This window comes from Cheilinus undulatus, linkage group 9 (assembly GCF_018320785.1).
Source record: "Cheilinus undulatus linkage group 9, ASM1832078v1, whole genome shotgun sequence".
In the NCBI taxonomy this organism is placed as follows: domain Eukaryota; kingdom Metazoa; phylum Chordata; class Actinopteri; order Labriformes; family Labridae; genus Cheilinus; species Cheilinus undulatus.
Genome location: NC_054873.1, coordinates 28,919,199 through 29,488,694, shown reverse-complemented (window position 1 = coordinate 29,488,694; position 569,496 = coordinate 28,919,199). Strand labels below are relative to the sequence as shown.

Below are 569,496 nucleotides of genomic sequence, written 5' to 3'. Positions count from 1 at the left end.
CGAGCCCTGAAACAACTCCGCTATTGAACTGAACGACAGTCTAAATATCATGTATTATTTGTTGTTGTTTTGTTGTTGTTTTATCTATCATTTTTTGGTTAGTCAACCCCAAAAGAATGAGAATGGGACCCCTTTTTGTTTGCTAACAGCAACTTAAAAGTTTGTAGAAAGTGCTAATCAATATGAAACTTTGTAAACATTTGTTTTTAAAGGTGCTATATAAATAAAGTTATTATAACTAATACGGTGATTAGCCGCAGTTTTTCAAACCTTGCTATCAATACATTTATATAACTAACTATAAAGTGTTAAGAAATAATGTAAAAATTGTAGATTAGAATGTAGTGATTATAAAACCTTTGTTAAAGGTGGCTACTTGAACCAACATTATTCACCGACAAAAAATGATAGACCTGTGATGTGAGGCCCTTGCTTGTATAACATTAAAAATGTTAAATTATTAAAAAGATTATCTTTAACATAACTTTTGCATGTCTACCATATTGATTATTAGTGCCTGTATAACAAAGGCAAAGCTAGAAATCATAAACATCTGGGCATATGGGGCTTAACCCCAATCGTTTTCTCCAAAGCCCATATCTTTCAAGTTGGTTAAAAGTAAACTTAAAACAAAAAGAAAGGCAATTTGTGTTTGGTACATTATTTCTTTGTTGTAACAATGCTTCTTGGTTATAAATCTTATACCATTGGAAAGCCTGTTAATTACCCTTTTAAATGATGCCATATCTGCAAGTATCATGCATTTGTGGGATGAGCAGCAGAGCTGAGTGCTGCTCATCCCACAAATGCATGATCTTTACAAATGTAGTGTATAAGATTTATAACCAAGAAGCATTGTTACAGCAAAGAAATAAAGTACCAAACACAAATTGCTTTACTTTTTGTTTTAAGTTTATGTTGCCTACGAGTGCTATGATAGACAAATACAGAAAGAAATGAGGGGTAAACAATTGGGCCTTATTTATCATAACATGAAAATATATTTGTCAAGCCAAATCTAGTTAAAGAAAAAAAGATGCCTTCTTACCAATAACAATTAATGAACTTATTGGAGTATAAAAGCACTTTTAACATTGTTCAAAAGTTACAATTTTCAGCATTTTTAATATAAGTCAGTATCTGTAACCCCACATAATGCCTTTTATGTTCTTCTTTAAAAAGGCATGGTTGTAATTCTAAAGTTTTATGCAAAATTCCTATCCTACATGCAATGCAACTTTAAAAAAGACAAACATCCGACATTTTTGAGGGCAGAAATGAAAATTATGAAACTTCAACATGGTGTATTATGATTTTAGAAGGACTTTGTTTTTTAGGTCAAACTGCATGATTTTTCCCTCAAATGATGTATACATTTTTTGGTGCTTTAAAGCTAAATTTGTTGTTTTACATTGCCTAAAATTGTGCATTTCATTGACCGATTAGCAAAATATTTCTGGGGAAGTGGGCCACTGGACCCTCCTTCCATTGGGCTTAGTCCTAGATAATGTACATGTCTATCACTGCCCCCGCATCCTGGGCTACCCAACGTTTAAGAAGGTTCATGGGTTATTAAATGTAAATTCTATCCCCACAAGGCAGATTAGTTCACTATTTTCAAGTCATTTTATAAAAAATGATAGCTCCACTTTATGATCATATTAGCAATCTCTACTCTCTATTTGTACTTGCACTGTTTTTCTTTATCAGTCTAAAAACACAACGTTTTTGATAAAACTATGATTTCCACACTTGTCTCTCAAAAATAGGCAAAACTGCTTATTTCTTTTCTTTCTTCTTGTAAATTTCGACCATAAAACAGGTAGAATTGGTATTTGGTATAACAGTTGTAATTGACACTCATCTTTCTTTTTAAGGACTTGAAAAGCATAATGTTTGGTTACAGTTGCAGTGTATTTTTGAGCTGCAGACAATGTTTGTATTTACGACCATATGAATTATATACTGAAGTGCTTGGGGAAATATGTGTTTGTCAATTTTGCAAAAAAACAAACAACCAAAAAAAAAAAAAAAAACAATTTCAATGTTATGCAATGCATCAGCAAAGCCCATTCAACTGTCATCATCTAATTTTGTAGTTTTATTTTACAGAGGAGATTCTGGGCTTTTGAGAAAACATTTGGGGCTTTAGCTGTGTAAGCCACCCCCTTGCTCAACCCATGCTGAACAATTAACCTAACCCTGTTTGCATAATAATTTGCCTCAATGCAAATGAGTTACCCTATTAATAGAAAAGTAGTGAACAATCAAAACATGCCCAGTGGATGAGTCAGCTAACGGTCTTGCGTATACTTCCATAATTACTCGTCTGAAGGAAGTGGTGTGGTGTGTTATTAGACTTCAAAATAGTTCCCACGATTCCATTCATGCCTACCCTGCATACCAGTCATTCAAGAGTTTCTCACCAAACCCAGACACGCTGAGCTCACATACACAACAGGTGACTTCCTCACCCATCTGCCTGGTCTCAGGAATCAACTGAGGCCCTAACAACAAAAACAAAAGTTAATCTACTGTCTGTGAGAGGCGCAGACATCTGCTTTGTCAGATTCCTCCAAGGACTCTTCAATGACCTTTGATAGTCTTGTCTGTTCTGCTCACATGCCTTTAAATGACATACTTACAAATTACCTTGTATCCTGACGTTTGGCTTGCCATTAACAATGTGGACAAACTGCAATCACAACATTTTTCTGAGGAACACGCCCACATGACTTCAGAGGTCCAACAAAAAGTAGATCTGGGTTAGTTTGAAGCGTCACTATGATTTGCCTTGGGAACTTGCACTGACAAAAAGCTGGGATTTGAAGAGCTGGTAAGGACAGAGTTTTGATTTATTTCAGTCAAGGTGATGCTATATATGTCTTTTAAGGCGATATTAAAATACAAACATATTCAGACTTTAAGAATCTTTGTATAGATGTAGTTTTTGTTTTCATAAGTGGCATGTGAAAGTTCTTAGGAAGTTCTTAGGAAATGAGAGATTACTAAGTGACAGCGTGACAAAAATGATTCTTGTGTTCTCAGGTAACAGCAAGAAAAGCATACAAATGATGGCAGGTAAGGGGGAAAAATATCAAATAAATCTTTTAATAGTTGTAACAAATTTCGGCGCTGTAATTCCTACATTTTTTTCATGCATTTACAGAGCATGGAGCTCCTTGTGATGCACAGGAAGCCACATATTGCATGAATGGAGGGACATGCTACAGAATACATGCAATGAATACACTCTCCTGTGTGTAAGTTGAATAAAAAACTCAACTTTTAATTGTCATCTCAAACCATTTAAGTTTTATATGGGAATATTTTAGGTGACACAATGTTTAAAATGATTCATAAGGTTTCTTGCTGCTTAACGACAAAGTTTCTTCTTTCTTGTTATTGGGTATCTTTAGGTGCAATGAAAATTACAAAGGCAGCAGATGTGAGCAGTTCCAGCTCTTCAGCATTTCCTCCAATGCAGGGGAGGCCGGGTTAATTGCAGCCGTGGTCATTGTTGCCCTCCTCATCTTAATAGTGCTGGCATTTGTTATCTATTACATACGGAAGTGAGTACATTATGGCTTTGGATTATAAAGATTCTCACAGTGTCTAAAAAAAGTATAAGGATGTGGCTGTTTCATGTGTTTAGAATGTTAGTAATTTTGTCGTTCAGGTAGTAGTTTTTATGTTTAAAGCTAATAAGAGTGATGTGTTTTCACTTACAGGGCATTGAGAGCCAAACAGCAGAGTCAACAGAACAACCAGCAACAGTATTGGAGAGTGAAACCAAGAGTATGACCTCTCCTCCTTTATGTATGTTGGATGACGACAGAGTTGAGTATCTCTAGTACTATTCTGGATTTAAATATCTCTTCAGAAAACTGCTGCACTGACTTTAAAGTAAAAGCAGTTATGAAGAGATTATGGCTCATTAATAGGCGCATGAGATTTCTGGATTCCTTGTGATCGCTACGACAGAGTGTAACTCATTAACACGCACACACCAGGTGTGAAGCAAGTACGAGTGGGTGGAATTGAATCACACCTTTCATAGTACCTTTTTTAACACAGCTTTGGAGTTGTTACTCTTGTTAAGTCACATTTCAATCTACCTGAAATGTATTTATAAAGCCTATTCAAACTGTGTAAAAATATCATAAATACATAATATATATCAATATTATAAAGCAGATTATTACTTTAATTATTGAACCAGGGTCATGGATTTATTAGATTAAATCTTGTGAAATTAATGAATATGTTCAAGTAAATATGTGTATTTGTGTAAATATATGGAATGTTCCCTACTTAATTATTCAACCATGTGTTTATTGACCACACACACCAGCACATTAACACTTGTGCACTTTTTAGGATCATTCTGTTAGTTAGTACGCTATCATTTATACTTGACTATCTGCACTTAATTTCTAACCCCAATCTTTTGTGTTTTTCTAACCTAATCCTACATGTAATCTCACCATAACTGCCTCTTAAAGCAGTCAGAACTGGCCAGGGTGACCTCACTGCAGTTTTAAAGCTGAAATTGGCTCACACAAAGCTGGACATGCAGGAACACACACTCTCTGTGTGCAGGAGGCTGTATAATTAGCACATCCCAAGCCATTCATCAGTCTCCTTAAATCTAAAAACAGGGGCACAGGAGATCCCAGGAGTGTAATGATGAAAATGATGCCATCAGATACAAGTCAATCCTGAAACTTCTTGTTGTTGCCCTGATACTGAATTAAGTTTCCTCTTGTTCTCTTGATAAACCTTGAGTTTTCTACTAAAGTAGCTTTAAACCAGCTTTTTATGTGGGGATATTATGTTTAAGGGCTTTTGTTAATTTTCAGTGTGATAAAAAAACTAGATATGCTTTATACATCAGATCGAAAAGAAAATCAGACTATTGCAACAGCGTTCTGTTCTTTGTGGTTGAAAACTGGCTCGGAACTTTATGAAAATGTCAACGTAACGATTATTGGCAAGTTGACAGTATTGGGTCACCAAGCAACAAAGCTTTTTTCTGAAACTTGTCGTGTAGCAATGAGGAAATATCTATGCAGGGTGGGCCCTTAAACTCTCTTCATGTGGAATTGAAACTTTTTATGTGCTGAGCTGAGCTTTAAATAGCAATGACTTTTTCCCTTGGGTTTATTTGACTTCTCTAAAATGCTGATTTTTTCCATTAGGCTTTAAATGCTGGGAGTAGGCTTTATATTCTGAAATGCTAGAATATTTGTATCCGGCCTATAAACTGCTGTCATAAGTCAGTGGCTGTGTTTGTTAGAAATGCGGATAACACCTCCACCTAGTGGCTGTACGACTGCACTGCCAAGTGTTGTAGTAAACAATAAGTGGGGTTGTGTTAAGCACTTTTAAATGCATAAAAAATAAAAAGAACAAACTTTAGTTAAAAATCTTTTTATCAATTTCTTCAAAGCTTTTACAAAACTATAAAATCCTCTGAAATCAGTCAAATATAAACTTGAGTGCTTATGTAAACATTGTACTCTTACTCGCTTCTGGTTTTGTCAAACTCATGCGCAATTTTCAGTGCTGTGTTATTGAGTCCCACAGACTGCATGTTAGTGATGATAGTGACCACCACCCCCTGTGGGAGGAGAGGTGACTGTCCTTCACCCACTTCTATCTCCACATTGGGAAGTACCAAGAGGACACTACTGGCCCCTACAGCGCCTCCTGTGTGCGATACGTAGTGTCTGCGCTTCCTGCACTGACCATATTTCTGTTCCTTCTCCACTACCAGCCAGCCTTGGGCATACAGTCCATCTTTATCCCAGCTGGCCTCTGTCCTGTCAACTGGTGCCCACAGCTCGATGGCTGTTTGGGGTTTGAGAAAACCAGGGAGAAAACCCTGAGTGTCCTTCAGGTGGGCCACCTGGTAGCTGTAGAGCAGAGCATTACCGAACAGCAGCAGGTCACCAACAGTTGAGAGGAAGCCACCTCCTGCCCATTTGTAGGAGTTGTCTACATATGGGCAGTTCACAACACGCCCCCTCTTGTTGAAATGATAGTATCTGTGGAGGAGCATCAATAAAATAAAGACAGATGAAATTTCTGGCCTCAAAGACAAGGGTGAATAAACAAAACAACCTTTAAGAAAAAAAAATACCAGATCACTACAAAGCTACACCCTTCTTCACCCTCTACTAAGCAGTGATAGGTCAAAGTAATGTGGACTGAAGTTAAAACTGGTGATGACAGATTACCTGGAACGGTGGTAAATAATTGGATCATTCTCATCAGGCACAGTATTTAGCATTCCCAGCTCACGGAACATGTTCGCCATCAGATCTGGGAAACGCTGACCCGCAGCTCGTTCCACAACAGCACTGAGCAGGGTAAAGGCGTGGGTGGAGTACAGAAAAGTAGTGCCTGTACACAATGAAAAAAACAGTGTAATTCAACAGGACACTAACAGAGAACTTGTATAGTACTTCATATTTCATTGGTGAACATGCTTTACCTGGTTTGAAAATGAGCGGATCATCTTTAAAGAGGTCCAGGGCCTGGGTGACACTTTCAAAATTGTCTTTTAGGTAATACTCCTCATGTTCGAACTCTTTTTTCTTCTGAGCCTGAGCAGCCTCTTTACCTTTAGTTTTCTGTTCGACTTCAGTAGGTTTATCTTTTTCAGATGAGCTCTTTTCATCCTCTTTCTCTTTTACCGGCGGCTTTAGCAGTCGCTTTGCTTTTTCTTTGTCTTCCCTTACTTTCTTTGCATCCTTCTCATAGTGCCGTATGCCACTTAGGTGGGACAGCAGCATACGAGGGGTTATTGTGACCTGAAAGAACAGAAGAATTTACAATTATATAAGCCAAACACAAAAAAAGGAGAATAAGATATTATTGCTGTTAAGAAAATCTCTGACATCTGGTTCAAGAAGCTTACATCCTGTCTATCAAATTGTTTCTGGGGAAATTCCGGGACATATTGTTGGACAGGGACATCAAGATCCAATTTCCCCTCCTCACGCAGTCGTGCAGCTGCTGCAGATGTGAGGGGCTTACTGATGCTGGCGATTCGCATCACTGTCTCTGGGCTGCATGGCACACGGTTCTCCAAATCAGCATAACCCAGCCCTAAATTACACGTACAACTTAAATGCACATTATAGTTTCTTTTAGGTGAAAAATACAGAAGATTTTCTTTATTGCGAGTGGAAGTATACCTCTAATAAAATGCTTAAGCTTCATAAACGGAAAGGAAAAAGGTATTTAATCCTGTTTGGACAGACTGCTCTGTACTGGCTAACTTTGTGGCACTAACAAAGACCCACTTAAGCTGACAACTGAAATGGGAAACACATGTTCCAAGGCAAGCACAGCTGACACTGAAAGGCTATTTGTTTGTAAACCAGTTATAAGTCTCTCTTATAAGTGGCCACTGTTATGCAAAAGCTGATGATGATGGACCATGCCAACACTGATCTAAAACAGTATCCCATTCTCTTTTAAGCCATATGATACCAGCTTGTTGGGTTATTTTTTGTTCCAATTGGAAATGTTAGGGTTCCAAAACAAGCTACAGAAGAAGTATGCTTGGCTATGGAAAACTGCCAATTGTGAAAGCACTAAAATATTTTTTGTGCTCTAACTGTACCATTTTTGGATGAAATTTGAAAGAGGCTAATCTAAGCCCACACTATTAACAAAAAGGTTTGCTTTTGATTGCTGTTAAAACAGTTGCCAGATTTTTGTTAACATAGGTTCACTCAATATAATTCTTGTTACTTTAACAAATTATGCAATCCAAAAGTTCAAAAACGTATCAAAAATGTAATCTATTTTGTTAGACAGATAGGTGAGGAATTGATCCATCTAATGTCCAAGCAAACACTATCTCAATAGCACAAATTTGCTGACAATTTTTCAAAAACCAAAACATTGCAAACATATTTTAAAATGTACAAAATTTGTAGGAGTTTGCTTGCACTTATTCATAATGTAAAAAAAAAAAAAAACTGAATATTGCAAATACTGGGTGCCTAGCACTCCTTGTTTCACTGCTATGACATTGACACTGATATTGATATTAGTTGATTTTTCTTAGTACCATATACAAATTAAAAAATCGGGTACATTGATAGTATTTTTTTTACTATCAGTCACAATGTGTGCTGTGGATCGATAATAGCAGTCAAATTGTTCATGTATTAGCACCGTAGCTTTACAAAACTGTATAGAGCAAAAACTAGCCACATTTTTGTAGTATTTTCTTTAATGATGCACGTAAAAATTGGACTGTAGCCACCGACCTTCACACCAAACCTGAGCACCGTCCACGGAGACTCCAACCACCAACCCTGGAGCCCCGACCTCAGCCTGAAATAGAAATTTAACTCACTCAAGTGCCATTTAAGAGAAAGTGACGAGGGGTAAAATAACAGAGCAAAGACAAGGAGTCCAGTTCAAAACAAAGCCTTAAAGGCATACCTCAGTGCCTACCTTTATCCGCTCCAGCAGGTCTCTGCTAACTTTTATAGCATGGCTGTATCGATCACTCCTCTGTTGTCTTATAACTTTATCATCACAGGAACTGTTAGATTTGTCCGCGTGACACTTCAGTCCGACAGCTAGAGTAATCCCGACACCGACACCACATATCCAAATCCTTGACTTTTGCCCGTTTTTAAAAAAGTCTGAGCTTGACCCACTAACATATCGTCTTTGTTGTTGAAAAAAAACATTGCTCTTATCTGAACGGGGCTGCTTTACTCGCGCTGTCAAGAAAGACTCTCGCGTTGTTAGAAGCTTACATTTGGCACAAAAATGATTTGGCAGAAATAAACGAGACATTTTTATTTTTAATAAGTAGCTGGACTAGCCTTTTTACAACCACCCCCGCTGCGAAACGAACTCTAGTGGTGGTACTACTGAATAGCAACCCGCTTCCTGTTTGCATTCAGACCAAAACAATCAAATCACGATTCACACGAACTCGATCGCTGGTAGAGTACTAACTGTGTGAAGCTGATGTATCCCATTCTGGTAGTCTATTTTTAATGTCTGAATGGAAAATAGCTTGTTGCAGTCTTATTCTGTTGTTAGAAATACCCATGTGTAGGCACAAGAGCAAGAATCAGCTCAAACAGAGGATATAACAGCGTACACCCAGTATTAAATAATTAATTCACTGCACTACTCTAAACACTAAACAAAGGCTAAATCATGGGTGATGGAGTGATTAATTTTACCTGTGCTGTTTAAAAACCAGTGCCGGGGTGACTTCGGTTGTCCATTTTTAAGGAAGGCTTTATTATTCTTGTGGGTCATGGGCAAATTTTTTTTTATTTATCTCCTACTTCTTGTCTTTTTTGTTCATTCTGTCACTTCCTCGTGGAAGAAAAACACATCACATTGCACAAAAGCGATGACAAATTCACCTTTACAAGAGACCAACTATTACTCTTGTGCTACTTCTGCACTTTATAGCAGCTTGTTTCCAAATCAATGTTGAAATGATCAATGATAGGAAAAAAGAAAGCTTTAATGGCCCTTTACAGCACTTGGCAAAATCTGACACAATGAACCCATTTGATATTAAAAAAATATCTGATTGGCTTGCAGGATAGATGTATCCTGAAGACACATTCAAGCTTTTCTCAAGACTCCGTCACACACAAACACACACCATCATTATCTCCTCATAAGTGCAACACAGGACTTTCATTGAGGTCATACTCACTCACTGCTGTCATCATCAAATGCCAGAACCACTGAACGAACTTTGACTTCAACAGAGAGTACATTACATAGGCTACACATTAATCATTATCATTAAACTCAAGTCATAACTATTGTAGACCTCTGCCGTTTAAGATTTAGCAACTCCAACTCTTTTTATCCACTGAGGCAGCTATAACTGCACATGTATTTTTACATTGTATTATTCAACCATGATAGGCCTCTATGATATCAGCAATCTAATTTACAAGAGTGCTATGGTCAAGACAGAAAGCAGGGCATTTAGCTAGGTTATAGACATTTATACAAAGAAAAAAAATCGTTTACTAACACAAATCAACTAAATCCTGGGTCACACAGTTTGAAGTAATCAGACAAAAGATTTACAACCGGTCTCCTTAAATCTACCTCTATAAAGACTGAGTGGCCAGTTCCACAAGACTCAAATTTTTCTGCAAGTTTTCCAGATTCCAAGCCTCAGGAGTAGTGACTCTGAAACTCCTTTTACTCATCTTAAGATGCACTTTGGGGAAAGATAGCAAAAGTAAGTCTTGTGACTGGGTCACAGAGTGAAGACTGTAGCTTTCCACAATTTGCCACATAAAAAAAGTACACAAGTTCGAGAGAAGTAAGTTTAGCATTGCCTTATAAATAAGGATATGCCAATGATTTTGTCTAGGACAATAAAGGGCAGGCAACTTGTTCCAAAGAGTACAATAAGTTGGGCATTTGAGATTGTTATGAACCTTGATGGAATACATCATCCAAAGACCCCCAACTTATTTCTGAAATAAAAACCCAGGTGCCTTTTTTTTTTTTTTTTACAAGCTACTCACTATGAAACCTGAATGACAGCCAATCATCAGTTAAGATTCAAGTTATTTATAAGAAGATACACATTCAATAACATCACCCTGAAATTTGTTCATTAAAGGCAGGATCAGTAGCCTTTTCTCTGAGATTGTACATAATTTGTTCAGTCTTAAACAGGATTCAAATCAGTCTAAGCTCACAAAAAGCATTATTTACAGTATCAAAGGCCACTTAGAGACAGTAAACAGACAGTAAACCCAAATCTGGAGATTTGCAGAGTAATAAATAACAGCATCATCTGCATATAAACCCTTTTTGTCCCTGATGATTTAATAGTTTTCCACAACAGCTTTGGGTTGTTAGGTATGAGTTATTTAACTTAATACTAGAACCAAGTTCACCTTTTATGGACCTAAGGGTGCTGCCACATTAACTGTCTAAAGACTTAATGAAAGGTTTCATGGTTTGATGCTTCTCAGCAGGACTGATGTGGTGCAGCTGTGCTAAGTGAGCTCCAGAAAACCAAAGAAACACATGACTTTGTTTCTCCCCTTTGTAGAAGTTATACACAGGGAAAACATAATTAAGACAGTAGTGTGCAGCAAAGCTGACATATAAAAAAAATCTTCATCAGTTTGGAAAACTTTTTAAGGCAATAATCAATCTGAATAAATAAGTTCTGTAATCCTTTGCATTAACAAGCAATTGATAAATACCTTTAGTTTGAGTCACATCTGTGATAAGAGGAAAGCTTTGAATGAACCACAAACAATGTTAGAAAACTTTCAAAACGTGCTTTTATTTATATTCATAAATTTGTACATTTCAGAAATGATAAACACTTGAAAACATCTACATTAATACAATGCTAAAACAATGCACAACCAGATGACCGAAATCATACGATACAGACAAGATGAAAAAATTTTGAACTGTGGTTTCAAAGAAAACTAAGAATATACTGCAATGCATTTACACTCATTGCCTTACAAAACTGTAGCACCAGTATACATTAAGACTGGCATAGTCATTGTATACTTAGATTTATCTTTTGAAACATAGTTTGTCTTAATGAATGCAAAATGCGCACAAGGTTGAGGTTTAACTTAGTGCAAAATTTCCTCACTTTGTCCTTTGGTTTGTGCATAATAAATGTGGAATGGACCGTACCAGATCAGCGTCAATGCAGAAGAAAATATCTTTGTAACCAACAACATGAAATGTTATTCACCAGCAGACTCATCAATAAAGAAAAAAACAACAAGGATTGCAAAAGGCAAACATTTCAAGATAAAAACTGACAAAAACAATCTTGTTTCTCAGTTTCAGCTTCATTAAAAGGAATGGTTTCGCTTTACTTCCTCTTAACTTTGCTCCTTGGTCGAGTCTCTCTGAAGGCAGGACGGTGCAATAGGAATAGCATGTGGCTGTTTCATCTCCACCATGGGGCAACGAACAAGAAGAGGGGTTTATCTTAAGCAAGGTGCACATACAAAAAGCCAAAACCACAGTGCGTGGGGGATCGGACTGTGCCTTCACAAGTTATTCAGTTCAATTAGAGTCTGGTCCAGCATCTGGTGCAAATCGAGGTTCTCTTCTTTAGCATGTGACAGTTTCTCTGTTAGAACATTAAAATGGACAAGTTTTAATATCACACAGGCAAACAGGTAAGTCAGTAGGTTAGCTTGCATTAACAGTCAAGCTGGCTTTATAAAGGTCAGCTATTAAATATGAGTGCCTTTAAAACATTAAAACATTTCACAGACAAAAACAAGAAAAACACACTGACTTAACGTAACACTGACTAATGCAAGCAACCATGCAAACAGGTTACCACAAACATCTCATAAACACGTAAACACAACTACCCAAAAAGTGATTATTGCATGATGTTATGATCTAGTTTATAAAACTAGAAAATCATATCACTGAAGTAATCCCTGATTTTCACTACAGTATATGTACACCTCCACACAAGTTTCAAGCAGTGCAGGCATTGAATGTGGACAGTACAAATCCAGGAGCTTTGGACCGTATGTTGTATCTGATTGTCGTACACACATTGAAAACAAAACCTTCACAAACAAAACATTCAATTTAGTCATCATTCAAAGCCACACGTAGTTCATTAGAGAGGAGACGGTGTTTCTCAAGTTGATGGAAGAGGCGATCTTTGCAGTCAGAAAGCAAGTTGGAAAACAGAAAGAGGACACCAAATCAGAGGAAAAGAGAAAGTGCAATGCCTTGTAGCACCTACCTTCTCTACTAAAACCTCTGGGAGACTTTTTAAAAATCTTTCTATGCCTGAATAACCGTTAAATAACATGAGCAAGCAGTCATAGATGATCATGTGTTTAGAGAGAAGGTTTAAGCAATCTTCTGGTTAAGCGATTTGACTAAAATCATGACAGAGAAGTGTTTAGAGTTAAAGCAGAGGATGAGATGATGAATTAAGGTTGAAAGAAGAATGGCAGCGAGTTGAACCCTTCACAAAAAAGATTTAAATTTGGATAGTGTAGCAACAAAAAAAAGTTCCTGCTGCTCTGATTAAAGCATTCTTTATAAGGTGCATCTTATATGCTTAGATACAACATGTTTGAGGAGAAAACTCTAAGAAATGAAAATTCTGTGGCTTCAGTTGTCTCCAATTTTTTAAAACTTTAAAACGAGGCTCCACATTTGTACTAATGTACGCACTACAAAAGAAACTTACTCACTCCCTCTCATCTTCTATATCTGAAATGATTGAAATGACTTTAATAAAAACACTCAGAATGTGTGATTGTACATTTATTTAAATATATGACAGGATACTACGTATCATACAAAGCCCATGTGTCATAATCACTGATAGCAAGTTCATCCAATTTTCCAGCAATGAGATGAGACTCAACAAATCTGACATCCTGTTCTTTATTCCACTGTTGAACTCATTACTTTACTTGTCTCCATCTTCCTCATAACAATCCAACTCTAATTCCTTCAATTCTCAACTCCTTCACTTCAGCTCATCCTGCCTCTAGTCCTAAATGTTGAAAAGTGCATGCATGCATCAATCTCAAACACTCAGAGGTAAGACAACTCAGCTCGGCTTTCAATCACTTTCATTTTTCTAAGTTTCTGTGCTTAAAGCACTACTGTGATATTCCTAATATCTCAGCTTCAAAAACAATATGAAAAAAAAATGAAACAGGGTTAAGCTCAACTTAAGGATAGTGAAGCTGGAGAAACAAAACTAAAGAACATAACTTAAAGTTAAAGGCTTCCTGGTTTTATTAGAGCCACTTCAAAATAAAAAGAAATTAAAAAGAGCACAAAAAAGACAGAGTAAAGAGATACAGCTTACATAGAAGGAAGGGTGTTTTATTTTTTACACAATGCAGAAAGATTCTAGGATTCTGTACAAGAGATGGGATGCATTTAATGATGACGTGAGGATGAAAACATGAGGGGGGAGGAAAGCGATGACAAAGAGAAGGGAAGGGAAAATGGAGAGCAGGCTGAAGAGAGCAGACAGATGCCGCTCAGCCGGCAGGAGACGTCTTTGATGAGGTGTAAAAAATTTATCTGTGTGGGAGAGAAGAAGTAGAATGAACCAGGGGGGCAGTGCGTAGGACTGCGTAGAATTACTGAGATGTGCACCGCAAAACTAAAGAACCACAAGACTCATAGCAACTACCACAAAACTACAAGGCACAATGGAAATGCACTGTGAGGTAGAACACGCAAACAAACTGGGGAGTGGACAAACTCCTCCCTATGGATCAGTTTAGATATTCCTGCTTAAAATGTGAGGAGCAGCGCTGGACAGTTACTTAGAGCAAGGGGCTGACACACAACCTTTACCTGCTATAATGACTGAATAAGAGGGGAATCTCACAAACACACAGAGGGCCTTTCTTCTGTACAGAAGTAGACCATGTTAGAAGAAAACACAAATCACCTCACGTTACAGTGCATGAATCACATTCATTGAAATGCATTCCTAAACAGTCTGTAACATTTCAATGGACAAAATGCATGCTTTGCCAGGGATATAAAAAAAATCACATGTACCATTACTTTATATTAGACAACTACAAAAATAGCAAGATCAGCCTAACAAAACCATTATACAATTTGCAATCAAACCAGCTTAAACAGAGACTTATGCTGAGTTTTGTTCATGCATAACACAACTTAAGTCCTATAAAAAGCTCTCTAAAACTGCAACGATATCATCAACGATCATTTCTACATAGGTATAATGGTGGGCTTCCATTGTACAAACATAGGATACCATAGAATCTGTTTTAAGACATTCAACTTTAAGACTGAAAAGTAAAGCTAAATAATGATTAAAGGTGAAGGAACAGATGCAAAAGTGGGGTATTCCATTTTTGTGAATTATGAAGAAATAAAAGGCAAACAGACAACTGAGGATATGTAGTTGGTGCACAGGCATGAGAAGTGCAGAGGGGAGAGAGGGTGAAGGTGGAACGAGCAGGCACAGTGAAGAAGACAATTACATGGAAGTCATGTCGTTGAGGGCGTGGTCCAGCTCCTCGCTGATGGCCTTGTACTTCAGTTTCTGAGCGTACAACTCATCTATTGGTGGGTCAGGGGTGTGTGTGTGTGTGTGTGTGTGTGTGTGTGAGTGTGTGTGGGTAGGTTGCAGCAAAGGGAGCAAAGGTAAAAGGAGCGTATAGTAAAGTGGTGAAGGGTGAAGCATCCAGACCAAAGATAAGACAGGAAGAGGTGAAAGGAAAAAAATGACAGAGGAGGGAAAAAAAGGAAAACAGAGTTACAACAGGAAAAGATGGGATGGAAGTTCAACAAAAATGGGGGAGAATTCCTTAAAGTCTTAAAAATATAAATTGAAACAGCAACACTCTTTGCAATAATGAGCCAAAATGTGGGCCTGGTATCTCTGACAACCATCAAAGCATTTCTTGTTAGGTCAAAACCAACCACCTACACTGAAAAGACCAAGGTTCATTTCTAAAAAAGTGTCTAAAAAAGAATTATAACAGGATTTAGAAAAAAAACAGAAAAAGTTTCAGAGCAAAGGTAAGAATAAAGAGCTGAGTGCAAAGAGAACCTGCCGATAAACCATCAATGGCACATAAAGGTAGTATAGAATAACCAGAGAAGCTTTCTGAAGTAAGGGACAAAAAAATCATACCTTCCAAGTCATCAATGGTCTTCTCAAGTTTGGCTACTGATCTCTCAGCGAACTCAGCACGAGTCTCAGCCTGTGTCACAGAAACAGATTTATGAGTTAGTACAACACAGGACCTGTGACCTCTTTAAATTATCCTGGAAGTCCGGATAAGGCATCGTGAAACTTTACCTCCTTCAGCTTGTCGGTGAGGACCTTGATCTCCTCCTCGTATTTGTCCTCCTTCTGTGAGTACTGTGGGACGAAAACAACAGGCGTCAAACAAACAGATACAGAGGCAAACTCAGGACGACCTAGCATCAAACATTTAGATTTTCAAAATAATAATTAATTTGGTTCCCCAGGCTCCTTTGCTCCTTTCCATCTAGTCTAATGGAGATCTGAGGGGTTTGACAGCATGCACTCTGCCAAAGAGTCACTCTTACCTTCTCTGCCTGGGCCTCCAGTGACTTCAGGTTGTTGGTCACAGTTTTCAACTCTTCCTCAAGTTCAGAGCATTTGCTGGTGTTTTAGACAAGGGGTAATGTAGCAAAGGAGAGGAAGGGAAAAGAGGGAAAGAAGGATGGACAGAACCAGAAGTGGACACAAAAAGGTAGAAGGAAGGAAAGATACAGAGGAGGGGAGAGAGGAAACAATACAAATAAGAACTACAGGGATTCAACAAGGAGGGAGCCCCAAGTACCTAAAAATTGCCTTAACAGAGCAGGAATGTGACAATAGCAGTGTGAGAGTTGTAATCACAAAGTGGTGGGTTACAGTGAAGTCAATAATTTGGTGATTAGTATTTCTACATGTTAATAACATGCTTCCCTTTTGTGCTACTTTTGCACAGTTTCTGCCATGTTAGAGACATGAAAGACACTAAAAAACACCAAGAATCCAGAGAGTAGAAGAAGAAAAAGAACAAGAACAGCAAGCAAAGCCAAAGCTTGACTCAGCAGCATGAATCAAAGTGGGGAGATACGCTCATTTAAGATGTTAGGTTTTAGTTTGCAGTACCTGTATGACTGAGGAGTTTAGTGATTTCATGCCTTGCTCCAAAACTCTTAGCTCATCCTCAATTCTCCGAGCTCGCCTGTTAGTGGGAGTGGCGCACACGTGTAAGACCATTCAAACCATGGAGAGCATGCAAATAACCAGCACATACAGTCAGAACACAGGGCACAATGTTCAAATGGAAACAAGTCCGATATTTGAAGTGTTAGTGCTACAAGCTCGGACAGAGGAAATGTACATGCAGGTGCAAGTTTATTGTAAAGGTGAAATTTCTCACCCTTCTGAAAGCTCAGCACGCTCCTCTGTACGCTCAAGATCACCCTCAATGATGACCAGCTTACGGGCGACCTTTAGGTGCAGCACAACAAAGTGTTACACCACAACAGGTACTCAATGACTGTGACAGGTGTTTGAAATATCTACCTCACTAACATCACTTAACTATAATTATCAACATATATGTTTAACAGCTCCTTCCAAAATATTTGTAAGAATGATGTTTAGATTTAAGTAAAAAAATACAAATGAATCTCTGTAAATTATCCTAAACATGCTCAGCTTTTTTCTGCTTGAATTAAACTAACTATTGAGTACTTCAATCTACAACAAAGTATCATATCTATCAGGCTGTTCAAATATCTTAAATGGAAAATTCTAATACACTTGGGGCAGTTTCCTCATAAATTTAGTGACATACAGTGCTTAACAAATTTATTAGACCACCACCCATAGTAAGGTTTATGCCACAGCTGCCCTAAATTAACGGCATTGGTTATTATCAAAATCATTTTTATGTTTCTGCAATGGTTAATACACCAATATGTAAAAGCTCATTAACCCAAATAATATTCTTAATGCTAAAATATAATTATTATTGTTAGCCATGAATTTTCAAATTTACTGATTTACAAAAAAACTGAAAAAAATAGTAAAGCACATTATTATTTCTTGATTAATATGTCAAATTATAGTTATTTACTTGCATTCCTGAACAGAAAAATTAGTTTTAGTGGTTGAATGTTATGCTTGATTAATTTCTGACTTCTCAGAGAAGCCCAGTGAGTCGGCTCAAATTTGGGTATAAAAAGGTGAATTCAGTTTGAAATTCCTCATTCCTGTTCAAAATGGTAAAACGTGGAGAGCTGACTGAAAATGAAAGAGTCCACATTAAAGCACTTCATGATGCTGGATGGTCTCTGAGACAACTATGACAGCTGGTCTGATAAATTTGTTGAGCACTGTACATAGCAAGGTTAACACTAAGCACAACTGTCTGCAGTCCTTATCATTATATTTTTTTCACAGCTGACAGGAAATTTTGAAGGGATTATAAATACTTCCATAAATGCTTTACTTTAAGCAGCATTTGCCTGTTATGGTAAGTTAAAAAGTTATAAATTTCTGTGGAAGAACTACTGATTTCACTAGAGACTGTATCATCCTTGTTGCATTAAAGTTTTAAGGGGGGCTGAAAACTCGCCTCCTCATATTTGCGATCAGCCTCCTCAGCGATGTGCTTGGCCTCTTTGAGCTGGATCTCCTGCAGCTCCATCTTCTCCTCATCCTTCATGGCCCTGTTCTCAATGACCTTCATGCCTCTGGGAGAGGGAAAAAACAAGTCACAGGATGTTAGGAAACAAAATCTGAGACCTTACAGACAAACTACAGTCTCCTAGGGACATAAATCTCTCATTGTGTTGGCTACTATGTCTTAAACAACGCAATAAATAATGTTTTCTTGTTACATTGAATATATGGAATACTCAGGATTTAGGATGTGAGGACACGTCTGCAGTATCTGACATCCAGCTCTGCAGCACAGAGGCTCTGCTTGTACCCCATACAAAGGGATGTAAACACAGCCCGGCCACCTGCTCTGTTCAGCAACAGAGCGAGATGTCAGAGATCAGAGAGTCTGAGTCTGTGCTGCTCATAAGGGCCCACCTCTCGCTCTCATCAGCAGCCTTCTCAGCCTCCTCCAGCTTGGTCAGGGCAGTAGCCAGACGCTCCTGAGCACGATCCAACTCCTCCTCAACCAGCTGGATACGTCTGTTAAGGGAAGCGACATCTCCCTCAGCCTAGGGAGAGAAGAGGAACAAGTCAGAGGATGCAAAGATCTTTATATTTGACATAACATCTAAAAATGAACAAGTGTACATATACATGTCAGCCCAAAGAATGTAGAGGAGGAAGGGAATTGTACTTTTTTAGAGGGGGGTTTGAGTGATGGGTGTAATCAAAGTGTTTTTCTGGAGACTTTTCTGTTCCCCTCATTGACTATGTATGATTAGAACAATGCCCCTGGCTGACAGCAGGTAGAATACCCTGCCTCATTACCAGGCCCCTGAGAGAACATAACAAGCCTTGAGTCAAATGCCCTGAGACTATTTACTGTAAGTGAAGGCTCACAAGGTAAATACACAACCACAGAGGGGACTCCTTGGATAATACAGGATACACTTAAGTGCACATTAACCCGTCACATCGCAACAAAGTAGTCTTCATGGCCTATCTTTGGAGACAATTAGCAATGTATTATTTTGACTAGACAAAAGACCACAGCATTTCTAAGATTATTCAAATCTGTGGCTACTTCAGCTTCCTGATGTGATTTGCATTGTCCTGAAAACAAGCTACAACTAAAGCCAGCTGTCTGACTGACTCCCCTGCAAGTCATGTGAAAGAAAGTGCACTGCTGGACCAAAGTGCAACTGAGGTAGTGAAGCATGACAAGGAAGTAACTAACCTACAAACTGAAGCAATGCTTTCAGCTCCGTTCAATTCTCCTCCTGGTTGATTAATTTAAATTACAGACTGTCAGACTGAGCCTGGCGTGGATTCTGACAGCTTTAAGATACTGCAGAAAGATTTATTTCCCGTCTAGATAGCTACCGCTATGTTCACACTGTGTAAACCTGTTGTCCATATATGGGCAAGTCAAAGAGCAAACGCTCACAGAAAGGACTGGCACCTTGAATGTTGCCACAGTTTGTAACTTCCTGATGGCTGAAAATTGGCTACTTTAATACAGTTCTTCACTCTGTATAGGCCTACCTGCTAAGAAAAAAAAGCGGAACTTCAGGAGGGCAGGTTGAATATTTCCGTTACAGCAAAGATCATCAAATGAGGAGCAAGTGTCACAAAGTACGAAGACGAGGCAACACAAAAACCCACGGCTACTCTACTCTCTTGATTTGTGCATCCGCGGCCTGACATTACCAATTATAATAAGCTCTTAGCTAGCAGCAGGCTATCAAAACACCTCAGTAAGAGTGTGAGGCACAGCAAGGAGCCTTGTACAGCTCAGCTTGCAGAGCACGGCGGTGAATCAAAAGAAATCCCGCTATTTCACTGTCTATCACCTCAAGCTCTCTCCGTCCACGAATGCAGCACAAGAGGGGGGAAGAGGGGGATATTAAGCCTTATTTATATTCATTCAGTAGCTCCTGTGTGACTGTACGCACGGTAAACATGCTTACTTGTTCCCTTGATTTCCTTTCCGCCAGCAACTCCTTCTGTAATCTCTCGGCTCTCTCTTCAGCACCGTCTGCCTGCTCTTGTAAGGATTTTATCTTTCGTTTAACTGCCTCTAACGATGTAGCACCAGCCATTTTTGGTTCAGAAAAAAAAAACTATCTAGTAAAAAAGAACTACGTATAGCTGCCGCTCAATTTCCGAGAAATTTTCAAGCAACAAGATGACGTCCTTGGTACTGCAAGAGGCTGCGCGAGACAGGCTGAACGGTGCGCGAGCTCTCTACACCCGCACTCTGCAATGCCATGTCGTTTGTCCAGGAAGTACCACTGATTACAAAATAGAGCTTAAAATTAACTATTTTTTGTGGCTGTAAAAACTGAAGTATGTACATCTACCACTGTGTTAGATATGTAATAGTTGGTGAAATGTTATTGACATAAAATAACAAATTAGTTTGAAATGAGAGGAACGCATCCAGTTCAAACATTGGTAACTGTAATGATAATTGTTGGAGACAACTAGCAGGGCGGCTGCGCCATCTGCGGGCCAATTACAAGCAGTACATGTGGAAGTCAAATACGAGTCAAAGACATGCGGTTCAATAAGTCCTCACTGGAGACAATAAATTCAGGTTTCACTTGGAATTCGACTTTTTCAGAGGATACGAAAGCAAAAAACAAGCTCTTAAAACAATAGCCTAGTATTTGAATTCATTTCCGCACTACACTCATAGGCTACCTAGACGTCTGTAAAGGGAATACAAATCAAGAGTAAAATGTTAACCCTCTGTAGTCTCTAAAGAGACCCAATATGGCCAACCCCCAGGAGAAATCCAATTAAAGGATTATTACAACTGGTTTTCCTACGAGCATCTTATAGGCGGCAGTTAAATTGGATTCCTCTGATTGACTCGTGAGAACAAAGTGTCCCCACTTTAACTTGAACCTGACTCGGCCATGAACTGGACTGTTTGTCATGAAAAGAAAAATGTTTATGCAGAACAAAAGAGATTTTTTATATGCTCAAGGAGGTCACGACCTTTAAATGCCTAAAATCTAAATTCTTCGCATAACTTTCCTAGTCGGTATTTATCTTTTCAAAATATGGCCACAGTAAAATATTACTTTGAAATTCTGATTAATTTGTCTATAGATGGGCTTGTATGTGCTTATTTTTTAAAGGGTGCTGTGCCTGGGACTGTTTGATGGGAAACAGTGTTTTTTCCCTGTGGTAAGCAGAGAGCATAGCCCGCAGATGTGAGCTCTATCTTGACCATATAAAGCAGTGGGCTATATTTATCCAAGCGCTGCGCTCTGCGCTCCTAACTCTGCACATCAGTCTACTTCACTTTTCTCTCTGAAAGAGACTTTTTCAGACTGAGACCTTTAAGGCCGGGCAGAACCAAAACCTTATAACATAATTCTATTCGCTTTAATGTGTAGTGTTTTTATATAGATGCATTTCACTTAAAGTGAGTTGTTTCCAGTGCATTCTTTGGGCAGACTTGTAGGTGATTGTGCATGTGGACTTCCACAAAATAAATCGACAGTTAAACAACCTTTAGGTTTTTTCATAATTTTCTAATTTTCCAATGAGCTGTGCAGAAATCTACATCTAAATAGTCAATTAAAGTTCCAAATGATGGAAATTTGTGCTCCCACAACAATGTAACTTTATTTCTCTGTGTTGAACTGTCATTCCCCACACTCACAGTGCTGACAGAAAGAAACATGTGAGGCAGCGTGCTGCTACAGTGGTGCAGTGGTGGATCCCTCCCTTACTTACATCTGTGGCTTTCTTCTCAGCCAGCTCAAGCTTCTCCTGGGCATCTTTAAGAGCCTCGGAGTACTTGTCCAGCTCATCCTCAGTTCCCTTGAGCTTCTTCTGCAGAGCTACCAAATCGTCCTCAAGCTGAGGTGAGTTTCAGTGAGCGGAAGATTTCAGAGGTGAACAGCGTGGTGAGGAGATGGAGGTGCGTGAGCGCGCAGAGGCGCAAGAGCGCGTACAGAGAGACACACACACACGGGACAGGACAGGAGAGGACAGGACAGGACAGGGGGAAGAGGAAGAGAGAGAAACAAGTTAGAAGAGCTCATGCACGTCAGGATGAGGTACCTTGGTGGCGGACTCCTCCGCTGTCAGCAGCTTCTCCTCAGCAGTTTGTAACTCCTCAAACACTTTATCTCTTTCGTCTTCAGAAACTCGCATTTTCTTTTCCAACTCTCTTATCTCCTCCTCTAACTACACATGCATGTAAAAGACATTTCAAGTTACACACAATATGAAACAAACATGCAACTTCTGTTTATTATCAAGCAGTATTCCACTCTAATGTATGGATCTAGTTCAATATCTACAATTTCTTAGTTATATAAAGATAGCCAGACGAGATGATTAATAACATCCAAAAATCAATGATCCTGATTGGAGATTTTCCATGAGAGTAATTAATCCGCATTTAGGAGTCGGTCCATTAAAACGCAGTATTAATCTGCTTCTTGGATCCTGTTTTTTCTATCTCTGGCTTTTCCACAAAAGACAAAAAAGTAAGCCGACCTGTTTGCTTCTGTCCTCTGCTGCTTTCTTGTCTGACTCGGCCTGCTCAGCTCTGTCCAAGGCATTCTCCTTGTCGAGCTTGAGCATCTGCATCTTCTTCTTGATGGCATCCATGGCTGCTGTTTGCTGATCGGCTCCACCGACAAAACGTCCAAATGAAAAGCAAGGAGAGGAGAGTGGCTGAGGGCGTCTGTGCCTAACTGAACGCTAAGCTGGAGTGCAGGCTCTGCCTTCCTGTGCCCTGTCAAATATGTACTTTCAACAGGGGGGAGACCGGATTCCTTTGGACATCCAATACTTTTTTGGAGGGAGGCGTGTGCGGCTGCCCGGGCGTTTTTTAAGGATCTGCTCGGTGATTCGTTGCTCCCCAACATTTGACTTTTGATACGCCTGTATATGGGCTGTGATGGACAAGCAGGCAGGGAGACTTCTTAATGCTAATGTAACAGAAGCCATTTAATGCACTGGGAATGCTCAGATCACCAATTCATCACTAAAGAGTCTCCTGAGTTCAACATGCTTGTGCCTTATGACTGATCTCATTCTGATTTCAACCTAAGTGTTCTCCTGTGTCTCTTTACCACAGTGACAGGCTGGGAGTGGGACCACAGACAGCTGCATTTACACTTTCAGCCAGCTTTTGTCTGTTTCCACCGCCCGGTGTCTGTGTGGGTGGGTTTTTGTGTGTGTTCTGGTGGAAAGGTGAGTGCCAAAGCCTCTGGGAGAAGTTGTAGAAGCTGATACCAAGTGTGCCGAGATGCTTTCGTTAAGCCAAGCAAGCCCTAGAGGCATTGTTCACAGTCTGGGGGTTCAGACAGGGAAGTGTTTACCTGATAATGTTTCAGATATCCTCTCTATAAACTGTTGATGTGTGAAGCCATAGAGAGTCCAGCACAGCCGGTGCAGGATGATATTATACCTTCATTACTGCAGCTGAGCTGCTGATTGACTTGGAATTTGAGAAATGTTAACTGCTAAACAAACTGCTCTGAAAGACTGTAACATTTTATACGCTCAAAATTTATGAGTGTCTTTAAATATGAGGGGAGAGCCCTCTATTCTGAACAGCTACTTTCTGTTATTCTGTGTAAATACATGCACTGCGCTAATGGACAGCTCAAGAGCACAAACTGCAGTGACTGAGGACACATCAAGTGTCTTCCCAAAGATTCTCAAGGATATTTTTAGGATCTCCTTCTCTTTCACACACCTGCCTTGGTCTGTAATATGGATCCTCGGCTCTGTGCCAACAGTCCAAGGTCCAATGCTATTAGATATGTCCCCAAAAATAATCCTCGTCTTGCCATGGCTTTGGTCTGTTGTATAGATTATTGCTGGCAGATTTGTTCAAACACTCTTCAAACAGTAGTCAAATCTGTTGTTTATGGGTTTAACATGACGTTGCTCAGCTATAAGACATTAGGTACTTTCCTAGTAATTCTGGCTCCAGTGTGGTCTGATTGGCAGGCGCAGTAATAGAAACATGTTTTGTTGATCTCAGTGTAGCCCATGTTCTAATAGACTGGCATTTGTATAATTGTGATTGGCAGGTAAAATACTGGGAACAGACTAGGCCTTATTTCTGCCAGCTTTACTCTAGTTCTAGATCAGAAACAGCCCTAAGCAACACTTTAATATTAGGATCACATGTCTAGAAAAAGTGTTTTTTCTTCTTTTCACATATGCACAAGTAAATCCAAGACAGATTTCCATGTATAAATAAGGTGCATTGTGTCATAACTTCCATTATTACGAGAAGCTGTAGTTTATTCTGCAGACATACCATATCAAGGTAATTGATTACTTTTTACATTGAAGTCAGCTGTTTTAATTAATATTCAAGTGTGCAAATTAAAGTTAATAATGTGCTCCAAATATATCGATCTTACAAATATGATCAAAAAGAAAATAAAGCTGTAAATGTCTGCAGATTGAGAGCTTTTCTGTTTCTTTCTGCCACATTCACATTAACTTCATAACCACTAACAGTAGAGCCCTGGTTTTAATCTTCATTTGCAATTTGATCTTAATTATCTCAAACTGCATAATGGACTCTGGGGAGGTTTATGATGGCACCCTGGATTTGCTGTGGCATGCTGGGAATGAAAATACAGGAAGCTCCATTATGATGTTTTCCTTCAACATATTGGCACAGTAAAAATAGCCCCAGGCCAAACAGAGTCACTTTGATTAAAGTCGTCACAAATCTCTCTTTCTAGCCAGACATTTTCTAAAGCACTCTTATGAACTTCCTATTGAAAGGCACTCACAAATGAAGTCTTAACTAAGAGACACAAAGCATTTACATTATTCACTCTGCTATTCGTGCTCTAAGATAAGCAGGAACTAACCCTTTCAGTATTTAAGGCCCTTTTTAGGACGTGGTGGTGCAGTGAAGTCACCACAGCTTTAGAGAGAGTTCTTTTTATTCAAGGCCACTCAAAACGTATAATTTGTGCTCTTGGGGAAAAAATACTTTTCAAGGCCTCTTAAGAATCTGACCAAAGCAGCAGAAGAGAGTAACTGAAACATGTAAGCCCAAGACAGAGTATTTGGAGCAATTGCATTGAAACTTAACCCTTGTGTTACCTCTCATAAGTGTTTTCTTTACCAAATCAGATGTTTATCATTATTTTCTTTATCGCTTAAATCATTGTACTGCCTGGAAAATAGCAGAAATGTGCAGAAATAAGCTTTAAATGATTTTTTTTAAAGGGAAAACGCTGAGTTTTTTCTGTGTGAAAATAGTGATACTGCATATTTTTATTTATTCCCAATGAGAATTTCTACTACACCATTAGACCCAACAGTAAAAGATGGTTAAACATTGCTTTGTGTTTACTTAAAAAAGAAAAACAACTGTTTCAACTTTACTTTCTAGGTTGCCATAACTCTTTTTTAATTTCAAGTTTACAGTTCTTAAAAAATTTAAGTGTTTTTTGGCATTGCACTCAATTCATTTGACTGTTATCCCTTAATCTGCAAAGTTTTCCCAGAATGCCTTTGGGTATTAAACCCTTTTTGCACCATAAATGAAGTTACTGACTTAGAGAAGTCCCACCCATGATGAGCAACAGATGGTACATGAATTTGATGGCAGGGGACTCCCTGGTTGGCTTACCTTGAGTGACATAAGTGTTCAAGATTAGAGTGTATGATAGAGTTATGTTCAAAATTAGCATAATTAAAAACTATTATTGCATACTTAAAATAGTCAATTTTGCACCTGTATTTAATAAAATAAATAAATTTTAAGTCAGTGTGTTTGAAATAAAAAGTTATTTGAGCTCACAAAAGTCAAGTTATGTTTACTTGTTATTATCTAGGTGACAAATTTACATATTTTTATGAGTAAGTTCAACTAATTTTATCTCCCATTATACAAACATTGGTTTTCTCTCATTTTTAGCCACTGCTCAGACCAACAGTATATACTATTGAGTATGAACAAAATAAGAACAGATAATAAAAATGTAAAGATCATTAAGATTGGACAGAACAATTTTTGACTCTTAGACCACACAAGGATTAATTTTAAAAGCTTTTATAATGTAAATTTTTTTTACAAATACTGCAAAATGTAAATTTGTAAAAAAAAAAAATCTTTGCAATTTTTCTTCTTTGCCAAAAACTTTGCCAACAGTCTCCTCTTATCCTCAGAAAAAGCCAAAAATCCTGTCAGTATTCATCTACAAAGAGCTGAGGGGAAGTACAGCAATAGAACACGAATTCCTTCAGTGTATTCCACTGCAAAGACAAGACAACTGCTCTTTTTCAGACCAGATTTGAGATTCCCTGACATGTTGGAAAGATTCACTTATCTGCATGAGGGAACAGCTGAGTGAGACAGGTGCAGCCGAAATCATACTCACACTCACTACGCTATCATTATCTTTGCCGTGGTTTTATATGGCAGCTTTGGTTATAAACAAGGTTGTAAAAACTACGTTATACAGAACTATATTAAAACATGAGACGGCTCTGCAGCCACATCTCTGTTTGTAGAGATAAAATGAGTAAATAGTGATTCAAAAAGTGAGCAAATAACCACATTTCATAGGTATTTTTTTGCTCTTCTTAGGTCTAAAACTTTCAGCTTGAAGTTTCTAATCTTAAGGTGGTCATGCGGTTTTCTCTTTCCAGAAGGTGACAGAGTCGCCTTAGCAGGAGCTTTAACACTAATACTTCAATGATGTATTAGTTAATCTGTTAGGCCTACAGTGACAACCCAATATGAATGAGGACTGCCCACGTCTCCTGAGGCGCTCAGGGTGGAGCTGATCTTTACATCATGTTGGCATTAGAAGACCCCTGCAAAGGACATGCAAGGTGTCTTATGGCTAAAACAACTATCACAATGCCAGGCAGACATAATAACAACATAAAACTGTGTACTTCTCACCACAACAAAGTCATTTAGGGTTTAACCATGCTGACATTTTGTGGTTAATTTGTTAAGACTCTGAATGTATAATGGTAGGTCCCCCCTTCATGCTGAGTGCACGGCCACTGAGTGAAACTCTAAGAAGGACAGCGCTGGCATGCACCATGTCAAATACCATCTGAAGATTTCTGCAGACATCAACCAGATATATATAGAGAGAACTCCTTGGCTCCCCCTGGGATTAGACAGCTCCATGCAGGGGCATAATCATTTAGCATAGCAAAACTGGAGAGGGGGTGCAGCTAAAGGGAGGGGGTTCAGTGGAACCCAAGCTGTAACCCAAGCTTGGGCGATGGCCCATTGCAGCTGAGTTTATTCACCGTAATGTTCCAATGACATATACTGGTAGTCTGAGACTCAAACTGGTATATTAGTGAGCACAGGTGGACATTAAGCACATCCACTGCACACAGACAGCCACACTATTTTAAATGATGAATAGTCGCAATAAGACTGTGACACTTTGACTCACACAGTCCAGAGTGAAGATAAATCTGTCGTTACATGTGTAAATCACACAAAAGCGTCTTCCAGACAGTTGTAAATTCAGTAAACTTTCTGAGTTACTGGAAAGCAAACCGCTCTGTTAGCTGTTTAAAAATCACAGTTCATCACAGCCAAATTCCTGGGGTTTGAAGGTCACATATTTCAGCTGCAGGTGCTCCATTGAAGATGGGAAGCCTTCCTCAGGTGCCAAGTTTTTACTACGGTACAAGTAACCTGTGTTAAATGACTGGATCTGTCATCTCTCAGGCTATTATGACCTGTAATAATCTCTTACAGGCCAGGAATGGGGCACAAACATTATCATTGTACAGTGCCTATAATAAATATTTAGCTCCTTGGATATTTTACCCTTTTATTGATATATAAATCAATCATGGTCAATATAACAGGCTTCGACAAAGAAACACCAATCAAACAAAATATTAGGGTAAAATAAGTGATCTTAGTAAGTGGTCTCATACAGATGCATTAATCACAGATGATATAGAAATATATTTGTTCCAAATTAAAGAGAAAAAAGTTTGTAAAGAAGTCCAAGCAGTTGAAACTTGCAGAGAGAAAACAAGCCAAATCCCAAAAGTGAAGGCTTCTAGTACTGGAAACACAAATGCGGGATAATGGAAGAATATTTGTGGCCTCGGCAGGACTCCTCCCAGAATGTTTGTTTGTGTTCCCCTCTACAGATGGGGACGGAGAGAGGCAAAGAATGTCAGCCATATCTGATGCCGCTCAATCAGCTCCGACTAAAAAGAGGGGAGGAGAGAAAAGCATTAGGGGGGAACTGTCACGATTCATTTGAAATTCATGCAGGATGCCCCGCCAGAATCCTAGAGTAAAATTAAATTCTCAAACATGTCATAGCACGATTACTAAGACAGAAAAGTCAATCTGTGGGACATTCTGCAAAACAAATCTGTCTTCAGTTTAGGGAAACAACACTTTTTGGTCATGTTTATTTGTACACAGAGAAGGACATGCTGAGAGGAAGGCAGGGAGTAAACGATTGTTTACATACAGCTTGAACTTCTTCCAGCTCCAGATAAGGGATTCCATCCAAACCATGAGTTTGTCCTGCTCAGAAATCTCCCCTCAGGGATCAGAGGCTGCTGGAAGATCTCTCTAAATCTTTAACTTAAATGCTCTCTGTTTGTTAAAATTGTCCTCCTGGTTTTGAATGTCCACAGCTGCCCAGCATCTAGTCAATAGCCCCTCTTTAAATATTTGCCATCAATCTTTAGCCTCTTATGTCACAGGGCTGGAAGTTTCCGTGTTTGCACGTGGAGGGAGAATCTTTCATACATGTGTCCATATAAGGGCTTTCTGGTGTAAGCGAGGTAGAGGAGACAGAGGAGAGGAGAGGGTGAAGTAGTGGGGGCTTTTGTGAGGTCCAAAGACGTACTTGATATTTCTTTCCATTCCACAGGGCTATAAAACTTCTTGGTATGCACTTCCAGTTCGGCCACTGTTCTCCCTGTTACTGTCAGAGAAACAACAGGGAGGACAAGGATGCTCCACTTCTTTGGTTGTGTGGTAGTTTTATTTTTGTCACTACAACACACTTCTCTACACACGTCCTGAAGACTATCTTAGCTTTCTCTGAGGGAGGATAGTCATCATCAAAACCTCTATAGCCTCCGTTTCTGGTAAACAAAAATCCGCTCTTCTTAATTTAAAGGAGAAAGTGGAGCATTACACCACGTTTATAAGTGGACTTAAAACCACAAAATGACCATAGCTAGGCTGTCAAAAAGCCATAATGTGGAGCGTGAGTGAGAATCTACAGTGATGAGACATTCCAGTGTGGTTGTGAGTGGCTGTTTGAAAGCTGTGTTCGCTGTGACTGGGTCACAGTGGTCACCCTGCAGTGAGGAATGCCTCGGGAGCCCACAGCTCTGCACCAGCTGCATTCTTACTGCAGAGCCTACATGTCTGCAGCCCCATGTTTGATCAGACGCTGTGACTGTCTTCCAGTCATCTCACATTTGGAAATGAGTCTGAGTCTGACTGAGAGTTTGATTAAACAGCTGTCTGAGTGAAAAAATGTGAGTATAAGTCGACACTCAGCTGGTGTGGTCTGCTTTATTCCTGCCCTGGGGCCTTAGATGTCTCAACATACCATCCACAGTGCAATAAGAGGGGTATTATGCTGTGAGGCCACATAAACATACCCTTACCTACTATTAAAAAACTGTACATGTATTTTCATGAGGAAGTCTCAAAATTTGAGAACGGCTTGTTTCAGCACACATTTCTGAAAGGTGGAGAAAGAAAGGGGGGGTTCCTATTCTTAGGGGGATTGTGGACAGGCCAGGGGCACATATTTTTGTTAGAAAAGCCTAAAAAAGTATATTTTGCATAATGTGTAACCTTTAACAAAGATAAATATGGCACTTACCTTTTTCCTCTCCCTTTATTTCCCTTTCAATCCATAACAAGTCCCATTGTCCTTGGTTAAGTTAATGTCATAATGGTTGATGTATCTTGAGTTCCTTGTTTTCCTTTAAAATAAAAGCAGGTCTGTATTCACACAGGATGTCGATTACACTTAGTTTCAGACATAAAATAAAAAAAATATCCAAAATAAATGAAACACAAAATAATGGATTGTTATTGCTTGTACAAGAATCACTATATCATGTATCCTTATTGTGGGCCATGTAATGCGTACAGCTTCATGAACTAACACAATATATTGCAATGTACAGCGCTCCTCTATCTCCTTCCATTGTACAAAATTAAGTTATAATACTGGAGTGACCAGTTCTGACATACTGCACTGATGACATCATTGGGAAAAGGAGAAATACTTGAAGTGTAATAATTAATTCACTACAGTGGCTCCATAGGTCATTTTTTAAGGCTTGCTTCTAATTCTACAAAAACAACCAAATGTGATCTAATGAAAAGAGACCTGCTGACCTATGTTATGCTTACCCTTGGATTTTATTGCTGGTCTTACAAGTGAAAAGGAAGAAAACATTTATCTATAAGCATACAGTAGTCTCAATGCTTTAATAAAAAAAACTGTGAGGTGTTAAAGTGACTAGAAACAAGTCAGGATTTGGAGACAAAATGACCACAGGAGAAAAGGCAGGTGTCATAGTTATTTCCTGGCATTAGTCAGTGAAATTTAATTACTTACTTTACCCAATCTCTGTTTTGTAAAGTGTCATTTCTTCGCTGATCTCTGCTAAATAGTGTGCAGACATTTTGCCTTATTTTTTAACTTTATGGTTTGACCCATGACCTATACTATCATTAAGGAGGAAGGGTTTATGATCTACACTGCAGGCACCCAGTAAATAATCTGGCGTCACTCCCAGGAGTCAATTGCTCTGTCTATGCAGCCTAAGGCTGTATTCACACTAGAGGCCAAGGCGACATGAACCTGACTGTTTTAAGTTTTTCATGTCCATTTGAACAGTTGCTGTACAACTGAACTCCATCCATAGACTCACTTGGATAAGGTGAGTAGACTTCACTGAATAAAAACGGTAGACCCAGGAGGGACTGCGATGTCACCAGACAGTTGACCTTAAACACACATTTATTTAATTAGCCTAATTTTAATGAACAATTTTTAAGCTAACATAGCCTAATGTAGGCGTAATGCAATGGTTCCACAATTACACATTTATTGAACCCAAAAGTTAGTGTTCCTCTGAGTGTGACCATCACAATGGTAAAATTTGATTCATGTTTTAGCCCAAAATACACACCTTATGATGGTCTGTGGTCCACTTATTAGAAACTTTCTTTTTTAAGACTGACAAAAAGCTTCAAAGTTCACTAGTGGGGAAGATGTATATCCAGATGTATTTTATCTGATTGAAAAATATATTTAAATCTCTAAACTTGTACCTTCCCCCGATGTAATTCTGGGCATCTAACTGAAAACGTATTCAGAAGTTCCACTGACTTTTGAGATGATGGAACCACAAGTGCTAAAATGCTCAGATTTCTGGGTTTAAGGATTCATAACTTCACCTGTACTATTTCTCATTTAAATCTGATAAGGGCCTTTGAAAGCCTGTTTTATAAAGTTTGAGTGGTTCAATGATTCATTGCATGAAATAAGCTTTTAACTTTCTAAATTTTGATTGTAACTGAAAGTAGCTGGTGTTGTATCAAGAACAATAGGCTTATTCAAACACTTATGGAAGCAGATCTCAAATTGTCCTCAAGTACAGCACTTGATTTAATGTACTTTTCCTCCCTCAGGAGTACTGTGAAAAATGATTTTTTTTTCCCACTGTCTTGATCCATCAGTAACTCAGATGCGTGAATACATTAGAAGAAGGGCAGGAAGACAACCTGTCTGTGTGACATACAATAGTATAAATTAAGTTTCAATTGTTTATCCTTATGGGAATCCCCGTTAGAAATTCTCTCATGAAAATTGGCATCAGCATTGAGAAAAATATGCTGAGCTCTGAGAGGAGTGTTTATTCAGCTTTAACACAGGGCGGGGAGGCTTCAGGATCCAGAGAAGAAAAGCACCCAAGGACTTTCTTTTTCTACAGAAATGTTCCCTGTCATCTGACAAGTGTTGAGCAAAGTTTCCTTATTAAGACAGAGTCTCTGGATGGACCGGTGTTACATTACACTCTAGACAGCTTAAATCCCAGGAGACCCTGCAGATCAGTTCCAGTCGGCAGCGCACTCTGGGACAGATGGCTCCCTATGTCCTACAGCTCACTCTCCACTAGGTCTGAGGCAGGAGCAAAAGTGAGAAAAATCACTCTCAATCACTGGGAAATTTTTAAGACTTTGGGAGTGCGTGTGTTGGAGTCAGAGGATGTGATTTAATAGATATTCCCGATGTTACTTGTAGAGCTGTCCAAAATTAGCCCCCAAGGTTTAAGTCTCAACTGAGACCCAATATAGCTGCTGTCAGTGCTGACTGAGAAATACTGTGCCTTCCTTGCATGATGGATACAGGACTCGCTGTGCTGTCATGAGAGGAATAGATAGCAAATACTGTCACTCAGCATAGGATGACACTCTAAAGGTGACTGTACCTATCTCATATTTTTACATCAAGGCCCACCCAGCTGTTAACTAATAGAAAAAAGCTAATTATGTTAGATGTTTGTTCTGTACAGTTACATAAAGGCCTGAATGTGGGACACTTTCTGTAATTTGACTCTTAACATGTCACTTTTAGGACATTTGACCTCAAGGTTAAAGCCAAGAATATGTGAGTCAAAATTTGTTTGTTGTTCTACCAAAGCGTGTAAAAAAACTAATTGTCGTTGTGACAGTAACGGTCTAACCGTGGTTTGTCATTTTAAAGTCCTAAATATTGTCAGTGATAAAAAAATAAAACAATCGTAGCCATCTTTAGTTTTTGGAGCCAGAAGTGACCCACCTGGCCAGGAATGTGGAGCTGGTAACTGGAGAGTGTTGAATTCGCTAATGCTAATGCTAGCTTGGTTTTCAGGATGCATCTATATTAGAAAGGAACTGTGCTTTTGATTGGGAGAGTATTTTTTGCTAGTAAAAGCTTCCATGACCAAAAAATATTAACCTTTCATGAGTGCTACAGTCTTGAAACCTGGAAATGTGTTAGCATCTTATCACTGTTGGTTCTTTTGTCTCAAAGTCTAGGGAAGTTTTGAATGAGTTTCTGGTTAGATGTTCAAAATGAGGTCTGTGCTAGGGGTCGACTGATTATCGAGGCCAAAATTTGGCCAATACTTGGTATCGACATTTTATTTTACTGATAATCAATAAAGTTACTTTGTGGTTCCATGGCAAAGTGTGACTTCCCCTCTAGCTTTATTTTCTTTCTCCACAGTCTCACCAAATGCCCATTATAAAAGACAATCTGATTGGCTAGATGTCACAGAATTAGCCAACTGATACTTATGCCTTAGTACCACTGACACAGTGAGTGTAAGGCATCACTTCTTGTTTTCCTGCTCTTGTGTTGCCTTGTGCCGTTTCTCTTGCTGTTAGAGCTAGGGCTAAAATATTTATTTTCTTTTGTTTTTCGATCATGCAGTTTCATTTTTGCCACATTAAATACAGTTTGTATGCCATAATCAATGCATATCAGTTTCAAATATCAGTTATCAGTCTCATGAACCGCAAATATTCGGTATTGGCCCTGAAAGGTCAGTATTAGTCGACCAACGTCATCACATGCAAACACACGTCAGGTCATGTGAACTCGTCTACCAATCGGCCTTTAGCCTGGTGAGTGTTTTTTGTGCTACAACTTCTCTGACTCAGACGTTTTGATTTGTTGGAACACAGAAGAGCGCAAAGTTGAAGTTCACTGAGAAAGGAAACACATGCAAAAGTAAATGAAATGTAATTTAATTTGTGAAATCAACAATAAAAATAAAAGTTTCTAGCTTTACATGAAAACAACTCATTTTTAAATATCTTTTTGTTAAAACACAAGACTTTGTATTTTTTTTCCTGAAAAATTATTTACCTTATAGAAGCCAATATTCCTAAATTCACCCACATATAAAACCTGATCATGTAATCATTACTCAGTTCCATTCTGTATTTAAAAACACAAAATACATTACCAATGAGTTTCAGGGTCCCCTGTGCTGCATTGTGGGTATTTCCAAATCAGTAATAAGAAGATTTTTTTAATTGAATTCATTAAGACATTTTTAAACAATCAGGAATAGCTGAACTGTTGACTGAGGACATGGCAGTGATGGTGAATAAGAATGGTGGATTTCCCATGATGCCCTTGGGCAGAGTGTTTAAATATGTTCAGGTGAGTTTAGCTGTTGCCTGTTGTACAGAGATCACTGCTGGGATTCCCTTGTTTATGTTTCTGATGAATTATTGTTGTTTTTGATATTTAACATTTTAGCCATGAATGAAATGAGCACTTCCTGTGACTGGATGTCTCGTTCATGCAGTTGGAAACTAAAGCTTTCTTTGATAACCTCAGCTATGTGGTGTGAACAAGGAAATATAAAAAGTGCATTTAGATGCATCTTTCACTAGTATGTCAAAATATACCTCTGATGAATTCATCCGGTGTGAAGGATATAGGAGGTTTTTTGAAAAAAGTGTAGTTTTGTTTAATCAACACAATAAAACTTTGTCGTGCTTTTTTAGTGGCATTAACTTCAAAGAAAAAAGTTATTAAATAAGACTAGTTTTATTCACTAGTTAATGTCACTTGGATTTTGTGGTCATGCAACTGTGCTTCACATCGAACAGCAGGGCACTCAGGCAGCAACCTGTCAATCACAAGTTAGTCTTACGGCAAAAAAACCCTTCAAGCTTTATTAAAAACTAACATTTTAGAGTATAAAATGTTTGCATTATACTCGTATGAAATAACTTGAAAAGCAACAGGACTTCTTTTTCTGGCAATAAGAAAGAATGCAGGTTTAAAAGCACTTCCACAATGATCTCACTCCTCAGCCCTGCAGGCTAAGTCCACTACCTCTATAAACTGCGTGTGTTTTACATAGAAAGCAGGGTTTTTCATTTCAGCCTTATCCACAACAGTTTGTTCTTGGTTGACCTCCAAGAACTTGAAATATCTCTCAGACATGAATTTGAAATCAACTACAATTATGTAAGAATCAGTGCCACATTTTGAGTTTGACTGTAAAAGCTCTAACATAGAGATAATAAGCAGTTGAGAGTAACAAAAGTACAGTAGTCCACTGTACAGGCACTGTTTACTATTTTCATTGAGTCAGACACTGAAGTGGAGTTGTTATGAAGCAAGCTTGTTGGGAGATCTCCACTGATGACCTAAAATAGTCATGTGCCCAGGACTTGAGTTAAAGGTGCTCTTGGATCCATCAGCTGCTGTCTCCCAGGTTTATGTTGGAGAGAAATGGCTGAGAGCAGGGATGTCTGAGTGTAAGAGAAAAACAGTGACATTTAAAACACCATGGTAATGTGTTTCTTCTGTTTAGCTTTTTCTGGGGTTTCAGGCATACATAAATCTAAACCTTAGCTTTAAATAGAATTATTTATGTTAATCAATGAATTTCACAAAGATTGATTGATAATAGGTGTTGAGAACAACCTGCAAATTGCCAAATAGTTTCAAACTGGAACCTTTTGTTCAAAGTTTTGTTCTGAGGGGGAAATATGATGTTAGAGATGCTGATTTCAATAGCATACAGTGGACAAAGCCTCAAGCCTTTCCTGATATTACTTTTCCCCCCAAACCTCACTTCCTTTGCATACTTTTTTCTAACAAGGTGGAAAATTGTCTCTGAGCTGTACATGACCTGGGTTCCAAGAAAAGAAAAACATTGGTCCAACAAAGAAAGCAAACATAAGATTTCTTGTATTGTTGGATTCACTTATTTCACTCAAGAATTAAGCATTGTTTACCCTGGTAGAGTAACCGCATGAAAGTTCTTCCAGCTGAGCATCCGATAAACACTGATATTTCAAGAACTATTAACATGCTAAAACAGGCTGCATAGCTTCCAAGTGTGACAACTCTTAATTTCACTGAGGCTGTTCTTAGCACAAGACATGACTCCATTACTGCACTGGATTACCCCAGAGCATACAGTGACAGTCCTGTTGACCACAAATGAGAAAAACATCAGAAATGTTGGGACAAACCTGGGCAAAATGGAAAAGTTTATTATTAGACTACTATTGCTAAGTGAACTCACTATCCATTAGTGCTATAACAGGTTACCACGGCTTCATTTATGGGAACCTGAGCCTGGAACTAAGCCTGAACTAAAAGCTGCCAGGTTGTTTGGATTAGGCGTGGCACAAGTAACACAGACTACAAAATGAGTCTTTCAACCACCCAAAATAAGACATATAGTTTGCATGAAATGCACACTGTATAGGCTTTAGATTGCTCTTTGTTTCATTAGATTTAAAGGAAAAAAGTCCTGTATTGAACCTGAGGCAAGAAAATGGCATGTGACAGGAAGTCGTTTATAGGAAAAGAAAAGATTAACATGAGCAGAAGGGGTTACTATTTTCATTTTTATTTCATTTATCAGGTAAAACACAAGACCTCTCCTGTAGGGCGTACTGTGTCATTAAAAAGTAGTCATCACCTTGGATGGTTTACCTTTTGAATGATTTTATAAATTATTGTCAATATATAGAATTTTTACCCAAAAAAACATCTTTAATGTCAAAGTGAAATGGATTTCAACAAAGTAATTTTGATCAAATAAAAATTTGTGATGTAAATAAGTGACTTGGCCACTTCAGAACATTCACTTTGTGTGTTAAAACCATTTTTGTGTAGCTTTCATTGTAGGGTTCGAGTCATTGTCTTTCTGGAAAATAAATTTTCCTATATTTTGTTGCATTCATTTTACCCTCCACCTTAAAAAGCCTTCCAGGGCCGGCTGCTGAGAGGCATTCCCACAGCATGACGCTGCCACCACTGTGCTTCACAAAGGGGATGGTGCAGTGTTTATGTCCACCAAACATAGTGACCTGTCTGATTGCCAAAAAGCACCTTTTTGGTCTCATTGGACCAAAGAATTTCCTTCCACCATGGAGCACCATTTGGCTGGACCTTTAAAGGTCAGTCACTTTAAAGGGGGAGAACATGCAATTACATATTTTTATTCGATTCACACTACTTTGTAGAAATATGATTTCACTTTGACATTAAGGAGTTTTTTCTTTTTTGTCCAAAAGCCAAATCATTTTGACCATGATTGAGTTATAAAAACAATAAACAGGTTAAAAATCTAAGGGTTTGAATACTTTTTATAGACGCTATGAAAACTTCAGGAAAAAGGGTTTGCCACCCTAGAGAATCCCTCAGAATAAACTCAACTCAGCCTTGTTGCTGCTTTGCAGCATTTGTAGTGAGGCTTTAATAGCTCCTACAAGAGCCAAAGTTAACCAGACTAACTTCCTCCTGGTCTGAATGAAGAAAAAAGCAGAGAAATAGATGGACACTCCCAGTGTAACACATGGCTTCAGTTTCTCCCTCTCCTTTGTGTGGCCTGGCCTTGCATGAGACCAAAACATTTAAACAACCAAATATGGAGTTAATTAGGAAGACTCAGTGTATTGTGCTAGCCACCATTAACTATTCTTTACTCATTCTGCCTGTGTATGCTGCTGACACAGAGTCAGGATCAGCTTCAGAGCAAAGAAAGCTCAAGTTCAAACCAGATTCATCACCAGTAGCAGAGCAACTAAAAGTCAACATGAGGGATGGGAATCTTTGCATATTTCAAGGTCTGGTCCGTAAACCAGCAGGAGGAAAAAGGCACATCCACTATGTCCATATTTGGTCTGTCCACCTTTGCCAATCCCTCACTGGAGAACATTTTCTCCAAACATCCTCTGACCCCTCTGACTGGACTATGAAGGACAACACTGACATCTGCTGGCAAGAATGCAGATAGCTTCTCTATCATACATCACTGTTATCAACATGCACTTAAATGAAAAGGAACAAAATATTTTTAAAGATCCAGATTGTTTGAAACTCTTTATTTTTGGTGAATACAAAAAATACTTTTGTGACCAGATAAATATAATACATACAGCATTAAAATCATAAAACTGACGCAGTCTGTTAAAGAAAGCACGACACCTATTCAGAACAGAGCTAGTAACTTTTTTCTGTTTCCGTTAGTACTCGCACAACTCAGTTAGACAATATATTTCAGGATAAGTCTTACACCTACTGATAAAAATTAATATAGTGGTTAGACAACTAAACAAGGAAGTTATTTAGTCCAGCTTTTAAGAGAGACTTGGCTTATTGGTTTCTCAACTTCACACACAAATTGCCACATGCTCATGGAATGCAGTCTAGTGTTAGTCTTCCTACATGGTCTTTAAATCCTAAGGTGTCCACACATGCCCTTTTATATCAGCATTATATCATTGGAGGCAAGTAAGCCACCAGCCAAGGCATTGGATTGTATGGCAAAGGACTCGGTGACGGTTTATTAAGACCCCAACGGGGATTAGACTGGCATAATGTTCTGATCCAGAGAGGACAAGGCTCAGGCTCCCACCCGGCCTGATCTCCAGCTGCTCGCAGGGCAGACTCAAGTAAGGCACTAGTACATGATGCAGTCCAGACACAGGCATGGACAGACTGAGGAGATGACTGTAAAATGTCTCATATATTACACATTAATACAACAAAGAATAAATCCTTCAATTAGGGCGCACTCACATTCCGCCATCCGTACTGTGCCTGGGCCCGTTTCAGCCTAAAGTCCGTCACGTTTGGCCAGTGTGAGTGCAATCGTTCTGTGCTTTGGCACAGCACATGTCGCGGCCCTGGCACAAAAGGATGAGGTGAGGCCTAGGCACGGCATGGATGCAAATGAAGGAGCACAAGCGCGGGAATGTGATGTAACACGAAGTTACAACAAAAGGACCCGATTGAGAGTGCAGAGAGCACACCAGGCAGCAGCTGCATACTAGAGATAGCAGGATTTTTTTCTAGAGAGATAGAGAGAGATCTATATATTTTGTCTCGTATTTCAACAAGTTACAAAGATTTTATCAGAGCTGAAGAATTTAACTTCATACAGCTCCACTAAGACCTCGTTCTAATGGATCCCAGTCCAGTTCACATTTCTGACCAGCTTCCTGCAAAGTCAGGCTTTAACAACCATGAGAGTCTTTTTAGTTTGTGAAATAAAGCTTCCTCCCTTGTTTTAGTCACAAACAGAAGCTCACAGGATAACAAACACCTTTCATCCTCCGTGTGTAAAGGAGAGTCCGCCAAATACAAGGAAAGTGTGTGCCAGGGTTAATCTCATGACTGATTTAACCTCTCTTATTATAAAATTATAATGCCATACTATCATTTACTGAATTAAATTACCTTTAATTCTATTTCATGTCATCTAGAAGTGAAATTGTGATCTGGCTGACGTTTGAACAGAACATCGTTCATTAATCCTGTGGCATTTTCCCTTCCAGCTCTCATCAGATAGTTAAAATTGCTCTTGTCGCGGAAAAAAAATATCTCTTAACTGAACATTTAATCCTGCTCTGGACACAGGCTGTCCTATGACATGAGAGCTTGTTTGGTGCAGCACTGAAAGGCATCCAAAATTACGTGGAGAGATGGCACAGTTCATGGCGCATAAAGGAATGCCAGGGGGATTCAGATAGTACACCAACATGGAGAGGAATGACTGTAGGGGCTCATACGAGTTAAAAAGTCCAGGTTTCATTCAGCAGAAGTGCTTGGAACTCTAATCAGGCTCCAGAATATATGCTGTGAGCGATAACGCTCTGCTAAGAACCGCTTTCTCTCTCCCTCCTCACTGTGTTCCGTATAGTTAAAGTAGCTACTGATCCCAGGTCAGGTGAAATAACGCTGTTGTCAGATCAGATATCGTATGAATCTGTTGCTATTTTACAGTCAAAAAAACCCCCAAAACACTCATGTATACTGAGTCACAAACATGTATAAGTTCATCAACGGTGGATACTTCGTGTGATGACGTCAGTGCGTTACAGTTTGAGTGCGGGCCAAAGGGGGGACAGGGGAGGGGGTCAAATGGGCTTCAGCAGGGTTAGAATACAGGATGGTACGGATGGCCTAGTGTGAGCACGCCCTTAGTTGAGAGCTTTTTCCTTTCGAGTTTTTAAGGAGAAAATCCCACAATTAATAATAATAATGGAAGCTTAATATTGCCTTCTTTAGTGCTAGACTTCAGTGCATGCTCATTTCATTAAGAGCCCAAATAATATTCACAAAATCAATCTTACAACAGCACAGAGCCTCATTATTATCCTGTTAGAATATTCAGTGCCTTGTATTGCTATAGACAGCCAGTCTAAAGTGAAAATGCCTTTTCAATGACAGGGCAGTGTCTGGAGTAGAATCTGTCTCTATGTGTGTGACTGTGTGTGTACACTACAGAGGGTAGCCCAACTATATCTGGCCAGTGTTGATAGGAGTGAAATTAAAACACCAAAGACAACAAGAGATAACAAATATGACAAATGATGTAAACATAGAGTCCTACACAGCTCTGAGAACAGAAAGGAAGTGACATAATGTACAAGCAGCATTACATATTTGGTCACATACAGTCCAGATTCTTTGAGATTATGAACGTCTGCTTTTTGAGAACTACTGGTAAAAAACGTCAGTCAAGAATAAATATCTTTAGAGTTAGTATTGGCTAGTGGTATCTTTTTTATATTAGTCCAATCAGAGCCACTTGTTTGGCATCAAGTGGATGTAAAAAAATTAATCAGATGGATCTGCTAACAGCAAACCTCATGTTCACATTTTATTAGTAAAATACAAGTGCCTTTCCTCTCTACACTACTCTATTGGTTAGTAGCTTCATTGATATGTATAGACATTATGGTGCATGCAAGCCAGTGGTGAAATGAAGCACCCCTCACCCCCTCCTGCTTTATCAATAATGAGGTTTTTAGTTAAGAGCACAAGACATGGACCCTTACTTTGCTCTTTCAGATCTATCATCAGTTCCTTTCTGTTTGCTTTAAACCTTCAACATTAAAAAAAAACATTCAATGATAATGGAGGGTTCCTGCAATCTCAACATCTTTGATTCATGATTGTAACAGTCAGAAATGCTCATGATGCAGAAACACTCAGAAAATAAAGGTACATTTATCATACAACTTCATCCTCCTTGTCTGACTGTCACCACCACTCACTGACAAATACACACACACCTCACACAGACACGCACATGTATACACTACAGGGCACAGGCACTTGTTTTTCTCACCAAACAGGCCTGTTTTCAAGTGCTGTATATTCTTCGGTTATATGAGAGCAAAGCAGCCAGTCATACATCGGCAATTTCTCCCTATGACAAGAGGGTCTCATAGGCTCGGTGAATCAGCCCTCGTCTTCCCTCAGCTCGCTGGGCAGGAACTTGTACTGCTGCTGTCGGATCTGAGCCAGTTTCTTGCGCGCTTCCTCCAGCTCTCGCTCCTTCCTCAGCATCTCCTCCTGAGCTGCGATGATCTGAGAGGAGAGGGAACAGCTGACAGAAAATGTGCATTCGACTCATCCTAATCCCAGAGGAAGCACAGTATGAAAAACCAATAGCAGCACGGTGCTAGGAGCACATTTTAAACCTTTGCTACAAAAACTGGAGAAAAATACAGGAAACACAATCTAATGGTGATAAAAAAATTACATAAAAGATTTACATGTTATGAGATAGTATTTATAGTTAATATTCTGACAATTTTTGGGTGCTTCATTGCTACATTAGATATTGATCACTAGCAGTTCATCAGTAAGACTTGTCCACTATTTTCACTGCTTAAACCCATTTCAGAGTGGGTGTGAGAAACATGCATCTCTGCAGAACCACAGCTTGATTTTCATTTTGTCTTGCATGTTAGTCGGTCACTCAGAGCTCTAAGACTGCATGTAAGAATGCCATGTCTCGCAAACCTGATCTGTGTCTGTAAGCCAGTATCACTAGAATGTTTTTTCAATTTGGGGAGTGCACAATTAGATTTTTGTTCCATATCTGATAGGCCTTTATTTCTAAACTCAATTTGTCCTATATCAATACTGATAAAACACACCTTTTTATTGTAAAGAACACCAATTGTTTCCAATGTGAAGGAGAGGCTGTGTAAGGGTTCCGAGAGAAGAGCTGGGAAGTAGACAGTCTGGTTTTTACCAATGAGGATAATTGTTCTTAATTTATGTGTCATGCACAAAAAGTGCAAACCCTCATGGGTTTATATGACACCAGTAATACCATTGCAGTGTTCTAAAATCAATTCATTAAAGGAATTAAAAAGCTGCATGATCTTTTCCCTGCTCAATCATAAACAATACATTCTTCCTTTTCTCCTAGGCCTTACAGATATAATCTGCTACAGAAAAGGTTTCTTTTATGAAGAAAAACTCCAGTTTTTCATAATCATCAAAAAAAAAAAAAAAAAAAAAAAATCAGCATTAATCAAAGTTATTTTCTTAAAAAGTAAACCCTAAAATCATTGTAAATTGGAAACAGGAGACAAATACCAATCTCAGTTTCCCTAAACTTTTACTTTTGGGGCTTCCTTTAAAATCACAGAGGGCCCCCTTGAGTGTGAGCTGCCCTTGGCAACCACCTGCAGTATATCTGATGGTAAATATTATAATAATATTATAATATTATAAAGAAATGAAATAAAAACTATGTCCATCATTGAGGAGAAAGCTTAAAGATAATGTTAATATTGCCTAAAATTTTTCTCAAAGAGTTGATCCCACTGAGACTCCAGACATTACATCAGTATTTTTAAGTAAATGATTGAATCACTACTGAGGCCATCGCTAAAACCATTTGAGACTTTTCTGTCATGTCCAATGAGATGTAAATAACAAAGAGGCCCCTGTAGGCATTTAAAAGTGGACAGAAGTGGATTTTTTCATCTTTAATATAAGAGGGACTAATTAACCTTTAAAAAAATAAGAAATGGTCAATCCCAACTTAACTGTCTAGAGAAAGAATGCTGCCCATCGCTCCTCTTAGTGTGACAATGATTAGACATCAATGAAACTGTGGGCTTCACTGGTCAGATGAAAAAGCTGACAGGCTGATGCCCAGCTGGTCTTCACTACTGACTGAGGCAGGAACTCAATCAATCAAGATGAAAAGCATAGCTTCCTGCAGCACTTCTGAAAAAGAGACGCTCTCTCTTCCATTACTGTCAAATCTTTGCAAAGATGAAAAGGAAGACGATTCTCAAGACTTCATTGGATGTGATGTTTTGCAGCTGTGGGTGTCTGGCTAAACTGCTCCACAGCTTTGAAATGGAGCTGATGGGCTGTTTATCTGCAGCACCTCATCATCACTTCAGATAAACGGCCGTGGCATTTTGGCATATCAGCGAGAGGTGCAAACATGCAGTGAAAAGGGCAAACAACACAACAGGATGGATTTCTTTTCTGGGTCTCACAAAAACATCTCCGAGGATTTTATCTCACCTGAGCAATGCCTCCAACAAATTTAGTCTTCACCACCACACTGTCATCTTCAGTCTTGTCAAACGCTGCTTTCTGAGCTGCCTTCACCAGGTTGTCTGAGGCTCGCTTCACTGCATTTCCAGCAGCCTGCAAACAGATAATCCCAGAGTAAGCACCAACACAAATCATTCATAGAAAACAGTAAACATCAAAGGAAAAAACCACACAGGGACAGAAAAATGTGTTTTCTGATCACCTGTAGTCTTCTCATGGCTTCAGAGTCCTGGTCAGCCTTCACTTTGCAGGCCACTAACAGCTGAGCTGTGGACGCAGCGACCTGTTTTGCTGAGCAGATGAGCTTCTCCTCGCTGGCGTGGCCCTGCACGGAGGCATTTGCTGCCTCACACAGGTTACTGGTGGCTCCTGCGACCATACGAGCCTATAGAAAACACATTCTTATGTAAGAGTCCGCATTATGGTTGGATATACATCATGACTGAAATGTTTAGAAGGCAACTTACAGCTGATATGAGACCCTGGGACCACTGGCCATCATCCACTGCATTGGCTTGATTGGATCCCACCTGAGGTATGCCATGAATAAGACACAAAATGTGTTTGTTTTTTCCTACAGGTAGTAATTTCTAATATTTTCACAGTGTTTTTTGCATAGATGTGTTGACTGACCTTGCCTTGAGCCACCAGTTCCCTCTGAGCTGCTGATGCAGACTTAACAAGAGCGCTAGTTGCTGCAGCTATTGACTTGGCTGCTTCTAAGATCTGCTCTTCAAAATCCAAGGTCTCATCTGCTTGCTGAAAGTAAAAACATATTAATTTAGACTTAATACAATTGTTTATGCAATAAAAAATTGAACTTTCACACAGAGATGATTAGAAACAGTCCAGAAAATACAAATCTACCTAACAGCTATTGTCTAAAATCTGCTGATGAAGTTTCCAAAAATGCATATCTGAAAAAGACTTTTCCCCAGTGACAGCAGAGTGGTAGCTACATACAGTATCCTGATTCCAAAATCTAAACTGAACACCATTTTAGCAATCACGCTGCATCGATTGAGAGACAGTTTACAAACGGCCACCTCTGCCGATTGACCACAGAGCTCCATAAACAACAAAAGGCACACGTGGCTGGAGACAGGGCGGGACACTGTAGGAATATGTTTGATATATAGTTGGACTGAATAACAACCTAATATATCAAACATATCAGACAGAGCCCTGCAGAGAAGGCTTCCAGGTCTACAACGGCTCAGAGAGGAAGGGAGGGAGGGAGGACAAGGAGGCATGCTGGGAGCAGGAGAGCCCTCCTTCCTTACAGGGTGGGAGGGACGAAGGACCAGAGAGGAGAGGGAGAAACAAGGAGGAAAATGACGATCCAACCTGTTTTAGACAAATTACACATTTAAATGGCTTAAAGGCTTGGATTTATTGTTTTGTTTGCTCTGTCTCTGAAAAATATAATCAAACAGTGTAATATTAAAAATAAAGACTAGTTGGTGGCTTGAAATGTTGACTTTGTCCTTTTATCAGGACATGAACAAAAATTATGGATGCACAAACATTCAGGCCTGTTAGTGAATGATGATAAATACGAACTGAACTGTCACAGAGGAAAACTTTGTTGTTTTCCCTTTTTTAAATGGCTAAATATCTGTATGATCACCAGAGGGAGACACTGATCTCTAAAAGAGGCTGAGTCTCCCTACCTAATCCCTACAAGGGACCTCATAAATGCAGGCTGTAGTTGTCGAATTAAAGTATGAGACAGAGCTTATATTGTTTTTATTAGAATTTAAACATGCTTCTCTTCATTTCACATAGGACAAGGGTGGACTAACAATCACTTTGTGCAGGAAAAGGTAAAGAAGAGGAGGGAAAGCACTACAGGCACAGAGGGAAGAGCACCAGGATCCAACTATCCAGTCTCCAGAGACACAGAAAGACACAGTCATGCAGTTTACACCACAAACACAGATCGGTATTGCATACAGAACAACATAAAACTTATTTCTCTAACACTGCTGTTTCCTTTCTTCGGCCTATTTTCTCTGCACATGATGTGGTAAAGTTGTTTTGTTTTTTGAGGCAACACTGCAGCGTAGGGGGGGATGACTAAGAGGCTGAAACAAGCCTCCCCCTCAGTGTAGTTTAGCAAAGAGGAACACTGCAATAAAACAAAGGATAGAAGTTCAATAAGGCAGAGGCGCTGTCTTTCCGAAAGGGTCACTACAGTTCCTCATTCATTTGAACTGGTTCCAACATAAGCTTGAGGACCCAGCGGTGTAATTGCGTCTCCTGGCAACACAACTCAAAATAATGTTCAAAAGTGCCTTTGAAGAAAGTTTTCCAGAGCATCATATGTTTGCTCACTGGACCAGTTGTCTGAGTCAACATGGTACGTGCAACACATCAGCTTTTTTCTCCTTTAATGATACCGTGATCGCCGCTCAGTCACCGAAAAAAAAGATGACTCCACTTCAAAGTCAGTGTCACCTTTTCCTACCTCTGGCCCACTTGGTGTCCCTGCTGATTAATGGCAAAAAGCTGTGCGTGGGTTTGTGTGGGTGGAAAGGGGTGAGAGGGGCACTTATACCTTGGGTTTGGCTCGGGGTTTCAGCTGTTCTAGTTTCTTGGCTGCAGCTTCAATGGATGCTGCTGCTCCGAGGAGCTCGGTCTCAGCGATGACAGTGGGGTCCTCAGGGTCCACAAACTCTGATCCTGAAAGTGAAAAACACAAACTCAGACTTTGGTCATTCTGTGCTTTAACTGCGCAAACATAAAACATGCATGAAAGGATTTTTTAAAACAAAAAGAGGTTAATACTCTTTTTAAACTATTTTAATGCACTATCATGACAATCTAGCCTTCACATTGATGCAAAATCTCTCTCTGCCTCAAATACAATATTCCAGCACTATGAGTGTGATTCCTCAAAGTTAAATAAGATAAACTCAGAGTTAGAAGAAATGCACACTCAATGGATCGTTGTCTTTTTTATAGGTTTTTAAGTGCCCATAAACTGGAGCTGTTTGGGAACAGCTTGGTAAAGCAGATGGAACGATGTTTTCATAGATTATGTTGAGCTCTGGGGAAATCTGTTCTCTGCCCCCCCTCCCTCATACACTCTGTCCACTTCTTTACCCCCCTCTGACTCTTATGAAAGGTGATCCGGAGGAACAAAACACACCACATCCCACTTACCTCCGTCTGAGGCAGCAAGGAAAAAGAGAGGGAAAGAGAGAGAGAGCACATGGGACATTAGAGAGGTGAAGTGGATAGCCCCGCTGGGTCTCGGGCTCTTCGCTGGAATCTAATTCTCATCCAAACACAATCTATTACTCCTGTCAGATGCGGCAGAGCTTCTTCTAGAAGAAACTCTGTGGTATGTTTGTGTCATATCCATTCTACAGCGCTTCATTTCGAACAATTTGCGCAGCAATCGCCCCGTAGTGGAGTTTCAATATTCCAAAGTGATTTTCCTGACCTATCTTTATTACTGACGCGACAGGTTTGGTAGCTCAACTCAATAACACCATCATATTATTCATTCTGGGGGATTAGGGCTCCTTTGACTAATCTCCACTATCTCTAAAATCCTGTCATTTTTATGTTTTATCAAATTGAGTTGGCTCCCGATGGGAATCGCTGTGCTTTAAATCCATTCTGTAAATTCAGCTTACCCAGTTTTACCCAGCAGTGGCTGTAATGTCTTGCTACTGATTATTTAAAATAGTCTGCTGCAGACATTTTTTGGATCACACATGAGCTACTGTTAAGATCTTTTCTCCTAAAAAAGTTACTTTATACTGTTTCATGAGGTACCAGGGGTGCTTCAAATACTAGATATACACAGCTTTCATGGTCGTAAAATGATCCATAAAATCCAACCCTCAGTCAGATTGGGTTATTCAGGAAATTTAGGTTGTTATACTTAGCTTAGGTTTGCTATGCATAAGAATGTGTGACGGTGTGTATCGGCAATGTGTGTGGCCTCACCCTTCATGGACTCAGCTGTCTGGACGAGCTCTGTAACACACGCGGCCACATGCTTGGAGTGAGTGGCCAGCTGCTGCTTCTGCTCAGGCACGGGCCTCTGCAGCACCTGAAACACAGAAGCCCCAGATATGATCAACTCACAGGTACACACCAAAGAAGAGGAAAGGACAAGTGAATGTAAAATAAGGGATAAATAGGGGCACATACAATACAGGAATGCATATCCAGCTGCCAAAGAAGCATTGGTTCTTCTTATGTTGCATTTAAAGTTGATTCAGACCACAGATGATAAGAGAAAATGACTTAACAATCATTAAAGTTGACTTTGTGAAACTAACAATAATTGATGTAATAGAGGAGAGTGCGCTTTCTTTCAGTAACTCAGCTTGCATAGTTGAATTATCTTGTTTGGTTTTGCTACCATTTAGATTAACTGTTAAGTAATAATCTTCATACACGACACATATTATAAAACACTGCATTATTAGCAGCCAAATCTCCTGCCAAACTCAGTGTGAGGCAGCATAACTTAAAATGCCTGTAAAAAAATTAATTAAGCCACTTAATACATAAATTAGGAACTGTCACATAACGACTGAGTTGCCTTGGCAAAATGGAAGGGGAATTTTAATATCAACTGTGAAATTAATAAAAAAGGATTTTGTTGATTAATATGCAGATTTATGCAACAAGGGGCTTGGAAATTAATCAGGTTTTCTGTGGTGAAACACAGTGGTGTAAAATACTGTATAAAACCCTGATATTGTTGGGAGTCAGCCATGTGGTGGATTTCATGAAACAAAGACTCAGCCTATTCTGCAGAGTAGAGGCCTGTTTTTGTAGTTTGTAGGTGAAATCTCACAAAAATAACAAGGGAGCCTGAGAGACTCATCTTCCCAGTATGCTTTGCAGAATGCAACTCTCTCCTCTGATAAGAGCAGACCTGAGGAGAATCCGCAGGAGGTCCACAGGTAATAAAAGCCAGTGTGGCTTTCCCTCCCTTTGGGCAAGTCCACCACCATTCAAGCAGCAGAAGATGCCTTCCGCTGTCGTTCTGTTTTCCCAGGTTTAATGCAGTCAGCATTAACTGGTCAAGTACAAGAGTTCATTCGTTTCCTTTCTGGACAGCAATGCTGCAGAAAAGCCACCAGTACACGAAGAAGGATGTCCAACTCTTCTCCAGCCGACAGAAGGATGATTTGAGCCCTAATCTTACTGTAAAGCTGAATATTGGTGCCACAAGACTTTTAACTTGCTGGAACTGTGGAAGAAACATTAATTGACTAACATCTGCTCACTTCTGGATCTGTCAAATCACTGTGATCGGAAGTAAGTAGCTCAGTCTGGAAGGACTTGGGCTGGGAATCAGAAGGTCGCTGGTTGAAGTCCCGGTCAGACCATATCTGGACTTTGGTCTGGTAGCTGAAGAGGTGCCAGGCCACTTCCTGAGCACTGTCGAAGTGCCCTTGAGCAAAGCACTGAACCCCTAACAGCTCATTGCCGCTGCTTCAACAAGAGCAGCAAGGCAATGAGCTGTTACATCTCTCCATTAGTGCATGTCCATGGGGATCCTGTATTTGCATGTAATTCAGCCTATGTGTGTGTAGCATGTATTACAATAGAGTGCAAACTGTGAATTTCCCCTTGTGGGACTAATAAAGGAATATCTTCTTCTTAAGAGTCTTTGATCGGGGCAGATCTAGCTGTTGGAAGCGTTCCATATGCATTCACTAAATGCTGTATTTGCTGTCTTGTTGTCTCTGCTTACTAGTTGTCGATTTACTTTTCTGTGTCCACATTTAAGTGCAGTACAATGTCTTCACCTACATTAACATCAGTGTAACTGCCGTTTAACCAAAGTCAGGCCACTAGGTTTCTGTGTGGTGGAGTTGCTATATTTAGTTGTGGCAGAGAGCAAAAGTTTCTTTCTCTATCTTTTGTTGCATGTCCACCATCTTCAAAGCTAAATCTGAAACCACATGTGCGTTAGCCATCTTCTTTCTTTCCACTTTTTTCTCTCCTCCTCTTTCACACACACACAGATACACCTATGTTTGCTTTCATTTGTAAATAGTTTGTTCACTTAGTTAAGTTATAATAGTTATTTTCTGAATTGTCATTGATAACAATTGATGCTGCTTTGTTTAATAAATCCAGTTACAGATTCTTGTTCCTTCAATTTATTTGAATACAGATAATTATTAAATAATAATATTGTTATTTAATTCTAATTTCTAAGACTGATTTTAGCTCTTGTTGGTGGTTGTTTCCTTTTTCTGGCTGGTACCACATTAGTTATTAATCTTGGCTAATAATTGTATTTATTTATAGAAAAAACAATTATTACTAATAGTTTACTAATAACCAAAATCTAGCATTAAAACCCCACACTGATGTTATGATAGACAATTAAAAATCTAGCTAAGTGTTGAAACTTTATCCAAACATCTGTTAATTTATGGATTTCTAATCAAAAATGAACTGCACTTACAGTTTTATTTAAAATCTGAAACCAAAAAGTCACCCAGAGTATCTCATTTTTGGGATCTTAAATATATTCTGGATAAGTAAGAGTGGCACAGAGACATAAACCAAAGTAGATTTTTATTCGTATCTGGTGTTTATGTGGGATTTGTTATAAAGAGGTAAGATGTGGAATATCACCAGCATATTTTTTTTACAACATGATTGACAGGAGTCTGAGAAAGCTTTTTCAGCATCAGAAGATTTTATCCAGCAGATAACACCTCTAAACCTTACTTTGTGGGCAAATATGAAAATTCTGTTATAGTGTTGCACACACACAGGCACACACACTGCAGCTACTTCCATCCTTTATTTATGAGACATGTGACTGTCTCAGTCTAACCTGCAGCACTTGCTCCAGAAGGTTGATGTATCCGGTGGTGCACTCAGTGCCATACTGCAGGGCCTTACTCCTCAGCTCATCGCTCACCTCTGGGTGATGAGCTGCTTGCTGAAATGGAGAGAAAAAAACACAAAGCTGTATGATACATTTTAAAGAGGACACATTTTTTTCTCTAAAGAATATCAAGTCTTAAAATGAATTTTACAACAGACAGCAGTGAAAGTGAAGCCCATGAATCTGTGTTTTTATGTATGTTAACATGGGCATGTCATTTCATTGCCAATTAAACCTTATATCTCTAATCATTCTTGTGTGTTAAGCTTGCAGAAGTTTGTGTTCCCTCCGTTTCTGCTTTGAAACAAGTGGACTAGAGTCGCTGAAGGACATCCTGATTGATGCTCTGCTGCACGACTTTGAAAAGTGACTGAGTCACTCTCGGCCGGCGGGGCAGCCATATAGTAGACGAGACTCTGATGTCCTCTCTGCTCTCAGCAGTGCTGGCCTCACATGTTTCCTGGCAGCCTGTGATGTCTGTGTGAGGCCCCGATCTGGCAGGGCGATGTGGATTAGCACCTTGCAGGTAGTCAGCATATCGGTGATGGCTTTGCGGCTCAGGTTGGCAGTGGCGATCACGTCCTCCTGCTGAGCAGAGTTGCCTGCAGCCACTGCTTTGGCCGTTGCTATGGTGATGCCCTTTGTCATACGGATGAACTCCTCAGGTGTGGTGGACTTGTCTGGGACCTCCTTGGACTGGAACACCTGACAGGATGAGGTCCCACAGACATAGGCAGTTAGAAACAGGTATGACAGGGACTGGGACATGTTTACATACACATGTGGGAAAACGCCGTGAAAACAAAGCCAGAAATACTCTTGACTTGAGGTCTTTCATCAAGGATTAACAGTAAACTCCCCCAAAATAAAGCTCTGAAAATCCCCCTCCTTTTTCAATCTAGGTGTTCCTGCTACTTAGACCCTGATAAGAGCTGTTATAACCTGCAGGGCTGAGAGTGAAGGAAGAAAGAAGCTGAGAAAAAGCTCAATGATTCTGTTCAGAATAATGGACACAGATATCATGGCCCCTCTTGCAGCTGCTTTGCAATACTCTGTTTCATCAGCTGGCTCTCAGAAGACCATAAAGAAGAAATTAGGCCTTACTGTCAGCTCCTGCTTGATGCACTCAATGGTTGCCTCCAGTGCCCTGGTCCCACGAGTCGCTTCATCCTCCACTGCCTTCACTGTTTTTAGTAGAGACGTCACATTGGTCACCATGACCTGTCAGATGAAAAGAGTATAATGAGGCTCACAGCTGAACCAGGAGGTGGAGCTCTTCCTCCTCAGCTAAAAAGATACTATTAAACTCTAATTCCTGCCTCCTCTCTTACAGATTCCATTACAGAGAATAATAGTTACATGTATAAAGAGTTCTTATTTAATGGGAATTGAAGACATTAAGCCACAGTAGAAAGAAAATACTAAAGGATGAATATCAGACTTAAAGAGGGTTATTTGCTACTTGCAATACAGTTTATACACTTCTGAAGATGATGGAAAAAAACATCCATGTCCTAGTCATGGTGACACACTCTTTTCTTTCTGTTCCACATTTAGCAAAGTCTTCATTATTAGGTTAGTAATCTGAGCAACATGATTGCCAGGAGTTTGAGAGGGTCTCATTTAGAGGTCACCATATGTTGGAGGAACAGAAACAATCTGTCGACATAACCAGATCCATGGGTGGCCCTAATTTCATTTAGATGAGACATTAGAAACTGCCATTGTCTATTTTTTAAAGAAATACAAAATTGAGAAAATATAAATGGACTGCTGCATTCAAAAGTAGGCATACAACGGTAAAGATTCGAGATCATTTCAGTGCCCTACCACACTTGTAAAGACTCTTACACTGAGTACACTGAAGAGAAGGGGAAGATGGATATTAATACTGAAATCACTACAGGAGAGTGGTTAAATGTGTGACACACAACACACATCTACAAACTTGAAAGTTTTAAGGTTAAGATAAAGAATGAAGAAAGCAGAGGTTAATGGATTCAAGATCAACTCAAGTTTGATAAACTTGTGAGGAAAATCACAAAAACAGTAAAGAACTTGAACTGGGTTAACCGGCTTTAAGATGGTAGTTGTAAGAACATTTTAACCAATGATAAAAGGATGTTTGCAGCAGACATATATCAGGCTCTCTGTCACTCAAATAACACTTTGAACCTTGCTCCATTTTTGCAGTAACCACATCTGCTCCAGGGTTAGAAGCAGAAGGTCAGATCCTGGGTGTTTACTCTTCAGAAGTTTGCAGATGTGACAGCGGTTATAACAATCACGAGATAAACAACACATCCTACTCTTTAAACAATTCTCAAAACCTTGGTATTGGACCGGCAGGCTGGTCAACATTGTTTCCATATTTCAGACTCCTATTACATTACTCTTGTTACACTTTAATTTTTACTTTATGTAAATTTATCTTTATTACATTTGTTGTGCTCCATTTCCATTAGAACTAATGCTTTTATACCAGATTTATGTTTGCATATCACACCTTTATTAAACCATCAAACCATATCAGGGCTGAATGATATTTTGTTTACAACTGCGACTTCAGTGTAGAAACACAACAGTCACATCGCAGGGCATGGGATGTTAATCACATGCTGCTACTCCTGTTGTTTTTGATGAGAACCTAAACCATGTCTTTGTGTGTGGGCTTATGCTGTCAGAGGGCTGGACCCAGTTTGTGATATTTGAAATCAGAAATTACTCACAAAGCTAAAAAAAGAAGGAAAAAAACATTAATTGTTGATTAAAAATGTAATTAAAATACATAAAATTACACTGTGTTTATCATACGGCAAAATATCCTTATTAATCAAAAGAATGCAAAATGTATCAAAAAGAAAAACGTAGCAATTTTTTCTATGTACAGTGCCTCAGAAAAATAATTCCTTGGACGTTCTACTCTTTTATTGATTTTTATAAATCATGGTCAAATATAATATATATATAATTCTTTTTTTTACAAAAAAATGTCAAAGGGAAAAACAACGTCTTCCAAGTAATGTCAATTAAACAGTACTATGTAAGGTAAAATAAGTTACTACATGAATATTCCACCCCTTTACACTGACTGACCTTATTTGACACAGGTCGAGCCAATTGGGGCTAGTAGTCTCACAATTACGGAAATGGGGATCACCTGAGTGCAGTGAATGTGTCCCAAGTGATTTTAGTATAAAGACACCTGTAACTGGAGGGTCCAGTTTCTGGTCAATCAGTATTCCTAGCTACCATTACACCATGAAGACAAAAGAACACTCCAAGCACCTCAGATGGAAAAGTATGGCAGGGGATGGATGCAAAAAAATTCCAATGCACTGAATATCACTTGGAGTTCAGTTAAACCCATCATTGAAAAATGGAAGGGATAAGGCACATGTTTAAACCTTAGATCAGGCCATCTTCACAAGAGTGACCGTGCAAGAATGTGACTACTGAGAAAGACCACAAAGACAGAAATAAAGAAATAAAGAAAGCTTTTGGTTCATTTTCAAACTTGTGTTGTTCAGCTGTATAAATAAAACTGACTGGATGTGATATGACGTATCGTTAAGCTGAGCGTTACATGAAGCTTCATATGATTCAGCCAAAAAAGCTGCACTGCTGTTGTGCCTCAATGGCCACACTACAAAGAGTCCTGTCGTTAAAGATAGTTCTCAGAAAAGAATACCAGCCGTCACACACAAGCACACATGCAAGTGAATTCACACAATGTACATCACTGTGATGGGTCTAGTTCCACATACAGATATGACAGCCAGGAAAAGCGAGTACCTCACAAACGCTGATAAGAGCTGTCATATCATTCTTTTGAAAAGCCCTACAATACACGCCTAACTGAACATATCAGGGATAAAAAGAGAGCATTTGTAGAAAACATTGCCACATGTTTAAATCAGAGACTAGAAAAATACAGCTTAGACCAGATTTTTCGAGCAATTTGTTTCTTTACCTTGGCAGCGCCCTTCAGCTGATACATGGATGGGTCGTCAGCTGCCTTTCCTGCAGCACATTTGGTGGCACCGATGAGTTCGGCCAGAGCCTTGGCCACATCACGTACTGCGTTAATCAGAACCACCTGAGGAGATACATGCTTGTATCAATACAGCACACTGAGGAGAGTTTAGGTTTATCAGCAGCACCCTGGGGAGGGGATTTAACACTACAACCCTTATCACGCCCACCTCGTCATGATACTACAGACTCAGTGGAGGGCTGAGATAGAGGCATAGGGGAGAGAGGAGGAGAGGTGTGTATCAGATGAAAGTGCAATTGCTGAGAGAATCAAACAGTGGGTGTTTATAAAGATAGCAGACTATTATTGGAGATAATGAGGCTATAAAGAGTATAAAAAATGGGTTTGAATAGCCATTTAAAGTTATACATAGCTGCATATACAATATAGTCATAAATATGAGTAATAATTTATTTCATTTCTAAGACAACTTTCATTGAAGGAATTGAGCTCTATGCTTTACAAAAATTACAGAAAGAAAACTGTGGCTTCTCCAGTGATTCTCAGTGTTATTGTGCCTATGTTTCTTCTTACCTGCGTCTCTGGGTCCTCAGAGCCCATGCTGGTTGCTCCCAGTTTGACCACCTCGGTGAGCTGGGTGATGGTCTTGGCTGAAGACTGGGCAGCCTGGGCCAGTTTCTCCTGGGTAGACGCAGCTCCAGCAACCAGCAGCTTGGTGTCCTCCACCAGCGCCTTGGCTGTCTTCAAGATGCTCTCCCTGAGGAACGAGACACATTGAGTCACAATCTGCTGCACAGTCACACTCAAGTACCAGCAATATGACAGGAAGCTGTTGTTTTTCTAACAGTTTGTTTGTTCAGCATGACAAATTTTCAGTTACATTTAGTATGTGAAATGCATCTGATTGTGTAGTTTCACTGGGAAACCCGGAGTGAGTCATCAAAGAAAAAGGGAGCTAGTGTTGGAGTGTACAAATTTAGCATCTAAATGTGACTAATTGATCTATTTCCCATTCATATGGAAAAATGCTTCTGGAATTAAAAACTTTCATTTCAGATAACATCTTGGTCTAGTTTTTTCAGCTTAATTTTACAGCACCTGTGGTCTGCAAAAGATTCATCATTCTCAGGGTTCAGTGTTCCAGCAGAGGCGAACATGATGGTGGTGTCCAGGTCAGCGATGATACCAGAAACAGCGCTGGCTGCTGTGATACAGGCCTGGGTGCCTTTGTTCCCTGCCTGCAGTGCTGATAGTACCAAGGACACCTGGAACATGTGAAGCATAGCATTAAAAATGCACAGCAACGCCTCAAACATGCCATTTTCACAGCTGAAAATATCCCCAGTTACTTCATGCATCCCACATGTTTAATGATTAAACAGCAGGGTTTCGTTTTCTTGGGGTCTTAGCAACCAGAGCTTTTTCAAACCATGACTACTGTTCTCTCTTTCTCTTTCAGAAGAAAATGGAAAGCTCTGACAAGTGTGAACTTCTCATATCAGCAAGCACAAGACCTTCAAGTTTAATATGAGACCTGAATCAAATTGTAATCTGAGAGTGGAGAAATTCTAAAGTGTAAGCTGCTGACAGTGTCACAGCAGGACGACATTAGTATTAATATTAACTGCACAGTGTGAGGGTGGTCAGAGGAGCATGACCTATATGACTGCTGCAGTATTACAGTAAGGTATCAGATATTCCAATCTTAGATACCATACGTTAAAACCATTATGGATTCTATCCAAAATAGCAAAATAAACCCAAACAATGATCTAAGTGCACCACTGCCCTAGCAGCTACAGAATTAACGATTTTTCACACTTGAACTATGCATCATTTTGAATCTCACAGCTACAAACAACAAGATCTCCCCTCAGTGTCACCTTTCCTGTCGCCTGTCTGCCCCTAACAAGATACACAAGTACACAACCACACAGAAAGGTCTTCAAACTATGTCTACAACGTACATCTATTATCATGCAGTCTTTTCTGTTGAATATAAATCTATATGGCTGTTTCAAAACTTTGTAAAAAACTTCTGTTATCGATAAACAAGGTATGGCCTTATAAATACAAAACTAATGCTGCCGAAAATTGTATTGAACATCAACATTTTTCACTGTCTTTCTCCTTCAATATATTCCCCTCTGCATCAACACAGCGGTGCATTGAGGTCAGGTATTCACCTCTGTCTTTCTTTTCTTTACTTCTGACACAGACTCAAAACATGTTCCTTTGAGCACAGATTTGATTTAAGAAAAAGGAAAAAGTCCTACAGTGCTAGATCAGGTGAATGGGGGGATGAGGCATTTTGATTTGTTTTTGGGCCAGAAACCACCTTACTGCTAGTGCTTTGTCAGCTGGCTAATGTCTCGATGAAGCAAGAAACCATTCTTCATCAGTTATGTTTTCTTTCTTCAGACTTTTCCTCAAAGTTTTTCTACAACGTGTTCGTAATGAAGCCCAGTGTAAGTTCAAGCAGGAAGACTGTTTCATTTCCATTCCCTTCCATTCACCCTTTCATTCATTAGTAACCACTCACACTCACCTGTCCCCCTTTTTCCCACACCTGTTCCTGCTCTGGTAATCATCAATGGGCATCGACTCACTTGAGCTTTGAGCCAATCCCTCCCAGCCACGACCTCCCTCAAACCAATCATCCTGCAGCTACCATATTTTAAAATCTGTTCTCTTTCCTTCACAGCCAGCCTGTCGTTTCCATGCAATCGCTGCAACCCTCCTCCTCCCCAGCCACCTCCATTACATCTCATCGGTGTCCAGGTCAAGCTCCTTCATGCATCTTGCATCCCTTCCAAGCATCTCATCAGTGTCAAGCTCTTCCAAAATCTGCTCCTCTTACTCATCTTATCCTGCTCCTTCATTCACCACCACCAGTGCCTAGACTCCATAGGGAGGCATCCTATCCTGCTGTCCGCCTCACTACCCCTTCAAATTCATAGACATCAAGATGGAGTTTATACGCCAAAGAAATTTCACAATTTCAAATATTGCCAAACATTTCCAAACTTGTAAAATAAATCATTGTTAAACTTGTATTAAGTCTCTCCTGATTGAAATAGTGTTAATTCACTTTTGATCCCTCTGGAACCCACTCCACCAATTATACCCTTAGTGGCAATCAATGTGGCCTTGAGTTTGGACTTGCTTTGTCGTGCTTTCCTCATCCTTGATCCCAATGGTGTTTTCAAATGCACTGACTGCCATTTTGTCTCAGGATTGTATTGGAAGATTCAAGTTTTCAAAGAAACTTCGGTCATTTAGTTTGTTCCAAAATGTCTCCACAAAAATGCTTGTGTTCTTCCTTTTGATCAGGAGTCAGATGTTTTGGGACAACTTTGGCACATACTTTTGCCATGTTCAAATTTTCATGCGAAATTTGCAGACCAGGTTTTTTTTTTTTTTTTTTTTAGAAGTTTTGATATGCGTGGGAGCCAAGAACATTCATCGTATTGGACACCCTCTCTTGTGCCATTTTGTGCCATTTAAACACATGTGCATGTGACATGCCATGTTCCCCTTACATCCCAGTTAATTTATCGTGCTGTAATGTAATGTTTTGTTCAATTTCACCAAAAAAATCAAATCAATGTGTCACTCAACTTTAAGCTTATTATTTTCTAATGCCTTGGCAAAAACACGTGAACTTTAACAGTAGCTAGAAGTGAACTAAAGACATTATTTAATAGCCATGCCTTGTATGTGATTACTTGTGGTTAATTAATTTCAGAGCCTGATGTTAATCAGATGAAACATTAAATATACTTTCATATATATGCTATAAAAACTACGAACCACAAAGCTCATTCTGCAAGAGTTACAGCTGCTGGATTAGTTACTGTCTGTGTAGCTTACCTTTTCTGTGACGGCGCGGGCACACTCGATGAGCTCCCGTTTGGAGAAGCTGTCAGTGGGACTGAGCTGCAGTGCTCCAGCCTTCTGGACCAGGTAGATACAGCCATGGCCCAGCTCTTGCACCCGTGTCTTTATTTGGAAACCGACCTGAAAGCACAACCAGGCATCGATTCACACCGCATCCATCGTCTCAATTGTGTCACTGTGTGACACAACACTTACCCCAAACTAGCATGCAGCGGGGGAATGAAAACGATTTGAAGCACCCTCAGAGAGGGAACACTGGCACTACCTCTTTAATTTCCAGACTGAGATTCATAGGTGGGTGGTACTTCATTATAAGCATCACTATAGGCTTTTAGACTGTAGAGGCACAATGTCGCTATGGTAACCAGCAGGGTTTCCAGCGCCCTCTCATATACAAGATATTGATAAGAGCTATGTGCTTATTAGTTCAATGTTTCCACACATTGCTGTACTCTAAATTACTGAAAAAATCTATAAAGAAGTACTATGTGGGCCCTAAGAGCAGTGTTTGCTAGAGGGGCACATTTCTGTTTGATCTGCAGCACCCTTTGGTTCAGGGTGTTGTATCAAAGAAAAGCAAACATCTGCTTTGATTAGAGTGTGAGTAAATACAACTAGAAGTGCCTCTGGTTAAAAATAGAGACCAAAAGCTAATATTTCACTCTAACATTTCAGGGGCATACTTGCAAAGGCATACACAGACATGTGTAAATCTCCCAAATACTCCACAGGACAAAGAGTACGACTTCTCACCTCCTCTGGCTCTGCAGTGGCTGCAGCGAGACGTCCTTGGTGTGCAAGCTGTCCATAGTCCACTGTCACCTGAGAGGCAAGGCCACCGAGCTCTTCAGGGCAGGTAACTGACTTAGTCATCTGGCAGCAGAGAGAACATACATCATGTGTAGAGGCTGATTAATGTTTCTGGAGCTCCACTGGCAAATATTGTCACTGTAGATTGGAAATGTAAGGGAGGAACCAGAGAGACAGACACAGACACTAGAGCACTCACCATCTCCTGTGCAGTGATAGAGATGGCTTTGGAGAACTTGACCATGGTTGTCTGGTAGTCAACAAAGGAGCCCTCGGGTTCAGGAGGTGTTCCTTCATCCACCTGTGAAAAGCAACCAGAGTTCTTATATACTAGTGCATCTCAGAAATTAAGAATATCATGCAAAGTTCATTTTTTCCACATGATTTAATTCAAAAGGTCAAAGTTCCATATTTTCTAGATTCATTTCATACAAAAGGTACTTCAAGACTTTTTTTGTTTTTATTGTGATGATAACAGCTTACAACTCACAAAAACCAAACATCCACAATCTCAAAATATTAGATTATCACAAAACACCAATCAAAAAAGGATTTACAATACAGAAATGTCGACCTGCAAAATTATGTTAATTTATCCACTCAATACTTAGTCCGGCTCCTTTTGCATGAAATACTCTGTCAATGCAACGTGTCATGGAGAAAATCAGTCTCTGGCACTCATTGCTGTTGTTAGATCCCAGGCTGCTCTGAGCAGTCTTTAGCTCGTCCGTATTGTTGAGTCTTCCTCTTGAAATTTTCCCACAGATTATCAATGGGGTTCAGTTTAGGCCAGTTGGCTGGCCAATCAAACACAGTTATACAATGTCAGCAAACCAATGTCTGGCAGTTTTGGCTTCACTGTGGACTGGTGCCAAGTCCTGCTGGAAAAGGTAAATCGGTATCTCCATAAAGCTTCTCAGAGGAAGGAAGCATGAAGTGCTCTAAAATCTCCTGGTAGATGGCTGACATGGTTGACTCTGATATGATAAATCACATCGGACCAACACCAGCATGGCACCCCAAACTGTCACTGACTGTGGAAACTGAAAACAGTGGACTTTAAGCACCTGGGCTTCTGTGCCTCTCTGATCCCCCTCCAGACTCTGGGACCTTGATTTTCAAATGAAATGCCAAACTGACTTTTCTTACCACACTTTTCCCCTCCAGGCAACTTTCAATGAAAATACATTGATACAGCCTCTGAGAACAGCCTGCCCTTTCAACAATGACCTTCTGTGGCTTACCTTCCTTATGGGGGGTGTCAGTGGTTGACTTTTGGACATTAATCAAGTCAGCAGTGTTCTCTGTGATTGTGGTTGTGTGAAATGAACCAGAGTGACAGAATAAGAAAACGTTTGCCAACCTGACTTTTCCACAATATTCTAAAATTTTGAGATAGTACATTTTGATTTTCATGAGCTACAAGCTGTTAATATTAAATCTCCGCAAAATTAAACTTTTTCATGATATTCCAATTTTCTATGACTCACTGGTATGTAGGGGATTAAATAGCTGTAACTTGTGTTTTTATAAAAGTTATTCACATTCATGTGAGCTCTGCTAGGATGCTGCTGTGCTTACTACACAGTTTAGCTGATCATGTTGTCAGTGCTTATAATGAAGTGAAATATTAAGTTGAAAGATCCCCTGCTAATTCATCTTGCTTTGTTCTTTTAATGCAAGGGGCCATAACAGACTCTTCACAGACACTTTCTGAGCGCTTTAGTATTTGGAAAATGAATCTGGACCAAAGTAAATCCAGACATTTTTTTTTTTAAAGAAAGAAAGCACATAAATACCAGGATATAATATGCAAATGGTGTAAAATGTGTTTCCAGACTTATTTTCTCAACTTAAATACATCCAACTCAACAAACAGATGGTTAGCAATTCTGAAACCAAATTTAAGTAATCCCTGCCAAAAAGTGTGGATGTTAATTTACACTTAAAACACTGTCAGCATTCTGAACTCTTAAATGCAGGTATTGATACTAAAACTAGTCATAAAGGCCATTGTCCGGCAAATGTAAATATTTACATCACAAATGATTTATGTGCCGACACCACATGGTCTGTCTCTAGCAAGTATTTTCTTAAGGACTGAAAAGCCTAAATCTAGAATGATTAATAGAGCATACCCCTGCAAAGATAAATGGAGCATTGCTGGCAACCTCAACACTGGATACACATCTATTGGCAACAGACGTTCTTTTTATAGGACAGCCTGCTAACTGCTATTTAAATTCATATCAATTAAAAAGCTATTAGTGAGACATATAAACCTGGTTTATGTGTGCGATCTTCTAAAGCTTTCCTCTTTATATATGCTAATAGACTTTTAATTGTTTTGACTGTGACATTTAAATTGAGAATAAATTTTTAAAAGATAAGCAAGAATGTGAGGTGAAGTGAGGGTAAAGATTTGAGCTAAGAGTAGATGTCTAAGTACGAGCAGATCATCAGCAATTATTAACCATGCTGTCAGCACAGTGACATGTCCCCGGGCAGGATGAGTGACAGCTTACATCACCAGTGAGCTGTGGATTTAAAACTTGTCATCTTCTGGACTAATGAGAGCCACCGACAAGGACGCATTCTAAGCACACCCACTGAGGAATCAGTCTATGAGGAAAAAGCTCATTTTGCCTCCAGACAATTAGGGAAGGGAATAAGTGTCAACCCCAAACCTACAAAAACACCAGCAGCTGGACTCATGGGAGGGTATTACACAGTAAAGGATCCTCTATCAAATATTCATACAATCTTCACTCACCCTTCCCATGGCCTCAGCGATAGACTCCACCATACCCCCGACCATGCCCACTTCACTGGCTGCTTCATTTAGAGTCACCATGATGTCGTCCACGGCCTCCTTCATCAGCTGGGCCGCCTCAGAGATGGCATCGTGGGTGTGGGATGCCTAAGGACACAGTCAGTTGATTAACGCCTCTGTGACACTGTTTTGGTTTAGCCAGAGGTAAATGTGTCAGCATGGCAGCCTCTTTAGAGGGTTCCTACTGCTTTTAAGTACTCTGTGCCTCACAAGGGGGCAAACAATAGGATTCCTGCAGCTTTAAAGAGTAGTACTCGGCTATTTTCTATAAAATCACACTCCAAGTTTGCTGTACAAATGCATTGTTTCAACAGAATGGTTGTGTACCTGCGGACAAGGTTGTAATCTGCTCATCTTGCGTCACTTCAGCTCTATTATCCACACACAAACACAACTACCAACACCTCTCCTCTTTTAGCACACACAGTAGCTTGAACCACCCAGCTTTGTTTTCTTTTTCTCTGCCTCTATGTGTCTATCCTCTCAAGTTCCCTCATCAACAAAACCAAATTACACAACGTGCATTCTGTTGTGTGGCTTGTCGCTAATCAAGTCGTGTATCCAAACAATCCATAACTGGGATGGTTAAGACTAAGGCAGAGCAATTTTGAAAAACATTCAAATTGAGATTATTTTGACATTTTTGCAAATTTGGTATAAACGTTGTACAAGAAGAAATGATTATTCTTATGTTGAACCAAATCTTATGAGAAAAACATATACAAAAATAAGGAAATTATGATTTTTTTAAGCTATTTAGACAAAATTGACACTTGAATGTTTGTATTATTTATAGTGCATACAATCTTTGCTTCAAAACAAGAGTTAAACTGGTATTTTGAACATATTATACATACACTAGGCCATATTGTGATTTTATCAAAATTTTAATAAGTTGCTCGTTCTTTGTTTAGACTAACATTGGGAACCCCCTAGAAACGTCATTCTTTTTAAAGTATTGCCCAAGTGCTGTTAAACAGAGAAATGTGTTTTTAACACAGCTTTTCCAGATATCCTAGTTTTATTTTTGATGTTTGAATTATTTCACTTTGCAGAAAAAAACTAAAAACTGCCCCCTGAAGCAATTATGTCTCATTTTTGCTGGATAAAAGCCTGCAACTATTTGTTGTTGACACATCTCCTGAGAAAACCCAGCCCATTCTTCTTTGGTGAATCTCTCAGCTCCTCCAGATTTGATGGCCTTCTGGCATGGACCTTGGTCTTCAGTTCAGCCCACAGATTTTCAATGGGATTAAAGTCAAGGGCTTCATACCAGCCAGTCAACAACATTCACTTTGGTCTTCTGGAGGTAGTTCTTCATCAGGAGACATATCTGTTTTGGGTTGTTGTTGTGTTGGGGGAGAAAGGGACAACCCAGACCCAGTTTTGTTGCTGAGTTCTTCAGGTTTTTGTTCAGAATATTCACATACTTCCACCTTTAGAAGATTCCCAGTTCCAGAAGCAACCCCACAAAATAATAAGGGTTATACGCCTCTCCATTCTTCTCCAAAAATAAACAATGTCTCTGTGGCCAAAGAGCTCTAGTTTGGTCTCATCTGACCAACGGACATGCTTTCAGTTTGCAGTCTTTCTACAGGTTATCTTTATCATACTTCAGTTTGCAGAAGTTTTTCTTGGTCTACAACCTCTCAGTCTATTCCTGTGCGGGGTTCTAGTGGTCTTCTTTGAGACTACTACTCTTAACTTGTGAAGTCATTCACTAGTGTCTCAGCAGTTGTTCTAGGGTCTTTAGACACATCTCTCAGTAGTTTTCTTTTCACCTCAACACTTCTGACAGACCCTTGTAAACTTTATAGGGGAAGTCAGGGTGAGCTGATGTGACAACGCAGCAAGAAATATTCAAGAAAATTCCCCACAAGCGAGTGGGAGGCATTGATGACATTTATGTACTGTTGCAGGCACGACCTTAGCAATCTTTATCCACATAATCAAACTGCTTTACAATACTTGTTATTGCTCTTTTCTGCTCTTTTTGATACAACATGCAAATCAAATTGCACAAGGAAAAACCTGAGGTATTACACATAACATCAAAACTTAGACAGGGGTAGACAAAAAAGTATAAAAGTTAATTTTAGACAAGATTGATTATTTAGTGGTTTTCCTTGTAACTGTATTCAGGGGAGCAGCAGAATCACCCAAAAATGGGATTGAAAGTTCACTGTATGATTGGTAAGGTATTTAAAAAAATAAAAGGAGTCATAAATCTATTAAAAACCACTGTGGATGTTTTTTTGATGCATGCAGATTATTTGCAGCTGAAAGGAGAACATATATAAAAGAATTATACAAGTTGAAGCAGAGGACATTCTTCCATCTGTTAGGAGTCGCTTGATTCACTGTTTCCCTCCCCAATAACATTAAATCACAATTGCAAGAGGGGATTAATACCTTTGGGTTACCGCCACCTTCCTTAGCAGCATAAAGCATCTGCAGGGCAGACTCAGACAGGGTCTTGGTCTGATCCAGGATGGTCATCTGCTGCTGATGGTCATGAAGCTTAGAGGCCAGGCCCACTGAGGCCACAATGAGCGGGTCAAAGTAACTGGCAAGCTGGGTCACCTGGAAGAATAAGTGTAAGAGAGCTGGCTTAGGAAGGACTACAAGATCAAAAACAGACAGAATGTGTTTTTCTTTCTAAATCCAGAGGGGACAGGCAGATAGATGATTAGACCAGCACCTTGTGTCCCAGTTGGGCAGCTTCACCTCGGGCTGCCGTAGAGACAGGATCAATCAGGTGCCCAATCTCCTGCACAGAGGATGTGAGCTGCTCCTGGAGCGCCTGGTAAGTTACAACAGAAGAGAATTATGCTATAAGTCTCAGCAGAAAGACTACAGATCCCATTTAGTTCTTTCTCTCAGACGAGATAGAGCTGCTGGGGTACATGAACTCACTTCCATGGAGATATCATCTCTGCAGGGCAAGGTCTGTCCAACTGCAGCGAGGGATGCTTGCTCAATGTCCCGGATGCACTTATTGATGTTATCAATGGAGTAATCACACTCTCTCTGTCCTGGTGCCTTGTCCCTATTATCAGAAATGATGAAAAAAATACTCATAAATGCATCACTGCGTTATAGTGGAAATATATAAAATGAGTTTTTAAGAGTAAATAATGCAAAGCAGGCAATTATTTTGAATGCCTGCATGCCACAATGTTTGACAATGTGGTATTTCTGCTCTCTTTGCAGGAGTAAATGAGAAATTAGAATCAGCTTAACATCTGTACACTAAACTGAAGCCAGACTAAGCAACTGATAAGCCTAGCATACACAGTAAATGCATGGGAATAATGTTAGGTTGCTTTCATTAAGGTAAAATCTACCATGTGCATCATCCACCACCTGAAAAGCTCACTGTGAACATTTTACATCTTAGTTTTTCTACACAATGTTGTGGTGTTAGAAGAGGTTTTGCTAAGCTTAGAGTATCGGCTTCTGACTTATCCTCACATTTAGCCTAAAGACATGACGATTGTAATCAATCCTTGTTCTTTTAAAGTTTTCTGTCAGCCAAGTTCTAATCAAATGCAGGAGTTCTGTTCTGCTGCTTGGGGAGTAGAGAATGAAGGTGATTGGAGGATGATGATGAAGACAGAAGAGGGTGGGGCCCTGCCTTTGATAAAATGTGTTTCAGATTCACCGTGGCTTATCATCTCATCTCTGCTCTATAACATTCACTAATCTATTACGAAGCAGTGGGAATCTCAGCAGATACAAACTAATGCGCCAATTTATTGCTCAGCTGAACAGATATCACAGAATAAGCCCTTTCCTTTCAGAAACAATTACTTCTCCCAGCTGTGAGCAAACTGTTATAAACTTTGATTTGGGATAATCCTGCAGGGACAGATGTGGCACAGGTGAAAATAATACCAACCTGATGGAGGTGATGAGGCTCTTGATGGAGTCAGAGACGGTTCTGGAGTGGCCAGCTAGTATGGACCATGTGGGAGGATCTTTGGGGTTGAGGACCAGCGACCGGGCAGTTTCTAAAAGGTAAGTGGAGCTGTCCAGCATGGAGCGGGCTGACCGAACGATAGGTTCCTGTGCTGCTGAGCCCTGAGGAAATGAAAATATGAGCGCAGGTGAAACAACAGCCCAGGCAACAGCTCAATGGCGGAGGTAAAGGTAGCCAAATTGCTATGACAGAGTTGTTAATATTACTTGACTACCTTGGAGAGATCAAAGGTGCAATCAAAGGGAGGGATGAGATTAGAAAGACAGCTTTACACACATGCAGGAAGAAACACCTTCAGTCTTTATGATCCGAGCCAAAGCCTCCCTCGACAATTAGATTAACAAGCCGAAGATTAGAGCAGCTGCACTGAGAGAGAGTGCAGTTAAACACTGCCCTCAGAAAGATTACAGCCATAAAGCTTTTAGAGGACTGTGCGAGAATTGTTCCGCTCAGATTGAAAAATAAAAATCCATCTTTCCCCTCAATTCTATTCATGGCATTAAAAGAAAAACAGAAATTGGACCTAAATCCAATTCCCACAGTGTTCGTAGTACAAACCTCATTTTTTGTTGGCTCATATAAAACTGAGATTGAGTGCAGATGTCACAAACATATTCATTAAATCTCTCTGCAGAGAGGCCCCAAGATCCTCTGTAAGATGAGTGGAAATAATTACTGAGAAGATTTTTTCTCAGAGCAGAGGACCTGATAAAAGATTGCTATACATCTTTATTTAGATAAATCACTGGATCTTTGGGGCAAAAACAGGCAGAGCATTGTAAATAAAAAAGATTGATACCTCATTGCTGATCTGTGCTGGGATGCTTGCAAACTCAGGGTTGTTGGCAAAGGTTGACAGGTTTTCTACAGCTTCAAGGAGCGGGGTGGTAGCAACACGGCACCTATTTCTGTTCTCTTCTGAAAAATCTCCATCTAAGGCCTGAAACGAGACACCACATTAAAAATAATATTTTTGCAGTACGTGACTGAATTACACACATACTCAGCTTCTCACATGATGAAAAATGCTATAACAAATTTACACTCAACGTTTTGATCAGTTGGGGAGTTGACCTTGATGGTTTTGACAAGGTTGGCTGTAGTGTTGGCCACCTCTTTGGCTGACTGGACAAACTGTCTCCTTGCCACGGGATTGGAGGTTTTAGATGAAGCCAAGCGGCAGGCATTGCAGAGAGCTGAGGTGTGCTTGGCTACAATTGTTGCTGCAGACAAGACCTGACAACAAGAGTCAAAACAGAGAAGGGAGTCATACAAAATGAGGTATTCTCAAAGTCTGGAGTAAACTATTTAGGATATGCTGGTGGATTTTAAACTCAACGAGCTGGTTAATTCCACTCACAAGAGATCTACGTACACTGCTGTCCCAAGCACAGTGCCCATATGGCAGGGAATGGTTCTGTAATGTTTTCAAGCTCCACATGGGCTTTCTTACCTGTGAGGGACTACTGGCTGGGTCCACTAAGTTCTGACAGGCCATCTGTATGGCCTGATGAGCCCTTGCAAACTGGATGGGATCCACCAGCCCCTCATGGCCAGACTGACTATTGGGATCAGAGACACCTACAAGATAAGAGGCCTGTGGGGCAGGAAACAAAAACATTTTAATTTATATATAAGTCAATCATTAAATGGGTTTATTCAATGTTTGTGACAAGGATTTGTTTTCACAGATATGCTAACAACCTCTACATGCAGTCTAACATCCCTGATGGAAATACATCAAAACATAAAGGCTACATCCTTTTTTATTATTAAACCGTGCATGTCAGACAGCAGAGGGAAAAAAGTGGCCTTTTACAGACAAAGAAATTGAATGTTGCATTGAGGTAAGGATGTTGCAGCTGTAGGGGCCAGGTGCTTGTAAAACCTCCAATGAATCCTGACTCATCCTGCGTCACTGTCATAGTTTTTAACATTAACCATCCCTCTAAGGCTACAGTGATATTCAGGAATGTAACCTGCATCATTCTTTAATATTTAAAGACCTCCATCAATCCAAAAACAAAGATCTTTTTCTCCTAAATGTAATGTTTGTGATCAGATAAAACAGAGATCATAAGACCTTGTTGCTGACGTGAGAGCACAAACATGCTAGCTCAGAGTGATTTAGTACCGTGCTGTGATCTCACCTGTCCTGCAGCCTCTGTCAGTCCACACAGAGCTTTGGACGCTACACCCACGCTTTCTCCGAAGGCTAACACATCTCCTGTTTTACAGTGCTGAGAAATGCCCGCCATAGACTCTCCTAGGACCTGCAAAAAAGAGAGAGAAAATGAGCACAAACAAGTTCCTGAGCTGCCAACAATTGAAAATATTTACAAAATTTTTTTAAGCCTGTACCTTTGAATTCTCCATGACACTCTCAATGCAGTCAAAGTAGGAGAGATCATTGACGGGCTCATTTGTATTATCTAGAAGTCCTCTGACAGCCTGGACATAGACACAATGATCATTCACTACAACGGAAATAGTTTTAAGACATTTTTAACAGCCACTTACTTCAGACTTAAAAAAAAACAAAAAAAAAACAAAACAAAAACAAGGAATATACAGTACATATGAAAAATATTCACCCCCTTTTTGGTAAGTAAATCCTGGTCAATACAATTTGGCTTTCTGACAATGCTTTTTACAAAAAAAGGGCAAAAACTCTTTAATGTCAAAGTGAAAACCGATTTCTACAAAGGAATATCTCAATAAAAATATTTAAGGTAAAATGAGTTACTGTATTTATACTCAACCCCTTTTAATTGACTGACCTAATTCAGAAGAGGTCCAGCCAATTGGTGCTAGTAGTCTCACAATCAGTGTCATGGGGATCACCTGAGTGCAGTGAATGTGTCTCAAGTGATTATAGTATAAAGACACCTGTGTCTGGAAGGTCCAGTCACTGCATAATCAATATTCCTGACTACCATTACACCATAAAGCCAAAAGAACACTCCAAGCAACACAGATTGAAAAGTATGTCAGGTGATGTATGCCAAAACACTTCCAATGCACTGAACATCCCCTTGTGTTCAGTTAAATCCATTATTGAAAAATGGAAGGGATATGGCACATGTGTAAATCTGCCTTGATCAGAGTGTCCACACAAAATGAGTGACTGTACCAGAATAAGACTAGTGAGAGAAGCCACCAATAAACCTATGGCTACTCTGAAGGAGTTACAAGCTTCAGCAGCTGAAATTTGATCCAACAAGTGTTGCCTTGGTTCTTCTCCAGTTAAAGCTTTTTGGGAGAGTGACATGCTGAAAAAACTCTGACAAGAATCTCACAAAAATCCTGATTAGAGTTCGCCAAAAGGCATATGAGAGCCTCCATGGTGAAGTGGAAGAAGGTTATTTGGTCTGATGAGATCAAAATGGTGCTTTTTGGCCATCAGACAAGATGCTGTTTGGTTGACACCACACTGCACATCACCACAAACACACCATCCCCACTGTGAAGCACAGTGGTGGCAGCATCATGCTGTGGGGATGCTTCTAGGCAGCAGGCCTTGGGAGGCTTGTGAAGGTAGAGGGTGAAATGAATGCACCAATATATAAAAAAATCCGGGAGGACAATCTTATTCAGTCTGAGAGAACTACGGCTAGGGAGAAGATTTGTTTTCCAGCAAGACAATGACCCGAAGCACACAGTGAAAGCTACACAGGAATGGTTTAAAGGTAACAAGGTGAATGTCCTGGAGTGGCCGAGTTAAAGCCCAGACCTCACTCTAATAGAACTTGTGGCTGGACTTGAAAAGGGCTGTTCACATTCGATCCCTGTGTAACCTGGCAGAGCTTGAGCGGTTTTGCAAAGGAGAATAAAGTAAAATTGTAATGTCCAGATTTGCAAGCCTGATTGAGACCTATCCACACAGACTCACTGCTGTGATTGCAGCCAGAGGTGCATCTATTAAATACTGACTTGAAGGCAGTGAGTATTTATGCAGCCACTTATTTTTCATGCCATATCTTTATTTAATTGACATAACTTTGTAGAAATCTGTTTTCACTTTGACATTTAAGAGCTTTTCTTGTAACAAAAAAGTCAAAAAAGCCAAATTATATTGAGCATGACTGATTTATGAAATCAAAATAGGGTAAAATATCCAAGGGGGTAAATACTTTTTATAGGCACTGTAAATGTAAATTGTGAGGGATAAGCTTTAAATGTGCAAAGATTTACTGTCACTTTTAGTTTCTAACCATGCATGCATACATGCTCCAGAATGCAAATGCTTTTGTTCAGCGATGGTCTCTCATATTGTTACTGTAGTTCTAAATTTATTGTGCATCCACAATGAGTGGCTCTGTGGAAATGTGTGCAGTGCAGTGTATGTGGCAACAGCTACCTCCAACTCCCTCAAGGCGTTGTCACACTCCTTTTGTCCTGCTGCTTGCTGCGTACAGATCGTGATCAGCTGGTTAATACTCTCTGTCACCGCCCTGAAACACACAGAAAGCCACACAGGCTCTTTAACTCTCATGTGTCTTCTACATGCACACTCACACTAACACACTGGGCTCTCTCTCTCTCTCTCTCTCACATGTTCTACTATTCAAGCATGGCACTGCTGGCCTCTCACTGTGGTGGGCTAACACACGCACACAGGAGAACTGAGATTGTCTTGAGTTTGTGTTCAGCCTTGCTGAGCACAGACAGGCTCAAGCCAAGGCTTCCATCTTCCTAATTAGACAGAGAGAAGTCAGTCAGGCCCAAAGCCCTGCGGGACCAGCTGCTTGGCTTCTCACTAGGAAGAGGATTCATATTCCCTCTAGCAATGCCAAACAGACGCAGCTTAGAAGAGGCATATAGATGCAACATAGAGAAGTTTTATGACATTTTGAGTTAAGATTGGATGCTTCGTAACTTTCTGGAGACATATTTTTGTCAAAATTGGTTCAGATAACCAGCAAGCACACACATTTTTTATCAGAAAGTGGGGGAAATATCAGATACATATCAGGAGAAAAAAACATTTTATTTCACCTTGCTGCCACAGCTAGAAGATTCTTAGCGTTGGCTGCACCTGGATCCACAGACAGAGACTTGGCAGCTAGCAGCAGCTTACTGGACGCCATGGAGATGTTTTTCAGATTACTGATGACTTGGATCTGGTCATCCTTGCTCTGTAAAGACAAGAAAAAAGTACACAGACTTATAAAGATTTAGAGCTGTTACAATTCAGCCAACATTTGTTTGAGTATGCAACAAGGTATTTAATGTGTCTCTACTACCTACATCTCTATCTTCGCCCTGCAGTCCTTTCAGGGCCTGATTAAAGCTCAGGTGCCACGCTACATTAACTCCTATCCCAGACAATCTTTCCAAATTAATGAGCAAAATAACCAGAACAAGAACATCACATGATCTCATTATACCTGACTGTGTTAGTGCTCTTGGGACAATCATTTGCCTAAGTGAATAGGATGAAAAAGTCTAATTAACAAATGACTTAAATAGCTTCAGTAATAAATTGACATAAAATATGAGCTTGTCCACTCAGCATTTAAGCTTTTTATGTTTGCCCATAAAAGGACTGAACAGCCCTCTCCATGATGTAAAACCTGGTCTCAGTGGTTTACCATTGAACTGATTCAATGGAGTGTTGAGGGGTTTGTATGATCATGAAACCTACTTGGGTGTGTCCTGCCATTTCAATGCCAGCATCCAGGAACTCATCAAAGTCTTGGCTGAACTTCCCTGAGGCCGCAGCCAGCTGGCTGCTCGTACCGCGGGAGGAGTGGACGACCTCGCCTGCAGAGTGGTTGAGTTCAGCTGCAGTGTGGTTCAGATCAGTCTGGGCCTCCTGGAATGTCTTACAGCAGGGAGGGAGCTTCAAAGACAAGAGACACATCATTTAGGGTAGACTGTGGTGCACATCAAAAATCAAGTTGCATGAAAATAACCTGTTGAGTTATGGGGTGACATTTCAATGCATGTCTATAGTACATATGTATCACTGTCAATAAAAATGAATAGAAACTCATCAAAGAAAAACCTGATCAGGACTCACAATGTCCACCAGCAGCTTCTTGCTGGCCTCTCCAATGCTCCTGAGGGCCATGTCAACATCCTTCTGGCCTGGCAGGCAATTCACACAATTATTCAGGGAGTGTGACACAGCTTTGGCCACCTGAAACACAACACAATGCTCTGTCAACAGACTGCCATTAGTCATTCTAACAATGTCCTACACAATACGAAGTCCCAGAGCAAAGCTATAAGAGAAAAAAAAAAATCTCAGATGCAAATTGGGCTCATAGTGGTGCACAGTAATCCATGTCACTAATTTATGCTGCTGTCACAGATATATGCCAAACAATATGTTTTTCCCCTAAAGGGCTGCAGGAGAATGAGCAGTTTTACTCTGGCACTCCTGAGAGAGAGAGAGAGGAATAAGAGGTAAAAGGCAGAGTGGGGAGAAAATATCAATGCTTAAGAGATGACTGTTAAAGAAAGGAGAAACAGTAGAGGAGGGGGTAAGGGGAGGGGCTATCCCTGCCTCAGGGGTATTAAATACTCAGAGCTTTGCTACCTGTGCCAGTCGTTGCTGGCTCTCAGCATCACCTGGATGAACCAGGGCCTGATGGGCTTCATGGATCAGCATGGCTGAACCCTCCATGACATACTGAGCTGAGTCCAGCATCGCAGCTGCCGCCTGAGGCTCCCTGGTACTGGCTGCAACTCCTCTTGCTGCTTGAGCCAACGTGCGTAGAGCCTGTGCTGTTTCTCTGGCAGCTACACCTGCAAACAACCAGCAAGAGAGAAAATCATTACAAAAACCAAACAATATCAATATAATTACAGAAACACTTCCAACAGAGATGTGAAGATTTCCGCTCCTGTTCCATGAAGACAACAACTGCAGTAAATATGGAAACTTACATGCAAGATTTCCCACACCTAAAGAAGAGCTATCAAGTTTGAAACCTCATGTGTTAAATGTGGAGTGTGAGCTACCATGATTGCAAAAAAAAAAAAAAATGTAAACATACTTTTTACTAATGACATTAATTTCAGTCTTATTAGTGGAGCAGCACCACATTTAGAGAAGCACTCACACACCCACAGGTGTGTGTTTTTCTTGTCTTTAGTATAATTGTGATAGCATTGTTTAAATCAGCTGTCAGGAGCTTGCTGTTCCTTGCCGTGAACAAACTGTGATTGCAAAATGCCCTCGTTGTTTCAATAAATGAGTTAATATAATAAATATATTGCTCCACACGGGAGGTGCCCTTAACATATTATACATGAAGCTGAGAAGAAAGGCAGCAAATTGCATCAAATTGCATTAAGCAGCCAAGTGGAGCCATTTGCTGATGGAATGTTAAATCTAGTGAAAATAAGATTAATGAGTAGCTAGCAGCACCCTGGGCCACAGCATGAAGTCCTGTCTCGGAGCATTCATTGTTGGAAATGCTTTGCCTTATCTGTCTTCATCTCACCTCCCCTGAGATCATAAATTGAGCCAAATTTGGTGCAAAAGCAGCCAAACCAAGCCGAATTTAGGGGGCTAAGTAGGAAGCAAAAGTGAAAGCATCATAAGCATAAGGTTTTCTTATCCTCATAGTCATCACTTTTTCTGCCTGCTTTTTCCTCATTCTGCTACTCTGCAATGTGGAGCAGAGGAGGACTGGAATTAGTCAGTCAGCAATCCTTTTATATTCAGTAAATGTATAAAATCAAGCACTGTAGTGAATAACCATTAAATTTAAAAAATACAAGTTTAGTTTGATAAACAGCTACGATTCTGACTAGAAAGGACAGCTTCCAAACTTTTCAGCCCATTAAAACCCCCAAAATAACACTGAAGGAGACTGGGGACCTCAACTGTATCTGAAGGAGATTAAAGCATGTAATATTGCTCATGGTTGCACACATTCACCGATAGGTTTTTTCAAACACTGGCCCAATAACAACACAAAAGAACACAACAGGCTCAAACCCACAATATTATTTTATATACTGCTAATCCACCACACAAGCTGCCCTGGTCTATAAGGTGCAGTCTGTTTTTGAAATTTCCCAAAGGGGGGAAAATAGTTAAAACATCCTTCCTTGTGACGATTTAAATCACACAACCATGCCAAGTCCACAATGTGCAGTTTCTGTGCAGCTGTGTTTCTCTTTTAGTATAATTTTTTTTCATTGGGTCTGCGCATTTTCTTGCTATAACACGGTAGTTGAACTCTCAGCCTGCAGTGATGAGACAAACCCACAGGCTGCAAGTTGCTCTGCCCTCCTCCGTCTGTCACCTGTTGTCTTGACTGAGGAGGGATCTTAGCCAAACCAGCGCTCCATGCGGTTTATTTACTTTACAGCATACTTCCCCGTTTTCTTTAAATGAACGGTTATGACCTCGCAATGAGGGAAAGTGGTTCAAAGGTGGCATCAACCACTGTTGGGGTCGTCTGTGTCGTTATGTATCCCAGCATGTTCTGAGCAGTAACGCGTAAGCAGCCCCTTGCAATAACAGGGAATGAGGATGAATTTTTAATCACGTTATGTTGCAGTGTGTGACGGGGGCAGCTGCATGAGCTTGTGGAAATGATGTGTGTTTTTACATTATATGTTGGTGTACAAGTAGTAGTGTAGTTAGTCAAGGCCGCCAAGGGGGGATAAAGGGGGAGCTTTCAGGGGTCCAGCCATATTTGGGGCCCATGGAGATCTGCAAAGTTACGGTCAATTGTAAAGCTAAGCTGTGATAACCATATGTTATTTCTTTTAACATAATAAGAACCACTCTTATCAAAGTAACAAATATTTTTTAAATCTATTTATGTAGTAGTGTATAGCCCTTTTAAAAGACATAAAACAGAATTAAAATGGGTTTAGAGTGGTAAAAAAGGGGCGTAACAAGTAGAGAAATGTGGTTGAAATTGGAAAAAATTGGTGTAAAAAGTGGGGAAAAAGGGGTTAATAGTGGAAAAAACTCAGTCAAAGGGGCAAAAATGGGCAGAAAAGGTGGTAAAATTGGACAAAAATTCTGCAAAAATTGGTTAAAGAGGCAAAAATTAGTCTTAGTTGGCACAATGGTTAGAAAAAACAGATGAAATGTTGCAAAAATTTGTCAGTGGCAAAAATGGGTAAAAAGAGACAAATAATGGTCAAAAATGCACAAAATTCATGAAAAGTGGCTCATGATGGTGGCAAACATGGCAAGGAAGGTGGGGAAAGGGGTTCAAAAGTTGTACAAATAAACAATTTCAACATCAGAACCCAATAATGGATTGATATGCATTTCAGCTCCTAAATGAGGTAACTGATAGCCAGGACACATGCTAGCACCAATGTTACTGATCTAACACACATGCATAGAAACTATCAGTAATTCATAACTGGGGAGGGCCTATCCTCTGGGTTTGTCCAGCCAATGCTGAGGACAGGCCTCAGTGTAGTGCAGGGTATACCTGGGTATTGTCTCTATAGAGTATACCCACTAGTAAATTAAGAGTATACCCACTCCTGCATGCATCACTACACCCCTGTATACCAGTCGACCTGGTGTAAAAGACACAGGCAATAATTACAAAAAAGGCTAGAAGCAGAACACAAGTAATCTTCATGCATAAACTGAAGCAGACATTTCAGCATACACCTAATGGCTGTGGTTGTATTTTAAGTTGAACACATTTTACCTGTATATCTTTATAATAACAGGTAAAATTCTGTTATCAATATACCACAATGGTGTCTTATGATCCCACTCTGGGGATCACTGGATAAGAATATATCTGTCTTACCTGTATAATGTTCATTTCCTTGTGCAGCACATGTAAGCAACTGGGCCATGGAGGAGCCCACAGCCTTGGATGTACTCCCCAGATCTTGAGCACACTTCTCCAGCTGTGTGAGCAACACAACACACAAATTGACCTTTAGAGTCAAAGGAAAGAAATCCTCCTCATGATTTCAGGATAGTGTTTCAACAGGATGATGTTTCAGCATTAGAATTTGCTGTGTACTGACTGTTTCCCCAGGAAGAGGTTTCAGTTGGCCGTCAATGACTGACATCTTGGCATCCTGAAGCTCACTCTTGAGAGTCTGTACAGTTTTGAGGGCTGAATCGATTTCCAGAGGACCACAGGCTTCATGGGCCTTCAAATAACATAACACACACAAATAACTGTTACGCAACGAGGGCAGGATGCCAGCCTATACACTGTGTCTGGTATCTCTGAATCAGATCAAAGCACTCGGCTTATCCAACTCCTCACAAGCGATAAGACTGCATCTTCTGCTGTTATTGGATGGATATTGCTATTGCTGATGATATTTTGTATAAATACCTTCTGGGTGGCAGTTCTGAGCTCAGCCAAGCAGGTAGCCAAATTCTTGGCACACTGGCCCAGTTGCATGGCAGCAGCCTGGTCGGCCACTGTTGGGACAGCTGACTTAGCAGATGTAACCATCTTACTTCCAGGCTAAAAATTATAGGGAAAGTATCTCAGTTTTTTAATGCTCTGCTTAAATTTGTGAGTTATTTTCCGTCATAGAGAAAGGTCTCACCTGTAGGAAGCTCTGGCTGGCCATGATTAGGGCAAGCTGGGCACCGAGCTCCTCGGGCTGGGCCTGGCTGCTCCTCATCCCCTGTACCAACTGGGGAATGCTGTCTGCTACTGCCTGCATTTCAACATGTCTATGATGTTTAGATCTGCTTCATATCAGCATCATCTATACTACAGAGAAAAGTACTACAAAGACATTTTAACATTTTTAAAATACTTAAGTAAAAAAAGTACATGAGAAAGGGACTGACTGTACCTTGCAGCTGTGTACTAGCTGTTGATGTGAGACAGTATTTTTGTTAGAAGCTGCAGCATTTTGAGCAGCTGCGATGGTTTGAGTAGCAGCAGCCGCTGCCTGCTTGGCAGCTATCTGTTCAGGAGACAAAAGATAAAATCATTTAGGTTAAAAGAAGAGAGCAGCACCAGGCTTTCAGTATCTTCAGTTTGCTCTGTGTGGTATTATGTTGTCTTATTTAGCTCTTGGAATCGTTCTAATCAATGTAAGATGGCTAAAGTTTTTGTAAGAAGAGAATGCTCTTTGGGTTCATGGGAGCACCAGCAATGCTTTCTTTCTGCTATGTTTCCAAAACTACATGACTAAATATATACTGCTCAGCTCGCATTAATTCGCAGACACAAGGCTAGCTTTGAAGCCATGACAGGATTGAAAACAGAGCGAGGGAAGAGACATTCTTTGTTGAGTGAATGAGGAGGGAAGGATCAAACAAGACAGTCAGAACACATGATATCAGTAAATTGACAGGAAGGTAAGACTAAACTGCACGTGGAATTAACATAAAACATTGGACAAAACTTTTTCTCGAAATAGAATAATTTACTAGTTTAAAAAAACATGCTCACATCCGCATATCTGCATAGCAACAGCAGAGTATTCAGAGACCACAGGTAACCAACTTTAAGGGCATGTTAATGGGCCTAGAGCCTTCCAGATTCATGACACTTTGATCTTCATTTCCTCAGTGGCCATTAGCACCCTTACTATGAACTTCTGAAGGAAGAAAGCATGCTGAAATGTAAATCTGAAAACAGGCTGATCCCAGCCCTAAGTGGAGCATCCTTTATGGGCCTGAGAAATTCAGCGTTGGGTACTCTGGAGCACCCAGGGGCAAACTGACACAAAGGCTAAACACAGATCTTTACACTTTGATAGTTCACTCACAGCACTAATGGGGTCACCCACTCCTACAGGAGAGGAAAACAACTCTAAATGGGTTGCATTTGTACAAATGAATGATAAGTCGTTTTATTTTATCTGCATTCTGGCAGCCTTATGTCTACAAGTTTTCAATAACATTTAAAGAAAAACTTGAGATTGAAATTAAATATTAAAATAATGAAATGGAAAGGAAATGTCTGTGTGACACTTCAAAACATGTAGACTTCTCTGACTCACCTCCAGCCGGTTGACTAGTTTTTTCTTTATTGCGTTCTGAGCTGCAGCATTAGTGGCTACACGTAGCCCCTCAGCTGCCTCTCTGAGCCTTTGCTGCTGGTCCTCATTCTCTGGGTAGGCTGCCGCCCCCTACACATTCAAAATAAGACACACACACAAATATGGCCATGACACACAGACAGAATTTAACAATGGTGACCAGACAGTAGCAATGAACAATGAACAACTGGGGTTTTATATGCAGTACAATAGATGAAAATATGTATTTAGCTCTGCCTGCTCTCTGACAGTTTCCAGGGAAACCATCGGAGCCAGATTCCCACTTCCCTTTGATAATGGCAGTGATGTGGTGATTAATGCATCCAAGATCAAAAACATCTAACATGCCATAAGCAGCGTTTCACTTGCATGAGTTTTTCACACTGATAATATGCTGCTCAGCAGCGCCAAAGGCTTATTAAGAGGCACTGACGCTGCACCCTTTTATTTAGGATTTGATCATGCTGGTTACTAGTGCATGCAGCAATACAAAAATGTGTTGTCTTCTAAAGAAATCATTCAACTCAGTCCATAAAGAGTGTAGAAAAAAGAAAATGGAACAAAGACTGTCAAACTGATTCTTTGCAATTGAAGAGAATGGAAAATCTGTCGTCTGTATTAATCTAAATAAAAGTCTCAAGACTCTTAAGTTGAGTTGTAGTTTTCTGACAAATTACATTAAAATGAGTCAAATTGTTGCATTAAATTGTTAGGCCAACCTGTTACACTCACCTTTGCAGCTTCTACCATCCGAGCTGTGGCGTCAGCCAGGAGTTTGGCTGCAGCAAGCAGTTTCTTGGAGTTGTCAACATCAACTTCAGCCTCTGCGTCAGATCTCATGGCGTTGACCAAGTCAGAGGTGGCCTGAGCTAACACCCTGGCCTGGCGCACCATCTCACCTATTCAACAATCAGAATAAGCATTATGTAAGTATAAAAGGTGTTTGTTCTACAAAATCAAAAATGAGCCATTTGTGCTAGAAAACTGCTTAGACATCTTTGCCAATTTATTTTCAACTGTTAATTTTTCAGTGAGTTTTGTCCTTTTGTTGTCAAGATTTTGGTAGACCGTCAGCAGCTAGAACTTTATAAAAGACTGGATCAACATGGATGACACTGTAATACCAAAATGAACTGAGAGAAATAATCTTTTCTATCAATCTATCTGTCTATCTCTGTCCATCTCTTCTATCTATTTCTATTCTTAGTCTTTCCTTCCTTGTTGAAAATAGTAGTCACTGAACATTATTAGTCATAGTTATAGTTGACAAATTTAACACTGCTGGAGACACCCTACAGGGCCTATAAAAAGTATTTACCTCCTAGATGTTTTACCCTTTCATTGATTTCATAAATCAATCGTGGTTGACATAATTTTGATCTTTTGACAAAAAAGCCAAAGTACTCATGCAGATTGGATAAGATTGTCCTCCGGGATTATACGATAGCTTGCTGCATTGATTTTACCCTCTAACATTACAAGCCCTCAGGGCTGGCTGCTGAGAAGCATCCCCACAGCGTGATGCTACTACCACCGTGCTTCACAGTGGGGATGGTGTGTTTGTGGTGATGTACAGTGTTTGGTGTCTGCCTTGTCTGACAGCCAAAAAGCACCATTTTAGTCATACCAGACCATCATCAGCTTGACCATGGTTTTTTTTTCTTTGGTCAAAAAGCCAAATTATAATGACAATGACTGATTTTTAAAAATACATTAAACAGTAAAACGTCCAAGGGCTGGATACATTTTATAGGCACTAAATGTGGCTTTTAGAGAGAATGCAAATTTAAGGCTCAACTTTTCAAATCCAGTTGCTACACTTTTTTAAAACAAGTCCAGCAAATATCATAAATGTTCTTCAGTTAAGTTTAAACTGCAAAATCAATATGATTATGTTTAGAAAAAATGTGTCCTTCTTGAGACAGTAGAGGCCAAATATCAGATGGGAATGTCTTTTTTGGCTACAACAGCAATTTTGGATTAACAAAACTGAAGATAAAATGGGCAGTTAATGAAAAATCCTCTGCTTCCAGCATAAGTCCTTAAAATACTCTTATCATCATATCACTCCACCTTTGCACATCACTGAAAAATTCCTGAACTTGTCCCGGTCCTGCGGCATCTCATCACTTTCACCCTTATGACTTTCATAGCTGAAGGTTTCCGGTGAGTCATCCTCTCTCACACAAATAAAAGTCTTTGGAATATATGTAACATTTCCCCACACACCTGCTATAAAAAGCTGTGTTTCCCAAACACCCACCTGCAGCTTGAAATAACTCACCCAGAGGAGACTAAGAGAGACAAGACATCCAGGTGCTTTACAACCTACATCCAATGGCCTTGGGAAGTAACCAATACAATATTCAGTAGAAGAACACTGAATACTGAGCTATTGCAACAGTTTTTCTTTTTTTCTCGGTGATTTACAGGGGGTAAAAAAAATTGCCCTCACAGAAATGCCCAGGTCATGTGTTTCCTTTTAAGTTTCAAAGGCTCGCTGATGTTGATTGAGACCAGATTCAGAGCTCTGTAGTGGTTTTGGATGACATGTTTCCTACAACCCCTTGAGGACTGGTTGGGTTTGGAAATTCTTCAGCCTCATGTCTCGAACCATAACAAACAGCACGAGCTTTGAAAACGTCTCTGAAGATTTTTTTTAGATCACTAAACATGAACAAAAATATCTTCAGGCACTTTTGTGCTGTCAAAACACATAAAAATACCTCAATGAATGAATACCTGCTTTCAGTGAAAGCAGATTCATTAGAGCTCACCTGATTGTTCATTGTATTTCATGTTTTGAGAAAAGAATTTGTGATTAATTCAACAGAAACCAACTTTATTTTTTAGCTGAAGTATTAACAAGCTTTCTTTCTATACTCACCTGCATCCCCCATGGAGGTGAAAATGTTTTCTGTCACGTTCATGATGGTGTCTGTGGCCTGGTCATATCGTCCGATGGGCTCGCCACAGCTGGCGTAGTGGCGGACATGCTGCAGCAGGTCGCTGAGGGCCTGGCTCACCACACCTGCTGCTGCCCCAACTTGCTTCAGCAGCTCGCCATCGTCGCTAGCCGAGCGGCAAGCCTTGACACAGGTTTCCACAGAGCGGTCCACCAGCTTCCCAGCCTCGACAAGCTGCTCCTGACACACTGGGGAGCTGATTGTCGGGCTCACCACCTGTGTTACACAAAATCATTGGCAGAAAGTTGGATGGATTACAAGAGTTAAGGCAACCAGAAAGAAGAAGAAATATAGGCCTTCAAAATAAACCTACCTTAATCTAGTCTACCCAAATATTAACCTAAATAAAACAATATTTTCAGAGCCGTTGATTGTGCCTGCATGTTGCCATGTCCTTTACCAACTTGACCACTGAGATGAATAAGTCTGAAAGGAGTACCTTGGTGCAGGCCACCAGCTGTGAGGTGGACAGGGCACACTGAGTGGCAGCTGCAATCACCCTGTTCTGCAGTACGGTGTCCTCAGCCACCTGGGCCACGTTCTTGGCCTTCAGGACCAACATAGCAGCTGCATTGGCCACTGCTTTGGCAAGATTCATCAGCGTGTCCTGCAACATATTAATCAATGTCCTTCACTAAAACACAGCACAGCTGCGCACATGTGACTGAAGGGAGCAGACGAGTAAATGCTTTCAGCTCATTATGTTCAGGTGATGTAGCTTGAGAACTGGCTCTTAAAATGCACAAAGAATAACAGCAGCAAACAAGAAAAATGATGTGAGCAAGAGCAAATAGTGATGAATTTGTAGGAATTTTAGATAGGAAATGTGTGAGATTCTCATTCTGGCACGTTGTTATTTGATACACATGAAGTCTGAGTCTAATATTAGAGCTTGAGATGATTACTTCAGCATGTATTGACATTTTAAAGGCCTGAGAGTATTTGTGTCTTCCTGTTTGGCCAGCAGTGTCATAGAAACAGTAGTGGGTGGTGTCCAACCTGGAACTTCTCATCGGTCTCACCCTCCCCCATGTGACGGAGCAGATCCCCGCTGGCTTGTCCGATGCTTCCTGCTGCAGTCAGCACAGTCTGTCTGGGCTGTACGAGGATGACATCATCACATTCATTACACTGAGCTGCTCTCACACAGACAACTCCATGAATTATCCACAACAGACTTCTGGATCAAAACTTATCTTCATTGGGACATTGGTAGAAAAAAAGCAGGAGTTTCAGTACTGAATGTGGATTTGTGGCTACTGTGGATTACAAAGGGGGATGGAGTCCAAGTCAGTAAAATAATCTGCGGGGGTCTCACCTCAGCAGCTGCAGGCTCAACAGATCTGAGCAGATCTGACACAGCTCCTGCCAGCATCCTGGCAGCACCCATGAGCTTGTGTCCGCTGCCCACCTCATCGTCCATTAGTGCCGCAAGCAGCTTGACACCCTTAGACATTTCCGTGAGGTTGGAGGAGATGGTGGTGATTGCGCAGCCCACTGCTGTGTAGTCTGTTTCTGTAGGCTCACCTGCAGGCAAGTGATCATTGTTGTTACAAACTTTCTCTCTGCTGTGCATCTTAATTTTCCCTAAAGAATGTATGTCACATAAAGTTACATGCACATTGGTGCCATTATTAGATTCTACTGCTGATAGTTTCACAGTGAAAAAGGCTCATTTTGTATCAGATACCATAAGAAACGCTAGAACTAAAAGTTCACTGTTTGTCTCTAAGTAGAAAAATTACAGGAACTCATTATCAGAATTACTCGCTAAATATTTTCAGTAGGCCAGTCAGCATAAATGCATCAATTGTGATAATTAAGGATCATCATTAGTGCATACATTTTACCACTGCATGCTTCATTGACCCAACCAGGACAATTTGGTTGAGCCACTACATTGTTTGATGTAAAATAAGTCCACCACTGCTCTTTTAAGGTGCAGCGTATGAAACTGGGGATAATAATGATATCCAACAGTCAGGTTCTAGACAGTGAATCTCACATTTTGTGGTAACTGTGGCAACAAAGGGAATTTTCAGACAAGTGTATCTGTTATTTGCTCCCCTCTGTGGTACTGTAGAAACATGCAAGATGCAAAAATCCAAGATGGCAGAGCCCATGGAGAGGACCCTCCTTAAATATGAATAAAAGGCTTATTTCAAGTTAATAAAAATAGAACAATTTTTTACATTCAGGATTGTTAGTACTACTTTAGACACGCCTACTGATGTATTATGTTTTTGCTCTACCAAGTTTGTTCTGCTAAATTTTACAAGGCTAAATACTGAACAACGCACATTAATGTCTCATTTCACTAAGTGGACAAGTCAAAGTAGCCAGCATATTGTGTTTACTGTTTCTGTTCCTCTTCAATTCATAACAAGTTGTTTTTCTTTTCTGAAGTTCAAGTCATTATCCTTATTAGGGCTGAATGGTTTAGGAGAAGGGCTGCACGGCGGCGCAGTGGTTAGTGCTGTTACCTCACAGCAAGAGGGTCCCTTATTTTTTTTCCCCGGTAAGGGCCTTCTGTGCAGACTTTGCATGTTCTCCCCGTGCATGCGTGGCTTCTCTCCAGGCACTCCGGCTTCCTCCCGCCACCAAAAACATGCTGGTTAAGTTGACTGATCGCTCTAAATTGGCCGTAGGTGTGAAAGTGAATGTGCCTGGTTGTCTGTCTCTATGTCACCCCTGTGATTGACTGGTGACCAGTCCAGGTTGTACCCCACCTCTCGCCCAATGACAGCCAGGATAGGCCCCAGGCCCCTGTGACCCCCAACAGGACAAGTGGTACAGAAAATGGATGGATCGATGGTTTAAGAGAATATTGTAATTGCATTTTTTTCTTTTCTCCACTATTGCGATTTTAAATGCAATAATTTTAACAAAATGGTATTCTGAAACACATTTCAAGTCAAAAAAACACTGCAGCTTCTTCCATTTAAAGATTGCAGTAGGACATATTGTGATTTTGTCTCAATTTTAATTAAGTGCCCAGTCCTATCATCAGTCTACTGATAGTTCCTTATTCTTAAAAAAAAAAAAAAAAAAAAAAAAAATCAGGTCTGTATCTGTGCTGAGAAACAGTGCAGATAAAAAACCACAGAGACAAAAACCTTTTAAATGCAAAAGAATGGTATTTCAAAAAGTGACATAAGAGAAAGATAAAGGGGAGATTAATTCTAATTTACTACATACATTCTGAGAGTAATCACAGTTGAAAATTTTAATGGTTTGATATCACTAATTTTCAGTAATTCCTACTTCAGGGTTACAATAAGGCAAAAACAAGTTCTAATCACAATTAAGATGTCAGGTTGTGCAATAACACAGCTGCATAAAGACTGCAAGTATTTCTTTTTAAAGGTGCAGTGGTTAATATTTAACCTAGTAACATTTAGTGGAATAGATTTGGTAAAATGAAACACAATATATATGAATAGACCTATCTAAACTAATGACCTGAATATACAAAATTGTTTGATTTTTTGATAACTAAGAATAAGCCCTTTTATTCCCTATGTATATAGGGCGGGTCCCCTCCATAGAGTTCACAATCTTGGATCTTTACATCTTGCATGTTTTTACTGTACCATGGAAGAGAGCAAACAGTAACCTTTTATTTATTTATTTATTTTAATTACACTTGTTTCCACGATTACCACCAGAAGTCTGCATCACAGTCTAGGATCTTACCGTTTCATGTTGCTAATATTTCCCAGTTTCACACACTGCACTTAGTACTTGAAAGATTTGCAAAAATGCCTGTAGAAAGGCCTTTAAGTTTACAACTGTGCCATCTGGAAAAAAAAAACAAGTTATTTTGAGAGCAGTACTGATTAAACTTCAGGTTTCTGTCCTACTTAATATTTGAATGTTTTGAGATGAGAGAAGCTTTCTTCAAAATTCCATTAATCTCTAAATTTTCTTTGATAACCAAGCAAATAGTCTCATGATATCATTTATGTATTATGTTATCACAATTGTAAATCACAGTATTATAAAGCATTATCAAAATCACACTTTTTTTTTTAAACCAAACTTGCAATACTCATAGCAAATTTGTTAAGAGCAGTGGATAGTGACTGCTCCAGTGTCAGGACCCAACATCACCTCCTTAATGACAAACTGGGGACCAGATTTATTAAATGTGTCAATCATCACCAAATGTTTTTAATGAAACGTTTAGTTTGAACTTTAGATGGAAGAAAAGATGTGATGGAATAAAGAGATGGAGAAAATAAAAGTACATCATAGATATTTTTGCCACATATATTTTTCTAGGCACACATCCATGATCCAATGAAATTACTTTACAGCCCACTTTTGGGTCCGGACCCACCAGTTGAGAATCAAGGCTTTAGTGGGTTCTCCAGATGAAGTTTCCTAAACTAGACTTCGAGTGCAAAATAAATGGAGCAAATGAAAACTGAAAAGTGATAGTGTTTCATCCCTCAGCTGTGTGTTTATTCTCCTGGGCACTCACCTGCAGTGAGATTGACCACAGATGCTGTTCCAGCGGTGATGGCATCAACCTGAGAGTGGATTTCATGTTTGGATTCGTCCACTTTGTTCTGAACCCAAACTCTGGATGCCTTTTGGATGGGAGGAAAGGAGAGCTGTTGGCTTTCATCACAGTGGGAGACTTTCAGCTCCTATAAACTTTCTCATGCAGGATTAAAGGACTAGGGCTGAACAACACCTACAGCTTTGGAAACATTCAAGCATAAAATACAGCTTTTGTATTTATAGTCAGTCCTACATCCTAATTATATCTATGAAATATGATGGACTTTGATGTGCTGTAAATGCTTATTTCTACGCAATCTGTCTTTGCTGTGCTAGAGGCTGTAATATCAGAGTGAAAAAGGAACTAAACAATGAGCTGTGGAAGAGGTCTATGTTTAGCTATCTGTCCTTAAATATTTTTAAAAACTGTCGAGTAGTGAAGACGTACCAAATCATGGCCCAGTGGAGGCAGATTATCTACATGTCCCAGGTCAGCTTGTGCCTGTTGCACAGCCTGCATGCTGCTGTTGATGGTCCCCATCAGAGCCTGCTGGGCGTGACTCTAATAACGACAGAGGCACAGCATGCATTTAATTCAACAAAAGCAATATCAATATTCAGAACTTATTTGAAGAGGGAGACAAACTGTGATGCATTCATTCCTGCAATCTAATTTCTATAAACAGCAGGAGGCAGATGGACTTCTAGTGCGTCTGCAAGAAACTTTTATTTCTTATTTACTCTCAGCCTTCTTTATAAGACTTATTGATGACAGCAGCAGCTGTAAGCAATATTTCCATTCCTGCAGATCGTTTTATTAAAAAAATGCATGAATGAAAGTTCACTGCCTTGTTGGGCACATCAGTGCTTATTTATTTGGCATTTTGATATCTGTTGGTAAAAAAAAAAAAAACATGACTAGGTGATGGCTGCATCCTGATCCCCAAAATAGATGAGGATACAGCTGATTAACATCTCATTTTGTTTACAAAGGAACAGATTTACTCTCTCATGTTCAAGATGGGATTCATTGTGTGTCAGTCACAGCTTCATTTCTATCAGCACCAGTGTAAGCATTAATGTATGCATTCCATGCATTAAACATCATTCTTGTTGTGTATTTTATTTATTTATACTCCTTAATCCTCAGCTTTGAAACACAGAAAACATACTGAACCATCTACATTTATGCCAGCACAAATAGTGTTTCTTTAAATCCCTCTTTAGAGACTACATAGTTATTGAGAAAAAGATGAATATTGTTCTAGAAAAAGAAGAAAAAACAAGGGTATTGGAAAAAGGAGTCTGACGAAAATTTTCATTTGATCCAAACATCAATCAATGCAGACTGTATGTGCTATCCACAAATATTGGTAAATATTCTCAATCATCCTTTGAATAAAGTATGAAAAAGTTAGAAGATGAAAACAGATTTAGGATAATGACTCCAGTAATATGAACTGGACAGATATACCCAGGGCGATGAGATTATAATGATAATTAAAATCTGCTGACAGGGGAGGAATATGACATTTGTTAAGCACACCATGTGTGCTTGCAAGTGAAAACGCTCTAACTCACCAGTGGGGGCATGTGTCCTCTGTGCATCTGCCCTGTGGTGATCTGCTGCTGTGCAGACGGCATGGTGCCAACATTGAAGGTATCGGGGCCGCCAAGAGACCCAGAACGAATTATACCTGGAAGTGCAACCGAGCCGTGCTCCACTCGGCCCACCCGATTGAACTGCTGCTGCAAAATTGTGGATCTTTACAAAGAAAAGGGACAGAAAGTGGAGACTGAACTTTAGAATGACTCAGTTTCACCATCACACACAAAATGAACCTTTTTTAACTCTTTATCTTGACAGCAGCTTTGTGATTTGCACACTCTCTGTCTTAGATTTCCTCTTAGCTACTTAGGAGTGCTTCTTTAAATTCAGGTAGTTGCTCCAGCTAATAAGGCAACAGTCACAGAATTATAATTAAAGCAATTATCACGCAAACAAATGTTCCTGCAGTGAGTTAGCATTGTCAGAAAAAATATTGTACGGAAAGATGTCTGTTTTTATGCCCAGCTCAACAGATGCTCCTGACTCTAATGGTTAATTATGGCTTGTTTTGAGAGGCAGCAATTATGTTTTTGTGCTGAGAACCACAACATGAGTCAATTGGCCCATACGCAGCAGGAATATGATGCCCCATTTTGCTAGAGAGTCGTTTCACTATGAGCCATGTGGATTTCCAGTGACAACAAATTTCTGAGCTCTGTGTGACAGAGCCCTGATAACGTCAGCATTACATTTATGTGTTAGTCACAGAGTTAGAGTGAAGCTGTATGCTCAAAAGAGACAGCTACCTACTGAGAGATACAAACTAAGCAGTAAGACATCTTTAAATTATTTAATATCTTTACCTGTTTATTTACAAATGTGGAAAAGTAGATGATTATTTAGTGGCTTTACCCTAAGGCAGTTTTTATGCTTAGCTTCACCGAACCCAAAAAATCATACAAGGTAGTTCCCAGAGTATCAAAAACATCAGTACTAATGCTATCTTAAAATTTAGTGCTATTTTTGTTTGATTTCAACATTACTTCTGTTTAAGGTATGAATGGGCAGACAAAATGTAATTACATGCACGATTTAACAGTAAATTTAAGAAAAATAAGATGAATTTGCTTCCTGACTAAAAATGGTCAGACATCTACATCAATAACTACAGCAACAGAAAAGAAAATACAATAAAACAAAACACTAGTGCAGCTCACTTCTTTGGGGACACAGATTCCTCCAGCATGGTGGATTCCTCTTCTCCCTCAAGGCCAAACCGGTCCTTACTCTGTTTCTGTAGAATACAAGACACCAAAGTCAGTAATGTGGGAGTAAGTACAGAGAATGAGATGTAAAGGATACTATTTTATTGTAAGTTTGACATCAATATTTGATTACTTGCCTTCTTAAGAATGATATCAATATACCCAGCGATAAGTTGGGATATCTGCTCTCCCTCTGTGGTCTGGACCGAGTAGTAACTCTCTTGGTACTCGCCAAAATCCTTTTGATGAATTGAAGACAGCAGAGATTTAGGGTAAGCTTTTTAGACATACATTTAAAAATGATAAAACACCCTATACCTAATTAAAGTCTTATATTTTTCTTGCAGATAAAAAAGGCTTACTGAGTTGAAGGTTGGAATAAACTTGGTGAACCCTTTTTTAATTTCTACTCTTAATAAAAAGAAAAGTTGGCTGTCTTCTACAGCGCATCCCATTCCTCTAAAGAGCTGATTAAAAATAAGATGCAGTGCATCTCATAACTCTCTTCAAAGCTCTATGCAAAAATGTAAGGGTGAATATTTTTAGTTTAAATCAATGTTGGCAAATATACCGTGGAGTATTTTCTAAAATCTGCATAATCTATTAATCTTTAAATGTAGAGCCCCTCTCCAAATTTGGGGGGGGGGGGGGCAGACAGCACTGTATCCAACATCTGGTAAAGAAAATTGAAAATGCTTTCAGATGAATAATGCATCTAAATACAGCACATTCTTCCCTAGGCATCTATTGTTAACTCAGATGAAATAGCCAGCTAGCATTCTGAAAACATTCAATATTGCAGTCTGAGGTCTTGACATTTTAAGGGCTCTGTTTGTGTTGGAAAATGAAAACTGGGGGAAGATTGAAATGTGATGCAGAGCTGTGAAGAATAATTGAATGTGTGCACATGATTAGCTGTGTATAACATTGGAGTGATTCAAAGCATCACACAGTACCAGGGTGAAGCTCTTGGGGGAGGCAGCCCATCTCTTTACTGTCGTCAGTGGCCACTCCTGCACCACATCCTTCGTCTTCTCATCCACTCGCATCACTGACTCTTTGGTTATCCCCAGCAGCCGCGGGACCAGCTTATTTTTACCCTTCATCTTTTCCTGTCAGATAGGAAAACATCAGTTGGTGTTAAACACCTACACAGATGATTCATTGAAGGTGCAAATGCGAATTGGATGTGCAGTTCAGTCAGTTTGGTTGTAATATGCATGCTGTGTCCATGGCTTTAAGCCCTAAATGGAGGCGGAGAAGGGCAGCTGTGAAGTGACCCAGCAGAGTTCAGCCTTGTTTAACGGCTGCTTTATTGAACAGGGTCTCCACAGGCTTTAGTCACTGTCAGCACACCAGCATGGGGCTTCCACAAGCACTCTGCCTGATCGGCTCCAGTGCTCTCAGCACTCTGCCCACTGGAAAACTATTACAGTTCACTTCAGAGACTGAGCCCACACTTGGCTCCCCTCCATGGGTGCAGAGGATGACACAAAAATTAGCGGTTTGTAGAGACGGGGGAGTCCACGTACATTTTCCGTCTCCGGGCTATTGTGCTTTTTTTTTAATCACTCGGTCTACATTGAGAGCTCAGAGCATGGCACAAAGGCCAATAAGTGGAATAGCTTCAAGGCTCCGTGCTCTTAAAAACAAGGACAGATAAGCCTTAAACAAAGGTTTATTAAAAACCCTCATTGTTTTAAGTTGTGTCGCTTGAACGTCATAGTTATCAAGGCTGTAAAAAGGAAGTTTGACTTTCTAATCTGAAGTGTGCAACTGAGGTATTATATTATTTCAAATAGTTTAACCTTGATCATTCATGGGAAAATCTTGTATAAAATGTCCCAGTAAAAGCAGAGCTTTATACACAGCACACCTGCATGGATGGCTGCAGCAAACCCACACATAAATGCTTATTGTCATCGAATGCTGTGTATTTACATATCTGTGAAGTTCACTGCAATAGAAAGCTTTCATACTTTGATGTTCAGTAATTAAAGACTAGCAGATAACTGGAAGGTAACAATAAACCCAGAGTTTGCTTCAACAAAGCCAGGCCTGCACTTTTTGCTTTGCTAGCATCAAGAGTTGAGTGCAGCTGGAGTGAATTATTTAACAGAGCCTGGAAATCTCCATCACTGCATCTCCTCATCAAACACATTTCCTGGACATGTAGAAGCACATACACACTCTTCCATTCACACGCTTGCACACAAAGAAAATCCTAACCCCACACTCTGCTTTAACTTCAGGGCCAAACTCCCATTTAGCGTCCATTAAGACCTTAGCAGACAACTGCACTCTTCCTCTTTTTCCCCTCTCTTCTGCATGTTGCTAACTAAATCGGCTGCTGTCAGAGAGCTTTTATAATACCTGCTGGTGTGACTTCATCCTGCTCGTACTCTGCACTTCCACTCCACTTTTGTGTTCACCAAACCAGAACAGGACAGAATTGCTATTGTCACAAGTATTTCACAGCTCAGAGTGTGCAGCTGAGCTGCAAACGTGTAAGCCTGCACCCTCAAGCTTCTGATTTGATGAGAGAGTGGGGTTTTTAGTGTTTTCAAAATGCTTTTGCAAAGTTTGGATGCACAGGGCAATTCAGAGCAGCATGCTTATCACAGCCTCACTAAATATATAAATATATAAATATATGATATAGAAGAATCATGACCAGGTGTGTGCCTGTTTTATGAAGAAGTCTACATTGGAGTCATATGGCTGGACGTGTGAGGATTCATACCCTGTAATCTTACATCACTAACTGTAACAACATATTGTAAATACAATAGTTAATCTATAGTGGACATCACTAAAACAACATTTATCTGGGTAAAAAGGAGAGGTTAGATGTTGAACAAGGTACAGCCAGATAATCTAACACTTCATGTAGATGTTGAAGAATAAGTAAATAAAAATAAAATATGCAAACAAGCAGACCAATATGAACATCATAGGTCAAATTTTTACCAGAGTTCAATAAATCTTCCTTATGTTTGGGTTGGCCCTCACAGGTGGGACTTGTCTAACTGAGTCAGTAACTTCACTCATAGTGTAAAAGTGTCTAATGCTCAAAGGCATTTTGGGAGAACTATGCAGAATAAAGGTTGACTGTGAAATAATTTGGGTGCAATAACAAAACCTACTAAAAGCGATTGAGCTCTTTTTACTTAAAAAACCAATCATGTGTTTTATCAGCTCAGGAAAAAAAGAGCTAGAATAGCTAGCTTTGATTTTTAGGTTAACACAACTATTTTTTAACGACCCTTCACTCTTTGGTCTTCCAGTGCAGGGAAAGCCTTTTTATTTACTTTCAGTCCCACGGTGCACTAGAGATGGAGCCAAGAGGTCGACGGCTTTGGGACCTAAAAGAGTCACTCGTTCATGGCACAGGCCCTTTGATACTTTTTATCTGTTTAAAATTTGTAAAACCTGCTTAAAATGTAAGGAGTCTAATTGTACAAATTTGTGAAAAAAGAAAAATAATGAAAAAAAGAGATAAGCTTACAGCTAAATGCCAACACTTTGGAAGAAGAGGAAAGGAAAACTTCCTTTTGATAGTAAGCAGATCCACACTCATTTCTCCAGAAATGGCTAACAAGAGGTTTGTTTATATCCTCCTTATCATCTGGCTGTGTTTCTTCCATTCTTTCACATCTTTAAGCACTGAAACTGCATTTTAACACCTCCTCCATTTGCCTGAAGAAAAATTGGTTTTAATTATCTTTATAGGCAGAAATTTTGTTTCTATTTTGAGCACATTATTTGCATTACTAAACATTTACATGGAATAAACATTTAAGAAAAGAATAATTGAATTTACTTTAAATCTGTCTGGTTTCAGATCTTACCTTGACCAGGAAGAATGACACTCCGTACGTCTGCAGTGACCTAGCGAGCTTCACATACTTCACTTTTGCTTCGATTTCAGTCATCTCTCCACAGTTTTTATGATCCTGGACAAACAATATCAGTTATATCTCCAACACATTTGGCTGATCAGTGCATATGTTACATGTTACTAAAGGTTATGAGATCTACATGCGTTTTAGGGAGAACAAATTACTATAATTCCCATAGGCACTGTTCACAGTTTCAAACAGATTATTTTCTTTAAATGCAACATTTCAGCAATGCTGTGTACATACTTGGAATATTTTCTTCTCGGACCCTCTCTGCTTGATGTACTCTTTAGGTAGGAACTCCTTCAGGCTATAGAGAAAATGACAATTTAACACGTTTACCCTTTGAGCTACAGGCATTTCCTTTTCTGTTAACATACTTCAACATATGAGGTCATTTTTGCCCTACTGCCTACATATCAGAAAACAGTTGTAACAGCTGACATCACCCCTGAGCTTTCCACTGGAGGAAATCCCTGAAGCAACAGCTTGCAGATAACTACTATACATGCACAGCTGTGAACCTCACAAAAGAAACCACAACATGAAGTATAGTTTTACAAGAAATGTTTGTGTTAGGAAAAGCTTACTCTAGAAATCCAGGTTTGTGTTTGTGCTCCACGTGGGGTCCGAACTGGATCTGAGCCTGGATCCCTGCAAACTCACAGGCCTTATCAAAGGAGACAGGGTGGGATCCGTTCAATATATCATCCCTAGCCTAGAGGAGACATGAAGAGAGGGAGGGGGGAGCAGAAGGGGTGGGGTAGCTTAAGTTTGAACCATGAGACTACAAAGGCATGAAAGACATCCAAAATTCAGCCGACATAGCTCCATAATGAGCACTTCACTTATGTGCTTTGAATGCAGCATGGCTTCACAGTGAGGATATCGCCCAACTGAATGAGTAAGTATATTTCTAGAGCCGGGACATCACTACTGAGACTCCTCCACACAGGGGAGACAAATAAGATTTGTTAGTGACAATAAAAGCCATTCTGCTGGCTTTCAAATGTAGCAGCTCAGACTATTTGTCATCACAGCCACATTATGTGTTATTAAAAGGAGAAAAACATTAGAGAAATGCACCAGTGGTCACAGAATCCCATCTGCATTACAGAATGGACCCCCAATATGTCGCCAAGAAATGCATTGAATTTGTTTTTATGTTTGGTGCTGCTGAGACATCACCGATGTTTCCATGCATTTTCAGTCAGACTGTCTACATCATCTTCAGCATTTAAGAGGATGGAAAGGGAGAAGCCATTGTTGACATCTTTCAAATGGATGTCAGTGTGTGCAGTTTTCTCCAGGGGGCAGTCAGCTCTGCCTCTCTCTCTCTCTCTCTCTCTCTCTCTGCCCTCTCTCACTTCCTCTTTCTAGTTCACTGCTGCAAAATTAATGGCCCCAAAAGCTGAGAGGCCTTGCTATCAGTGAGAATAGCACCATCAGTGCTTTAGCATTAGCATATCAGTGCACGGCGTGGACCCGGCTCATTCTTATGTCCCATTACATCAATGAAAAACTAAGCAGCAGCTTACTGCTGTAATGAGGACAACAATCTCCTCCACTCACAATCAAGTCCTTTCCCCAGCGCTATTCACAGTGGAGTGCATAAGCTCTCACTGAATACAAGAAGGCACTCTAAAATTAGCCCTCACACATGCCATTCACTCTGGTACACTCTGTTCACAAGATGGTTTTATTGTGCTGTAAGATACTGGGAATAATGGGAGAACAAGATGTTGATTTGAAAATTTTAAAGTCAGTACTTATCTGGTGACTGCAGTTATTGTAGATTGATTTTTATTTCATCAAAGGGTCTTAGATTTTACAAAAGATGACTGAAAAAGCCTTTAGATCAAGTGAAGCTTATATTCTGTTCTACATATTCTGTAGATCAAGGTGTGACTGTGGTAGATACCACAGTCTGACATATTCAAATATGACAGTAACAATGCATGTTGTTATGAAGGTTTAAGAAGAATCTTGGCTGTATGAACACATAAATATGGATGTGGAAACCTGGACAGACATGCCCGTATTTTCAATCTTAAAGAAAAGAGGAGATTACTGGATGTTAACCTTAAGATTCTAGATGCAAATTCACCTGTGGTCTCACTGTCAGTCATCAGAGGATGATAACTACTGTAGTCACAATTTACATGCAAAATTATGAACATGTTAGTTATTATTTTCATCTTTCATTTCTTGTGATAAGAACAACAATAATCAGCACCCAATCATAAGCAGATTTTTGTTCATCTTTAAGCACATATGTAACTGCCAAATCAATCCAGAAATGACAGTTTTACAAAATATGCTGTACAAGTAGGGTGTAAGCAGCAAACAAGCAGGTCAATTCGAAGTCAGAACATCTGCAGAGTGAACCTGCATTTATCTGATGTTTAGCTGATAGCCACACAGCTGTAAAAATGAAACAGCTGAGCCAGAAAACATGACTCATTTACTGGATAAGATCAAACTCAAAAAAAAAAATTAGATTAAATGGAGTACTTGGCAGGTAAAGGACTCTGGCTTTGCTGTAGTCTTTCAAAATCCCACACTGTCTCAGGTAAAGCAGCTGGGATGCAGGTACATGTCATTTTACGATGGTGAGGACAGACCCTGGATTTTTCATGGATGGCATTCTGATGTGGTGGATGATATAGGAGCTGGTACTAGGACATTTTAACAGTGTTGCATCAGTGGAAGCGAAGCACAAGACATCAGAAGCTGTGACACATTCAGCCAGAGGCTGAAAACACTGAGGTCAACCAGTCCACCACAGCCCTGCAGAGCACACACACACAGAATATAACACAGCCTTAAAATAAATGCTGATATAGGAATTCACTAAAGCAACTAAATACACAGTGAATGATCAGGAGGGTTGTCAATAAATCAATGAGTATGTAAATGTCTAACAGCATCAAATCCATGATAATATCATTGTTATTAAATACATTCTAAATGCTTTAGTTACAAAAATGAATTGAACAAGATTGTCTCTTTCAGCTATTCTATCAAACCTTACCTGGCCTTAGTTCAAATGCCCTTTCTCCGTCTTGTGTTTGGAGTCATTACTGTTGCAAAACTCAAGAGCACACTGTAATATTTTGAGAGCATGACTTACTGATTTTGTGCTCAACACTGTCACCTTTTCACTCAGCTTGCTTCTGGTTGTTTGTGGAACAGCCAATCTCTGATTTTTCCTGTGTGCTTGCTTATGAAACTTCCTCTGCTCATTCAAAACTTCTCCTCACACATACGAAACCTTCTCTACATGTTAGGACTGAACAATTTGGGTAAATGATGTAATCTCGATTTTTTTGCCACACATTGTGATTTAATATGCAATTATTTTTTTTTTAAAAGGGAAAAAATAACACTTAAATGTTTGCATGATGTGTAGAGCCTAACTGCAAAAAGTAATAAACTGGTATTTAGACAAACATTTCAGGTTAAAAAACAACACCTTCTTTAATTAGAAACTGCAGCAGGACATGTGATTTGATCAAAATTTTGATTAATTATCAAGCCCTTCTGCATGCTCAAATTGTGTTTCTGCTCTTGGACTTTTGGATGAACCAACACTTAACGGGTATAGAATGGACCAATTATGTTCGCTATTAAAAAACTGTAAAAGATAGCCAAAAAACAAACAAACAAACAAACAAACAAACAAACCAGGCATAAATAGCTAAATAATTAGTCTCCATTTTAAAGCAAAAATTAAGGCCATAAAAAGAAACTGAGCTGGAGTTACAGGGCTTGGAAGTCAACTGAGATGATGTGTGCATATGTGATAGAATGTCGAGACTCACTAAAGCTGAACGTAAAAAGTTTTGAGTTACAAAACTCACTTGGAAGGTATTTAGACAAACATTTCAGTTGCACTGAATTTCAGTTGGATCAGAGGGACTTGATGGCTGTCCATGACCCGACTATGGCCTGACCAGCTGCTCCTGACTGGTCAAGTAGATTTCTGTCATAATTGATATTTTGGCTGTGTGACTGCATACGCTCCCACAGCAGAGCCCTGAACAGAATCCTCAACTTAGAGGCATTTTTTTCTTTGTAAACTGTCTGACTTGATCTTTATTCACCAATTAAAACAGCAGGAAAAACTTTCTAATGCCCCCAACCCATCCATTATAAAGGAAATTGATGAGCCGAAAATGTGACACAGATGGTGATGTTTGTGTGAGAAAGACAGAGATAGCTAGGTAGGATATGATTATAAAATGTTATGTGATTTAATCGCACAGTGACGAATGAGCTAAATTTCTACAGTTGGAAATCACACAGTGTATGCCTGTTTGATAATTTGAGAAAGAGTGCATTACTGGTAGCATAATAGTAACAAAACAATCCTAAAAGACATGTTTCTGACTGGCACCAAAACATTCTACTAGCTTTTGAAACAGGAGAAGTGGAGAACAAGGAAAAAGTTGTCCACTTACTAGTCAATCTAGGATTGTGCTAATACGTGGAATGTGGATTTTATCCATTAAAAAGAAAAGTTAAGCGCACAGAGAATTTTTATATGTGTGTGATTAATCAGCATACAGTGCCCTGAAAAAGTATTTGCCCCCTTTCTAATTCCAGAGTTTTTTGCATATTTATCACACTTAAATGTTTCGGATCATCAAATCAATTTTTATACCTCACAAAGACAACCCAAGCAAATAGAAAATACAGTTTTTTAATTTATTTATTAGGGTAAAAAAAAATCCAAACCTATCTGGCCTTCTGTGAAAAAGTAATTGCCCCCTGAACCTATTAACTGATAGTGCCACCCTTGGCAGCAATAACTGAAAACAAGCATAACGGGCCACACACCTGCAAAAAAGTTCAACTTTGTCTCGTCAGTCCACAGAATATTTCTCCGAAGGTCTTGGGGATCATCAAGATGTTTCTTGGCAAACGTGAGACAGGCCTTTGTGTTCTTTTTTGTCAGCAGTGATTTTGGCCATGGAACTCTCCCATGGGTGCCATTTTTGCCCAGTGTCTTTCTTATGGTTGAGTCATGAACTCTGACCTTAACTCAGGCTAGTGAGGCCTGCAGTTCTTTGGATGTGGTTCTGGGTTCTTTTGTGACCTCCTGGATGAGTTGTCGTTGCTCTCTTGGAGTCATTTTGGTTGGCCGACCACTCCTGGGAAGGTTCACCACTGTTCCCAGTTTTCTCCACTTATGGATAATGTCTCTGACTGCGGTTTGCTGGAGTCACAAAACCTTGGAAATGGCTTTGTAACCTTTTCCAGACTGATAGATTTCAATCACTTTGTTTCTCATTTGTTCTTGAATGTCTTTGGATCATGGCATGATGCATTTTTTTATGAGATCTTGTAGCCTACTTCAGTTTGTCTGACAGCTTCTTTTTAAGTGATTTCTTGAATCAACATATCTGGCGGTAATCAGGCCTGGGTGTGGCCAGTGAAACTAATCTCAGCTTTCCAAAAACTGTAGTTAATCACAGTTAACTCATGATTTAACAAGGGGGGCAATTACTTTTTCACACAGGGCCAGAGGTTTGGATCCAACCCCCCCCCCCCTTAAAAAATTAGATAATCATTCAGACACTGGATTTTCTATTCTATTCTATTCTATTCTATTCTAAACTCCAGAATCAGAAAGGGGGTAAAAACTTTTTCATGGCACTGTACATTTTTTATTGCATTTTTCCCCCTTGTGATTAATTAACAAAAAACATTGACAGCTCTAGTGAAAATGCAGTCTAGCATTTTGCTGCAATAATGCCTCCATACTAGTTTCTATTACTTTGCGTTGTTCATTTTTCAGTTAAACACAAAGATGTAAAGCCTCCTTAAGGCCACCAGATACCTTTAAATCGTTAAGAAAATTTTAAAATATGATTAAATGATGTTGCCGTCTGCAGGACAGCAGGTCATTCCTTAAGTTATGGGAAAATAGATGCTATTTTTAGATTTAACTAAATTGAATAATGTAAAAGCAAAAGAGCATGAAATATTGGGAGATGCTACTTGCTGTATTGGTTTATCCTGGTCTTAGCATAAATACATGACAGGGAGGGAGTGGCCAGGCAGTAAAGGAGATTATCTAGTTCCTGGCAGAGGTTTTATCATATGTGTGTGTGTCGGTGAAAGAATGGAGGAGTCTGAAATCATTAATAAACATTTGAGATCATTGCTGATTTTCAGGGATGCTCTGTCAACTAAATGCCAGCAATAATGTCATCATCTGTGCAAGCTGAATCCAATTACTCAATACTGCTGAATTTCTGAGAATTACCGGAGTTGTGAATGATGACGGATGCTACAGAGGAAAATAAGGGTGTAACAATTTGTGTAGAAACATTTAAAAAAGACAAGAAGAGGGCAAAAGAAAGAGGGACCTAGGGTTTGCTCCACCCTGTTTAAAACCCCTCCACTAGCTCTCTTTGGCCTTTTTTAACACAGTGACAAATTAGCGCCACGTCCATGTGAGGAGTCTGTGATCTGCCTGAGTAACAATCCCAGTGTTTGTCAGAGGGACAAGGAGGGAGAGATGGATGGGGAAGGGTAGGGAAAAAAAGTGCAAAAGGAGGAGGTGGCAGGGGGCGGGGTTGTTATTGTGAAAGGAAATATGAGTGTGTGTTGAAAGCAGAGCTGTGGATGTGCTATGATGTGTGCCAGGGTAACTGGGAGGGGATGTGTGCGATTATGTCAGAATGTGTAGGAGATGGAGCAGTGGAGACAGGCATACTGGAAGGGAAGGAAACAGAAAGTGAGAAAAACAGAGGCAAAAAAGAGGACTAGACAGACAGGAGGGAGGAGAGCAGCTGGGAGGATGGATGGCTGGGTGTCTTTCATGAACATATTCAGGAACTCCCATCACAGCAGCAGAGGAGACAGCGTTATACATATTTCAACCATGGTATACTTACATATATATCTCTATTCTGCAGAGCCTTTGTGTGGGAACGCATGTAATATTCTAGTTACTTATGTATAAATACATTAAATATTTGTCTTCTAGTTCCTGAAGTACATATTTGCCAGTTCCACACTCTCACAGTCTGAGTCCAGGTTTTGGTGGGGAGCTCTCCTCCCCAGGCTAGAGGGGCTTGTTTGAATGCAATGATGTGTGCACAGAGCAAACCCTCAGTAGTGCTGTATCGGACTCAGCTGACACCCCTCAGGGAACCCTCTGATGCCAGCAGGACCGCCTCAGTTTACAAAACTGGTACAACTAGCGCCGCTGAATATAACCACATTCATACTCTGAGAATACCAGAGGAAGACAACGACTCATTAAACACACATGATAACTCAGATCCAGATGTAGCCCAGCAATGTTTCATTCTAAGGCTCTGGAACAAGAAATGCCTAATGCAGGGTAAATCTGCATGAGCTTAGATGTTGACTACCCTTAGTGCCTGTGAGAAACGTTGATATAAGGTATGTGTAGCCACACTAAAACATCTGTTCATTTCAGAATGTGAAATTACCTTTATGTAGAGCAGTAACATTGACATGCACATGAATGGTTTTAAAAGAAATGTACTTGCGATGAACAGGTGAGTATCAGGAAGACAATGGGATTGTTGAAAACTCACATTATTAAATATTGTTACATTGTTACAGAACAGCTTTCCATTATTTATGTTATTAGGGATTATCTGATGTACCTGTGATCATCTGTTGTGACAGAAAAGCAATGAAGTACCATTACATCTTGGATACAAGTCACAGTGGTGCTTTAATATGTCTCCAAGAGGGAACAAAGGTTCGAACTGTCCTCCTGCATGACTGGTTCTTTGCATTTTCAGTACCATCTGTTTTCATCATGTAGAGCAGACTTGCCCATGGATATAACTGGGCCCCTGAAAGGTTAAGTAAATCAGCTCTCCCCAGATGTCATTCACAGTATCACAGCTGATAATATCAACGTGTGTATGTTTGTTCAATAAAAACAGTGCTGGCCTCCTGGCTAACATGTGCCTCCAGGGCCTGATCAGCTTTATAGCAAAAATAAATTTGGAATATTTTGAAATGACCAACAATAGAAAAAAATCTGTATTCTGTGTAGATTTGAAATAAAAGGCTATCCTTGCTTAAATTTAGGATGAATCATATCTTTGCTAATCTCCATGGACCCCAGATAGCCGACCCCTCAATGTGCAGCCATGATATGGAGTTTGCACTCCTGCTAGCTATTGTTAAAGCATGAAACCATATTAGTCCCAAACCCCAGCAGTTCAAACATCACTGCTCAATGAGACTGAACGATTATTTTTTTAAACTTTTTTTGCCTTTAATTCCTAACCTTCACTTGAAACCTTCAAAAATCTGGAAGACAATATATTCTCTAAATTATAAGTCCTCCCACTCAACACCCTCCCCTTTTACTAAGGCTGATAAAATCTTAACAACAGACCACAAAAAGATATGAAGCCCGAAATGATCATTTCCATGCTGGTGATGAAGTATTCAATGCCTTTAAATACAAAATATTCTGTTAGTAAGGACAAACTCAACCTTCTTTAAAGCAAAACCAAGGAACAAACCGAACTGTGAACTGAATTGTTACACCTATTCTACAGGTACTGTGCTTAACAAATTTATTAGACCACCGGTCATATTTGTCTCAGAGACCATCCAGCATCATGAAGTGCTTTATTGCGGACTCTTTCATTTTCAGTGAGCTCTCGGCGTTTTACCATTTTGAAGAGGAATGAGGGATTTCAAACTAAATTCACCCAAATATGAGGTGGCTCACTGGGCTTCTCTGAGAAGTCAGAAATTAATCAAGCATGACATTCAACCACTAAAACTAATTTTTCTGTTCAGGAATGCAAGTAAATAACTATAATTTGGCATATTAATCAAGAAATAATAATGTGCTTTACTATTTTTTCCATTTTTTTTGTAAATCAGTAAATTTGAAAACTCATGGATAACAATAATAATTATATTTTAGCATTAAAAATATCATTTGGGTTAAAGAGCTTCTACATATTGGTGTATCAACCATTGCAGAAACATTAAAAAATGATTTTGGTAATTACCAGTGCTGTTAATTTAGGGCAGCTGTGGCATAAACCTTACTTTGGTTAGGGTGGTCTAATAAATTTGTTAAGCACTGTATAATAGCTGAGCTCTCAGCCTATTGCCTATGTAGTTTATACCCACAGCTCATGAGTCATGATGCTTCCCACTTCTGAATAAATAACCGCCTGGTCTGTGTTATTATTGTAACCCAGCATATTTTCAGCTGTGAAACAGCTGCTTGCAACGCACCATAAATGAAGGTGAAGTTTCAGCAGCACCAGGTTGTGTGCAAGGTATCACGGTGTTTGTTGCACTTGTGGTAATGATTGTACATGTCATAGCGTTTCACACTTTCATATTAGAGACAACTTATAAAATGGAAAAAACAATATCAAAAGTGCATCTTAAACACCAGATTTTACAGTATCAACAAACTATATTGTTTCATTCAGCACTACAATGCATTTCAGCATCTATCACTTTACTGTTTTGGATTTTATGGCCTGAATGTTCCTGATTATTGTAATGCCATTACCATCATCTCCCTGTGTTTGCTTTCTGCCAAACACCTTATGTCAGACAGTCTAAGTAAGTAATAACCATTGAGCAGCGTGGGCAATTAATCGCTAAAAGCTCTGACACACATGTCAGCTCAGGAGCTGCTAATATTTCATTCTGTCCAGATCAGGCCAAAAGAAAAGTAGATGCAATTGAACATTTTTTTTTAAATCTCTAAATTTAAAAATAAATTGCACACAAAAAACAGCAGTTTGTCTTTAAGCTAGTTCACCGCGACTGTTCTCTGCAGGGCTATACCATCAAAAGTGCTTGTCTTTTCTTTTTTTAGTGTTTTGCTGCAGCAGCATAAAGTTGTGTGCAACTGGTTTACCTGAACATAGAGCAGGTTTAGCTGGACAGGGTCCCTGGAGTCCACGTTTTGATCTGAGTAGAAGAATTTTCTCCTAAGTAGCAGAGTCCCACTTTCTTCCACTCCTTGCTCTCTGAACGTCCTGCTGTGGTCGAGCCAGTTCACTGTCCAATCAATACATTCAGCTTGTTATCACATCCATTGAAATGAATAGAATTTCACTTTATAAAGATGTAAGTAGAAGAGGGTGTTAATGGTGGAATTAACAAACAGTTTGAAACAATCTACCAAATTATTCATAGAGAAGGCAAAGTCTGACATAGTGTAAATATGTTGTTTGCAATATCAAAGCTCAGATTAAAGAAAACTTGTTTTCAGCTAAAAATGAAAAGTGATTTATATATTCATGTTTTGAAATTAAATTCCTCTGGAGAAAAGATAACAGTGGTTACTCTATCAAACTTTGACATGTTTTGCAATAAATCTGCCGTGGCTGATAATGAACTGAGAGTAAAGTTCATCAATGTGAAAATAGAAAAAGCACAGAGTCATCAAGATACAAACAACACTTCTGAAGGTTTTATCAGGCTCAAACTCACAGTCATCATCTGTGTGTAGTTTGGCTTTGAGCTTTTCCATCTTCCTCTCGTCTCGCAGCAACAGTGTTCTGTCTTTCTTCAGCGTCCCCATTCCATCCTCCTTTTTCTCCTCCATCGTCTCTTGAATGAGTGAATACTCTTCGTAGTTTGTGATTCCTGGAAAGGCCAAATAAATAAATAAATAAATAAAGAAGTTAGCCAGGAGACTCTCAGAGGAAGGGAGACCTCACACAGACACAATGACTTAGAGCTGCAATAGAGAAATTCTTTCTACAATCCTCATGCGCTCTCTTTTTATCTCTTTCACTCTGCTTTGAAACAGGAGTCGAGAAAAGCTGGCACAGAGCCAGCAAACAAAAATGGAAGATGAGGAGGAAAGAAGCCAAGCAGAAAAGAGCCACTCCAAACAAACATTTTTCCAATAAATTTATCTGCCAGGCCCACATCCCTCTCTTCCTCACCCAATTGAGCTTGATAGCAGCACATAATAATTGAAATGTACCGCTTAGGGAACACGTCTGTGACAGGCAAGGAAAGCACTGTGGGCGCTTTAGGAAGAACACAACAATATTTATCCCAAACATGCTTGTTTGAGCTTGATAAATCATGCCCAGAATGCTTTTATACTAAAAGTGATTAGTGCTTTATCAAGCATACATGAATGTTTTAATGTGCTGTTCAAATGCTGGATTTGATAGCAAAGAAAGGAAAGGTTACTCAGTAGAAGGAACAATGGCTTTGACAGAGTTCATAAAAGGACTATCACAGACCTATTCTACTGCATATAGTGACGAGCAGCTCCCCAACTGTTTTGGAGTCATCCACCATGATGGTTTTTATTGCACCGTCCAGCATTTTAATCCTCTGTGGCCTCTGTTTCTTCTTATACTCCAAGACATCCTGAGAAAACAGAAGAAGAGGAGCAATGACATCTTCAACTAAGTAAACATTCAATGTAAGTAGACTACATTTGCTCCCAGAGAGCAGGGAGGCAAACTCGTAAATATAAATCATTTCATAGATGATAAGCTACACTGACAGCTCTCCACCCCACACCACCACATGACTTAATCTTACTCCATTTCGCAGCATGTAGTAATCCAGGGTTCTCCCAGACTCTAACCAGATTCCTTTCCGTGGGTCGTCATCAGACAGGAAGAGGCCGTAATCTGACGCTGAAACATAAACAGGGCATGCAAATGTTGGTGCCTATAGATTTTAGTGATGTCATTTACATGTTCGGGGTCTTCCACTGACCTTGTCCGGTCTGGGCTTCTGGGACTCTCTCTCTGATGATTCTGCATGCATCGTATACAGGTGTGGATGGCTCAAACTGCATCGTCTTCACCACATTGCACTGGCGCACGCAGATCTTCAGTGACAAAGCAACCATCTTGGTGGGTAGTATAATGGCCTCACCGACCTACACACCTGGAACATATAAGAGGATAACTTGTTAGAGTTATCTGAGTATCTTAAATAGGTGTCCAAAAGGTCATTACAATGCTGCCTTTAAGTGTGAAGAGACAAAAATAGACTCCAAACAACATCTCGCTCTTATCTCCTCTGGGACATTTCTACCTGCGACACTGGATGCCCCCCTCAGCAGCATCTACTCCTTCCCACCATCCTGATATTCAAGGGTTAAACACAGGGGCAGCTCCTGCCTGATTGCAGTGTGTGTGTAGAATCCGCCGAAGCAGGGAAAGCAACATAACCTTTGAGCTGCAAAAAAGGAAATAAGTGCAAATCCCTCTAATCATCAGGAATAACAGGAGCTGAGTCAAAACACAGAAAATGACATTCTAGCTCCGTATCATTATCCGCTCATCCCCTGACTTGCTCTATCTCCCAAAGAAGCTCTCAGGCTGCACTGTGAGACGAATCAGTGGGTGTTTTTTTTCTTTGTCACATGCCGCAATTAGGGAGAATCAATTCAGGTATTCTGAGACTCATGAGTGCATAAAAGGAGAGAAGGGGGGACTGCTTCTACTCTTCTTTGACCTTGGCTCTAACAGGATGGATAAATGTGATTAAAAAGACCATCTTTATCCTGGTGGCTGATGTCTTTTACTTAAGATCATATTCAACAAATACAGTATCTTATTTCTATTCTTAAATACAAAGCAACAATATCTCTTCACCTACCATTATTTTCATTATAAATACATGTTTATCACCATAATGATCATCAAACAATTCGTTCAATTAAAAAAAAATACAACCTTGCAAAGCAGGCGGATTGGCCATCAGGCAGATTCATTGTGCAAAGCTCCAATTTGACTCAGTTGTGCCTGGTCTGAGAACAGTCAGACCAATCAGCACCATGGAGGAGTGCAAGGCGGTAGCTACGGCAGGGTTTAGTTGTACTGTAAGCCAGTAAACAATGGAGACCAGTGTAGTGGTTAGGTCGGATCTTGCTGTAGCAACGTCGCAGTTTTAAATCAGAACTGGACATTTCTTTCTTACAAGAACAGCAACAGAACACACTGAAGGCTTTTTTTTGTAGACACAATGTTTTTGCTGTTCTCCGACCAGCCTTGTCATGAGTTTGTGGTACTTGAACTTTAGTTGTACGATAAGCCACTATACAATGACTGCCAGTGGAGTGATTAGCTTGGATGTAGCTACAGCTGCAGTTTTCTCTAAACTGGACGACATTTCTGTATGAAAAGAAGAGCAAAGAACTGTGCTGAAAGATTTTCTTGGTGGAAAAAATGTTTTAGATCTTCCAACCAGCTTCAGCATGAGTTTCATTCACCAACTGGCTGTACTTAACATTAGCACTGATATCAGCTTCTGTGTCAAATTCACTCTGGAGGTGAGCATTCCAACTACATCATATGTTTCAGCAATTTGATTGGCTGTAATGACAGACAGGAGGTTTCACCCTTCCTCAATACAGACTGTGGGGTGTTACACAGATGGACATATTTAATGCAATGGATATGTAAAACAGACTATTAAAAAAATGGGACAGAGCAAACTTTCACCATGATACTTTTACATTAAAGGTGTGACATTAAAAATGTTAGTTTTTTTTAGCTGGTTATGAAAATAAGTTCAACTAATATTGATGTTCATCTACTAGGGCTCAACAATTTGGGAAAATAATCAAGTTGCAATTTTCTTTTCCCAAAATGTTGATGAAAATTGAGATTATTTTGAAGTTCCTCATTTTATAAAAGGGCCACATGAACTGTCATGTTGAGGAGAATGATTTTTTTAATCATTCTTTAATATGACAAACATACAGATATCAGGAAAGGATTTTGCGAGCTATTCTAGAGAAAAATGACACTTGAATTCTTTTCATTATGTGTAAAGCACCACATCTCTGTTTCAAAAAAATCAAATTTTTGGACACACAAATTAGAGACATAATGCACCTTCTGTGACTTTAAAATTGCAGTACAACTTATTGGGATTAAATCTAAATTTTGATTAATTACCCAGCCCTAGTCTCTATGACTTTCAGAAGGAGATAAAACCACCAGTGACAAGGTTGATTTTTTTCAATTTATTTTTTTAATGCCTTAAAGAGCTATGGTGAGATAGGTGTGAGATGAGGTGATCAACACAAACTGAAAGTTCCACTCTGGAGCTTTAATAAATCAAGCGATTTATCTAATATCAAGAATTGCAGTCTATTGTCTTAACTGTTTTACAGGCCAAATTTATCGTTAACCCTGCAAGAATCCTCGTGTTTCCTTACATGGCTGCACAAGGCCAAAGTTCAAACTGTCACACTTGCACAATTCAGATCTGAGCCACACTTGGAGACAATGATTTTTTTGTGCTCAGGATTCACAGATCTTCCACAGGCCTCTTTTTGAACCAGAGCAGAAAAAAGTCTGCATTCTCAATAATGATGGAGTTGTGAATGAGTCCTCCTGTGACTCTGTCTCTGTCATAGCCACGGGTTCCCTCAACCACCCCCCTTATCCTCAGTTTTTCCTCATGAAATATGGGAAAGACAGCCACAAAGAAGACGAGGTAATGGCGCCGCATGAGCTCTCCTCTATACGAGCTGGTGGAGGAGCCCCATCGAGTTTTTGTCATCCAGTTCTAGCACAGATACTCTCTTGTAGAGAAGCAGCTTGAGACAGCAGATTGACAACACGGCAGGCAAAACAGGGGCACACAGGCAGGATCACAGCGACCACACACACTCACAGAAATATATAGATTGGATAAAGTGAAGGATTTTCAACAGGCCTGTCTTTGTAAAAGAATAACCTCTGACAACAGATAGGAGCTGAAGGTTAGCATGGGTCTATCAGCAAAGTGACTGTCACTTCAGTTACTGTTGAGAGTAACTTTAGAGTGTAAGTACAGCAGAAACCGCATAATGAAACCCAGGAGGATAATGATAATCCCTGAGCTAACAGTTGTGTGAGAGCACATTTTTCACCATCATCCTCATGCAAACACTCCAATGCAGCAAACTCCTCAGCAGCTCCACTCTCAAACATGGACAAATCTACTTCTAAGAGAGAGGAGTGATGGGAAAAAATAACTCAAGTGACTATCTGCTAAATCTTGTGTGTTTTATTACCCTTTTAGGCCACTAGGTAGACTCAGAATTTAATTTCAAAATGCTATCTCCCATGACGATCTTCAGTGCAGCAGAATGAGTCCTGCTTCGAATTTAATTTGCCACTACTTTAAAAATTAAGCCAAAAAATGGCCAAAGAGCATCTTGCTGTGGAGTCTAAACATGGACAATTCAATAGAGACCAGGAGAGGCAGAAGCCATCTGGAGAGGATGCAGCTCTAATGATTGACTATGATACCAGCCGAGCCTGAGAGCAACAACTGCTGTGATTACTGCACCAGTCTGTCACACCACAACCAGGAGGCATCTCGACAGGAAACTAACATTGTGTTTATCCGCGCCTGAACAGTTTGCTTGGACCACTCATTCAAATGCTTCTAATAAAACAACAAGTGTAAAGCAGAATAATCCTTGTAAACAAAATAGGGTGTTTATGAGGATGAGTAACATTTCTCTCAAGGACACCATGCAACAATGTTGTACGAAAGTGCTTCAGTTTTTCAGTTGTTTTTTATTTCATCAATAGCTGTAAAATTCCTGGGAAGGCAGAGTAAAGACCAGCTGTTATTCTGAAAGACATCTGTCAAGACTATCTAAACATACAACTGAGGATGAAAATACAATGCAGGCTCTTTAAAGGCCAAATGGCAAACTATGTGCTGTCTGTGACACCCAGACTGCACAAGACTTTCCTTTCATCAACTCTCAAATTATTAAAGTCCCAGTAAAGTTATTTTAAAAAACAGTATTTTAGGTTTGTTGTTATGTGGCACTTTGGCACTGTAACACTAACAGACCGGAGGGATTGACCGTAACTGCTTGTAGAGAGACAAAGCCACAGTCTTCTTCTTTCAATCATCAAGGACTAAAGGCAAATACAAGATAGATTTAAACACAACTTCAGCAGGTTAGATGTTTGTTCCTGCTGCATCTGGATCAAGTGAAAAACAGACAAGCACTCCAACAACTAGTCTTCACTAGGGATGTCACAATTACAGATTTTTTAGGTGTGATTATTGTCAGAGAAATTATTGCAATTTTATGATTATCACAATTATTTTTGCATTAATTGATTTCACACTACCATGAATAAGTAAAATCCCATGGACACACCTTATAGGTCTTGTATTTTAATTTATTTCCATCCTAGGATGCTCTCATAACAAAATAATTTACCAACAATGTAAAGTAACCAATAATTACAAGAAAATGATAATAATCTCATTTGGATGGACCACTTGAGTGATCTTAGCTGAGTAGTGTTTGAGTTAAAAAGCTATAATTCATAATTTTTGTTTTTTTATCCCAAAAATCCCTCACGGCTGACTTCAACCGTTTATTCGGAGGGAACAGCTCTTCCTCTTCCATGCTGTAGCATGTTTGGGACTGTGACACACCTCCGCGCGCAACTGCAGGAAGCAAGGCGGTGACACGCGGTTGTTATGTAACTTTGTTTGTGCTCCGGGCGAGTTGCACTGTCGTACCAATATGGTTCCCGGCATAATCTTTTCTGGAAATTGACGGTATTTAGGAAACGTTATGATTAACTAATCGTAAAGTTTAATACCTCAATTAATCATGAAAATGGGTAATCGTGCCATACCTAGTCTTCACCCTGACCTTATGGTGAACTCTGGCCAGAGCACAGCTGCCTGGCTCTGAGCCAGAGCAGGGACATAAATTGGGGATTAGATTTACTGTTTTCTGGCACAAATCTCTCTGTTATAATACTTTTATTGACCCATAGGCCACTGTGGCTGATAGATTTGGGAAAATTATCCCACACCAAACAAAAATACAGACAAGAATATCAATGGATCTCACAGGTGAATCCCAGGAAGAAACTGGAGCACACGAATCACTTAATGCAGTTTAATCAGGTGAACTGCGCCTTCATCAGCATGTAACTTTTTAACTTTCAATGAAGGCAGTGATATCAGCTAACAACAGACTGTACTGAGATGAACTGCTTGGTGGTTTTATATCATTGTAGTGTTAGAGGGGCAGGGTAGTTCCCCATAGGGACAGGAGACGTGGTGGATCCCTATATTTGTCCTGCCCAAACTAAACCAAGCCAGGAAAAGAGGTGAAAAACTTTCTGATGGTCTAAATCAAAAATTTGGTCACACACAGATCTCAGTGTTTTCACATGTTTACAGCAACTTTATTCCAACATATCTAGTGTGTTAAGACAAATTTGAGATTTTTATAAAAAAAAATGGTGTTTAAACCCTGTAACTGGATGACTCTAGTCATGACAAAAACTTGCCCACATGTGGAACAAACAAAGGGAAAACAAAAAAGGAAAGTAACCAAGTTAAAAAGTACATGCATAAGGTGTAGACTTACTTATTCCTGAACTACATCCAAACCATCTCTCCAACTTTACTGTAAGATTCACAAGGTCAGCCCATTAAATTAAGATCAGGGGAGAAACAGTAATGATTTTCTGGTAAACAAGACACTTTCTGCTTAAGCTGCATTTGCAAGTGGAAACAGAAACAGAATATTGATGCAAAAGCAAAAGGCCTTATCACACTGTCGGTGGTGTTATTGTCTAGCTGGGATAAAAGCTAGCTTATTATTGCTGCTCCAAAGTAAGCACACCTATTGTAAAGGATGACATTTAGATTTGAACAAGCTGTGATGCAACTGAAAATGACCCCGAAGCTGAAAGTAATAGCCCATAAAGCAGCAGGAAAATAGTGTGGCTGCAGCCTTCACTAACCTCGCAAATACACTGAAATTGGCATTTAATATACCGTATTATCTCCAGCCTGGTGGACTATTATTATTGTTTAATTTGAGTGTGTAGTATGTCAGTGGCATTGAATGGAGAGGCAGAGAGTAATTCCACAGTCAGCACTTCTCAGGACTGTCGAGAACAGCAGGATTAAAGCATGTGCGCACTGAGGAAATGCTAATTGGCTAAACTGCTCCACGCCACACCTCTTTTTCCTCTACTCTGTGCATCCCGCACTGACACCCTGGGCATGGCATCAGCCTTTTATCCCCATCTGAATTAAAGCAAGGTCAGTCTCCTGCAGGACCAAAGCGTGTCTCTGGAGACCTTTGTGTTTTCCTGGAACACACACAGGCCAATGGCGGTTTCACATTACAGCAAACAAGGGACGATGTTTTGATCATTTGTGTATTCAAATCCAATATTCCTGCACAACAGGAACTATATTTAGGTCCAGCTCTGTGGGGGAGGGAAGGGAGACATGGCAAGGTCAGGTATGTTATTTCTACCAGATGTGAAAGCTGCTTCTAAATGTAAGAACTGCTTAATTTTTAGTGGTTTAAATCTGAAAAACAAGTTAACAAATAGTACCCAAATCACTGTGCAAGAGTTATTTAAAGAACAACATAAATGCATCTTGTCAAAGTCTATGAGGAAAATTGGATTTCCTATGACAGTAAAATATTACACATTTTATAGTAGCCTGAAGGTGTAATTTAAAGAGCTCATGGAGCTGCAGATACATCATGCTGTCAGATTGTCTTTACCATAATAATAACATGAGGAGAGTATGATTGTGGCACACTGACGTTATCTTAGTGCACCATACTATAAGCATGGTATCAGTATTGGCAGACATTAGCTTAAAAATCTAATTATCAGTATTGGCATATAACAAAATGTTGATATATTGGCAGTAACCATCAACCCTATGTATGAATAATTTTGAGGTTGTTTTTAAGCTAGAACTAGCAGACCTAGGTCAGCCGTCTTTTACTTTCCTCATTTTTTTACATTTTAAGTGCCTTTTTGGTACCTAAGTTTTAGGTCTCAACTACATTTACATAGAGTGCTGTACAGCCTCAATTTTTTTAGCCTCAATTTTTAGCCTGAGGGCACTATTGAGTGGGAGGGAGGCTTGTTACAACCCACGTCATGCTCCGGATGTCCTTGCATATTACCAGCACTGGAAAAAATTTGTTGGAAAAACATGACAAAGTCCACATCTTTAGGGTGGAATAAGTGTTGGTGAGTAGGCACAGCCAAGGGTACTGTCCAGGCGGGTATTGGGGTGATGAGCCCCTGGTTGTGCTGTCGATGTCCCAAGGGCCTGAAAACTGCCAGAAGTCTCAGAGCAATTTACCAGGGGTGAAAAGACCCAGGCAAAAGAAATACTGTCGAGCTTGACCTTGGTTGCCGAGTGTCACACATACATGAAAACATATATCATGTCTCACTCTGGCTGATAAATATCTGACACAACAAATACACAGTGGCTCCTAAGAATGGGTGGTGATGCTGTATCCTGGGGTACATAAAAAAAAAAAAACTTCTTGATTACAGTCAAGAAGATGGTATGGTGTAATGAGCGCATGTTTATAATAAATGCCTTAAAATAGGGGTTGGCGATATACCGAGTATACTTGATGTATAAAATGTCTATATCGCAAACATCCGAGTATAAATTATGTGGAAGTTTCAAGCCATCAGCACGCATTTCTCGCTGGAATTTGGTTTCTACCATTGTCCCTGAACGCATCTCTCACAGCAGAGAGCTCACTCTCCCGCCCATCCAGAAAACCCTCCTCCGCACATGCATGTTTTTGTATCAGTGGAGGAGAGAGGAGGTAAACACAATGGGTAAACAGAACAGCATGGCGAGTTAGCGGCTAGTTATCTGCGGTCAGAGATGGACAGCAAGAAACAGCGCTGGGTCTGTCATCTGCCAAGGGGTTCAGCTTTGAAAGAAAGATGTTGAAGTCACACACTCAAACATTACACAGCCACTTAGAGAACATTTCAAAGTATCGCAATATATATTGTGTATCGGGATATAGCAAAAATATATCGGGATATCAATTTTAGGCCATATCTCCCAGCTCTACCTTGAAAATATGTGCCAGTCTCTACAAGCAGCACCACGGCCACTGTGTGAAGATGCTTTGAATATGATAAATGTAAACGTGTAACTGACTGGCAAATTTAGTAAATGACGAATGCATATAAACCAGTGCATATACCCCTGTAGTTGACTTTTTGTTTTTTTGACTCCTTGTTAAAGGATTGAATAAAGCGCCTACAGAGGCATGCTCTCTGCTCTCTGTGCTTGCTTGTGCATATTGGCAAGTGCATGTAAATGTGTGTTTTAAACACCTGGCAGTAATACCGTATTAGTATGCAAGGTGTTTAAAATGTCAGGGGAAGCCATGACAGTATCAAAAAAACAGATACCACTAAATCCTACTGGCTACTGTCATTGTTGCATGCAACATTATTTGTCATTGGGCCAATGCTTGTCAACAGAGTTGATATCAACTGATACATTTTAACATCACAGTAAAGCTTTAACTTGTCAAAGCTTTACAAATGGCATGAATTAAAAAAACAAAACAAAACAAAACAGAATTATACACTCTCTTCACAGAAATATTCCATTTATTTTCCTTAACCAAGAGTCCTTGTGCTCATTTCCTAGCAAAGAACACCCTCGTGAATCTGGAGTCAACCTGAGCACAATCCTGATAATTAATAAGTCAAAGGCTTTCACCTCCACCCTTATCTCTTCCTCCATTCCTCTCATAAATTAATTAGTCCTTGCTCCAGCAGAACACAGCCATCACTGGACATTACAGAGAGCAGAACTGACCTTAGCTATTTTAAGTTCAGCAGGGTAACTATGAACAAGCTGTCGTATTACATGTGTATTACTCTTAGTTAACAGAGCGATGTTCAAGCAGTGGTTGTTGATGCAGGTACAACAAAGGGCAGAGATAACCCATTAAAACACATAACCCTATAAATTCCCAGCTACTGAGTTATTCTGACTTATTTTTTTGCCCACATTTTAATACAAGCATCATTGACTTTGACCTAGTCTTTGGGCTACAGGGTGCGCTCCTGGGCTACACACTCTGCTGGAAAGCGAGTCCAAGGGTATGGATACTGACAGAAATTATGAATCTCTGCCCTTGTCACAGGAAGAGAGAGAGCAGTTCTTCTTACACTAAAAATATCCAGGGAGGAAGAATGTCCTCCAGCAGCAGTATTTCCAAAGGATCACTGCAGAAGCAGAGCATAAAATGTTTTTACTTAATCACAGAAGACAACAGAATTCACAAATGGCTACCTCTTTATTGCAGTAGTTCAAGAAAATTGTATCAATAATTATGCGATATCAGAGTGTGAATCCTTTAGGAAATTATAACACTGGCTACAGTAGCACTGCTATTAAGACATCATTGGTTTACATTGTCAGACAGTCATTAAGTCAATAGGGCGTCCTGCTACACACAGTTGGTTATCCAATATGTGGCCTTCCTCATCCTTCATTTAAAAATGTGACGAATAGACCTCCTAATATATGGAGACAGAAACAGCTTAGAGGAGGAGCGCTCCACCCAGCAGCCACAGTCAGTCAACCAATGAGCTCGTCTTTCACTCAGCCAGTCAGCCGGCACAGAGACTGTGGGCTGACCTGGCTTCTGAGGCAGACCCTCAGTGGGAGTGGTTAGTGTTCACCCTGACAGATGTTGCCCAAACATTTTTACTCTATTACATACTGTGATGGATGCAGATCAGCCTGAAACAACAAAGACTGCAGCCCATGATGATTTCATTATCATTATTAACCACATTTTTAAACATAAATCTCTTTTGGAGCGTTTACAGTAATGCCGTCTCTTTGGTCCGCCAGCCTACATCTGGTTTTAGACGGATAACTATGCCAGACTACAGTGATGTAATGTTACAGAATGGGGACCATGTTTGGTGTCAAAAGTTCAGTGTTTTGGAAAAGACAATAATTTTAAGCCAAAGATTTGCTGGCTTAAAATTGACATACATTAGATGTGAAATGAGTAAATTAGATGAAGTGATCTCAGCTTTTCTATGCAAAGAGGTGAAGCACACAAACCATAGTGATCCTCAGTAGTAAAGGAAATGTCTCCCTCTTTACACATTTTATGTAACAAGCCAAATAAATTAATTGGATCCATTTATGCAGTATGTATGCCTATATTCAACCAATTTACTAACAACTGAACAGGTGCTAAAATGGCTTCAACCACTTAATCCTCACAGGTTTGGTTGTTATCTACAGCTCACTGGAGACCATATGGGTGGTTTGATCTCAACATACAACCATATGTTCAAGCTGAAAAGCATTTATTCTACACTATTACATCCGGGACATAATTTTAGACCTGCATAAATGCTCCAGATTGTACTTTATTGTTGCATTATCAACACCTTAAAGGCATCTTCACCTATTTCAAATAAAGAAGAATATCACAACTTACAGTTAACCTTAAAAGCTATGAAAGCATTGAAGGATGCCTTTGCTCTTAGAAACTGAGGCTTTCAGTTTTCACAATACCTTCAACTTAGAAGGCATGCAGTCAAACACTCAGTAGGTCATGAAGATCTGCCTGAGAAAAATGTGGCAAAAAGGCTGTGATATACAGAAGGCCTAAGATGACATACATCTATATATTAACTGATATTGTAATGAGTAACTTCTTTTTCTTTGACCTATCTATATTGGGGTATTGGGATAACAAAGCTTAAGAGTGGCCACTTTATTAGGTACAGCTTGCTAGCCCTGGCCTTGCACACCTTTTGCTATCAGAACTGCCTTAATAATTCTTGGCATAGTTTCACTAAGGTGTTGGAAACATTCCTCAGAGATTCCGGTCCACATTGCACAGCTGCTGCAGATTTGTTGGCTGCACATCCACAATGTGGATCTCCCATTTTACGAATTCCCAAAGGTGCACTATTGTATTGAGATCTGGTGACTGTGGAGACCACTGGAGTACAGTGAACTCATTGCCATGTTCAAGAAACCAGTTTGAGGGATGGACATGGTCAGCAACAAAACTCCGGCTAGCTGTGGCATTTAAACTATGCTAAATTGGTACTAAGGGGCCCAAAGTGCGCCAAGAAAATGTCCCCCACCATCACACCACCACCAGCCTGAACCATTGATACAAGGCAGGATGGATCCATGCTTTCATATTTAGATCTTTGAGTCAGCAAAAAACACAACTATTTACATAGGCTTTTTTGTTTACCTATTTTAAACTGTCCCACTGTTAAGTATTTTATGACCACAAATACACAGAAAATTAAATTACATGGACTCCATTTTTACAGAATCAACAAAAAGCTGGTAGTCAAACAATATGGAGATTTTTTTTCTTTAAAAAAAAACATGTGAATTGCCAAAGTTATGAAAAAAACTAGCACCAGCCCTGTGCAGTATATAGCACTGTACCCCATGTGCAAAATTATTTTTTATATTAAATTCAAATGATCATATTCTCTATTTTAATGGACCTATTAATATTAAACAAAAATAAAGAGATTTAAAATCACACTTTCACACAATGTAATTGCAATTCAAAATGCAGCTTTTTTTCATGCTATAACGTGACAAAAATAGTGCATGATGACATGGTTGTGGACTTATTAAGTTTTTCAATTGTGTTGTCTTCCATCTCAGGTCCAAACTGAAAAACTTTTCATATAATACCTTTGAGTGGTTGGAAATTTTCAGAAATTGGGTTGTGATTTCTCATAAGGCAGTGGCGGTAGGTCCTAATGCTAGACCAACTGAGAGCCACCGGTTTAGATGTTGAACTTTTTGGGTTGGTCTCCCATGACTTAAGTGTCATAGATCAGAATTCTCAGTGATATATGAAGAATGACAGCTGGCTGGAGTTGTTGATTATGACTGCTCAACAAAAAGACAGGTTTCTAGGAACCCAGGGCCAGTCTGAGGGGAATGAGAGTTTGAGGCCCAACGTGCTGGCTTCTTCCCTCTCATGCATTTTGTATTAACAGACCTGTATGTTTGATATCAGATGAAAAACACAATGTGGAAGCTGATTTTGGCTGCCATCTGAAATGCATTACAATTACCCTAGTGTACTCATTTCTCTTATTTATGTGCCCGGATTTCACAAATCACAGGAGGATGTGAGAAGTGCACTGAATGCATATTTTCCTGTATTTTTGTGTTTTTGCACTCTATTTTTAGTTTGTATTCATACTTTAAAAATTCTACACAGCAACTTCCTTATGAGAGCCATTACACGAATAAATACAATCACTAATAAACACACAAATAAAATTGTCCCTGTTACAGTTAAACAGCATCTAACTTCCATTTAATGTCTTTCAAGTGTATCACCAACATATCCTTAAAATCCCTGATGGTGAAAGGTCGGGTAATCTCTGACAGAAAGTCCCTGTGGCCTCTCTTGCCTTTAAATCTGGATAACAGGCAGCAGATTTGAAACATTTCCCCCCTAGAAAATCAGACACTAGGAACTCCAGACAGAAGGTTCAAATTTAATCAAATGTAGAGAGCTAATATATGTTAATATAAGAGACAGGTGATAGATTGTTGGGTACCTAGAACCAGACCATTTCAGCCTGTTAGGCCCTCACTAGGTTTGCCCTGATCAGTAACCTGCAGGTCCTCTCAAAAATAATAACCAATTTTGTGCTGATCTCAGATGCATGCACACGAGCTGTTTCAGGTCTGGCTAACAGAGTGAAACAAAAACTAACGCAACAGCCACACACACTCAAAAAATTACCATTTCAACATTACAAGCATGAGATGTCCATGAGTAGAATACAAAGCTTTGAACATTTAAGGATATATATAGACCCATTTCCCTAGACTTTCTTCTCTTGTTGCACCTCTGCTCATGGCGTCCATCTTGCCTGCATATACTCGTGCATTCCTACTCTCACTCATGAGAGCATGATATATTGAAATGTGATCTAATTAAAATTCCTGTTATGTTTATTTGGTTACTGTGGGTGACTTATAAGAAAAATCTCAGCGTGTGAGCGGATGATTAAAAAGATTAAACTGCAGTCAGACACATAACCTTGCAGGAAAATAATAATGATTAGTATTGGCAAATAGTGGATATAAAAAATGTTATAAACCCTTTGGAAGCACAAGTATTGTACAACAAGGCAGTGAGAGGCAGAGAGGCAGATTACATTTAAATCAACAGCTAAAGTAAACAGTCACTGATTGGAGTTATTTGTTGGATAATTCATAATTCCTATGACTACAGATAAAGAGAGTAAAGCAGTAAACTTCTCTGACAATGATTTGATTAAATAATGACTTACAATGAGGGATAAAACACATGATTATGGTACAATACAGAGCTGAAGTTTTTGAGTTTTTCCTGGCTAAACATTATCAGCTGTCAAGGTGCATTGAGGACAAAACACAAAGCACAATATTATCATCACATCTGTAACGGCTGATATTAGTCTTTGCTTAAAAAATTGATATAGAAATATATCATCATGTGCACCTTGCTTATAAGTGCATCAATACAGGTTTTGCAGAACTGCTACAACCTTAAATGTTGGGACAGCAGTTTCTACATACACAACCAGAACAAGTAAGAGGTGGCATGGATTATAGTTTTTATCTAACGAAAAAAAAAAATGGATTGTTTTCTCCTTTTCAAAGACCTGAAAGTCAGGAGCTGAATTTGAGTCTTGCAAGCTGTGCAATAAACAAGGTAAAACACTGCAGCACACACCAATCTTCACTGACACATGACAGTTAGCAACAACAGCTAGGCTCACTGAGCTTTCCCATGTCATCCCAACCAGCACTGAATGACACTGTTGAGTCAAAATTTCTCTCTTCTAAACAGGATCAGGAACTGAACATTGGCGCTGATAACAAGGCTTCAAGCAGCTGCTTCAGGCTGAATTAGTAATGCTGTTAAATCTCACTTGTTGGTACTGTACAGAAAAAGCAGTGCTGCTTTATGCAGATGTAAAGCAAAACTCAGTCATACAAGTGCAAGAGGGCTTGTAATAAATGGAATATTATTATATGACAAGTATAAAGAACAGCAGATAGAGAGACAACAGAGAGGGTCATTCTAAGTCTAAAAAGTTGAATATTTCTGTATTTGTTTTTAGTAATAGACAAATGATTATAAATTCATTCTTTTAGTTTACTTGAATCTCCAATGATCTGAATTTAATTGAGCTGAACTGTTTCCCAACCATTTTTCCCTGGAGCCACATGTACCTAAGAAAAGCCCTCCCAGGACCCAAGAGAGAAGAAAAAGTGACACACTGCCGTCAAAAATCAACAACTGTTTCACTGATAAAACCCTAAAGAAGGCCTATGCATGTTTTTCTTATCAAAAGACTTTTGTATAAATGACTTAACTGCTTTATCACAGTTTTAGTCAATATTTGCAAATCTAATTTTGGCAGCCTCAGAGCAGACCCCCCCCCCCCAAGATCTTTGGTGCCCCAAGTTGGGAACCAATGTTCTACCATACAGAACAGCAGATGTGATACATTTAGTGTGGGACATGTTTATTATGTCATGTTTATTATCCTGAATCAACTTGTTGCAATATGTATCGTATCACGAGGCTGTGGAAAATACCCAACCCTAACAGATATTAGATTTAAAAAGTTTATTATCTGTATTGACAGATATGAAAATATTTACAACCAATAACTTGGCTGTAATTATTCCATTTGTGCAAATTATCCAAACATACCTGAGTCAAGATAAAAAAACACAAAGACAGCATGACACACAAGAGTCTTGATGAAATCAGAAAGCTTCAGCAACACATGTATTTTGGAGAACATCACCAGACTGACACATTTATTCTGTGGCCTTCATGACCCATAGTATGAAACACAGAGTGACAGCAGGACTTAGTGAACGCAGTCACACATGTCTGAAAGACATCAAATGAGGACAAAGAGTGAGATTAAGGAGTATCAAGAACAGACTCTGCAGATGTAACAGTAATTAGTGTAAGAATATGCTAGAACAAGGCAGAGCCTGCTCATGAAATCATTGCATCACAATTACTAAAGGTCACAATTAAGATGCTAACCTCACTCTCACTATCTCAAAGTCAATCTGTCTCTCAACACCTAACAACAAAAATCAAACTGATAAAGCCTTTTCAGCAGAATCTAAAACAATCTTTATTATCTACTGGTAAAAAAAAAATCACTTCTCATTGGGATTGAAGCACAAGCAGAGTCCAATCTGTAGTGAGGTTTGTGGGTTTTGGATGTGTGTTTCTGTTCTGCACACAAACAGACTTCATTAACTTAAATATTTAAAATGGCTCGTCCTATTGTTGGCTGTGAGAAGAGGAATAAAATGACATTCTCACACCTCTGGCTCCCACCATCAGTATATATTGTGCCTGATGTGTCATAGCCTGTAAATCAGGCGACTGCAATCTCCGGTCTGTGCTGCCTCACCAGCACTGAGCCTCTCTCTTTCTCTCATACTTCAGTAGCAGACTGCCGACTACCACTTGCATGCTGATTACAGTATCAGGAGCAGTCAAACGGAACATACACTGGCTTCTCTCCAAAGTGTGATACAACGAGGGGTAGTCTATCAGCATTTTATAGCCTCCAGCATGCTGTAAAGGAAGAAACCCTGACACACAAAGGCTTTTCTGGCTCTTTAGGCAAAACTAAGCTTTTAGCTATGAGCACCATCAACGGGCATATCAGTTCAATCTTAAAGTTCCTGTGTGTTTTTCTGCACTGGTGAACTGGAGCATCAGAAAAGGTAGTGCTTACTAACATGTATTAAAGTATCACTGTATCAAAGTAGTCTCCTTCAAAATAAAATCCCCTGTTGATGCAGAGTCAACCCGTGCTGCTGCATGAGAGGAGGTTCAGGGAGAGGCCATGTTGTTGGCCCATTGTTTCCAGATCAGCGACTCGCCCACAGTTGCCATGGCTGCTGCTGCTGTGCCCACCTTTTCCTGGACTTATAAGGCTGGACAGCGGCAGCAGCAGCCACATCCATTCTGCCCTCGGGTCCGACCGCTTCTAGGGTCATCTGCATGAAGGGTTCACTCTGCTGTGATTTCAGCTAAAGTCAACTTTAAAATGTCATGAAGACAAGGTCAAAGACAGATAGAGAGTAAGAGAGTGCTCTGACAATGTTAAGAGCTGCTTTATCTGTGTACATGACTATACAAAAAAAGCTTTTGAGCCATCCAGTCAAAAGTGCACGGAAATGTTCAGTAGAAAAATGGAGGTTGAGGGAATTGACTTTGATAGCGTGTCTGGAAAATAAAAAAATAACCCCTCTGTGAAAGTGTCACTTCAGTTTCTCAACTTTGCTGAAGCCTCTGCAGAGAAACATTATGTACCACTTTGAGTGGAGAGCTGCACGCTGAGAATGAGAAAATGTCTGAGGTGTATTGGTGCACTGATCCCCACAGCATTGTGAAGAAGATGTACCTGCACAGAGGCAGGCACAGTTTGTACAGAAAAGCCCTTAAGAAATAACCTTTAGAGTTTACTCAATTACCCAAACGATGAACGATTTGGTCAACATCTAGAGCGCACATTAAAAGTTGAAAACAAACTGTGCAAGGCCAAAGCAAACAAAAAACTACATTATTCAGTTAATGTGGGAATACATTCCAAGCACAGTATCAGTGCACACCTCTTTGTTTTTTCTCTCAGCGCAGACTAAAAGCACAGGAGAATCAAATGTTTAAATTGGCTGGAGAGTGGACGTACAAGAACTTTCCTCAGACTTCACAAAGTTTTTTAAGTGGAGGGTGAGCGCAGGAGGGCATGCCGACAAATTGAAAGTCTTTCCTGAAGAGGGCTTCAAAGACATATATGTGGTTTTAACAAGACAGGTTTCTGGTAAATTCTGCTGCTACTGTCACAAAGGTGAAGAGATGTGAGTATACAAAAAAATACCTGTTTGGAGATTTCCAATCTCAGTTGGTATAACCTTTAGGAAAAGAGCAGTACAGTCATTGCATGAACAAAATCTTGAATGTGTTGCTCTCCATCTGACCTGTAAGAAAGCAAATATTTAAATGTATAAAGCAAATACAACTATATTTAGATTTTGTTAGTCAGGAACATTTAAAAAAGTGGCATGTTCACACATTTACCACAACAGCAGGACTGGCCAAACAGAATTGAATCAAACTGGTATTTTGAAGCACATTTCAGGTTAATGAAATAATGCACTTTCTGTGATTTGAAAATTGCAGTTGGCCATGTAGCAAGCAGTATTGTTAGTAGAACTACAATGACCAATCAGGAATCAGGATTGTTGGATGTGGGGCCTTTGGTACTGTCTGGACAAGTAGTAAGGTTTCCAAGAGCCCCTGGTCGTGCTGTGGATGTTCCTGAAAACGGCCATCGGTCTCTTGGCCTATCACCAGAGGTGAAAAGACCAAGACAGAAGACATGCCATTAAGCTTGACCAAGGCTGCCGAGCAACACAGGTATGTCAACGTGTGTTGACACTGACTCTGCCAACATTTTGGCTTGCAAACTGAAACTGGAACATAGCCACTTGCAGCTAGCTGTGGCTGTCACCATTGTTTGGCTGTAGATCCAATTATTAGTCTGCTCTCTCAGCTCTATCTGGATTTAAACAGAACAGGTCGCATCTTGTAGGAACAGTGTGGTTTGATAGTCTTTTGAACCAGAAAATGGAGATAAAACTAGGCATGTAGACTGTGTACAGTTATACAGGCTTACCAACCACAGTGGTATAAAACCACACTTAAGACAGACATACAGACGTTAATCTGCAGGGAGGACAGAAGGCAGGTGATGTTAGTGCTGCTGATGTTAGCCACACTCAAGAGAAAACATTACATTTTTAACTGCTGAAATTTTGACTGAATTTGCTCAATCTGAACTGTTTTCTGAGTGTTTTCTTACCTCAGACTAGTCAGCTTAATTTTAATTTTAATTAATTAATAAATTAATTAATTAATTTTAATTTAATTTTAATTTTGGTTTGTCTGAAAAATTAGTCAGCTGAAATATCCATATAGAATTTTTCCATCTGATTTCTTGCACTAGTTTCTCTCTTACTGGATTTACCGCCTTAAACTCTGCATAAGTGTTCCTGATTACACGAAACTAAACATCTCAGGCTTAAATCCGCCTCATAAACATCTGGTCTACTAACCTCCCACCCACACTCAGCATGCATAACCTTAGCATATTGTGCAACAGGGTCAAGTGGAGACAAACATGCAGACTGCTTTAAATTCTTCTTGCAATGTGTCCAACTCAGAGTAGATGGGATGGAAGGGACAGGGAGTGATAAACCTTGGGTCATTTATTAATGCACAGCTGGACCTATACTGAGATAGAGGAGCTACATGATACACAGTGGTGTATATGGGATGCCGTCATGCTTAGTTAAGGACTCACAGGCTCAGTACTTCATGCTCCACATCTGCTGGTTACCATAGCAACTTGGTTTTGGGGCAATTCCCCGGTCAGGTGGCTTCTGTCAGCTCCAAAGGAAAAAAGAAAGCCTTTTCTAAGCAGCGTAGTTTGCAAAAAAAAAAAAAAAAGGAGCCAATGAATGATAAAAGGCTGTGACTTTCATTAGAGCTTCTTCAGATGGTCACTGAAAGCTGCTTCAGTGGCTGCACAGTCTGTGTTTAACAGAGACAAGCTGTCACTACTACAGCACAGATCACCTGAAGTGTCACTTAATATCTTTCACTGAGTTGCTGGAAAGTTTCTACAGAAAAAGTTCAGCTGTTTCTTCTAAGAGATCAGTAGATATTTAAGAGTGTCAAAAAGAAAATAAAACTAAGGCACAAACAGAAGAGTCTTGTGCAAGATCAACACTATCATTACTGCTGAATCACAGCTTTTGTGACTCAGCAAAATAAAAGCTACAACACCAAAACCAATGGAAACAAAGACCTCTTCCATCATGCAGCATTTGGAAACACTGTCACATTTCCATGCAATTTGTGCTGTGCTACTCCTGCATTTTGTGAAGACAAAAGAATCATTCATCTTCACCTTTTTGTTTATACCTCTTCAGAGCAAAAGCACAGTAAATGGCAGAAGATGGGGTTTGAATCATAATAAATTAATCTGGAAAATCAAGAACAATTGCAGTGTATTAGAAGGACTTTACAAATACAAACTGGTCATTTTGACAGCATGGGTGCATTTGAAAACCCCGCTGTGGGTTTCATACAAATTGGAGCAGTGGGAGGCGATCATTATGGGCAGGCGTCTGCAGGGCCAGGTCTCACTAGCTCATCCGGAGCCTGTGGGAGAGGTTCTCCATCTCATTTGGGGAAGTCCAGAGGAAACATGCCGCGGGCCAAGTGCTCCCAAGCTTCCCTCTTTTTAACCTGATTACTGTAATGAGCTTAGAGACTGCTGGATGCACAACATCTAATGTTGATGCAGATAAACACACTGCACTTACCCTCTTCACTTTCACTAACAGCTGAATGCACAGCGCATCATCAGGCTGAAACCCAGCATAGCTAGATGGCTCATTTACCATGGAAATCATTAGAGTAAAAGATGGGGATGAGACATGGCAATTCTGTTGAAGGTGAAGCAGATTTAAAAAGTAGCTTTAAGGAATATTTTAAAGTGCAAGGAAAAGATGCTAGCCAAATATTACAGAGTAATTTATGAGCTTGAATCTGTGTATTAAAAAGATGTAAGTTGTAACCTCTCTTTTAAGTAGAAACATTTTAATCTTGGTAAGCTGTTCACATTATTATTCACACATTCAATATTCACATATTCAACAGCCAAGTCTATGCATAATGTGACTCTTTCACAAAGGTGGGCAAGTGTTAATCAAGATCTGTCCACCTTTTTACAGCTGTGTGATCAGTTTCTTGTTGTGTGTTTACACACTTGTGAATGTTAGAAATATTATTGGAGCATCTGAGCTATTTAAAATGGAAAGTGCTTATTTCAGTTGTGCAGTGCTGACTCTTTATCTGTAAGCATGCATTTAAAGCAGAGGTTCCCAACCTATCTTCTTATGGCCCCCCCTTACTCGCATTTAAGAAAAAACAGGACCCCTATGACCCACTTGGGAAAAAAATTAAACATCAATTTTAATTGTTTTTATTGAAAAAATCCTAACGTAATAGGCCCACTTACTTTATACGTTCTTGCCAAAAGATCTATGTATAAACTTTCCATTATAAAGATAGTGTATTAGAGCCACTATAAATAATTTGGAAAAATAAAGAGGATCAAATAATTTTCAAAATAAAACAATATATATATACTTCCCAGTTTAAAGAGCTGTATATTATGAGAAAACACTTGAAAAGCTTACTTTCTTTAATAGTCAGAAACTCACGTGAATCAAATCTTAGAATGTTTGAGATTGTACAGTCCAAAATGACTGGTTATGAGGAAGGAAAATATACCAGATTATGCTGTTTTCTTAGCACAAGTCGTCAGCTGAGAGACATTAAAATTATACTCTAAACTGGGACTAGCTGATAAGAAAGTACCTAATATTTTAGCCTAGAATTGTCACTTTCTCATTAACATCTGGACTCAGAAGAGACATTTCTATAAACTTGGGTAATCCAACCTTGGTTTTAGTCTGGTTTCTCTCAGATTTTTGAGTTTACAATTTCATAAATTTCTAACTTAATAAACTTGAAGTTTCAAGAGCTTCTGGTTATTTTACAACTTTTCAAACTCAAAAATCTGGGTTTGGTTTCTTGTAAAAATACAAAAACTTTAGATTTTTTCTCAAAAAAAAAAAAAAAAAAAAAACAGATCCTCTTTATTTCCTTATTTTTTATGGTGGCCCCAAGGTTTGGAACCAATGATTTAAAGCAATCTGAGAAACCTTAAGAACAGATAGCAAGACAGAGGCAACTATGCACATTTTTAGAAGTAACATAAACATCTACAGGGGAAAGCTATTATATTGTACAGTGAGGACACTAATGATTACATTACAAATACAGAAGTTAAGATAAGTGCAGCATCTCCCTGAAGGATGACACTTCATTTTGTTTAAAGCTGAATAGCCTCACTAGCTCAGGCTATGAAACACAAATGTTTGATAAATGTATATATTAATGAATATAATGCCAGGCAAACATTAGAAAAACTGCCCAACATGAAGTGCTAAGTTGTTGTAAAACATATTACACCTCTCCTCAGCTCTAAGTTCTGATTGATTCCAGAACATTCAAAACAGTATATTTAATGTCTGTCAGCCTGTGAACAACTAATAACAGACTATCTCAAGCTGCAGCCATACAAAGCAATTATAGCCAAGTTCTCCAGGTGCACTGAGCAACTCCAGAGGAATATGAATGAGAAAATATTTCACAGTATGCATTTTTAGTAAAGTAAGCAAAGTGAACATGTTTTAAGCAATATCAATTTCAAAAACAGCTTGCTCATGAGTGGCTGAGAATAGCCCAGATTGAACTTTATCTTTTCCCTTTACACTAGATTTGATATTGTATAAATAACAGAAAGCTTCTCACAGCCTAAATTGTTTAAAGTCTTAACTTTATAATAGCATTTGTATAACTTATTTCTCAGAGGCTTGTAGCCAGTTTAGAATCGCTGTTGTCCTTCTTAGAAAACTTAACTAACAGTCTACATCTAAATGCACTGACTACCCTAGAAAAGGACAAAGGATGTGAGACGCCCCTGGTAATGTTTCAGAGCCACCTTGCTTATCAGCTTTCCAAAATAGATGGTAGATTGAATCAACATGTTTGTGAGAACATTTATTTATTATTTTAGTAGTTAGATGTTTGGTTTGGAGACCAAACTATAATTTACAGGGGCTGTTATTTTCCTCCCCACAATGCCAAGTGTAATTAAGTTTGTTACTGTGGCTGTGAAAGACAGAGCATTTGTTGAAGGACAAGGCAAATGTAGAGCAGCTCTGTTTCTAATCCACAGAAACTGTGAGAATACCCTGTCCTTGAAAGAAATACATTTGTATAGCTTATACTGTGTTGATTAAAAATCCATGAAATATGTAGCCATTCAGTCCTGGTGTGAGCGATATAAACACACACATGACAGTAGCTATACTGTCGGGATGGGCTAACAGATTTGGAGAAGATTTGATTGATTTTTCCATGCAAAAACAGAATTTGTTACTGCTGTTTGAACAACGATTCATTAGTGTCTGGGCAGCTTCATTCAATGCTGCTCATTATCCCTACAGGTCTACAGGTTAATTCTCTTTATCCTTCACACAGGAACATGTGAAAGAGAAACCGAATCTTATCCATTACAGTTTTTTGTGTTAGGGTGTTTAATGTAAACAGTAGCTATAAAAATATTCATCCCCTTCTATGTTTTACCCTTTTATAACTTTTATATTCAACCATGGTGAATATAATTTGGCTTTTTGACATAAATTTTTTTCACAATAATACTCTTAATGTCAAAGTGAATAAAGATTTCTACAAAGAAATGTCAGTTTAATAGAAAAACATGATGTAAAAAAAGTGACTGCATAAATATTCACCCTCTTTAAGTCAGTATTTCGTAGATACACCTTTGGCTGCAATCACAGCACTAAGTCTGTGTGGATAGGTATCAATTAGCCTCAAACATTTGAAAACTGCAATTTTACTCCATTCCTTTTTGCAAAACTGCTTAAGCTCTGCCAGGTTCCACAGGGATCAGATGTGAACAGCTCTTTTCAAGTCCAGCCACAAATTCTCTATTATATTGAGATCTGGGCTCTGACTCAGCCACTCCAGAACATTTTTCATTTCTGTGTCGCTTTCGCTGTATGCTTCTGGTCATTATCTTGCTGTAAAAATATATTTTCACAAGAGAATTTCAAATTAAAGCACTCTGTTTATATTTAGATTGACACAGCGCCCAAATTACTGGGAATTAGAGTTGTACTTATTCTCTCCCATTTGGTGTTAGTTTAATCTGATTAGATACCTCATCTTCTTACCTACTTCTCTGGATCATTATCTTATATACATGTTAACCTTTTCATGCCATAAATTCAACTATCAGGAGTCATAAAGTGGTGGTACATTTGGTCAAACTGGCAGGAAAATTTCTTTAAAGTTCTTTAAAAAAAAAAAAAAAAAAAAAAAAAGATAATATTTAGCACAGGTGATTGGATAGCTGTATCACAAAGAGTCAGACAATCATACATTACCATATCATATTTTCTGTCATTCATAGGCTGTGTATTAAAGTAGACAGGACAATAGCTGCCAGGGAATGAAGTCAAAATATTTAGAGCTCTCCCTGCTGACTGGCTGCAGTGAACTGTCGACCATAAACCCTGCTTGCATCAGGTTGACAGATTGGACATGGGTCAAACTTTTAGATTAAAATACATGTCCGATAAATTTTTGTCAACCCGAATTCTGTCATGACTGCGGGTTATTATCATGCTGAATTATTTCCAAGGCTCGGACACATTTCTAACCGTAACCCTTAATTCTGAATGGCCCTTCAAGTTCCTGCTCTCTTGAACAAGATTGTCATCCAGGATTTTCCTATATTTTTCCACATTCATTTCACCCTCAACCTTTACAAGCCTTCTAGGGTCAGCTGCCCAGAAGCATCCCCACAGCATGCTGCTGCCACTACCATGCTTCACAGTGGGGATGGTGTGTTTTTGGTAATGTGTAGTGTTTGGTGTCTGCCAATCATAGCGTCTAGTCTGTTGGCCAAAAAGCACCATTTTGGTCTCATCAGACCAAAGAACTTTCTTCCACTTAACCATGGAGTCTCCAGCATGCCTTTTGGTAAACTGTTGTCGAGAATTAATAAGAGTTTTCTTTAATAGCGGCTTTATCTCTGCCACTCTTGCATAAAGCTTTGATTGGTAAAGAACATCAGGCAACAGTTATTGTATGCAGTAATCTTGGTGGTCTCTCTCACTAGGCTCCTTCTTGCATGGTCACTCAGTTTGTGAGGATGGATCTAGGCAGATTTACACATGTGCCATATTCCTTCCATTTCTTGATGATGGATTAAACAGAACTCTGGGGCATGTTCAGTGCCTTGGAAATTTTCTTGTTTCCATCCTCTGACTTATATATTTTCTTCACCTTTTCTCTGAGTTACTTGGAGTGTTTTTTAACTTCATGGTGTAATGGTAGCCAGGAATACTGACTAGTTACTGGACCTTTCAGACACAGGTGTCTTCATACTACAACCACTTGAGATGCATTCACTGCACTCTGCTGATACCCATTTCACTAATTGTGAGAAATCTTATTTCACATGTACATGAAGGAGGTTCCTTTGTCATTTTTATTGTTAAAAAGCCATATTATATTGAATGTGATTAATCAATAAAAGGGAAAAAAATCCAAGGGGGTGAAAACTTTTTACAGGCACTCTACTGTAAAAGAAAATGTCTGTTGCCAGTGAACAAATGCATCCTTGGGTTAGTGAAACTTTAACTCACTGGACATAAAGAATGCTTTTCACTGTGTTGACTTACCTTAAATCCACTAAGTGATCAGTAATGTGCACAGATCCTGAGGGAATGTAAAGGATCCCAGTTACAAAGTGCAGACTACAAACAGCAGTGAAGTTTGCAAAAACAGGTCATTCTACCTCTGCAATCTAGACTCTTCAGCAAGTCAAAAGAACCTTTGTCAGCCTGCATGCAGCCAAATCACACTTTGCGCTGTAATATGCACTTGTATATTACAGCGCAAATATCAAGCATGCATCCAGATTGAATGCATAATTTCTATACTGTGTATTCCACTGAGACAAATCTAATGATTGCCATGCTAACCCGAGTTTCCTCATCTAGTCCTACCTTATGGAAAACAGGCGCATTTGTAAGGCAGAGCAGCTTCATGCCAGTCTGTACACACCAGTTGGCTTTCTCTGACTAATGCTATTCAGCAAGAGAAATTGAATTGCAAGAGAGACAGCCTTATCACTTCTGTCTGCGACCCAATTTTGAACCTATTTGACTCTTGAGACTCTGTGCATGCTTCAGAGAAAATAATGTTCACAAAGAAAATACAGTATAATATTTGACTGATGACATATATACAGTACAAAGGCTTTACTGTGAGAGAATATATTCTTATTTATAGACATGCTAGCCACATGGCTCCAGGGATTGTTGGAGAGTTTGTCCACCACTTTGTTCCAGAAATAAATAACTTTGCTTTGCATTTTCAACAGATAAAAACTGGATTTCTCAAAGGCTTTCAGGTATTTTGTCATAAGCTTTACTTTTTGTGAAGAATAGCTGCGGATTCCTAGTCCTTTTACTATTTTTGGGAATAAAGCACAAGACTCTTATTCGACTCACTGCACTGTTCACTGTTAAATATTGCCTCACAGGAAACATCTGTCCCAGTGTAGTTGAACTTTTAATATCATGTTCAGAGCAGCTCGTGCAAAGGTCCAAATACTTCAGATAACAGTCCGTGACTTTAATGTTAAGCCCCACAAAAGTCTCTTTCATAGCAAATTTTCATCATCTGCTCCTGATTTCTGGCAATGGCAACTTAATTGCTCACTCAGCTGAACAGATTGCCTCGCCGCACATGCAGGACACAGACTTTACACTTCATGATATCATTTCATACGACATGATGACACTGTGTGTCAGCATGATGGATAGTTAAACATCCTCATGTGGTTGATTGTCACAGTCTGTACACCAGAGGTCGTTCTCAGGGCACTGTATTGCTGATCGCTGTCACTTTTGAGTGACCTGGCTACTGTTTAGCTCAGCAATCTGCCGCGGAGTATCGTGCTTTCAGAGACTCGCTAATTGCCTCGATGAAATTCACCATCATAGTACACAACTCATTAACGCTGACACAGACTTGTAATTAGATAAGTAGGGGCATTTAGGAAGCTGATAGACTTGAATACTTATTATTTCTGCTTTTTGAGTAACAAAAATAACATTTCATTATCCACTCTAAGCAAAATAAATAAACAAATAAATACTACTAATTGTATGTTATCAAATGCTTATTTAGACCACAGTTCAGACCAGCATTTCCATTGACAGCTATCAGCCTTTTATCCTAAACGGGGGAATGAACATAGCAGAACATAGTGATCATCTGCTACGTAGAGAGAGAGAGCATATGGGTTTGATTTCCAAGTAACAATTACATCAGGTAAAATCCACAAATAAGAACATCAGAAAGGAAAAATACACCTCCACATACCAAGGACATCAAAGAGCTGAAGTTGAAGATCAGCTTTATATCTTATGTGTACCATTCATCCTTGTAAGAAAAAATGTCCTCATTAAAAAGCTTTACAACTGCTTATTACTTGATCTTTTCAAAGGAAAGACTGGGCATTATCTACTTATCATTTCGCATGCATAACTTCACTCTACATGGGATCGATACCAATTAACATAATGAACAGGGCTCTGGATTGTTTTTAATTGGCTTCAGAATGTTATTTTCTATAACTTATCATGTTTTTGCTAAAAAACAAAAAAATATGCCGAGGATTAACAGGAACAAACAGGGGAACACTGGGCAATAAGGCAAACAAATTCCTTCTGAAATTTAAAATAATCAAATTCATTATCATTTCAACTCTCATTTAGTAGAGTGCAGTAGAGTTGTTTAGATCGAATGCATTTAGTAATGATGTTATTGTTTCCATCACTGACTGAAAGTGTAGGATAGCCTGTCAAATGACAAGTAATAAATATCAGATGCAGTGCTATAAATATGGCAGCGTATTCAAGAAAAAGTATAATTTTAATATTGGAAATTCCATATCCTACAATAACAAATCTTGTGAGGCAGAACTGAATCAGATCTTCAGTCATGTAATTTGCCATTTCTCAGAGGGAAACTGGATGAACGTTTTGTGCGTCATGTTCATAATGGGCCAAGGTAGTGGTGCTTCTAGTGGGCACAAGGTAGTGCTGCTTGTCAGGCCCATGAGCTCGATGGGCAGCAACAAATTCAGTGATTGCATAGGGCTAATTTATAATCAAAGTTATCTCAAGACACTTTACCAAAAGGGCAGGTCTACACTGAAGCCTCTGTTGTTGCCTATTATAATAAAGACCAGCATTAATCATTAATATTAAAATAAAGACTATAACCTATTATAATAAAGACCAGTGTTAATCACCATTAGCACAGCAGTATTTAGCAAAAAAAGACCCAAAAGAGGTAACCAAAAAAAAAAAAAAAAAAAAGAAATGTGGACCACTGTGATAAAAACTTATACTGTATCTGAGCTAATCCCCACTCGGGCCGCGACTGTTTACAGACTTGCAGTGCAACCAAATCCCGCCTGTAACTACTGCCTCCTTTTCCTCAAAGAATGCTGATTGTCTGTACATTGTCAAACTGGGCACAAACGAACTAAAACTTTGCAAGATGGATCTGCTGGAAAACAGACTTGGAATCTCACTAATCCATCAACTTTGCAAGGTTATTTTAAGATTAGCTATACAAATGACATCAAACTAACCAACTATGAAGTTTGATTTATTCTCACTATTGATCCACATGATGACAGCCCTAGTAGGCAGCATGAGATACCGCATTTTCAAACTGTAATAGCGAGCGCTGAAGACTTCAGATGGTTACAGTTTAGAATGCTCAAGTTTGGAAAGTACAATTCAATACTCATGCTGTATATCATTTCAAGACGGAGACACACGTGTTTTAACACATCCCTCAGTATAGAAACTCCAATAACCATTACATTCATAACCACACTAATAATGGACAAAAATAACTGACAATAAACAAAAGGTTTTTCTTTGCATATCACAGTTTTTAGCATTGTTTTGAATAGGGATGCATGTGGTTAATCGCTAAAATGGTTAAATTAATCTATCAAAGTAGCCATTGCAGAATTTACAAGTTTGTTAAAATAATTACCTATCATTTTTTCATAAACAAAGGCTTAAAATCTCGGTCTATAATGCTCTTTAAACTTTATGAACCTCCCGCTGTTAGAGGCCGCTGTAGCTGCAGTTAATGGCCGCTGCCTTCCTATCTGGCACTTCACAGATGTAAACATGAGATGCAGAGTGGTGACTTAGCAGTTAGTGTGTAGTAGGAACAGTGCGGTATGACCCTTTCTTAAAGTAATAAATGGAAATTAAGTGGTATTTAGGCTGTCGAGGGTTGAAGTCAGGTATAACTTCCACCCAAAGTGAAAATAGGCCACATATCAAGGCACCATATTAATCTGCAAAGAGGAACAAAGGCTGGCGGCGCTAGTTTGTAATGTTAGCCACACTGGAAAGTAAATCAGGCTAACGTCCCACCAGCTAATGCAATGACACTGTGAAGAACCTGACTGTTTTCTAGGGATTTTTGTCCAGACATTAGCACATTTACCTGTGCCAAATATGTACCCCTTTAATCTTACTTTTTCCTTTCCAAATGGTGACAACTCTGGTAAAAATCACTGGGATATTGCTGTTTTAAACTCCATCAGCAAACATTCAAGACTTGAATGACATTCAAGACTAGTGGGTTAAAATTACAATAGACATGTTAGTAGTAATGTACAATTAATAACTCATGCTAAAAGGCATAAACTCATGTGATTACTCAAAAAACTTTCAAACATTTGCATTGGTTAAATCCAGTTACCATTGCATGAGAGTGTGCAGTTTTCAAATGCCCCAATTGTTTTCAATGCCTTAACACAGAAAACAGGGCATTTCAGTTTGCTTCAAATTGGATAAACAAATCACAAGTATGGCAATGATGCTTCTAATGTCCCTCTTGCAGTTTGAAACAGGAATATGGAGTGGGCAATGATGCCCTCTAAAAATGATCTGGTCTTTTACACTTCACAGTACTTTGAGGGGAAATGAGATATGAAGAAGTTATTCTAATTTAGAACCTCACACAAACTGGTGATACCATAACCTTGCAAAGCAGATGGATACGCCCGTTTCCTTGTTTTTCACTGGCGAATCCATTTTGCAAAGCTCCCTTCTGAACCGTTGGGGCCCGGTTAGAAAGTGACAGGACCAATCAGCAATGAGCGGCAGTACTTTCAGGCGCAGCAGTGTCGTGACGCAAACAAGCAGCAGCAAGAGCTGGTGCAGTTATGGAGGTAGAGATTAGCGTGGATGCTGCTAGGGCGCCAGTTTTATCAGAACTTGATGACATTTCTTTGTTAAAAGAAGAACAAAGAACAGCAGTGAGTTGTTTTCTTTTCAAAAATGACAAAAGTCTTGTACTTACATGTCTATAGTCGCCATGTTTCGCCTTATTCCTCAGTAGCGGCTACATCACTTGTTTTGTTGCTCTGATTGGCCCATAGAGATGTGACAGACAGAACGTTCACCCAATCACCCTCCAAGTTTTTTCAAAGCCTCTGCCTTTTCTCAAATGTTTCTTATTGAAGCTTTCCCAGATGGATGTGTGAAACATACCCATCTGGCGTGTCAGGTTAGTGATTCTGGGCTTGGCAACATCTTGTGCACTATTCCAATGACTGACTCAAACAGTCAGGCTGTTTCAGTGTTGACGGTTATTCTAAAGTGCTAGTCCTGTTATGATGAAAAAAGTACTCTAAAACCTTATTATTCTAGCATTCTTTATAAATTATTGGTTTAACCTTTATTTGGAAAATAGTGCTAACATTTTCAAACCCCAATTGTTATTTCAGCCATAACAAATACGGGCATCATATTTAGATGAATATAAAACTCAGAAAGATGGAAATTCTGTCACAACGTCTAGAATTTGTTGGTTTTCAATAACAAAATAATGCAATGATAAATAAAGACTAATAAATTGTTTAAACGCTGCTCTTGTTGATTAATGTACTGAACACAATACTTATCACATGTAGATATTGGTATTTACTCATGAACAGCTGTATCTCTCCATTCTCGCTTGTCTTGTTTTTGTCATTCTGCCACAGTGATGGGAAGAGACAAACAGATGGACTGCGGGCACTGGGTGAGCACACGAACATAAAAGCAGACAAGCATGCAGGCAGGCAATGAAATGTACCCTCCTCTGTTCTATAATAACTGGACAACCCATCCATTTCATTGTTGCCTCTCCGCAGATCCCTGACAAGGGAGGTATCATCCGTATCACTGGCAGAGATGTGAGGGAAGGAAAAGAACCTGCCAACCTCCGCAACCAGCTCGGGTTAACAAGACAAAAAGTTACGCTCCAAAAATCTCGGGTAAAAGAGGGAAGCTGGCAACTTGGCACCATCGCCGCTTCTGTCTCTTAAACTTCTATAGCTAATTATAAGGCTGAGCACACAGCTGTGACTCCAGAGTCTGATACCGATTCTTTAATCTCTCCTTTTATATGACATCGACATGTAATCTCCATCTAGCTACCGAGGGAGCAGCCAGAGAGACAGGAAATGAAATCAATGCTGTGTCTCTGCACTGGCTGCTACTTCATTAGCATGGGCGGTACAGATGTAGTGGTAAATCTGATTTATGAGAGGGCCACATCGAAATCACCACAGACAGACTGAAGGATTCATAACAGAAGAAGAGAGGGACACCCAGTGCCCTTTGTTTTGCCAAAGCTTTACCGACCTGTGGCAGAGAGCAGAGAAAGGAGTATTTCATATGTCACTTTTACTGTTCAGTGTTATATGAAAAACTGTAGGGCCCAAATTTTAATCTAATCTTTTCATCAGCATCATATCACAATATAAAGTAAAGCAGTTAGAAAATCAATGAGCTGTTTACAGCAAGAGTAAGTTAAATATGACCTCTAATGGTAATTATGAGGAAAATATGCAAAAATCAATGATCATTTTAGTGCTTTTATTTCCCCTGCATTCAGTGTGTCAATTCTGTGCATAGTCTAACTGCTGGAAAGATTGGCTCAGTGGGCAAGACGGTGTGGCGTTAACAGTATCTGATCACTTGGATGAAAGTCAGTATTTCGGTCCTTAAGGTCTTGCTATACTTTTGTGGACATTGACTTATGGCCAGAGGCACAGACTGGACTCCCTTCAGCACACCTTTGGGTATCATTGCCAAGACCGTGTGTTTAATACTGATGCGCTCAGGAGAGCAGGGATGGGAAGGGTCGGTTGCTTGATATGGGAACAGCAGCTGTGCTTTTATAGGCACCTGGCACACTTTTTTGGGCCTCATTCAGCTCACCTCATAGTGGGTGCCCGGGATCCGGTGAGTTGGTCCAGACACTGGGGGTGACTGCATGTGTCCAGCTGGGAGGATACTTGGGGGTATGGGGCAAAGGCCTGGAGGATCAGGTGGCCTGAGCATTACAGGACCAAAGCTGATGTGATGATGTGCCAAACAGGTGTATTCTACCATACCTGTCCTGACCTGCTCTTACACAGTAATGCTGTGAGTTTTGGATTAATGGCAAGTTTGGTGTTTAATCAATCAATCAGTCTTTGTTCGTATAGCGCCAAGAGCCAAAGTTATCTCAAGACACTTTACAAAAGGGGGCAGTTCTATACCTTACTCTCTGTTGTGGCCTATTGTAATAGCCCACCAACCCACTACTTTATCAGTAAAGTAACTAGGTAAAGCATGCAGAGAGGTCACATGTATTGTACTACCTTATCAAATGTTGTCAAATATTGTGGTCTGAAGAAAAGTAAAAAACAATGGGATTTTACTTATCACTTTGTTACTCAGTACAGGATATGTAGCCAAAGAAAGCGATGATGGAAAATAATTGTGAAAACTGATATTGCAAGAAAATTATTCAAAGATACTTCATTATATCTGGTTAAATAAAAAATATAACGCATTTAAAAATGTAAGAGCAGGATTAATTTGTTCAGTTAAACATTTGTCAGCTGCATCTCTCATCATGCTTTCTTCTTTCCTTTTTTATTGTCTGACATTATCATGCTGTCTACTAGTTCTCCCTCTTTGGCCAGTTAACCTTATCTTCAAAGCCTCAACCTCAATGCACGGTATGAAAATTCCACCTAGGGGCTCTCAGTCAAAACAATAACAAAAGATGACATCAAGGGTACCAGGTTATCATGGGGGTGATTTATCACTATATTACCGACTACCACTTGATGAAAATAAACTCAGAATTTACCACAGTCAAGATGAATAGTCCCAAAGTCTTCTTGGGTTGTTGGGTTCACCTGTACATTAATGCATTACAGAGGGAGCTCATGGTGTATTGCAAGTAAGCAGCTCAGCATCTGCTTTCTTATGTAGCAGCCATGAGTAACGTCCAGGGTTTGCATGGCAGCAAAAACTATTTATTGTCTGTTATGGTGGATAGCCAAGACAGATCTCACTACAATTATGAAAATACTAGACAACTTTACCTTGAAAACTGTTGGAAATATCTGAGATAATGTAAGGGCTTTCAAAGGCACCACAGAAAGGAGTTATTAAGTAGTGACCCTGTGAGCCAAATCTGCAGAAGGAGACTGTTTTAGAGCACTTTATGATTTGAATTACTGCACTTGCAGTTCAACAATAGTATCACACAAGTCAGGATGATGATATATCACCACATAATATTGTGTTCTGCAGAAAAGTCATTAGCTAACTTCCTAAATTGAATCCTTCTTTCATTAACAAGCATCTTGTCCCTTTGGATCTCTGCACCAGCTGCAGAAGCACCACAGCGTTTATGAGTCAAAAGGTTAAAGACGTTGTGTAGTGATGACATCGACTCTTCTTTCAGTGGAGACGTTCGGAAAAACTACAACATGAAGCTATCATGGCTCTAATAAGACAGTCATTGATATACACTGCCCTTCACAATTTCTGAAAAACTGAGATTCCAAGTGATTAGTTGTGCACTCCCATGGGACTGAGAGGCTAAGGAGGGGGGGATGTGTAATTCAATTAGTCCCACGGCTCTGCACTGGAGAGAGGCAGGCAGATCCATCTCATTGAGACATCCAGGATGTGCAGGCCTGCTATATCTACGCACGCACACAAGATATTGGCAGCGCATCATTAGTGCTGTTGGTTTGAATTAAAGATAGTCTCACACAGTAAAAGTCTGCTGGGGAAAAATGGTATCTTGGTGCATTTCCTCCTAAAACACTCCCTTCACATACTGCAAGAAGAAGGCTGAATCTAAGAGGGAGCAAAGTGAGCCTCCTATGACAGGCCGGCCACGTTCTCAGCAATGCCTCTGAGCCTGTGCCATGTGTCGAGGATGCCGTCTCCCACTGAAGTTGCATACAGATCACCCTTTCAGAGCGCAGCCTCCTCTGCTGTCTTTTTGACCCTCCTCCCAGTAGGAAATTTATAAAGCTTCACAAAATCTGACTCTATGAGATTCCTGTAATTTATCACAGCGCTTTTCCAGGGTCAGAGAAATCAAATCAAACTATAAATACAGAGCATGCTTCCTAGTATGGGCACTAGACACACATAGACCGTAGATCACAGATAAACGGCAGAGATCCTGACAGTCATTAAATAACAGCATCAAAAATACCACATGTGGCAGCACTACATTTGATTTTGGATTATGAAAGGGCACAAAGTATGGATAATAAATGGGACACAGCAGAAACACATCAGAGGAAAAAAGAAATTGCAGGAGACATCGGGCAGAACATACGACACTTTATACTGTGTCTGAGGGAGGATCGCCAGTCGAGGTCATTCATTTTTGAATGACTCTTGACCTCAGCCTGGCGCTCACACCTGGCTGTGTTATATGACTCTGTACCCACCAGACTTGAGTAAGGGGCTGTGATCTCAAGGGTATAGCTCCACAGGGGTATCATGTCCACCACAGCAGGCAGCTACCCTCACTGGCTGCAGGTTCAACAATCTTCCATCAGAGGAAACTGAAAACTCTACAGAGAGGCGAGAACAGCCGCCATAGAGGACTGAACAGATGGTCATGGTGGCAAAAAATGAAGGCCAGATCATTTTAATCTTATACGCAGCATCTCCATTAAGACAAAAGGATACATGTCAGCAACTTCAGCACTTATCCGTGTGGAAAATGCACTTCTCAGATGGTGCTGATTTTTGGTCCACTGGTTATATTTTTGCCTTATTCCTGTTACTCCTTAATATTTGGAGCTGAAGATTGCTTATTGTATATCAGTATTTAAAAATGTTTGATGTTTACATGATAAAATGGGGTCAATACTGCCTATTTTCCAAGACCCTTCTAGTAGTGACACTTGTAAGTGTGATTACATCCAGATACAATCATCATAATTTGCTAAATTGTCTCTAAATGGGCAGAATGTAGCAGCATTTTTTGTATTCCTAATAATGTTGGAACAGAAAAAAATGGAAGGCAGAATTGGAAACTGCATTTGCACTAATAAACAGAAGAGAAGTGGTAAGCCCTCATCCTGGACTGTAACATAAATTGCGATAAATTGCAACCCCAATATGAGCTTTTGCAATAAATGTGTTTCAATACTTTTAATTAGTTGAAACAAATCTAAAATTATTAGATGTGTTACAGTACATTACAGTGGCAAAAATTTGTGTAAAAGAGGTAAAAAGTAGGGATGCATGGTATTATCTGCCAGATATCATTAATGGCAGATACTGGCTTTAAAAGGCAACTATTGGAATTGGCAGATATCAGCGTTTCTGATGGTATATTTGTCTGTGAATATCAGCATACATGGACTATAGATGTTTGCTATTTCTAATGATATGTTTGTAAAGTTTTAGGCTGGACCAACTGACCTACGCTTGTAGTTGAGGTCTTTTTCTTTGTTCATTCTAGGATTGTTCCGTTTCCATACCAGAGTGGGAAATATGTCCAATACTGCTTAAAATGCAGGTATTGGTATCGGCAAGTACACAAGTTTATGCACCGATCCGATACTGTTTGGCTTAGCTTTATATTTTGCTTTGTTTAGCCATGCTAAATGTTAGCCTATAAACCGGAAATCAATTCTTCGGGAAGCACTGCGTGCACAGGCTACCATTTTTAGAGCAACAAAGAAGAATCAAGGGACCCACTGCAGCAGCAGGGAATGGTGGCTGTGTGAGATTTTCCCTGAATGTGATCGTTAAAACGCCTTCCAGACTGGTGCTGTCATACACGACAAAAAGTGCCACAGTTTATTAAAAGTGAAATAACTTTTAGACCATAAATCATTGCCTCTTACTTGTTTTTCCCCTTGAAGCTAACTGTTGTTCCTTCCCATTGATGTTATTGATGCCTTTGAATCCTATGGTCAGCATTTTCAGCTAGCCTGGAACGTGTATGACTTTTGGGGACTTCAATGATTAAATCCACACCAGAAACCCGATATTGAGTGTCGTTTTTATCCATTTAAATCAAATTACGGTCATTTATTACCGCTAGCTTGAACGCTAACTCGAATGCTAACCTCTATAATGTTTCACTTTTTGAGGGTCTGTCAGCTTGCTGCAAGCTGTTCTATAATCACGTGATGCTGCCTGAATATAGCATCATACAGAGAGAGCCTGTGATTCAGCCCCAGTATTATTGTTACTTTAATATTTAGCAGTAAAACTCACTAATCAGCAGAGCAACAACTTTAGGCTCACAGAGATGCTGTACATTATGATTCTATATGTTGAGCCATGTTCTGAGTCAAATATAGGTCTAAAATAATTTGCTAGTCAATACAGTCAGTCCAGAAGGTTCACACTGCTATCAGATCAGTACTCGGTATCGGCCGATACCCAACACCTTGGTATTGGATTTGTATTAGAAAAGAAAAAATGATATCGGAACATCCCTAGTTCATCCTCTTTAAAGTTCAAAGTGTGTTTTAAGTACTCAAGTTTGTTTCTTTTTTCCTCCTTATATATTAAAATGTGTACAAAGGACTGAAGTTTTAGGTCTAATATAAAATGGGATTAAAAGCCACATCATGGGTGAAAAGTGGCAAACATGGGTTAAAAGTGGGAAAAAGTGTCAGAAATGAGCAGAAATAGTCATGAAAAGGGGTTAAAAAAAGTGGCATGAATAAATAATTTCAACACCAGAACCCAATGATAGTTTAACACACCTTTCAGCTCCAATATGACCAATGATCCAACTCACATTAATTGATATCATCCATTAATCACAAGTGGGGATGGCCCATTCTCTGGGTTTTTCATGCGCCAAGCTAAATCATTTGGCAGGCTTGGTATAGTGCAAAATAGTATATTACATTCTGTTGTCATATTAAATTGGTCAAAAACAAAATAGGCTGTCAAAAATAGTCAAATTATGATTGCATGATTCAAATGCTCATTGCTGATATCAAAGCCTTTTTAAACTCACTGCAGTTGTATGAAATAATTTCAGATCAAAACATCCATCAAAGAAACGGGAAGATTTCACAGTGCTACTCTATATGCCAACAGCTGGGGCTGGTGGATTCACTTGTCTGTCAGTCTTGTGAACATGACATCTCAAGAATGCTTTTAAGGAGTTTCTTCAAACTCTGCATACTCACTCTACCTCAGTGATGAACTTTCTTAATTTTTGAGGTCATAGGTCAAAGTCAAGGTCATTGGGTCTCATGTTCATCTCTTAATTGTGATATCTCAAGAATGCATGGGGAGATTTTCTTCTAATTCATCATAAATGTCGACTCTGCCTCAAGGATGAACCAATTACATTTTACAGGTACACAGTCAAGGTAAATGTTACCTCTTTGAGCGCATTATTTCAAGCCTGCTTTGAGGGATTTTGGACTCTAAACTGTCTGTAGGTGTGAGTAAGAGCATGCTTGGTTGTTGATCAGGGCATTTTCTGTCCAGGCTCTGAAGAGCTGGAATGACCTGCCTGAGGAAATCTGGTCAACTGGCTGTGTGCTTTCTTCTAAGTCACTTTTAAAAACATATTTTTACTAGATGGCTTTTCCTGACTTCATGTAGGGCTTGAATACAACGAGTCTTTAAAGTATCCACTTTTACTCACTTTTTGTATCTTATTAGGTTTTATGAACCAAGCTAGTGCATTAAAAAAGGGTCCCATGGAATTCGCTGAATTTCAATCTGATCTACTGTTCATCCTTTATATTCTGTAAAGCTCTTTGTAACATCTGTTTTGAAAATTGCTTTATAAACAAACATTTATTAATATTATTATTATTATTATTATACTTATTATCATTATTGTTTCTGTGTGTCAGCCCTTCAGTGGACTGGCAGGTTGTATCCTTCCTCTCACTCAATGAAAGCTGGAATAGGCTCCAGCCCCCGTGACCCTGAATGGATGTAGAAAGTGGATGGATTGAGGGATTTTGTCCACATCTGGCTATAAACCTACATTTGGACTTGAGGGTGAATTCAAGTAGTCAAAGGTTCCTGCAAACATACACACACTATGGCTTCTCAGGAGCTAGATCATTTCTAGCAGGTGAACAAATACAAGCAATTTAATTCTGTATTTATGCTTTAGGCTGACAAAAACACAATGAGACAAACAGCAGATCACTAACAGATGCTGTGGAGGCATATAACTACCAAGCAGTAGCTGTAGTTTCCAGTATACTGGACAAGAGTCCTTTATCCATGTATACTGGGCCTGCAAGCCATTTTTAAAGGAATGAACCACATGTGACTTGTACTTATATATATATATATATATGTGTGTGTGTGTGCTGACAAATTTAACACTCCGGACTTCATCATTGTCCTTTAAAATATTAAAAAATATGAATTCCAATGGGTCCACAATATTTCTTTTAACATCAACTATATTGGTAGCACAGACCTTTTTTTTAATGACAGAGCTGCCGTCTGCCCATAGAGAAGCCTCATTAAAGCTCTGAAAAATCAAAGCTACTCAGCTATTACTTTGTCCAAATAGCCACTGTTTCATCCAATTAATATTGCACACAGCTATTAGCAGTCCTGATATTATGCTTTCACAAAAAGAAAAGGAGCAACTCTAACAGCTTGAGTGCAGAGAAAATGCTCAGTGACAGAGTGCAAGCACTCACATAAAAATAATGGTTGCCCTATTTAGGGCTTTTTCAAGATAAAGTCGTGTTTATATAAAACACACAATCCATTCATGTATTCTTTTATTGAACATCATCAAAACAGTGCCCACTGATGGCTGACTGGCTTTGACAACATGATTCAGAGCAGTGGATTAAATTTAGCACTACTTTTATAAATAACATGATTATTCTGCTGAATGATGAGCTTACTGCATTGCACATGTTTACAAGCAGGTTAAACCGGAGTCACAGCAAAACAGCCGCTGGGCACAAATTACATAGCATAGAGGAAGAAAAAACAATCAAACATGATATTTTGGTGGTTGTGTCAACAGCTTGTATAGCCTGCAGTCGGTCTGATACCTGATTGTACAGGTCAGATGACTTCATAACTCTAATGCTATACTTTATAGGAGATGAATATATCCAGCCTTTCCATTCTGTAAAATGTTTAATTGTATTATTTTCAGAGAAATTACAACAAAACTCAGACAAAATCCAGGAAGCCATCCTGAGAAAAACAAAAAAGCTTCATTCCATCTTCTAAATAGGCCCAAATAATTGTGCATGAGATGTCATGAGACGCCACTAACAGGCCAGGATGTACTGATAAAATGAAAGGTAAAAAAATGCGCTCAGAGAAAGGAGATTACACAGGAATCTGCTTCAGGAGAATGTTGATTTCTTCCTCACTTTAGTGGCTGCTGACACAGTTAAACAAAATTGAACACAAACTCGAGTCAGCTCTCCGAATCTGATTTTCCAGACAATGCATGTTCAGAAGAAAGTCAACATTTATATTCAGCTCGTGTTCAGCTCTGAGAAAAAAAAAAAAGCCTACCAACAAACAAGGTTACAGCATGAAACATCAGGATTTTGTATAATTAATGCCTGACTTGAATTAAAATGTCCTCCGTTAAATGATTTTGTGTCATCAGACCAGGTGATCTTATTCCCACTGCAAGCATTTAGAATTTATGTTAGACTTGACCCAGAGAATCAGCATAACAATTAAGGTTGAGTCAACACATTTAAGAGGGCAGATGACTGTTAACAGTTATAAAATTAACAGATGTAAGAAACAGTGCTTATGACCAACATACTGTAGTCCACTATGGAAAAATTGCTGATATCCTGTTCTGCATGATGCATCTTAGTTGCACGTTAAAATAGTCAAGCTCTTGATCACAGCAGCTGGGAATGTGCATCCCATTATACCAAAATATTTTAGTATTTTAAACTGTACTTTTTTTCCCAATAAATAGCTTTTCTAATATATATTCACTCAACACTCTCAGATTTTAAGCGGCTTTGAGCAGCTTTTGCATGAAAAATGAAACATCTGACCCCACATTCAGTGCCAGCTTCCAAATTTGTTTGATTTTTAATACAGATACATTTTTATGAAGCTGCAGCCTGAGACACTGAAAAACTAAGCCAACAAGCCCAAAGGACTGCAGTTCACTGGCTGACCGCTGGAGGCTCGCCCCAAACGAGCCCATGACAACATGCATCTGGGACCAACTTGCCTAAACAAATATGGCACCTTTGCTTTCAGCTTTAGTGATGAATCAGAGGCTTCAAAATATTAGCTGACAACCCAGCCCAGGTGCTGACAGCGTGAAACAATGACTACATCCAGTCGTTGTATGACTTTAGACACTACCTTTTGATTTATTTGGCATTAATTTGACTTGTTGACTAGAAATGTGTCCTTAATTGTGTTAACAAGTCATTTAAAAGTCTTTCAGGCATCAACATCCAGAATACTACAAATTGTCATCTCACTGTAGTTCATTCATGTACCCCTCTTTTTTTCATGATTGATTTTATGCTTTAAAACCAATTTCAGTGTGTTTGTCAGTATACTAATTCATGAACTAGGTGAATTTTGTTGACAAAGTTACACCTAAAAGTAGATGACGCCAACTAGTTAGCAAAAAATTACATACTGACAGGGGTGGAAATTAACTAATTACATTTACTCAAACACTGTAATTAAGTAGAGTTTTTGAGTACTTGCACCTTTTTGAGTACATTTTGAAATCAGTACTTTTACTTCTACTTAATTAAGTGTTAACCAGAGTAACTGTACTTGTACTTGTGTACAATACTGTAGTATTTTTTCCACTTCTGTTGACTACATAGTTGCACAGTGAGAGAGTGATTCCACATCACATCCCAAAACAGCTGTTGTTCTCTGTTAGGCCCTTGGGCAAAGTGTTCATGTATGTTTAGTTGTTTTTGGATGTTGCCTGCTGTACAGTGATCCCTGCTGGGGTTCATTTACTTATGTGTGGTTGCTTGTTGTTGATTCTGATGTGAGACACATTTGCACCATGAGTGAGGCTATTAATTGAGTTAGTGTTCCCCCCTGAGCCCTAAGGATATATAGTGCATACTCTTCATCAGTATGCATTGCCTTGCTATTAGTTTGACTCTTTGCTTTGTTTTTGCCAGGAAGACCCACGTTACCACAGATTCTCAAGAGTTTTTGCAGCTCTGTCATAGTGTTGATATGTAAGCGTAGTTTAACTATCTGTAGTGTGGACCATTAAAGACATGTTTAAAGTTTTAAATTTAACTATACAAGTTCAATGAACAATGTCAATTTTGCTCCATATATTACTTTATTAAAGAGGTGTGACTGGTGGAGATCTACTCTCTTGTCATTTCCAATAAGTTAAGATCATAATTCACTGTGCAACTCCTCAGGTAGTAGTGTGCTTTTTCCACCTTTGCTGCTGACACATTACAGTGGAAATATAGCACTGCATTAGTATTTCTTTCAAATTTGGGGCCACCTGGAGATAACACGTTCATCATTTTCCTCTTTTCAGCTTCATAGGTCTCTACAACTCTTGGTGCTATATGGGTCTGCAAAGGCTAAGGGTTAGGAGTGATCACCAGCTTGTCAATAATGCTGTTATACATTTAGGTTTACTTCAGAAATGGTCCCAATAGATTAATGTATTTTATTGTTTTGAATAGCTTTTAAGACAGTAAGCTTGTGATTTCAAAATAGTCTAATAAAAGAAAGTGTATCATTAAGACAACCAATTTATGCCAAAGGCACCAGAGTCAACATTCTCCTTCCATCTCCAAAACAAAGCTATAAATGTAATACTAGATAGTACCTTCCAATGACGGTAACCAGAGAATGCCTCTGCCCTTACCACAAGGTCAGTGTACTGCTGATGAGCTGAATATACAAAGCTAAAGAAACATAATCACTCCTACAATGCAGCTTCCAGCTGCTAAATGCTCTCCTGCCTGAGGAACAAGAAATCCTTAGGACAAAAGTGTGTAAGAGCAGTCCAGATGTCATCTTTTGAGACCCAAGGTGCTGACATTACAGAGCCCTGAGCGTAGAGAGGGAGACGGAGAGAGAGACAGGGGAAGGAGAGAGTTCTCACTTGGTCAGCAACCCTCACCGCCTGCAGAGGATCAGAGCAGAGGATAGCAGTAATTTCAGTGCCGCTGTTCAGACAGGAGAGTCCTTTCCCCTCACAAAAATACACACCGACAGCTGCTGTATACACACAGCAACCTGCAATTAACCTTGATGTGATGCTGCAGCTTTGTCAGTTCTATCTATGACAAAATCAGAGGCAGCATTGAAGAGTGATATTGTTTTATTGGCTTTATCGGTCTGTTATTCCATCTCCTCTTTGCTCCTTTGCCCCAAAACTGTGCAAGCCTCCGGACATCTCCCATCTCACTCCAAATGATGCTTTTGGATTTGTCTTTAAAGCTTGCATGAAAAGGGTGAAAAATCAACATTTTTGAAACACCATTGTTTTCCAATTATTTAGTATCTTTATTGTTTACTGTGATGCAGAACCATGACCATTCAGCTGTATTTAGCTGTGAAGTATCACTGATGTAGATCGATGGTAGATGGCTGAACCACTAGAACCTCTGCCCCTACTGTCATTGACCTCTGGCTCCTTGTGGTGCTCCTGGGAGACCCTCGTGCCAGGAGAAAACACTGCATGCTCATGTGTTGAGATTGCACCTCTAATGTGCTTTATTTGTGATACGAGCCACAAAACACTCACAAAGATGTACTGTATAGAAAACAGACCATGTTTTTTTACTGTGTAAGGATACAGCTATTCAAATGATGTATCAATGCACTCACTTAGTCTTCTTTCAGTGTGACTTGAAATACTCTCCTCAACAAAGAAATACTCTCCAACCGTAGGAAGCACAACCAAAAGTGCCTACAGTGTTATAAAAAGAAGCTTGGCATGTTACAACGAGGCGACTGTTTACTTGGCAAGAGCAGCTGTTACAGGTGAACAAAGACTACCAGGTGAGAAACAGTGTCCTATGGATTCTGAGACCATTTAACCTAAAAGAAGCAAGCAAGAACAGAGGAAGGGTATTGACTTTTTGAGAATAATGCTTACGAGCTCTTTGTGTAGTCTTCGCCAAATGAAATCTTCCCTGTGTTCACGTGGACTTGTAAAACAGAGAAAGACATGTCAGAGACCAGGGTATATTAATTCAGCCTCTCTCCCTTTCCAAAGGAGGCTATAAATCACATGATCTTTAGCACAAGTATCACATGATCTTTACCATTGATAATCAGTTTGCTTGAGGCGGAAGGGGTCATGTTACGGATCATTGCAGTGCTCCTCTGTAAAGCTAAAACAGATTTATTTCAACTGCAGAGGCTCTTTGTTTTCATGCTAAAAATAGCTGCACCTTTCATAAAATTAGCAAAAGAGCTAACTATTGCAGCACAAATATGCCCACTGCTTAATGAAATCTTTGATGACTCACCTCCTAATACATAGACATAGAGATTAGGTAAAGAATAGTAATTGAATTAGCCAAAATTGACAAAATGTGCCCAGATTTCTGAACACTCAGGCATAAAAGCAACCCAGCAGCCAAAGGTAAGTAGACAGAAATTTACTTAAGCTGACAGCTGGTGCTCAGGGAACCCTCAGATCACACATCTTTGCTTTTATACCACTAACCCAGTTTTGGGACCCAGTGCAGTCAGACCTACCGTGAAGTCAGACCTGTCACCTGCTTTCCTAAACTGGCATCTCATTTGATCTGCTGATGAGAAACCCCACAGGCTGAGCCTCTGCCTCTGACCTAAAGCGCTACACGCCGGCATCTACTGACCTACTTCCCGAGTCTGCGTACACATCCCGAGCACAGCAGCGTGGTTGAGACCACATGTACAGTAAATACTTTTAAGTGTATCAGCCACTAATAAAAGCAATGTCAAATAATGTTTTTTGTTAAATGCTTAAATGTGTAAAGTGATGCATTATCTCTGTACTGTAAATGATTTATTTGCTTTTTGATTAGAGGATGAAATAACTACGTTTTTTTGCACCATAATGCAAAAGGTGTCTTTTTTTAGGCTCAAAATATCAATAAGAGTTGAACAGAAATACATTGAGCTGCTTTACATTTGTAGGGGAATAATTTCATGGCCTGTGCGTACACTGATACTGAAGAGTTTGATGTAATAGCCGACCATTAGCAATGGATTATACAGCCAGTTTCATCTCCCACCACAACAACCCTTTAATTACAAGTAAGATCAACCTTACTTAGAATCTGAAAGCACACTGGGAATGTGGTCAAGTGTTTCCTGACAAAACAACGTCCCATACGTATTATAGCTCTCACATATTGACTTCCTGCCACATTCTTCATCTGCTGGGAAAAATAGTAGAAATTATGCATTCAGATTGGTGTACTGGTGGAGGAGTGTGAATGGCAGCCAGCTTATACATCTACCTCTTGTTCCATAGAAACGGATCTGGAGGCGAGCCAGGCCCCTAAAAAGGTTGAGATCACAAAGACAGTGGAGCAAAAACACATAAGAGAGCTCTAATTCTCTTGTAAACACAAAACACAAAGGCTGGGTCACAGCCCACAGCATGGGGTGTGTTTTATTTTCCACCTCCTACACACTCATGCATTAAATATGGTTCAACAATCACACTCTCCGATGACTTTTAAACCCCTTACTTCCCAACCTCCAGCTGAACATTTCCTGGGGAATTCCAACCAGGAATGTATTCTTGATGACGGAGCAGCTACACCCGCTGAGATAAAAATCACTTTCTAATGAAGTGCACGGAAATACTCCACTTTGCGGACCAAAGTTCTTACTTTGGACAAGATCTTGTTGTTTTTTATTTATGAAGTCATTAGAGGATTAGATATTGCTTCCCAAACTTGTGGAATTTAAACAACACCAACTACAAGGACCCCTGGTTCATTTTTCAAAGCCATGTTTGGAGCTTGTGATTACCGGTAAATTAGGTGCTCAGTTGAAGGTGGGAACTAAAGTTGTTGCTGCAGAGATAGACTTAATAGCTTCCCATAATACAGAATCACTTTAGTAATGGCCTCTTCAATAGCTTGCAATGAATGGGGAAAGGCACCATTTAAAAAGAGCATGGTCTTAATTACCACTGCAAAGCAAAAATGCAGATTTTAGTGTCTAGAAAGCTTGGGTGGGAGGAAAGGTTGACAATATAGAGATTTTTGCTGCATTTTGGTTGAAAACTTTCTGATCTATATAAGCTGTCAAACTTGTGAGCATTGCCTTTCTAACCTTGACGGCTCTGAACAGTATGTAGGGGTTTGTTTGATGAAGCAGTTAGCCTTTATCAGTCGCTGCTGGCAGCTGTATGCTGCATATGAGCTTGTGACATTGTGTTGCTGCAATCTAATAATACTGTACCTGTGTACTCTTCTGGAGGAAAATGCAAAGTGCTTGTTGAAGATGCCAAGACTGGAAAGGTTGCCACATCTCTATCGTACATCACTAGCAATAAATCATGCTGTAAACCAACAGCTGGGATTAAATCCTTTGAGTATTTCCACAAAATGAGATACCTGAATTCATATCTGCTCTTATTACTGCACATTTTGTGTCCTTGCAGCTACACACACACAAAGAGAAAGAAACATTTGCACACACATAAGCAAATCTGTTATGGCTAGTCTAAACATAAACACATTAATCCTACAGAGATCCTGCTCAATTCTATAACAAGGAAAGGATATTCATCATTCATTAAGCTGTTCCAGCACTGTGTAATCTGGAGATTATTCTCTATTGGCACATTTTGCAATATGACATTTAACAAATCTTTTTTTTTCTACATACTACAAAGCAATGGTTCCCAACCTGGCGTCCAGGTACCCCTATGGGGGGGGGGGGGGGGGGGCAAGAGATGTCAGAGGGATGCAGATGCCCCATCTGCTCTGATGTTACCAAAATAAGATAAGAATCATGATGTAGGGCCATCCAAAAAGATATAAAATAAAGAGGATCAATTCATTTTTGAAGGAAAAAAGGCAACATTTTTGAGATTATAAAGTCAGAGTTTATAAGTTGTGTTTTTGCAAGGACACTCTTGAAAAAGACATTTTTAATCTCAATGAGATTTTCTCCTGGTTAAATTAAGATTAAATGAATAAATTAGTAACTCCAAATTTGTAAAGTCATAAATTGGTAACAATTTTTATCTCATACATTCAATTGTTTAATTAGGCTCTTTTGTAAGGAAAATGACTTAATCTGGCAGAATTTTCTTCCACGCAATCTTTAGAATTTAAAAAAAGTTTACATTTTGGGTTGTGCAATTGTGCAGCTTTTAAAGATAGAAATTAAATTTTCTTCTCTAATAATCAAAATATAAATTTTAAATTTTTCCCCCTCAAAAAATAACTGATCCTCTTTATCTTTAAATATATATTTTTAAGTGGTCTCAGTAGGCCTGTTATGTTGATTCACAGATACAGATAAAATAATACTATTACATAACAATCCAAACCAAGACTGCTAAAAATAATCTTCCTTTCAAATAGCTTGTTGATTGTGGATGGAAGTTATAAATCAGAACATGTAAGCAGTAAGGTTAACTGTTTATCTGCAACAACATAAATACTCTGTTGACACTTAAATCTGTCACACATGCAGCAGACCAAAGCACAACTGCAAAAATAAGTGATGCTCAACATCTCCAACCTATTTATTCTGGAGACACTACATACACTATTGACTTTACCCTTTTCAGAAAGGCATAAAATACATAATCATCATGCAGGATCAAACATTAAGTAACCACTTTACACGCATGAAGGTAAGGCTAAAAGATATTGTGCAGAAATCATAAAAAAAAATCATTCAACAACACGCAACAATGCAGCTGCTACTGAGCCAATAAGCGTTTCCGACAGTGTGATTGATAGATGCTTTTATCCTACACTAACTGGTGCCTTACAGTACCACCAGGGAGTACATTTTTAGTACGAATACTCCCAGTTGGAATCAAGCCCATAGCGTCCTCCCTTCACATGTGTCTCACTGTATAAAGCAATCCAGAATCACAGCTGTCTGCATCCTGCTGATACAGCTAGACTTTTTTTTAGTTACATCACTCAGGGAGAACATGTCATCAGACTGAAAACCCTCTTCACGCCACGAGTATCCTTGAATTGACCCTTAATATCCAAGATGCCACTCAGAAAACACTCAGCTGCTCTATACTGTAAGAGGGTGGGGTAGTTTTTTTCACACAGTTGCAGCTGAAAGCTTCTTAAGTAAATGAGAACGTCACAAGAGGCTGATGTGTAGTTAGCCTGGTTTGGCATAGCGATGCTGCCCAACATTAATACATTTGTTCCAAAAAACTGATGTACTCTATGGAAAAGCTACCATGAAAATAAACACAGGAGCTTATAGTGTGGTGCCTTCACCCTTATACCTGTGTGTTAGAGTCACATTTAAAGTCTGGTGCTTGTGTGGAACAACCACATATCAAAGCTCATAAATCCTCTCTTCGTAAAAACAGCACACACATCTGTATGAGAGGTCAAGGAGATGTCGATCAGGATATAGACCCCCCCCCCCCCCCCCTTGCTGGTGTTTGGGGGTAAATACACGCTATATTCTGGTTAAGCACGCACTTTGACCTCTGCAAGCTGGCAGGTGTCAGGTTAAAAAAAATCTCAAATTCCAGATGTTTCTGCATGACTACAAAGCTTCAGCAGCTTCAACAAACTTAAGCAAACTGACCATTACACCCTATCCCTTTAGCACTCTGCCAAATGCATATCATCAGTGGTTACATCCGTGCACGCGCACTTCAACCTCATGCCGCCCATGTAGCTTTGATGTTAAGCCCATCCAGATAACATTCAGGTCAAGCCCAAGTTACTGTACAGCACATTTCTTTGCAGTGCAAAGATGCTAAAGCTGGACTGCGATAGTTTCCAATTTGGCCCACTTCTACAAACGAAATTCGGCAAACCTTCATATTTAACATGCAGCAACCTCGCCAAACAAGTAGGTCAATGAAATATTCTCTCATCTCTCAATGTCAAAAGCAGTCAGTGACATTTGAGGCGAAGACACGGATCTGACACAGGCTCCTAATAACGCCCCGGATGAAGCAAAGCGATATATGTCACATCAACAGAAAAAGCAGGGAGACGGTGAAGTGGGATCACAGCATACACATCCTGTGAAAAGGTCGTCTGCAGGCTGTTAATATCAAATGTTTTCAGCGCTTCTGCTGAGCCAACACCGAGCGATCCGCCTCCCGTAGTGAGCCCGTTAGGGAGGAACAAGCACCTTTAAAACAAGCGCCAGGGTTTAAAAAACACACAGCGAATAAAGAGGCGAAATCCTACCTGATGACTGTCACTCGTTAATGCATGCGACCAGGCTTAGATGTAGGCTAGGCGACACACACCACAAGCAGGTCAGCTCAGCCTGCTTGCCTGCCTCCTCCACGGCATCAAGCCCCTCCTCGTTTATCGTACAGTGGAGAGAGATGGAGAGGGAAAAAAGAAAAACGTCCGCATATCTATGCGCCGAAAAAGGAAGCGGCGTCACACTCTCCCATGGTTTGTGGTAATCATACGTGTAGCCGGATCAAGAGTCACTGCGGACTAGTACTTGATAAACCCATCGGTCCTAAAAGATAAAATAGACCCCACATGGACTGAGCTCTCATTTAAAGATGAACGCACCAAATATTTGAATGACAGGAGGTCTCTTATTTTGAAAAGGCTTTGAATTTGTGCAGTGAAGTCCACCTGCCGAAAGCGTGTCAGCAGAGTAACCATCAGTGGAGGACAGTCCGTATTCTAGTGGTTTATTCAACTTTGACAGAAAATCGATGGAAACATGGGAGATTATGTTACAACTGGCATCCTGTCTATAACTAAAATATTACACTGAATCATGCACTATGTCAAAGTGTTGTCAGATACATAAGAGCATGTAGCTACCCTATAAGGATTTTTAAAGGTGCTTCAAAGGGCTTTTCAGCTCAGTTATACAATTCAATACATATTCTTCTCTTTATCTTTACGAGGAGATCGTTTAAATAGGAGTTAGTGCTGTACAGAACATATTTTGTCTAATCAGACTTGCATTTCTCCCGCTTTATCATCTCTATGGGTGTGCTGCTGTTAGTTGGGATGAGCATACACTGCCCCCTTATGGAGAAACTCAAACATTCATGCAAAGATCAGCCCAGACAGCTGAAAAAAGAGGACAAGTGTTTTACTTGACAAGTGTTCTGAGCTTGCAACATATGGAGTTTTAAACTGGTTATAAAACTGACTGAAATTAATAAGGGGGCCTCTTTATGACCAGGAGCAGACAGGGATGATACTGGTAATTCAGGCCATGAGTTTGACTCCATCCACATCAGTCACTTATTGTGTAGTCTCACCATATCTCATTATACTTTCAGTTAAAACAGTTGCTCCAACAGTGCAACACAAATGTTTATTAACCCTGCTCTATAAATCACTCTCTATTATACCACAGTTGAACAGAAAGCACGTTGTTTGCAACAAGAAAATGTTCTGCTCGTGCTAGTTCTGAGTCACTCTACAGCTGTTTCACAGTAATAAATAAATAAACTAAAATCTCAATTCCTGGTCAGAAATAGCTAGCAATGTACTGACTGGAGTTCCATTGGCTGATACTGATTTTTTTCACACACACACACCCACTCGGTTTAACCAGGAATACTGATTTTCTTTCCCTTAAAAAACTATTATTAACACAAAAAAAAGTTGAAAACAGTCTGGCTGCAGTCCATTAATTTCAGACTGTCACTCTCACAGACTATCTCAGAATGGAGATACACACGAAAACTTTTGGAACAAAATTGAAATAAACTTCTTTCAATGGTTGGATTAAGGTTAGGTGAAGGGTTAGGATACCAAGGGTTAAAAGTAAAAATACCTGCCCTGTAAAACCTAATAACAAAAACTTGTCCTCCATGAAAACAGTCTAACACAGCCAGTGTAGCTATGTAGTTTATTTAGCTAAAGCTAAGCTAACAAAACAGCTAAATGTCTATGTTGTAGTCAAGTTAGCTTTAGCTCAATCGCTAACGCTAACTTAGCTATAGAAAACATTGCTATGTAGCTAAAGCTAAGCTCACAAAGCATCCATGTAAGCTTGGCAGGTAGGTTATCCATAGCTATGTCTGCTTTGGCTACATTGGCTTATGCAGTAATGTTATCTATGTAGCTAGTGTAGCTTCACTTGCCAAAGCTAATGAAGATACAGTGAGTCACCGTTCATGTAACTTCTTCTAAAATGGGTCTATTCATAATTTAATGCTGGATTAGACCTCTGAACTTTTTGTATTTTATTTATGAAATGTTTCTAAGTCTGTAATGTTTGCGGTGTGGTTATCTCATGAATGTAACTGCCAGACTTTGTTTATGAATAAAGTTGAATTAAAAAAAAATTTAAACTGTAATACCTTGTCCTGGCAAATCCCGGCACTTTCATTCTGAGCTATGACAGTCAGAACTGTATAATCTGCAGCCAGACAACTCATGAAATGTTCTGTGTCTAGAACTGATATTTGGTTTGATCATCATAATGCAACATTGACTGTTATTTGACTTTAATTTTGAAAAATCTTCAAAACTGCACCAGATTATGTGACTGTCTCTTATTTTTGAAGTCAAACAAGTCTCCCTCAGAAAATGTTTTCCTGTATTACTTTTTTATTTTTATGCTATCATTCATGGTTGTTAACTGAAAACAAATGTTTCAAATCATTTGTTGAAATATTATATAGCTTAAATTTATGTATGAAGTTCACATCCGAGAAAGGTTAATACGTCGATTCCCAATCTGGGGTCCTGGAGGTGGCCCAAATTAGATTTATTTGTACTAACTAAAATCATGATAACACACTTATGAATAGTTGATGTAAAGGTCTCTTGATAATGAAACCTTTTTGTGGGACTATTTTATGTAGATTTAAATGATGAAAACTTCTAAATTTGATGTTAATTTTTGCCATCCATCTATCACGTTTTGTTTGTTTGTTTGTATTTTCTCTGACTCTTTTAGAAATTATCCAGCAGTTAATTGCCATCAGTTACAATTTCATCTACATTCTGATTGTCTCCCTCCTTCTCTTACCCACTAATTAGTGCTATTAATCAAAATCAGGGCAGTTTTATTTATTTAGGGGCCCAAGGTAAAGACCAGTTTGAGGCCCTTTCCCATTTCGTTTAAAGCAATCATAGAAAGTAAACAAAATACCTAAATTATACAGAATAATCTTCAAGCTTTCCAACAGCAGTCTTTGGCTGCAAGACGAACTGGTGACGCACAAATAGAATTCAGAGCCCAATCTATAAGCTCATTACTCGGGGTAAACTCAGTTCCTCTGCCACAAATCATTCCCAAACAACAATCCATCAATATAGGCATGTACCAAACTGAAACTTGCTTGATATGACAAAAAGAATAAAAAGGAGGCTTGAGCCTCACTGTTGGGTCTAGGAGTCCTCCCCAGGGACATTTTTCAACAATCAGAATCTGCTATTTTATTCACATGTTGCCAATTATTTACATTAAATTTTGCATGTCATTATCATTAAGTAATTTAGATGTATACCTCAAACTTTTATATCTTGGAGCATGAGGCCGTAGGCAACTCTCTACTTTTCACTAATGTTGAAACTGCCTGTGTCTGTAATATTTCCTGTAAAGTGGTATGTCTTCCTGCAGCTCAATCCTTAAAGTCATAAACTCACACAATGATGTTTTATCATTTAAGTATTTCACTGTGATTAAATTAGAGGAATATGAAGAGAAAAAGCCCAAGTTTATTCTCAGATGTCTCATATGTTTTTCTCCTCTCCACTACATGGTAGGTGTCAGGTGAGTGGTTTGAAAGAAGAATAAATTTTCTTATTCACATTTTACTAAAGAAATATTGACAATGGTTTATACATTCGACCCCAAGAGACAGCCTGATGAGATTTAAGGTTGAAAAAAAGCCCAATCATATAACAGATCAGAAATGAAAGAAGATGTACCCCTTTGTCCACAGGGGCTCCAAATTTGATGTAAACCAAAACTACTTAAAGGAGCCTTAATATGCATGATTCACTATTTCTTTATTTTATCTACCTGACTTTATAATCTTTATCTTACTTGGTAAAAAGACAGATTATCTTTCTACATATTGGACAATGATTTTTTTTTTTTTTTTTTGCCAGATTTTTACTTTCTTTCTTCTGAACTTCAGTTAATGCTCAGCAGTTTCAATATTTTATTGTTGATGGCAACAACACAACAATAAAAGTCTGTCATGTAGAACACATGCCAGATTTGGTTAAAGTAGAATCATACACAGAGCTTAAACATGTTTAAGGTCTCTCTCTCTCTTTTTTTTTTTTTTTTTTTTTTTAGAAAAACAGATTTAATATCTTTTTATAGCATCCCTACACTCTGTGATTACATACTAACAAGTGGTTTGTTAGGTACACTGTGTCTAAAAAGAACACCTGGATAACTGATCTGACTTGAACATTTCTGACAACATTTCTGAGAAGTTCCTCCTGTAAGGACACTTTGCTGGTCTAATGTTAGTGATGACATCATTATGTCCTTAAGTGCATGGTGACACATGGTAACCAATTTACTGCACTTGAACTTTGGCCGGGGGGGGGGGGGGGGGTTGGACAGAATCACTCAACTCCCTGACCATGATTTAAAGGAAAGCAGAGAATCAAACTTAAAGTAGTTTCTGAGATATCTTAAAATATAACTAAACATTTGGAAAATAATCGGGACTGAAATCAAGCATTTTTATTCTTTTACTTGTTTCATTTTCACAAGGCTGAAATTATTTATACTCGATACTCAAGAGTAATTAGTTAAGATTATTATAGAATTTTTAATACAGATTCATCACAGTTGCATTTATCTGTCATGAATTTTAAAGTTAACTTCTGACACAGCTATTGTAGGTCCCGCCACAAGAGGGTAGCACTGACATTGAAATGTTCAAACTGAGGTTGAGGACCTTGAGGCTCAAAGTTCAGCATGACTTTTCATAAATCTGTACACTTATTGTCCTGTTTAACACAGATGTTGACTTTTGAAAAGTTAGCACAGATAAAGAGGCAACATAGTCCCACTTGACAACAATGCAGTTCTTCAGTGTAGCTGAAGTATGGGCTGGTAAATTAATAATCTACTCATAGCAAATATGGGCAGTACAAAAATGTAATCATGTACTTTTGTACATAATGCTAATATTTTTCATTTCAAATCCAACATGTATAAGGCTGCATGGTCAGGATAACATGTATATGTAGTTAGAAAAATGTTGGTGATTCCAAGTATCCCAATCACACTTAAGTTATATTCGAAAACAGGCTTATAGCAAACATTTAAAGCTGTGTAAAAAAGGAGACTTTTGTGTGCAGCTCTCATTAACTCAAACTTTGCCAGTCTTTAATAAGATACATTTAAATGCTTGCATTTTCCTTGTTATATAACCAGACTACATTGTTTAAGTCTATAGAACAAGGTTAGTGAAACCATCTGCATTAGATTAACTGCATAAAATGAAATGAACAGCTTGCAATTAGTCTGAAATGGTTGTGCATTATAGTATCTTATCCTAAAAAGATTAGTGGCTATTACTGGGGCTTTGGACCTCTGTTGTGGTGTGGATATTTCCATGGGAACCAGTGTCTTAGGAAAGAGGGAGGATCCTGTTGGAGCAGCAGAGGGGGCGGGTTTTAGATTCACTGGTTTTCTGCTTGATTTAAACTGTCTACATCTCTCAAACAGGCACAGATGTGCTTGTCTTGACAAGAGGGAACCTCCATTTGCTCTAAATAGAACAGCAAAGTTTTTCTTTCATTGCATCCTGCACAGAACAACTTTTTGGATTTTCCATATCATCAGAGTAAAAGGTAAGTAAGCACAAAGTTAATTATTTTAGAAGTAATGGGCATTTTTTTTAAGTGTGTCTTTGATTTTAGAGCACAATATGGAAACTTAAAATTGTGGGTTTTTTGTTTTTACAGTGTCTCCTAATTTCTACAAGAGGACCCATGTGGGTGGTGGAGAAGATCCGTGTGTCCGTGGAGAGATCTAACCTGCCCATCCCATCTGCAGAGCTCAGTTTCAAAATCAGCGACATCATGTTTGGAGAAAAATCTGACAAAGTCAAAAGGATTTCCCTCTGTCCTAACGTCATCACCCCTGACAACATCCCTGAGTTCTGCATCCCCCCAACTATCCCGTCCCTGCATGACGTGAAGAACACAGAGCCGAGTCGGGCTGCTCGAGCTATCAAGGTGTCCCCCTCTGAGAGGTCAAGCCCCGAAATAGAGGTGACGCACCATGAGGCCATCAACCCACACATTATCCAGGTGGAGAGTGTGGATGAGAGCCCTTATGATGGCTGCAGTGATGAGGAAACCACCAACGCAGACCCCCAGAGCCAGGCTGCGCTATCCCTTCCGCACTTAGCCAAAGCTCAGACCTGCTATGGCTTCTGCACCTTACTGGAGAGCCCACACACACGGAGGAAGGAGTCACTCTTCCACTCTGATCCTGGCTCCTCTCCCTTGTTGTTACCAAGGAGTCGCTCCAGCATGTGCACCAAAGTGTCCTCCTCCACTTCGCCCTCCTCCTCTCCTTCCTCATTCAGCCTTAACAGCCTGACCTCCAGGCTTTCCCCGAGAGGATACACTCTGAACTGGCAGGCCACTCTGGACAGTGATACCACTTCCTCTACTGAATCCTCACCTTTCAGCTCGCCCCTGCTGACCAGGTGCCCTCCCAGGTCTTCCCTTTTCAAAGCACTAAGCCATGAACTGCTGTTGTCAAGGAACATAAGGAAGGCAATGGTGTCCAGGAACAATTCCCTGTCCACAGATGAAGGCAGCTCCACAGATAACAGCCCCAATGTCATGAGGAGGGCATCTGAGGGCTTAGTTGAAGGCCTGCCTAACAGCTACAGTCTAGCGCCGCCCAACATCTTCCCCATGGACCTGACTCTGCACAGAGAAAGGGTAATGAAGGAGAGAATGGTACCCATAGGGAAAGAAGGCAGCCTGAGACTCTCCGCAGAATACTGCCCAGAGAACCAAAGACTCAGGGTTCGACTGATCAGCGCTGAGGGCCTCTATCCTCACTCCATAGACCCCAAGATCATCAACTGCAGTGTTAGCCTCTCTCTGGTTCCGGGAAAAATCCAGAAGCAACGCAGCACAGTTATCAGAAAGAGCCGCAACCCCATCTTCAATGAAGACTTCTTCTTTGACGCAATCTCAGAGGAAGACCTCAGCCAGCGCTCCCTCCGCTTTAAAGTGGTGAACAAAATGTCCACCCTGAAGAGAGACTATCTCCTTGGTGACTGTGATTTGCCTCTTTCTAGCATCATCACATTATAAAGTACTTCCCTAACTTAATATTTATGTTATTTATTATCATTTTTGTATTGTAAATTTAGATTTTATAATAATTAAATCATGTAAAACGCTAAAGTTGTCTGTCTTTAATATACTTGAAACGATGCTAACAGCTTTTGTTGTAGGCTCATAAATTGTGTCTGAGCAGACTTATGGGAGCAGTTCTCACTATTTCTCTATGTGTAATTTCTGCATTCAAGGCTCAAGAGGAAACAACTTCAGAAAAACACATGTACCAAAAAGAAAAGTCAACAGTATTATAATGCTTTAAAGCAAATGTCAATTTTAATTATGGATTTTTTGGTTTCCTTGGTGTGTCAATGTTACTGCAGCATCAGCGAGCCATCTCATGTTTCTCCTAAGCCTGTTGTTTTCTTCCTGACCTTTCTGATGATTAAAAATATCACTAGAAACAGGTAACCTTAGAGGAGAGCTGAGTATGCATAGTTTTAATCAGTGCTCAAAGAGCTTCTATCTGCTTCCCCCCCACACTTTGAATAAGACAAACATTTGTCGCATGAAGACTGAAAAACAACTCAAGATCTGATAGAATATGAAGAAAATTGTCCTAGTCCTATTTTTTGGTGTAAAATAAGACACATTTTGATTTTTTTTATAATAGAATATATCTATAAAAGCTTACTCTACTCTGCTTAAGATAATCTTTGATATAGAGCACTTCCCTTTGAAGTAGCCGCGAACTTGAACATCTTTTTAATCCTTTTTTTTCTCTTACAGCACTACATTTGGCACATGTTTAGTCTATCTTTGAGTCTGGATGAACATGTGTAAAAGACCAAGCTAGAAAGTCAGAAGTGTAGAATTTAACTGTACTATTTTAACCTGATGGAAACAATCTTAAAAAAATAATAATTTCCAACAAATTAAAAGTGATTCTTATGTCATGGTCAAAAAACAGCATATCTATGTAATATGCACACATGTTTACTTAACTACACAGAGCAGCAGCTCTTAACGTGAACTGCAGTCATGAATATCCTGCTGCTTTCAGCAATAAACACCGGGCTTAAAAGCACTGACTGCCACTATAGCTCTTAGTTAAAGATTAATAGGTTTTTCAGGGCTATGAGAAGCTCTGACGGGGACTGACGACTGCTGGTTATACAGCATATGACAAAACAACATATGGCAATGTGAAAGATGGGCTGCATTAACAAACATATAAATAGATATTGCAGCCAAAGCTGTAATAATGCCCTCCTGGGAGTTTGGTTTTATAGCTCACAGACTATAATTGGGCATGTATAATAAAGCTAATATTTTACTGGGTTTTACAGTTTGAATTGCGCTGCTGAGATAAGCCTTTAGACAAATATAGCTCATGATCCACTTTGGTTCAAATATACAGATTTAGTGTAGCCATGAAGACCTGCAATTTGTTATGATGGAAATAACGGTTTTGTGTTTCTCAAACATGCACCCTAATACAGTGCACTGGCTTTTGTGTTTAAAGAGCATGTCCTTTTTTCTGTAACAGAAACCTAATAACATCCTACACAGACAACTGAAACGTTTCAGTAAACCTTTGTGGACAGAAAATGTTTTCAGGCTGCGTAGGGTCTGATACTGTTGGACACTTTTGTATTGAGTGTTGACTCAGCTGTGAAATACCCTGTAATAAATTAGAATTACCTGTGATTTCCAGTGCTGGTCAACCACTGATAGGATTCATGGGGGATCTCCACAGGTCTGCCTTCATTCAGTGCTTTTATATTGCTGTTGGTGGAAGCAGTATTAGTGCCTTGATCCAAGCTGGTCTAGGCTGTAAAAGATGATATCTACCTACCAGAGCAAAATAAAAAACAGCAAAGGCTTATTAGAAATTCATATTATCTTTTGGATCAAATTAAACAGGTGCTTGTGCTACAGGATGATGGCTATTTCCTGGAATATTGCATGTTCAGTATTGACCCTCATACTGCAAGTCCAAGCAATAAAATAATCGCATATCTTTTTTTAACCTATCACCTTTATCAATGAAACCAAGGTCTCTGACTAACATCTTGTTAGTATACACATTATACTAATCCCTGCTTGACCTATTTAACCAATAAACATGCCATGATGAGAATGTGCATTAACAGTTACAGATTATTTATAGAAATCCATTAAATATGTTTTTATTATTTGTCGTTTAAACTAAATTCTGTCTACCTAGAATAGAAAATGCAGCACTGAGAGATTGCGAGCCAAGTTTTGTCTCATTGTAATGATTTTTTGAGTGTTTTTCCTTGATTACAGATCACTTGAAGTGATTTCATATTATCTGTAGGAAACATCTGCCTCTCTAAAAGCTTTGCATCATGAATGTAAATGTAGAACAGGGGAAGTGCACTGGCTTCATCTCAAGTGTCTGAAAACAGTTGCCTAGTGACCGTCGTTCACCAGGATGCCTTCGCCTAGCTGATGCACATTTACAATTTCAAAGTAATGAACTGGAATTGACAACATCTGCATTTTTTAATGTTATCAGGTATACCAAATAATTTGAAAATCCTTCCATTCAGCTTTTGTTCATCTTAAGGCCTTTCGGAGGTTCTCTGGTTGCTTGTAATGGAAAGAAAATGTTTTCAAACCTTGAAATGTAAACGTTCCAACGCTCCTACTCTATCTTACTCGTCTGACTAAGAGCTTCTTACGTTCATAAGTCTGTCAAGACCAGTTTCCTTATCACACTTTTTGTTTTGCCAGGCCCACTTATCAGTCCAAAACATAATGAACACCTTCAAATGTCCCTGTTTGACCAGTGTAGCCACCAGTAAGGCCTTTATCCGTCCTTCTTATATTCTTTGGACAAGAACAACTTTGGAACAGGAGTGACGGAGGCAAGTGGACCTCATTTGTATTTTTTATTGAGCTTCCACTGCAATCTATCAAACGCCCTTTAAAGGCTTTTTGATGTTGTATGCAGGATGTTGTCAGAAAAAAAAAACATTTTGATTTCTAACAATGACTTTTAGGTTTCATACTGTGCCAAATGTAAGTTAAAGCTGCAACTTTTTTTTAAATTTCAGGACCAGGTCTCATTTTTCTTTTACTGCTGAGAAAAGTATTTTTTTCTGCCACATTTATGCCTCGGATTGATTATGCTGATGTTTTATGCATGCATGCATCCTCTCAATGCCTTAAATCTGTAGACACTGTCTTCCATGGGGCACTGAAAGTAAGTAATTACATTTAGGCAAATTACTGTAATTGAGTAGTTTTTCCTGTACGTTTACTGATTTAGAAAGCGTACTTCTACTTCTACTTGACTAAGTTTTAATCAGAGTGCTTTTACTTAGTGCTATACTGTTGTACTTTTTCCACTTCTGTTGACTACGCTGGTACTTCAAATCTGGGGGATATGTGGGCAGAATTTCCCATCATGCCCTTAGGCAGAGTGTTTAGATGACATGCATTTTGTTGTGTTTGGATGTTACCTATACAGTGATCACTGTTTGGGTTCTTTTGCTCATGTTTCAACTGTTTGCTATTATTTTTGATGTGAGACACATTTGCACCATGAGTTTAGTTTTCTACTGAGTCACGGTTCCTGCTTGTGACTTTAAATGCTCCTCAAGGATACAGCGTATATTATTCTTCATTCCGCTTCCATCATGCTTGTGTGATTTTATTCATGTGAGAAGTGCTGGAAGCTATGGTCTCAGTCAGACTTATCTTTGCTGTCAGACTCTGTCTTGAAATGTGTAAAAGGATATTCAGGTACACTGTCCTGGCAGACTGGAACCTGCTACAGGAGACTCTATGTCTTTGGGAACTGGTCTCATTAAATCTTTTTTTAAAGCAGGTTGAAGGCATTGGAGGAGGATGCTTTGGGTTGTTTTGACCAATGACTTTGAGCTCTATGACTCAGGATTGGCTGATCTGTGCTTGTAACTATTATATTTCATGTCTGTAGCTCTGTTAAATGTGCTGCTGACTGTCTTGGCCAAGACACTCTTGTAAATGGGATTTTTGATCTCAATCTTGTCCTGGTTAAATACATTTAAATAAAATAATCATTACAGGGGACTCACTTAATTGTTATAAAAGCTGGCTGTATGGATGTATTTGTGATGATTTTAATTAATGCAAAAAATCAAAGCGCAACTATAATTAAATCTCTGATTTTAAAGCATCTAAATACTCCATGATGTCAGCAGTGATGCTCAGAGGATTTTCTTTTTCAAAGCCGTGATATCACTATTTACAGCCCACCCTCCAAATCAGTAAACACCCTTCTCTGCTCATCTTTGCGCTGGATTAATGGAAGCTATGAACAGGCTGTATGCTGTGTTTAAGCTGCGTCATTAGTTGGTGTGATGACACATCACTTAAGAGGAAACCAGATCTGGGAGGAACAGACACACTGCCAGTCTCATACGCAGGCAATGTCTGATGATGCACGAGACCGTCTGCAATCCACAGGATTTAATCCTGATAGAATAAATAAAAATCCATGTGACAATACTGCCATTTCCTTGTAATAATGGCAGGTCACATGGTGTGATGTGCCTAAACTATGAATGACGTTATTTTGTTGTTACAGGACTGAAGACATCTAGTTCATGGTTGAATTAACACAAATAACTGATCACATTAAATAAATTCTTCTGTTTACATTTCAGCTGTCTCCCTATACAAACCCTCTGCCTTGGTACTGACAACATCTATTTGTCAATGACACAAAATAAATTTGTTGGAACAGTCTTACGTGCTGTTTTCTGTAAAGACATTCACAGTTCATGATAAGGCAGAGAGAGCAAACCATGCTGCATCTGCACGTAGCAGAGTCATCACTGAGCCCATGCACCTGCCCCATGTTACACCACCCACTCAGTCTTCTCAGGAACTGCATGGAGCTGATTCCAAGCGTGACCTGTTCAGTACATAACAAACAAAAAACATACTGTAGGTTGATCTTCCTCACATCGGATTGGACTTATATAAACAGAACCAAGGTGTTTGGTCTGCCTTAAGGTCAGCAGTTACTCATAAACATGGCTGTTTGGTTACTGGGTATCTCCCCTGCACACCAATAAAAAATGAGGCCTAATAATAACTCATCATGAGGCCTGTGTGACACGTCCCTTGTTTGGGTTAATTTCTGAGGTGCCCCCCCGGGTCCAATCACACTTCTGGACAGGCACATGCTGTTTGGATGGTTAAATGCATTAGGACAATCAGGACAGGGCCTGCACAATATTATTTGAATAGCCATTAAACTGTTAGGCAAACAGTCTGCCACAGTACACGTCATGTGACAGGTGGAGGGGATACACAAATAGCTTGATCTTTTTGAATAACTAACTCTAGAACATTTTAACAAACACAGTTATGTTTATTATATAAATAGCATATTTAATAATTAACTACGGCTAATTTTAGTACTTCTTATGAAGAGAGAACCTAATAACTCTCACCTTTAAACCAAAGGCAAAATACTCTGCGCATGATTAGGTTCTGTACATGGAAAGATGATACTGTCTCGCAGTGTTTTTCCTCTTTCAATAGCGCCTTCCACTCCCATGGCAACAAGGGCCCAGCTCAGAGGGAAACCATGGAGATCCTGCCTTTCATGTCGAAGATGCTTTTATTTTGACACATAGGTTGATAGAGGCTGTCTCTGCCTGTTTGATTCAGATGCATCTCGGCTTCACTTGGGTTGCTGCTTTCTGTCAATAGATCCTTCCTATAAAGGTGAAATGATTAAAGTTATAGAATGTTCCAGCTCTTCTGCATGCACATACTGTATAACTAGATCTCATCTTTAATCCATACACCCCAAAACGATTATCAGAGGACAAATCCACCCATCACAGCATGGAGATTTAGTCCAGTGTGTTTTTATCAATTTCACCAGGAGAGTAATTTATCTGTTGTCCTTTAAATAGAATTACTGTACAGTCTTTATGTTGTTTTATTCCAGATGGTGTTACATTATTTCAAATGAATTGCACCTTTTTTATACCCTTTGATATGGTTATTGTCCTTAGCCTGTCTCTTTGTCTGCTCACACAGCCAGGTACTTGACCAGGTTCCCTGAGAGGGAGAGGTAATGAGACACATCTAGGCCTGTCCATGTCATTTTAGCTGTCCTACTTACAATGGTCCACTTACACAACCAACACCCAAACCACAGAGGGGTTTCACAGGCCTGATTTCCTCGACTTTGTTTGTCCTTGACTTGGAGATATGGAAGTTATGGACTGTTGAACTAATTGTTTATTTGGGGATTGCCACTTGTTCCAGCATCATTTGTCAACTTAATTAACATATTTTAAAGGAGAAAAACGATGATATTGAAGTTCCAGATAAATAAAGTCAGTGTCACAATAAAGAAAATTACATTTACAATAACCAACAAATCCAGTCAAGCTTTATAATGTCGAAAAACACCGTCATAATTGTGGATTCACTGATTTGAAAGGGCAATGAGCAGTTTCTTCAACTCATCCTCAGTCACAGAGGTTAGTTTAAATGTGTTTACTAGGTTAAAGTCACTATAAGGGGTGAGCATGATATTTTATTTTATTTTGAAATCGTTTTATTGAACTTTTCAACTTTTATAACAACATGCAACACAACAGAAATCAGTCACATCAAGCACGAGCACAAATACATATAAAAAAGAGACATGAATCCAAATCCACCTTCAAGGACATGATAGCGTACATTTAATCAAAGTGCCTGAACTACAGGCTTTGTGTTATGAACACATCTCTAGTATTGTACAAGCTGAAGCACAGTGAATTTGAAAATCAATTCCCCCTGGATTATGGGCTGTACTGTCATATGATTCATAACAGGGCTGTAAATATAAAAATACATCAGGGACTATAGATAACAAATCATCCACAGCCTGTAGTCATATTATCTAACTGAGGGTAAACATGGAAGCTGGGTAATGGGTCTCTGTTTGTCAATTTGCTTTACTGGGAATCCAACTGATACAGACCAGAGTAAATTACAGTGTCATTTCTGTACGAGGACAGACTTTGCCCTGGGAAAGATGGTTAAGTTAAAACATTCACACTTCAAGCTCTGAGACTGCACTTTCCAGTTAGCATAAGCCACATTATCCATGGTAGTCACAGTTACAGACAACAGCCTAAATAAATGTGATGCCTGAAGAACTGGCTGCATTTAAGGCTGCAATACTGAATTAATTAAGGTGTTGACTTAGGCTGTTAGCAGGATGTTGCTTCAGTCGTTGATGTTAAGACTGCACAGACTGAGGTGTCTTGGGGCAGGTTATATAAATCAAAGCTGAGAGCTTGTGGGTGCATTTTTTTTTAAACTACAATCCAAATTCTGTTTCAATTAGAGATCTTTTGGCTTTCAAACTTGTCACAAAGTGCCAGAATTATGCCATGCCCCAAAGGACTAATAACACTAAGTTCTCTTTGCAGTGTAACACCTCTGAAATAATAGGTTATTCATCAAAGTAGCTAACCATCTTTAAAAATAAGTTTCTGCTTTTGCCTAGGTGGTATCATAAAATGCTGTGCTTCAATTATAATTTATCATGTCTTTACACAATAGATAAAGCTACCTCACATCATTAAGTGTGCAAGTGTGACAGCCTATGAGTAGAGTTTAGCTTTTCAAATCTTGCAAAAAATTGCTCTATCAAAATATCTTGTGTTGACAAATGCCGTCAAAATTGCTCGGCTTCTTTTTATCTTTGCTCTATTAATAAAATCTTCGATAACAGGGAAGAACATAACTTCCCTGTGCAAATCACAAGAGTGAGTAGTCTGAACAAATAAAAGTCAAAAATGCTTTCTAACAAAGAAAGACATCAGCACTGAGTCAAAGCTTAACCTGACACACATTCATCTGGAAAACCTCTGATTTACAGTGTTTGGAAAAGGCAGAGCCTTTGAAAAAAAAAAAATCGGAGGATGATTGGATGAAATTCTGTCTGTCACATCTTTAAGGGTCAATCAGAGCAACAAAACACGTGACATAGCCACTACCGAGGTGCACGTGTGCAGCTACCAATGAATAAACTCCATATAGAACTGCGTAACGCAAACCATGGTGACTGTAGACAAGTCAGTACATGACTTTTGTGGTTTTTGAAAAGAAAACAACTCACTGCTGTTCTTTGTTCTTCTCTTAACGAAGAAATGTCGTCAAGTTCTGATAAAAGTGGCGCTTTTGCAGCATCCACGCTAATGTCTTCCACCATAACGGCACCGGCCTCTTGTTGCTGCTCGCTTACCTCACGACTCCGCCACGCCCTAAAGTACTGCCCTTCGACGCTGATTGGTCCTGTCACTTTCTAACTGAGCCCAAACGGTTCAGCCAGGAGCTTTGCAAGATGGATTTGCCAGTGAGAAGAACAGAACCAGGCAGATCTATCTACTTTGCAAAATTAGTCAAAGCTTGCTTTCTCTATCTATGAAAGATATTGTATTACCAGCATGATTAACATCACCAATTTGGAATGCAACTACAGGTTTAATGCAGAATCAAAAAGCACAGAAAATAAACATGTGCCAACAGTTTTAATGTCATACTTTTACATGGCAGACTTCAGTTGATGCATTTATTCTATCCCACTTATTTCTAGCCCCCTTAATTTTCATTAACTGAGGGAGTGACTTCCAGTGCCCCTTTCAAACAGGGATTGTGCATAATAACGAGATGCTGATGCTGATTATGACAGTGATTTGGAGATTGAAATGTAACAAGAGTGACATATATATGAGAGAAAGTACAACACAAGCAAAGATCTAGACAGGAGGAAGAAACATCAATAAGTGCCACAAAGTGCTTCAAATACATAAATGTCATCTGTTGTACACCTCAGACAGGATAATATATATATTCCTCCTTCTATAGGAGAGGACAAAATGAAGAATCTGCATCTGATAAGGTACAACAGTATATTCTTAAACTGAATTTGCTCAATATCAGTATTTGCATAGTAATAAGGAAGATCACGTTTTATTAAAAGGGTTGGAATACAGCTATATATTAGGGATGGAGGATATTATCTGTATTATAATGGCATCAGCAGATATTAGCTAAAAAAGTGAATTATTGTATCAACAGAATTTCTATTGATATTTTAGCTGTAAAAATCTGCCTATCAGCTGTAGACGTTGACCGTAGGAACGATAAGTAAGTGGAGTTTAAGCTGGACATAAAGACCTACGTCAGCTGAAGTCGTTTTCTTTATTCATCATCAATCCTTAAAACTGAGTGTGTCTAGGAAAGAAATTTGTGAACATGCTCATCCTCAAACTTTAAATTGTGTTTAAAGGACTTAAGTTTTAGGTCTGAACAAGGGCTGGGCAGTAAAAATTCAGATTAAACTGCAATATATCCCTCTGCAATTTTCAAGTCACTAAAAGTGCAATACTTGTTTTATGTGAAATGTGTGGCCTGAATCTGATTTGAAAAGATGAGATTCAATGTGACTTGTGCTGTTTACAATGTGAGAGTGAACACGAAAGTGTCCTGAATCTGATTCAGTGTAATGCCTGCTGTTTTCACCGGCAGAAAAAAAAAACCCTGATGTAAGTTACATGGGGTTAAAGCAAAAAAAAAAAAAAAAACAAGGCTGTAAACAGCACTTAAAAGGCCCTCACACCTTCATGGAAGGGTTGTGGTGTACGTCTGGCTTGTGGCACAGTCACTAAACTGTGCTGCTGCAGAGACATCTATCAAATACAGAAAATGCAGAATTCTCTGACCCTTTTGTCTGAGTACACTGTGTAACCGACTAAAGCATATCATAAATACATTGCTTAGTGCTTATTTAATATCACCTGCCTAATCCAGAACCACACTCCAGTTCAGCAGGTGGGGGTAATGTACCTTTCAGCTGGTCTGCCAACCGTGTGGAGATGAAGGCCCCTGCAGCAGCTTTCTATGGTGGAAAAGTGACCCTTCTTTGGTGAGTTTCATTTGTTTGTCATTTTTTGCTTTTTAAGCTCTTTAAAGGTGGCAAAAGTAGCTCCAACCAACACTGTTATTCATGAGTGCAGACTGAAGAAGCTACCATCATTGTGTAGGACTAACCAGATGTTGAGCCATCTTCATTCCAAAACTGTTAGCTTGTTCATTTATGCGAAAACTTTGCTTTTTTTTCAACTTGATACCAAAATCTTAGTAGCATATTCTATGTTTAAAAAAATCTGTTACAATTGGCCTTACACATCTGTAACAACTGGGATGTTATGTGGTTGGGTTTTAAATATCTGCTTATTTTTAAATGTGTTAATAGTTTGAAAGGGTTAAAAGTATGCATATTGCACTGCATGCATAGACATGTTATGTCAATGTTCATGTGAAAAAATAATGTTTTTTTTTATCATAAACTGAGCTACAGTATACATCACTTCATTGATAATAGGTCTCTGAAATTCAAATTACTGTGTTCTCATTGAAAAGAGAACATCTAAATCACAATACACTTATTGTCATTTTGCTGGTGACGATCAGTGAAAACATTCTTTTAAACATATTATTCTGCTAGTTTATGGTCCACTGTCATTGCATTGAACGTTTGCCACCTTATGATAAAAACCCACGATTGAAGATAACACATTAGTGTGAATTCCTTAAGAACTTTAATGTGTAATGCTAATGTCAATGACCAGAAAAAAAGGTTAAATATTCTTTAATGAAAATCAGACCATAAAAAATTGACAGAAAATGATGGAGAAAATGATGAAAGAATACAGAGAAAAAAAAACAAAAACAAAAATGGACAAAAATGTTTGATAAAAAAAATGACATAGAATAATATTAGAAATGACAAAAAAATTATGAAAAATAACACACAAAACAAACAAACAAACAAAAAAAGGACTGCACTGAACACACCCCCTCACTTCTGCAAACATTGGCTCTCAGTGCATTTTGGGTTGTGGCCTCATAGGAAACAATCACCAGTTGCAGTGATGAGTGTCTGAAACTGAACTGTGAAACATCCATCCATTCTTCTCTTTTAGAGAAAGCATTAAGTGAAAGCACAGAGTTAAATTTTGATGTTGAGTGAATGAGGAAAATCATGCATGGAGTATTGTTTACTACCAATTCCTAGCACCACAACAGATATGGCATAAAGATATGGTCAAAGAGGGACTCTGATCAAATTTGTGAGTGTAGGTTATATTAGCCTGATGCACATGGGTCCAAGAAGTGTATAACTGATTGGTGTCTTTTACAATCATATTTCAACCCTTAAACACTTAGACCTGGGGCCTCAAACTGACGGCCTGCCCTATGAGTTTGGATGGTTTGGTTTCCTGGTTCAGCAGCCAGGAGGCAGAGTCAGGAGGACCATCAGTGGATTAAGCAGTTAACTATGCACACCTGTGTTAATCAGGCCTCAGCTTATTTAAGTAGCTCCCACTCTAATCTCTCTCTCCTCTCTTCCTCCCAGGCCTCCATCAGCTGGTTGGGTTTTGTTTGCACTTAACAACACTCCACACACATCCATACATCAATTCACAACTGATCTTACAGACTTACATGATTATGATTATCTTAACTTTAATTTGTAATAAATTAACTTCTTTTAAATCTTATTTCATGTATGACTCCCCTTCTTTGTCACCTACTCTGAGCCAATTCGCGACACTAAACTCATCTGCATTTTTTTTTTTGTTTGCAGTCACCATCAAGTGACATCGTTGATTTAATCAGAAAACCTGAGCGTTTCAGCCAAACTGTTCCCAGGCTCTTGGCGTCAGAAGATCAATTTGTCAGAAAAAAAGACTCAAATAAAATGAACAATAGAAATTGTGTATTTATGGACTGGACTGGGATCTAACACAAGAATTTTTTTTTTCATTTCTTATTTTGTATGTTATTGTTTAATTTGTGAAAAATCACTGGCATCAGCCAAAAACAACCCAGCCAACGAAATTCATCCCAAAACATACAACTACCAAGCCACTTAAAAGTAGAAGAAAGAAAATACAGGCTGAAGCAGCAAGCCAGTCCCTATCTGATAGGACTCTCTTTTCTGGTACTCTTTTATGCATTTCATTTGCAGGCCAGGCGTACCTCATTAAGCAATTACAGGTAGCACACAAGCAGACATAAAAAATACAAAGTAGAGGAAAAGTAAAAACATCAAAAGGAACATGTACAGCTTAGTTAAAGTTGTGTTGTAATTTCAAACTGCCTGGAGAATACACATGCATTCTAAGAATCAGTTTAATGACTGAAACATAACTTTTTCCCAAAATCGTTCTTTTATGTTTTTTACGTTTCTTGTACTTTTACTCCATCGTTGTATTTGCTGAGAACTTTGTGATTTTTGTTGCATGTATTCACATGTTGTATTCATATCCAAGGTTTAAAACAGTGGGCTGGTCGTCAAAGTATAAACCTGAAGACATCCGAGGCTGCTGTGCCTGCAGGCTGATTTATACAACAAAGCTTCTGTACCACATTCTCCCCCACACCACTGTATCTGTGACGTGTTCAATAATTATTTGCTGCATTTGCTCTTCTGCCTCACAGTCAAAAATCACAGTGGAAATAAGGTGTTTTGATGAGTAACAGGGATGTGCTAATATGTGAGAAGCTTCGAGATTCATTTCTTTGCCCCTCTGATCAAGACTTTAATTGATTCCACTGGTGAATTACTGCCCCTGCTTTCTCTCTCAGTGCTACAATGCTGCACGCTTTCCACAGCAGGGCATCTCTAGCTTTCTGCAGAGAGTTGAAAGCTAGACTTTCAAAGGCCATAAAGCTCAGATCTCAGCAGGGCACATGTTTTTCACCATGTGAGGCTGCATGTGTTGGTACACATGTCAGAGCCTTCTGTAGTAAGAGCAACATGGTTTGTGTGTACGGTCTATGTGTATTCATGCTGGACTCTTTCTGTACCGTCTAAACACACAGGTTTTTAGTCAAAGGAACTAGGGCTGTTAATTTTTAGTTTGAGGTGCCGTGTGCTTATAAAGGCACATTTGATGGATTGTTCCTTGCTAAATTAGCTGATCTGTCAGTGGTGGAGAGGTGAAATGCATTGATTCATGAAACTTTGCCCCCCCCCCATGATTGGCAAGAGCCCCCTTTACTTTGGGTACAAGGCATGGGATTTGGGCTCTTATCCCACCGCTTTATACAAGGTAAGATTACTTAATGGGAGGGTGCTTTGGTGTTAAACTAGCAGTGTAGTTACAATCGAATGTCTTTGTGGAAACCAAGGAAAGGTGTCTGCCACTGTAAAGAAGAAGTAAATGATTGAGTTGATTAAGTATTAGTTTCTACATAACTCACAATCAGCTTTTAGGTGTTGTCCATGAGATTGTTCCTGCTTATTTACAGGGAATAAAGCAAGTCAGCCCAGACACTTAAGAGAAGCTGAGCCTGAAAAGTTTGAATTCAAATTAACATTGTATTTCTGTAAAGACAAAAATCACTGGTGGTCAGAATTACACTTTATAGACTTAAGTATTCTGTTCCGAGCCTGTTCGAGGCAAGGTATTAATATTTTTGGATTTTTATTAGTTTTTATTATTATTTTTTTTTCACTTTCTATGTTTAATTTCAGTATAGTTTTAATTAGTTTTTACTGCTTGTTTGTTAGTTTAGTTTAATTTTGATAGTACAAAAATGTTAAGTTTAGTTCAGTTCTAATAGACTTAGTGTTAGTTTAAGGTTTTTTTCAGATACATGTCAGGGCTGAGTCAACATCATAAATTTTTAAAACCATTTTTGAACAGGCTACTTTTTACTTATCACTTTAATTATTTAAAGATGATTGAATACAACTCCAGACATTAAACTACCACTGTGTCTTAACCCATCAAATCGGCCATTTTACACTCCCCAGTCTTGGGTGTAGGTGCCAGTCAGAATGGTTCTGTCAAAGACTGAAACTAAGGATATTTTGTCTCTATTTTTTATTTTATTTTAGTTTTCAAGCGCACTATAAAGTTTTAGTTAGTTTTTTTTTTTTTTTTTTGGGTAAAGCTTAGTTTTATTTTAGCTTCAGTGAACTGAAATGATTTTTACATTTTAGTTTTAGTCATTTAGTTAGTTTTAGTTAACTATGGGCTAATAACCTTGGTTCCAGGTGATGATACTGTTCGGGCAGTAGTAGAGAAGGTTAGATAAAGAACATCTGCATGTTGGCATGGTGGGCACTGGGCTAGCATGAAGGGGGTTGACTCTGAGATGCTAGAGCTCACTGTTCAGCCAAACTGAGAAACTGTTGGACTAACTGAATGAAACACCAGCAAATGGGGGTTCCCACTCGACAGTCCTGGTGAAGTGCAGGGTTTTTGTTGCCCTTTGATCTGGACTTAAGGAGGCCAATATTAAGGGCATAATTGGTTTAGGGGATTTTTTCATTGAATGCTACAGGACATCTTGTGTTTGCCTGAAATATAACCACAGGAGTTTCTTCCAGCTGTGGTTTATCAATGAGTCAACAGTATTAAAAACAGGGATGCAGCTTACATTAGGGGACTGAACTCCCTAGAACAGGAAGGGCATATTGGAGTGACACACAACACAACCAGTGGCTAAACACTAGATAGGCCATTGTTTCATTCTTTCTTTTCTTTTCTTTTTTTTTTATAGTATGTTTGCTTGTTTATTAATTTACTTGTTTTTCTATTTATTTATTTATTTATTTTCCTGTTTTCATTCCTTGATTTCCTTGGTGGTACTTACAGAATTCAAGTTCTAGACTACTTAATAAAGGGAAATGTTTCTACAGCTATTACCTGCTCCAGTAGATTATTCAAAGAGAGGCTGAGTCAAGCAGAGCTGAGAGAGGAGTGAGGAAGCAGACAGTCTGGTACCTTTGGAGTTTCATTCCAAATGTTCGGGGCTTAAAGTGGTCCCGCATGACTGTGTGCTTCCCTCGACAACCACCTCTTCCTGACGATACATTTAACAATTAACTCAGCCAATATATGCGGCTGATATATTGGCAGAAAATTTCATATAGATACCATTATCATGCTGATAATATTGTGTATCCATAAGCACAATCTACTTAAAGTTGTTTATACATTTGATGAGAATTGAAGTTCAACTTCAAAAACACAAAATAACAAATACAAGGGGCACAATTTAACTGGCAAATTGGATGTTAATGTTAGGTAGGGTCAGGTCTAAATCTCTTTAAATGCAAATGTGATGCAGAATGCATGTGTGTGAGATAATGATGCCGCATCAACAAAGAGATACGACACAAATGAGAATCAGATACCAAGAAATTAAACACAGTAACCCCAAGTCCTGTGGTCTGATTGGTGGAAAAAATCAGGTTTGTTCTATTATTTGTCATCATCAGGGCCAACAGGACTTTAAAAGAAGGGGATATAAAATTCAGTGTAAAGAATTAGTAAATTTGATATTAGCCTACCACTAAAAATATATGTTGTTTCCAGTTTAGAACTAGGAAGAGTAAAAACCTGAAAATATCTGGTCTTTACCTCTGATCTGACTGGTCTTTATCAGCTATTAGAGTTCTTCTTATTCTTCACCTCCTTTGTCTCCCAGGCTCACAAACTGGCTGTCACATTTTCCATGTTGGGTTTCAGTGAAGTCAGAGTGTTGCCTCAGGCACCACTGCCCTTTTATTTCTTCAGGAAGGAAATGACCTGCATGTTTGCCACATTAGTGCATGCCTGCATACACGCTTAACACACTCCTCCCTGGTACAAAGAAATCTGTATGTAAAGTATTAGGCTTAAAATAGCACATTACAAACAAACGGACCAGTAAAACTCCTTTACTCACTGCTACCAGCCACTAGCTTTTGATATTAGATACATTTGAGCTCATTTCACCTGATTAAAGTAAAAAATGCATTTATTTGTTAATAATATCAAAGTTTTCCCCAAAACTGTTTTATAATCTATTTGGTGTGATTTTAATTTGAATTAATCTTGTGTTTGACTTGTGATATAAGGAATTAAACCTAAACTTTCTGCTTCATTAATGACTTTTTATTAAATTTGCAGTGTCGCCCACATCTACCAGAATGTACAGCAATCAGCTTTCAAATTTGGTGAGCAGGTGGTTTGATCACCAACATCAACTTGATGTTTGCTGCCATCTGCTGGTGAAATGACCTAAACTCAGCCTGAACCTTAACCAATTTGTCTTGGTAGAGACCCAGCACACAAAGCACATGTGATGGGACTTTAAATGCACTCCCTCTGCCTGCTGAACATATTTAAAGACTTGAAAGTTTAAGATTTCCCTCAGCTAAAATTCCTCATTCCACTCCTGTAACAGTCAGACCATAAGCCACACTGCTGTAATGGATTTTGCAAATATAACAGAAAGGTTTAAACACATGCTCTCCTGCATACAGACAGAAACCAGGCAGGACAACTCTTTAACACAAAAGCCCCAATCACTCAAATATCTTTATTTGGAGACACAAATAAAAGAAGCGCCAGAGACATCTGACTCAGTTGATTTGTCCCTGTCGCCTTTAATATCTCTTTATTCTGGCCTGACAGCAGTATTTACACTTGTTTACTCAACAACATGAAGAACAGTCCCAGCACAGAGACGCATGTTTACAGCCAATCACAGGGCCCGGGCTCATGAATGTTAGGATACTCTGTGTGAGACCCTTTCTCTCACCATGCTATTTTTAGTAGACACCAATGCCTTCCGGCAAAAATCACATGAATATGGATAGTGTGCTCTGCTGTACAGAGTGGTTTGCAGCAAGAGAGCAATGATTCAGACAGACAGGCTGCACGTCCTCTGTGTGTGTTCAATAAATACTGGACCAGTACTGGAGTATCATTAGGCTTTCAAGGAATAAGAATCAGAAAAACCACTGTGAACATGTCTCTTCTTTTTAAGAAGAATCACAGGACAGGCAACATAGAAATCCTGACTTATCTCCTAATTTACCTACTCATATTTTTAAAAATGTAGTTTTGCTTCATTATTTTGTGGCTGATTGAGAAAATGTCTTTTGCTTTGTTGTTGGTTTCAGATTTTACAAACTCACTTAATACCAAAAAAAAAAAAAAAAAAAAAAAAAAGATTAAAATGGAATTCAAGTCTAGTATAATGCACAAAAGGACTCAAAACCATAGATTCTTCCGTTGGCAGCATATCAGATGTTTGTAGTATGCTGAAATATTTTTATCCTCCTTTAAAGAAAACGATTCTTGTGATCACTGGAGCAGCATCCTACAGCAAAAAACAAAGGGTTATGCAGAAATGGACTGTAAAAATGAAGACTGGAGCTCCAGTTTGCTTAAAGCATAAAATATAATTTATCCTTAATCATGCAAAGTACGTGTTCAAGTATTTTTTAATATTGCTAAAAAGCACTGACCATATGCATGATATATATAGCACTGAGTAAAATTCTCTGGCCACCACAAGTTTGATCATTTTATTAGAGTTGAACCCTTTATAGGGCACTCATTTAAATACTCAAATGTAAGTCCTAGAATTTTTTCTTTTTTCTTTTACTTTTGTCACTTATATGTATTTTTTTTCCTTATTATGGTAAAAATCAAAGTCAACAAAGTGACCACATATGGTTTTGTACTTGTTTATGGTAACTAAAAAAAATCTTTAGAGTGTATAGTGGTCCCTCTGTTTTATCCTCTCATTTTTCAATAATTGCTAAATATCAAACAAAACCTATCAGGACATTTCACACTACTGCTCACCTTTACAATGAGAGCAATGTGAGTTTCATCAGCTTACCATAGTCAGGTATGATTTTAGGTACATTTGTTTGGGACCAAAAGAGATGTAAAATGGCATATTTTTTTAATTCTGGAGGAAACAGGAAGTTTGATACGATCTGGGCCACTGCTGATTGGTCATATGCTGTGATGTCACTTTCCATGATGCTGACTGATCTCCACTGATTGGCTGTGGAAAATTGTTCTTGTTGCACTGTATCAAAGAGAAATGGGGGAGGCCACGAAGTAAGTTGACCGAGGCAACCATCCAGGTTACTTGCTAACCTTGCAAAGCAGATCGATTCGCCCGTTTCCGTGTTTCAAATCCGGTTAGAAAGTGACAGGACCAATCAGTGTCCAGGGGCAGTAATTTCAAACGCGGCAGAGTCATGACGTATGTAAGCAGCAACAAGAGGCTGGTTCAAGTATGGCGGAGGACATTAGCGTGGATGCTGCTAAAGCGCCAGTTTTATCAGAACTTGACAACATTTCTTTGTTAAATGAAGAACAAAGAACAGCATTGAGTTGTTTTCCTTTCAAAAACGACAAAAGTCATGTACCGACATGTCTACAATTGCTATGGTTTGCATTATACAGCTATCTATGGAGTTTATTTGTTGGTAGCATAGACTTTAGAAAGAATTGGACAAACCCCGTGTGACATCAGTCGTCTGCTTACAATAGGCGGACTCAAATGGCTTTTGAAGCCAATTTGTGGATGCTTCCATATTGAAATCGCGGTCTCAACCGAACTTTGAATCAACCTAACGACCCGCCCACTAAGCGTGACTTCCTGTCAGCCTGCTAGCTAGCATTTCAGTTGACAGAAATGGAGCCTCTGCCTGCCGAGCTATCTGTCAATCAAATGAGATGCGCCAATCAGCTTTCATCCTAAATATAATCCAAACGATTGTGGTACAGAAAAAATCACCCCCCCCCCCCCCGTATAGTGGGAGCACAATAAGACACTAGCTAATGAGACACGTTTGGTGTTTTGAACCAGGCTGTAAACCAGTTTATTTTGTGTGTCAAACACTCGTGGAATTGCAATTTTTGGCACTTCCGCATTGGCTTCATTTTTTAAGGACCGGAGGTTGCCGCTTGGTTGGTAGCGATGCACCTTGGTTTGGGGCTATGACGTCACGTGTTTTGTTGCCCTGATTGGCCCGTAAAGATGTAATGGACAGAATGTTCATCCAATCACCTTTTGAGTTTTTTTCAAAGGCTCTGCCCTTTCCCAAACACCGTCTATGGAATGTTTTCCAGATGGATGTGTGAAACAAATCCATCTGGCGTGTCAGGTTAGTTCCTTGCCTCATAAAAGATTAATCGACTAACCACATTCATTGCTAATTTGTTTTATAAATATACAGTGAGAAAACATACGGAAAACACTCATAAACAAAAGAAAAACACAATCAAATAGCTTCCCCAGGCCAAAGTCAGTGCAGTATGATCTCCCTTTTATTTAGTTTGGAATGACTGCCCTAAAGTTTTCTTAAGTAATCTTCTGATTTATTAGACCAGGCTTCTGCCAGCACAGCTCACAGTTCTTGTCCAGCTAATCACATACAGCCTCTGTTAAATTCAGGTCAAAAACTCACATCTTACTAGGTGTGTTTGTTCAATGTCTAGTAAAAAAAAGTCATTAAACTTATATAAAACCAATTTACCTTCACTTAATTTCAAGAAAAAAACTAGAAACATAAGGTCTGACTTACTTGCAAAGAGTGCAAAAATCTTCCAATGCAACAAACAAAATCATGTTAAGATCATTGAATTCAGATAAACTTTTCATTTTATGAAAGTTTTGCTTTCTGTAGGTCAATGATGTGTATTATTAACTTTTTTTCTCCAAATAAGATTTCACTGCTGCAGCATTGTTCTTTGGATTGCTGTTGTCCTGAAAAATAAACCATTCCTGTGGGGTTTTCCACAAGGAATGACATGATGAGCTACAATAACATTGCTAAAACAACATATTGAATGTTGACCTTCCACTTTTCTTAACTTTTGTTTTTCAAATCTTGAGTCCAAGTCCAGTCATTTATAATTTGTAAATAATAGCACAGCACAGGTACCTTTACATAGCACCAGTACCAAATTTATCCTGTTTACTTGCCATCACTCTTGTACCAAATAACATGTTCTAGCACCCTGTCCTTGACCTTAGCATAGTTAGCAAGTCAATATTATTCAAAGCCTGTCTATGGTTATGCCTTTAAATAGGCCAATTTAGGCTTGGAGCACATGCATCTTGGAAGACAGGTTTATTTCGGTGTAACTCAATTTTTCTCAAGTCTCCTTGGCCGTCGGGAGATATCCTTGAGAAAGAGGCCACGGGCTTGTGTACTTTTCTAAACATCTAAAATCAAGCAGGGGATGCATAAAGTCCTCAGTGTGTATCTATCTCCTTTAGTGTCCTGCAAGTTTCGTATTGTCCAGCAGAGAGTGCACTGACTCTGCTTAGCACCAAGCTTTCAAGCTAGCAAGGATGTTACATTCAGATCTGTACAGGAAGGTTCTCAGTTTAATTTGTATTATAAGCATGTACTGTATGTTTGCCATAAAAGCAGATAAATTAAACATGAGAGGCAATTTATTGATGCACTGCAAGTACTTGTTGTGTGTCTAATTATTTTTTTCACACCTAGAGTACATGTATGCTCAGGGGAATACAGTATTCACTTAGCAAATCTAAATGATTCATTTGTCATGCAGTTAAGAGCCTAAGGCTATGGTAAATCATTTGGCCAAATCACTCTACAGAAATCAGTATTATGGTGCTGCTAGTTTATAATGTTTAATTTCCTCTGATTTGCATTGACTTCACATAAAGCTTCAACACTCTCTTCTCTTCTCTTCTCTTCTCTTCTCTTCTCTTCTCTTCTCCATTCATTCATATCCGCCTTGTTCTCTTCTACTGTCCTCTCCCCACGGAGCAGTCTTGCTCTCCTCACTTGCAGATGATGTGGTTTGGAGGGCTGGAGCTGATGCAAAGTGACGTGTCTCCCCATCACAGGAGTGGAGCTGAGGCTGGGCCTCACTTCCCCCGCACTGGGCTGTTTTTGTTCGCCGCAGCTCATGCGGATAATTTGCCGGGATGCAGTGGAGGGCTGTCACAAGGACTTGGCTCAAGGGGTGTGGGAAAATAGCAGAAGCGTCTTCCATGCTCAAACCCTGCCTTAATGATGAGCATTAAATATGAACATCTTCTTTGTGTAAGCGATGCATTAGGCGTCCTACACATCTCTCTCCTTGCTTTTGCTTTTTCTCTCTTTTAGCCCCTTCTTTCCTTCCCTGATCCTTTTGCAGACTTGTCGAGAGCGTTGTTTGAGGATCAGTTGAATAATCCGACTGACAAGAAGCCTTTAGGTCATGGCGTCTCTGTTCAGAAAATATTCCCAATTCTTTGTGAAAGCACAGCACAAACACAGCTTTGTGCGACTGAGCTAATGCTCCTTCATGAATGCCACTAAAATGACTTCAGAGACAGCGGTGGCTTTATCTTGGCATCCTTTAAGATTTTCTTTGCATTGATTTTGGAATGTAATTACCTGATGTACTGCATTATATTCTACCTATGCCGTGCCTTGAATGTTACATAGCACAGGCCTTTCTTAGTAAGATCACACCAAATGATACATTAAAGGCAGAAAGCTCCTTCATACCTTACTGATCAGACCCAGCAGTCCCAGTTCAGGTCTACAGGTCTATACAGAGTTGTTACAGTGACAGTCACAGATAAAGTGATCTCAGGAAACTAAGGAAGAAAACACACCACCCTCCCTTAAAATAGACCTCCCTGGGTACTGAAGCAAAGGACACGGTGACATTGTGAATGCTAACATCTGTGCAGAACCTTGCAGTACCAAATGCCCCAACCCCAAGTTTGAGCAGACTCTACCGTCATCCTCTAAGGAGCAGCCATTTTGGAAGGCTCTCCCGGCACAGATGTTGCATATTAAAATGTAGGGCTGTTTGAGCAGAGGGAAAGCTGCAGAGAGAGGAGGGCTACTCCTCTGTGGGCCTCACCTGTGCCTTCATCCGAGAAGCCAATCCAAGAGAGGCTACTGTCTAACCAAGCAAAAACAAAGTGACATTCAAGATAAAGTCACCCTGCCGCCTCTTTGGCCCTGGGAGGCGGTGGACAAATTGTTATCACACGTGAACATACTTTGTTTACAAGGAGGACACTTTGCTTTTTTGCTAATTTCCAAAAAACTATTGATACACCTCGGCTTTGTGTAAACTATATCAAGTGATTAAGCTGTACTGGTGCAGGACATATAGAAAATCAGTGTTCTGACCTGCATGATCAGAGTTATACTAGATAGTGAACATCTTTCTCATCAAACCTTTTGTAGTGAAACAAACACTGTCCACAAGATGGAGATATTCACCAGTTTAAAGCTTAGCTCCCACCTGGCTGCACATGAAACAGACAGACTGAAGGAGGAGAGGGAGACGCAGAGACAGAGGGAGAGATGCACTACATGGCTGCGTGTGACAGATTGTGTTTGCACGAGGCGGTATGTGATGCCTGTATACTGTTTGAGCTTGTCTCTTTGTTTATGTGTACAGTGAACGTGCCCCAGCGTGTTGTTAAAGAGCGCAGCTCCGTCTCTCCGGCTGAGGTGGGCAGAGTGTGCTAACAGAGAGGTTGCGAGCAGTCCCTGAGCTTATTGGCCGGGGTCCCAGAGGGCCCCTGAGCAGAGGAGAGGTCAAAGCAGGTCGGCTGTCCTGTGTGTTGGCGGGGGCCCCTTGGCCCCGCTGTGTGCTGGGAAGGGTTCAGGTGTGCGTCGACCTCTTGCTCCAGCGGACTGTAAGTAAAGAGACCAGGGTCTGCTGCTCTTATCCAGGAGGCAAGCTGCTGCTGCAGGAGGCCTGACCCTCACCTATAGAGAGGCCTTCATCCTCTTCATCCCAGCTTCACCTTCACCTTCATAGTCTGTCCGTGGAGGAGGCAACAAACCCACAGTCACCACGAAATTCTTCACCAAAATCAAACCAACAGATGGAGAGACTTTTACTTCTCAGCCAACAAGATTAGAAATAGCAATAAAAGGTTTGCATCAACAGTGTTTCAAATCGGCATTTTTCATGCTAAATATGTGAAGAAATGACGTGATAACCAGGGCTGTCAAGATTAATCACATTTATGTCAATTCTATTTCATTTTTATTTGTATTTAAATTTATTCAACCAGAAAACCTCATTGAGATTAAGAATCTCATTTACTGGACTTTCCCGGCCAAGACAGGTAGCAGCACATTGAACAGAGTTACACAAGAAACCCAGATCAACCAACTTCTGAGTCACAGAGCAGAACATCATCAGTTGATTGATTATGGTCCACACTTAGTGCACAAAAATCTCAATTTGTGGTTAGGTCATGGGGCGCTCCATGTACGTAGGCGGCCCGCATCAAGTCTGGCCTGTAGCTCCTTTCACGCATGTCTCTCCTTCATTCTCTCAACCCTATTTCTGACTCTAACCACTGTTCTCCTTCCTAAATAAAGGCCCGAAAGCCCCAAAAATATAAACCTTAATTAAAGAAAGAAAATTCCAGTTTATCTCATGCTTTATTGTGCCTTTCAGTTTAATCACTGCAGCCACATTGACGTGAAATCAGTCCATTACTTTCATTCAGTTAATCATGATTAACTACAGATATTCAGAGGTTAATTGCAATTAAAAAAATTTAATCTTCTGAAAGCCCTATGTACACTTTTATTGTGTAAGTGTTAATTTTGTCAACTAACACTATGAACAAGGCCGCTTATGATGGGGAAAGGGGAGAGCTGTCTGGGACCCAGCCAAAATGGGGGCACATGGAGGACAGCAAAACCGTAGTCCACTGTGAAGTTAATCTGTGATAACAATATTTTATTTTTAACCTGAATAATAACCACACTTAACAAAGTAACAAAATTAAATTTTATTCATTGATGCTGTAGTACAATATGGCCTTTTAAAAATATAACCCCCTTTTCTGAAAACAGAATTACCTTTTTATTGGTGGTGTTGGCAATGTGGATGGGCACACTGAACTAAACAATTAAAAAGTAATGTCAGACTTCATAGCAAGGTAATAAGGTGCACAAACATCAGGACACCAGATAAAAAAGCAGAGCAACCTTTAAATTGGACAACAGTCAAATAATTGTCAATAGCTTGATAGGTTAAATGTGGCAAAAAGTAGTGGCATGGGCACAAAATGGTAAAATGGCCAGAGAGCAGCAAAAATGGGACAAAAGTGCCAAAAAAGTGGCAAAATTGTTAAAAATAAAGTGGTAGAAATGGACAAAAAGCAAGCAAAATTGGATAGAAGTGCCAAAAAGAAAGTGGCAAAAATTGATGAAAAAGTGTCAAAATGGGGGCAAAAATGGGATTAAAGTGCCTAAAACAAGTAGTATAATGAGGGAAAAGTGCCAAAAATTGGGGCAACAAACAGCAAATATGGGCATCTAGTGGCAAAATAAGTACCAAAAATGGCAAAAGGAGTAGTTAAGTGGTTGAAAAGTTGTATGACCAATGATCCAAGGCACATGCATTGACATCATCAATAAATCACTACTGGGGAGGGCCCATTCTCATTTTTCAGGGACCCAACCAATTCTGTGTCCCTGACTATGACTTAAGATATTAATCAACTACTTTTTTCCACAAGGAAGACTATGACTTTAAATAGATCTTTGGTGATTGAACTCTAACTCAAGTAACATTAGTTTTCATTACAGAGACTAAAACAAAACTCAAATGTCAGTGCTTGACTGTTGGATGGTTAAAATTTCCAAAATGTCTGCACTGTGCCTATAAATGGTAAAAAATACCAGCAGAGACTGGGTAGAGAGCATTTAAGGCATGTCAGTTTTGTTTCCAGTGTATTTAAAGTAGTTTTGATTGTGCATTCATATGACTGCTTTACACTAAAAGTAAAGACTAACATGTAAGAACTTTTTATTGAGTAAAACTGGAGTAAATTATTGAGAGTGAAAATGACTAAAACGTGTCTACAGCTTAAAGGCATTTAAATCTCAAGACTAAGACTTAATTCAGAATAGCGGCCAAGATTAACACTGGACTGGTGAAATATATGAATGTTCTATTAATTATAGATTACAGTCTAGTCTCATGTTTTTCTTCTTGGACTAAATCTTCTCTCTTTTATGAGTCCTTTGCATTTTAAACAATAAATCAATAAATGTAAGAATAATAAACACATCAGCAATAAGATAATAATTATGGTTGCAGCCTTTAAACATGCAGTAGAACTATTCTATCGGTACAAACAAACCAGTGGGCATGCTTCATTAGTCTGTAGTGTTATTAGATTGAAATCACTGGATCCTCATTAAAACTGGATATAAACGGGAGCAACAATTGCTCTGTTACAGCATTAAGTGCACTACATTCTGATGCTTAATGTCAAAACATGTTGAAAATAAAACCCCCACTTAAAAATGAAAGAGAACCCAAATGTCAAAAATACCAATCAAATTCATTCTTTTCAGTGAGCACTAAGCTCCAAAACATCATTAAAGAGGCCGGCTTGATCGCCAAGAATATCTTTGCAAAAAAACAGGCCCTTTTTCCCCATGCAGTATAATGATGAAAAGCCCTTGTAATGATGCTACAACTATGTTTCTGTATGTTTTTATGTGGGTTTGCAGTCATATTTTTCTCCTCTCTGTTATTGCAGCTTTGTATGAATCATTCAAGGATGCCAACTAGATAATCCTGAGAACTGTCATAAATGGTTTCTATGGACTGTTGAGTGCACACCTTGTCCAATGGTAGACAAATTAAGATGGTCGCTTGAAACCACAAGCAATTAATGCGCCGTATTAACAAGCACCATGCACCACAATAGTGAATGGTAGCCAAATGGTATTTTTGCAATGGCACCTGGTACTCAATAGGCATTGTCTGGCTACCTTTTGTGCCCATGTAGTGTGACATATTGCCCTCAAGCATTGACCATCTGACCACGGAGAGGGCTTCAACACCGGGCTAATAATAGGAGAGCATAGCCAGGCAAAGGATTCTAGTAATTATGCCCCACTGTGGGACATGATGGGTGAAAGAAAGAGGAAAGAGGCTGAAAGAGAGACGACAATAATGAGGTAAAAAACCCCCAGCACAGGTAAGAGCATCAGTCAAGTTGGTACCACACATAGTAACTCAAGAAACTACCACTTTTTTCTGATGCAAGAGGATGATAGCCAGATCAATTAGTGGTGGGTTAGACGTAGAGGTTAAGATGGCAAGGACAGTCCAAGTACCTGAACTGGATCAGGGGTCCTCAGCCTGGTGTTTGGAGAGCCGGAGCTCTCCTGGTCATCATGGCGAACATGTTCAAATCAGGCATAAAAACGTGTTAGGCCATTTCCAGGATCTGAAGCCAAGGTCTTGGCAAGAGTCTGTCTCTCCGGTAACATAGACCTGCCCTTGAACTCCGTTTCTAGGGAATAGACTCATTCTCTGCTGAAAAGTGGAGAAAGGAAGCTATTATCTGACAGAGCCTGTGGAGGAGACGCCGGGGCGATGATAGAAAACTCAGCCAGGAAAATGAGGCCGAGGCAGACCACCAGACCAAAGTTTGTTTGCACAGTGACTTTCATATTGTTTGTGTATTTTGTGCGCATGCGCGTGTGCTCCAGCGTGCATGTGAACACATCTGTGTGCGTGCTTCATTTGCTGTATCACTGTGTATGTGAGCCCCTCACTGTGAGCAAAGGAAGGATGCAATTTACATTTTTGTGCACATGTACAGGAGCAGCAACAAATAAAAAACCCGAGCCTAAAAATAAAATGACTTGAGAATTAATTAAAGTCAGAGAGTGTGCAGCAACAAACAGATGTGTCCTATTTAGGGCTAATATCAACTTTAGCTAACTAGTGTGGGGAACTTGTGATTGATGGCGTCTGTCACTGTTACAGCTCCAACATGCCTTAATCCTATCCAGCGGTTGCACAGCACCCAAATACACAAAGCCTGATCTTTTATTCCTTTATTCAAATCCCATCGATTGAATGGAGTGATCAGAGGCGTTGCCCTCTCTGGAAGAGCTTAATCTCTCCCTGACACATGGAAGACTTGCTGGACTTTGATGATGCAGCTGCATATCCTTTTGGGCTTTCAAACAACTCTGCGTGCGCCGCTACCTCCGTCAGCTGTCTGGAGAACAATCATTCAGTACAAAGCACTGTCAAGGCTTCAGCAAGCAGAAGCTTCACCCTGCCAGCCTCTAATTCACCCCCCTGCTCCTCCTCCGGCTGCAATGCACTGTGGGATTGGATAACCAAATCCCAGATGCAATTAGTGGTGCTTTCAGAGGCCGTGGTTTAAGCAATATGCTGGAATACTCCATTGTGCCCCTGTGCACTGGTTACTGGCAAATTGGAGTTTCATCAGATCTACTGTGCTAAAGACGTTTACAAAAAGCGAAAATCATGGCAGACAATTCACTTTGTTACACTCATGGTCTAAACAAGAGCAGTCCTGAGGATTTTTAATTGATGGGTCTATTGTTTCTTTGTACTCACTAAGGATAACATAATTACCCTGTTCATTATCCCTCTGTGGCTATGTTAAAGAGTTTATCAGAGCCTATGCAAATTGTTCTGCAGCCTGCTTCTATTCTTCATTGGATGTTTTATGGCGTGGGGCCTATTGCCTCTACAGTATGTATGTTTTATGATATCTGAAGGTATTCGTCTTGAAAGAGTTAGTCAGGGCACAATGACATTCGGTCGATAGCGAACGCTCACACGATGATATATTTATCCCTCAAATAATCCTCAGGTCTGACTACTTCTCCATTAAAATGATAGATTTGACTTGAATAACACCCACACAGCAACGGATGTCAGAGCAGAAAAATGAGCCCGTGTTGTCACAGCAGGGATAGAATGTCATCTGTGTATCAAATGTGATCATCTTCATGGGCTTGTGCTGTGTGTGGAGCTGTGTGCGCAGTCTGGTAATGTCTTGTGACAGACACACAGAACTCATCCCTCACGGTGCGCCCACATCTACCTGGGAAATGACCATCCCCATCAGACCGGGCCTGTCATCTACTGCATGTCAATGAAAGGCAGCCTCATATGGTCGGATAGGCTGTGTGTGCAAACACAGACGCAAACATTCCCAGGCTTGCTTGCTGGCTTGTACATGAAAAGCGTGCACTTACAAAAGCATGCACAAGCAAGTGGAGGCATATATGCACACCTGTAAGAGGCAAACATGTGCACAAACACAGAGAAACAAGTTTGAAGAATTCCAGCAGAGTCCGCAGAGTTTCATCCCTCTCCCATTTAACAACTGACTGAAAGTTATAATGTTGTAAACTGAGCCTGTGCAGAAGTGAATGAGTTTACTTCCTGTTCAACAGATTTTCCTTGTAGCTGTTTAAAATGATTTTGGAATTATTAGCACCCATTTTTCATCAAAGCTAAGGTCTGGTTTTAATTTTTCTTTTGTTGTGACTATCAATTATATCAAAATACATTTTGAGTAGGGCTGTTCTTAGTGACTGATTTTAAATTAAATGAAAATTTGAATCTATGAACTTTGACATGTGCACTGTTGCACCTCCTCTGGTGTTTCATTAAATCTTTCATCAAAATGCTACAGGTCCACAAATTAGCAAGGTTTACAGGAGTGCTTGGATTTATAGTTGTAGAATTGTTCTTATACTTAATTTCCTCTCTCTTTCCTCTCCCACCCACCTGATTTAATATGAGTAATGATAATCACCTATTATCATATAGGTTCTGGGAATGTGAAGTAATGTTCCCTGTGCTTTTTAATGGATGATGATGGTCTTTATTGTTATTATTTATTTCTGTGTCCTGCTGCAAGTTTACTACGGGGAGCTTATAAAAAGTTATACGACTAAAATAACCAACAAGCACTGATTAACTTCATCCACATTTCACATCAAAATAGGTAAAATAAGTTTTAAATGCTTTAAAACAACCTTCTATGGTTTTAATTTTGCCTGGCGTGGCTGCTGCAGGATGCAGCACTTGTGGATACCTGTGTATGTGTGTGTTCCTCTTTTGACGAATTGGCCGGACACCATTAACAGGAGCTCTTGAATCACTTTAAAAGCATCTTCCCACAAAGACAGTGGAGCTGCTGGTGGAAAAAGACACATATTCATGGATTTATTATAAATGCGCATTACACAGAACTACTGTGGCTATTATTTAATACCTGGGGATATGGTGTTACAGTATTACTGCCCATTCCTAATCTCTGCTAACCTGGCACACGAGGTGGGTTTGTTTCAAACATCCATCTGGTAAACCACTCATAGACAGCGTTTGGGAAGGGGCAGAGCCTTTGAAAAAAAAACTCGGAGGGTGATTGGATAAACGTTCTGTCACATCTTTATGGGCCAATCAGGGCAACAAAACACGTGACATAGCCACTACCGAGCTGTGCCCCTACCGAGGAGTAAACTCCATAAAAAAACTGCACAACACGAACCATGGTGACTGTAGACATGTCAGTACACGACTTTTTATCGTTTTTGAAAAGAAAACAACTCAATGCTGTTCTTTGTTCTTTATTTAACGAATAAATGATGTCAAGTTCTGATTTAAACCGGCGCTTTAGCGACATCCACACTTATGTCTTCCGCCATACTTGCACTGGCCTCTTGTTGCTGCTTGCTCAAGTCACGACTCTGCCACGCCCAAAAGTATTGCCCCTCAACGCTGATGGTCCTGTCACTTTCTAGGAAGACTTATTGTTGATGAGGTACTGCAACTATCATCCTAGAGTTCTGCAGTTTAATGATGATATGGACAGCTTTAGAAATTTTACTCTAGAAAACTCTGGAGCTTAGTTACCAAGGAGGCTATGTGATTGGGTGGGTTTGTTTATTTGTCAGTTTGTTTGTTAGCAACGTAACTCAAAAAGTTGAGGATGGATTTTGATGAAATTTTCAGGAAATGACAGAAATGGCATAAGGAAAAACTGATAAGATTTTGGGAGTGATCCGGATCACTGTCTGGATCCAAGAATTTTTTAAAGGATTCTGTACTATTGGGAGATAGGGCTTATGGCGGAGGCACTCCAAGTGCTTTTCTAGTTTTAAATATGAGACTTCACTCTACAAACTATACACTGGGTGGAACTTAGTCATGGGTGCTTCTCTTCTCTTTTGTGGATGGATGTTGAGTACATACATGTTTTTTCTTAAATGGTTGGCAAATATACCTGGGTGGCCATCTAATGATCGTCTGTGCGTACCCCTTCAAGCTGTATAAGAGTGTGTGATACATTGCAAGTCTGTGACTCCTCTTAAGTGTTTGATTGTGTTGTGAATAGGATGCCAGCCTCATATTAAAGGGCATCACATTGTCATGGTCGTATCTTTACGAAAAAAAAACCCACTGGTCCCACCTAACATGGAAATGAAAATAAGATTACTAGTGGAGAACTCTGAAGATATCATAATAGTTTGTAAATGAAAAGAAGAAAACACTTTTGTAGATGTTAGCTTGAGCTCAAAAAGTTGTTTATCTTTGATCATTTATTCTTGCAAAGTTGATTTCTAATAACACATTCATGAAGCGTATTCCTTTTCTCCACCACAGAAGATGTTTTTCAGCTATTAAAAGAGCAACAAAGACCACCTTGCTATTCTTCACCCCGCCAATGACATCAAACTTGCAGGTGCAGAAATTCATATTTATCTTGCTGTTTGCATTTTGCCATGCTGATCATATTTAAACAGCCCTCTGAACAATCTGCTCTCTCTTTTTGTCAAATAACTTTGGAGCATTGTGTCGAATCATGCAAAACTAAACTCCCCTCCTATGATTGCTTGAGTTCAGGGGCTTTACAAAATAAACTAGCTCCTTTTGGCTGCATTAGGAGACACAAACTGTGCTGACTCGCACACCTTTGAAGAGAATTCTACATTTGTATGGCTGAATCGATACAATTAAAATTGCCTTTTTTGCGTTAAGCACTTCGCACCTCCAGCTCAAAGTGGGGACCTCAGCAAAGTTGTTGTTTTCTCAGTCTACACCATTTACCTCAATTCTATCATCACTGACAACCTGCCGGCAAACTTCAAGGGCCAAGTGTGCATAAAACAAATCATTTCTGGGTGTCAGCAGATAATGTGGGGTAGTGATGCAAATCTGTTTACCACTTTTCTTCCAATACATTAAAGGTGCTTTTGTGTTTGTGCTTTGACGGCATGTCATAGAGCAAAGAATATGTGTGTGTGATGTGAGCGTGTTTGTAAGAGAGAGACAGAAAGGCAGAGAGTGATTAAGTCAGAGCTTGTTTATGTGCGTTTGCTGTAAGTGTGAGCAGGTGGATTCTGAGGAGGCATCTGCTTTCTTTAAGTGGTTTTGATGTTTATTTGCTTCATTTTTCAGACTGAAGTGAAAAAGGGGAGTAATTATAAAGATAATAATGTGTTTATAGTGCAACAAAACAATTGTCAATACCCTTTGATTGCTTGTTTTCACCATTCTCTGTGCATAAATATGGACCTACACTCTCCACCTCCTTCAGTTGTACAAAAGTGAAGTCAAAATACCCCCTGTGATGGATGCTGACATGCTGCACTGGTGACGACTCAGCTGTGGTTTTCAATGTTCAGGCCCTTACAAACAGCCCCCCCGCCCCCCGAATTTTTTGGACTCTACATTTTCTTACATGTCTTCCCTATTTTGCCATTTTGCTAGCTAATGTCTCTGTTTCTGTCAGCTTTACTAGCTTATATAAAATCTGTGTTTTTCAGAACTGATTAGGGCAGTCAAATGTCTAATTTTCATCCCTAATCACTGATTTTTTTTGGTCTACACTGTAAATGTTTAGCAGTTTTTACCAGGGTGTCTTCATTTGGTGAATCAAATGTATGCAAAGAGATGTTCTTCATGATGCTGACTTTTATATTTATTATTATAAAAAAATCTGCAAGGGTACATTAATGTGGTTTAATGCAGTGGTTCTCAACTGGTGGGACGGGACCCAACAGTGGGTCGCAGAGCAGTTATCAAAGGGTCGCGACTAAGTGGCCGGGAAAAAAAGTTGTGAAAAGTCCAGACATGCATCGATACCTTTTATTTTACCCTGTTTTACTGTCACATTGGGTACATTTAAATGTTTGATCAATATTTCAGCTACTTTATCTCCTGTTCTTGCACTAAATGTCTACTTTTCCCATGACAATGAAGTAACTTCACTACTTCTCTGGAAAATTGGCAAAAATTGACACATAATAAGGGGAAAAGAGGGTAAAAACCTGTCAGTTTTGTCCCTTTTCTTTTATATATCAGGTATTTTGGTCCAATCATGTTCCAAACTTCAACATATTCTAAACATTCATTGTTAAAAATTTTTTGGAAACTTGGGTCATGATCTATTGTAAGACAGACTGGAGGGTCCTGAGGCTGGACCAGTTGAGAACCACGGGTCTAATGTATGGCTTAGAGGCAGGAGACAACTTCACAGTGTATATTCCGCCAGTTACGATATTTAACATTGGTATACATTAAGAAATATGGAGAATTGCATGTAATAACAGCATTGACACCTTTTCAGGAGTTCCAGTTTAGCTGCTTCCTTTGTGAAAATTACAGGGGAGAATTCAACAATTCTTGAGTTTGTATTTGTCAAACAGCGCCACAGGAGCCACTTTTTTAAGCAAAAGTTGTCGGTCATTAACCTGACACGCCAGATGGATTTATTTCACACATCCATCTGGAAAACCTCTCATACACAGCGTTTGGAAAAGGGCAGAGCCTTTGAAAAAAACTTGGAGGGTGTTTGGATGAACGTTCTGTCACATCTTTATGGGCCAATCAGAGCAACAAAACACGGGACGCTGTAGTCCCAAACCGAGGTGCGTTGCTACCAGAGGTGTCAACAGTATTCACATTCATTACTCAGGTAGAAGTATAGATACTAGGGTTTAAAAAGACTTCGATAGAAGTTGAAATATCAACTCAAGCTTTTTACTTAAGTAAAAGTGTAAAAGTACTGGTTTCAAAACTACTTAAAGTATCAAAGTAAAAGTAATGTAAGGGGGAAAAAATTCCATTAAGGACAAAAGCTTAGGTTGCCCAACAGGGGCCATTTCCATTCTACCATTCTATTCTACCATTCCACCATTCCATTCAATTATACTTTCCATTCTATTCTACCGTTCCATTCTACCATTCAATTCCATTCCACCATTCCATTCCATTATACATTCCGTTCCATTATACATTCTATTCTATTCTACCATTCCATTCCATTGCATTCCATTCTACCATAGTGCACTACCCCACCTCCCCCAAAAAGACATTTTTCTAAAGGCCATAGTGACTATAATATTATTTTAAAATGTTAATGTTGAAAAATTTGGGATGCACCTGTTTCAGCCATATTTATGCCCATTGAAAATGAATGCATTTTTGTACAATGCAAATACATTCAAGAACCATACAGTATGTGTACTACCAACCTCCTCGCTGGTGCTTGGTTGGGACATTTTGCTTCTGTTCTCTTGAGTCTCTGCCACGGACATCTTCGTACAAGGCTACATACGTCTGCTATTTCCTAGCTGGAGTGTGACGTGATTTGTGTCATGGCCGAAGGTGTAATGGATCGTACAAACCAATAGGGTGTCAGAATGGTATTATGTTTATACTTCTCATCCAACCACAGTCAAATTTACTCTATCTGGATGGCATGATTTATCTGGATAGTTTTTTGGGTTTTTTATTTGTGTTTTTTTGAATGATGACAAGCCAGAATAAAAACAAGCTGAAATGAAATAGCAGTAATGAAGCTATTTTTTAAAATGTAAGGAGTAGAAAGTACAGATAGTTGCATGAAAATGTAAGGAGTACAAGTAAAAAGTCAGCTGAAAAATAATTTCTCTAGTATAGTATAGATACCCAAAATTTCTACTTAAGTAAGGTAACGAAGTATTTGTACTTAGTTACTTGGCACCTCTGGCTGCTACCGAGAGAATAACGCGAACCATGGGGACTGTAGACATGTCAGCACACGACTTTTGTCATTTTTGAAAAGAAAACAACTCATTGCTGTTCTTTGTTTTTTTAACGAAGAAATGTCATCCAGTTCTGATAAAAACTGGCGCTTTAGCAGCATCCACGCTCATGTCTTCCGCCATACTTGCACCGGCCTCTTGTCGCTGCTTTCTTAAGTCACAACTCTGCTGCACCCGAAAGTACAGCCCCTGACGCTGATTGGTCCTGTCACTTTCTAACCAGGTCCAAACAGTCCAGATGGGAGCTTTGCGAGATGGATTTGCAAGTGAGAAACTCAGAAACGGGCGAATCGATCTGCTTTGCAAGGTTAGTCTATCATGACATTATACCCCTTTTTAAAGCATCAAATAACTCATTAAAGCTAAACCTTGCAGTGAAACCAACTGTTGGACAAAAATTAATGTGAGAAGAACTCGCTTTCAAGACATAAACCTCGTTTGATTTTTAATTTGGTGCGTCCTATCTGTTACTCATACTGCAGACAGTATGTAGAGGGACCTTTAAGTATTTAGATGTCGCTTTTAGAGAGATTTATAGAGTCCATAGTTTTATCCTTTACTTCATTAGTTTGCTACTGACTTGACTTTGAAGATTTCAGTTAATTTCTTCTTCTAAAGTTTCCTCAGATCCACTGTGGTCGATTATTACTCTTTTATTTTTGACTGAGTCTCTGGTTTCCATTCACACCACACAGGAAAGTCGTCGCACAGCTTGCCTCGTGCTCCATCGTCACTTGCCGACACTGTTTATCTTTCCGAGCCTCAGTTGGCCGTCATGTTGAGCAGGCCACTCTTTAATTATGATTAGGCTGTTCACACTTCTCACCCTCCTCATCGCTCAATTACAGCACCATATTGATTTGTTCCTGGAGAAACCATCAAGGATGCGCAGCCAGGAAATCACTGATATGCTCTCTTAATATGATAAATGTCTTTTAATCCCACGTTACATTAAAATGCCATCTTACACTGCTATTAGTCACTGAATTAATGATCAGAATGAACAAGTTTGGCAGCTGGAAGGAACAAGACTGGCCCTTGATCCTGTGTCGTTGGTCATTTTGCTCTGAAAGTTTGTCCTCATATCCAAAGAACTTCTGTTTAAACAACAATTCATCATCACCTGTTTTGGGATCTTTTTTTCCTTGATGCTAAAAAATCCTCCTTAGGGTGCGGATATAAATAAATAAATAGAGTGAACTACATTTACTAGTTGGTTATAGATAGTATCTGCAGTGACACCTTAGCTTGAGACAGACAGAGCATGTAGACTTACACCCGGCCACAGAAAAAGAGCATGTGGCAGTGTCAGCAGCCTAGTGCGGCGTGGCCAGGTTTCCCGGGGCGAGGGCTGTGCTGCGCTCCATACGGAGGGCCTGTGCTGGGAGCCCGGGGGCCACGCAGTCCCAGGTCAGCAGATGGGCCTGTGATTATTATTTCCAGGCCTGTCTTACCTGACCACTTTCCTCTCTCCGTGAACAGCTGTTTCACTCGCTTCACTGAGACGCTCCGCGAGCAGCCATTTTTCTTCTGTTCTTTACTTTGCACATAATATAAATCTTTACTGTGACCCTGCTCCGGGCTCCATCCACCTGTGTCTTACCTCGGGCAAAAGCTTCCCCTGGAGGATGGCTTTTTTTCCCCTTTTTTGTCTAATCCGGGAAAACAGACGATTAGGATTGTTTTTCACACAATGGAACACAGGGTTAAACTAATTTCACCACTAAAGCCATTTGAGGGACAACATAACGTTTTCTACTAAACGTTTACAGGGATGATTATTGAGAAAAATATGAAGTTGTTAGCTTTCCACAACTCAAGCATCAACCTGAATAAGGTTGATGTACTGTGAGTTCTACAGAGCTGCCATTTCCCTTCCACTTTGTCAGGTTTAACAATCACATATTGCAGACTCTGGTGCTTTTGGATGAATACCCTCTTTAGTCAACCAATTCATCACACTGCAGGGAATATTGTTGTACAGCACCTGGTGTTCGGACTATTTCTGTGTTCTAAACACTGTTGGTACAAACCATTTGTTCTCCATCCAACAATGCTCGCAAAGCCTCATTACTGCTCTATTATTCTTGGAGGATTTTGCACCCATCTTAAAATTCATCATTATAAAACAAACTATTGGTTGTTTTCCATGTGTATGCTGTTTGTAAGAATAAAAAGGTTATTTACATTCACCATTATTTAACAATATTTCTGATTGGTTGCTGGATGAAAAAGTAATAATCCATGAACAAAGGCTGTGGGACAGATAAAGGCTGCTAAACTTGAAATGGCCCGTTTATAAAATATTTCTCAACTTCACGAGCTGAATATTGGACATCTTAGGCTTTGGTTCAATAAACTAACAAGCAGCCTTTGGTCTGAGAGAACAACATCAAAAGTAATATCTTTATAGAGCTGCGATCCAAGAGAGAATTATTTTTCTGGAGAACAAATGGTTTTTGTAAGTAGTTTAACGACTACAAAAAAAAAAAGAAAGAAAAAAAAAAAAAGAAAATGGAGGGAAACATTTAACCAGGAACACAAAGAGAAGCAGAAGCAGTTTTAAGCCCCACAAATCATTCAACATAGATTCAAGTGCTGAATAAAAGAGCAAAATCTGGCTTATTTATTGATGAAAATGAAACGTCTGAGAAAGAGGATTGCTTTGAAATGCTGCACATAAAATAATAGATTTTCTCAACTGTATAAAGTCTAAATCCAAAGAGGCTGAAGGAGGAGGCAGAGCACATTTTTACTATAGCAACTCCAGAGAAAAAAATAGCCTTCTTTTTGAAAGATGGGGAATACACCTGTAAGGTCAGGTGGTGGCTGCTAACATAAGGCCCCAGCCACTGAGCTGTTGATCAGACACCTCTTTTCACACAGCTGGTACATTTAGATTCCCAGCCCCTCCCTCAAATCCCACAGTGTGCTCTCAAGGAAAAAGTGTGGAAATGAATTATGGAAATTTCTGATGGGAAACTTGGTGCATTAGTGTTTCATTTAGCTCGCTCGTGTCCTGAAGCGCTGCTCCAACCTGCGAGGGACGGAGCTGGAAATATAACTCTCAGCGGCAGAGGGAAGCCCACAGGGGTGCGTCTCCCAGTCAGGGCACGGGCCAGTCGATTTATCTGCCAGTGGCCTGGGCCTGTCTGATACAAGCTCTCTCACAGGTGGATTTATCACCGCTGCCTGGAGCTGCAGGCCTACAAACTCAATACGCTCCTCCATTTTTTATACCCGCTAAGCACAGCAACCTCTGCTAACTCTCCTCAACCTCTGAAACTCAGAGAGCACTCCTCCAGACATATTTTATTTGTGCCGGTGCTCCAATTCCAAGCTAGTTTTGGGGAAACTTGTCAGGGGAAAAACACATGTTGTGTGGCATTATAAATATGTTAGATTAGAATTGAAATATGAGAGAATACATTTTTTACTTTTTCAAAGGAATCATAAATGCTCCAACAGACTTAACTCTTTATTAGTACACACCAGAGATTCCTTCTTAAGTCCTTATATATTTAATTTGTTTAAATATACAGTGCCTATAAAGAGTATTCACCCCATTGGATGTTTTCCCTTTTTATTGAATTTAGAAATCATTCATGCTCAATATAATTTAGCTTTATTTTGACAAAAGAATTACAAAAAAAAATCTTTAATGTCGATGTGAAAAAAAAAGATTCAAAGTAATGTCAGTTGAATGAAAATATGTTTTTTTTTTTTTTTAGAATAAACGATTGCATAAATATTCACCCCCTTTAAAGTGACTGACCTAATTCAACCCTAATTCAACCCTAACCAACTGGTGCTAGTAGTCTCACAATTAGTGAAATGGAGATCACTGAATGTGTGATTGAAAATAAAGACACCTTTATCTGGAAGGTCCAGTCACTGGTTAACCAGTATTCCTGGCTCCAATTACACCATGAAGACAAAAGAACACTCCAAGCAACTCAGAGAAAAGGTTAGTTCAGTTAAATCCATCATCAAGAAAAGGGAAGAATATGGCAATTGCTTAAACTTACATTCACCAAGACTCTAGAGCCTCCAAGGTCAAGTAGAAGTTCTTTGGTCTGATGAGACTAAAAGATGCTATTTGGCCATCAGAAAAGACTCTATGTTTGGTGGACAGCTAACATTGCACATCACAAACAGAACATCTCCACTCACTGTGAAGCACAGTGGTGGCAGCATCATGCTGGGGAGATGCTTCTCAGCAGATGGCCCTATAAGGCTTGTAAAAGTAGAGGTTAAAATAAATGAAAGAAACTTTGGGCAACTCAAAGATTATGACATGAGCTTGACCACAGAAAAAAAGTAATTTATAGATTAGTGGAGAAAAAGAGAGCTATAAAAGGTAAATGTTTGGTAGCACAAGATTCAGATGACATTTGACTTGCCCACTAATTGGTTTGTCGATTATTTTTAAGTGAAATGGGACATTAAGAAGCAATGCTGCACTTATTTTTCCTCACTGTGGCAGAGGCTTAATCAGAGTGTGTTGAAAGGGACAATAAAGCATGCAATTAGTTTAAAAAAAAAAGTGTTTCTTATGCTGACAGCCCTATTAAAAACTCGTCGCATAACCAAAAAATAAAAGGAAATAAAGATGGTAATGATCACAGTATAAACCTTGGCTGTCAGCCCCTTTGTGGTAGTTTTTAAAATCATATCCATCCTTAAATTCACTTGTTATTTTCTTTGTTTTTAAATCACAAGTCTAAGTTTGTATCTCACAAGTCAAACCATTTCATTTGTCATACTGACTACTGGTCAGACAGGAAAGTTGTAACACACAGATGGATGGATGTCTATAAATAATTGACACAAAATTGTATTGATATGTTGATTTATTTTAATGGGTGTTCCTCCATCCATTACTGTTACCTGTTTCCCACTAGGGGTTGTGGAGGGCCGGAGCCAGTCCCAGTTGGCACTGGGCCAGAGGCAGTGAACACCCTGGACCGGTCATCATCAGTTAACCACAGACAGACAAGTAGTCACATATTCACATATTCCATGACAAATACATTTTACACAGAGACATATGGGTCATTGAAGACATTATCCCTTATTGTCTCATGATTTTCATCTCTTATTTACAGCTTCTGTTAGAGACTTGCAGGTTTTAAATGTTTTTTTAGAGTATACAATTGCATCAGTACCACTTGTGTGTATTTTTGATATATATTTATTACTTTTTCTAGTAAATAAACTACTGTGAACCTAACAACCCCTGTGTATTTCCTGTCATGAGAGTTTCATAAATTAGAAATAAATGGGGACGATTAAAGCACTCCTTATAGAAATGAATATGCAAAAAAGGTGGACTAAAAAAAGCACTTTTTCACCACAAAACTGCACAGTATCTGTGGGGGTGTCATGAGACATGTTCTAAATTTACTGTTTTTCACTACCTAAATAAATAGCAGCTGCAACAACGAATGGTTTCATTTTTCCTGAAATACTATTAAGTCAATGATCATTTCTATGTAGTAAGAGGCTAGATGTTAATATCCTTCCTTCATGAACAAAGCTGTTGCAACATCAGTTGTCTTTTGCACCTGTCAAAATGTTGTGAAACAAGAGTAAGTGAACCACTAGAAAGGCACTTGCAGGGAAAAGATTCCCTTAAAGTTGGTGGTGTACTGGTTAAATTCGATTGGCTGATTCCAACATCCATTTTTTTCCTGATCTGAAAAAAAAAGTTTTTAGATGATATAGATTTTTGTTTTCCTTAAAAATGTCATTGACATCGAATAGATTGTTTTTTTTTACCTTGTCTCTTATGGATTTTTATTTTTATGTTCATAAGAAAACACTGACTACCAACGTTTTATTCATAAAAAAAAAAATATCTTTAGAACTGCAGCAGGTCACATGACCATATCTGATGTTACATGATAAAACTAGTCTCCACCTGAAAATTGTGTCACAGCCCTTTAACTTGTATTGTGCATTTTTTTTGTTTACTTCTATGGTGCTAAAGATTAGGCTATGGTGGACTGCCATGGTCAAAGCAAGTGATGGGAAACCCTGATGTATTTGACCAGTTGTACAAGTGCTCAGATTTTTCACTTCAAGAAAAATAGTAATATCAAAGAGAAAAAATACTCTCATACAATGTTTATGTATTGTACTGCTTGGTTATAACAAATGTTTTAATATGGGGTGTCCAAACTTTTTCCACTGAGGGCCACATACAGAAAATTTTAAGGATGGTTGGGTCACTTTTATATACCTCCCCTTCATGATATCAAAGTTAGTAAATCCAGTCCAGTTTAGGATAAGACACACTAAGTGATTAACCTTGCAAAGCAGATAGATATACCCGTTTCCTTGTTTCTCACTGGCGAATCCATCTTGCAAAGCTCCCATCCAAACCATTTGGGCCTGGTTAGAAAGTGACAGGGCCAATCAGCTACAAGGGTCAGTACTCTCAGGCGCAGCAGAGCTGTGACATAAACAAGCAGCAGCAAGAGCTGGTGCAGTTATGGAGGAAGAACTTAGCGTGGATGCTGCTAAAGCGCCAGTTTTAACAGAACTTGACGACATTTCTTTGTTAAAAGAAGTACAAAGAACAGCAGTGAGTTGTTTTCCTTTCAAAAATGACAAAAATCGAGTACTTACATGTCTACAGTCACCATGTTTCGTGCTATTCCTCAGTAGCTGTGCACGCGCAGCTTGCTAGCCACTACGTGATGTGCTTTGTTGCTCTGATTGGCCCGTAGAGATGTGACAAACAGAACTTTCACCCAATCATACTCCGAGGATTTTTCAAAGCCTCTGCCTTTTCTTAGACGTTTACTATTGAAGCTTTCCCAGATGGATGTGTGAAACAGTTACTAAGTGATTTGATATGCATATTTGATATGAAGTTTATATCACTGAAAAGCACATTAACGAATCGTCCTGTCAAAATGTTTGTTTACAGAATTAGCAGGGTAGCACTGCCTAGTGCTGAAACTAAAACCTGTGCTAATCCAAATAAATTCATGCCATCCTCACACGCTTTAATTGTTGTCTGGTTTTTCTTATTGATAGACAGGAATAGTTTTGTGTTACCTTCCCGGATGAGCCCCCAAAGGAACATAAAACTGTACTTGTCTGTCAATAAGAAAACAAAGATAAGATATGCACTACGGTCAAGCATGAGCTTCATGTTCTATTGTATTTTAGAATTTGCTGCAGGCCAATTAAAAATGAGCCAAGGGCCGCATTTGGCCTCTGGGCCATAGTTTGGACACCCCCATTTTAATATGTTCATCATTAAAATGTTTCAGATGGGAAAGTAGAGCTTATATAGACTGTTTTTACAATGCCGACTGGCTGTAGATCGTCATCCAGTCACTACTGCCGGGGTGAGAAGCTCTGCCCCCAGCTAGAGAGGGCTGGATAACTGCAAACGATGGCTTCTAATCAGTGGTGCGGTGAGGTGGTGTGTCTCTTTAGAAACTGTTACCTCCAAAGCTAGAAATGAACTACATTTGTATGTGTGCCATTGTAGGTAAAGAACCAAAGTGGAACACTCTTTAGTTAATTAATTCAATCAGTAAAGCGGATATCCGTTTGAACTATAATTTGTTCTTTTGCTTATTTTACCTAAAGAAAATTAAATGCAGTTCCATACTGACCTGGCTCAGACCTGTAAAACATGACTGCTAAGTCTCTCTTTCTGTTACTGAGGAAATCCTGCAAGTGAAAATGGCTCACTGCTTTTTCAACAAGCATTAGCATATATCACTGAGGGCCCTGTTGTGTAAGTGTAATAGAGGAGAAAAGGGAATGTATTTGCCTCAGGTACAAGTTTTTCCAGAGAGGCTCTGAAATGTGAAACTACATAAACAGTGTGTGCTAGACAGGCCGGCATGTAGTGAGTGAGACAAGACAACAAGAACTGAGTGATGGGTTCTTTTTACATGGATTCAAGATCTTTGCCGTCAATTATAAGTAAATACAGTGACAAACCACTGTTGATAATCCACCTTAAACAAGGGCAATAGATATTTTACATAGGTTTTTGTGAGGTTTATAAATATTCTGACTTTATATTCTGAAGGATTTTATTTCACACTGGAGAGTCACCTCTTCTGTGCATGTAAAGTCTGTCCTGCAGCTCTGTGCATTTAAATTATTTTATGAACCTACGTTGTATTTTCAGCCAGTGAGGTTAGGACCTCTGTCTGCAGCAAAACTTGAGGGTTAGAATCGATTGCAGTGATGTTAAAAAAAACTCTATAACCATATTAAAGCTTTATGGCTATGTCAGTTATTCATTTTTGCACATCTAGGGTCATCCATAAAAAAGAAACTTGGTCACAACCTTGACCTTAGCCCTGCTAGAGCTGCATAAGTAAAAATGTATGAAATAGATTTTTACTTTCCTTTTTGTGTCCTGAAACCTTTACAGACACACGTTACCCTAAACAGCCCATAGAAATGCACCGTCAGCTGCACTCTGATATAACAAATATCTGTTTTCAGAAACACATTGTAGCAGCCAACTGGTCCCCATGTAGGAGGCAAACCCTTCGGCCAGCGGCAAGCTGGTCCCAGCCTGCTGGCAGCAGCAACAGCGGGCCGGCTTCATGCTCGAGCCACACCTCTACTCACGGTCCGTCACGCCGGCCTGCAGAGCATACCTGGCAAACGCCGCAGCAACTTGCCAAGGAAGATTTATACCTGGTGTTTGACCTACTTGAGTTTGCATCTATATTAGTGAAGGAAAGGGCTTGGATGTGGGGGAGAGAAAGGTCACAGAGATCCCAGGTCTTCCTCTGATGCATCAGGATGATGGAGCTAGCTAATTTAATGAGCAACAGTTGTCCCCTATGCCGTTACAGATGGTGCACTGCAGCTCAGCTCAAAGCCGTCTGGAAACAGCATCTCCACAGAACTCATACATATCCTAACACAGGCAGGCTCTCATTCTGAACAGAACCAATATGAATTGGTTTCATGTAGTCTCATGTTGTAATTTTTAACAATGTTTCTCTTTTAAATTAAAACTAGGACAAAAGAATTTTCTCTGCAAGCAGATGTTTGTGCATCTATGTGTCAGTCAAGCACACTCTTTGATGTACAGTAAATACTATTTATAAAAGTCTGTCTGCATGCCAGCACCATGACAAGATATGTGTGTCCCATTACAGCTATAAAAATAAAGAATTTCTCTGGCTTTGAAAACATTATACATATTTGAGATAAGTTTTCAACTAAATATATATAAAACATAGGTTCCTCAGAAAAAAACTCTGAATCCTTCTTTAAAAAATGACTTTCCATATGCTCCTCTTAGATGTTTGTGTATGGTTTTCACATGGGATGTGTTCTCATCATACCAGGATACATGTGATCTAAGATAAAAGCTGCATGCTGTGCATCTGCTGAATCCATGAACTTTGGGGGCTCTGATGAGGCCCCATGCAGTACTCTTTGTAGTTAAACACAATATGTTGCTGTTTAACAAAGGTCTTGCTAGGATGAATATGGGGGGTTCAAACTTGAGTCTCAGCCATGCTCTGAAATGTGTTGTTTTCTTTCTGGTATATTTTCTGCCCTTTTTAAGCTAAATGTTGGATTTCATAGAGTAGGATAAAATATAGAATGTGTGAGAAAAAGCACAGGCTATTAACTTTGATATATCTCGTGAAGCATAGAAAGTTGGGGGGCTGATAGAAAATGTGTTAGCTTGAATTACACCTTCTCTATCTGTTATTGTCACATTTTTTTACAGGACTTCTTGGGATAGTGGCAGACTCAGGATGGTTGAGGGACAGGGGCAAAAATAATTAAAGAGCACCATTTAATATGCAGTCAGGCATCAGCTCATGAAAAAATTTTATTAATTTATCATGGAATAGAAAGAAATCGTGGCTGGGATTAAACATTTTTTTATAATTTAATTAGACCTCCTAAATCTCTGCAAGAAAACAGATGAGGAATTATTAACTCTTTGGCCTTGTATTTCACAAAAATACACATGCAAGGTTGTCAGCGTCAGTTTGACGAATGACCGCTCAACTAAAGAACTTGTCGCTGATGATGTGGCAGATACAGAATTGAGGAGCCAATCAGAGAGCACCCCAGAGGGCATTTTATCATTAAACCACTGAAAGGCTACCCATAGAGGGCTTTTTATTAGGTTTCTTCAGCCCTCATGGGCCCTTTATCACAATTTGTCCACTGGTAGGGCTCCCTAGAGCCAGGTTGTCCATTGGAAAGCACTCTAGAGGGTAGAGCTGTGCATTTTGACTTGTCTCCCACTTCGATTCGATAACGATTATCAAGCCAATGATTCAATTTGACTCAACTTGATGATGCCCACAGTTCATCAAGATGGATTGTATTCTCAATTTTCTCTGTTACAACTCATGACTACTGTTTATTGATAGAGGCAAACTGTTAGATAAACAAAAACTCCTGGTGTCTATGTAAATTTCTTTTGCTTGTAAATCAAAATTGTTTTATGTTGTTTTATTAAATGCCAGTGAACAATATTAACAATAAAAATCATTAAGATATTTCTCTCTTAATTCAGCTAAAAGGTTTGCGCTAAAAATATTATATCAAAAATATTTGTGAAAGTATTTTAAAAAAGGGTTTTCTCTTTGTTTTGTTTTTATTTTTATTGGTGATGAAGTGAACATACACAGAACAGTAACAAGAAAAGACAACAAAAACAAGCAGACAACCAAAAAATCAAACAAACAAATATACAAACAAACAAACAAACAAAAAGGAAATATTATTTCAAAACTAAAACAGACATTATTATTAAGGCACTGGTGTTGGATTATCTGTGGTGTGATAAGGTTTATACAGTACATATTATTCCAGTGTTGTAGGTCAAGGGGAATTAGGATGACTATAAGTAAAGTACAGTTGTTTTGTTTTAGTTTAAATTGTTTTGTTTCTAAATTTATAATTTCAAAATGGCTTGGCTGCCTCCCTTTGTTTTTAATTTTTAGCTTAACTTTCAAAAACATTTATAAACAGCAGTACATATTAAATCAGTTTTATCAGATGTTCCTCTCTTTCTTTCTCCCTCAGTCTCACACAAATTATCTTCATATTGCTGTTAGGATTTTAAATCTGCGCTAAATACGTTAGCGGCAGTAGCTGGTTCTATGTTTGCAAAAGCTAATTCGTTTAAGCGGTTACGTAACCTACATAGCTATGTTAGCATTAGCTATTTTGCAGAAGCTAATGTTGCTAAAGCTAAAGCTGACGAAGCTACATTGGCTATCATGGTAACGTTAACTACTTAGCTAGTGTAACTAAATTAGCCTTAGCTAATGCAAACAACGCTGAAGCAAGCCGCTTTTTCAGTAACTACTTCTAAAATGGCTCTGTACATAATTTTAGGGATCACGCTATTGATTTTTTGCTGATGTCCAATATGCTGAAATTTTTAAATCAACTCTCCCTGATACCCATTTGATACCAATATTTAAATGTATTAAAACAAACTTGAGCGTGTAAGAAATAATGATGAATAAAGGAAAATACTTCAGCCTAAAACTCATTTAACTTGTTTATTTGAATGGCCGATATTTACATGCGATGTAGGCAGATTTTGATAGCCTAAATATTGCCTAAATCCTAATATCTGCTGGTACTGGTGATGAACTTTTAAAGCTAATACCTGCAGATTCCACTATCATGACCATAAAATTATGCATCCCTGCGTACTTTAATCCCAGATTAGACTTTTGATCTTTTTGGTCTTATTTTAGGAAATGTTACTTAGTCTGTAATGTTTGCAGTGTGGTTAGGTCATGATTGTAACTGCCAGTCTTATATGAATAAAGTTGAAAAATAAAAACTTATTAAAAGACAAATACTTTGTGCCAGCAAATTACGTCACTTCCATCCCAACATAGGCGGCATCTCACAGTTTTGGTCTACGAGACCATGGGGGCATCTGAGACCTGCGGTCTGCAGTCAGATCCCACTCATTAAAGTTCGGGATTTTTTATAAATAAAAAACACCAGTCAACATTCATCACATATAAAGTTGAAATGTTACTGTAAACCAGTTAAAAGAAATTATATTGGTTGAAGTGAATTTATTTTTAACTCCAGATAGACAGTTGTAACATCTGGAATCTGGCATTGTGTATCATTTTAAAGCCTTTACCATCTCTTCTGTCTTTAACATTAATCCTAACTGAAAAGTTCATGGCACACAGCATTTTTCAAATAGTTTGAGCTGCAACAACAACAACAGTAATACTGTGTTTTTTATTTCAGTGGCAACATTAAACAACACAGGTAAGTCACCTGGCACTAAACCTAAAATAATTTGATGTCTGCGGGATGAGACGCAGGAGAAATGTGTTGGCGCACTGGGTAATTTGCATGATAGAATAACCTTCCTTGTGTTTGGTGGGGAAAAAAGAGCTAATGTATTCAGTGTATTTGTGGTCATGCTCTTCAGTTTTTTATCACCAAGAGACTAGCATTAAATCACCTCACTGGGGGAATGAGTCGCAGGAAAGGAGAAAAAACGAAGCAGCTTCTGCATCTAATGAATTCCTGGGAGAATAAACACGCCTTTGAATAAAGCCCTAATCACGAATTAAGTGGTTGTTGCCATCGTACCTCTGTAGAACATACCCACAGACACGGACCTGTGAATGTGTGTGTTCAAATTATTTTCTCAGCTCCGGCAACAATGGGGGTGGGGGGAGAGATAAGAGGTAAGCTATACAGTCCTCAGCCAGTCCGTGTTTAAAGATAGGGAAGGGCTCATTTCCAAACTAATCCCTTGTTTCAATCCCTGCTTCATTTGCTCTGTGCAGACCGCTGCTTCAAGGGTCAGAATGAAAGAACACAGAGGCCCTGCAAGCTGCACCAAGGTCACCTTTGGCTGTCTCTCTTTGCAGTTTAAGTCCTCCAAATTAGCTTTATGTTGTTGAGTAACGATAAATAACCTGATAACAGAATGAAAATTAGTGAAATGAATCACAGATAACCATTCTTGATCACATTCATCCCCTTTGTTCAGGCCACATGTGATCCACTGATTGATGCGCTGCCACTAAATCCCTGAGCAGAGTGTGAGTGACAAGAGGGCAGTGTTTGGTGTGTGTAGGTGCCATGGACATCTGTGTGCAAATAGAATGACAGTTCAGTCCCTTAAAATGTATTTTTATTAGGGTTTTCATAATTTTTAGACAAGAAATGTGTGGTTAAGTGCAAGGTTATAATAGTTTGGGATTTTTCATTAGTTTTTGTTTTTATTTGGTTTTCACTTTTCACTTTCTGTGTTACATTTCAGTTAAGTTTCTAGTAGTTTTGACTGCTGGTTTTTCAGTTTAGTTTTTATTTTGCAAAAATGCTTTGTTTTAGTTTAGTTTTTATAAGTTTTAGTGTTAGTTTTAGTTTTTTACGGATAGATGTCTGGGCTGAGTGAGTGTCATATTCAAACAGGCTACGCTTCACTTATTTATTTAATGATGATGTTTGAATAAAACTCCAGACATAAAACTACTACTATGTGAAGTCTTAACCAATCAGATCAGGCAATTTTACACTCCCCAGACTTGGGTGTCAGTGCCAGTCAGTATGCTTGTGTCAAAGACTAAAACGAAAGATATTTTATTTCAGTTAGGCCGGCCACACACTACAGGATTTTAAGCCTAGTTTGGGGCAAGATTTGCCTCCCCCAGCGATTGTGGGGGCGTATACCAACTGGAGCCTTGTCGCAAAAGATTATTTGTCAGAGTAGTCTGCATGTTTGTGGTGTCAACACGATTCATTTACTGCTCCAAATCGCGTTGTAGCCTCCCAAACTCTGAATCGTAAATATCAAACATGTCTGATATTTACAATTCTAGGTCGTGGTGCGGCTGACGGAGTACCCACAACAACTTATGAGAGCGAGCACACCGGGTAGCGTCACTTGACGAATCATACGTACTTTCACCGCTCACAACCATAAACACAACAGTACCTTAATTCCAGCCAGGATTTCATCCTGAGTCTTTTCCTTGTTTTATGATTGCTGCTGCACCTGTAACGCATGCCACACTCTGTTGTGGAGAGACAGCATGACGGTATCAACAGACATCCGTGTTTTTTTTTTCCGAAGTCCTGTGATCACGTGAGGTCGTACACTCAAAAAAATGAACTAGAGGAATTGTTCACCTTAATAATATTTTTTATTTTCAGGTAACTTAAAATATATGCTTTGTTAGGTTTAAATTTTTTTTTTATTAAAGTCAATGTAAATTTGTCACTTGTTCCCTTTAAACTAAATTTATGTGTTTGGTTGACATTAAGCAGCCCTCAAAGAGGGCTGTAATACTTCTGAAAACCAATTGGTCGCAGTAGTGCGGAACAGAAACCCATCACTGTCAAAGAAGAAGACGTTTGACTTGATGACAACTGCACAGGCGCACAGCTGCTCCATTGTAGTTCACCTTCATATCTTCAAATTTTGGCGGACTGTCTGACTATCCCTGAGCTGAAAGAGGTAAGAGACAGCTCTAAATATGAATATTTTTTCCTGAGCGCATTTGTTTCTGTTTTTTGTACATTTCTTTGAGACACAATGAAACTATGATTTTGGAATGTTTTAAGCTATCAACTTACATGAAACCACTTGAACTCTGCATGTCTTTAAAAACTGTTTCCACTGTGAAAACACTCTGTGGAGCCTGTTATTTTAGACATAAAAGTCCGTTCAAATGAACCTGGTAATCTGAAAACAGTTGAGTTTGACTTTAAAAGCTGCTAACTATCGCCTGACTCCAGTGATATATTTGACCCAGTTATTAACACTTTTCAATTCAGCTGGTGTTAAATTCCTCAGCATGAACATGTAATGTCACTGATAAATCATCTCAGTTGGCAAAAACTTGTTAGTTTGATAGCAAATGAGCTCTGTTGTAAGTGAAGGGGTCCTGTCTATGAAATGACTAACTAGTGATAGATGTTTGATATTATTTACACGTCAAGTGACTGAAAACGTAGAAATAAAAGTCCTAAACTGTTTTCTGTCTATATTTGTGTCATTAAGCTACAGGTGCCCAGTCGGACATAAGCAGTAAGAGCCTCAGCTGATGGAACAGGGCTCAAATAAACCTGATTTTAAGGTAATACATTCAAAAGTCATTTAATGTTTTGTGTCTGTACTTAGCTATGTTTTAATTTTCTTGTCGGATCACATTTTTTACCATGACCTCAATGATTGTTTAACTGTTTAGTTAGTGAAATTAAGCTCAGTTTGTTTGCCCTGCTACACCCTGCTGAATGAGCTGGTTTGTGAAAAATATATATTCAATTCTGTTGTTGTAACTCTTGATAGTACAGCCACAGAAGAAGGGTTATAGCTGATAGATGGAGTAAAATCTGTACAACTTTACAATAATATTTTATCACTCCCTCAGGTACATGTTATCATGAAGAGCTAGCTGTGCTAGCAGGCTTGCCTGTCCTACCAGAGTTTAAACAGTCCCACCAAAATCAACCAGCAAGAACCACAGTGGAAACCAAATCTGGCCTGTAGTTCATCAGAGAGGAGGATCTCCCCGCCATCATCTCACCTCTGTCTGAGGCTCCTCAGAGCACAGCGGACTGAAGATATGTTTTAGATGGTTTTTATTATCCTCTAAAATAGAGAAGCTAATTCAATACAATTAAAAGCTATCTACTGTCATTCACGTTACACATTTCATTTAAATTCTTCAGATTAAGTTTGAATTACAGTATGTTGTAGTCTTAGATTTTTTTTTAATTATTCTTTCACCGCCAGCAGTAAAGCTCAGAACAGTGACTTGTAAATTTTCATTGCTGTTTTTCTCCATCTTTGTCATAGTCATTGTCATCAGTTGCTGACACCCAGGCCTCCTGACTGTCCAAGACAAAAGGTCTGAGGTAAGCATACTTTGATTTTAATATGTTGAAAGCATTGCAATAATTGAAACTTTTTGTAAGCCATGTATCAATAATCTGTATATTTGTCCGTGTGTAAAGTAAAGAATATGATTATTTTTTCAGGTGATTTGCTCCCAGCAGCTCTTGGGATGCTGAGCATCAAGGGTTAGGCGCTTGTGCCTCCACATCCAAACGTTGCAGCATGGCTTGAAGCCTTCACCTGAAGCTTCTACAACTTAACTCTGCTGTATCAAGAGCAAGCTTCTATCACACTGTAATCAAACAAGGTAACTTTCTTCTGGAGGCAGAATTTGGGGGGTTTATCTTTCAGTAAAATTTGCTTCCACGAGTGATGAATAACAACATATTTTGAAATGATATATCATTTATTTCTTTTCATGTGATTTCAGGTTTTTAGTGTGAATTAGCCCCACCTGTGACAGGCACCAAGAAAACAAACTTCATCAGCCGAAAAAGGTGGAACGTCCATGACAGGAAGAACAGCCTAGCAAGTTCTCACATATCCCCCCTCTTAAGACTATCAATTGACTCTAAGGACTATGCGTGAGTTGTATCCAAATATTTGGACTTTTGTGTACATCGTTGGTTATTGTGCTTTTACAACATTTGCTTATATCTTTAGTAGTAGTTCCTTTATTTTTTAACATGTCAATTCAGATTTGTGGTTGATATTACTCATAACTGCTGACAGTTATCAAAGTCAGCCAGCTGCCACTCAGCCTCCAATTGTTTTTCTGTACCAAATATTTGGAAAAGGCAACAGCTGATGCATTGTAGGTGAGAATTTTCCCCACTAAAATTAAAAATTGTACATTAAAATATAATGCTACAGTTGAATATGTGGATGGTTGAACTTAAATTAAGTTACAGTAATAATTCAGATTTCCTTTTTTTTTTTTTTTTACCTCACTCATGGTGTTTTTTAAATTCATCTATAATTCTCCTGACAATAAATAAGTGACTGTAGTTCCTTGCACCAATAGAGTAACTTTGTTTAAACAGCAATACATTGTTAGATGTAGATTTCAGATTTGGCTTTAAAGCCTACTCTAATGTCACTTTTGAGAATACTTGGCTTTCTTTTAATTTAGTCTAATGAGATTAATTTTAAATATGTAGGTTGATGCTATCTTCAATATCAAAACAAGTTTGTTATTAATAGAAAGTATTTTATAGCAGTTACAAATCATTTTTTAAAAGCTTTAACATGTAATGTAAAACTATGAAGTTTTAATAAATATCTTGTATTCATTGCAGCTCTGACTCTGTTTCTATTTTACAGGTGAAGTGACTTTAGAATGTATTTTGATGCATTTGGGAATTACAGTTTGGTCTTTGAACTATGTTCTGGGTTTAATTAAAATTTTTGCTTTTAACATAATGAAACATTTTACGTGGAAAAAGTTTCTATAAAATATTTAATTAAGGTCAACATGCTATATGTTGATGCTACACATCTTTTTTGAATTGGTCTAACATACAGAAATTAATTTAGGCCAACTTAAATATCTCTAGTTAATGTTAAGTATATCTTTTAAGTTGGCTTAACTTAAAATCATTACATTACTGTAGCACAAGTTTATTGACTAACATTAAATCAAAATTTTTGCTTTTAATAAAATTAAACATTTTATGTGGAAAAAGTTTCCATAAAATATTTAATTAAGGTCAACATGTTATTTTTTTTGAGTGTAGGCAGGTCGGCAGGTGTGTGGTCTCCAGTGATCTGACAGTCTGGCCAAGTCGTCTAGTTTTGTAAGTGCACTATACAGTTTTAGTTAGTTTTCATTTTTTTGGTAAAGCTTAGTTTTTATTTAGTTTCAGTTAACTAAAATGATTCTTGAATTTTAGCTTTATTTATTTTGTTAGTTTTAGTTAACTATAACAACCTTGGTTAAGTGTTAATATTTCATTGTTTGAAGTTATTTTGTTTCACACATTTCTTTTAACTTCTTTCTGTTTTGTTTCATGGCATCAGTGTTCATGATTCCTATGCCATTATTTTCTATCATTTGCCACAATTTGCACTTGTTTACTCCTCTGTCAAAACTGCCTATTAGGGATGCACAAGAATAGATTTTTGCTGATATCCTGATATCCTGATCCTGATACTGATATTTACAAATTAATTTTAGCCAATACAGATATCTGTGGCAACATTTGAATGTAATTCACACTTTAAACTTTTGACACACTTTAGTATATAAGGAATTATTATGAATAAAGAAAAAGACTCTGGCTGATTGATTTATTTGTATAGCCAATATTTACAGCTGATATAGGCTGATTATTATAGCCAAAATATTGGTTAAATATCAATTGAAATTCTTCTATCTGCCAATTCCAATTTCATGCCAGTAATATCATGTGTCCTTACCTATAATGTGTTCTTTTAAGTTTCCTCTGGGACTAGTACTCTGTGAACCTGGAGAACCTTCTGTCCTAACTTGAGCTGTGCAGCCTGTGTATCAATGGCAGCCTGCACCAGGCAGTCCCCGTAGTAAGCTGATTTGTAATAAGCTCTGCTTAAACTATTTTCAAAAATAAGTTTGTTTTTCTTGGTGAAAAAATTGATATATCTGTGACAATCTCCAAAATCATTATCAAACATTTCTTTGACTATATTGAGTTATGATTTAGTAATAACGTAATTAATGCTCACCATGTTGTTATGCTTTATTACTGAAAATTGTACCATCACTATTAATCTCAGTTATGAAAGGTTACCTAGTCGACCTGTTTCTATGTATGAGCGTTTTTCCCTCTTTTCTTTTAACTTAAAGAGATCTAATATGGTTCCTTTGATATCAGGATAAACTAGATGCTTGTAGCAAAAGAGGAAGTTTATGGACACATCAGTGAATTGTGATATTACAGTCAGTACTGCTCAGAAGTTCAGAAGTTTTTTTTTAATTAAAAAGTTCAAATCCAGACTTCAGGTCACACTGGTATATATACCACAGTCTGTTTTGAGCCTCTGACTCTGCTCAACATTCACGGGCAATATGTGACTTACAGACATGATGCCACATGTTTCAGCATCTTATTTCAGTACATTGCATACAGCCAACTGTATACATGAAAAAGTAGGTATAAAAGTGTGCCTTTATCACTTATTATTGGATTGTTTTCAGTGTGTTTTTACCTCTGCCAAGAAGGTTATGTGATCAGGTGGGTTTGTTCATTTGTTTGTTCATTTGTTTGTTTGTTTGTTTGGAACATAACTCAAAAAGTTATGGACAGATTTTCAGGAAATGTCAGAAATTGCACAAGGAAGAACTGATTAGATTTTGGGACTGATCGGGATCATCGTCTGGATCCAGGAATTTTTTTAAGGATTCTGTACTATTGGGAGATAGGGTTAATGGCAGAGGTCTGCGCTGTTACCACTTTACACCAGGAGATGGTGGACATGAGTAACTCATTCAAAGTTTTGGAGTTTATAGAGTTTGAAAGACACACGCCCAGTCGAGGAGACGAGTCGGAGCGTAACAGAGAGAAAGACAGCGAATTGTAGCGAGAAAACTCACAATGCTGGGAGGAATAGAGGAATATTCACTCTCTGCCATGACTCCCACACGTAGAGAAGCCAGTGCTTTGCCTCACCATGTCTCCACCCCACCGGGGAGGGAGTAATCGGTGAATTAGATTTTGGGAGTGATCCGGCTCACCATCTGGATCCAGGAATGTTTTTAAAGGATTCTTTACTATTGGGAGATAGGGCTGATGGCGGAGGTCTATGCTCTCTGAGTGCTTTTCTAGTTTTAAGAATGTGATAATGAAGTCCTCTAAAATGCATTTGGATTTGTAGTACTGTTATATACACAACTGAAGTCTTAGCTTACTGAGGAGAAAAGTTCTTAATACCTTTATTTTGCTGTAAACAACCCAATCCATGACACAATCTAAACTGTGAGATTTTTGGTCCATTACACCACCAATTAAAATAACCACTTACATAAAGATCCTCCTGAAAACAATGTTTTTCTGCACCATTATTGGCCCAAAGACTTGAACAAGGTAAAGCAACCAGTAGAACAAAGACTGGGGTAAGTTTTTCTCTGTGAATAATCCCACTGAGCCTTCTTTGAAGGAGTTCTTACACCAGGAAGGTGGATAGGGCAGATTTTAATCAATACAGGAAAACAAGGAGCTCAGGGGACGTGAGGAGCCTACCAGTCAGGATGAAGATTAAACACCTCTGTCTAAAACACACTCTGCTCGTGTCAGAAAGCCCGAGCAACTTCAAATCCATCTATCAAAGCGGTATCAAACTGTGTTTTTCTAACAAAGCAATGTTATATGACATGTATTCTCCCCTACAGCTGTAGGTGAGCAAGTGGATCATAAATCATAGCAGACAAAGCTCAGCTTGACCTCTAAACGGTTGTATATCAGGCTATTCTGATTCACTGTGGATGTCTTTTTGGCCTCAATAGGTACACTTTATTTGAGCTTTGAACAATGCAGACGTAATCCCATAGGGCTGATTCTGCATAACAAACCGTCATCGGATTTGTCCGATGGCTCTTGCTTTACTTCTTACAGACAGCCCTGAAAAGTAAGAGTGTGCTGTGCCATTTTTCAACCCCTACTCTGTACATAATGGTTCTTTTCTTGCATTTAAATGAGCACATGGCTAATTTTCAACAAACTATGCCTCCTATGCGATGTTTGAAAGCTCTGAGTTATGCCCAACATGCCAGAACAGCCACAGTGGAAACATTCATCAGACTGTGAATAAAGTGGCGTTCTCGGGGAATGTAAGGCGATCTCAGATGCAGTCATGGAGGTTGCTGTTATGAGGGGACTCTGCCCGAGCTCTGTGTTTTTCTTTTGTGTTAATTAGACACTCCCAGTCATGTTGGCTGCGAGGCTGGTTTTTGCTGTGAAATAATGTCTTTGATTAAAAGACCCAGCACTCATGAGAAGGGCCTCTGTGATAAAGAAGCCACGCTCAGTCGGGGGACCCCCCAGCTCTCCTAAAGCACCAACCCCCTCCACCCTCCTCCTCCTCTTTTCACCTCTTTCCCCAGACTAGAGGAGAACAAGGAAAGAACAGAGTTGCCTGAAGTAGCCATGCTGCTCATTTCATAAGCAGCCTCACCACTTTGACTCACTTAGGAAGATAAAAGACAGCTACTGTAATTTTTGAAGCGGCCACCACCGCAGCTGAACGACATGAGAGCATTTCACAGACAACTTTTGAGTGTGTTTCATGAGATACTCTTCGCTGGCTGGAGCCTGAAATGCAGCACAATGAGAGAGGCAAACGCTGTCACAAACCCGTCTGTTTTTATGGGCTGGGAGGATTCGGGGGCCTCTTCTCAGAACTGTGGGTCACAGTCAGAGGGCCCGGCTGAATAATTGATCAATGAATGTGCAGTGAAAACAGAAACACAGCTTAGCACTATATTTCCCCTCTCTGCCTGTAATGTGCATTGAATCCCACAGATCCATCAGCTACATGCAAAAGCGCCGCTGAGCTGAAAGGCCTCCAAGTTCACTTCAATTATTCAGCATCCCTCCAAGATTATGAATTATTGAGCTAAAAGTATGTTCCATATACGGACATGTGCTGTAGCTTGCTGTAGACAGCGCTAGCTCTGTGGATGTGTGGGAGATCTGTGTTTGTAGAAAGCAGCAGGCAGACAGGAATCATTAAAAACATGGACAGTCACATCTATGATTGCTGAAACACGTAATTAAATATCTAAATTAGGAATGCACAATATTTCATTTATGCCAATATCTGATATGCCAATATGTCTCATTCAAACTGATACTGATACCCATGCTGGTCCTTTTTTAATGTAGAAAAGATCAAGTGTCACCACTGCAAAGAGAGGCCAAGTCAAGCAGAGATGAGAAGAGTGGAGAAGAAGACAGACTGGTAGTTGTTTTCATTTGGGGCCTTTTCATAATGTATATGGCTCATAATACATTTTGCGGATACTTTAGGCTAATTCAAGATTTGTTCTGCCAATATTAACAGCTGATATAAGCTGTAAATATCTGCAAGAATTTTTCTACCTATGGATCAGGCTGTACAATTGTTGTCATAATAATAATTACAAATATTTTGATCAATATTGAGATCAGATTACTAATAATGTTTTTTTTTTATATTATTTGAGGGATCTTTATGTCCTGCAACTAACCTACTACCAGGGCATGACTGGGATAAAATTCTGCTATGGCAGTTTGTTCCCTGACATCCATCCAAACATTTGGTCAAATATGACACAGCAACAGACCTTAAATGCACCAGTAGTAGATGGGCTACATAATATATGAACTGAAAAGCAGACTTAGCAAGAGATGAATGTTGAAGAACAAGGCCTACTATTCAGTATAAATCCTCATCTAAGAATATATTTGATTAAATAGTACTTGATATTTTAGCTTACGGCAGCTTTTGGAAGTTATTTACTTAATGTTGATGATTTAACTGGAATCTGTTCTTTGCAGTTCTTTATTTATTTTACATTGTGCATGTCTTTTGGACTGTCTTATACCTAATGTACTTTACATCCACTTTGAAAAACGCTCTTGTTTTGAAAGAGAAACCAACTTCCAGTTCATTGGTAGTTGTGATGATAGCTAAACTACAGCTAAAGAAACAAAAAAATTAAATATTACTAGAATCATATGTTACTGGGGAATCACAGCTGAAGCTGCTCACATTTCTGTTATTTGAATGTCTATATGGAAGAATTAAAAAAAAATCCCACATGTTGAGAAAAAGGAGGCAAAGAGAGAGAATCTGATGTATGTGTTTTTGTGCTTGCTGAGAAAAGATGAGAGAGGAATTTTGAGCAGATTAAAGTCATGAAGTCATCGTTATCTTACACCAACATTGTTGTATACAAGAAGTGACAAAGGTTGAATAAAAAAGTTGAATAACTTTTGACCCCTACATCATACTCACCTAATTTTTTCCCTCCTTCAGCCTGTTGTTTTGCCATTCCAATGATGCTATCCATGCCTTTGTAGTCCTTACAGAGGCTTTTCTAATGAGCCTGGAACTTTCCAGCTCATTTAAAGATTAAATCTAACACTAAACACCTTGTTATCCCTTTTTTAATTCACCTTTTTCTTTTTTTTTCATTAGTGGCTAATGCTACTTGCCGTGTTGTATCCCACAACGGGCCTGGGCAACCAATGGCAGGCTGCTCTGTTGTCATGCTATGTCAAACTGCACGTCTAAACACTTAGATCATGATATTGGCAGCCTAAATAGCTCTTAATCTGGAGAAAAAGAGAGAGAGAGCCTGTGATGTGGCCCTCTGTGTCACTGCAGACAGGAACTGCTTTGATGAATGGCAAAAATAAAGCCAACATAAAGTAATAATAATGTACATATTTGGTAGAGTTTTTTTTTTATCACGGAATGATTTTTTTTTTCACTTTATGGTCCCCTAGAGATGGGAATAAGTTTGTGCAAAAGATGTCTTAGTCATTATTGTTTACTGTGCGTCATACGTAAAAATGTCTATTTTTAGAAAAAGTTTCAATAAATCACCACTCCACATAGAGTTTATGCAGGTGAAGCACGTATTTAAATGTAAAACATCAACAACAGTTGTGTGTCTTTGATTGCGGGAAGGCCTATATTAGGAATGTGATTTAAATTGATTTAATTGTGCAGGCTTATCTGTCGATACAGATATAAAACTTTTTAATCTCTGCAGATATCGTGCATCCTGATGGTGTATTAAGTAATGAAAAAATCAAGAAACTCGTCTGAGAGTCACAATTTAGGGGATGAGGCATGAAGAAGCAACCCTTCTTCCATTAATTTAACTGGCGAAGTAGTATCCAGGGTGGTGGATTCATAAGTTGGCCATTAATTGTTTCCCTCCACACCTTGGCAAACTTCAGTTCCCATGAGTCTATGCTCTCTTGCGGGCCTAAGAGTGAAGTTGTTTAGTTTTTCGCTGCCATCTGCTGACAGCTCGCACAGCCAGCTTCAGTCCAATCGCCCTCTCTGATGGCATGAATTGTGCCCGGGCCTCTGATGAAGAGTTGGGGGGTTCGCTTTTTCTTGGCTTGAGCAGAGGAGGAAACAGATGATACAATTAATTATCAATAGGTCCCTCAGTAAATCAAAGCCATTTTGGCAGCCCATGACAAAAAAAAAAAAAAAAAAAGAAAAACCTCCACTGAAGCGCCTGCGAGTCTTCGCCATCTCTTCATTGCCCATTCTCAACAACTGCTCTCTGGCCGCCTGCCTCCAGTACAATCCACAAGGTGTTTGAATAGATTGTTCAAATATTTTTACTGTTGATTCTTTCTCTCTCTCTTTCTCTCTTACTCCTTTTTGAATATGAAGGCAGTTTTCTCTCTGTGGAGGAGCAGAGACGAGCTCGACTGAGTGCATTCAACTCTCCTGCCCATCATCGGTCCTCTAATGAGCTTTGGCTGTGGCCGAGGCAGGGAGGCTGATAGTAGCTCATTATCTCTGTGCCCATGCTGGCCTCTGTATTCCTGTTTGTGGTGAGCCCCCTTCTTTTTCTCATCCGAGGGTAAACATTTACCCAGCGGAGACAGGCCTTGACCATTAGGTGCTGGGGGAGCTGCAGTAATGGAAAGAGGGCCCACTGGAGTTCTGCCCACCACCCTCCTTAACAGAATAACTCACTCACGCTCACTTTGGCATGAACCTTTTATTGGAATTTACAACTGTCTGGGGACTATTCCTCTGCAGAGGTTGAACTATGGCTTTGGCCTCACAAAGCAAAGGCCATTAAAGAGGGTTGTTTTTTACAGGCTCAGAAAGGCTAGACGGACCTTGTGGAGAAGCTGTGAATTTTAAAACTGCCTTGGAAAATGTGTTCACGGCGTTGTTAAACACATCCACCTTTGCCACAGTGGTGTTGGTGGTCATTAGTAATGACATTATGGGTCTTTTATTGTGAAAGAGATCCCTGCCCTGTGAATACAGTCCTATTGAAAGCCATGTGGAGAACAAAAATGGCTTATCTGTGTAAGCATTTGTCCTGATAGGTGTCTGTATTTCTCTCATGATTTAACTCAGTAGAAATGTAGCACTTACTGTAGTGCTTACTGGCTAGCAAGTATTTTTTCTTCTTTTTTTTTTTTTTTTAAAGGATTGTGTTTTCATCAGCTTCCCCGCTGTGTGTTGGAAAAGCAACATATGTGATTGTGATGGAGTGTGTGCAGTCCTTCATCCTTATATTAGGGACTCTAGGGGGAGGAGAGGGGTGAGCTCTCTGGGGTAAGAGAGGCTCATTAGGCAGCCACTGCCTCCCCCATAACCCAGCTGGGTCTGAGTGCCAGCAGACTGGGCAGCTATCTCGCTCTTCATCTCTCCCTCTTTATCCATCCACATTACACACACTGACTGCTTTTCATAACTGATTGTACAATCAGTATAATTACACTACATTGACTTGATTAATTATGTGTAAATATATGTGTATGATGTCATCTTTAAATGATCTGTTGGTGAGGGGGAAACATGGATACAGCTCTCTTGGTAATCATGCAGCCCTTTCTCCAACTAAATCTGTTCTCTCCTTTGATAAAAACCAAAATAAAAATGTCATGACTGTGCGTTAATTGTAATGTTTTTGCTCCTCTTAACACTCCATTAGTGGTGAGACATTGCCAGAGCAAGTGCAAGAAGTGATTTAAAGAAGAAGCCACTGGTCACATGCTTGTTAGCGCCCTGATGAGCCACTTTGCCTCGCTTCATGTTCTGGTGATTATACACTCAATTAGCAGACTCTTTGAGCCTGTTGCCTTAAAGCTAATATTTTAATATCGATGCTTCTGCTATTAAGTGCACAATCTTTTTGGACCTCTACATTACAACTGTGTTCAAAATAATAGCAGTCCAACATCACATCCATCACTGCTTTTGGTAAAAAATTATATTTCTTCATCTTACTACTATAACTGCATGTCTGTCTCAATTTGCACACCACATTGTTGCTCCAATTGTCCTTGATACCTCTCAGAATGCCTCCTGGGCATACTGGTTCAAAACTGGAGCCATAACAAAATCATAAATATGTACAGATTTTCTATAAAATCCAAAATTGTTGTGTCTTTTGCATCAGTTTCTCCCCTTACACCTTCCCATCTCCACTTCCCCTGTATAACACGCATTAACTAAATAACACAGGAGCAGAGGTGTCAAGTAACTAAGTAAAAATACTTCGTTACCTTACTTAAGTAGAAATTTTGGGTATCTATACTTTACTGGAGTAATTATTTTTCAGTCAACTTTTTACTTCTACTCCTTACATTTTCACACAATTATCTGTACTTTCTACTCCTTACATTTTAAAAAAGCCTCGTTATATTTCATTTCAGCTTGTTTTCATTGTGGCTTGTCATCGTTCAAAAAAACACAAATAAAAAACCCCAAAAACTATCCAGATAAATCGCACCATCTGGATAGAAAAATAATCGGAAATAGCAGATGTATGTAACCTAATACGAAGATGTCCATGACAGAGACTCAAGAGAACTGGAGCGAAATGTCCCAACCAAGCACCAGCGAGGAGGTTGGTAGTACACATACTGTATGGTTCTTGAATGTATTTGCATTGTACAAAAATGCATTCATTTTCAATGGGCATAAATGTAGCTGAAACAGGTGCATCCCAAATTTTTCAACATTAACATTTTAACATTACAGTCATTATAGCCTTTAGAAAAAAGTTTTTTTGGGGAGGTGGGGTAGTGCACTATGGTAAAATGGAATGGAATGGAATGTATAATGGAATGAAATGGAATGGATTGTATAATGGAATGAAATGGTAGAATAGAATGGAATGGAAAGTATAATTGAAAGGAATGGTGGAATGGTAGAATGGAATGGAATGGAATGGTAGAATGGAATGGTAGAATAGAATGGAATGGAAGGTATAATTGAATGGAATGGTGGAATGGTAGAATGGAATGGAATGGAATGGAATGGTAGAATGGAAAGATAGAGTAGAATGGAATGGAAAGTATAATTGAATGGAATGGTGGAATGGTAGAATGGAATGGAATGGAATGGTAGAGTAGAATGGAATGGAAAGTATAATGGAATGGAATGGAATGGAATGGTAGAATGGAATGGTAGAATAGAATGGAATGTAAAGTATAATTGAATGGAATGGTGGAATGGTAGAATGGAATGGAATGGTAGAATGGAATTGGTTCCTGTGGCACGGCCTAAGCTTTGGTCCTTAATGGAATTTTTTCCCCTTTACATTACTTTAACTTTTATACTTTAAGTAGTTTTGAAACCAGTACTTTTATACTTTTACTTGAGTAAAAATCTTGAGTTGATACTTCAACTTCTACAGAAGTCTTTTTAAATCCTAGTATCTATACTTCTACCTGAGTAATGAATGTGAATACTTCTGACACCTCTGCACAGGAGATGGGTCATGTTGCTGTTGGTAATCAGTTTATTTGCTGTTATTTGTCAGTTATAGCTGACGATGCTACATTAAACATGTTGAAATATGTGTCCGTCTCCATGCACCCAAAAGGTGTGATGCTTTGCTCCACAGCTTCAAACAGGTGTCCCTTATTTCAAGATGAAGGCAGCAAATGTTGTAGATGCTGGAAAGAATCTTCCACAAAAGTCTCATCATTGAAAAACCAACATGTGCTAAAGAGGTTACATTTTTCACGTTCACTAGCCTAGAGAGAAATGGTGCAACATTTTATGGACTGATCAAAGCAAGATTGTTGTTTTTGGGTCGAGGGGCAGTTAGTCAGAAAATCCCAAAATACTGAATTCAAGCCACAGCACACAGTGAAGACAGTGAAGCATGGTGGTGCAAGCATCATGATATGGGGATGTTTCTCATGCTATGGTGTCGGGCCTATTTATTGCAAACCTGGGATCATGGATCAGTTTGAATGAATTAAAATACTCAAAGCGGTCATGTTGCCTTATGCTGAAGAGGATATCCCTTTGAAATGGGTTTTTCAACAAAACAAGACCCCAAACTCACCAGTAAGTGAGCAGCATCTAGACAAGATTAATGTTATGGAGTGGCCAGTCCAATCCCTGGACTGTAATCCAATAGAAAACTTTTGGGGTGACATCAGAAATGTTGTTTCTGAGGCAGACATGGCTTTCCTTTTTCTTCCTTTTCTGTGAAGTAATAACAAATTTGATACATTTTTCATGATACATGTTTTGATTTGGAAAGGAATGTGCAGTTTTCCCAATGCTTTTACATGTATGAAAATAAAAGCTATTTTGAGCTTTACTCACTTTTTAATCACACTGCTGTTATGCTGAACACACCTGTGAGTGAATAACAGCCCTCTTAAGTTAGATGTTCATTTGCTGGACTGTCCTTCATCCAGAAGGTCTGAGTTCAGGCCCCCATGACAGACCACATCCATCCTTTTTGAAATGTCCTTGAGCAAACATGTAAATCTCCACCAGGTCCAGCCCTGCTGTTATGTTGCTGACCCTGTACCAGTCTGCAGGGGGGAGAGACAAGCCAATAGATGAGCTCCCCAATTCACTTCTTAATCTATCTCAACAGTCAAAACACTTATTTCAGACAAGAAGCCACAAATTCTGCTTTAGTTAGAATGCTTGGGGAGTCCGCTCAAATTAGCACCCTCCTCTTTTCCAAAGCTGTGGACGGCCTTTCTTCAAATTTAGGCTGCTAAGCGGGAGAGTCAAATTGGAATTCCGATTCTATTAAGAAGTCATGCCCGGCAGCAAATAATGCCAAAATGGGCCCAGTGCAAAGGAGGAAGAAGACCATTATAGAGCAAAAATATTAAAGCACTGCTGATGTATTTGCTGAAGATAAACTTAGCACATTTCTGCCAGTGCTGTCTGGCCAGGGCCTGCAACAATCACGACGGCTCTTTATGGAAGTTGATTAAAAAGACACGTTAAGATCAAAGTCAAACAGTTCCCGAGCACTGCAGATGTGATGAAATCTTTTGTACTGCGAGAAAGAATAATACGTTTCTTTGATAATAGCTGTGCAACATGAAACAATGCATGGTCTGTTTCAGCAGTTTTATGATTAACCAGACACTGTAGTGAAAAATATGGCTGGCTGTTGTATCCAAGACGAGAAATACAAGGCAGTATTTAAGAATGTGAATGTGGAGCTGTGTGAAGCTGTATGGCAGACAAAGAGAAGCTATCATATTTCCACCTAGGTCCAAGAGTCCAAGCATCCTTACGCGTCTATCACATCCTTTGTTTGCAGCTTTTGTCTGTCGATCTCTCATTTAAGGCTGTTTGGCTGCTGACAGTTCATCAGGTCGTCATCTCCGGGCATAAGATGAGCCATCATCAGACCACATCAGGCATGGAGAGGCAATCACAGCTAGGCCTTCTTTTAGTCATGGTGTGTTCTTCCAATGATAAGCCCACTGGCTGTGTGTTGGTTCTGGGTGAGTGTGTCTGCCTGCCCCTCTGCAGTGAAACTTCATCCAGGTACACAGATACAGACAGGGGGTGGAGATAGACAGCGAGTTGCATGCATCAGGGTCACTCATCTGTAACAGTAACCAAGCAGTGTATCACACCACTGCCGTATACTATCATCCCGCGCCATGCTGAGAGATATACCTGAGGACTGTCATGCTGTCCCTGAGGCAGCACGGCGGCGGACCCACAGATGGCTCATTCTGAGGAGACACAGGCTGGTCTATCATTGCCTTGTCAGGGAGATATGCTGCAGCTATTGTGCCTCAGATCTGCTCAATCATGTAGAGAGTGAGAAAGATTCACAGGAAGTCTAAACATATCACCTGTGAATGTGTGCAGAAAATGATCTATACAGAGACGAACAGCTTTACTTTTGGTGTCTCTTCACCAGTACATTTACTATTTCCTGATAGCTTTGACCACCAATAAAGTCTCACAATCATGTTTATAACCTGGAACAAGAGCTGGAACAAACACAGCTTTAGAACACTTTGGAAGGACTTGAGGTTTTATTTATGATAACCCTAATTTTATTAACTTATTTAACCTTTATTTAGCAAGGTTTGTTTCTTGGATTGTTCCAAGGAAACGTGCAGAAAACCTAAAAATGATGAGAAATTTGCCACATTACCCTTAGTGCAGCAGTCACTATCACACATTGTACACAACCTGATATAATCAAAAATTAGCATCACTACTTGAAGTCTACTGGGATCCATTGCAATGCAGTCTAGGTTGGAAATGCCACTTTTTTTTATCATGCTTTCTCCCTCATTAGGTCATAGTCTTAAATAGGTCCGACTGTAGAGTGTACATTTCTGATGGCCACTCTCACGGACTGTTCATCTGAGACACCGTACTGTATATCTCAGAAAGGAGGTGCCAGTACAATGTGAGTCCAGTTTTAGATTTTTTTTTTATTTAACTTTTTCATACACAAAGTCTGGAAAATACATGTATTAAATAACCACATTGCAAACATTACATACCAAGAAACATTTCATAAATTAAACAGAAAAACAGTTCAGAGATCTAATCTAGGATTTAGTCACTTGAAGGCCTGTTTTAGAAGTAGTTAGAAGTAGTAGTGGCTTGCTTTAGCTTTGTTGGCTTAAGCTAAAGCTAACATAGCTACGTTAGCTAGCTATGTTGGCTAAAGCTTAACATGCCTACATTTAGAGTAGCCATGTGCCCGGCTTTAGGTCGGACAGTTCGGAATTCAAATGCCTTGTCCGTTGTCCAGCTCAGCCTCAACCCGGATGCTTATATGTCCTCCTTTTTGGAGTTGCACCTGAATGTAACGCAGCATATTGTCCAACACTTATGGTCTAACAAAAGATTGGCCAACAAATATGATTGGCTGAAATCGGTGTCAAATAATTATCTGATAGGTATATCATTGGTTGAAAACGTACCGATGTACTAGCTTTGTGAGCTTCGCTTTAGCTATGTTAGCTAAGTATCTATGTTGTCTACAGTTAAAGAAGTTAGCCTTAACAATATGATCTTTAGCAAACCTAGTTAAAGCTAACTTAGCTGGACAGATAACATAGTTGCATTGCTTACGTAGCTGCTTTGTGAGCTTAGTTTTAGCTCTGTTAGCTATCTATCTTACTCTCTGATAGGACTGACTTCTGGATCAAATGCAATGATTTATCTCAGTGTTAAAAAGAGTGCTTGAATGATCTTTGTCAAGTCTAATTTGTAAAACTCTCTCAAGTAATGGTTAACTATTTGTCATAGCTAATAATGCAATTAAAACAGTTAAATGTGTTACATTCATACGTGTTAATACTGATGACAAGCCTAAATGGAGAAAGAAAATCATGTGTCCAGTAAAATAGAAATAGATATTGAGATTTTAGGCTGTATAAAACACATGGCACGCAGTTCTACAGAACCAGCATGGGACGGTTTTCAATCAGTTACAGAGGCCCAGTCATCTGGAACCGTTTTCCTGCTTCTACCTAAGCCTTAAGGGGTTTCTTATGTCCCAACTGTGCATTTTGTATATACATGTACTTCTGTCTTATTTGAATCTGCTGTCTTTTGCACAAATAAATAAATGAACTGTGAGAACTTTTTTGCTGTCAGTGTAGGCTGTGAGCTCAACTACATTAAAAGCAGCTAGCAGCAGTGCACAGTCCACATGGAAAAAACAGATGTTACTAAAAAGTGCTGCACAGCTGCACAACAGTATGTTTTGGACTTTGCTGTGAGCATTGCAAATAGTCATACATGTCTGTTTTCCCCCCAAAACAGACAGTGACTTTCTTGCTGGTGCAACTAATAATCTGGAATTTTCATTATATTGTAACCTGTGGATATAGAAGTGATAATTTTTTTAAGTGAGGGTTTGTTGCTGTTAAAGTCCCCTTAAAGTTGGTCATATAAAATAACACTTGCAAATGTAGTTGCTTTTTTAAAATAATCTCATCTCATTTATTCAGAGAAAATTAGTTTGGGATGCCACACACAAATATTTTCACCAAAACCTTTCATTTTAAATTGATATTTCTTTTTTTAACCTACTGAAACTGAAATGCAGGGTTATATCAAAACCAGTAGTTTTTTTTTTAAACATTTCTATTACCACAAGGTTTATCATTTCTTTTCCCTGAAATAGAAGAATTCTACTCAAGCTGAGTCAAAGAGGGAGGCTGTAGCTGGCGGCAAAGTCTTTCTGCTGGCAGACCATCCTATCTGGGGCAGCACAGGTGTGAAGGAATATTCTTTCAGCTGGCTTATTCATGGCAACACCAGGGATATATATTTGCAAGGTATCAAAGGTTTGTGTAAACAGCTAAAGCCAAGTTAGATTCTTAGCAGAGCGTGGCTGATAGCCAGGTTACCCTGTGCATGTAAACAGTTTTTTTAATGTACTTGGTTTGCTGACTGAGCTGTGGAGGTGTGTTTCTGTAAGAGGATGATGGTTTACTCTGGTCAGACAGGGAAAGGGAGTAAAAATGAGACATGGACACAAATGTTGGTTTTTTCAGGTTCAATTTCCTCTCAATAATAAAGTGTGTTGTATTTGTATTTATCATTTCAAATTAGCCCTGATTATAATTCGGGCAAATTTGATTTAGATTCCCAGTACTTTATTGTAATACTGTTGGGAAATCAGCTCCAACTACCTATTGCTTTAGCTGAAAAAAAAAAAAAAAACCCTACAGATGCTAATACATGTTTAAAAGTTACTTCTAGCCAGGTAACCTTGCGGTTACATTCAGCTGATCTCATTATGTCTCCATCTCAAGAATCCAGAAAAGGTAAGTTGAGTAAACTTGGAGAGTAGACATCACCTTTCTGAAGCAAAGAGACACTTCCAAACAGAGTTCCACTTTCAGAAGCCACCCATTACTTGTAGAGTGACTTCTTTGTGTAGCTACCTGGGCTCCGGGTTTATTTTTACACTCCCTACGTCCCTCCTCATTCTTTAGCAGCTTCAGGAGATGGCGTTAGTTTGGCTTCATCTCTGACAAAAGATAAATGAGCTCTGGGTCTGTGGTGATCCACTATGGCTGCCAGGGGGTTCCAAAATAGCAAACTATTTTTCATATGGAGCAAAGTGATATGGAGTGCAATGCAGCGGGCGCTAACATTTACCATATCATAGTACGCGGGAATACATTTCATTCTGTCTTTTTTCTTTACTTTTGCTTTCAACTTTCTGTTTCTCATTGGAGGGGTGAGAACTGTGGCAATTAAATTTGATGAAGTGCGTGCTGAGAGCGAGCTTACATCGTTTAAGCGGAGACGGGGTTGAAAAAAGGAAAGTCATCTCTTGAGGAAAAAATTAAGTGATTATCTAGGTAGAAATGATTCAGCATTGCTTAAAGTCATTTAAAAACATACATCTTAAATAGAAAAAGTCACTCGTTCCTCTTTCACAGCATCCGTGTGATATTCAGTTTCTCCTACGCTTGTAACAATGTGTAGTAATTAGAGGTGGATTTGCAGAGCAGCGCAGTTGCTTTGATAGAATCTCAAAATTGGTCATTAATCACCTTCTCACCAGCAGGCAGAAAAACAACAGGGATGTGTTTTCAGCGGGTAAAAAATGTCCTGTGTCAACAGGAGATCCACCAGCGTTTGCTATCAGCTGAAAGAAAACTTTCCCATTTAAATGAGGAGCTACAGAGCTGCAGAGGCTCTTTGAAGAGATATGCTTGGCACAAACAAGAGCGGCAGCCTCTCCTGTGTTTTTACCAGCCGAAACATCGCTGACACCTGATGGGTGATCAAACACGAGCCATCTCTCCCTGAATCCTCACGGGGCCTCATCTTTGTACTCCTCTCTCTGCAGATAAAACCTGCAGACCACACTGCTGGGACACCCCTCCGCTCAATATTTACTAAAGGCTCCATCACCTGACTGGATGCTCTGTGTTTGTAAAGGCAAATACATTTGTTGGTTTTGCTGCATTTGCACTCTGACTACAAGCCTGTCATCGCTTTGGATATAAAGCCACCCACATTGTTTCAAGTCCCGCTACAGATCCCCCTCAATATTCTGAAGGGATGAGTTGCTGGCTAAATCACCTCTGGGTGGAAATGAACCCCGATGCCTCATGGGAACAGAGGGGGTTTGTGGGATGAACTCTTATTGGAGCCCATAGAGAGGTCAAAGTTATTTCTGCTCGTCTTTCTTCCTCAACCATGTCTCAGTGTTTCTCGTTAATGATCCATCCCCGGTGCGGTGCATGCATACTTGTTAGAGCCGTATTAGCATGAGTATTACAGGAGCAGGCGATCACACAGAGTCAGACCAGCCACACAGGAGATGTGTTCTGTGAGGAACCTCTCCTTGTCAGTGGGGTGAGATGATTTATGATTTATTTTCCAATAACTCCCAGCCTGCTCTGTGCACTGGGCCCTCCTGTCAACAAATGCCAGGCACGACTATCCCCCTCACACCTTCCCTCCCACGTCCATGCTGGAAGCCCCTCCGCTGCTTCCTACTTTCCTTCTGTTGAGCCAAATTGGGAAGGGCTTCCACAGTTATTAATACAGCTTATTTGTACACGTGCATGTCTGGTAATTGGAACAAGGGAAGGGATGGTGGCGAGATTAAAAAGCCATGAATGACAGAGTTCCAGTGGTTGTTGGATGCAGTCAGGGGCTGGCAGCCTCGGCACACCTGGGCCTGCAGGCAGATGGTGAGGGGTTGAGGGTTACGTAACACCAGCCTAAGCCATATGTCTCCACACCACACGGAACCTTTAGGACGTTCATAGTTCACCTCTGAATCTGAGTCCATGTGAGACCAGAGAGCAATAGTGTTCTGCTCTCTGATCCCAGACCAGGTGTTGAGCGAGGTGCTTCTGTTGTGAAAACTGGCACCAAAACAGCTTATAATTGGATGGTGGTGTATGATAAAGGTAATGAACATGAATAGAAGACACTGCCAGACCTTATGTCCAGAGGAGTGTTTGTACCGGTGTGAGCAGAGGTCTTATATACTGCATTGTTTCAGGCCAAGCACTAAATATGGTGATCAAAGTGAGATATGTGGGGAAAGTCATCAGAACTGCACAAGCCAGCATGATGGGAAGCAAATCTCTACATCAGATATCACATAAAGTCTATTTTAAAAAAAGTTATTTGGCTGTCCTGGACTCTACACATGCTGTGGTGATAGCAGATAGTATTGAATTATGCTTTTAGGATCTAGTTCAAAGTGCAAAAATGGATGAGTATAAAATGCCTATAGCCCCTTTAAGATCGTGACCCCACAACAGGAGTTTATAACAGCTCTGTCAACACTAAGCCTTTATACTTTTACTGTGAATCTGTGTAATGGTGGTGTAATATGTGTGATTGTGTTGCAGTGTTATGGAAGCATGAGGGCCTCAACAAGTAAACAAACAGAGGGAGCTTCATATTCATACACACTAAGGGGAATGCTCCGACAGCCCTGTTTGGCCCTGTCTGTTCTGATGTTTTACAGCCCTCATTAAGCCTTTGTTACTCCCTCTGATGCCAGGTTTGCAGTGTAACAACTTAAACTCTGTGATATTTACATTTCTAGTGAGATGTCATGTGGGTATAAATATTCCATCTTGAACATGCGATGTAAAAGGGGCTCATATAGTTGTGGCTAGTGCTGGGTAACATTAGTTTTTAAAGTAATTTACTAGTGTCTTACATTGTGAAATAAGCAATGTAACAAACAACTTTGGCCTTTCCAAAAATGAAAGCACTTAAATGTAGTGGTACTTAACCTTGTTCTACTCAGGAGCTGCAGTGATAAAAAATAAGCCCCAAATGTTATATAATTCATATATATATAAATTATTTTTAACACATTAAAAGGCTTCATTGATTAATTGATTATTAGTTTTGGGGCATTTATCAGGACCTTTATCTAGCTCACTGTCTTTTTTTTCCCTGCTTTTTTGGAAGACCCTCTACCTGTCCTTTACTGAGCCTTCAGGAGGTCTTCCTTTTAAAATAACAGTCTAAGGGAGTTAATGAGTAGGTATCTAAAAGTCTACATATTGGAGTGAGTTCATGGGAAAGATCTTGGAAAATAAATCCATTAATGCATTTAATACCATATAAATGTGGTATATAATACCTAAAATTTAAATAGGCTGGTCATGCTTTCCAAATACTCAACCTTATTCTAGCCAAGGGCCAAACTGGCTTAAAAAAACTTTCAAGAGCCACAATCCAAAACCAGTGATGTAAGGTAGATCCATAGATTCATAGCTGAAATTAAATGAAACAATGAACTGGTGGATTATTGTGTGGTTAAACTCGATGCAACAGGCTACATTAAATGTCTGTATAGCGTCAAAAGAAAGGATATGTCACTGATAATGAGCATATACAGTGCTTAACAAATTTATTAGACTACCCTAACCCTAACCAAAGGAAGGTTTATGCCACAGCTGCCCTAAATTCACAGCGTTGGTAATTACCAAAATCATTTTTTATGTTTCTGCAATGGTTAATACATCAATATGCAGAAGCTCTTTGACCGAAATTATAATTTTAATGCTAAAATATAATTATCATTGTTATCCATGAATATTCAAATGTACTGATTTACAAAAAGAAATGAAAAAATAGTAAAGAACATTAATATTTCCTGATTAATATGTCGAATTATAGTTATTACTTGCATTCCTGAACAGAAAAACTAGTTTTAGTGGTTGAATGTTATGCTTGATTCATTTCTGACTTCTCAGAGAAGCCCAGTGAGCAAAAGTTTGGGTGAATTCAGTTTGAAATCCCTCATTCCTGTTCAAAATGGTAAAACATGGAGAGCTCACTGAAAATGAAAGAGTCCGCATTAAAGCACTTCATGATGCTGGATGGTCTTTGAGACAAATATGACAGATGGTCTAATAAATTTGTTAAGCACTGTATTTTTTATCTGTGCAAGTTCTACCTGGACTTAGACTGGTTAAGTTAAAAGAATATGTTATCTTAAAGATACTTCCTATTTTTTCACTCATTAGTAATGCTTGTAGCTAAAGGGAGTAGGGGCCTCATATTGGTCTATGCTGTGGGCCTCAAAATTACTAAGACCAGCCCTGCCTCACAACTCCAGCTACCAGACACACCCTTCCACCCTGCCTCATTTTGTAGCTGCATTAAGGCAAGTTTATATAACTTTTTTTGTCCTTTGATTTGTTTTTCGTTCTTGTGTGTGACACCCTTTTTTCAAATGTTTTAATGCTGATGAGAAACTATGTTTAAAATAAAGCCAAATATACAGCACACAGCAGCTTCAGTTCAATACTGTAATTGTTTAGATTAATCGCAGTTGATCAGCTGCATTTCTGGTCCAAGCTAATTTCACTTAATTTCACTTCTGGCTGCTCAGTGCATTTACCAAAGCTTAAATAAATGCTTAAGTGGTCTGTTTGGAAAAACTCTAAGCAATGTCCTGGCTTCTCTGCACCTTATTCTTAACTAATTATCCATGGTAGATTTCCTCATTGTGATTAAATTGCTCCACAAAGCAAGGCTTAAACGTACAAACACACTATCTTTTTGCAAACAAACACTCTCCGTGTATACATTTGATACATTTTTGGGATAGTTATAATGCTGAGACGAAGCATCCAGAGGAGATTAGTGAGCTAAATGGGAAACAATAGACGCTGCAGCGGGACAGGAGGAGGATATGATTCTTCATTGTGTTAATCACAGCGGAACAGCCCTGTCGTCTTCACCAAACAATGCCATGCTGATGCTAATGGCACTGCCAGCCATGACTAAGAGTGCACTCCAAATGATTGATCGCCAGAATTATATCAAGGTGACTTTCAGTCAGCTCCATCAGTTTGTTTAGTTTGATCAATAATTACCAGAGCATCTTTGCATGCACATGCCTGTCAAACAAACTCATACATTAGCCTGTAGTCACTGTCTTACTCTTTTATTCTAATTTTTCAGTGATGCTGAAAAATACAATGAACCCAGTCTAAAAGACAAAAATAACAGAATAAATACCAGTTAGACTTTCACTGTTATGAAGGAATACTGTTACATTGTCTTTGAATTAACAGAAGTTCATGTATTATGCAGAACACATTTTAAAGCCCCTTGCTTGTTTGAACACTTAAGGTCACATGGTATATCTGCCAATGGGTTATGTATTTGGTAGTGTTGTAGTACTAAAGAATAGTCTTGGTCTTGAGACCAGTATCAAAACCACATTTTGAATGTCTTGGTCTTGTCTCAAACTCAAGAGCATTTTTCTCTGTTTTGTCTCGATCTCAGACTGGCCAGACTCAGGAATTTCCATCAAGACTGGTCGAAACCAGCACTGATCTGCTATTCTTCATTGTCATTAATGTGATAATAAGGAGCAGCCCCTACCTAAACAACAAACAGCTACACCTGCAAAACTCGGACATCAGCCCATCTTATTTCTAGTCAGAATACCTTTAGGCCTCATTCACCTGACAGATCTAGATAAACATCTCATTTTCAAATATTCAAAATAATTCTGAACTTGTCGATTTTATATACATATAAGGATTTATTTTTTATGAGAAGTTAGTTGAACAAATTTGGTAAGATTTGAGATTTTTGCATGTTGTGCTCTGAAAGAGTTGCAGACACTTTGTTTTTATCTGTCAGATTTATAAAAAAGAAAACTAAAATTAAAGAGAGAATGCTCTTTAACTGTTCAACCTTGTCATGTTATTTTTAAATTGACTTTTATGGTCTTCGTCTCCTCGGTCTCGGCTTGTCTTTGTCTTGGTCTTGACTTGGTCTCGACCCCCAAAAGTCTTGGTCTTGTCTTGGTCTCAGGGCACTCTGGTCTCAGGCAAGTCTTGGTTTCCGATAGTGTGGTCTTGAGTACAACACTAGTATTTCGACTTGAGCTTTAAGGCCGCTTTTCTAGATGTCTGACTTCTCAAAGTGCCTTTTGCCCTGCAGGTCATTCACGCTGATGATAAAGGCTGCTCTGTAAAGTGACCATCAGTATCTGTAAATCCAATTCATTCACCTTCTTACACGTTCACATGCCACTGACACAGCAGTAAGAGCTAGTTGAGGCTACCTGTTGATAGCTTTTCTTTGGTTTTCCAGTGTCTTGCAGCTTTAATTTCCACTTTTACAAGATCAGAACTTTCTGTAATCTAAATGATGGTGTTTTATAAGTCTGTTTTAGGCTCAGCATAGTTAATGCATGACACAATAATGAACTAAGATCACTTCATCAATCATCAGTTTTCTACTTATGCTACAATGTGTCTGGAGTATTCCCTGTCCAGTGTGTAAAGACCAACATCAGAGCAGCTTATACAGCTTATATTGGCTCTTACTGTGTATGTTTACATGGGTCAGGCCAGCTGCAGCGACCAGAGCAAAGTCTCAGTCCACTTGGCCCACTGCCCCTACCCACGCTCACAGCTCACTGTGCCCACAGGCTACTACAACACACAAAGAGTGCCCCATGTGCAACATCACAAATAAAAGATCAAACATCAGTGTTCACCACGGGCTCTCAGAATTTAATGTGTTCCAGTCCAGAGATCACCCAGAGAGTACTCCCGTTTAAGTGTGTGTTTTCAGTCAAGAGTGTTGTTGTTGGTTTAATATTGTGTAAGCTTTACTGCTCTGCTACAGGAGAACTAGATGAAATATCATATTCAGTAATGGCTTTCTTTCAGAGCTTTGTGACTCTCTGCTGAACAATGTTAAAGTTTGACTGTGTCAAACAATCCCAATGCTCTAACTTTCAAAAAAATCAAACAATAAAGGAATATCACATAACATTTTTTAGCAAAGAATAGCTTTTAATACAAATACCTGATCCTTCTCATCACCCCAGGTCGAACCCGAGATTTTGGTGACAACGCCCACAAGGGAGGGCTCAGATATCAAATTTGAAAAGACAGGGCAAATCCCACAACGTGGCAACAAACAGCCCTATGGCAGTGAGTCACCTCTTTGAGAGGCTTATGCAAACCCAGGGGGAAGGTGATGGATTTTTCTCCTTACCTACAGTGAATGGAGCAGATGCTGGAGGAAGATTCTGGACGTCACGAGAAGTAAAATATGAGTACAGGATATGCGTGTGTGGTTCACAGAGTTCTGCAGTTTCAATAACTTCTGAAATACTTGGAGGGTAAATAAGGATGAGGTGGAGCCATTACACCCCATCATGATACAGGGAACTTCCCTTTCCCTCTAAGATAGCCCAGGTCATTTGTGTTACACTGGATGTGTTTAGTGACATAAGCAGGAAGGCTTTCATGTGACATCACACACTGACTGACTAACCCCCTGGTGAGCAAGAAAGTCTTCCAACAATAGAAAAGTCCCCTACTTATCATAGCCAGTTTTAGCTAAATGTATTTTTAAATGTACTTTTTTAATGAAAGAAAGCTGTTGTTCAACTGAATGCACTAACTGATGAGGAGAGAGGCCTGGGTTATACGTCTGCAGAGCCCCATCAGAGGAAACCCCAGAGAAGAGTAAACAGCAGAGCCATACTAATAGAATTTCAGCTGCCCAACCTCTCTTTATCCCGACATCAAATAATGTGTTAACTTGGTCAGATATGACTGCCTTTAACTACATTAACTAACTAACTAAAGAACTAACTAACTGACCGACTGACTGACTGACTGACCAAACAACCGACCAACAGACAAACCAACTAACTAACTAAAAGACCAACCAACCAACTACCTACGAGACCAACCGACTGACCGGCTAACTAACTAATGAACTAAGAGATCGACTAACCGACTGACTGACTAACTGACTAACTAAGAGACCGACCGACCGACCGACTAAGAGACCAACCGACTGACTAAGAGACTGACTGACTAACTAACTAACTAACTAAGAGACCAACCGACTAAGAGACCGACTAACTAACTAAGAGACCGACTGACTGACTAACTAACGAACTAAGAGACCGACCGACCGACTAAGAGACTGATCGACCGATCGGCTAAGAGACTGACCAACTAGCTAACTAACTAACTAACTAACTAAGAGACTGACTGACCGACCGACTAATCGACCGACTAACTAACTAAGAGACCAACCGACTTACTAACTAACGAACTAAGAGACCAACCGACCGACTAAGAGACTGACCAACTAACTAACTAACTAACTAACTAACTAACTAACTAAGAGACCGACCAACTGACCGACTAAGAGACTGGCCTACCGACTTATTAACTAAGAGACTGACCAATGATGACTAACTGACTGACCGACTGACCGATTGACTGACCAACTGACCGACTGACTGACCGACAGACCAAGAAACTAACTGACCGACTGACCAACCAACTGACCAAGCAACTTCATAACTGACTGATTAACTAACTTACTGACTGACCAACTGGCTGACTGACTAATCAATTCACCGACCGACCAACCGACCAACTAACTAACTAACTAACTAAAAACATCATGAACTGATATAACTTTCCTTAATTTTTCAGACTTTAATCCTGGTGGCAGTGTAAGGAGAAGGAATTGAATTGAATATTCCTCAATTCAATACGAGATGTGAGTGGCAGAGGTGAGAACCAGGTTTCTGCTTGTCTTCTTTTGTTATTGTTTTGATTGAGGACCCTCCAAGTGTCATTTACATACTGTGCTTTTAAAAGTAGTACACAGCACAGTTTTATTTTGATCTTGGAATATAATTCAGAAAAACTCTTTGACATGTGAATAATTTATGAAATTGGAATCTGTTGCTTCTCTTAATTTCAACCCTCAGCCAACAAGCAGCAGTGCATTTTTTCCAATATTTTTTCTATCACAGCTATAATGTTGAATAAAGAATAATTCTGTATATAATTAGTTTTAATGGATGATTTAGTATTTTTACAGCCTAATCTCCTTTTTTTTTACTATTAAAATACTCTAAAATTTAATCAGTGTGAATGTACCACAGGAAGCTTTGTGTCCTGGCTCACATGCTGAAGTGAGCTTGATTAACTCTCTCTGTCCCTCATCATGCATTCTTCTTTGTGAAAACACTTTACTTTTCTATTCATATCTAACAATTTTTCAGCTGGCTAATGCAGCCATTGTTTATTTTGAAAAGGTCATTAGAGTTGTGAGGAGAAGCGGGCTGTGTTGAAATGATTTGATTGAGGTAGTGGAGGTAGCTCTGGCACGGTGAGTTATGGACACCCAACAGAGAGGAGCCTCTTCATTAGCGCAGTGATTAAAATTGATGGGAACCTATGGAGTCGCAGCTCCCCTGAACTCCCTGGAGCATAGCTCTCATTCTGCGCTCATTTATTTGGGACTTTGTGTTGATCAATAAAAGGTGCCTGCTGCTCACTATGGGGTCTGGCTGGGGGAAAAAAAAACCCAGGTAGGAAAAAGAGAAGAGACTTGTTTTGTTGTCGGAGACAAACATTACTGTGAACAATTCGGGCTTTGGAAAACCTGGGGGGAAAACGACAGCTTTGGCTGTTGTCTCTGTGTAATTTTCTTTACAGGATTTCTATTTTAGTCTTGGTGAATTTTTTAGACTGACGTTCTGCAGCAAAACACACTGTGACAAAACTAGTTTCCAAAACTTCAAGTTTGGTCAACTGAAGAAGCACATTAAACAAGTAGCTTTGATCCATTCATGAAGCTTGCTAGAGTTGAAAGAGATGTATGGATGCATTACTTTATCAAAGACTTGCATAAGGCATAAAATTAACCACATAATGAGAAATTCCTGATTGCTCTTTCATTATCTCTGTAAACTGTTAAGTGAGGATGAAGTAGTTGTGTGTTTTAAAAGATGAACACTTTTAAATCATGTTAAATTATTTATTACATCTCAGATGATTTAACTGTCTCTAAGAGGGTTTTCCCTTGGGCTGCATGATACTGGAAAAAGCTGACATTGTGATATCTTTGAAACTTTAGAGAAACACACAGGATAAACATGGCTTAGTTTTAATGTACAAATTAGTCCTGTATGTATCAGAAAAAGGTGCTATGTGTGATTAAACTGTTAAATGTTTGGATAAATTAATTAAGAGTGGTGACTAAAAGTAAGACTGCATTTAAGCTCTAACTCACAGTTTCTATTTCTATCTGCTGTTCTTCATGTTTTACACAGATCTCATGTGGACCTCCTGAAGCCAAAATCAATATAAAACCTGTGTTTTTATACTAAATTAGCACCAATTAATCTTTAGTGATTGGATAACTAGCTTGATCTTTATCTGAGTGAATCAGTGTGGTGATAAAGCATGCCCATTATATCTCGGCCTCTATCCAACAGGTAAAATGCATCCAGTGTTTAAAGGGACAAGTACAAGAATGAAGCACAAGTATGAGTAAATCATTTCCACACTCTACCACATTCAAAATCAGAGCTAATAAGCCCAAGCTAGGCCATTTAATCCCTAAAACTCAATAATACATACACAAAAATAAAACACCAAAGAAGCTCAACAATTAGGAGACAAAACAATAGAGATTACAAAATCTCATATAATAACAAAGTGAAAAGGAACTGTAAGGTCATGACTATCAGGCTGAGTCTACTTAAAAAATTGTCAGTCCAGGTTTAAAATGAGCCCAGTCTGGATCCAGTCTGAGCTTTGACATGATGATCACATGAAAACAGTAAACTGTCCCAGTGAGGATTTACTAAAGGGAAGTGTTGTGTTACAGAGCCTGATACTCTGAGTGGAACCATGGGGTTGCTGAGAACCTGAGGAGTCTGATCATTTAAACATTCACTGATGGGTTTAAAATTAACAAGTCAGCTAAAATTAACAAAATGTGACATGTTGAATGGTAGTAGAATGTTTCAGTGAAGTGGCCTTATTGGCTTCCAGTCTAACATTTCAATTATTTTTAATCTTAGTACTACAATTGGTGGCGTGGCTGTCTGTCTTTTTGTCTGTCTTGATTTGCATGCCATATTGTTGCTCCAATTGTCCTTACTACTCTCAGAAGACTTATAGGGTGTCCTGATTCAAAACTGATGCCATAAAACAATCATAAATGTATATAGAAATTGTTGCACTTTTCATTTCATTACCTCACTCCCCCTGTAAAACACATACGCTCACTCCACACAATGCTGAAGAGGAGACGGCCTTTGCTCTCAAACACCGAAACTAAAAGATGGAAACTACACTGGGCTCATGTCTCTGTTTTTTTCTTTATAACTGAGAGAGAAAGTGATGGAGGTGGAAAATAACTGGACATTGTTGAAACACCCATTAAGGAAAACGTGTTCTGCACACCTGGATGTGATGATACCCCTGCTCCGTGATCCCTAATTAAAAACTACTCTCTTTAAAACACTTCTCCATGCTCATGTTAGACATGATAATGATACAGGAGACATGATACAGGAGATCTATCACACGTTAGTGTTAAAAATCACTGTTTATTTGCTGTTATTTGTCAGTTGTGGTTGGCGGTGCTGTTTAAACATGTTTAAATATGTGTCTGTCTCAGCACAGCCAAGTGCTGTTACTTTGTTAAAGCTCCACAGTAAAGTGCACGCTCTTAAACTTTGTAAATAAGTCAAAAGGCACAGTTTTAATGCTTCCCTTATTACATTGTAGGCCAGTCATCACAAGTACGCACAGGCGTGTGGAGACGCTGAGCCGTTATGCAGTTATTGCAGCAGCTTGTTGCATGAAAATATGACTTAAGCTTAAGAACTGAGGACTTTTTTAAAGCTTAATTTTCTATACCTACATGATGAGTAAACAGTTTGTTTCATTTGAAAAATTTGAGTCAACAAAAGTGATGAGGTATCATAGATAAAATTTCTAAATAAAAGAAAGGAATTCCATGCTAATATTTATAAAGTGTTGAGATCCTCTTAATTAGTTATATCTTGCTTTTAAATTTATGAAAGGAAATTAGTGCTCTTTTTATATTACTTCCTCTTTACATGACCATAAAGTGTCCTATTGATTTAAGGCTTATTAATTAATGTCTGTGCAGCCTTTGTGGGCTCAGTAATACTCTTGAAACCATAGAGGCTAAAAGGAGCAGGAATTAATATCTGTGTATTGGACCAGAGCCAGATAATGGGCAGAGATGCTGAACATGGTCCAGACTGTCTTTGTCTGTGTCCAGCTCTGCTCATTAGAGTGTTGCTGTGCAGCTCACGTCCCGGCGCTCCCTACTGCCATACAGACTCCCGCCTAAACAAACAGAGATGATTTGAATCACATGTCAGGTGATTGTAGGAAATAAGAGTTTCTACAGAGTTCAGGGTTTGTGTGACGTAAGTTCTGGAAAGGTTGGTATATCAATTCAATTATCTTATCAGCATCATGACTCCGATTTATCAAATCCAATTTAGCAAAATCAAAGCCAGAGGGGAAGACACTCTTTGCTGTGGAACCAAAGTAGCGCACCTTTTGATTATTTTACTTTAATGATTATTGGTAAAATAAAATGCAGATACTGATAATCAACCAAATGTCAGACATTGGCCTGATAATCAGTCAGACCAATAATCAGTTGACCCTTGGTTCCTGTCACCCACTGATCCATGGGTGCACTTTTTCTCATAAGTAGTGATGGACATATCTGGTTGGTACTTGATCATCACCTGTGCCTTTAATAAACTTAATGATACCATAGTAAGTAACATAATAATGGTCAGACATGACAAACTATATGGTATGTAATACCAGGGTTGCACTGCAAAGTACAGTGTTGCTATTTTTTGATACAAGCATTAACATATCTGCTGGATTTTGCAGCAAAGGAGAATATAATAAATATAAACAAGCCATGCTTTCAAACTTAGTATGCAGACAAGTTTTGGTAAAGGGCCTGGAAATAACAGCCTTGTTTTCAAATCATTTAAAGCAGCCAGACAAACTGAGGCTAGCTTCTCTCCAGCAGGAAGCTACCCCTTAATAGATTTGTGCTAATTTAGTGATAAAAATGAATATTCATTTTGCATTCAGGAGAAGCCTTTTGTAAACACAGGTAATATGTTAAACAATGAACATGAAGAACAATAAAAAGGAGATGTGAACTGCAGGCAAGTCATGACACAAGACAACATATAAAGCCCACAATAAAGGTCATATTTTCTGATAATAATCTATAACTGTTATATCACTAGCATGGATGTCTCAATTACATGTTTTTGCAATTGATGCTGGTACTTTGTGTGTGAGACTGGTCAATACTGGCAGCAACAAAAAATGTTACGGATATATTATTTATTGATATATGAACTGGTTAAGCTATATCTGCCAGTCCGTTAATCTTTGAAATGTCCTGAGACCTCATTCAGGCAACCTAATCTTAAAGGACCACTATTTTCAACAGAGTGGTGCAAATGGCCCCAAGACACAAGGTCTAATTTTCATTACAAACATGTAATCAGTAGATCAAAATTCATATTTTTAGTCAGCCATCACCTACACTGATTACCTGTGGTTAAAACTCTGGTTTGTGTCTGATAGAAGCTCTCTGGTTTAGTGCAGTAAAATAGGCTAACTGAATTACCAACATACAAGTGCACTCAAAATCTAAGTGGACTGAACAATGGCTAAAACCAGCTGCTATATCAAAACGCAACATATAGTCAATATAGGTATCCGATGTCACTCACAGATGATCTCATCAGTTTCAACAGGGAACAAAAGTGAGTGGGTCATTCCTAGTCCCAATGATATATTACTATAGAGAGATGAAATCATACCTTTCACAGAAAGCCACAGAAAATGTGAGTAGTAATTACAATCCACTTCTTAATATTTAAGTTTGTCGTCCACATTATGCTAGCAATATTGAACAATCACATACACTCCTTACATGTTTTTCTTAAATAGTGCAGGCTTAATAAATATTTATCCAGAGACACTGTTAATGTAATCAACAACATTAATTCTTGTTTTAAAAAAACTTTGTAACCTTTTGCACAAGCCTTAAAGGTTAGTATAAAGTAGAAAGTATCGTGTAGGCCTCATTGTACCTTTTTGTTTTAGTTGACAAAAAAATTTCCCAGCAAGTTTTACATAATAAGAGTCAGTAGATGTAATGATTTAGATTAAATGATTTGGATTAAAACTAAATCAGCCATCATTCAGATCTCATCAGCCTCATAAGTGAAGAAAAAAATTAGAAACCGATACATCATAAGATGTAATTAATGTTGTAAAGATGATCAAGAGAGCACATACTTTATTAATCATTATGCTGTGCAGGCTTTAGTTTATGTTAATGGGATGAACTTGAACAGACTCATTACACAACATACAGGCTATTATACTGAAGACATATTTTAAAAAAAACTTTAAAATTGCATTCATAAAATGAGATCTGATCTTATATTGCTATATAAATCAGGTTCAACCTTTTTAGAAAAACATTTGGACTCTTTCTACCAGCACATGCTTTAATATAAAATAATTATTACCTGTATTTGATCTGATAATGATCTCTGTGTTTCATTAACACTGATTCTTTTATAGAGTACCATACATAATAAAAGTAGTTAGTTGTAATTTTAGGAAAATCTTGATATAAAACATGTTTCTTACAGATAACAAGACTCCTACTATGTTAGACTTTAATCTAAACATCGAAAATGAATCATTAAACATATGCTTCTTAGGATTTTTCAACCTTAAATACATTTAATGGTGAATCAGAAAGCAAATCAGATATAAAACTCTAATGGGATACACTCTTTTATATTGCGTTTATTACATTTATGCTCAATATTTCAATTTCTAAATTACATCTCATTGCCTTTTGATTATTGACTTCACACACTGGTGATGTTGATGAACCATTTAGTGTCTGTTTTGCACATTTCACTTCTATTTTAGGCTCCATTTCTCCTCCATTACTAAACTCTGCTGATGCTGTAAAGTGACACTAAAATTTACTGTGCTGTAGCGTCCAATCAGTGAGCGATGTCTAATAGAGGCGGGAGTGTCTTTTGGTGAGTAGACTTCCAGGAAGCCTGCTCTTACATGTCTTCACTCATTGGTGCTTAGATCTCAGTCCTGGGTCTTCCAACCAGGGCTTTGGAATGGTCTTTAAAATACAGCTGAGAACTTCCAGAAGGCCCAGAACTGGTTGAAATAAAGGACTTGGGATGCACAGATAATCACCTTCCCAAAACACATACTGTGGTAGGTTGCTGAGATAGATGTGAAATACATCCCATCCCAATGGATATTTGAAGTTTATCTGGAGTGTTTGGTTAGACCTTTTCAGAACTGTCCCTATTATGACATTACTCACCACAGTGAACAGCTGAAGTGCTGTGTTGAAATTAAGCTATCATGCAGTTTAGTTGCTAATTACTAGGGGTCGACTGATTATTTTACCAATAATCGATATCAACACTTTGATTTACCGATAATTAATAAAATTAATAAATCAAAGTTCCTTTATTTGGTTCCAGTAAAAAGTGTGTGTTCCTCTCTTGCTTTATTTTCACTCTCCATAGTCATAGTCTCACCAAATATCCTGTATATAAGCAAACCTCATTGGCTATTTGTAACTAGCCAATCAACACTTAACCTGGTACCACTGACACAGTGAGCTTGTGGCATCATTTCCTGTTTTCCTGCTGCTACTGTGCTGCTCAGAGTTGTTTCTAATGTTGATAAAACTAGTGCTGAAGTATTATTTTCCTACATTTTTGTTGATTAGAAAATTTTACCTTTTGTCACATTGAGTACATTTTCTAAAGTCATAATAAATACATATCAGTTCCACATATGGGTTATCGGTCTCGTGAATTACTAATCATCAGTCTGAAAAACATTTTTGGGTGGATTTAGGATCCATAAATAAAGTGAAAGTAACACAATAGAATTAGGCTACTTTACTCAAATGCCAGAGACTCTGTCTAAAGAAGTAAGTCACCTAAAGGGTGCTCACAAACAGAATTTGCTGACAGTAGTATTTATTTAGCGTTAGCATCCAATACGTAACATGCAGCAGTTTCTGAACAGAACAGAAGGTGTGACAACAAATGCAAAAGGTCTATGCAATAGTATAGATCAACATTTTTTTCCACTCTAATACCCCATAAAAAACTTTCAATTGAAGTGAAACAATAACCTGTAGTAGTTATGTATTGTGTTTATAGCTTTTATTGTAAAAGAAAAAGCTATTTGAAAAAACTGTATAATGTTTACAGTTATGATACTTTTGCTAGTTCCTGTTTCTTTAAAACCAATAAAGTCAGGAATATAACAATCTAAAATAAACATGGGCTATATAACCACCTAAAATATTTATTTGTAGCAGGCAACAAACAACTATATTCTGGCATATTGTAGTACTTGAATGTGACATATGGTATTTGTAATGTTTTCTTAGTAAATAAATCATTGACTTCAGTGTGTGTAGCATATCCCATCAGGCCACTTTTTTCTCTAGTGGCAAAAAAAAACTAAACCATCACTCCAGTTGGACATATGCTGGAAGTATGAGACATTATAAGAAGACTGATAGAATTTAGTAACATTCTCAACTATCCCATAAAAGTGATGTTATCACTGATCCCATAATAAATGAATGGAGTCTTTACAGTTAGAGATCCTATATCTTTGGTGGGAGTGAAAGCTTAAAGAAAACTGTATGTGTTAATCAAACTTTGGGTACAAAGGATGTTAATAAAGTTAGATTTCTGTTAACAAGACAACATATGAAGTAATTTCTGTGTTTTTAGTTGGCCTTCAACCTCTGACTGTGTTCAAGCTAATGAGGCAGACGGGTCTTGCCCTCGTAAATTCATTTGAGAGATTCTGCACAGTATGGTTTTGATAACGAAGAGCATTTGAACTACAATCTTTGCCAAATGATAAATTTTACATTTGTACACACTTTGAGCTCTAGCAAATGATAAAATAAACATTTGCTGCTCAAAAACTAATGATGTCTAAATTGAGAACAATACATTTAAACCGAATTAAATTGACTACTTTTGACTTGAACCCTGTGATTTCTCTGTGTGGACATTTCATCCTCCAAAGCCTGGCAGATCCGGATAGAGGCAGGCTTTGAGGAAAGTCTTTTTGTGTTAAAGCCTTTGAATATCTATTCTTTATGATCTCTATTCCCTCTGCTGAAGTTCAGAGTGTGCGTGAGCGGAGGAAGGGGAAGGGTGGAATCATAACACTGATGATGAGATGACACCGAACATACTTTGGAGAGCATTTTTGATTCTTTACACATTTTCCTAAACTCAGACAAATATATCCAGAAGCTATCACTGTATTCCATAAGCTGGTTCGATGAATAATGGTTGTTATGACAGGGCGCAGTGTCAATCAGACATGATAGCTTGAAGAAGTAAAATAAACATGAAACAAGGCGAATAAAAAGCGAGTTATATAAAGCTCTCCTTGATGTTCAGCATCGTACCTCTTTACCCCTAGTGTGTCTGTTCTATAATGGCACAAAGTAGGGATAGGTTGGCGCTGTCTTTTTCATCTCTCCGCCTTTTGTTAGTGTGTTGAGAGAGGCAAAGAGAGAAGGAGAGAGTGAGGAAGGAGGAAGAAGAGGAAGGGTGCTGGGGATTGGACCCGGTCCCTGCACACCCAATTAAAGGAATCTTCTGCTCAAAGACACAGTCTGGCAACATGTGTTCTGACATTTGTCTTCCTGAGTGTTGTGATTTACGGTACCATGGAGCTAAAGGCTAAATTAGCAGCCGCCCAACATCAGAGAGAGAAGAGTAATGTTGGATGGGCAGGGATTGTCAGAGAGGATCAGGCAGGCAGTGTGCGCCGCTGTCTTGTTTTCATCATCACATGCAGCAGTGAGGGCTGGCGACCATGGTGCCGTGTTGACTGACGTGTCAAAGCAATGTTTCCTCTAATGCATGATGAGCAAATCTAGTCTGGGCACTTTGTATGTTGACATTAATAATCAACACTTAAAGGGAAAGCTTCACATACTTGAGCTGCAATTAAACCATATCATTAATGTATTATGATGTGCTTAGAGGTTTTTCATTTACCCTTTTTACATTCAAATATCTTAATGTGAATAGGAGCCAAAATCAAGTACCTCTTCAATACTAGTGTGATTAAAACATATGCAAAATACTGTTGAAGAGCGACTTCTTGCTGACATTTTGTTGCTTTTAACTAATTTTAAAGACTACTGTTATTAAAAAGGTTCATCCGTTTGTGTTAAAAGTCATGGGATAGTATTTGTAAAGAACAGGAGCTGTGGAAATAAAAAATCATCAACTGACTTTTGATAATTTACTTAAAAATAGTTGATTTTGGGGGATATTTGGTTCAGGTATTGCGGTATCATAACAAAAACAGCACACCTGCTTGTACCACATTTTAAGCTACATCAGAGGTTATTACCAGAAATGTTGGCTATCAGTAGCCTATCTTTAAATTTAATCTACGCCTGCTTTATGACAAAGGCATTACAAATGTCTGGATTCAAACTCTGGATATGGATCTCTAGAGTTGTGTTGAATTTTCGTTGTCTGTGGACATAGCAGGATTTTCACATTTTCATAAATAACCACATTGCAAACATTACAGATGAAGCAACATTTCATAAATTAAACAGAAAAAGATCTAATCTTCGATTAAATTATGTATAGACCCAATATAGAAGTCTTTTAACAAACAATGGCTCAATTTAGCTTTGTTAGCTTAAGCTAAAGCTGAACTAGCCACTCTAGCTATGTAATTAATGTTATTACAAAAGCCAATGCAGCTAAGTTTGCTATAGCAATGTAATCTTAAGTAAACAGCTAACCTACTTCTGTAGCTTACATCCCTGCTTTGTGAGCTTATCTCTAGCTACATTAACTTTATCGCTATGTTTTCTATACCTAAGTTGAGAATAGCAAACGTAGCTAACCTAGCTACAAAGATAACGAAGATACAAAGCTGGAATAGGTGTTTTTTGAGTTTATTTTGAGCTACATTAACTATGTGTGAGGATAATAAGTTTATAAGCACATAAGAAGGCACCCCTCTTTACGCATTATTATTATTACTGTTAAACAGTGCGGTTCATTCTGTCAAAAAGTGTAATCCATTTTATGTGTTCTTTAGAGACTGCTCTGCATGTATTTTTTTTTTTTTTGTTATGAGTAGTTATTGTGCACCAAAGAGGAAATCACAGGCCGAAAGCACTATTAAGCGGATGAGTTGTAGTTAACCACTTTTGCCACAAGATGGAGTATGCTATTGCGTGAGCCCTTCTGCCGTTACTTGCTCAGTATCAACACACTGTTGCTCTGAGCTGTAGTAGGGAGCTGTGCAGAAGCTTGCTTAAAGTCACACTGAGAGTCCTTTAAGTGTGCAACAAAGTAGCTACGTAATGGACAATAGCTTTAGCAAACATGGATAAAGCTAATGTAGCTATGCAGATAAAATAACTACAAAGCCTCTTTGTGAGCTTAGCTTTAGCTACTTTAGCTTTGCAGCTATGTTTCCTTTTGCTAAGCTAGCCTTAGCAACATGAGCTTTAGCAAACGTAGCTAAACAGATTATGTAGACACTTGCTGCATAATTGCTTTTTGAGCTAAGCTTAAGCTACACTAGCTACATTAGCTATGTTAACTACGTATCTCTGCAGTTCATGGTTAAGTTAGTTTTGGGGATGAGAGCTTTAGCAAACGTAGATAAAGCTAACGTAGCTTTGTGGAAAATGTACCTACATAGCTTACATAGGAGCTTTTTGACCATAGCGATAGCTATGTAACTTCGTTATCTGTAGCTAAGTTAGTTTTGGCAATTTGAGCAAACATAGCTAACTTAGCTGCACAGATAGCATAGATACATAGCTTACCTAGCTCACATAGCTGCTTTGGGAACTTAGCTCTAGCTGTGCTAGTTACGTTAGCTATGTAGTTATTAAGCTTTGTTATCCATATAGTTTACACAGCTAATGGAGCTCCTTTACTGTGTGTGGATGTTTTCATTGAGGTGTTTTTCCTGTAAGCAGACTGTTTTCTCTGCTTTATTTAACGTTTTGTACACAGAGTTTGCAGGTCAGGTTTGTAACTTCTAATTTTTGGTATCCTAACCCTTACCTTAACCCTAAACCAAAGTTTAATATATTTTTTTTCCAAAAGTTTTAGTGTGTGTTTTCTTTCTGAACTGCACAGTGTCTCAGATGAACGGTCTATGAGAGTGGCCGTTTGAAATGAAGTGATGCCAGACTGTCTTCGATCTTCTTCTGGGCATTTTAAAAGGGGGGCTGTATTTATAATAACAGACAATTATCTGTCTTTATTTCAAATGTATTAACAAGTAGTTCTAATTAAGTCTGTGGTTAGGAATTTTTTAAAGTTTTTTTTGTGGCATGCTGTCACCTCTGACACCTACCTCCTTGCAGCAGTTTCAGGCACTAAAATTAAGTATATACAGATATTTGCAAGAACTCTTGTTTTCATCAGCCTCTCTAAAAATAAGATCTATAAGTACAGTTGGCTGAAAGTCACCAGTTAACACTGTCACTGATTAAACCAAAACACCAGGACCACTACATCCATGCGTAAAGGAAAATGCTTAAAGGGATGCTTCAACATTTTGGCAAATTCGCCCAGTTCCATAATTCCTATAGTCTTAGTAATAGGTTCCTTACCTTCAGTTGTTGGTGCAAACTGTTTTTAGATAGGCGCTGCCAAGTTTGGACCTGCTGTGCCAACTCAATGTAAGCAGACGGTATTTTTTGCTTTCCCTCATCAAACTCATCAAATACACAATCCAACAACTCCAAAACGCTCTCGTGAACAAGTTGTGACCTGCACATTCACCACCCTATGAAATAATAATGTATAATCATGTAACATTACGACACATGAAGCAAATACTCGGAACTATTTCTTGAGTAAACCACTGGGCAGAGTGACACAGTGCAGCAGCCATGTCTGGAGTGTAGTTCCGGCTTTGCATTTAGCTTTAAAACATCTCCGTCTCGTAATGCTCCATGATTATTTCATAGCGTGGTGAATGTGCAGGTCACAACTTGTCCACGAGAGCATTGTGGAGTTGTTGGATTGTGTATTTGATGAGTTTGATGAGGGAAAGCAAAAAATACCGTCTGCTTACATCGAGTTGGCACAGCAGGTCCGAACTCGGCAGCGCCAATCTAAAAATAGTTTGCACCGACAACTGAGGGTAACAAACCTATTACTAAGACTATAGGAATTATGGCAATGGGCGCATTTGCCAAAATGTTGAAGTATCCCTTTAAGAAATGGCTTAAAGACGAAGTGTTCTGATTACCAGTCATCATTCTGATTGATCTGATGAAAATATTTATTATTATTGATGTTACTCTAAATTTAATTCTGATCTCAGAATTAATATTGCAACCACCTCCTCAAGTATCTCCATGTTTATAGTTTACATCCCACACATCAGATAATAGCACATGGACTTTGCTCTCTGGAATGCCCTCCACAGATATTCTCCAGACATTAACTAGGATAGGCAAGAATGCTCATGATGCAGATAGATGAATACACAAATGCATGGTTACACTAAAGGCTCCTTCATGCTCACTGTCTGTGCAAAAATAGATCAGTATGTTATAACATTGTAACTACCACTTTCCACATATTCATTTGCATCCTTTATGTTGGGCAGGATGTCACAGATTTATCCACCAGAGGGAAAATTACGTATTTTTACAGTTTCTAACTGACTTGCTAAATCTTAACTCAGAAAGTGTTGCCATTTTTTATGAATTCTTTGTGTCTTTGGTCTGGCTTAATCCCTTGGCTAAGCTGCTCTAAACTGGTCCCACAACTCCTGGTGGTATTGCAATACAGTCTATATCTGTCAGCCTCTAGAAAATGTGCAGAAATAAAGGCAGAGTACAGAAAGAAAGCTCCGTCTGTATGCTTATCAAACGCAGAGCATAAATGAGCCTTAAGCTGAACTTCCTGAACTTTACTTTCATTAGTGTCTTCCCCCATCTCCAACCATGCACTCAGGTATGAATCTAAATGAAACGTTCAATCCTGGGTACGAGATTGTTTTCCATCCTCTGAACCTTTAAAACATAAACTCTAATTGAGATCCTCCTTCCCCAGACTCTGCTTTGATCTCTTCCTGTGGGACCTGTTTGTGCCACACAGGATTCCCTGATAAGCCTCAGAAGCAGGCAGCAATTACACTTCTAATTACACAGGCACAAAACCTTGACCTTGCACTTGATTTACCTGCCTCAGATTTCAACTTCTTCAGACACAAACAAAAACAGACTCTGTAAAGCTCAAACTTCTATACACAAATTAAAGGAGAAAAATGTCTCATCTTCAGAATGCACAGACTGTGGATTTGTAGGATGTGTCATCGGCTCAGCAGCTGGAGTAGAGAGGTGTGATCTCACAAGGTGAGTGGATGCTGGAGGAGAAGGCTGCCTTGCATGCGGTCAGCAGGGAGGCAGCGGGCCTTGGGGAAAAGCTCTTAACTTCTGTCAGGCACAAATAACCACGCCATTTTTCACCTCCTGATTTTTAACGGAGAAAATCACTCCGGTCCCCAGTCAGGTGAACTCTACGCACATGCCATGAGTCAATTCCAACTCTGACAGGAAGGTGCTCATGCTGTCCCCACTATTTATTTAATGCAAATTTATTTTCTAAAGTTAAATGTCGGGGATGTTTAAAGCCACTGCATGCAGCTATAACTGATTGTGCATGAACGTAAGGTGATAACTCTTTAATTTCACAGATTTGTGACTGAGAGGTTGCAGCATGCATTGAGAAGTGCATACAAAACATAAATATCAGTTTACCCTACCATTATTAACTTCTATTGTTTATGAAAACCTTGCAGAAACTATATTACAGTGCATTGATATGGAATAAACAAAAATGATGCAGCACATTAACTGTCTTCTTATCCTTATTTTTGCAATACATACCCTAAAAATGTAGATTTAGTAGATTTTAATGATAAGTTTTAGCCACCTTAGCTCACTATTGTTTCATATGCAAGGTTATTTATCTTTATTTAGACATGCTATAATGTCTTAGCATCCTAAGACTGTGAGTGGACATTGATATACTGTGGTCAGGCTGCTGCTAGGTGGTGCTGTTGGGAGCTCTGCTGCTCAGGGAGACTAAACACTTGGAGTGTGGTGCTGTTATAGATTTATCTATAAGCCTCTAAATCATAAAAGTCTGCAGCCACCTTGTAAGCAGCCATCCTGAAGTTCAGTGTTTGTGTTCAGATTTGTGTTTATACTGTAAAATGTACAGTACATCTAAAATAACCACAATGACTTCTCTCCTGCCTTCCAGGTCTGCACTCCTCAGGCACTGATTCTTAAAGTGAGACTATATGAGAGCTTGTGCCCCCCATGCTCGGGTATGTTGCCATACATCACATCATTTAACCCTTTGAACTGTCAGACATGTGTCACTCTGCCTCTCTCTTGGTGCCTTCATCTGTCGGAGCGAAAATCATAAATACAATCATTTCCCCAAAGTTTGCGCTTTATTCTGTCAACGGCTCCAGAATGTGACTGTGCCTCTTCATTTCCGACGCATGAATAAGTGAGAGGCCATTAATATGTCTCTTTCATTACACCCTGGCACTCTGAACTGCGTGAGCAAGCAGAGTACTACGTGTTTGCCGGGCTCGGGGTTCTGATGTCCGATTTGTAAGGCAACAAAGATATGTCAGCATGTCTGCATGAAGAGGAATTTGTCTTTCTGAGAAATCATGTAGCTTTTCCTTCACTTTAAATATAAAACTAGTGCAGAGCATGGAGATCAGTAGATTTTATAGAGGGCATTTTTTTTTTGCTTTAATTTAAAAATGTTTGCACTCATCTGGATTAATTCTAATCCAAACTTTTGGAAAGAAAATTCATAGCTTATACATGCAGCCATCAGTTAGTTGTTTCTAATATGCAGACATAAACATTGTGAATACAGTCCAAACTAGTTTGAGATCCCCCTTCTGTTTCGTAAGCCCACTCTCCATCTTCTCTATCGGCTCTCCTTCGACAAGATTAGAGGGGAAACTCATCAGTCTCCTTGGCTGTTGTCTGATAAACTTTTTATTTGAAGGGTGTCCTGTCTGGTGTCTCTGGTGTCTTCCTCCAGTGCGCTCCTGATTTGAAATATAGCCTTACATAATGAGGGAGAAAAATAGAGCGGTGTTGCACCCCTGAGCTGGTGTCAGCTTAATCAATCATTTTTAAACACAGGCAGGCATGCTTACTCTACTCGCTTCACATCCGCCACATCCTTCCCCGGCTCAACAATGTGACAGCAGCATAATTCATTTTAACTCAGAAATTAAACAGGCTGCACCTAACCTGTCCTTGCATCCTGTTTGTTTTAAACACAGCCCGGCATACTAAACCTATATTCTGTAGATGCAAAAGACACCATTCTTTATTTCACTTACTATAATAACATGCACTCACGAGTGGTGATATTGACAAGCCTGTGTGTATTTTACCATTTTAAAATCTTGCATGTGCTAATGTTTCCCTCAAGTTCAGGTTTCTCTGCCTCAGTGCTGAACATGCAACAGGAGAGGAATGTTAGTGCAGGGTTCACATGGTCAGATTGCTGCAGGTCAGGAGGTCAGAGAAATTTGGAGGAGCTGAAGCTGAGCAGAAGGAATGGAGCCCGGCCTCTTCGCTTGGCAGTGAGAGATTCCTCCTGGCTTTCTGTCAAAAAGTCGGCCTTCACCGCAGCACCGCTCCAAAAGTTATATCATGCTCTCGCTGGTGCATGCAAGGAGCTCCTGCACAGGAAACATGAACACAGATTCTTATAGACTAACTTCATCCAAACTTAAACTGCTGCCCATCTTTGTGCTTTCATATGGGTTCAGATTTTTCTTGTGGACTTGATGTCTTATTTTACTCTTTATTGCCAGATCTGTGACTACACATTATCAGTAAAGTAAAAACAGTTTTATTTAGACCCAATACAGCATTTTAAATTACCACAATATCCTACTGAACACGAGTTATCGAACTCTTTGATTTTTTCATTGCCATTCTTTGCACAATATTTTAAATGCAAATTATGACACTGTACCAGTTAGTGATCATTTTAGGGCCTCATTCCGTGGCTTTATCAGAGTAAATTACTTTTCTAAATGATTTAATAATTACACATTACAGTGTTGTTCTGATATTTTGGCCATATTAGGCAATGGCATGCAAAACCAAAAAGCTGCTTTGATGAGTGTTGTAGTTAAATAAATAGAAACTAATACGGATGTGTCAGCTAAAGCGAACAACATTATCATAAAACTGAATGCATGATTTCTGTATATGTTGGTTTGAATGTCAGTAACTGCTGCCATAGCGTAGTTATTTAATAATGTGCTAAAGAAACAGTTTTTGTTTATGATTATCACAGATATTAATGAATACGTGTTTTGCATTTGACTCAAAGGGAAGGATAAAAAAAATCAGAAAACTCCACTTAAAGCTCCTCTTTCGAGCTTTTGTGTGATGTCACTTTTGGCGCCCCCCTATGGACAAAGTGTACATTATATCTCTTTAATGATCTCTCACTGTATTGGTGTGTTAAGATGAAAAATATAACTGTATACATCTGAAGTGTGGAAACACTGGGAAAAAATGTTTCAGTAGCTTTGTATTAATGTCTTTATGTGACACCTACCCCTCGAGTAATGGTTTTAGGTGAGGTGGTTGCAGTTAATCAAAAATGTAACTGTACTGTTAATCCATTAATCCGTTAATTCTGCTTCAAAATTAACAAAATAATGAGGTAAATGTTAAAACCTTATGAAAGTCTGGTGGTCCACCCCTTAGCCATCAGTGTTTTTCCTTATTATCACAATTATAACTGCGTTTTTATAAGTAATATGCCATGAATGTATAAAATGTTCTGCTACTTGTAATTCTGACCATTTCAAGGCCAAACCAAGATGGCAGCTACAATCTACACAACTGCATAGATGGGCCAAATAACAATAATTTGTATAGGGGTCAATGACAACTATTATTTACTTTTGAAAAAACATTAATCCGTTCATTGCATACATCAATTTATTTTGTGAAACCAACTGTTTGAATACATTTTCAATTTATTCAAATAACTAATTTCAGATTTTGGCATCTCACACCCTAAAATTCCAGATGGTGTGACCATCAGGGTAAATGAACATATGACTGATGCTTACATTTTATGTGTGGGAAATTGAAATTAGAATCCTTTATCATGATTTCATGTTTGAAAACTTTGAAATAAACAATTGTTATTAAAATTGATCGTTTTAACGTAAGTACGATTGTAGAAAAACTTTTGACCCTGAACTTGCAATCTCTTGAATGTCAGTGTGGTGAAACTGTAATCACGGGACCTTTGTTTTGAAAGGAAGTGATTAAAACAGATTGTATCAAAATTTATCATCCATTTAACTCAAACAGACCTTTTTGACCAAGTAAAATGGTTTGTAGATTCTTTTCAAGAAAAGATAAAAACATTTCTTTTCAGTCAAAGGTGGGCAGGTACATTTTCCATGTAACCAGAAGAACTGCTAAATGTAGTTTTACCATGAAGCTCTTGATTTTATTTTTAAAACATATGTGTCCACTTTCTAGTGAGAACAAAAGTTACAATATCTGTCAGAGTATTTATCTGTTTAATTTGAGATTAGTTGCAAATATCAGGTGGTGCAGCTGCAATGAATCAAGACTTATATGTCATTGACCCATGGACATTAAACTAACCATTTAAAGATGCACTGTACTCCTCTGATTGATTTATACCAACAAAGACAGTCCTGCTGCAACAATCCAGACAATCCACCTCCAGTACAATATGTAATCCAAACTACGGCCATTGGCATTAATTGCAATTAATTAAGGTCTGTAATTAGTGTGTTATTGTTTTAAAATCATGATTAATTGCATGCTTTATTGTCCCTTTCAGCGCATTGCAGACACAAGAATGGAAAATAATTATACCATTACTCTTTAGTGTCTCATTTTAGTTCCAAAAACTCACAGACAGCTCAGTTGAAAAAGTAGTTTGCACATTGTGTTAGCAAAATGTTTCATTTTACTGTTCCCTTATTGTCATAATCTGCAATCTACCCTTGGTGCCTTATTTTCTTTCAAAACAAAAACAGGCCTCTATCCAAACAGGAAGTAAATCACCCTTAGTTTTAGACAGAGAAGTAATCCAAAAGGAGATAAAAACAGTTTGAAAAGTAAAATAGTACAATTTCATATTCAAACTAAAAGGGGAGAGAGATTGCAATAAATTGCTTTTTGAACATGCTTTGTCTTTTCTCTTTGTTCAGTTATGTTTTGTTCCATTTGAAGTCCAAATTATATTTTTTAATTGAAGTCCCTATAAAGTGATTTTAAAAAGATATTTTGGTTTGCTGTATGATAGGTCACTGTGTTATGGACCTCCAGGGCAAATATCAGTTCATTCAGGGCAGACTTAATACAAGTTTGACAATGATTTATTTTACAAATTGAATGAAAGAGAATTGTGCAAAGTCCTTGGCGATTAGACTCCACCGTGACAATATATATTTGAAGGAGTGGTGAAGCGCATGGCAGGAATAGGATCCCCTAAATTTACTGTTTTCTGGCACAAAGCTCTCTATTATGATACTTTTAATGACCCATAGGCCACTGTGGCTGACAGATTCGGGAAATTTACCCCCCAGTGAACAAAAACAGCATGTGACTGGCTGTTAACTTTCAGCGAAGGCAGTGGCATCAGCTTACAACAAACTGTGCTGAGATGAACCGCTCTATGATTTTATATCATTGCAGCATTAGGGGGGTGGGGTAATTCCCCATCAAGACTGGTGATGTCATGGGCTCCTATAATTTTCCCTGCCCAAATAAAACCAAGCCAGGAAAGAGGTGAACGGTTTTCTAACGGTCTAAATAAAAAATTCATTCAGAAATAGAATCAGTTTTTTCCACATGTTTACAGCAGCCTTATTCCAACATATTTAGTGTGTTAAGACACAAACTTTGGGTTTCACTTTACAGGGACTTTGAATAAATTAGAGCGGTTGGAAATCTTTTGCAGATTCTCTTAAGGAGGTGGTAGTGGGTCCTGATGTCTGACCAGTTGAAAACCGCTGTTCTAAAGAATGAGGAGCTGTATGCTCATGCTTTTAATTAGCAGAATAAAAGGAAATCTGAAGAATCAAATGGAAATCAAAGGTTTTGAAAATTGTTTTTCAAATCAACATTCACATTAAAAATATTTGTTCAAATTATGCTGAACATTTACAGTGAACAGAGTAAGTGCTCTGAGATTAAGGCATTAAAATTAATGACAAAAAAAATAATGGCCTGACTTGTTAATATCAGTTTGTTTCATCATAACAGCCAAAAACTTAGAAGCTCTTCCATGACTTTTAATGTTAGCAATGTTCCTTTTTTTTTTTTACAACAAAGTGAGAATCTGTCTATTGAATACTTTTTAATGAGTTATTAATTGGGTTTGATTTGTTTGTAACGGGCAGCCATGGTGATTGCACCATGGTTAAACTTGTTATGTGAATAAGTTTTTATTAAAATGGGACAAAAGTTTATCAAACACCTTGGTAACTTTTACACGTTTGTATAATGTTCACGGAAACTGAGCCTTCCCTCTTCTTTATCCCTGCCTTGTCTGTGTGCAGTCTGACTCTGAGAGGGCAGGACCATGTCAAAGTCCACGTGCACCGCTTTGAAGAGGCGGGGTTCCGCCTCGCAGCTTGCCCGCTGATCACATGCAGGAAGCGTGCTGTTTGTAATTGCTGCGCAACAAGCGGTGCTTTGCTGCCGCTTTCTAGACTGACGTTTGAAGCCGTCTGTAGACGGCGTCGTCTCCTAAAAAAAGTCTATATTCTCTTCATACTGCTGTCAGGCTTAACTTTATCCTACAGAGCGGTGACTCGGTCAGGTTAGTGTGAGAGGAAAGGAGAGAGTCCTTTCATCAGCCCGAGCAGACTGCTCAGACATGCAGTCCGCTCCTCCCACAGGACGGGAGGGATGATGATGATGATGACGATGATGATGATAATGGTGGTGTTGGTGGAAATAATGAAGTGCTCTGATTAACCTTGTTTGAAATCTTTGACTTGAAAGTTGAGTTGGAGACTCTGATGGCTTCATGCTGCATTCAGGGTGAGCTTCAGAGCTAGTAAATTAGCAGAACTTTCAAATAGGCGCTGCTGCCATGTTTCGCTCACTATGAGGTGATATGGTGAACATGCCTGTTATTCTGATATATTTTGGCCTTTTTATTTATGTTTGAGATTTAAATTCACCCACATTAACATGAAGTGCTTTAGCATGATCATACTTTGTTCATAAAATAATACAGGCCTAAAGCTGATAAAACCTAACAGTTAATGTCAGCCTTATAAAACAGGCTATTCCCATAAGCACGAAAAGTGTACAGGGGTCGATCAGCATGGATTACTTTCAGGCCTACATCTATTCTTCGGCTATTGACAACCTCTCCCTTTCCAAATTGCATGAGTGGAGCTCTCACTAGCGCTGCTAGTGGACAATCAGACCCACACACCCACCTCCAGACACACTCGCATTTCTCATTTCTTACTTCTAGTCTAAATTAGATAGCGAGACGCGGTGCCGGAGCTCACACATCGCATAGAATTAGTTTGAAGTGCTAGAGCTAGTAAAACAGTCAATCTGAAATTCAACATGGACTCCCCTCCAGATCCAGCGAGCGACCCGGGCAACAGCGCCTCGGAGCCGGCTACCCCGGTCAGGGAAACCCCGGTAAACCTGGAGACTCTCCGGAAAGCGGACCATCCAGCCCCGGTTCGAAGGCAGACCTGTTCGAGCACCAACAGAGGTAAGGGGACCGTGTTTCGCTTTTAAATAATGTGGGATGTAGAGCCGATCGATGCTTTTAAAATCAAACTTCCAAATGAATTAAATCACATCCCTAATAAATAACTACACTGTGTCTAAATTCGCCAAAGCACCGAGACTGTGTCTTTCATTTAGAGGCTTTTTGAGTCCGATCGGCTGTAGAGAGTGCTTCGGTGTGTTGCTGGCTTCACTGACAGCTCAAATCATAGGGGGGTGATACGGTCACAGATGTCACATTTACTCTGACTGTAGGATAAATCAATTACCCAGCAAGTTAAAACTGACCGTCAGGAGCTTCTCCTGGTGCCAAAAACAGGCCAACCTGTCCGCTCAAACGCCTTATTGTCAAAGTGTCAAAAGTGAACTTTTACAGACTGTGGGCCAGTTTATCGATCTCTCTCCCTCTCCTTTGTATAGAGACGTGTCCTCCACTATTCCTCACACAGCACCCACAGCCGTCTTGCTATTTTTTTTTCCACACAACCGCGGCTCACAGATTTCGGCTATTCATGTGTGCAAAAAGACGCCCCAGCAGCTGGAATTTGTTTAAGCCGCAGCTCTCCAACACTGTTGAGCACGAAGGCGCCTTCTGCGATCAAAACCTTCACCTGATCACACAGTAAACGCCACACAGGCCTTTATTATCAATTAGCTGCGTGGATGGGTGCAGCTGATTTCATTTAACATGATTTATCCTCCACGTCCCGTCCATGTTGTACAGTAAAGACAGTATTTAACCACACCCCCTCTCGGCTGTCTCCAGCACAGGCTACAATTCAAGTTCAAAGAAATAGTGAATTCTCTGCTCATTCTTGATAGGCAGGCACACTTGCTGTATACATGACAGTGAAGGAGCCGGCGTATAGCCTGCACGACAATTAATTCATTGCACGATGCGTTTTAGTGTGCGCACTCCTCCTGTGCGCAAGGGTATATTTAGAGTGTGATATGGTGAATGTGGAATGTAAGCTGGTTATGTAACAGGTTTAGCCATAAACAGAGGCGCGCAACTGAGAGCAGAAATCATCACAGACGATCTTTTCTCTTTAGACAACAGCTCACCCTCTCTCTGTGATCATCACTGTTGTAACATTAACAAAAAACACCGCAATCCTGCGCGTATTTACGCTTCAGAGAAGGAAAAACTGAGTGACTTTGTGGGTTGGCACAGACGGTGCACTTATGTAATAGCGGGGCAAAAGACAGGTACTTGGGAGGCTTCGTGGATTGATTTCCTTTTTTTTTTTCTCTCACAAGTCTGACTTTGAGACACTCCTAACCTGCTGACCCATATTCACCCCACCCTTTTATGCACAGGATTAAAGTGCGTCTGGGAAAGAGAAAGACAGGAAAAAGAACGCCTTCAGTCTGTTATGTAATGCTGAATGGGTGAAAAAACATGTTCAGTCAGTGGGACCAACCTCTGCAGCTTTAGAGGAGTTTCCCAGCTCTAAACTTTATTTTGACCCTTTGTGTAAGAAATCAAAAGGTTTGGCGGTGAGTTTTGGCTGTAGTAGACTTGAGGAAAAGTTTGGAGAACTTTGTGAAAACTTCTTAGGAGTCACCAAATGTTTGTAACAGGTCTAAGATTGCTAAATAGTTTTACTGTTAAGCTACAATCTTTATTTGTATCATAAAGACATTAAGTTTTTAGTAGGAAATATTGAGAGTGTCATGCATGCAGAAGAGTGCAAGAAAAGTTTCCATTCATGCAGAAATGATGGCGTAATTGCTTTATTTAATAAAGCACTAAAGTCCAAGTGTTCTATCAAGAGGGAGAAGTGCACTTGGTTTATTGTACTGGCAGTTCAGAGCAGGGTTACTTAAAACATAAAGCACTAAAGAGTGGTTATAGCTCCCAGTTGTGTTCCAGACTAGTGAGACATTTACATTTCTTTATGGTGAGACTTTTCAAATCACAGTAAACAAAGTGAGAATGATAGCAGCAGTCCCTTTGCTCAAGCGCAGTTTCCCTTTTTACACCAGCTATGTTCGACTTTCTAAGGATGCACATTTCTCCTCCTGCATGCAGAGCGTTTACCGTTTTAACCCTGAGTGCTAATACCTTTTAAGTAGAAAGGGCTTACTTCAGCACAAGCTCCGCTGGAAGATGTGCGTGGGTCAGGGAAGCAGGTCTTGGAGGGCTGTGGATATCATTACTGGAAAGAGGAAACTGTTATTTTTCATATTGCAAGATTCCTCAGTTTGCGAACTTGGAAACAATCAATATTAATGGCTTGCTTACATAAGGTCGTGGTCTCTGCAGAGGATGGAAACCTCGCAATCGTAAAAAGATATGGAAGCTGCAGATCAGAGACGGTGTGCTGGATTTTCTGTTTACATGAGTGTCTTTAGGTGTTGAAAGTCTATGTGCAGCACATGAAGAAGTTTAAGTCCTCACTTAATGACACTGACTGACTTTGCTTGAATCCTCATGCTGCAAAGTCAGAAAACAGTAACAAGAAGCCATCTGCTCTTAATTTTCCTTTGTCACAGATAAAGCAGTAGAACTAATGGCCGCTCATAAAAGGCTAAATATAACATTATTATGTGGGAAAGTTTTCACTAGTGTAAGTGCAGTGTGGTTTTCTACACTGGTGTCTTGAGCTCGTTCAGTTGTCATATCTGGATCCAAAACATCTTTGATATTTTCATACTAATTTATGTGAAATTATTCACAGATTGTCCCATCAGAAGTTTTTTTAGATGAAAAAAGGCCCTGTTTTAAATGCTGGTATCACTGAGGGAAGAAAGTCTTACCTGATGCTGCTGTTTTCATAAGCTAAAAAAACAGAGTATAAAAATATGCCGCCTCCTCCTAATGAACACACAACCAGACTTTCATCCAGCAGTTTTATTTTTGGGCAGCGGGATGAGAGCTCTCGGCTGGAGTGGCAGCATTTATTTAGTTGTTGTGTACACAAGATGGATGAGGGGCACGGGCTTATTTTTCTTTTTATAAAAAGCTTTTTACACAATAATCTATGAAAGCCCAGAGTTGGCATGGGGCTCGAACACCACTAGAGTGGACAGGCACATTATTGAGGCTGTGGCATTCTCAAATTCACTGAATGAGGGCTCTCTGCCCGCTGGAGAGCACCAGGATACAGGTGTTGGCTTATAGCTGAGCCTTCAGCTCGGACAGATCCCTGAGAAAAAAAACTCCATTAGGTCTTTTTTTTCTGGCTGGCTGCCTTTAACATTATATCGAGTTTCAGTCCTCCTGCGTTTTGAAGTGTGGGTGAGGTAATAATATCATAAACTGTTTTATTGGAACCTGTCAGACTGTTAACATTGTTAAACGTTAACAGTCAGCCCATTTCAATCCAAAGCTCTGCATTTGAACTAGCCACATAAAATCCTTCAGAATAAAAAACCAAGCTCAACTGAAACAAAAAAAACCCCCTAGAAAACAGAAAACAAACAATTTTAGATGGATTGTACTCTGTGCTGCTGTGGAGGTGGACTTATGCTCTCAGTTTACACTTTGGCACCACTACCTTTAAAAATAAAGGTCTTCTTGTTATAAGCTTCAAAGGTCAAATTACACGAGTGCTGTTATGCTTATCTAAGGAGGATGTAACTGAATGTCATCAGGATTGGTAGTGAAATGAGCACTGATCAAGACTTTGACAGCTGCCTAGACTCTGTTTTTCTAGCTGTTAGATAAAGTAAAATAAAGAAATGTAGTGATATAATGATCCACTCACACTGCCCTCTTAAGTTAGGAAGTTTTTTTTTAAATTAGTCATGACTTTTAGGTCCCTTGAGTTAATTTTGCTTTCTCTATTCCTCATTTTATTTCCCTCCTGATTAGTTTTGCCACCTTTTAAAAAATGCAGATAAATATTGTTATATATTATTGCATTTTTAAAATCATATAAAGAAATAGTCTTTTAAGAAGTTAAAACTAAAGCATGTTGTGTTTAAAAATAATTCCACCCAGTCAGATTCTTAACTTATTAAGATAACCCAATGATGTAAAACTGTTATAGCCATCGATGCTAAACTATTATTGATCAGAGGAGTGGGTTTAGAGCATTCTTAAGAGAAGAGCTGTCCAACACTTTTTCCACAAAGGGTCACACACATAAAAGTACCAGTATGACTTAGGCACTTTACACTGCAGGCCTTAATGCTCAATTCTGCTTTTCTCAGATCTGATTTTTTTTGTTTGGCTCCCACTGCAGTCAGATTCCTAAAGGTCAGATGCATATCTGATGTAGAGCCAAATATTAAAGTGGCCCAAAACTGATACAAAAAGGTCAGATTCAGTGTCACTTGTGCTATTCACATATCTGATTTCACTAAAAGTTAGACAGGGGTTACATGTGAGCAAAAAAACAGATTCGAGTCACTTTTTAACTGCAGTGTGAAGATAGTCTTTGTGTATTGAAGTCAGTAAAACTTTCCTTTTTAGGTCAAGGTATGCTTGGCAAATGAATATGCTTAAAGTCACATCCTACATCACAGCTTTGTATTAATAGCCAACAAGGTAACGAGCCACTTGTTGTTAAAGATTTTTGGGTGGCCAATCAGATTTCAGCAGGGCTGTGGTCATCCAAGCAACCACTATATTGGCCGCTGGTCAGGAAGAGAGTGGTGCTCTATGCCGCAAAGAAAGGAAACACTGATAGCTCATAAATACATTCAGACACTAAACAAGATCAAACTACTCAAAGCTGACAAACTTTAGGGATGTTTCTGCTTAAAGATGATGTGAAAGATAAACCATGTAAATCAGACCTTAAGGACAGAGAAGAAAGTGTAGCAGAGGGGTTTGATTTGTGCTGCTGTTTGTTGCTGTATTCTGTATTGTCTTTATTCAACAGAGCATTATGAAGCAAAATATAATCACTGTTTTTATTTTCAATATTTGATTTACATTTTCATCTCAATTTAGTCATAAAAATAATTTATTACAACTCTCTCTTGTTAAGATGTTGGTTTGTAGAGTTAACACAGCATTGCCTAGTATAGAAACTAAGGCTCAATCCTACCACCCCCCCCTTGCCCCTACCGCTTAGCCCTACCACTACCTTTGCTTGTTCAGATAAGGAGTAAGGTGTCCTGAGAATGAAGGAGTTTTCTGGCCCTTCAAATGGAGATTTTCTGGAGGCACACTCCAAAACTCTCCCAGAACCATGTGAATCGTCAGCAAGATTTGAAAATATGACAATCATCTAATAACATAAGGATCTATCAATTTGGGCTCTTAATGTGTTAACTCTTATGACTATACTGGAAACCTTATTTTGTCAAAAAGTCAAAAAGTAATTATGCAAATTAATCATATGACCAAGTTTGACCACAACTTCCTCCCGTAGTCCTCCACAGGGATGTTTATGTGCCTGGAGGTGAAGAGGTGAACAGGATGAGTGAGGAGACAGACCCTTGTCTGCTTAAGGCCGGCCACACACTACAGGATTTTAAGCCCGATTTGGGGCGAGATTTGCCTCCTCTGATGATCGTGGGGCCGTATCCCAAGAGGAGCCTCGTTGCAAACGACTGTTTGCCTGAATAATCCTCATGTGTGGTGTCAACGCGATTGTTTTACTGCTCCAAATCACGTCGTAGCCTCCAAAATCCCAAATCGTAATATCAAATGTTCTAGGTCATAGTGAGAACGAGCAGACGGGGTAGCGTCACAGCCGGATCATACGTACTTTCACCACTCACAACCATAAACACGGCTTTAACTTAATTCCAGCCAGGATTTCATCCTGAGTCTTTCCCATGTTTTATGATTTTGGGCAGCCTGTTGTGGAGGGACAGCAAGAAGGTATCGCCAGACATCTGTGTTTGTTTGTGGGTTTTTTTTTTTTTTTTTTAAGTCACGTGATCATCGAGGTCGTTGGCAGGTTGGCAGGTTGGCAGGTATATGGTCTCCAGTGATCTGACAGTCTGGTTGAGTTGTCTAGTGTGTGTGTTCAGAGGATTAAAGATGAAAATTCTTTTGAAATTGTCCTCATATCTGTGGTCTCACACGCTTTTAAAATTGTTTCAGATTTTAAAATTCGTGTAGTGTGTGGCCGGCCTAACAGCGAGTTTCAATTTAAAAGCTGGTGAATAGAAGTTTAGATAAAACCAAAGTAGTGTGTTTGCAAAGTCGCTAACGTCAACACAGGATCATGCTGTGGTCATCAAGCTACACTGGCAGAGTGCAGAAAACCTGGATTTTAAGCTAAAAGGTTTGGATTCAAGAAGTTACTTTGTACTGAGACAAGTTTGTCTGCTGATTAAGTTTGCAGTTTATTGATATTATTACTCAGTGAATTAAGATTTTAATTTGCAAACCATTACAACTAAGCCAAGATGTTGAATAAAGTTTAAAAACATACTTGAACTTCTTTTTATCTCAAACCAAAATACAAGTAAATGGTAGTATTTTAAATGTGTGATTAATCAGGATTAACCACAGGGGATTTATATGATTAACCTAATTTTTTAAATCAATTACTAGCAGTAGTTTTAGTACATTGTTGTTGTTTTTTTTTTTTAAATTTTGAATAAGCATTTTAAAAATGTGCTCATAGTGGAAATATACGGTATTACAGTCATGCCTTTTTTCGTTATATTGTGGATGACTAATGATGTATTAGGAGCTTGAAGGGCTGTTCAGTGTCATAGGGATCAACTTCATCACTATTGCTTATAACTACTTTTTTAAGGGCAACGCCACCTCAAAACCAGGAGTAAACCAGGAAATAAAACTTAGAAGTAGAACTGAGCCTGAAAAGTACAATAAAGTAAAAGGGAACTTCATGTTGTAATGGTGGCCATATTTCTTTTTTTTATTTTTAGAATTCACCAGTTAAAACCACGGGCTGCAGTTGGTCCACAGGTTATAGCTTGGACACCCCCGCTTTAGAGTGAACTTTTTCCACTAATTTTTGAGTGGTTTTATATATATATATTAGGGTTGTCAAAGTAATCTTGTTAATATCGCGTTAACTAAATTACTTTTAACACCACTCATTTTTTTGTTGCACGATTAACGCATGCGCGTTCTGTGTGACCCTTGACCCATCCTGTTGTTTGCCAGATCAGGAAGTGGCACCGTCGTGATGCAGTGCTAGCGAGCAGAAATGGATACAGGACAGAGACTTTTGAATGGCAGATTCAGCTTTCAGATCATGCCAGATAAGACTGAAGTTATTTTCTCTTACTCTCGACGTGAACTGAGTTACCAGGAGTTCGTAGAGTGTTAGATATCCCCACCCACTTGCCAAGCACACCGCCAATGCTGAGAGCTGCCCCCTTAGCCATGCTGGATTGTTAACATCAGAGATGCTGAGACAACTGTGCAAGCAGGGATAGACTTGCTATTTGGCATACCTGGCATTTCCCGGTGGGTTGACGCACTTTTAGGCCAGTATGATTTATTAAACTTACGCGCTGAAACGATCAACTGGAACTGTAAATAAACGCCAAAAAAAAACAAAAAAACAAAAAAAACAAAAACCAAAACAGTCAATCAAGATGCTGCAAAAGTGTCAAAGACTGCAGTCAACGACGGCCTGATGCTGGTGAATATACAGCTGCATCATGTGGAGGAGGAGGAGGAGTAGGCAGCAGCAGAGGCTGGTGTGTAACAGGGGAGCAGAGGTTACAGGTGAGCCTGAGAGTGAAGAAGCTCTGTAGAGTATCATAATATAAGTTAATAAGCATTATTAGACTGTGGGTCTCCGTTATTTATGAAGAATAATTGGTTTGAGATTAAATCTGTAGCTCTTCTATGATCTAAAGAATTGAGAGATGGTTAAGTCCCCTTACTACACCTTAAAAGTTCTCCACTGAGACTTCTTTTACTTTGTGTGTTCATGAGTTTTGAAATGCAGCTTCACATTTGTGTTTATTGACATTATTCCTGTAAATCTACTGGAATGATGACTAATTTCTTACTGTCAGCATTTATTTTACATTTGGCCGTTTTCTAATCTAACCTCTGACCACATCAGAACAGTGAAACACCACTAGATGTGACTGTGCCTTACTGCTGAGCTCTCACTGAGACTTGACTTCTCCCATTAATCTGTAGTGTAATTCTCTAACTGTATGTAGTCTGTCTTTTTTGTATTGTCCTGTTGTGAGCCCTCTTGTATAAAGGGATGTTTCTGTGAGCTTTTACCCCCCCCCCCCAAATGTGAGGCTGAAATTCTCTGCTTTAAGTGTGAAAGATCAGGAATGATCTCTAAGTGATTTAAACTTAACTAACCATGCTCTTTATGTACATGTGTGATGATGAGACCTGTTGTTCTGGATTAGCTGCTGAGAACAACAGAGGATTAACTTCTAGAAGTCTAAAGTTGGACTCTACATCATGGTATTATTCAGTAATGTTACATTAAGGTCAGTATCTCCATCTGTTGTCCTTGCTGGACTTGTTTACCATGTTATGCTCTCAGCATATTTTTGGAACATTCAGTATCTCTGAGCTTAGTCTAGAGAATTTTTTGGACATTATCTGTCTTTGTTTTGGGTTGACATAAACAGACATTTGCATAAAGAAAGCACTTTTGTCCACTTGTGTGGATAAGGATATTTAAATTTTGAGAAATAGTCCTGTATGGTACATTTAGAACAGATAACAAAGTGTGATTATTTTGCGATTAATCTCGAGTTAACTATGAAATTTGGGAGATTAATCGTGATTAAGAATTTTAATCTATTGACAGCCCTAATATTTCTATACATATTTTCACAAATATTGTAAGCGACATTGTATTTTCAAGTCTTGCCCAAAAATCAATTTTTGGGTAACCAGGTCAAAGTTTGTGAGCAGAATACACCCACACATGTATTTTATGGGATCTTTCAAACTGTTGTGGCGAGTCTCTGTTTCAATAGCAGATGTGTGAATACTTGTTTAGCTCTGCTTGTGGGTGTGCAAAGATGAGGGGTGCTCTCAGGCTTTGGTTCATTTAGACTTACTGATCCAGGAGGCAGCAGTTGCAGGTTTCCTTTACTAAGAATAATTATAGTGGAAGCATTTAACCTAAACATCTGGGCTCAAAAGCTTCAAAGATTAAAATGCTGTAACTCTGGTCTTTGTACTTAATACCATGCTTGTACAAACCTCTATGAACTTTATTCTTTGACACCTTATGTGAAGCAGTAAATGCAGATTGCCAGAGTTCATGGCTAAAGAATTTGAGTCCATGTGCTTCCAATCAGACCAGGAATTTTAGTTTAAGTGCATTGGAAGTACACAGTGTTTATCAGTGCTGGCATGTAATAAAACAAATGGTTACAAGGAGAAGGAAACACATGGTTGAACAACAGGATTCCTGTGGCTCACTGAAAGTCTGAAATGTCTTAAATTAAACTTTTGAAATTCAAGGCCAGAAAAAGTCTTAGGAAAGTCTTAAATCTGACTCTGAAAGGTCTTAAAGTGTAGAAGGCACCTAGACAGATTCATATCTTTATCTAGTCTTCATCTTAAGTGTTTTTTGCATACTTATGTATGTTATGATGAATATCACTATAAGTTATATTGTTAGCACAGAGGCCATAAAATCATCAGATTTTGTTGTTAATGACCAAAATTGTCTTTGTCCTACATCAGTTGACATTTCACTAACAGTGCATTAAACCAGAGAATTTGGCTCTGTCCCATGTACCATGAAAATGTTATTAATCTTGTCCAGTTTATGTCTTTAAAAGCTCTTATAAAGCCTTAAATCTGATTCTTAAAAGCGCAAAGGAATCCTGGAACAAAATGAAAAAGTATCCTTGCTTCTACAAGGGTGCACATGCTTTGATATAACTGCATTTTAACATCCTATGTTAATTTTGATTAGCTTTATATTTAAGACAAGCAATGCAAGTCCTAAAGCACTCTGTTAATTTGAAAAAGTTTAGAAATGTCAAACTTAACCCAGACCAAATCTGAAAGTTAGATCCTTGTGGGACGTTTTATTTTGGAGTTTGAATCACCAGTGGCCTAACTGGGTCTGGCGAGGAAGTTTCGACTGGTGACAGACACCAGATTTGATGTGAAGTCTCCCGTGGTGAATGGTAGCTCAGATCTATGGCCCATTTACAGAAGTTTGTGTCTGGGATAGAAAAAGTTAGAATAGTAATGACCGGAAATACTCTAGATGCATTATTGGAGGGCGTTAAAGGCGTCTAAATTTAATGTGGTACACTGTGACCTCGGTGCTGCTGCCGCTTGGCTCTGTGCTGCTCTGCGCCTCTCTGATATGAAGCGGGCCCCTTTAGAAGAGGCCTGGAGCAAAAGAGGTGGTGAGAGGGGTCTGAAGGATCACTCCGAGGAATTCTTATGTCACATCCAGGGCCAAGCCTTTCACATCTCACGCAGTGTGGAGGGTGCAAAGCTCCCAGGCAGGTAGGTGAGCTCCTTATGTTAAAAATCCCAGAACTCAGTGTGAAACTTTGACCAGCAGTATCACTGAAACCACCAATCCTTGGCCTTTGAACAAAATCAAATACTTTCATGCTGCTTTATGTCATGTATTTTAAAAAAGCCAGCGAGTATCAACACACTCAGAGGAAATATGCATGCATATTTTTATCTTAGAGGGTTCACTGCCTCATGCAGGCTGCAGATCTCTGACATCTTTTACACATTTGAGAGAAGAACTGAGAGAATTTCCCCTGTGCTTCGAAACAGGAAGGGGTAGCGCTGTTAAATCTAAAGTATGTTATTCTAACAGCACACCTCGAGAGCCTCTTAAGCGTTATTTATCTTGCTTTCTGGAGGCTAAATGGTCCTCACAGCGGCTCTACTAAAGGACTGTCAAGAGGCGAACAACGGTTTTGGATGAAGATGTAATCTAGAGCCAGTTGTTGCACATTGTAGACAAACCCGCACGGTTTCTCCTTTGGTGAGAGTAATAATAATTTAACTGAACAACGTCTGCACCCATGTATTCTCAGCATGTATTAAACATAGCAAGACTAGAGAAGGTGGTCAAAGGAATCACTCTTTGCTTCAAACAGTCTGAAAAATGTGTATTTTAACTTTTTCTACATCATTATTTCACCACATGTGAAGAAGATACTGTTTTTCATTTGCACGAACCCCGTCTTCAAATCTTGCGAATATTATAAATAATATAGTCGCAGGAGCTGAAGATTTTTGTAGCGCCTGTCCTTTGATTTATTCCTCTGCTTCCATCACATGGGGAGAGGTAATAATACCGAGGGATTCAGAGCACGGATATCACATCCTCGGCTCTAATTTTCGTTACATCAGTACCTCTGGAGTATTACTCAACAAAGTTTATCTGTCACCTGGAATAAACAAAAAAAAGTTTTGGAGACGAGGGAGATAAAAACAACTTGAGAATCAGTGTCATTTCTGTTGGCTTGATTATTTATATTGGAATAACAAGCGAGACTTAATCTCATAAATAAAAAAGGGAGAGATAGAGATCCGTCCCCTCCAGGTACTGCCGCCACTTAATCGAATTAGCTCCACTCTCAGGCTTGACGGGCTCTTCAAACACCCCTGGTGACTTCTGAGTGCCGATTACAATCAGCTACTATTTTCAGCCTTTGATTAAAATCTGGCGAGGTTAGACAGAATTTTTTGAGTGCAGAACCAACTAATTATTAACATCGCTGCCTGTCTCTCTCCTTTTTTAAAATTTGCCGGTTACAGAGGGCCAATGGGCTGGAGTAGTTAAACAATACCCATAAGTATTAATCATGTTGAATCACTGAGTGCGAAACTATTAGCTTCTTCTTCCTGAAATGTCTCACACAAATCTGAGGCGGATATTTTCACTGACCTTTGTGCCATTACAAACAAATCTGAGAGAAGAAATCCAGCTTTTCTTTGTATTTGATTCATATTTGAACATTTTGTCTGTTTCTGTTGAATCCAAACACTGTAATCTTTGTTAGTTAATCTTGTTTTTATAGACATTGTCTCTTGTGGCAGAAGACAACAATGAACACAACTCTTTACTCGCACAATAATAGAAGATGATCACAATTGTTCATGCCTCACACAGTATGTCATAGAATCATTGTACTGTGCTTGTCAAAGACAAGTCTGCTCTTTTGTTATTTTGAAAAGGCAGCTTTTGAATAAGTCACTAATGAATATTTGCTCCTTGTGTGGAAAAGCGTGTTGGGATTGATTGCTTTAGGAGGCGTATGAAGACGGAGTGTGGCACGATGGGGCTCAGTCAATGCAGCCGTGCTGCTGCTTGTGACAGTGATTGAAAGACAGAGTCACTCTTTAGCATGTTTGATACATGAATTGTGCTCGCGCTCACTGACAAATAACCATCTGATCAATCAATATTTGCAGCTTTATTTTACTAATGCAGTGCTGTAGAGGCAATAATTAAACGCCATGCTGGGTTGTTAAAAGCCTATTTTTATGTGACAGACAGAAATAGACGTACAGAAATAGGAAGATGAAGGTTGATGTTTATCATGGCTTATTGTACAGACATGAACTTGAGGAGAACTTGGCGCCACATAATCATTCCTGTTGCTTTCAAGTTATATTTACCTGACTTGTTTCTCGCTTAACTTTGCTAAATATTTTCCGCCATAATGACAGACTTGAAAAGAGTGAAATGTAAAAAGTTTCTGGGTGATTTTGAGGTTAAGGACAGCCTTTGGCGCATTGTCAGGTAAACATAATTCAAACCAAACACAAATCAAAGACAACACTTCCTCCCTCTTTTCTAAACTACTTTTAATTAGCCCTTGTTGAGGTTTTGCATTTTGCTTTAGTAATTGAAATATATACTATGGAGCTGTTTAACTGAGGGGGAATATTCATCCGACGTCATCTTGTGTTAAACAAGTGCGGCTTGTGATGCTCATTAATTTCTGCTTGCTCCACTTGCAGTGTTTGGGCTCTCTCTTTGGCTGGCTCGCTGCCACGGCGTCTTCTCAAAGAGCCACTTCATCTCTGTCAGGGGCAGGTGGAAATTTGCCGCACACTTCTAATTGGACAAAGTGCCTTTCAAACTCCGAGCCATCATACGCAGATCAGATTATCATACAGACCAGGTGTCAACAGAGGTTTTCACCTCCTTCTGAAACTCACATTTCTCCCTGTAGTTGTTTTTAGACTCCCGTGCCGCCTAGTGGCCCGAGGCGTCAGAAGCCTTGTTTTACACATTAATTACAAGAAAAGCAATCTAAAGCTTGTATTGCATGCTTTAGAACCAAATTCAGACAAAATGCATCAGAGTAATTTGCAAGTGATTAAACGCATAATGGAAAATTTAATCCCAAAGCACTTTCTCTATTCTTTAAAGCATGGTCATCTGTAGTCTCCAGCAGAGAAGCATTCAAACAGGAAGAGGGAGAATCTGAGGCTGTTGGCGAGCTCAGAGGGGGCTTTAAGGTCTGCAGCATAGCTCCGGGCCAGACCTCAACGGTGCTTGTAAAAGTAATCGGTGAAATCTTCAGATCAATTCTTCATATAACAGGTATAGCCAGCGATAAGAAGAGAGAGAGAGCAGAACCCGGCTGGTGTTATTTTGTCTGTTTGAATCAGTTAACAGCATAACTGTTGAATTTTGAATGATCCTGGGAAATGAAACAGAGCAGTGATTGATGTAAGAAGAAAGTTTGTCTAAATGGGAGAAGATAAAAGACTTTTTCCCTTTTATATATTTTTTTACAGATAAATTATAGAAAAAAACTCAAATGCTCCGAAAGAGGTGATGCTTTAAAATTTAAAGTAAGAATAAAGGCTCTCTGTCTGAATATAAATCCCGATGTAAGAGAGACACTGAAAATGTAACCCTGTTTGAGTCTGTGGCCTTGAACAGTGGAGGACATCTGTGTAGTGTCAGTGCAGCAGAAGAAATAAATATTTAGTTTCCTGCTGATATATAAAGTGAACGCCTGTAAATGGAAAATAAGACAGGGGAATAAAATAAAAAGCAAAACCTTGAAGAGCAGCTCAGGTAATGTGAGCAAATATTCTGAATATAATGAATATTCTTAAAGGTTCAGTACTATGGACGATTTTACGAAGTGCTGTTCTTTATGTGACCCAGTAGTTTTTAGTCTATCAGTTTCACCTTCAGTGCAGCCACTAATAAAATCTAAAAGAAGGAACATTTACACACGTACATTTTTGTGGGCCCCACTCATAGAGGCTGTTGTCCTTAAGGCAGAAGGTCCTCATTCATTCATTTCCCACTCTCTCCTTTGTCTCTGACTAAAACTGCCCTGTCCAAGTAAATACATTAAACCCATAAAGGCTGCTATTTGACTTTTAATTACTCTGATTGTGCTTCTTAGGATTTCCAGTGCCTTTAAAAGGTGTTCAGCTCCTTGGATGTTTTACCCTATTTTTAATTTTCCTGTATATTGCCACATTCATTTTACCCTCTACCTTTATGAGCCTTCCAGGGCCAGCTGCCAGGAAGTATCCCCACAGCATGATGCTGCCACCACAGTGCTTCAAAGTTTGTCTTGTCTGCACAGTTTTGGTCTCAACAGACAAAAGAACTTTCTCCCATTCGACCATGAAGTCTCCCACATTCCTTTTGGCAAATTCTAGTTGAGATTTGAAGTGAGTCTTCTTCAACAGTGGCTTTGTCTTTGCCACTCTCACATACAGCTATTACTGGTGAAAAACCAACACTTGTATGCAAAATCTCCCCCACCTTAGCTGCTGAAGCTTGCAGCTCTACGGCCCATTTACAGAAGTTTGTGTCCTGCAGAGCAGTCATAGGTGTCTTGGTGGCCTCTCTCACTAGTCTCCTTCTTGCACAGTCACTCAAGTTTGTCAGGACGGCCTGATCTAGGCAGATTTACACATGCAGTATCCATTCATTTCTTGATGATGGAATTAACTGAACTTGAGAAGGATGTTCAGTGCCTTGTTTGTTTTGTATCCATCTCCTGACTTAAACTTTTCAATAACCTTTTCCCTGAATTGCACAGAGTGTTCTTTTGTCTTCATGGTGTAATGGTAGCCAGGAATACTGATTAACCAGAGACAACACCTTTCAGACAGGTGTCTTTATATTACAATCACTTGGTCAGGTGGTCCCCATTTCACTAATTATGAAACTATTAGCACCAATTAACTGGACCTCTGTTGAATTAGGTCAGTCACTTTAAAGGGGGTGAATATTTATAGGCCTACAGTCACTTATAAACATTACATATTTTTTGTGTAATTGACACTGCTTTGTAGAAATCTTTTTTCACTTTGACATTCAAGAGTTGTTTTTTTTTTTTTTTTACCAAACATCAAAATTATCTTGACCATGATTGACTTATAAAATCAGTAAAAGGGGTAAAACATCCAAGGGGATTTAAATTGGTTCATATAAAAAAAAAAAAAAACAACTTTGATGAAGAGCAACATTTTCTCATTGAAGAGTTGCATTCTTTAGGGAGAAAAAAATTAAACCAGTTGCTGGAAGTGATTAATAAAGCATCACTCCTCCTTTCAAACATCAGGCAAACGTAGCAACATTTTGGCATACTCGATTACTTATCTTGTTCGCATGTCGGTGGCGCAGATGTATTACCCAGCGCTGATTTGATTCTGGGCAAAGCAGAGTGGACATCAGAGATTGATGGTGGTGTCCCCCGTCAGACAGATAACACCTGATTCTGCCTGCAGGGGGTTTGTTCCTACACTCTCCTCCCTGCTCCGCCGACACCTCCAAAGGCTGCAGCCGAGGATGTGAACCGCTCCTTCACTCCATGCAAATTTTGGGGCCAAATTCAAAGACGATCCCAGGACGATGGAGCCGACGTGGCCCCAAGCTTTCTGCACTTCATGATCCGTGCATCAGCCACACCTGGGAGGAAAGCCACACAGGCGTGGAGGGGTCATTTGTTTAGCACAGGTGCATCATGTACCTCGACAAACTTGAGCACGGATGAGCGTGTCAGAGGGAGACACACATACCTGAGTGCACACATGTACGCACAGATGCACAAGTGTTAATGAAATACTGTCTGCTCACATGGGCTGATGTGCTGCTACTTTACTTTCTACCTTTTTAGTGTCATAGATTAAAAAAACAAGAAAAACTGGTAAAATAGACGTTTTCCATCCTTCATTTGGGAAAGTTAATGTTCAGTAAAGAAACAGTTTGCATGCGTTCAGCTGAAGAGACATACAAAAATTTGAAACTAACTATTGACAAGAATTACCAAGAAATTATATCAATAAAACTACATATATATGCTTATTGATAACTTTCATACACAAATATTAATCTCACTAGGGCTGTCATATGACAGATATTTTTGATAACTAGTTTGTGTCATGCTGTGTTTTTGTTCATTGCAAGGTAGAGCTGGGCAATTGATCAAAAATAATCAAAACCGACATTTAGAGCCTAGAACCGACATAAGCCTGATGTGTCAGTTATTTCAGTTATTTTCCCTTGTAATTCTCTCTTTACTAATGTACCACCCCCTTAAAAACAAACTACTGGCTGTGTAGTCACATGGTAGCCAGGTGTTGTAAGGCGTGCAGCCTGCTGTAAACCTAAGAGAAGAAGAAGTACTAGTCGTGCGCTCATCTCCATCCAGACCTCTAAAACTCAAACTCAGAGCTGACTGTGCGATGTGAGCAGCAAAGTTATTTTCTACTTTTTATACAACAGTATGAAAAACATTTATTTCGTTAACAAAAAATACAAGTTGCTTATTTTCTACTTTTCTTGGAAAATTCGACTTTTTACTAAAAAGATTTTCAGAACAGACAAAGTAGGAGGTTGGGGGGTGGAACAATCATTCATTAAAGAAGTAGTGAAAACTTTAACATTTTTACCTCCGCCAAGGAGGTTATGTGATCGGCAGGGTTTGTTAGTTAGTTAGTTAGCAAAATAACTCAAAAAGTTTTGGACGGATTTTGATGAAATTTTCAGGAAATGTCAGAAATGGCATAAGGAATAACTGATAAGATTTTGAGAGTGATCTGGATCACCGTCTGGATCCAGGAATTTTTAAAGGGTTCTGTACTATTGGGAGATAGGGCTAATGGCGGAGGTCTGCGCTCTATGGGTGCTTTTCTAGTTTTTCATCTGTACACTGAAGTATCTGACTGAACTATGATAAAACACATCAATGCTGGTGTTATTTCTGACATTTGCACCAGACTGATAAAAATGGTCATTTTATGGCTTTTGATGAGTTCAAACGGACATCTGCTTCAAAATATCTTTTCTAAAAAGGCGGGGCTTATGTGACGAAGAAACCCACCATCGGTTTCTAAAATTAATGTCTTGATGTTATTGTAAAGATATCATTACCTTTAGTACTTTTAAATCTAAAGCCAATAATTTTGTTTTTTAGTACTTTAACCATTTTAGTAATCGTTACTGTGATTAACATCATGCTAGCTACGATAATGCTACGCACAGTACTTCGCATTAGCTCACCCTATCTTTACTCTCACAATGAGTCGACATACATGTTTACAAGACAAAGGAACTTCATAGTCACTGTTTGCAATAATATAAACTTACCTTTTTACTTGCCACATATACAGACAGCATGACTTTCAGGTGAGTGATTCTGTAGGTGTAGGTTTACCTACACCATCCTTTAGTGTTGAACACCAGTTCTCAACGTAACGCACTCTCTGATTGGGCAATAGCGCCCACGTTGAAAGAATCGTAGCCTACTATTGGCCAAACATTATAGTAGGGGCGGCGCTTGCCTGAAAAATTAACGAACTTTAAGTTACGATTGTAGAAAAATGTGCAAGTATTTCCATTGACAACAAACATAATCTGAATAATAGTAAAATAATCTTAATAACTTAAGAAATCTGACGCCTCCCTCGGTGGAGATCGTAATTTTCATAAACTAAAGCAGATACATGGCCTCGGCCCACCACCTATTAATCATAATCAAGATAAAGAGTTCAATTAATCATGATTTTAATTTTTGTCATAATCACCCAGCCCTATTGTGAGGTAAATTTCCCAAATCTATCAGCCATGGTGTGCTCTGATCTGATTTTCACATTTTTCATTCAACCATTTGCTCATTCAACTGACACGCCCACCCCATCCTAGAGCTACTGCTTCATTTTTCATGATTTTGAGGCTTTATTTTGTAAACCTTAAAGACTGAAATTTGTTATTCATCAAGCAATGCCTTATCATACAACAAACCAATCAATCAATAAAGTCAGGAAGATAAGGAATGAGTTTGTTTTTTTAGCAGTATAAAATAGACATAACCACTTCTGTTGAAAATAAATTGTCATTTCCTCTTTCCTAAACAATAGAAAAGTACTGTAGTGGTATTGACAAGGACTTGGATCGAAGAGGAGTATCAATAAGGGGATCAATATAGAAAATAAATGACTTCCATCCTCAGAAAAGAGACATTAATTTTCGGTGGTGGGCTTACTTTATACCACTGATGTAAAAAGATGATACAGGTGCTTATTTAAAGTATGCAGAAAGGTACAACACAGCATGTGATTAAGAAAAAAATGAATGCACTTATTATGGATCTTAATTGCATTGCAATTATTGCGTTGATGCTGACAGTCCTAGTTGTTTTACAGTTAAACCACATTAGATGGCCTGGCGGTTGGGCTGAGCCCCATTAGGCGAGCCGGGGTACAATTCCGGTCTGTAGCTCCTTTCCCACATGTCTCTCCTCCACTCTCTCATCTCCGTTTCTGGCTCTATCCACTGCATTTCTCTCTAAATAAAGGTATACAAAAGGTCCAAAAAATCTTTTAAAAAAGCATATGGTATGTAGCAAGTTGATATGAATTAAGTGACATTTACTGCTGAAGTTTAGCTGGTTTCGATAAAATATTACACAGGATTTTTTTAAATTAAAGGTCACTTTTATTATGTATTACCTTCAGTTTATAACATAAGTATGGCCTAGGTGCTTGATAGTGGTGTACAGTATATTGCTATTTCTTGTGTAGTATATGAGGAGATGCTTTAGGTGCTTTCATAGGTGTGCTATTTCAATATGGCTTAATTAAAAAAAATGGCGCTGGATTCATAAAGATTGTTTGCAACAAAGTGGATGGAAAATTAAAAAGAAAAGTCCAACAGCTGTGAATTCAGTGATTAATAAAACCAATGCCCAAATCTGGCTTTGTGTCAAACTTTTCAACTATACAGATTGAGAATTTTTGTGTTTTCTTTAATTTTTTAAAATGTAAGCTTTTGGTTTTGGACTGTTGGTCAGACAAAACAAACAATTATCATCGAACTTGATCAATTTAGCTCCTGGAGAACTATTAGGGGCTTCTCCCCTCTGTCTCCTGACAATAATTCATCTATTGATTGAAAAGGTAATCAGAAGAACGAGACGTGATGGAAATACTCCACAGTCGCAGTTGAGGTGTAATTTGAAGTGTAGAATAAAAGACTTACCTCTTCATATAGCTCCGTGCTGGATTGCTGCCTGCTCTGACAGCCATATGGATACTGAGGGCATTTTAAAAATCCTCCTCCTCTGTGTGCTTTAAAAGCTCTTTTGATGCAATTACATCATATGTTTGTTATGATTTCTAAACCATCAGTAACATCTGAGTGTCTTCTGATCCCCTGAATCAAAGTACACTGCTACGCTCTGAAACAGACGTATAGTGTGGCAAAAACAAATTTTCTCTTTTTTTAATTCAATAACAAGGTGTTGCTGCACAGGTTCTCAGTGTGTGAAGCAGATGGTGAAAGGCTAGTGTATAATAGATCTCAATATTAACTGCAGCACATGCTGGGAGTGTTGGTGGATGGCGCGCAGCAGAGTAAAAGAGAAGCAGTGACCTTCTGTCCTGTCATTTACCCCCTCGTGCCCCCCATATCGCTCTCAAATTACTTTGTTTTAGCCTATTAAAGCGGCCGGCTGAGCATCAAGCAGGCTGCCATTTTTCGCTCACCTGGACCTGTGCGACATTATCGCTCTGTCATCGGGAGAGATAGCCGTAAGTGGGGAATCTCCGGCGTGGCACGGTGCCACCATAGACCCCACTGCGTTCACTCAGATTAATGCAATGATTCTCCCTCCAACCTGCAAGTATCTCAGCCGGTTTTCTCACCTGTTTCCGCCGATATCACTGCACACAGCTCCTCTCTGCATGAAGCAATGAGGAAGTGATTTCCACAGAGCTGTGATATGATGGCTACTGATATTTTCTATTTCACGTCTGGTGCAAAAACAAAAAAAAGATCAGTTTTTAAATGTGCAAGGAATCTATTGTCCTTAAGCTGCCTTGTCGCTGATCAAGATACCATATGCTGAGAAATACTCCTCCCTCCAAATCCTTTAATGGCTCAATAATAGAAAGAAAAAGACGGCAGACACAACAATACCATGGCACGGGATGAGTGGAAGACCGGAGTGTGTGGTGTTTAACAGCCATACGAGCACAGATTATGTGCTTGAAGGGGCTGAAATGAGTGCCAGCAGTGACAGTTGGGCTGGGAATTGAGCGTGCCGGGGACGTGCGGCTTGACTCTGCTCGGAAACACCACTGGGTCCGGGGCTCCTCTCTGTAGTCCTCCTCCGCCTCCCTCCTCCTCCTAGCCGTAGAAGCATTGTGGCCCCCGCCGCTTGCTCTGCTCCACCAGGGGAATGAACGGGCCCCTGCTCCCCGCTTGATGAGCGCTCGCTAATGGCAGCTTCTTTGAAAGGCGACGGGCCCGTTTGAGGAGTGTCTTTTCACTTCCCTCCAGCTCGCCTTGGCTGGGCATTCGTCAGGCTGCCTGGCTTTGCTGTCCTGCCCACATGATGGTGCGCCAAGGGGCTCAAACGTCTGTCATTTGTTTTACTTTCAAATAAAAGTTGATGATTTACCAATAAAAAGTAAAAATAGTCTTGATGATGTCTAGAGGCATATGGAGAAAGTGTTGCTGTAGCATTTGTCAGGATGGAAATAAAAGGCGGCGGAGATTTTTAAACTTTTTATTAGTAATGAGTAATGTGGCTGACATTGTTTTGTACAAGACATTATTCTGATTTTGTTTAGGCTGCATTACATTAAAGTCTGCAGCCTTTCTTCATGTCTGACTTTGTACCTGCCTCTGTAATGCCTTGCCAAAATCCGCTATGATGTCATGAGGAAGCAGAAACAATTAAATCCCCATTGTTCATGTATTATTTAAGAGAAAGGTATTTTTACTGCTCAGCAACACTAGATGAACTCCAGCAGCAGTACAGGAGATGTATTCTTAACACAACCTGGAACAGCCAAGTCTGTAATGACAAAATAAGCAGCTGTGTTTAAAATTGGGCCCCTTGACAGTTTGTATACTTTTTACAGGCTGTTAAAACTCTTAAAGATCTGAAATATACACAAACTGAGAGAGATGACAAGAGCTTCTACTGTACAGGAGTTTGGAAAGGAAAGAGAGTGTGTTGTGATTTTAATGAAGGCGTCTCTTAAAACTGAACTTTTAACACTTCACTTATGCAGTTTATGGATCATTAAATTTGCCAGTTATCCTTCCAACTGGTTTCATGGAGCGCTACCTGCTCTTATCACCCTCGTTCACTTCTCCACCTTTTGCAAACTCCATCAGGAAGTTGCCGTCGTCCTTGGAAATCTTCCCTCCTATCTCCGCTCTCTCTCTTTATGCCCCCACCCCCACAACTTAAAACTAGGGTAAGGGTCAAAATGTTGAATTTGATATAGGAGCCGACGCGCTTCCGTGGAGCACCTTGTCAACTCAAAACAATGGGTTTGCAGGGGCTGTTGAGCCAAATAAAGAACGTTCGCATATTCCCAGAGAATGTGTCGTCTGCTAGACATTCCCTAAAGACATGACAACATTTGTCTGAACTTTTTTTTGGTTACCAGTGCTGGCCCAGTAGAAAATGGATGTTGAAACAAAATGAATTCATTTTATAAATAAAATTTATTTTGGATCACTCACACCCAGGGCTGCCTCTGGCCAAAATGAGGCCCCAAGAAGACTGTGGTATGAGCCCCTCCCCTTTGTTACATGGAATAGAGAGGCAGAGCGAGCGGACACTGCACACTTATTAATTGATCATGGATGGCACTGATCTCCAACAATAGATATGTTGAGGGTTGATTTACGAATGTGTGAAGCCCAGGTAAATTTTATGTTTGGCTTTATGGTTGTTATCTTGATCATATTTATTATGCAAACACTGGTCTGATGTGAAGAAGGGGAAAAAAATGACGCTAAAGGCAGAGCCTCCCATATACATGATGAGGCCCTACGCGCTGTGGGTGGTATGCATATAGGGAGGGGTGGTCCTGCTCACAACTATCAAAATTTTGGATTTTTTGTAAACAGGTGCATAGCAAAAACAGCACTGATGCATTGTTATTAACAATCACTGACAATAACTGCCTATGAACATGTTCATATTAACTTTAATTTTCCTTGTTATATTTCATAATTAAATGTTTCTTGTAGTCTTTTGAGCTTGACCAGTATACTGCATAGTTTTACATTTTTAGAAGTATGACACAGGATCACCCCCTAACTGACAATGAGATTTAACATTTGTTCCTGTCTTTGGTTTTTAAAAAATTAATCTTCTTCTCAGATTGTATTGACTGTTTCTCATTTTAAACATCTGTATACTTTGTGGCAGTTTTAGCTATATACATTATTTGTATGGTGTTGTATTCTACTAAGTCTGTAAATTTTAGTATTAGGAATAGGGGATTGGTTGGATCAGGATAGAAAAATAGAGTTTGTGTTTGTTTTATAAGTGCTTCCCCAAACCTCTACTCAATAGATCATGTACGGGACAATGAATGAGTATAGAGTGTACAAAAGATTCAAGAAATCTTGAGCTTTACAGAATTGGGCTGGATTTTGACATTTTGGCTGTGACTTCCATTTTAGTTTATTGTCAAATATTGCACCTAAAAATGTATATTCACATTCTGTTTAAATTTTAACTTCATTTTTAATCAAGGTCTGATGGATGATTTCCAGAAATTATGCATTTGGTTTCACTGAGGTGAAGTTATAATTCATTCACATCAAACCATTTATTTGTTGTTTGTATTATTTTCTCCACTGTATCCTGAAGTTGTTTCAGATGTTCCCAGCTACAAAAGGTCATTGTGTCATCAGTAAATAAAATACAGTAAATCCTCAAATTAAGGCCAGGGCCTTTATTTACAAAATTGTAGAAGATATCAGGCCGGTTGGGACACTTGGCACTACCATGCTTACCCCAGTGGTGGTCCTGGAGTAAACATACGGGACATACTGGTTTGAACCACCTGTGGCATGAGGGGGGACAAACATAACAGTCCCTCTATTTTGGTCTCGACTGTTTATTTGTTTAGTGAAATCTGTTGGTGTGAATAAAGTGGTTCTGTTTTTCTTTTATCCATATGGTTGTTTACAGAGCATGTTATGTTTGGAAATGAAATCATTTAGTCTCTTTAGAAACATTTTTTCCAAAATTTCTGAGAACTGTGACAACAGTGAGGTGGATTGATAATTGGAAAACATGTAATTTCACTTGATTTGTAAAGTGGAATGACTTTAGCTATTTTAATGCCATGAGGCAATGATTACAGATAAAACTAAGTGGAGAAACAATACAGTCAATAATTTTTGTAATCAAGGACACATCATAACCATTCCAGTCCTTTGATTTTTTTTTTATTTTTAGATTTGTGCACAATATCAGTTATGTCTTTTTTGTCAGTCATTTTAATGAACATTGAATGAGAGTTTTCATCAGCAACACTGCTATTGACTCCAACTGTATGTTACTTGAACATGCAGTTCTTTAAGTTATTTCATCTGGGAGATTGAAAAAGGTTGTCAAATGTGGATGCATGATGTTTTCACCCTTGTATAATATGGTCAGTAAATGATCCATCTATTCCAGCAGTGTGTTGATGTCAACTTATCCTAAACAAGTTGCAGCTTTGTTAGGCTGCACACAATGTCTGTGTGGAAGTAACAGATGTTAGCTGTTGCATTATGGGAAGAAGAAATGTTGCCGGCTGTGGTTTTATGCAGCGTTTAATATGATGTGACCTCTTTGTCTCAGTGGTATCTCTGAACTTACAAAACAGTGTCATCAGACAGAACAGAGACAGGTCTAAATAATGTTGTTTCTCAGGGAAGTGCTTGGTTTATTACTCATACAAATCAGAGAGTTGGCTTATAAGGACATGGTGGTGAATCAAATTAGGCTCTAAAAGAAAAATGCATCTCTGTTCTGAGCATTATCTGGAGTTATCATGAAACGTAATCCAAAAAAGACCCCAATTAGGTAAAAGTATGAGTATAAAATGAATTGATGGCCGTCAATGTACCGCTTTCTTCATTTCCTTTGTCAGATCTCTCACCAAGCAGTTGTCACAGGCAGTTTCATCTCAAATTAAATTCATTTGGATGTGACATTTTAATTGGAACACTATTCCCATTAATTGAACAAATTAGAAAGAGTCTGCTGGGGGAGAAAGGTAATCTCTGGGAGCGATGATTTGGAATTCACAATTTGGAATTAAAAATCAGCTGCTCTGCTTTGTTTGTGTGGCAGCCAGTTTTGCGGCAGTGCGCACAGGAGTGGCGCCAGCCAGCGCTCGAGGTCTCTGCGGCACTCAGGGCTCACATCGTCTTCATTAAAGGCGATTAAGGAATAGGTCAATTTAGTCTGCTTGGCTGGTCGGAGCCATGAGTTTGCTTCTATAAAATGTCTTTGTCTTGGTCTGCTCTGTGGGCCCCGAGAAGCCGCTCGAGCAGCTAATGTTATCGGCCACTATTTTATGCATGTTTGCATGTCTGATTGGACGACTTAGTGAGTCATAGCTGTATACTTTTTGAGTGTTGTGTTTTAGGTTTGTGCATGTCTATGTGCACATATGTTTGGGGTTTTATGCTCCTGTGCTTCGTTTCAGTGGCATGCCGCCTCAGTGCTGTTGAGCCGCTGTCTGATTAGCAGTGAAAGCATTTTTCAGCCTGCAGCTTGAACAACTGTGAGCATTTAATTATGCTACTAAAAATCACCTTGAAGATTTGACTGGTTGATGTCTTAAACATATGTAAAGAGGGGAAGGCTTCTTTAATCAAACATGAGGTTTTGTGAGGTTTCAATCTTAATTCATGTTTACGTCACTAACTGAGTTTAATCATGTGTTGGACATGATGGACTTCAGTATTTAGTTGCTGTATGTGTAACCTCACAGCTTCTCCACATCAGCCCCATCAATGATTTAGTATGCAGCATTCATTGTTTTGGTTTTGACTTCCAGACAGACATTTGTCGCTGGTTAGATACAAAATATGTTACAAATTTTCATCTCAGGTTGGCCACCTGTCAGTTCAAGTGTATGGGCAATTTGGCAGCGAGGGAGAGAGCATCCTGCCAGGAGGAGCCAGGTGTAGGTAAATGTTGCACATATGTCCTCAGATTATAAAGGGAATTGTATCGCTGTTCATTCTGCATGTGCTGCCCAAAACTCTGATTTTACTAAAGGTGATTGTTGTTTTTTTCCACACAAGTATGCAATATCAGAGTACATGTATGAATTAGTGCAGAACTCTCTAAAAAGAGGGCCCTATTTCAGCCTTAAAGAGCCTTCATTTTCATTGAACCTTCAAGGGAAATTTAATACCAACCTGTATAACAGTTTCATTTTGAGGTCTAAATGACCATGGGAAGAAATAAAGGCTTGGAAAGTGGCTGCCTTGGACTTGTTCTTGTTTTTTCTTGTAGGCCTTATTCAGTCTAAAGAGCATCTCTAACCTACACAAGCTTGCCAGGGGGAGTTTGGAGGTTTCAAAAGACCTTTATTTTCTCTCGCAGAGTTATTGAGGACATTTCTTCATTTTCAGTGATGCCAAGAGTACAGCAAAAACAAATAAATATGTATTAAACAGAAAAATAAAAAGAATCAGCATCAGCATGATTAAAGATAGTTACATTCAAAGGCAGAGTAAGTTTCTATCATCGTTTTAAAATGACCAGAGATGGACTGTAACTAATTACATCTAAATTACATTTTAAGTTACTGTAATAACATAGACTTTTTTCTGTTTAATCATTCTTTTATAAGTAGTTTTTAAAATCAGTAATTTTACTTCTGTAGGTTTTGGGGGAATTATTGTACTTTTTAAGTATCCAATACTGGGTTTCAAGAAAAGTTAAAATGAGGAGGTCAAAGTGTTCTGCTTATGACATGAAAGTGGACGATATGCTTGAATACACAACAGTCATAAATAGTAAAAAAATGTCCACATTATATTAAAAAACAGCTGTTGCTTTTTATTGAGATGTGACTATCTAAACAACCTAATTATGGATCCATATTATATTATTGATTTTGTACATTAAGGAAAGATCATATTTTACTCTACAATCCCCTCAAGTCCAAAATTTAGTACTGTGAGTAAACTTTAGATTTAGCACTTTTTGCTTAAACTTGAGTAGATTTATAGACCAGTGCAAGAGCTGCATTGCTCTGCTTTCTGTAAATCTGTTACTGTGGATTTTTCACATATTGCACTATCAGCAAAGTTATGGCAATTTACAAAATAGGAGATAAGTTTATGGCTGTCTTTTATTTGTTGTGTTGTTGTTTCTCTGTCCCTCTCCTCTTCTGGCTTTTCTCCCACCTCTACCCCTCATACTAGCCCTTTCCAACCCCAATGTAGCTTTGGCAGAGGGCAACATGAGTCTGGTCTGCTCGAAAGTCCTGCCCTTGAAAGGAAAGGTTTTTGTTGCCAAAGCTCTAAATACTACTAGTGCTGCGCTCATGGTGATTAACTCTTATCTTTATTATAACAGTCTTTATTATAAGTCTTTATTATGATAGGCCACAACAGAGAGTATGGTCTAGACCTGCCCTCTTTGTTAAGTGTTTTGAAATAACTTTGGTTATGAATTGGTGCCACACAAAACCAAATTGTTACAGACTGGTTAGGGCTGAGTAACAAATGGAAACCAGGGGTTTCAGAGTGGACACCAAGGGGGTCTGTAGACAACGTCACCAATATCCAGAAACTATAAAAAAACCCTCAATAATCCATTTCCTCCCAAGCATCAGAAAGTTATTTTTGTTTCTTTAGATGAATTCAGTTTGTCTTAATTTGCTGACCAGAGAGTCAGAGTGGATTTTCAATGAGGGTTTTTGATGCGAGATCACATACACAGTGTTAGGACTGCCTGTGACCATTGAACTGGCTAATACCATAGGAACCTTAAAAATAAACCATGGCACAGTTTTGAGATGACACTATTTGTTTTTTATTTTCAATAAAAATTAGTATTTCAGCAACTCTTGTGCGCTCACGTCTTTTGTTATGCAGAAAACTTCACAAAATACTTCTTCCTTGGAAGACTTTTCCCGCCTTTTTTATGATTGACCTATAGAGGAATTATAACTTGAAATATGGGGGTGTTCAGTCGGGGTATGCAAAGTGCTTTAAAGTCCTAATTGGAGCTCTCTATAGTAAAAATAGCGGGAAAGCAGAGGATAGGGAGAGCGAGCCAGACAGGAGGGAGGGGGCTCCTAGATAGTGGGGCCGGGGGGAAAAAGTTCCCCCATGCTTGTCATAGTTTGAGCAAGTTCAGAATTGATGGAGCCCACAGGCAGCACTGCTAATTTTAGCTGAAATCACCTAAGTGGTTTGGCTAATTTATCCCGGCTCCTAGGCCTCAGCCCCCTCAGTTTCTGGCTCTCCCGTGCCTTCCCCCCTCCCTCCCTGATATATCCACAAAGCGTGAAGGTACCAGGAGGTGACAGTAGGAACAGAAGGGTATTTTGTGCCCAGCTGATTTGCAGAGCTCTGGGTGGTTTCAACCTGTGTCGTACACTTGGATATTGTTTGACCCTTGACGGCAGCCCGGGTTTAACCATCTATTCCAAGAAATGATTTATACGGGGCTGTATTTAATGGAAAAAAGTGAATTTACATTTTAATTTAAACCACGTGGTGAAAGTAGATGCCATCACTGATATATTTGCTATCTCCTAATGCTGTCTTATATCTTATATTTCCAGATAATTGAATGTAGATATGAGAATATGAATACCAGGAAATGCTATCATTTTAAATGTTTTGGATGGATGTCTGAGTTTGTGTAATGATGGTCTGCCAGATAGCTATACTGCACATGTTGAAGCTTAACAAGCATCATTGCAGGCTTTTGATTGTTTACTTAAAAACTATCTCTTCCCTTATGCGCCTTTCACGAAAAAGACAGTTCAAAATGAAACATTAAACCCAAGATAATTTAAATCCTGTTCTTTTTCAGTAGAGGCTTTTACTGTAGACTGAAACTCCAACTGAAAGTTACAGCAGAGGTTGGGATCCTGGATGTGACAGTTGAGGTTATTTTGTTTGATTTTAGACACACATATGATGAAACTAGAGCACGTTTTCTGAATAAGTCATGTATCAGGGTGACTGAAATGCATCAGAAACTTTAGATGTGCTTCTGAAGTGTGAGGTGGTGCAGACATGTAGATGAAGGTGTTACTGTTGGACTTAAAAGTTTTAGGGAGTAATTTTGGTCTAAATGGATAAAGTTTTCATTCATTAAGTGGTTGTCCTTAATAGAGTATTAAATATAGCAAGTGCAATAATATGAGAATCAAGAACTGCAATAAAAATGTTTGAGTTTAAGCGACAAGAAAGACTAGATTAGTTGTGTGGCCTAACAGAGTTGGCAAAGTTTCAGAACAAAAGCATTTCATACAAACGTGGTGAGTTTCTCCACAGAAATGCTTGACAGGGTTTAACTTTGAAAAGTGTAATCATACTACTAATCTATTCTACTGATGTGGACAAAGAATCACCTGACATGCCAGATAGACTGTTTTGTATATATATTGCAAGAATGTATTTTACATTCATCATAGAAACTTCCCATACAAAGGTTTTGGGAAGGGCAGGACTTAGGACAAAAAAATCCTCAGAAGGTTATTGGATGAATGTTCTGTCTGTCACATTAGGGACCAATCAGAACGACAAGACAAAATGCTGTAGTAGGCATGCACAGCTTCGTAGGTAACATGGGCTCTGCAGGCAGGTGCTGTGGTTTAAATGGTGGAGCTTGTCGGTGGATAAAACTCATGCTGAGGCCTGATGGGATTAGTGCAAAAACATCGTCTCCACTAAGAAAAGCTTTCAGTGTGGTTCTTTGCTCCTCTTTCAAAGTCTAATAACCAGGTCTTATAAAATCAAATGTTGCTAAGGCTACATTCAAACTTATTACTTCACGAGCAGCCATTAGATATACTGGCCTACAGTGGAACTAATACCCACCCTTATCTATCTAAAACTCATGCCAAAGCAGGTTGAGCAATGAGCAAAAACATGTTTTCATGAAAAGCCATGAAAAGCTTTCAGAGTGGTTCTTTTCTCTTTTTTTGAATAAAGAAATGTGGTCTGGTTCTGATAAAACTGCAGCTACATCAAGCTGGTGGCAGCCCTTGCTGTAAGGCTGTTGGAACAAATTTTGGGGTTCGAATATAATTTGAATATTTAAAAACTCATTAATATTCAAATGTTTGAATATGGCCACCATTGGGGATGTTTATCGCCATATTGTTGTAAAACCGCGATGCTCACGGACAGTAACCTGCTGTAGTAGTGGAAAATTTTTGGTCCAAGTATCTTCTCGTGTCCCAGCTGGCACACTGTTACCTGTGCATCCTGGCAACTCTGTCAGGGTGGAGAGAGTTTTCGCCAAGACTAGGACTATAGGACTCGTTTCGTGATTCAGAAAATGTAGATCGCTTCGTGTTTTTAGGTAAAAACATTAGAGATGGATAAAAATATCAATTAATCAATGCATTTCCTCCAATTCAATATCGATTCAGCAAATCCTCTGAATCAATTCACCTCCTGGCCAGTGGGGTCGCTGTGCATGTGATTTGCATTGTATGGACGGAGGCCTCACTCAATCAAACAACAACCAACCATAACTATGTTATGTGAGGTTTATCACAATTTCCATACAGAGCTCTCATGTTTTTTTTACTTTTGTACTCCATATGCACAAATAAGTTATTATTGTGCATTTTTTTATTTTCAGATGTTTTATTGCTCAAAAATGTGAGGTGACTTACCACATATGTTCACATGGTCATGAAAATAATTATTAAAAAATTGTCAACAGGATATTTGTGTATTTCTGCTTCTTACTGAATCGACAGCATTTAAATCACTATCGAAATGAATCAATCTCGAATCGGATTGCAACCTAAAGAATCGATATTGAATTGAATCATGAGGTTCTGAACAATACCCAGCCCTGAAAAACATGTAACTTTTGTTTTTAGCTAATTATTTCTTCATTGCAATCTTTAATGTAATATTGGAGGGTCCTCTAGTGGAAAAATGTGTAACTACACAGTGATTAAAGCAACTGAACATTTTACAGATAAAACATTAAAAAATGTGCATAGATATTTAAATATAATTCGAAATCTGTAATAAATAATAAATGAAATTCGAATGGGACTGTCACTAAATATTGGCAGCCCTACCTTGCTGCCAACGTCCAGTATAACTAAACCACACCCATAGGCCCTGCCTCATTCTTCTAAAATGGCAGTGATTGGTTGGGTCCATTTTCAGACTTGGCAAAATAGCTTCAGATTTGGGGCTTTGCAAGATGGATCTGCCTGATGGCAGATGTGGAATCTGGCCAATTAACAAGCTTTACAAAGTTACACAAAAGAAAGCCCAGCAATGGTTGATGTGTAGGGAACGACTTTTTTAGACTGATGTGTTTTGGCTTTTGGCCTTCGTCAGGGCCATCAAGAAATACATGGCAGATGTACTCCTCTGATGTGGACATGCTTATCAGCTTAAACAAGGCAAATATGGCCCTCTGAAAATTGGCGAGCCCTCTGTTCTTAAGATTATTGCTTGCAGGCTGTCTGAAATCCTTTTTAACATGCTGTGACATTGCCAATATATGGCCACCATATATCGTGTCTGAAACACAAAAAACATAGATTGTATCGCTTCAGTGTATCAAGGCAATACAAATTTTGGCAACCTGAGATGGTGCTTGATGGGACTTGAGGATAGTTATACCAACTGAGATTTTGTCAGCCTGTAAACAGCCTGTATTTGATTAAAAGATAATATATTCTGCTCATACCAGATATGTAAAATATTTTATCACAATTATTCTTAGGTAGACCAGATTGTGTTAGCAGCATGAAAGTCACAGTGAGTAGCTCACCAGGCCTGTGCAGTCAACCATTCATGAATCAATCACTTTGAAAGAAAGGTGCGGCCAAAACTGAGGAGGCAGGGAGGATGTGGCAGCTCTCAGTGTCATATTACCCCTGATGAAAAACACTTAAATTAATCTAATAAAAACTCTGTGTTGACATTATAAAAAAAGCCTCCTGTTTTCCCAGTATTTAATTTGCAGAGAAATTAAATATTAATTGATTTGTGGTCTTTGTATGAAGTGGGTTAACCCTGGGTTCAGATTCAGCATAAAGCAGCAGAAAAAGACAACACTGAAACACGCTGTCTTTTAAGTGTTTTCAAATAGAATAATTAAAATAAATGGCGTGATAACTTGGATTAATGAGTGATGATTTGCATTTAATATGATCAGAGTGGCAGAAACAAAAGAGAAATGAAGCTCATTGTTATAAAACTATTGCATCCACAGCAAAGATACATGTTTATTTCAGGCTTTTCTTATTCAATAGAAATATCTGGATATAGACTGCTTGTGTTTCCACACACTGTGCAGTTTCTACAAAGAAAAAAAATCATAGCAGCAGCAAGGTGGGATGTTTGCAGTCTTGTGTGTGAGCCAGCAGTTTTTGGCAGATGAATGTAGGGGTTTTATGTGCCAAGCACCTGGTCAAACTGCAAACAATGAGGAGCTTATGGATCCTCTTTATCCAGCGACGACTGAGATGATACCTAGAATACTGGAGCTCTTATGGGCCCTTTTTAAGAAATGCTGATGCACAATAACGCTCCGCACTTCTGGATGCTGCAGAAATGTTTCCGTGCTTTATATACAGTGGGTAACTGGAACTCTTCAAGCTATACATCATTAACATAATCATGTTTATTCATATAACAAGGAGCATATTTTGCTGCCTGTTATTTGCATTTTTGTGGTGCAAACAGAGAAAACAGCCTTTCAGGATTGCGAGGCTGACCAGCACAAAGGTATAGAATAAATTTTCATACAAATTGGGAACATACAACAAAAATAGCTACTAAATGAGCAAACGAAATCGAGAAATTGCATAAAGGCAGTTTAGAATCTCTCTAGAGCTGAGCTTCAGTGAGGAGGGTCCTGCTTGAGTCTTTAGCAGTGATCTAATAATGAGTTCCACAGATGGGTTTGTTGGCTGAAGCTCTGCTGAGCCCACCATGCATGCAGCAGAGAGTGTCAAAGTGTCTCCTGTGCAGGATCATCTCCAGGTTTGGGGAATGGATGTTGTCTGCCAGACATGTTGGCAGTCGGTGGGCCATCTCTGCTGCACTACCTGGGCTGGAGCTCAGCCAGGGTTAATTATAGGGGAGCTCCGGAGTCTTGTGTCACTAAGGATGGGAGACAGAATATTGTCATACTGCCATGTCCTATACAGAAAAGACAAGAGTACAAGCACACCTGCTCAGCCAGAGTTTCTGCACACTTTCTCTCTTCCACAGTCATCTCACTCCAGGTCTGAAAGAAGCAGTTGCCAAGAGCCAAATGGCTGCTAAAGTGTATTTGAAGGAGTGATCAGTAAAATAGCACTATAAACGAGCTGGTTATGTTTTGGAGACGGATAACTTCCATTGTTCTCAGGCTAATGCTAAGTCAAACTTTTTCTTCTTTTACTTGCTTTCTATCTGACACCTGAATAGAAGACACAGTTAAGCTGCATTTATGTCAGCTGTGACCCTAAAGTCAGAAAAACACTGACAATCTGTTTAAGCGCTGTGTGTATAATGTTGTTTTTAAAGTTCCTTGTTGATTGGAGGGATTGGTAATTGTTTCTTTTAATTTTTATTTGCTTCATCTATCAAGAAGCACGAAACTTTAAGATAGCAGCTAGTCATTTAAAGGCTATATTTGCTACCTTCTAATATCATAAATGCTATAACTAACTTACCACAACTCTGTAGCACAAAGAAATTGAGTCAGCCACTGTAGGCTGACTTTGTGGGTAAGAAGAAGCTTGACCTGGCGTAAAATAAAAGCCAAGAAGGCTCTCGTGTTTTGCACTGAGGGAAGGCTCCTGTCTAGCCACTCTGTCATAAATCCCAGATTGGTGGAGGCTTCAGTCATTGTTGTCCCTCTAGAACGTTCCACACAGGATCTCTGGAGCTCATTCAGAGTGACCATCAGGTTCTTGGTCACATCTCTTAGCAAGTAACTTGGAGGAGTTCTTGTTGTGCCAAACTTTCTCCATTTGAGAATTATGAAGGCCACTGTGCTCATGGGGATCTTCAAAGATTTAGAGAGCCTGAGATTTATTTCAAGTGTTGTTGCAAGGGGTGTGAATACTCATGTCAATGTGATATTTCAGTTTTTTATTTTTCAAAAATTTGCAAAGTTTTTGAATTTTGCTCTTATTAGGTGTAAATTAATTTGAATAAAAATGTTGTTTTTTAATGTAGCATCGGGCTGCGACATAACAAAGTAGAAAAAAGTGAAGGGGTTCTGGATAATTTCTGAATGGCTGTATTACTACCCTTAGGTAAAAGAAAGTCAATCAGTTCTAGGGCTGAACGATTTACAAAAATAATCTAATTGCATTTTTTCCCCCCAAATATTGCGATTTAATATGTGATTATTCTTGGGTTAATCTTTGTATTTTTTGACAAATTCAAGCTCACTTATGCAGCCATTAATCACAGTAGCATGAATCTGAATAAAGGGGTGCAACAAGCTTTAAGCTATAAAGGAGGTGGCTGGGGTGGGGGAGGTGAGGCTGGCTACCAGCTGATCGCAGCTGGAATATGACTTGTGAAGTAACACTAGGGTTCATCAGTTTAATATAGAGTGAACTAACTTTTTTGCTGTTATTGAAATGTGATGTCATTTGCTTTTATTTAAGGGCGTTATCTTTTTTATGTCACTCATTTTGATAAGAAAAGCATACATAAAACACAAAAAGGAGGATTTTTGTAAACCATTGTAAAAAAAATGACACTTGAATGTCTGCATAATATGCATAAAATCTCTGCTGCTGCAAAAAGTTGATTTATTAAACTGGTATTTGACACATTTCAGGTTAATGAAATATTGCAACTTCTGTTATTTGAAAATTGCAGCAGGCCATTTTATGATTTAGTCTAATTTGCGATTTATTGTTCAGCTTTAATCAGCTTGATCAATGCATGTCTACCATCCTGCCTGAAAGGACCTGTGCTCATGCAGTATCATTAAAACAGAAAGCCTCAGATGAATTAAAAAGTAATATTTCTCTCTGCCAAGTTCTGAATATGCTTAAGCTCACAAATTGTCTTCATATTTAAGTATTTGGGAAGTTCAGCATAAATAATTGTTTTCTTTGCGTTAGGTTTTCATGTGTGAATTTACATCTTTGCAATCAGCTGATAAGAGTTAAAAATGTAAAAGCTGCATTATCTTTAACACAATTTATAGTGCTTTATCATGTGAAAAAACATCTTTTTAGTGCAAAGCAGATGGGAATAGATCCTCTACTTTTATAAAAAAAATGTATCGTTTCAATCAAAAAATCAGTCAAGAAATCAATAGTTAACAAAATGATCAAAATCAAGTCATTAGATAGTGAAATATTCACACCACATTGTTTTCAAATTCTGCAGTCTCAGTCCATAAAAACTTAGCCGTCATCACAGAGGCCATTTCAGATTTCACTGGAGCAAAAACAAGAGCCAAAATGACTTTTTCCATGTGGCGTGTACGAAATTCCCCTCACCTTAAAAGTGCTGAGGCATGTTTTATAGCCTGAGTGAAACCAGAGTTATGTGTCAAAAAGGCTGCCGACTGGCTGCGATGTAAAAGTCTCAGTAAATACATCATGATTATTTATTTCTGCTGCAAACTGTTGAATACACACAAAATGAGTCAGGCTCCATGTATTTTATAAACATACTTTTCCCATGGAAAAGTTGACTTTCTAAATTCTAGTGTCCATCACTCTTCTGCCTTATACATTCTTTGGTCTATATTAATGATTACATTAATAACTTTGGTGTGTCCAGGCCTCTGCTGACAGGATTGTGATTAGGTTTTGTACGTATTTTAGATCCCAGGAGAACAACTTGTAATGATTTTGTGATCTCTTGACCTTTGTTATAACGCCCTTGTAACATTCTCCTTGACAAGTTTCTCCTCAATCAGCACTTATCCTGGATTTCTAGCAAAAGATCTTCATAGCCACCAGACCAAAATAAGCACTTTAAATGAAGATATATACAAGGTTTTACTGTCACACATACACCAGAGCCAGCATGAGCTCAGAGAAATTAAAACCTATCATCTCATGTCAGAAAAGCCTTCCATCTCTTCTCTCCAGTAAAGGGGTTCAGACCCACAGCATCAGCGCCAAGATTTTCCAGACCAGTCGTCCCCTTCTGCCATCCTCTGGGGGAGCACATTCATGGTTCACTGTGGTAACCCCCTGACCTTTACTTCACCACCTGCCTCAAGTCAAAATTTCCACTTGGACATGGTATCTCTGAAAAAAGTAAAGGGCAGATTACCATGAGCATTACTGAGCACTGTTATCCCTGAAGGAACTTTGTTCATTTGGTCACTGTGTGACCTTTTCTCTCGTGACACCCTTGTGCCAAATTACTAACACACACAAAGTAACTGATGGCTGATTTGCCTTTAATTTTTCCAGGAGGTGTTTGACATCCTCAGTGAATATTTTTAGGTTTTCCATGTTGTACCACATCTTATAGACGTGATTAAAAGTGGAAGTGATTTTTAATATTTGGCACATTTCTTCTTTCATTAAGAATGAAAACTACTGTCTGACAGTTACAGGCCTCTGCAAGGTTTACAGTTGCTGGACAGAGTCAGAGTCAGTAGGGTGTCAGGAAGATGGACTGGGGGGGTTTGTGGTGGTGTGACTGATTGAAATCTTACGCCATTAACTCTACATTAGGTGCATGTTTTGTAACTAACTTTGAATGACAGTGCTAGTTAAATGCATAAGGGTCAAAATTAAGGTTGTCTTTAAAAAAGGATGTTTAGAGATTGACTGTTCACCACAGGGTTGATGTTTTACAATGTTTTTAGGACGAATAGTCCAGGTGAGACAAAATGGATAAGAATAGCTTAGGGCTTAGAGGGTTAATATCAAATCAGTTCATCTATAAGTCAGAGTGGATATTTTTGCAAAGCCAAAAGTTAGGGTTGAACATGAGGCCTAGTGACCTTGATCCTTGGCCTGTGGCCACCAAAGAGTTTATTCTTAAAATAGAGTGGACATCTGTGCAATGTTATAAGAAAATGCCTCCAAGCCTTGTTGACAAATCAAAAGCAAATGAACAACACTACCCAAATGACCTTAGACATTTCTATGGCCTTCAAAATTAAATCAGTTTGTCCTTGAGTCAGAGCGAAACTTTGACCTGTGGTCCCCAAATCTTTTCAGTTTATCCCTGCCTGAGTAGACTTCTGCAAAGTCTACTCAGGCCTTGTGCTCTGGACTAAGTTTTTTTGATTCAATGACCTTTTCATCAGTACTAGTCTGAGCTCACAGTTGACATAAATACCAGGAAGATCTCTGTGTTAATGACTTACACTTTAGTGTTGTTGACTGAAACACTGCCTGATTTTCCTTAGCGCTGTTTGTTTGGCCTTAAATGCTTCATATTGTTTGGTTTAACAGTGCCTGATTCATGAGTCACAAAGGTAGATGTACACTCTGCTTCTATTAACTCAAGTGTTCCCTGTTGAAATGAACACTCATGCCTCTGAAACAAAGCTCTCCTTTACACTGGTTTTTGAGGGAGACAAATTTATCATCTAAGAATTTTCAAGGTCTTTCACAAAGTTTCCCAAAGTGAACTTTGAAGCCAAAAATCTGAAAGCGAGTTGTGCATCTATCAACTCTCATCTGGCTTTCCTCTAAAGTAAAAGTATGCTACTTCCCCCTATGCTTTCCTTTTTTTTTTTTAAACTTAGACAAGTGTCTAGTCATGGCAAGCTGGTGCACACTGGCCTAGAAAAAAAGAACAGCTTGTGTTGCTGAAGTTTCCTCCCCTGTCTAGTTATTTTTAAAATGCCCCATTTCCGCCATTGTTGTGGCATTGTTGTGACCTTACGCAGAACAATTTTCCCCAAGTCAAATTAGCTTTCACCATTCGGAGAAATGTTGTAATATAATGGTTTGACGGTTCTGCGGGTGAAATATAAAGAAATGGAAGGCCGTGCCACTGGGGTTAATAATATTCCTCCTCTTCAACAAGTACCTTGGGATCACAAGTGTCCTTGAAAGAAACGGCATCTCACTTATGCTGGGCATCTTGCAGCACTCATGGGTAATAGCAGTCTACTTTCCCAAGTCCATCTTGTATATGTTGTATCCAGCTGATCCACGTGCTAAATATTTATCTTGTTGCAATTTTGCCAGGCTTACTAGAATAACAACCAGTGGGGATAATTGGTAAAGCCTTGTCTTGTTATTACTTATTATATAATCTTCTTTGTTCATGAGAAAAAGCATCCACTGCAAGAGATCAATAGCAGCTCATCAGTCTTTCCAATGCACCAGCGTGAGAACTGAAGTCAGCCTTCATGCAAGTCAATGAGCACCTGGAGTGCTTTTCCCAGAGGCCGCTAAGTGTGCATAGCAAGGGACTATACCAGAGAACCGCAGCAAGGTCTCACAACCTGCTTTGATAGGACAGAGTCAGGGAGGCTTCATGCGGAGAAGCCGGGCCCGCCGAGGTTTGCACCACCTGTTTGTTTCCCTTCTCCGGAGCGGCACAGATCTTACGCGCCTTTCTGTGCCCGGCCTGTGGGGAATAGGGGTGTTAGATACAACAAAAAAGGTGACTGAGGAGTTGCTGAGATCGGGATTATGATTTATTAATCTGCACTTCTTTAAATTCAGGACTAACGGCGAGGGGCTGTGGTGCACACTCTGGGGAATAATCTCAAAACGAAGAACAAATCGGGTTCAACAAAGACCTGTTTTCTCTAACAGACAGAATTCATGCATGGTGCAGCCAAGGGACATGAGGAACTAAAGCTGCAAAGCCACAAGTTCAAGAAGTGGAGAACATGGAGAAAAAGATGAGAAGTTCATCTTTCCATGGACTGGATTTTAGTACCTAAGCAACAATCTGGGGAGTTCATTGATTTGTCCAAAAATGTTGATGTAAGAGTTTGGCTCCGTAGAGCTTGGCCTGTATTTAAATATCAAATGAAGACAAGCATCTGATATGAAGGTTTTGTGCCATCATAGATGTTTTCTTCTTGAACTTGGGGAATGATTGCACTTTATTTGGTCCCACCTGTGTGACTGGAAACACAAAAAAAGTCAAAGTCAACCTTTCTGGTACAGTAGTGGCCTCGGGTGTGCTTTTTCTACCGTGGAGATTCATCCAGCAGGAGAGAGAATATTTCTTCTGCCAGACATTTCTTTGGCAATCTTTCTCCACTTGACTTGGCTCTAAGTTTGCACCTACCAGCCCAGCCAACAAGGCGGTTAAAGAAGCAACAATGTTGCGGCAAACACAGGCAGGTGTCGTATCATTATCACAACTTTTTTTACATATGTGTCTGACAGTGTGTAAGAATGTGGCTTTGCAAGAAAAAGAAGAAAAAAAAGCTAAGCCTTAAAATAGAATGTGCAAAATGAATTGAAACACACTGTGGCTGTTTGTGGTCCTAACAGTCCGTCATCCTCCGCAGCAGGCTCTGTGTAGTGTAAAATTTCACTATCCCCGCAAAGCCGTCAGCTGCATGCCAGATCTCACTCTGGCTGCATGTGAAGTCAATTATGTGCAACCATTCCCCCTCTGTAATGCATAGATGTCACTTAGAATGTATTTCTTTTGAGGTTTCTGGGATATCTTTTCATATGAAGGCCATATATCATTACACATGTTGTGGTATCTTGCTTGGCGTGTCAGAATGTTGCAGTAGTATTACTAACAGCCAGCGTGAACAGTGTGAGTCTTTTTCCCATATGTGCATATTTTATATTTGTATGTGCTGCATGCATGAAAAGATGAATGAATGGACAAAAGTAAAGAGAGATTTAAAAAAAAAAGAGGGGATGGACATCGAGATTCAATTTCTGCCTTTTTCTGTAAGTTACACTTCCTAGGAGGAACTGCAAAACTTTAAATCTAAAGTGATTTTTTATAATTTCTGGTTAAAGATATCCAGTCAGTAGAGATGCATGGATTGTAATACAGATGTTTAAACTAACATCTTGGCTGTAGCTGATTGCTGATGCTATTGCTGATGCAATGTAGCATATCAAGCCACATTCACCTGACACATCAAGACAAAATTATACTTTGTGAAATTAAAGGAAAAAAGCTTGAATTGCTTGGGGTGGAGCAATGTGGCAGGAACATTTGATTTAGCTCATAATATGATATATAACTCAAATAAGTCATTACATCTCATTTCAAGACACTCAAGTTAATTTCTTATCCCTTGGGCAGATATTTTAAATAACTCCAAACAATACAGGCTTCATATATTTATTTATTTATTAGGTTACTCATTCATTCATTTATTCTTTTATGGGGTGGCTGTGGGAAACTCCATGGTCAAGTGGAAGAAAGTTCTTTGGTCTGATGAGACCAAAATGGTGCTTTTTGAAGCATGGTGGGGGCAGCATCATGCTGTGGGGTTGCTTCTCACCAGTCGGACCCTAAAGGCTTATAAACGTAGAGGGTAAAATGACTGTGGAAAAGTACAGGAAAAATCCTGATCAGTCTGGTCAATCAGAATTGGTGGCTGGACTTGAAAAGGGCTGTTCACACCTGACCTCGGTGCAACCTGACAGATCTTGAGCAGTTCTGCAAAGAAGAATGGAGTAAAACTGCAGTGTCCAGATGTGCAAGCCTGATTGAGACCTATCCACACAGACTCAGTATTGTGAGTGCAGCCAAAGGTGCATCTACTAGATATTGGCTTGAAGGGGGCAAATGTTTATGCAGTCACTTATTTCATGTTATATATTTTTATCTAATTGCCATTACTTTGTAGAACTCTGTTTTCACTTTGTCGCTAAAGAGTTTTTTTTTTTTTTTTCAAAAAAGCCTAATTATATTGACCATGATTGATTTATAAAATCAATAAAGGGTTAAACACCCAAAGGGGTGTATACGTTTTTATAGGCATACATGGGATTTGCTATTACTGATTGATATTTTATTTGGCAGCCTGCACCATTTACATTACCTTTTTTAAATGTGGCTTGATTGGGTGTGTATGAGTAAATGTGACCTGCAGTATTATAGTGCTTTAAGTAATCAGTCGACCAGCAACACAGCGCTCAAGCCCATTTACAATCCACACAGTTCATTACTTTTCCATTTATGTGTTTTCCATTTATGTGTTTTTTTATGTGTTTTTGCTTTTTATATCTCTGATAATACGTCTGTTTAGAGTCTGCAATTGACTTGCTTTCAAAAAGTGTAAAAAGATATTTTCCCAAGAAATTTGATAGATTTTTTAGGGGAGCGCTGGCACCTTAGTGGTTGTCCTGTTACTCCATGTTTGGAGGCTGTTGACCTCAGAGCAGGTCCCGTTTGTGGCTCCTTTCCAGCATATCATTTTCCACTCTCTCTCTCTAGTTGTTGGCTCTATCCACTGTCCTATACAATAAATACATAACAGCCCAGAAATTAAGTTTAAACAATTTTTAAAAAGACAAGATAAAAACCTTCTTTTTCTTTTTCTTTTTCTCTTTTTTTTTTTTTTTTTTTTTGCAATTTTGAGTCTGATTTCATTACAGTAAAGTCTCTTAAAAGTCAACGGTATCACTCATTCAGTCTTCACCCAGGAAAATGTGAAAAAAAAAAAGGCGCATGCCTACCTAATGGCAGTAGTTTCAGGCATTTAGAATAAAGACATTGGTTGTCATTGATGGTGATGTTATTCACTTTTGTAGGCCATGAGGCTCTGGCATTTATCTGTCTGTTTCAGAACCAGTTATAACTCCTCACAGAAGTTTTAAACTATTTTCTTTCTAAACGTATTGAGAAAATTGTTAGAAAAAGAGATTCATGGATTATGATTGGATTCACATTGTATCTTTGTTAAAAAATTGTACACATTTCAAATTGATAAGTGTGGAGCTTGTGTGGGATTTCCTTTTAAAGTGCTTTGTAAGAGCGAGGGCAGAGCGGCTCCTCTATCCATTAGAGCAGAACCACTATCCTTCACCTGACAAAGTTTTGGGGAAGGACACGGATGTTTCCAGTCTACTTCATAGAGTTCAGCCTGACTACGCCTTGGGAGCGCAAGTTTTTTTCACGTTTGAAGAGTGGATGTGAGGGGTAAATGGGACGGGGGCTTGACGGGCCGGTTGGGGAGGGGAGCATGTGGGGTGGGGGGGGGTAGCTGTATGAGCGGACACGGACGTGGGGATGTGAATAGATGGTCTAAAATAAGAAGTAGCCCCTTGGTCAGAGTTGTGGCAGATGGAGGCTAAAAGAATGAAAGGATGCCAGCATTCTTTGTGCGGTCTAGTGCCAGCAGAGCATTCGATGGACCGCTTGAGACCAGGGGTAGGGCCAATGTGATAAGACAGCTGCCTTAGCCTAACCTCCACAAGGTCATTTCAGCATCACAGTGGAGCAGCAGTAAAGCTGATGATTGGAGAGACATCTCGGATCCAAAGAAAGACAAGTTGATGAGTTGAAAGTGAGACAAGTCATGATTTTTTAACTGGTGGAACTTGAAAGCCATGTCATTATTAAAGTTCTCGCAATTTGTATGGAGTTCTCTTGTGTGGTCGGGTGGTAGGAAGTTGTATTGGTTGTGAAAGTTGAAGACATTAGCGCACTGTTTCTGAACTATGTTTTAAATGAGCTACCCAGTATATCAAAGCAAAAATTAGCATGGAGAAAGTTTGGAGGTGCTAATGACTTTGAGTGTCCCTGTGGAAAGGCTTACTGTTCCAGAGAAGTTATAGAGTAGTGTGTATGTGTGTCTGCGTTAAGGAGCCAGAGTCGAGTGTGATTCACTAGTTAATAAATCATGCCAGATGAGTTTATCATGGAGATACAGAAGCTCCTCTGGGTCCTGAGCTAACAGCGAGTATCTGGGAGCTGGTACAACACATGATGAAAAGCCAGTGTCATGTATATCATTTTTATAGCCCCTAACTTTTTACCTTCATCGCTGTCAAAGGGGCAGGATGAGCGACTGTGTATCAAATATACCTCATGTGTTGCTTTAAGGAGGAGCCGGCCGACTTATCACCCTGGAAACGTCTTGGCTCTCGCGCTGCATTCACTGCCACGGCACCTTAAAATCACTTTTTATCAGCTTAATCCGGTTTGATTATCTGCTGGCAACAAATTAACTATTCTTGTTTACTGTAATTGAGTTCTTGGATGGGTACTTGGTAATTCTGCTGAACTTTTCTCATCTGTGCTTTCACAGGGGGCATTGATAGTATCTCCCCAGCGTGCATTGAAGATGCTCTTATCTTTATGCGGCTGATGCAGCTTGTCATCCATCGGGGGAGCGTGCTCGGATTATCATGATTAAATTGACTTGATAGGTTCTGACTCAGTGACTAAATAAGTAACTTGTAGCAGTATTATTTTAGCATCACTCTCCAAAGAGAGAAGTCTTTTCTATTCTTTTATTTTATATTTCTAAGTAAATGAGAGTGTGTTTCGAGGAGAGCGAACTCTTTGGAATGACTTTGAAGGCGAGAGCGGGCAGGGCACCGTTCCTCCAGCACTCCTCTCAGGGAATAAAAGTCAGTATAACGGCTATCTCAGCTAATGACTTGGGAGAACAAACCTTGGTCTCTTAACATCTAAGACTTATTATTTTTAGCTCCGGCCACTGCTAAGCTTATCCCTCTTACAGGGAGCACGTTTTTGTGATATCAGATGTGGAAATTAAAGCTAAATGACTTAAGGGGAAGATTGCCCACACTGCAAGTAGGCTACTCTGACCTTCAATAAAGCTCAGCTTGACATGCCTGTTTCCCCCTTTTTCACTCAAGTCTTTTTAAATCAGCCAGTCTGTAACATCACGATCTGCAATCAGTTTCCAGCTTTTCCCAAAGGTCTGTTATTTCATGAAGTCAGATACCTTTCCCTGATATGAAATCCTGAGAAAAACTGCCTTGTCTTAATTTAATGTTATCATGTGTTGCATTATGTTTCAAACTGATAATAGAGAAAATGAAAATGAGGTGTCAGTGTTTTCCATACTTTAATTCTGTTCAATATTGCATGTTTTATAACCATACAATCTTTAATATTTTAATCAGGGATAAACATATTATTGGCATGATTTCGATACCAGCAGATAATAGCTTAAAAAGGTTATTCTGGTGTTTGCAGATATTAACATTTCAGCCAACAATTATAGCTAATGTATCGGCTTTACATAGTGGCAGAATATATGAATGTACTTAAGTATTATTGGTGCTGATATTGGTATCAGCAGATATTAAAACATTAAAATTCTGCCCATATCAGCTGTAAATATTGGCCATATGAACAAATTAGTTGGTTAGAGGCTGGACCAACAGAACTACATCAGCTGAAGTCTTTTTCTTCATTCATCCTCTTCCTTACACTTTTAATTATGTTTTAAGGACTAAAGTTTTAGGTCTGAACCACATTGTAATATCCATATCAACATCTGCTAGAATTATTTTGTAAATATAGGCAAAAAACAAAATAGCACATCCCTAAAAGTACTATATTGTTGGTCTTCTGCAAACATATGCATGCTCAAAAGTATCTGGCACACTTAGAGATTTGATTTCACTACAAGTAGTTTGTTTTTATAAAGACGCTGTCTTTTTTTGCAAATTGAGAACAATTTAGTTTTATTTTTGTTTATGCCACAGTTTATAAAGATGAGTGTATTTCAAAAATGAAGGTATGAACATACTCAAAATATTTTTTTTGTGGTTTCAAATGATCTTGTGCAACTTTTTTACAATCAGAGTTTTGAAGGATATAGCTATAATATCTTTGTATTTAGGAAAATGTGTGAAAAAAACAAAAAATGCTTTTCGTTTTTCTTGTGGTTAACTTTAGCTGTGTTTGCTAAAGCTTATGATGCTAAAACTAACTTAGCTATTGATAACGGCACTACTTAGCTAATGCCAAGCTCACAAAGCAGCTTTGTAAGCAGTGTAGATAGGTAACCTTCATAGCTACGTTTACTTTAGCTATGTTTTTTCTACAGCTTACGTTGCCAAAGCCTACAAAGCTACATTGGCCTATGTAGTTACATTAATTGCCTTTGGCTTAAGCTAATAAAGCTAAAGCGAGCCACCATTAGTGGCTACTTCCAAAACGGGTCTATGCATAACTTAATCTTGGATTAGACCTCTGATCTTTGAGAGTGGCCGTCAGAGAGGTACGGTCTGCAGCCAGACCCGTCTTGGCAAATCCAGCAAGATGATAATTTAGACTCATACGATGATCGGGCCTTTGCTGACTTTGTTCATAAGGGGGTACTCGGCTCAAATATTAGCATGATTATCTTGTAGTGTGTTCATTTCTCTATAAAGACATACATGTACCGTACATATGGTTTAAAACTTCTCTTTTCTTTATTGCTTATATTTGCAATTGTGATTTTTTGTTAGACTCCTGCTCTTTTCTTTTTGTAATACCGCTGCTCTCAGTGCCTTGAATTGCCCCCATGGGGAAAAATGAATTTTTTGAAATGAAGCTTTAGACAGTAAACGAGAGTTTTTCCTTCATTCATGGAAATTTAAAACAATAATTAATTTGATACTGTGTGCCAGGGAACTTGTATGTTTGTTGTCTTTATAACTGAACAGATATTCATACTGTTTGATTTTCACTTGAATCTTGTACAAGTTCCAATTATGTGGCATAGTTGCCCTTCATATAATTGCTGTACTGAACTACTGAATTTTTGAATAGCGATCATTCATGAATCCCCTGTTGATGAGTATTTATGTAAACACTTGTGTATTATGTTCTGTATTAGAAACACCAGTATCTATAAAGAGAACAGAGGCCTGGTCTGTTCAGTATGCTGTTGAGTTTTGTTTGGGCTTTTTGTTTGTTTAAAAAGCATCACATATCCAGAGATGTGAAGCACATTTCTTGGTGTTTTTATAGGGATGCATGTCTTTAATTATGCCCTGGCTTCTTGCATGGCTAAACTTGAAAGGAACAGTTACATAAAGTCAATCTCGAGTCTCTAGTCTCAATTTTTGAGTCTTCCTTCTGTTGATCCAGTTAAATGTGATTGATAAATGGATTGCTAAATTTATTTTTATTCACTCCAAACCACACTGTGTAATCTCATTTTAAAGTTACCTTTTATAACACTTGTTGGATGCATTTGCAGCTTATTTTTGTATTTTGTAACACATCAGTGGGTGCACTGCAGGGACTATTTTTGAGAATTTCTTTTTATATTTCATTTAAATATGCCCACTCTCACCTCTGTGCCTTCTGGTTTGCAGAAGAGCTCAGAGCTTCAAAGTTTCTGCTGATGTTTTTGACTTCTTCTAGTAATGAGATGAAGTACTGTACATAAGGGGAAGAACTCTGGAGATGCTTTCTAGGGGGCTTTGGAATACATTTGGTAAAAATGTTTATGATGCCAAAGACCAGGGCCGGCTTCTCATTAGCTGATCTTCTCGTTGCGAGTGTTACAGCGGCATTAGTCTTTTGGGTTAATCTTCAAACAGTCCCATATTTATACCCATCAAATGGCAGTGACTGCCTGCGACACCCCTTGTGTGCATTCGGGGAACTTGCTTAGTTAAACGCCACAGAATAAATGCAGAAATGTGAGCTAAACTTGACAAGATCAAACACACTGGTGAATGTACAGACGCTGGCCAGTGTTCTAAGTGCGCTGCATTATTCATGCTCTCCAACATGGGCTTTCTAATGAGAGTCTGGTGGCTGTCTTTGGAGTTAGAGTCGTGGAAATCAGTGTGACCCTTGCTGGAGTCTGTGGACAAAGCTTTGCATTCTCAGTGTGGAGAGAGTGGAATGAAGGCCAACCAAGTTCATCAGCATTTCACCAGTTTTTAGAAATAAATCACATTTATTCTTGATACTTCTTTTTAACATCTGTCTGCCCTTTAATTTGATCCCTTCACTCTTAAAAGATGTTTGAATGAGCTCTGCATCAGAAATAAAAACATACTCCAGTTTTCATTAATGGTAATGCACAGTTTTTCCAATCATAATTCTTTAAATTAAAAAGTTTTCCTAACAGTAGAATAGGCCATTTTGGTGATATGCTGCAGACTTGCCGATTCTCTCCAGAGGCTTGCTCTCACATCAAGCAGCTATAGGGCCTGTGGTTAAATGCACAAATTTACTGCTAGCATTGTAATAAGCCAGTGCAACAAAATAAGGATTATCACCCTGTGGCGTGCTGGTTCAGTAGGAGGACGCTGAACCAAAGGGCTGAGCATCCATCCTATTAACAGCACACATCCCTTGAAGAGTAAGCAGCAGGCTGCAGCTGAGCATGTTGTCTTCATCCTTGAATCAGAACTGGCAATAACATATTCAGACTGAAGGGCCTCAATTAGACACTTTAAAACTCTGTGTAATTGGTGTCTTTCTGCAGATTGCCTGTGGATATGTAGTGCTCAAATTAACACAGCCCAACTTTATGTCTGTGCTGCTGTGATTGTCATGCAGTGTGACGGTGGCAAGGTAGCAGAGACGCTGGGATTTTTAGACTTCAGCATAAGCAACGCTCTGTCAGGCACCTCTGAGTTAAACTACACTCATGATGCAGGAGTGTTTATGAATATGAATTTATTCTCTACTAAGTTTTTTTTCTGAACAATTCCTCATACTTTACTTTTTTACAGGAAATAATCAAAATTTGATAAAGTGATATGTATCAAAGCTTAGTGCCACTTGTACAAACTAGAGATGTAACAATATTAAAATTCCATATCACGATGATCCTGGTCTGCCCACAGGATTGGCTGGACCCCTGAAAAACCCAGAGAATTGCCCCTCCCAAGTTGTGATTTAACCACCTTTTCCAGCAGTTTTTGACACTTCTCTTTGCTTTTTTTAACCCATGTTTAACCCTTTTTGCCACATTCAACCATCTTTGCCCCCCTCTTTCCCCCAATTTTGCCACTTTTAACCTATATTTGTGGATTTTTGCCCTTTTTTTGACAGGTGTTGCTACTTTTGATCTTTTTTTCTGATTTTTGACTATTTCTACCCTTTCTTTTGCCTCTTTTAACCTATTTTGTCTGATTGTCCACATTTACCCATATTTTTGCACTTTTACACCCATTTTTGCTACCTTTAACTTTTTTAACCCCAATTAACCTTTTAAACCATTTTTTTTGCCCTATTTTGCCACCTTTAACCTATATTTGCCTCTGTTAGCCACTGTTTGCCCATCTTTACCACTATTAACCAATGTGTGCCCCTTTTTTGCCACATTTTGCTACTTTTGACCTATTTCTGCACCTTTTTTCACATTTAACCAATTTTGTACACTTTATTGCCCATTTTTTCCTCTATAACCAATTTTTGCTGTATTTTACCTTTTTAACCAATTTCTGCCCTTTTTTTGCACCGTCTAGCCACTTAAAGCCAATTTTTGTTCCATTTCTGCAACTTTTTATCAATTTTGCCATTTTGGCCCACTGCTGCCCCTTCTTTACCTCTTTCTACCAATTTTTGCTGCTTTTTGCCCTTTTTGCCACTGTTGCTACCTATTTTTGCTCTATTTGCCACTTTTAACCCATTTTTGCCACTTCTTGTTTTTGTCATTTCATCAAGCTGGATAATCAAAAACACTACAAATCAAATCAAAAGCATGGGGAACATACTCTTCCTGTTTGTAGAAACATTTAAAGGGATACTTCAACATTTTGACAAATTCGCCCATTGCCATAATTCCTGTAGTCTTAACAATAGGTTTGTTTCCTTTAGTTGTTGGTGCAAGCTGTGTCTAGATCTGGGGGGACCGTTAAACTGGCTGCACCTTGAACGTTATGTTAGCGGATGGAATTTTTGCTTTCCCTCATCAAACTCATCAAATACACAATCCAACAACTCCAAAACGCACTTGTAGACAAGTTGTGACCTGTACATTCACCACGCTATGAAATAATCATGGAACATTACGAGACGGAGATGTTCTAAAGTTAAATGCAAAGCTGGAACTACACTCCAGACATGGCTGCTGCACTGTGTCACTCCGCCCAGTGGTTTACTCAAGAAATAGTTCCAAGTATTTGCTTCATGTGTCGTAATGTTCCGTAATTATACATTATTATTTCATAGCGTGGGATTAGGAATTATAGCAATGGGCGAATTTGCCAAAATGTTGAAGTATCCCTTTGAAGTAAACATGAAAACCTTCTCAAATGTGCATTTACAAAGTTGGAGGCTAGAATGAGCTTTTTGACTAACAGGGAGAGAGAGTTACAGTAATCAAGATGGGACAAAATGAGGGCATGAATGACTTTTTCTATGTCTGACGAGGGGAGGATCGGTTTTAATTTGGAAATACTGTCTGAATGAAAGTTGCATGATTGAAATGATTTTGTTGATGTGTGCTGCAAAGGTGAGATTTGAATCAAATTGAACTCCTAGGTTTCTGGCTGTTGATCTGATAATAGTGAACCATTAACATGCCACACAGAATGACCCAAACAAGGGAAAAGAATGCAGAAAGCATTCAAAATACAACACATTTCATGAACTCCCGGCTGTAAATCTCATCACTATAACAACACTTGGTCCCATCCTGTGACACAATCCACAGGTCGTTCATTGGTAAGTGGGTCACAGAGGTAACCATGGACAAAGAAAAGTTCGATTTGAAGGTTAAAAACCTCCATCCTTTCTAGAAAACATAAATCTTTTAGTTTCCTAATGTACTCAACTAAATTAAAAGCAGAAAAAAATGACAGAATAATATCGACATGAACAGAAAATAGACTCAGAAATGCAAAGTAACCTGTTGTTAAAACTTGTAACTCTCACAGTGGGCTTGTTTGAGTGATCTTGAATTTCCATAGGAACTTTAAGTCCTCCTGTGATCTTGTGATCTCTCTTCTCCAGCTATTAGGGTATGCACTCTTCTCTGCTGCACTTCAGAAAAGCATCAAGTGAGTAAGGGTGGATGCTGTTAGTCAGAGCAAAACCATGGTGTAAACATAGTGCTGCAGACATGAAACATGTGGCATTTGATGGTCAAGGTTGCAAGGTTGCATTCAGTCCAAAGATATTTGGTATACTTAATTAACCAAAATGTGGAAAATTACTTAAAATCCGTTCTGTTATAAATTGTAAGTTGCATATTATGTAGGATCACTTTTCTCTGAATAAGTTTTATACCATCCAAGTCCAGGCATTCCTTCACTGTTTGCTTTTTGAGCTTCTTTCTTTTTAATAGAATAATAGTTATGCAGGGAAGAAGACTTAACCAAGCTCCTCAGTGGCAGACGTTGAAAGCTGCTGTTGGTGTGGTGGCAGAAATGACTCATGATAATGTAATTGACACATATCTGGCTCATCTATTTACCAAGGTTAGGTTAACTGAGGAAATCAGAGGAAATGATTTTCCATCTGACAGACTGTTTAACAAGTGATAACAAGTTAAAGCTCTGGGAACAGGAAGAAAGATCGAAAGAATTAATAGCCAAAGGTCTTTGAGGAATAAGGCTTGCTATTGAGTCAAGTAATAGTTTGCGTTACTGCCAAATGTTTGACTTTCTGTTATTCTCCCAGTATCCATGAACACCTAGCTACAGTATGAAAACATCCTGCTCTTTGCAGTCAGAACTATTTCCTCTGTCAGTATTAGCTCTGTGGCAGGCCTTTGTCGCTTCACTGCGACTATGTAGACAGGCCTGACTGCTCTCCAATCCAAACATGTCAGCTTCACCGTGTCTTTTCCGCAGGCACAAGCAGGCCTCTGTTAGTCACCAAGGAAAAAACAACTGCGGAGCAAAGAAAACCTCCTCTTCTCAGCTTAAGGAGCACCTCTGTGTGGCTACCAAACCCTCCCAGGAGAGGCCTGGTTAGTGGCTAGTACCTGCAGAGCCCCGCAGAGTCCCAGCAGAGCCCTGCAGCTGTTTGCTGATGGCCTGTGTGAGAGGGCTTGTCACACTCAACCTGGTTAAGAAGCAGGTGGGGGTCCGGTTCACGCAGGGGGCTCTGCCTGTGGATCAGACGCTGGCCTCTACCTCTGCGCCTCCATGCTGGCAACCTTATGAATGTTTCAGGGAAGTGCTGTGAGGTCTGCCTGCCTGGAGAGTCTGGCCTAATCCTGCACTCCTGAGCCGTGCTGCTTCCCCCCCTCTCACCACGGAGACGCCGCTTCTCATGGCGAGGGGCTGAGATGTGGTCAAGCAGATGCAGATATTGAACTTCCTGGAGGCTGCCTTCTCTTTTTCTCCTCCTTCCAGTGTAGAGAGAGGCAGGTGGGATTAGAGCAGTGGGGCATCCAGCCTTCTCTCTCCCTCTGACTGTTAACAATCCCCGTATCGAAATCCTGTCAGCACACTGCTTTGTGTCTTCTATTAGCATTTTGTTGTGGTGTGCATCTTGAATGGCTCGGTGCGCTTCTAGAACTGCTCAATCTGGCAGGCGTCTTAAAAAACGGCGATACATCCAATACTAATGAGGCTGCTTTCATACTAAAACTGCATCGGCACTTTTGTCACTTTACCATTCTGCTTTGTTTTCCCATCTCATTTATTTGAAGCACGCAGAGTGCTTGTGTGTTGACAATCTGACAAGAGTAATAACACACATTAGAGAGAGAAATTTGCCTTATCAGATCTGGCAAACAGCCATTACTGATTCACTTTCAGTATTGTGGCAAATGAAATGTTATCCATGCACAGTCAGCAGGGCTGTCTTTTTTCTCCCTGTGGTCATTGACTTGAGCTTGTAAGCTTCCTGTTCCTGATAATTAAAGGTGAAGTGTGTGTGTGTGTGTTTGTGTGTAAATGAAAAGGAAGCTCCTCCATCAGTACATTTCTTGACCAAGGCGCTGTCCATAAGGGGGATAAAGGGGAGAGCTTTCTGAGGCCAAGTCAAACTGGGGGCCCATGAAGGTCAGCAAAGTATTGTGATATCCATATATATATATTTTTTTTAACCTGAATGATAACCACTCTTATCAAGCAAAAAAAAAAAAAAAAAAAAAAAAAAAAAAGGATAATTTTTTCAATGCTGTAGTGTTAAGAATATGATCAGCAAATTGAACTAAACCATTTGGAGAGTAATGTTAGACTTCATAGCCAAGCCATAATGTGCAAAAACATCAACATGCCAGAAAATAAAGTTGAAGACACTGAGACAACTTTAGGGGGAAAAGGATTAAATCGTTACAAAAAGAAGTGAAAAGTTGCTAAATGGGTTAAAAGTGGTGAAAAATGGGGCATCAATGAATTGTAGCTGGCAATGAAGCTGCAAAATCTGGTCCAAAGTGACAAAAATGGGAAAAACAGTAAAAAATCATTTAAAAATGGCAAATACGTGGCAAAAATTGGTTAAAAAAAAAGTGGCAGAAATGGTTATTTAAAAGGGTTGAAAAGTGGTGAAAATACATATTAAGTGGCTGAAAATTGGCCAATTTGGATAAAGTGGCATAAATGGGTCAAGAAAGTGGTGAAAATGTGTTCAAAAGTAAGACAAAGGGGTTTTTAATAGCTTAACAGTGGTAAAAAAAAAAAACAGTTCATAATGGCAAACAAATTGCAAAAAAATAGTAAAAAAGTGCAAAAATTAGTATAAGTGGGAAAAAGTTGGTCAAAATGGATTTAAAGTGGCATATATGGATGTAAAAATGGTGAAAAGAGGCCAAATAGTGGTGCAAAAGGGTGCTTAGTGGCAAAACATAAATGGCAAACAGGTTGCAAAAACTGGTTGAAAGTGGAAAAAAATGAATTGAAAGTAACAAAAACAAGGTCCAAATTGGGGCAGATAAAGTAGTGAAAAGGGGTTTCAAAGTGGTGAAAATGACTTTTAATTTCCCCCAAATTGGCCAAAACAGCTAAAGTCTCTTACATGGGCCTAATAAATTGTGATAATTGGCTTAAAGATGTTTAAAAAGGTGTAGTGGCAATATAGACCAAGATGGACTAAAAGTAGCAAAAAATGGGAAGAAAATGTGTTGAAGAGGGGTTAAAGGTGGCAAAAATGGGTTTTAGTAACAAAATTGTCCAAAATGGGTTAAAAGTTGAATAGATGAACAGGAAAAGCTGTGAAAAAGGGATTAAAAAAGTGGCAGAAATGGATTAGAGTGGCATAGGCGGAAAAAAAATTGACAATGGGCTAGAAAGTTGTTAAAAAAGAGTTTTAAGTAGCAAAAAAAAGTTAAAGTTGGTTAAAAGTAGCACAAATGGGTAAACAAAAAAAGTGGGGAAAAGGGGTCGCAAAAATGGGTTTTAAGTAACAAAAAATTGTATTAAATGGGTTAAAAGTTTAATAGATTGGTAGGAAGAGTGATGAAAAGGGGTTAAAAAGTGGCACAATTAAATATCTTCAACATCACAACCTAGTAATACTTTTTATACACTTTTCATCTCCAAAAATTAGATAACTGTTAGTCAGGATGCTAGCTCCAGTGCCTCTTGTCTTCATGCATTGACTTGTCAATAAATCACAACCGGCCCATTAACTGGGTTTTTCAGGGGCCCAGCCAATTCTGTGGGCAGGTCCTGTTCTTGACTATAGACTCCTGTGTGAGAGCAGCCGTAGCCTTTGCCCTGTAGAAAGCGCTGGCTGCTGCCCACTCGCTGACTAAGTAAAGGCTACATTTACATAATTATCTGTTTAATTGGCGGCTTACTGCCAGAGTATGCTCCTCTTTTTTCTGAGCTGAGTAGTCCACACTAAATTTGTTACAAAGATACGGGGGTTGAGATTACAGAGCAAGCAAACCGCCAGCTCATGGCTTTCTTCTGCTTAACCTGATAATGCTCATAAACACTTTCCTGCCCCCACACTTTTTCTCTGAGATAATTTGCCAAATGATTTTAAAACAATCAAGAGTATCTGCCACGATTAGGAACTTTATCATGTTACTTAAAACAAATTACAGGAGGAAGGAGTTTCTGTGACGTCTTGCTTGGGGTATGTTGCGGAGCTACTCGACATAAGTTGTTGACATATATTGACTTAAAAATGAAACTTAATTTAATAGTAGTGAAGGTGGTCTGCTCACTACTCAGCATAAACACATGATAGGGGTCCCATCTGCATTTTTACAGTTCAGTGGCGCTATAAAAGCATTATCACCCCCTCCCCCCTCCCCAACCCTTCACATCCCCCTCATCTTCATCCTGTTTTCATCTCCCAGGCTTCAGCTGCGGCCCTGTGAAATGCTCCACTGCTGAACAATTAACAGTGAACTATGATTCCTGTAATTAATATTTTGTGCAGAAGATGTGGAAGAAGGATTGAAAAAAAAAACAAAACATAAAGCTAGTTTTAATTGAATCAATCCCTGGGAACAGGTCAGAGAACCAGGCTGAATTTATCTCTCCTATCCGACTCCCTTTGGCTGCTGCAGACACAAAGGTGTGCGTGCCGTTTGTTTTAATGAATAATGTTGTGGACATTCTGAACCCCCCTCTGAGAGACGCTATTCAAGTATGCACTTATCTTTTTTCTCCTCATGCTGGCTAAGCGTTGTGGGAAATGCAGTATTTAGGAGGAACTACGCGAGTTGAATGAGGAACTTTGTTCTATATGATGCCGCCTTGGCTCTGCAGGGTGTTGTGCTTTGGCGTACAGCTTCAGCTCGCCTCTGCGGCGATGCTTGCTCTCACCCTGTGTGTGTAGGCTATCAGTGGTGGGTAGAGGGCTCCTTTGAAACTGACTATAGTACGAGTGTTTGTGCCCACTGTTGCTGCATTTGCTGCGCTGGGCAGCCTCTGATCAGCCTGAGCCCTGCCTGCAGAGAGCTGGCGCAGCCTCCAATCCTATTCTATGTTCAAAGGTAAAGCAGACCTCTCATAGGCCCCGTCTTTGATGTGCTCTTCGACACCAGAGTCATATCTCTGCCACTGCACATCTCCTGGCAGAGACAAGAGCCAGTCCAGAGGAAAGGAGAGAGAAAAAAAACTTAATTTCCAAGTCACAATACATTTCTTCAGACATGGTTCCTATTCAATGGCGGGCCTGTTTCTTGAGCCTGCTGGTATTATTTACGAGAAGCACAACAACGGCAGCACAAAGTGGAGAATTAAAAGGGCTGCTGCATTTAAGCCTCCAGTGCTGGTTGGTTGAGAAGCTGAGCCAGGATTAGCAGAAGAACAATGGTTCCCCTCACAATGAGCATCCTCCATATAGCACATCACCGTATCTGCTGCTCACCTATAAGCATCCCTTTTAGACTGAATTTACCCTGTTTGTTCATCAATCTTTGGATTGTAAATGGCTCCACTGACACATTGTATATCATTTAATCTGATATCCTCTCTGTGGCCAAACCCCAAAACAGTCATTCTTCAGACCTTGCGCTGCCGTGTAAATGAGCTGAAAATAATGCAAATGATCTCAACAAGATGTTAAATTTAAACATCACCCGGCTTGTTATGCGGTTTGCAAAAGACCGAGCCATTGCAATCAAATGCATTTGGGCACAAGAGGTGTATGACCACTATAGCATCTCTGTGGAGTATCTGTCTTAATGATTTATACCTCCATGAAGACCTCTGAGAATTAGCAGTTGAGGGTGATATTCACAGCATCATTTCAGTGGTGCAAATGAGCATCCCTTGAATGCCTAATAGGAGAAAGACGAGCGGGGAAATGTGAGTTGATGCCCTCTCGCTGGCTTTGTTGGGAAATTACGCCACTTTTAAGGGGCGGGTTTGTACTCCCTTGATCCTTGTTTGCAGAGGAGACAGTCTAAACACTTGGGTTTGGGTTTTTCTGAGCTATCTCCTCAGATGGGGTTGAGTAACTCAAGCCTGTAGTTTGCAAGGAATGAGTCAAAGTTTATTTATCACTGGTTGTCATGAAAACAAAGCTATTGAAGAGATATCCCAGCAAAGCAGACACACCCAGTGTGTATAAAGTCAGACAGTAAAGGGATGGTGAATATTGTGTAGATGAAATCACAACCCATTCCTTAGCACATGTTAAGCTTTGCATCTACACAGTAATTCAGTTCTGATCTTCATTCTTAATGACTTGTTTTTGATGTTCCTCTATGCCCATTTAAAGCCCTTTGAATCGCCTCATTTCTGCAAGGTGCTGTGTATAAAGAAAGCCTTACCACATACTCTTTGTAAGAGCTTACCTTGCTTGCTGTCAGACACGTTGTCGTGCCAGGCTTGTCGAAGGGTTCGTCCATCACAGGGGGGATTTTGGAAGAGAAAGAGATTTGCTGCATGCCACACCCATGCTCCTTTTGGTGGAGAACTGAAAATTACAGTTTTGATGTAGAAAAACACCTTGAAAAGCAGCAGTTAATCCTCTGTGATAATCTCTTTGTCAGCTGTTCAAGTTACAGCAACAGTCAAGAGAATCCAATCCTAACACACATACGCATGAACACACTCTCCATTGTCAGGATTAGGGCTGGTTTTGTTTGCACATTGGACACAAGATTGAAATAGATCCTTCTGAATGAATGGGTCTTGGCCGAAAAGAATGCTTTGGAAGAAATATGTTTGATTTAATCTCAGGAATCATGTGTAGAAACATATTGCTGTTGTATAATAACATATCCTTACAGGTGTAATTATAATGGCATGAATTGACAGACATATTTGCACTGTTTGCGACCCAACATCATGTTTGTGTTTGTGAAATGCTTTCTCAAAGCCCCGTCAGATGTCCTGTTCAGGTATTCAGAGCATCACCCACCTGCAGTGGTCACTGGCTGCATGCAGAGAGCAAAGGTGTCACTCAGGAAAGAGATGAGGTGCAGCGCTGCCATGTATTTGAATGTTTACAAAAGCAGACAAATAGCACCACACCAACTGGCTGTATCAGTATATTAGCATAAATGACACAGCCTACTCTTGTTCATTTACAGTGACTATAAGAGTATTCACCCCTTGGATGTTTTACCCTAACACTGATTTTAGAAATCAATCATGGTCAATTTAATTAGGCTTTTTTGACAATAAAAATGACCAAAAAAAAAAACTCCTTAATTGTTAAAGTGAAAAATGATTTCTACAACGTTATGCCAGTAACATAAAAATATCTAAGGTAAAATAAGTGGCTGAATAAATTATTACCCCCTTTAAGTCAGTGTTTAGTAGATGCACGTTTGGCTTTAATCGCCCTGAGTCTGTGTGGATAGGTCTCAATCAGGCTTGCACATCTAGACACTGCAGTTTTACTCCATTCTTCTTTATAGACCTGCTCAAGCTATGTCTGATTGGGTGTGAACAACCCCTTTTTATGTCCAGCCACATATTCTCTATTGGACTGAGCTTTCTCTTTACTACTCTCTGTATGCAGAGTCTCTCCCATCTCAGCTACTGAATCTTATAACTTCTTCACACTAGTCATAGGTGTCTTGGTGGTCTCTCTCATTGACTGGACCTTCCAGACACAGGTGTCTTTATACTACAATCTCCTGAGACACATTCACTGCACTCAGGGATCCCCATTTCACTAATTGTGAGACTACTAGCACCAATTGGCTGGACCTCTGTTGAATTAGGACAGTCACTTTAAAGGGGGTAAATATTTATGTATTTTACAATACATATTTCTCTTTGACATTACTTTGAAGAAATCTGCTTTCACATTGACATTAAAGAGGTTTTTAGTATTTTTTTGTCAATAAGGCCAAATTATATCAACCATGATTGATTTCAGAATCAATAAAAGGATTAAACACCTGAGGGGGTGAATGCTTTTTATTGGCACTGTATTTTGGAGCTGCCATCCATGTCTCTTGCCTGTCCTTACCTTTGCAGTTTTGATCAGCCAATAAAATCCTAAATAAATAATGATATACAGAGTTTTTTAGTGAGGGGAAAATACACACTTTGCCCTGGAGAGTTGTTCATTTCCCGTTTATTCACTGTAATGAGGTCCATCAAAAACATTCTTGCTTGGGTTGTCTTTAAAAATCATTTAATTCAAAACTAACGTCACTTCAGGAAAATGGTCATGCCTCATCAGTTTCCAGTATGTTCTGTTTTGCCCAGATGTGGTATCACCACATCAAAAGACACAAACTTACTGTCTGCCAGTGTCAAGTAACTGTGTCAGCCTCTTTGGCAGTAATGTGATGATATCATAGACTGTAAAATATGTGAGGGTAGTGTCTGTGATGTCACTCTCAGCTTTTAATGAAATCACAGGATGGATTTCCTGTCCACTTTTACTCTCAGAGCCAAAAACTATAAATCTGGACTAAAAGAAAGAAACTTAATTAAAGCAAAGATGGGATGAGACAACATTTTCGCTTCACAAGCATGCCTTTTTTTAGTTTCAAAGCAACAATAATCAATGTTTTAATGTCAACAGTGGACTCAAGGATTACTTGGCATCAAGAGGTCTTAAAAGTAACACGGGATCATCACCTGCAGTTTTCCATGTACAGTATCTGTAAGGCTCCCATCTTCACTGCATTTACTCACACATCTAAAACGCCCTTCAGTAACTCCTAAAACCTGCTTTAGTAGGCCTGTTCAACACTAAATGACATAGAGATACAGTTAGCAGATAGCTGGTGAGCATAGCTTCACAGGTGCTAGGTCTGCTGTGAATTTTCCTTAAATCCTGGAGGAATTTTCCCAGTTAGGAAACTTTAAATAATTTCCTTAAGAAGGTTTAAGAAATTTTCCCTCAGTTTTGGGTTTTTCTGTGGGCTTTGTCCAAGAAAGGTTTGATAATATACACTGGGACTTACCCTGTATATACACCTGAAGTAATTTAACAAGGAAATTTGGGATATTTTCAACAGTAATTTTTATGACTTTTTCACAGAAACTTTCACCAGTGTTACTCAGGAGGTTTCCAGGAATATTTGAAGATTCTTTTTTATTTCATTTAATTTTTTTGCTTGAAACATTAGGACACTTTTGGGAACCTTCCTGGAAAGTTTTTGGAATTATATGTTGAATGAGTTGAAATTTTTAGGAATCTTCTATGATACTTCTCCCTGAAACTTTGGGGTGTTTTCTTCAGTCTTTTTGTTTTGTCATATTTTATAATGTATGAGGTCCATGTATGTTTCATTTAATAAATCTGATTAAAAATGAAGATATCAGCCGTCACGGTTGCTCAGTAAGAACTCTTGACAACTTGGCGAGTCCCTCAAATGGCCAACAGATATATAAAATAGCATATTTGTTGTCAGCTCTCGTCTAAGTTCCACACAAGTCTTCCTCATTTTTGTATCACTTCATTATCTCTTCCAGACATTTTGGTCTATCGTTTTGCATAATCAGGTCCACTGTGCAATTTAGCCTCTCAGTAGATCCTTTAAAGACGTTATTTGGATAACTTTTTAGATCTTTGGAGGTCCAGAAAAACAAGCAAGCTGCTATTTTATTTCCATTTTAACTTGGCTTGCATTGCACTGATTGGACTGCGAAAGGCAGTGTTGGTAAAGAAAAACGTGGAGGTTGGAAATTAAATTTTTCAGTAATGTCATCTGAATATATATTCATCTCAGGGGGACTCTAATAAGGATGTCCCACTGGGATTACTTACAAGCAGACCTCTTTCACTTTGTCTGATTTGGCATGAGTCATTGCGGTCTTTTGTCAGTAGCATCAAGAAGAAACCATCCAAGGATGGAAAGGACTACTAGGATGATGAGAAATATTTCCACCCTTACGCTAAAATCTATTTTATTTTTTCTTGATGTTTCCAAATCATCGATTAAATGAGACACCCAGGAGTAACAATAATTCAGTGATTAATTGTATTGACTTACCTTGATGTCTTTGTATGCTCAGCAATCATCATAACAGCAAATAATGTGAAAAGTTACCCCTCGACAACATCTCCTCCATCAATTTTATTACGGTATAATCTCCTGGACAGAATGGAGCTTTGCAGCGACCAGCACGTTTAAACCCTTTGGAACCAATTGTAGGAGAAAGGCTGTCTTGGGATGCCCTCAGTGGAGAGCAGCTAGGCTCATTAGTTAAATCCCCACCGTGGGCTAATACAGCCCTCTAGGAGCAAAGTAGAGAGGGGGAGAGAAGAAGACATTTCTTTGACTTCTTCTCAGGGGTTTCTTTCCCACATTTTCCTGCATGCATCAGCAGCTAAGAAGGTGATGCACGTCGCCGGTTTTGAAGCTGCCCTCAGCGTTCTGTTAAAGCCTTTCATTGAGGGGGTAGGTGCAGCAAAGTGCTATGCTGGTGGTCGGATCTAATGGATCTATCATGAGGAAAGCAGAAATGTAAGAATGGTGTTTTCTGTGTCCAAAAATAAAAAAATAAAAAGGCTTTATTCATGAATCTAAAATTATGAGAACATCCAATATTTCCAATCCATCCCTGAGAACTACTGAAAATAAGCATTTAAGTAAGATTTGTTTTTATTAATTAACCTGCCAGTTCTCTTTATGAGTTATACTTATAGAGCAGTTTCCTTTTTTCCCACCAACAACCCCAAAAACAACATAAACTAATAATGAAAAAAGATGGATATTGATGTGTTCTTCTTGTGATGGAGCATACTCCATAAAATCTGTACCATAAAATCTGCTGTATAAGATGCAAATTAAAACCCATTTTTTTCATCTGAGCAGTTGGCTGTGTCTTGTATATGTGTGCAACCAAAATGCAGAGACACACTCTGCTAATATTTTAAGTGCAGCTGCCACCTTCACACATTGCATCAAGACATTCTGGCTGCAAACCGTTCATCTGAGAAGCCAAATATCTCAGAGCAGAAATACACACTAAAACGTTCAAAATAACATGGGATTCAATTTCAAAGTTTGTTTGATCTACCAAAAGTTAAAAGTCAAAAGCCTGACCTGCAAAACCTAATTTCAAAATATTTAAGAAAGTTGAGTAAACAGTCTGCTTACGGGAAAAAAGCCTATCCTCAATGAAAAAATTCTAATAGCAAACGTTGTTTACATAGCTCTGTTAGCTGCATAAACAATGTAGATAACAACGCTAAGTAGCTAAAGATAAGCTCACAAAGCAGCTATGTGAGCTGTTATCTGCATTGTTAAGCGAACTAAAGCTTATGTTGCTAAAGCTAATTTAGCTATAGGTAACAGAGCTACACAGCTATGTAGCTAATGTAGCGAAAGCCAGGCTCACAAAGCAGCTATGTAAGCTATTTACGTACCTTAGCTTAGCTAGAGTATATTGGCTTATGTAGTAAGGTTGGTTATGTAGTTAGCATAGCTATATCAGCTTTAGCTAACAAAGCTAAAGTGAGTCACCATTTGTGTAACTATTTCTTAAATGCTGAATTTTGAAAATAAATATCTAAAACTGGAAATACGATGTACTGGCAAGTTAAGACCCTTTCTGAGATATAAGGTGTCTCAGATGAACGGTTTATGAGAGGGGCCGTCAGAAATGTAAGGTCTGCAGCCAGACGCCTCTTCATTGCATGCAAATTGACATGAATGAAAATTTGCCACCATTCATTTTGTGTCGCCTCATTGTTCAAATCTTGCTTTGTTACATAGAGACGCTTCTAGAATAGTGTTGTCACTTAATGACAGTTTTACTTCCTACTTTTACTTACTACTTCAAAATAATCTGTGTACAAACCCTCAAAGACGATTGGAGACAAAAATGTCCACTTCAAAAAAACATCAGAAAAACTAGAAAAGCACTCAGAGAGCACAGACCTCCACCATTAGCCCTATCTCCCAATAGTAAAGAATCCTTTAAAAAAATTCCGGGATCCAGACGGTGATCCGGATCATTCCCAAAATCTTATCAGTTCTTCCTTATGCCATTTCTGACGTTTCCTGAAAATTTCATCAAAATCTGTCCATAACTTTTTGAGTAATGTGGCAACAAACTAATAAACAAACTAACAAACAAACCCTGCCGATCACATAACCTCCTTGGCGGAGGTAATAATCTACATATTTTACCAACTTTTTTGTGTTGAACATTTTGATCAACTTCAGCTTTCATCAGAACTACCAAATACTTAAAAATACTGAAGATCTTATCCCTTTAATGCCAGTCTGATACGTGATTGAACTGATGCAACTTATGAAATAAAGAGGGAATTTTTAAATACAAAATATTGACATCTCAAAATTAAACTGACATTTAAAGAGATAAATCTACAAAATCATTGAATATTTCATTTGAACTGGCTTTTAATTCAAGTTGAGCTTTGACATCTTGACATTTTCTGCTCTTATTTACACTGTTGTTTATTGATTTTCTGAAAAGAATTTTTTAATGCCTTCCATTTTATATTTTTCCCTGGATGGCCTTAATATTAGAAAACTTAAGTGCTACCAGAAGGTTAAAGTCAACAGCTGACCAATGCAGATGAGCAGCGTTAATCTGAGGCTGTAGGTCTGTACTTGGCAACTAAGTGTTGTGAAGAAGAGCTGTGAAATCAGGTACCATGTCATCAGCTACAAGGAGTGCACACTCCTCATGGGGAAAACAGATGGCTGTAAAAGGAGCGGCATATTTGTGGACTTTTCTGAATGCACCTGAAATCATCAGACTCAAAGACAGGTCAGATCTCTCCTTCAGTGACACACCTGTACGACAGATATTCCAGATTTTACTGTAATTAACCAGCCTGAATAGGATATTAAAGACAAGCATGTGTAGGGATGAGCATGTAAAGTGACCTTTTCCATTAGTAAATGAGAGAAAAACTCTTGTTTTGTTTATAATGATTTGGGAACTGGAGGCCACAATGCAGGCAGGTCCCCCACTTAACCAGAATTTATCTTTTTGGCAGTAAGAGGAGGGGTTCTGAGCGCTGTTATCTATGGCCTCCCCCTTGAACAAGTAAACAGCCCATTTATTATTAACTCAGGTTTAAGGTAGAGCATTAATCCTCTCTGACAGTTTGCCTACTTGTTAAGGCAGCCAGTTCTTCCTCCGCAGCAGATGGCTTTCAGCTGCTGTTCCTCCTCTACGCAGCCCCGGCAGATAAGAAGCCTCCAAAGTTTGCACTTCATTGTCTGGACCTGCAATGAGTTAATGTGAGGCAATTAAGCTTATCAGTTTTAAAGATGGAGCTGTTTGGAGATATGGAGATACCATGGAGACTGTTCATCAAAGTATCCGTCACATATGTTATTCATTTTGAGGATTTTGAAAGATCCCCAGATGAAGCTCATTTTTCATCAACAGAAATGGTCACTTCAAAAACACTTCATCATAATTTCAAACACAGGAATATTCTGTGTTGCTCTCCTGTTGGATGACATAAAGTTTGGCCCCGTTCTCACTTTCCCTGCTGCTGCTGTTGATAATTGCACAAGAGCTCCCGTAGAGCCAGCTGTTGGAGAGTGTCCTGACTTGAACTTGTAAACCGAGTCACCCTGAGACCGGCTCGTCTGCTTTCTCTCGGACTTGAATCCTTTTTTTACTCCAGGACAGTGAACTGAACTGTAGACATCGGAACAATTCAAGACCGTTAAGCAGAGATACAAGCCATGTCTCGTGTTGTCCACAGTATAATGGAGAGAACCTCTTCACCCCTTCTACCCTGTTCTCATTCAAGCCTCCACTTCAGCAGAGTAAATACAGAGTGAATGTTTGTGCTTACAGGGCTGATTTTATGCTTGGAATGAGGCACTTTTGTGGAAAAAAAATGAAGGATGCCTTTCTATTTTATCAGCCGGTTTGCACTGAGTATGCCTAAGACTCAAAACCAGGAAATTCTATCAGAAGACAGGTTAAAAAGGCAATACAGACATGAGTACACTGAAGAAGGGGATATCTGTTTGCTCTCCATCAACACTGTAGCACATGAATCAGTGGAGGCCTGTGGGAATCAAGTGTGAAGCTGGGAAAAAAAAAGAGGCAAGGGAGGAAGGGAGGGAGTACTTTCCGACTTGAAGGCCCTGTCCCTTTTTTTGAGGAGTGGTAGCACTCCCTGTGTGACAGTGCGAGGAGAAAAGAGGTCCCCCTTTTTTGCCTTGTATGAGTGAAGACAGAACTGACAGCAGAACTAATACTAATAGTTTATAGCCTGGAACTAAAGAACAGGCATATATCTGTGAACTACAGTCTCCAACATCTGGCTCGCACTTTTTCCAGCATTGGGTTTATTTTAGCGACATAAGCCGAGCAGTGAAATGATCCAAAAGCGACACTGCAGAGGCACTTAAACAATTTAACTTCATTTGGTGTACAGCCTTGTAGCGAGACTATTATAGAGCACGATTTAAACTCTCAGATTTAGTATTTCCTGTGAAAATATGCACTTTTTTCCAGGAGTATATACATTTTTTCCAGTCTAAAAGAAGGCACACAGCAGTAGGCTTAGAATAAAGAAAATGTTTGATTTTAATGAACGCAGCTCTAATTCCCTCTTCATCACTGATTATGAAGGAGGAAACGTATCCGACCACTGCTGAGATAAATCAGCAGGCATAAAGAGCCGCATGAATTACGACATGAAGATAATTCTGTCATTCTTTCGCCTGTTTCACACATTCATTTCTGCTCTGTTGCTTTCAGAGAAAGAACGTGAGTGTTACACAATAGAGTATCTGGTTCAATTAAGCAACTTTTTCTATCTGAAATGTACTTTCTCTAAGCCCCTATAACACTTCAATACTGCTGGAATCAGCACTCATGCCATGGCAAATATAGGGGATTGTCTTGTACACACACTTTTGCCCAAAATTGGGTCTTTTCCAAGGTTTGAAGTTATTCATTCAGAAGTGCCGTGGTATTGAAAGCGCATGGAGAAGGAAAAGAGAGATTTGCTGGAATCATCTGCTATCCGAATGAAATGGAATATCTTATTTTGTGGGCATGCTTAATTTGGATTAACCATATGAAAGCAATTAAACAGAGGCTTCCATTTATGGGACGACGGGAACAGAAAATGTCAATTTAACTGTTACCACTGGAAAGTATGAAAGAGGACTTAGGGTCTTGTAACCACTCTGTGCTCTTTATTTCAGCACAGGGAGTAAGTGTGTATGTCAGTCTGAGGTTGTCTGTCTCTGTTCTGATGTCATCAGCAAGGTCACAGAGGAGGCACTACATCCTCCCATTCAGCTCCAGGATTTGTCCCACCCTCAACAGCCACACCAGCGCTTCACAGCCAGTGAGGGGAGGAAACAGAGAAAACCTGAAATACTCACAGTAAATGTGACACAGTGTACATGCAGGCAAGACACACAATGTTTATACATGCCCTTACATCTGATGTTACTCCTAACCTCAGTCTCAAACTGTGGTGCCATGTTTATGTACCATGGCAGCTCACCACTCTGAGATCATTACCTGCCATGCTAAATATATATTTGTAAAGTAAATGTCCGTTTAAGTGAAGGGGCAGAGGGAGAACTAAAATTGTGCCGTGGTGAATGTGTGTGGCTATTACGTGCTACAGGCAGCACATTTCCTCATCATCACCTCTGATTCACCTCAGAGCTTTCAGTCAAACCATCTGAGCAACAACAACATGAGGCGCTACAGGAACAAGAAACCTCAAGAAGCAACACATCAGCATTAGATAACTAAAATGGCAGGGCTGTAAATGAATATTTAAATGATTTAAGAGTTAGATTTGATTCAGACGGAAATGCCACAATCTCAAGTGTTTCATTTGCACAGCGTTTTTGTATTTTATAACATTGTAGGAAATAAGTTAACTGAATGGAAAGAATAATTAGGCATTACTGTTTTGGTAGGGATGCATGATATTTTAGTATGACAGATAATCATTCAAAAAATTCCTTAATGGAATCAGTGGTCGCAAAAACTTCCAATGATATTTACAACTAAATTATTATATGAGTCATACATATCAGTAGGATATGCCATCAAAGGAGAGCTGCTTTTTGAGTGTCACTGGTAATTATTTAATAGAAAAAAAATGAGCAGGATGTACATCTGAGTTTGTTGATTTGATGTTAACACATAATGGAAATGATCATTGATGGGCTTGCTTTATACTAACTCAAACTAAAGGCTGTTTCCGAAACACAGATCTATTCCCTACTCCCTATCCACTAAATAGTGAGGAGCATATACTGGACTATATAGTGGACTCAACTGCAAAACGCAAAAATGTTTTCGGACACTACTCTGGCTGCGGGCAATGACGTCATTGCCGTCTCACAGTTTAAATGTTCAGCAGCAACTGCTTGCAAATGACCATGACAATGGCTGACAAAATTAATGGTAGAAATTCACTGAAAACTTATACTAAACCTGACATATTTTCCCAAATAAATGAAAATACTGTAGTTATAGATAGAAAAGGGTTGTGACTTCAATGGCAAAAATGTAGTATACATTTTTGTGTCTATTATTACTTAATTTTGCATAAAGATGATTGTCTCATGTCTTGTAATCCTCATGGGGGAAAAACTTACTCTGTTTTGAATCCTTAACATTTAACAGATTAAATACTTTGGTTAAAACCAACAAACAAAATAGCATTTTATAAAGTTATTTTATGTATTCCTGTGAACCTCTCGTTCGTCTGTCATGTTTTAAAGCAGCAACTGCAATGCATGATGGTGAATATTGCTGGGCTAGTGACCATTTGTTGTTTGCTACTTTTCACAATGCATTGTGGGATAGAATGAATGCACTATATAGTGAATAACAGTGCTCACTCAGAATTCGGACACCACTACAAAATGGCCTATTTACTATATAGTGCACTATAAAGGTAGTAGGAAGGGATTTCAGGCACAGCCATCATTCTGTTACAGGTGACAATACTAAGTTAAACTAGTTGTTGAACTCAGATGTTCCCTGAGTTTAATCTTTTCGGCCAAGACTCCCAAACAGTGCCAGAGACAGAGGGCCCCTACCATTCCAACATAAAAACATATATTGTTCCAAACGGGCATGTACTATCTCCACACATTTCTCAGCACAGGCATAAATACAACAAAGAAGAACACAGCAGTCTTAAATACATGTTTTATTTAATTTACTTAAGAAAGCAGGGAGCACAATATACTATTTTAAATTATTTAAAAATGTTCCAAGTTTTTTTTTTTGAAAGCATCTTGCAGCCCCCTTTGGTGCTTCACGACACCCTGGGGTGTCTAGACCCCACTTTGAGAAACACTGGTTTAACTCTTTATTAACATGAAAATATTAAGTAAGTCAGAGCATTTCATAAGTTAAGAGAAGTGAAGTTAGTTTTTCGCAGTACCTCAGTTGTGTTTTTTCTTCTTTTGTCATTCACAACCACCATCTGGTGGTAATACTATTTAAAAGCCAGGTAATAAGTAAATAAATGGAAATATATGGTTTTAGGCTATGGTACCAGCTGCATAAAGTCTAAGGTTTTTTTTAATGACTTATCATTTGAAAAACATAGCCCATCCCTAGTACAGATGCAGCACATTGCTTTATAAGGTGAGGATTACGTTTCTTCAATGTGTCTCAAATCCCATACTTCTGTTAGTATACAGTACACATAAATGCAGCACAGAGCACTCAATTGCAGTGGGTTAGTATTGCCACCAATAGCATACAGCCATTTTGCAGTAACAGGAAGTGACGACAGTTTAACCCATAGACTGTAGAAAGAATGGGACAAACCCTTTGTGACATCAGCTGTTTGCTTACAAACTCAAACAGTTCTTGAGGCCAATCCGCGGCTTCCATATTGAAATCGCGGTTTCAACCAAACTTTAGATCAACCTAACGGCCTACCCACTAAGCTCGACTTCCTGTCAGCTAGCTAGCTAGCATTCTGGTTGACAGAAATGTAGCTTCTGCCTGTCAAGCTATCTGTCAATCAAATAAGACGTGCCAATAAGTCCACAGTGAGGTTTTCTTAAATATAATCTAAACGATTGTGGTACAAAAAAATCACCCCCCGTAAAGTGAGAGCACATGTTTGGTTGTTTGAACCAGGCTGTAAACCAGTTTATATCCAGTGTAAAAACCGGCTGTTTAACAGGCATCCAGACGGGACTTCCGGTGTTCCTGCAGCCAGCCTCAAGTGGACACTCGCTGTATTGCAATTTTTTGCACTTCTGCATTGGCTTCATTTTTCAGGACCGGAGGTTGCTGCTTGGTTTAAGCTCCTCTATTTTCTTCTTCTACTTCTTTTTAAAAGCAGACGTCCAACAAACATTAGGGGATTATATTCTAAATTTAAAAGCTATTTTTCCTCACTTTTGAATTCATATAACGTATTTTATGTTAACATTGTATGCTTCAATAAAACTTTTGCTTCCATTGCTAATGACACATCAACTAGCTGGTGCATGCTAATGTCAGCTAGCGCGCTAAGAGTCCAACCTCTTCTACGTCACTGATATGGTGTTCATTTAGGGTGCAAAGTCAGATGTAAGTCTTGAACCTTTTCAATGCATCAATATTCTGCATTTGAGTATTCTCCTCAGTTTAAACATAATTATTGTAGTCAAATTATTTAGTATTTAGTACAGAAGTATGCGATTTGGGAAATACTGATCAAGTTAGTGGAATTTAAGCCAAAACCATGAATATATCTGTATCAGTATCAGTGTTGTGTTATTTTAATGACTGTACATTTTGGCATGTTAGATATTGAAAAAAGCAAATACTCTGCATGCCTATTTCCATGTAATTAAAGAAAAAGCTAATGGCTAGTGTTGTGTAGCTAGTGTGCACTGTGTAGCAGAAGCTCTGCAAGAACTTGTGTTGTATTTGTGTGCATGTGTGAATGCCTTACACCTCAAACTTAAAAAAAAAAACCCTAAAACAAATGTAACTGACAATACAAGCTTTCTTCTGTCTATGAGACACAAAGGATTTGTGTAATACTGTTGAGCATGAAAGCTCATCAGGTAGCTGACAAAATGGTCAGCAACAAAAGTGTTTTAGAAATAGAGCTTATGTTGTTGGTAGAAAAATGAGAAAGTATTGTCACACGTAATAATGAAGACGTGACCAACAACACGGGAGACGGGGGTCAGTAAGTAATGTAAAGTACATTATATCCCTTCCCCAGACACTCACTGGAATGCATCCCATAGCTTTAGGCTGAAAATTAAATCCAGCCCTTGATGCCAAAACAAATACCAGTTTATAAATTGTATGAAGAGAAATGTGGGAAATAACCACCATGCTCACAACAAATACTCAGTGACAGTGATTTGATTTCAGTGTTATTTTGTTAGACTTAAATGCTAAATAGAGGGATTGATTTTAAAATATGTCTGATATGGAGCTACAAGGCCCTGACACTGTGTGGTTTTGTGTTTAACATGACAGTAGAATCATAAAAAGAAACACTGTAATAAGATGCTATTTAATAGAAAAATTCTGTTCTGTGTTTAATTAGTAAAACAGAGCTGAAATTTAATTCATGTTGTTGATCTAAATGCTTCTTCTAAAGCAGAAAAAAAGCCACAATAAAAAATTTCAGTTATACAAATGTTTGTTATTTTTGAGATAATTGTAAAATTTCTTTTTCCCTGCAAAGACAAAGCCATGTCCTTCAGCTTGTGCAGCTAACTCATCCAAATTGACACTTCAGAGCCGCTGAGTGCATTAGTGTGTCGCCTGCACACGTGTGAATGTGTCAGGAGAGGTAGAGACTGAATTTGTGAGGCAGAGTGCATAAATGTGTGACACCAAGTGTGAGAGTGAAAAGGTAGAGAGGATGCATGTGTTTCAGTGTTAGTGCAAGACTCTGTGCGCATGTCAGTGTGTACAAACTTGTCTGTATACAGTATAGTGTGTATATGTGTGTGTGTGGGCCCGCTCTACACTATGCTGGGGGCCAAAACACTAGAGATTGCTTTGATCTGGATTCTCTGTGTCTCGTCCAATCACAATCATGTCACCAAGTCCCCACGGCAGGAGCGACTCATTCATGGTGCAGAGAGGAGACCCTCCTGCATGTTATTACTTTATATACACTTCATTTTACAAGAACTATGCTCACAAAATGGCTCCATCCATATCCCATGAAGCCTCACAATACTGACGGACAAAAGGATTTTACAGTCAGTGGCAGAGATGTGGCAAACAACCAGAAACACTCACATTTACAGAAACATCTGTGACGGTCAATTTGTCCTGATGGAGGCAATAAAGAAATTGAAGTGGAGGAGAGGGGAGACATGTCTTATTTATCTGAGCTTTTAATAAACTCCCATAACATGAAAGGAAGAATTTAACAAGCAGGAGCAGAAACTGGCCAGCCTTAATGAAATCTGCCAATAATTGAATACAGTCATGAATTACACGCTTCAACATTTAAATGAAGGTTTCTCCCTCATCTGTCTTCTCTTAATTCACTCTATTCATTCAACTTATAATTATTTGTCACGATGAATATTTGTTGGAGTTCTACTTAAGTGTTAAAATTACAGATTAGAATGTAAGAGACAATGCACGTCTGAACTGTAAGCTACAAGAATTTCCTTTTAGCCATATTCAGGACTCATCAGAGCTAAAAAAAACTGCCTCAGTGTGAAAGCGGGAAGAAGTATTTGGTTAGATGGTAGTAAAACTTCAATAGAAAGACGTAGTAATTAAAATGCATTAGGGAATTTAACGTCTTCCTTCTGGCTCTTAAGAAATGATGCTAAAGATTTTCTAGTCCAGCTATGAGATCTTTCTTGAAGCCATATGGATATATCGCTCAAATTTAAGTCTACGAGCTTCAGTATAAGACATTTTAATAAAAATGTTCAGTTGTGGTACAGTTGTTTTTCAAAATGCAAGAGGACTAACCTGACAGGCCAGATGGATTTGTTTCACACATCCATCTGGAAAACCTTTCATACACAGCGTTGGGGCACAGAGCCTTTGAAAAAACCTCAGAGGGTGGTAGAATGAACGTTCTGTCTGTCACATCTTTACGGGCCAATCAGAGCAACAAAACACGTGACGTCGTATACCCAAACCGAGGTGCACTGCTACCGAAAGTATAACATGACACAGACATGACACACAACTTTTGTCGTTTTTGAAAAGAAAACAACTCAATTCTGTTCTTTGCACTTCTTTTACTGAAGAAAAGTTGTCAAGTGCTGATAAAAACTCACACTTTAGCAGCATCCATGCTAATGTCTTCCGCTACAACTGCACCGGCCTCTTCTCGCTGCTTCCAAATGCCACGACTCCGCCGTGCCCGAAAGTACTGCCCATCTACGCTGATTGGTCCTGTCATTTTCTTACCGGGCCCAAACGGTTCAGACTTGCGAATCCATCTGCTATGCAAGGTTACAAGAGGACCAGAACAGCAGTGGCTTTTAAGTTGTGGCTTCGTAAACTTTGGCTTCGTTAGCTTTGGCCAAAGCTAACAAAGCAACGCTAGCTATATAATTAATACTACATAAGACAATGTAGCTAAGTTAGCTTTTGCTCTGTGAGCTTTAGTAAACATAGCTAAAGCTAACGTAGCTATGTTGAGAACATACCTATGTAGCATACCTAGCTGATTTGTGAGCTTAACTTTAGCTATGTTATCTTTGTAGCTTATGCAGCCAACAGAGATATGTGCTGCGTCAGGTTGTTTTAATCTAGGACGGCCTTTTTCCTGTTAGAAGACTGTTTACTTGGCTTTATAAAACATTTTACAATCATGTTTTGCTGGCCAGGTTTTTAACTTACCTTGACCCTTACCCTAAACAAAAGTTTAATGCTACTTAATTTCACAAGTTTTAGCATATATTTCCTTTTTGACACGGACGGCATCTCACAGTCTGCAAGAGGGGCCATCAGGGATTTAACTTTTTTTAAGCCAGATATACTTGAAAAATATAAAACAATCAAATAAGCAAATATCTATCAGAACTGGATTACAATCTAAAGATCAGGCAGAACGTCTCCAAACAGATGTGTCTGCCTTTAAGTCATCCAGCATCCTCTTCAAAGCATCCAGTGAAGTCATGAAGTTATAGATCCTTTTGTAATTAATTCCAGGCAAGGAGAGCAGCAAGTTGAAATGCCTTTTTTCCAAGTTCAGTTGTAACCCTTGGGACAGACAGTAGGAAAACATCAGGTTCCAGAGCTCTTCTGGCTGATGTAGGCTAGAGGGTAGGAGGGAAGAAGATTGAGAATTGCCTTGAAGATGAAAATACAGATGTACAGAGATGTACGATCTGCAGCCAGAACCATCTGGCTATATTTACCCAGGAGACAAGAAAGTAAGTTACAATACGTTAGGTAATGGTGGGTAAACTTACCAAGGAAGGTCTCTCCCTGAATCTTAAACCCCACTGATGTACAGTAATTCCCAAGTTGTCCAACAACAGTTGCCACATCGCCATTTGTTTAGACAGGATTCACTAGAAAAAAACTTATTGTGTTACCATGCTGGTGCTGAGCTCTCTTAGATTTACACTCATGTTGTTATACATTGTTGAACTGTTTTATGGATGGATAAACCTAAAACCTCTATAACCATGTGAATAGTGTTGAATTTGCTAGCTGTTATAAATTTAGCCAGTCTTACTTATTACATTCAAATGTTTTTTAGTTTCAGTCACATTTGAATCATTTTTAGCCTTTAAGTCTAGTTTTAGTCAACAAAAACACAAAAATATTTCAGTCAATAAAAACAGCTTGTTCACTGAGCTAGCACACTTGCATATGGTCTCCCAGAAGTCACTGTTAATTTTTTTCATCATAAAAAATATAAAACAGAGGGTCCAAGTTTCGCATGCACAACTGGATTTGGTAACCATATGTAAGAGGAAACAATGGTTAAAAACGTCCCTGCTGATTGTGGACCAAGGAACTAGGGAGGCTCATTTTGTAAGCTGTCTTTTTTTTTTAATCAGTTCAGACATTAGCAAAGCAACATACTTCAAAAATATAAATAACTCCAGATGTGCCCCTTTGTTATTGCTTATGTGCATTTATGTTATCTTTATTCAATGAACTATAATCCTGTTGCACCAGTTGCATGTTTTTGACTTTTAATGTCTCAGACAGCATCAGTTCTCTTTTGAACACATATATTTTTCCTGAATAGTCAGAAGAGTAATGGGAAAGTCTAGAGAGTGACAACCTGGCAGAAAGACAAATTTGTTGATAGCTGACAATGACACTGAGTGATGGGTAGCAAAATTGTCGGCTCAAATTACCTTTTGGAATTGACATACTTGGTTTGTCATTTGTATTCATTGCAAAGCCTCTTCCTAACTTTAGACTTTCACATTACCTGACTGAAATGATTGTAAACAAAGAGCTGTAGAATTGAAATGATATGGTGTAACTTCCAGTAAATAAAGCTAACATGCCAACATCCAAATATAATTAACCAGGAATAGATCATATTTACTTTCACAGTAGTAATATGCATGATTTTAATATGCAAACCCAGGACATGATGTGACTGCACATTCAGTAAAATGGAGCTACTGTTCAATATTAAACTATGAAGCCTCTCATCAGTGTGTTTAATTTTTCCTTTGCACACCAAGCTAACATTGATGATGAAACAGCAAAATAAACTGACGCCGTGTCCAAGCGCTGCATTAGGCCTTTTTATTGCACTCATATTATATGATCACAGGAGAGCAATAGCCTGGAGCAAATTGATTAGTTCAAAGAGGCAGTGGGTAAGAGGGGGTGGGGACGTGGGGGGGGGGGATCCCCATTCAGATGGCTGCTTGTTACCAGAGAGGGAGAGCAACAACTGATAAACACAGACTAAGCCTGCAGTCCAAACACCTGTCTGACAGCAGCACCCTTAGCCCACTAGTGTTTAACACGTCGGGGTGAAGAGCTCAGGAAACCAAAATGCAAATAAAACAATAATGGCGTCTTCCTGCTTTGCAAAACAGAGAGGGCTTGCATCTGTAGGAGGGGTGGGATGTCTAACAAGAACTAATGCTGTTTATGAAAGCAGAGTTTTTGCATCTAATCACAATGTCTACTCCCATGGGCCTGCTCGTGCTTCATGCTTCCCTTCAGACTGGTAGAGCACCTCTCTTCCAGGAGCGCTGTATTTTTAGGATGTTGTGAAGCTTCCTCAGCTGCATACAGAATGAGATGCTCGCCTTTAGGGGGATGTCGAGTTTGAAGATGATGTCCTTTGGATTTGATTAATTCAGCAACGGAGAGAGGAGCTGTCCCTGACTCAAAATAGACTCCTTTAAATGACTATATCGCTGTTGTTTTCTTACTCTTCACTGTTTGCTCTCTTTGCCACTTATCGGCGTATCACGACAGGAAAAAAATAAATAAGATGTAGGGCTATCAGTGATGGGAGCCTGTTTATGACTGAATGTGCTTGTGAGAGCACCCCTGTGCGCATGTCTTGGATTAGCATGGAGGAATATGCTCAGCAGTGAAGCTTGTCGCCTTCCCAGCAGAACAGTCTGTGTTTCCTTCCTCTCTGAGATGCAGCTCGTGTCTGCGCTGCTGCCACACTTGTCCATATCGCAGCTTTTTGTAGTTTACCATCAAGGCCTACCTGTATTCAAACCTGATTTATTTAGGTTTACACTGAAGTGTTTTGTTTTTTGTGAACATAACACAAGATTAAAAGGAAAGTGTTGTGCTTAAAAATACCATATGGCCAACGCAAAAAGGTTTGATGATTATTCCAGAGTGGTCAGAGGAAAAAAACACCCATGCAGAAAATTAACTCTGGTAGTGGCCTCATTAAATGGTCTGGCTAAATGACCCATTCTGGCTCTTCATAAAGGGATTTTCAAATGGCCCTTAGAGGTTTAACTTCACTCTTAAGACTTATTAACTTCTGTATTTGGTAGTTGCTTTTTTATCTATATGCAGTGCCTTTAAAAAGTATCCACCACCTTGAAGTGTTCTTTTGTCTTTATGGTGTAATGGTAGCCAGGAATACTGATTAACCTGTGACTTGACCTTCCAGAGACAGTTGTCTTATTACCACAATCACTTGAGACACATTCGTTGCACTCAGGTGATCCTCGTTTCACTAATTGTGAGACTGCTAGCACCATTCTGTTGAATTATGTCAGTCACTTTAAAAGGAGGTGGACATTTATGCACACATATTTTTAACTTTAATTGACATTACTGTATAGAAATCTGGTTACCCTTTCACATAAAATAGTTGTTTTTGTATAAAATCAATAAAAGGGTAAAACTACCAAGGTGGTGAATATTTTTATAGGCACTGTATAAATATGATTTACTCCATCTAACTGTGGCTCTCATTGCTTGAAAAAATAAATTAAAAGCAACCCCCATTCATACCAAAACCATCCTTTGGTAACATTTTTTAACAGATCTTCAAAAACTATGTGCTCAACATCCAGTTGGGCTGCAGTATGTCAATCATGCACTTAATATTCAGGCTCATTTAACATCTTGAAGAGAGATAAATGGCATGAACAATCTTTACAACAATCCCCCTAAGATCAAAGAACTCTCAAACAAAAGCACATGTGCTACAACTTTGATTCAGCGCTTTAATACAATGCTAATTAGATCACATGCAGTGTCTCCTCCTGAAATCTGCTCCCATCGTCTAATTATAACGGCCAGATATGCCATAATGGGACACATGTATTTTATATCAAAGCGGCTGTGTGACAGAGACGGGTGATAGAAACAGAAGTAACGCTGACAAAGATGCAGGGTGTAGACTGAGTGGACATTAGCTACATCATGTCCATCAAGCTGCACCAGTGGCTCCGTCTGTAGAGGATGGGCTGCTGCTAGCGGAGTGGGAGGGCTAATTGTGTGACTGTATGACTGGTGTGCAGCCCTGGGATGACTAATGAAGAATCCTCAGCTTTTGAACACGTCGTCCACCTCCTTCAGCACTAATTAATGGCTCATTGGAGGAGGACTGCATTTCATCCCAGCCTTTTTCACCTATTATCCTCTACTTTAGCATGGGCCTCCTCTGCATGCTGAGCATGTATTAAAGCAGCTCCAGCAATGTAAAGCCTCCACTCAAAGTCTTCCCGCAAAGTGTGTTTTTCTAATGAATTAAAGATGGCTTCCTTGCTCTCTGGCTGGTAAACACTGCCGTTTGCCGCATAATCAGCATACACATTTATACAAATGAGTGCCATGGTGAAATTCAAAATGCACATAATGGCTGTAAGATGATCAAAACAGAGTATATGTGATCAGATTTAGTCCTTCAGTTGCAACTAACTTTAAAAATGTCAACTTTTACACTCATGTAGTTATCAGAAATGATCACTCATCTTGTTTACAACCCTCCCTAGGTTATATAAGTGTGTCTGTGAATGGTTTATCTGTGCCAGCAGTGGCCTACCATCATGCAGGGTTGATTTGAGGGCCATGAGCCGACTCTTGGAGGGAGAATCACAGCCAAGGTGGGAGAGTAGCTCCTGATCTGACAAAAAAAACAGCAGCTGATGTGAAAATGGCTCAATTAGAGCGGCCATAAACTTGTTAGGGCCCACGTCTTGCCCCGCCAGGACCTGGGCATCTTTATTTGCCGCTGTGCTTAATATTGCTTCAGCACATTAAAATGTGCAGATGATGGGCGCTCAGGAGCCCTGGCTGTGTCAGAGAGTGCTCTCCTGTTGGACACAAACAAAGAATGAGCCTACTCCTCTCACTCAGCAGAGGCACAATTACCCATGCAATTTTTTTTTTCCTGGTAAGAGAACAAAACAGGCTTTTTTTCCGACAGGCTAATAGAGGGGTTTCACTCCTTCAGTTTTACAGCTAGAAACATGTCAGCAGCACAATACGCTCTCCGGTAGCCACGGATCAAAGCAATAGTCTTAAATCATGGGTTTTGTCGCTGACAGGCTGTAACAATAAGGGTCGTTTTTCCTCCACATCTGTCTGCCAAACAAGAGAAGTAAGCGCACCTTTCCCGGTGCAGAGCTGAGATGCACACAGACAGATGATCAGAGTGGCGTTTGGGCAGCCGATAGCACTATCCTCCGGCTGCAGCCCACGTTTGTGTCTCTGACAATTAGAGTCTGGGCTGACAGGGGAGGGAGCACAGTTCAGCCACTGTGTTAAGAGACTTTGTCAAATGTGCAGCCCATCAAAATGCACGGGCGGCCCCAGCTGAAGTCAGTCATCCCCTATTAACGATGGCCCTATTAGCTCCTCCCGTGACCTGTGAGCTGGGAAATGAAAGGCGTGGAGGTGCAGTCATTTATATAACCAGTGTCAGGGTGCGTCGGACATGGACACCCTTCATCTCCCTGCGCCTCATCAGCCTCTCTGATCAGACGGGGATGCATAATACATCAGACGGCCAGTAAGTGGAGGGAAGACATTCATCACTGTCCACCTTTCAAATTAGATCCCACAGACGTGGCAATCAGTCAGACGCATCAGTATTCAGGCCTGGATGAAGGCTCTCCTGCAGAGACATCCCCTCCATTACAGCTTTACAAACCTTTCTTTAGTGTAACAACTGGCCGCATCGCATAATCTGTACTTCAAACAACAGTGTTTTTCTACACACTGACTTTTACTTGGCTGTGTTAACCTGCTACTGAGATTGTCTGTATGGATTTATGGATATGGGAGTCAGAATGAGGTGGTAAGACTTCAAGGAGAGTGTTTATGTCTCACAAGCTATATATAAATGTGTTTCTGAGCCTTTCAAAGGGATGAGCCTGTGTCTATAGGGCGGCAGCGAGACATATGGAAGCTGTGGTTTAGTGTGAATGTTTTCCATCCTTCTCCTGGGGATCATAAAGGTTTCATGTTATGAACAGTTAGATTTATTCAGTCAAAAAATTCTGGTCGAGGCCACACAGTCTGTAATAGACTCTTTTTCTCTTGGAAATCATGCTTTTTGCAGGATTTTTAGTGATAACTAATTATATTCTGTACAAACACTAATGCAAAGAAAAGTTGGGATGTTTTGTAAAAAAATGAATAATAACAGAAAACAGTGGTTTGCAAATCATTTTCAACCTTCATTGAACTGAATTCAGCACAAAGATGAGATATTTAATATAAGAAATGAAAAATAAGCTGTAATGTTTTTTGGAAATATACACATTCTGAGTATAATGCTTGCTATGCGTTCTTAAAAAGTTGGGATATATTTTAACACTAAGCGTCATTCTTACTTCATGTACATCTTAAGTCAATAGTGAAGGGTTTCTGTAGTTGTATTTGGTGCCCTGTAATGTGCTGCACATCTTATAAGGGGATGAAAAGAAGCAGGTTTTTAAAAAATAGTTTTAACACTGAATGGTGATAGTCAGCATCTTTTTGACACTTTGACAGATGTAAAAGATGGCAAATAAACCTGATTTATGAAAAATAGAATCTTGAAAAATGAGGGTTTGGCCCAATGCCAGTGATTTGTTGCTCCAAAACATGTATTTACTTCTCAGTATTACTGATGCCTTCACAGATGTGCAAGTTACCCACACCCTGCGCACTAATATACCCCCCCCCCCACATCACATACGTTGGCTTTTGAGCTTTGCATAAATATTAATCTGAATGGTCCTTTTCCTCTTTGGCCTGGAGGACTTGATGGCCATTATTTCCAAAAACAAAATGAAATTTTGACTCATCAGACCACAGTGTGCTATTCCACTTTAGGTCAGTCCATCTCAGACGAGCCCGGGCCTAGAGAAGTCAATGGCACTTCTGGATGTTGTTGATATATGGCTTTCACTTTGCAAGGTTAGAGTCCTAACCCCCTGAGACCAACGTTGTCGTATCTGTTTTGCCATTCTACGCCTTCATACCCCTTACAGTAGTTGTTCTAGCAAGTCTGAAACTTGGGTGACTTTCCGGGGTGTTATGTGGAAATAAATGTATTGACACGAAAGGAAGATTCAGAAATGTCACAGAGTTTTATTTGAGCAGCTGCGGTCATTGACAGATGCACAGGCCAAAGACAAAGAATGCACACTTTGACAGTCTTATATACTCTTGATGCCCTATCTAGGGAGGCACCCCATGTGACCACTTCAGTCCCATAAAAGTACGTTCCTTGTGCACTATTTCTGGTAGACTGCCAACTCTAAGCCAAACTTAACTTCAGCTGTATGTTACATTATGCCAATAGAAAACATGATAATTTCTAGGGCTGTAGTCAATCAAAGAAAAACTTGGTCAACTAAAATCGCACCAGATCATCAATTAATCGATTGGTTGTTTGATGGACAAAAAAATAATAATAATAATAATGAAACCTTAAAAAACGTATGATTTTTGCAGTATAAGCGCCTTATGTTGTAATTAAATGATAATCCTTTTTTAACAAAATGTTGCCACAATGCTGACTTTTTCGATGTGTTGTCAGTTAACGTGCTTTATGGGCCTTGGTGGGAGGGTCCTAGTGACGTTTTGACTTTCTGGGTATTTAACCTGTCATTAATTACCCTTAAAGGCCGGAAATTATATTTGAAAAGTTATATTCATAGTTTATTTTTTATTTTTTGTAAATTATATTTTGTAACACTAGATAACTTAAAAAAATAAAAACACATGACATCTCCCTTCTCACCCCTGCAAAAAGAAATGGATTCTTCTAATTAAAGTAGCACGTGCGATTGTTCGACCAATTGGATTTTGGTCAGACATGGAGTCATCGACCATTTAATTGACCAACTGACTTAAGGCTGTCAGCCCTAATAATTTCACACTAACACGGCTTTAAAGATTAAATCCACACCAGTAACTCCAATACTGAAAAGTCTTTTTATCCATTATAGGGACATTTTTGATAATTTCTTCTTCTAGCAAAATAGTGTCACATGAGCTATGAAAACCAGTGGCAGGCTCTTCAGTCGACACGCCATGCTTGGCCAAACAGTCTATGTGTATACACCTAGAAACAGGTGGAGACAGCCTGAACCAGGCCTGAATGGCTTGTAGTAGGGAGAGAAGTTGGCCTTTCAGTCAGTCCACTTGAAGGATCACACAGGCATTCAGTATCTTTTTGACTCTTTTTGGCCTTGCCCTTAACATGTGTTTTCTCCAGGATCTCTAAATCTTTTATAGATATTATGGACTGTAGATTGTAAAATCTCTAAATTTCTTGCATTTACACATTGATGAATGTTAGTCATAAACCATGGACTATTTGCCTGCACAGTCTTCTTTAAAGTGAAGAACCTCGCACCATCATTGGCTTTGAATGACATATCCTTTTAAGGAGTGCTCCTTTTATGCTCAGTCATGGTCCTGTCACCTGATTTAACTATTTACCTATGAAATGTTCAAGGTGATGATAGAGCATTCAAAAACTTCCCATGCCTTCTTCTGCTCTTTTCACAGCCTTTTTGGAACGTTTTGCAGTGATCAAACTCAGATTGTGTGTATTTTTTCAAAAATAAAATAAATTTGATCAGTTTGAATATGTCATGTATTTTCCTTCTGCTGAATCCAATTGAATATAGGCTGAAAATGGTTTAAAGGTCATTGTATTTAGTTTTTATTTAAATTTTGCACAACATCCCAACTGTCTTGGAACTGGACTTTGTACATGAAGGACAAAATATAGAGCAGATTGACTGATTAAAAATGTTCTCTTTTCTCTCCCCATGTTGCTGCCTGCCTGATGATGACATCTTCCTTCTAAAACTCAGGTAAGAAAGTGCTTTTGTTTTTTTATTTTGAATACTAATAACCAAGCCTAACAAATCTCACCTCTTGTAATATTATTTCCAAAATACAGCTTAACTTCTGATTATTTATTTAGGCTTAGTCTTACAAACAGTAAAGGAAGCATCGTCTTCATATTCATCCACAAGGACTTATTCTGCTTTTGTTGCCAAAACTTAATTGAAACATAAAGTTTACAGTAAGATTAGTCATGAGAAGTCTTTTATAGAATGAAGGGCTTCAAAGCACATGTCCTTTAAATCAGACCCCTAACAATAACATTAACACATTTCCCAAACTTTCCCCGGGTGTTTCATCAGCATAATACATTTTGCACTGAGCTCAATTACTTCAGTCTTATCCCAGTGAAAAATTACACATTAAATTGAAATCTGCATGCTCTGTTACTGTTCATATAGCCGGTCCTCTCTCTCTGAATCCACGGTTAATTACATCTACGTCAAGCCAATCTCAGCTCTTGTTTCTGATGTATTAAGCAATAGCCTTTTCTGTCTCTTGGTTTTCCTCAGCAATTAAAAGAGCCCGGAAAAAAGACTTTCAAAGAGTCTTTTTCCACTTCGACCTCAGGGAGAAGGCTTTATTTAGTCTAGTCGGGATGTAATGTGCAGCCTCTGTTGCTCTTGACTGAGATGGACCATGATGGTTTGTGAGTCTGTCTACGCCAGGGTGCAGAGAAGCAGATGCCTAAGCCACAGCTCCGTCTTCCTGGATGTTTGGGTCTGTGGTGGCCGACTGTCAGAGTTTCCCCCAGGCGGCTAATCGGCTTTGAGATGGAAACAATTAGTTCCATAGCTGAGGTAGTGTGTTGTGTGGTTGGATTGAGCCGCAGAGTCTTCACACTGCTGTGTCATTAGGACTGAGCAGAATGTACATCCTAAGAGTAGATTTTTAATTCTTTTTTTCTCCAACATTTGAAACCTCCTCTTCTTTTATAAAACAAACCTAACATTAAGTCAACATCTCCTTTCACAGCTCCTTGTTGAAAAAGGTGAGACACTGCAGGCCCCCCAGCTTGTTATTAAAATAGCTGGACAATGTAACCTGTTCATTGTGCAGTGACTTGAAAGCAGGGAAGCGGTGAGGCAGCGTTTGGAGCAGCTTGGAAGGTCTCCTCAGTCTCCTCTCATCAGATGTCTGGCTTTAATTTGTCTCAGCGCGCCTGAGGAAAGGTCATGATCCAGATGCTTTCACCCTCCTTTTCTGGTCTTCATCTTTCCACAAGAGGAAAAGAGCGGAAGAGAGAGAGAAAAAGGGACGGACAGAGTGGGAGGAAAGTCCTGGTGTTCCTGCCTGGGCTCTCCCTTATTTCTCCCTGCACATGTACATCCTCATTTATAATGAGCCTGCCTGTTGGACAGGATGGAGGCTCATTTGTTGGTTAGAGGACCCTGTGCACCTATGGAAGGCTGATGGGATCTATATTCTTAATGTAGCACTGAGGTGGTTGAAGAAGTCCCAGAGCGACGGATCCCTTTTCTCAGTTGTGACAGTCAGAGCCTTTCCTCCCTCTCCTCTTTTTTTTTTTGCTTGTTTTTGTGTTGAATATTACATACATGTTGTAGGCGTCTACCTCTGATACAAAGTTCTACAGAAACCACAGTCAAATAAAGTTATTTGAAAGTTTAAAATTAGCATTAAAGCATTTTTACATGTCCATCTAATAGAAATTTTCCTGTATCTAATAACCTGAACACCATGGAGCAGTGGTTCTCAGCTGTTTTGCTGGGACCCGAAAGTAGATCTCTTAGCTGATTTCGACATACCACAAATGCCTTTATGGAGAAAAAAAGGCAAACAGTTGATGATGTACGGAAGCCAAAAGCAGGCATACGTTGCTTTGTTTTCTCATGATTGCAGGTAAATTCTGGTTGGTTTCTCAACATCTTGACTAATTTATGTCTTTCCTTCTGGATAACAGCTGGTTCGTGTCATTGTAACTTGAATGCATGACCTCTTCAAAGTTCTGTAATGGGTGCATCCTAAGTCTCTTACATGATGTGTTCTCAGTCCTTGGTTGAACCACGAGTATTTTTCTGACCCTTCATCTTAAGGACCTACCCAAAACTCTTAAACTGCTCTGAGGACAGAGGATAGAGATCTGAGCACAGATGAGCGAAGACAAACAAGAGCAGACTTCCTGAATTTTTTTATTTTACTGAAAGACGACCCCTAATTTAATTGGTTATTGCAGACATGAGACATCAGCTGAGTTTAACAATGGAAAAAACCAAACACTAAATGGACATTTGAAGGGACTATTAAGATGAGGTGGCATCTTAAAATACATGTAATCTATCACTACAGAGTTCTTTTTCAATTCATCATCAAACAAAAATATGTTTTTGGTCTTCAAATCAAAGGCATCATAGAGGCCATAGATATTTTCTTTCATGGACATTTATTTTCCTGTTTATTAGATTATGAAAGGGAATTAAAGTCTGACAGACAGAGCAGGAGTCAGTCTTTCCAGTCAAATATATTTTAAAAGCTCCTTTGTCCACAATCTCAAATAAGGCCCATACATACTCTCCCAACATAGTGCAATAATTCTCCTGGCTTAAAGAAGTCCCAAACCAAGTAGTTTTGTATGTTTGTCTGTAGAAATGCACTTAAAAAAGGCACTTCTGTGTTCACGCTGGAAACGGTCCCAGAAGCAAATGTAGGGACCGCTTCCAGCACAAATACGGAAGTGCCTTTTTAAGTGCATTACTCCTTCATTATGAGAAAGTTATGATGAAAACAAAACGTTGTTTTTCTACTTTGTAAATCAGCCTTTATATGGTATAGGAGTGGTCACTTTTTAATTAATATAGATATTTTAATGCAAAAATCTACAAAGCACCTTAACATTTTTAGACATCCCTCCAGAAGTTTTGAAACTTTGGACATTGTGATAAATGGTGAAGAAGAGTGTATTTTTCATTAAAACCTTTATTTAAGATATTTGGAATATTAAACTTGCAAAGCCGATGGATTTGAAATATTCTATGTCTGTCATCAGGCAGATCCATCCTGCAAAGCTTCAACCTGACATGCATGTGCAAGATCTTAAAATGGACCTGACCAGTCCGTGTCATTAGAGGAGAATGATGCAGTAGCTACAGACAGTGTTTAGTTGTACTGGAAGCTGACAGCAATGGCTGCCGCTGGTGTAGCATTTAGCTCAGATTTAGCTTGAGAAGCAGTATTTTTTTATCAGAACTTAGCCACATTTCACATTTAAGATGTTTTTTCTCTTCGACATGAGTTTTATCCACCAACAAACTACTATTCATAAAGGCTACACCTGCCTGTCGAGCTCAGGTTACTACTGGAGCTGTGAATGCCTTCTACGTCATTTTGTCTTGTCACTCTGATTGGTATGAAATGAATGTGACGGACAGAATTTTCATCCAATCACCGTATGAGAATTGTTTGAAAAGTCCTGCCCTTCTCAAACACTTTGTATGGGATATATTTCACATTCATCCCCAATATGGGATATGTGCTATGAAATGGATATATGAAACAGTCTATCTGGCTATCAGGCTGATGGAATATCAACAGACTATGATGAAGTTTGACAGGGGTTATGTACATCCTCCTCAACCATTTAAATTGGGGTAATTTTTATTGTGTATTGTTCATGTTTGAGCCTTTTTTTGTTACTGTCCTGAGGCTAGACAGTTACAAACCACTGCAATGAAAGGCCCCAAATTTCTTATTGGAAATGTTTTTTGAAACGGCATCATTTGTTTCGAACAAAGTTGCTACAGAAAATGAAGTTATATCAAATTTTTGCTCCATCTGAAAGCAACAAACAATGAATATATTTGCTTGAAGTTCTTACAAAAGCATTAATTTATGCAATAAAAGTAAAGTCAGGCATGAGCGCAGTGAGAAATGATTCAAATTTGGAGAAAAAGGCCAATACATCCTCAAAGATAATTACAATCACAAGGTGTGTTCCACTTTGTGTTCACACACCGAATGAGATGGTGTACATCACAACAGATAATTGATGACAACAGGGGGAAAATGTTTTTAATAGGTTCTGACCTTTGGGCCATAATTGATTCAATTCGCCTCATAACAATTCACTAATTTCTGTGGGAGAAATAGCTGTGGGATTTTCTATTTTATATGAAGGGCTGGGGGAGGTGGTGGTGGTGGTGGGGAGCTGTAGATGGCTGGAAGCGCGCACAATTACTCACATGAAAGAGCCCATGTTAAATGAGCTTGGCACTCAAGAAACAAACCTCTGAATGTGCCTGCGCAGACTGTTGTGTGCATGTTAATCAATAGTCATGATTTATTCAATGAAGTAGCTGTCAGGAAGTGGTTGTGTGAAGTGTGGAGAGGCAGATGAGAGGCAAACACACTGGTTTGTATTAATGTCCACAGAGATGGAGAAGCTTTGTTTTAACCAAAGCCAAGAATGAGTAATGTGCAGATGTAGAGAATATCAGTGGCAAATTCCCACATTGGAGCACAAATTGACTTCTGATGTAAAAAATATTTTGAAGTTCCTGTGCTAGTGTGTGTAAGCGTTAATTTCTCTTACTTCTTCTTATTGTTTCATTGTGTTGTCTCTGCAGACAGTTCATTGAGGGCATTTAACCACTTACTAAATTGGCTTTTGATTCATTTCTAATCTGGTAATGTCTAAATACTGCCTTTGGAGCTGGGGTTTTTACTAGCTATGTCCTGAAAATAGAGTGAAAAACAAGCGGAATGAAGCATGTCTGTGTTTATTTGGCCCACTCCATTCAGGGCTCTTGCGAAACGTAACCAGCGTGGCATTGACAAAGATTACGCTCCCACAGGCCACAGTGGGAGTGCGGAGGAAGAGTGGCCTCGCTCTGGCAGCTCGCACTGAAACATATATACTTAGGCACAGTGGCGTACGCTGGCACACAGCTATATACACGAACACTCTCACATACACACTTGAAACACATGCAGCGAGAGAGGCAGACTTTCATAGCGTCAACAAGGGGAGGGTCAGAGACCAAACATCTGTAGTAAGTGTTTGACTCAGCTCAGTTCCTCATAGACACTTGTAAAGAAGTCGCTCCCATCCTCCATTCTCCAGACACACTCCCCCTCCATCACTGCTTCCTCCTGCAGACTAAAGTAGTGAGAAGTTAATGATATAAAAAGCGCCACACTGTCGCTTTAAGTGGGGATTAGAAAAAAAGAAGAGTGTAGGCCAAAGGAGTAGAGTGGGCTGCAAGGGGGTGGGGGTGTAAAAATAAGAAGCCCGGCAGGAGCGGCATTGCAAGGTCACCTCTGCCGTACTGTCGGGCCTGTCGGATCGAAGGCATGGCTAAGGGGTTGCAGTGGTACGGACCGGTCTCCCAGGACTGCTTCGGGAAGATCTCCTGCCATACACGAGGCAGACGCTCATTTATCTGGAATGCTGCACTCCGACTGCTAACGACCAGCTCAAATTGGACTATTTTTTCCCATTTGTCAGTCGGCCAGCTGCACCGGCTCAGCTGCGCATCTGTGCGGAGGGAAGGCATAGGACAATGAAAGTTCCAAACTCATTTTTCTCACTTCTCTTCATTTGGTGTCTCTTCTCTCACAGTTGGGAGAGTTTTCAGTATTGTTGCAGCCTGTCAGTCTAAGTAAGTCTCCCCTGGCACAGTGTTAATGGAGACGAGTGCCTTTGGCATGTGGCAAAGCTTTCCCTTTGACATTTATGAGGCCTCTGTACAGCAGGGAGGTTCAGTCTGGTTTATAATCTGCCTGTTGTGGAGGATATTTAACATCGTAGCACTGATTTTTTTAGTGGCACAACTTTAATGCTTAAAATCCATAAGAAATAAATTCTACTTTGCATTATATTACAAAGATTATTTTTAGCATTGCCATACTGGCTAAATAATCATTTTCTATTAAAGGATACAATCAATGACAGGATGAAGGTGTGCTCCAGGTTGGAAAAGCCCTGACTTTTTCCCTTGGAGAGCAGGTTAGGTTTTCCCTAAACATTTTTACCATTTAAATGAGCTTCATCAAACTGTTCATTAATATGGAAATCACCCTCCTTTAGCTTTATTGCAGCCCCTCTCTATGCTCAATGGAAATGCAAATGTAACTGTAGTTTCGACTGACTTTTTGCTTTTATCTCCTTATATCATCTGGCTTTACTTGGTTTATAACACATCTTAAACAAGAATCCTGTTGTGCTTAAAACTAAATGTAAATGCATACATAGGGAAAAAATTCCTGATTGATTCCAAATAAATATCACCTTCAGTAAACAAGGAAAAGCTTGCATGATATAATCCCGAGTAAAAAGGTTTTGCATACTGCAAATATTTTGCAACAGGAAAAAGCATCATGCAAAAATTTGGATCTGCTGCTTAAACTAGACCCAACAATACTCTAAAACCCACCTTTATTTAAAATTCTTGAGATTACAACTTTTCCGCTGTCTGTAGTTTAATTTTTTTTTGCCTCAGTGCTGCTTGGAGATGCTCCTCCAGTGCCGAGGAAAAACCACTGACCGGTCTGAAACCGGCAGAGGCGAGTCGGTCTGACAAGGTGTGAAAAGAGTCATGATCTTCTTCTCTCTGGCTCTCAGATCTCACTTTGATGGACTGCTTTGTAGTGCAGAGAGCCGGGCAAGTGCTGCTAAGCTACATTACAATATATGGCGTGTTTGCCCAGCAGGTGCCATTTCCCCCTCTGCCATAATATGAAACACTTTGAATTGCTAGCGCGCTGAATGCCAGTGTCCACTTAGGCATGTAGCTCACAGACCTCTGTTTAAAAAAAAAAAGAAACACTCCCCTACGTCTGGAATAAGAACCAGTAATGTGCTGCTTGTTAAGGTCACTTTTTATTAAGGTGAAGATTTAAACTCTATTAGCGCCTGAATCTTGAAGACTTGGCTCACCAAAAAAACACTTTTTTTTTCTACCAGTGTTAGTGCTGTTCAGCTCAAGCAGAAGAGAGTTAAAGTGTTTTGGTTTAATTCACTAAGGTTTTGTGAAATGCATCAGATTTTTTTCTTCATCCCATCTCAACAGACATGAATGGAAAAATATTTATACGGCTCAGAAATTTCTTTAAAATATTCTGTGATAAAATTCAGAGCAATATTTTTTCCAGAAAAAAATTCCAGTTACTCACTGACCTTTATGTGAACTGTTTTCATTTGGACTATTTCACTTTAAGAAAGCTGTTCCAATGAAAACGCTTGACAGCATATTCTGTGGAGTTTCCAAAGTTACAGGAAGACTGATTGTGAAAAGATATGAAGTTTTTCAGTTGGTTTTCTTCTTTTTCCCCTAAAAGTTACTTCAAAATCAAATAATTTTCTTTACTTAGGATGGAGGCAAGAGTTTTTTGTTCATCATCTAATACAGTAAACTGTCAAAGAAGAATCAAGCTGTAACCATACGGAGGAACAGAGTGGTACTATTCAGTCTGTGTAGCCATACATTTCTCTCTTTTAAGTTAGAACCTACTTAGTTAAAGCTACTTAGAAGAGTTTTTCACTGGATTTGAAACAGACTGTTGACCAGTTATACAGAGCAGAATGAGATTTTCTTTCAGAATCACTGCTTTATGTATCTTTGTCTTTCTTTAGTAGGGATGTAATACCTCAGTAATAAGTACATGGTACGGTATCAAAAACCCAAATCAACAAATGAAGAGTTGGAAAGACAATAACTTTTGGAGTTTTGCAAGGTAACACAAAACTATACTTGTCAGTCAATAAGAAAACAGGAAAAAATTGTAGTTTGCGAAGATGATATGAACTAATTCGGATGAGCAGCTCACAGTGTTGAAAAGTAAAGCCAACACAAAAGAGAAAAAAACTGCAGTTTCTCAAGTGTCCACTAGGGGCTGACTGCAAAAACCCATAAGTTACATACATATCCATTCAAAAACTGGCAAAATAAACTGAATTTATAACAGCAACAGTGTGGTCCTTAAGGTGAATTTGTCTGCTTTGCTGATAATTCATTGGCACACATATAACTCATCTGTTTTGATTTAATGTATAGTATTATTCATAACAGGGAGCATGGCCGATCTGATCAACAGTTGGTCCCTTGTTCATGTTTGCCAGAAGTCATAGGACCTACCTCAGCTCTAGCTTGTTTCCTATCACTAAGCTGCTTGAAAGTTGGTCAGAGTCAGCATCACCACTGTTGAACTCTAGAAGTGTGCTTTAGAAACCGATGTGTAACGTCACACAGACTCCTTCTCTGTATTTTGGGTCTAAAACCAACAAGGCTGTGTTTTAAGAAGTGCAGCGTTTTAAAAAACAACCTTCCATTCTCAGATCAGCTCAGGTTAGTCTGAATGTGAGACTCCTCTCTTGTTTATCTCAGATGCATAAGGGGCGACTCTTTGACAGGCCAGCTGAAAACCTGCCTGTCACTCAGCGCCTGGTGTAACATAAAGGGACATGCCGTGTGGAACCTTGTAATGCACAAATGAATGGTGATATGTGATGACAGGACAAAGCCACTGAACACACCTATGAGCAGCTGCAGGCTGGTCTTAAGAAGCCTAAGATACTGCTGCTTAATGTCTATGACATTACTCTTGTTGCTTTTGTTCAATTGAGCAGCAAGCTGCGTTCAAACCTGCTGTTATCTTTGTGCTTTATTTGTTAGCTTCTTGGTCTCTCCCTGTAGGATGTGTTTTGGCAGAATGAGGGAGTATGGAAGTGGTGCTTAATGCTGAGCATCAAGGTTAATGAAGTCAGCATGCAATTAACTGAAAGCAAGCCTTGATTGTACAATGCCTCCTTCAACCTCTTTGATGAAAACATTGGCCGTTCATTGTGTTCATGGTGTCGGATCATGCTCCTCACTTACCCTTCAGATTCAAAAAGCCAAGTAGTGTGCGCTCCGCTCCTTCAACATTATCTTGATAAACTTTGATGTCAAAAACTCACCACAAGATCCTCAAAGATTAATTAATGCGATAAAAAAAATCTTCATAAAGGCTAAGTTTCCACTCGACGAATAGCGCACTTCTCAAGTTCAGGGAAAAGGCCAAGATTCTTTCAACACTCTGTAGGTGTTTACCAAATAATCCCACACAACAAGTGAAGCAGAAACTTAATTGTAACTAATTAGCTCCCTGGAGGTTTAATTGGATCTGCATTCTTTATTCCCCAGTTTACCTGCAATATGTAAATCCTGCTTCCATGTTGAGGAGTGAGAGAGGGGAAGAAGGGAAAAAAAAGGAGAAACGCTGGGGTACGGGAGGGATCTGTAAAGGGGAACTGAGTTAAGTGATGTTGAAAATCTGTAACAAGCTTAATTTCTGTCTTGTCTGGCTCTCTTCACCCGATCGGCACCCCAGAGCTGTTTCTAGCCTGTGTAATTGAATGTGCGTTCTCTAATGGCAGAGTGCATGGCTCATCCCAGAGGTCAGGTAATAAGAAGATGTTGTTTTTTTGTGTTTTTGCTTGGATGAGCTGCTGTCTCTGGATGGAAATTGGCTTTGTAGTAGGGTCGGCCAGTAATACACATGTTTATGGTTAGGGTTAGTGTGTTCCTGTTTCCATCAGCAGCACCCTACTTGTATTTGAGAACACTATGAAAGGGATGGCTAAAGTTGTATAAATGATTTAGACCTATATATTCTTGCACATTATGCAAAGGAACTACATTACAATCTCCCCTGAAGTCAAACTGTAACACACACTGCTTACTGCAATGCAATCTGCTAGTGTACAATTCAGAAACTCTTTATTTGTTTTTTTCTCTGGATAGATCGTCATTTATCTTCACATTTCATGAATGAGTAAAGAAAAGCATGTTCTTAAGATAACGACAATAAGAAAATTGGAAAAAATATAACCTTCATCAAGGTTTACACAGAAAAGGGAGACTCATGTTTAAACTGTAACTACTTTGAACAATCAGGAAATAACATGTATTCTGATCTTTTCTGTCACTTCTCTGTTTTAGCAATAGGACACCAGCACTAGCTCTCTCTTTACTCACGCCATCTTTGGGTTGAAATACAAATGTATACCAGTTTTTCCTTCAAGGCTTCATCTTTTTTCATACTACTAAACTTAAAATAACAGAACTGATATCATTTAAAGCACATAGTATTAAAAATAATCAAAAGATTAAACAACCTTAATATGTAGACATAATTGTTTGATACATTAAATATTTGTTTTGCATCCTAAAATACTCTGCACAGCAGAGTGAATGAGCTACATAGCTAACAGCACGTAAGCTGAGCTCACAAAGCAACTATGCAAGCTACGTAGATAAATTATCTTTAGTTACATTTGCTAAAGCTTAGTTGCTAAAGCTAAATTAGCCACATTGGCTTATGTAGTAATGTTAATTATGTAGTTAGTGGTTATATTATCTTTAGCTAAAGCTCATGAAGCCAAAGTTAGTCACTGTTCGTGTAACTCCTTCTAAAACGAGTCTAAAACATATATTAATCCTAGATTAGACTCCTGACCTTTTTATAGACCTATTTTTTTTTTTATGAAATGATGATTTGTCTGTAATGTTTGTTGTGTGTTTATTTCATGAATGTAACTGCCCGACTTTGTTTATGAATTAAAAAAAAAAAAAAAACTAAAACTGGAAATTAGTTGCACCAGCAAATTATGGCACCTCTGGCGTCTTAGATGAGACTCAAGCACACAGATACAGAATGTTGCCTTTGTAACAAACATTGTAGCAAACAATGAGTAAACAAATATTAACAGCTTTTATTTAACTGATTTAATTGCTTTTCATTATTATTTCGTTAAAACAATTTCCAAGGGATAGCTATTCTGTAAAATGTAGAGGAAAAAGAAACAACTCTTCATTGGGTCATCTGTCCTTATGAAACTCAGTACTATTTAAGTGTGTGAACAACTCTGCATCTATAAATCACTTCCAGCCCACCGCTAAAAACCACTAAGTGGCCTCACGTTTATTAAGGATCATTAAAAGAAAATATTCTAAAGGGAAATGAATAAAACACTTGTAGAGTTAAGATCATGAAAACACTTGAGTTTCAGTTACTCATCTTCAATGTTTTTATGGCTTCTTTAACCCTTTACCTTCTGAGTCTAAAAACGGCGATTTGGACATAATTTGTTATTATGGCTGTAAAATAGTAAGGAAATGCCCCAAGTCTGAGAGCTTTGGTCCCTTTTCCCAGGAGTACTTGAACTTGACTTTTCAACATCTGGTTAACGATTATTGCACATCTAACGCTATTTTTTGAATACAAAACACCACTCTCGCTCGCTCTCCTTTTACTCTCTTCCTTCACTCTCCTTTTCTTACTCGACTTCTGCCAAAGCTGCCGTTTTCGCGGTGCTGTTCAACATTACCGTAACATACAGTGCTCAACAAATTTATCAGACCACCTGTCATATTTGTCTCAAAGACCATCCAGCATCGTGGAGGGCTTTAATGCGGACTCTTTCATTTTCAGTCAGCTCTCCACGTTCTACCATTTTGAACAGGAATGAGGGGTTTCAAAATGAATTCACCCAAATTTGAGCCAGTTCACTGGGCTTCTCTGAGAAGTGAGAAATTAATCAAGCATAACATTCAACCACTAAAACTAATTTTTCTGTTCAGGAATACAAGTAAATAACTATAATTTGACATATTAATCAAGATATAATACTGTGCTTTACTGTTTTTTCAGGTTTTTTGTAAATCAGTAAATTTAAAAATTCATGGATAACAATAATAATTATATTTTAGCATTAAAAATATTATTTTGGTTAAAGAGCTTCTACATATTGATGTATTAACCATTGCAGAAACATAAAAAATGATTCTGGTAATTACCAGTGCTGTTAATTTAGGTCAGCTGTGGCATAAACCTTACTTTGGTTAGGGTTAGGGTGGTCTAATAAATTTTTTAAGCACTGTATATGCCACACATCATATATTGCCAGAAAGCACAGATTTTCAGCTGTCTGTCAACATTGGATTTTTTTAGATTGAGCAAACTTTCGAGGAGTTACAGTGTTGAGAATCCGTGTAGCAGTCTTGTGATACTTCTGGTGTTTTGCTTTGGTGTATTGCTATGAATGCCACGTCATATGGTTGCGAGTAGTGTAATGAACCATATATGTGCACATGCCCACAATTCACAGCTTTCCAACACCGTTGGAATTTTTCTGATCAGACAAACTCTGACAGAGTTACAGTAATAATACTCCGGACATATAAAACACAGCGCTGGCGCTGGCTCAGGGTTAACATGAGAATGCGGCTTAATACACATTGGAAGTTAATTGTATGCACTTAGCCAGCTCAGTCTTGTTATATCTAGGATATCACTGAACCATATCCATGGACTTCTTGTGTATGAAGGCAGGATATGCTCCATGCTCTTGCAAGTGCTTGGTCAGAGTTGCTTTTTGAATGGTATCAATTTTAATGACTTTGTTGTAATACTTTCTACTGTGGCAGAAAAAGTGGTAAATTTATCAGTATCAATCCTTCTTTGCAAACGTTCTTATTGCTGATAAAATCAGCACTCTGAAATGTGGTGTTTTATTCCAAATAAAGTTTTAAAAGAAAGAAATGTTCTGATTCATAAAGTCTTCAGTCTTGGAATCTCACCATAATACTTGGCTTTACCCACTTCCATATCCAAAAGTTCATCTAGGTTCAGTTTATTGGTATAATTTGATTGTGTGAACTGGAGGATAACTTATTTAAAGGGAAAGTTTTATGAAATCTCTCCTTTTTTGTATTTTAAGTACATAGATTTTAGTTTCCAGTCCTTTATTTGCGGTTGACCTATTTCTGTAATCAGTCAGAATCTGCTCTCATTTTGACATCAAAGTCATTAAAATAGTACCTGTCCCTCACATGGTATCTCGGCCCATAGATCTCCACCAACAGCCATAGAAAAACATAGCTGCACTCTTGTCAGCAAACCTGGTAGAAAAGTGGAGCAGGATTATAAGGCGCTTATTTGCACACCAAAACACACCAAAGCAGAGCAGTCTGAAAAAGACTTTTTAAAGCTGGTTTATACAGGGTCAAAAACCTCCTTTGTTGCTTGATCCATTTTATATTTTTGACAAAAGCACTACACTTGCCTTTCATTTAGACCACAGGGGAGTGTACTAAAAGGTTGAAAAGGGGTACGATATGTCACCTTTAGGTATGTGGAGTCCTAGAAAACAGATGTTATTGTTTACTGGTGGTGTCTCAGAATGCAGCGCACAAAGGTAGGAGAAAGCTTCTCATCATTTCATGTGGCTGTGGTGCAAATTTTTTAGGAATAACAAAAATGTAACAAAAAAGAGAAGAATGATTTAGAAGTAAGCTGGAAAAAGTGAGCAACCTGTCTTTGTTGTGTTTAAACAGAATTCCTCTGAGGGAAATCTGTTGTTTCTTTTGCTTGATTTCACCTGAATTTGCACCACCATCTGTCCACTTTGACTTGTGCAAATTGTAAGTTTCAGACTCTTCTGCTTCCAGGTTTATCAGTCCCAGGCTGGGAGTCGGTTGGTGGGAATTTGTTCATTGTCCTCTTCACAAATTATTACATGACGGGTTAAAGGTTAAACAAGCTTTGTGACCGCCAAAACAGGATATTACTGTTTTTACTTTTTGCTAAAAGTCCCTCAAATAGCCACTCAGAGAACACAATGACGGCCTATTCATCCCAGACCTTCAACCACAGCACCGACAATACTGTCCATCCTGTTTTGTTTCTATAGCAACTGCAGCTCTTAACTTGGCCTCGCTGAGCCGGACTGAGTATAAAGTTGCTAAACTAGTAAGAAACAGATGTCCATGGACTGTTTGCCAGGTTCACTCCAAAGTAATCTTTGTTACACAGCTTTATTCCTTTTCATAACACTTCATCAACAATTTCTTTCCAGGCATGATCAAATTTCTCTGTGAGAAGTGACCTCATTAGGACGGTCTTTTAATTAAATTGCAGACATTTTATGGGCCATTATTGAGGAAAAAATATAAGTTTGGTTCACAGAGTTGCAATAGCCTCTTTCTGCTTTGTCAGAGTCAGCAAACTGGACAACATATCAGGGAGGAAGAAGTGTCATGAAGGTCACAGAGGTACCAGAGACAGGAACAGGGTGTGGAGCAGTCGGCCTCAGAGGGAGTTACATCACCACACTTTTCCACTTTTCCATCAGGCCACACATACTTCACCAGAGTGAGACTCACACTGTATGACTGCAGTCACCCAGCACACTCTGAAATATTAACACAAGTCTTGCTTAAACTTTCACTTGCCTTTTCGCTGAAACCATTTCTTATTTCTTTTTTTTTACAAAATATACTTTAAATGCCCTGGGGGGAATTCATCATGTTTAGAATTCATTAAAAATTATAGATTCATAGTTGCATGTGTACATTAAATTTCTAGATAGGTTTGGGATGTACTGCTGTCCTGCACATATTGGATGAAAACCGACTGATCCAGATAGAAACCTCAGCTTTGATGTGACGGTGCTTACTGCTCAGCCACACCTGAAATATCAAATAAAGTCAGACACCTTATTAATATTATATTTGTTATCTAACACTGTGGGCTAAGAGCAGATAAGAACACATCTCTTAAAATATAAGTTATAATCAATTTAAAAATTCTTTATGTTGACATATTTATAAAAATTCCTCATATTTTTAACATCATTGCCCTCAAAAAACATAGTAGAGAGCTTAACTTTATTGTACAGTACTTTATAATGCATGTATGTACAATTATACAGGATTTATTAAAGAGTTCTTTAATAAATTAAAAGGCATAGTGATTTCAGCTACAGACTCACAGTCCAGTCAGAAATTTTAACAACAAAACTTTGTTTTATCCCTTTTGTTTTATTTCATCTTGACTCTTTATTGAAGGCAGCTGGCATTTTTTTAAAAACAATATGATGTTCAGCATGCACCATCACTGTCTTTCTTTATGAATAATGCCAAGGAAGCACAGAGCTACTGTTTATCCTGAGGATAATTGTAGAACGAGGGCTTCCAAACGCTGCCAGGCCAAAGACCCCATAAAGAATTAGCCCCCCCCCCCGGGGATCTCCCTTTTGTCAAAAGCTTTAAAGTCAATGTACATGATTTGCAAATATAAAAGAAATTAGCATCAAACTTCTGTAGGTGTTTCCTAGGGCTGCTCAATTCTGGCAAAAATCCAAATCATGATTATTTTAACTGGTACTGAGTAGGAATGGGCGGTAATATGATAATACCAGATACTAAGGGCCAAAGTGCACTACTGGCTGTAATGTTATCCACGGTATTGGGAGTTTACAGAACAATTTAATTCTTCTTTCTGTGTGTAGATCAGTGATTACTTTATTTTTTTGCTGCCTCCATTGTAAAAAGACGTTTGTAGCCACAGTGACATTCAGATATGTAAGTGACATTTATAGTGTCTGGTCGATTCTGATTGGATGGAAAAGTGTGTATTATCTCATTAAAACTGAAGATTTGCCCAAAGCAGAGCATAAAGGCTTTTTTAAAGGGGCTATATGTACGTTTGCTGCTTTCACACGTCCCATTTTTGAGTATATATTGGTGCACACTTAATCCCAATTTGAAGAACGAGGCTCTTTATTTCTTCCTTGTTTGCTTGTATAAGCCTGTTGAGCCATTTATCTGTAAAGAACTCGGGCTGAATTTTCAGCGAAATCTCAACGGATGTAACGTCGGGTGCTACATTGTACGCGTACCCCCCTGCTCTGTTTATACCTGGCTATGGTGTGAAGAATGGAAAGAAACTGCAATGGAGAAGGCTGCGTCCGCGGGTAAACAACCGGCTAGCGCAACCCAAACATCCACACAAACTCAGCGTAAACATATAAACCAATATAGTTTTATCTGCTGAGGCCTGTCAAGCTAAGCCTGACCGACGCAGGGGGAATCGAGGTTAAATACCGGTGGAGCATTTGAGAAACGGAGGGAGCTTCGCTCTGTGCTTGGGATAAATACCGATCAAGGGATGGTTGTCTTTCTGTAGAAAAGGTAGGGCATGACTTTGGACCATGAAATACAATAGCTTGCTTAGGAAGATGCTATCCAAACAACACTAATGTCACGTTGCTCATTTATTTTTTTATTTTGTTACTTCACTTACCTCCTCTGTATACATAGTGCCAGTAAATCACCTTGGCCTGCATGTGTATCAGCTGATAAACTGGAGGCTCATTCATGTGCAATGAGTGCATCGTTGTGGACAAGCAACACAATACTGTTGTAGTTTGCCTAATGGCCAGTAGTGTTTTACACTGATTTTTTTCTAAAAGTTACATGTCGCCTCTTTAAAAACACATTTTATTATATTTCCTCTTCAAGGACATCCAAACAACACTAGCTTAAATAACAAACTGACACTGATGTGTTTCCTAGTTGTGTTTGTCATTTTCAGGGGTTGGCTTTCTTTGCTTTTGTGGGTGGCTCACTAAACTTTTGTGGGCTGGTGTTATTTTGCATTGGTTGCATCCCGTTCAGGTAGACAGCTGAGGACAATCTATTACCATCCACTGAGTGCCATAAGACAGGCAATGCTGTCAGTATTTGATGTTATTATAGCGATGTTAGACCATATATTTTATAAGATATTGTACAAATGTGTTGTTATAGTTTGTAGTTTTGTTTCATGTGCAGGTGAGATGCAGTTCTTTCTAACATAGCAAACACTGAATGGTTTGTAACTTTATTTTCTATTATGTTGATGTGGACCAAGCTTTACTACGACTCAGTCTTCATTATCATTGGTTTAACTTGGTGTTTAGTCGAGAGTTTCTACACACTGGAAGAGAAGACTACAACTGACATGTGGAGAATTGAAACAAAAAAGGCCTTCACATAGAGTGAGTGACTACAATAGCAGCAATAAAGTTTGCATAGTAGTGCTGTTACTCAATTAAAAAAAATAATCAAGGGATTAATCATGATTAATCACAGCATTTTTTTGATAGTTTAAGTATATTTTTATGTGTTTAGATTTTTTAAAGGTTGTTATTGTCAAGTATTTCTATAGTTTGGTGGAACAAAATAAGGGCAGACAAAAAGACAAAATACAAACACATATTCACACTGTATTTACTGAATTTTCTTACTAAAAACACATTTTTCCCATTTTTATATGACATTTGAACACATCATAACATATAGAATACAGTCGTGTAATTTACTGAGGTTACCTGAGCGCATCATATTTCTCCGTCTTCAGCTCATGGAGTTCACCAATTAACTTCAGTTATGTTAATTCCCCCGCAGATTTCCTCACTGGATTAATATTAACAAACAGGACTTGTTCAAAGTTTTGGAGAACTTTTCAGCATTTATCTAAGCAGCTTAAGAAGAAAACTGTCCTGAAGCAGCTGAAAACAGTGGTATGACCGTGGCTTGATCCCGTGTTGTTGTTTGTGTCTATGCTAACATTAACAAAGATGTACTTTGCCCCAAGGTGAAACTTTAAACTCGTGTTTTGTTGTAAAGACAGTTCATCACTGCAGTATGTACACACGATTTTGGTTTTATCTAAACTAACATTTGCCAGCTTTTTAAAAAGAAAATTGCCATTAAGCAGACCTGGGTCTGTCTCCTCACTCATCACTGCTGGCTGTGTCTGACCCGCCTGTCACCTCTTCACCCCTAGGCACGTAAACATCCGCACTGCAGGACTATGGGAGCAAGTTGTGGTCAAACTTAGTCTTATGATTAATGTTTTTTTTTCTACACGTTATGCATAAATATAACTTATCTCGGGTAGTAACAGTCAGCTTGGTGGGGCTTTAGGCTAAACTTTAAATTACTCCATAAAGCGTTGTTCACACAGATTTATCACATATGTAGAATATATATTGTATAATTTTAAAACATTGAGATTAAACGCTGTTGTGGGTTAAAAATAGACAAATGTGTACAAATGAAGTGATTTAAAGAATGAGCACCCTCACATTTTCAGAAAGGGTTAATTTCCAGATTAAAAATGCATTGCTGTAAGGACTGTAAGTGATACGCTTTAAAAATCTCTTACTATTTCTGTGTGGTCTGAGCAGTGAAAACACTTGGCCTGCCACTGTCCCTGCTCATTTACTGTTTAATAGCTGACATGTACTTTCTGAGCTTTTTAATTCGAGTGCATGTCCTCACAGGAAAATACAAAACATCACTGATGTGAAAAGGAATATTATTAGAATGGTTATTAATGCTTAAACTTGTGCTAGTGGAAGTGGCAGAAGTTGCAGTGGCGGTATGATATCCGACAGATGAAAGTCTGGCACCGTCGGTGACAGAGTGGTGTCATGCCTGCCTGAGAAGCTTCATCACGAGCTCTAGCAAAGCATGTCAGGCATGCAGGTGAAAGACTGGAATGTGATTAGTCTGTCCTGCAGGATTGTGATAAGAGGCCACAGTTCATGCATATCAGCACAGGAAGAACTATTTGACTAAACTCTCAGAAAGTGATACTTAATAAAGACTTGCTAAAAAAGTCCCTCAAATCAATCACCTTTCATTTGCTAATTGAGCTGCTAAATTTGAAGGATGTGACATGCTTTTATTAATGCCGATACCTGCTTGTTTCTCTTTTTATTCTACATGCTGCTGATAGCAAACAGCTCTCCTTTGCCTCCTCTGGAAAATAATGATGGACCTCAAGCTTCATGCATAATGCAGAGGCTGTGAAAATAGTGTTTCCTCAGAGCACACCGCATTGCCTTTGGACTTAAGTGAAATATAACCTGAATTTGACATTTTCTAATATCCTACACCAAACTTTTTGTTTCAAAGAGATAGGGGGCTGTAATTGCTGCACGGGAAGAAAGACTGCCGATCCTTCTGGGTATTGCGGGTGACTGTGGGGACAAGGCAAGATTGGAACATGGTAATTGCAAAGACAGGGGCCGAGAATAAATGGGAAAAAGGGAGTTTTTTTTGCTGTCACATAGAGGAAGGTCAGACGCACAAGTGTATGACATCCATGCATGTTACAGTGTTTTATTCACAGTGTACACAGGGGACTTATACCTTTTCTTAGATATCCATTCATCGCTTTGCTTTGCGACAAAGAGAGGAGATGATCTGTGCTGAAGTCCCCCCTCTGACTGCACTGAAGTAACAAGACGTGATACAAGATTCAAGCATGTCAACAGCACTAGGTCACAGTGAATATCAGAGCAGGCTGCTTTTTTCCCCTCCCGAATCATTATTTCATTATTTGATGAATGCTTTCACGCTGTTGTCAGAATGCTTATACATTTCCTCAAAGATGAAAGACAAACAGGGCCAATTTATTTCTCCAGATTAGATATTGATCACAGCTAGTGTGCTGGGCGTCAGATATCTTCCCTGAAAAATGAATGTCAAATGGTAAGCATCGCCACTTTTTTATAATTAAAGAGGCCCTCTTCACACACAGAGCCAAATGTTTTGTACCATCTTGAAAGAAAATGTCAACTTTTTTCTGTTAGTTTTCCTAAAGCTTTAATTTAATCTCTTTGACATGATCACGTCTGATCAGTCTTGTTTATGTCTTGTCCCGCTTTTCAGTATGTTCCCGGATATTTTTTTTCTCAATCTCCTCAATCCACTCTCCCATTAAGAGACTTAAGAGAGTGGACAGGGAGCCAGCTGACTGGCTGCAGGCGCAGCACAACAAATAATGAAGAAAGAATGTCAGAGAGAAATAAATAGGACCAATGTCCCGAGCAGATCCCCTGCATACAGACTCTTGGTTTGGAGTAACCCCGTCTCCGTAACAGATGGTTTAAACCATAATGTACATGAAGATTTTGAAGAGAAATGGCAGGCCCATATGCTGAGGACAATATGAGGAGCTCCTCTCTGTTGTGTTGTCATGTTTGGTCTGTCTGAGATGATGACTTCACTGAAGAGAGTCAATTAAAGAGAAGCAAGTGGGAGATCAAGACAACGGAGGAGAGCTGTGCTGCAAGATTTATAGACAAAAACAAGTGTTGTCATACTGTTCATTACAGCTTACAGCACCTTTCTTTTACAGCACAGTCATCCTCACACAAAGACGGACTAGTTTGGATTGTACATCTTCCACTCTTAATGTAGCTCAAATTTTAGCCAAATGACAAAAAGTCTCTGACATATCTTTGTGTCTGCTCACATAGGAGAGCAAGTGTGAGGGTATGCTAAATTGGATGATGATGGAAATGAGGATAAAATTGAAATAGCATCTCAAAAAATGTTGTGAATTGGTTGCAGTTTTCCTTGAATGCATGGCATGTTATCACTTAAACCACTTTCTATAAACTTGTATACAATATTAGCCCCAATTGACAGTCTCCAGTGTTGAAAAATGACACCTAAGTGAAAATGCAGAAATCTGCAGTTCCTCTAGTGTCCCCTGGAGGCCGGCTGCAAAGGACCCAGAAATCCCATACACACTCATTGAAAGTGTTTGTTTTCAGAGAATCTAACATGTTTACAGCCTGGTTCAATAAGATGGTATTGGTCAGTTCAGCCCTTGTCTGTATTACATGGGTTATTCAGATTTTAAGGGTGCCCAGCTCTTTAAGACATTGTGACATAAAGTAAGAAATACTAAGCATGAGTTTTACACCTAAATATTTTCTTGTGGAAAATGAAATATTGATTTTGCTGTTTTTTGCATATTGCATTTTGGAAGTCAAGCACTACGTTTTCATTACCCTTAGAAATGCCAAAATCTAAATAGTGCAATAAACCCTGGTAATGGAAACACCTACTTTTTGAAAACCCTCTCAAATATCACTAAAAAGTTTTTACACGCTCATGAGAAGGTTTTTCAGAGGTTTCGATATAGAAATATATTGCAAAAGTGTAATGGAAACACTTTGTGCATTTACAAGTCACACGATGCAACGTATGGTGTCACATGACCAGTTTGACAACATGGCACGGTACGTACGTGTGGACAGAAGAGGAGCCAGGACCCTTCTTCACGTTATACTTATACCCTTATACGTGGCTTTTGCCATACATACGGACTTTGCTTCTGAATTGTCATCCATGGCATTCGTCCTTTGTTCAAAATTGTCAAGGCAACCACTGTAGATTATTATCATAACAGTACCAACACGCAACAGGTTTTGAGCATCTAGCTTCCCTGCAGCGGAGTCTCATGAGATGAGATTTTATGAGAATTACGAGGCTCATGCCCAAAAATCCCTTCAATGGAAACACATTCAAAGCAAAATTGTACTTAGTCAAAATCTAAGAAAAATCACTTTTATTTTGACCACAGCTATTACCACCATCATGTAGTTATCATCATCATTAGGATTTTCACTTCCCAAAGACCAGCATCTTTACCTCCCTGATGCATCCTGGCAACATCCCCATCACATCCTCTTTATTTTAGTGCCCGCCTTTTTTAGCTTGCACCATTTTTATACCTGTGTTAAACTTCAATGAATAGAGACACACCACAGGGTTTATTCAGCTGAATTTAGCCAAAACTATGACTTTCTCTCAAGATTCAGATTGATAATATAAAATATAACAAAAAGTATTTTTTTCATTGAGCAAAGATTGTTTTGGCCTGTGTGGGGGAATTCACTGGCTACTCATTAAAATATAATTTAGAATTTAATGTTCTATCTATGAAAAAGTGGTGTTAGCTTGCATTACTGCTAGATAACAACTCATAGTTAATGTTAGTTAGCAAGCCAGAAGGCTTAACCCCATTAACAGGGATTGGAACATGTCTTTAGTTGGTGCTTAAATTTACATTACCTATGATATTTCATGTTTACGTGCTTTAAGGGTTGGATACTGTAATAACTAAATTCAACGACTTTTATTGGTATTGTTCATGTTGGTGAATTCTTTTGTTTGCTGGTGAAAAGTGATAAGAATTTGTCTCTGAATTCCTTGTATGGACAGGGAGTGAGAAAGCGCAGGTCTGTTTCCACCTCCTGGTGGCTGCAGTGGGTGCATTTTAATAACTTTAGTAACTCCCTGTCACCACTGGACCTCTTTCCTTCCATCTTTATTTTGAGTCTCTAAGTCATGTCATTAATTTAAGGAGTGTCTGATTGGTCCGTTTTGCATACAGTGGACTAATCATTGACTCTTACTACTTGGAATGCTCATTACTTATTGTGAATCCCTTGATGCTATAAATCAAAGTAAATGTGTTGATAGATCCCTTCACATTGACACGAGGCTAAGTGAAGAGCAATAAGCCAGTGTTTGTGAGATAGTTGAATGAGGCTCTTCATCAAGTTTATGACTATTTAGGGACATTTGGTGAAGTAATTCTGTGATTGAATTTCATGTTAGGTGAGATGGGGCTTTCTTTGGGCTCATTCACACAGTGTAAAAAACTTCTCTGTGTCTCTGAGCAGTGGATGAAGTCACTGTTGCACAAAGGCAGTATAAACACCATAACAAGCTGGAGACTCCAGAGACAGGCAGGAGTAAACAAATCATTCTGTTTCCTGTGTGTATAGCCTAACATAACTGTGTCTTTAGCTGCAGTACAGTAGGTCAGTGCTGAAATTTAATACACTGGAATTCAGATTCATTACATTTGGAAGCTTTGAATGACTCGCGTTTGACCTGTTCAGCTGAGGATTTCAGACAGGAAGACGGTTGATAGTTTCACCCATGCATTTGTTTTTGCTCTTTTTTTACTCAGTAGCTGCCTATTTAATGTACCCACTCTCAATGAATCATTTAATGGGTTGTTACTTGATATTTTATCCCTTGCACTTTTATTTGGGTAAGGTCCATGTGGTCAATGTTGGAGAACCTCAAGTAAAACAAGTAGAGTGCCTATAAAGGTTTTCACCCCCTTGGATATTTTAGCCTTTTATTGATGTTAAAAACCAAACATGGTCAATATAATTTGTTTTTTTTGACAAAAAAAGTAAATAAATGCCTCTTAAATGTCAAAGTGAAAACCAATTTCTGCAAAGTGATGTCAGTTAAATAAAACATTTTAAGGTCAAATAAGTGACTGCATAAATATTCATCCCCTTTAAAGTAACTGACTTAATTCAACCCGTGTCTGGAAGGTTCAGTCACAAGTTAATCAGTATTCCTGGCTACCATTACACCATAAAGATAAAAGAACACCCCAAGCAGCTCAGAGAAAAGGTTATTGAAAGGTGTTAGTCAGTGAGCCAACAAGACACCTATAACTACTCTGAAGGAGTTACAAGCTTCAGCAGCTGAGATGAAAGGGACCCTGTGTACAACATACTTCACCAGACAAACTTTATGGGGGAGTGGCAAAGAAAAAGCTGCCAGTTGAAGAAAACTTACAATAAATCTTGACTAGAGTTCACCAAAAGGCATGTAGGAGACTCCATGGTCAAGTGGAAGAAAGTTATTTGGTCTGATGGGACTAAATGATGCTTTTTGGTCATCAGAGATGTCGCTATATTTTGCGGACACCAAACGCTGCAAATCCCCACTGCGAAGCACGTTGGTGGTAACATCAGGCTGTGGGGATGCTTAGTGGTTGCCGGCCGTTGAAGTCTTGTACAGGTAGAGGGTAAAATAAATTCGAGAAAATGTAGGAAAATCCTGGAGGACAATCTTGGGAGGCTTGGGAGAAGAAAATTTATTTTCCAGCAACACAATGACCTGAAGCATACAGCAAAAGCTAAAAAGCAGAAATGGTTCATAGACAACTAGGTGAATGTTCTGGAGTGGCCGAGTCAAAGCCCAGACCTCAATCCAATAGAGAATTTTGTGGCTGGACTTGAAGAGGGCTGTTCCTGCCTGATCCCCGTTGCAACCTGACAAAGCCTGAGCAACTTTGCAAAGAAGAAAAAAGTTAAATTACAGTGTCCAATGTGCAAACCTGATTGAGACCTATCAAGACAGACTCAGTGCTATGATTGCAACCAAAGGTGTATCTACTAAATACTTACCCGAAGGGGGTGAATATTTATGCAGTCCCTTATTTTACATCACATATTTTTATTTAATTGACATTACTTCATAGAAATTTGTTTTGGTTTTGACTTTAAAGCAGTTTTCTTGTATTTTTTTTTGTCAAAAAGCCAATTATATTGACCATAATAGATTTATGAAATCAATAAAATGGTGAAACGTCCAAAGGGGTGAATAGTATGTATAGGCACTGTACATACTCGAAGCTCCTCTTGCTATGAACACATTTCCCATTGTCATCCTGAGACAGCTTCTCTCCATAGTTGCCTTTTATTGCATGCAGTCAAGGGAAAACAAAAACACTGTTGCTTTGTATTTAGTGTCGGTGTGGCAGCAGAGTGTGAATTATCTCACTGATTCTGTCAGGGTAAAACAAACAGACAGAAGAGCGAGACATCAATTACTGTAGCTACTCCTGGGGAAAATAAAAGCATTGGAGTCTAATGAGTGTATTACATTTAGCTGGCTGTTATATAATTTATACCCTGTTAACCCATCCATCACCTCCCTGTGAACAGTTAACTACAAGCTGAGATCGCAGCACTGTGCAGGGAAAAAAACCCTGTACCACCGTATCCTCTCATATGTTCCCTGTTCTGTATGTGTTCTCCTCTTAAACACTACTGTTTGTTTGCATAGTCTTTCCTTTCATGCAGATTTTTAACCCTGTGTTCCTGAGGTAATGCTTTCGACTTTGAAAAATCTCCTACACACCAGAGAAGCACAGCTGATGATTCGCACTGCGAGCTGTGCTGTGAGTCACTGAGGCTTAGCGGGATCTGCTGCTCTGACTCAAACATGTGCTGCCAGGGATAGAGGCTTTCTCCCCCCTCCTCATACCCCGCACTTTCATTGTGTCACAGCCACAATGCGGCCTCAGACGGCCATGTCCAACTCCGATCCCTCTTCACATGGGAGACTTGTCCTCTGAGTCTGTTACCTCATGAATTAGGGCCAATCAGACTGCAATATGAGTAACTTGGCAAATAGAATATCCCAGGTTTTCTCCCTCATTGCATTAAATCGGGTGACTGCTTGCTTGGTGACAGCTGTTAGTGTTGTGAAACCAAGCCAGCTGCTTTAAACAGAGGTGGAAGTCCAGTAAGAGTCTAGACAGAAATGCAGCATCTGGAAGGAGAATATAAAACAGCAAGGCCACAAACAGGCCCACGCTTCAAAAATGAAAACGGTGGCAAAATAATCTATAAGGAGTTAACAGAAAAACCATGACAATCAGTAATGCACACTATATGTCCAATTTTTCCCCCAGACTGCCATTTCTTTCTGATCTCTTCCCCTTTGCTTCAATCATTTTCTCCCCAACCAAGAAATCCCTCTAGCTTGCTCCCTCGCCTGCTCTCTTTTTATCGCAACCGAAATTCATTCAACATGTCCGCTTATAGGCATTCTATTATTTCTTTATTTATGTATTCCACTTTTTATTCAGAATCACATGTTAATGAAGAGCGTCATTATCAACCTTAAATATTTAATTTTCCGCTCTGTGTCTGCTTCCGAGGGAGGCTGACTGGAAGAGCAGCAGCAGCAGTGAGGAAAGGAGAGAAGAAGAAGAAGAAGAGGGGGTGGAGGAGTGGGGGGAGAGGATGGAAAGAGTGGTGCTGTAGCATCAGCCTTATCTGCATCCGCTGCTTTAAAGTCAGCTCCAACCAAAGCACGAGTACAGCAGTGTTTTTCCACATCGGCTGTATCTACAGTCCTGCTGCTATTTCTCTCTGTTACTGAAGTTTTAATCATTTGAACAGAAAAACCACATGTAAGAATACAAATACAGATAAAACATGATGTAGAAGGATTTAAACTGAAAAAGGACTCACAAACAAACAGAAAAAATCTGTCTAAAGGCAGCCACAAAGGTGAATTCTCTGTTAGGTTTGGCCGTCAATAATTCAAGACTTTGATTTTGCAAAACTAATGAAACAAGCCTCAGCAGAGACGGAAGGCCTTAATGGAACAGGGATCTCATACATACAACTTTACAAATGACATACAGGTGGGAGGATGTGATGGAGAAATAGCAAATCTTTATTTCTCAGCATTAATAACTGTAAAATTAACATCTTTGTTATCCAGCCACATACTCTGAAGAATTAATTCTTACCATTCTCAGGCTGTTATTTATTCTTAAGTTGGGTTTCAGAAATGTTAAATATTCACTGTTTTAGTTTGAGTGTTGAAAAAGGTTGGTGAAATAAATCCTAAACAGACGGCCACAGAATATCGCCACTGCTTTAAAAATAAGGAACACAATTCTACACCTTAATAAGTTCCAGGCTGGATTACTGTAATGCACTTCTGTTTACGTCTCCCAATCTTCAATTAGATGCCTTTAACTTGTGTAAATTGCAGCTTTTAAATAACACAACCAAACAAGAGCACATGTCTCCCATTCTCTTTTCCCTTCACTGGCTTCCAGTCTATTTTAGAATTAATGGCCTTGCCTTTCCTATTTATCTGAGATTTTAGCTGTCTGTGAACATGGCAGGGCTTTGAGGTCATTCAACCAACTTTTGATGGAAGTGCCCAGGTCAAAATATGATCTAGAATGTCTCCTCTCTGAGATGTGTGCTATCTCTGACTCAGGCCTCTTTGAATCAAATCGTATTTATCCAGGATGGCTCGTAATACCTGGTAGTGTGGTGACACTTTAAGTTTGCATTTATGATTGCTTTTATTTTAGCTTTATGAACTTGTTTTTTACTGTGTTTTTGATGTTAAATGAGTTTTTGTAAAGCACTTCAGTCACCTGTGTAGTGTTGTATATGAAAGAAGTACGTTTATGACCTGCTTATGCATCTGTACACATAATATTAAACATGCATGTAAGAATGCTCTTGTCCCAGCTTTTTTGGAACATCTTGCAGGCCTCACATTCAGAATGTTTATATTGTCAATGTAAAAAGAAAATGCATCAGTTTGTGCTTGAATATAGGTTAAAAGGATTTCCAAATCACCGCATTCTGCTTTATTTTTGTTTTGCACAGTGTCCCAACTTATTTAGAATTGGAGTTTTTTATATATATTTTTTAAATATATATATAAAAAACACACCACAAAAACTTCAAAATTATTTAACTAAAAATAGGTATGCATTCCTCTGAAATGTTAAACATCTGATTATAGGCTGATAAATGATCACAGTTATACAGTCATAAAATCTATGACATCTTTAGTATATAAATCATATTCTTTAAAATTTTAATTTGTTCTTTGTGGCTGCATCTTGACACAGAAATAGCACAGTGAACAATGGAACAAAGTACAAATTAATAAAGATTAACAAACTACTGATAGAATAATTATTTAAGTTGATTTAATATTGAAAATATTGTTTTTAAGCATTACAATAACATCATTATGTTGTTACATGAGGATAACCGCATTGATCCTCCATGTGAAATGTTTCCTCATGTGGATGATAAACTGAAGGGTTTAAATTATTTGTTTTTTAATCTAATATCACATGTGACAGGAGAAAATCTGTTAATAGTTTTTGTTTGTTTGAAGTGTAGTAATAAAAAAGATTGAAAAAATATCTCCCCTGAACTGTTATTGATAACCGAACTACAGTTATTAATACTACTGTAATACTCCGGATATTCTGTTAGTGTTTACACCTGCTATTTTACACTGCAGTGCTGAGTGTTTACTGCTGACAGACAATAGGAAGTGTCACTGAACCAGTTCTGACTGAAGATCTTAAGAGGACTGTTTGGTCTTTAATATGACATGCAGCATTACTACTGTTTTTTATTCTGAACTCCAACTTTCACCACTCTGCTATGCATTGAAAGTGCATCCAATAACTTAACCCTTGCACTATAACACTCTAGTTGTTTAACTTTAACTTGGTTGTGTAATGCTGGGTAAAGATCCAAGGTATTTAAGTTAACTAAAACTAGCTAATTAACTAGAAGTAAAAATCATTTTAGTTAAAAAACTAGAATAAAAACAAAACTTTATAAAAGAAATGGAAACTGACTATAACTGTATAGTGTAATTACAAAACTTTTTTACAGAAGCAGACTGACTGGTATGTCCTTTATGGTTGGTCTCAGACACGATGGTTCATATTTTTAAAGATTGCAGAATCATTTCAGAAGTTAGAAACTTGGGACCTAAGCAAGAGTGGCATTAAGTTAATATGCATGAGTGAATATCATGTATTTACACATTTACAACACATCTGAGTAAATATGCTGGGCCACCAAACCCCTTTCCAGCCGTCAAAGCCTAGTGAATGTAAAATGATCTGATTGGTGTGGACTTGACACAGTGGTGATTTTAGTTCTATAGTTGTATTTGAATTTCAAATGTGGATAAGTAGAATGAAAAATGAAGAGTAACCAATTTGACTATATTTTTTTAATTATGTGATGTTTCCTATGTCCCCTTCTGGTTGTGTCGGTATCGCCGCCTTGCTGGCATCAGGCCTAAACCTTGTATCTCCAAAATCATCACTTGTCAGGAATGAAAAAAGGCTGTATTTGGCAAATAATTTCACACTGAATGGTCATAGTCGGTGACATTTAGACACTTCTTATTGCTGTAGAACTGGTCAATTCCCTGTAACGTGACATCTAAACTTTGTGTCTGTACACACTAGATATGTTGGAATAAGGTTTCTGTAAACATGTGAAAACACAGCTACAATGATATAAAATCACAGAGCAGTTCATCTCAGTGGTCATTTTGAGGTAAATTTCCCAAATCTATGGCCTACGGGTCATTGAAAGTATCATAACATAGATTTGTACCAGAAAACAGTAAATGTTGTCCCCCACTTCTGCCTCTCTGCTCTGGCACAGAGCCAGGCAGCTGTGCTTTGATCAGAAGCATTTTTTTTATTTGAGAGGATCTTATTTTTTTTAAGTGGGTGTGGCTTCACCTTATTCAACTGACACACCAACACCATACTGCTTTACATTTTTATGATCTTGAAGCTGGATTGATGAACTTAGAGATGTTTTTCACGACTCAAAATTGGCCTAGTCGTTCATAAAGCAGTAGCCTGTCATACAACAAACCTAAAATTAAGATTCTTTTCATCACTTTACAGCAACTTTAAAACCCACTCACATATGTAAAGGGTGACCAATAGTCCTGATTAATGAAATAAAATCATGTAAAGTGGAGATACATGGTTTTGGCCCATTGCCAGCAATATAACTGAAAAAAAACTAACGCTAAAACCTTTTAAAACCAAACTAAAAGGAAGCAGAAAACAATAAACAGAAACTAAACTAACCACCAGCAGTAAAAACTAATAAAAACAAAATGAAAATTGAAAATAAAAACTGAAAAAAAAAATATATATATATATAAAAATGAATAAAGATCCAAGACTAGTATAGCCTTGTAAAGCCTGCTGATGTGTTTGGTACACTAGTTTTTTCCCACCTGGTTTTTGTGGACAGTGAATCTGTCATCCTGAATGATTTCCTTTTAATTGTTGCTGACCCAAAAATGCACCCACACTTCCACCCTCACTCATTCCTTTTGTAGACGTATTGCTTCATTGCAGTGTCCTTTCCTCAGTGCGAGTTAATTTTGCATAGCCTGTCTCTTGATAAGCAGCGACATGACAGCTGGTATCACTTTGTTTTCTTTCCATGCAGGTTGCAACAAGAAATATGGGGCCCTTTTTTTGAGGATCACATCAGGTACACTCAGTGTAGCAGAGCCTTAACAATTAATTAACATTTTCAACCATGGTTTATTGTGATACTGGTTTACCACAACGTATAGCGTATACATCACTCGAGTTGTATTGCTGGGACTGATGATTAAGACAGCTGTCAGCTGGCCTCAAATTCCTACGGTAAAAGAATAGACATTGGTTTTTTGCATGTTCTCTTGAGACAGGTAATTTATAAAACTTAAAGAACAAGTAGACATGTAAACAGTTTTTGAGGCACTTTATATATACACATATATATCTTCTTAAATCATAAACCCTTTACCCTAAGTCTGAGACGATGCACCCTAATGTGGCCCATTATTTGTCTTTCTTTGCCTAGCTTTTTTCTTTTTTTTTTTTTTACCCAGGAATCATCAGTTAGTATTTCTTAAAACCCAAAGATCCAAGCCTTGCTGTGAATATTTTTTTTTTTTTTTCGGCAGGGTGTCTCTAGTTTCATCCTCAGTGTTGGTCTTTGCCCCTTAGCCCCATCTCTAAACTCCATCCCCAGCCTCAGCATTCGCTCCAGAGAGGCTGAGTGCCCTTGTGATAAGGTGTGAGGCCTGTCTGCCTCTGACTGACAAGCCTGCTCTCACCATGCCAGTGCCTGCTGCTTGATAAGAGAAAATGTCAGCGTGATTTTGGGAAATGTCATTTATCGTGGCTTTCTGGCCGTGTCTGTAACCCAGACTGATTATGGTTGCTGGACATTTGTATCACTGGGGGTGGGTTGGAAAATTGTACAAATGCTATGTTTTTCCCTGATAACGCCACTTAATATCCCTTTTGCTGTAAGGGATTAGATTTTTGTTCCCTCACCTCTTCTCCCTCATCTTAATATATTCTCCACATCATATGCTAGTTTATTTTATGAAGCGTGTATCAGACGCCATCAAAGTGTCTGGCATGTGGAGGCGTTTAGATCGAGGATTCTCTCTCTCACGCCCAGACAAAGACTTCCACCACTCTGCGTATTGTGTCGAATCTATGGCTTGAAGTGAGTGTTTGTGGTGTGAGAGGAGCCGCAGATTCGTGTGACAATCTGCTAGTGTTTGTCGGAGCGCGTGTGTGGGCTGCGTGGTGGATAGGGGACATGTTGCTGTATTATTTAGAAAGACAATCCTCCCTAAAGATGAGTGGGTTAACAGGAACCATTAATTGGTTTAGCAGGATGGTATAGACACTAGTCCAGGCTTAGCTGCGAGGCAGAAAAATGCTTGCGTTCAAAAGCGTTTTTTCTGTCATTGTTATTATTTTTTAACGCTATAAATGCTCTCGCTGTGAAGATGGACTATTTACTTCTATGCCTTGGGTTTTGATTTGCCGATCCGAGATGAAGTGGAGCTGAGTTTGTACCCACGTCATCACTTTTAATGTTGGATTCAAAAAAACCCAAGCTGTCATATATTATTCAGAGAGTTTTTTCTCTGTCTTTTCTCCAAAGCACTCCACTATAGTACTGTACCTCTCGCCTGCTGCATGATTCCAGGAGCCGTGCAGTTCAGAGGAGGGTCTATGATTCACTGCTGTATATTTTTTCCCCTCATTGTTGACTCAAAGTGACATTTATGGGACACCCTGATAAAGCAATTCTTCCTGCTGCTCAGACCAGGCCGGTATTTCCAGCAGATTTTCTCATTCATTTGTATTCCCTTTCCTTTCTTTCGGCCGGACCGACTTTTTTTGTGATCCACAGCCCTGAAGTAGACTGAGACAGAAGTATCTTAAACGTGGGCTCACTGGAAGCCTCTTGGGAGCTTATGGAGACTGTTGTCCCCCCCACTCTTAACCAAATTTATTGCTAGTCTGACGGTGGAAATCCAACAAAGGCACGGGCCCACTGTTCCCACTATATTTGTCAAATCACTGCACCTGTGAGAGTCCCAGTGCAAGATGAATTCTAGGCTCGGTCCACGAATAAATCTCTCCCTCTCTCTCTCTCTCTCTCTCTTTTTTCTAGCATTGTCTTTGTTTGGGCAAGCTGTAGGCTGGGAATGAGCTCTCCTCGTCACATGAAGTGGAGTTGGTGAAAGCCATGATAAATGGTGCTCTTTGTTGACACCTTCATTGGGTTATTTATGGCTCATTAATTGAAGTGAAAAGGAGACTTGTTGGCGCAGCAGGGGGAGGCAGCGCCAGGCCTCCGCGGCTGTGCCTCAGAGCGGCCCACAGGCTTTGGGAGAGAGAGAGAGAGAGTCAGCCATCCCTCTCTCTTTCCTGTCTGTATCCTGTTTGCTGTGTAGAGAAAGGAAGACAACCCATTCATCAGGAATGGATGGGAAGAGAAAGAGGAAGACAAGCATGAGAGCAAGCCTCCGCCCTTCCAAGTGCCTCTTCATACAGGAACCTAATGAGTGAAAACACTTGTTAGTCATAATACGCAAAAAAAGACTACACATTTGAATATTTAAATGCATTCTAGTTAGTTAACTTCCCAAATATTGTCAGTGATCCTGGCTCAGAATTGTGCAACAGAATTTGGAATATTGTGCACATTTTTCACACGCAGCAGCAATCCGATTTAGTCTGAAATTCTCGATACCTCGTCTTTTCACCCAGCCTCAGTTTCCTTTGAACGTGTCGAGCCTTCCGAGGAGAAAGAGCCACTTCAGACATAAGCTCATGAGCACACTTGATTAACAAGTGGATTAACTATGCTCGTTTCATGGGATGATGTACCTCAAAGCACTTCAAAGGCCACGCCGAGTGCCCGAGAGGTGCCATAATGAGGGCTTCTTCCACACAACGACAAATTTGGTGGCCTCGCTCCATGTGAAACCCGATCATTTTCTCATTTTGTGTGCGTTCACTCCTTTTTTTTTTTTTTTTGCTCTCTGACGCTCTGTTTCTCTCTCTCTCTCTCGGTCTCTCATCTCCTTCTCTCTTTCTCCCTTCAGATTTCCTCTCATTGATCCGCTCTTTATTTCGGCTGAGTTGAGATGTGAGATCCTCCCTCGCTTGCGTACAAGGTTATCACTCCGGCTGCTCTTTATCTTTAACTATTATTTGCCCTTTAAACATTTATGCTGTTAGTTTTCTCTTTACTACAAAGTTCCTCCCAATCAGTCACAATGTGTCTGGAAGTTTCTACATTTTTTTTTTGGTGTCCTTGAACTGTCCGACTCCTGTAAAGCCCACTTCTGACACCTGAGCGCTGTCAAAGCTGTCGCTCATCTCTCAATGACGCCCATGTCCCCCTACACTTCTCCATCTCTCAACTACCAGGGCTTCCGTCTCAGTCTGTATGAGGGGAACATGTCCTGGCCTGTCATACACTCATCCATAGTGCAGTTAAGGAGGAAGGGAGGAGGGGGGGATTCAATTTTCTAAGTGGCATAGTGTCCTCCTGAGAAGTGAGGCAAGGTTTCTCTCCTTTCTCTCCGACTCTGCCACAGTGGAGTCGCCCCGCTCACGTTCCACGCTCCATCTCTCCCCTCCCCGTATTTTTTATTATTTTGATCTGGCAAGCACATGAGAGATAGTAATCTACACTTCAATTACATCGCACAAGTCATCAGATGCTATCTGGCGCTGCTGATAGAATGTGCTCTGAGGCAGCCCAGCACCACTGTGAACCAGCCCCCTCGAGAGCCACAGTCTCAGTATGTGTGCAAAGTGTGTGAGTTCTTCCATCTAGCTGTGTTTGTCTTTGTGTGTTTGTGTATCCACATGTGTGTAAGAGAGACAGAAAGAGAAAGAGAGTTGGAGGAACAGAGAGACCAGCAGACCGACACACAGAGAGACAGACTCTGGGAACTAGCTCTGTTTATCACTATAGCACACGTATTTGCCAGCAGGGTACAGTATTTAACCTCGGTTTGTCATTGCACTGATTCTTATCATTACATTTAATTTAGTTTGCAATGAACACACTGCGTCGTAATAGGAAGATGAAGTCTGTGCCTGGTTCATCATCTGAAATGCTGATTGTAACCAGCAGAGGGCTGATACAGACGTGTTCAAGCTCTTTGTCTTGTCCTGATGTATTACTTTGTTAAAACTGTGTTGTTAAAATGTAAATGGAATGTCATTCTCTATAAACAGAATATGTTGAATCATTACATAGAATATTGAATTTGTTAGCCCAATGATGTATACATCTCTCAACATATTTGTCTCTTTCTCTTGCTGGTGCTGTCTCTGTCTCTGCCCGCTGTCCTCATCTGACCATCTGCACACTTTAAAGGTAAGTGCTGTTCCCACAACACACATCACACTTCTGTTTGAAATACATCAACCACTCTGTGTGCAACTACAGGGCAGCTTTTTGCATGTCTGCACTGTGATGGTTTATGTATTTAGCTTGTTTTGCCTTTTATACACCTTAAATGTATTCCCTGTCCTCTAAAGACAAGGACAAATAAGGTAAGTCCTGCAACAGAATGCATCAAGTGTAACTCAGGTTTTCAGGATAAACAAAGGAGAGATTTTGATCCTGACTTTGCTGAAGTAAGGTTTTATTTTGACTTGTTTTTCACATAATTCCCAACATACATCGTGTACCCAGGGGTGTGAGATATCCCTTGTGTAAATAGAAAGTTCATTTTACCGTAGTGTCCCTCCTGCATTTTTCTGCCATGGGTTTGTCGATGCACGCAAACACACACCCAGGGCCACATCTGGCAGAGGGGGCCCTCTGCAAACCGGCGGCACACCTAACTAGGGATGTAATGATCCATTCATGTATATCGATACATGGACTGGTTGATCTAAAATCCAATCAGATCGATAGAAAGTCACATCACCTTTGAGCTACGCTTCCTCCCGCCGACCGCCGGGTTAGCTTAGTGCTATGGTTCTTGGCACACTGGTTGTGGGATCCATTCCCAGTCTCTGAACTGCTTGGTGCATGTCATCACCTCCCTAATTTTTTTTTTCAGTTTCAAATTTTGCTTTATTGGCATGAACTAATCAGTTATTGCAAAAGCAGTGTACAAGACATTACAATGGCATTATATATTAACACGTATAGTATAAATGTACATATTAAGTTTTTCCACATTCTCTCTTTGTTAATTGATAAAATTCTATCCTCTTGTATTCTTTCTCATGTCAGCTATCCTATCCAAACAAAGGCAAAAAGCCCCCAAACTAATCTTTAAAAATAAGGAAATTCTTCACGCATGCCCATCAACAGTTTCCACACCACAGCACGTCCTCAACAAGCTAGCAGCAGAAGAAGTTGCTAACAGTTAGTAGCCAAGATGAAGAGGATGTCTATTCCTTTCTCGGCTTTGTGGACATGTTTTGGTCATAGACTACACCATTGCGGGCCTCATGCTTGTTGTTTTGCCGACTGCGTCTGCATTTTTTATCTGTAAACAACCAGCGTATGAGAGCGTTTAAAGATAAAACCCACTCTCGCCTTGTTATGGCTGAAGTAGTGCAAGTGGTGTCTGATACAGGCTCTACAGATAAACAGAGAGGGAAAAGTCTGCTGCTTTGTGCCTCCTTTGATATTGTAGTCTGCTGTCTCAATGAAATTATAAGCTGTCCAATCTCTATGTGGTTCACGTAGGACAGCTGCTGGTCACTCAACAGAGATTGGTCTTTGAAATAAAACTTTGCCCTAAAGCCTCCATTTATCAAAATCAAGATTGTAATAAACTAAACTTTTATTAATTTATCACTGTAAGATCACATGCCATGGATTTAATCTTACTGAAATATATCGCAAAATAACAAATGAAGTATAGGCCAAATTAAAAGGCCCCTATGTAGAATATGAAAGTCTCAAATAGAGCAGGACTGACAATGTAAGTCCATGTGTGTAAATAAAAAAAAGGAAAACAGAGGCCAAAAGACTTTGTCATGATCATGAAACTTGCAGAAAAAGTACATGTTGTTGCCTCAAAGTGATCAGATTACATGAAAGGAAATACAAATCTTTGACATTGAAAATGTTTAAAAATCAACGTATTTTAACACAAATGTTCATATTGTCCAACATTACAAAAATGGTCCTGCACACTAAATGAAGGCCTTTGTTCTTTTTGTGAAGAGGTTTTTTATTAAATACAGAAAACTTTCAATACTTAAATGGCTGAAACTACTTTTTCTGCTGTAACTCGGTGAAATTTGTGCATAAAAATTGTTTGATATTGATCCTAGTCTCCTATGTTGAATATCTATATAGGAGCCTTTATATATTGAATTGTATTGAAATCATACTGTGCACGATTTTGTAATATCCTAAAATATTGTATTGTTGTCCAAAATATCAACATCATTCCAGGGTGAAATATGGGTTTGAAACCCCTATGCCTGACACAGTTTATTATGGTGCTCCCCCAGAATTAATACATAAGAAAATGTCACTTAAAAAAAATGTACAAATACAATGTAAACATAACTTTCTAATTTCAGCTTACTGCTGCTACTACTAAAGACTCTTGTCTTTCAGGAAAAGGAACTTTAAACTTGTGATAAACGTCTTTCTTTAATTAATTGCATGCTTTATTGTCCTTTCAGCATATTTTGGTTTGCCCCAGCATCACTGCCACAGTGATGTAAAATAAGTCCACCACTGCACCTTAATGTCTCATTTCACTTAGAAATCTCACAGACAGCTTGGTGTTCAAGTCGAAAGTTACCCACACCTTGTGTTATCAAACAATAAATATTTTTGCTTTTGTCTTATTTTCCTTTTTAATCCTAAACAAAAATCCTTTTGCTATGGTTAAGTTATTGTAATGCCATATGCACTACATATATAAAATAATCTTTTTGAGTAACCCTGGATGAGTTAATAAAACTCAGAACACTAGAGGCAAATGATTTTGTCAAAATTATTTTTATTTTTACTTTATTTTAGGTGTACTCAAGGCAAGTAGACCACTTTAGTGCAGGGGTGCCCAAATTTTTTTCAGTGAAGGGCCAAAAATGAATCAGGGTGGGGGGTCGCGGGCCAAAACTAAACATTCATGTTGCAGTGCATGAAATTAAATATGCCTATAGCATAATTGTGCAAAATAATAACTCATACAAAGTAATTTTGAAAATGAATAACACTATTCTTTATTGTGTTTCACAGCATGAAATTAATCAACATCCATATGGCACAAATACTAATTGGGCATACCTCCTTGAAATCAATTTCAGTAAAAAGTACTCATGTTCCCAGCTATTTTTAAACTTTCTCTTATCAGTGTGCCACTGCCTCACATGCTCCATCTCTGCCATGATCCCAGCATCTTCTCATTGACTCACTCTCTGGGTATGGGCTTCCAGATCTGAGCTGATGGGAGCTCAACAGCGCCACCCTACCCCCAATGTAACACAATGTTAATTTGTGGTCAGGAGAGGAAGTGCAACAATAAAGGAATATTTAAAGAAATATTTAGACTGCTGGCAGTGGGACTATAATAATAGAAAAAAAAAAAAATTTGAACACGGGCAGCGGGACAAAAATAATAGCTTGTAGGCAAAAGTTGGTCCGCGGGCCCCAAATTGGACAGCCCTGCTTTAGTGACTGCAAGTGACAACAACTGAAAGGTTTTCACTGCAACAGGAAATCCTCTTCCATCATGAACTGTATACTATCCATTGCGTATTCTGGTTGCTCCCCACAGTCAGGGCCTCTCTAACTGAGTCAGTTACTTGAATCATGGTGCAAAAGTGTCTAATGCCTAAAGGCATTCTGGGAAAACTCTGCAGATTAAGGGATGATTGTCAGATAATTTGAGTACAATTTCAAAAGGATGCTCAAAGTGATTGAGTACTGTTAAAGTATGTGTTCTGTTATCACAGATAAATAGAGCTAAAATATCTCTTATGGATTTTAATGTAACACAAGTCATATTTTTTAACAACCTTAGACTGTTTGATCTTACAGTGTAGCATACTGTTTAGACATGGCATTTACTTGTCTTAAGTTAACCACCTATTGTTGCGGTGTTCCTCCACTGAGTCCAGGTATTCACTACTCTTACTCTCCACTCCCCAACACCAGCAAACCAAGACGGATGGCTGGATTCCATAGTTTTTTATCTGGCCTTAATGTGCACTCACACAATGACAGAGAACTCTCCTAGAGGCCGACAGACCAATGTTTGAGAATTGAGCTGGAAAGAGATAGCACTCTCCGGACCCGGCCATTTTCTTCCATCAGAGAGTCTGTGATGTGAGGCAGCGCTGGCAGCAGGACGGCTTCTTCGCTCAGCGCTCTGCCCTGCCTTTTTCACTCCTCACTGCTGAAACCTGCTACTGAAAACCCCTCACCTACTCCCACCCCATTAGGCACCACTTTAAGGCAGACGAAAAGACGTGCAGTTCATTCATACTCACTTTGTTGTCTATCAAAAACATCGGCAGGACTCACACACTGAAGCAGCAGCTCTTGTTTTAAGGGTTTTGATCCTTTAACGTGTTTGTTCATTTATGCCCTCCTGTCAAGAACCTCGCTGATGTAATCTACACATGTTAAAGGGTAAGGAGATTTACTGAGGACTGTTGCAACATGAAGCCAACTGGCTTTCTCTGCAGTGTACAAATCTGAAAAACTGCGTCTGCTTTTAATCAGAGGTTTGACTGAAACACTTGTACACAGTTACGGTCTGTTTCAGGGGGATGAGGTGGCAATAGAAATTTGTTCTCTGTCTTTGTTTGTGCGTTACCCACAGATAAAAGTGCCTTGATGTTTGAATATCTAACCGAATGAAGAAATGTAAATATTTTCTAGCAGACATTTTTGAGCGGGACGGCATGCAGTGAAGGTCTCCAAAGCACATGGCTGTCTAAATGAGTGGTTATTGACAGACCTTTGGTATCAGGAGAATCACATGTTGTTTTAATCTCTGGTACACTAGCAAATGTGATCCTCTCTGATGGTTGCATTTGAACTTATTTTGATGTCCCTGAGCATTAAGGGAAGTGACAGCTTACAAATAAATCCATAATTATCACATCTGAAAGCCGCCATCCCAAACTTTATTTGCATACCCAGCACTTGGAGGAATGTGGGTAATAAACCCTGAGGGTCTCCCAGACTCTGGCAAAGTCGCAGCTGTCATCTCATCAGCCTTTAGGTCTTTCTCAGAAGCTAGCGAGAAAAAGGGAAAAGGCAGACTGGAGTGAGACAATACGGCTCTGTTAAAAAGAGGCTACAGTAAATGGGCAGCACTGACTAAGGTTCAGCAGAGCACAAAAGGGAAACTGAAGGACAAGATTGTTCCCATTGTGTTTCCACTGTGTATTTCCCCACAGAGCAAGGTCTGCCAAGGCCCTGCGGGCTTCATTTCACCCCTTCAAAACCCAACATATTTCTTTGAGTGTCCTGAAGATAGGAACACAATGACTGCCTGTAGAATTTCATCTTAATTCTACCTGGGAACACAAAAGACTAATCACAGCCATCACAAAGGCGCTGTTCCTGCAGCCCAGTGTGTTATAGGACAGGCTGCGGCGGCATAAAGGCCCGGCCCTCCAGAGAGCCAGCAGGCTGGAAGAGGCAGTCAAATGGGAAGCAGAATGGGCCAGGCGACACCCGAGATTATGTCTGCTCCACCATGTGGGGAGACGCAGGCCTGTAGGAGCAGACATCTATCAGAGGAGGTCAGGCTCAGGGGCGAAGCAATAGAAGAGCGATAATTTCAGGAAAGAAAAGTTAAGTGATAACAGTCGTGTCATATTGGACTTCTACAGAGAGCATGTGTCACATTATATTCCTCCACTGCTCATTTTAGAGGAGATAATTCGCAATTGGCTTTTTATCAAAGTTGTCAAATATCATAGTGAAAATGCAGCTGAGGTTTCGTGCATTTGGTTTATTTATGTCCCCTTCTCTACCTCCGCTCCTTCCTGCACATCCTGCTTGATGCTGCACTTGGCACGCAGAAAAAGGCCTTAAGTATATTGATCTAAGAGGCTGGAGAGAAATGAAAACCCTGTGTTTGAGCATGTAACAGAATAAAAGTGGAGGAATATTTTCAGTTATCTGTGTAGCTCCACCTCCCAGACAGACACCCCCCCCGTGGCTCAGTCTCCATACCTCCCCGAAAGGTTCACATAAAGCTTGTCTAATTGGTTGCCGGGCTTTAATTAGCTTGGCTCGTTTGCATGGCTGCCATTAGGAATTCAAACAGGGTGGAGTGATAGCTGACATTTCCCTCTCTCCAGAATCCTCCCCTCTGATTCATCTCATCTTCATTTCCCCAGATCCTGTTTTTAAAGTTTTATTTAGGGTGTCATTTATTTAACAAGGGATTATTTATTTAGCGCATCAAATCATTCTGGAATGAATATTTATATATTTGTGAGGGTTTTAAATATTTACATGGTCTCTCCATTTCTAGTTCTGGAGCCACTGTAATGAGTGCTGTTGTTGGATGTCGAGGGGAATAACAAGACCGGTTTCAAAGTGAAAAGTCCTTTGAATAAATTTCGAACTTAATTGGTCTGAATCTATTATCAGGCTTGATGCTCTGATCATAGTTTAATTGGAGGTATATTATTATGGGATGATTTTAGCTGCAGCTTAATGATATTTCATTCCGGCTGATGATATTCATTTGAATGGAAATGAATGATTCATGTCAGGGGTGGCGTGTGAAAACACTCGGCGGTGCCATGACCCCATGTCAGCTACTCTAATGCACTCGCAGACTCCTACTTGACTAAATTCCATTAATCCTCAAAGAAGCTTAGCCATTTTTTGCCCTGATGCTCGCTCTCTTTCTGCATCTTGTTTTACAGAGACACCATTGTGTAATGGTGGCTTATGAGAGAGAGGATGAACATTAACAGGGCTGTGTCCCCAGGACTTTAACCACTCTTGGATCAGTCTGCTTGTGCATTACAGCGAGCAGAGAGAGCCAGTGGTATAAGTTCATATCTGGCCTGTTGACGGCGGCGGCGGCAGGCGGTGGCAGATCACAGAACCAAGATCCGCCTCCCCTCACTCGAACCCCCCCACCCCCAACCATTCTCCTTCCTCCTCAGTCTTAATGACTAACCAGAATGAGAAGTGGAGGAGAGGAAGAGCCTGGAAGAGCCTGATTTGTTCTGCATGCTAAATATGGCCTGTAATCTTTATTCCTCTGAGTGCCTTATTAAAAGTGAAAGGAAGATGAAATCCCACCAGCCAGCCCATCCTTTCTGCTGTTTATTAGAGGGGGGCTTTTCCTCTGTTAATATTGAGGTTATGGTAACCTTAGTGGTGATAGATGCATCTGGTGACTTCAGGTAATAATAGCAATGATTGATTCCCACCTGAACCCTGGAGGTGTAATCTAGCAGGATGGAGGAGATAAAGTGGCAGGCGGCATCTGAGAGATACACACACAGAGGCAGATTCCATCCAGCGGAGCTGTTTATCATCGGGCAGACAACAGCGCCGCGTCAGAATTGATGACGTTTCCCCTCGTCTCTAATTCATCATCCATTAACTACTCTTTTCTGCCCTGAAATCCATCTCTATTTGTTAGTTTTATCAGTAAGGTTAGGATGAAAAATTTCTGCGTGTTAGTTTTTGATTCCACTGGAAGATTAATGCGATTTTTGACTGCAAGTGTGTCACATCAGTCAGATCTGATTTGATAATCCAAGCGAAATTCTCCCTTCAGTCGAGGACTTTGTTGTCATATAGAAGCGACAGAAGTTGCAAAAAGATTGAATGCAATCATTAAACCCAAGTTTGAACTTCTTCAAAGGATGCGTTTAGACTCATGGAGTGTCTTATAGCAGGAATTCCACAGAATGCACTTAAATAAAGGGAAAAAATAGAAATCAGAGTGCAGCACATTTTGCCTTATTTCTTTTCCTTGCCCTTTCTCTGATTCCCACTCGTGACTTTTTCTATCATTATGTAAACAGATCACCAGAATCTCCGGGAATATGATCAGCATATTTTTGTGCCTGTATTTGCATTATGGGGCTCATGTTGGAGCACTAATGAAGCTCAAAGACAAGTGGAGTCCTACATATTTTTTTTTCCTTAAGCCCCCCACACCTTTCGTGTTGTGGAGGCGGCACTCAATGGCACATCTATTATTCCATTAGCAGGTAATTAATGACTCTCATTTGTGTAACTGTTATTAAGCCCCTTGAAAGATTGTTTGTGTTCAGATGAAATGAAACACATCCCAGAAGCCATCCATTGTGGCGGATAGATTAAAAGAGCAATAAGGCTCTTTGAAAAATGATATTTTATCAGCGGTAATTTTTCAGCGTACCTCAGGGGCAGTGATGACAGGAAAACACTGCAGTCCTCCTTCATGTTGATATCCTTTTTTTAGTCAAACTACCGGGGGAGTACACTAAGTGTGATTTATTCATCCCTTGACCAGTAAAAGGTGTCAGCCAGGTGAAAATGGATGCCGGGAGAGTATTGACAGGAGAAATAGCAGCGCAGTTGTCCGGTTCTGTCACAGCATATAGAGGAGGAAGAGGAGGAGGAAGAGGAGGAGGAGGAGGGGGAAGAATGGCCCTTACTCCGAGTGTCTGGTTCACATCTGTCTGACTCTCTTAAAACATGCCTTAGAATCTGTTTTTGTGGAATATTTCTCATTTACATTAAACAACAATAATTGTACGGACATTTAAGACATGTCTGTTTCTTATGCATGTTACCTATTCTATATGATATTCTAATTTCCTTTAGTTTTTTTCCTTTTTCGTCTCTTTCCTTCATATCCTGGAGTGCAGTGGATAAATCTCAGACGGGAATCTGATTTCCCACATGAGCAGATCAAATTGTCTCTTTTGTTCATGGTTTCTATCTGCCAATGTAAAAAAAAATGGAGGTTTCTTTTTTTCCCTTTTTCTTTTCTTCTTTTATTTTGAACTTATTGAAGAATAGGAGGACGGGGGAATCAAAAAGCTGGTGTGTCTTGTGAACAAACACCCAGCCTTTCCACTGAAGAAGCCGTGTAAGACGGGCACTGGCATTCCACAACTCCAGCAGGAAAGGCACACAGCATCTCCCTGGGATTTATATTTAGCATTTGCTATGCTACTTATAAAATATTTCATAAATAATGTGAATATATTAGACGAGGGGGAGAGAGAACTGTCGCCAGTCATTCCATATGCACTGCCATAGCAACAAGATGTTCCGCCTTTATCTGTTTAGGGCCCATGATTCTTAAACTGTTCATTGCCAACGTTTCCTTTTTTAATCAGTGTGTTTGGGATCCCCTGCAGCAGGGATCTAGATAAAAGGATTAACTCTGCCTCTACTAGTTAACCACGTTTAGACTTTGCCAGGCAGGCCCTCCAAATGAAAAAAGATAGATTTCAAACATCAATGTTTTTTGACTGTGTGTCATCAAGTCATATGTAGGGGTGCTTTTTATGAAGTAATCAGTAATTTAATAGAAACAGATACTGGATAAAAATCTTCATTTACCTTACTTTGGGGAGGTTTCAGTAATTTCTTTAATTTTTTAAAAAATTTGCGGAATAGTTAATCAGTCACAACGACCCTAAAATAAAGTAGAAGATAGAGCATGTACGATCCATTTGCTAATATACTGGAGACAACTGAAAGAAGAAAACACTATATTGACAATGAAATATACCAGAGTTCCTGCAGAGCCTTGAAAAGTCTTAAATAACAATAACACATTTGAAATTTAAGGCCATAAAAAGCCTTAAAAAGTCTGATTTTTACTTGCGAGACGAAAGAAGTATTAGAAGGCCTTTCCAGTATTAGTTTTCAAGAAAAGCTTGGACAATTTCTATCATTTTCCTTCACAAATAGTCGCATAAATATTCTCCATAATTCAGAGAATTCAGTGTTGGATGTTCTTAATTTCCTGTCTGACTTACTGTGATTCAATAAACTCTAACATCTCTAACATCTGGGCTTGCAGGTTTCCTATTTAGAAACCTATGTAGTGAACCCTTATTTAACAGGGTTTTCCTGACAAATAGCTTCATTCTGCTTTTTAAGAGTTAAAATGTTAAGAATGTGTAATGGTAAACATCAATATACTGTTTATTGGTTGGATAAATGCATTAAATGTGCCAGAAATCATCAAAATATTGATATTTGGTTATTTAATATTGATATAAAGTAATGCTGTTAAATGAAAAAATATGTTATTTTCTCTTTTTTTCCACTCATCTGAAGTATCTCATCTCTGGATTTCAAGATTTTTTAACTTAATCTTTAATATTATCTATTAAAAACTAATATATTGAAATGAATTGATTATTTATGCATATAGATTAGCTGGGATGTTTATGAATTAACAGAATTAAATGAACAGGAAATAATGCATTTTTTTTAATCAAATTTACAAAACCATCATCTGAGCTGACGAGTATCTGACAGAGTTAACGAGTATCTGACAGAGTTAACAAGTATCTGACAGAGTTAACGAGTACCTGACAGAGTTAACGAGTATCTGACAGAGTTAACGAGTATCTGACAGAGTTAACGAGTATCTGACAGAGTTAACGAGTACCTGACAGAGTTAACGAGTATCTGACAGAGTTAACGAGTATCTGACAGAGTTAACGAGTATCTGATGGAGTTGACAATGGGGGTAAAAAGTGATGGCTTCAAATCGTTTGTAATCCCAAATAGTACTGTAAATTGACCCTAGATTAAAAAGAATTATGAAATGAAAGGTGAAACAAAGCTCTCTGCATGTTCATATACGTTTTGAAAAGCTATCGGATTTACACCCCCAATTGTTTGACTGTGGCTCTTGCAAAGTTTTTTTTTAAGAGTTTCACTCTTTTGTTGAGTCTGCACACATTAAAATCAAATTTTTGTTAACATCATGAATTCAACATAAAGATTAAATGAAATGAAAAAAAAGTTTTTTCTCTTTTTCAGGTTGATTTATTCACATCACAAATACAGTCATAATTAAGAAGCTTTAATGCTTTTACATGTCATTACAGTCTGTTGCTGGTCATCTTCTTGAGAATTTATTTATCCTGTGATTTAAAACAGTGACTTAATGTATCTAAAGGAAGTGGATTTTCCTTTTTTTAAAGTCATAAAAAGTAGATAAAGACATCTGCTGTCTAAAAGCAGCAGTGGTTAAAATCACAGTCTGCTCAGGAAGCCTTGAATAAGATCCTGGTTGGTAAAAGATCGAAATCTTTCTAGCAGAGGACACTTGTATGTATCTATTACTGGTTTTGATACAGTGGGGCCTTGTTGGAATCTGGAGGCATTATGCCGGCCAGTGTGCTGCACTGGCTGCTGGGTAACAGAGTGTTGCAGAGGAGAAGAGCTGGCTCCTTTTGTCACTGCTGTTAGCATTAGCCAGAGATTTGCATATATTTCTCTTGGAAGCATTAAAGGAATACAAAAAAAGACTAATTCACTATTGAAAGTCTCCCTAGCAAGATTAAAAGAGTCCCATCAGAAATGTATGACTGCTCATGTAGTTTTTATTTCATTTTCCCGTCCCCCCATCCCCCCCTTTCTTTTGTCAGAGGCTTTGATTATTTGCCAGGTTGGCAGAAAAAAATAAAAAGAAATAATAAAGTAAAATACAGCTGCCTCTTTTTTCAATTTCACCTTTTTAATGCTTTTGATGTAACTGTTTCCCTCTGGTTATCTCTGTAGAAAACTAGCAATAGTTTTAGACCAGATTAAATCTATTTTTATTCTGGTTTTATATGATTTTCAGCTTTAAAGATGCAGATTTTTCTTCCAAATGAAAACCAATAGAAAAACAACAATGTGGAGGTAATTTTTATTTTTACACTAATATGGAAAAATCATCTTAACTGCAAGAATTCGACTTTTAAACATATTAGGGTTAATTTTCAATGTCATGTTAAACAACTTCTTGATTCTTCTCTAGACCAATGCACCGGCCTGTCACGTCACGTTGGTCCAAGTGCCACACACACACAGATGTTTGAATGAGAACATGTGAACATCCTTCCCAGGAGGAGTGCCCACAATGCTTATCGCTCTGACCTGAATTCAGTGACGGCAGACAATTTTACAAACAGCTGGGGATCAATCAGAGTCCACTTGAAATATGCCACCTGCCACTTTTACATTAGGAAGCATGCTGTTCAAAATGGAACATTTTCACTTGTATTTGTGATTATTTTACAGGCAAAGTTGGTCTCCTTATGGGGCCTCAAGTGCCAAATGATTTATTCCTCCCCCCACTGCCACCTCCACTCATCAGAGCGGTGGTAAAGCAGCATTGAAGGGAGGGCTGAGATTTACTTTAAGTTGTCTCCAAGCCTGAGGATGCAGTCAACAAGGGGAGGATGGATATAGTATTTGTATTTAAGCTAAAATCCTGCACCCACCACTCCCAACAACCCCCATCATGCTGCAGTTTGTTGTCTTTGCAGGAAGTTATGATGCCAGTTTTCAACACTTTAAAGACAAAAGGAGTGGAGAAAGTTATATTTATATCCCCTTAAGGCAGAGAACAATGCTTCAGACTTCATAACCCCCTAAAACCTCAGAGCTTGTTTCTCTCAGGTGAATGTGGCTGCTCTACCTGTCCCCAAATTTGGCCAGGTGTCACTTATCTCCCAGCAGGTGTCAGTGTTACAGCTGAAGACACAGAAGATGTCACTACTGAAATATGAAGGTGGAAAACTCCCTGAAGTAAAGACATTTTAACAACCTTTTCAATTTATATCATTTGTAGATAGAATGGGGGGGGGGGGGGGGGGGGGGGGCTGCAAAAGGTCAAAAAATAGATGAAAGAAATGTGAAGGACTCAGGTGCTCTTCATGGATGAGGGATGGAGTCAGATTGCAAATAAATAAATGACTATCCAGGTTATTTGCAAACAAAATATGTTGTAAAAAGGGAGTATGAGCCAGAGCATGAAAGCATTCAAAAACAGTTTTTAATACAGTTAGGGTGTCTTGACTTGAAGACCAATGGGGAAAAAGAAAAGTAAAAACATACCTGTATCATGTATGTGGATTTAATGAACACATCAGGAAATAGTCGTGCCAGAATTGGCAGTTTGGCAATCTAGTCATAGATTTGCACTAAATGACATTCGTCTGAATTTATCTGGGGAAGGCTACAAAAACATTTGCTGCACTGATGGTCCTAAAAAACCATCAGGGGATAAGGGCCTCAGTAAGAGAGGTGACCAAGAACCTGATGGTCATTCTGACTGAGCTCCAGAGATCCTGTGTGGAGATGGGACATCCACTGATCCTCCACTGATCTGGGATTATGGCAGAGAGGTTAGACAGAAGCCTCTCCTCAGTGCAGAGGGATGTGCAGGGGTTGTCACCTCCTCCTCCTTTTCTTAGTTTTCAGGGACAACTTCAATGACTATGGCCTAGAAGTGAACACAAAGAGATAACGTTCTTTGTTACTCAACAGGTGGCACTAATGGTGCACACAAAGAAGGGAAATTAAACTTGTAAAAGTAGAAACTCCGCTGTGATGTTATGAAATCACCAGACAAAGCTGTATTTTTCTTTTTTTAGCTTCCAGTCGGCTGGATTTGGGTTTTATAGGGTGTGAGTTTTTGTGAGGTTAAATCTCAAGGGAAGAATGCAGATTCAGACTGAAAATACAAATAAAGAAAGAGAGGAAACACATCGGAGTTCACAATAGTGCTAATTATATGTCTGTGGTTTAACTTAAACCTTCCATTACACTCAAAGAATATAAAGCAAACATTTCCTCCAGACCACATGCTGCTTCTTGGGGATAGTCGTTCATGTTAAAAGTCACTACCAGACGATCAAAAAAAACGAGAGGAATCCGAGTCAAGCCACAGAATGAAACAGATGTGTTCACTTTGGTGTTAATTCAAGTGTTTTTTTTTAAACCAGACTCCTAACTCTCCTGAACACAGTGAGCTCGGTCTTTTCCCATCTGGTGTGTAGCGTGTCAGTCCTCCAGAGTAATGTTGGACACGGGGTCAGCAGAACACGGCAGACTTGCTACATATGCTTCACAAACTGTTGCCGTTGGTCAGGAGAACATACATTATAATCCAGATTAAAGTGGATAATTAGCTTTTTGTGAGCCATTAATTCCGGCAGGTGAAGGGGGCAGAGGGTGGAATAAATAATGTGGCTGTGTCTCTGGCGGGCTGCAAAAAAATGGGCATTTTTCCAACAGCTCATTTCAACTCCTCTAAATTGGCCTCATTGTAGATGAAATATTAAACGGCCAGCCTGGCCATTAATGCTGACTTTTATGGATTGGAAGCTGTTGTACTTAATATACCGGTTCAGTTGTCCCTTTTATTCCTCGGCAGTGTCCTGTCCTCTTGTGATGTATTGCACTAGCAACAAACCCACTGGTACACAATGGGGTTTCAACCCATGTGGGGCTCTTTGGCACCGGTCCAGGGTGGGAGTGAGAGTGGACTGAGCTGTACTGTCTGGAGCCTGTTTTCTCATGTAGAGCTTTGACATGAACAAGAATCAACAGGGATTGTTGCATTACACTTTATAGTGTGTCTCAATTATCTTTTTTTTTTTTAAGTAAAAGAAGAAATAACCCAATTTTAAACCTAATTCATCAATACACCTAGGGAATTTATGACTAATTTGAAATCTGAGCCCAATTTAAAGATTATTTCCATCTACAAAAGACATCTGTAAGTTGTCTGTTCTCTTTGATACTGGGCTCATAATTACAGGTGTAATGTTCTGCAGTGTACAGATTACAGAAGGGTTGAACACAATATATTTCACTAAGGACTTTCAAACAATTAAATTACTAATCATGATGAATCTCAGACTCTATAGACTAAAGCAATTCTTCTCTTCACTGTTTTGCTTTAAAAATTGTTTGTTTTTTTTTTGTTTTTTTTTACCATCTTAAACTATTGACTTCCTGTTTGGTTATAGACATTCTCTTTTTAAGAAAATAAGGAAGATTTCATAGATGTAATATATAGATATTAATCTTACCACGGAAAAAGGTACTTGTACCGAAAAAGGAAATTAGGGGATGGTAAAAGTAAAATACTTTTTTTTTTTCCATTGAAGTTTGTCATTGTGCTGTTCTAATGACGCTATCCATGCCTTTCAAGAAGCTTTTCCAGTGAGCATCTGAACTTAGGTGTCCCTCAGAGGCATTTATAGATAAAATACATACCAGTAAATCAGACATTAAATGTATTTTCTATCCATTTTAATCCATTTTTGATCATTTCTGCTGTTAGCTTAGCATGCTGACTGCCATATTGTGTCCCACAATGCTTTGCGATGCACTGCTGACAAACAATTGCAGCGCATTGTTCAGTTGTCACATCATGCTATGCTAATCTACGCAGGTCCAAGCAGGCAGCTAGATGGCATGAATAGCTCACAATAGAGAGGAAAAGAGCTCGTGATGTAACCCCCTGTGTCTCTGCAGACAGGCACAGCTTTTAAAAACAGAACAAATTTAGCTAATACAGAAAACACAATTAATTCTTTTTTTTTTTTTTTTTTTTTTGTGAATATGTGAATATTTTGTTGCAGAACGATTATTTTTTCACTTTTGGTCCCAAGAGATGGGTGAACAAGTTTGTACAAAAAGCCTTAGTCATCATAGTTTACTGTGTGTTACACATACAAATCTTGTTTTAAATTCATTTTTTAGCTTTTACTTTAGTCTTCATCATTCCATAACTTTCAAGTGGCATTCCTGCAGCACACATACTCTGGTTGTCCTGAAAAAAAAAGGATGTTTAGAGCTTGACTGTGTGCAACAGGGTTGTTGTCTCACAAGTCCAGGTGAGACTAAATGGTTAAAAAATAGCTTAGAGCTTGAACGGTTAATAGGAAAAGTCTTCTAAACAGTGTTAAGTTTGGTGACAAAAACTATGACGAAAGTGTTTGTTGACGGTCTTTTTTCTATTCTTTAACTAAGTTTGGTTTTCATCAAGATTACTAAAACAAGACTTTTTTTCATCTAGTATTCAAAATCCATGCTATCTCTCCACTGTGGGTAAATCTGTCAAAATGCAATGTATCTGTGTCTCTGCTGCCTCTCAGCTGTAGAAAGCAGGGACCCCAGGTTGACAGGGTGCAGAGAACACACTACCATGTATAGGTACCAGATTCAGGCTAGAGAATAAATGCTTGGACTAAAAGTTAAGGCTAAAATGTGAGGACTTTTTATGGCCTAAAACTCGACTGAAATGTTTTTGAGTTTCCGTCTACTAAAACTAAAGTTACAAAGGGTAGAAATGACAAAATGTGACTAAAACTGAAAGGAACAAAAGAATAGCTGTCAAAATTAACACTGCTCCTAAAGACACTTGCCTGTTTGAATCAACCCCATTCTCACAGATCTATGGAGGTTTTAAACATATTTATTGTTCTTATTTGTTGGCTGCAGCTTTGGTTTGACCTTATCCTTAACAGCATTTCTCAGTGACCCACAATAGCCTCTCTATTATTTCAGTATTTAATGACAGATGAATATCGATTATTGTACTTATTTCTTAACCCCTCAAAGCCTATTCTATCATATTTAATGCATAGTTTTATAAGGTCTCTGTCGGATAAACATGCTCAATAATTTCCTTTAAAACCTTATTTATACGGTCTGATTACTGATTAAAATGGCCTCCAGTGGATAATCAATTGCCAGAAATGCCTAATGCAAAAAATATTTATGTTCATTTTTTGGCATTTTCTCTTGTTTTAGATTTCGGTAGAAGGTTAAATAAACATTGAAGTTAAAAAATTTGAATTTTTTTATTTGAGCAGGGTTTGACGTTTAAAAAAGGATTAGGCGCGCAGGGAATTAAAGATGATTAACAAGCCAGATTTGGGAATCTGCTCACTAGAATTACATTGAAAAACAGCTGCAGTACTGCAGCTACTGGTCAGGCTTACACATGCAGACATAAACCATTAAAAAAAAAAGGTTTGTGGGTTGATTTTTCTTTGTTAGTAGTTACCTTAAACAAAGAAGCCATTTGAATGCAGACAATAGTGAATCTTTCCGTGTAATTTCATTACTTGTGACGTGTGATGTAGAGATTCTAAAAATGTACTTTTAAATCATGTCCTTAATGGAAAAAAAAAGATAATTTCATGGTTCAGAGGATGACTGAAAGTAACTTCATGCTTCCAATTAAAGCAGAAGAAAATACTATTTAAAGACTGATACTAAAAGAGACAAAGACATCAGTTTTTTCTTTGATTAAGCTTCTGTACAGAGATGCATCACTGAGACTGTTGAGGTATAAAATACCGTTATAATCAAGCTCATTCACAATCAGTCAGCTCTGTGTATGGAAACTCTGTTATGACAGAGTAAACTTTGTAATTCTACTTGTTAATATGAGGCAAGTATTAAAACATCATACATCATTTTTTTTCTTTTTTAATCCTTTTAAATACAATAATTTATCATAATAAACATTAGTTAACGGAAACAAACAGGTCTTAAAACCACCAAGAGACCCCTATCTTACACATAGTGGGGAAAAAACTTCATAAATAATTTTGATGCTGCTTTAAAGCTAGAAAAAAAAGATCTGAGTCTGAAATCATTGCTTTGAAATGTTGGCTCCACTTTTAAAGAAGCATTCTGTTGAAATTTTAAACCTTATATCTCATTAATACATAACTTAAAATGACAAACTAGAAAGCCAAATTACACATAATCCTGACAAGTTCATATGGACAATATTTTAGTGAGTACTCTGGTTGTATGAGGGGCAACAAAGACAGAGAAACTCGAAACTATAAATATACACTCTGTGATACGAATTGTGTCTGGCTGAAAAGAGGAAAAAAAGACAGGTCAGCTATAAATCTGCAGTGTTCTGGTGGAAGAATTATAGCTGGACAAGACTGCAAGCAGCCGGGGCTCTCCTGAAGAAGGACGTCCCCCTCAGCATCCTCAGTGCGGGGGGGGGGGGCTGTTTTTTTCTTCTTCTCTTAAATCTGCCTGCAAGGAAAACGTTGGCCAGGGACCATATCGCCTGCAGCCGCAAGCAAAGCCCCGACCTAAAATATTCATCACATAACTTTTCCGCGCGACTATATGTTTTTAGCAGATGCTTACATTTTTCGAGCGGAGAACAAAGTTGTAAAAGGAATATGATTTCACTTGTTGCCATGGGAACAGAGATGGATGAAGATGTTTCATGGTTCACTGGCTGCCTCGTCTCGGCTCGCGTGTGTGTGTCTGGGTGAATCCGCACATGTCTCAGTTTGTCTGTATGCCTCTGAGTGTACACATATAGAAATGTATGTTTCTGTGTGAGGAGAGGCTTTATGTAACTATTGAATGTATAAGAGAGTGGCTGTCACTTAATTTCTGTGAGGGATTTTCTGTTAAGTTGTTCACTGAAAGGTCAGCGCAGTTTCAAGAGAGGATCATTTCCTAATACACTATTACAAGAAGTATCAAGCTGCAGTATTATGGAAATAATAAACGCCCTTGTCAGAGCTCTATTCAGAGCGTGATTTATTTGGCTCTGTGTAGCAAAGGGGTGCTCATTTCACAGTGTATTAGCTAACTGTCTAAATAGTGATGATTCAGTAGCATGGCCACTCATTTTCACACGACACATGAAAGGGAGGATCTGCCGATAAATGCCACAATAACAGCAGCCCAACTTATCTTCAGCCTTTTTTTTTTGCTACATTTTAAAATGAACGTTCTTCTTCCTTTGGAGAGGGGCTAATTAGATTGTGTGAGTTGCATGATATGGGGTCCTACACATAAAAGCTTCGCTGTGGAGACGAGTTGCAGCCTGCACCCCAGACGGTGCTGATAGTCGAGTCTCTCCTTTAATTCCAACCCTCCAAAATCAGATCCTAATTGGCTGTCTGATTTTAGTAACTTGTTCAGCAATTTAAGAAAATTGCTTTTCAGAATGTAACAATTTCACTGATCTTAAGCATCTCATTTCTCACTCCATGCACTCCGCAGAAGACTGTGTCTTTTCAGGCCTCATCAGGCAGTAATTGAGAGGTCCTCCTTTCTTTTGTAAAACGTTGACCCCATAGAATTTAACATATCCAGTTCGTTTGGAGGCAGACTGTTTTTTCAAACCCACCAGGAGGAAGAAAGAACAGGAGAGAATTTTTGTGGGTAATTAAAAAATGTTGGAATTTTTCTTCTGTTACACTAGTACCAGAGAAAATAAAACCCTCATAAATAACCATAAATTACACATATAGTCAGAAACGCTCAAGTTAAGCTGTGATAACCACATTTAATATTTTTTAACCCTAAAAGATAACCACTCTAATCAAAGCAACTAATATTTTTTCAATTTATTATGCTGTATTATATAGCCTTTTTAGAAATGTGAAACCTGTTTCTAAAATCAGAATTAAAATAGGTTAAAAATGGCCAAAAAAAATGGGTCGAAAAGGTGGTATATGGCATTTTGATAGTAGCAGAAATTGGTTAAAAACTGCAAAAATGTGTTTATGGTGGCAAAAAATTGGCATGACAAATATTCAAATGCAGTTGAAATGGGAGGGAAAAGGGAGTGGTAATAAAGGGAAATAGTGGCAACAATGGGTCATCAGGGGCAACAACAGGCTGCATGTACAGAAATACTGTATGTAGAAAAGTGGTAGGAAGTGGTAGAAATGGGCAGAAATTGGCCATGCAGGTGGTAAAATGGTATTTTAAAAATTGTCAAAAATGGGGGAAGACAGTGGCGGACATGGGTGGGAAAAAAGTGAAAAGAAGGGGTTCAAATGTGGCAAAATGGTTTTATGTGGCAAGAATGGGTAAAAAAGAGTCAAAATGGACATTGATCATGCAGATTTGATGAATAGTAGCAAACAATAATGGCAACTGGGCTGAAACTGGTAAAGTGGATTTAGAGAGTAGTAGAAACCAGTTAAAGATGGTGCAAAAAATGTGTTTAAAGTGGGTTAACAGAGGTAAAAAAACCAGGCAGAAAATGGCAAAATGGGTATGATAAATAGTGAAATGCATTTGAAATTGGCAAAAATGGGAGAACAGAGTGGTGAAAAGGAGAAATAGTGGCAAAATTAAGTGGCAACAACAAATGAAAAGTGGCAAAAATGGGGGAAGAGAGTGGTGAAAAGGGGAAATAGTGGCAAAAGTGAGTTAACATTGGCAACAACAGATGGAAAGTGGCAGAAAAAATGGGCAGAAAAAAGTGGGGCAAAAGGTATTCAAGAGAGAAAATGCATTAACTGGTGATAGAGGTGGTAAAATGTTGTTCAAAAAAGTGGCAAAAATGGGCAGCCAAAAGGTTGTTAAATGGAATTTTAAAGGCTGCAAAAATGGGTGAATAGTGGCAAAAGTGGGGATGACATGGGCAGGAATGGATGGAAAAAAATAATTGATAGGGCAAAAAAAAAAAAAGTTTTTTTAAGTGACTAAAATGGGCCAAAATTACACAAAACTGACGAATAGTGACAATCTATACGATATATGTTAGCACCAATTCTACTGATTCAACACACATGCATTGATACTATCAATAAATTTGGGGGGGGATTCCCTGGGTTTGTCAGGGTCCCAGCCAAATCTGTGGGCAGCCCTGCACATAATTCACATAAACCTATTAGAATTTCTGAAAACTAACCTGGCAGTGTGCAGCTTTAAGACACCAGGTGAAGAATGTAGTTATTAGAGAAGGCACCTGCCCAGCAAGCACACTGCCTTTCATTTTGTCCCCATGACAAAGAGGAAGACAAAATTTCCACCAAGGCATGTATGAATGCTGAAGTGTAGCTTAATGGGATGGTTTTATTCATCAAGCGAGGTCTGTGCACTCGTCCACTGCGAAGCTGCCTTGAGGGACAGTGAGTGATTCCGACCACTCAGCCTCATTATGGAATCATATTAATATTTAAGGGGCTGGAATTGAGGAATAAAGAGGGTAATTGATAGCATCGGAATGGAAGTGTTTGAAGTGTTGCTATAATATGCACTAAAAATGCTGCCAGACCAATCCTCCCTTTTTTTAAAGTGAAAAAATTAAGTACAAATCTGACCTTTGAGTGTTGTTGTGCGTGGCGTAAATTGTCTTAGATGAGACTGAAATCCACAAATGACCGTCTGATGTGTAGTGGCATGCAGCCAAGTTGAGTCATAACATAGCGCTGATTTTTTCCCCCCTTTTCTCCAGATGAAAGCCAAGAGCCACTTTTATTCTGAGAAAGAATGCTGCAGAAAAACAGCACAGGCCTATTTGTTTTTATTAGCGGTTTATTTTAATCTCTGTTACCCCTCTGTACAGGGCTCTCTAGATTTAGCCCTCAAAAAAGAGTAACCTTTAGAGCCTCCACTGTGTGTGTGCGTGCATATGTGTGTTAATCAGCTGATTAGACTGTATGGGAGGAAAGTGACATGTAAGCATAAATGAGTCTGCAGGCGAGTAGACTGTGAATGATAATGATGCTCAGGAGTTCTACTTAGCATAACATAAGGGACTGCTGCTGCTGCTGCTGCTGCTGCTTGTGCTCATGGCATTCTGCAGAAACACAGTCAGTGGACTTTGTTACACAGTAGCACTAATTAGGCTTTACCACTTTTAGCCAGCGGCTCTACAAAACCACCATTGTGGCTCCTTTTTCTGGATCCTGTGCATGATTTAGCCCCAGCATTGCATCAGCCACTTCTGGGGGCTGAATGCTAACTTTTTACTGTTGCCTGTTTAACGAGAGCAGCATATGGAGATACAGCCGTACAGGTGCAGGCAGCCTGTTATGTGATTGTTACCCTGAGATTGATAATCACACAACAAAGGCGTCACGATGATGTTCAGTCTGGATGCTTTTTAGATAGAGCAAGAAAAAAAATGCCTGCACACAGACAGATTGCTAACAGATGCCTGCGCACCTGTAGCTGCTAATCGAGTTCATCTTCTGTTTTAGTGGGAAGAAAGGTGTGAGACAGGAAACAGGCGTGGTGTTTGAAAAATGACAGAGAAATATCATGATGTTAGAGCAACAACAGATTTGACAAAAATCATTTGCAGACAAAGGCTAGGTCCTAATACACCCTTTGCCCCTAACCCTACATTTTGTGCGTTCACTTGAAGGGATAGGACATCCGAATTCTTGTTGAGATAGCGGTAGAGGGAAATGATAGGGGTGCTTGGACCTCTGAACTGAGAATTTGTAAAGGACACTCCACGACAAGTGTTTGAAGAAATTTCCCAGTATGTTTTACTGTATGGTATCATACCATGCATTTATTTTCTCCATAAATAGGATCCATCTAATATCTTATTTCAGTGTTGTTTCAATGCATGATGGTTTTTATTACTTGATCTTGCATTCAAAATAAATATCTTATAATTAAAATGTCCATCATGCCATCATGCCCTTTTGCATAAATGTCATTGCATTGCCCTGATGCAAGAACGTAACGTTTTTCAATTTCACTTTGTTGGAGATTGGCTCAGCAAGGCTACATTAAAACACAGCTTACAAAGCACAATGGATTTTGTGAGAGAACTTCCAGGTAAATGTAGGATTAACAAGGATTCTACACCAGATGTAATGACTACTAAACAAAGACAGACCACTCAGCAATATCATCAGTGTTAGTTCAACTCCCATCACTTTAACACTTCTGAGTTTATATAATTCTCCTCAGTTCTGAGTTAAATTTACACTTCAGAAAGTGTTGATATTTTAACTCTCTTGTAGTGTCAATATTTAACACTCACAGTGTTGCTTTATACACATTAATGTACTTTTATTACAACATTGTGTTACTGCCTTTAATTTAAGGTGAAAATTTGACATATTAAGGGAATTTTAAATACCAACACATTGTATTGTACTTTTCATACTTAACTGAGATTGCCAACTTGTATTAAACACTTGTGGCAAATCAAGTTTCTCCTGGATGGTGCTAAGGAACATGTCCACTTACCACTCCATCTTCTGCTGAAACCAGTGTTAATTTTGTCTACTAAAACTATGACTAAAATGTTGGTCGACAGCCTTTTTTTCCATGACAAAAACTAGACTAAGACTAACAAAAATAGATCTGTAACTGAAAAACTAAGTTTAGTGTTCATCAAAATGACTAAAACTAGACAAAAATGTAATGTAGTTTTCGTTGGACATTCAAAATTTGTGATATTTCTCCACTGTGGGTAAATCTGTCAAAAAAAATAATGCATCTGTAGCTATTCTACCTCTCAGCTGTAGATGGCAGGGACCCCAGGTTTGCCAGGGTGCAGAGAACACACTACCATGATCTGGTACCAGATTTAGACAAGAAAATAAGTGCTTGGACTAAAGTAATGACTAAAATGTGAGAACTTTTTATGGACTAAAACTAGACTGAAATGTTTTTGAATTTTCATCGACTAAAACTAAAAGTATAGAAATGACTAAATTGTGACTAAAACTAAAATGCATATTATTTAAAGACTAAAACTAAGACTAAAATTAAAAATAGCTGCCAAAATTAACCCCCTAAAGCCTGTTGTATCATATTTGATACATACTTTTATGATACCTCTATCTAAACAATTTGATCATAAATTACCAAAAAAAAAAACTTATGAATACAATCTGATAAATGATAAAAAAAAAAAAAAATGCCCTCAAGTGGATTATCAGTTACCAAAAACACCTGATGTATCAAATGAGATACAAAAATATATATATATGTTAAATTTTATGGAAATTTAGATTTTTTTTTTTATTTCAGTGGAAAGTGAAAAAACATTTCAGGTCCAAAAAATTAGAATTTTCTGACTTTAATTTGTGTTTTCAGGCTTTAATGGGTTAACAGTGGCTGGAACCCATCCTTTATCATGGGGGGGTCACTTATTCAGTGGATGCATTCACTCATGTTGTACAAGAGTCTAACAATAAAAACATTTGGGACCCTAACAGTGATCACTCTACAAAAATGCAGCATCTAAACACACCTGAACACATAATTTAAAAACATCTTAAACACTCTGCCCAAGGGCAACATTGGAAAATTATGCCCCCAGGTTTGAAATGGCAGTGGTCTGGGTCTAGATTAAGTCACTCTTTACAGAGTATAATTAACATTGAATGGATCAAGACTGTCAAATAACTCCAACTCTGAAGGCCATTTAACCCAGAATTGAACTGAAATTACACTTTGGAGTTTAAAAAAAAAAAAAAATCGACTCTTGCACCTTCAAACACAGGGTTTGTAGAAAAGACATTTAATATCAGTCACAAAAAAAGTGAACACAGCTCTGAACATGTCTTCCAAACACAGCATGACACCAGAGCAGATAGTGTAAATGTCAGAGTTACCAACTGAATTATGCCATTTTTGTATGGACCTTCCCATTAACTAGGTGGCCCTCTATAATAAGACGTAATGTTGGCACACAGAAATGTTAAGAAGTGGTCACTAATGGTACAAGAACAGGCTGAGTCAGTTATGTTTGAGTAAGAGCAACTTCCTGTCATCAAACTTTGACAAGTGCTAGATATACGATACTGAAGTTTTGTATATGAGCTTCACGACTGTTTTTCTAAGTAGGAGTATTTTATCCTAGAATGAGGCCAAGAGATGACCATTTTTAACCAGTGTTGTTCACCAAAAACTAAATATGTCTGACTCCCAGTGGTTTTGGCGATAAGGGTCCAAGGGGCTTTTTTGTAGGTCTTAGCATTACAAACTTAGGTTGAACACTCTGCAGGGGCTGAATTTTAAAAATACTGAGGGGGTGTACTGAGCCATTTAGTCAAGGCCACAAACAAAATGCAAATGGAAGTTCTACATTCTTAGCTAGTTTTTTGCAAACCAATATTTAAGACAGTACATGTTTTAATCCATTGAAAAAAATTTCTACCAGTGCTTGTATCCTAAAAATATGATCAATCATATCTAGTTCTTTGCTTCTCTTGTACAGTGGTGTATGTTAAATAGAGAGCAAAATTCCTTCTTTGTGCCACATCCTAACCTTGCAAAGCAGATGGATATGCCAGTTTCCATGTTTTTCACTGGGGAATCCATCTTGCAAAGCTCCCGTCTGAACAGTTTGAGCCTGGTTAGAAAGTGAAGGGACCAATCAGCGTCAAGGGGCAATATTTTCGTGACGTAGGCAAGCAGCAACAAGAGGTCAGTGCAGATATGACGAAGACATAAGTATGGATGCTGCTAAAGTGTCAGTTTTAACAGAAATTGATGACATTTCTTCATTAAAACAAGAACAAAGAACAGCATTGAGTTGTTTTCTTTTCAAAAACGGCAAAAGTCGTGTACTGACATGTCTGCACTTGCCATGGTTCGCATTATGCAGTTCTGTACAGAGTTTACTCCTCAGTAGCAGCCGCAATCTTGGTTTTGTTGCTCTGTTTGGCCCGTAAATATGTAACAGACAGAACGTTCATCCAATCACCCTCTGCGTTTTTTTCAAAGCCTCTGCCCTTTCCCAAATGCTGTGAATGATAGGTTTTCCAGATGAATGTGTGAACCAAATCCATCTGGCGTGCCAGGTTAGCCACATCCTGCATGCGTGAGATATGTTTTCATTCTAGGGTAGGGTTGAAAATTTGAGATGGGACAAGCCCACATAAGGCAGATGGATGCATTATCTATTTTTGTTAACACTGAACAGATTCTGGCTTGCAGGGGTGTCACCTTTAAGCCTGAAATCGGCAACAGAAACAAACATCTTTTCCAATATCACCCTTTAATCTCCCATTATACTACAAATGAATTTGTTCTAACAACCCAAATGATCATTTAAGCAACTCCAAATGACAGGCTTCATCATTAAGACCTTGCTGGTGAAAGGTTTGCAAAAGTCCGTTTTTAATTTTGTACATTAACTACAAAAACAAACACAAGATTAAACCATTTGATGTGTGATCACATCTTTTCTTTGTGTTGCTAATAGAAACAGTGGGAGCCTTAAAGAGTGTAGTAGCTATACAAAGGCTGTGTTGAATGAGGGATGTGTGATTAAGCAGCAGGGCCTCAGAATACTAAGAAGCAGTGTCTATTGCCTTGGTAAAGAAAGAAGGGGAAAAAAGGAAACATTAATGCACTGACTCCAGCCAGTAAATTTTCCTTGCTGAGTGCCTGTGTTGGTATAAATAGATAGCCAATTTGTAAAATCGTCCGCCTGAACATAAGCATCTTGGGCCACTCTAATTGGTCAATTTCCCGCTTGTATTGAGTGCCTAGATTGATTTATTGCCTTTTTTAAAAGGCCGTGGGGACCTGCAGAACAGCTGTGCCAGCCGTCCGTGCCGGAATTGTTAGGAAAACAAGGGGCTGAGTGCTGAGCGTCGGACAGCAGTCGTGGCAGCAAACGGCGAGTAGAACGGAGCAGAGCGGCATGGCAGACAGCTGGCAAAGACAGCCACTGCTGTCTGGCACCGCTGCGGAGATGCAGGATTTATTTCAGCAAACACTGCTGAGTGGAGAAGCCCTGCCCTGGTGGAGAGATCTCTTTCTTTCTCACACAAACACAAAAGCGGAAATTTTGCTTGATTGCTGCAATGCCTTAATCATATGAGAGCCTGTGTGATTGGAGCCAGAGAATAGACATTTTTCATGTCATGATATCCCCCCTCTTCCACTTGACATGAAGAGGGCTCCGAGAGAGCAGATTTGAGTGTTCTGTCTCTCGGGGGGCTTGAATGATAGCTCACCAACCTGAGCGCATCTCGGCTGAATCTGGCTGTTTGTGAGCAATCACAGTGATTTACTCTTTTTCCTGGAATCTGGCTGAAACGATTCCATCACGTGAGATTTAGAATAATATCTCCTTCTCCATCTGCACATCTGACCTGCCTGAGCTTTGCTGTTTGTTTTACCAGTCACTATCAGAGTGTAGAAACGTGAATGATGATCCAGGGTCATCTATATTCTCTTACCTGCAGCTTTTGAGGCAGAAAGCTGCGTTTTGAGGCATTTTTAGAGCAGGATGTTGTTTGCATGAAGCTTTTCTTAGGTGTACTTTACACTGTGACTTTTGACCTGTGTGGGTAGAAACCAAAGTGTTTTCTCAGGATGGAGGATGTTTGAAAGACTGAATAAGTGTAACATGCATCTGCTCTGTCTACCTCCTTAAATACAAGCACATGCTTGTGTTTCCTCTTGCTATAACGCATTTTTTCCATCTGGTCATTCTTTTCCCCTTTTTTTTGATTACTTTAGTGAAAATAGTTTCCCCTGGATACCAGACACCACTTGCGTTGCTCATACACTGTATTTCCATTTGTCTGTTTGATTTAAAAGAGAAAAAGTAAGGATAGTAGCAGTTAAATCTTGTTTGTAGCTAGAAAACACTGCTGAAACATTTGAGATAGGCCACTCTGTGTTGAAGCATCTACTATAAGCCTCCCAGCTCAGCCATTGACTCTGGTTCTCTGGTGAAATGAGAGAGCAGATAGCTAAGTGTCTCCTTTTTGAACTGTGATTCTTAGAAATTCCTGTATTTAGCGGTGGGGATTGGGAGCCTGAGTCTTCCACAGGCATTTCAATGCACATTTCGTGAGTCCTGCACTGAAGGCAGAAAAAAAGAGAGAGACCAAGAGAGAGTGTGTGAAAGAGAGTATGAAAGAGAGGGAGAGATGGAGAGGGAGAGAGTAATCGTACAGTCTTCATCTAGTACTTAACTTTAGGAAATATGAGTCTGGTTGAAGATGAAAGGGACTTAATCTCAAATGCCTCAAATGCCTCTCTCCTCTACTCCTTCTCTGTCTGTCTTCCTCGCTGCCTGCTGTCCACTGGGACTGGCCCATTCCTGCACATCCGAGTGCATTATGTAATCCCCCCCTCCAAGTCTCCACGCCCTGCAGTAATGGTTTAATTAGGGAAGGGGGGGGGGCAGGCATCATGGCATCCCACCTGCCAGTGCTTCTCAAACATGCACCCAGTGGTTTCTCCACCAGAGACACCTCTGGATCTATCAGCAGTTCTCCACGCTCTTTGATAAGCACTATCACATGATATCATGTTAAGCTGTTAGCATTATGCCGGCTGATGCACACTCAAATTGAACAGAGCTCGTCTGTGCATTGTCCCTTATGCAGCCTGCGGCCTCCAGCTTCCTTTTTCCTTTTCCTCCAGTAGCCCCTCTCTCTCTCGCTCTCTCTCCACCCCACCCAGTCCCCAGCCAGCCAGTGCGGGCGTGCTCATGTCTGTCGACACTTCCACAACACTCCAAACAGACCTGCCAGAACACGCCTCTATATAAAAAAAAAGGGAAAAAAAGGAAGCGGGGGTTAATATGATCTGGAGTGTGATGTAACTCGGTCAGCCACACTTAAGCCTTTCACTAGCCGACTGTGTTTTAATAGACTTTGAGCTCCATACCAGTTGTGTGAAAGGTAAACATTTAGACACAGTTAAGTAACAATGTTTATACATTTAACACAGGGCAGGTTTACATTAGACACTGAGGGATTTCTGTTATTATATGAGGAAACAGAAACCTCCATTTATGTTAAATGGTGCAAAGCATGAAGCTGCACAAAGAGTTCAGAAAACTATGAATTATCAGTGGGTTTGCTTTTCATTTTCAATTATTTTAGCCTACTCTGTGTTTTCATATCTACAGTATGTGTTTGAATATTCTCAAATTAAAATCAAAAGTAAAGTGAAATGTCTGAGGGCCTTTTCACATTAGGTACGGTTGTTTCATACCATGACTGAGCACCCCTCCACCACCACCACTGGTTAGCTTTCACATTGGTAACATCATTCAGTGCACGAGCATTACCCCCTAGGATGTTTAACCTTTGTATTACTTTTATAAATCAATCATGGTCAATACAATTTGGCTTTTTTGTCAAAGGAAAATTACAAAAACCTCTCTAATATCAAAGTGAAAACAGATTTCAAGAAAGTAATGTCCATTCAACAAAATAATGTAAGGCAAAATACTTAACTGCATAATTATCAACCCCATTGAAAGTAACAGACCATATTCAACAGAGGTCCAGCCAACTGGTGCTAATAGAGTTACAGTTATTGAATGGGGTGTCAGGGTCAGAGGGCAGTGAATGTATCTCAAGTGATGTAGTATGAAGACACCTGTGTCTTTCAGTATTTCTGGCTACCATTATATCATGAAGACAAAAGAACACTCCAAGCAAATCCAACTTAAGGTTATTGAAAAGTATTAGTCAGGGGATGGATACAAAAAATTTCCATGGTGCTGAACATCCCCCAGAGTTCAGTTAAATCCATCATCAGAAAATGGAAGGAATATGGCACATCTGTAAATCTGCCTACATCAGGCCGTCTTCAAAACTGAGTGACTGTGGAGACTAATGAGAGAGGCCATCAAGACAGAGTTACAAGCTTCAGCAGCTGAGATAGGAGAAACTCTGCATACGACTGTTGGCCGTTTTCTTCACCAGTCAAAGCTTTATGAGACAGTGGCATGTTGAAGAAAACTCAGATCAAATCTTGACTAGAGAGACTCCATGGCCAAGTGGAAGAAAGTTCTTCCATCCAATGGGACCAATATAGTGCTTTTTGGTTTGTTTGGCGGGTACCAAACACTGCACATTACCGCAAACACACCATAGCACTGTGAAGCACAGTGTTGGCAGCATCATGCTGTGGGGATGCATCTCGGCAGCCAGCCATTGAAGGCTTGTAAAAGTAGTCTCAGAATTATTGACCTGAAAAGGGCTGTTCACGCCTAATCCCCCATGCAACTTGACAGAGGTTGAGCAGTTTTGCAAAGAGGAATGGAGTAAAATTGCAGTGTCTTCCAGACTCAGTGTTGTAATTACAGCCAAAGGTGACTCTACTAAATAATGACTTGAAGAGGGTGAATATAATTATGCAGTCACTTATTTCACATCACACAATTTCTGTTTGATATGTCTTTGTAGAAACCTGTTTTTGAAAGATTTTTTGTTTTGTTTTGTATTGTTTTTTTTTTAATCAAAAAAGACAAATTATATTGACCATGACTGATTTATGAAATCAATAAAAGGGTTGAATATCCAAGGGGTGGACTTTTTATAACCACTGCATTTAAAAGTATTTACACAAGTACAATTATTTTATTATCATAGTGTTTGATTTTTTCCCCCAGATGCTCTGATCATTTTAAGATTTTGAAAATCTTGTTTCCTGTTGGTGTCAATCTTCCGTCACACCAGGCTGGATGACTGTTGATACTGTGAGGTTTTTTGGCTCTGCTATAACAAGCTTACTGTTGACTGGAGATAACCTACAAGTTATGAATTTCAAGCTTCTCTGAGACAACAGTGCAGATGAGCAGACAAGTTTCACCATGAAAACTCAAAGTTCTTTTTTTTTAATTTAGGATCATAACACAGATACATTTACTTTAAAATCATGTAAACCCTTTCCAAAGCTTCCTCCTTCAGTTTGTTTCGATTTTCTATTTCCTGTAGATATTTGCCCAATCTCAGTATTTTTCTTCATTTGCACAAATATTTAGATTATTTTCCAAACCAGTTGCAGATGTGCTGCTCTGCTGTTGACTTGTCTCGGCAGCGTAACCTCCAGACTAAATTCCAGTGCTTGACTTTTCCTCAAATGTCATGTCTTATTTGTCAAATGTTACACTGGAAAATGAGTTTGACTGGCAACAACTATTTTTTTGTCTTGGGGTTAGCAAAACAAACATTGACATACTTTTACCTTTAAGTGATTTTTGAAACTTGTTACTCTTTTTCAGCTCTGTTTCCGGTCTCTACAAACTCCCGGGGGAAATATCTCGCTCTTTAGCTTCTAGTGCTACACTTTGTCCATCAGCTTGCTGTTAACTGCCTTCAGACTTGTGCTGGTAGTGTACAGTGGGTTTTCTGTGTTTTTTTTTCCCCACGAAAAAAAAAAAAAAAAGAAGAGACCGTGAAGATGACACAATGAGAACGTTGAGAGTGAACATCAACAGAAAAGTTGTGACTGGACAGCTAAACAATGAGATGGGGGCATATTTTGGTGATAAATCTTTGTGTGTTCATCACTATAAGTTCTTCCATTGTTTCCACATTGTGATTTGATACATTGTTGTTATAAATATAGAGATGATAACTGTCTAGGAACACAGGATGACACCTTATTATGTAGGGCACAACACAGCTCATGTAACTTAGCCCTAGTTTTTTCCTCTCATATACAAGCAAACATTTAGGTCACACAAGTAAATGTCTTATTCTGGTGTTTTAACCCAAGCTCCGTTTGTACGTAAATCACACCAGTAGCCTATATGAGATGCCATCGGGTTTTGGGGTCTACCAGAGGGAAAAGTATTTAAAGTGTCTTCTTTGAGACAATTGCATTGCATTCAGCAAAGTTTAAGTTTAGCAGCTTTGGTGCAGTTGTGTAGCTCCTTTGGTAATATCTGTTTTTATAATATAGAGTTTACACTCCTGATGAGTCTACACGCTGATAGTTGTGAAGTTCAGACCCACAGCCCATGAATTTTGTCCTGCTTCAGCTGATCACTTGTTGTCTGGTCTGCTTAGACTTTTGGCAGTAAAGGGACTATTGCAATAAACAGTTATGGGTTTCAGTCATGCATGTCTGGTTGTGTGGAGTGGGTGATGGTGGCAGCTGCACTTGTAGGAATGACTGTAGATGTCTCAGCATGTTGTGGTTGCAGTGGTTTAAAGGATGTAATTACATTTTTAGATGAAAAAATAGATATAAAAGTCCATCTTACACCAGATTGTATGGTGTTTGCAATCTCAGCTGACTGCATCTTAACCTTTACCTTCTTTGCCATTATTTATCAGCCTGTTGAGTTGCAGAACAACAGTCTCCCTTAGACTGGGTGATTTTTAGTGAGAAGTGAAACGCTGCTGTTTGACTGACTGACCTGCATTTGGCTCTTGCTGAACAAATCTTCTGCGTTAGAGAAGAAGACACCTTCTTACAAGTTAGTTTCAATGCGATCATTCAGCTGTTTGGCACTGTGTGCATGTCTGCTGTCTGGAGAAGCTTGATGGGGTTAGGGAGTGTGGCTTTTTTGACTTGTAGCTGTCATAAAATGCTACAACAGGGATACACATGAAGTCACTATGGACTACAAACTTTTCCTTCCTATATATTCACATATTGAAAGTACCTATAAATCTCATGTCTGCCTTCAAGACTTATTGCATCCTTCATGCTGCATGCAGAGTAGACTAGGTCAGGAACCACCAAGGAGAATAAAATAGCAGATTTTTCTCTTAGTTTCCTGAAAGAACACTTGAGCAAAATTTAACCCAGCCTTCTTCTTTACAATCAGTGCCATACTGCATTTCAACAATCTTTGTTCTTACCATATTACTACAGCATTGAAATGTTATTTGTTTATGCTGTTGCACACTTTAGAGAACCCTGCAGTGCTCTTCATGTGAAGGGCTTATCAGAGAGCGACGAGGCCAGCCCCACTCCAGGCCTGAAATCTGCCTCTCCCTGTGAGACTGAGAGAGACTGTCTTGGGGTCAGGATTCACATGCACACATGCGCACACAACAACAAATCTTGCACAGAGTTAACAGCACTTCCCTCCCTGTTCTCGCTATCCTGAAGGGATGAATAGAATCAAGCAGAATTTGATAATGACTTATTAAAAAACTGTGGCTGAACAAATGAAGTGTGTTGTGTAGCCATTAGAGGACGGGAGCTATTATGTTAAACGTTTTGATTTGTGAAGTGGGGTGTGGACTTGCTAATCCAGAGACAGTTGGGAATGCTGGAGGGAGGAATCAAGCCATGCATATAATATGAGAACATTAGGTTGATGTACACAGACGGGTGCTTCTGAGCAAGAGAAACAGGAATGATCGATGAACTCCGGAGGGGAAAAAATGATGGATAGATAATGAGCAGAATCAACCCATAAAACTTAAGGAGATATGAAATATAGATACCAAATGGCAAGAGCAGATCACTTTTAGTTGACCCAGAGTTTTATATTTAGCTTCTATTTAGTTATGTCATTCAGCTCTGTTATATTTTTACTTTTACCACCTTTCTCCTTTGTTGTGTTGCTGCAATACCAGAATTTCCCCTCTGGGGATCAATAAAGTATTATCTTATATCTGTGAGCTCTTTTCACATAGTTTTTCTGAAGGTTGAAATCTTCATCTATTGATAGACTCTCAAGCATGAACCTCCTTTGTAATGTGTTTAAAAAAAAAACTGCAGTGCCTTAAGTGTCCACTTGAGGCTGATTGCAAAATCCAAAAAAATATCCACAGGGCCAGGTTTTCTTGTGCCTTTTTTACATGAAAAATGTACATTTGAAGCACATTTTAATAGATACAGCCTTGTTTAAAAGGGTTTGGTCTTTTTAGCCCCTTTCGTAATTTATTCAAATTTTACAAGGGGTTTATTGTCTTTACCTCGTCCATTTGGTTAATTTTTCTTGGTTGTACATAAATTTTCATATTTAGGAGCAGGGCTGACATTATAGCTGCTTGCTAGGAGGCTTAATACCAGATAAGTACTTGCTGTTTGATGAAGGATACCTCCAGGGGCCACACCAAAGAGCTCGGGAAACAACTACCTGATGTGTGGGATGTAAACAAAAAACATGGACACACTCAATGCACCATGTGCATTAATTGAGTTTCTATTATGATTTTAGCGTCCCGTGATCATAAAAACATGATAATCGAGGCTAAACGATTATGCTACATGACACAATGTGCTTGATTTATCGTGTGTGGTAAATGGAGTGCACGTATCCCCTCTTAAAGCATAGACTGTGCCCACAGTGTTGTGCCTTAATGCACTAAATGTTCATATTCTTGGTAAACAGTTAAAATTTTTAGTTTACTTGAGAGACGGCATGAGTGTAGCTTAAACTAAAGCAACTAAATAGGCATTAATGCCCTGTGAGGAACAGGGAGTTGACAGGTACTGTATATCAAAGAATTACTGCCTGTTAATATGTCCCCCATGTATGTAAGCTGCAATACAATTTTTAAATGCTTTTCAAAGTAAAAGTACAATCTGTTTTTTTCAATGATAAGACTATCTGTGCAACCTTGCAAAGCAGATGGTTTGGCCAGATTCAGGCAGGGTTTCATTGTTCTGGAAGCAGACAGCAGTGGCTGCAGCTGTTGTAGCATTTAGCGTGAATGTAGCTATTGCACAGTGGCAGTTTTTGTTTTTTCATTCTTTTCACATTTGTTAAAACAAGAGCAAAGAACACCACTTAAAGCTGTCCATTACAGAAAGATGTTTTTGCTCTTCTCCCAACCTGCTTCGGCATAAGTTTGTGATAGTTATGGGTGGAGATTAGTTGTACTGTAAGCCGGTATGTACAATGGCTGCTACAGGGGTATTTTTATCTGAACTGAGCCACATTTCTTTCTTAAAACAAGACCAAAGAGCCATACTGAAGCTCTTCGTGAAGATGATGATTTTGCACTTCTCCTGACAGGCCTTAGCATGCGTTTTATCCACTAACAAGCTCCACTGTTCATAAACTACAGCAGCGCCGGCCTGTTGAGCTCAGGTTACTGGAGCTTTGCATGCTACCTCATTTTGTCTTGTTGCTATGATTGACCAGTAATGAATGTGACAGACAGAACGTTCGTCAAATCACCTTCCAATAATTTTTTTTGTAAAGTCCAGCCCTTCACAAACACTTCGTGTGGTGGGTTTCCCAGATAATTGTGGCATGTATCATATGCAGTGGATAAATGAAACTGTCTATTTGGCGTGTCAGGTTACTACCTGCATTTTCAAACAATGCTTTATTCTGAATGTGTTTCTGCGGCAGTTATTTCAGTTTTTAAGCCATTTTGTAAAGTCTGATCTCAATATTAATGAAAATAATCATTTCATTGATCTAGAGATGTCAATCAAGGTCAGATGGAGTCAGCATTTCCGTCATGCCACCACCAACACTGGAGTTCGTAATGCCTCTTCAAACCAGTGGGTGATGCCACTAAGACTACAGTCTATATACAGTCTACAGAGTGACTATATTTTGGCTTGGCCCTAACAGGCCAATGAGGATGGAGCATTTCTCCTCAGCATTCTCCAGAGCTGACTGCCAGCCTCCGTCTGAGACTGATAAATCACCCTGCCCCAGCCCTGCTCCTGTGTTTTCTTTTCAAATGTAGAATCGATGGACTTTTCCTTCATTTCATTGACCTGTGCATAATGGTGCTCTCACTCCTCTACCATTGGGAAGGAGCCCGGCGCTGCAGACGTGCCTGCCCAGGCAAAGACAGGCGGCCTGGGCTTTGTGTTGCTTATTGTTCAGCCTGGAGAAATTAATGTGCTGTGAAATTAGCATTTTATCTGACTGCAGATACAGTAATGGAGGCAATTAGAGTGCAGGGGGGAGACAGCAGCGCTCGGGGTAGTGGAGAGGTAAGGGACAATCCTCGAGCTGCAGGAGCCCGGCAGAGAGTTGCACAGCCGGCCTCGTAGATAACACAATCAGCTTGGCGTGGCGCGAAACACAGTCTGACTAGAATGTCTGCTGGTTAATAAAGAACACATTTGTTGTATGAAATGACACTGTATCATTTTGATTAGCCATCTGGGAAACCACACTGAAAAAAAGTCAGTGTAATGCAATATCCTTTATTCCTATGTAAGCAGGAAGGGTATTTTGATGAATTTCAGGCTTCTGCAGTGCTACTGATTTTTACCTTTTTCTTCTTTTTTTCCCCCTGAGTTGTGCAGCCGACAGGATTGATAGCTGAAATCATTGGACAGGGATGTGGTTGAGGCAATGAAATCAATGCACATTTTTGAGCTTAGATCATTTCTCATCAGTTATTTTCAGACATCACATTGTGTATTTACAGCTGCAGGGCCGCATTGTCAACTCTCTTTATCATGTCTCCAGATTGAAATTGATCTCTGCGATTGCCAGCCACAGGCAAGGAGATGGACTTTATCAGATTCCAAGGAGCTGCCAGTCGGCTGCGTTGTCACCTGAAGCTTCGGAGATTTGTTTATTTATTCTTCAAAAGACTCTCTGATCTGACACCGGAGGGGAAGACCCTAACATAATGCTGTGTTTAATGCTGTGAGCTCGGAGACAATCGTGGCTCCAACTCCTGATCCTGTTCTGGTCTGCTGAGCTTGTACCTGTCTGTACATTATGCCCATACAGCGTTATTAGAGCCTCACACTGTTATTGCATTCCTCTGTTATAATGTACTCATGGAACTTTATATCCCTCTGGCTTTACCCCCGAACATCCTGTCAGGGTCTGAGTCAAATATTGACATAGCTTATAGTTACAACAGAAAAAAAAGTCTTCAAAGTTTTCTGTGTAGAGAACAGATGAAGTGTTCTTTCTTTGGTCTGCAAGACCTCTCTGGTGGTTTGTGTGTTTAGCCAGAACACAGCACAACAGGTGCATGAAGATCACAAGAGAAAAAAATTCTAAAGTATACTTTGTTTTATCCCAAAATATGTTTAAGATACACTTAAAGTTCCTGTATAGATAAAAAACATTTATTTTTTGTTTGTTGTATGATAGGCCACTATGTTATGAACCAGCACGCCAAATTTCAGTCATTAAAAACAACTCTCAGTTAAATTTGCCCTTACCCGTACCCTGACCCTAACCTTAAAGGGATACTTCAACATTTTGGCAAATTCACTCATTGCCATAATCCCTATAGTCTTACTGATAGATCTGTTACCTTTAGTTGTCCTTTAGATCAGTGCTGCCTAGTTAGGAGCTGCTCTGCCAGTGTCTTTAGTCTTATGGTATTCCAGCTTTCCCTCATCAAACTCATCACATACACAATCCAACAACTCCAAAACGCTCTCGTGGACAAGTTGTGACCCACACATTCACCACACTTTAAAATAATAACGTATAATTATGTAACATTACGACACATGAAGCAAATACTCTGAACTATTTTCCAAGTAAACCACTGGGCGGAGTGACACAGTGCAGCAGTCGTGTCTGGAGTGTAGTTCCGGCTTTGCATTTAGCTTTAAAACATCTCCATCTTGTAATGTTCCATGATTATTTCAAAATGTTGAAGTATCCCTTTGAAGATTTGGGTGCCTAAGCCTAACCCCCTTTGGTTTCTATGAGTTTGTGGTGTCTTAAATTTGAATTTATCTCTCTTAGTAAATTTTAAATTTGTATTTGTAAAATTCTGAAGTTGCAACAAACTGCGACTTTCTGTAACCTCTGACAGCGAGTGGAAGATAAACGTCATTCTGGCTTCGGCTTGGATGATGTATGCCATACCTGCCCAAAAGTTGAGGTTGCCCCATTTTAGAGGACTGCAACAGATGAGTCCAAAATGCCCCACCATAGAGGTCTCCAGCCTGATCCTTTTAGCTTCTTTCAATCATCCAGGACTAAAGACAAGGGAAATAAGAATTCAAATGCACCTACAGCAGGTAAGATGTTTGTTCCTGCTGCATCCAATACAAGTAAAAAATAGACTTGTACTACGGCAGTTAGCCTTCCCCCTGACCTTACGGCAAGAGCTCTCAAACAGAACTCTTTCAGAATATTCATGTGCAGACCAACATTTTATTTTATTTTTTTTAACATTACTTTGATTACAATGTGAATCTTACTAAATGACCTTGTTTTTATTTAACATTTAACTAGTTTTATACAATTATCTTTATAGAAATGGCTAAAATTTGCCATTTGAAGTCATTTAAAAATATTCTTTATCTTTTGGAAGCTATGTCTTGTGACCCCCAATGGTGTCCCAACCCCCACGTTGAGACCCACTGCCTTAAGGGAAATTCTGCAAAAGCACAGCTGCCTGGCTCTGTGCCGGAGCAGAGAGATAGAAGTTTGGGATGAAATCTACTGTTTTCTGGCACAAATCTCTCTGTTGTGATACTTTTGATGACTGTCAGACCTTTGTGGCTGATGGATTTGGGAAAATTACTTCACAATGAACAAAAGCTCAGCATGTAGCTGGCTTTCAATGAAGGCAGTGACATCAGCTACATTGGACTGTAATGAGATGAACTGCCTGGTGATTTTATAGTTTTGTAGTGTGGGGTTATGGAGGGGAGGGGTTATTCTCCATAGGGATTTGTGATGTGGCCTGCTATATTTGCCCTGCCCATATTGACCAGTGCTAGGAAAGAGGTGAAAAACTTTCAAATGATCTAAATCCAACATACATTCACACATAAGTGTCAGTGTTTTCAAGTTTAAAGCAACCTCATTATCAAATGTGTTAAGACACAAATTTTGGATTTCCCCTTACAGGGACTGAAAAACCAAGTTTTTAGCACAAAAATGTGTATTAATGTAAGAAAATTTAAAGTTTAAGGCTTTTTAAGCAGCTGTGATCTATTAAGTGAATGTATTTTCCAGCATTTCCCATGCAGCACAAGGGTAATTATAGCAATACCAACCCTCTTCACTGTCATCACTAATTCTCTAATTTTCTGCAAACATATGGGTTCAAGCAAGTGTAACAGATACTTTATTTTTTTCTTTTTTAAATCTGTTGGGGCAAAGCCAGCCACCCACCTCCGTTTCCCCCCCTTCTGCTTTTCTGAGTAAAGACAGCATGACTTCTGCAGTCGGAGGATCACGCCCAATAAGAACATTATCCCAAAGAGTGCACTGGGCTGGCAAGAGTCTGAGATAATACCCCCTTCCTCTTAAACTCCACCAGCTCCGGCTCACAAAGTCGAGGCAGAGACAGGGGGGACCTTAGCAAATGATACCCCACAGCAGCCATGAAACCAATTGTTCCCCCGCCACCGTATGCTTCAGGGAGGAAAAAAACCTAAGGGATAGCCGGATGTCTGCATAATATCCTTATTCTCAAACATGAGGGTGTAGTCCGTGTGTCCATTAGTGTCAACACAGCAATGCTAAATGGGCCTTGGCTGTCTTTTCCTTTTCAGCTGTGGCGTGTTTCTGTCCATGCAGGCTGTGGTAGTTGGTCCACAGGGTATTATCCACTGTGATTGGGAGGCTGTGCTGCCTCTGAGGAGCAGGAGATAGATGGGGGTATGCGTATGATTGGAGAGGCAGCTCTGATACCTGTCACCGGCTGCATGTTTATGTGCTAAATGACGCCGATCAACCGGATGAGTGCCAGCAGTGCAGCACGTGAATGAGAGGTCTTAAGCAGTCATTTACAATATCTTTCAGCGTAAGATTAGTCACATTACACAGTGATACTTCCAAGCGACACCTTTTGTCAGAGAGAGCTCATCTTGAAAATACAAATGGGATTCCTGCTTTTCTCCTCTCACTCTCGTCTCTACAGCTCGTCATTGTGAGGCGAATTGAAAGGCTCTCTCCTTATTAAGGCGGGTGTTGAAGTGGGCAGCGTTACGCAACCGAGTTATCTGCTCAGCAGCCCCTGGCTTACAGAGGACAAACCCCTCTCCTCAGACCGTCTGCTGTCTATGTGCTCCCTTGCTGATCTCAGACCAGGTGTTATTGCTTAGCTTTACATTCAGCGAAGGGAAGGGAGTCTGTCCTGAGTCCAGCACAATCAGAAGGCCCTGCAGACTTGGCCCGGGGGTCCTCACATCTTGTTTAAGTTAACAACACAAGCTGAGCAGCCTGTTTACAATCTCCACAGCAGGGGCAGAAAACCTCACTAACTCTGTCTGGATGGCGGTCAGATGTGGAACAGATGTGCTGAAATGGAGCAAATTATGTCACTTCTTTTCCCTTCTCTCATGTGACCATGATAACTAAAGAGTGGAGATCAGGGTGATGTGATTATGCAGGGAAGGGGTCGCACTCTGGTGACAGTTGTGCCATGTGGTCTCTCTAGCTTCTGTCAGTGCACATAGCAGGGGTGCTGTTCCTGCCATGCATCACGATGCCCTCTACAGGTGCATGCTGGTGACATTCTTTTACACAACTAAATCTGTGCAAAGTCCTGCAAAAATCTGCAGGACAAAAATCCCAAACCCTGACGAGAGCAGATTAAGTTTTTGTATGATTTAGGACAGCTTATTATCAGTGAAGTCCACCAGGGTAAAGCAACCCTTGTGAACAGGGGCAGACCATGAGGCAGAGAGGGCCCCATGAAGACATAATAAACTTAAAAACCTTTCTCCTGCACCAGCCCGTATTCTGGTCATGTTGTGTTTTTAAGGGATTTACACGTTGAGTTCTAGTATGAAAATATGAGATAGACTTGGTATGCATGGTTAGAAGGAGGAAAACCTCAAGATTTTAACAAAATCCAGCAGTAAAGGCTCACAGATACAGAAACTATCCCTTTAGTGTGAGGAAAACAGCAAAAGTCAAACTCACAGTGTTTGCCCATTTTGTCATATAGTACTACAAAAATCAGAACAACCCTGTTAATCCTGGTATCCAAATGATTGAAGGTTCTAACAAACAAAAGCAGTAACTTCAATTAGATCCATAAACATGCTTACTCAAAAAATCATAAACTACAAAAACACTGCTGGACTCAGACGGGACATAGTGTGTGTTGCTTTTCTGTTTGTCATATCTGCCCAGGGCAATTTATTAACCCTCTGAGACAGACGTAGTTGTATAAAACAAGAAGAGACACAAGTTATTTAAAGTTAAATAACTTTTGAACTATGAGTCGTAGCCACTTACTTTTTTTCCCCTCTGGAAGCCCGTCATTTTGCCATTCTAATGATGCTATCCATGCGCTCATAGCCCTTACGGTACCTTTTCTAGTGAGCCTGGAACTTAAGTGACTTTCTGGGATCTTTAAAGATTAAATCTACATCAGTCACTCTGACACTGAATGTCTTTTTATCCCTTTTTTAACCCATTTTCGATTGCTTCTTCCGCTAGCTCAGCATTAGCCCCCAGTTTGCATTCCCAAAACAGATGTCACATGGGCTGGGACAACCAATGGCAGGCTGCTTTGTCCTCACATCATGGTTTGATGAACAGCTCATGTGTAAACACTTTGAAACTTAAAAAAGAGACAGAGAAAAAGAGATGGAAAGCCTGAGATGTGTTCCTTTTTTTCATTACAGACAGGAATTGCTTTGAATAATGGCTCATAATCCACCAATATAAAAAAAAGCATGGACTTTTTTGTAAATGTGAATATTTTGAAGACTTTTGTCAAACACATATTACAGTTCCACTTTTTGGTCCCTGAGAGAAGGGAGAGAAAGTTTGTGTGTTTATGGTATACACATGTTCATCTCCTTTATGTCCATTGGAACAACACAAAAAAAAAGCTGAAAAAAGCCAAAACTGACATAATTTCACTCACCAAAAACATTTGTAATTGCAACAATTTCTGGGAGAAATAGTGTATTTTCTAGTATAATTCCAGGGGTGCCAATACCTTTGTCTATGACTGTATTTGTATTTTTAATGCCTTTATTTAGAAAGTGGGGCAGTGAATAGAGCCAGAAACAGGGATGAGAGATTGGGGGAGAGACATGCAGGAAAGATCATCTTAGTGCCCCATCCATTAAGTTTCTAAGCTGAAATATCACAGCTTTACCAAAATAACATTTAACAGAGTTAAAGACTGCAAAAAGAAATCAGAAATGAAATATACTGGATAATAAGATCAAAGAAATAAAGACAATTACATACATAGTTTCTATCGTGAGTGTAATGAGGGCATGTGTAACTGTTGATATGTTTTGTCCCAGACATCCTTCCATCATTGCTGTGTGAAGACTGATTAAAAGAAGTTACAAGTAACTCTTTCTATGATATGAATTTCAAAAGGGGAGAACAATGAATGTGGAGGACCCCATGCCTGTTCACGGTGGTCCCTGAAATAGCTAAGTCCGCCTCTGCTTATAAACACGGTTTCTCCTAAAAAGGAGAAGTAAAGTGGAGGACCAGTCTGTGGCAGCATTAAAAATGTACACAGTCAAAAGTAAAAGAACAGTGTGCTTACTTAACCTCAAATATTTATTTACTTTCATGGCCCTTGAAAGCTTCAACAGGGACTGCTTGGAGGGAAAAAATATAGACATACTCGCGTGAGAAGCGAAGAAAGAGAGAGCGAAATACCTGGTCACACCTTTCTATCACTTCTGCTTCAGCCTGTGTAGCTGCGTCTCACTGAGGGACTGGAGTGCACTTACCGCTAGTGCCTAGGGACATCCATCACAATGGCCAACATGTTTACAGCCACATATCCATTAAAGAGAGAAAGAATATCACTCTTAAGCATTTTGTGGACAAGCCCAAAGCGATTCCTGCAGCGTCGTTTTTCAAACCTGGCTTTCTTTATGTGACGCATTGTTTTCCTGCATTGACTTGATTAGTTTATTCATTTTAATGCATCTCCTGCCTCCGTCTCCTTATGGATAAGCGAGCCCGTATTTGCTTAACATGAGCAATGTTTCAATTATAGTTATAATTTACCTCGTGCTTGGAAAGGGGAAGTAGATTATGAGTGCACCGAGAGATGGGAAGGTTTCTAATGAACGTTGGGTGTGCATGTTTTTCTCTCATGTGCTCATGTTTCACTCACTGTCCCAGTGTGATTGCAGCAGACAGGCAGACAATGAGCACATTCAAAAGACCAGACATAATGAGAGTATTTTGCACAGAGAAAAGAATATATTTTTAGAGCTTTCATTGGTTTTAATTAAACTAATGAAATAGACGATAAAAGTGCATCTTTCCTTTCTGCACATGCTGACACAATGAGATGTTTCATTTTCAACAATGAGTCTTCTTCCTCTGTCTTTTGGATATTCTTAAATCTCTTATCTTATTAATCTTTAAAAAAAGAAGGCTTTTTTGCCGCGGGCTGCAGAAGAGGAATTTGTGTTTAGTGGATTCCTGTTCCCAGATGAGGAGAGCTAAATGAGTTTGGAGGCTTCCTGAATGCTCTATAATTGTGATGAGGCTCTGTTCCTCTGAACAATTAAAGATGCAGGAGCCCTGTCTCTTCTGAGATCCATCCCAGATCACTATCGCCGAGACTTCCCAGTGAATCACACTCACACATAGCAACAGGGTGATGATGATGACCACCTATCTCTCTCCGCTGTCCAGCTACTACGTGAAGAGAAAATCTCAAGGTCGGCATCATGCCCAGCGCTATGATCAATTTATTACTCACTGTCAAAGCATTAGAGGGTAGAAACAGAGGACTCGCCAGTCTCCCCAGTGGTCCAACCCCTCCTTTTCCTTTCCCCTGCTCCTCGTTTCACATAGCAGGCTTTTATTTGTCCCCTCAGAACAAAGCGGAGAACAAAGCTGCATAGCCGTCTGCGCTGTGGAGCTGTGTGGCTATGCTAATGTCTCTGGGCTGGCTGGAGTCTTATTGAATGGCTGAGCAGAAGAGGTAAATAAGCGTGTCTGGATGAGAGGTGGGGGCCAAGCGGGTGAAAGAGATGAAGTAATAGACTATTCCAAGGGTCAGCCCGTGTGAATGCAAATATTTATATAAGTGATTAAAGTGCCCTCCCTACATCCCGCCCACTTCATTTAAATGAGGAACTAAACTGTAAAACGATTCATCTCCTAAAGGCAAGTCTGAAAGAGGAAGCAGGAAGAGGCATTTGTGGGCGTAAAAAAGAGCAAACAAATAGTGACGTAAATCTGACTCACTCGTCTTTTGCCTTCACAATGCAAAGATTAGAGAGGCAGGCTCTTTCAGGGATGCAGATTTCATCCCTTGCTTTTCTTAGACTTTCATCCTCGCAGTGACGAGTCTGTGGAATTTCACACTGTCACAGCCATTTCTACAAAGGGTCAGAGTGGTTAATCTAGCAAACATCAATGCTCTCTTCATTCAGTTTTACCTCTAAATATATTTATGTGTTTGACGATGCTTTGATAAGATTAAAGAGCAGGGCCGGTGTTCTTATGTGCAGCGTTATCATGAGGAGGTTTTAAATCTTTTTGATCACACGCTGCATCTAAACAGTCTGTCTTTGTGTATTTCTGCAAAAATGCATTATAATTGTTCTTGCGGGTTTCTGTCAACAATTAGTCTTTCATCTTAAGAGTGGGATGCACTCATTTATTTAAGGACAGGCCTTTCAACCTTGCACAGAGCACAATGTGAGAGAGCAAAGTATTAGTTATCCTCGACGACTTTTATTTAATCAAATTTCTGGTATCGTCAAATCTTGTGATTTCTTCCTATGATAGGCACATCAAATGGATTCTCAAGTCTGTTTAAAACCGTGACCTGCAGCGTTCAGTCACAGAACCAATCAGGTTTGTCTCAGTCATCTCCTTATCTGATAACGGCGGGGGAATCCTGAGGTGCAGACACTTTAACATGCAGCTGTCTAGATCTGTGTCCTGCTCTAATTGAAATCAGGAAGCGATAACGTGCTCATTATGGAGGAAGTCTGAGGAGATGGACTTGAGCCAACACCCCTGCTGGCGCTTTGCCTTGATGTAGTGTTGATGTGGCAGGCTTGACCACTTTTTTTTTTTTTATTCATCAGAAATCAATGTCTTCAGCAGTGTAGGATTTCCTCTCACATCCATAGGCAGAAAAGAGGCTGAGTCTCCAGGAAGCTGATTAGCCAGTCATCTTTGACACTACTGGGGATGCAACATTGTCCTCAGCAAGACTGTTTGAGAGTGGAGCAGTTTTATTTTTATTTTGATGCCTTAATGAAAGCTCACTAAAGAGTAAGCATTAGGTTAATCATTTGATTGCATCTCAATGTCTGCATCACAGAAAATGTGAATATCTCAGAAGAAGTTCAAGCAAATCACAGCAGCCCTCCTGACAGTGTGGTTAACTCTTTTCTAGACTTCTGTGACTTATCTGCTAGATTTATGATTTACATCACATGCAGAATATTTGCAAATAAAATAGATTAAACTACATTACAGATGTTTTACATTGCATAATGTTATTGTGGCAATTGATATGTTTAAACATAATACACACTGATCCCTCAAAGTAAGATTGTAGTAAAAAGTCTTTATTTGTAGCCACCATCACAACAAATGCATGGTCAAAAACAGTGTGAAATTCCTTAAATGAGATTTTAATATTGAGGTTTATTTTCTAGCCTTCTGCAGTTTTTTGCAATCTAAATACTTTTAGTATCCTCAGGGTGCATGTGTCCACAGCAGTAATTCTTTGTGCTAGCAGCACCCACAACATCAGTTCCAGATCACTTCTCATCAGTGTTTGTTGTTACAAAAGTTGACCTCAGCCTCCCCTCTATCCATATGGTCTGATTTAAATAGCTCTGTTCACTAAATATTTTAATTTATTTAATGAAATATCACCTATAAAACTTGAAATCAGTGTAGAAGAATTCATGTTCTGGCATTAGCAGAAGCTTTAGACCTGGAAACCGTACCCTGAAAAAGATGAGTCAGATAAATTTCCCCCGCCGTTATTGTTGGCCAAACGTATTTATAAATCCTGCTCCTTCTCCATGGGATGAAGAAGAGACTTTGACAAGTGTGGTGCTTTCCAAAATTTTAAATTTGCTAACCTGAGGGCAGTCAAAACTGTTATTGCTCGGAAAAGAAAAAAAAAAAAAAAACAACAGCTGATGCAGAGGGTATTGTTTACACACAAGGGTGCCAAGCATTTAAAAAGCTGGACTACAGTGGTTTTGTATTTAAAATGAGAGCTGTCAACACATAAAAAAACACTTTTGACACAGGCCCTTCAATCTATAATATGGAAAAAATAAAAAAACATTCTAAATAAATCTAAGGGTGCCTGTAAGACCACAACAGTGGCACAAAACCGGAATTTTTTTTAGAATTTCTTATGGTGCTCCATTTAATTCAAATATTACATTTATTTTCAATCGTTCAAAACAGCAATTTATTTAATCATCATTTTTTTTATTCATTTATTATGATTAACTGGATTTTCCTTTGTGTTTTTTATTGTTTTTATCATTACCATGTGCTTTCCCAATTTCTATTCTATTATTTTGATTGATTAAGATTTATTTTTGAGTGCTTTGCCTCTCGAGAAATGGCAGTGGACAGAGTAAGAAAGCGGGATATGGGAGTGGGAAATGACATGCGGCGAAAGAGCCACACAGCAAAATCACCAGTGTTAATGAACACAGAGAGTTTTTTTAATCTAACTCTGGAAAAGTGTTTATATGTGTCCACACTTTTAAGTTAATATGCTGCTTTAACTCTGTCATGGTGTTAATATTTAACACTCACAGTGTTGTGTTTTTACACAGTAAAAAGCAATTTTACACAATATTTAGTTACTTCCTTTTACACTGGATGTAAATCTATGGTATTTTTAAATCAGTTATTTACAAAGTGCAAAGTGCTGTATTTTAACAACAAATATAGATTTACACCTGACATTAAACTACTACGTCAAAGTGCAACCATAATGCAATGAGAAAGACATGTAGTGTGGCTGGAATATGCCCCATGTTGTAAGTCTGCACTCCCTCCATTATAAAGCCATTCATTACCACAGTAAGGCAGTGACCAACGTAGCAGATAACTTCACTCATGGTGCAGAGGTCTCTGACATCAAAAACAACAATAATTCACCAGAAACATGTGCAAGTGAGTCTCAGCAGTGATCACTGTACAACAGGCAACATCTAAACTCAGCTTAACAATCTTCATCTAAATACATCTAAGACATCTAAATTGCATCTAAAACACATCTAAACACTGCCCAAATGCATGATGGGAAAATGGTCTACACAGTTAGATTAACACTGAATGGATCAACACTGTTAGATAACTCCAACACTGAAGGCCATTAACTCTGAGCGGAGTTAAAATGACACCTTTAGTGTTAAAATCAACACTGACATGTTTAACACTAAGAATTCAACACTCCAGTTTTTTCTGTGCACCCACGTGATGGAGCATGACCTAAACACTAAGCCATCTGCTTCTTGTGCATTCCCTTTCCAAAATAAGATAGCAAATACCTTTATTAATCCCCACTTAGGTTGTTAAAGCTCAAGGGGCAAGTAATTAGCAGTATATAACAAATGTAAAAGAAAAAGCCCCCTACAATAATTAAATACAAGAGGACAAAATGGCAATAATAGTATTAACATACTTGTGCACATTTACTTGCAATACCCATGAAAACAATAACTATGATCTGAATAATTTCAACTGCAATCGCACTTTAATTGCACAGTTTTAAGCCTGTTTCCCTCTGTGTTTACATAAGCTTGGCAGCATCATTTATGTGGATCACATAGATGACTAACTTGAGCTTCACTCAGTGTATTTCTTTAGACAATGCAACCTTTCCTCTCAATAGAACAATACAATACCAGTGCTCTAAATGGGCTGACTGAATACTCCTAATGTCTCCACATTATAAGATAATCCAACTGGTAATGAGCAAAGTTAAACAGTGCTGTTAAATGGAAAGAAAACGTGAAAATGTGACATAGCAGATAAAAGTCAAATATATCTTGATATAACCTAGACTGAATTCAGTTCCTAAACTGCAGATATGTGTTTTGGAGAGTTTTAGTAGAAGTATATGGGCAGTAAGAGAGCTGTGTTATGAACCCAGCCACGGAAAGTCTTTTGGTCTATTTGATGTCAGAGGGAATTATTTCCTCTCCTCAGTGTAGGCCTTTTAGTGGTCATCAGGGAGCTTTAGCCGTGGTGCTGTAAATCCTTCCCTCTGACTTTGGTGGGGCTGCAGCTTTGCTCGTCTGTCCACACCTTCAGTCAGCTCTGTTTCAGCCATAAATCAGCTGAGCAGAAAGATGACTTCAGTTTCTTCTACTCTGTGTCTGTCTGTCAGTGCATGCTGAGTTTACTGTCAGACTCTAAATCAGTCTGGTGGCTCACTGATGATGAGAATTGACATGCTGAAGTTCCATATGCTCTGTGTTTGATGTTTAGATTGCACATACTGCTTTATGTTTATACAGCAGCAGGGTTTCTTCAAAAAAGCTTTCACTCATTTACAATTTGTCACTCTGGAAGAAAAAATACTATCATAAAAATTCAAGCTGGTTAAGCCAATTATAATGTTTTCTGGCAAAACCTTTTAAAGTATACATCTATGTTTTAAAGACATAGATTAAGGCATGGGTAGCAAGTATTTTATATATTAAAAGTAGTTAAATGACATAATGGATGTAAGTGAAGTAAGACTGTTCTCATCCTTTTTATGGGATCATAACTCTCTACCATCACACATACCTCAGGTTGGGAGGGACTAAACAGCTGTGATGGAAATCTGTGACTCATGAGCATGATTCAACAAAATATGACCTTATGAAAACTGAAGAATGAATGAAATCAGATAGTGAATGTTTAAGATGTGATACACACTGAATGATTTAAAGCTGCTCCAAACATGTATCTTATTCAGTTTGGTGGTTTAAAGATAAACTGATCTGAATCGTTAACAGATTTTTGACATTAGAGGTCTGGGGGCTTCGGTCAGTGTAGCCCTGGATCAGTTAAAATAACAGCAAAAGTAGCACAAACCACTGATTACCAGTCACTATTTTGTCTCTTTTACAAATTGCAAACTCAAAAACCCTTATTTTGAAGTGATACTGTTTCCCTTTTTTATATCTGTTTTTCACAATTGGATCAAATAAAATTAAGTACGCGAGTCTCTGTGCTAGGAGTTTGAGTTATAGTTGAATCAGGCTAGAGCTGGGCAATAAATTGAGTTTTAAAGATTTTCTTTTTTAAACTTTCTTGCCTTTATTTGCACAACAACAGGCATATGACATCACAGAGGAAATGAAAAACATCTTGAGTTTGGGCTTTATTCATCATGTAGTAATAATACTGTATGGAGACAGAGCACATATGATATTCACTGGAGTCAGCAGTGTCAAAAAATATACAGTGCTTAACAAATTTATTAGACCACCACCCAAAGTAAGGTTTATGCCTCAGCTGCCCTAAATTAACAGCATTGGTAAAAATTGGTAAAACCAAAATCATTTTTTATGTTTCTGTAATGGTTAATACACTAATATGTAGAAGCTCTTTAACCCAAATGATATTTTTAATGTTAAAATGTAATTATCATTGTTATCCATGAATTTTCAAATTTACTGATTTACAAAAGAAAAAGAAAAAATAGTAAAGCACATTATTATTTCTTGATTAATCTGTCAAATTATAGACATTTACTTGCATTCCTGAACAGAAAAAATAGTTTTTAGTGGTTGAATGTTATGCTTGATTAATTTTGGACTTCTGAGAGAAGCCCAGTGAGCCGGCTCAGATTTGAGTATAAAAAGGTGAATTCAGTTTGAAATTCCTCATTCCTGTTCAAAATGGTAAAACGTGGAGAGCTCACTGAAAATGAAAGAGTCCGCATTAAAGCATTTCATGATGCTGGATGGTCTCTGAGACAGGTAGTCTAAAAAATTTGTTAAGCACCGTGCATAAAAGAAGAAATAAAACATCAAAATAAATTTAATGATTATGTTTATAGTTTAAATAAAATCGAACTGATAAGGGTCCATTTTCTACAACTGGGCAGCCATGTAATCCGTCATGTAAACACACTTTATCCAGCTGATGATGATCATTTTTCAACAAAGAATGCAATATATAACGTTGTTGTGTGGTAAACTATTGGTAAGGAAACACATCTGATATAAACTAAGAGTCCATTGGGAGGTCTGCTGCCAAACGTCATTCTAGTTCTTTGACATTTTTCATTATGTTTGTATTTTTGGGCATTCTCAACAGATAATCACCAACCATACCACAGTTCCTCCAGCGTTTCCTCCAAAAGTTGTTAAAGGTGTTCTGAAAAGCCTCACTTTGACCTTCAAGTCAAATTCTTTGAGTTGGCTTCCAGCCCCTTTGTGACATTTGGATCATGTTTTCCCAACATTTATCATCTGTTATTGTATTTAGCTTCTTTAAGAAGTGTAAAGTCAAATGTTACCTGAATGTTGACGTTTGTGGGAAGTTACACAACAGGTCAAGTAGCCAGCCACTGGCAAACTGTATGAGGGCTTCCAGAGATTAAACATTTCAAAAATGGGCAGCAGTGTACGCACGTAGACATCTACGCAGATGCTGAAAATATTTGGAAATGTAAGAGGAGGCTAAGGTGTCTGCGGTCACTTCATATGGGTCTATGTTTCCAATAATATTGATCTTTTCAGTATAGCATCTGCTTGCATCAGGTAGTCGTTTCCACTTTCTTAAACTATTCTTTAGCATTATTGGAAACGGCAGAATAATGCTTGCAGTGTCTGTTGTTTAGTCCGGTACAACTGATGGCCTGCCAATATGGCGGTTCTGGCCTGTTCCTACCCAAACAAAGCCCATATTGCGCGGTGAAGTGACTTTGGTTGCCAAGCTCTATGTTTAGTGCACACGTTTTAAGTTGCCATTTTGAAAACTACCTTTGGTTTAATCACATCAATCAACAACCAGCCTCAAAGCAATCAAACTTTATTTGATGTATGCAAGTATTAATGGCAGGAAAAGCTCTTACATGATCATATTTTAAATAAAATCTTTAATTTTTTTCACATGTTTGAAAAGCGTTGTTTAAACAAATAGAGTACACATAAAATTGTCTGAAACATTTTTTCAGGCTACGTGCTATGCCTCTTGATACTGTCCATAATAACAAGCAGTGATAAATTTGCCTAAATGAACAATCTTGAGTCTGATTTCTTGCATTAACTGTTTCTTGAGTCCTCTGTTTTTAGTGTCCAGCCTGTTTACGATAACATTTAGTTATCAGCTTAATAAGAAGAACGTAAACAAATGATTTGCAGCATCCCTCTCTGTCAGACCCTCTGTTATCATAGTGGATGGTTATAATAAACGATTAGATGTGGTGCCTCGTCTTCTTGCCTGCAATAGAAAAAACTTTTAACATTATTTGTCGAGTCATTCACAGCTGGTGAGTGTGGACCTAGCTAGGATAATTTCCACTTAATGTGCGGTGTGACAGGCTCGTTGCTGTGTTTCCAGTTCTTATTCACTCCTCTAACTGAGTGGTGTGTGTGAGGCTGATTAAATTGGACAAATACAGTATAAAATGTTGACAGCAGCACCACTCTGTCGTGGCACAGCACAAGGGAGGCCGTTCTCTGCTCACCTCCCCCGCTGAGTTTTCATCACACAGTGCCGACCGCTCCTGTATCAGACAGGAACAGTTGGGCAGGTTAAACTCACATCGGAGGTTGTTCTGAACGTGGCTCTGCACGTCGTTATAAACGCTCCCCTGCACAGCTTTTCTAAACATCATTTATAATCAGCAGTGTAATTGAATACGTTAATGTTATTTATATTAGAACATGTAATCAGCCCCTGTACTCATTTATAAAGAGGTAGAGAGGAGGGAAGAGAGAGAGCAAGAAAAGAAATCAGTTTTATGGAACAAACACTTCTCTGCAAATAGCATATTTGATTTATATTACAGATCATCATTTTTAATTGTGTTGCTGTCTTTTAATGTACCTTTTTAGTATTGCTCCAGTATGGACCTTAGCATTAATATCTGCCTACTGCTGAAAGTGCCTGGAAACTGCATGTCCAATAAGTGCACCCATGTTATTGAATTACAGAAAAACATCACAAAAAACTGCCATTCACTCAAATCAAATACTACAATTTAGTGTATACAGAAGGATCAATGTTATTGTAAGTTTAAAAAAACAGAGACCAGTGTTGTTCCACCATGATTATGTTTTTTCAAATGTATATATTTTTTATTTCTAGAGCAGAAACTGGAAAGCAAAAGTGGGGATGATGGGCACAAGCCAGATTTGAACCTGGGCAGCCATTTTGAGATAAACAGCCCCTGTTCATGGAACATGCTGATGCGACCTATCAGCTACTCTCACCCCTGTTAACTTTTTTAATACTACTAATCTTGAACCAGTACTTAATGTCTGCCATTACTAGGGTTAACCCTAACCTATCCCTACATCTGAGATCTAAAATTTTCCAGAAGGAAAGAAAAGGTATATATTTTATCTTGTTGTGTCGTGTCGTACAGTTATGGTATTGTAATCATGTTGTATTGTGTGGTGCCATGTCATCTTGTGTCATATCCTATTGTGTGGTATCATCTATCATTTTGTATTGTATAATATGGTTTAGTATCGTTCCATGTCATGCTGTGTTGTTTTAGATTTTGCCGTGTCCTGTTGTATCAAATGATTTTTTATCGTATTGTATCATGTCATATCATGTTGTATCTTATCCTATCATATTGTATCATGCCATAAAAGGGAGAAAAACAGGCACTCCAAACACAAAAACAGTGCAAATGAGGAAGGAAATACTAAAAAGCCTTTATTAATTCATCAGGGCTGACAAACATTTGTGGTGTGGTCACAACTCTATGTAGACTACAGCCAATGAATGCAGTCAGATGAACAGAGAGAAGAGAAGCCAGGTGAGAGTCTTCACACAGGGCTCGCTAATCAGGCATTATGGTGTGGCCTCTCCCAATACCAGTGACAACCAATCAGAGGCAACCACAAACTCAGAGAAAAGACAAGGCAGGTGAGACCAGTTACAGAGTAATCAGCAACACACAAAAACACAGAATGAACCTAAATAATAATGATAATAATAAAAAATTAACAAATCAACTTCAGTCAATCACAAACAACAATCAAAATACACTCAAACACATAAACATCTAATATATAGGTATGTGAGAAACAGAAAGAACACTAAAATACGTTACAAAAAACATGAAAGGTCCAAATCCTCATTCAGACCAGGATATCTTAAAGCATTCAGCTGATGGATACAGAAAGCTTTTCTTTGATTGAGCTTCTGGATTCTGTCTCCTCCTCAGACCAAAGGTTTTACATGTTCCATACCTTCAATGCACAGTAAAGAATCATTGGTATTGTGGGATTCATTAAAATGTTTGTCCAGAGGGTTATCCTGATTCCTGATTCTAATGGCATATTTATGCTCAGCCAGGCAATCTCTGAGGCGTCTTTTTGTACGTCCAGTGTTGAAAAAAAACTTCTTCACATGGACAAAACACATATCATGCCACATTGTGTCGTTGTGCATTGAATCATATCACATCATGATGTATCGTATTTTACCATATCATGCGTTGTTTTGTCGTATCGCAAAAAAAAAAAAAAAAGCCAGCACTTCCTCAAGTGTCCACTTGAGACTCCAAAAACCCAGGAAGTTTGATTTACTCGGCCAGTTTCTCTAAGGAAATAAGCATGTTTACGGTCTGAGTCTAACACATTTTTGTCCAATAATATATTTCTTTATTTGTACACAATAAATGAAGGGTCAATTTTCTATAACTCACCCGTTTATGATTATATCAGGGCTAAGAATTCTGGTCAGTTGGAGGCATGGTTGGTATGGCTGACAGATGGGCATGTTGTAGCTGTTGTCATCTTTGCTTTTTGCTAGTTTGACAGAAAGTAAGTTTGAAACAGCATTAATGGCCATCATTGGGCTATTGAACTCAAATTCACATTCCAGGTTGATAGCACTGAGACAATGCTTATCATTTTTTTCAGTATGGTATCACATCATTTGTATTGTATCACATCATTTTATTATTTATCATCGAACCGTATCATGCCTTATTAAATCTTATTGTATTGTTTTGTAGCATTTCATGTCATATTATTTTGTGTTGTATCATTTCTAATGAGTCAGCTTTAATCAGTTATTAATCCTTGTGATGTGTATTTTTTCTGTAATATATGCATGCATGAGTTCAATGGCAGATTTGTGTTTAACTACTACAGCCGTATTGTACAGTAGGAATAGATCAAGGGCAGTCAGTACATGCATGCAAAATGAAAGAGATCTAAAAATGTCACAGCATGTGTATTGTTTCTGCCTTGCATGGTGGCTATTGGCATTCTCCTCTCACAGTGGAGCTGTGGGGCTCTCATTGCCTGTAGCACTGCTATAATCCTGCATTTGAAGAGGATCTGTTCAGGGGACTAGAGACAAAGCACTCTGTAGAGGGTATCAAGTGTCCGCCACCAAAGCCCAGCTCCCTAGGCTGCCCTCCAGGGGGGTTTCCTCTGAGCTGCAGAGAAATCAAGGTGAGGGCACAGCTTGGTCTGTGGGATTTGAACCCAGCTTCTGTGCAGAGCCGCAGCATTGGTCGAGGGCAAGAGATCACAAGCCGACGCCAGTAGAGTCTGTGTTTCACAAGGTCGATACAGTGACTTCTGACGTGGTTTGTTGCATTTTTTCCCCCAGCAATGCTCCACTGACCTACTTCCTTTTAATCCCTCGATGTGACTTTAATTGACTAGAGGGAGGGGCAGGGAGGAGAGAGGGGTGTGTCTGTGTGTTCTAGGAGGGGGCAGCGGGTGCATCAGACGGGGACGGAGGGGGGTGTTGGGTAAAGATAGGGTACGCAGGAGAAACCAAGAGAAAGGGAGATTTGAGAGCTAGAGTGATTTCCTGCTGCCTCTGCCTGTGTTCAGGCTGCAAATTAATTTGATTCTGTTATGTAACTGTAATCATCATCCTTTCTAATCACATCAGTGGCTTTGTGAGACACCCAAAATAGAGGGGATTGTGGGCTGGACGGGGGCGGGGCAAACTAACAGGTTTGGCTGCTGTGGGCCAAAGAAAGTGAATGGATGGGGGCCAAGTGTGAGAGAGACAGATGTCTGGAGATGAGAAGGGCGATAAACTTAACACAAACAGGGCAATTTCAGAAAACAAATATGTTTAATCAGAGCCTTATTTCATCTTAACCTTACAAAATGCATTTTATTACATCATTAAATTGTCATATTATTATAATTACAAGATTGTATTCTGTTCTTTAATCAATTAATATTATGTCATTCATGAACCTTCAAAAGCCTACAGCACTAGCTCTCAAAATCAACATATTTTGAGGTATTCTATATTACAGATATAGATGGCTTTTGCTTGACTTGACAGCCTGTTGTATCTTTACAAATACCTCACATAGCTCTGACCCCAGTTACATAAAAGTCATCTACCAGCTCCTTTTGTAATTCTGCAACATTTATTTAAATACTAGATTAAATTTCAGACTCTTTTAAATTACTGTCTGGCATAAAATGAGTAGTTTCTCTGGTATTCTCAACATTTTGAGAAATTCCTCTTCAAACATCTTAATGAGGCTTGATTATGCCTTCATTTATGTTTCCTACTGTGACTGGTAGTCATGAGAATCATCAACCAACCCAGCAGTGTTTAACATCTTAAAAGACCTTTGACTATAATTACAGTAAAAGCATAGATATATTTGAGAACATCAAAGTTTCCCATGAGCCACCATGATAAATACAAGCTGGCTCAACTGAACAGAATGCCACCATGATCAATGAATCAATCATGTTTTATTAATTTAGAGCCAAATCACAAGTTTTTCAGGCCATTTTACAGAGAGAGCAGGTTTAAACAGTGCTTTTAATTTCATTTGGCAACAGCTGGAAGGGAATTCTTCTTTTGAACAGGTAAAAACCATTAGCAGAATCAGACCTGCTGGTTAACAGCCGTTATTGGACTGGCAGAGAAAGTGAGATAATTTTACATTTATGCTGTACGTTCAAAATACAACTACAGACAGAGCTTTCTGTCAGTATTCTGCATTCCTATTGTTTGTATTTCTGCATGTTCTCTGGATGCTTATCGATACAGACCAAATGTTGCAATGCCACCAGTAATCGAGGAGACATTGTTGAGCAGTGTAGCCAACAATTCAACGTATAGAGCAGCAAGACTCAACGAAAAATAAAAAGAATTTGGAAAATGGCAGGAATTTACCCAGACTTTTGGAGGAAATAATGCTGAATATTGTGTGAGTAGCTGGAAATTATGTAAATATACAGTGCTTAAGAAATTTGTTAGACCACCACCCAAAGTAATGTTTATGCCACAGCTGCCCTAAATTAACAGCATTGGTAATTACCAAAATTATTTTTTATGTTTCTGCAATGGTTAAAATACAAACATGAAGAAGCTCTTAAACCCAATGATATTTTTAATGCTAAAATGTAATTATTATTGTTATCCATGAATTTTCAACTTTACTGATTTACAAAAAAAAACCTGAAAAAATAGTAAAGCACATTATTATTTCTTGATTAATCTGTCAAATTATAGACATTTACTTGCATTCCTGAACAGAAAAATGAGTTTTAGTAGTTGAATGTTATGCTGATTAATTTCTGACTTCTCAGAGAAGCCAAGTGAGCCGGCTCAGATTTGAGTATAAAAAGGTGAATTCAGTTTGAAATCCCTCATTCCTGTTCAAAATGGTAAAATGTGGAGAGCTCACTGAAAATGAAAGAGTCTACATTAGAGCACTTCATGATGCTGGATGGTCTCTGAGACAAATAGGGAAAGACATAAAGTGTTCTCACAGTGTGGTCAAGTATGCTTTGGAGTCAATTGCAGAGACTGGTACTTACAATGCGCCAAGAAAGACGCAGGAAATGAAAGTTAACTGAAGCAGATGTCAGACACCTCAAGATTTTAAGAACTAGAGACAGAAGGAAGACCACTGCTGATCTTCAGGCAGAGATGAATGCTTCTAGATCAGAGTCTGAGAGAGTCTCCAGAATGACCGTAAGCAGACGACTTGACAGAACAAGGCTTAAAGGGAAGAATAGCAGCTAAGAAGCCATTATTGAAGCCTGCAAACATCCAGAAACGCCTCAGATTTGCCAGGGAGCACAAACACTGGATTGTTGATGACTGGAAGAAGGTGCTCTGGATGGACGAGTCCAAGTTTGTACACTTTGGTCAGCATCGTCGTGTTTATGTCTGCAGAAAAGCTGGAGAAGGTTTTGATGCCAGATGCATTGCACCGATAGTGAAACACGGTGGAGATTCCATTTTGGTATGGGGTTCCATTTGTGGATACAGCGTGGGCAAATTAGTGAAAATCAACGGTATCATGAACAAGAACGTCTACCACAACATCTTAGTGCATCATGGAAGCCCTTCTGGACTGAATCTGATGGGTCTTGGGTTCATATATCAACAAGACAATGACCCCAAGCATACTTGAAAGCTGTGCAGAGACTATTTGACCAAGAAAAAGGATCCTGGAGAACACAATGCCAGCATGAATGCAGGCTGTTATCAAGGCCAAAGGAGGCCATACAAAATATTAAGTTTTTTGGTTATTATGTGTGGAAAAGGACAATTGAGTTGTTTCAGTTTGTTATTTGCCAAATAAATAACAATAACATTTTTAGTTTTAAACAAGTTTTTGAAAGATTTCTAAAATACTTATGTTTTCTTGTTTTTTTGACAGGTGGTCTAATAAATTTGTTAAGCACTGTATATGGTAGAAGCTCACTTGGGCAGAGGCAGAAAATTACAGAGGAGTGTGTGGGCAAGGACAGATGGATCGTTTAAAACACAACATTTACATTTATGTCATGACAGGAAGACGGTTTAGAGCTAACAAATCTTAGATTCTTTTCCTCATCCTGTATTTAACTCTTCAGGTATTTCTATTATCTCATTTTCTGTGTTTTGTGAAGTTATGTCTCGTTTCTATTTATGAGACGTCTTCATTGTTTAGTCGCTGCTGAAAACGCTCAATTTCCTGATGTCCCTCTTCCAAATATTAGTCTTCAATAAAGATTGGCATGGGAAGCTTCTATTGTGACAGATTTCGCAGGAACAGACCATATCCGTTATCAGATATTTTACTAAACTTTAGCATCGCAAAGCTAACAGACATGAGAGATTGAGCTGTTTATGCTTGGAGAGAGACAAAGCCACAGTCTCCTGCTGCATCTGGTTCAAGTGAAAAATAGACAAACACTCCAGCAAATAGCCTGCCCTCCGACCTTACCGTGAACTTTGGTCAGAGGGACAGAGTTTAGGGACTAAATTTACTGTTTTCTGGCACAAATCTCTCTGTTATGATCCTTTAAAAAACCTGGAGGCCACTGTGGCTGATAGATCTGGGAAATTTAATCCCCAGTGAACAAAAACACAGTATTATAAAAAGGAGAAATGTAGTTATGAACCAAGTCAAAAGCCAATATTTATCTGTTGTGTTACATCATTAAGCACACCTAGCAGCTGATTCAGAGAGAATAATTTATTGGGCAGAAGATCTGACTTGTTGGACAAACTCTGATCTGGTTTTTTTTAAACGGTTGCTGATTTGGATAGCAATGACCATTAGCTAAATTGCTGTTTTAACACTGATTTTTGCCATCAGTACATCTCTGAAACAACAGGCCATAACAACTGTATTTATAATTATGAGAACAGAGGTATGTCAGATAATAATTGCTGCAGTGAAAGTAAATCAGGTCTTTGCATTTACAACCTTTTTGCCCCTTAAGTTTGGCTATGATGTCTCTAGCCCACAATTTCCACTTTCCATCTGTGCCATGCTCTCCTGAGCAAATCAGGATCATTTTCTTTGGGTCTCCAATTGTTAATCCCTTAAATACAACATTATAAAAAAAAAAAAATAAAAAAAAACAGGAGGAAATTTAATAAATTGGCATCAGACAGACAAAGTAACCTGCTGTTTGTTGGTTATTATCTTGAACATTCAGGGCAAAACCATAGCAGACAGAATGCAGTTCACAAGGACACTATGGAAATTATGCTTTAAATTACACCAAATAGTAGTGGAATGGTACATTTTTGATTTCATCACATTGTTTTAACAGAATTTTAAGCCAAAAAATCTAAAGTAGAAATTCCTCCTCCCCAGATATGACTCAGGGACATAATGAAGGGAGCTCACACCAACATTTTCTCCAAAATTTCATCATCTTGTTCCAGCTAGGTTCAGTGCATGACAATCATTACAGTGAATAACCTGCAGGAAAGATCTACCAGCTTAAAAATTGTCAACCAAAAAAAAGAAAAAAAAAAAAAGAAAACGAACCTTGACATAAAAAGTACATTTCTTTAATCTATTTAGTGCATGTATTTGAATGCACACTATGTCTAAATCCATTTCAGTGAAATGCTGAAGATGATATATGTTATACTGCAGAAAAATCGACAGGTTGTAAGCCAGATGTATCAAGTCAAACTGCCTTTCTGAAGAGAACAGAAGGCAGTGAGCCATGACTTTGTAATATCAAAGAAATACTTCCTGGCAGGCATTAGATGGGCTTATGATGGACTGCTTTTCTATCATTCTCCGATGTGGACGCTTGCTAACCAACATGACTGCTTCTGCCAGAGTGTGATGTACATTGTCTTTTAGCCAGCTGACCGTGACTCTTGGGACCTGAGTTGTTCCAATGAGGGCAAAGGTTAACTGATTTGGTGTGGGTTGTCTCCGGGGGTCTGATTGGGAAGCTGAAGACCCCGTGAGTGTCCTCTGTAAAGTGCAGTCCTGTGTCATATACTGACATACTCATGTTTGCCTTGGGTACCGCTGGGCCCTCTGCCACGTGCTGAAAAGAAAAAAAACCTTCTGTCTGCAGGAAAAAAAACTCCTAGCATGTCTAGTCCTTTGTTCTCAACCTGAGCTGGATGAATCGAGTCGTGGTGGAAACACAAGTGGGATGCAGCATCAACAGAGGTGTCTTACTTCCTGTAACTATTGATTCTTTGTGATTGTAGCCTGTTTTTTTTATTTAGTCACCGGAACTAGGATGACAGCCTTCATCTAGGCTCAGGCTACAGACGACCATGCTTTGTTCCTTGTTAGCAGGCGGTTATGTGACAAATGCACACGGTCCACATGGCTTTTTGCTTTGCCTGTTTGTGTGTCATGTGTTTGTGGAAGAGCGGAGAAGCAGGAGGCTTGCAGTGTGCCTTCTCCCCTCCAGCTGAAACCTGTCAGTTCCCCAGGGGAGCCGGGGCGCAGGTTTACAGGACAGCTGAGGCAGCCCCTGACAGCCTCGGCTCATCTCGCTTCCGAGCGAGGCATGCCGCTTTGCCGCTCACTACCTGGACAGGATTTGTTCCCTTCCTGCCACTTTACATCCACAAGCTCTACATTTAATTAGAATCACTTGTCATGTCTCGTATATCACCTGGGCCTCTTGGTGTCAGCTGTCAGCCAAAGAAATGCGATAGTTATTCATTGCTCTGTGCAAGTGTAACAGCAAGGTCACAGGACAGAATGCACCTTGAGCTAAGTGTACTTAATGCTCATGTGTGGCTGCAGAGTGTGTGTGGAGTCAAACAAACAGATTTTTCCTCTCATTTTTGCACCCTCCACAAGATTATTTATAATGTGACAATAAATCCAGCTCAAGAGCAAAGCTAATGCTAGTTGATAGAGGGTTGAGTGGGCTTTCAGATGCTATTAGCAGCCTTACCAGGTATTTTCCTGCAAGGCTGCCCATAAGGGGGGTGGGGGGGGTGGGGGGGGCGGGGCAGCCAAATGGGGACCAGAGGGGTCAGCAAAATCATGGTCCATTGTACAGTTAATCTGTCATAACTATGTGTTTTATCTAACCTAAATAATAACTAATTTTGTCAAAGCAACAAAAATCACATTTTATTTACTTATGATGCAGTAAAATATGGTCTTTTTTAAAATGTAAATCCCCTTTCTTAAAACTTTTGTATATATATTTCTTTTGTAATGTTTACAGTGTGGATTGGGCACAATTTGAAATTTATTTCAGGCTTCATATGATGTGCACAAAGCATTAGGATGCCAGAGAATAAAGGAGATAGAATTGAAATAACTTTGAGGGAAAAATAATACATAATTGCAAAAATTAAGGGAAATGTGATATTGACAAAAAATGTGTTTTTAAGTGGCAAAACTGGTGGGAAAGAGATGTCAGGAAGTGGTCATAGAGTAGCAGAAAATGGGCTAAAAGAAACAAAATGAGTTAAAAAAAAAAAAAAAGCAAAAAGGGTCAAAAATGGTCAGGGAAATTGTGAAAAGTGGGGAAAAAGTGTCAAAAAAAGTAGCTGCCAAAAATGGGCAAAACAAGGCAAAAACAGGTTTAAAGTGGCAATAAAAGGCTGCAGAGGCAAAGAAGTGGAAACAATTGTAAAAAAAATCCAAAATCATTGTAAAAATTGGTGGTTTCAGTATTGAAAGGGGTTAAAAAGTTTTTACAAATAGGTTAAAAGTGGCACAGTTTGGCAAAAATTGCAAAAATATGGGTTAAAAAAAGGCAAAACCATGTCAAATGTGACAAAAATGATGCTGAAAAGCGGCTTAAATGGGGAAAATGGCTTTAGGTTTTGAGATTTGAATACAGTTGTGGGGAAAATTGGTTTAAAGTGGAAAGAAAGGGCTACAGAGGCAAAAAGTGTAAAATGTGTTTAGAAATTGTAAAAAGAAAAAAAAAACAGTGTAAAAAACCAATAGCTAAAGTAGTGAAAAAAGGGTAGAAGTAGCAAAAATTGGTCAAATGTTGTGGGAATGGACAGAAACAGTGATGAAAAAGGGGTTGAAAAGTGGCACAAATAAGCAGTTTTAACAGCAGAAGTCCAATAATAGCTTGAATCCTCTTTCAGCTCAAAGTAAGGTAACTGTTAGCCAGGATGCTAGCACCAGTGCTAATAACACACATGCATCAATATCATCAATAAATCACAACTGGGGAGGGCCCATTCTCTGGGTTTTTCAGGGGCTCAGTTAATTCTGTTGGAAGGCCTGTTAGCTTGTGCTGCAGCTAGGACGTTCTGGGATTCCTCTGCAGGTTTGGATGAAGCCCAAAAACGAGAGGTAACCACGCAACCGTGCAGCTCCAGGGGAAATGTGAGCATTGCTTACATGAGACTGCATGCTAAGATAATGCATGCATGATGGATGTGAAAACCTTTGACCTGTGTTCGCTCTCATTAGAGATCTCTTCTAGCCTCCTTCAGTCTGGTGTCAGTGCCGGTAGCATTGTGCACCTTGTTTGTTTTTGCTTTGATCAAGTTGTCCCTGTCACTTTAAATGGCGATGTTTGTTTTTTTTTCTGCCCCCCCCCCCCGCTAAAACAGCCTGGTTATATAACTCCCTTTTCTTTCACTGACATCCCGGAGCTCTTGCAGTCAGCTGACAGCACCCAAATGTCTGCTGGTAAACACACTGCTCTCTGTCTTTTCTCTCTCCTGTTTTTTTTTTCCTCTTCACCCCTCCTACTGCCTACTCCTCAGCGATTAGGGATTGATTCTCTCCTCCATCCCTCTGCCTCCTCTTCCATTGGTTGGGCTCCGTATCCCCAGGCCAGTTTCCACATATTAGCACCCGAGGCCAGGGGAGGCGGGCAGATACGCATTGCCTGCCATGGCCCATGGATCCTGCAAGCCAGTGAAAAATGAGCTTTGGAGAGGCAATAAATTGCATCCAATTTAGAGATGAAGGCAGAAATAAATTTCTCTTTTTCTGAAGTCTGAAGAAAGGGGAAAAAAGCCCCTGGATAATTTCTGTTCCATCTTTTTTATGTGAAAATTTCTTTGAAATATCCTTTTTGTGTTGTTTGAATTCATCAAATAAGAATATGTCGACACCATACATCGCAGGTTGTGAAAATAATCAATGTTGTCTTTTTCTGACGTGGTTTGCATCTCGCTTTGACTGCGTTTGAGTCTGAGGAGACATTTTGAAACGATGCATTTATCAGACATGATTTGGCACACACAGAAGGCTCCCCCTCCTCCATTTCTCATCATTGCATTATCCTAAATGAACTGTCCAAGAGGCTTAGGCTCTCTCTCTCAGCTCAGTGCTGCAGAAGTCTGGGAGAATGAAAGAGTCGGTGTGAGGTAGTCTCAGAAATGATGAAAGGAAGAGTCTCGTAATGACCACATCGGATTTCCACCTCTCTCCTTCGCCGCCTGCTCCCTGAGTTTTTCAGAAGCCTCTGCCACTTCTTCGCCGTGAATGCCTCCTTAGGAAATGAAGAACTAAGCAGAAACACTTGAGTCTATAAGGCTCGCATCAAGCCAATGGAGAGCCTGTTTTCCCTGTGGTGATGTGCAAGCCTCCTATTAGTCTCCAGGCTGAGATGTTTCCCTTTGTGTTCAGGTAGAGAGAGCTGTTGTGTGCCAGTGCTTTCCTGTGTGTTACCCGCCCTGCCAAAAAGCAGTGGAAGAGACATGAGGCGGGGGATACACTCTGGAGAATTGCATCCCATTCTGTTTTTCTTTTCTCTTTTTTTTTTTCTAGAAGAGATGTTTCGTCTCAGTTAAAAGGGCTATGTTTCTCAACACCATTTCAATGTGCTGACACCCCAACTGTGAGGTGTTGAAATTGGCAAAAAAAAGAGAAACACTGTCAGCACACGGCGTTGTGGAGCCAGTGAACTCCAAAAAGTACAACATGAAAGCAGTGATTTGTGTATGTTAGAGCGTATTTACCGACAACATCGCCATGCTGTTACTCATCACTGACTTCACCCTAGGAGATGAATAACGCACAAATGGGCAAACATCCTTTGTTTGTAGTACACTCTGACAGTATTTACTCTGGATCACATTGTAAGGTTTTGTTTGCAGCCAAATAAGCTCAAATGGATTTACAGTGCTAAGCTTTGGATTGTTTATTCTTTTGCTAAATTGTGATTTTTCCACTCTCGCTGTGATCATTAATAGAAACATAATAAAATGCACAGTTATCTTTATCTGACAGTCATTTATCTTAAGTTGCATTATGTCAACAGTTTTTCTGCTGCAGTGTACCACCAGCTAGTGCTGCTCATCTAAGCCGGCAGTTAGCTAAGCTCAGCTGATTAATAAATAACCATGCCACAGTCTTGGATCAGTGCACCTCTAATGTGCTCCGACTCTGCCTTGTTCCTGTGTCTATACTCTGCATGGCTCTGTAAATGCAAAGGATGGGGAGGGGTCTTTTCTGCTGTCTATCAGCATGTCGTAGGGGGGCGTCTCAGCGTGTAGTCATCAAAGCCTGCTGTGGCATGAGCTCCCCTCGTGCCTCCTGTGTTTGTCTCTCCACATGGACAAACGCAATCGGACGTGAGCTTCCCCCGTAGCTTATCCCATCCTCTATCCGCCCAACCCCCAACGCCTTCCCCCCACCCCCCTCCCTCTGCTCGTGTAAATTATGTAAGTGCAGAGGGGGAACTAGGGCTGATGAGGCGTACAGTAGTGGCATTTCACTAACCAGGCTTCCATGTTAGCCCACTGCCTGGCAATGCCAAGCATTGGTCTTGTGCTACACCAAATGCATTTTTAAACCGGGGTTTCCAGAGCAGCCTGGCTAGACATGGTGAAGACACAAGGTTAGTGGGTTCACCTCACTGACTGTTTTCTAGTTAGAGGGCTGACATCTCTAAATGTGCTGTCTGTGTATTGTGTAGCCATGCAGGGGAATTCTCTCTGCACGGCTCAGATGGGGCTTGGGCTCTGTGTTCAGCACCTTCTCATGAAAAAACAATCGAGTCGCACTTAAAAAGGCAGACTAGGCTGAAGACAAGCTCCAAAAGAGGCCCTCTAGCGAGACAGATGGACTCCAATACTGAAGCTTTTGTGTATTTTGTATTTTTTAGGGTTAGTTGATACCTAACTGTAATGTTTCAATTGGCTCCCTGCAGATGAGGTCATGCAGCATCGGAGAACACCTCTTGGAGGCAAGTAGTGATTTCTGCACAGAGAAATGGCACCAAAAAGGCCACGTTTGAGCAGTTTTGACTATGCCAGACATTCAATGTGCAAAAATATAAACATTCTTAGTTTTTAAGCTACTTTTTTGCCCCGAAAAGTAGCGAAGTATCAATCTGTCCATCTATTTTCCACACCACTTATCCCGTTTTGGCTGTCATTAGGCGAGAGGCAGGTTACACCCTGGACTGGATGCCAGTCAATCACAGGGCTGACATATATAGACAAACAACCAGGCACACTCAGACACACACCTATCCGCAATTTAGAGTCACCAATTAACCTAACGAGCATGTCTTTGGTGGTGAGAAGCAGAGACAAACCAGGAGCTTTCTTGCTGTGAGGCAACAGTACTAACCTCTGCGCTGCCATGTAGCAAGCAGTGAAATATTTGGGCAAAAGAAAAAAAAGAAAAATCTCACAGAGAAACGACTAAAGCAAAAAAGGCACTTTGACTAAAATGTGTTCTTACCCAATCTTCGTTTTCTAGCCATTTTATGCAGTTTTAAACATCTTCCTCCACAAATTGTGGCATAAATATCCTCCAGAATTCACAGAATTCAGTGTTGGAATTTCTAAATTTCCTGGGGGAGGACCCCAGACCCCTCCCATGTTTGGCTCAATGTGATTAAATACACTCTGAACTGTTGTAGTCAAGTTCTTTAACATCTGGGCTCCAAGGTTGCCCACTTTAATATTCATGCAACCCTTATTTTAACAGGTCTTCCCTGAGAAAAAAAGCGTTATTCAGATTTTTAATGGTTGTATTGTTTACAACCAGCTTAGCACACCTGCTAATGTGTTATGTATATACCAAGTTTTGGCATTTATGACCAAAATATTTCTTTGCCTGTTACTAATTGACATTTCATAAACAGTCTTATAGGGCTTTCATTTTTCACTGTTCACCATGCAAAAACATGGTGTTAATACTTATTAGATCAGGTCTTAAAAAGCCTTTCATTTGATGAGATTTTAATCTCTTTACGTCATTGTGAACCCCTTCATGCTATAAACCAAAGTAAAAGTGAGATAAACATTAAAGGATAAATGATTCCCTCATATTAACATCAAACAAACTTTTTTTTTGCTGCTAAGCAAAGCAACAGCAATGCAAAGTAGAATAAAAAGCACAGCAAAATAGCAATAGCAATAGTGACATGTTTACAGTGTCTATATGGGTCCACACTACAGAGTGTTGATTTAACTCATTTTGAAGAGTTGGTTAATACCCATTAAGTGTTTACTCTTCTTAGAGTTAAAAATGGACTCTTCTTAACACTAACCTGTGTTACTTTAGCTCACCACTTTTAATAGTGTTAGAAATTGACTCTGACTATTAAAGCACTATTGTCATATAAAAACTGTAAGGTGTAAATATTCATGTAATTAATCACCAAAATATTATTTCATTGTGGCTGTAAATTTTAAGTTTTAGTATTCTAATTAAGGACTCATTACAATGGATGTTTAGTAATGAATGAAGATTACTGTTTTGTATTGGATACCTGTGGTAAAGCCGCAGGGTTTTCTGTTGAAGATAGAGCACATGCAGTGTTGGGAAACTTTCTTTGGTGAGAATCAGTGCATCGTTCTTTCCCATAGACCAGCCCTTGCCATAGGCAGGAAGCCACTAATTTGGTGGATAACTTCAGTCATGATGCAGAAGTGTCAAAAAAAGACAAAACAAGAGCAACAGAAGCCCAGCAGTGTTCACTGTACAAAAGACAGCCCATAAATACTTTGCCCAAGGGGCATGATGGGAAGATTTTACAATTTGAAATGCCATTGAGTGAAGTTTAGATCAACTGACTCTCTACTGAGTGCATTAATACTGTCAACTCCCACACTTTGAGAGTTAAAATCAACTTTGTAATGTTTTATACTGAGAATTCAACACTCCCCCCACTTAGCTGTGTAATGACTTTGTCTAATAATGTGATTTGTCTTTTTATTTTTAGAATTGCATTAATAGAATTAAGAAGTTAATAGTTTTACCAATATGGGTAACGAGTCATGATTTAATCAAAGTAAACAGGCACATTTTTTGAAAAATTAGATCTTTAGCACCTTCATGTAGCTGGAATGTCTCGTAAGCCAGCAGTCAAATGAGGCTCTTCCAGCTGAATCCTCGAATATTCAACTCATCTGTCCCATGACCCTCCTCTCATTTCACCCATACAAACCCCAAGTTCATCCCCTGTCACCACAACAGGTGCCTGTCACCTGTCAGACACACTTGCTATAAAACAATAAAACAACAGGTTTCCTCAACTGTAATCTGACCTGAGCCTGCCCCACTCTCCTAATCTCCAGTCTTAGCATGTTGCTTTGTTGTTGTTGCTTTGCAGATAGAAAAGAAGGTAAGTGGCATCTCTGTCTCTCTGATCATCCTCACGCTCTGTGGATGGTTATAAGTAAGTGTGTCCCATCTGTGAGGCACAAATCAATAGGCGCTCTTCACGCCGCACTGACTTTGTCTGGCTTCTGAGGAATAATTAAAGAGCCAGCTTGCTGCACACAACCATGATGACTAATGCTGTTTAAGGAATGCCTCTCTTACATAAATCGATAGCTCTTATTTTTCTCACACACTCTCTCTCTTTAGCTCTTTTTCTGTGTGTGTTTATCAAGGCAGACAAAGTTCTCCTTTGTGCTTGTAGGTCAGTGTGTCACTGTGCCGTGGCTGTGATGTTCATGCATTTTTATAATCTCTAAGTGGAAAAAAAATCACTCCAAAAAGAAGGCTGATGCATTATATTCAGATGCCAGACATGAATTAGATAACTGCCTATTGTTCTTCCTATCAACCCCGCAGGTCGAGACGAGCAACATGCATGCATCTGTTTGGGCTACTAGTTTAAAATCTTCCCCTTGCTTAACAACAGGGAGGCGGAATAAATTTGTGTGAAATAATGCATGCTTATGCACACCTTTCCACCATATTAGGTTTTCATAATTGAATAAAACATGGAAGTGCTCTGAACATCCCCTCGGAGAGAAATGGCAGCCACTAAAGCATAGAAGCCAACTCAATAAAGAATTTCAAATGAATAAATGATGAGGAGCAAACGAAGTGTGGTGTACGAGAACAAGGGGGTGATTTGCTCTAAAACAATATCTGAAGCAGCAGGTGAATGAGGGCCAATAATTACTCTAGAAAAGGAAAGGTGGTCAGCCTCGCATGGGCGTATGGGTCTGCATCCGTTTCAGGAAATAGACTCAAATCATATGCAAACATGGCTGAAGAAACATCTCTTTCAACCACATTTTTAGTTGCAGATACTGTACACACACACACACACACACACAGAGGAAGAGAGAGAGGAAAAGGAGGTACACTGTGAAATATCCTGAAGGTCCTTTGGCAGCATTAGAGAAAGGCCTGGGAGGTTAGGAAACATCAAATCAATGCATTGTAATGTGAATTGACTGCTGACTTTGATCATCTGCCTTGGGAGTACTTTAGCATTGAGTGCTGTCACACTGGCTGGGTTAAGCAAATATGGCATGGGCTTGAAATGGAGAGAGATGGGGAGGAAGAGACAGGTTAGAATGGGAGTGAGAAAAAAGGGATATGTGATGCCTGGCTATCATGAGAGAGTAATGGATACATTAAAATTCAATGTCCACTTGGTAAATGGAATAGTGTGGATGTTATGCATAGTTAAATCGACTCATAATTGCACATAGTGAATATAGATGCATATATATTAATGACATGAGGAAAAGTTCTTGAAAGAATAATCGCACATCAAGGCCGCCCATGAGAGGGGATGCAGGAGAGAGTTTTCAGAGGCACAGCCAAATGTGGGGGCCCAGCAAAACCATGGTTGATTGTAAAACTAGTCTGTGATAACCACATTCTAAATTCAACATGAACATTATTTCTTTATTTTGTGGTACAATATATCATTTTTTTCTCATTTTAAACCCCTTTTGTAAAAATAGCATTACTTTTTTTGCTAATGTTAACAATGTGGATGGGCAGATCGACTGAACAATTGGAAAGTAATGTCAAACTTCATAGCTAAGCCATAATCTGCACAAACATGCCAGAGGATAAAGTAGAAGGAAAATAACTAAGAAATAACTTTGAGGGGAAAAATAATGAAACAATTGCATAAAGAAAATAGGGAAAATTGGCAAAGTGGGTTAAAAATAGCAAAGAATGGCAGTAAAAATGGTGAGAAGTGGTTACAGAGGGCAAAAATATGTTAAGAAAGACAATTAAGGGGTGGGAAAATGGTGAAAATTGGTTAAAAATGTGCAAAGATTGACAGGTAAATGGTAAAAAGTGGTTCCAGAGTGGCAAAAATTGTCTAAAAGTGGCAAAGTGGGTAAAAAGAGGCAAAATTTTAATAAAAGTTGCAAAAATGGGATAAGAAAGGCAAATGATAAGCAAAAAGGGGAAAGTGGTGAAAAGCAGTTAAAAAAAATTGGAAAAAATCAGATGAAATGGGTTAAAGAGGCAAAAATAGGATGTAAGCTCCAAAAATTGATTAAGAAAGGTAAACATGGGACAAAAATTTGCAGGAAAATGGTGAAAGGTAGTTAAAAAGTTACAAAAATTAATTAGAGGAAAAAATGAGTTACAAGTGGAAAAAATGTAAAAAAATAAAACAATAAAAAATGGGCAGAAATAGTGATGTGAAAGGGGTTAAAAAGTGGCAGGAATAAGTAATTTGAACATCAGAACCCAACAGCGGCTTGACACTTTTCAGCTCCAAAATGAAGTAACTGTTAGTCGGGACCCTAGCACTAATGCTATGGATCCGCATGCATTGATATCATCAATTACTCACAACTGGGTAGGGCCCATTCACTTTTTTTAGGAACCCAGGCAATCCTGTGTGCAGGCTTGATCCATCTATGCTGTTTGCTCTGATTCATGTGTATTTCTTCCTTTAAGAAATGATTTTTTTTTTTTTTTTTTTTTTTTTTGCTAGTGTAGCCAGGCAGACAGCTCTTACCCTCCACTCGACTTCTTCCAAAATGATGGGTCAGCCCTGCTTAGTGTCAGAAGCTGCTGATATCCCAGCTCTGAAAGTGGAAATGCTCTTAAGCCTTTCTCCTATAATGGAGTGGCCGGTCTAATCTTGCCCTCTCAGAGTGAGAGCAGGTAAAGGAGACAGTTTTTACCACAGCACTCTGACCTTTGCTTTGGCACTACACTGTCCAGATTACTGTGCACTTCACATGTGGCATCCTCATTTTTTTGCCGCCTTCTCCTCAGCTGTAACATTCAGCATCCTCAGAAGGATGTCCTTACACAAAAGGATCACAGTGAAGGTTTATTTTTCTTTGATCTGAAAGATTATGCTTCTGGTGTTGAATATCAGATTAAATCTTTAGCTGGGACTGAAGGACAGCAGATAAAAGTGGCTGTTTGTCCGATAAAAATAGCAGAGAAAGAAGAGCAAACAGAAAGATGGGCGGCTAGAGCGCAGGTGGAGTGTGTGCAAGAAAAACAGTGCAGTTATGTCACGGTGACAGAGAAAACATGAAGGAGGGCCGATATGGAATCAGGAAACTAGAGATTCCTTGAGTCAAGCCGGAGCAAGCAGAAAAGAATCCCAAAAACCTCTCGTCACTGTATGAAAAGAATAGCAAGACGACCCGTAGGTATTGGGCTGCTAGGTGCATCTCCTAACAAGCTGACTGTTCAAAGGCTTTTTAGTGCTCTGGAGAACATGAAAGGCATGTTTAAAAATTTAAAAGCCCGATCTGTTCCAGTGCTATGGAGCGGCAGAGGGAAGCAGATTTTTACGTCGCCATAATTCCCCAGTTGCTTGCTTTGTAAATTAATTAAGATGTTTATGACAGCTGCTTGCACCTAATGGAATGCTTATAGACTATGCTATTAATTATTACTGCTGGCCACGGCTGCAAGCTTTCACATTGCTGAGGATGTATATGGCTGTGGCTGCAGTATGGATACACTCCCAGCTTCAACATAAGACCCTGTTGACTTTGTGATTGCAGTGAGTGTTTATGGGCTGTCTGTGCATATGCTGCAGATGTTTAAGTGTATGAGGCAGTTTATGCTCACATGGCATGTGTCTGACCATCTCCATCATATATGTTGATATAAAAATCATGCAATATAGATTAAAAACATACCAGAGTTTGAAAAAAAAAAATCCCATAACACTGCAGGGAAGGTTACAACTGCCTCCTTTTAGTCTTGTGCTGTGATAACTGATTCTGATTGGATGCGTGCCCTCACAGCGACCTGGCTTGAGCTGTAGGATGTGTTATCTCACTCTGCCTCCTGGACAAATGCCCTGTTTTTATTGTGGAACATTACAAATATATATATTAGGATTGTCGTATCCTCTTTTATGATCCAACAGCCCTTCCTGTTACCTTGTCCAGTTGTTAGCATGGGGCAGTTGTAGCCTGAACTGTAACTGACCTCATAAGCCCCCCGGAGGAAGTTCAGTGGTTTGCTCCCTGCTGCTAACTTGGCTCTGGAGTGAGAGAGAGAGCTGTTGTGCTTTCAGTAAGACAGCATAAACAACTTCACTGCTGCTCCTATGAGTGTGCAAATGCTAGTATGGCTAATTATAGTCCCTCTTTTATATGACTTCAGCACCAGTTCTTCCTCTGACAGTGTTATGCAATGGTATAAGAATAACACCATGGATAGCAGGAAGCTTTGAAGCAGAATGATACAAATGCAGCCATTTCAGGTGCAATTAAAGCATTTCAAATCACTATGGGCTTATTTGATTGTTAGTGATGATATTTCAAGGATTGGAAAAGTAAGACTGCAAAACACAGTTTTTAAATGCCATTTACACTTCTTTTTAAATTGCTTTACTAGATTTTAGAAGGAAAACATAGTCAAATTTAGAAACTAGCTGTATTATTGTAATGATGATTCTTTTAAGCATTTGCTGTCTTTTCAAACATTTTGCTGGTGTTGGACCAAAAACCTTGTGTCTCCATTTTTCTTTAGTTTTATTTTATTTTATTTTTATAAATCAGTGCCATTGGTCACACTTTACATGCCTCAGAGGGTTTTTAACAGATCTTGAAGCAAAAAATTACTTTTTTTTTCATTCCTTGAACAGTGGTGATTTTGGAGATACAAGGTATTGGCCTTACACCAGAAATTTGTTTTAAAGGTGCCATATGAATAGAAAAGAACAGAAATAAAAATGACAAAACATGACATAAAAAATGGTTTAAAATGGATTAAGGTTGCAAAAGAAGTTGCAAAAATAGACAAAAATGGACAGAGTGCCAAAAATGGACTAAAGGGGAAAAAGTGGCAAAAATTGGTTAAAGGAAAAAGACTGGCAAAAGTGGGCTAGAGTAGCAAAAACGGGTGGTAAAAAGTGGTTAAGAAATGTCCAAAAGTGGCCCAACCTTGTCAAAAGAGGCTAAAGGAGGTTGCAAATATGTAAAAGCAGCAAAAATGGGTTAAGAAGGCCAACAGATTTTCAAAAATAAATGTGGTTAAAAAGAAAACACAATCTCAGCTGGTTACAGTGTGACAGTTTTCAGTCCAACATGAGGTAACTGTTAGCCAGGATGCTAGCACAGATGCTACTTCCCTTACACACGTGTATTCCTGCTATCAATAATCTGCAAGTGGGAAGGGCCAATTTCTGGGTTTTTCAGGGGACCAGCCAGTTCTGTGGGGCAGGCCTGCCTGCGAGGAAGAGGGGCTAAAGGCCAGCTCAGACTACACAAATTTAGCCAGATCTTGGCCCGACTGCATCATTTCAGTTCACCCTCAAACGCAAGGCCCAGTTATGAGTGTTGGGAATGACAAACGCTCTTATAGCGTGACACGACCACAACTCGACAACATGTATCCTGATCCCTACCAATAGGAGAGCATTTGCTCCTTATCTTTGTATCATTATTTACCAAAGTGAGTCCCCTAGCTTTCTCCCTCCAGGGGTCTTATGTGTATATACAGTGAAAATTATCTAGGCTTATTTTCTTTCCATTATGGCATACATACCTTAAGTTCTATCTGAAGGAGAGTGAGTCCATAATGTCATCCTCTTGATATCGAGTAATCCATCATTCACAATCTAATCCATCAAATCGATCTCTTCAGTTGTATTGATGATTGACACTCTCTGCCCCCCCCATGACCTGTGAACTTGCACACCGTTGCAGAGACATTAGTGATGTCAGCATCTGATTGGTTGGGCTCACTCTTGTAGTGTGGCCAGTCTGTGGGACAAGACAGGACGAGATTTTTGTTGCAAACTCATGTTGTCTGACCAGCCTTGAGACAAAGTTGTTAAGAGGACAGGATAGTTGAAAAATATGTATGCTTCCCCAATGTGTGTGTAATTTATTAATTTTATTTGTGATGTGACCCCTGAACAAATACAAATGTCAAGCAAGGTAGCTTTGGTGGTCACAAACTTTCTTAAAGCTTAAATCAGTCAGTTTGCTGTCACAATATTTTCTGTATATGTGATTATTTATTTATGTAATGAAAAATTGATCAAGTTTCCTCAGCTCATCAGCTGTCTAGTTGCAGTGTTATTGGAAAGAATTTCCTCCAGTCTGAGCATCCAGACAGTGCGCCCCATGCATCCAGTTACCCAGTAGTCAATGGGATAGATAAATAACTCAACATGGCTCGCTCTGTTGATTACACCATGTGAGGTACGTTTGTATCCCCGCAGAAGGGAGGCATCGTGTCTCCGCTCTGCAGAGCTTTATCCCGTGTTATCCTGCGATTACATTTACATAGAGAATGCAGTGGGGAGGGAGGAAGCAACAAACTGAAGCGCACTCCACCTGCACCACGAGAGGCGATGTGTGAAATATGTATTCAGTCTTTCATCAACCTCTTTATCTGCTACGCATGGGTTATCCTCATGTGTAAAGTCCTCTGTTGTGTTAGCTTTGAAAAAAGGAGGAGGAAACTGTGATCTGTGTTCTATTAATCATAGTCCAGCTCCGCGGCTGTCCCGTCATCACACATGTGTGTAATTACAGCATATTTGTGCTTTAAGCATGGCTCTGTTGCCTGGAAATGGAAGAGTGGCTCCACTGATGAACTCCCTGCTAATAGGACTACCTTTGATCTACATGGAGCATGGAGGGCTTACAGAGCTCACAGGTTTTAATTATGAAATACATGAAAAATAGATGCTGCGCTAAGTGCCGACCATGACTGCAGTGAATCACAGAGGCAGCGCGCTTGCTAGTTTGCCTCTGCTCTTCCTTCCTTTATGTCTTCCAGTGCTCAAAAATACCTCAATCCCCTTCTCTGTGACTCAGTTCGTTACTGCAGAGGAGCAAAAAAGACAAGTCCATGATATTAATTAGTGGATTGACAGACATGTAATTCATCTCAGAGGAAGTTTTCATTACATGGGAGGCTTCAGAGGGGCAGTTTGGCTTATTGGCAAGTGCTAAGACCAGACCTAATGGGGCTGCAGTTCCCTCCCTTTTGAGCAATTACAGCCTAGTCCTTATCAGCAGAGCCACGAGTCCACTGTTGTGGGACCTTGACTTCCAACACACTAACAGAGTGATCCTTCCCTATAGACCCTTGTTCATTAGACAAGCGCCTGCTGCACTCTACTTTCCTGGATGAGAGAATGAGTGATGGTAATGAAAGGGTTCCAATATATTTCTGAGTCAGCCTTTTAGAGCTGATATTAGCCGACGTTAGTTTGTCATCAAAGCTACCCCCCCCCCCCCCCTTCTCCACCTTTCCCTCCAGGTGATTACACAAGCAGCCTTGTGTGTACAGTCTATTGACAGACCTGGACAGCTATGGTAACAGATTGTCACCAACTGTCAGAGCACACATCCACTCGCCCGATCTACTCATCTCCTCTAACTGCTGTTCTTGAGCTGATGTGAAATGCTTCCTGAGCTCAGACAAGGAGGCTTGAGTAAACAAATCTTGTGCAACACTTGATATGTTTAAATGACATATTTCCCTTTTGTGAAAGCAGCGCATCACTGTGGTTTCCTGAGGATGGCCTATGAATCATCCGTTGCGACCATGCATAGAAACACGGGACAGAGACAAACAAAACAAGAGAAAACAAGCAAAGTGAAGCAAGCTTTAGATCTAAGATGTTCTGTATTCAACCCCTGTGTGCTGCTTATTGTGAATATTAAAGCTTGTCTGTATGGGCTAGCCCATGGGGGCACATCTCTGTTGGCCCCTCTTAGAATCCATCATTGTTAAAGCAGGTATAACTGAAGTTGGTGCCTTGGGAGCCTTAGATTTTAACCTGATAAAGCTCAGGTAATTTATTGTAATGTGAGAAGAGATTTTAAGTGTCGTCTCAGGGGAAGGTTACTGTTGTTTACCAAAGAGGCCTTGTGAAGTCTGACCTCTACATTGTGGTATTGAAGCAGGACGTATTTTCTGTGTATCTGTGCAAAGGTATTGGTTATGTGTCTTACTGCTCTAATTTACTGCTATAATCAGCCAAAAACCCAAGCCTGCTCAGAATATACAGTGGCCCCAAAGAACCAATATTAAGAACAGCCAAAGTTACAGTGGAATATGAAGGCATCACCAAGATTTTAGTTGTAGTGGTAGTAGTTTATAAAATCTACTATCCAGACTGCTGTTCAGTGGTATGAGTACAGTAATCCAGGGTGGTCTCCTGAATGTGGTTTGTCTTTATTTGTGGTGCGGCTGAGAGGCTATCGAGTTTCATGTGTGTTGAGGCTGGATCACTGGGAGATTACTGCTGGGCTGGGAACCACAGGCGCAGAGAGTACACAGAGGCCTGCCTGTGCCCCTGGCCTCACTTTGACCAGAGCTTAGGGCCTTCCTGCATCCGTCAGGCCCCCTGGGACCCACTTGCACTCAGAGGAGAATTACTGTACAGAGCGGCTAGAGCCAGGATCAGAGTGAACAACATCAGAGCAGCAGAAAGCCGAACATTTTTGGCTTTTCACCTGCAGGACTCTGCAGAAGCACACAAATAAAACAGCTTTATGATATGCCTCAGTGGGTTTAGAGTGAATGCTTCCCTGCATAGTTATTACATAGTTCCTGGACTTTCCCTCCTTTAACACCATTATCAGGCCTTTAAGCGTGTTGCAAACAAAACCATAGTACAGGGAGATGCCAATAATAAATATTAGTCTGACGATTATACAAACTAGAATCCATAAAAAAAAGCCATTAACAGCATGACTGCTGATGTTAGAGCCGCATCTTACAGACTCATTCCTTTGGTCTAGTCATTTTTTAGCTTGTAGCGAAGTGAACCTGTGCAGCACAGTCTTACCAATAACAATAGCTCTTATCGCCGCGTTCCCTGCGGTACAATTAAAATTCCGTCAGAGTCTTCAATCTGCCTCCCAGCCATGCCTGCTGTTTCTCAGCCCTCCTGGGCCACGTCAATTCCTCTGCTGCAATGTATAATTCACGAGCCACCAAACAGCGCTGAGGACTCACCTGGAGACTCGCAGGCCCAGCAATGCAGAACTACACAGGGGGGAGGAAATGTTGTACACGAAGCCTGGGAGACATTTGTAGGGGGCGAGGTGCGTGTGACACGGTACCTCAAGTCAGCTGGTGCCTCTGTGATCTTAGGGTCACCCTGATAGCTCGCTGCTCTGTTGGGATTTCCAACTTCTGGTCTCTGAAAGACATGAAGGCTTTTATTTTAAATGCCCTTTCTCCTTTCGTCGTCTGAAAGACAACTGTGGTGTCCTCTAAAACTAATTTGGATGTATATCTTCTATTTGCAGACAATTCCATAGCGATGCATTGAAGTAACCTGTGGAGTCTCGGAGTGGTTGCTTTTAGTTAAAACCAATTAGAAATGACCAGAAATAACAGCGCCTGGAGACAAAGAAGTCATTTTTCTCTTGAGCCTCCCCAGAGAGTTGGCCTCTCCATGGATTAAGTGTTTTAGTATATTAGGGGGCAGCTGATTAGAATCATTCTGCTTTTTTAATCATTACATTTTTTGCACATATAGTTTATAGCAGCGTAATAGTTAATAAGGCTAAGTGTGTCACTGCAAAAGGGAGGATTGTTTAAATGACTTTGTGTATGAAACTTGGCCTTCACAAAGAGTGCCAAAGTTAGAACAGCACAGAGGTCCTTGAATCAGCTCATCCATCTTATTTTATGACTTCTGATGAGAAGGGCACGGATGTGAACATATCCTTGGATCTTATCTTTATATGCTGGCTGTTTTTTTACCACCTGATTAATCAGATACACTGTAAATTTTAATCATCTGAAAACATCACCTGCCGATGGCTGTAATTTAAGGATTTGTTGTATTCTTAAAACTTAATGAATAGAGACTTTTATTGGAGCTCAGTGATGGCTAAGAGGATACACACATTAATTGTTGCTAATTATTTTCTCTCAGGAATGAAGCAGCTATTTGTCAATGAGGCAGACTGTAGGCACAGTCAAGAGATGGACCATGGAATAGGACTACATCGATCATTCTAGGATGACCATGACTTAGGCGCCATCATTAACCAACAACCTCAGGAGCAGCCTAAAATTAACAGCTGCCATCATTTAGACAGGACATTAACCAGATCATATCGTTGTTTTTATCATTGTTTACTCATGGTAATCTCTATCTGAGAGGCCTTGATAACTGCACAATAGTCCAAAGGCCTATAGGATTGACCTGGCACATCCCTCGCCAGGTCCTAGCCGGGCCTTCGCCGGCTCCTCCCGGAGCAGGCTCCATAGCGCCGGCTGTGTCCTTGTGTGCGACAGGCGTGCAGCGGGGGCATGTGGAGCAGGCGGCAGGAAGCAAGCCTCCCTGTCTCCCCAGACTGAACAGTGAATGAGGATAAGTGAGGAGCGCCAGTCAATGAATCAAGCAGCAGGAAGGGAGCAGCCAGGGGGGGAGTGTGACGTCCCCACGGGAGAGGCCTCGCATTAGGAACTTCCTCGTCTGTGTGTTTCTGGCACAGGTTAAATGGATCGCTCCCATTAGCGCGCTGAGAGGACAGCTCCATTATATGAAGGAGACTGTAACTTTGAATGTCACGGTGCAACAACCCCAGAGCACGCCTCGTCTCCCAGGGAGGCAGGGTGACAATAACCATCCATGATAATCATTCCCTGTCAGGCTTTAAGGAACCTGAAATTATGACGTACAGCCTGCCATGCGCCTCAGACTTCATTACAGCGCTGTCACTTTGAGTCGCCTTCGATGGCATGGCGCTTCTGCAGCACTGAGGCTGCCAAACCCCACACTCGCTCTCCTTCTGTCTAAATGGCATGTTTACAGGATGTGTGCCCCCCCTGCCGATAGATGCGGTAGAGGTTAACCTCCAGTCGCCTGCAAAGTATCTCTCTTCCTCTATAGCATAGCTGAAGTCTCATGAGAACATATGCTGCATTGTTTACAGGTGCAAGGGAAAATATAAGTGATCAAAGGCCGCCAATGACAACTATCCCTCCTTCCATTGTGACAAATGGTAATACTGAAATTAAAATTCAGCTGCAACTTCATACACAGACAGCCAGCTTGGCTTTAAAATAAATAATGGCAACATGTACAGGCGATACTGAGGTTGTAAGCGTGTTTATAGCGGCCTGTTTTCAGCCAAGGAGAGACTCACCTCCACACTGACCTCTGAACCTGCCATCCAGCGGAGAAGACATGAGCTGGCAGGCATTGCCAATGTCAGTGCCCAGAGCTAACTCCTTCTTTCTCACTGCCTGACTCATTCATTGGCTTTGTGGCCCCTTCTCCTTGCCACCTCCAATCACAGGGCTCTGAATGACACATAGAGGAGGAAGTGGGCCCATATACCACCCTTTCTGCTTCCCCTAACCTGCATAGCAACAGGCCAGACCAACCTTTGATATACAAGACAGAGACAGTTGTCTGTCTGCAGCTCAATACAAATCAGTTAAGAGAGGAGTTTCCATACTATTTTGTTTAAATTTTGGGTACATTTTATTTCTATTTGTGCATCTAGCTTTATTGACTTAAACCCAAACTTAACAACCAATATCTATGACCTACTAGTGGGGCTGTTGAGAAAGTATTAGTTAGGCTTTTAGGACACACTTGGATGTCACAAGCATAGGGGAAGACAGTGACTGCAGGACTAACAAGCAATGCAGGTTTCAAAACAAACTTACTTTTTTTTCATATTTTAGGCCCTTAGGACACACAATATTATCCAAAGTCCTGTAAACAAAGCTTTCTGTTTGCACTGAGAAATTCCCAAGGGTACCTTTACAGCAACTAGCCCTTCTTGAATAAGCTTAAGCCTTTAAATTAAGCATTTCCACTTCAGTGAGGAAATGGGAGTTTTACATAATAAGGGAATACACACCACACTCAGTTAGATGGATGAACTGTTACTTGTGACTAGAAGTGGAAATGTACACGACTGCTTCATTTAAGCTTTACATTAAGGACTAAGTACTGAGCAGAGTGCTGAGGAGTTGCACAATAAAAATATGATCAGTCCTTCTAGGCAAAAATAACCAGAGAACAGATCTCTAACCATGTTGTTCAGGTAAAGTCACATGTCTATAATAAAGTTAGATACACAGAAAAATTGACAATGTTGCTTAAACTCCTGTAGAGTTAAATTTAACACTTTAAAAGTGTCTATATTGGTCCAAACTACGTACATTTTTTGAAGTGTTAAAAATGTCACAGTATGACAGAGCTGCAGTAAATGAAGCTCAGTGTTAGTTCATGCAGGACATGATAGTCATATTTCATACAGCCAATCACAGCTCTTTCACACTACACAGCAGTCCATTCAAATATTTGACATACTTCTCACTAATCCCTGCTTGCATCAATACTGATGCACCATGTTGCTGCTGCTGGCAAGGCTTCACCTCCTCCACCCCAGCCTCCTCCTTTATAGCATAAAGCTTGTTGCTCCCTCATATTCAGGTCCATGCTACTATAGATTAATTGCTTTTGACCTATTATTCTGTATTCAGTACACATTGTTATTATTGTTTCTATCCAGATAAGGGTTTCTAGCTATGTGCTTCCTGGAAGGTCAAAGCATGCTGCTTCATTAACCAAGGGAGCATCTTTTGAGCAGAGCCTTCTCTGCCAACTAAAAATGTATCCATTTTGCAATTAAATAGTTAAATATGTGAGTGTTCCTGACTCAGCTCTCGCAAGTCTGTGGAAAAGTGGGTCTCCTCTGGCAACAAAGCAGAGAGTCAATCCCACAGCAAGGTAATATGCTTTTATCTTTCAGGAGCTCCTAAACTCACTGGTGGGAACTCTGACTGCGGATAACCTCACTCATGGTGCAAATGTGTCTCACATCACATCACAAACACCACTACGGTTTCTGCTGTGTGCAACAGTGCTACTTTGTAGTCAGCTGTTTTACTCATGTGAAAGTACACTTGCTCTGGTTGAAACTTACTAAAGTAGATGTTAAAGTACTGGTTTTAAAATGTACTCAAAAAGTACAAGTGTCCAAAACCACTAGTCAGTTAGAGTAATTTGAGTAAATGTAAATAGCTTCCACACCTGCTTGTGACTTTTTAGGTGACAGCACAGCAGCTTGTGAATATTATCAGTGTGGTCTCTGTGGCTAACCTTGTGCTAAAGCACAAACACAAACTGTACGTACACCTTCACAAAGAAGGTGATTCTTTTGCTTCCTGTGTTGCAGTGCAAAACATTGTTTTTAAAATCTGTGGTCTGAAAAAAATGTTAACACTTGAGAAGATAAAACAACAGTTTTAACAAAAGATTGTCTTTCACTTTTTCATCTTCTAAATGTTATGGTGAATTCATAGAAAAAATTAACTCAAAATTGCCTTTGACTGTTTAATATGAATGTAATCGTAGTGTAAGGTTTGACAAAAAGCCAGGAAAAAGTAGCTGACTGCATTTCCTTCTAATGCAGTTTCCACTAAGCACACCAGCTTTACTCCCTACATGGTCTATAAAAATGTATTACCCATCAAAACACAGAGCCACATAACTGCTTAATACAGGCTTTTACAGCTGCCTTGTATTGCTGCACCTTGAAACCGCTGCTTTTTAATGGACCATCAGCTCTTACTGGGTTCCATGTCATTTGATTGAGGTAAAGAATTACAACTGGATTACTGTTTATTTTCTTCTTGCGTAATGTCACAGAAGCTTTTGGCCCTGAGCACTGGAACAATGCTCCAGCTCCATCATAGACTGCTGGCCTCTAGGTGACTGTTTTCCCTCTGTCTGCTCGCTGGAGTTGATATCAATTGTATGTGTTTCAGTGTGAATGTCTGTAGGAGGCTGAAGGGCTTATTTGTTTTCCCCCTCGTTGCTCTTTGACTCGTTCCCCCTCAAACGTGTCTGAAACATTGTTATCTCCGGCCAGACGCCTTTTCACAGAAAGTTATTGAATCATGTCAGCTAGCCATCCCCCGAGTTTCAAATGCAAGCTGTAGAAAAATTAGCCATTGCTTCCGCATGACAAGTGGGATCTATTAGTGTGCTATCGCCCTGCAAAGCATGAGCATCCAGCAGGCCGCTGGGGACCATGGCTGGCTGTGCACTCGTCCGCGTCAGGCTCCTGGGGCATTAGAGCAATGTTGCAGACAGGAGAAGCAGCCAGAGCCACAGCAAGAACCAAAGTGGTTCATTCGATGAGTTGACACCCGAAGGGGTGAGGAGGAACAGCATGAGCATCAGCAGCTTGGCTTCACCTTAGCCTGAGCCAGGTCTGACTCAAACTAGTCAGACTGGACACTTAATCACAATGAGACTCATCACTGCTCATAAGCCAGCAATAATGCTAATTTATTTGTTTTACTGCTCGTAAATGTTTTAACCTCAGTACAAATTCACTCTGATTCCAAATAAACAAGAAGCTGCTCAGATTGTCTTCACCTGTTAAAATGATGTGACTTTCTGGAGACAGGCTGGATAACAGCCATAGGAGGTTAGACCATGTGCAGTAACAGCTTCATTACATTGCTGTAGTGTGAAACCTACTGGATTTGGATTTTACTAACCTACCAAAGTATTTGAGATGATTTAACATGTGATGTTATATACAATTTTTGCTTTGGGTGTGGCTGCTTTTTTTTTCTTTTTTTCAATCACAAATTAAAGCTTGAAAAGATATTCCACAGGGGACTGTTTTAGGCCTTCTTTTTTGTCACATTTAAGAAGTTGGTATCATTTTTGAAAATAACAATAACAAATTGGAATTTATTTTTTAAATTTTAAGCTGTATTTTTTTGCTCAGTGTGACACTGCGTTGATGAGAAGTTTGTCAAATTTAAATACAATGCTATGTTGAGAAAAAGAGCTGTGATTGGTTGTGGGATCTGGGAGGCGATAATTGGGATCAGCTGGCCTTCAGCTGATCATGACTGACTGTATGTCAATTGTGTCCTGTATGAACTAATGCTAAGCTTCTTTTCTGGGGTGCAGATGGCCAAGTGGTTTAGGCGCTCCCCATATGAATGGGCAGCCCAGATCCAGTTTGGCCTGTGGCTCCTTTTCCACATGTCTCTACATTTAAAAAGACTTCTTCTGTGTTGTGGCTCTATATATGTTTCATTTGACTATTACATTACAGAAAATATTTTACATTTTCAAGGCCATTAAAATTTTTGAATTTATGATCAGGATATGTCTTGTCGCAATGACCAGGACAGAGTCACCATGAAGGACATCAAGCGTTTATTGTTGCTCTGGAAACCCGGAATATTAGATCAAGATTGCTACTTAAAGAAGTGTGAAATGCTACTAGAAGCTGTATCACATTATGTTTTGTGCAGCTTAATTTTAATGGACCACAGTTATTCTCTGCCATCGCCTCTGTGTTTGGTTTCTTCCCCCATAACATGTTACTCCAACCCCCCCGTACAACCTCCACAACACTGGGGAGAAAAAAACATACACTCTATAAGTTAAAAATTTCTAATCCTTAAAACAAGAGAGATGGTGAGTTCAAGTGCTGGAAACGAGATTCCCCAAGAGTGTGGCTAGGCTCAGAGTGAGGAGCTCGGACATTTGGATGGAGCTCAAAGTAGAGTCGCTGCTCGGGTTGAAAAGAGCCAGATGAGGTGGTTCAGGCATTTGATTAGGATGCCTTCTGAACGACTCCCTGTGTAGGTTTTCCAGGTGCACCCAACTGGAAGGAGACTCTCAGGTAGACACAGGACTGGCTGGCTGGATTATCATCTGGCCTGGGAAGGCCTTCAAATTCACCAGACAGAGGTGGAAAATGTTGCTGGGGAAAGGGATGTCTGGGTTGTCTTGCTTAGCCTGCTGCCACTACAACCCAGGCCCAGATTAGTGAAAGAAAATGAATGTATGGTTAAAACAAGATTATTTTTCGTAGCTGAACTTCACATAAGGATGAGGTAAAACACTGCCAGCAATCCCATAATGCTTTACGAGTTTACTGAAGAGTGTACCAGAAAGGCCACTTTAACAGTATTTTTCCCTAAAAATGTGAAAATCAGCTGGATGGAGCTGAACAATGTGTCTTTACTCATCTTTTGTTAGTTTTGATTGAGACATGCCGGTGTTCACATACTGTGCACCATTCAACATTTTCTTGTAATTGTTACATTTTTCTTCTGTAGTGAACCAGGCAATTTTGAGTACATCAATCAATATTTAAATTTGTATTAATATTATACCTTTGTATTTCTGTTTTTGTATGCACTCTGCTGATCTGAATAAGGCTATCTATTTAAATGAGGGATTAACTTACTAACCTGGAGGTCAGTGTGCCTCTATCCTGCTCTGGGCCAGGGGCTTACTCATGTTCTTGGGTCCAATCAGCATCGTCGCTCAGCACATTAGCATTTCAGATGTTGTTTGTTTAAGCATAATTTTTCATTCATTGCCCTAAGAGGATAATGTTTTAACCACCTTGTGGTGGATGTTGACGTAGCATGGTAGTGGGTCAGACACCAGCCTACACACCCATCGCCCTGGGCCTGCCACTTCAGTGACCTTGGACAGTGACAGTCTGTTGGACCACAGGGTTCACCTCATCATCATCGTCATAACTAGTTAACTAAAGTGCAAGCTCTGTGTTAATTTTGCCTTGTGCTGCATGTTTTAGTTGTTTTGTTATTCATGGTTTCTTTGTTTTCTCTTTGCAGGTATCTCAGTTACAAAGAAGACACATACCTGTGAGTACAAAGAGTTTTTATTACTTTTCCTTTTCTGTCGCTTTTCAGTTTTAAGGCTGTAATAATGCATGGAAAGTCTACACAGTCTTACTGTGGAAACAAACTATTTCTCTGTGCTTCATGAACACTAGAGAACATCTTAAATCTATGTAGACTCTGCTTTCATCAGTGCCCATATACATATTGTTGCCTGACTAGAATTGTAATAAATCAATACCTTCAATTAGATCTGTGCCATCCACTTTCACTATTTCGTATTTCTCCCGCCTGGAGAGAATATGATGAAAGCCCCAGAGAGGAAATTAAAATGCTATGCAGTCTTATGACTGTTTGATAATCATGCACTGTAGAGGCAGACAGTGTGCTCAAGCAAGTCTTTGTTTTCTGCAAGGCCTTGCAGCTGAACAACACGGATGTGGTGTTGTGTGGTTTGTAACCTCTGAGGCTGCATTAAGGGTTTCTTCAAGTACAGTTCCTATCACAAAAATTGAAAGATACAGACATTCTATATGACACATGTTTCACATGTGAGATGCAAGACTTCTTTGTCTGCTGCAACAATAGTACACAGGCTCGTCTAAGCACAGCTGCCTTTTAAATTCAAGTCTGCTCATGAAGAATTGATGAACAGTCAAACCTGTAGAAATCAATGATTTCCAACAGATTTGTTCAGTATTTTGACACGTGTGAAGTGCAATCGAAAAAGCATGTAAAAAGACTTTTGTGTTGTGTGCAGTGGTGTGTCTATGTCTGCGTGTACATGTGTGTTCATACCCCACTGTGTGAATGTGAAAAACTAGCCCTGAAGGCTATCCTTTCACTCTGATCACTCTGATGAAACTCGTGGAGAGGGACGGCCAGAGGGCTTTTCTGTAAGAGCGGTCGGAGTGTTTCAGACTGTGAGAGGCTGCCTTTCGCCCTGTAAAACATCCCGGCTCTCTCTTACATCAGACAGCAGGGCAAAGGATATGATCTTCCATGTTAGACAGCTCTACCTTACTCAAACAGCCCCGTCAAAACAGCAGCATGATTGTGTGTTAAGCTATTTGCTTGTCTGGAGGGGTTATGCCTTTTTTTTTGACATGTCTGTATGTGTGTGTTTGTATCAGGATATCTTCAAGGTAAAACTGAAACGCTTTGACCCACCATCCACCGCCCCGCTATCTTAATTAGTGCGTCGCTAAGCACCTCTACACCGGAAGGGGGCTCAAATCAAAGAGCATGATTTAAGAGTCTTGGGTTCAAAGCCCTGGGCAGAGACTGGACTACGCTGTCTCATTTCAGTGAGAAATATTCAAATCTCGTCCATGAGAGGAAATCAAAGTAAAGCGCCTTAACAAGTGGTTGATTGCTGTGCCTCGCAGACAGGAAGCGGCTGTAGAAGCTCGTCAGAACTGTGTGCACAAGGAGGAGTTCAAGGGCCAGTTAATGGTCATTGAGGATGTGGAGTGAAGGTCTTTTTCAGAGGAGCCTGGTGATTATATGGCTGCTGGAGTAATAATGAGGGAGATCGCTCTGCCCTACATGGTTATAGCCAGGCTGTGGATCTATTTCTGCTCTCAGAGTGAAAACATTAGCTTCTACAAGCTGCCACTCGTAATGTGAGTTTGGCAGCCTTGCTTGTGTGTGTGTTTTAGGAGGTCTTCCCAGTCCAACCCAGACCACAGGGATGGGCCGTGTCTCTGACTAACTCCCCACTCTGCCTGAGTGATCAAACTGCTGGAAGCTCCCCGCCATGCCTGTCCCCTCATCAATATAAATTACAGGGGCAGCTGTTCACTGGCAGCAGACTCCTCTCCTCTCCTCTACTCCTCTCCCATCTTTCTTCCATCCACCTCCCTCCTCCATCCAACCCAACGGACTAATCATTGAGCTATCATGAGGTGAAGTATTCCATGAAAACAGATATTTATATCATTGTGCCAATAACAGTGACATCCTCTGCCCTCTCAGGCTGCTATAAAGACCTTATGTAGATTTACTGTCACCCTCTCTGCTCCCTTTTTTCTACGTTCCACATAAGGGGTGGCCCCAAGCCAGCACTTTCTTCAACCACAGGGCTATAATTCTCAGAAAGATGTCAGCTGTGGTTTTCCTGTACATTTCCCTGACAGTTTTACGTAAGCTCTGTTTTATGGACTTTCGGTAGCACTTGATATATTCCTTCAAACAGATTCTTTCAAAAACAGAGGTGACAGCCAAAGTTAAAGGGCTTCAAATCTGTCTTGTAGAGTATATTCTATGTTTTTTTCCCCACCCATAGTGGACACAAGATACTCGCCATCACCTCCTCCTCTGCCTGCGAGTGAGGCTGTGTTGCCGTGAGATGGGTTTCTGTTCAGACCTGTTGAAAGAGATGGTGTGGAGCGGAGGATCAGATGCAGCAGCTGATTACACTGAGATTAGACGTCTCACCTCTAATCTAGCATCGGCAGTCTGGGCTCTGTCTCACAGCTCGGATAGCAGAAAGCTAGCTTACACACACTTCTAAGAGAGCAGATCGCCTGATTACCTAGAACTAATGCACTCTGTCCGAGCTGCACACACACAGAATACACTGGACTGCAGTTTAGAGCAAAGCAAAGGAAAGCATATGCGCATTAAGGCTTGTGTTTTTTACAGTTTGCTTTGTCAAAGGTCACATAAGACATCCTCAAAAATTACACTATTATAACAGCCATCTGAATGTTACAATGACAGAGTAGAAAGCCCAAGCTCCAGAGAGGACCCTGTCACAAATCAGACTCAGACTCAGTTTTAATGGCCTCTGATTTTGCAATACTTTTATGTCCATATTCTCACAAATAGGCATGACATAATGAAAACATTTTTTTTTAGGAATATGGCATTGTACATTAGACTTTATGTATTCTTTTTATCTTAATTGTCTGTCAGTGTCTGAGCTTACCAAAGGCCACAGAAAGAGGAATACGATCCTGTTTCATTAGGACTCTAATCTACATTTTTAAAACCCCATAAATAAGTCAAATTTGAGTTTATGAACACTGGTATCACCTCTGATTCCAGTGTTTATTAATACCTATATCATCTGTTTCTTTAAAAGCAGATGAGCTCTATTGCACTCCACCCTTCTCTTCCATCATGTTTGCTCACACAAGGACATCTGCATGCTTTCATGGCTGTGGGTGAAGATATGAGGAGGAGGGCAGGGGGACTATCTAAATAACAGGTACTGTGAACGTTATCCAGGAATTTCCAAAAATGCTTAAAGTCATTTAAAAGACAGTGGTACATACAGAGACAAACTCCTATCCTGATGCAAAGATGCTTTGTTGAAAGGATCATTATCATTGGAAACAGATCCAAATCATTTTGTATAGCATAAGAAGTAGTAGTGGTGTGATCATGGAGATCATATAAACAGGCAGGTCAGCTCTGAGTTAGTTTTTATTTCAGTACAACATAATGAGGTCAAGAATAATTTCGCCTGCTGCAAAAAGTTTTTTGTGTTTATTTGAAAGTTTATTTAGACCAGTGGTTCTCAACCTTGGGGTCAGGACCCCCTTGGAGGCCACAAGACACTGAGAGGGGGTCCCCATATGCCCTAAAAAAAAAAAATCATATTTCTTAAATTACACTGTTGTCACTTCACACCAATTTGAACCCATTTCCATCAATTTTCCCATCATCTGTAACACATTTTTGCCATTTAACACTTATTTTTGTCAGTTTTAAACCCCTTTTCTGCCTGCTACTTCTAAACCAATTCTTGTCACTTAAGCCCAATGTTGCCACTGTTGACCCATTATTGCCACTATTAACCCCTTTTTACCACTTTTTACACCCAAGTTTTCCTATTTTACCCAAATTTCACTCTCTGATATGCCCATTTTTGCTAGTTTAACCAATTTCTGCCAATATCTGCCTATTTTCTCTCTCTCAGTTAACACATTTTTGCCAATTTAAAGCATTTTCAGCCACTTTTGAACTCCCTTTACCACTATTTGTACCATTTTTTTCCACTTTAATCCATTTTTGCCACTGATATATTTTTTTGCAATTTTTATTTAATTGTTGCCATTTCTAACCCATTTCTGCTACTTTTAAAATCCAATTTCACCACTTTTTCCACCTTCTTTCAATGATTAACCCCTTTTAACAATTTTTAACCTATTTTAATTCTTTTTTTTTTCTTTAAAAGGGATTTACATTTTAAAGACGGCTATTTACTACACAAATAATTAAAGAAAGACATTTGTTTATTTGATAAGAGTGGTTATTTTATCAGATTCGATATAGATTATGGTTATCACAGCTTAACTTTATAATGGATCATGATTTTGCTCACCCCCATGGGCCCCGTGGGTTTGGCTCAGCGACAGAAAGCTCTCCCATTTATCCCCCCTTATGGTCGGCCTTGTCTGCACCTGATTATTCTTAAATGTGCATGGGCGTGTTCAACCACTTTCAGGTACAGTGGGGGTCCCTGGTCTCTGGCACCTTTATTTTGGGGGGTCATGGGCCGAAAACGTGAGAACCACTGATTTAGACAACCAGGAGGTTACAGTGCGGACACTGTCACTAATCAGTTTTTCTAGGGATAATCGGCTGTGTTATCTCTAGAATACCCAGATAAAAGTGCAATCATAAAATAAAAAAGTTCTTGCATTTTTATTTTATGGTTGTATTTACTGACATTATATTTCACAGTTGCTTCTGTTATTCTGCCAGTTTCCTGTGAATGTGTCTCAGAGTCGAGAATGAGAGTCGACCGGCCAGAGGGAGGCAGTAGCACGAATGTAACTCCAGGAAAAGAGAAAAAGGAGACAGACAAGGCTTCCTCTCCTCAGTCTTATGGATCCAGCTCCAGTTTTTTCTCTCTGTATTTATCTCCATTGTGGTGACAGACTCCTCACACTGATTAAGAAACACGGCCATGCTCCTGCATCTTCATTTAGTCTCCAGCAGCTTGTATTGAGTTTCTCTCGTCAGAGATCTGCACTCACATAGTAATAGTACAGCCAATCTGTTTTTAAAGCAACCCGATGATTGAGATTCTTCTGCACTGCCTCTGAAAAACAGTGCAGAGAAATTATATCAGTCATTGAGATTCACTCAGAGTTGTACCGCCTGAGTTTGTAGATTTCATGCCTTTGTGCATTTGAAATTTCACTCTTAAAAGTAGTGCGGTGCATGTTTGGAAAAGTATGCTAACAGCATTATTAATTCCAATAATGCTCTCTGTGTTCAAGCAGCAGGATGACAGCTTTTACCCTGTGAAGCATCATGCTGCACCTCCAAATGACGTATATTAGGTTTTTGAGTGCTAGAATGCTAATGCATTGGCTCTGTGTGATATTTTCAGCTAATCAAACATGAGATTTATGGTCCTTAATAGTGCTGTACATTGCCAATTTAGGAGAATAATATGTCCCAGTTGCTGTCTAATTTTGCTTGGCAACAGGCGCACTCCTGTGGAATCGCCCGGGGCAGTGTGAGTTGTCTCTGCATAGCTCAGTGTTCCATGCTCAGTGGTTGTTTGAAGGTATTTCATCACATTGTTGCCTTGATTCAGCTCTGTGGGGATTTGTTAGTTGCACTCATGTGGGAAGTGCATCCAGTACATTGTTAAGCTAGGGCTGATAATGAAGATCAGCCAGCCAGAGTCCCCTGAGCCACACAGAAAAAGAGAGGGAGAGAGAGTCTAGTGAGACGTACAGCACAGACATAGTGGAGCAGGACGAGCACACGCAGCAGCAGCAGCAGCAGCAGCACAGACTCAGAGGAAACATCAGCACAAAGCAGACAACGCTGAGCTGTGCTGTAGTCAGAAGCACAGGCTGCACATTAGTTTATTAATACACATTTTGTTGTTTTTACTTAAACCTTTCTCCAACTTTGTAAAAATGCCACTATTATATTTTAACACTGCTTCAGCAATATTGCAATCATTTTAATGTTGTTGCCTTTTTGTTGGAAGTGAAATGACAATGCAGGACCCACTAAGCACAGCCGCTCTTTCTGCAGAAAGTTATTTGATTCTCAGCGTGGTACAAGAAGTCGTTGTTTCCTCTTTTTCCCAGAGCAACATTGAACACTTAAATTGACACAATCTTTTTCTCCTTCTGTACTGTAGGTTATGTTTCATCTTACTCTATTTGTTTGTTCCACAAAGAGAGTATTTTCTTTCTGGACATTTTGGTTTAATCTATAATAGACGGCGATTTTTTTCTCTGAAATAGGTCAGTGTAATCACAACAGTGAGAGATGGACAGTCTCTGTAAAAGGGAAATCAATAGAGCTATCTATTTGTCGTAAACCAGGCCAGCATGATTTTTCTCCATTTTTCCTCCTCTGCCATACTTTTCCCTCTCCAGCACAATATGGCAGGTCCTCATTTTTCAGTAAAAGCATTGTCTGCCATTTCGTAGAATTGCAAATGGCCTTTGTGCACGCACTTTCTTTGCATAGGGTTGTGTGTAAGACGCTTCTTTTTATCACCTCTGGGGGTGTTTTATAAGGAGCAGCATGGTGAGGGGAACCATAGGGGTGCAGGACAGCTTTTTTCTTCTTGGGGTGCTCTGCTTTTGTTGGCTCTTAATCTGGTTCTTCTCTTGGTGCTGGCTCTTTCAGAGAATTTGAGCCAGAGCGGGGAGAGGCCTCGTCAGCTTTTCCTCACCCCCTTTTCCCTTTTGTGTCTCACCCAAAGCTGAAAGGGCCCTGTCTTGAAGTGTTGTCAGACCAGAAAACAAGAGTAAGTGACATGTGACAAGGACACAATGCTCGGATGAAGCAGCCAAAGTAAGTGGCCCCCATCTGCTGCAGGCCGATTTCTCTTCTTCCGGCTGTCTGCCACCTCAGGTGAGCGAGGCCAGGGATGGAGTGGCTGCACAGAGATGGCGGCGTCTGCCAGGCGAAGCAGTTGGCATAGCCGGGAGGACACGGACAGCCTCGGGCTCGCCGCGGCGCACATTTGGCCAGGCTTTTGCACAAGCGCAGGTTATCCGTCACTCATCAGGTTTCCGATGCCTCATCACTTTCCCATGGTGTACACACATTCAGCACAGGACAAGAGTGTCAGCATGTAATGAAAGGTTTGATTCATGGAGGGCGACAGAGGCGGAGGTCATGGAGCTCCTCCAGATATGATCCTGACTGATGCTGATGGGGAAGCTTTAAGATGGGGGCCATAATTAAATGTCCTTGTTTCACCGTCAAGCTGCAGCCATACACACAAACACAGTCTGTGAGCGTTTCGTCTGACCAGCGTCTATCTGATAGCCTTCAAGTGCACTTTCAGACAAATTACACCATACCGAAGAGGAGCTAACTATTGTCAGAAATATTCCATTATGGATTTTTCAGCTTATGAAAATCCTGATGCAATATCATGCATGAATAAAAGTGGGTAAAATTAACATTTATAATTTAATTCCTGCATTATTCAAAAGACTGTTGTTGAATAAACCATGCAGTGAGTAAGATGTCCCATATAATAAAATTCTTTTGAAATATCTTGTAAGCATGGTTTCAGGATCAATAGTGATCATTACGCTGCTTCAAAGAAAAGAAAAATATGTCAGGACAAAACTAAACAAACCAGACTGTTTGCATACAAAGCATCAAATGTTTATTGAAACTCAATTAGGAAAATTTGAAGAGAGGATCATATCTTTCCGACAAATACGGTTCATTCTGTTTGGAAACTGAAAAAAAGTTACATCCACACAGAAGAAAGCAGAAGTGCTCACAAAAGCTGTCGGTGATATTAGACATTGACATTTGTGCTGATCGCATTGTGCACATTTTGTTGAATCTGCTTTATTAGAGAAATGCTGTTTTTTCCCCCGTTGCTATTAATTTGTGTTTCTGTGGGTGTGCAATGCAAGAACAGAGGGATGCGGTTAACCCATTGTGAAGTTAGCCGTCATCATTAAGATTCTACAGATAACAGGCACGCGGATTTCTACTGCTCAGCATTATAGGATCCCAGACATCAAAGGCAGGTTTTCATTGTACTGTGTCTGCGGCAGGGAGAGAGAGAAAGAGAGAGAGAGGGAGAAAACAGGAAAGGAGATATGAAGTCAAGAAAATAAGACAGAGAGTGCACGTACATACCTGCACTTCTCAGGTGACACCTGACTAAGGCATGCTCACAGAAGTGGCTGGGCCTGACAAATTCAGAGAATGGGATTTATTGACATCAATGCATGTGGGTTGGGTCTGTAGCATTGCTGCTAGCATCCTGGATAACGGTTGCTTCATTTTGGAGCTGATAAGTAAAGCCAGCTATTATTGGGTTATGATGTTGAAGTTAAATTTGTGCCACTTTTTTAAATCTTTAACCACTTTTTCTGCCCAGTTTTGCTACTTTTATTTGCCGCTATTCATCAGTTTTGCACACTTTTGTAAAAACCCATTTTTTCCCTCTTTTCACCCACTTTTGCCACATTTTAATCCATATTCATCACCTTTTTCCCACCTATTTTTGCCATTTTTATTTTTCAAATTTTGCCTTTTTTTTTTTTTTTTTGGTCAGCCTTTTCTGCCATTTTTGCCATAATTCACTCGTTTTTGCCCATTTTTAACCTATTTTCACAATAAGATTTTCTCACGTATTATCGCCAATTTAAACACATTTTACCCACTTTTCACCCATTTTTTGTCAAATTTAATTTCACAACCTTTTCTGCTATTTATGCCATTACTTATCCATTTTTGCCACTTTTTAACCCCTTTTCACCCATTTTTTTCTCACCTGTTATTGCCAATTCAAACAGATTTTTGCCACTTTTACCTATTTTGAGAATTTTTCATTTCACTACCTTTTTCCGCCAAGTTTGCCAATTTAAACAAATTTTTGCTATTTTTCAAGCCCTTTACACAACTTTTTTTTCTTGCCCATTTTTTTTTCTTTTTTGATTTTGCCATTTTTAACCCATTTTTTTTTCCACTTTTTACCTATTGATGCCTCTGTTAACCCATTTTGCCACTTTAAAACTTTTTTAAATCACATTTTATATCCAGTTTTAACTATTTCAATTGCATTGAATTATTTGTTCTGCCCATTTTGACACTTTAAACCCATTTTTGCCTCTTTTAATCAATTTTTGCTAAAATTCAATTTCACTATCTTTCCAACTTACTGTTTGCTACTTTTTAACCCTTTTTTGCAACTTTGTTTCTTACCCATTTTTGCCACTTTCACCACATTTTTCAACTCTGCCTATTTTTGCCTCAACCAATTTTTGCCAACTCTAACCCATTTTTCCAGAATAAATAAAACAAATTTGGCCCATTTTTAACTATTTTCTCATGCCAATTTTTCCACTTTTAAAGCCATTTTGCCACTTATTAAACCCTTCCCACCACTTTTCTGCCTGTTTTTGACACTTTAAACCCATTTTTGCCTCTTTTAATCAATTTTTGCTAAAATTCAATTTCACTATCTTTCCAACTTACTGTTTGCTACTTTTTAACCCTTTTTTGCAACTTTGTTTCTTACCCATTTTTGCCACTTTCACCACATTTTTCAACTCTGCCTATTTTTGCCTCAACCAATTTTTGCCAACTCTAACCCATTTTTCCAGAATAAATAAAACAAATTTGGCCCATTTTTAACTATTTTCTCATGCCAATTTTTCCACTTTTAAAGCCATTTTGCCACTTATTAAACCCTTCCCACCACTTTTCTGCCTGTTTTTGCCACTTTTAACTCATTTTTGCAACTTTCTGTTCATATTTTGCCTCTGTTAACCCATTTTACCACTATTAACCCATTTTAATTCTATTTTTAAAAAAGGGGTTTACATTTTGAAGAAGTCTATAAACAATGGCATAAATAAAAAAAATATAATATTGTTATCACGGTTAACTTTACAATGGATTATTGCCTTGCTGACCCCCATGGCCCCTCTATTTGGCAGGGCCCCTGAAAGCTCTCCCCTTTATCCCCCCCTTATTTTTGGCCTTGCCAGGCTCTATAATATATTTGCTGCCACAGAGGGCCCCTCCTGTATAGTTAGCGTCATGCTAAATTGGCGTCCTCTCTGATTAAATGGCGCACCCCCTAATAACTCCGTGGCTGTCTGCGGGTTTGCTCACTTTAAAGATCATGTTCATTTCTCAACCTGGTCATTAAAGAGCAGCTAATTCAAATCAGTTTACTCAGGTTTTTTAACTTTATTTCCTTCTCTCCTACATCATTATCAACTAATACTTCCAGGTGTCTTCTTCTTTATACCCAATCATGCCTTAAAAGTGTCTTTGTACACATTTTGTTATTCTATTTCCACCACAGTCATAACAATGAATTTCTCCTTAATTCCGATTACTTTCTCTTTCAGCGTGCTGCCATTATGCTCTTGCCATTACATCAGTATGAGCTGTTCTACAGTCGGAGTATTGAACGTACAAGAGAGAGAGAAATGTGCTGTTCTCCAGTATTGTGCTGGATTACAGAATCAAGGTCGACTCACAAGACACAGAGCAGCATTATCCCTTAATCCTGTGTTTTGGTTTCAAATAGCCTTTTTACACCTAATCTTCACAAGTAAAATGACAAACATGAATACTGAGGTAGGTATTTAAATGTGCATTACCTGCGATGTTAAGGTCAAAGGCTTATACTGACTTAAAGTGGCGTTATATTTTTGTGAAGAAAGAGATGATCGTGTGGTTATTTGTTACAGCTGTATTACGGAAGACTTGGGAGCCTTGTGATGAAATTCCCCGAGGCGGTTTCAGATGGATAAGTCTGGGAAGTTTTCATGCAAACTATGAATCATTTCTTGTTTGTTTTTCTTCCTTTTTACCTTTTACACTCTAACATGTGAATGGAGAGCCTATTCCTCCTTTTCTTCCTGAGTTTCTTCTCCGAGTAAGACGAGTTTTACTGAGTCAACGGTTGCAGTGAGAGAACCAATCAGAGCTCCCAGGCAGTGTCTCCCCTTTAGCAGCATGGTCTTAGTGTGTCCATCAGGGTCAGCTGGAGGAAACTTAAAGGTGCTGTGAAAGACTAAAAGTGGGCCATCCGCCGCTGCCTCCTGTTGACCTACCTTGTTCGAAGGGTCCAGGTACAGACTGATGACAGGACTCCTCCTCAGCGGACCACATTACTAATGTGTGAGGGTGCAAGAGGAGCACACCCAGTGATGAATCACTCCCCTGCACCCATGGCATCCTCATAAGTCAAGAGTAAAAAGTGTTGAGAGTGCGCTCGGTAAAACAGCTCCTTGGTCCCTTCCGCCGTAGAGAAACTCCACCCAGGCCCAGGACAAGAGGGGAGAAGGCTAAGTGGTGCACGTGGCACATAGCCTGAAGATCTCCTTCAATCTTGAGGAAAACATTAGCCGCTCCTGTGGGTCAGGTTGAATTTATAAAGCCCATAGAAGTTAGGAAGAGTTACTTTCATGCTTGAACAGAGCTGCTTTCTTTAATAAATGAGAGTAATCTAAGTTGAGTTGGTGTGGACGGCCTCAGTGGACAGACTGCACCACCTGAAGTCACATTAAAGATGTGTTAGTTTAAGGTAAACCTGTTTTCTTCTGAGAGCACTCAGCGAGACTTATTAAAAGGTTTAAAAATAGGATTTTGCTTTTATAAAAACATTTTTATTGGTGCAAATCTTTACAGTTTCTTTTTTTCTTCTTTTCAAGCCTTAAGGTTAACTATTTTAGTTTACACGCCCACCTCCCCCCAGAGCTCATGTCGGGCTATATTGGTGATGTTGGGGGAATGTGTAAGTTTGACGCTGGGTAATACATCACACACTCCGGGGGGTCTCCCTGGTATGCTCCTCAATAATGAAGTTCATTCGTTAACTTCTCCCTCAAAGGCCAAGTTCCCCCGCTGCCCTTTTCAGCAGCTACTGCAACTCTTACTGGAGTCACCCTACCAAGAGGAGGAAAAAAAACACATCATCATGCTTTTCCCCTTGACAGGCTCAGTGGTTGCCTGTGCAGGGCATGAAGAATAAGCAGGTCCATTACCAATCCCTCATGCCTGGTTATAGCCATAATTATCACAGGGAAAATGACCTGCTCTGTTTGGTTTGCAGGAGAGGGTCCGCGCCTCCCCTAATCACCTCCTCCTTCCCTCCTGTCGTCCTCACGCCACAGAAATGGGGCTGGTTTTTTGGGGGGAGTCTTGCCAGTTCATTAGAATTCACAGGGTTCCACCTCCCTGCCTAGCCAGGCTAAGCCTCTCACACAGGCTGCCATGCCTGCGATAATCTCCCCTCCTCGTTCCCTCTCGCTCCTTCTCTCTCCATCCTCCTATCCCTTTTTTTTCCTTTCTGTTCCCCCAAGGCGGCTTCGCACAAAAGAGATGCAGTGCAATTCATTGTTCAGTCTGATTTCTATTGATCTATTGAAAAAAATGTTTCTGTGAGATGTATGATAGCACTCCACTGGTGCTGATGATCTCTCCTTACCACTGCCTTTTTATATGATAAAGCAAATAAACAAACCGATTTATTCAAGTTACAAACAAACTTTGTTGAATCTATCACACAAGCTTGTATCAATCTATTAAACAATCACTTCTATTGGGCAGAGTGTTTGTCACTGAAGTGCCCAGATAGCAGAAGAAAAGGCCTCGCTTCCGACTTAGTTTTACACCCAGCAGGAAAATAACAGCGACAACTAAACATCCACTTTTGCCACCAAACAAAACAGCAGCTAGAACAGCAGCTGAGGGCGACTTATGCTTTGAAGTTGCTTATCATATTGTTCACAGCCTCTTGTCACCACCTCTTTTATACCTGCGAGGGGTCATTTTAACACAAGTTTTTCAGAAATGATGCGCAGCTCGGTCAGTCCGTGCAGGACAAATTGCCTCTGCTTGTACTGACACACTACTTGCTTATTTTTATTCTTTGTCAGAAAACATTTGATTCAATTGAGTTGGAATTACCAGAGGCTCTTATTTCTGCTTGTTCAAAAAGAGGTTTAAATTTAGCTCTATAAATAACATGGCAGTAAAACAAAAGGCTACAGCCTTGTCAACCATTCACTATAAGTGCTGTGTTGTTGATCCTGATTACATGACAGTTGACAGGTGTACACTTCACCTATGTAGGAATGATACGCTTTCAAATCTTTTCCTTTTTGACCCCGCTGTTCTATAAATACTGTGTTTGTGTGTGTGTTGAGTGACAGATAGAAAAGCGAGAGAATAGTGCTGAGCTGGCCCCGGGGCTGCTGTGCATATAAAGGGTTGGACAGCCACTGTGTATAGTCACTAATGTAGAGTCATCTGATCAGAGCGGGACTGTTAAGAAAACATGAGACTTAGCCACAGCTGCTACCTCACTAGACGCTGTTATGCTGTGTGGAAAATCCATTAGCCGTAATGAGTTAACAGCATTTCCTGTAGCTACACATTATACCATAAAACTGAGGCACAGCAGCAGCATGTTGCATGTTTTTAAACCCTCGCAGTTCTTATTTAAACTTGTCTTTTAATGCAAACCCTCCTCCATCCTGTGGACGCAACCCAATAGTATCCTCCATTCTTACTGAAATAGATATTCCCTTTGTTGTCTGTGTGATTTATTGAAGTCTTCCCACAAGTGGAAGCCCCCAGGAAATTGCCTGGAATGGCCCTAAATTGGTTTATGATTGTGTGGTGTGGGCCGGGTGCTGTTATGGCTCTAATATTATGCCCTCCACTCCTTGGCATCTATATTAAATTGATCTGTATTGTTTTCATGGAGTGCCTGTTGGAGCTTGTTAATTCTGCTGCTTCAGGCTGCATGGCACTACAGCTCCAAACACTCAGGTGGCTCTGCGGTAGAATATAAGCTGCGACTCTTCAAAATGCCATGCAACAGGAATGGAGGCGCCAAATGTGGAAGTCGATAAGTGTTTATCCCGTGGGGTCAGGGTGCAAAAATGTGCAGACTGTAGGTTTGAGGCAGGTCCAGAGCTGTAAGAGTTAACATGGATCAGCTGCATGGTGAGTATGTGCGTGGAACGGCTCCTGACAGACCGCTAATGAGGCCATTATCAGCTCCAGTCCTCCCGTCTCCTCCTGGGGCACCAGTGGATGCTCTGCACCTCGTCTCAATTGAAATCCATTTCACAGAGCTTGTTTACAGTAAATACATTTGCTTGAATTAATCCAAGAGGATGAGGAGACGCATGAACTTCTTCAACTGAATGCCAAAATGTCATGCTATCAATTCAGAATAAAGGCGGCATTTTCAGACCTAGAGAAGTTTTCTATATTTCTACAATGGGAGTAACCTTGCAAAGCAGATGGATTCGCCCGTTTCCGTGTTTCTCACTGGCAAATCCATCTTGCAAGGCTCCCATCTGAACAGACTGGGCCCTGTAAGAAAGTGACAGGGCCAATCAGGAATAAGAGGCAGTACTTCCGGGCACAGCGGAGTCGTGACGTAAGCAAGCAGCGACAAGAGACCGGTTTAATTATAGCGGAATAGATTAGCATGGATAGTGAGTTATCAGAACTTGACAACAATTCTCCATTAAAAGAATAACAAAGAACAGCACCGAGTTCTGTTCTTTGCAGAAATGATGTTTTTACCCTTCTCCTGACTGGATTCGGCAAGAGTCTAATCGTCATGTGTTTTGTTGCTCTTATTGGCCTGTAAAGATGTGACAGACAGAACTTTCATCCAATCACCCTTCGAGCTTTTTTTCAAAGGCTCTTCTCTTTCCCAAACACCGTCTATGGGAGGTTTTCCAGATGGATGTGTGAAACAAATCCATCTGGCGTGTCAGGTTACAATTGGAGCACTCTGCCCCCAAAACTTGAAGATGGTGGCCAGACCAAAACTTGGATAAATGGACTGATAGTGAAGTGTAAAATTACACATCTCTTTTCATACCCAGTTACTATCATAAAACACAGAGATGTTTGTCTTCCATTAGTGTTATAGTTCTTCTTGGAGCCATAATAGAAGGATGAAAGTGAAAATGAACAAAAAGCTCCTAAAACGCCACAGAAAACAGTGACAGGATCAACACAACTATTTGCCCATAACTACACATTTACAGAACCTTTCTCCCCCCGATGTCTCACCAGCTCCCCCATCTCCATGTCTGTTTGCTCTCAGGAGTATAAGGGAATGTTTGACTGAAGTGTTCCTATTGATGACCATCCTTCAGTGATGACCACATTAATACACATAGACATTTGACTGTCAGTGCCTTTGTGGCTTAATCAATGCCCTAATGAACGAGTATTAGCTGGTATTGGCATACTGTCACTGGTAATGTGAAGCAGTCGAGGGAGAGTGTGATCAAGAGCAAATGAAGCAGCTTTGCAGGAAACATTTCTCCTTAGGGAGTCTTGGGCTTTTAAACTCCATTATGTTCAGTTTGAGGCACTACAACTGTACAGAGAACAACAGCAAGATGAGATTATTAGTTGGTTGTATTCTTATTAGGATACTGATTAGGATTTTTTTTTTAATAAAATGATGTGAATTTCCAGGGTATTTAAAGATTAAAAACTCACAAGTAACTCTTTTTATCCATTTTTTAAAACTATTTTTGAACGTTTCTGATGTTAGCAGCTAATGCTATCCACCATTTCATATCCCACAATGCTTTGCAACAGGCCTAGGCAACAAGCTGTTCCATCATTGTGTCATGCTTTATCAAAGTGTACATGTCTTCACACTTTATGCAGGGGACAGTCTGAATAGGCAGAAAGAGAGACAGCCTGTGATGTGTCCCTCTGTGTCCCTGCAGACAGCCACTGCTCTGAATAACAGCACAAATAGAGCCAATACAAAGAAAAGCAGGGAGTTTTCTTGTAAATATGTGAATGTTGTTGATATGGTTTTAAAATTGATATCATTGCAGCACACATATTCTTACACCAAGTTTCCACATGACTGATGTCTGTATATCTGTAAATATACAGACCATGCCTCCTAGTGTCCAGCACAAGGAACTGCTTTTTCTAGGGAGAGGATGATATTGTTTGGATCTTCGCCTTCAAGCAGATTAGAATATGTGTTTACTGGAGTTACTGAGTGAAAAAAGTACTAACACTGCATGTCAAGAAATAGTTGAAGAAGTCGGCCAACCTGGACACAGTAAATATTTCATATAAGAACATAAGAACAGCCAGCGAGCCAAGCTAACTTGTTTAGCCATTCAGATTTTAAATGTTAAATATCCCATTTTTCATCTAACCATTCCTTCTACCTGTTCATTTAAATGTTCAAATATATGTGACACTACCTAAACGATCTTGCATTACTTCATATCAACTCATAAATCCTGATATGTTTCATATCAAAGTCAAAGTGGTTGACTGCATTTCATATCAAGCTGTTAAAAATGAGCCGTCGTAGCCTGTTATCTAGCTAGCACACTGCCATACAGTCTCTACGAAATGTACCGCAAAAGTTCAGTTTTTCCAAGATACTTGCGGTACATTCAGGACAAAAATATCGCAGAGGTGAGGAGTTTCCTACTCACGACATCAGACATCCCAAAGGAATGAATGGACTTTGCGTTGACTTACCTCTGTAACCATGTATGGAAAGAGGCATTAAGCCTGACAAAAGGATGTTTAGAGCTTGGCTCAGCACAATAGGGTGATTCTTTATAAACTTTATAACACAGTAAGTGTAGGCAAGACAAAATAGTTAGAAAATGGCTTAAGGCTTAGAGAGATGTTAATCCAACTTGTGAAGGGAAAATTACTAGCATTGGATTGAGAGATTGTGTGGTTTCTAGAAACATTGTTAACAATTGTTGTGTTTGTATTAGCGCTGTCAGCATTTATGCATTAACTGAGATGCAACAAGAGCCCATAGTTAGTGCAATGTTTTTGATAATTGCATTGATTATATGCTATCTTTTCCTTTTCAGCACACTTTAGTTAAGCTTTACTTCATTATTTTCTTTCAAAATAAAAGCAGTTAGGGCATCCTATCCAAATAAGGGCAAACCAGCCAAAATTAATATTTAAATATGAATACATTAATGTAAAAATAGCAGGTCTATATCCAAACAGGGACCCATAATGCTTAGTTTCAGACAGTACAAAAATCCTAAATGGAAGAAAGGCATTTTAAATGTAAAACAGTGGGATTTTAAAATGTGACACAAAATAGAAAGTCTGAGATTAATTGAGATTAAAAATGTTAAAATGTGACATCCCTAACTTATGAATTAAATTTGCTTTATCAATTACATAAATGTCTTGTGTGGCCATGGACTCATGTACCTTAAATAACAAACTTGCAGTATCAATTTAACAAAATAAAGATGGACGGGTGCATGCTGGGTCTTTCCTGTAGAGTGTAATAGAAAAAATGTGACTGGAAATGTGAGGATAGAGTTGGGGAATTACAGCAACAAAGACACCCAGATAGATTTGAACCACCCACTTAAAGGGTCATGATTTGTGTCTTAACTCAAGCAAAGGCAGCAGAAAATGTCACAAGAAATTCTGTCCCCAGAATTTTAATTTAAATTTGGGTGAATTAACCCTTTAAACATAAAGACTAAATTAGGGAGAAGTAAACATCTAATTCAATGAAACTGCCACGTCTTTAAGAACAAAAAGCCTATGCTCAGCAGAATTTTGTTGCAAACTTATAAAGGTTTAACTTCAGTGTTTAATTGTTGGTGTAGTTTCTCTAACCTTTAGCGATTCCTCAGAGATCTTCTCTCATCCACCACACAGATTGTACGCAGACAAAACATGCACCCCTTCCAACTCCCTCCTGATGCTGCGATGGTAGCATGGATGTTATCCTCCTCTCAGATAACCAGGCAACAGACTCAGCCCCTGCTATCATGTTTTGTTTTGTTAACCATAGCTCAGCGTTAAGCCACAGTGTGTTGAGCCGCTGTGTGCCGACTGATACAGCAGCCAGACAACCACAGATAGTGGCAGTTGAACATGTTCCTGCGTGGGCCTTGGCCCTGACTCATCTGGTGAACTTTGATGATCTTGTGGGAAGAAGCCAAATAACGAAATGAGACACAAGCACTGCCTGTGACATCTCCTTGTTTTGAATAGTTTGTATCCCAGGCACGCTCCATTTGATGCTATCAGTCGCTGAATGATATTTTGTTCATTAGACGGTGCGCAATAAGAGACCAGTGTTGACACAATGTGCGTTAATGTGTTTAGTGTCTCTAATGGATCATAGAGGTTCTAATGAAACATTGCCATGGGAAGATTTATGCTGCAAGCTGCTGAGTACTCATTTCCATTTTATACGTGGTTAGAAGAACCTTTATTCAATGAACAGAGCATCATAGAAGTCATCCATTGAATATAGATGTTTTAATGGAAGGCAGGTGCAAATAAATGACCAGGATCTCTTTGATAGCTGCTTTGTTATTTCAGAAATCTTAAGGGAAATTTAAATTAGCTCCTGAAATATAAAAATGGAACTTTTGTTGGTGTGAAAACATTTTCCTCACTTTTGATTTTTAGGTTTCAAATACTGCAGCGCATGAAACTGAAACTCTATGATGTTTGTCTTGTAGATGCTACAAGCGCCAGCTTATTCATGGAAATGCCAACTGCATGGTGGTTATTGGCCAAGGCTGGATTGCACTAAAACCAGAATATTGTATCAGAGAGAGGCAGCTGGTTAGGAGTCAGAACAGATTATCATATGAGAGAGGATGAGCGAGGAAGGAGAGGGGGAGGAGAGAGACGGGGAGAGAGAGAGAGGGAAAGGTAGGGACCAGAATGGGAAGCAGGGGGCGAGAGAGTGAGGGAGGTATGATAGCAAGAAACTCATCGCCTGGTCGCTGTGGGGTGGAGGGGATCATCCCAACCCTTCCCGCACTATCTCGCCTTCTTCACCTGTCAAAAAGAGTGTGATAGAGAGAGAGTGAGAGTGGAGCATGCAGGTCCTCAGAGAGGTCAGGGGAAGAAGCTGGGGCTCCACTCATCTTCTCTCCATGTAGGGCCCACCGCTGCTCACAGACATCTGGCCTCACACTGATCACTCATATCTACAGACAGGGAGGAGGAGGGGGAGCGCTTCGATCTTTGAGCCTCAGAAAGAATTACACATCCCCTCTTATCCATCCTCTCTCTCTCTTGTTTCCTCTGCCCTCTTTCTCCTTCACCCCTCTGTCATCCCTGTCTAGCCTTTTATCCCCTCTTTGACTTTTTTTCTTCATCCTCGACATTGCACCACTTATTAAAAGCAAGAGGAGCAAAGCAAGAGCGTGGTTTCTGCTGGAACTGGTTCTGACTCTTTCCTTGCACTTAAAAGAAAGATAAGGCACAGGAGATAGGGAGAGTGTGCTGTGTCTAGCTCACCGGCATACAAGGCTCTGACTGCAATCAGTGGGAAGACGGCCAGCTTCCCTGCCTGAGCTCTCAGCGCCCCTACTGGCTGCACGCTGTGCCAATCAAAGGCAAGTGGGTGGGGAGCAGCCAGACATGAGCACTGATGTCACAGTCACATGGATTCTGGTGTGGTCATGCTCGGAGGCTGAGAGACAGAGCTGTGCTGGCCAGCTGCTGCTGAGACAGCAGTGGAGGGCTTTGCGCTGGTGATAGTTCTTCTCTTATGGACTCGAAGCTTAATGATGTATTTTGTGATTTCAGCTATGAAAGGTAAGAGCAACCAGAGAAGGAAAAAAAATGCATGCTGATCCCGCACCCTGAGTAACAAGTAAGGGAAGTAAGGCTCGGCTGTTCATAGCCTGCCAACTCTTTGCATTTCATTTGCAAGGCATGAGTGTGACAGAGTGAGAGAGAGAGAGAGGGAGAGAGAGAGAAATACAGTAAAACAGTGATTCTGAATGCATGCATGTCAATAGAATTAAGATTTTTTTGCATGCATGAGCAGATTTTATTTAAAAAAAGAGAGAAGCTGTAATTTAAATCTTTAAATAAATCTATGATTTCTTTGCTTCTGTTCCTCTCAGCATGTTTTCTCTGCTTCTGTTGTGTGCTGTGCTGTAAAAACCACTGCCGGTGTAATCTTTGCACGTCTCTGACAAGAGCAGCTCCAGCTTCAGAGCAGAAGTTTTTAAGGCATAGAGCATGCAGAGAGGAGAGAGTGGGGACAGGGGTCAAATAGAGGGGGGTGGGTTAGTGTCGCTATTCCCTCCTTTCTGCCCCCTTCTTAATCCTGTTGTTCCAGTCCAGAGGACGTTTGTGGAAGACGTGCGTGGCAGTGTTGAACGTGGGTTGCAGACGGGCAACGAGGCACAGGCGCGCCTGGCAGACAGTGATTCTTTGAGTTGATACTGGTGCATGTGTGTGTCTGTGTGCATCTGCGTGTGTTGTGTTCCACTGACCTATTTTTTGGGGTAGTCGGGTTTACATATGTGGCCATGAGAGCAGGACTGGGTCCTCCCAGTCGCTGTGATGTTGATCTAGTCTGCCTAATCCCAGCTCTTCCTCCCCCTCCATCACACAGGCAAACATGCGCACATACACTTCCACGCAGACAGATAGTGAGAGTGCAGTCAGACATACAGTAGAAAGCACACTTCTCTTCTGCATGGCTGCACTCACAAACACATAATTAATGTTTATTCTCACATATGAGCACACTTTATTCTTCTGTATGCAGCATATGTGCCCATATGCACTCATGGTGCTGTAAAGATAGCATGACCACAGTGGACCTCAGGCTGGTCATCATACGCTGGATGAAGAATTTCAGAAATGTTGATTTCATTTGATTGTTGCTGCCTTTTTGGCTCTTATTGTGCTCAAAATTTGATTAACAAGCATGCCCTGTGATCACAAGTGCAAAAAAGCCATCAAAAGCATGTCTTTATTATTAATAAGGAGGCATTTTTAATTGAAATGTGAAAATAATGAGTGAGTCCTTGTTTTATTCTCTTTATTATCAAGCTGCATTTACCTGCTGTTAGGCATCTATCTTCTCGTGTGAGTCAGGCAGCATCATGATTAGAAATCAATTACACAGTGAGGCTTATGTTTTTGCTTGTATGCTATAGAAAGAGAGGTGCCTTTTAAAATTGATTTGACATTAAGATTGGCCTTTGACTCTATGTCCTTTTTATGCAAATTATCCCAGAGCGGTTCAAGAAATCTCTCTCATTTCAGATCAAATGAAGTGTTGTCTGCCCTGCTGCTTTTTTATAGCTTTGTGAAAGTGTGGTGAACACCCACTAGCCTATTTGTGTGTGTCTTTGTATTTTAGATGTACGTAGTTTAATCTTATATCACACTTGTATTGTCTATCTGTGCTCAGCAGTCACCATACCTGTTAGGTAACGTTCTCCTGCCTGTGTCTGTGTTGTCTTTAATCTCCATCTTAACCCCTTGCTGTCACTTTCACTTCACTATACCTGCCTATGTAACGGTGGAATATTGTGGCATTGCCTAATGTTTAATTAAAATGGAAAGTAGGAAACTGGAAACTGCTTTGCTCCTATTGCATTGACTTTTAAATCACATACGTTGCATGTACCTTTGTTTGTGGTTATTCTTTATTATTTTCACAGTCTACCACCAAATTATGCTAATATTTTTTTCTGGTTGTGTCTCTGTGGCTTTGTCTCTACCCTCCTCTCCCTCTCTGTTCAGCCCTCTCCACCACACCACTGCCTCTCAAGCACCTAATTACCTGTAATGGAAACATCCCTCTCATTACCCCATGCAAATTAGCCAGCCTACTCAGCACAATTAAGATGAAAAATTCCAATTACATAATTAAAGAAAGTTGTTTGATGTGTGGATCAACAGAAAAGGTAAAAACTGTGTCTGATCCTCGCAACGTATAATTAACCCACTATAAAGAGCTTTATTGTGGCGGGGTGTATGTGGCCGCAGTTGTCGAGGCCAGGAAGCTACTCGAGTGCATGCAGACTGCACATTAATATGTGATTTAGCACGAGTGTGTACTAGACTGTAAAAAATGTTCTGGGGCCGCAGAGAGGTAAAGCCAAATATGTAGTGAAAGGCGCTTTAAGGCTATGTTAACAAGGCGGTAAATATTTGCTGGAGATTCTCTACTCTTTGTCTCTTTCTATCAGTGGCCGATTGAAGTGCTCACTACCCAGTGCTGCCGGCTCTCACACATTAAAGCAGAGGTTAACAAGATTGGCTATTATCTTGTTAGGGACTGAGGACATGAGGAGCTGAAGGAAAATCGCCACAGATTAAGGTGAAGGCAAATATAGCACAAGTCACCTGAAAGGATTTAAAATAAAAGACCCAATTACAAAGAGAGAATATTCTAAGAGGTGTGTGCTTTTATCGCTCTGGTGTTAGAGAAACACTTTAATTTAATTCTCTGATTAGAATAGTTCTAGTCTGAATGTGAATGTAATTCAATTTCCACTGTTAATAATACAAAATCTAATCTAGCAGACTTTCAAATCAAATTTCTCATCATATGTACATTTTTAAATCAATTTCTGTTTGAATATCATCTTCTTTAGGTGATCATATACGAGCAGGTAGACAAACAAGAGTCCCTTTAGCAGACAGAGTGTGTTCTGTGTGCAGCAGTGTGGGTTTCAGCTCTCTTTCTTGCCTCTGAGTTGGCTAAGGAAGTGGAATGGCGTCCCCACAGGTTATTAAAGAGTGCGAGGTGTGCCAGTCTGCGCTGTGCACGCTGAGACGAACATCCTGGCTGCCTGGCTGTGTGTGGAGGGACTGCTTAATGAGATATTGACTGCCCATTGAGAGCATGGATTTTTGATTTGGCTCCATAGAAGTTAGGAGGAGAGGAGAGGAGAGGAGAGGAGAGGAGAGCAGAGGAGAGGAGAGGAGAGGAAAGGAGAGGAGAGGAGACGAGAAGAGACGAGACGAGACGAGAGGAGAGCTTTCAGATTAATGTTTTTCTTTGTTTCCATTTACTCACAGTTAATACTGCTTTGTTGTTATGACTATCTTAACTGCTGTGAGCCAATCCGTTCTAGTCAAAATCACCTGAATCTTGTGTTATCATTCACCTTTTTACTGTTCACTTATTTCCTTTTGAGCCATAACAAGTTCCCTTTTCCATGCTTAAGTCTTCAATTTACCTATAAAAGCAGGTCAATCTGTGAGTCAGTTATCCTTAGTTTAAGTCTGTAGAACAGGGGTCATCAACTGTAGTTGATGAGAATAAAGTCCAGCTTTATTCTTAGAACTTTGGGGTCAGACTTTCAGAGGAACGAATATGAATATTTTAGTCTAATTGATGAATTATCGTCAAAATATTTCTATTTTCTTGTAAATTCAACCTTTAGCTTTGAGATCACCTATACTGCGGCTTGCCACAAGGGGGCGAATAAGATATTTTTGCCACATTTTTCTGGGGCTGTTTTGCTGCTCATCACTACATTTGATGCTAAAAACCTGTATTTTGATTGGTGGGAAATCTGTGCAGGAAACAAATCTCAGGCTGATTCTTATGCATTCTTTTGTGCTCTCTCTCAAAAAAAAAAAAAAAAAAAAAGAAATAGACAAAAAATGACCCCAAAAAATTACAAAAATGGCAGCTTTAGCCAAGAATGGCTGATTCATATGTATTAATCATAACATAATGACTGATACTTGAATTTATGTAAACATATAAACATTGAGTCATGTCTAAGAAAATTATTCCAATCTCAATTGGTTTTGGGCTGTTCTTACGGCTTTGGTTATTTTAAAAAAGTAAATAGCGGAACATATTGTTTCTCCTCACATTTTCTGAATTTATAACACTTCTGGGGACCAGATAAAAGCTGTGGGGGGCCCTGATGTGGCCCTCAGGCTTTCATTTGATTATCACTGCTGTAGAAAGATTTAAAAAATGACATTTAAACAGTTTTAAATGCAAAATAGTGGATTTTTTTAATGTGATTAAAGGGTGTGATTAATTGTGATTAACTACAGAAACCCTGAGGTAAATCGAGATTAAAAATTCAATCTTTTGACAACCCTAAAAAAATACATGAAAAAGTAATCATAATCAGTCATATAACTTCCTATTACATTCCTAATTTTATGTAACAGTATAAATACACCCCAGCCACTTTATTACGCACCTGTTCCATTGTTGTTAACACAAATAGCTAATCAGCTGATCACATGGCGGCAACTCAATGCATTTAGGCATGCAGACGTTGTCAAAATGGCTTGCCGAAGTTCAATCCGAGCATTAAACTCAGGAATAAAAGGGAATTTAAATGACTTTGCACGTGACATGGTTGTGAGATGGGCTGGTCTTGGTATTTCAGAAACTGCTGATCTACTGGGATTTCCATGCACAACCATCTCTTGGGTTTACAGAGAATGGTCTGAAAAAGGAAAACTATCCAGTGAGCAGCAGGGGTGTGGATGAAAATGTCTTATGGAGGTCAGAGGTCAGAGGAGAATGGGCAGAATGGTTCGAGATGATTGAAAGGCAACAGTCACTCAAATAATCGTTACAACCAAAGTATGCAGAATACCATCTCTGACCACACAACACATCAAACCTTGAAGCAGATGAGCTACAACAGCCGAAGACCACACTGGCACTAGCAAGGTGTACCTAATAAAGTGGCATTTAAGTTCTCATTTTTTATGTCTACAAACAGGCCTGCTATTTTACATAATGACTGAATCAATACTCACACTTTAACTACTAATTAATGCAAATGAATGGCCTCCTAATGTAAAAGCATTGATTATTGTGTAATTGATTCACCAAAACAGAACATATCAGCATTCGTAGCCATTTAAAGTCAAAGACACCGTTTTTTTTTTTTAGTACCTGAGTGTAGCTTTACAATAACTAACACCAGGAAAAGCCATTGAAGGTTGTCAGACAGCTCTGTCACTCATCTCATCGTGTCAGTCTCACCTTCTGGCTTTGACAGATTAGTCCAATCCCACATAAGGTTAAATGATTCCCCTGTCCTCTGCCCAATCAAACAGCAGCTAAAGATAACCATCAAGAGACACTTTTTTTTTTTTTTTTGTTCATTCTGAAACACTCACACCGAGTTCAGTCAGGGTTCTCAATTTCACTCCCCAGTCAGGTAAAACAGCGAGCTGGGCTTAGCCAGATGCCTTTAACTTGAGGGTAATTTCCTACTTTACTTTCACTCAGTATTTCAGGAGTCACTTATAGATCCTTTGAAGTGTCTCCCTGTCATGCAGCATTTAGCTGCTGATAGAACACTTCCTCTGTCAGCACTCCTTAGATAATCATATACCACAGTCCACGGAGCTGAAGAACATTCTTACTTTCATTTTTTTCTTACCTCTTTCTTCTTGTTACTTCCACTGTCGGATGTGTAAAAAGAGAAGGGAGTGTTCACAGAAAGCCTTTCGCTTTCCTTTCTGATGAACTGTTATTTTAATACATGCCATTTGAAAGGACCAGTGTATATGGAGTAGAAATGTACAAATACATAGATTCATAAAAGGAATAAAAACACATTTCTTAAGCCTCACATGGCCTGTCTTACCCTCATAGGCTTTGCCACTGGAGGTTCAGAAGTTAACTGTTTTTAAAGAGTGAAGGCTGAAGTTTTCCCCCTGTACTTTCATTCTGAGCTTGTATCATACCACTGGCTTTTTCGCCTCTGTAGGCCTCTGGAGGCCTGTCCATTGGCTTTTTGAAGTTGCATCAAAGAGGAAATGGGGGAGAAAAAGCATTATTGATTTTGCGTTTTGTCTGACTCAAACACTGAGGACAGAAAAACACATAAGGAGTCAGGTGTTGGCAGTGGGGGCCAGCTCTGTCTCTTGTGTGTCAGCGAGAAAGAGAGAGAGAGACAAGGGAGAAACTGAAAAAAATGAAGAAGGTGAGGAGGAACACTAATGCATCTCTCCCTTGTGTCACACTCTCAGTCCTCTTTCTTCCATCACTCCTCTTCTCCTTTCTCATCTTAAATTAAGTCCATTATGGTACAGCTGGAGACAAAACCTTCGCCTCTCTCCCCACTACGTCGGATAGCTTTTCCTCCCTCTCCATCAGGCTGGTGACTCCCGAGCTCTGACAGCACTCTCCAGTTGACCTGCTTTTCCATGAAACACCAAGCTGCTCTCTTCTCAGTTGTAATCAGATCTCCCTGCAAGGCCAGCAGGCAAGAAGAGGAGTATTGTTTGTGTGCTTTATCACCTTTCTCCTCCTCCTGTGTCAGCCCAGCAGAGGTGAGATGAGAGCAGAGTACGTTTCTGGTGTTAATGTGACCTAGTGTGAGCTCCTCGTGATGGCGCTGGATAAGGGCTGTCAAAAGTACAGCTTACTCAGCAGTTTCACAAATGCTATGACCATGTTCTGAATTAATGTTTTCTAATTTGGTCACAAAAATGTTTACCAAACAATATCACGTTACATAACATTTGTCAATCAATAACCAAAATAGGAATAATGGCTTATTTTATCTTGTACCATCCAAGGAATAACACAGAAAATCAGCAATATAATGAAAATAAATACAGGATACTTTAAATGAGAAATCTTCAACTGTCATTCAATGTCAATTCATGTTGCAACCTTTGATTATTTTCCATTTGAAGTATTTTTAAATCCAACAGTTACACAGTCCCAGTTCATCATTAAGTCCATTCCATAACTTCACCACCAGAACTGACACATCTGTATTTATTTTCACTTATCAAGTTTCAAGCATTAGCAATCCCCTTAAACTGAATTTCCCTCTCTTATTAAAGAATGTTTCAGTATAAACCAGAATCTTCTTATTCAGCACCAAGGCCATCCATAAGGGGGGATAAAGGGGAGAGCTTTCTCGGGCCCAGCTGAACGGAGCTGTGCAACTTCAAGAACAGTCGTGCAGACTTACAGTGCTTAACAAATTTATTAGACCACCTGTCTCAGAGACCATCCAGCATCATGAAGAGCTTTAATGCGGACTGTTTCATTTTCAGTGAGCTCTCCATGTTTTACCATTTTGAACAGGAATGAGGAATTTCAAACTGAATTCACCTTTTTTATACCCAAATTTGAGCTGGCTTACTGGGCTTCTCCGAGAAGTCAGAAATTAATCAAACATTCAACCACTAAAACTAATTTTTCGGTGCAGGAATGCAAGTAAATAACTATAATTTGACATATTAATCAAGAAATATTAATTTGCTTTACTATTTTTTCAGGTTTTTTGTAAATCAGTAAATTTGAAAATTCATGGATAACAATAATAATTATATTTTGGCATTAAAAATATCATTTGGGTTAAAGAGCTTCTACATATTGGTGTATTAACCATTGCAGAAACATAAAAAATGATTTTGGTAATTACCAATGCTGTTAATTTAGGGCAGCTGTGGCATAAACCTTACTTTGGTTAGGGTTAGGGTGGTCTAATAAATTTGTTAAGCACTGTACATTTCAAGGATTTTTTTTAAAATAATACTTTGATTTCAGCATAAATCTCACCAAATGACCATGATATTATTTCAGATACACTAATTGTATACATTTGGTTTTTATATAAAAATGGGTAAAATACACAATTTGAAATAATTTTAAAAGTTCTTCGTTTTTTTGGAAGATATTTGACAACCTTCTCTTAGTGTCTTGCCACCCTCAAGGGGTTACAAACCCCCACGTTGAACACAACTGGACTAAACATTTGGAGTAAAGTAATGTCAAGACTTCATAGCTAAGCCTTGATCAGCACAAATGTCAGGGTGCCAGAGAATAAACTAGAAGGAACTGAAATAATTTACAGGGAAAAATAATGAAATAATTGCAAAAAGATTGTTAAAAAGAAAAAAAAGGTTAAAATTGGCAAAAATTGGTTAAAGAGGCAAAAATTGGATATAAGCTGCAAAATGGTTTGAGAAAGGAAAAAAAGGGTCCAAAAGGGTGAAAGAATGGTGGAAAGCAGTTAAAAAGTGGTTTAAAAAAAGGGTTAAAAGAAGTAAAAATGGGATAAAAGGTTCAAAATTAGTTTTGAAAGGCAAAAAAGTGGCAAATGGGGTGGAAAAATTGTGAAAGTGGTTAAAGTGGTTAAAATATCAAATATTCCTAAATTAGACCCACAAGGGGAAATTTCCAAATTTAGGAAAAATAAAAATATTGTAAATAAAGTATGCAATTAAAGACAATAAATAAATACAAAACATGAAATCTAAAATGGAATTTATAAGCTGTTATGTACAGGCTGGATGTATTAAAGATTGGATATGGTTGAGATAAAAGTGGGTTAAATGTCGAAGTAGTAAAGATGAGCCTTTAAAAATATATTGGTGGATTTACAATGTCCAACTTTATCTATTATCCTAACAGCTCTGTTCTGCTGTTTAATTATTGGATGTTGGTTCATTTTATATGTATTTCCCAAAATGTCAGCACAACATGTGATAGGCATCACAAGTGAAAAGTACAATATAGGAAGGCAGTTCTTCATCAGTAAATCCCTCATTGTAAATAATCGCAGTATACTCAGTATTTCCATTTTACTCGTTGGCTTTCAACATAGTGTCATCTGCAACTACTCCCAATATTTACTTTCATAAACTCTTTCAATTATAACAAATTCAGTTTTATGTTAGTTTGCCCTTTTTGATTCTATTTCTACTGTTTTCAATCATATCCTGATCAAAATAAATGTGTGTCATCTGCAAACATTAGAAAGTTACTATACAAATATAACTCAAATAAAGTATGAATTACTTAGATCCTAGTAAAACTTGTGAAACTTGTGCAAAGCCACTAGTCACTGTTTTAAGATTTGGTCTAGTATGATTCGTTTTCACATGCTAATACCCATTATTTCAATTACTTCTTAAGCAACGTTGTGCTACATCTATTATGCCATATAGTTCACATTTCTGTAGAAGAGAGATCAACTGTCAATATGCCCACCTGTGTATTGTTTCTTATCCTAGCTGTTGCTACAAGTTCTACAAATTCTATTGATGATGATGTTTAACGATTATGCCCACATCTGTACTGATGGTCATTCAATCAATCACATCTCTCAACAAAGGCATAGAGTCCCTTTACAAATCATTTTTCAAGAATTTGGAAAATTTAAGCAGCAAAGAAATTAGTCTAGAATTTGATACAGTTTGCTTATCACCATTATTATAGATTGGGATCACTTGCTATTTTCATTATATCTGGCAAAAAAGTACCCATTAGAATTGTTGTTACAGATATAGGTTAATAGCTCAGGGACATGATACGTTATTTCTTTTCTAAGGGATATATCAAGATCATTACAGTCAGTAGATTTTTATGATGATTTCCTTGGTTATATCAAGGGAATAGTTGAAATTTGTCTCTAAAGGAAGGCTGTAAATATTGGTTACGTGGCCAGAATTTCAGCAAAGGTATGCTGTAGACTCAGAGAAGGGGTCTAAGGTCACAGCATGCTAAGTCGTACTCCCCTCCGCTCCATGGAGAGCAACTATGGTATCTTGGGAGCGTGGTGGGGAACGTTGAAGATGAAAAATGAGAGGTGCATGGAATTTTGATGAGATGAGGGAGCAGGCAGCGCTCTAACAAAGATCGTCACAACATGCTCACCGCCGCTTGATTACAAAGGGGGAGTGAAGTGTATGAGGTGTTTGATTACACGTCCCAGCAGAGGCCATTAGAGGTGCTACTCAGAGGATGGCATCATTTACACTGATGTGATCCAGGCGTCTGCGCTGATGAACAAACAGAGTGAGAATCCTCCGGAGCACTAGGGGGTGCTCTTCAAGGAAAGACAGCTGATCTGAACATCTGAGTTTGAAAGTTTCTTTGCCGTGTTTACGTGGTATCACAAAGAAACACAATGTGGTGCTTGTATTTCCCAGAGGAGCCTGTTCAGGCCGCAGCACGAACTAACTCAAGGTTAGCAGCGTTAGGCTCTCCTCACCCCCAACTAAGATGCATGAAAGGAATTTTATCATCATAAATAACAAAGGAAAACAGCCTTGCCAGAACAGTCTGCTTAAGATTGATTTTTATGCACATGCATTCATTTGAAATAAAAGAAATGCTGTTTCAGTGCTAATTACAAAGATGAAAGAGAGCAGAATATGCAAGGCAATGAACTTTGCTTTAAAGGCGCAGCACATGGCTAATTCAGGGACATGCTGCTTAAATAACATCCAACCCCATTTATGGAGTCAGAGAGAATTATTTGCTGTTGAAAATGTATTTACACAGTTGATATACAAGAGAATAAAAGATGCTCTCCCCGCACGTGTATAATTCAGCGAGTAGCAAGCAGTCGAGCCAACTGAACAATGTGTGTCCCAGACAATGAGTGCGTGCATGTTTCCCTGCTGGAGCAAAGGGGTTAACTGGCTGTGGAGAGATCCTTGACCTATCTGAGATGAGCTCTCCGCCCCCTCGAGCAATGTGGAATCTCTGATTGCTGATTATGAGTTTATTCCCCATCGTGCTGAGCCTTTTGCATGTCAGGATCCATTCCTCCCCAGCTGAACTGATTAAGGAGCTGGAGATGATGCTACAGCTCTCAGCTATTGCTCAAAGACTCTCAGAGAGCCTGGTAATCTGGAGTGCAGCTGGCAATCACCCACCACTGACTCTTTTGGAGGCTTTTGGATTGTTTTTTTGTTGTTTTCGAGTGTTTTTTTTTTCTCTTTTGGCATATTGTTGTCTTTGTTCCCCTGGGCGGCTTGTTTATGGATGAGAGCTTTCCTTGTGCTGAGCACAGGTCCTTGTCAACCTGGCTGCTCAGCTCAGCCTAGTCTAGCCTCCACGAGAGCAGCGTCAGCAAAGACCCTCGCTCAAACTCTCAGGATGTGCTTATGATCACCCTCTTACACCAGCTTAATTCGGGCAAAAAAACCCCAAATCATCATCCCTGATGTAAAAAACGTCTTTGTTTGCTCATTTTTAGATCTCCCAGGATGCAATGCATAGGACAAAGGCGTCAGATAAATTGAAAGAAATAGCTCTTAAAAGAATGTATCCCCGTGTAAACTTTTAAGGGTTTATGTGGCGTTCAATGGATTTTTGTTGCAAAGAAACAAACAGTCCTCTAGCAAAAAGACTGGCATGACTGCTTTATTTGCTCGCGGGGATCTGTCGCTTCGTTACAAATCAGCAGCTGTCGTCTCCAAGTTTTGTTTTTGTCAATAGTTGGAGGGAAAAGGAAGACAGTCCTGTTCTGACTGTGCTGATGGCTGTTTTAATGCCTTTAATGTGTGACTTGGAGCAACAGAAGAGGAATGTGCCCAAACAGAGCATTCTCAATTACTATCAAAGCAGCACAGCCCTGCGCTAATGATGCCCCACTGTCAAACCCATCACCCACACTTTCACTGCTTAATACTTAAATACTTAAAAGCTTTGTTACCCATCAGTGTTGTACAACCTGTCCAGCTCAGACACAACCATTACCAGTGATATTTTCTGATTATACACAGGTGCATGCTCCTATAAAGTAAAAGGGAAACTGTCAGTTTGTATTTTTGAAGTATTGTTTTGGTTACGCTGCCGTGTCTGGATCAACAGTAGAGCTAATGGAGCTCCAAATGTGACACCAGCAGTCCCAGTAAACAAATGGCTACTGTCTAAGCTCTGCTTCCTCGTGTAAAGGAAATGTTTAACACCGCTGTGATGAAAGACGCCAAGCATGTTCCTTTGTGAGAGCGTTAACCACAGCGTCTGAAAAATGATGGGTGGCAAGCTCCTCCCAGTCTGTAAGTGCAAGTCTGTAAGTGGGTATGTGGTTTGTATTTGTCAGGCATGAGTTAATGTATAACCGAAACAGAATAATGATAAAGTAACTGTATCATTTCTTTTAAGTCTCAAGCTCCAGCTCTTTACACGTATCATGCTCTGGATCAGCTCACTGTTGACTCATATGATCTGCCATTATAAATAAGGATGCACCATAATGGATTAGTGCTGTTTTTCAACATGTCGATATTTCCAAACCCATTTTAGCTGATACATTTCCAATATATACACCCTCTTTTATTCTGAAGAACACCAAGTCTCTCGTGTTCAAGCATTGGTCGGTTCGTCTTATTGTAACGGCCCATTTGTTTTAGAAACAAAAAAAAACAAGACAAACCACGTCTGATTTTATTGCAGTATTGATTGCATTATGAACACAGTGTATTTTAATAGTAACAGTAAAATAAACTAGACTACAAAAAGCACTGTAACAACCCGTCTGATAAACAGTGAACTCTGTAAAGCACATCATTAAAATGTGAGCCTTTTTCAGCTTTTATTCTTTTTAATATTAAGATACATTTTTCTTAATCAGTAGACAGGTGTAACAGCAATGTGGTTCACTGAAACATCCTAACAAAGGGCTTTAAATAGCATATAAAAACACATTCTTCTCAACTGCAAGTAAACTAGGTGGATTTCATACTTAAAACTTAAGTCCTTACACTCTAAAAACCAACATCAATTTTACTCAGTTGGACTAACTCAGTTTTTTGTAACCTGTTATAAACACTTACTATAACAGGATACTTGCACTCCTTGGCCATAAAAAATCTAAAAAACTTGATCTACTTAATACTTGTTTTAACCAAATTAAGTATTTGGAACTTGTAACTTTTTTCGCTGCACTGTAAGACCCAAACGGTAACAGGTGGTTAAAAAAATGTTTACTTTAAAATCCAAAACAGCTATTTCAACTCTGTTTTTATGAGTGGACAGACCTTATTGACAATCATCTCTTAATCTGCAGTTTTCCCAGAATGCCTTTGGACATTAAACCCTTTTGCACCATGAGTGAAGTTACTGACTCAGTTAAAACGGTCCCACCTATGAGGGGGGACAATACCAATGTTGAGTGGATGGCATACTGAACTTAATGAGACATAAAACACACTTCACAAGAAATAAAGAAAAACAATGATCCGAGGTAGGAAGACTGCTTCTGCTTTAAACTACACACTTGTGATTTCTGCTGATATGTATGGCGGCTATATCAGCTGTTTATATCAGCAGAAAATTTTAGGGATAGGTGATTTTATGTACATGATGTTGGTATTGGCGGATAATAGCCTAAAGTAAATTATCTGTATTAGCAGAAATGAACATTTCTTCTGATATTTACAACTATTGGCTACATTTATCAGTGGGGAGGATGTGCATCTATAAGAAAGTTACAACTGGCGCTGACATAAAAATTCTTAAAGATTCTAAGTGATGGAGCAGGATGAGCACCTAAATTTGTTAAATTGCCTTCAACAGGCTAACAGATTTAGCACAGACTGGGGCTAATTCAAATTTAAGAGATGATCCACACTGGAGAAACAAATACAAGGGCCCAATGTAAAATAGTTCAGTAATAAGATTCATAGCTTATTTGAATTAAGGGTAAATACTCAGTACTTTATATTACCGTTTACATAACCTGTTCATAGCTAAATATGTTGGCAGAAAATGTTTCCATTAAAAATATACACAAAAGTTAGAAAAAAAAATAGTTTTGCCAACTATTTAAGCTGGGCCCCAAGAAAATGTTGGGTTAACTTAGATCCATATGTTCCCTTGGTATCTTACATACTTAAAGAAAGTTAGTATTGTGTTGCATAAACCTGCTTAGTTATTAAAAGTGCACCCATTAATTTATAATTTGTTCATTCAGCATTAATCAAATTAGATTTTTTAGAGTGTATTTCACAAGATAGTCTAACTGATTAATTTACATGAACATTTTTCATAAGATTGATCTTTTTTTAAGTTAAGAGGAGGTAAATTAGCTTGTGAGCATTGTGACATTACTGCTTTCTTCTGTCGTTTAGTGGCTGTTAGCAAACAGCTTGTTTTAGAGAGGGGATGCTACATCCACTATCTGGTGGTAAAACCACATTAAAAGCAGGCACTAGTGAAAATAATGGGGAATCTAGTGGCACTCAGATGACCTAGTGGTAAGGTTGTGGCTTAAGTTCAAGTCTGGCCTTTGGCTCTTTTCCTCCACTCTCTCATCCTTGTCTCTGATTCTATCCTCTATCCTCCTCTATCAATAAAGGCGTAGAAAGATTTTTTAAAAAAGTGTCTTTGAAATGGGTTGTAATAGTTTTAAATTAAGACAAAAGTTGCATTAAATTTTACATTTTTGTTTGAAAAGTGACTGAATATATGCCTTGCTTCACATTATAAGGTAAGCTTTAAGTTTGAAGAGTTTTATACAGAACCAACAAAGTCAATATTAGTAAAAATGAGTGTGGGAATATAAGTGCTATTGGATGTTGGCATGAATCCAACATTTTGCGTCCCTAGATATTGTTATATCTGCCAACACAATAATCAGTTTTTAGTGCTGTTATCTTCTGATACAGAGAATTAATGAAGACAACAGCATGAATCCTTGATTATGAATAAGCCAAAGGTAAGAGGACAGGCTGTCAAAGACTTGATAGCTGATAGGTAAAGGCAGATTTGCCTCCTTCTGAAGAGGATGAGAGAAAGACGACTGTACGTTTGACACACCTTGCCCACTTGAGTGGGGAAGGAAGTTGTTTTTTTCATCTTTTGACACATGATTACATCGGTCGTTTCTGCTTTGATCTCAGCATGGATTTTTTTTCCTCCTCTTGATGTGGGATTATTATAATTTATACTTAAGGGATTTTGTTTTTTTTTTCTTGAGCCTCATCAAACTTGAGTAAACAGTATACATCGCAGATTAACATTGTATTCATTTACACATTCTCATTAGCAAGCCCTGAGGTAATTAATCAGAGCCTGTGGTGTATATAGTGAGATAGACAGCGTTCAAATAATTTATTCCTTTCTGCTCTTACTGAGTGTGAGAAAAAGTGTCTGATCAATTCCTCCCTTAGATGTAGCTCTTTGAAGACATGCCGTGTCTTTTGAGAGCACCACCACTCTATTTATTCTGTGGAAACTGAAGGCTGTAGATCTCACATGCACTGTACAAACATTGCAGGCCATTGTTGCCTCATCCTAATATCCCTAATTCCCCCTGAATACAGCAACCATATTACCCCAATTAAACCCATACAAGTGCAAACATACACTCCAGTCTTGTATTTTGAAGCACCACAGCTTCTATAAGAGTTTGCATTGCCTTGTTGGTGATCACAGAAAAGTGCCTCTAAATTCAAATGGCCTGGTTGTGAGTTTGTCTGTCTGCCAGATGCCATTTTTGCCTTGGAAAAATTCACAGTATTTGAGGAACTATGATTCCTGGAACCTGAGGCACATCTCTGTAAAAATAAAAGAGCAAAAACACTGTGAGTCCTTTTTTGTAATTATGCATGTGAAGAGAAATATGAAAAACATTGGCTAATAGTAGGGCCAGTGTGCATTGGCACAATAGTGCAAATATATCTAAAGGAAATAGAATTAATATCTGAAAGATAACTGATGGTTTGATAAAACCACACAGAAACTACTCCAGATTCTTTATTTTTCTTTATTTACACTGTGGAAGTGTTTGAGTAGTGACTTTGAACCTGAGCTTCTAATAGTTTCAAATGTAAAATAATCACTTAAATGCTTGTCATTAACTCATTTATTCTCTGCAATAAGCAGGCTGAGCTGAGAGCACGGCTCCATGATGGGGGCAAGGTCAATTGAAGAAGGAAGTAATGTAATAAGTACTTGTGTATCACTTCACGGAATAAGCAAACATAATTTTTAACCTCAGTATCTTTTATTTAATCTTATATTTAATGTGTCATTGCTGAGGGCACAGCATCAGTAATAGATTAAAAAAACAGCTTCAAGACTGATCGACAGGTCCTGGCAGACCATGCACAGGGGTTGCAAAGACCTATATGCATTTGCATATCACAGGTGTTGGGCCAAAACCTCCTAACTCCAACATTTTTCTTTTCAGGGTATGAAAATATAGCTGTATTTTTCAGATAATTTAACACTGAATGGTTACAGTCAGCATCTTTGGACACGTTTTATTCTTTTGAAATTTGTAAAAACCCACTGATAGATGTAATGGCTTGACAATAGCACTGATTTCTAAAAGAAAAAAAAAAATTCAAGAATAATGGATATAGAAGGTTTTGGCCCTATACCAGCAATGTCTCCCATGTTTGAGTATGGTGATTAAACAGATTTGAGTCTTAAAAGGACACAATGTGATATAAAATCACAGAAAAGGTCATCAAGTGTTTACATTCCTTCAGTCACTTTAACTGGTAAAATATTCCTTATTGTAACCATGTCCAGTTCCACTATAAGGAAGGAATACTTTCTAAACACATTGTGCCCTAAAAGTCTCCTGGCATTAGAATTAAATGCAAAAGAATTCTTTCACCGATCATTGGATTGCTTCATTTGCAGCCAATGTCATTTTTTTCATGGCAACACAAATGTTCCTAGAGGGAGTTTCAGTCAAGAATTGACTGATTAGTTCCTGTAAACTGTAAAAGGCTCAGTCCCATTTCTAACCTTTGCCCCTCCCCCTTGATTGCCAGTGCCCCCTTCCCCCTCTGTGAAGTCTTACAACTCCCCAAGTTCCTGATACACCATCAGTAGTTGTTTACAATATTTACATAAACAGAAAGATGCAACAACAAAACTGGAGATCTCTAACACCAAGATGACTGTTGCCATAATTTTCAAATCTCGCTATGGCTCGTTAACCTGACACGCCAGATGGATTTGTTTCACACATCCATCTGGGAAAGCTTCAATGGGAAACGTTTTAGAAAAGGCAGAGGCTTTGAAAAAAAAAAAACTCGGAGTGTGATTGGGTGCACGTTCTGTCTGTCACATCTCTATGAGCCAATCAGAGCAACAAAACATGTGATGTAGCCACTATCGAGCTGCGTGTGCACAGCTACTGAGGTATAAGGCAAAACATGGCAACTATAGACATGTAAGTACTCAACTTTTGTCGTTGTTGAAAAGAAAACAGCTCACTGCTGTTCTTTGTTCTTCTTTTAACAAAGAAATGTTGTCAAGGTCTGATAAAACTGGTGCTTTAGCAGCATCCACGCTAATCTCTTCCTCCATGACTGCACCAGCTCTTGCTGCTGCTTGTTAATGTCACGACTCTGCTGCGCCTGAAAGTACTGCCCCTCATCGCTGATTGGTCCTGTCACTTTCTAACCAGGCCCAAACGGTTCAGATGGGAGCTTTGCAAGATGGTGAAAAAGTGAAAAACAAGGGGTGTATTGGGATTGAACCTTAGTCTGTATATATAAAGGTGCAAATAAACTACCGTCCTCAAAGATATAGCACAGATGTAGTGGACACAGAATTTGTCCAGAGTCATGTAAAAATGAGTTTAATCTGATGATAACATTTGTATTGCCATCCAATGTAATGTTTAAATGTAAAGTGTGCAAAATTGGGAATATAAGTGACATCTACAGCAAAAAACACACTGGTGCCACAGTGACATAGCACTTCAAGTGCTTCCCCTAGCACACACCAGCAGCACATCAGCGGTCAAACCTCCCCACACACCCACCGGTATGAGTTTGTACATAAAAAAAAAATAATGGCTGTGGAGAGCCTCCCTATGTATGAAATAAAAGCTTATGCTGAGCTAATGAAAATTTAACCATTTTCCATGTGCAGGTGATTAAACATTAATTTAAATAGGCCTACTTGTAAATATTATGTTTAATTTTACCAAGTTTTTTTTTTTTTTTTTTCACAAATGCTACCAGGCTACACACTGTACCTTTAAAAAGCATCCAGAACTGATGTCTTACTTTTTAAAAATTATGGATTTGAACTGTAAGTTAAATTTTAGGGAAATCTGTGTTGAGATTTTCCCCATGGGGAACTACCTAAATAAATGCATCATTAATGTAAATAGCTTTCCATGATTTTTTTTTTACATTTATTAGCCGTATTAATTTAAAAAAATGTTTTTCAGCAGCTTAGTGTCTCTCTGCTGGTGTGTCGACTGAACATTATTCATTGGCAGCACATATTTTCTGGCTATTGCTGATCTATGTTGGTAAGATAGATTTGATGGCACAAAAGTACATCCTTGAGCAACCACAAAGCCTATGATGAAGAGTTTATTTTTAAAACTACAGGAAAGGCTTTCTGCAGATTAATTCCAGTGTATGCCTCCTATTGTGGGAGAAACAAATTAGGCTTTACAGAATTAGTGCATTTGCTGCATAAATCTCAAATCTATTCCTGAAACAGCGGCTGTGTTTGATGCGATTGGATGCTTTCGTGTTGCTTTTGAGTGAAAAGGGAAAGAGAAGTTTCCCGACTGGATTAGCGCTCCAAGTACAGTAATGATGGCTCGGTGTTTCTCCATTGACCCAGGTGTGCTGTCTGAATGTAATATGGATGTGCAGGGCTGCCTGTGTACTCCAGTGCTGGGAGACTATTTGCTGAAGGTCATTTGGGATCATAGCATGCCATTAATAATTCCTGAAAGCATCCAACATCTCCATCTGTTGTGCAGCATCCATCGCAGCACTTCAAAGACAAAAGCAGCATCTGCAGGTAAGCATTAAAGCTGCCTCCGGGCTAAGATGTTGGAGGTGGGATTCTTTGTTGAGAGTACACATCTCTGGTCATCAGGTCATGCTGCTCATATATTAGCCAATTAATGTTTGTGTGTTTGCTCACACAGCTTGAACTTCTGACCACCGAGGTACACAAAGATGTACTATCACTGTGTGTTTTGTAGCTGAATTCAGCAGACGTGGTACAGTATCCGCACAAGCCTCTCTTCAGGAAAGCAATTACAAACCTCCATCCAGTCTAGCCTTTTAGCTTGACAAGGTGTAAGCGGCCAAATGATCAAAGCTGATTTTAAACATTTAATTACATGCTTTGTGAAATTATAGCTGAACAAATACTCACCTGTATGCCAGGCGTACAGTGCAGTACAGTCTAAACAGGTCTCAATGACAGGCCCACTTTGGATACGTCGAGTACCTGCTGGGAGTAAATGGATGTTTGGCGATGGCATGTGCTGCCCGGGCCTGGTGGGCGCAGTGGGCGAGGAGGCAAGTGCCCGGCTGAGTGAAAGATGGCAGTGTGAGAGGAGAGTGTGTGCACACAGCTGAGGCTGTGACAGGAAACAGTGAGAGTTCTGCTCCTGCTGCTTCATCTTTCCCCTGCCAGTGATAGATCTACACTTTAATTTTGTTAATAGCACGAGTCCAGAGCTCATTATGGAGTCCAAAAAGTTATTCTGTCCAGTTGGTGCCCAGATGAAGCAACGTTAAGATTTTTTGGGTAGTGATGTTTTTGATATGGATTATGATACCCAGATTTTAATATTTGCTGATACTGATTATCCCTTTGACATTAGTTGGATAGTAGAAAAAACATTTTCTTTGTGAAAAAATCAGTAATGACTGCCATTGAGTTACATAAAGCTGCCACAAGGAGCAGACTAGAATTGATACTGATGCCTCTCTGTGATCCACTAAAGCATTAAAGACTATCATTGAAAAGATGGACTAATTCTATTCTCTGTTTGTGTGGGGAAGGCATTGAATGAGATTTTTTAACACACACATTTTTCACATTTTACACACATTTGACTGGTGAACAAAAGCAAGATGATTTTTAATCAGAAAACCTATGTGCAAGACAAGGTCAGTGAAGAATAAGATGTGCTTCTCTGTCTACAGGAGGCGCCACATTCAACACAAACTCACTGGAGAGTTATCTTAATTGTACACTCCCCACTGAACTACACTTTTGTTTTTCAATGATGTGCAATGTTTTGTACAGAAAAGCTAATTTACAGTAATAGAAGGCTCATGAATTAAGGGATCAGCATTATTGACTGTCACATTTTCTGATAATATATGTGAGCAGGGCTTGACATTAGCTTTTTTTGCTTACTGGCCACTGTGGCCACTTGTTTTTGAAAAGTTACTAGCCACTGAGCATTTCCACAGCCACAGATTTGTTGTTGGGAAACTATGTGCTATTTGCCAACTTGGGTACGTCTGGTATGAGATGAAACACATGCTCAATTTCCCTCTTTAATGGATATTAGGTTTATACTAATATTAAAGCACGTACTGTTAATTAATGTTACTTAAAAAAAAACACACAGAAATGCAGCTGATTTCATAAACATATCTAATTCTCACTCAGACAAATTTCCACCAGAGAATGCTGAGGTCGTGGCACTGATAAATTCCACCAACCAAAGTGGCTAGTCAGAGTCAATCCTGACCTGCCATGGCCTAAATCCACCTGCATTTGGCTAATTGGCGGTTGTTAATGTAAAGCCCTGTATGTGAGGAATGGCTGATACTTGTTTAGATATTAGAAATCTGTAGTGTTTGGCTTATTCAGGGGGAACAATGGATAGATTTGTTTAGATCTTTGCAAAGATCTTTCCAAAATAAAGTTACAGGTGTATTCTCAACACTCAGGTGTTGATAATAAATAGCGTGAATACTCAATACTTGAATGTCTTATGAATTGCTTTTAATAGGCACATTAGGTCTCCTAAAATGAAATAAATGTATGGTTTTCAGTAAAATTCTAGTGTTATTTTCAGTCTCCAGCCATGGTCATGGATATCTATGAGAATGTTTTAGCTGTATACAGTGTAGCATTCTATAGTCCACCATCCACAGCTCACTGTAGGGAGTAGGGAATAAGTGTTTTTGGACAAAATGTATCATGATTACTAATGCCCCCCCACTCACGCACACACTCTCTCTGTCTCACACAAACACACACACGTGGTGTGCTGATGAAGCACCTGTGCCCATGAGTAAGTCGACCATCTTTCAGCCCTGGGCTCTTGTACTGTACTGTAGGGCTGACCAGTGAGTCCACTCAAATCACCATCAGCTCCAAACTGCTTAGCCTGGCCAATTTGAATTTCACATCTCTGCTGACTCATAACCCTGTCAGGACCTTTCTTCTTTATCATGTCGGTGCCTCCGGTGGACTCTCATCACAAGCAATCGGAATTAATTATTCAGATTAGAAACTGAGCTCAGATTACTGTGATTTTTGTTGGAAGCTTTGTTTTGGTTTAATATTGTTATCTGATCAAGACATTCCTGCACAGCCAGGATTGCCGGTGAAAGCAATTATTTTTGCTGTATTTATTCATTCATGGCATTTCAGTGGAAGGTAATAGTTGTGTCAGAGCTGGCAGGAGAGTGAGGAGGAAATGATTTTGGATAATGACACTCTGAGAGTAGTCAGGTAAGAGCGAGCGCAGCGCTGCGCCGGCCGCAGCACAGGACAGCGGCTCAGATGGACGTGATAAAGAGCGACTGATTGAGCTCCCCGTACATCCACAGCAAGCTGAGCTTTGGGGTTCAAGGTTATCTGGACAAATCAGACTCTTGTTTCCATTCATCCCCTCCTCACCCACCAGCCAGCTCTTCCTGGGCAAACCAGCGAATTAGCAATTCTGATGTCTGCAAGCAGGTCTGGCAAGGGAATGCCTGTGAATCCTAATGCCATGATTAAACTTTCATATCTGTCCGGGGGAAGTGCTGCATATACAAAATAAGCAATCTCTTTTTATTTTTCAGCACTTTAAGAAAGGCTGGTGCGATGGGCAAACATAAGCCCTTCAATAGGGTTAAATGGACCGGGCAGAGTCTCTGCAGAGGTGATCCTTCACTCAAATCACTGAAGTTTTTCTCTATTAAATCAATATGATTGGGACTTACATGTTTAACATGGAAAACTGCATTTGATTTGCTATGCCACATGAGTCATTTTATTTGCAAGCATTATTCTGGTACATCTGTGCTTCTGTAAAGAGGCCCTTGTCCTCTACATTGTAAATGTTACTACTCGGTATGGATTCATATATTAAATGGTAATGTTTAGGGAAATGGAATATTCTGCCCCTTGGACGGCCATGCTGAGTGGATGGGAGAGGACATGAGGGACAGTGTGCCTCAGTCCAAACAGCCAGCCAGGCCTGGATGTGGCCATTATGTAAGACGGCCTTATCAGGCTCTACCTCCTGCTGAGCCACAGCCTAGCTCCCTCTGCTCCCCCTTCCTGGTGCTCCCAAAACATGGGCCTTCATTAGCAGGGCTAAATATCCCCGTTCTCTGCAATCTCTATCATTTCTTGCCTTGAGGCAATCCGATAATTACCTGTTCTCATTTCCCCTCCTTCTGGGCAGCAGGGAAGTGTTCTGACTTGCATTAGTTTGCATGAAATATTATCAGAATATTGCACATTTCTCCATCCTGTAGCCTCTGACACAAGAAATAGGGAGTCACACGAGCGATGATTGACAGGTGTCTGTCTTTCATGTACCTCGGAGAACAGCTGCTTTGTTCTGGAGTTACAGCAAGGATTTTGATGGAAGGAGGAATGAGTGCGCAACGTGTATAAAGGCTTTGTTGCTTTGTTTAACCTCCGTCTGCCATTATTTCCGGGCAGTATTGTTATGCGTCACATGGCTCTTTGTTACCTACAGTGTAGGTGTAGAAGAGCTCACAGGCTCTCCGAATTTAAACTCATCAGTGAGTTTTCCCTGTGGAAAAGCTATCAGAGTTTAAATAGAGGAGCATCTTCCTCTATGTGGAGCCTGGGAAGGTTTTAGGAGAGGTCGATGGGTACATGCCATACGTTGCCTGGATGGGTAATGCATCTTGAGTTGTAACAGTCAATATTTTATGTTATATGGTTTAAATTCAGGATTGCAATGCAGCAGCTAATATTGCATCTTATACTGTTTATTCCTGTCAGAAATAATATCCATCATGTCTCTCGATTAGGCTTTCAACTAAAAGCAAAAAGCTCCATTTAATTATGTCAAAAGAAAACATAAAAGCCTGACCAGTTCTAATTTTGGCCGATCATGAATATATTAGTATTGTGGTTTTCCAAAATGTGCTAATGCCTGTTGCAGGAGATGGTTCAGCTGATTTAACAAAGGTTTCATCACATAGTTTATCTGGTAGAACATGCTTAGACTCCATAGTCAACACAATACTCCGCTGTCAGATGTAGCCTTGGATTACAGCCCATAGAAGGTGGTCAGCACTGGAATTAGTTAGCACTGTACACTAATGTTTTGTCAGCAGCCTTCTGGGTACCCTTTACATCAAGTTACTTTAAGCAAGAGATGAAGCAACTATACAATGTCATCATTAACTGTGATTGAAAATGTCATAGTTGATTCTTTCTAAAGGCTTGTAACACCGTGTTTCTGTTCTCCAGTAAGAGGAAGGAGTGCTATCTTCAGCAAAACCTGTATGGAAACAAAACAATGGGACATCAGCTGTGGTGCTTTGGTAGCTCAACAGCCTGTTAGTAGCATAGCTTCTGTGGCTATGCCTATTAGGACCAAACAGGGAATGTTTGTATCAGGTGAATGTTTGTATCAGGTGAAGTTTCAATGTTGGGTCATTACAGCCATAGCAACAATGACTGAGCAGTAATTCAAGACGACAGAGACCTAATTTGCTAAACTGGATGGAAAAAAAAGTTGTGTCTTAAGTGTCAAACAACAGTCCGCAGTACATGTTACAAAAACTGAGGGATAATATGTTAGCATGAAGTTGGTCAGGGATTAAATATTAACATGCCACTCACAATCAGTAGTGTTGTAATGACAGTTTGCCTTTTAGTATAATGTAAACACAAGACTTCTCTGACCTCTGCAGTGTGTCAGATGGTGTCTGATATCCTTACTTCCTCTCCTTTCTGTACACATTCAACCTTGCATTTCTGAACATAAAATCATCAACATGTAGACTTCAGTACTATAACACAGGATTTAATCGGTGTATTTTAGCTGATAAAACTACATGAGAGATATTGTCATTTTCATTTAATTTCAACCAATTTTATCAAACTTAATTGAACTTTAATTTTCTCGGGTTGATTGTAAAATTCAATGTGCTATTATTGATTGATCTTTGAAAAAAATAGGCATGATAGATGATGGAGTAACCTTTAGTTTATGGCTCTGTAAGTCATGTTTTTTTTTTACAAATGATATAGATACAAATACCTATATAGTGAAAAAGGCAACTATGAACAGTACTTTTCTGAGGTGGGCTTTTGCCTTTGTCTAATAGGAAAGGTAAAGAGAGATGAGAGAGAGCAGAGGAAGGCCATATCATAAAACACCAGGATTGAGATTTGATTGTACGAATAGATACAGACTCCTTGTTATTCATATATCAATAGAACATTTCCTCAAGTAACTAGATTTTATGTCATCACCCAGGTATTAAACAGACACATTTATCACTATTAGCCCGTACCAACAATATGGTGAGGCTTGTAACGATATCTAGCATGGCAATGAACATGCTACATATTAAGTCACAAGCCAGTGCTGCTATCCATACCTTGATATTACCGTATGTTTGGTAAATATGAATAAGCTGTGTCACCTAGTGTTAGTAATGCTACATTGCAGCTGTACTTTTGTTTCATGAGGCCATTGCATGGCTGATAGAATGGCTAAAAAGAAGGGACGGTGCTACGAAAGCCAATCGTGGATGTGAAAGAAGAACAGAGAGAAATGAAAAATGAATGTATTATACAAGGGAAGTCCCTGAATGGTGGCCAGGGGCAACATTGTGGTATTTTATTGATAATCTGTACGTATTTATGATTTAATTATGGCACCAGTTTCGAACCAGTACACCCAAGAAGTCTGAAAGCTGTCAAGGACAATTGGAGTAACAGCTATTAGCTTGAAAAATATCAGCCACAATGGCAGAATATCCAGAGGTGGGCAAATCAAAAAGTCAGATAGTTTATCATCTGATTCTGTTAATATGAACTGAAGTTAATGTATTCATGTGTATACTGATTAATGAAGTATATCATGGCAGTCAAACAGAGTTTCACAATAAAAGCACCCAGGACAAAGACAGACATTCTGGCTCATTTTTTAAGAAGTTTCTGTGGTAGAGGAGGCCGAATGCTCATGCTCAGGTCATCATAATCTCTCAAACGTGTAGGAGCAGTGTTTAGATGCTTCATCTTTCTCAGACAAACAAAAAGTGTAAGTCAGTGGCCCTGGTGCCTCGTCTTGGTGAGAGGTTTGAACGTCTTCCACAGACTGTCTTTCTCTGGGGTGCTGATAGCGCTGTGTTTCTGTACAGCTAGGGTTCTAATCTGCCTATTACTCCTTTCCAGCACATCATTCCCCATACTCTCCCTCCAGATACTGGCTCCATCCTAACTCCTGTCTTAAATAAACCTTGAAACTTTTTGTCTCTTCTCCAGTGTGTTGCCAACATTGTAGCTGATACATTGTGTCAACTGTATAATTTTGCTTTACAAATTTATATAAAGTTAAAGGTTTGGATGAGAATTTTTCTTAGAATTTTATTTAGAAAATGATTGGATAAGTAACTGAAGTGCACCATGCTCTGGTCACATGTCGATTTCAATATTGAAATCAGTTTAAAATATCCATAATAGTTAGGCTGAAGACATTATGTTTGATTGATCTGATGAGACAAGTACTGCATCCTAATGCAGCACATCCTCATTTCTTTATCACTATTAAATAATTTATAGTCCATATTCAACAACTCAGTTACAGTTTGACTAAATACCCCCCCCCAAAAAAACATGACTTTTTTGCAAGTGGAGAGATTCATAATAGCCAATTTAGAATAAGATTGTTAATATTATTTATGAACACTCATTGTAAATTCAGAGGAACTTGTGTATTAAACTGTGGAGCTGTCTGATAAGGAGTTGTTGTTGATGCATGAACTTAAGCCAGTTCGCTGTCTGGCCTTGCTGTGTGGGAAGCAGTGATGATTTTGGACTTTGTGACGTTCACTTTAATCTCTAATGAAGGCTCGTCCCTGGCTCCGCTCAGCCCTCTGATAGCAGAGCAGTCGTAAACAGGCCTGTCAGGGGGATTGCAGCGCTAGCAGAGCAAATAGCAAAGAAAACCCCAGGGACAGAGCTGCGCTAGCATTATGGTCTAATTCAGATAAAGCTCAGAAAAGACATATGAGAAAAATTTTTTTGACTAAGTCTTGCTATCTCACTGTGAGGCTGAGTCACATCATTATACCTTTATACTCTGTTCTCCCTTTGATTTTGAACACAAACTTTACACACATTAGCCGTTAAATGAGATACAGTATGCCCTCAGCTGGTCAACATATTTGTCATATTTATACAAGCATGCAGCTTATTTTAGCTGCAAATAAACACCCAGTTTGCAGATTGCATCACAAATTGACCATAAAATCTGTTTCTAAATTCCATCAGGCAGCATACGCTCCTTTTAGTTTTACAGCATTACCATACAAATGAAGACAATTTCATGTTTAACATTTAAGTGCGAGATGTAAATGTGTGCTCAAATGATTCTGTGAAACTGATTACTGCTTGCTCTGTGTTCTGACACATCCTGTGCTCATACAGCATGTGCGACAGCTGGTTAGTAATTAGAATAATCTTCTCCCTGGTAGTGATTTAGCTTTCATGACTGCAGCTTACCTCAAATTGAAAATAAATTTATAGATAAATGCCTCCACTGTTCCAGCAAATTATAGCGCTGTAACTCAAAGGAGCCAAGTTGTTTATTTTGGTAGTAAAAGAGCAATCAGAGAAAACAAACAGAGCGCTTTATGAGTGCTGTCAGATTAATAAAGATGCTACCCAGCGTGGATGATACTAACCATTATTTTTCAGCGCACTCTACCCCACCTCATCATGGTAATTATAGATACTATATCATTATTCTATCAAATACAGATTAGAAAGATAATTGAAGCCTGCTCAGTGATTGCCGAGTTCACCGTGCTGCCAAAAGGATGGAAATTACAGACACATTTTGTTTTCCACTACACAATAGATCTGATTCAGTTCATGTTCACTGTCTTTTTCTTAAGTGAGCAGAGATGTGCACACACTCGCACAAACATCAGTTGACAGTGTTAAGATGAGGCTACACATGTGATACATTGTTTTTTCTCCCAGCTTCTGTTCTGGTGTATCTGGGCAAATCCCATGGTGATGAGGCGTAGAATCTGTCATGGAGAAGGCATAAGCCTTTCATATGCATAGACGAGATAAGAGGCAGCCATGTTATCAGGCGAGCTGTCGCTCCAACATGCTTGCGTGTTCTGTGTCCCCGGAAGCGCCTCCAGAAACATGTCCCTTTAATGACACGGCCCCGCGCTCGCCAAGAGGACGCCCAGTTTGTTCCGAGCACTAACCTGACAATTATGCCAATTACAGCAGGCGGCGATGTTGACAAACACACCAGGAGAATTGAGGCGATGATTGGTAGCTGTGTTCCGAACTCCCCTGCTGTGACCTTTTCTGTCATTTAACTAGCATGGAGAAGAATTGCAACGGGTTTCGAGAAAATTCCCCAAGCCTTGTTTTCTTTTGTAATGGGGCGATGTTTGTGCCAACCAAACAGGCAGAGTAATGGATCTAGTGTGTCAAGAAGACAGTGAGTGGAATCATTCTTCACACCAGTCACCACTGTATGTGATTTGTTTCGATTCATAGAGTGTTTGATATTTCCTGCTGGGCTGTGGCAACATGTAGAAAGTTGTTGTGGTGGATCAAATTGCCTCTTAGGATTAGATCCCAAATACTGACCCAGCACAATTAGCTGCTACTTATGTAACCCTTAAAGAGCGCTGTAGTTGGCACCTGTGTAAGCTTAGCTGCCTATGAAGTGAGACAGGAGACCCTGCCAATATGCAGGCATATGATTAGCATTACAGAGGCTGCTCACTTGCTTCAGCGTGAAGTGTGAGTGCTTGGTTAGAATACATAAAGGCTTTTTCAGCAGGTTTTTCAGCAAGAACAGCATTGTACTGCATCAGCCTATTTGCAAAAAAACTGTTTTGATAAGCATGCATCTTTTGAAGAAAACGGATGATCCCTCTTTTAGTTTGGAGCACATTAACTTCACAGCACGGCACATGATTTTTTAATTTCCATCTCAAAATAATGTGCGTCTATATGACTGCCAAAGACGTTGTCATTTGACACCTTGAAAAAGAAGATAAAATAACATTTCAAGTTTTTAGAGGAGATATTTTGCCACTTTACTGGGAACATTTCCTGTCAAAGCCTCAGGTTTTTTTCTTGCTGAAAAACAGAATTTATTTTCGCTCACTGTTGCAGGTTTAAGCTGTGATACAATGCCTCGCAGAGAGATTTAAAGGCAGTAACAACTGCAGATTATAGTTTAACACTGAGGTCAGGAACTATTCTATAACAGTTCACTTGAGCTCAGCTCTGGTCATGTAAGCACAGAGCTGAGAGCAGACGAGGTTGTGCCCCGAGCTTGGTTTGAATCTCCGGTTACCGTAGAGCTGATGTCTGGTCAAAGTGAAGTGTTGCCCACTGTGAGCATGTTGTATACCTTTCCAAAGATACACAAAACCAGGCAGGAAGACAGGAGAGCAGACAGGCGGCTGCCTCTGCTGGCATAGTGGAAGTGAGCAGAGCCGCGTCCCTTCATGTCCCCCTCACTGCTCTTACATAACACACTGTTAAGCTGGAGTTAGCAAACATTAGAGGTCAGCTGGTTATTGGGACAGTGGAAATGTAGTCATTCACTGGAGCTCTGTTTACTCTAAAAATGAGTCAAACAATGGCTTTGCCTCTTCTGCTTGTTATGAGTACAACTCTGAACATTGTTTGGCCCTTTTGATAAAATCTTATTCCATGAAATACAGAAAAAAAAAATCACTTCACAGCAAAAACTGGAGTGTTAAATTCTTAGTGTTAAATATGTCAGTGACAATTTTTAACACTCAAAGTGTAATTCTGACTCTACTCATAGATAATGGCCTTTAGTGTTAGGAGATAACTGACAGTGTTGATTAAACTCTGTAGAGAGTCAATTGATCCAAGCTCCGCCCACTGCTATTTCAGATCTGGATGGCAGAGTTTTCCCATCATGCCTTTGTGCAGTGTTTAGATGTGTTTTTGGGTGTATTTAAATGTATTTAGATATTGTCTGTTGTGCAGTGATCACTGTTGGGATTCACTTCCACATGTTTATGGTGAATCATTGTTGTTTTTTGATGTTAAACACTTCTCCATCATGAGTGAAGTTATCTACTAAGTTGGTCACTTCCTAACTTTGAACTCAGGGCAAAATCAAGGCCTGTGTCTGAATCATTGCTCATTAACATAAGGTGACTCTCTATACTTATGATGAATGTAAAGTACTTTGCACTGTGAATAAAACTGTATTAAAATACCTCAGATTTACACTCAGTGTGGAAGGAAAAATACACAGTATTTTGATAAAAGTTCATTTTAATGACTCATAAAAAAACATTCTGAGTGTTAAAAATTAACTCTAATGTTGTGTTCACACCAGACGCGAATGATAGCCTATTCACACGTATCTGAATGCGCCACTATAGGGAGTTTACTCGCTTAGTTTTTTTAAACTTGCACGGAAAACTAGCTCGCTTAAATTGCATGTACACGAGTGCCAGTTTTCAACAAACATACAAACATATCATGGGGTGAAGGAAAAATGTGCGTGCCTGACAGGGTTATGCTAGCTCGAAAAATGCTAACCCTGGAGCTTACTTGGTAGTAGATGGCTAAAATCAAGTAACTGACAAATGTTTTCACAACTTATAATAAATCTGACCTCCTCAAGGTGAACTCCAAACTCTCATCTGCTTGTGTTTTTACATTGACTTTGCATGTAATTAACTTGCACAAATGATTTTACTCACATCTTGCATAACACAAAATAAGAGTTTTAAAATATTTACACTTAAGTGTAAACTGAACTCAGAACTCATGAGAATTATGTAAAATCCTAAAGTTTTAAATTTAACACTTTGGGAGTTGAATTCTCTACGATGATTTTAATATATTACATTATAACAGTTTTTTTGGTAAACACTCTTGTAGTGGTAAAATGCTGTCTGTTAATTTAAATTAGCTTTTTTAACTTAGTGTATAGGGTATGTTGAACACAACCTGTATATATAACAATACTGAACTGATATGTATTCTGTCTGTATCTCTGTGCTACTGCCCACATCCTGCTCTCAGTTCTGTCTCTTTCTGCTCGTTCCTTGAGAACATAATGTTTTCCTATTAAATGATCATGTTAGTGCAGTCTGTGGATGGCAGTCTGTTAGAAATGTCCTTTAAACAATAAAGGCACAATGATTTACACCTATGTTTGATAAAAAGAGGCCGGGGAATCCATTAGTGTCCATCTAAATTACATCAGCCAACCTGCTGACATCGGCCTGCAGTCCACTGCCAGCTCATTGATTAAGAACAGTTTCCAATGGCCTTATGTAACCGGCTCAGTGCATTAGTTCAACAGTGCTGCTCTTCTCCTGTTAGACCCATTGTGGAATACTTTTTTTCCTCTTTTCCTTTGTCAGATGAAAATTCTTAAATGAAATAAAAGCAGGCAGGATTGAACATTCACCTTCATAAATGGGGATTTGAAAAAATGGAGAAAAACAGGAGCAGATTAGTGCAGGATGGTGCTGCAGCACTGCTGCATAAAAGGACTCCATCATTCAGGAAAAGGCATCATATTGTCCAATTAATCACCACAAAATACAACCCTGTGATTTCTGAGATGTTTTCAAGGTGTCGTAATTATTGACAACACATGTGAAAACCAAATTTAGATTGCTGTTGGAAGTCTCCATCTCAAGTCTTCTCTTTTTTTTTGAGCCCTCCCTTTGGTTTTGATAAAAAGAAAAAAGGTGATGTCAATCAGGTGAACTAATGGGAATGCGCATTTTGTAATTCACTCAAAGGGAATGGTAAATTGAAAAGAGTTTGCAACCTTTTAACACACTCGCGCACACCAGCGCTGACAGTCAAGCTCCATTATCTGACAGCTGGAGAGGTTAAAAATAACTGTGCTCGCAGCAAATTAGACGTATCATTTGGCTTCTAAGTGAGAGATGAATCTTTGTGTGGATGCTCCTGCCATGCCGTGACACAGGGGCAATATATCAGCTTGTGTTTGCCTGTCTCTCTCATAAGCCACGGATGGAATTGTAAACAGATGAAGCAATTTTACACCAAATGTATTCTGTCTGTGTTACAGTGAGAAGCCCAGCTACCGCTGACACATGTGCTACTGCCCTGCACACTCTCAAGCCAAAGTACATAAATCATAATTTGACTGCCTGTGGGGTTATTGCTATCGCTCACAGCCAATCCTCGACGTCTTTTATATGTTGCCTCTTGATCTGACAATAAATCTGATGCTACAAGAGGAGGACTCTCTACCTTATCTCTCTGCACACAAAGCCTGAGAGCTGTATGGATCTTGATTTCTGCTTGTCACCGTCAACTTTTCCGTGTCATTCAATAGCACCTTGCCCACTTGTGCATGCGCTTTATGTCAGGTGTCAGAGGGAGGGGTGTCAGTTCCCATTTTGTGCTGGTAAAACAAGTGTAACTGTGGGATCCTTGTTACACTCAGGCAAGTAAAGAGATTTCTATGGGAGGCTTAGGTGACAGAGGAGGTGTCACATTTCCCTCTAAATACCTAACAACATCATTGTTAATTCATAGCTATTTAATCACTTCGCAGAGTAAGTGCAGGAAGGATGATCTTTGTGTCATGTTGTCTCACAAGCCTAATCTCTTGTATTTCCTCACTTAAGACCCTTTGCTCTATATTTGTCGCCGACTGTGTGTAACTATATTCACCCCCGACTTTTAAAGTCTGCATATTTACCAAGCTCAGTGTGGCCCCCGACTCAGCCTGCTCGACATGATTTATCTCATCCAGCTTAACTGACAGGTATCGATGTGATACACGGATAAATGCAGTAGATTGATGGAATTAAAGCCCACCCTATTGTTCCCATGCTGTGCATCAAGTTTGCTTGAATGTGTGTGTGTGGGAAGCTACCTCTGTTGTTTTCCCTCTCTATAATCTCCCCCTCCTTGCACGATGGATTTAGCCTGGCCTTGAATGGGAAAACTGTGAGAGAGAGAGCTTCCACCCTGTTGACAGAGCCCTGGACATGTGATAACAAAGAGGCCAGTCCATTGATTATTTAATTAGCTTTCATTTTTTTTGCTTGTGAAAAAGATAGGGATCATTACAAGAGGTGCTGTAGAGGCATTGTTACACCCCTGGGCGATCCCCCCCTCACTTCTTATATGATGCATCTAAGCCACTAAAGAAATCTAATCTTAACTATTCAAAAAGAGAGAAAGAGAAGAAGAGCGAGAAGGAGGCTTTCTCCACTTTGCGTGCACGGCAGGCTCTTGGCTGTGCATTTGAATTTTAGGCAGCTAGTGTTAACTCTATATTTGGATTCCACTGGAGTGGATTAAGGATTCTTTACTGCAAACCCACGGGATTCTCAGAGACATAAAAGAGGAGACTGTTTGCATCCATGCTATACAAATAATTGCAGGTTTTCAAATCGAGTGTAATTTCAAGCACCGGCTATATAGGAGAGTGTGGGCTTTGATGTACAAATCCACAATTCATGGGGGATTAGCACCCCAAAGGTTAGCAGTTGCTAATTACAGGAGATTGGTTATACATATCTAACAAGGCAAGAAGACAGCCTTAATAAATGTGGGGATTCATCAGGAACAAGGATAAACGGCTGTGATAAGCGGACATGTATTGGAATCACCACAGACTGATACCCTGTAATGCCCCCTGTAATACAGCCAAAGGAAAGCAGCACTGTCTCTCTTATTGTCTTTATAAACAGCGTACCTTGTGCAATAGGAGATTTTGGGAATGCAGATTTGTGCAATCATATAAATTAACCTCCTCAGTTATTCTCCTTGTGTCTCCTACTGCAGCATTTTTTTCTCTTTTACTGTATTTTGCTTGCAGCGTTCAGTGCTGCATTACCATAATCCTTGGTTCCCTTCCACAAACCACCACTGGCTAAATGAATCTATTATTTTTGCCTGGAGCGGTAAAGATGCAACAAAATGCAATGCATTGAAGGGAATGAAACTTGTGATAAGCAGCACATCTTCTCCATAATAGCCTGTCTACAAAAGACTTTTCTTTTACCCTCAGTTGGAAGTATCATGCACTTGACCTTTAGTAATCTCCATGTCATGGCCTTAAAAGGTGGTATCAAACCCATAACACTTTATGGGACAATGAACCATATATGGTCATTTCAGTTAACTTCCTTCATAGCCCCCCTCCATCTCTCTGTAATACAGTAGAACTAGAATGTTTTTTTTCTCAGCCAATCAGTGGAGATCAGTCAACATCATGGAAAGTGACATCACAGCATTTGACCAATCAGCAGTAACCCAGAACATCTCAAACTTCCTGTTTCTTCCAGAAAAATTTACTTTGTTATTCAATATTTGTGATTATTGTGTCCTGTTGGAGTTATAAGGTAAAACTGGTGGTACCACCATACTGTGTTCTGAAGCTAGTCTTGTGTCAGAGATCAAGATCTCAAGACAACCTCACATTGTCTTGTGAAATTAATATATTGTATCTAAATATTTTTAATAGGAATTAATCAGTAGTCTCTATATGCGTTTATTTCCATTATTGACATCTTAATATGCATACTACTTTATGGACTTTTTTTTTTTTACCATAAAAGGGCAAGGAACCATGTACGGTCAATTAGTTGACCTTTATTGTCACCATAATATATACAGTGCTTAACAAACTTATTAGACCACCTGTCATATTTGTATCAAAGACCATCCAGCATCATGAAGTGCTTTAATGCGGACTCTTTCATTTTCAGTGAGCTCTCCACTTTTTACCATTTTGAACAGGAATGAGGGATTTCAAACTGAATTCACCCAAATTTGAGCCGGCTCACTGGGCTTCTCTGAGAAGTCAGAAATTAATCAAGCATAACATTCAACCACTAAAACTAATTTTTCTGTTCAGGAATGCAAGTAAATAACTATAATTTGACATATTAATCAAGAAATATTAATGTGCTTTACTATTTTTCATTTTTTTTGTAAATCAGTACATTTGAAAACTCATGGATAACAATAATGATTATATTTTAGCATTAAAAATATCATTTGGGTTAAAGAGCTTCTACATATTGGTGTATTAACTATTGCAGAAACATAAAAAATGATTTTGGTAATTACCAGTGCTGTTAATTTAGGGCAGCTGTGGCATAAACCTTACTTTGGTGAGGGTTAGGGTGGTCTGATAAATTTTTTAAGCACTGTATATATATATATACTGGATATCCACCAATAATATTCCAGGGCTTAAATTCAGATGTTCCTAGTATTTCGATGAGATGGGTGCCCTATAAAGGGATAAATGTTGTGCAGTCTTGCTCGCATTCATGCAGCAAAGGTGTCCAGCCTTGACCATGTATGTTGTGTTGATTCCCCTGACCATCGACCGCAGACCTGGCCGGTGTGGCCTTGTGTTTTTATATGGCCCTAAATTAAACATGTCCGAGCAACGGCAGGCACTCGCTCTGCCGCAGGAAACGCTTTTTCATCTCCTAATGAATGTGCCTGAGGGGGTCCCACAGGGGGCTCCACTTCACCCCTCATTAGGCGGGGGGGCTGCCTATGCCTTCATACTGAGGAGCAACCTCCTGGAGAGAGAGGGGGGCCTCCCACTTCATCCCAACATCCCATGCTCCCCTGCCCCAGACCACTGGACTGCACTGTCTCCATCCCTCTTTCTGTCTTTCAATCCTGTCTCCACCTCTCCTCTCTTATCACAGAGCAGCTCATCTTATAGCCGCAGACCAGGGATGAGAGGGCAGTCCGGGCTCCTAATGTCATTTTAATGGCCTTATTTGGTCTGTTGTAGCTGTGATTTATTGCTTTATGCTCACCTCTAATGTCCTCCTAGATGTCTACTTGACTCCCTTTTTCATAAGTCAAACGTGCCATTGTTTTGGACCTCATAATGAGGAACAGGTCTGACTAACTAACCACAGAGTCTACAGAGATTTCCACTTTCATCCCAAATATGCTGTCTTTATTATGTTTTATGATAGAAATGCATGCTTATTGAGCACAGAGTGTTAGGTATGGACTGTTCAGCATCATTTTAACATTAAGAACTGTCAGGGATCTTATGTCTTCCTTAGGTCTCCCAGTTCAGGGCTGCAAATCCCCACTCTCATGGAAAATATTGACAGCATTTTGTCATTAATGAAGCAACAAAGCAGAGACAATTCCTGGCTGTTGTGAAGCAGCGGGAAGAGAAAGAGAGGGAGAGAGTTATATACCGGCTGTCAGCATACTCTGTGAGCCTTTGCATGGCAGCGGAGTGGGCTGAAGAGCTGATTGTTATTCCAGGGCTTTTGGGATGTGTTTATGCAATCATTAATCTTGGCTCTTGTTTATTTGCCCAGGATTAGAGCACCACAGTGCATTCACCGGCAGTCAGTGAGGCTGGTTCACCCAAAGGTAGCAGCAGCGAACTCTCAGGCCTTCCACTGTACTGCAAAGCAAGCGTGCAAGGAAGGAAGCATGCTTTGCGCATGGCTGCTTAATCCTGCCATGTTAAACAAAACCAGGCCAGTGTTTGTAGGACTGTGAAAACAGCAGTGCAGGGGGAATGTGCCTCACATGCTGTAAGCAGTCTGTGAACTCTGTGTGGCAGTAGACACTCCTTGTGTCTAGGAATGCCTTTCATATGGTCTGATGCATGAGGAGCAATGTTTGACAGCAGCTCCAGTTAATGCAGATATTGTAGTTGTTAGACTGTATTCCGCGTGAAAGTTTTAGTACCATGCATCCATAAAAACTGATAGAAAAGGTGCATTTTATCTAAATCTGACAGGAGCAGACAGGTAAATCTGTGACTTTGTTAACAAGTTTGGGTCGAAAAATCTGGAAATACAGCATAAAAATTAGAATTAGATACAATATTACTGCATACAAACATATAATTTTTTTAAAGCCCATCATATTGCACATACATTACACATAATGTTAGAGATAAAGTGACTCATTAGCGTCTAACTAACATTTACGCAAGCTATTGAAATTCATTGCCTCAGTCTGCTTATCATGGCCCTGATACTGCCAGAAGCAAAATGAAACAAACAGATTGATTTTTTTAAACGCCCTGCAAATTTCATCACAAGTAAATATTTAAAATGGTCATGATCATAACATTTCACTTTAATCATTTTGAACAGTTTGTAGCATTGAGGATAAATGATGCATGGTGGAAGTGCTCGCAGTCACTTATTAAGAAACTAATAGCCAAGGGCGCTATGTATGGATTAGATAATGACTTTATATAGCTGTAATTTCCTCCCCACACCTGTAAGAGGGGCTGCGGACATCTTTGAAGGCCACATATAAGGGTTCTGTGTGTGTGTGTGTGTGTGTGTTTGTACGAAATAAGGGCAGAAAACAAAAGTGGTCCAAGTTAAAACAGAAACCACACGATCTGAGAAAGCACCTCTTCTTCCCCATGACACCGGTGATCTGTGGAAAGGTTGGGTGCCTCTGGTTTCAGCTCTATCAGGCTGTGGATCTTTGAGCAGCAGGATTCAGTATCCCAGCTAATGTAACAAGACTCATTTTTCTCAATCACACGTCCCTGGAAGTATCGGCTGGCCATCGATGTCATTCATCTTCCCCGTCCTTGGCTGCTCTTTTTCAGCCGATGAAAACCAAAGACCTTCAAGTAGAATGGCAGAGCTGCTGTGAGAAGTGCTCATCAGCGCGCTGGTGAAAACTGAGTATCAGAGGTGAGGTGTGGAGCGTTCATAGTATTCATAGACTGTATTCTTCTCCGTTTTCATTAAAGGTGGACAGGTGATGCCTGCACGTGTTTCAGTGGCTGAATTTAGTTTTCACATGCTAATTTCTCTTCCTCTGTGGGCATTATCATTAAACTGTGCAAACTTATATGTTTTTTTTTTTCATGTTGGCTCTTCCCTGAACTCACTTTTTCCATCAACCCTCAGTACACAGCATTAGCGGCAATAGAGCTCAACAGTTTGGTTCCATTAGTGAAAATCCCATTCTTTTTTTTCATAGCAGATTTAATAAATAGCCATTTTATCCAAAATATCCAAGTCAGACTTAACACAAGCTACTTAGTGTAAAATGATGGCATATGCTTCTGTACAAGACAAAGTTTGCTTAGTTTATACATTCAAAGTGTTGAAATAAGGATTTTATGAAATGTCTATGGGGGGATTTGAATGGTGAATTTTACTTACAGAGCCGCAGCCACCAAAAAAGGAGGTGGGTACTGTCAAGCCCCATGACAATTTAGGTATCAGTAAACTCCGCCCTCTGAGCTCACTCAGCCAAACAGCCAGCAAGCTGCCCAACTTAATGTTGGTGGTAGGCTTAACTACAACCTTTCACTACAGTAAATACTGATGCCTGAAAGAACAAAAATACTTAGACTGAGTTGAAAAGATGATATGATGAGCTAACGTTACAAAGCTGAAGCTAACCATAACATTAACAGACTGCAAGGTGATGTTGCACATGATGTTATTGACATAATGTTGGAGGTTTTATATGCTTGTCTCTTTGCAAACTTTGCTAACACTAGGTTGCATACCACAGAACAAATGTGGGCATCCCTGTTAATCTTATTTACACTGAGCTGAGTGTGGTCTGCCTTGTAGCTTAATCCAAAGGGGACACTTTACAATGTTTATGTAGTGTTTAGGGAATGGGATTAAATATGCTTCATTCTTTAACCTTGTGTCAGTATTAGCTTTTCCCTATTTACATTGTTTGACCATTTTTCTAAGTTATGAGTGTATAGATTTAATAAAACAACAAGAAAATCTTCATTTCAAATGTTTTAAATGGAGGTCTATGAGTTGGATGTCTGAGTTCATTGTGTAGCTGAAAGAAATGTTGGAGGGCTTGGTTAAGTGATAGGTCGAATGGCCCTTAAGTCTGAACACTGTTACTCAAAAGCAGCATGAATTCTGTCGACTAAATCTGTTGGTCGACTACTTTTTTTCATGAGGAAGACGAGACTAGATGAAAAAGGTCTTTGATAATAAAACCTCTAATAAAAAGTAAGTAAAGGCTCCTTCAAGGAGACTAAAATGATAGAGCTGACATGCTGGATGTTAAAATCCATGATATTTATCCACTGTGCATATAAAATAGGCCAGTATTTTCATCAGTGTCGTTTAAATCATTTTAACTACTGATTGTCCATTAATATGAGTGTTTTACATTTATACAGATTTTACAATACGACTAATAAAATTAGTTCAAGGGAAGTAAATGCCTGGACTAAAAGTGAAGACAAAAATGGAAGGACTTTTTGTAATTAAAAACTAACATTTTTTTCTTGTTTTCATCAAATAAAACCTCAGTAAAACTATAAAGGTTAAAATCAACTAAATGTGACCAAAACTTAACAACATTTTCATCTTAAGACTAATACTGAATCTAAAATAGCTGCCAAAATTAACACTCTTTAAAATGTTTGATTTATTTACATAAATTAAATTTCCTTAGATCAACAGGCCTTAAAAAAATATTTGGTTTATCACTCTGCTTTACTGAGAGGCATCTGGCTGCAGACCTCTATGGTGGGGCTCATCCGTTGCACACATCTACAATGGGGTGACCTCAGCCGTTGGGCAAGAAGTGATGTCCTAACACTTTTTTTTTTTTTAAATTCATAAAATTCTGTTGTTGTGAAAAATAGCCCCTTACTGTAACCTCTGACAACAAGCAGAAAAAATGTCCTTCAGTACGTCATGCATGTTTCGGCTTGGGTAATGTATGTCACTTACCGCTCCACAGTCGAGGTCGCCTCACTGTAGAGGTCTGCAACAGATGGGCTCAAAACAGCCCACTATAGAGGTCTGCAGCCTGATCCTCTTGGGCCTTTTTAGCCATGTGTAATTTCATCTTAAAGAATGATTGATAATCAAATAAAACAGTAGTGTACGTACGTTTTAGGCATGTAGGGAGCTAAGGATTCAACGTGGAGCCTGATTTGCCACAACCTGGGACCTGAGAAGGGGACAGGGCTGCCAGAATCAAGCTCGACACTAGTTAACACACATGTCCCTCTGCAGCCAAGGTCAGGCTTGACAGCGTTTCTTTTGTCTGGGCCTTTTCACCCCCTGGAAGACTTTTGATGGTTCCAGCCCTTGGAACATGCACAGCACGACTAGGGGCTTGTGGCAACCCTACTACCCACCAGGATTGTATCCTGGGCCATGCTTACTCACCACACCCACCCCTTTCTATGTCCTAAAGATGTGGACTTCCTTATTTTTTTAACAGATTATTTGATATATTACCATGCCCTTGGTAATATGCAAAACATCCGGAGCAGGACCGGGGTTGTGTCAATCCTTCCTATCCGATGGTGCCCTCAGGTGGGCTTACTCACCATTACATGCCGTATTCCAGCCTTAGTTTTGGCCCAAACATGCCTTCAAGTTGTACACAATACTGCACATCAGTATTGTAAACAAGATTTTGTAATTAGTTAAAGAAGTAACAATAAAAATAAAACCCTCACATGCTTAAATAAAGGGAAAATTAAAATTCTAAAATCAAATTCAATCATTATCTTTGAACTAGTCTGGGTTTTTACATGAGGGGCCCTGTGTATCCCCTTAACTCAGAGTTATTTCATAATATTTTTTTTTTCCTCTCCAAAGAATTGATTTCCAATGTTTAGGAAAAAAGCTCACCACTCAATCCATTAGCACATATGCCCCCCCTCCCTGTGCAGAGCCGGCTTCATGATGTCAGCTCCAATGGAAACACTGACTCGCTCCATAACTGGAGGCTTACGCCGAGCTTCCCTCTTCGACGGAACAAATCAAGATCATGATTACTATCTGGCCCGTGCAGCCAGTCTGCGTTGTTTGGAAGCATGTTTTCCCAAGGAGACCACAGAGGGACAATTACTGTCAGCTGAACTATTCAGCCTGCTCTCCATGTGTGTTCTGGCTACGTGCCTCTGACCCACTGACCCCAAGCAGCAGCATGAGACTGGACCTCCAGCCCCTCTTCTGTTTTTTTCTCCCCCCTTACACTCCACAGCCTCTACAACTGAGGCACCCAAATATGCACTTTGCAAACATCTGAAATAGACCCATAAAATGCTCTTTCTGCACAGTCTGTCCTGCCTCTGGCAAAATGAGCATGCAGGAAGTTATATGGATGTAAGTTTTGATTTCTTTGTGTTCAAAAACCCACAGCAGAATCCTGGTTGTCTTACAGAAATACATACTAATACAGCAATTATAGGAGGAAGGAAGTTGGACAGTATGGCAGTAAATTCCCCTGGTGCAATGAAACAAAGCTCTTTGTTGTTATGTAGAGGTTTCTGCGTGTAATTGCAGTGGATGTTTGGAAGGATTCATTATTTACATATTCTTTTGGTTTTTCCTAAGGAACATTCGAGGCTGCCATCCTTACAGGAAGATGTAGAGCTGAGAGGTGCTTAACTTCATCACTGTGCCACAATCAAGGCTTGAAGCACTGCCTGTTTAGTTCAGGTGGCCCAGACTGAAAGTTCTGGAGCGCCACAAGATCCTGAGCTAAAATCTTAGAATTCTAACAGCAGCTCCTGCACCAGTCAATCAGTCGGCCCTGTGTGATTTCAGCCTCAGTGATTTTGAGTTTTGGTGCATCCCAATGCCTTTTTGCACAGTGAAAGAGTAAAGAAAACAATGCACGAGCAACTCTGACTCAAAATTCCCTTCAAAAATGCATCCCATTATAACAGACAGGGTGTATCACATTTGAATTTATGAAGGGCCCGATCCAAATGATCTAAATAGTTAGACAAAGCATGTAAATATTTGCAACAGACATTTTTTATTCAGCTCTCATGGCTCTCTATGACTAACTAGGGGCTGGTAGAATGCATAAGTGAGTGCTGTCTACAGATTGTATTTTGCCATCAGAGTAAACAGTGTGAGCCTCTTTTCCTCCCGGCACACGTGCGCACCCACATGCACACGCTCGCACACACAGAAGGGGCGTGCCCTCCGGTCCCCAGCACCCATGCACAACTTCACTTGTCACCGCAGTCACAGACAAGAAGGGGAAAGGTGGGAGGAGGGGGAGACGGTGGATAGAGGGGAGGTAAGGAGCGATGGGGAGAGAGAGATTTGAGCTCAGGTGCGGCAGAGAAGGGAGGGCAGAGGAGCGCTGCACACATGCTACCCTTCATGGTGCTCGTCTGCTCGGTAAACCCAGGCTTTTGTTGTTTCCCCTAGAGTGAAGGCGTGCAGACTCCCAGTCAGGAAGCTCGTCAATCTTTGCCACAACAGCACATAAATTAGCGCCCAAATTAGTGTTACGCCGGTGGAGAAGGAGACACGGAGAGAGATGTCTTGTGCCGTGGTTTGGGAATACATCCTGCTCCCCCTTCATAGAGGGTGTCAGAATGCACTTCAATAAAACAGTCAAGTAAATACAGGCAGAGACATGAAGAGAGGAACACTGCTGTGTTGTACAGGCATCTGGAGTTGGGCAGTGTTGAAATATTAATAGGCCTCACACACAAACAAACACAGAGATGTACGCATGAGTTCATCCAAAAAGCAGCCCAGGGCGACGGTCCAGACCTGAGCTTCAGCAAAGTCACCGCACTGCTATGGAGGAATAATAGAGAGAGGCTTAAAGAGCCTGTCTTTTGAAACGGAAATATCTCTTCTGGTCTCTGGTGAAGGGGGATCACAGCTTAGGCAGCTAAATGATTGGATGGGAATTAGCAAAAAGCAGCATAGAGACATCAAAATGTGTCAATTATGTTGCTCTAATCCCTGTGGTCGGAGTATTTTTGTTGACTTCAGCGTGTTTACAGGTTGAATGGTCGCTCTTTAAAGTGATGATATAGAGCTCCTGTCTGCAGGTGAATTTTTTTTGTGCATGGATGTGTGCTTTTTTATGCTACAGACCAGCAAATGCCATTAGAGCAGCTCTGTGGTAATATGCCAGCATATGCGCTCCCTAAACAAATAACACATTTATACTGCTCAGCCTGTGTTTCGTGCCACCACTGTCCTTTGCTGCTGACATTCAAATAACCTTTCTTCTGCTGCATAAATGGGAATAAAAAAGTATTGTGTTGTGCGACTTCACATGACAGCAGAGCCCTGGCAGATGAAAAGAGGCAGGATTGTGATTCTAGCTCTTGTTAGGCTGTCGTCTCTCTACAGCTAGATCTGACTGCCATGGGTATCTGTTTAGAGAAGACTCTGTTTATCAGCCGACAGCTGATCTCCAGCGCCAAATGGGGACTTCATGTTGCAAAAAACACATAGCAGTGTAAGATAATGCAGGAGCATTTCATCGTGCACAGTTCATGCTCCTGCTGCTGCTTATGTTGACCTTGCATAATTGTTTTTTTAAGAAAATACTGTCCCAACATCCGGCCTTGATAAGCTTTTATTGGTTTTGCTGCAAAAAATGAAAAGGAGCATGTTTTCACATAGTTAGTCTGGTGAGGGAGGAATTGTTAATCTGTTCATAATGCTGCACGCTGTCCAGTTTCTTACATAATCTCTGACATGAGCCCACTGGCTTGCGTCACTCCGTCATTGACAGCTGTCAACACAGCACAACTGACACTCGAACACCATCATGCACAGAGAAGAGCAAGTGTGTTTTTGCACCAACTGCGTCACATGCTTCCTTTCCTACAATGTGTGTTAATGGAGAAAAATAAGATATGCTTTTTTGCACAGATCTGTGCAGGAGCTTTGAATTCAAACCTCATTGATTGTGCACATCTATCATGCATCATCACACCATGAGAAAATGATTTAATGGTCCAATCGAGTAATGGGTTAAGCTCTCAGCATTATGACGGTGGCCTGGGCATGGGTCTGTAATGTAAGGGATAATCTTAATCCTTCGACGTTATGTCAGTAGTCCAAGGGTTCAGTGGGAACAGCCAGGGGATTTGGACGAGTGATTTTCCATGTTTGCACAAGCCTGTGAGATTTTCAGTTGTATTTTATATTTATTGCATGTTACCAGCATCCATTTCTGAACATTTGAGCAACATTATCCTAGAAGAATAAATTGAAATCTTTGTCTTTACTGTTAGCAAATTATGCTAAGTGCGAACTTGTCATATTTTATTCCCCCTTTATTATTTTCACACCTTTGCTATGTGTTGTGAATGACACCTTACATCATGGATTGGAGCAATACTGTGTCTATGTGCAGTGAATAAGGAGAAAGTGTTCATTCTGACTATGTGTGTCTACATGATGCTCATAGTAAAATAAAGTGTGACAGGGCAGCTGTAAGCTGTTAGTGTGCATTTGGCACATTGTTCTGGGTGTTCACATTTGACTGTCACTTTCCAGGTCTTTGATAGCGTAGCATAGCTTTAGCCGTGGGTTGATCTCAGGGCTGTGGAGAAGACAGTGAAGGGCACTGGGTGAACATGCAGAGACCTTGCTGCCCCATTGTACATGTGCTCTGAGTGACACGTCATCCCCTCAAAGGGCCTGCAAGTGTGGTGAATCAGTGTCCTTGAACCGCTCAACTGCAGACAGACAAAGAGCAAGCTTTAGCATTCACTGTCTCCCCTCTCTACCATGCCCATTGTCCAAGACGCCCACGCCAGGCTGCAGTGTCGCAAACAGGAAATCAGTCTCAAGCCTTGCTGTCCGGCTCTTCTGGTTATGCGCGTGGTGTGATTGTGCTGCAGTGTGATTCACACATAATCTCAGCGTCTCAGCAGGTGTCTTTGAAGTGGCCTACGTGCAGAGGCCATCTCGCAGAGCTGTGCGGAGCAGCAGGCTGCTGGGATGGGCTTTAGCATGGCTGCCGGTCTAACTGTGCCTGGCTTTGATGTCGTAAACAGAGCAGGCAGGGCTGGCTGGCAGGGAAGCGGGCAGGCGGGCAGACAGGCAGGCAGGGAGGCGCGGTGAATGGGATCAGTGGCACTGCGCTGGTCAGGCTCAAGCGAGCCAGCAGCTGCCTGTTTCACACCAAGAGGCAGTTAACACCGCAGCTCATGTCAATAGATATTGACTGCCAGATTGGGAGTGCTTATAAGCGCAGGCTTTTTTGTTTGACTGACTCCCCTGAATTCAGTTTAAATCATCCTCAGTGTCTCAAGTGTGGCTTAGGGGGCCAATGACCAGTCACTAAAGAGGACAAGTTGCACACTCATACAGATATACAAATATTGACTGTAGCTGATGATGGCGCTGAATGCATGGTGTATTTCATCTCCATTGTGTCATTGCTCTGTATAATTCTCTTCCACTCCCCTCTCCACATCATTTTGAAAGCAGCTTATCCCAGTGTGGAAATAACTATATGTTCAGACTGAGGTCTTTTCTCTCACAGGACACCAAAGAGCCTGCCTCAGCCGGCCCCGAGACAAACCCTTTTTACTGCTGAGTGCACTGAGCATCCAGAGGCTTGTGTAGCGGTGGAGGGAGAGGGTTTAGCTGGTGAGGCTGTGTGCACTCAGGGCCTTCCTGCTGCAGATAGGGCTTTGTGAGGCATGCTTGTGTATGTGTATGCCCTGCCCGGCCTGGCACCCCCATGTCTCTGCTCCCACTGCTTTCACCTGATGTGGCACAGCCTCTGTCAGGCCTGAGCGAGCGCCCATCCAGCTCTGCTTCTTCAGGAGAGATGAAGGCATCTCACAGCTATGCTGTGGGGGTGGGGAAGTTAGCAGCAGCCTAAGCCTGGAGCTATCAGAGGCTGGAGCTCAGAGCCAAAAGCCTGTGGGCTGGATGGGGTGGGTGGAAGCTTGGCTTAACTTGGTGAGACAACCATAGGCACAGCCCTGCACTGCCACCCAATGGTAGGGGCCTGTCACTGCAACCTTGAGTTCACCATAACCACAGCTAGTCATAATTACAGCACGCTTCAGTTGTTGTGAGTGCATGTCAGAACAAATTATGTAAGTAATGAGGCTGAAAATGCTAAAGGAGTTGAAACACACTGCACTGCTAATGCTCATGCAGGGAGAACACAAAAACAAACAATAGAGTGCACTCATACAGAGACAGACCTAACCGAAATAACAAGCCACTGTGCACACTAAGGAAAAGATTAATTATAAATTAACCCTCTCAGTTAGGTTGTCACAGCCGCCTCCTGCCTGGATTTCACTCTAATCCAGGCCGACGAGGTGCTGTGCCCTCTATTGTATGTGCGAATCACAAATCGCAGGAGGTGTTGTCTGGAGAAGAATTAACTGTGCGTGCTTTACCACTCCCTTTTGTTCATTTTACTAAAATGTAGGCTAATTCCATGTAAACATGGCTGGTCTCGTTGACTCCAGCAGCGTAAGGAGAAACGACGCAGATTCCTAAATGAATAGAGTGTGGCTCCAGGGTTAGTGGATTAGAGGCTCTGTGTTAAGGGCCTCTTGCGGGCATGCCTCAGGGACAAGGACATTATCCACATGACACATTACAAGCTTCGAGGCAGATGATTAAAATGGGAAGGGATCTCTGGATTGAACCTGCGTAAGAGAACTTTTGATGTGATCAAACTTGTTTAAAGAGGTTGGATGTTAAGGTTTTAGAGGGACATTTGGAGGAAACATAGCAGACAGTCAGGCCTAGCTAGAGGGGAGAGGCTGATGTAACACTTTGACATAGTGAATGTATCACCATTTTTAAAATTATTATTATAATTTTTATTGCATCTTATTAAGGAAAAATTATAATATTCCTCCCCTAATTGGCATAGACGTGTGTTGCAATAGCTCGGCGTGCTCTGATTGGCTGGCTGCATGGCTGGTAGAAGAAAAGCATTACATCGTGAGAAAATATCCCGCGGTGATCTTTCCTCGATTTAGATCAGATAGCAGAGCTCGTCTGCGGCTGCTGCTGCACTGTTGGGATGGTGGGACTGAGATGTTGGAGATGTGGAGGAGGGCTGTGAGATAGGGATCTCTAGAGAGAGAGGAAGAGAGAGAGAGAGAGAGAGAGAGAGAGGGAGGGATGTAGCATCAGTGGCTGCAGTGATAAAGCAGAGAGCAGAGGGACGAGCTGGGAGTTCTGCATCTCTGATGTCTGTGTGTTCTGTCTGTTCTGTTGTGGCGCCCTGTGGTCGGCTCCTGAAGAGAAGGCCAACGATGGATGAGGCCTGTCCTCTCTGTGCTTTTGTCCTCTATGGCGGCCAAATCACATGCTTGTCAACAGCACAACACCACAGCCAGACCCCCACTGAACACTTATTCCATCCAGCGTTGGGAATGTTATGATTCTTTGCGGCCTTTTGACGTCCAAGTGGCTTTAGAAGTCAAGTTTTCCAGCAAAGAAAATGTGTAATCATGAGTGTTCGTCATCACACAAGACTAGAATTACTACCTAGGTAGTATATTAAAGTTTGTGGGTAGCTTATGTAAGTTGTGTTTGGGATACAAATTGACACCATGTTTACATTAGCTGCTTGTAAGGACTTAAAATGGCCTCCCTGCCTTCACACACACTCCTCTGTAAATATTCAGCTCTGTTGAAGTGAGGATTCAAAAAAAAACACCGGATGAGATGTTTTTAGCAGCACAGTGCTCTTTCATGTACCAACATGGATCCATGGTGAGGCTGTTGTACAGTGATTTGTGACAGCAAAATGTTGATTTTTTTCCCTCATTTCTTTCATTCCCTTTTTCTTGTCTGCAGCTCAAATCGAAATAATTCCCTGCAAGATCTGTGGAGACAAATCATCAGGCATCCATTACGGGGTGATAACATGTGAAGGCTGTAAGGTAAGCATGGAAAGACTGTGTGCATGCATGAATAAGGGACAGGAGTGCTGTGAAAGGGGGGTAGGAAGGTAGAATTTAAGAAAGTTGCCTGCAAGGAAAACACGTTTGAAACTGCTGCTGAAGTTTGACGGTTTCAGGAAGGCAGTACAAAGTGTAAACACACAGAAAATGATCATTAAAGTGGTCAAGCACCGCACAGGACATCATAGAAAAACACAATTAGTAGGACAAAGTCATCTCTCCGCCTTGCTCTGCCTTCCCTCCCAGGAACATGTCTTTTCGCTGTTTTTTTTTTCTTTTTGCTACTGCTGAAGCCTGCTCCTCTTGAAATGAAATGATCAAAAGAAGAGTGCTTTGAATTATAGCAGATTGTTGGCTGTTTGCTACAGTGTTGCTTCCATTGAAGCTGCCTTTTGTACTGTTTCAAATACACCAGCCATTCACTGTAAGGGGAATTTTGTGCTTAGAGTGTATTCTTGTCCCTGTGCTTGTCACCAGGCACATCATTAGCATTCCTCAGCCAGCCTGCACCTTTGCTGTTTGCTCCTGTGAGTGAGAGAGAGAGAGAGAGAGAGGTTCCTTTCAGCTAGTCTTCCCAATGCGCCTCTCCCTCACACAGGAGCTGGAAGGAACAAAACACTAAAGAATAAACTGCTGAAATCTATCTTTAATGATTGCTAATTAGTCCAAGGCAGAGAGGCCTTTAATGATATGTGCGAGTAAAAAAAGTTTGGACCATAAATCATAGCATTATTAAAGAGTGCTGCTTGTCACTGGCAGTTATAGCCTGTTTCCATAATAGCTTCCATTATAAAGCAACTTGGCAGCTGTCAGCTGTTTTCTTGTAATTAAACAGCCAATGAGCAGCTAATTAAGACATATGTGTATGGAGCAGTAGAGTGGGGCATGTTAATGATGTGCTGGAATCAATTCATTAAGTCAAAGGATGAGGAATCCAGTCGGTGTGTACCCGCAATCTTTTAGCACTGCACATGCCAGCACTGCGTTAATCAACGCTAATAACCCCACTGAAGAAAAATACCATCCAGTGTTATCAGTCCTACCCAAACACTCCACCCTCTTGCTGCACACATTCAGAAACACAACGCTCTAACAGCCGGGAAAATACCGCATGTAAGTGTTAGTTATCGGTTTGGAAGCAGTTACATTATATCAACACCAGGAATTCATTAAATTTCCATCAACACATTTTGTCATCACTGAAATGATGGCATGAATTAATCCATCAGTCCCAGATCATTTCTACCCTTTCAGTGGTTTTGTCCAGTAACCAAAGGTGTTTCCACACACAGGGCTTTTTCAGGAGGAGTCAGCAGAGCAATGCAGCCTACTCCTGCCCCCGTCAGAAGAACTGCCTGATCGACCGCACCAGCCGCAACCGCTGCCAGCACTGCCGGCTGCAGAAGTGCCTGGCAGTGGGCATGTCCAGAGATGGTAAGTGCTGGATGGTGGAGGTAGGAGCATGCAGTACGATGGCATGGTGATTAGAGAGAGGTAAAGAGGCAAGAATCCGCTCTGCTGAAGTACCGTTAGACCAGTGAACTCCAGCTCTGTTTAAAACCTATTTGAATTTTGACTGCTATTTTAAATTTTAGTCTCAATCTTAGTCTTTAGATTAAATACCTTTTAGCTTTAGACACAATTTAGTCACTTCTACCCTTTAAAGTTTTAGTCTTGTTTTAGCTGATGAGAACTCAAAAAAAACATTTTAGCCTAATTTTAGTTTATTAAAAGTATTAACTTTTTAATCTTAACTTTAAGTCCAAGCATTTTTTCTCTTGCCTGAATCTGGTACCAAATCATGGTAGTGTGTTTTATGCACTCTGCAAAACCAGGGGTCCCTGCTTTCTTCAGATGAGAGGCAGAATAGTTATAGATGCATTTTATTTTGATAGAGTTACCTACAGTGGAGAAATATCATGGATTTTGAATGTCCAATGAAAACTAAATTACATTTTAGTCTAGTTTTAGTCATCTTGACAAAATTTAAACTTACTTTTAGTTAGTTTTAGTCATCAAAGATCAATTTTTGTCTCATCTTAGTCTAGTCTTTCTCATGAAAAAAAGGCTTTGGATGAACATTTTTAGTCATAGTTTAAGTCGACCAAATCAACACTGTTTAAAACACAGCAAAAGACGAGAGAATTTCATTATAGGGATCGAAATTTCATTTATTTCTTTTCGAAGTTGTTGATTGTGCACACTGAGACCCTGTTTTATCAATATAATTAGTGTCGGATGGATTGAAATAATGAAATACAGTGTGGTTATCTTATCCAGAGTTCTTCAAATACCAGTATCTAATGGTAAGGCTAGTATGTGAGTCAATGCACCGATCCAATGCAATGATGAATTAACATTTTTAGGTAAATTAGCGTCTGTTTTCCCACACAGCGGACATCCTTTAAATGCATTCACATGGGTAGCCAGGGTATTTGGCATTGGCCAATACTTGATAAAGGGCATGATGTTGGGATTAGTATCAGTGAGGATAATAGATATTGGAACATTTTTACACTCATCGTTAGAATTGCAACCATCACAGAAAATTAAAATGATAAGTCTCATAAACAGACCAACATCAGTCTCCAGCACGGACAAATTAAGCTAATATAGAGGCCAGGTAGGTCAGGTATGTGAGATATGCTGGTTCAGCACTTCGCTGCTTCAGCCTCAGTCCTGAACTGCTCTGGTCTCCTGATGGCCATCCTCCTGGCCTGCACCAAGCTAACGCCCCATCTCTCTCTCTCTCAAAGTGATCAGAGTATAGGAAAGAACATAAAATGCTTGGTTCTGAAATTGTTTGTTGTTTAAAAAAAAATCATATTTTAACACAACTGTCTGTAGTTATTTCCATAATTTAAATGTTATTAGGGGCTCTCAATTTTGAGTTATCAGGAACAATTGCAGTATTAGAAAAATAGTTCTGCACAGTGAACCGCAGGTCTGTGTTCCTTTTATTAAAAGAGATTGTTTCTTTTATTGAATATAAAAACCCTTCAGTAATTAAACTGCAGAAACTCCTTTTATTCTGTAACAGTGTGAAATTTTGTTTAAAAATAGTCTGATTTCAATTGTAGGCTCTTATGGTATCGAAATTGTGTCATGGTAGATTTTGTGACATCAGAAATATCGTATTGTTGTCCAAAATATTGACATTGTATCGTATTGTGGTGAAACAGGTGATTTACACCCCTATGAACCGCATGCTTTATTGTCCCTTTCAGAACAATTTCATTAAACCCCGTCAGTCCCATTTCAATTTAATAAACTCACAGACAGCACAGTCTAAAAGTAAAAAGTCCTGTGTTACCAGACAATTACCTTTTGACAGTTCCCTTATTTCCTATTTCAAACTATTACAAGTTCCTTTTTCCCTGGTAAAGTTGATGTCATAATCTTCAAGCTACCCTAGTTCATTTTTTTTTCTTTCAAAATAAAAGTAAGTCTGTTTCCAAACAGGAAGTGAATTACTCTTAGTTAAGGAAAGTACAAAAACAAAAATAAAAAAATCAATCAAAAACTTTAAAATAGGGCTGTCAAGATTAATCTCATTAATTAGGATTTACTACGATCTACAACTGGTGCTCTTTTTTTTAATCACAGTTAATTGCATGCTTTAATGTCCCTTTCAGCCCACTTTGGTTAAACCACATCAACGTCTCTCTGTGGTCACAGTGATGCAAATAAGTCCACCACTACTCCTTTATGTCCCATTTCAATAAAAAAAACTCCCAGATATCTCAGTGGACAAGTCAAAAGTCATTTGCACCTTGTAATATCAAACAGTCTCCTTTTAACTACACACTTATTTCATGTTTATCCATAACAACTTCTTTTTTTCTGTGGTTAAGTTCATGTTAAAGTCCTCAGTCTAAAAGCAGCTTTGTATCCAAACTGTTTGACAATTGCTCTTGGTTTAAGACAGCAGAGAATCCCAAAATGACCATGACCCAATGCAAGATAGTGGACTTTTAGAGTGTGATACAAAGGGTACGATTAATTGCGATCAACTACAGAATTTTAATCCTTTGACAGCCCTACTTTTAATGCAAAATAGTGGAATTCAAAATGCAACAAAAAGGCAAGACTATGGATGCAGGTGTGTTGTAGCTGGCTCAAGGTCTGCTTCAGCTCCAAGTCTTTCTGTGACTCAAAGATAGGTTCAGACAGCATTTTAAATATGGCAACCAGAAGTCCCCTTCAGTAATGAATTGATAATGTCAATAGGATTATGCCCATGGGTATATACAGTCTATTATCCATTAGGCATTAAACAACGTCCTAAATCAGCACTATTATGCCGTGGTTAATTCAGTACTCAATATTGGTGCTGCATTTTGAGTCTTGTGGGAGTGAAAGTAAAACCAGGCACAGATAATGACAGCCATTATTCTCAAAGAGATATGACAGAATACAAAAATGATGGCATGAACACGCTAAGACTTCACTCCACGTTCATTGTCTGCCAGTAGCAGGTGAGTAGTTTGTCTGTGGGACTAATTTGTTGCCGTGATAGAAACGAGGTTTGATGAAATAGGGGTTGTTGGAGGTTGTCATTAGGGCTGCTGCAGCTGAGATGTAGTAATGGGAGCACACAGGTGTGCTGGAGGACTCCTGCTGTGCCCGGCTGGTCCAGGCGGGCTGGTCCAGACTGGGCTGAGCTAAGAAGATTATTATAGAGCAGAACTCATCTATTAACATTTTTTTAATAAACACACTGAAATGAACCAAAAAAGGATCCTACATGCATGTACAGATGCTGATTTAAGCACGCTACTTTGCTTTACACATGCACATCAACTCATGAATATGAATGAGCATATAAGTATATTAGTGCTCATAAATGCCTTTGCATAGCCACACACGTGCAAAGAAACGCACGCACAAGCACAAAAACACACATGGTCAGAACAGACGAAGGTGACTCTTGCCTTCACTCAACACACCAGAGCCCATCTGCCTGCCCTCGTCCCAGTGTCGCTCCACTCGCTCTCCACTGAGCACAGACAAACACACACACACATTCAGTGTGACCAGCTGACACACTGCCAGGCCCCAGAACCCTGGCCAAGAAGTCTCATTCTCGGCAACACTGTTTAGTCTGGAAACCTTGAAACAGGAGGCAGCAACTTAGCCTACCTCATGTTTGATTGGCTCATACGCTGTTAGCATAGCACTCTTGTGCGCTGTGTTGTGTTTCAGTCTGTTTGTCTAGTGGAGCGCAGGACTGCTATTGTGCATGTAGCACAAAATTTCAGAAAGAGAAGTGGTGTGTTACTGTGACAAAGGAGGGCACAGACCGACAAATGATCTCTGAAAGGGGTACCCAAATTAATGAATGTGCCCAAAAAAATCCCTGTCTCATTAATTTCCAGTTTTTGTAGTTTTTTTGTCAAAGGAGCAACACTTCAGCTAAAAGTTTGAGATAATTTGATTTGCCCCAGAGCTGCTCCACTGTTTCTAACACTTTCCACAAATGAGTGTCAGGATCCTAAAATCAGATTAGGTAAGAGAAACTGTTCAACATGGATTTAAAAAAATAAGAAAAAGGCGAGAAAAGAGGTTAATTTGAGTTGGTTGCCAACACAACTGCCTAGATTGTTTAAGTTGTTTGTATGTAAAATGAAGACTAAACAATGTTGTCTTAATTACTCAGAAGAAGCTGCAGAGGATGCATAAGTTAAAAAACCACCACCTTCTTTACATTTTTCAATGTTAAAAATTATTTTCAGTTGATTCTAATAACTCTTCCAAAAAAAGCCTCTCAGTGCCACCTATTGAGAATTGTTTGACTGACTGTGTATTTAACTCCAGTCTGACACATCATCTCCTTCTTATTGCAGCGGTGAAGTTTGGCCGTATGTCAAAGAAGCAGCGAGACAGCCTGTACGCTGAGGTCCAGAAGCATCGGCTGCAGCAGCAGCAGCGCGACCACCAACAACAGCCCGGAGAGGCAGAGCCGCTCACACCCAGCTACGGCCTCTCAGCCAACGGTCTCACAGAGCTCCATGATGACCTCAGCGGCTACATGGACGGTCACACCCCTGATGGCAGCAAACCAGACTCGGCGGTCAGCAGCTTCTATCTAGACATCCAGCCATCTCCTGACCAGTCAGGCCTGGACATCAACGGCATCAAGCCGGAGCCCATCTGCGACTTTGCCCCCGGCTCTGGCTTCTTCCCTTACTGCTCCTTCACCAATGGAGAAACGTCCCCCACCGTGTCCATGGCTGAACTAGGTAAGGAGCAGGAGAGAGGCAGGGGGAGACAGGAGGAGAGACCGCAAAAAGGAGGAGGGGGGAGAACAACTCAACCGTGGGGCAAACGACACAAAGGTTGCTTAAAATAGCAGGAGGTTGGAGACTCATCTCCAACACTCATTAAAAGAGCCTCTTTTTTTGTAATTAGTTTCCATTAATTAGGGCCAATCAGGATCCAGCAGGGCAGGCGTCTGGGGAAATCATTTTTTTAGGCTCCCCTGTGCCTAGGAACTCCTTTTAACAGATGTGTTTTCAAAACCATTTAAATTCTTATACTCAATATTTCTCTCAGAGAAAATGTGACCTTTGTTTGAGTGAGCAACGTGGCACCCCTCCTCCTCTCTATGCATTTGTGTCATAACTAGATTGGCTTTGCCTCAACCTTAAGTTATGAGCTTCCTGCAGGCGGTAAAAGGAAATGTCAACAAGCCTTTTCCCAGTCAAAAAAAAGCCCACGCGTATCCGCCTCTCCTCCTTCTTGAAATCTCAGTAAATAAATCTTCTTTTCCTGTGGCATATTTCATCACCGGGGTCTCCGCTTTCACATGGCCTTGTGAGCAACATTCATATCTAAGCTGTGATCTTTTTGGTTTGTGACGATGGTTGTGTTGCAGAGCACCTGGCTCAGAACATCTCTAAATCACACATGGAGACATGTCAGTACCTAAGGGAGGAGCTGCAGCAGATGACCTGGCAGGCCTTCCTGCAGGAGGAGGTGGAAAGCTACCAGAACAAGGTAAAGCAGCCTCAACCACAGCTACAGCACTTTTACTAATCAAATCCATTGTTTCAAAGCAGATAAAGCATTCTCTTTCCTATCTGTGTCTTAGCCCCGGGAAGTCATGTGGCAGCTGTGTGCTATCAAAATAACAGAGGCCATTCAGTATGTGGTGGAGTTCGCCAAGCGCATCGACGGCTTCATGGAGCTGTGTCAGAATGATCAGATAGTGCTGCTGAAAGCAGGTATGACAGCCTGTCAACATGGCCCTGCTGCCGTCAAACTCACCCACACCAACCACCACCACCACCACAACCACCCCCCTCTGGCATTGTCACAAGGGCGTAGCTGACCTGACTACACAAAGCCCTCTTCTTCACACGCACAGACAGTGTCACAGAGAGGAGACCCCACCCTGCCTGTTTCCTCTCTGTCTCTGTCGATTCTATTCATTACATACAGTACTTAGCAGGGATGGACACAGCATTAGATAAGCAATGTGTTTCTGAGCCTTGATAATACCTATCATGACAGCTGCCATTTCCCTCTCTCTCCTCCTTGACACCCACCATGTCTGCTTATTCATACTGCTCTCATGAAGACGTACTTACAGAATATTTAATGCAGATATGGCTCGGCACACACTGGCACCTATATTTATCCACAAATACAAATCCTCTCACAGATACAAACATACGGCACATGCAGCAAACAAACACACAAACACCTCCCTTGGGTCTCTCCCTGGGTATTATTTACATTAGCACAGCCAATATGAATAATGAAGCAAAGACTGAGATCCCTTGTCAGACATGACATTTTAAAACAGTAGCTCTTCCCTCAGAGGCAATAATGGCTCCTGTTACATTTTCTTGATCCTCTTATCCACTCCCACAGTGTGGTACAAATTGCAGGATGGGAAATATTCCCTACCTATCTTAGTGAATAAAAGCCTTGATGAATAAGCTGTGCCTCTACTGAATGAAGTGCAATTTTACCTGGCATGTCAATATGGAAGAATAGCCTTCTGTCTATGATATTATCATCTGCAGACATGCCCCCCCCCCCCCCCTCCCCCACAGCAGGCTTCCTTATTTCAAAGTGGTAGTGATACTCGTGTTGTAGAAGAACAACACAAAAGCACAATCATGTGTTTTGCATCCCTGACTGATGTGCAACTGTGAGGGGGGAAAAAAACAAAGCTCAGATTCAGCATCTTGTTCTTGTCTGTCTCCACAGGCTCTTTGGAAGTTGTGTTTGTCAGAATGTGCCGTGCCTTTGACTCGCAAAACAACACAGTCTATTTTGATGGAAAGTATGCCGGACCTGATGTGTTCAAGTCATTAGGTAAGTGAATTGTTCATGTTTGAATGAGCTGTGTGTTGCTATGCTCCTGTCAGTTTCTCATTCCTCTTTTTTTTGGTGTAACAACCAAAATTAGAGTGTGCTGTTCTGCTCTGCACCATGCTAAAGGCCTGGAAGCAAACACTAAGAACTCATCCCTGTCTCACCTGGCATTGCTGTCTCTGCAGTAGTTATTTATGGTAGAACAGAGATGTTAGTGAGCTTCTGCTGCATATGGCTTCTGTAACTGTGGAATAAATAAAGCCAGACGGAGTGTCTTTAGGGAGAGTGCTATCAAAACCATCATTGATAGTCTGACATGAAACATCTCAAGCGAAAGCAAATAGCATTTGTGTTTGACTGCCATGACATTAGGAAGACTCACCACTATGGATTTGCTTACATTTCAAGCTGCCTTTTGATGGAAATTTGTAAATATGTCCCATAGTGGCAGTAAAAATGCTGAATTCTGTTATACCTTCCTGTGTATGTTAAAGAAGGAGCATGTGTATGTGAATCCCTATGCCCGAGCCGCGGTGGCATCCGCCTGTCTTTCTCTATCCCCGATAATTGATTTAACTAAAAGCCTCAATAGTGACCTCATTTTGGCTTGCATAACACCACCCAACTGCCAAAAGTGACTCGTCTGGGAGGCAAAAACTCAGTAAAAGCATTGCCTGTTCTGCTTAAGACGCTCCCATGTGCTGTCAGCATGCCGCTCTTTTTCATTCCTTCCCCCTTCCTCTCCCCCTCCCTGTGTGCCTCTCTCCCAATAAAGATCAAGAGTGAGTGTTGTTCTTTGGTCTTCCTCATCCTAAGCCCTCTCTCTGTGTCCTTTGCTGTGGCAGGCTGTGACGACTTGATCAGCTCCGTCTTCGAGTTTGGGAAAAACTTGTGTTCTATGCACCTGTCTGAGGATGAGATCGCCCTGTTCTCCGCCTTTGTGTTGATGTCTGCTGGTAGGTGTCACTCACAGTGCAAAGGGAAAAAAAGAGGCAGACGCACATTCACCACGACAAGGAGCGCTGTTGCCCTCCTGTTTTTCTCTATCAATTAATATCCTCCCCCGGTAGCGCTATGGCTTTACTTTTCACATGAGCAAAGCTGACATTTAAAGACGCCTACATGGGCTTGTAAAGTCACAGAAATTTCATGTTTTACCTTCAGACCGGTCTTGGCTTCAGGAGAAAGTGAAGGTGGAGAAACTCCAGCAGAAAATCCAGCTGGCGCTCCAGCATGTCCTGCAGAAGAACCACAGAGAGGATGGTATACTTACAAAGGTAGTTTTACACAGTGCACACTCATCCACTATCACCTAAACAGGCTGTCTGCTCAGCATGCTCTACACTTTTAGTAATGTAACCTCCTACTGTTTAGATCTTTATCCACTAGCAACAAGTATTTTAGTCCACTCATAATGCTACATGAAATGCATTTTATCAGTAGAGGAGAAGCAATTTATCAATTGTAGCAGCTCCATAATATGAAGTGTCAAGTTTTCCTCGTGCCTGAGTGCTTGTCTCAATATTTACAAGTCTGTTTGGCCCTGTGTGAGTGGGAATACACTGTAGGGAGGAATGTTTTTCACTACCACTGCTCCATGTCCTTGCCTCCCTGTGAATCTAAACAGCCTGTCTCCTCTCTCTCCACAGTTGATATGCAAAGTGTCGACACTGCGAGCGCTGTGCAGTAGGCATACAGAGAAGCTAACAGCTTTCAAAGCAATATACCCAGACATTGTGCGTGCCCACTTCCCCCCCTTATACAAGGAGCTGTTCGGATCAGACTTTGAGCAGTCCATGCCCGTTGACGGGTAGCAGCCCTGCCAGGTGCCAGTGTGCCCACCGTAGGGGAATGTGGAGGAGGAATCTGAGACACTTTATTGGTGCCCTGCACAAACCAGAGCGGACAGATGGCACGCTGTTCTTCTTTTACATCAGAGGGGAGGGCTTAGGGAGTTGATCCTCAAGGTTTACTTTGTTGAATTTAGTTCTCGTTGGAAGACTTGTGGGACCCAACACCCCATTGGACATGGAAAGGAGATAGGGACTAATGATTTGTGACTGGCTGAACTTGACCCTCTTTTGTGCATTTTAAGGATAAATTATGTGATTTACTTTTTCCATTTGTTTACTGTCAACAAAATAATTGCACCCTCATCGTTATGATTATAATATGACTCATAATTGTCTAAAGGAAGCATGAATCAGTTTTGGATTAAGAATAACTATCAGTATTATTCATCAGGCCATTATTTAAAAACATTTTCCTATCAAAATTAATAGATTGGCTTTTCCCCTTTCTGCTTCATGCATCTACCCTCCATAATCATAAATGCGCAAATTTTGCTCAAGTTCAGCCATGTTTTTTCCTCTTGTGTTCAGCCGTATCTTTTGGACAAAGTTCTTGGAATTGAAACTCACAGCGACTTTGAGGGAGGGTCTATCGGCATGGGGATGCAATCGGCACCTCTCTATGGACAATCGTTTTAAAAAAGTTTTAAAAAAGAAACATAGAATTCTGGTAATTCTAATGAAAACGCAATGATTTTAGCTGTCAAAGACTCCATCCACCATTGTTGCATAGTGAAATCATGTAAGGCCATCTGCTATTAATCCTTCTCTGGACAGGTGCCCTGGAGAAGCACAGGGCACCAACACAATGAAAAGGGTCCATTCCACCTGTTTTATAATGTACTACAGGGTATATGGTCATAAGTACTTACTATACAGAAAAAAAGTAATGTTTATAGAATCTATTTTAAATAACATGTATGATATTAGTAGTTAGACCATTCTTAATTGTTGAATTGATAAGGCACTTTTATTTACACCTTTCTTTAATTTAAGACTTGTATATTTACCTAGTGATGTGTTGCATGTGCACAAGAAATACAAGTTGAACCATGGTCACAGAGGCTAGTCCTGGGAGCTGCAGATGATACTGGTCTGTGAAGTGTAAGGGCTGTCTGTAAGGACTGCTGGCTGGCTGGTGAACAAAAGAGGCTCAGATGAGAAGGCAGGTTAGAGACACTCTAATACATTGTTACCTCAACAACACCTGTCAAAATGTAGCTCTGATTCTCCTTAAAGGGAGTATGCACTCACATACACCATGATTCTTTACGTTCATGATCAAGCCTAGGTGTTGTACGGTGACACTTGCAATATTTCTTTAATTATACTGTTGTTTGGTACTGATTTAACTGTGAAAACCTCACATGTAATGTAAAAAAAGGCGCATCCACTTCACATCTGAATATCCTTTTGGTTCAAAACCCATGTAGACTATAATCCAACTCTTCCATCTAGTGGAAGGTAGGAGGTACAGCAGGCAAGCGTAACAACAAAGACACAACCCTAAAAGCACATTCATGAGCCTCTGTCAAAATGTTATTTTAGTGTTTTTTTTGTTGTTGTTTCTGAGCGACTTTACCGCCTTCTCAGCACAGCCTCAGCCCAGCGACGCCACTACAGGGCACAGAAGGAACAGTGAAGGGAAAAGTGAATATTCAAAGCCTTGTCTGGTAGTAAAGTTTCTATTTTTGTAACACGTTTTGGTTAATAAACTCATGAAAGAGAAGGAGGGAGAGAAAAAGATGTCAGGTAGCACTTAACTATATTCCCGCAATAATTAGACTAGCCGTTGTTTGTATGATTAGGGGAGGAACATAAAAATGGTAGGACAAGTGCTATTTTCAGAATGCTTTGTTGTTGTGTTTCTGTTTTTGTTGAGTGTGTCTTTCTTGTCAGTGTGGTAGTCAAGTGGTTTAAAAAAAAAAAAAGAAAAACCCTTGTTGTGCCAAACAGTAGTCGTTGCTTCTGCTTTCCAGTCTACTCGTCTATAATGTAGAATGGATACCTAAGACATTCCAGCAATCTCAGTAGCGGCTTCTTTAAAAAAAACAAAAAAAAACAAAAACAAAAACAAAAAAAGAAAAAAACTATATCCCTTTAGAAACCCAACAAAGCATGTTAATACATCTGTCACTGACCCCTAACATTGAATCCAGCTGTTTGTCTTTTGTTTTGTTTGCACACGATCATTCCTCTGCTGTGCAATTTGTACAAGGCGTTGATGCCTTGTGCTGTCACCCCTCAGGGAAGAGTTTCTTTTGCGCTTTCTGTTCGAGAGGACATTTGTTTGTACTCATTAGATTTAATTTATGTTGTTTTTGTCAGGGATGTTCCATGAGAAGTGGTTGAGGTTTGAATATTCATCACTTGAGTGGTTCAGAGTCTTTTCTTTTGTCATTGATGTCCTTATGGGGGCCACTCCAAGGCCACAGCGGCCAAGTTCAACAAAAGGTCATTTCTAACAACACAAAAACCCCTCCATCACTTTTAAAACCCGCAGTTTTATCAGCACACAGCATACTCCTGTCACACTAAAAAAATAACCAGTTTTGGTTTCAAATGGTGTCATCAGGGTCTTAAAAAAATGATAACCCTCTTTGTTAGAAAAACCAAATATTCTTATGCAATACTAAATCTGTTGTGTTTGGGTTGATGCTGTACCTAAGTAATAATCTCTGTTTTGATCCAATGCTGTTTGGATATGCACAAGCCCACTACGACTAGTAAAACCTCAGTCTCCCAGCAAAACAAACCCAGTCTGGAAACACTGCTAGACAATCCAGGTTAAAGAGGCCCAGTTTGTGGCCCAGGCAAGAGCAAGAAGACGAGGTGCGAATGCTCAGGGAGGAAACAGGTAGACCGAAGAAGCAGCTCACAGAACACTTGGTTTTGTGAATTAATGAGGTCTTTAAAATCTCTTCAAAGCACTCATTAGAAAGGAGGAGCACACAGTGCAGCACTTACTGTTCAGAAAGAATGGAAGAGACAGATTTGGCTGATTTTCTGTTATTTATTAGCAAAAAAACGTAATTTTCTTTAAGCTCTTTTAAAATGTTTGTTAAACAACTCAGTATTTTCAAAGTCTACTACCATGAGGTGAAAATATGTGTTTCATTCAAGTCTAAATGCTTGAACAGCATGTAATATGTTCAATATAAACCAAGCAATATGCCTTGTGTTAGAATTACGGGTCTCTACAGTTCATCCTTTTGAATTGACTTTCTTCATCCAGCAGATTCAGCTTACTCTCAGTCTAAGAAAGTAATAAAGCCACATTGCTCTGTTTTTACCTTTTGGTGTGGTTGTTATATTTGTAGGATAGCAGCAAATGCTCCTCAAAGACATGGATACTTGTGTCATAATATAAACGGCGCCTGTAAAGTGATGTCCCTCTGTATGTTATCACTTGAGATATCCCTCTTTAAGTAAGGGATCGATGCTAAGTGTGCAATTCAATCAGTGTATAGTATTCAGTAAACGTGCTGGTCCTTCTGTCTCTGCTCTGTTGTCTGTTTGTATAAAGCAATAGTATGTGTGTGAATGTGTTTGTTCTCACAGTGTGTGAATAAAATAAACCCCAGACAAGGCTTTAATAATTACAGAGGAACAGGGTTATGTGGACAAGGGGGAACTGGTTTTCTTTTTGGACTTTTTTTTTTTTCCAGGGTTTTGGAAAGCTCAATCCATCCACACATGATAGGTGTAGGTTTATAAAGTGTGACATACTGCCTTCAACAATTCACAGGTCTGCAGAAAGCTGTGAGGAAACATTGAGCAAGCTTCACAGTGCTAAAACAGCCCAATCAGAATTGAATTCTGGCCTCTAAATTGTACATTTTCTCGACCATAAATTGTGAAGACTGGAGCTATGTCACGCTTAAAGTTGTGCTGAAGTGTCGGTGTGTTACCAAGAATTCTGAGTCACATTTTCACATCCTCCAAAGCACAGCTGATAAGGATTTATGACTTTAAAATACATTTAAGAATAGTTTTTAAAAAAGCAACTTCTAGCCATAATCGAATGTCAAGCAATAATATATGTCTGTGTATTATTTTTCCTGATTCTTTTGTGCATACTAGTCTCTGAACATCTGCATGTAAATACACCTCTTATTTATCACTTTTTGTTTTATTTTTTTGTTGTTGTTGATTCTTCCGGGGATATTTTCATCTGTATATTTGACGAGTTCTGTTCCCAGGAGGAGAACCAAGAACTTGACATGGCCTGTATGCTGTATATCTTATTTTTCTCTCTCTTTCTCTCTCCCTCATTCTCGGCTGTTTATTCACCATATTTAATGTTATTATTGATCACGTGTATAAAGGTAGCTTTGTAATTTCTGTCTGTATAGGTAAGAGGAAAATACTGCTACTAAGGCCTACCCAGTGAAGATATTTATCTGTTTATCAATTACACCTTATTGTACAATAACTCTGTTTCTAGTTTGCTTCCCTCTTTTAGGATTAGTTTGATAGAAATAGGGTGTGCTGACATTTATTTTGTGTTGCCCTGATGTGTGGTGCTAGGTAAGTTAATTTTGTGAACAAAGTATTGATTCCTAAGCCTGGCCACCCTATTAGTTCATTCATTTCATCACATATTAATGTATTATTGATATTAGGACTCAATAAATAATAATGATAATGAAAAAGATAGTGGTAAAATTTACCCAGCCAGTACCTGTATCAGTGTGCTCGTCTTGGGATAAGGCACTTATTTCCTTCTGACTTATAGCAAAGCTAGTATCTGCTAATTAACAAACTATTTAAGGATGCTTTTCGGGTTCGTGGAGAAATGCTAATATTCAAACTGAAACAGCAGTATTGTGTTTTTTCTTTGTCTGATTGTAAAAAAAACACTCACTGAGGCTATAGTTTGTCAGGTTTTAAGATACTTAATATTTACCTCTCTTGTGTCTGCATAGTTCTTCACCTGATGCAGGGAAGTGGTGCTTGGATTTACTTAAACAAAGCCTCGCTATGCTTTTGTTATCCTCTTGTTTTAGACCACCCTGAAAATAATTTCCTCATAAACCTTTTTGCACCACATGAAATGTTACTAATGTACATGACAGAATTGCCATTTGAGGACAAAGTTGACCTTTTCTCTCCACTCTTGTAGCAAATATCAGTGAGAATATGCTTGCAATAATCTACAACGTATCACACTGAGTGCCTCTCGGTGTAACAAGATGCATACATGGTTCTGATTGTCTTTTTTTGTGGTTTTTCCAGATGTGTTCTGAAGTGACAATGTATTTTGTACATGAGGATAAATTCTCACTCTCACATGCTTTTTTCAGGTCTTTCTTTATGTGATGTTGATCATTTTCATGTAGGTTAATGCTTCAATGTTTTGATGGTCCGTTTTCAAGTGTACATGTCACCTCTCACCTTATTTGACAAACATAACTGGGAAGAAGTATGTTTTTAATGTCAGTCCAATAAATGCTTGCAGATAATATTACAGAAAAATACTCCTGCACTTTTTTTGATCAGGCAAAAACTTTCAGGCAATCTACATGTCTGTTTTTTTATTTCATTGAAGAACAGATTTACTGATGCATTGTATATCAAGTATTTGTATGTGTTTGTAAAAGATGCAAACAACACATCTGGATTTTTTTAATGTTCTGTGTTCAATGTACGCTCAGTCAGTTGGGGTAACATGACATGAAGGGTGGGTGGAGCAGGGGGTGGATTCTTTGTTTTTATTATTTCATGCAAATGCCGTTCCAATTATGGGAAAAAGCCCCAAAACTAGCGTGTGGTTGTCACAAATTTCTAAGTCAAATGTTTGCTACTGATGTTGAAATGGGGACAGATGATCATGTACCTTTTTATCCAGCTCTTTTGAACTCTCTTTAGCAGGTAGTCTATTCACAAACGTAGTTTTGCTCCTTCTTGTCTGATTCTTAAATATGAAAATAAGTATTTTGATTCATTTTGTAAATACAGCTGTAAAGAAAAATAAGAAATTTAATGTTGTCTTTTAAATACTTTTCATTCTAATATGAATGTTGTTATATTGTACTTAGAAACTGTACCTTTAATATTACCTTTATTAAAAGTGCATTGGACACATCGATTTTAGATGTGCTTTATGTGCTGTTATCCCATAATAAAATTTACCGCTTGTAATGGGCTTTTATTTCCTGCCTCTTTATCTGTCTCTGTTGTTTTCTCCTCATCTCATTTTTATCTCAGCTTTATCAGCCCTAGCACTCATAATCAGTGTTTTAATATCTATTCAGAGCTAGAACCACTCAACTAATCTCCAAATTCTTCTAAAATACATGTAATTCTGTGAGTAAATACTTACAATACCCTGCCTTTTTATTATCCCTCAAAAACACACCAGCCAAAGAGATTATGACCTCAGACACACAACTGAAATACATCTCTGGCCAAAGAAAGATTAAACTTAAAAAGCTTAACAGTCTGATGATTTATTTGTGGTCATAATTTTGACATGTCTCATTCTTAATGTACCTTAATGTTGGAGTTTGACTGGTCGGCATCCTGCTCATGTTGGGGTGGGAGGTGAGGCTGCTGACATCCTGGCCAAATAAACATGACAGTCCTCTAGACTAAAACAGAAGAAATATTAATTATTAAAAGACACAGAGAAAAACAGAGGCAGGAATACTTGAACATATGACACTGATACACATGTATACAGAAGTATCTGGGTTTAGGAAAGAAGGCTTGGCAGGAACTGTAAAGAAGAGGGAGTTATCTGGCTGAGAATTGGACACAATGAGTTAAATTATTCGCTGTATAAACTTGGAAACACTGGCCTAGAAGGTGTACACATTGATAACAACTTGTGTCAGTGCAACATATGATTCTGCAGTGTAAGGGATATGAAGAGGAAAGAGGGGCAGCAGTGTTAAGAGGAGCAAAGATGAGAATTGGTATGAAAGACGAGCCTGGAGACACATCAAAGGAAACACACAAAGAGCCTGTGAAATAATTCTTTGGAAAAGAACAAGATTGTTTGAGAGTTTAGTTGACTCCTACCATCCTGCTGCTCCACTCTCCAGTGGTAGCTGCAGAGAAACCTCCAGGCCCTCTTGGAGGCAGGATCACAGATGTTAGACTTGAGAGCAGGGCCGATAGGCATAGGCAATGTATGTGGTCACCTAGGGCGCCATGCTGAAAAGGGTGCTGGCATGAGCCCTGAACATTTTGAATAAAGCATCATCATAACTGTCTGTCAACTCCTGAGCTTCATACTTTAACTTCTGTAGTTTATGCAGTTTTAGACTGCATTTCAAAACAAAACAGACTGGACTACTAGAGTCATCAACATTCTGTAGAATATAAACACTCGTACCCTACTATTTGTGAGAACTGGTGGCAAAATGGAGATATATATATATATATATATATATATATATATAGCCATATGGTTATAGGCTTTTTTTTAAACTGTAGGTTGCAGTTTGGGCTAGTGTTGAGTTTACAAGGCTGTGCTACAGGAAACTCATTCAAAACCCACCTCAACTGATATTTTGTCTATAATTTCTACTACAAAATGACATTATAAAAACTGACCTGGAATGCTTGCATATACCTGTAGCTATAGATGGAAGTAGATCTGATAGTTTTTTTGCTGTGAAAATTCAACAACTTAAGAAGGAGGTAGTTCAAAGACCCACTTAAGAATAATTGCTTCACATCCTCTTATTTACACAGATACTACATGTTAATAAGTGTAAATGGTCTGAAATAAAACCAAATATTCATTAAATGTAAAATAAATATACTTTGAAATGCTGGAAGGACTGAACAATAAGAAAGCCACTAGGACAATGGGCATTAACAAGGCCTTTAAAATGTTTTCTAATTCAAACATGTATGCACTCCTTATAGTTTCTATTTATAGTTCTCTCATTTTCTTTCTCATTCCAGTGATTTTATCAGTCTTTTGTATTATAAAACTGTATTGTCATACAAAAACTGATAAAGTAAGCAGATGTTGGGAAAAACAGACTTGAAAGGGTGAAAGGATGGGATGAAAAATGGAGAACGAGAGTTATTACTAATCTATTTTTGCTCATCAATTTTGAATTATATTAATCTAATTTTTCTCTCTTTTTTTCCTTATTTTAAAGTAGTCTGGAAATTGTAGATTTTTTTTTTTAAACCAGTAGCGGGCGGTAATGTAACATCTTGGATTCTGAGCGACTTTACAATAACCAAAGAAGAAGGACATCATCGGCTGCTGAACGTTTATTAGCATTAGCCGGCTAACGCTGGATGAATTATTTACTATTAGCGTCAATGTTGTGATTTCTGGTGACTGTAGAGTTGCAGTATAATAATGGACCTGGTTTGGTAAGTCATATATTTAAAGCAAACACTTGAGAAATTATACAGTAGATTATATTGAATCCGGAGGGCTGAACTTACCAAACTGGCATCATCAACTTTTCTACGCTAATGTCCATGGATACCATAGACGCATAGATACAAACACGGCTATGGCTAATGTCAGCTTTCAAGCTAGTTAGCGCAGTATGCACGAGAGATGTGCTTTGGCTGATAACTCGTGTAAATAGAGACGAACGAAGTGTTTGCTGATAAGGTTGGTTTGGTGCGTTATTCTTTAGGGTAGTGAACCTGCCTCCTTTGGTGTTAAAGTCACATATGGAACAAAAGTCAAAACAGTAGAAAGCCTTAGGAGAACAAGTGCACCCGTCAGACGTAAGCGGACAGTCGAGCCACTGCAGTTTGACAGGAAATTCTCGATAACTCGAGCAAATGTTTTGCAGTTGTGGTTCGACGTAATTTAAATTTTATACTTGAGCTATTCAAATCCTACTTTATCACTAGCGAAAATACATGGCAGTTATTTAACGTGAAATACGATTTCGGACTCTTGCGTGTGTCATTCTTGATGTGATGCGTATTTACGTAGGAAGTTAACTTGGAGCTCCGTCATGCTTTAAGGAGTGTGTCCATTTTTATGTTACCTTTACTTAACGCTCAAATGTCATAAATCTTACCGACGCTGGGGTGAAGTTTAACGTTTTGAAAGGGGAGATAGTGGAGACAGTGCATCAGAAAGTATTCAGGCCCCTTTCACTTTCTTCATGTTGCAGCCTGATGCAACAGCCATTTAAATGTTTAAAAGATTTTTTTCTCTCATTAATCTAGACTCAGTTCCCCATTATGACAAAGTGAAAACAAAATTAAGATTTTTTTGCAAATTTATTAAAAGTAAAAAAAAAAAAAAAAACACCTAAAATATCACATTGACATATGTATTCAGACCCCTTGAAGCAACAAGGGACATTTAGCTCAGGTTCCTCACATTTCTCTAAATTGTTGCTGAGATGTTGCTGCACCTTGATTGGAGTCCATCTGTGGTAAATCGGACTGAATGAACATGATTTGTAAAGGCACACACCTCTCTATAGAAGGCCTCGCAGCTGACAGTACATGTCAGAACAAAAACCAAGCCATGAGGTAAAATTAATGTCCTGCAGGGACCAGAGACGGGATTGCAAGGCGCAAATCTACGGAAGGCTGCAGTAGGGGTTCCTAAGAGTACAGTGGTCTCCATAATTCTTAAATGGAACCAGGACTCTTACAGGAGCTGGTCGCCAGGTCAAACTGAGTAGTCAGGGGAGAAGGGCCTTCGTATGAAGGGTGACCAAGAACCCGATGGTCACTCTGACTGAGCTCCAGAGATTCGGTGTGGAGAGTGAATAAAGTTCCAGAGGGACAACAATCACTGCAGCCTTCCACTGATCTGGGCTGTTGGTGGAGTGGCAAGACAGAAGCAAGGAACAAGGAAAATGTGAAAAATAAAAATCGTATTAATCACTCGAGGCTGTAGAATATAAAAAAATAAACCACAGAAAAAATACATGTTATCTGTTTCAACTAGATGGAGCAACATCGGTCAGTGATTTAAGTTTGAGTTGAACAATACATGTCAGCCTCATTCTCCAAACTTTAATATTTTCCACATCTTGCATAGTCCCCAAAATATGAATTTTAAGGCATGCATGTGCCTCCCTCCCTTATTTTCTGTCAGTTTAGTTGCTCATCTGACATAAAAAATCTGTAAAGTGTATTATTTGTTCATTTGACTCTTCTATCTCCACACTGACTATAGCTCACAGAGTGGTCAGTTTATAAATATTAGCCACAATAAGCAGCACCAAGTTAAGGCATAGTTTCTACCACTTCTACATTTTTATCCTGTTTCAAATGAAGTACATTTTGTTGATGCTGAATGTTGAATGATTGCAGCAGTCTGTTATGTCACTGTAGCTGACATATTTGTGAAATTCATTGGTGTGTGAGATTTTTAAACCAAATAAACTTTAAATGGACCTAGTAACATTTTTTTTAGCACTTTTACATTGTGGAGAAAATGCTTCCACACCTGAGTCATCCTTTATGTGGAGTAATTGTTGAATGCTCTATGTTTGTTTCTCATTTTAACTTTAGGGAAGACCCTCCAGTCCCTGAAGGTCCCTTCTTTACCAGAGATAGCTATGACAAATATTCCCTTGCCCCTAACATCAGAGAACTATGGGCCTCTCTCCAAAGGTTTGTCAGTTTATTATCATATTGAGTATCAAAACAGATTTGGTGTGTTTTAAAAAGATCGACTATTGAGTGTTAAACCAATCTCTTATCCTCCCCCAGCCCCATAAAAAATTCTAACGCTAAACAAGAGGATGTTAGTGCTGTGAAAGTTTCTTGCTCGACCTCCAAGGAAGAAGCTGCAGAGTTTAAAGACAACAGTCACATCAACAAGATAAAGTCATGCTTGGACAGCTGTGATCATGAAGATATGTCTGTGGACAGTGTTGAGAATGAAGCAGATGATGCTTTTCCTGATCCCAGACTGCCCTACCCGTGTTTGTCCAGTCTGTCCAGCATTCAGAGCAGGACATATCTTAACTATTTGATGAGTAAAAACACAAAGGCTCCTCCATCACAGGTAACAACATTCACTCTTTAATGGGATTTTATTTTTGTCATTTTTTGCTACTTACATCTTAAAAACAATCTTCTCAAATATTTCAGGCCTTACAGACACGAGTAAACGCTGAAGTGATGGAGTTTACAAGGTACCTTCAAAATGTTGCCAAAGTGTGTGCTGATGACTACAACTTCATATCAAACGGAGCCATGCAGCATTCAGAGGTACTGATATTTTAAGAATCAAAGCTCCCATTACCATTGTGTTGTTTATCTTGATCTGAAACCTTGATTTGTTTTTTTTTTTCAGGAATTCTTCAGGGCCTGTTTGGAGTGTATTATGACATATCCTCAGCTCTACCAGATCCATGAGATGACCAGTTTGGCAGGGGGAACATATAACCCAGGGCTAACGCTGACCTTTGAAAAACAACTGCTGATCATGGTAATGTAGTTTACAAGTGTTACAATCACACTGGAGCTATTCAAGTCTCAAAAGTACAGGATTAACACTTCATGTTCTCAATTTGTTCATTAAGGCCACTGTCCAGTTTTCTGTTGAACCTTTTAACTTGAACTGGATTTGCAGAATCAGCCTTTGTGATGTTGATTCACTTCACTTATTCACATCTTTGTACCCTTTTATTTCTCCAGGGCAATGTGGATATTACAGACCACAAGATAGTGCCTGCTGATGCACAGCTTGCATGGGATTATCAAAGTGTTTCATCAGAGAATCCTCCAGCTAAAAAAGCTAAGGACATGCACGCTGTAAGCAATTGTCTCCCTTTTTAATTACTGTGATTTAAAAAAAAAAAAGCACAAAGATTTTTTACTGCTAGAATGGGATTCATGACCGCAGGTCTATTGTAACTCTGTTTCAGCTCTTGCAGTTTTCACAAAAGACACCAGAGGGTGTTCATGTCTTGCTCTGTGAAACCAGTACTAATTAAATCTGTGAAACATGGCAGGTCACACCCAAGTGCTGCCATGGTCCAGTTTTTTGTATAGAGTTGTGTTGTTGTCTTTGTTGGTTTGAATGATACAGTGATTTTCTATTAGAGTGACCAAATCTTTTTTTCCCCTCTGCAGACAATCAGTAGCGATAGTAACGCCAAAACCTTGTCTGATCGCTATGAGCCTCACGTGTGTCTGACTCGAGATGCTCTTGTCCGGCTGCTAGACAACCACGACCCTGACTTTGGGGAAAGATGGGAGCTTCCTGTTTGGGTCAAATGCAACCAAATGAAAGGTACAGCACTGTTATTCAGCCCTTATGGCGCTCTGTTTGATGTTTAATTTGAGTAAATTAAAGCTTTGCTTCTAAAAGGTAAAATTGCCTTAGAAAAATACCAATTAACCCTCTTTATTTCTACCTTCTCTGCTTTGTTGCCATTTACACTAATTTGCCATCTAATTCCAGGGTAGTAGGTAGGGAGCCACATAACTCTGATTAATAGGAATATAGCAGCTAAAATCAACAGCCAAAGCACCAAGGATACACAAGTCTAATCACATTACCTACATGGCACAAAACAGACAGTGAACAGTACAGAAAACTAAGTGATGACAGGATTCTGCACCAGAAGTTTAGTGCCAGTTTATGTTTCAGTCAATTTGGTATTGGTTGACTTTCAGAAAATTAAACATTTCTTTTAAAATGTTTCAATATGTATAATTCAACCACATGTTTTCACTTTCTGAAAAGCAGAGAGTGAAAAAAAATCTTAAACTGAAGAGCTTTTAAGTGAGATGAGACACTTAAATCTTGGTTACAAAAGAAATACCACAGTCAGGAAATCTGAGACACAACTCTGAGTGTATAGACATTCAGGAGCCTCATGATGGCACTGTTTCACACAATCATTATATTATGTGATGTGATTTTTACAGGCAGCAGTCAGAAGAAGACGGTTTACGTTGACTCTCCACTTCTAAAGCCTGAAATGACCGTGAGAGAAAGGAGTCATTTCTTCCATGAAGAGAGTTTAAAGCTTTCCATCATGAAAAATGGGAGTCAAAATGTTTTCCATGTAATGACAGAGCTTCCTACAGGCAAGCAGCAACTCCCACTGGTAAGTTTACACACATGTGGGTAAGCTGATTTACATAATATCATGCACGTAATCCTGTTTTTGTAGGGAAATGAGACTCTGTTTTGTGTTTTGATAGGAGAATTCAAGAAGGGATTTAGTGTCTTTTGAAAGTGGTCTTGACTTTGATGTGGATCTCACTGACCTAGAGACATTTGGAGAGACAACACCCTCCAAAATCTCCAAGATGCAAATGACACAGACTGAGCAGGATACATTGATTACATGCAAAAAAGCCTGTTCACCTTTAAGCAAGACCAAAAGCTCCAGCAGCAGCTCACACAAGGATACAAACACCTCTTTGGCAGAAGTGAATGATCACACAACAGAGGAGATAATTCAGCCAGCTGTGTGTGAGGTCACTGAGCCACAAATTGAACACATGACGATGAACTCTGTTCAGGGAGGTGACAAAGATTTTGCAGTGGACTCAGATGATGAGAAACTGGTCATTGATGATGCAGTGTCTTGTGTTTCAACACCCACAAATCAAGATCAGCCTAGAACTTTACCAAGCTCTGCAGAATCCCCTGTTACGCCTGTCTCTGAGGCTGAACCTGTAAATTCAGAGTCATTGTCCCCTCAGAGAGGTATGAGGAAAAAGCGACAACCGAAAAGAACAAAGGTATCTGGAGACCAGCTGGGTGAGATCCTGCGAATGCAGACTGCTATGTTCAACACAGCCAATGACTCAGCAAAACACTCAGCAATATCCCAGGTCAAGCCACCCACCCAATGTACAGAACCCCAGGTATACTCCCACCCGACATCCCTGGTCAAGCCCTGTGTAACATCATATTTAGAGAGAAACCAGAACCAGGATAGAGAGACCTGCAGTTTACCTCAGAAATCTACACCTGTGGATAAGTTCCCTTCCACAGAGCACAGAAGTTAGTGTCCAAATATTCTAATTTTTTTTGTATTTGAGCTGTGTTTATGTGCGTTAAGTTAACATCTGAACCACTGTGGCCCCACACAGAAATACTCTCAGAAGACCTGCAGGCCAGTGCAGAGGATGAACGAGATTATGAGCCTCCAGAGGAAGGCAACCTGCTCTATAAGCTCTACAGTCTGCAGGATATGTTGCTCATGGTGCGCAGTTCTGTCTCACTGTGCCATACCAGAAATGTAGGCTGCACCCAAAACAAGGTATAGATGTCTGCACAAATCCTCCAGGATTCACTTTCATTTCACATATTGAAGAGTCAGCTGACCTCTTTCTGTTCTTTATTTTCTCCTTTTAATAGTTTGTACCAGTACATGTCCTGCCCAAGCTGGAGTACCAGCTTTGTTATGGTGTTGAGTGTTTAAGCAGCAGTGAGGCTTGCCAGCTATGGACTGAGACAATGCTCCACTCCAGCACAGTCTCCTACATTGGTGATTATTTCATTCATGTTTCTTTTCTTTCCAAATCAGTGTAAACCGGAAAATAAATGTTCCAACTGCTCTTAGCATTTATGACATAAGCAGAGTTTCCCTTTAGTCTTTAATTTGTGGAGTTTTTTATTGCCAGGAAAGTCATCATAGTAGTGCATATGTGGTTAAAAAAGATCTCTCCTCTCTTATCCACATGGTAGATCCTCCCACAAACCAGAGAAATAGTCTTTACATGACTCACTGTCCTGCTGTGACTGTGTACTGAATAAGTTTACTTTGTTGCCATAGCTACGGTCATGCTTGATTATGGGGAATTACAAAGAGAGCAGTGTGCAGACATCAGCTAGACATTGTTTTCAACAACAGTGAAACCCCTTAAATGCTTATTGTTGATTTGCACATGTTTATTAAATGTAGGTTAAGATTAAGAAGAGACTCATCCTTTTCTGCACTAGCTCCATTAAGTAGTTGACTAGTGTAGGTGTTACTTGGTGGCGTATGTCATCCTCTACCCGGGAGTCCCTAAGTATTATCCCTCTCTCAGTCTGGAAAGGCTTGATACACTGGGCTGGATAATCTCTGATAGAAGTTTGTATTCTGGTTCTGCATCAGCCTCACTGCTATAAATAGCTTTGCAAAAATGTGTCTATCACCTTGTATCAGACATCTTAAACCTTCAATGTGTTAGAAGGATTTTTTTTTGAAGATACTGAAAAAATGTTTTTACCAACATTTAAGAAACAACCAGAGAGAAAACAGGCATAACAACAATGAAAAATTAATCATATGGAGTCATGCTACATGCACAGCTGATATGACTTCCTTCTTTACTTAGAGGATCATGGTTCAAGCATGTGGTTTATCATGTGGCATTTGTGTATTTACAGCTTTGGTTGCAGGCTCTGAACACTCTATAATTAAAGGAAGATGCCACAGAAATAAGCAGTCTTCACCATTTTAAGTGGGAAATAGCAAAAGGAGACAGAACCAACAAGCTTTTCTTACCTCCCACTCAAGCTTGAAACAATGCTACAACAATGCGAGCCATCACAGACTAATTTCTTTATAAGCACCATGAATGGCATTGATGATGAAATGAAGCTCTTGATGTGGGTGCTCATTAGCTCTTGTTCTTTTCTTGGTATATCTCTCACCCCCCTTTGTCTTCCTCCGTAGCTCACATTGATGCATTCACATCAAAAGTAGCTCTGCTGAGAAAGCTGCCCGACGCCTGGAAACAGAACATCTCGTGTGGGTTCAAGTGAGTGCCACTACTACAGATGTGAGCTGATGATTAGGATTAATGTAATCATCCTGCTCTAATTAAGTTACCTAGGAGGTTTTCGTTTGGAAATTCATTCAGTAAATACATAAATGTTAATGATATGCCAGAATAACTTCCATATATCCAATGTATGGTATATAATTCAATCCATCTGGGCAGCTGCCCATGCAAACTGTCTCTGAAGAACAGAACCTTTTAAAAAGTTCTTGGGAAGTGATCGGATGAGATTGGACCAATCAGAGCGAGAAGATGTAATGAGGTATTGGGCATGTACAGTTCTGGTATCTAAACTGCTTAACATGAGGTCTTACAACTTTTTACTTTTACTCCCTACATTTAGACACAAATATCTGTACATTCTTCTCCTTATATTGTAAACAGGCTCATTATTTGTTTCAACCCGCATGCACAGGGAGAACCTGCTAACAACACAGAAATGTCTTAACGGGGGAGCGAACCAGGAACCGTCTTGCTGTGAGGGGCTGCACCGCATTGCAGCCCGCTATTATAAAGAAGATACCAACGTAATTTCATGATCGTATTTAGGAACAATTTTCTCAGACAATGTAATTCTTTGCCTGTTCTCGAAGAAGTAAAAAACACAAGTTTAGTTTTGTCCGCATTTAGAAAAAGTTGCAGCTGATGCACAGCAGTGAATAACCATATCATCAGCATAAAATGAATAGAATAATTGGAATTATTTTGTCCAAGGCAAGTAATATAGCTAATGAATAACAGAGGGCCCAGTACAGAAACTTGTGGTACTCCTGAGTGAATCTGTTATATCTCTGATGTTATACCCACCAAGTGATCAAAGCTGTTTACAATGATCTAGGTACTTATGCAGGACCTCTGGTCAGTTCAGTCATGATCATTCTGTTTGGAATGTGCCTGGCAGCAAAACCAGATTACATTCAGTGTTTTTTACCTCCGCCAAGGAGGTTATGTGATTGGGTGGGTTTGTTTGTTAGTTTGTTTGTTCGCAGCATAACTCAAAAAGTTATGGACAGATTTTGATGAAATTTTCAGGAAATGTCAGAAATGGCAAAAGGAAGAACTGATTAAATTTTGGGACTTATCCAGATCACCGTGTGGATCCAGGAATTTTTTAAAGGATTCTGTACTTTTGGGAGATAGGACTAATGGCCGAGGTCTGCGCTGTTACCACTTTACATCAGGAGATGGCAGACATGAGTAACTTCAATCCAAGCAGCATTTGTGGGTGTGTTTCTATTCAGAGTTTTGGAGTTTATAGAGTTTGAAAGACGCATGCCCGGTCGAGGAGACGAGTCGGAGCATAACAGAGAGAAAGACAGCGAATTGTAGCGAGAATACTCACAATGCTGGGAGGAACAGAGGAATATTCACCCTCTGCCATGACTTTTAGTCGTCCAGTGAGACCATGGGTGAGACTGTCAGTGCATCTGTTGGCACCGGCAGGCAGTGCTTCCACCATGACAGTCCACCCATAGCGAAGCAATGCTTTACCATGTTTCCACCCCATGGGGAGGGAGTAGTCGGTGAATGCTGTGGTGGAGGGCACATGGGCATGAATCCAGGAATTTTTTAAAGGGTTTCTGTACAATTGGGAGAAAGGGCCAAAGGTGGAAGTCTGCGCTCTCCGAGTGCTTTTCTAGTTTGAAGTTACTCTTAAAGGGTCAATGACATTGTTCTAGTTAAAAAGTGAATATATTTATTCTTAAAATAAAATTCAGAACTTTATGGTAATAACATTTTTACGTGGGATGTACCACCTCACATGAAAAATGTACTGTATATATATGTATTGTATATATATATTATTATTTATATATATATATTTTTTATATATATATATATTATTATATTGTATTGTGTGTATATATATATATAGTATATTTTGTTAATATGCTATACCTCATTTACCATATTAGAAGTAAAATAAGTATACTTAGAGCTTTAAAGAATATTATTTATTCCTTAAAAATGACACCTTTTTGCCATTGCACCACCTTAAACACTAGTTATGCCTACTGGCATTTGCAACTAAACATTTCAAATAAACAGGCAAATTCATTGACAGGTGTTGTTACTTTGGTCCTTGTTAGACAGTGGGCACAGAAAGTTTTACAATAAAATTAAGAGTTTCATGTTCATTTTTTAGCAGGTTTACACTGGTTTTACCACCTGAAAGTGAAGTATACCCTCCTGCTTGTTACTGGAAATAAATGTTTTCGTATTTACTTGAAAAGGATGTACAAACCATTTCACTTGGTCATAAAGAACAGCTGGAGTAAAACTGATGATAAAGTGTGATATAACCTGTTTTAGCATAGCTCATAGTGGAAAGAACAGAGAGGCTGAGAGCCTTTAATGCTGCCCTCTTTGTCAATGCAGAAAAGAACTGCTTTAAAAAGTTTGGCCAATTCAAAAATGTGCAAGGACTTTTTTGTAAATATCTCAATATTTTAAAGACTTTTTATCACAGAGTGATTATGTTTTTACTTTTTGGTCCCTAGAGGATGGGAGAATTTTTTTAAATGTAAACACAAGTGAAAGTGATTACAGTTAGAAATACGTCTACACCACACACTACTACACAAAATTTACAGTAAAATTAGTCAGAATTTGTTGCCATGTGTGGTCTCTAAAATTTTATAAATAGGTCAAGATTTTAAAAATCTTTATGTGTGGCAGCCTTTACCTACTAGAGATGAAACTAATGACAATTCACAATCATATACAGTGGCATTTTAACCTGGTAATGTTATACCAATACTTGCGTATGTCTTGAAAATTCAACAGACTTTGTTCACAGTATACCTGGACCTGTCTTTCCAATAGTTGGAAAAACAGGGAAAAAGTATTTGAAATCAACCAATAAAGATGTTTTCTATTTATAAACTTTCAGCAAAGAGGAATTATTTGTCAAACACTGGAAGTGTTTAAAAGATTGCAGAGACAATGTTTAATATTGGAGTTTGGGATCTCGATCATTTTATTATAAAACAACTTGTAGCTTAACAATGAAACTTTATATGCAGGAATGTAACATTGAAGGTCTTTTATTGTTTTTGTTTTTTTTGTTATTTGTACAGTGCTTAACACTGCACCACCATGCCCCCTTTGGAAAATGTGTAATGAGGTGGAGGGGAGAGCCATTCAGATAGATGATTTCTTCACCATTTCTGAATTTCTCGTCTCAACTGCAATTTCCATGTACAATGGCTGCACTGCGCTCCACAGCACCACGGTTTTGCTCCGACTGAAGGTGACTGGAAGCATGTCCAGAGCTCTGCGCAATGAAGCACAGATCATGGGTATGGCTGTGTATGTGGATATCTGAGGTCAGACGTTCCCTTCTTCATCTTGGCCTCTCACTGCTCCTCCAGTCGCTGACGTTTCCTTTTTGGAGGCATGGAAAGCTCTCTAAAATCCTTGAGTTCATTGGAGAGCTTTGTGTTTTCTTGGAGCTGGAGAGTGAGCTGGGACCTCAGCTCAGTCTTCTTGACTTTTTCAGTGGCTGAAGTGTTCTCCTAGAGGGAGAGGGAGAGAAAAAATGAGTTTCTAAATGCAGTGTTACAAAGCATTCCTGTTAGGAAGTACTTGTTCCAGCTCAACTCTGCAGATCTCGGTGCATGTAACACCTTGATGCTGATTAAACAGTAGGAACAGAGCTACCTGAGAAGAAAGCTCAGGTGTGCAGGAGCTAGAAAAAAATACTTCCAACTCATTTAATTGTTAAAAGCATTATTCAGACATGCACAGTAGTAATATAAGGTATAAACATTTGTATAATTTTGAGAAGTATGTTATTCATACTGTGATGACACCCCACCAATAAGACTGTACATTTTGTTTTTCCAGTACTGTAGGTAAAATATGCTTTAGTATGATTGTACAAAGGACTGGATCCTTAAATTCTCCACTGTAGCATGTCACAAATATGATGATGAGAGATGTTAGGACTGTGGTCATGTGTTTGACATACCATCATCTGAGCCAGATCAGGGACTTATGGGGTACAACTCCTGGAAGCAGTGCAGGAACCAGGGGTCAGCTGAGATTTGAGTCCTCTTTCTTAGGAGTCTCCCAGCCACGCCTGACATTGTTCAGCTGAAGTTATGTTACAAACAGATTTTGAGTATTTCTGTTATCTGATATAGAAATATCCTGTTGTATATGCATAGAAGCACTGTTTACATGTGCACACCTCTTAGATTATCTCCACTTACTAATGCAGGATGATGTGATAATCACATCTGCTTCATGGTGGAGGTTCAGGTGAGCTTCAGACTCTCCATCACTGTTGTTTCCTTGTATCTGGAAAAACAATACACCCATATTTAGAGAGCAGTGTAATACATTACAATAATCCTGTAGTACTACCTACAGCATTTCTATGTTTTATTTGGTCTGATGACTCAACGTTACCAACTAGTATTTCTTTACAAACCTCATTCATAACAGTATCTTAGCTCTGCTTATAGAACATCTCTCTTGAAAAGCAGAGTGTTATAAAGTTTGTATTTTAGCACAAACTATGTGTTCAAAGCCATAAAACAGACATACTCTGATATAATTCACAGGATCCAGAAAGTGAAAGTTTCACAGCAAGTGGTAACTCCACTCAGCTGTATTTATTGAGCATTAGCGGTCGGCTACGCTGTAAACATATAATATACAGTCATTTGGAAACAAGCAGACAGCATAACAACCCGTTACCTCAGTCCTAGCAGACAGACATCATGACTCATTTACAACTGAAGCAGCATTATTGAGTAGATTCAATAATTTTCAGTGTTGGTGTTAGCTCGTTAGCATTCATGTTAGCGCACATACTAACGAGTGCAAGATAACTCCAAAACACATAACAATAGATTTCACGTGGTTTGAAGTATTGTCTTACCTTTTCAGTGAGTATGAAAGCCATCGATGGTCAGGTTTATTCCATGGCAGAGCAGTAGCTTCACTCTAAACTATGGTCCGCTGCTACCTGCAGCAGGGGAAGAAGCAGTCAGGAGCACGTGGGGGCAAGGGAGGGAGCAAGCTAATTAACTAACTTCCAGTTGAGACTTCCGGTATGGATTGGATGTATGGTGGCACCCATTGCAACATCTTGAGCTGACGTCTGATGCAGGGCGTCCTGTTCAGCCCTGAGCTGCATGACGACCTGGCTCTCTGATGTTTTCTGCTATTCAGCCTGATGCAGCTTTTCCTTCAGAAGGTTGCTGTTATTTCTCTCCTGCTGGATCTGAGGTTCAAATTGGTCAACATTGTTTTTGTAAACCATTTGAAGCTCCTGGAGATCTTTCTGGTTGGAACGCTGGGATGTGAGTTGGGTTTTTAGGTTCTCAACCTCTGTCCAAAGCATCTGCACCTTCTGCAGCAGGACGTTGTTCTCTTCTGCCATGTGCTGACAGCGGATGTTGTTTTCAGCCATTCTTTCTGCAGGTCATTTTTCAAGGTGTGGTACTGCATCGTGGCACTCTGCATGTCTCTATGATACTTCAAGTCAAGCGCTTGGAGATCATCTTTGGCTTTCTCTAGCTCTTGTTGCACACGCTTGAGACGGAAGTCAGCTAAACTCTCGCATCAGGAGTCGTTGCTGTCCACCTGCATGTCTTCCTCAGTGCGGCCTCTCTTTCCATTCTGTCCCTGCATGGAGACGTTGCCATTCTGCTGCTGTTTCTCCAGCTCAGTGCATCGGCTCTGATAATGTTTCTTTTCTTTTGCAAATTTAGTCACCTTCTTTTTTGTCTCCTCCAACTCTTTGATTAGCTGCTTCTTTTCCAGTGCTCTTTCCCCCCTCTCTCAGTTGAGGGCCTGATTCAGTCTGCTCACATTCTGTCGCAGCCTCATCACTTCATTCATATCTCTATGTGGACCATGGGTCCTTCTCACCACCGGCGCGTCCCCAATTTTTTCCTTTCTGGCTGGTGCCACTCTTCCAGGTCTCTGGTTTCTCATTTTCCTGGTCTATGAATTAAGTGGTGAAGAAAAACTTCTGATTGTTTCTGAATAACAGAATTGATCTCAGCTCAGACGGCTTTGTTGTGTCAAAAATCGTATTCACAGCGTACGGACAGGTAGACAGGTGTGTAATGAACTCATAGTCTGAGCAGCCTTTATTCTAGAACTGTCAAAGCAAAGCCAGTGCTTTGCCTCACCATGTTTCCACCCCACTGGGGAGTGAGTAGTTGGCGAATGCTGTGGTGGGGGGCACATGGGGACGAATCCAGGAGTTTTCTAAAGGGTTCTTCACAATTGGGAGATAGGGCTAATGGAGAAGGTCTGCACTCTCTGAGTGCTTTTCTAGTTTTGTCTGTACCAGCATTATGCAGGTTGTTAACATAAAACAAAAAACTATCCGATTTTGAGCACCTGGAACGTTTTCATTTCGCAGAATTATCAGAGAGATATTGTGTTTCATGAATGGTAAAAATGTATTCTTACTTTTGTACTTCAGTACATTTCAGAGCCTGTACTTTATCTTAACTCCAGTAAAAGAGCTGAATCAGTCCTTCTACCAGTGTATTTTTCACACAATTATCTGTCCTTCCACTAAAGAACAGAACGTGAGTACCATACTTTTGCCAAGTCTCTGAGGTCAACAGCAGGTGCCTTTGTTTCTTAACAATGGAGCATATTTGTGAAAAAAATTCATACTAAAGTTGGTCAGGAAAATAACGAAACCAACTTTTCCAAGGAAAGCTTTTAGTGTGATTCTTTGTTCTTCTTTTCCGATGGAAATATCCCCTTCTGATAATTGCTGCCATTACAGCTACATCTGAGCCAATTACTTCACAGGCATCAGCCATAGTTTCCTGGCTTGCGGTTCGACTAGACCATGCCCATAGCTACCTCCTTGTTCTCCTCTGATTGGTCCTGTAATTTTTTAGACGTTTTCAAATTGGAGTTCTGCATAATGGACCTGCCCGATGACAGACATGGAATCTGGCCACTGTAACAGCTTAGCAAGTCAATATAATCCAGCCTTTCCATTTTTGTCATTCTCAGTGACTCTGCCTTTGTTATGAGTTTGTGTTGTACATCCCGGAGAAAGCCGATGAGCTTTGACATCTTGATGTTTCTTTTCAATCCACAGGCCTTCCAAGTCTCTCAATATACTGCACCACCTCCTAAAAAAACTAACCGGGTAAGGTATTCAGGACATATAGCATCCTTAAGTTTATTTGTTCTAACCTCCCCCACATTTTTTTGTTAGCATTTTCTTCTGAGACTTGGAAACAAAATAACATTAGCTTGCACTTGATTCAAACATTTCCTTATTTAATTTCTCAGACTTCAGTTTATTTTTCTAAATTGATACTAATGTATATCGCTTGTCTATAAGGGTGAGGTCTTTCTGGAAGATTTGCAGATGAGTTGACTCTAAACATTTGTCCTCACACCCACCCCAGAGATGATGAAATTATTGAACAGTCAATCCTGACAGACAGCCTTTGGCTAAATATGTGGCGTTACTCTGCCCTCATGTCTGTGCTGGAGAATTACTCAATCGATTGCTCAACGACACACAATTCATGCTTTACCTTCTGCTTTCTTAAGGCCACATTCACCTACAAAAATCTGAGTGTGCCATGACATGTTTTAGTGGGGTTGTTTTGTCTTTAACACACCCTCAATGACTTCATTTGGTTTTGTAGGTTAGAGGAAGGGCAGTACCTGCTTACACATGAGGCTGGTAATCCCTTTGTGACCATATTAAAAGCAGCAACTGGGAAAGTGATTCGGGGGTCTTACAACCTGCATCAGATCCACAGTGCTGTCCCACAGCCTCCTGCCTCTGGGATCATACCATGGATACCTGTTGATCCAGCTGTGGTACTTCCTTTCCACCTGAAGCATGGCCGTGTCCCCTGCACCTTCCCGTTAACCCCCATCATAAAGGTTTGTCTTGTTTATGACGTGAAAATGTTACAGCAGTGGAGGTCAAGGAAGAAACATTGTTGTTGAAAGTTTTTGTGTGTTAATTGGTTAAAAGTGAGGAAGTCCTCACCGTTCATTAGACATTCTTCCACACACATATTCTCCATAAGCCCCAAGATCGCAGTCTTTCACTAAGTTGTGGTAAGTGAAAAACCCTCAGCCATTTTCATATCAGATAAGCTGAATCAGCAAACCATGGCAAAGTTTGACTGCACAAGCCCAAAACCAACAACAGGGACAAAAGAGAGCAGAGCAATATCAGCAGCAGCTCAGCAGGGTTTTATGGTGTACACACGGTGAGATTCATGGGATGCCTGTCTGGAATTCCTCATAGCAAAGACATCAACACATCTTTTAACTCTTAAAATAGCTGATGAAACCAGTTTTCACATGTTCATTTGTGTTGCCATCACTTACAGCTGACCTTTTTGCTTTTTAGGGGAGGCATAACGCTATCGTGCTTCTTGAATTCAGCTGAAGATATTAAAAGGTATTAACAGCTCTTCTGTCTCCCTCTAGAAAGTGAAAAATGGTCCATCCCAGACTAACAGCCAAGGAGCTGGACAGATGAACCAAAACAGGAATGCAGGAGGTAAAAAGAAGAAGAAAAAGAACCGTGCAACAAGACGTAATAATTACATTCAAAATCTTATAAAGAAGTCAATTAAATAATGTGTAAGAAGACTTTAAATGTCATTCATATCATTTTGCAGCATGCAGGGTCAGTCAGAAGAGGAGCTGGACCTGTACTAGAAAGAAAGCTGATAAGAATGATTTTACACAGGAAAATACTGTAATGTTTACTTTGACTGTTAAAGCATTTTGAGAATATGGAATTTATATTTTTGTTAATAAAGTTTGTTATGTTGTCTGTTGTAAAGTTTTGTAAAAACAGAGACATTAAACTTTCCTCTAAGTCTCCTTTAAGGTATGACTGCTTTAATCCACACATTACCAAGTTTTTATTGTCTAGTCCATGTTCAGTCAGTCTGCATTAGACATTGCCTTCAAAAATCCCTTGAAGAAACAGAGCAGTGTGCAAAGTTTGAACAAAGCTTCAGAAGTGTACGCCTCCAGTAGCTTCTTGTAGAACAGGGTGGAGTCACATGGGCATGAAAAGGGGGAGGTAATCTGAGTCAGGGGAGGTGAAAAGGGAAGTGTCTTCCTGTGTCAGAGAAGTTAAAGCTAACACACTATTTCCACTTAAACATCGGCCAAGCAAATCTCTGCATCTTCTCAACTTTTACAACTAAGGTAAGTTCATTCCTTAAGTTTATTTGAAAATGTAACAAAGCTGAATGTTTCCTCTGAGATTAACTCACACTGCAGGATGATTTTAGGGAAATTTCCAACTTGTGGCAGAGTCATGTCAAGTGTTTTCCACAAAATTTGCGTTCAGCCAGGAAAACGAAGGGTCACTTTCCTGAGTTTTGTTGAATTAAAGGGTGAACTTCTGCTCTCCATCCTGAACTCTCCAACCACTTCTCTTTTGTGTACATTTCTGTACTCAATCATACCAGACAGGAGCAGAGAAGCACATTTTCCAGGGTGTGTCTCACTGAGGTTCTTTTCGGGATGTGCAACAGGCTGAAGGAGGATTTGAATGAGTGAACTACCATTGAATCTGTAACAGAAACTCTCCTGAAATTGACAAAGCGGGGAATGCAAAGTAAAAAAAGTATGCCTAAGTCTCTTTTGGTTGTTTGTATGAATCAGTATTTTCAAAATCAACTCCCTAATTGAATAAGGGTTTTCTGCCTTTGTTACAAAGATATCTCTACTGTGGCTCAAGTGATTACATTTTAAGCCTAAACAAACATGACCTCTTGAATAGTTAAAGAGAGTCGGTGATAGGATTACACTGATTTCAATATGAGAAGTTTGATGTTGAAAGTTTTTCACCTTTGACAGGAAAGACAACATGGCTATGGTAGCAGAGTTTCTGGGACAACTATGTGTGAATGTTGGGGTAAGGCAAAATTCTTTTAACATTTTATGATGTAAATTACACAATACATAAAAGAGATTCTATATACTTGTAAATTAAAGGTGGTAATGTGCTCATTTCTTTGGATCCACAGTCTGATGAACCCAAATGCCCCACTGTGGTACCTGCAGTGGACTTTGACCCTGACAGAGATGCTGCGAGAATAGAGACAGCCATCAAAACCAAAGGTAAGACACAGTACGGTACATGTTGAAAAAAAAAACAGTGCTTGGTTCTGCCGCTCCTCTGTGCAGATGAAGAGCTGGTATTTTTGAGTCAGCTTAAAATGCTCTGACCATACTGGGAACACCTCCAAGTCTTTGCCTCAGAGCTGGCACAGCTCTGGTCTGTTTTGGCTTAAGTCTGAGAGGGATTGGCAAAAGGCTGACTGTAAGCCTTTTGAACTACATTTTTTAGACCAATTAAAGCAGAATCCACACTCAGAAGCTTTTACTTAACTATGCAACGTATGGACTAGAATGTCTTAAACTTTTGGATAATGATGTGAACTTACTAACCAGCTTACTAAAATCTTTAAGTTTCCTCTGGATCCAAATGGAAAGGTTGTAAGAAAATGAGCTATATCTGTTTTCTAAATGATATTTGAGTTCTTTTTTAAATGTAATGTTACTTTGTACAATATTTCTCTGCTAAAAAAACACAATTGTATCAGCTGGGCTCTCCTAAAGCACAATACTAGCAATACTTTGTAATTAATTTAATTTCTTATTCATACAGAGTCAGCTGTATTTCACTGAGATTAACATCCTTAAATATCAACTAAGATGTATCTTAACTAAGCAGAGTTGTATCTATTCTGTCTCACCTGATATCTCTGATGTACATTTGTTTATCATTTCATTCTAATATCAGGAGTGGATGAACAGACGATTATTGACGTCCTCACAAAACGGACCTATGCACAGAGGAGAGAAATTGCTTTTGCTTATGAAAAGAGGGCAAAGAAGGTACATTAGACATTGCATGAAAATTCACAACTCAACACAGCTGAAATTATATAGTGGTTTAATCATTGATGTAACACTGGTGTATTTGCAGGACATGATCTCGGCCCTCAAGGGGGCGCTGTCTGGCTCTCTGGAGACAGTCGTCCTTGGGCTGATGAAGAGCACTACTCAGTTTGATGCCTCAGAGGTCAGGGGATCAATCAAGGTAAATGACTAAGATTCTATCAGTGGTGCTTATCTTATATGAAATCCATTCAAGTGTTATACTGCCCTCTACTGGCAAATTTGTAACACACCAAGCTAAAATTTCCCAGAGCATATTTTAAGTATTTAAGTGTCAAAAAATTAGTGATACAGAGTTGTGTTTGTTTTAGGGCTTAGGAACAGATGAGGAAACTCTGATTGAGATTCTGTGCTCACGCAGTAACAACGAGCTGGTGGAGATCAAAAAAGTCTACAAGGAGTGTAAGTACAAAACATCCCAGGTATTCACATGAAAGCCTGGCTATACGTTATGTTACACAATGCCTCACTCATAGCTGGCAGTGTGAGCTGCTTTAGTGTGCACTATTATGTTGTTGAACTTTCTTTAAAAAATATATATTTTTTACACAGTGATGGCATGTGTTGAAATTAAAAATTCAATTTCTTCATAAATTTCCTTTAAAATTAACATACAGTTTCAATTTTAAGAGGAAGTACATAGCACTGGCATCAGTGCTTTTGGTCATCCTTTATATCTGTCTGTGGGCTCTTACAAATTGTAAACCAATAAAAAGTGTCATGAGGATGCTGACCTTGACCATTCAGTGTTAAATTATTTGAAAAATGCAGTGTTTTCTTCCATTCCCTGAATGGAATATTTTGGATAGGAGGATTTTGCTGAGTGCCAGTGATAGGTACTTTTTAATGGTCCAGTAACCTTTGAATGTAACAATCTTTAGGAGAATGCAAAGTAAATTAAAATATGTTGTTTTATGAGATGTTCTGTGGTGAAGTTGCTTTGGTTTTATTGTTTGCATATTGATTTAAATAGTTTGTGTTGTGTGTTTTACATCTTCCTACCTGGGGACCACAGATTTAAATGAGCTTTATAGCACCAATAAACCCCTTGGTGACCCCCCAGCGGGGCAGGACCCCTACCTTGAAAAACACAGATCTAGGCTGTCCGTATCGATCAAATACCGTTCTCTCAGTCTAACAAAGTCATGAAACAGAAATTCAGTAGCTACCCTGGCGACTAAAGGAGAGCTAAACTGTAAATATGATTTCCCGCAGTGTTTAAGAAGGATCTGGATAAAGATGTGGCAGGTGACACGTCTGGGAATTTTGCCAAGCTGCTCCTGGCTCTGGTGCAGGTGAATTTTGATATACCTGACTGTTTGATTTATGCTTTTATGGACAATACAGCCAGAGGTGAACTGAGCCCAACTTTATTTCTTTGCAGACAAAGAGAGCAGAACCATCTGCTGTGGTAGACTATGAAAAGATCGATGAAGATGCCAGAGTAAGTTCTCCAGATTTTACTTTGTCTTTGAAAGATGAATCCTTTATGAGAATAACTGTCACATTTAATTCTCCTGACTGTATCACATTCATGTCAAAGACTCCAACCATCAATTTGCTAAATTGTTCTTGATCAAGACAGATTGACTTAAGAGTTACTTATAATTCTGTTATTAACTTGTATTATTTTCTATGTGCTAAGTTCAGAGAGAGAGAGAACATTTTATATAGAACCTCTTAAAGTTTAACCAGTTACTGTACTGGTTTAATACTCAAATCTTGACAAATTATTTTCCCCCTCTATACTACATGAATTTAAAGTTCTTGTCTTGGAAAAATTCACTGAAATGCAGTTTAAAAACAGTTGATAATCTGGTTGAAATTTAGTAATTTTGCTTTAGACTTGGCTTATGATGCTTTGAGTCCTTGATATTAAAAAAAAAAGAAAGCAGCACAACTAACAGTGTTAAGTCATTTTGGTGTTTAAGTTATTTTGTTGATCCAACTCAGGCACTGTATGAGGCTGGGGTGAAGAATAAAGGAACTGATGTGGCAACCTGGATCTCCATTATGTCAGAGAGAAGCGTACCCCACCTGAGGAAAGGTAATCACCTTGTTGTCTTTAGGATCATTTTTTCTCTCCACTTTATAATGTGTCAGATACATCCATTATTTATCACTGATTCTTTTTCTGCTTGTTAGTGTTTGACAAGTACAGGAGTTACAGCCCATACGACATGCAAGAGAGCGTCATGAAGGAAGTTAAAGGAGACCTCCAAAGCTCCTTCCTGGCACTAGGTACTTTTATCTTTATAACAGAATGACCTTATTTGAGCAAAATTTTTAACCCCTAAGCCTGTTTTTTGCAAAAAAAAAAAAAAAAAAATCAAAATGTAACTGAAATGAATACATCAAACGCAATTGTGGATTTCTTTTTGTCCATCTTTCTCCAGTCCAGTGCTTTGAAAACAAACAGCTGTATTTTGCCAACAAACTGAATCAAGCCATGAAGGTAGTTATACTGCTGTTCTTTTGTTAAAATGTGACTGTTTAGAGGGTCTGGCTCGTTTTTTCATTTCAATAGAAGTAAGAAGTACATGTGCTTGTGAAAGTGAAGCTTTTGCTGCAGGAACACAGAATCCAAAGTTGGCAGCTGATGCAACACCGTTGTAAGATAAGTTCAGAGCATGAACAACTTTGGTTAGTGCTGACTTGTGCATGTCTGCTCAGGGTAAAGGAGCCAAAGAGAAGCTACTGACCAGAATTATTGTGTCACGCTGTGAGGTGGACCTGAAGAAGATCTGTTCTGAATACAAGACCAATTTTGGGCAGTCTCTGCAGAAGACAATCATGGTAGATGAATGATACAGCCTCCTTTTGCTCTGTGATGGATTTACAGAAAGATTTCCCACATACAGACAATCTGACCTGCTCTCTTTCTGCAGGAACACACCAAGGGAGACTACCAGAAGGTTATGCTGGGTCTGTGTGGACCAGAGGAGTAAGAGTGAACCAGGAGAATCAAGAGAACCTGCACAGGAGAGGCAGGCTTTGGAAAGTCACTGTGGAGACAAACCCAGACATTCCCCTTTTTTGCACATACATTTGAATTCAACATTCCAGGAGATAAAGAACATGAAGAACCAATTTTACCTAGCCTTTGTTACTCTCAAACCGCAATAAAGTTGTTCTGCTGGAGTGTTGCTCCTTACTTTACTTGTATTCCAGTCAGACTGACTTAATGTTTGCTTGGATGGCCATTAGAGGGAGCTAGAGTAACATTTAAAGAAGGGCAGGTAGCTCTAGCTTATCTGTCTTAGGGCCTCATCTCTGACAAAGTAAGGAGGACGATCTCCCTTTTTAATACAATGAATAATAAAAATATTTGATGGTTTAACACATTTTTGGATTCTTATGGTCATTGTCCAAAAACAAGCATATGTTACATAAGTAGAAGATAAAAAATGTACAAATACCAGCATTTTACCTGCACTAGTGATGAATAAAGAACAGATATGTAGCTGAAGAAATATGAACATTTTGATTAAAATTTTTAATATACATTATATTTTAAGTTGTCATGTTGGAGCATTTGTACATTGCAGTCATTGAAAATATACTTTGATTCACTTCATCTAATAAAGAAATAATTATAAGAAATCCTCCTCATTTTCCACTTTGAGGTTCCATCAAGATGATTTAATCATTAGTGTGTTTTTCTGTGTTTGTTTGGTGCTAATATTTTAATTAAAAATGTTAATTTTACCCCTGGCAAAGTTGATTTGCATACCACTAAACAAGTGTCTATACAGTGTGTTTCTGCTGTTTAGTTCATGGTCTCTCAGGATGAAATAACCACAGTGTTGTCAAGGCATTTCTACTGAAGTATAAGAAAAAATGGCCCCAAAAGGCAACATCAGTTCTGCTGATCACAGCGATGAGGAAAAGGAAGTGAGGGGAAGCGCACAGATTTAATAATCTAATGAAAACAAAGTGGCTGAAATGCGATAGAAGATCATCTATTACTGTGAGAGAAATGTCCTGATAAAATAATGCTTCTGTCCAATATTTTCACTGGTTGAGTAGCTGAGGAGAGAAAACGGCTTCAACTTTTAACAAGGCGTCAGATTTATGATCATTTTGTAATAATATTGATGAGAACATTAGCCCTTTGTGATGGTTTATGTTTATAGGCAATAAAAAAATAAAATATAGCATAAAGTAAGGTAAAACAGTATTTTGCAAAGCAGGGAGGGAGATTTATGTTTGAATATGGTGACAGATTAATCTCTGCATCATAAAGAAGAAAGTACCACCATATTTTTCCCTTTTTTATATGGATGTACAACATGCTGTTCTGTTCAAGGCCAGCCCGTAGGGACCTCCAGGAAACCCAAGGGGAACTCTCTTCTCAATTGAAACGATGCAATTTACTGTCCCAAACGCTGGCACTTCATCATTCAGAGGACTTTAACCCCATGAATGTCAAACAGCGAGCGTGCTGGAAAGGAGATGGCATACCTTGCATTACCATAACAACTAGATCCAAATGACAGGCACTCAGAAGCCTAAAAGGTGAAGAGTAATACCTCATAATCACCTAATAACATTTGAACTTGAGGAGATTTCTGATGACTTTCTGTTTACCAGTGACCACTCCCTGCTGCCTGCTCAGTGTTCATTGTGGTTTTAGCCTCACAAGTCGGACTAATCCTGATTCTTTTTCTGATGCTTGTTCCAGTTACATTGAACATGTGGAAAAGCTCCCCCTGTTCACCTCAGAGACAAAGCCCAGGCAGTGCTGCAGGCATCCAGCAGCATTAAAGTTTCACAGTACAGCTGTGTAGCTGCTGCCGCCCCGCCAGACATAGCAACTGCACACTGGGAAGGTATTAGTTTGTTGCTTTTTATTAATTCATCGCATCGAAACACAACTTGCAACTTCCAGAACCAACAGCTTCTTTCTTCTCGTCTCCCCCTCTTCGACACATCTGAACCCAGCCCAGGATCTCTCTGCAGAGCACCAAAGGGTGTTTAATTATAGAGCAGTGGGCCACCAAGGTCTTCTTTTAATTGTGTGCATCTGTGTGTGTTTGTGAGTGTGTGTTTGCCTGCAGCTCTATAGGTCGCAGGCATACTCTTAAATGAGAACTCCTACAGGCTAAGCTGGAGGAGCCACTCCCCCAACTACAGAGCCAAGAGAGTCACCACCGTTTGATTAATATTTTCTTAATTATCACTATTTAATTCAGCTGAAGCAGAGTGTCTTCAGTGAAAGCGTGGCCTTTGTCTCTGTGATGCTGAATCTCCCGGCTTGTTAGGAGCAAGGAGAGATCCTGTATATGGTAAATAAGAGGGGCTTTTTTTGTCTTATGCTGCTGCCCCAGGGAGAGCTGGCACCACACTGAAGGACATCTCCTTCTGAAGAACGGCACTCTGCTGATGTTTCCCCGCTCAGACCGCAGAGCCAGATCCTCTGCCTCTGGCGTCGTCAGGCCCGCTTCCTTTTGTGAGGCTCAAACTGAGACAGCAGCACAGGCAGAGGAGCGGCGTGCACTCATCATGCCATCAGGCTGCCTCCTTTGTACAGCACACTGGTAATTGAAACAACATAAGAGAGCAGAATAAGGCCTGTCTCCTCCTCTTGGGTTCTGGCTGCAGTCAGTCCATCTGCAGACACTCAAAAAGACAGAGAAGTTCATAACATCTTTGTGTGCATGCAACACAGTTTGTGTCTTTGAAGAGTTCAGCTTCTGTCAGCTTTAGATGCCAAAAAGATTTTCATGAAGGATTTACTGCTTTCACACAGATTGACCTGCGTTAATTCAGCCTTTGCAGTACAATGAACCCACTTTAGGCGCAGTTTGCTTTAATTGTAAGTCAATCATCTCTGATAGCAGTCACAATCCAGTTTGTTAGAAACCCTGGAGATAGAAGCAGACTTTTGCATCAGATCAGCAGTATTTGATGCTCAGGGCTGGACTGGATGCTGACTTTTCTTTTTGCTTGAAGCTTCTCTTTTTATTTCCACGTGCCGAGTGAATGAGAACACCCCATGGCTTGTTAACCTACACCCTGTGTTATCTGAATGCTCTGTCTCCCATCTTTCAGTTTGTCCTCAGAGACGCATCTCATCCCCTGTGCCTGCTTGCAAAGATTGTTTTGATCCACCTGGTTTGATCAAATGTCTGAGACGGATAATGGAAGCACTTAGTTTTTATATAACACAACATGCATGCATGTATGCAAACTGTGTGTACATTATAATCTTTCAACAGGCTTCCAGCCAGATGTGCTAATGATAATTTTCTGAGAAGTGGTTGTAATATGTCTGGCCCCTGTGTCAGCAGCTCCTCCGTTGTTTGCACACAAGGCAGGATCAGTTTTTGTGTGTGTATTTTACAGCGAGCACCGCAAAGAATGAGGACAGTCTCTATCAGCGTGGCATATTAATGTTTATTTACACCATGGCTAATAAGATGTGTGCTCTGCAGCAAGGTGAGGCAGAATGATGGCGGGTAATTAAACTGCTTTGCTTTAGATTCATCCATTATCCATACTCAAGCCTGCATACATAATGTAATAATGTAAAATAAGTCTTGTTGCTGCAGCCGATGAGGTGACCATTCTGGGCTGTTTTCAACCCCGTAAATCAATACTACGTGTCACTGCAGACTAAATGTATAGAGATCTGTGTGATAAATCTGAAAAATGTCAAAATATGTGTTCAGAAGCGAGTGAGATATGACCCTTTACATAATGCAGACACACAAACGCACTCATCTGTGCTCCGGCGTTTTGTTTCCACCTCTAACCTGTTGGAGGTTTCTGAAAAGAATGAGTGGGTCTCTAATCCGTATTGTCATGATGCTTATCCCATCTCATGATGGAAGAAACTGGCCACTGGACCCTATTCACATACACACAGACTCCCCTTCATGCTAGAGATTGAAATCAGCTAGGCAGACACTCAAGCATGAACCAAATGTCAGCCACAAGCCACAGGGAGAGAAGAGGAGCCTGTGTTAATTATTACAGAGAGAAATCGTACTATTCCACCTGCAAGACATGCTGCCCAGGATATCTGTGGATCAGGAAGTCATTTCCTTTTTTTCCCCTCCTGGGATGAGCCAAGAAGAGACGCAATTCCAATAAGTAGGTCTTTAAAAGCAGTGATTAACTTTGTGATGGATGTTTTTTTTTCTTATCACATTATGGAGATGTGTTGTGTGTACTTCTCTAAAGGGAATTCTAACAATTTTAAAAAAGAAGGGCAAAAAATCCAATGAAAGATCAGCAAGTTGGAGAAAAGTGCAGAATTCTTTTGTTCATCAAAATGTCACAGAATTACAGACCTTGTTTGAAGCCAGACGGTGAAGTTCTGTCTCCTCTGACAGGAGAAAAGCAACGCTTTGGAAAGGTGTCTACAAATTTTTTCTCTCTCCAACGCTACTCTCTCATTTGATTTTGAACGTTCAGGAAAAAAGCCCTTCTTTCCTTTCTTTTTCTCCTGACAACACGTTTCCCCTATGACACTTAACCTTTGGAGATTTCCCGTTCTCTCTGATCATTCACTGTTTGGTTCATGTTAATTAACCCTGGGGCACAGCAGAGATGTTGGCATTGAAGCACAAGACGAAGAAGGAAAAGCAAGGAAGAAGTGAAATGGTTTGGTTGTTTCCCGTTTCTTTAATGGCGATTCACTCCTCTCTCCATGTAAGAGTCTTGATGGTGCCAGTGGGGATGGTGAGTGGCGTGAATGTTGGAAAGGATGTCATACGGTTTGTGTCCCTGTCAGCGTTCGTCTCCTCTCTCTCTGTGAAGAAGTTGGCCGGAGCAGCCTGACCTCCCTCAGGTGGCCATGGATATGGAAATCAGTTCAAAAATAGAACACAAGATGGTTTTCATCGCCTTCAGCTTCCCCAAAAAGAAAGAAGGATTTTTGTCTGTTTCTTTTCATTCTTTTTAGCTCCTGGCAGAAATGGTCTTTTCTGCACTTGTTTAAAAAACACAAAGCACGTTTCTTGGTGAAAAGTGCCACTGGTGGCAGGCAGAGCAATATCGCCTGAGCCCAAAGAAAATGCTGTGCATGTGAAATTATTTTCTTAACTGTTTCACTGCTCATGTCTCCTCTCTTTGGAGTGAAGACTGATCAAACAGCAGTCTAACCTTCGGCCTTCATCACTCCTGTCATTCTCGGTACACCTCCCACCTCACTCAGGTGACATAAAGTACAAGTACTATAGCATTTTGAACTCTACTCTCACTTTCTCTCTTTCTCAGAAGCATTTTTTCTTAAAGCAGCAATGGGTTGAAATCCACCACTCCAAAACAGAGGAAATATTCATGAGGAAAACCCGCTGGAGAAGACGCACCGCAGCACAACCAGAGGCTTTATTCTGCAGGTTCTCAGGGCAAATCTGTTCCTGTGCTTCTTCTATCTGACGCTTGTCTAAAGCACATAAAGACAAAGACAGGAAGTATGATTAGCCACGGAGAATAGGAGTGCAGCGCTCCCTCCAGGATAAGACTTGAGGTGGGACTGATCAAAGCGATGCCCAGAGACAGAGGGAGACTGAAGCAGCACTTTTTCAATGGCTATCTCTGCCTTAAGACAGGGGAAGGGGGGGGGGCGTTTATACATATTTCCCTTTCAACGCTTTTGCCAGAAAGTTGTTCTTATTTTGTTAAAGAACAATAGGTTCAACAACACTATGAGGCTGAAATTACTGTTTTCATTGTGGGCAAAAGTGTTGATTATTGTCTTGATTAAGTTGTTTGGTCTGAAATGTCATTGATAAAAATATCAACCAGAGTCTCCAACAGTTAAAAAGCACATTTATAATAATAACTTTATTTGTATAGCTCTTTTAAAAACAGGGGTTTTCAAAGTGCTTTGACATATGAGAAAGCAAACGGAAGAACAAAGCAACAGAACCCAAACAAGACAGAGACAACAGAACAGAAGACACCCAGCAACATCAACAGAACCCAAGCAGTTCAAAAACCTGAAAAAAACAATCAAGATAATAAACTAACATCATAGGATCGTAGCATCATAAGACGCCAAAATGTCACAAAATCCCAAATAAATTATGACATCACGGATATTATTTAAATGCAGGCGTCATGAGACACCATGCAAACCAAGACATCAGTAGAGCCTAGACATCACATGACATCGTATGTAGCATAAAAACAATAGAAAGACAGGAACCCAGCAACACATAGACCGAGGGGACCAAAATGTAAGAAGTGATCAATTGAAAGAGGCATAAAGAAGTAAAAACAATGAGATAAGAATTACAGGAGGGTCAAAGCAGTCAAATGTGATCAGAGAAACAGAACAAGACCTGGTAAAAACAGCAAATTATCAGTGAAGGGGGAATAATCCAAGTAAAATAAAGCTTTATCAGTAAAGAGACATTAAACGTTTAATAGCAAAAGGAGAAAGAAAGTCTTGACTTTGGAACGACCAGGAGGCCCCCGCCTTTTTAGTCCACAACCCATAAATACCCTGTTTACTCTGACAGTCGAAAAAGAAAGCAGAAATAGTTCATATGTATGAATAGTGGATATGATTGTTGTTTAAACATTACAAACCAATTAACTGACGTTTTTAAAAGGTTGGGGTTCAATCTCATAGTTGATAGTGAATTTAAGTTAGCTAATGATTCTTGAAGCACTACCACTCAGTTAAGGCCGCCTACAGGGGGGTGGGTGTCAAAGGGAAAGCCTTCTTGGGCCCATGGAGGTCAGAAAAATCCTGGTCCACTGTCAAATTAAGCTGTGTAAACAATATTTCATTTTTAACCTGAATTATAACCACTTGTATCAAAGCAACAAAACATGCATTTTATTCAAATTTATGTTATGGTACAAATATAGCCTTTTTCAAAATGTAGACCCCTTTTCTTAAAACATAATGATGTGCACAAACGTCAGGATGCCTGAAATTAAATATAAAAACTGAGACAACCTTGATGGAATAGAATTGCATAATTGTAAAAAACAAGCAAAAAGTAGAAAAAAATGGCTAAAAAGCAGCAGAAATGGGTAAATATTTTCAAACACAAGGGGCAAAAATGAGTGAAGCAACTAAAACTGGTTAAAAGTGGCAAAAAAAGGCAAAAACAGAAGTAGGTTAGAATTGGCAAAATGCAGTAGCAAAAATGGGTAGAAAAAGAGTTAAAAGGGGTTAAAATGTAGCTCAAATGAGTATTTTCATCATCAGAACCCAGTAATAGTTTGACAGACTTTTCAGGTCCAAAATGAAGAAACTGTTAGCCAGGACACTAGCACCAAATCTACTTATTCAACACACATACACTGATATCATCAATAACACATACCTGGAGAGAGTCCAGGGGCCCAGCCAATCCTATGAGCCCTGTATGCAGTTAAAGCCTTCCACTGTTAAACTGTAATAATATAATGGTTTCTTTCACCTAGTAAACTTGACGCTGGGGGAAAAGAAAATCTTGATTTGATGGCTGTTTTGCTGTCTGACAGAAGCATATCGCCAAGCATCAGGCCATAACCTCTTAATCCAAAATTACCACTTTTCAGGGAAAAAATGAAATGCTTTTTAAAATAATTTAATATAGAATGGTCATAGTTAGAGTCTTTTTGACACCTTTTTAACTATTTAAACCCCACTGACAGATGTTAAGGGTGACCAATAGCACTGATTTCTGAAAAAGAAATTAAATAATGAAAAATGGAGATACAAGGTTTTGGCCCAACACCAGCAATATGTAAAAAGCTATAATGGAATTCTTCTCTAGGTTTTGGTATTATGGACAGTTTGTGCATTTTACAACATTTAAACCTTGATGAGTTTCCCATCACAGTAATGGTCTGCAGTCTATCTAGCTTATTTTATTGTGTCTGTCCCATCATTGTCTGTTTTATTTCGACGGTTCAGTCCACACATTTTTATGATTTCAGCAGCCCGGCTGTTAGTTCCGCCTGCTTTAATATACAGACTAAGAAATGTCACATGTGCCAACTTTACGGGCTGCTTGTCCTTTCATGTGTCTTTTAGTCAAGGAGAAAAAGAGATGCAGGTACATTCGCCTGGCCTGAGGGTTTGCAAGTGGAAGTGGAAGACCTCGGCTGATAATTGAGACGGACAGGGTGTGATGAGACGGGATCATTATAGGTCTGTTTCAAGCATAGCAGACCTCTGTGAGACTGCTCTTATCAAAAGGACGGCTTTGATTTCTAGGCCTCAAACACTTAAAATAAGGTTTTATAATGACAGCTGCATGCTGCTTTGGCTTTCATTGTTTTCTTCTTTTGTAAGTTTTCCCACTATCATCATCAATATTTGATCTTTCTCCTACATCCTCCAATGTGTGCACAATCACTTCTATTTTCATATGTTTACATATTTTTTATACGGTCTTTTCAGGCACAGGGTATTTCTTATTGTGCTCAGATGATGAAAGCAAGCAAAAAATGGCTTAATTCATGTGATTAGTTTTGTTAATTTGCAAACTGAAACTTCATGTTCCTCCAGCAAAGCTTTACAGAAGACACTGTTTATTAATATATTGTTAACATTTTGGCAATAGCCAGACAACCATCAGTATGCGTATCCATAAAAGCACAAATTTGAATATCTGCCTTGGCCTGTAAGCCTCTAAACTAGGAGACTAAATATATACTTACATTTTATTTCAAAGAGAAAAAAATCCTTTCTGGCAAAAAAGGCTGGCTATGAAGAACTTTACTCAAGGATAGGAAGCACATCATTAAAACAGGGCAGAAATATTAAAAAGGGGGGATATGAAAGCGTGAACATCTACTCGCCTTTGGCTACTCCAACTAGCTTCAAAAACGTCTTGAGATCTTTCCCTCCCTCAGACCTGCACTCTCCCTTGTTATTTGACTTTATTTGCTGGCTTCACACTGATTTGAGCAGCAGTTTCACCTAAATAATCAATCACATAGCACTTCATGAAGGGTCCCTACAAGGAGGCTCCTTCTTACTGCATGCCACATAGACACAAGACAGAGTAAAGAGGACAAGCCGACGTCCCTTCATGTCTGCTTGACACCTCAGATTTCATCAAAGTCTGTGTGTCCTCAAATGCATCCCGAGTCCCTGGCCTTGTTGGCCTAATTATGGAAGGATCTGAATGCAGAGTGGGAGTGTAGGTATGAGGTAATTACCTGTTTTTGCCGCCCTCTGTCTGCCTTTTGTCTCTCATCTTCAGTGACACGGACGTCTGCCGTGCTGTCAGCTCGGACCTAAAGACATGAGTAAGAGACATTAACACATTACTCCGGCTCCCTCATGGATAATGGAACAAGGTTTTCATTTGAATGATAAACAAAATGACTTGGAGACAGTGTGAAGATCAGTGGTACCTGCCCCTCCCTTGCTGCTGCCATGCAAAGCTGAATATTATGCAAAACGAGAGGCGAGATTTCTTTTTTGGCGTCCTGTGAACTCATCTGTGTATCTCCAAGGCATGTTGGACAATTATGAGTCTGCAGAAGTATCCCCACCTTGCTAATGGTATGCAGTGTTGTGTTCACTGTCCTTTTATCAGAGCACGGCGACTTTCATCTGTAAAGTTCTTCAGCACAGCCTGTGTTCTTCACATTAGCATAGAAACTGAAGGCCTTAATCAGACCCAACAAAGCACAAACAGTGTCCAGGCTGATAAATAATTCCCCATCTTATCCAAACAATCAAATCAAATAAGAGAAAATTAAATATTGAAGCGCGGAAAGTACACAGAGTAAATATATATTCATTTGCAGGGGAAGGAGAATACGGCAGCACATAGCTGCAGCGCTGTTTATTTTCATTTATGAAGACTTTCAAATCAAAACAAACTGAAGTTATTTTAGTTTATTTTGTTGCCAATAAACAGCTGCGGGGAATGTTGTTCTGCAGTGACGCTCCGACTTTTTAAAAGGTATTTCAAGTCTCCTGAAATGTACGGCGGTGAAGCTCGCACATCGCTGCCATGCTTGAAGAGTGACTCCTCAGAACTGAGTCTAAAAAGGGAGCATTGAATATATATTGGTTAACATCCTTTAACAGCAGCTACAATTAATGTGTGAAGCTGTGCTTGAATCCCACTTTGTGCCATACACCTGCCAATCACCGTGTTTGTAGAGCTAGATCACAGCCTTGTTTTTCTATTGTATGCAGCTATGTACTTATTTCCAGTGGTGTAGAAAAGATTGTATTTACTGCTCTTTTGAAGAAGAGGCGAAGATGCACATGCTGTGCAAAGACTCACAAATTGCAAAAAGGAATAAGGAAGGGGAGAAAGGGAATGTGGGGTTGGAAAAGCAAACTGTGTCTTTAGTGTTCTGTTTGTGTGTGTGCTGAAGTCAGGCAAAGCATTCCCATTTATGAGTTGCAAAGATTTGGTTTTTGTGTACCCACTGCATCAGCTTGTTGTTGCTAAGCTGACAGGGGAGGAAACCAGCATCCCTCCCTTCTGCTTTGGCCCAGCTACTTCTTCATTTGTCCACTGAAGATTGTGTATCTCAACTGGATCAAAAAAGAAAGACCCCTTTTCTGACACCAGCAAATAAAGCAAACTCTAAAGCAGTGATACTCGAAGTGCCATATGTGGCTTGGAACTTGGAAAAATAATTCTCCCAAAAACCTTAAAAAAGGGAAATTAGACTCAGACATGATTCAGTGCAAGTCACATCACTTTGTTTCCCATGCTTTTACAGTAGGCTTTAAATGTCAGACTGTCAACCTTTATTTTTTGTCAATTTCACAAGAGAGAACATGAAAGAGTTATCACTGATTTTTGAAGAAAACTTGTTCCAAATTTGACACTGTGCTTTTGTTTTACTCCCATAATCAAAACTACTATTTGTGTAGGTTTAGTTCTTAATTACCTGTTGTGTGAAGGGACAGTTTTTTAATTTAACATTTTTTATGTTTATATTTTCCGACCTGAAAGATGTGTCACTATTACTGGGCTCTGATGTTGGAATTATTTATTCGTGTTATTTCTTAACCCCATTGCAACACTTCCCCGCCCATTTTTGCCATTTCTTGACCATTTTTATGGTTTCTGCCCCTTTTAGACATTTTTAAACAATTTTTGGTGTTTTTCTCCCTGTATTGCAACTCTTTTCCCACTTTACCCAACTTTTTGTCAATTCTTCCACTCGTTTGCCTTTTTTGCTCATTTAAGCCACTATTTCTGACATTTATATGCCATTTTTAAAGCCTTTCACCCATTTCTTATCCTTTTTTGCCCTTTCCTGCCATTTCTAACCTGTTTGCCACTTTACGCCAATTTTGCGTTTTGTTTTTAATATTTACCAATTCTTAATGTTTCTGCCTTTTTTTGCCAATTTTTCTACTGTTTTGCCACTTTACACCAATTTTAGCCATTTTATCTTTTTAACATCCATATCCCATTTTTGCAGCTTTTTGCCAATTTAGTTGCTTTTCACTTATATTTTCCACTTTTTGCCTTTGTTTGCTACCTTTTTTGCAATTTTTTTAACAAATTTTTGATTCTTTTTGGACATTTTTGTCTCTTTTTATGTATTTTTGCCTCTTTTCATGATTATGTAATTTTTTTTTTCCTTTAGAGTTGTCTAACCTTTTTCAGTTTCTTAATTTTTTGATTTGAAGTCTAACTTTACCTTCCAAATGGTCTTAGATCAGAGTGCCCATCCACACTGTTAGCTTTACCAATAAAAAGGTAATTTTGTTTAAAGAAAAGGGATTTACAAGAGTGGTTATCATTAGGTTAAAAAGAAAATATCGCTATCAAAGTTTAACTTTACTATGGACCATGATTTTGCTGACCTTCAGTTCTCCCCTTTATCACTG

The 569,496-nt window shown here is 39.5% G+C and overlaps 7 protein-coding genes and 1 long non-coding RNA gene across 19 annotated transcripts; 5 read left to right on the top strand and 3 right to left on the bottom strand.

The window, feature by feature from the left end:
• Positions 1 to 5,437: 5,437 nt before the first annotated feature.
• On the bottom strand, positions 5,438 to 8,892 carry lactb (lactamase, beta). 2 transcript variants are annotated; one of them, XM_041794896.1, is made up of 6 exons: positions 8,470 to 8,892; positions 8,292 to 8,358; positions 6,926 to 7,116; positions 6,500 to 6,818; positions 6,243 to 6,408; positions 5,438 to 6,050 (listed from the first exon to the last, which is right to left on the bottom strand). In XM_041794896.1, exons 1-6 carry the CDS (start codon positions 8,830 to 8,832, stop codon positions 5,525 to 5,527), a joined length of 1,632 nt encoding a protein of 543 aa, XP_041650830.1. In that variant the 5' UTR covers positions 8,833 to 8,892; the 3' UTR covers positions 5,438 to 5,524. The 2 variants fall into 2 exon arrangements, with proteins under 2 accessions (XP_041650830.1, XP_041650831.1); XM_041794897.1 differs by having other exon boundaries at positions 8,482 to 8,892.
• A 2,420-nt stretch (positions 8,893 to 11,312) lies between these two features.
• tpm1 (tropomyosin 1 (alpha)) lies at positions 11,313 to 22,969 on the bottom strand. Of its 6 annotated transcripts, XM_041795573.1 has the most exons (10): positions 22,724 to 22,968; positions 22,283 to 22,408; positions 18,635 to 18,768; positions 18,171 to 18,288; positions 16,968 to 17,038; positions 16,120 to 16,195; positions 15,866 to 15,928; positions 15,698 to 15,767; positions 15,042 to 15,120; positions 13,881 to 14,100 (listed from the first exon to the last, which is right to left on the bottom strand). In XM_041795573.1, the coding sequence occupies exons 1-10, from the start codon at positions 22,835 to 22,837 to the stop codon at positions 14,097 to 14,099; spliced, it is 855 nt and encodes a 284-aa protein (XP_041651507.1). In that variant the 5' UTR covers positions 22,838 to 22,968; the 3' UTR covers positions 13,881 to 14,096. The 6 variants fall into 6 exon arrangements, with proteins under 6 accessions (XP_041651506.1, XP_041651505.1, XP_041651509.1 ...); XM_041795572.1 differs by lacking the exons at positions 13,881 to 14,100; positions 15,042 to 15,120; positions 22,283 to 22,408 and adding exons at positions 11,313 to 12,151; positions 21,953 to 22,078 and having other exon boundaries at positions 22,724 to 22,969; XM_041795571.1 differs by lacking the exons at positions 13,881 to 14,100; positions 15,042 to 15,120 and adding an exon at positions 11,313 to 12,151.
• Positions 22,970 to 40,592: 17,623 nt separating this feature from the next.
• On the bottom strand, positions 40,593 to 151,708 carry tln2b (talin 2b). Of its 3 annotated transcripts, none has more exons than XM_041795177.1 (57): positions 151,580 to 151,708; positions 103,929 to 104,102; positions 103,749 to 103,846; positions 103,442 to 103,571; positions 102,672 to 102,827; positions 102,094 to 102,236; positions 92,780 to 92,907; positions 92,436 to 92,499; positions 92,139 to 92,243; positions 89,244 to 89,399; positions 88,425 to 88,526; positions 88,240 to 88,316; positions 87,055 to 87,238; positions 85,922 to 86,035; positions 85,451 to 85,559; positions 82,283 to 82,491; positions 81,964 to 82,062; positions 81,404 to 81,571; positions 80,886 to 81,180; positions 78,731 to 78,897; positions 77,960 to 78,088; positions 76,802 to 76,915; positions 76,547 to 76,660; positions 76,327 to 76,461; positions 76,007 to 76,135; positions 75,781 to 75,883; positions 72,573 to 72,781; positions 72,051 to 72,170; positions 71,673 to 71,870; positions 71,024 to 71,163; positions 70,386 to 70,479; positions 68,387 to 68,476; positions 68,176 to 68,298; positions 67,479 to 67,622; positions 67,076 to 67,261; positions 66,825 to 66,965; positions 65,945 to 66,126; positions 64,960 to 65,092; positions 64,745 to 64,846; positions 64,456 to 64,626; positions 61,984 to 62,130; positions 59,410 to 59,511; positions 59,154 to 59,273; positions 58,374 to 58,520; positions 55,599 to 55,765; positions 55,074 to 55,257; positions 54,477 to 54,602; positions 51,608 to 51,724; positions 51,023 to 51,208; positions 50,450 to 50,557; positions 47,581 to 47,686; positions 46,178 to 46,302; positions 44,251 to 44,376; positions 44,085 to 44,147; positions 43,820 to 44,002; positions 43,585 to 43,710; positions 40,593 to 41,613 (listed from the first exon to the last, which is right to left on the bottom strand). In XM_041795177.1, the coding sequence occupies exons 2-57, from the start codon at positions 104,062 to 104,064 to the stop codon at positions 41,485 to 41,487; spliced, it is 7,659 nt and encodes a 2,552-aa protein (XP_041651111.1). In that variant the 5' UTR covers positions 104,065 to 104,102; positions 151,580 to 151,708; the 3' UTR covers positions 40,593 to 41,484. The 3 variants fall into 3 exon arrangements, with proteins under 3 accessions (XP_041651111.1, XP_041651113.1, XP_041651110.1); XM_041795179.1 differs by lacking the exon at positions 151,580 to 151,708 and adding an exon at positions 120,968 to 121,030 and having other exon boundaries at positions 67,100 to 67,261; XM_041795176.1 differs by lacking the exon at positions 151,580 to 151,708 and adding an exon at positions 120,968 to 121,029.
• Positions 151,709 to 157,044: 5,336 nt separating this feature from the next.
• Positions 157,045 to 158,641, top strand: c2cd4a (C2 calcium dependent domain containing 4A). The gene is made up of 2 exons (XM_041796333.1): positions 157,045 to 157,153; positions 157,268 to 158,641. The coding sequence occupies exon 2, from the start codon at positions 157,295 to 157,297 to the stop codon at positions 158,639 to 158,641; it is 1,347 nt and encodes a 448-aa protein (XP_041652267.1). The 5' UTR covers positions 157,045 to 157,153; positions 157,268 to 157,294.
• A 48,801-nt stretch (positions 158,642 to 207,442) lies between these two features.
• LOC121515611 lies at positions 207,443 to 209,277 on the top strand. Its single transcript, XR_005992383.1, has 4 exons — positions 207,443 to 207,481; positions 207,776 to 208,262; positions 208,386 to 208,549; positions 208,673 to 209,277. It is a non-coding gene; the product is annotated as an uncharacterized LOC121515611 (long non-coding RNA).
• Positions 209,278 to 254,708: 45,431 nt separating this feature from the next.
• Positions 254,709 to 534,192, top strand: roraa (RAR-related orphan receptor A, paralog a). Of its 2 annotated transcripts, XM_041795782.1 has the most exons (11): positions 254,709 to 254,989; positions 451,475 to 451,504; positions 517,775 to 517,860; positions 519,174 to 519,315; positions 523,728 to 524,123; positions 524,759 to 524,880; positions 524,975 to 525,107; positions 526,102 to 526,209; positions 527,055 to 527,165; positions 527,374 to 527,486; positions 527,859 to 534,192. In XM_041795782.1, the coding sequence occupies exons 1-11, from the start codon at positions 254,836 to 254,838 to the stop codon at positions 528,021 to 528,023; spliced, it is 1,560 nt and encodes a 519-aa protein (XP_041651716.1). In that variant the 5' UTR covers positions 254,709 to 254,835; the 3' UTR covers positions 528,024 to 534,192. The 2 variants fall into 2 exon arrangements, with proteins under 2 accessions (XP_041651716.1, XP_041651717.1); XM_041795783.1 differs by lacking the exons at positions 254,709 to 254,989; positions 451,475 to 451,504 and adding an exon at positions 470,916 to 471,046.
• Positions 534,193 to 536,274: 2,082 nt separating this feature from the next.
• Positions 536,275 to 552,641, top strand: ice2 (interactor of little elongator complex ELL subunit 2). 2 transcript variants are annotated; one of them, XM_041796580.1, is made up of 16 exons: positions 536,275 to 536,405; positions 538,533 to 538,634; positions 538,734 to 539,031; positions 539,118 to 539,237; positions 539,323 to 539,457; positions 539,667 to 539,783; positions 540,105 to 540,264; positions 540,906 to 541,087; positions 541,185 to 541,995; positions 542,085 to 542,254; positions 542,353 to 542,482; positions 543,659 to 543,743; positions 550,855 to 550,905; positions 551,417 to 551,660; positions 552,219 to 552,291; positions 552,413 to 552,641. In XM_041796580.1, the coding sequence occupies exons 1-16, from the start codon at positions 536,392 to 536,394 to the stop codon at positions 552,523 to 552,525; spliced, it is 2,805 nt and encodes a 934-aa protein (XP_041652514.1). In that variant the 5' UTR covers positions 536,275 to 536,391; the 3' UTR covers positions 552,526 to 552,641. The 2 variants fall into 2 exon arrangements, with proteins under 2 accessions (XP_041652514.1, XP_041652513.1); XM_041796579.1 differs by having other exon boundaries at positions 552,219 to 552,327.
• A 183-nt stretch (positions 552,642 to 552,824) lies between these two features.
• Positions 552,825 to 558,320, top strand: LOC121514469 (annexin A2-A-like). Of its 2 annotated transcripts, XM_041794592.1 has the most exons (14): positions 552,867 to 552,953; positions 553,220 to 553,377; positions 553,611 to 553,668; positions 553,781 to 553,874; positions 554,560 to 554,654; positions 554,746 to 554,859; positions 555,029 to 555,119; positions 555,933 to 556,012; positions 556,102 to 556,161; positions 556,671 to 556,764; positions 556,863 to 556,958; positions 557,114 to 557,172; positions 557,391 to 557,513; positions 557,606 to 558,320. In XM_041794592.1, the coding sequence occupies exons 3-14, from the start codon at positions 553,621 to 553,623 to the stop codon at positions 557,663 to 557,665; spliced, it is 1,014 nt and encodes a 337-aa protein (XP_041650526.1). In that variant the 5' UTR covers positions 552,867 to 552,953; positions 553,220 to 553,377; positions 553,611 to 553,620; the 3' UTR covers positions 557,666 to 558,320. The 2 variants fall into 2 exon arrangements, with proteins under 2 accessions (XP_041650525.1, XP_041650526.1); XM_041794591.1 differs by lacking the exon at positions 553,220 to 553,377 and having other exon boundaries at positions 552,825 to 552,953.
• The last annotated feature ends 11,176 nt before the right edge of the window (positions 558,321 to 569,496 follow it).

What these genes read in the sequence shown, in the direction of transcription:
- lactb (XM_041794896.1), bottom strand. Translation starts at nt 8,832, where the DNA reads ATGTCTCGTTTATTTCTGCCAAATCATTTTTGTGCCAAATGTAAGCTT. An exon ending in TGCTCAGGTTTGGTGTGAAG is followed by an intron (nt 7,117 to 8,291) that starts GTCGGTGGCTAC and finishes CGTGTAATTTAG; the next exon opens with GGCTGGGTTATGCTGATTTG. An exon ending in TCCGCTCATTTTCAAACCAG is followed by an intron (nt 6,409 to 6,499) that starts GTAAAGCATGTT and finishes CATTGTGTACAG; the next exon opens with GCACTACTTTTCTGTACTCC.
- tpm1 (XM_041795572.1), bottom strand. Translation starts at nt 22,837, where the DNA reads ATGGATGCCATCAAGAAGAAGATGCAGATGCTCAAGCTCGACAAGGAG. An exon ending in CAGAGGACAGAAGCAAACAG is followed by an intron (nt 22,079 to 22,723) that starts GTCGGCTTACTT and finishes AACTCACCTCAG; the next exon opens with CTTGAGGACGATTTGGTAGC. An exon ending in TGGAGGCCCAGGCAGAGAAG is followed by an intron (nt 15,929 to 16,119) that starts GTAAGAGTGACT and finishes TTCGTCCCACAG; the next exon opens with TACTCACAGAAGGAGGACAA.
- tln2b (XM_041795177.1), bottom strand. Translation starts at nt 104,064, where the DNA reads ATGGTTGCTTTGTCACTGAAGATCTGCGTGCGCCAGTGCAATGTGGTG. An exon ending in AGAAGCTGCTGGTGGACATT is followed by an intron (nt 71,871 to 72,050) that starts GTGAGTCCTGAT and finishes TTGTCTTTGAAG; the next exon opens with CTCCCTCCCTGCTGTAAGAC. An exon ending in TCGCTGAGGCCATGGGAAGG is followed by an intron (nt 59,512 to 61,983) that starts GTGAGTGAAGAT and finishes TGCTTTTCACAG; the next exon opens with GTGGATGAAGGAACACCTCC.
- c2cd4a (XM_041796333.1), top strand. Translation starts at nt 157,295, where the DNA reads ATGTGGGTGGTGGAGAAGATCCGTGTGTCCGTGGAGAGATCTAACCTG.
- roraa (XM_041795782.1), top strand. Translation starts at nt 254,836, where the DNA reads ATGGACTCCCCTCCAGATCCAGCGAGCGACCCGGGCAACAGCGCCTCG. An exon ending in AGTGGGCATGTCCAGAGATG is followed by an intron (nt 519,316 to 523,727) that starts GTAAGTGCTGGA and finishes TTCTTATTGCAG; the next exon opens with CGGTGAAGTTTGGCCGTATG. An exon ending in TGGAAAGCTACCAGAACAAG is followed by an intron (nt 524,881 to 524,974) that starts GTAAAGCAGCCT and finishes TCTGTGTCTTAG; the next exon opens with CCCCGGGAAGTCATGTGGCA.
- ice2 (XM_041796579.1), top strand. An exon ending in TAGGCTGCACCCAAAACAAG is followed by an intron (nt 542,255 to 542,352) that starts GTATAGATGTCT and finishes TCCTTTTAATAG; the next exon opens with TTTGTACCAGTACATGTCCT. An exon ending in CTCCTAAAAAAACTAACCGG is followed by an intron (nt 550,906 to 551,416) that starts GTAAGGTATTCA and finishes TTGGTTTTGTAG; the next exon opens with GTTAGAGGAAGGGCAGTACC.
- LOC121514469 (XM_041794591.1), top strand. Translation starts at nt 553,621, where the DNA reads ATGGCTATGGTAGCAGAGTTTCTGGGACAACTATGTGTGAATGTTGGG. An exon ending in CAAAAAAGTCTACAAGGAGT is followed by an intron (nt 555,120 to 555,932) that starts GTAAGTACAAAA and finishes GATTTCCCGCAG; the next exon opens with TGTTTAAGAAGGATCTGGAT. An exon ending in AACTGAATCAAGCCATGAAG is followed by an intron (nt 557,173 to 557,390) that starts GTAGTTATACTG and finishes ATGTCTGCTCAG; the next exon opens with GGTAAAGGAGCCAAAGAGAA.